This window comes from Schistocerca cancellata, chromosome 2 (genome assembly GCF_023864275.1).
Source record: "Schistocerca cancellata isolate TAMUIC-IGC-003103 chromosome 2, iqSchCanc2.1, whole genome shotgun sequence".
In the NCBI taxonomy this organism is placed as follows: Eukaryota; Metazoa; Arthropoda; class Insecta; order Orthoptera; family Acrididae; genus Schistocerca; species Schistocerca cancellata.
Window position 1 is genome coordinate 277,464,776 of NC_064627.1, and position 465,011 is coordinate 277,929,786.

At 40.0% G+C, this 465,011-nt stretch overlaps 1 protein-coding gene and 1 non-coding gene across 2 annotated transcripts; both read left to right on the top strand.

Annotated features, from left to right (window-relative positions):
* The first annotated feature begins 17,297 nt into the window (after positions 1 to 17,297).
* On the top strand, positions 17,298 to 410,189 carry LOC126161613 (NFX1-type zinc finger-containing protein 1-like). Its single transcript, XM_049917568.1, has 16 exons — positions 17,298 to 17,456; positions 67,299 to 69,950; positions 92,932 to 93,251; positions 169,785 to 169,868; positions 170,137 to 170,408; positions 193,226 to 193,369; positions 198,795 to 198,984; positions 206,944 to 207,223; positions 233,451 to 233,766; positions 256,504 to 256,761; positions 266,961 to 267,189; positions 305,378 to 305,543; positions 325,168 to 325,279; positions 350,820 to 351,037; positions 374,960 to 375,234; positions 409,079 to 410,189. The coding sequence occupies exons 2-16, from the start codon at positions 67,324 to 67,326 to the stop codon at positions 409,807 to 409,809; spliced, it is 6,222 nt and encodes a 2,073-aa protein (XP_049773525.1). The 5' UTR covers positions 17,298 to 17,456; positions 67,299 to 67,323; the 3' UTR covers positions 409,810 to 410,189.
* Trnat-agu (transfer RNA threonine (anticodon AGU)) lies at positions 388,202 to 388,274 on the top strand. Its single transcript has one exon. It is a non-coding gene; the product is annotated as a tRNA-Thr (tRNA).
* Positions 410,190 to 465,011: the final 54,822 nt, after the last annotated feature.

Genomic DNA, 465,011 nt, shown 5'->3' on the forward strand with positions numbered 1-465,011 from the left:
TGTTAGCTACGATCCTCTTGAAGCAGGATTTCTGGGCACCTCACAGAGATATGAACAGATGGATATCGTCGGCATGATTGAATGAATAAACTTTGCTATAAGTGTATTTAATATTTTCTAACACACAATTAGAGTACAGACTTCTGTACAATACCAATGCGGCAGAGCTCGTCACATGCCCACCAGCTACCGATTATAGAAACAGACAAATGAATCTAGGAAGCTTAAGAGCATCTCTCTATCTCATCCTTTTTTTTATATCAACACACTGTATAATGGAATACATCATTATTATTATTGTTTCTTTCTTTTCTTTTTTCCTCTGTTCTTTCCTTTTTATACATATAAGATATATACAGGGTAGTCCATTGATCGTGACCGGGCCAAATATCTCACGAAATAAGCGTCAAACGAAAAAACTACAAAGAACGAAACTTGTCTAGCTTGAAGGGGGAAACCAGATGGCGCTATGGTTGGCCCGCTAGATGGCGCTGCCATAGGTTAAACGGATATCAACTGCGTTTTTTAAAATTGGAACCCCCATTTTTATTACATATTCGTGTAGTACGTAAAGAAATATGAATATTTTAGTTGGTCCACTTTTTTCGCTTTGTGATAGATGGCGCTGTAATAGCCACAAACGTATAAGTACGTGGTATCACGTAACATTCCGCCAGCGCGGACGGTATTTGCTTCGTGATACATTACCCATGTTAAAATGGACCATTTACCAATAGCGGAAAAGGTCGATATTGTGTTGATGTATGGCTATTGTGGTCAAAATGCCCAACGGGCATGTGCTATGTATGCGGCTCGATATCCTGGACGACATCATCCAAGTGTCTGGACCGTTTGCCCGATAGTTACGTTATTTAAGGAAACAGGAAGTGTTCAGCCACATGTGAAAAGTTCAAAAAAATGGCTCTGAGCGCTATGGGACTTAACATCTATGGTCATCAGTCCCCTAGAACTTAGAACTACTTAAACCTAACTAACCTAAGGACAGCACACAACACCCAGCCATCACGAGGCAGAGAAAATCCCTGACCCCGCCGGGAATCGAACCCGGGAACCCGGGCGTGGGAAGCGAGAACGCTGCCGCATGACCACGAGATGCGGGCCATGTGAAAAGTCAACCACGACCTGCAACAAATGATGATGCCCAAGTAGGTGTTTTAGCTGATGTCGAGGCTAATCCACACATCAGTAACAGACCAATTGCGCGAGAATCGGGAATTTCAAAAACGTCGGTGTTGAGAATGCTACATCAACATCGATTGCACCCGTACCATATTTCTATGTACCAGGAATTGCATGGCGACGATTTTGAAGGTTGTGTACAGTTCTGCCACTGGGCACAAGAGAAATTACGGGCCGATGCCAGATTTTTTGCACGTGTTTTATTTAGCGACGAAGTGTCATTCACCAACAGCGGTAACGTAAACCGGCATAATATGCACTATTGGGCAATGGAAAATCCACGATGGCTGAGACAAGTGGAACATCAGCGACCTTGGCGGGTTAACATATGGTGCGGCATTATGGGAGGAAGGATAATTGGTCCCCATTTGGTGCAATGTATGCTTATTTCCTACGCGATTTTCTACCAATGTTACTACAAGATGTTTCACTGCATGACAGATGGCGATGTACTTCCAACATGATGAATGTCCGGCACGTAGCTCTCGTGCGGTTGAAGCGGTATTGAATAGCATATTTCATGATAAGTGGATTGGTCATCGAAGCACCATACCATCGCCTGCACGTTCACCGCATCTGACGTCCCAGGATTTCTTTCTATGGGGAAATGTGATATATATATTGGACATTCTAATACAAATTTGCTGCTTAAATACTGAAAAAGAAAACGCCTGACAACATGTGTCACCGCATTGTCAATGCATGTGCGAACATTATGAAAGGTGAACTACTCACTGTTGAGAGGAATGTCATTACATGTATTGCCAAATGCATTGAGGTTGATGGACATCATTTTATGCATTTATTGCATTAATGCGATATTTACAGGTAATCACGCTGTAACAGCATACATTCTCAGAAATGGTAAGTTCCCAAAGGTACATGTATCACATTGGAACAACCGAAATAAAATGTTCAAACGTACCTAGTTTCTGTATTTTAATTTAAAAATCTACCTATTACCAACTGTTTGTCTAAAATTGTGAGCCATATGTTTGTGACTATTACAGCGCCATCTATCATAAAGTGAAAAAAGTGGTCCAGCTAAAACATTCATATTTCTTTATGTAGGACATGAATATATAATAAAAAATGGGGGTTCCTATTTTTTAAAAATGCAGTTGATATCCGTTTGACCTATGGCAGCGCCATCTAGCAGGCCAACCATAGCGCCATCTGGTTTCCCCCTTCAAGCTAGACATGTTGTGTTCTTTGTAGTTTTTCGTTTGACGCTTATTTCGTGAGATATTTGGCCGAGTCACGATCAATGGACCACCCTGTACATATCTTATATGTATAAAAAGGAAAGAACAGAGGAAAAAGGAAAAGAAAGAAACAATAATAATAATAATGTGTTCCATTATAGAGTGTGTTGAATAAGATGAAACTTCCGTTTCTAGTCTTGTTCAACCAATTCAGCCAGTCTTTTTTCCTTTGCAACACTGTGTGTCCTTCTTCCCATCCACAAATTCCACCCTTTGTGAGATAATTTGCTTTTACAAATGATAAAAGTTCCAGTTCCTCGATAACAGCTTTCAACCTGAATTTCTAGGTGTTGAAATTTATTCCATCGAAGAAAGAAGTAAGGTATTTTCCCATGTCAGTTGCAATCTCGAAGAACTTTTAGGTGAGAGTCTACTTGTGGCCAAGTATTTTATTACAGATTCCATTTCAAAACAAACCTGGGCTCATAACTTGATAAATTTAGTTTCTCACACTTGTAAAATGTTAAATTTATTAGCTGATTTTATTAAATTAAAAATAAACTGAAAGAACTGAGCAACGAAAAACACTTTAAAATCTTTGAAGTTATTTAGTGTAAGTCACAGATATGATCATTAAATTTCTATCTCAACAATACTCATCTTCATGTACATCCATAACCCTCAAACTACTGTGAAAGGTATGGAATTCAGTGACAAGAAGCAGAACCATTCAACGCACAATTTCGCTAAGATGGGGTTCTCGATTAAACGTGAGAAAATATGGAAAGTAGATGTGAACATAAATATTTACAATAGAATATAAACAATATTCGTACAATACATTTAAATCAAGCAGTTCACACACAGTTTCATAAGCAATAAAAAATACACATGAGTCCTCATAACATCTCGCAACAAAAGCAACTTCCATTTCATATTAAACAAAAACAAACATGGAATCATTTAACACACCCAGTATTACAGATAGAAGCAAAATGCATTCAAAATATGAGCAATATATTTAAAATGCAACTCGTAGAGTGTAATAACACAAGAAATCGTAATCAGAAGCACAATCTGATGAAAGCATCCTCTGTTACAAAGAAACTAATCAAGGATGACTAAAAATCAGCCAGCAAGAAAGCAATATGATGCACATCTACAGAGGAATTGATTTAGGATTGATTAGAGAGCTTGTATACTAGAGAGCCTACATATTAGGGGGGGTCCCGCATAAAACTGGTATGTTTCACGTATTAGTCATCTCTAGTTGAGTTGCTTTTGAAGTGACTACACTGTCTCAAAATTTGGTTACACTGCATTGTATCAAAAATCTGAGTGCAGCATAGTATTCATGCATCAGTTGTTGTGAGAAGTTTATATTGTTGAGTTGTTACAGAACTGGGCAGTTTGCATTAGAACAGTGAATTGATATTATGGAGTGTTATATGTAGACACACTCCATCAAGGAATGTAAAATAAATGTTTGAAGCAAATTATCCTGGTGGGAAACTCCCTATGACCAGCGCTATTTAAAATGTTTACAGAAAAAGGAGGGCTGTAGAATCTGTTGAGAATGTGCAGAGGAATAGGCGACCAACAGTGAGGCCCCCTGAAACTATAGATGGAATTCACATGAAAATTACGAGAAGTCACTGCAAGATGGTAAGGAGGTTATCACAGTAGGTGTCTGTAGCTCATACATTATGTTAACATGTGATAAGATATGTGAAATGAAAAGCCTATCATGTGAGTGTGGTATCAAGTTGAACTTTGAGGATCAGGAAAAAAAGTTCGTTATTGTAACTAGCTGTTAACATCAGTTGCTAATTGTTACTTGAACCCCTCAATTTACTTAATGTCAGATGAGGCCTGGTTTCATTTTTCTAGCTAAGTATACTCTCAGGATTGCAGATACTGGTCGCAGGACAACCCGCATAATCTGCATGAAGAACCTCACCATGCAGAGCAGATAGGTGTTTGGTGTGTGTTGTCTGGCATGCACTTTACTAGCCATATATCTTTCAATTACAGCGTGAAGAGTGAAAAATATCTAGAGATCTTTGATTCTTTCTATGTAACATTAACAGATGCAGAAAAGTTGTATGCAGCATTCTAACATTATGGAGCAACCACTCACACATTCAGTCAAAGTATGGCCCACATCACCAATGTATTCCTGGAAGACAGACTTGCCAGTAGAAGTTTCTGGTCCACAGGGTCATTGGACTTAACAACGTGTTAATTTTATCTATGGGGCACAGTAGAAAGCAAAGTGTATGCTGACAATCCTTGGGACAATAGACGATCTTGAACAGAACATTACTAAAACTAGTAACAACATTACGCATGCAGAATTACAGTGTGTTCCTGGTAACACCATTACAAGAAGTCAGCGATTCCTGGATGCCTTTGGACACCACTTTCATAATCTCTTATAAACACTATATATTTTCCAACATTACTAAAATCTATTTTTTTAGTTAGTTAATTGTTACTTGTATCTTGAGCATGAGACATACCAGTTTTATGTGGGATATCCTGTATACAGTCTCTCTAGGACTGATAAACTTGAGCACTCAGAGTGGTGTGACAGTGAGCCAAGTGTATATTACCAGAAGTCCCTATAAGAGCTTCAACCTCTTGCTTTTCACTAAATAAGACAAACATGATCTGATAGTATAGTGGTGTTCATTAAGGAAAAAGGGGATAAATTTTCTGCTATAAAAGTACTGTCGCTGTAGGAACACTAGAAACTATCCCAGCATAGCATCAGAGGAGGAAGTAATACATATTGCTGTCTTCTATATTATAATTCTAGATGGAGGAACATTTTTTCATTATGGGCGCTCCTGCTAAATAGTAAGACCAACTTCCTTCTGATACTGTAATAATAATGGACGCAAGGATACATAATCTTCAGCAGGAGTTAAATTTGAGGGTCTTTCAGCACAAATGGATATTTTTCCAGTATATTTGGTAAATATAATTACAAAATATAGTTCTCTCCATCCTTTCACAAAGTAATAACATTCAATTACAAGTGCTAGTACCATAAGGGAAATATATGTATCCATTAGCGAGCACAGTACTGATACTGTGACTGGCTCCCTGATGCCTTCAAGGTGGTACAAGTAGAGATTTATGATCATGGGACATTTGATCAGCATTTTGGCAATCCTTTGAACTGGAATTACCAAGAGACGAATTCTGATGGTGGAGCTGCTTCTTCTTCAATCAAATCTCTCCTCATTTGACCTGACGAGGGCTGAGTGGATATCGTTTCAGACCTCCCAAACTCAGAGAGAAGCTGAGGAATTACCGAGACTTAAACTACTGTACTTCCCAGAGGCCCTTTTGGTTATGGTGGTGGTCTACTACACATAGAAAAACAATAAACTTAATCTGACACAGTTGCAGTCTCACTTGTCAGTTATATGCTCAGGTTTCTCATTTATAAAATCAAATGGATTGCTTCTGTCGACACATGGGGTCTAATTATAAATTCTGAATTGATGTATCGATCTGGTTAATTGGGTCTACATACTGTATCATTTTCTGATCATTTCTCACTGGTCAAGTTTTGCAGATACTATCGCTGTTTTCTAGTTGGTATGTAGCATGGAACTGAATTTAGCTGTATTGGTTGATGATGATACCTGTTTTACATTGGAATTGGCATCTTTATTATTATAATTTCAAAGGAAGAACATCTTGGGAAACTGAACATGCAACCAGTTCTGCTGAATAGGAAGATGTATTGAAATTTCAATTCAGCAAAATTTGAAGAGAACCAGATCACATGGCAATACAAAGCCAAGTTCTTGAATCACAAGTGGACTCAAAATGTCTAGTGGAACTTTAAAGAGACTTAGTTCTAAAATGAAAACACCTACCGACCCACAGTTCATAGACTACGTTCTGAATTACAAGAAGGTATATAAAAAAGTAATTGCCAAGGCAAAATTTACATGAAATGATAGCTTAATAAAACAGTCCAAAAACAAATAAAAACTATATGCGATTTGTGAAGGCAGAAAAAGGCAAGACATGCGAAGGCTAGGTCATCACTTTCAAAAATGGAGAAAACGTCAATACTAAAAAACAAGATTTGCCAAATTCATAAATGCAACCATTTCATCAAGTTTTAATTTACAAACCAACAAAAACCAGAAATTTTAAAAGCTGCTTGTAGCATGAGGATAGAACCAACACACGAACATGAAGTGTTAGAAGTGATAAAAAGCTTGAAACCTAAAATGCTGGCAAGAGCAGATGAGGTGCTAGCGTCTGTCACAAAAATGACAGTTCCACAACTTGCAAGACCCTTCCACACATAGCTGATTTATCATTTAGTGAAGAAGTGTATCTGGAAAGGTTGAAAATGTCAAACGCAAAGACATTGTTTAACAAAGGCGACAAGTATAAGGTAAAAAGCTATTGAGCAATATCACTCCTTCTAGTATTTTCCAAAATACTAGAAAAATGGATGAAGCACAGAATGAATAAGTATTTAAATGAAAATAAATTGCTAGACAGCAATCAGTATGGCTTTCAGGCAAGTAAAAACACGAAAACAGTAGTAATTTGCTACACCGCACAAATAATAAAAATCTAGAAACAGACAATAGAGCAGTAGGAGTAAATTTAGATCTCTGCAACACATTTGATACTTTAATTATGGCATTCTTTTAGGAACATTAGAAACATTAGGCATTCACAGGACAGAGAAAAATGTTTTTAGCCATACCTACAAAACAACACGAATTTTAGGACTGACGCCAGCTTGCTCCACCCGCAAAATAAATTTAGTATCAGATGCAAAAAAAGTGGAAATCGGAGTTTGCAAGGCAGTATTCAAGGTCCCACATTGTTTCATGTGTATATAAATGACTTCCACACATCATATGGACCAGCAAATGCCATACTATTCGCAGATGAAACAGTCTGACAATAAGTGCACCAAAGCATCCTCTTCAAACAACTACAGATCAATTCCTAAGAAATGTCCACTCTTGGTTCAGTGCAAACAGGTTGACTATAAATGTAAGTAAAAAAATATATATATGCAGTTTGGGAAAATAAGCCAAAATGTACATCTAGATCTCGTGTTGTGTGACAAAGCCATAGACCGAGTGATATCTACAAAATTGTTAGGGATTCATGATTATTAAAACTTAAATTTTAATAACCATGTAAGGAAGCTCTCACAGAAACGTATTTGAGCATGTTTTGCTCTTAGAATTATTACAAATGTTTGTATCTCAGAGGGTGCTAGGAGGGCATATTTCGGATATTTTCGGTCTCTTACAACATATGAAATTATATTTTGGGACTCGATACTTGCCCTTTGGAACTTTTTTTTGTTACAGAAGAGGGCACGTCAACTGTAGAAAGGGATACAATTAATCTGTTTTGACAAATAACGTCATATTTTAGTCATTTTCGAGCCATAGATAATGAATCGTCTGTGTTCTGTTGCGAAGCATCATAATCGTAAATAAGTGAATGTCTTATCAAGAGACAAATACTGTATATGCTTTATATCACTTGTGGTAATTTTAAATCATTTGTGTACACATTTTGAATTGTACCTGTGTCTGATAGTGACTGGTTCCAACTGCTGTCTCCTCTACATTTGAATTGTGTCTTGTACTGTGTAGGTCAACTGAAGAACACGATACTGCTACTAGTGAAAACAAAAAAGCGATGTACGTACCACTGGCATCCTGTACCTCAGCTGAACTAGGAACCTATATGGGCCAACTGAAGTACAGGATATAAATTTTACTTTTTTAGGTTTTTTCGCCTTCGCTAGTACTAGTATCCTATTCTTCAGCTGATCTACACTCCTGGAAATGGAAAAAAGAACACATTGACACCGGTGTGTCAGACCCACCATACTTGCTCCGGACACTGCGAGAGGGCTGTACAAGCAATGATCACACGCACGGCACAGCGGACACACCAGGTACCGCGGTGTTGGCCGTCGAATGGCTCTAGCTGCGCAGCATTTGTGCACCGCCGCCGTCAGTGTCAGCCAGTTTGCCGTGGCATACGGAGCTCCATCGCAGTCTTTAACACTGGTAGCATGCCGCGACAGCGTGGACGTGAACCGTATGTGCAGTTGACGGACTTTGAGCGAGGGCGTATAGTGGGCATGCGGGAGGCCGGGTAGACGTACCGCCGAATTGCTCAACACGTGGGGCGTGAGGTCTCCACAGTACATCGATGTTGTCGCCAGTGGTCGGCGGAAGGTGCACGTGCCCGTCGACTTGGGACCGGACCGCAGCGACGCACGGATGCACGCCAAGACCGTAGGATCCTACGCAGTGCCGTAGGGGACCGCACCGCCACTTCCCAGCAAATTAGGGACACTGTTGCTCCTGGGGTATCGGCGAGGACCATTCGCAACCGTCTCCATGAAGCTGGGCTACGGTCCCGCACACCGTTAGGCCGTCTTCCGCTCACGCCCCAACATCGTGCAGCCCGCCTCCAGTGGTGTCGCGACAGGCGTGAATGGAGGGACGAATGGAGACGTGTCGTCTTCAGCGATGAGAGTCGCTTCTGCCTTGGTGCCAATGATGGTCGTATGCATGTTTGGCGCCGTGCAGGTGAGCGCCACAATCAGGACTGCATACGACCGAGGCACACAGGGCCAACACCCGGCATCATGGTGTGGGGAGCGATCTCCTACACTGGCCGTACACCACTGGTGATCGTCGAGGGGACACTGAATAGTGCACGGCACATCCAAACCGTCATCGAACCCATCGTTCTACCATTCCTAGACTGGCAAGGGAACTTGCTGTTCCAACAGGACAATGCACGTCCGCATGTATCCCGTGCCACCCAACGTGCTCTAGAAGGTGTAAGTCAACTACCCTGGCCAGCAAGATCTCCGGATCTGTCCCCTATTGAGCATGTTGCACAATGTCGGCTCTGTTGCCTGTGTCTATGTGCCTGTGGTTCTGTCAGTGTGATCATGTGATGTATCTGACCCCAGGAATGTGTCAATAAAGTTTCCCCTTCCTGGGACAATGAATTCACGGTGTTCTTATTTCAATTTCCAGGAGTGTATATAAGTCAACTGAAGTAGAAGATATAAATTTTACATGTGTCGTTTTTTTTTTTGCTGTCGATAGTCTTAGTATCCTAGTCTTCAGTACTAATAGTAGGGAAGTCGAGAAAACAGACATACATAAAATTTTTATGTATGTCAACTGAGGTATACCATGCCAATGTTGTGTATGCTGCTTTTTTTTTTTTGCTTTCGCTAGCTCTAGTATCCTACTCTTCAGTTGACCTATATAGGTCAACTGAAGAATAAGGTACAAGGCTTTTCTACTGTGAAAAAAGGAATATATATAACATTACCTAATATTACATTATGATATATATGTCCACACCCTGTTTTCTCTGTACTCATATAGTTTGTTTCCCAATGTCCGTCTTTACTTTTAACATGGAGGTAAAATAAAAGGGAAGTGGTTCTACAGACTTACACTGTACGTTGTTTTGAAACCAGTTGGATGTGGGGCCTGCCGCAGTTTTAAGTACAGTCGCCTAAAGCATTAGCGGACTGATGTTTACAATTGCGTCTTGTTCACTATTTCTCACGTGTTCAGGCAACAGTTATTTTAAGCACTAGAAGTACGGTGCTTCCATGAACAGCATAGTGTAAGGAAGACAACTTAGACCGTTTTTCTGTTCTTGAGTGCGTCCTTGCACTAGAAATGCGACACATTCGGCCTTGTTAATGTAACATGCTTTTTGCAGCTATATGTCGGTAAATTGGAAACAGAAGGAAGTGACATAAAAAGCATCCTTTCGTATTCCTTTTAATACCACTTTTACTGTATTTGTATCGATAGCAAATAAAACTTGAACTGTGAATCCTTTGCTTGTTTGCTTACTGCTGTCGGTACTGCTTCTTGTTCGTTACATTTTCAGGATTCAACTCGTATGCACAACTTTTTAATGTTCGTTTGTAAAAAACTTACCTATTTGACCCTTGCTAGCCCATAAACGTATGCTAGTGCATCTTGTGCATGTAAACAAAGTGAATGATCATTGAAATTTCAAAGAAACAGAACTGCATAAAATTATACCTCCACGCAGAATAGAGTTCTTGTTTTATTAGATTCTCAGTGCATTAGTATCACTGTAGTTGATCCACCTTCTCGTTTGGAAATCTTACTTACGATGCGTGATTCAGTAGGTAACCAATAATAGTAACTTACAGGACAAAAAACCGATATAGATTTTTAAACATCTCCCAGCATTGTGGAATGCTGTAAATGTAGTTAAGGAAATGGTCTCAAACGCTTAAGACCCCTTAAAATTGGCTCAACATGTACGTGAGTAACTTTTCAGTAATGATAGCCTAAGCTATGTATGATGTAGGCCTACCTTTTGTAGAGTAGTCTGTTTGCTTCTTTTCCTGGTATATTTATCGCCAATAACTCTGTTAGTTTTAGAGGAATAACCAAACATAGCACAATTGGAATGTATGTCTACTTTGATCATCTGCTTCACTTTACTTATCGTTTTAATTTTTATATCTTCAAAGTATATAACTCTGTACCATGGTTTGCGATATACTGGTAATTAGTTATTTAGATTCATGTCCCATGTATCATTTGCATGATAAATCATAATTATATGGAACGAGTCATTATATATTGACATAATTTTTTTTGTACATATGCCTACACGGTGATCATTTATTAGTTTTTTACGTTTTTTAATTAAAATAGGCAGATGTCAATCAGTAATTTCTACCCATCATTTACACATTACAGTAATAGATAATCTTCTGTGTAATAGGGGGAGTTATCAAAGAGAAACGTTTTGTATTTAGTTTCAAACTTTACTTTGCTGTGTGCCAGGCATTTTATATCAATTAGTAAGTGATCAAAACTTTTATTTGCAGCGTTGTGAACCTCTGTTTGTGTTACATACAACACTAATGTGGCGTACTGAATGTCATTTTTTCTTCTGCTATTGTAATTAGTAAATCATTGTTCCAGTTGAAGTGGAGTGGATTATTTACAACAAATTTAATGAGAGAACAACTACACTGTGAAGCGAATAGATTGCTACTCAAACGTCGAGCACAAGGCAGGTACGACGAAAAGAGTGTTCGCATGTATTTTCAGCCAAAGCCTTCTTCAGAAAGGAAGCACAGCACACACCCACATTCATACAGTCATACACACAAAACTCACGCACACATGATCGTTGTGTCCAGCTGTTCAAGCCAGAATCTCTTTTAAAGGGGGAAGAAATGTGAACAATGAATAAGAATCATCAGTGAGAGAAATTTAGAGCATTTGTTGCTGCCCCCAACAATCAGTGCAGCTAAATAGCCGTGCATTGTTCGGGGGCGAGTCCATTGTTACTGTGTGGATCTGAAGTCAGAGCGTTTGCGACTTGGCAATGAAAAAAAAATGGTTCAAATGGCTCTGAGCACTATGGGACTTAACATCTACTTAAACCTAACTAACCTAAGGACATCACACACATCCATGCCCGAGGCAAGATTAGAACCTGCGACCATAGCGGTCGTGCGGTTCCAGACTGTAGCGCCTAGAACCGCTCGGCCACAGCTGCCGGCGGCAATGAAAAACAAAGGAAAGAAGAGAAAGAACGGACACTGAGTAACGTAGGGGAAATCTAAAGTCAAATTACAGAAATGAAACCATTACATTAAAATTATATAGTGTAACAATAATCACGTACACAAAAGAAAATATTGGTTCAATTTCTTCACTTATGAATGATATGTGATTCCTTTAAACTTTATATTACGATCAGATCGATTACTACACCCATAAACAACGCAAGGTGACGTTTTTGCAGAAACAACTATGCCTCCACAGAATCAAAACACCCAAAACTGTTGAAACTGGGCACGGACACATCAGAATGACATCACAGGGAAGTACCACTGTGGTGAACTACGGAGGGATGAATGCAGTGAAACTAATGTTTTGGGCTAGTTAAGATGGCGGACATAGGCTTCAAGTTTGTGATGTAATGACACCTCTCCTCTTTTTCTTCCTCCACGACTTTTAAATCTGTGCAATGCATCATCTGTGGCAACTTGTGACCTCATTGATCAAAGGTGATAGTTGATATCCCATTCTTCACTATTCTCCTTCATACGAATAATAATACATAGTAGTCAAAGGCTCACTGCAAACTCATATTAAAAAAGTTTAAAATACTAACAATACCATCATTATATATATATACAAATGTGTTTTTGGTCAGGCCCTAACTTGCAGAGTTTCAACAAATACACAAAATAGCACAGCTCTCTGTATTCAGTGACAAAAAGAACAACACTCGACGATATCTGAGCCACATTGGAGCAAAACTTTACAACAGACTGCCCATCAACCTCAGAACGTTAGAAGATGAAAAAGCCGAATTTAAAAAATTTGTACTCGAACAATGTGTCTATTTGTTAAATGACTACATAGGCCAACAAACATTTTCTGAGATTGTTTATATTAAGGAACAACTGAAAATATTGTCTTTCGCCCCAAACCATTTAATGTATTTGTATATGTAATGGTCAGCTGTTGTAAGCTGTAAAATCTCTATTTAATTGTATAAGGATGTGTTGTCTAGGCAGAACGAAAGTAAAGACCTACAGAAAACTGACTATGCAAGCATGACAATAAAAAAAGTTATTTTACTATGTAGTCTATTTTACTATGTGTTACTAATATAGTAACACATAAGGTCTTGTATTACTCTTCGTTACTACATCCTGTATGACCTTATACATCTTTGCCTGTACTTTTTATTTACATATTTATATGTTCCATTTCTTTGAAGTGGTTTCCCATAAATTTACAAGTACATTTCGACAACAGTTATACCATATTTATTGTCTACCGATGGATAAATAAAACAAATAAATAAATAAAATAAATGTAATAGATATTGACTAGTTACAGCTTTACCCAAGGTTATTGTCATGAAATATCAAATAGAGAACCCCTCCCAAGATCAGATCGCGAAAACGTTCTTCTTCATTTCACTTACACTACGTTTACAAGGGTTTCCCAAAACCGGGTTTTGTAAACCGATTTCACAATACAATTTTTTAGTTGGCCATATAAACTCTACGAAATCGATTCTGGAAAACTGTTTCCAGCTACCAGTTTTCCACTGCCACAATCGATTTTCGTTCCCATGTAAGCTCCCAACCGTTTTTGAAACATACTTGGGTTGTCAGGTTACATCTTGTTTTCAAAATATTCGACTAATGTGGATAGAGTGAAGGAGACGGTGAAATTAGATTGGGCATAAAAATGTCTACCTCCAATATTTAAGAAATGGCAATTGTCATAACCAAATTTGAAACTGGAACAGTTGTTGTCTAGACGCCATTTTAGCTGGACTAACAAATATGCATCAGACATAAACACTTTTTCACAATAGCTACAAAAGATTTCCAGAATCTGGTTTTTGTTTTTGAAAGCTGTGTATGTAATCATAGTGCCATATACGTTCTTTAATGTGATGTTAATGAATTATGTTGTTTTGAGTCGTTTTCATACTAGCTGATGTGGATTCTAATGGTTTGTTTCAGCTAAAGCCTTCCAAGTTTCTATGTATGTCCTACTTTGTATTAATATAGACTTGAGTATGCATAATATTAAGAAATTATTGTTCTAAGTTTATTACGACTGCGTGTGAGACATAATATTAACTATATTTATCCATACTGTAATGGTAAGACAATAATTTATACCATACTATGGTTTGTATTGTTTCTGTCTGCCATTTTGAAAAAGGAATGGGTGGAAGCTGACCCTCTGTACTGATCGATTCAATATTTTCCATTTGGTGTCAAACTAGTTCTTTGTATAATCTATCTAACCCAGACCAAAATTACTGGATAGTTTATCCTCAGTTTATACTGCAGATAGGCGATTTTCTATCGTGTACAATAATTACGCTTGCATGTGACACATCTTCCGAAAGACGAAAACCGCTTTTCGTTGCCATGTTTACATGTCAAATTCGGGTTGTCACATGCAACTAATGTGGGGTCACAGCACGCGACTTTCTGTAGTAGCATCACCAACTACCATTCGCAGAGGAGGTCACAAATTCTATGTATCTGAAAATAGATTTTGCACAGGGAAAAATCAGAGGAGACATACACATTTATAACAGAAATAACACTCAGAGACGAAAATGTTGTCTGCAATGGAGACCAACCAACAGCTGGCATGTAAATATCGTCTACAGACACGCCACTCGTCCAAGATTTTTAGAATGTTACTGTATTCTTTGATATAGTCATTTCAAATACGTAATTTTTTACTTAAACATCTGTCACGTCAACTCTGGAGCTATTTCCTGCATACAGTATAATCCACAACCCATACAATGCTTGGTCTGAGAAATTAGAAATGAATATGACTCTCTTTCTTGATTACGTATATTAATTAAGTTTGTTTATTTATTCATTCTGAAACCATTTAAGACTGTGGATATGTCATTGGTTGCATGTATTGCCCCCCACCGCACAAATTATACTGCAGAAAATCAAAAATAGGTTGCTGTTCTTGCAGTTCTAGAACCTGCAAAAGTATACTTTCACAAATAAAATAAAAACACATTGAAATCGAATGGATTACAGCAGCAATTACTCCATGCAACAGAATGCTCGTGTTTCGAAATACTGCCTCATAGAGCAGTGGTGGACGAAAGTGGAGAAACGAAGTACAACCAAGATGAACTTTTTGTGGCATGACGAGTATTGCGTCTCTTGAGTTGCATCACTAAAAACTGGGAGTTCACACGTTCAACTGCATTGCAACTACAGTACGCCACCAGCTGTGGTGACACTTTTGTTGCAAGTATGAACCCGGCCTTAAGTCCTGAAGCATACTTGCTAGCCCACTTGAATATGGCACCTGGAAAACTGCTGTTACAGTATTCATTTGTTATTTATTTGCCTGTAAACAACTGTTGTGTAGTATAGGCATCGTCAGATGGTTATACCAATGATTATACATAAGGTCAGTAGTTACACAGTTATACAGATTGTGGTACAAATGATTACACAAAAGTTAACATATGGTATATGATTATACAAAAGGTCAGTATGGTTGTATGACATAAATTACAGTTTCTTCGATCACAATCACATTTATAATAATAGAGAATCATATTTTTTCATTATGTAGGAATTCACTTATGCTGTAGAAGTCTTTCTCTTTCAATCATGTCTCTACCACCATTTTAAATCAATTCTCATGCAATTCCCTCGTTCCATGTGATGTATTGTTGTAAAATGTTTTGCCAGCATGTAAAAAATTATTTTGGATTTTACTAAAATGTGTCCAAGGAATGTCTAATAAGTTCCTATTTCTGGTTTCATATGAGTGCACATCTGACCTGCTTTCATACATGTGGGCATTCTCTTTGGCATGTATAAGTGCTTTAAGTATGTATAGACTGGGAACTGTAAGAATTTTGTGCTCAAGAAGTACTGTCTACAAGAAGTTAAATTGCACACACCAAAAATACATCTAATGGCGTTCTGCTGCTAGAGGAAAACATCTTTTGCCCCAGCAGAGTTTCCCCAAAGAAGTGTTCCATAATGCAGATGAGTATGAAAAGTGGCATGGTATGCCATAAGCATGCACTCCTTACTGACACAATCCTTCAGTTTCCTATGGAGATATAGAACTCTTGCCAACTTACTGCACAGCTTTTCTGTGTGAGTATTTCAGCTCAATTTGGTATCAAGATAAATGCCTAGCAATTTTATTGAATGTCTTGAGTTCATGAGGTCCATCATTAATATGATTTAGTCAATACAGTCGCTATTTTTCTTCGTTTAGACGAGGTGTAAACAGCTTCAGTCTAATATTTCTGCTTTTCCTTCACTGTAAAAAATGCCACTCCATCCATATTAGACGAAAATTTTTAAAAGCAAGGCGAAACCTGACAGCCATGCACGCTTCAAACCCAGTTGCGTTCAGGTGGGAGCGAAAATCGATTGCGGAATTGGTAAAATGGCAACCAGAAGCGGATTTCCAGAATCGATTTTGAAGTGTTTACACTACCACCCAGAACAGGTATTGGGAAATCGGTTTACGAAATCCAATTTTGGCAGCTTCATTTAATCGGAGTGAATGAATAAAAGTTAATCGGCAGTTGCATTGAGTTAATTCAAGCTGATGGCATGATCTGATGCTCTCCTGGATCCAGCCCTGTGGTTCTGTTGTTATACGGCGACGGGAAACTATTAGTTTGTCAGCTTTTTAAGACACGAAAACAAGAGAGAAGGCCAACGGAACGGTAGTGGATGTTTCGAGTAATTTGCACAGATTAACAAATTAAGTACTTAATCACAGCTGGTTAGTTCCCTTCTAAATGCACTATTGCCGGAATAAATAATGTGAACGAAAATGTCTCGCAAATAAGCGGCTGTAATTTTGATCGCCCAACGAGAACTTCGTTTGATTTTCTGTCACAAGACCTGTGTGCCGACGCACGACGTCGTGTCATTGCTATATTTTTGTTATCTTTTATTATGAAGCGTTGTTGGAATACGGCGTATTGGACCTCTATTTACCCAATTAGTTTCATTTGGATTTGCAATATGTTTAGGACGCATGTTTGAAGTTTCTGTAGAATAGTATTGTCTGTGCATGAAAAAATCTTTTTCATCTGTTATTCTAGAAATGATATACCGATGCCTTAGAAGAATCGTGACTGTTAATTATTATGCTCCGTTAGTAGTATTCTGTCGCAGCATTTCAGGTCACTTCGCCAAATCTGACTATATCGATATTAGAATTCGGGGAATCCCGAAGCGTTATAGTGTTTCATGTGGGAAGTCACCTGTGTTTATAGTGTGCTAGTGCAGTGTGCAAACGGGAACATTGAATTGTGTTGACGTGATGATGTGTAGTAGCTCAAGTAACACGATGAAGAGTATGTGAAGCATTAGCATATTATATTCGTCTTCTGTTCCTGCTGTAATGCATCTGTAGGTCCGTGAAAAGCGTAAGTACTGTGAAAATCACTAGTGTATTCCAATTACTATAACTGTAAGGCATCCGACTTCCTGCCCCACGCTTGTTGACCCCACCTTATTTGGTAATGGTATGTGTACATGTATTTGACATGACATGTACCATTATATTCAATGGTCAAGGACAAATAAAAAACCGGTATCACTTAATAAAAAGTAAATATGATATGAAAATGTCGGAATGTTCTAGATTTCATTGCGCAACACACATTCTCATACACGACGTTACTGAATGACTTGTATGTAATATATGGGCGGAGATTATGCTTCGTGATGCTCTATCTCACAGCTTCCGTATGTTTTCCACTTTTTTGTTGTATTTTACTTTCATCCGTAGACAGACTTATTTGAATCGATGCCGTCATTTTACATACACTACGCATAATTTATAACACTGCTAGATAAGAATGATGCAGACATACATGCACTGTTTATCACAGAACTACTTAAACAAATTTAAGGAACTGAAATAACCTGATTCAAACAAGGGCAACTAATCGTAAGACGTCTCGTGATACCGGTAGCATTCCTTGGTTTTGAGATTACATAGAATAATTTATAAACTGGACATGTAGGCTTATTGTGTTACTAAAATATAGTAGTCTCAGTCTTTATTTGTTCTATCCAAATATAAGCTCTCATTGTAACTGGTCTGTTTGTAATGTATGCTGCATATTGCGCAGTGTTTTTCTGTAGAAAAACATTAGTGTGGAAGATGTATTTGGTCGGAACTGTCAAAATACCCCATTTTTTAAATGTCTGTGCGGTGGACCCATATATGACTCTTGCTCGTTTTTCTGATTTGCAGTTTGAATGCTTATTCCATATTTTGAGCTTTATGCCCTACCCCCCTCAAGTATTTTGCCCTAACTAATGGTAGAATGTATGTGTGCAAAATATCTTGTTCTTAGACACCAGCTTATTACCCACTGTGGTTAATATCTGTAGGGCAAAGCATGCTGTGCTAATTTTTTCCAGTTACTATGATTTGTTTGTCCCATCTGAATTGCTGATCAGCATACATACCTATAAATTTTGTGCTAGCCACAAACTCTGTGATCACATGTACTATCAAGTCTTGTTGAATTAGGTTTTTCTACGTATATAGATGTTTATGTTATTAGTCTTCATTATATTAACAGTTTACCTTTATTTGTTGACCATTTGCTAATGCTGTAAGTGCCTTGTCACCTTTTACTTGCATTCTGTCTGTAATTATTCTGTAGCTTTCAAGCAAATACACTGTTTCTCCTTGTGTGTTCCATTGTGGAAGTCATTAATGTAAATGAAAAACAGTATATGGCCTAACATACTCTGTTGAGGGGACTCCAGTGTTCAAACATACTGGATCTGAATGATGATACACCATAACTTAAAATTAAACATTCATCTGGCTTGGATAGTGTCACATCACATCTCATAAAAGAATGCAGAGAATGTATATTAAAACCATTGACACACATGCTGAATGCTGCGATAGAAGAAGGTATATTTCCAGATTCACTGAAAGTAAGTAAAGTGAAGCCAATATTTAAGAAAGGAAATTACAGGCCAATATCATTGATCTCAACATTTGTTAAAATCTATGAAATGATAATAAAGAATAGAATTGTAAGTTTTATAACAAAGTACAGTATACTGCATTCATCACAACATGGTTTCAGAGAAGGGAAGTCAACAAAAACAGCATCAACAGATATAATTGAGCACATTCTTAATTTACTTGACAGGCAACAAAAGACTTGTGGGATTTTTATGGTCCTATCTAAGGCATTTGATTGTGTGAACCACTCAAAATTAATGATGAAATTATATCAGTATGGAATTAGAGGAAAATGCTATGACATACTTAAATCATACATTACAAATAGGAAACAATGTACAGAAATCAGACATACTAGTGGGGGAAATATAACAAACTACAGATCAGAATTACAAACAGTTAAACACGGTGTGCCGCAAGGGTCTGTGCTTGGGCTAATACTATTTATACTCTACGTAAATGACTTCCCTAGCTATATAAATCAGAAACTTATAATGTATGCTGATGACACAACAATCATTTGCACAGCTGACACAAAGGAGGAGCTTGAGAAGGAAGCACTCCGGACTATCGAAAATGCAAATAAATATTTAACACAAAACAACCTGTTTATGAATCAGTCTAAAACAATGAATGTAGTATTTCAGACCAAGCATAGTGAAAATTATAATATAAATGTTAATATAAATGGAAAGACTATTAAAGAAGTAACCAGCACAAATTTTCTAGGAACTATAGTAGACAAACATTTGGCATGGGGGGAGCACATCGATGCACTGTGTAAAAAGATAAACAAACAGATCTTCATCATGCATAAAACAGCTAAGACTGTGGATGATAAAGTCCTCAGATCAATGTATTATGGACTTGTCTTCCCACATTTGTCTTGTTCAGTTCATATATGGGGAAGTGCACAAGCTGGCTACCTAAAAAGAATATTCACAATTCAGAAAAGGGCAGTGAGATGCATTGCAAAAATACCACCAAGACAGACCTGTAGGCAAGCTTTTGTATACTATAATATTATGACAGTATATTCACTGTACATATACCAAAGCATAATGGCAGTAAGGTCAAGTGATAAACACCTCCTAAATAAAGATGTACACAAACACGGTACAAGAGGAAATGAAAATTACTACATGATAAACAGAAATCTAAAACTGTCTATGACTGCCCCAGAAGAAGCGGGCAAAAGGTTTTTTAATAAACTCCCCAAAATCATTAAAAAAGAAACAGACCTAAAATGTTTTAAAAATCTTTTGAAACTATATCTCACAGAGAAATGTATATACAGTTTGAGTGAATACTAAGATGGTGTTTAATACGTTACATCATTACTGAAATGTATCTTTTAAAATTATCATGTATGTTGTTTGGATTTGTGTGTACATATAATGTGAAACATGTAATACCTTTGTATGATTATGGACTATTTCTGTTTAATCATTTGTTTCATTTATATATAATGAAATCAAGTTTGATGTTAATAGCCTATTGTATGACACACCCAATACTCTCAGCTGTATTTTCAGCTGGAGTCCATGGGCAAAGAATAAATAAATAAATAAATAAATAAATGTATATATTTTGAGATACTTGAAATTTGGGAAATCTCTACCTATGCACCCTGTTTGCTAGGCAGTACCTGAATCATTCATTTACAGTTTCCCTTATTCATCATGTTTAAAGTTTACCTAGAAGTATATCATGATCATTTAAAGCAAATGTTTTACTAAGCTTAAGGAAAATGCCTGTTATGTGTTCTCCTGTATCTGGGGTTTCTAAAACTACTTTCATAAATTTTACTACAGCAGCTTCTTTTGCCTTTCCTGATATGAAACCAAATTGTTCCTTGTGCAGCAGTTGCTATTTAGGCAGTTCCACAAGCAACAGAATGACAGTCAGTGATTTTGTTTAATGAATCATTACAAAGAGAACATGTTTGTACTGGTTTTTTCTACATAAGCAAAGAAATATAATTTTCATAGTGTAACAGTTTGTTTCATTAATATGAGACTTGTTGTTGTTATATGGTCTTCAGTCCTGAGATTGGTTTGATGCAGCTCTCCATGCTACTCTATCCTGTGCAAGCTTCTTCATCTCCCAGTACCTACTGCAGCCTACATCCTTCATAATCTGTTTAGTGTATTCATCTCTTGGTCTCCCTCTATGATTTTTACCCTCCATGCTGCCCTCCAGTACCAAATTGGGGATCCCTTGATGCCTCAGAACATGTCCCTTCTTCTAGTCAAGTTGTACCACAAACTCCTCTTCTCCCCAATTCTATTCAATACCTCCTCATTAGTTATGTGATCTACCCATCTAATCTTCAGCATTCTTCTGTAGCACCACATTTTGAAAGCTTCTATTCCCTTCTTGTCTAAACTATTTATCGTCCATGTTTCACTTCCATACATGGCTACACTCCATACAAATACTTTCAGAAACGACTTCCTGACACTTAAATCAATACTCAATGTTAACAAATTTCTCTTCCTCAGAAACACTTTCCTATGAGACTTAAGTAAAAAAAAAGAAGAAAAAGTGAAAAAAATATGACAGTGGGATGACACAATTCAGACATGCTTATTGTGCTCATTTATAGAAGAACAATAATTCAGCTCACCCAATTCCTATAGAAATTCACAAAAATATCTGTTATGGGAAGGAATAACTGAGTGACTAGATGATATAGAAGGCACATGTATTAAACAAATATTTTATTAATGAAATTTATAAACAATGTGGTAATGGAATGATGCTTTCACTTGAATATACCAGTTTCATTCTGCATTGCTGTTGTGTGGGGTATTTATTCCTCTGATGTACAGCAGATGGAGTCAGTTTCTGTACAGACTTGTCTTTTTTCACCCCAACATTTATATTTGTATAAGGAAAGTTAAACATCTTTCCATTTGGATCATTCTTTCTAAGAAATGAAACTTCATAAACATATTAAGCATAAAATATCTGCCCCACAAAAAATATTGACCTTTATTTCTTATGTAAGCAACCAGAGCAAAATCCCTGTACCAAGCGAGGTGGCGCAGTGGCTAGCACACCAGACTCGCATTCAGGACGACGACAGTTCAACCTTGCGTCCGGCCATCGTGAGTTAGGTTTTCCGTGATTTCTCTAAATCGCTCCAGGCAAATGCTGGTATGATTCCTTTGAAAGGGCATGGCCGACTTCCTTCCCTGCCCTTCCCTAACCCGTGAAACCGATGACCTCACTGTCTGGTCTCCTCTCCCAAACAACCCAACCCAAAGTCCCCTTGAAGTGAGGCAGTACGTTTATGGTTGTCCTATGAATTGCCTCTGTTTGAAGCTTGGTTTTTGAAATTGTGTGCAAACATGTGGGGAATAGTGAGTAATAATGGTACTCAATAATAAAATGATAAATAGGCATAACAATATGAATAGTTGTGGTCTGTTCTGCTGGAACTATTCCCACCCGTATTTGATCTAATTCCTCCTTATTCTCTGTAATTTGGAGAACCAAGGTATAAAAAAATGTTTATTCTACCAAATCTTTCATTTTTGAAAATATAATGTAATTGGATCGATAAAAAAGCTTTGTTGATATACATCAAATTTTTCATTTGTAATTTTTGTGAAATTCTCAGCATCAGATAGTATGTGTTTCCCAGCTTTGATGACACCTTTGCTGTGTAAGATGACAGAGAAGTGCCATGAATTATTTATTCTATAGTGTTTTCTGAAAACTGTCAGTTGAGAAAGAGGAAAATGCTGTTAAAATTGACTGGCTACACCTTCACAGTAGTACACTTCTAACAACACAACACGTAATAATGCTTTTATAAGTTAGGTCTAATTCTTAGTGACCTTTAAAGATAGTCAACATTGTGTTGCAGTAACAGGAGGTCAGTACTTTTATAGGCTACATTGAGTTTATTGTTTTCCAGGTTTCCCACATAAAGTATTTAATTAGCATAGGTTATTGAAGAAAAAGGATTGTGTTTCAAAATAAATAATTACATTCTACACGTAGTAAGCATTTTTTGTAAAGTGGATTATTAGTCCATCTTTCAGCAGCTGCTCTTCAGACAGACTATGTTTCTTCTCTCTGAGAATTATGTACTTGGTTTACAGCACTTCCTTTTTTTAACCATTACCTCCAATTAATACTAACAGTATAACCACATACAGCTGCCTAAAATTGTAGTAGGACCAGTATATAACTATATTTGTTGTGTAACATATTAAGAGTTCAGGAATGTCAGTCATTTCATTGTAAAATTAATGTCATTCTGTTACTCCATTTACGTCATCCTGTTGCTGCATATGTGTCTTTCTATTACCATTATAAACTATTGTTAAATTGAATACTATTTCCACCTGCCTGAGCCTTCCATTTATCTTGTAAATCTGAACTTCCATATCTATTCTCAGCCTTCCATAAAATTGCATTGGTTGTTAAAAAACAAACTTTTACGCTTTTTTTTTTAGTAACGAAATGACAGGAGGTGGCTATAAAAAACAAATCAGCTGAAGGGCCTCACTAATTCAATAAATTGAATAAAAGCTACTGAAATGAGCTGGCTTAGGATATTTGTATACTTTTTCAGATATAGTTAATGCCATATGCCTTTGCAATGGCTTGTTGCTTTGCTTTAAGAAATTAGTTTTCAAGGGTAACTAGAAGCTGAAATTTTACACAAGTTATGAAGTTAATTGTTCAGTTCCAGCACTTCCTAACACAAAAATGGAGATCCAGATAAAAACGTTTGATGCCTCAGTTAGTAGGACTGGTAATCATGACATTTTTTATTTTTATGATTTATGTCTATGTACTCCTGTAACAGACCATTTATTTAAAACTGATCTGTAATTTTCTGCATCACTGTAGCAGATATTCTAACTAAAGTATCGTGTTACAGTTGGTTTTCCCTTAAAGAGTATTAGTTCTATATATTATCTACATTTATCGTATATTAAGTCTGTTTTTGAGTTTTCTCACAACTATAATTAACCTCAAAAGTTTTAGGAAATAAGTAATTTTTACCACAGATTTTTCTGTTGCCTTAATAAATATCTTGTTCTGTGTCTTTGATTCAATTCTTGTAGTGAATTAGCAATTTTCTAGCTCAGGAGATTAAAAGATAATCAGCAGGTTTAATTTAACGTTGTGTGTTCACTGTCCTGTAATACATTGCATCAGCTAAAATGCAGTCCCCTGGAATACCGTTCACAAATACAGAATGAATTGGTTGACATTTGTAAGCTGCTTGGAAGTTGCCCTGACTACTGTCAAATGATGGGCAGCAACTGAAAGTCATTTTGTTCGAAGAATCAGAGTCATGTAGCAGTACCAGAGGTACCTGAAGTACTATCCACTCCTGTGGATCCTGTCTGGAGAAAGTATTGGGTCTGTCATCACTCACTTGACTGCAAGTAGTGTTGTCATTGGCAGAGCTAGGTTTCATGTAGAGGGTGAATGGGGATCATTAACCAACAAGTGTGAGAAGTTGTTTTTCACCGAAACTGAAACTGAGCCAGTGGGTCATTCCATATCAAATCACCCAATAAAAAATAAATTTTACACTCACCTCCTTAGATTTTCATGAAATTTGCCTCTAATGGTTCTAATACCATCCTGACAACACCTGCAATTTTTTTGTTGATGTATCTCTTATATTTTTTTTTTATAAATGTTTAAAGTTTTTATATTTTGCGTTTTCCGAACCTTCGGAAATGGTAAATTTAATTTGTATTCAAAACTTTAAAATTGCTTATCTTAAAAACTCTTTTAGATAACATCATGAATTTTTGCAGCAAGTTTATTTATTATACAAATTTGAAGATAAAAATGATACTATTAAAATATATTAATATTTTCTATGAAAAAAATATATATGTATTTTTTTTAACGAATGTTTTGTTTTATAGGAATTGCAATATCTAGAGTCTCAGACCTGATAAAATGCTCAAATTTGTTTTAATTTACTCTTAAACATATAGGCTACTTGATAAAACAAAAATAATGATGGCTTTTTAACATGTTTATTAATTATTGTAGATTACATTAGAATTATGTACAAAGATAGTGTACTTATGACACTTATGTATAACCCAACTGATTGCTTGAAACATTGAATTTTTTGAGTAATTTTGTCTTTTTAATAAACATTAATGCTGATTCAAACTGTTTTTACACTTCATCCAAGAACTTTCAGTTCTTTTGGTACAGTCTTTTTTGAAATGATACATTCTTCCAGTGCGGCTTGATTGAGGTGCGTCTACTACACAGACTATGTGCTCCAAAGGCACTATGCAAGAATCTTCTCTTTGAGGCCAATAAAATGATGCAGCTGGTCCTGAAGGATGTAGAAATAGAATTTCTGCATCTTCTTCATCATTGAATATTGTTTTTACTAGTTCAAAGTACCAGTTACCATCATAATTTGCAGCCACATAGCTATTTATGGATGGTTCAAGACGAACCCAATCAGAAGAAGAATGGAAAGAAAAGACTAAGGAGGGTTTTACACTATCTGTAGTCCTTCTAATTTCAAGGTTGTTTGTTGGAAGTGGTTTGAAGTTATGAAAACTTCTTGTTCCAGGAATGGTTCGGGTTGCTGAAAAACGTTTTTCTAGTTTTAACCGTAGCACATCAGCTTCTTTTTTGTCAAAAAAGTGAAAAAGAATGTTTTCGATATTTTTTTCACAAAACTTGTACACATCGATTGCTGTCATTATTTGTTCTTTATCTGAAAGCTGTAGACTGGCTTTCCTTAAAATTATTTCAATAGTTCCTCCTAGGCCATCACAAATTGACTTCCCATGACTTGTTGCAAAAAAAAGTGTTGGGCCTTAAAATTAAAGTCTCTCAAGTGTTCAGTCAAATTTTTAAAACTGTTTCTATTTTTGTACTGCCCAGCACAACCATCTGTAAAGTAGTGAACTGAGTCAATGTCAGTATGATGTAATGACAGCCACTTTGTAATTTCTTTTTGTACAAAGTTAACAAAACCAGTGTCATGTTCTTAGTCATCGCTAATAAAACAGTGGTTGGAAACAAAAACATTGTTTTCCTCATTTCTTAGAAAAACTCCAACTGGGTGTAGAGTACAACCACCTCTATTCCAGTGGTAACTTTGGATCTCATTTTGTATAACAAAGGAATAATTTTCACTGAAATCCATCACAATAATTGCTGTTTTGGGTGGTTTGTCTTCTTTCAATCTTTTAAAGGCTGTTGATTGGGATTTTGCTATAAACGAGTGCGGGGTGAGCTTTTCCAATGACCTAACCAATAAAGAAATGTAGTCTTCAACACTGATAGACTGTTTGATCATTTCTGCCCTGTCTGTGTTAACCCACTGACTGATTACAATTTCTTCTTCTAAATCATAATCTTCACTTAGTTAGTTTTTCAGTTAAGTACTCAGTTAGTGCAGTATTTGCAGGACAGCTGTCGCAATGATGTAGCATGCAGTTTTGGTTTTCCGTGTTGCACACAAGCATCTTAATTAGGTATTTATAAGAGTCTTCAATTTTCACAGCATCCAGTAATAGTTTAACATTCTGGTGGATACTGCATACACATACAGTGTGTGTGCCTGCAGCACCAGCTAGGATACACCATTTAGGTCTCAAGAAACAAAATTTTGAAAATCCTACTTCTACCTCGGGATTCTCCCATTTGAAAGAATAATTGAGTTCTCTCAAGTTACACAAAATGAGTCTTTTTTGCATGTACACATATTTTCGAACACTTACTTTGTCTTTTGTTCCAGGTAGCACTCTGGAACTTTCATCCTTTTCATAAAAATCTGTTACAAGTCTTACTGTATTTTCAGAAAGAGTTTTACCTTTTTTTGGACCAGGAGTTTCCAAAATACCCTTTTCAGATTTTAGCTTTCTAGCTTGTCGCACCATGTACTCACTTACATTAAATTCTTTCATCACTTTATTTCGACTCCAAGAATCTGGAGCCAAGGTCAAAATCTGGATTTTTCTAGACCTCCCAACAGATAAAATCTTCTCTTTCATAAGAGAAATCATTACATCAAAATCCTTTGCTTTCTCAGCCACACTTGTATCTTCTTCGTCATCATCAGAACTTGGTGCATCATATTTTAATGCTTTTGCAGTCATTTCAATACTGCTGACCTTCCTTTTAAAATAAGACCCTTTACTTTGTTCTGACAAGCCATGAAGCTTTATCGGTGTTAAACCTAAATTATCAAGAGCAATGTTTGTTTGTACAAGGGATTCATTTCTGGATTCCAATGATTCTAATCCAACCATGACTTCATCATCTGTTTCACTTTCATTGACTTCAACTCTTAATTTTTCCTCACAAAAGTTACGTCATGTTGAGCAAAGCTTTTGTCCAGGTTTTATGTTAATATTTTTTGTCAGTAATTGTTTAGAAAGATCCAAGCCTACACTTCTCAACGATTTTTTGATGGGCTTTTTTTGTTTTTTTAGTGGGTCTAAACATGTTGTTTGATACTTTTCAAAAACATTTAAAAAGTAGTAACTGTGGTGTGAACATATATTCTTAAATTCACACATATTAATTCCAGATCGTAAGTGGATCAAATCTTTTTCTTCCTCACTCAATTCAGGTACCGGTTGTAACTTTTTTGAAGGTGTGTAGGTTGTTTGGAAACAGTCAGATTTTTTAAATAACCCTGCGCTAAAGGTTTGAATATCTGACATACTGATTTCACTTTTGGTCTGATTACTGTTCTGGTTACTTTTATAGGATATTGGAAAAGAATCTCTGTAAACTAAGTAACAGTACTTACTGAAAGTTCGAATAAACTTAATAAAATACTATCCAAGGACTATTTAACACTAATAAATTGTTACTTCAAAACACAGGAGTAACAAAACAAAATCCAAGCGTACATTGTTACTCCAAGAAGAGAAAAACTTATTTTCGGTGTCTAAGTCACTTGGTACTTTTTATTTTTAAAATATAATTAATGTTATTTTAAAAATTAGATAACTAAACAGGTTAAAAAGCCAACATAATTTTTCTTTTATCTAATAGCCTATACAATTAAGAGTATTTAAAACAAATTTGAGCCTTCTATCAGGTCTGAGACTCTAGATATTGCAGTTTTTGTAAAACTAAACATCCGTTAGTTAAAAAAAAAAAAAAAAAAAAAAAACTTGTAAATTTTTTTCATTTGGAAGATTGTAATAGATCTTTATGGTAATTTTTTTTTAACATTTAGATATAATACACAAACTTATTCCAAAATTTCATACTGATATCTTGAGTATTCTTTAATATACAATTTTTTTTTAGTTGTGAGGACACGTTTAAGTTAAGATTTCCGACTGCTGAAACAAACAACGCCAAATCTAAAAACTTTAAAAATTTATAAAAAAAAGAAAAACTATAAGAGATGGAGCAAAAAAATTTTACAAGTGCTTTCAGGATGATAAAAGAAGTAATTGTACCAAGTTTCATCAAAATCTGACATGGTTCGTGTCAAGGCCTGGGTGACTTGACATGGAATGATCCCCAGTGGGACTCACTTCACCTGTTTCGGGGTAACCAATTTTGTCCAGTGTCAAGAGGAGGCAAATGCTCAAGGGTAGTGATCTATTAATCGAGGGCATTTCAAACAAAATGGAAGATGGTGATACCCCTTAGGGAAATAGCAGCAAGGAGCAGCAGGTGCACTCAGTCTATATGCCTGGGGCCTCTTTCAACATGTTGAAGAGACTATTTTGGCAGCCATTGAGGGAACAGAATGCAACCAGCTGCAGATTGTGGCACATGTTAGAACAAGTGATACCTGTCGTCTGGGCTCCGAGGTCATACTTCAGTCATTGCAGAGAAGTTTGAGAAGACTAGCCTGGTGCATGGAGTTTCCGCAAAGCTAACAATTTGCAGCATTGTTGTCACCAGAACTGATTGTGGCTCTTTGGTTCTGAGATGAGGGGAAGGGCTGAAGGTTCTGTGACAAGCTGGGCTGCCACAACCTGGACTTGTGCCATAGGGTTGAGAACTGTAGGGTCCTCCTAAATGGATCAGGTGTGCACTACACATCAGAGGCTCCTAATCAGGTAGCTGACTGTGTGTGGGACGCACATAGGGATTTTTTAGATTTGGAAATTCTCCACCCAATGCAAATAATGACAGCTGAAATTCATAGCAGTAAGATTTTGGGGAAAAATTTAAGTTTATATCATAAGGATAAGCAAATTGGAAATGGAGGTGGTGTATTTGTCACAACAGACATGAAACTCAAACCCATCGAGATAGAAATTGAAGCTGCATATGAGGTTGTTTGGGTTGGATTCATAAAACGATAATTTGATCTTTCTATCACCCATCAGACTCCTCTCTTGATGTAACCAAAATTTTTAGAGAAAAGATCAGTTCACTAGTACGTAAGTTCACTTGTCGTACTGTAATCATCAGTGGAGACTTCAATCATCCAACAATCAATTGGAAAAATTAGTTTTGTTAATGGTGAGCATGATAAGACATCCTGTGAAACATTACTAAACGCCTTCCTCAAAACTATATAAAACAGATAGCTCAGAAGGTGATTCAAGGTGGAAATTATTTGATGTAGTGGCAACAAATAGATCTGACCGCTTTGAGGATATCCTCATCAAAACAGAGAGCAGTGACCATGGTGTGGTGTGGCAACAATGATTACCAAAGTACAAAGGACAACTAAAACAAGCAGGAAGATACAAATGTCCAGTAAAAATCAAACAATGGAAAATCAAGGATGAAATGTAATAATATTATGTAAAGGAAAATTGCTACTCACCATAAAGTGGAGGTGCTGGGTCACAGATAGACACAACACACAACCCTTGCCTGTTCCTGCAATTGTGTGTGTGTGTGTGTGTGTGTGTGTGTGTGTGTGTGTGTGTGTGTGTCTAAGACAAGGCCTTACTGGCCGTAAGCTTTATTTGTTATATTCTGTTTGTTGTGCCTATCTGCGACTCAGCATCTCCTCTATATGGTGAGTAGCAGCTTTCCTTTTCTTAATATTGTTATATATGTTCAGTAAACTAGAAAAAATATCACTAGTGTCATATGGCAATGAGGAACCTGAAACAGGGTAGGAGCATGTAGAAAAACTATGGCTCCAGCTTTAGAGAATAATTGACCTTGCACTGGATAGATATGTATCCAGTAGAACACTTCATAATAATATACAGTTTTTGATGATAAGCGGTCACTGATATAAGAAAACTGTATCCTATGACTATAAAATCAGTGATTCACTATTGGAATTGGCCAACTCATAAAAATGCCTGGGTGTAACATTTTGTAGGAATATCAAATGGAAAGACCACATAGGCTCAGTTGTGGAGTAAACCAGTTGGTAGAATTCAGTTTATTGGTACAATATTGGGGAGTGCAATCAGTCTACAAAGGAGTTTGTTTACAAATCACTTGTGTGACTAGTTCTAGAATATTGCTCAAGTGTGTGGGTCCCGTACCAAATAGGACTAACGAGATATTGAAAGCATACAGAGAAGCACAGCACTAATGGTCTTAGGTTTGTTTGATCTGTGGGAGAGTGCCACAGAGATACTGAAGAAACTGAACTAGCAGACTCTTGAAGATATATATAAACTGTCCCAAGAAAGTCTACAAACAAAGTTTCAAGGTAAACATGAATATGGTCCATAGTAGGTTGTAATACGATGTTTGTTTATTTGAAATTAGCTAATCGTACGGTTAAATAAACATCGCATTACAGTCTTTCACAGACCATCTTTATGTTTATTAAGCATGTGGAGGTTGTGGATGCTCACAAATACAAAATTTTAAAGTTCCAAGAATTGTCTTTAAATGATGACTCTGGGAATATACTTCAGACTCCAATGTATTGTTCCCATAGGGATTGTGAGGATAAGATTAGAATAATTACACCATACCAGGAGGCATTCAGACATTCATTACTCCTGTGCTCCATACGTGAATGGAACGGGAAGACACCTTAATAAAGTGGATGTAAACGACATGTATATAATTTTTTTTATGCTGCTTAATGCAGTGTCGTCTGAACTTTGTCTGGACCTGTGGACATTTTACTGTTAAATACATGCAGAATTCTCCTGATTTCTTCCCTAATGGTGGGTAGCAGCTACATTGTCTAAGTTACATGTTTATTTGTAGCTATGTGTTGTATTTTTGGAAGCTTTCCTTGCAGTTTGGTTGCTGTATTGCTAATGTAATTGTTTACACAGTTGGCCAGGTCCTTGAGGGACAGATTTGTGTGTTTGTTTGTACTGGCTTACTCCCTTGCTTTTGTTGTTTGAGTTCTGTATGATTTTATCATTTTGAATTCTTTTTGTTCATGCACTTAACATTGTGTATTCATTATTCTTGCTTTGTATTATTCTTTAGAAATTTGGTCATTAACAAACTATCATGACACTGTTTTAGTTATCAGATAGAGCTTTTTTTCCCAGGAAAATGATGCTTGTTTATGCAAAATATGTCTCTGGTATCTTCAGCTTGTCAATCATTGGTTCATTCATTGGGTTCTGTAGGTCACATTAAGAAGGATAATTTTCAAGTTTGTTTAAGGATTCAAGGCACACATTTAAATTACTTCTGAATCTTACATGATTTGGGCTACAAATTATGAAGGGACAAGCAAATCGTATAAACTTCATGTGTAATCCAGTATGGTAGTTGGAAGTACAGGATTCAAGATTATCTCATCTAGTGCTTGCAGAGTTTGGATGCATGCGTGTAGATCGATAGTTTGATATGGTCACACTGAAGTTGACCGAAGTTCTGCAGCAAAGCAGTTCCATTTACAGGCTTCAGGTGCCCCAGATAATAAAGAATGCAGCTACAATTTGTGCCGGAAATGCCAAATTAAATATGTCCATTTGTAAAGTAATATAATAGAGGGAAACATTCCACATGGGAAAAATATATCTAAAAAGAAAGATGATGAGACTTACCAAACAAAAGCGCTGGCAGGTCGATAGACACTTAAACATACACACAAAATTCAAGCTTTCACAACAAACGGTTGCTTCGTCAGGAAAGAGGGAAGGAGAGGGAAAGACGAAAGGATGTGGGTTTTAAGGGAGAGGGTAAGGAGTCATTTCCAATACCGGGAGCGGAATCCCGGGATTGGAATGACTCCTTACCCTCCAGGGATGTCATGTTTGGCAGCGTGTTCAGCAACACGGTGTTCCACTTGTTTTTAGCCAGTTTTTCGGTGGCCGTTCATGCAGACAGCTTGTTGACTGTCATGCCTACATAGAATGCAGCACAGTGGTTGCAGCTTAGCTTGTAGATCACATGACTGGTTTCACAGGCAGCCCTGCCTTTGATGGGATAGGTGATGTTAGTGACTGGACTGGAGTAGGTTGTGGTAGGGGGATGTATGGGACAGGTCTTGCATCTGGTCTATTATAGGGGCATGAGCCATGAGGTAAGGGATTGGGAGAAGGGGTTGTGTAAGGATGGACAAGTATATTGTGTAGGTTCGGTGGATGGCGGAATACCACAGTAGGAGGGGTGCGAACGATAGTGGGCAGGACATTTCTCATTTCAGGGCACGATGAGACATAATCAAAACCATGGCAGAGAATTTAATTCAATCCCAGATGGTACTGAGTTATGAGGGGAATGCTCTTCTGCTCCCATCCTTGTGCAAAAACAAATCTCCCGTGCCTTATCTTTCCAGTCTCCCACCACCTCCCAAAGTCCCACAGTCCGGCCACAGAGGAGCATTCGCCTCGTAACTCAGTACCATCTGAGACTGGAGCAACTGAATTACATTCTCCGCCAGGGTTTCAATTACCTCTCGTCATGCCCTGAAATGAGAAATGTCCTGACCACTATCCTTGCCACCCCTCCTACCGCGGTATTCTGCCGTCCACTGAACTTAAACAATATACTCGTCCATCCTTACACAACACCTGCTCCCAATCCTTTACCTCATGGCTCATACCCCTGTAATAGGCCTAGATGCAAGACCTGTCCCATACACCCTCCTACCACCACCCACTCCAGTCCGGTCACTAACATCACCTATCCCATCAAAGGCAGGGCTGCCTGTGAAACCAGTCATGTGATTTACAAGCTAAGCTCCAACCACTGTGCTGCATTCTATGTAGGCATGATAACCAATAACCTGTCTGTCCGCATGAACGGCCACCGACAAACTGTGGCCAAAAACCAAGTGGAACACCCTGTTGCTGAACACACTGCCAAACATGATATCCCTCGTCTCAATGACTGCTTCACAGCCTTTGCCATTTGGATCCTTCCCACCAACACCAGCTTTCTGAATTGCACAGGTGGGAACTTTCCCTGCAATACATCCCATGTTCCCGTAACCCTCCTGGCCTCAACCTTCATTAGTCACTGCCCTCACCCATCCTATTCCCTCCCAGTTCCCATTCCAGCACTACACAGCCGTCATTTCACCGCCACACCGTCTTTTTCTTTTCATTTCTCTTTTTTCCACTGCTTACCCCCTTCCCCCCTCTGCACCTTCTTTCCTTCCCTCCATCTAAACTGCAACTCTTCACTATCTACCACTCCCACCATACTATCCCTCCCCCTCCCCACCCCAGCCTCCTCCTTACCTCCACCCAGTCCTCCGCTGCCTGAGCAACACCAACTGGGGAGCAGATCACTCTACATTGCTGCAGCTCTACAGAGCCCTTGTTCAATCCCACCTTGAGTATGGGAGTCTGGTTTATGGTTCAGCGGAGACCTCGGTATTGCATTAATTCGACCCAGTGCACCGTTGTGGCATTCGCCCAGCGACAAGAGCTTTTAGGGCGACTCCAGTTACCAGCGTCTTTGTGGAGGCCGGAGTTCCTCCGTTGAAGGTGAGGCATGCACAACTGCTGGCTATTTGTGTTACACATGTTCGTATTTCTCCTGCGCATCCGAATCACAGTCTCCTTTCCCGCCCAAGGCAGTTCATCTCTCGCATTGGCAGCCCAGGTCAGGGCCTCCAATTGCAGTTTGTGTCCGATTGCTTCTTTCTGAACTGGAGTCCTTGCCCTTACCACCTATACTTCTGGTCCATTCACATACACCTAGGCCGAGGCTTCACTTGGACGTTTCACATGTCCCTAAGGACTCATTTAACCCCGCAGCTCTCCGCTGCCACTTCCTCTCGATTCTTGACATGTACCGAGGCCCCAAAGTGGTTTACACTGATGGCTCGATGGCTAATGCTCATGTTGGCTTTGCGTATTTCCATGGAGGATATATTGAACAGCATTCCTTGCACGATGGCTGCAGTGTTTTCACTGCCGATCTGGTGGCTATATCTCGTGCTCTTGAGCACATCCGTTAATGCCCTGGGGAGTCGTTTCTTCTGTGTACTGACGCCTTGAGCAGCCTATACAAGCTATTGACCAGTGCCATTCTTGTCATCCTTTGGTAGCGACCTTCCAGGAGCCCGTGTATGCCATGGAACGGTCTAGTCGTTCAGTGTGTGGACCCCAGGTCACATCGGAATCCCAGACAACGAACTTGCTGACAGGCTGGCCAAACAGGATACACTGAAACTGCTTATGGAAATCGGCTTCTCTGCAACTGACCTGTGTTCAGTACTACGCCGCAAGGTTTTGCGGATTTGGGAGACGAAATGGTATAACCTCAGCATGCACAACAAACTGCGTGCCATTATGGAGACTACGAATGTGTGGCAGTCCTCCATGTCGGCCTCTCGCAGAGTTTCTGTGGTTCTCTTCTGGCTGTGCATTGGCCACACTTTGGTGACACAAGGCTACGTCCTGCGCCGTGATGACCCACCTGTGTTGGTGCAGTGCCCTGCTGACAGTGGCCCATATCTTGGTGAGCAGCTGCCCTGCGACGAACTCTTCAGTTACCGGACTCATTGCCATTAATTTTAGCTGACAACACCTCATCGGCTAATTGAGTTTTACGTGGGTGATGGTGGGTTTTATCATTCTATATAAGTTTTAGTGCATGTCCTTTGTCCCTCTTGGTTCTCCAGTCTAATGCTTTTAGGGTGTTTTTTTTAATGTGCCGCAGAGTGGCTGGCTTTTCCTTTTTATTCTCATGGTTGGCCAGCCACGGTCATCTGCTCTCTTATTTTTACCCCTTCTACCTGTTTCTTGCTTCTCTCTGTGGTTTTATTTTCCTGTTTTGTCCATAGTAGTGTTGGTTGTCCTCGTGGCGTTCTGGTTCTTCCTTGCTTCTGTTATTGTGCTGTATGTCTCTTTTCTTTTCTTCTTTCCCTTGTGTAATTATTTTACCGGGAACAAGGGACCGATGACCTTGCAGTTTGGTCCTTCCCTGCCCCTCCCCCCCCCCCCCCCTTCTCCCAATCTTCTTTTAAACCAACCAATCTGTTTTGAACCTACTGTCTAGTAGCTCGTTTTATAAAACGAGCAGATTTTCTGGTTTTGGATTTCTTGCTGTTGTTGCAACAGTCATCAGTCCAAAGACTGGTTTGATGCAGCTCTCCACTATAGTCTAGCCTGTGTGAGCCCCTTCATCGCCGAATAACTATTACAACGTACAGCCATTTGTGCCTGCTTGTATTCATCTCTTGGTCTACTTTTACAACTTTTCCCTCTCATACTTCTCCACAGTGCTATATGGATAATTCCTTGGTGTCTCAGAATGCATTCTATCAACCGATTCTGACTTTTTTTTCTTAGTCAAGTTGTGTCATAAATTTCTTTTCTTCCCTATTTCATTCAGTACCTCCTCATCAGTTATATTATCCACCCATCTAATCCTTAGCAGTCTTCTGTAGCATCATATTTGAAAAGCTTATATTCTATTCTTGTCTGAACTGTTTACCTTCCATGTTTCACTTCTGTACAATGTGACACCTCAGACAAATACCTTCAAAAAACTTCTTGGGACATAGGACTATATTTGATGTTAATGAACGCCGGTTTTTCAAAACTGATTTCCTTGTAGTAACCATTCTGCATTTTGTATCCTTTCTGCTATGACTATCATCAGTAATTTTGCTTCCCAAATAGCGAAAATGATTTGCTAACCTAATCCCCACAGCATTCTGTGATTTTATTCGACTGCATTCCACTACCCTTGTTTTACTTTTTATGATGCTCACCTTGTTAACTGTTTTCAAGGCACTATCCATTTTGTTAAGTTGCTCTTCCAAGTCCTTTGCTATCTCTGGCAGGATTAACATTATCATTGGCAAACTGCAAAGCTTTTATTTCTCCTCTCTGATCTCAGTTCCTTTTCCAAATAGCTTCTTCGTTTCCTTTACTGCCTGCTCAGAGTACAGATTGAATGACGTTCAGGTTGGGCTACAACCCTATGTCATTCCGTTCTCAGCTACTCCTTCCCTTTCATGTCTTCCAACTCTTATAATTGCAGTCTGAGTTCTATACAAGCAATATAAAACTTTTGTTTCCTCTGTTTTATCCCTACTATCTTCAAAATTTCAGAAAGTAAAGTCAAAAGTTATCGCAAATCTACAATTGCAATAAATGTAGGTTTGCCTTTCTGTAACCTACCTTTTAGGGTAAGTCAGTGTTGTGCCATATTTTCAAAAATTTCTCCAGAACCCAAACTGATCTTCTCTGAGGTTTGCGTCTACCAGTTTTCCACTCTTTCGCAAACAAACAATTTGTATTAGTATTTTGCAACCATATAGTATTAAACTGATAGTTTGGCCGTAGTTACACCTGTCAGCACTTGCTTTTTTGGAATTAGAATTATTACATTCTTCATGAAGTCTGATTGGTATTTCACCTGTCTCATATATCTTGCATATCAAGTGGAATATTTTGTCATGGCTGGCATTACCAAGGATCAGAATAATACTGAGTGAATGTTGTCTACTTCAGGGGCCTTGTTTTGACTAAGATCTTTTAGTGCTGTGTCAAATTCTAGTCCTGTGTCTCCCATCTGATCTTCACCTATTTCTTCTTCCCTTTCTATAATATAATTTTCAAGTTAATCTCTCTTGTATACTCCCTCTGTTATTTCTTGTTTCTTCAAAGGTCTCGTTAATCTTCCAGAATATGGTATCAGCCTTTCCTTTAGTTACAAATGCTTCTACAGCCTTGCATTTGTCCACTATCCATTCCTGTGTAGCCATTTTGCATTTTCTGCAAATCTTCTTTTGTTAGACTTCGTATTTTCTTTTTGCTTTGTCATTTGCTGTATTTTTTATTTTCTTCTTTCATCAATTAAATTAAATATCTCCTGTGCTATCCAAGGATTTCTACTAGACCTTGTCTTCTTTCCTGTTTGTTAGCAAGCATCCTTTAGTATTTCGTCTCTTGAAGCTATGCACGCGTCCTCCACAGTATTCATTTTCCTAGCTTCAGCCAAACATTGCCTATTGTTCCCTCTGAAACTCTCAATAAATCTGGTACTTTTAGCTTATCCATATCTCATCTCCGTTATTTCCTATCTTTTTACAATTTCTAAAGTTTTAATTCGTAGTTCATAACCAATAAATCATTGTCGGAGGCCATATATTCCTCTGGAAATGCCTTACAGTTTAAAGCCTGGTTTCGAAATCTCTGCCTTATCATTACGTAATCAATCTGAAACCTTTCACTACTTATACACCCACCTGCGGGTCCAAGGGTTAGAATAGGCCCGATGTATCCCTGCCTGTTGTAAGAGGCGACTAAAAGGAGTCTCACACATTTCGGCCTTATAAGTTCATGTCCCATTTTATGGTTTGACCTGCTTCTTTCCAAATTCTACAGAAGTGCAGGCCGTTTGGGGGAGGACGCCTTACATGGTGCATGAGTTAGCCATAGTGCCCTTAGGTTCGATCTCTTGAACCTCTTGTCATGGCTTTGCGTCTCCACCTGCAATTCGACTATTTGGGTGAGGCCACTTTATGGGGTATGTTGTCTTCTTCTGTTGTCTCCTGTCCTTTTTTGCCTCCATGACAATATTGGATTTCTCTGCGCCCAATATCCAGCATAGTAGCTAGTCTCTTGTGGTGGGGCCGTCATGTACCCATTTGGTGGTGGCCCCATGATAACACAGGGATTGCACTGCTGATGCCTGAGCTGTAATCTCCCCACATATGCCAAGGAGTAGATGCCTGTCTTACTGGGGCATCAGGACTCCCTGCAATGGCCATCATGCCAGGTGGCCTTTGCTGTGGCTGGGTAGCACCCACCGATCGGAGTGGGTGGCATCAGGGCAGATATGACCCTAAATCATTTCCCTCCCTCGCCACACCACAGAAGGAACGTAGGGCTACAGAAAGAAGAGAGCCATATTCACCTCAGTATTTAGTCTGTAGCAGAATGGACAGGGACTTCTTTCTACCTACAAAGCCTCAATTTTTTGCCTTGTCTTGAGGATAAGTTTGTGGAAGTGACAGTGCTGTCCAAGATGAGAAGCGATGCAGTCTTGATTCAGACAGCTTCCCCTGACCAATCCCGGGTGTTACTCGCTTGTGACCAGCTGGGTAATATTCCTGTTTCTGTCACTCCCCATAAAAGCCTCAACATGGTCCAGGGAATTATTTTCCATTGTGACCTCCCCCTTGTAGTCTGATGATGAGCTCTGCATCATTGTAGAATGACAGATGTTTATTTCTTCCGGTGTGCTTATAGGGGACCCAAAGACAACAGGGTTGCCACTGGTGCCTTCATCTTGGCTTTCGAGGGTGATTCATTACCTGAAAAGGTAAAGGTGATGGTTTACCGCTGTGACGTTAAACCGTACGTCCCTCCCCCTATGCGGTGCTTTAAGTTCTGGAAATTCGGGCACATGTTTTCCCACTGCATTTCCAGCACTACATGTCGAGACTGCAGACATCCACTGCATCCAGATACTCCATGTAAGCCTTCTCCCACTCGTATCAACTGTGGAGAGCAGCACTCCTCCTGCTCGCCAGACTACACAGTACTCCAAAAAGAATGGAAAATCATGGAGTACAAGACTGTGGACCGGTTGACTTACCAAGAGGCTAAACGTAAATTCGAATGATTACACCCCATTTGGTTGACATCCAAATATGCTGCAGCTACATTACTATCGCCGTCACAAGTACCAGTCTTACCACACTCTGCGTCATGAATAGTGAGCCCTCCGGGCCTCCAGAATACATCCGCCCCCTTGGTGGTAGGGGAAAAATCTCCTTCCATTGCTCCCAAAGCACCTACTTTGGGAGCAAGTGCCACCCTCCGGTGTGATTATAGGGGACCCAAAGACAACAGGGTTGCCACTGGTGCCTTCATCTTGGCTTTCGAGGGTGATTCATTACCTGAAAAGGTAAAGGTGATGGTTTACCGCTGTGACGTTAAACCGTACGTCCCTCCCCCTATGCAGTGCTTTAAGTTCTGGAAATTCGGGCACATGTTTTCCCACTGCATTTCCAGCGCTACATGTCGAGACTGCAGACATCCACTGCATCCAGATACTCCATGTAAGCCTTCTCCCACTCGTATCAACTGTGGAGAGCAGCACTCCTCCTGCTCGCCAGACTACACAGTACTCCAAAAAGAATGGAAAATCATGGAGTACAAGACTGTGGACCGGTTGACTTACCAAGAGGCTAAACGTAAATTCGAATGATTACACCCCATTTGGTTGACATCCAAATATGCTGCAGCTACATTACTATCGCCGTCACAAGTACCAGTCTTACCACACTCTGCGTCATGAATAGTGAGCCCTCCGGGCCTCCAGAATACATCCGCCCCCTTGGTGGTAGGGGAAAAATCTCCTTCCATTGCTCCCAAAGCACCTACTTTGGGAGCAAGTGCCACCCTCTACAAAAGCAGAAGACATCGATTCCCTCCCCCCAGCTGGAGAAGCAACAGCCTCCTCTGGCTCCTCTCGTGCAGAAGGGGTCCCTTGGGACCCTCTCTCCCAAAGTCTCCACTAATGCCACAGCGGACACTCACCAGTGGCTAAAGGAGCCAAAAGCTGCTGGACGAAGAGCTTCAAGGTCTTCCTCCATGCCTGAAGCTAATTCGGAGAAGTCCTCCCAGCAAGCTCCCAAAGAGAAGCAAGAGGGCAAGCAAACAAAGAAGTCTGCTAAGAAAAAGGACCCTCCGGTTGTCCCAACACCACCATTCCCTACCAATTGTGCACCTGCGTATGAGGTGGAGATCTACTGATGCCTCAGCCACAAAAGGAATGGATAAAAATACTCAGTCGATGAGAGCACTTGACTCTGCGGTGTAACCTGCCTCCTTGCGTGCTTCATGCCTCCAGCGAAATTGCTGCAGTTTTTTCCACTATGTGGATGAGCTAAGGAAACTGTTCAGCTTTACATGCTACGGAAACTGTTCAGATTTACACGTGTTTCTGCATTGCCCTCCAGGAGATTTGGTTCCCGGCAATGCAGACCCTTGCCCTCTGCGGCTATAGGGGATATTACAAGAAACGTAGCGACTATAGTAAGAGTGTCAGATGGAGTTTGTGTCTATGTCCTGAGCTCAGTATGCAGTGAACCTGTGCCCCCTTCAACCCCTGTTGGAGCTGTGGCTGTCAGAATAAGGACAATGCAGGAAATAACTGTCTGCAACTTATATCTTCCTCCAGATGGTGCAGTACTTCTGAATGCATTGGCTGCACTGATTCAACATCACCCTAAACCCTTCCTACTTTTGGAGATTTTAATGCCCATAATGCCTTGTGGGGTGGCACTGTACTTACTGGCCAAGGTAGAGGTGCAGTACCCCTGAATGCATTGGCCCGCACTGATTCAACAACACCCTCAACCTTTCCTACTTTGGGAGATTTTAATGCCCATAATGCCTTATGGGGTGGCACTGTGCTTACTGGCTGAGGTAGAGGTTTCGAAACTTTCCTGTCTCAACTTGACCTCTGCCTCTTAAATACTGAGGCTCCTACACATTTCATTGTGGCTCGTAGCACTTACTTGGCCATTGATTTATCCATCTGCAGCCCAGGACTTATACCATCTGTCCATTGGAGAGCCCATGAGGACTTGTGTGATACTGACCACTTTCCCATCTTCCTGTCACTCCCCCAGCTCCAGTCTCCCTCACTCCTACCAAGATGGGCTGTAAACAGGGCAGACTGGGAAGCTTACATCTCTGCTGTCAACTGTTGAATCCCCCCCACATGATACCATCGATGTGGTAGTTGAGCGTGTCACTAGAATGGTCATTTCTGTGGCAGAAAACACGATCCCTTGTTCTTTAGGGTGCCCCGGTGAACGTCAGTACGTTGGTGGTCACTGGAAATCGCTGAGGCCATTAAAGAGCGTAGGCGAGCTCTACAGCGACATAAGTGGCACCCTTCCATAGAGCACCTAATAGCTTTTAAATGGCTCTGTGCCTGCATTCGCCAGCTTATAAAAACATGGAAACAGGAATGTTGGGAAATGTACCTATGTCACCTTCCCAAGTCTGGACAAAGATAAGACGTGTCTGTGGGTACCAGACCCCGACAGGTGTCACTGGCGTGTTACCTACTGATGCAAACACAACTGCTGAGCACTGTGCTCTAGCCTCTGCATTGGAGAATTATCCCCAGCATTTCGCGCCCTCAAACAGCAGATGGAAAGGATAGCCCTCTTGTTCACTGAACGTCACAGTGAACTCTATAATGCTCCATTTACAGAGTGGGAGCTCCTCAGTGTCCTTGCACATTGCCCCAACACAGCTCCTGGGCCAAATCAGATCCACAGTCAGATGATCAAACATCTCTTGCCCGACTATAAGCGACTTCTCCTCCCGTCATCTTCAACCACAATGGCGAGAGAGCACCATAATTCCAGTCCTCAAAACCGGCAAATACCTGCTTGATGTGGATAGCTATTGGCCCATCAGCCTCACCAGCATTCTTTGTAAGCTATTAGAACGTATGGTAAGTCGGCGGTTGTGTTGGGTCCTGGAGTCCCTTGACTTACTGACTCCATGCCAGGGCTGTTTCCGCCAGGGTTGCTTTACCACTGATAATCTAGTTTCCCTCAAGCCTGCCATCCGAATAGCCTTTTCCAGACCCCAACACCTGGTTGCCGTCTTTTTTGATTTATGAAAAGCTTATGACACGACCTGGTGACATCATATCTGTGGCACATTATATGAGTGGGGTCTCTGCGGCCCACTCCCAATTTTTATCTAAAATTTCCTGTTGCTCCATACTTTCCATGTCCAAGTTGTTGCCTCCCCCTAGTTCCCCCCATATCCAGGAGAATGGGGCCCTACAGTGAGTGTATGTCTATTTTTAGTGGCCATTAACTGTGTAGCAGCAGCTGTCAGGCCGTCCGTCTCACCTTCTCTTTATGCAGACAACTTCTGCATTTCATACTGCTCCTCCAGTACTATTGTTGCTGAGCAGCACCTACAGGGAGCCATCCACAAGGCGCAGTCATCGGCTCTAGCCCATGGCTTCCAGTTTTCAGCCGTGAACTCTTGTGTTATACGCTTCTGTTGGTGTTGAACCATTCATCCGGAACCAGAACATTACCTTAATGATGATCCACGCTTTGTAGTGGAGGTATATCGATTCTTAGGACTGGTTTTTGATGCCTGATTGACATGGCTTCCTCATCTTCGTCAGCTGAAGCGGAAGTGCTGGCAGCACCTCAATGCCCTCCACTGCCTGAGCGACACCAACTGGGCTGCAGATTGCTCTAGACTGCTACAACTCTACAGAGCCCTTGTTCAGCCCCACCTTAAGTATGGGAGTCTTGTTTATGGTTCAGCGGCGCCCTCGGTGTTGCGTTTACTCGACCCAATGCACCATTGTGGCATTCAACTGGCAACGGGAGCTTTTAGGGCAAGTCCGGTGGCCAGCCTCCTGGTGGAGGCCGGAGTCCCTCCATCGCAGGCATGCACAACGGATCACCAGTTATGTTACACACATTCGTAGTTCTCCTGTGCATCCGAATTACCGTCTACTTTTCCCGCCCACGGCAGTTCATCTCCCGCATTGGAGGCGAAGACAGGGCTTAAGATTGCGGTTCGCATCCGATCTCTTCTGTCTGAAGTGGAATCCTTGCCTTTACGACCTGTACTTGAGGTCTATTCACATACACCTCCATGGTGTACACCTAGGCCGAGGCTTCACCTGGACCTTTCACATGGTCGTAAGGACTCAGTTAATCCTGCAGCTCTCCGCTGTCGCTTCCTCTCAATTCTTGACATGTACAGGGATGAAGTGGTTTACACCGACGGCTCCATGGCTGATGGTCACATTGGCTTTGTGTATGTTCATGGAGGACGTATTGAACAACACTCCTTGCAAGATGGCTGCAGTGTTTTCACTGCAGAGCTGGCGGCCATTTCTCATGCTCTTGAGCGCATCTGCTCATGCCCTGGCAAGTCGTTTCTTCATTGTACTGACTCCTTGCGCAACCTACAAGCTATCGACCAGTGCTACCTCCGCCATCCTTTGGTAGTGACCATACAGGAGTCCATGTATGGCCTGGAACAGTACAGTCGTTCCGTGGTGTTTGTGTGGTCCCCAGCCACGTCGGAATCCCAGGAAATGAACTTGCCGACAGGCTGGCTAAATAGGCTGCATGGAAACTGCTTCTGGAGATCGGTGTTCCTGTAACTGATCTGCGATCATTATTACACTGAAAGGTTTTTCAGCTTTGGGAGATGGAATGGCATAATATCAGTACGCAAAACAAACTGCATGCCATTATGGAGACTACGAACGTGTGGAAGTCCTCCATGCAGGCCTCTAGCAGTTACTCTGTGGTTCTCTGCCAGCTCCGCATTGGCCATATCTGGCTAACACATGCCTACCTCCTCCGTTGCAAGGACCCAGCTCAGTGCCACTCTGGCTCGCAAATGACTGTCATCCACATCTTGCTGGACTGCCCACTTTTATCCCCTCTGTGGCAGACTTTTAACCTTCCCAGCACCCTACCTTCAGTGTTGGGCAACAATGCCTCAGCACCAGATTTAGTTTTATGTTTTATTCGTGAGGGATTTTTTATCATACCATCTAAGGGTAGGCATTTAGCCTTCTCTCAGAGGCCGCCAACATCCCTCCATTTTAACTCTGTCACACTTTCTTTGCATTTGTTTGTCTTGGTGATCGTCTTTTCCGTACGTGTTCATCTCGCCTTGTCTTTTTGGGGTGGACATTTTAATGTGTTGCAGAGTGGCTGGCTCATCCTCTTATTATTGTGATCAGCCAGCCCAGACCATCTGCTCTATGGTTTTAATACCTTCTTCTACTTTTCCTTGTGGTGTATGTTTTCCCCATTTCTTGTTTGTTCTATTCGTTTTCTTTTTAGGTGTAGTTCCCCATTTCTTTTCCCCCCTTTTACTTTCTCAAACATACTTTCGTTGTTTTTGTACCTTGAGCTTTGCTTGTGTCAGGAAAAGGGGTCTGATGGCCCTGTGGTGTGGTTCCTTAATACGCCAAACCAACCAACCAACCAACCAACTATTTACACAACCTTCGTACGTCTTTTGTAAACTAAGTGTTAGTAATGAATAGCCTAAATTATGCTCTGTGCAAAATTCCACAAGTTTTTCATTGTTTTTCCCCAGTCCATATTCTCGTACTGTTTTTCCTTCCTTTTCCCAATATTTAAATGCTGTCTCCCATCACTCCCTTAACTACCTGAATTATTTTGGGTTTACAGTTTTTGAAATGTATGTGGCCCAGATTGATTTTTTTTCCAGTAAGCTACTTTAAAGCCTTTTATCTTAAGAGGTATGTTCCATCCATACTTGTGTTAGTTCCTCGCCTACAAACTATTAGATTTACATGGCTGCTTTTTACCATGAAGGTTACTACTGTACAGTAAAGATTCCCAAGCAAATTGCTGTTCTTGACCTTGGTGTTCTAAGAGCACACTATTTGTTGGGAAGAAGTAGTAAAGCATGCATAAATTCAGGAAGAGTTGAATAAAAAATGAAACGTGTTTTTGTCTGTCAAGAAAAACGTGACAGTTAATTTACCTAGATTTAATTTTTTAAATTTTTGTGCTAAGGTGATCTGTTGTGAAGCCATTGTACAGCTGTCTCATGAATCAATACTGAGAATGTTACACGATACCTCACTTTATGGCACCTGATAGTTGTATAATGTAGTCCCAAAATATGTTTTGGTAAATATCACACATTGGACAACTGGTGTAAAACATTCTCAGTACTTTTGGTGATTTGTTTGCTTCAAGCTGCCATTTGCAGACCAATGATTCCATCAAAAGTCTATTAAATAATGGAAACTTTTGTCCTGGACAAAATGTGTTGCACTTGAGTCATTGCAGCCTGATGTTCAGTGATATCTGCAATTTGTCTTTTATCATGAAGCCATTATGCTGACATAATTTGGATATTTGCATGCTGTAGTCCATTTTTACATGAATATCATCACATTAAAGTAAGGTTAAGACTGTTCAGGGACCTGCTAAATTAGCTACAAAACTTCAGCATGGTTCAGCTGGGAAAAGATTGTCACATAGAACTCTGTAACGAATTAGTGAGTTCTCTTGGAGCTACCTGTCTTAAAATTTATAGAATTAGTAAACAAGATGGAATTTATTCATTTCATTCATACATGTTACCTCAGTCCTATAATGAACGAGCGGCTAGAGGGACGTAAAACATGTCAAGTTATGTATTAACAGGTAAAAGCAGCCACTGCTATATATTTCTGTAATACGACTATCACTTCAGTAATAAGACTAGCACTAATCTGGAGCATCCAGTCAAAAATTAAAAACACCTACCATGAATCTGAAAAGGGTGGGAGAAGGCTTAACGTAATGGTAGGTTTTTAAAATATATTTTTTGACTGGATGTTCGAGCCCATTATTGACTTTGTGTCACATTATGTTGGGCAGACATTTCTTGTCAACTCTTGCAGTTAAAAAAAAAAAAATTCTTATGCACGCTTCAGGAATCGTGGACCCATGCTTTCTGCTTACCTGACAGATCAGTAATCGTGTCATATATTCATAGACAGTGAATATTCGGTCCTATCCATGTTGCAAGTTTAATGTCATAATTTAACATGTAAGTAATTTGCTCCGTATTTCAATGCTGATTGTAATCATAATTGATCACAATTGTAGCAAATGACTTTTCTAGTTTAACAGATCTAACCTGGTGATGTGACTCCTAAGCTACAAAACCGGTCATTAAATAAATTATTTGCAAGAGCAGCCAAGCTGTTGTTATTCAAAATTTCTACCTATGACTGCAGGTGTGCCTCATATGAGATAGTGTGTAATGCAGTATTCTTTTAATTTGTGTTCAGATATTTGAGTATTTTCAATTTCCTGCCTATTGTCTGCTGGCAACTTATTAACTTTGTCCCAGAATACGAGGTGCATTCAAGTTCTAAGGCCTCCGAAATCGAAGAAGGGATGAAGTAGTGAAGGCAGCAGAGGATCAGGTAGGTAAAAAGACCAGGGCTCTTAGAAATCCTTGGGTAACAGAAGAAATATTGAATTTACTTGATGAAAGGAGGAAATATAAAAATGCTGTTAATGAAGCAGGCAAAAAGGAATACAAACGTCTCAAAAATGAGATCGACAGGAAGTGCAAAATGGCTAAGCAGGGATGGCTAGAGGACAAATGTAAGGATGTAGAGGCTTATCTCACTAGGGGTAAGATAGATACTGCCTACAGGAAAATTAAAGAGACCTTTGGACATAAGAGAACCACTTGTATGAACATCAAGAGCTCAGATGGAAACCCAGTTCTGAGCAAAGAAGGGAAAGCAGAAAGGTGGAAGGAGTATATAGAGGGTCTGTACAAGGGCGATGTACTTGAGGACAATATTATGGAAATGGAAGAGGATGTAGAAGAAGATGAAATGGGAGATACGATACTGCGTTAAGAGTTTGACAGAGCACTGAAAGACCTGAGTCGAAACAAGGGCCCCGGAGTAGACAACATTCCATTGGAACTACTGGCGGCCTTGGGAGAGCCAGTCCTGACAAAACTCTACCATCTGGTGAGCAAGATGTATGAAACAGGCGAAATACCCTCAGACTTCAAGAAGAATATAATAATTCCAATCCCAAAGAAAGCAGGTTTTGACAGATGTGAAAATTACCGAACAATCAGTTTAATGAGCCACAGATGCAAAATACTAACACGAATTCTTTACAGACGAATGGAAAAACTAGTAGAAGCCGACCTTGGAGAAGATCAGTTTGGATTCCGCAGAAATACTGGAACACGTGAGGCAATACTGACCTTATGACTTATCTTAGAAGAAAGATTAAGGAAAGGCAAACCTACGTTTCTAGCATTTGTAGACTTAGAGAAAGCTTTTGACAATGTTGACTGGAATACTCTCTTTCAAATTCTAAAGGTGGCAGGGGTAAAATACAGGGAGCGAAAGGCTATTTACAATTTGTACAGAAACCAGATGGCAGTTATAAGAGTCGAGGGACATGAAAGGGAAGCAGTGGTTGGGAAGGGAGTAAGACAGGGTTGTAGCCTCTCCCCGATGTTATTCAATCTGTATATTGAGCAAGCAGTAAAGGAAACAAAAGAAAAATTTGGAGTAGGTATTAAAATCCATGGAGAAGAAATAAAAACCTTGAGGTTTGCCGATGACATTGTAATTCTATCAGAGACAGCAAAGGACTTGGAAGAGCAGTTGAATGAAATGGATAGCGTCTTGAATGGAGGATATAAGATGAACATCAACAAAAGTAAAACGAGGATAATGGAATGTAGTCAAATTATGTCGGGTGATGCTGAGGGAATTAGATTAGGAAATGAGACACTTATAGTAGTAAGGGAGTTTTGCTATTTGGGGAGCAAAATAACTGATGATGGTTGAAGTAGAGAGGATATAAAATGTAGACTGGCACTGGCAAGGAAAGCATTTCTGAAGAAGAGAAATTTGTTAACATCGAGTATAGATTTAAGTGTCAGGAAGTCATTTCTGAAAGTATTTGTATGGAGTGTAGCCATGTATGGAAGCGAAATATGGACGGTAAATAGTTTGGACAAGAAGAGAATAGAAGCTTTAGAAATGTGGTGCTACAGAAGAATGCTGAAGATTAGATGGGTAGATCACATAACTAATGAGGAAGTATTGAATAGAATTGGGGAGAAGAGAAGTTTGTGGCACAACTTGACCAGAAGAAGGGATCGGTTGGTAGGACATATTCTGAGGCATCAAGGGATCACCAATTTAGTATTGGAGGGCAGCGTGGAGGGTAAAAATCGTAGGGGGAGACCAAGAGATGAATACACTAAGCAGATTCAGAAGGATGTAGGTTGCAGTAGGTACTGGGAGATGAAGAAGCTTGCACAGGATAGAGTAGCATGGAGAGCTGCATCAAACCAGTCTCAGGACTGAAACTGGCATTACTTCTCGAAGTAATTGCCCTGCAGACGTACACATTTTTCACAACGCTGACGCCATGATTCCATGGCAGCGGTGAAGGCTTCTTTAGGAGTCTGTTTTGACCACTGGAAAATCGCTGAGGCAATAGCAGCACGGCTGGTGAATGTGCAGCCACGGAGAGTGTCTTTCGTTGTTGGAAAAAGCCAAAAGTCACTAGGAGCCAGGTCAGGTGAGAAGGGAGCATGAGAAATCACTTCAAAGTTGTTATAACGAATAAACTGTTGCGTAACGTTAGCTCAATGTGCGGGTGCGTTGTCGGAGAAACAGCACACGCACAGCCCTTCCCGGACGTTTTTGTTGCAGTGCAGGAAGGAATTTGTTCTTCAAAACATTTTCATAGGATGCACCTGTTACCATAGTGCCCTTTGGAACGCAATGGGTAGGGATTACACCCTCGCTGTCCCAGAACATGGACACCATCATTTTTTCAGCACTGGCGGTTACCCGAAATTTTTTTGGTGGCGGTGAATGTGTGTGCTTCCATTGAGCTGACTGGCGCTTTGTTCCTGGATTGAAAAATGGCATCCATGTCTCATCCATTGTCACAACCGACGAAAAGAAAGTCCCATTCATGCTGTCGTTGCTCATCAACATTGCTTGGCAACATGCCACACGGGCAGCCATGTGGTCGTCCGTCAGCATTCATGGCACCCACCTGGATGACACTTTTCGCACTTTCAGGTCGTCATGCAGGATTGTGTGCACAGAACCCACAGAAATGCCAACTCTGGAGGCGATCTGTTCAACAGTCATTCGGCGATCCCCCAAAACAATTCTCTGCACTTTCTCGATCATGTCGTCAGACCGGCTTGTGTGAGCCTGAGGTTGTTTCGGTTTGTTGTCACACGATGTTCTGCCTTCATTAAACTGTCGCACCCACGAACGCACTTTCGACACATCCATAACTCCATCACCACATGTCTCCTTCAACTGTCGATGAATTTCAATTGGTTTCACACCACGCAAATTCAGAAAACGAATGATTGCACGCTGTTCAATTAAGGAAAACGTCGCCATTTTAAGTATTTAAAACAGCTCTCATTCTTGCCGCTGGCGGTAAAATTCCATCTGCCGTACGGTGCTGCCATCTCTGGGATGTATTGACAATGAACGCGGCCTCATTTTAAAACAATGCGCATGTTTCTATCTCTTTCCAGTCCGGAGAAAAAAAATCGGAGGCCTTTGAACTTGAATGCACCTCATATAAAACCCTTAGTCTGAACCCCCGAGACGGATGCATAGTTAATATGGTAATAATTTCTACTTCTAGTGTTGTGGTTGTGAGTTCTTGAGTTCATCCAAAATTTACTGTTTCTATTAACCACAAATGTCATTAGGGAGTATAAGGATTGGCATATAAATGTGAGAATCTGTAGATCTCTGAAGAGGCAGGATATTCCCTCTTTCAACCTAACGCACTTTATTATTGCATGCTTCTGTGGTGTAAACACTTTTTTCATCTTAAATGCAATGCCCCAGAAGATTGTGTCAGAACTAAGTGCAGAATTTAATGCAAACTATGCTAACAATATTGTCTGCAAGTTAGCACAGTGAGAGAGATTTCTGGTAGCAAAGCAGCCAGAAGTGAGCTTTTTAGCTTTGTTATCCACATGCTAGTATGACATCAGTTTATTATCCATCTTGATATCCTGGAATATCACACGTTGAGCCCATGCAGTGTATACCCTTTGATAACTACTTCTAGCATATGTACATCAGTTTTATTTGTTTGGAATTGCATAATATGAATTGTTGAAAATATTGCCTATGAACCAGGTGCAAGACTATTGGATTTGTTTGGACATTTTATCAGCATACTTGTCACCAACAATGTCAATGTCTCCAGTAAATCATTACTGCAATATAGACCAAACCTTGTGGCACACCATATTTAATGTTAGCCCACACTGAATTTAATCTTATTTTTGTTGGATCATTTGTTAATGTGACTATCTGTTTTCTGCTTTCAAGATATGACTCTATCAGAGCAACAGGAGTATACCATTTTAGTTTTCCAAAACAAAATTTTATGAAAAGTGAAGTGTAAAGTTAATCAGGCTCAAAGCTTAATAATCAATTGAATGGTATCTATACTACTAGCTTTAACACTAGTTAGTTCTGACACGAGATAAACAGGAATGTCTGAACTACTCAGTTTATTCTCAGTTGTTGTCAGACTCATTTAAAAGAATTGGACACTTATCATCCTCCATCTTATCGGAGACAAAATTCTCCTTGGATTTTTTTTCATAATAGACCAACTTGTGGGTGCCAATGTGTGAATCGGAATTTCCTCAACATGAGTAGGAGTGAGCATGTTTATCTTTAAAGTCTAACAGCAGTTGTGTATTATCAGACCATTTCGTGCAGTGTTCCCAAACTTGCCACATACTGCTGTAACTCAGCAGTTGCAAAAAAAAAAAAAAAAAAAAAAAAAAAAAAAAAAAAAAAAAAAAAAAAAAAAAATATTTGAGTGGGGAACATCACTGAAATTAAGTGATTTGACATGAAATTACTTCTATTTCAGAATACCAGCAAGCCACAGACCTAATCTGCTGGACCACCATTATCAGTAATATTTTACACTTAAGGTGAATTCTGAAAGACTAATTTTACAGTGTGCTGAAGCATACAACGATAGTATAAAATAATTGTCAACAGCAAAGCACATTAACGTATTAACTTCCAATTTCTTTTCTTTGTTCTACATTTATTTCTGGGTTGCCTTATTGAAGTAGATGGTATATTTTAGTTGATCATCAAATAGTGATCATGGCACATGCCACTCCCTTTTTACATTTGCTTTTATTTTTTATGCCTGATAACAACAAAGCATTCAAGATGGAGTGCCACATTGCACACAAAACACTGCTGTCTTCCATTTTTCTTGCAAAATCCACATTGTCTTTCTTTCCCCAAGGTTGTGCATTCAATCAGGTGTCAGGTTTGAGAAGTTCGGAGTTCATCTAGAATACCTGAACTGGAATACATGTACACCTACATGTTTACTCTGCAAGCCACTGTGAGGTGCATGGCAGAGGGTAAGTGGATACCCTTGGGTATGATGGATGTCCTGCCCTTTTTGGATCAGCAGCAGTGGATGATGGAACACAATTTGCATTTGAAATCATCATTCTGGAATTAATTATGAATTATGAATAAAAAAATAGGAATGTGGCTAAGCTACTACAAACAGCTTAGTGAACACATTATTGTGGCCAAGACAGACACGAAGCCCACACCTACTACAGTAGTACAAGTTTATATGCCAACTAGCTCTGCAGATGATGAAGAAATATAAGAAATGTATGATGAAATAAAAGAAATTATTCAGATACTGAAGGGAGACGAAAATTAATACTCATGGGTGACTGGAATTCGATAGTAGGAAAAGGGAGAGAAGGAAACGTAGTAGGTGAATATGTATTGGGGCTAAGAAATGAAAGAGGAAGCCGCCTAGTAGAATTTTGCACAGAGCACAACTTAATCATAGCTAACACTTGGTTCAAGAATCATAAAAGAAGGTTGTATACATGGAAGAAGCCTGGAGATACTGACAGATTTCAGATAGATTATATAATGGTAAGACAGAGATTTAGGAACCAGGTTTTAAATTGTAAGACATTTCCAGGGGCAGATGTGGACTCTGACAATCTATTGGTTATGAACTGTAGATTAAAACTGAAGCAACTGCAAAAAGGTAGGAATTTAAGGAAATGGGACCTGGATAAACTGAAAGAACCAGAGGTTGTACAGAGTTTCAGGGAGATCGTAAGGGAACAAATGGCAGGAATGGGGGAAGAAGAATGGGTAGCTTTGAGGGATGAAGTAGTGAAGGCAGCAGAGGATCAAGTAGGTAAAAAGACGAGGGCTAGTAGAAATCCTTGGGTAACAGAAGAAATATTGAATTTAATTGATGAAAGGAGAAAATACAAAAATGCAGTAAATGAAGCAGGCAAAACGGAATACAAACGTCTCAAAAATGATATCGACAGGAAGTGCAAAACTGCTAAGCAGGAATGGCTAGAGGACAAATGTAAGGATGTAGAGGCTTATCTCAATAGGGGTAAGATAGATACTGCCTACAGGAAAATTAAAGAGACCTTTGGAGAAAAGAGAGCCACTTGTATGAATATCAAGAGCTCAGAAGGAAACCCAGTTCTATGCAAAGAAGGGAAAGCAGAAAGGTGGAAGGAGTATATAGAGGGTCTATACAAGGGCAATGAACTTGAGGACAATATTATGGAAATGGAAGAGGATGTAAATGAAGATGAAATGGGAGATACGATACTGCATTAAGAATTTGACAGAGCACTGAAACACCCGAGTCGAAACAAGGCCCCGGGAGTAGACAACATTCCATTAGAACTACTGACAGCCTTGGGAGAGCCAGTCCTGACAAAACTCTACCATCTGGTGAGCAAGATGTATGAGACAGGCAAAATACCCTCAGACTTCAAGAAGAATATAATAATTCCAATCCCAAAGAAAGCAGAGGTTGACAGATGTGAAAATTACCGAACTATCAGTTTAATAAGTCACGGCTGCAAAACACTAACGCGAATTCTTTACAGACAAATGGAAAAACTAGTAGAAGCCGACCTCGGGGAAAATCAGTTTGGATTTCGTAGAAATATTGGAGCACATGAGGCAATACTGACCCTACGGCTTATCTTAGAAGCTAGATTAAGGAAAGGCAAACCTACGTTTCTAGCATTTGTAGACTTAGAGAAAGCTTTTGACAATGTTGATTGGAATACTCTCTTTCAAATTCTGAAGGTGGCAGGGGTAAAATACAGGGAGCGAAAGGCTATTTACAATTTGTACAGAAACCAGATGGCAGTTATAAGGGGTGAGGGGCATGAAAGGGAAGCAGTAGTTGGGAAGGGAGTGAGACAGGATTGTAGCCTATCCCCGATGTTATTCACTCTGTATACTGAGCAAGCAGTAAAGGAAACAAAAGAAAAATTTGGAGTAGGAATTAAAATCCATGGAGAAGAAATAAAAACTTTGAGGTTCGCCGATGACATTGTAATTCTGTCAGAGATAGCAAAGGACTTAGAAGAGTAGTGAACAGAATGGACAGTGTCTTGAAAGTTGGATATAGGATGAACATCAACAAAAGCAAAACGAGGATAATGGAATGTAGTCGAATTAAGTTGGGTGATGTTGAGGGTATTAGATTAGGAAATGAGACACTTATAGTAGTAAAGGAGTTTTGCTATTTGGGGAGCAAAATAACTGATGATGGTCGAAGTAGAGAGGATATAAAATGTAGACTGGCAATGGCAAGGAAAGCGTTTCTGAAGAAGAGAAATTTGTTAACATCGAGTGTAGATTTAAGTGTCAGGAAGTCATTTCTGAAAGAATTTGTATGGAGTGTAGCCATGTATGGAAGTGAAACATGGGTGATAAATAGCTTGGACAAAAAGAGAATAGAAGCTTTTGAAATGTGGTGTTACAGAAGAATGCGGATTAAGATAGCTATATGCGCAAGGTGAGTCTGATGTCCAGGAAGTGCTTTCTTTCTTTCATAATTGGTATTGCAGCACCAGAGCTGTTTTGGCAAGAACGATGCGATTTTGTGTGAAGTTTGGACACCGTACAACAGAAACAGCAAGAAAAAAATTATACTAATCATCTTTATATGATAAATGTATTTATATGATTGAGTAGATTTTTAATTGGTTGCTGTGATTCTGTAGGTGGCACCATTGCCTGCTATTGTTAAGATATCTGGTTCGCTTCCATCTTTTGCTAAACTTTTGAAATGTATCACTTAATGGCAGCCTAAAATTTATTTTTATCATGTCTCCAGTTATATCATCATCCCTATATATACTGATTACTGTTACACATTGCCAGAATGGGCATTGGGTATATATAATCACACACAGAGGTGATAAAAGTCATGGGATAGTGATATGCCCTTATACAGATGGCAGTAGTATTGCTTACACAGCGTACAAAAGGGCAGTGGAGCAGTCATTTGCACTCAGGTGCTTCGTAGGTTTCAGACATAATTATGACTGCACAATGAGAATTAGCAGACTTTGAATGCAGAGTGATAGTTGGAGCTAGATGCAAGGGACATTCCATTTTGGAAATTGTAGCTAATTTAATATTCAGAGATGCACAATGTCAAAAGTGTGCCCAGAATACCAAATTTCAGGCATTACTTCTCACCATGGATGATGCAGCGGCCAGTGACCTTCACTTAACGACTGAGAGCAGTGGCATTTGCAAAGAGTTGTCAGTGCTAACAGAAAAACAATACTCTATGAAATATTGCAGAAATCAATTTGGGATGTTTGACAAACGTATCCATTTGGACAATGCAGTGAAATTTGGTGTTAATAGGCTGTGGCAGCAGACAAGCAATGTGAGTGTCTTTGCTAATAGCACAACATCGCCTGCAGTGCCTCTGCTGGACTCATGACCGTATCAGTTGTACCCTAGATGACTGGAAAACTGTGGCTCTGTCAAGAAGCATGGGACCTCATTTCATTTCATAAAAGAGTTCACATCGAAAATAGCTGGAAAGAAAGTACATAATTACGATACTTCACAAAACTATAAACTGTGAGCATTAAGAGTTTCTTAAAAATAGGCATTGTTTAATTTTTCGCATTAAATTTTTCTTAGCAAAAAAAAAAAAAAAAGTAAGTTTAGAATAAAAACAAATTGGGGGAGGAGCCTAAGAACGCTTACCCGGGGCCCTGGAAACCTAGCACTGGCACTGAACAATGTAAACTAGAAATGACAGAATGGAGATATATATATAATGGTAGTCTTGACTGTCACTGGGGACTGAAGTAGCATATTAGCTAAGAAAAAAACATTGCAGAATTATCACAGGATAGAGATACATCAAAGGCTCCATTGCTCCTTCATCCAGCAGATAAGATCCAGACTCCAGCTGCCAGAGTTTGTGGTTGTGTGTGTGTTTTTTATGTTGTGTTTATGTGAATGTATGGATATGTGTATGTTGTCTAATTTTGACAAAGGTCTTGTTACTTAAAATCTAATTGTGTGACAGTCTTTTTGTTGTGCCTTTCTGTGACTCAGCATCTCCACCATATGGTGAGTAGCAACTATCCTTTTCATTGTATTGTTACAGTCCATTCTGGATTTTCCATTGTTTTATGTAAATAATGTTATACACATGTTGAGAATACTGAGCTTCCTAATTGAATTCTTTCCTGTGAGGTATTAAGAGAGGTGAAGAAATGTGGACAGAGGAAAAATTTTGGTTCAGCTATATTTTATTCAGCACAGTAGCAATGAACAGAACAGTGAAGGTAACAAGTCTGTATTATGACATACTGAATGGGAAGAATCAAACAGTAAACCAAGTGGGCAGCTTTAGTAGCAGTAGAAAACACATCAGAAACCAGCAGGGAGACAAGTACAATCAACATATTGTTCGCTTACTGAAAGCAAACCAAAATGTGTTAGAAGAGATGTTTATTGTGAGAACTTGTGAGGAAAAAAAAGGATAGACTAAAGCACTTGCAGCAGGAGCCGCAAAGTTAAGATAATGTAGGAATATTGTGACTAAAAGTACAATAAGTGAGACTTCAATGATAGTGTTGACAGGAAGTTAACTGATTATCTGAGAATAGTGAAAACTTAGGAGCAACACTAGGAGACGTCGGTATCAGGTGGGAATCAGGGTATGAATCTGAGAAAAGAAATTAGAATGACCAAAGAACAGAAAATCGGAAGTGTTAGAGCAGTTATAATAAAGGAATTACTTCAGAAGTAAGTATAGATGTAAGTAATGAAAAAATAGGATATCCTTCCCACCCCTCTCACACTGGTATACTGCTGCCCACTGGACCTACATAACACACTTGTCCATCCCTGCACAACCTCGCTCCCAACCACCACTCTGACATTGTTGCTTATTATGGTGTTCCTTTACATAATATTGTCATAGTCCATTCTGGATTTTCGAATACTAGAATAGACACACCAGATATGACTGAGCAGACTGCCATGGGAAGAAGATACAAATATTATCAAAGAACTAGAGAATATTGTCGAGATGGGAACTTATCTGTTGATTCATGTATGACAAAATACTACCGGTATGAAGCAGTTGGCGTGTAACTGTTTGTAACAGTGTTGTTTATTGCATCTACATGTACAGAATGCTGAGCAAGATGTGAACAGGAGGAAGTAGGTGGTTGTGTCAGTCAGTTTAGAGAGTTCCATCAAGAGCTTCTAGGAATGTGTCTTACACTGAATTTCAGTCTCAGTTGCAACAGAAGTAGGTGGTGGAAGTTAAAGATGGTCTAAGGCTTTCTGCTCTGTATTGGAGCTCAAACGTAAGAGGTCACAAGTGTCTCTATGCATGCTGATACAGGAGGCAGTCACATGGCTTCACTTCAGTACTTTCACACGGAGCAACTAAAATTTAATTGCACAGCTCCCGTTTATTGAAAGATAGCGCTTTGTCCAATCAGAGCACAATATCCATGCTGTAGTTGCTTACCCAAATATGTGAAGTAGTATTTGCCTGTGGTGGAGAGAGGTTTTGAATGAAAAACACCTAAAGCCACGTACACACTGGGCCAGATGTTTGGAAACATGTTTCAAAACACAGAAACATTTATCCGTAGCAGTGTTGGTACAGATCAAAGGAAACAATGTTTCAGGCTAGCTACCACTTGTCACCGTTGCACGTTGCTAGCGTGTACGTGTGTGTATGTGTCGTCTACTGTTAAGTGGTGTTGTGTTTACTATAGTGTCATTTTTGCTTTATTTTTCTAAAATAATGGAGTGATCAAGGCAACAAATTGTTGATTTAATTGCCATGTACCAGGGGGAGGAATATAAAAACAGTGTTAAAATACATGATGCACTTGCAAAAATTGCAGCAGCTTTTGGCACAGACAAGGAAAGTGTAGAAAAAAAACATACGATCGTCCATGGTTGCTTACAGGCGTGAGAAAAGAAAAATGATTTCCAGCAGACCATCTGGTTGTGGTGCAGACACTGCATATGATTCCAACTGTTTCAGCTATCGGCTGCTACAGTTCTAGGATGATGATCATGAGTCGAAGGAGACAACAGATACTATGGAAAATGAGGTACAAAAATTATGCTTGTTTGTTTTTATTTGCGTTTGTAGCAACATAGGTTTTCTAGCACATGGAAAAACTGAAGCCATGATGTCGAAAGTGTTCTCAACAACCATTCTGGCCCTAGAAAGTTTGTAATTAAAAACTCTCTTTTTTGAACCTACACTCCTGGAAATTGAAATAAGAACACCGTGAATTCATTGTCCTAGGAAGGGGAAACTTTATTGACACATTCCTGGGGTCAGATACATCACATGATCACACTGACAGAACCACAAGCACATAGACACAGGCAACAGAGCATGCACAATGTCGGCACTAGTACAGTGTATGTCCACCTTTCGCAGCAATGCAGGCTGCTATTCTCCCATGGAGACGATCGTAGAGATGCTGCATGTAGTCCTGTGGAACGGCTTGCCATGCCATTTCCACCTGGCGCCTCAGTTGGACCAGCGTTCGTGCTGGACGTGCAGACCGCGTGAGACGACGCTTCATCCAGTCCCAAACATGCTCAATGGGGGACAGATCCGGAGATCTTGCTGGCCAGGGTAGTTGACTTACACCTTCTAGAGCACGTTGGGTGGCACGGGATACATGCGGACGTGCATTGTCCTGTTGGAACAGCAAGTTCCCTTGCCGGTCTAGGAATGGTAGAACGATGGGTTCGATGATGGTTTGGATGTACCGTGCACTATTCAGTGTCCCCTCGACGATCACCAGTGGTGTACGGCCAGTGTAGGAGATCGCTCCCCACACCATGATGCCGGGTGTTGGCCCTGTGTGCCTCGGTCGTATGCAGTCCTGATTGTGGCGCTCACCTGCACGGCGCCAAAAACGCATACGACCATCATTGGCACCAAGGCAGAAGCGACTCTCATCGCTGAAGACGACACGTCTCCATTCGTCCCTCCATTCACGCCTGTCGCGACACCACTGGAGGCGGGCTGCACGATGTTGGGGCGTGAGCGGAAGACGGCCTAACGGTGTGCGGGACCGTAGCCCAGCTTCATGGAGACGGTTGCGAATGGTCCTCGCCGATACCCCAGCAGCAACAGTGTCCCTAATTTGCTGGGAAGTGGCGGTGCGGTCCCCTACGGCACTGCGTAGGATCCTACGGTCTTGGCGTGCATCCGTGCGTCGCTGCGGTCCGGTCCCAGGTCGACGGGCACGTGCACCTTCCGCCGACCACTGGCGGCAACATCGATGTACTGTGGAGACCTCACGCCCCACGTGTTGAGCAACTCGGCGGTACGTCCCGCATGCCCACTATACGCCCTCGCTCAAAGTCCGTCAACTGCACATACGGTTCACGTCCACGCTGTCGCGGCATGCTACCAGTGTTAAAGACTGCGATGGAGCTCCGTATGCCACGGCAAACTGGCTGACACTGACGGCGGCGGTGCACAAATGCTGCGCAGCTAGCGCCATTCGACGGCCAACATCTACATCTACATCTACATCTACATCCATACTCCGCAAGCCACCTGACGGTGTGTGGCGGAGGGTACCTTCAGTACCTCTATCGGTTCTCCCTTCTATTCCAGTCTCGTATTGTTCGTGGAAAGAAGGATTGTCGATATGCCTCTGTGTGGGCTCTAATCTCTCTGATTTTATCCTCATGGTCTCTTCGCGAGATATACGTAGGAGGGAGCAATATACTGCTTGACTCTTCGGTGAAGATATGTTCTCGAAACTTTGACAAAAGCCCGTACCGAGCTACTGAGCGTCTCTCCTGCAGAGTCTTCCACTGGAGTTTATCTATCATCTCCGTAACGCTTTCGCGATTACTAAATGATCCTGTAACGAAGCGCGCTGCTCTCCGTTGGATCTTCTCTATGTCTTGTATCAACCCTATCCGGTACGGATCCCACACTGCTGAGCAGTATTCAAGCAGTGGGCGAACAAGCGTACTGTAACCTACTTCCTTTGTTTTCGGATTGCATTTCCTTAGGATTCTTCCAATGAATCTCAGTCTGGCATCTGCTTTACCGACGATCAACATTATATGATCATTCCATTTTAAATCACTCCTAATGCGTACTCCCAGATAATTTATGGTATTAACTGCTTCCAGTTGCTGACCTGCTATTTTGTAGCTAAATGATAAAGGATCTATCTTTCTGTGTATCCGCAGCACATTACACTTGTCTACATTGAGATTCAGTTGCCATTCCCTGCACCATGCGTCAATTCGCTGCAGATCCTCCTGCATTTCAGTACAATTTTCCATTGTTACAACCTCTCGATACACCACAGCATCATCTGCAAAAAGCCTCAGTGAACTTCCGATGTCATCCACCAGGTCATTTATGTATATTGTGAACAGCAACGGTCCTATGACACTCCCCTGCGGCACACCTGAAATTACTCTTACTTCGGAAGACTTCTCTCCATTGAGAATAACATGCTGCGTCCTGCTATCTAGGAACTCCTCAATCCAATCACACAATTGGTCTGATAGTCCATATGCTCTTACTTTGTTCAATAAACGACTGTGGGGAACTGTATCGAACGCCTTGCGGAAGTCAAGAAACACAGCATCTACCTGTGAACCCGTGTCTATGGCCCTCTGAGTCTCGTGGACGAATAGCGCGAGCTGGGTTTCACATGACCGTCTTTTTCGAAACCCATGCTGATTCCTACAGAGTAGATTTCTAGTCTCCAGAAAAGTCATTATACTCGAACACAATACGTGTTCCAAAATTCTACAACTGATCGACGTTAGAGATATAGGTCTATAGTTCTGCACATCTGTTCGACGTCCCTTCTTGAAAACGGGGATGACCTGTGCCCTTTTCCAATCCTTTGGAACGCTACGCTCTTCTAGAGACCTACGGTACACCGCTGCAAGAAGGGGGGCAAGTTCCTTCGCGTACTCTGTGTAAAATTGAACTGGTATCCCATCAGGCCCAGAGGCCTTTCCTCTTTTGAGCGATTTTAATTGTTTCTCTATCCCTCTGTCGTCTATTTCGACATCTACCATTTTGTCATCTGTGCGACAATCTAGAGAAGGAACTACAGTGCAATCTTCCTCTGTGAAACAACTTTGGAAAAAGACATTTAGTATCTCGGCCTTTAGTCTGTCATCCTCTGTTTCAGTACCATTTTGGTCACAGAGTGTCTGGACATTTTGTTTTGATCCACCTACCGCTTTGACATAAGACCAAAATTTCTTAGGATTTTCTGCCAAGTCAGTACATAGAACTTTACTTTCGAATTCATTGAACGCCTCTCGCATAGCTCTCTTCACACTACATTTCGCTTCGCGTAATTTTTGTTTGTCTGCAAGGCTTTGGCTATGTTTATGTTTGCTGTGAAGTTCCCTTTGCTTCCGCAGCAGTTTTCTAACTCGGTTGTTGAACCACGGTGGCTCTTTTCCATCTCTTACAATCTTGCTTGGCACATACTCATCTAACGCATATTGTACGATGGTTTTGAACTTTGTCCACTGATCCTCAACACTATCAGTACTTGAGACAAAACTTTTGTGTTGAGCCAACAGGTACTCTGAAATCTGCTTTTTGTCACTTTTTCTAAACAGAAAAATCTTCCTACCCTTTTTAATATTCCTGTTCACGGCTGAAATCATCGATGCCGTAACCGCTTTATGATCACTGATTCCCTGTTCTGCGTTAACTTCTTCAAATAGTTCGGGTCTGTTTGTCACCAGAAGGTCTAATATGTTATCGCCACGAGTCGGTTCTCTGTTTAACTGCTCAAGGTAGTTTTCAGATAAAGCACTTAAAAAAATTTCACTGGATTCTTTGTCCCTGCCACCCGTTATGAACGTCTGAGTCTCCCAGTCTATATCCGGCAAATTAAAATCTCCACCCAGAACTATAACATGGTGGGGAAATCTACTCGAAATATTTTCCAAATTATCCTTCAGGTGCTCAGCCACAACAGCTGCTGAGCCAGGGGGCCTATAGAGACATCCAATTACCATGTCTGAGCCTGCTTTAACCGCGACCTTCACCCAAATCATTTCACATTTCGGATCTCCGTCAATTTCCTTCGATACTATTGCACTTCTTACCGCTATAAACACGCCTCCCCCTTCACTGTTCAGCCTGTCTCTGCGGTATACATTCCAATCTGAGTTTAGGATTTCGTTACTGTTTACGTCTGGTTTCAGCCAACTTTCAGTCCCTAGTACTATATGGGCGTTGTGATCGTTTATTAATGAGAGCAGTTCTGGGACCTTTCTATAGACGCTCCTGCAGTTTACTATTAGCACATTAATATTGTTATTCCCTGTTGCATTTTGCCTACTCCTATCTTGCCGCGTCTCAGGAGGCGTCTTGTCGAGCCTAGGGAGGGGATTCTCTAACCTAAAAAACCCCCATGTGCACTCCACACGTACTCCGCTACCCTTGTAGCCGCTTCCGGCGTGTAGTGCACGCCTGACCTATTCAGGGGGACCCTACATTTCTCCACCCGATAGCGGAGGTCGAGAAATTTGCACCCCAGATCTCCGCAGAATCGTCTGAGCCTCTGGTTTAAGCCTTCCACTCGGCTCCAAACCAGAGGACCGCGATCGGTTCTGGGAACGATACTGCAAATAGTTAGCTCTGATTCCACCCCGCGAGCGAGGCTTTCCGCCTTCACCAATTCCGCCAACCGCCTGTACGAGCTGAGGATGACCTCGGAACCCAGACGGCAGGAGTCATTGGTGCCGACATGAGCAACAATTTGCAGTCGGGTGCACCCAGTGCTCTCTATCGCCGCCGGTAGGGCCTCCTCCACATCTCGGATGAGACCCCCCGGCAAGCAGACAGAGTGAACACTGGCCTTCTTCCCCGACCTTCTCGCTGTTTCCCTAGTGGGCTCCATCACCCGCCTAACGTTGGAGCTCCCAATAACTAATAAACCCCTCCCCCCGTGTGCCTGCTCGGACCTTGCTGAAGGAGCAGCCACATGTCCCCTCACAGGCAGAGCGGGCGATGCCACACGGCCAGCCTCCACATTGACCTTCTGCCTCGTGCGCCGCGAACGCCGGGGGAGAGGGTGGCCCAACCGCGCCCGGTACCCGCGAAGATGTCTCGACAGCAGGGACAGTGGGTGAAGCATGTAACACCTGGGGTGTACCTTGCGACGCACCAGACTCCCCACTGCCGCTACACTCCGAGGCAGCAGCCTGAAGACGGCTGACCGCGGCCATCAACACGCTCAGCTGTTCGCGAACAATGGCCAGCTCCTCCTGCGTCCGTACACAGCAGTCACACATCCTATCCATCCTAAGGAAACAATTTACTGAAGGGAGTTAATCAACCTTTAACTAGACTGCTAATTCACTAAAGGCGGCTGCTTATTCACTAAACACCGCGGTTCCTGGTGTGTCCGCTGTGCCGTGCGTGTGATCATTGCTTGTACAGCCCTCTCGCAGTGTCCGGTGCAAGTATGGTGGGTCTGACACACCGGTGTCAATGTGTTCTTTTTTCCATTTCCAGGAGTGTATAACATGTTTTCCTCGGTAGGGTTTCATAATATTTTTCTGTAAAGGAAAAGCATTGTCTGCTACAAAAACATATGGTAGGGCCTTTGTGCCACCTGGTAAACATTCAGCTTGTGGCAAGTTTAGTTTCTTTTTGTTAATTAACTCACTTACATTCGTGTTTTTGAACACACCATCATTTGATATTCTGCCTTGGTAGCAGATATCTGCATACAAAAAGTTGTAACTGGCATCAGCAACAGCAAGCAGCACAATACTGAATGAACCTTTATAATTATATTATTCACTTCCACTACCAGTAGGGCACTGTAACATGATATGTTTCCCATCAACTGCTCTGACACAGTGGGGGAACTGAAGAATCTGTGAGAACCAATAAGCTGTTTTAAGCGAGTCATTTTCAGCCGCCGGTATCGGAAAGAAATAAATTTGATTTCAGGTTTTCGTACATTAACCAGAGGTCAGAAATGAAGATGAAGAGGATGTGGCTGGACCTTCCAGTCCTCCGCTACAAAAAATCAGAAGAGTGGGTGAGAAAAAAGATACGCTGGAACCCTACAACATTGCATCTCAATTGTTAATTAAAGTGCTGCAAAAACAAGAAAATAATAAGAGCGATGAATGTAGTACATGTGATCAGTATGTGGCATCAGTGTTGCAGAAATTCCCAGAGTTACAAAAAGCAAAAACAATGGCTTTGCATAATGAAGTATTACGAAACAGCATCTAGCATATTTGGAAAGTCAGCAGTCGACAGTGGGTATGAATATGGCAGGGCCATCATCATCAAATAGTTATTCCCCTGTCATATTTACAAGTTATGTAGACACTGGAAACACGATTGAAGATGAAGATGATGTGTTTGATGAGGTCTATAATGTAATTGACAAATAATAACATTTTGAAAAGATGCTTATTTAACGGTGTTTTTCATTTACTTACCTTTACATCCTTCAGTACTCCCACCAGAGCTCCACATATTCCAGGTACTGTTCGAGATATTGCTTGCTTCTAAACGTGAAATAAATACGCAAGGCTCTGAAATGTATCTCCTGTTGCCAGAAAACGAAGAGTAACTGCAAGCCTTTGGTTGACTGAAACCACTTTCCTGAAATTCTTATCTTTTTTTGAAACAAATGGTGCTATCATATTTGCCAGATTTTCAAAATCGACAGATGACATCTGAGTGAAGTTACAGAAGCCAGAGACATCTTCCATACTCAGCTCACATAGGAAGTTATTCCCGCCAGTTCTTCTAGAGAATGTTTTACTCCACAAACAACGAGGACACCTTTCATTTTGTTTGTGTGAACCTAGTATTAATAATGCAGCACCACATATCATTATAGTTTCCTCGACACCAGACATAATGCAGCAGCAGATGATACAAACACAATAATACAAAGAGCAGTGCAGACGGCGTGAACACACAACGAGAAATGTTTGCTGCCAGTGTGGACAGAAGTAGAGACAAGAAACGAAGTCGGAAACATTTGCAAAACATCGCAGAAGACAATGCTTCCAACAGAAGTGTGTATGCGGGTTAATACCGCTGGGACCTTAGATTTTGTTGTGTTTTTCAGTCTGAGACTGGTTTCATGCAGCTCTCCAAACTCGTCTATCCTAGCAGGTTTCTTCATCTCTACATAGCTGCTGCAACCAATTGAACATTCTCACTGTATTGCGCACTTGGCCTTAAATGTTGACAAAAGATACATCTCGCCCAGCTAGATAAAACAAAGAATGAGTGAGTGATATACAGATTTTATGTGCTGTTGGCTGTTGTGCTTTGTATTTTTGACTGTGTCAGTTTATTAAGTCCTCATTATTTTAACTTTGTAATGTGATAAATGTAGTATGCAGTCAAATAAAATGCTGTCTGTCAAAGATTGTTGTGATATCTTCCTTACGAGAAAGAATGGTCGTACTAACTGGCACACACCTCTAAATGCTGGTCACGGTGACATGAGGCAGCCAAGTGAATGTAGTGAAAGATTATTTCTGCGCAGTTATATACAGCTGATTATTCATTTTTGGCACCCTTACAATTGCAAGAATTCGGAATAATTGGTTTCAAACTGTTCATCAAACAAACCATAAGTAGAGATTTTAGTCTGTATCGGTTCCTGTACTGAATGTTCAGGTAAGCCATCTCTGTGTTAGCTTGCTTTCCTGTAGTGCATTATCAGATAGCCACTTGATGAAGTACTTCATTATATCTTTTTTTGCTGTGCTGCAAAATGTAAATGATTAATTTATGCACAAGGAATATGGGGCTTGATTTTTACTGCAGAATGTTCTGCCCTCTATCAGGCCACCCAATACGTCCGATGACATAGGCTTCTCAGTTGTGTTTTATGTGCTGACTCGCTCACTGATGCTAGATCCAATATGTTATTCGTGCAAGTCCCTGTCATTGGATGCAGGGGAATAAAGCTGCCAATGCAGCTGCCGATGCTGCAGTCTAAATTCGTAGGCCTTTTAGCTATTCTGTCCCTTCATGTGATATCTGTATTGTGGTTCATAGGAACATTGTGTCACTCTGGCATGAACACTGGTCTTCTCCATATGGGAACAAACTCTGGGAAATTAAACACTTCCCAATTGCTTGCATGACCTCCTCTCGCCCCTCTTGTTGTGAGGAAATACGTTTAGCTAGGATGCATATTGGGCACTGTTGTTTGTTTTAGTCACCTTTATTTGCATCACTCTGTAGTTACTGCAACCAACCAGGGACCAACCAACCAGGGACAGCGCATCATTTTCCAATCCAGTGCCAATTTTATAACCGTTTATGTTTTAATATAAGTTTGCCATCTGAATTATCAGGTTTTAATTTTCACCATTTGAGCAACCTCTTCAAAGGGGAAATGATTGTTTTTAGCTATCCCTCTGCTCCACTGTTTTGGACACTCCGCTCCCTCCCTCCCCCTTCCCCCGCCCCCCTAAAAAATGGAATATGGGAGACTTTATGCACACAAAAATATTAATGGTTTGCTCTTTTCAATAGATGGCGGAGAGTACACTACACTATGATAAAGTGCACTTTTGGAACTTTTTGTCTCCAAAATCAAACCCAAATTTTGTGCATTGATGTAGTAATTACGCAAGCATTTGAGTAAAACACTTACTTCATAACAAATAAGCTTGTTTTCATAGTAATTACTGACTTTATAGTACAGTGTAAGCAGATAAATAATTATTCTTCATTGTTGTGAAAAATCAACTCTTCTAATTACATGTAATATCTCCATATTAGTAATGAAGTAGTTTATGTGTGATAACTGTAGTATACAGTATTCATCTTTCGTCACCTCTCCTATGATCAAACTTGCTTGTCATGGCGGAGTTGCTAATAGGTGAGAGGTTGAAGTGATGTTCTTATATTTTCATTATGTGAAAAACAAGGGAGGTTTGTGAAGATATTGAGTTATAGTTTAAATTGTTTATTCTCATTCAGTTCAATCCATCAAAGTTTTATTTACAGTGTACCGTATGTTTGATGTATTTGTATGTTTTCTTGAGAGAAACCTCACCATACTAGAGGTTAATAATATAACATTAGTGCAGTTACTGTAGAGATATTTCCCTTTGCCATGTCAGGTGTCTGACAAAAATAATTCATGCCAGTGAAATCTATATATTTTATATTCTTCCTTGTCTGTAGTCGTAAGTTACTAGAATGTCTTGTCAGTTCTTCACAAAAAGAGCTATATAAATATAAAAAGAGAACATGAATGTTAGAACCGATGTTAGACTATTTTTACATTCATGTGCAAAATGTAATGAAGCTCTTCATTAATAGTTTGTACCTTTTGTAAAATGAAAAGCCTTATTTCTTTACTGTGCTATTAAATATTTGTTCGTTTGTAGTAAACCTTCCAAAAGACAATACAATTTCTCTCCATTTTTTTTGGTTTGATGTATTGACTTTCAAAATCTTGGTCAAGGGAAATCTCAGAATACAAAACAGGAAAATGAATTGATCATCACCAATCTATGAATTAGTTTAGTTTTCAAAATCACAGTACATGGGCACAACAAAGTTGAAAGCCTTCATATGTTGGGCTGGTAGCATAGGTCCTCTCAAAGTATGTAGTCAGCAGATATTGGCTATCTGATAAGATACTATAAAAATAGAAAAATATGAATATTAAATAAATTCCTGACAGAATAAGTGTTTTGTTAATGGAAAACTGCAGTGTGTCTGCCAATTAGGTAAATAAAATGTAATAAGGTGACTGTTGTGGACTTCACATTTAGCTGTTGCGTCAGGAACACTAGAAAAATAAGTCTAGTGTAAATCATTTAAAATTGTATTTTCTCAAAACATTATTCACTCAAATTTCCATAAGAGTAGCAGTACAGAGTGAGTGTGTGTGTGTGTGTGTGTGCGTGCGTTTTATTTACATTGTTTTGGCAGTGCAGTTTCTAATTGTATTATTTTAATTTGTTACAGGACTTTGTGTGTTGGGGCAAGCATTATGGAAAGTTTGTCAGACAAACTTTTCTCTGCACTTGACAATGCCAATAGAGAAAGCAGAACAGAACACAAAACAGAACATAAGTCTCTTCCACAAAACAAATTTGAACCCAAAGAGAGGAGGCAAGACAGACGTTCTTCTACTACTGTGCCAACAAGGCAAGGAAACTGCGAGAGAGAAAAAAATATTGTAGACTCAAATGTTCACAGCAGATTACCTTCAAAATTTAAAGTTGGAAATTTTCCACAATGTTTTGGAACCAGTGCAAGTCACCCTGGAAATTCCAGTCTTTTGCCCGTGGATGAAGGGCAAAGACAAAGTGCTGATCGATGGAGGTCTCATTATAGTCTCTCTAATTCAGAAAAAATTAATATGAGAGTTGGTGGAAAAAGTTCAGATGAAACTCCTTCTAAGTTTATTAGGAATAAATCGCAATTTGAAGACAGGCAGAAATCTTCTACATCAATTAAAGGAACTGGATATAAATTTCTGGAAAACCTTCTTGAAAAAGATCCAATGGAAGTAGTTGTAAAATTAGCAAGCTCCAAAATAGGATTCACTGAATTTTTAAAAAAAGAAATGTCCCCAGATTTAGTACACCTTACATTAAGGCTACTTGCTGAAAAAGTGTGTGTAGTTGGTTTCCAACACAACAAAACAACTGTTTTGATTGCAGCATGCCAACCACACTTCTTAAGCCAACTAGAAAAAGAAATGAACAAGGTCCCAACAGAACACCACTCAAGGAAGTCTAAGATACTTCCATTCTTAGAAAATCTTCTAATATTTTATGCAACAGTTGTTAATATGCTTCCACAGACAGCATGTGAAAAGTTCAAGAATCTCTTTGTTACGACTGAATTGTCCATAGAAGGTGCGCAAAGGTACCAAAGTATAAACTGTGATGATATTAAGAAGAAGTTCGAATGTCTTAAGGCCCAGCTTAGAAGTATGATAGAAGAAAATGAACGTAGTTCAATAAAACAAAGTAGCAAAATGGAGCAGCTTCAATATTTGCTGCCTCCTGATAATTTCAGATACTGTAGCATATTCCCCACTGCTGAAGATTTTGCTAGTAAACCATTTTTACGACCTAGCATTATCAAGGGAGCATATATTGATGTTGAACATTACCTAGATGTTCAGTTTCGCTTGCTGCGGGAAGATTTTGTGGGCCCCTTACGTGAGGGTATATCACAGTATACGGAACATTCTCTCCAAGGGCAGAAAAGATATAAGAGGATTGAAAATGTGCGAATATATCATGATGCTTTATTTTTAAATACTGTGACTGTTAAAGAAAAAGTAGGTGTGGTACTAAACTTTGATACTAAAAAGAAACTGAGAAATGTTCCTTGGGAGCATTCCAAACGTTTTATGTTTGGTTCATTGTTGTGTTTTACCCATGACAATTTTAGTACCTTCTTTTTCGGTACAGTTCTTGAGAGGGACAAGAAACAACTAGAAAATGGTTGTGTTGTCGTTGAACTTATTGACGAAATAGATATTACTATATTCGAAAGAGCATATACAGTGGCAGAAAGTGAAGTTTATTTTGAACCATACCGACAGGTATTAAATGCATTGCAGACTATGCCCTTTGCTGCATTTCCAATGAAGCCTTATATTGTTGATGGGATTACAGAAGTGGGTTTGCCCCAGTACATACGTGCAAAATCTGATCCAGTAATATACAAAATTGGCAAGTTCAAAGTACCTATAACTGAAATGGACACTTGGCCTACAGAAGATGAATTGAAGTTGGACATTTCACAGTATAAGTCATTCCGAACTGCTTTGACCAAGGATTTCGTTATAATACAGGGTCCACCAGGAACAGGAAAAACTTTTCTTGGTTTGAAGATAATAAAAACTTTTCTTGACAACCAAATTATATGGAACACAAACCGTAGACCTATTCTTGTGGTGTGCTACACTAACCATGCATTGGACCAAGTCCTTGAAGGAACTTTAAAATACACAAGAAAAATAATTCGCGTTGGTGGCCAGTCACAGTCAGAAGCTCTAGAGGAATACAATCTGAAAGAAGTTCGACGGCATCATGTGGTGAGAGTGTCTGCAGTATCTAGCAGGGAGATAATCTCAGAAATGCAAAATGTTATCAGTCAAATTCGTTCTTTGCAAGAACATCTAGAGAGAATTGCTAACAACAATACGATAATCAGCATTTCTTCTTTGACGGAAATGGGAATTACTGTTAAACAGATTGGATCATTTATGGTTGGTCACGTAGTCAGTGATGAGATTTTCATTGAATGGTTGAAGGGAGATGGAAATGAAAATCCAGATAGTCTGTTTCAGCAGGATGATCCTAATGCTGGTAATATTTCAATTCTTGAAGATTTACCTTGTGAAAACAATAATGATAGTGATAATGATTTTGAAGATGAGTATGAAGATGATTACAACAATGCTGATTTATTCAGTGATGAATATGGTCTGATAATGCAAACAGTACACACAATAAAATTAAAATATGCCCTGGATCTATCACGTCTTATTATGGATGTTCAGCACTATAAACAGCGGCTGGAAAATTGTGGAGCTAACATAGAAGACTATGTGAAGTATCAGCAGTTGTGGATGTATAGTATGGGCCTTTACAGGTAATATTTTATTTACACATAAAAACATACTTTTTGTCAGTTAGACTTATTACACTGTGCCTATCCACAATCTTCAACAACTCCTTCAAGAAAGACAATCCTTCATGTAAATTTGTATCACCACCACTGTTCGAGATAAACCAAACGAGTGATGGAGATAGAGATTGGCTCAATAACTAACCTTCCATTGTTATGTAATGTGGGGTACCATTAAATTTCGTATGCTCACATCTATCCACACTATACTCCTCCATCCAGATATGAGACAAATTATAGTTAGAGCAGATTGTTAACCATGATGTAGTTTCACAAACACTAAGTACAGCCTGAGTGAAAGTTATAATACGTACTAGGAAAAAAAGAAAGAAAAAGTGTTAGATTTGTTGTCTGGCTCTCAACCATTTCTCAGTCAAACCACATGGCAATTTTTTGTTTTACAGTAATCCCATATGCTTTAAATATTATGTGGCCATTTTGATATTCTCATGCTGTACACTACAAATACATAAGAGATTTCTGAATTTCCCTAATCGGTCAGCGTCATCGTGTCCAGAGTCTGTCCATTTGTCAAATAAAATATTTAAATTAATTGCATAGCGTTATTTTGTTCTTTATACAATGTAACTCAAGTGGGTTGTTCTGACTTACGGAAACTGAGACTCTAAGACACAAAATGCCATTAACCTATATATTTTAACAAAATTACACTATAATACAAGCAATAGATACTTTGTCATTAATTTTTCCCATATGGAGTACAGAGTGCTTGTTAAAGAGCATGTGTGCTTGCAATGAATAGTAATTAATGGCGGAATCTCATGGTGCTTGTGAGATGCCTAAATGCAGAGCTCAGAAAATAAATTTATAAACATGAATGATTGAATTAAGCATGCTGTTAATATTCCTATCTGTTCATTATCTTCAAACTATTCACATATTTTGTCACACCTCATCAAATTTCATCCCAGACGTATCATTTCAGGCAGGGGGTTGCCTTCATAGACACAGATGTTATTGAATTTAGCGTGTTAAAATTCAGGAGTAAGTAAGAAACACACTTTTTTTTTGTTTTCTCTAAAAAAATTCCTGCCCCAAGGTACAGGCCTCCAAAGATGACACTGCGAACACCATTTTGAAGATGTGAATTTTGTTATAGTTTATTTTATTTGAAAGATAATTGCTTTATGATTACAATGGTGTCCTCCGTTTGGACATATCAATCAAAGTTATTTTACTGTCACCTTTTGAACTATTTTTTTTTATAATTTACAGAATTTTTTTTTTCAAAAATGCAAATCCAGAAAAGTTAGAATTTTTCCTGTTGATTAGGACACCCCCCAAGAACCATGGACCTTGCCGTTGGTTGGGAGGCTTGCGTGCCTCAGCGATACAGATAGCCGTACCGTAGGTGCAACCACAATGGAAGGGTATCTGTTGAGTGGCCAGACAAATGTGTGGTTCCTGAAGAGGGGCAGCAAGCTTTTCAGTGGTTGCAGGGGCAACAGTTTGGATGATTGACTGATCTGACCTTGTAACACTAACCAAAACGGCCTTGCTGTGCTGATACTGCGAACGGCTGAAAGCAAGAGGAAACTACAGCCGTAATTTTTCCTGAGGGCATGCAGCTTTACTGTATGGTTAAATGATGACTGCGTCCTCTTGGGTAAAATATTCCGGAGGTAAAATAGTCCCCCATTCAGATCTCCGGGCAGGGACTGCTCGGGAGGACGTCGTTATCAGGAGAAAGAAAAATGGCATTCTACGGATTGGAGTGTGGAATGTCAGATTCCTTAATCGAGCAGGTAGGTTAGAAAATTTGAAAACGGAAATGGATAGGTTAAAGTTAGATATAGTAGGAATTATTGAAGTTCGGTGGCAGGAGGAACAAGACTTTTGGTCAGGCGAATACAGGGTTATAAATACAAAATCAAATAGGGGTAATGCAGGAGTCGGTTTAATAATGAATAAAAAAAAAATAGGAATGTGGGTAAGCTACTACAAACAGCAAAGTGAACGCATTATTGTGGCCAAGATAGACACAAAGCCCACGCCTACTACAGTAGTACAAGTTAATGTGTCAACTAGCTCAGCAGATGATGAATAAATTGAAGCAATGTATGATGAAATAAAAGAAATTATTCAGATATTGAAGGGAGATGAAAATTTAATAGTCATGGGTGACTGGAATTCGGTAGTAGGAAAAGGGAGAGGAGGAAACATATAGGTGAATATGGATTGGGGCTAAGAAATGAAAGAGGAAGCCACCTCGTAGAATTTTGCACAGAGCACAACTTAATCATAGCTAAAACTTGGTTCAAGAATCATAAAAGAAGGTTGTATACATGGAAGAAGCCTGGAGATACTGACAGGTTTCAGATAGATTGTGTAATGGTAAGACAGAGATTTAGGAACCAGGTTTTAAATTGTAAGACATTTCCAGGGGCAGATGTGGACTCTGACCACAATCTATTAGTTATGAATTGTAGATTAAAAATGAAAAAAAGGTGGGAATTTAAGGAGATGGGACCTGGATAAACTGACTAAATCAGAGGTTGTACAGAGCTTCAGGGAGAGCATAGGGGAACAATTGACAGGAATGGGGGAAAGAAATACAGTAGAAGGAGAATGGGTAGCTTTGAGGGATGAAGTAGTGAAGGCAGCAGAGGATCAAGTAGGTAAAAAGACGAGGGCTAGTAGAAATCATTGGGTAACAGAAGAAATATTGATTTTAATTGATGAAAGGAGAAAATATAAAAATGCAGTAAATGAAGCAGGCAAAAAGGAATACAAGCGTCTCAAAAATGAGATTGACAGGAAGTGCAAAATGGCTAAGCAGAGATGCCCAGAGGACAAATGTAAGAATGTAGAGGCTTATCTCACTAGGGGTAAGATAGATACTGCCTACAGGAAAATTAAGAAGACCTTTGTAGAAAAGAGAATCACTTGTATGAATATCAAGAGCTCAGATGGAAACCCGGTTCTAAGCAAAGAAGGGAAAGCAGAAAGGTGGAAGGAGTATATAGAGGGTCTATACAAGGGCATTGTACGTGAGGACAGTATTATGGAAATGGAAGAGGATGTAGATGAAGATGAAATGGGAGATACGATACTGCATGAAGAGTTTGATAGAGCACTGAACAACCTCAGTCGAAACAAGGCCCCGGGAGTAGACAGCATTCCATCAGAACTAGTGACGGCCTTGGGAGAGCCAGTCCTGACAAAACTCTACCATCTGGTGAGCAAGATATATGAGACAGGCGAAATATCCTCAGACTTCAAGAAGAATATAATAATTCCAATCCCAAAGAAAGGTGCTGAAAGATGTGAAAATTACCGAACAATCAGTTTCATAAGTCACGAATGCAAAATACTAACGCGAATTCTTTACTGACGAATGGAAGAACTGGTAGAAGCCGATCTCGGGGAAGATCAGTTTGGATTCCGTAGAAATATTGGAACACGTGAGGCAATACTGACCCTAAGACTTATCTTAGAAGCTAGATTAAGGAAAGGCAAACATACGTTTCTAGCATTTGTAGATTTAGAGAAAGCTTTTGAAAATGTTGATTGGAATACTCTCTTTCAAATTCTGAAGGAGGCAGGGGTAAAATACAGGGAGCAAAAGGCTATTTACAATTTGTACAGAAACCAGATGGCAGTTATAAGAGTCGAGGGACATGAAAGGGAAGCAGTGGTTGGGAAGGGAGTGAGACAGGGTTGTAGCCTATCCCCGATGTTATTCAATCTGTATATTGAGCAAGCAGTAAAGGAAACAAAAGAAAAATTTGGAGTAGGAATTAAAATCCATGGAGAAGAAATAAAATCTTTTAGGTTCGCCGATGACATTGTAATTCTGTCAGAGACAGCAAAGGACTTGGAAGAGCAGCTGAACAGAATGGACAGTGTCTTGAAACGAGGATATAAGATGAACATCAACAAAAGCAAAACAAGGATAATGGAATGTAGTCGAATTAAGTCGGGCGATGCTGAGGGAATTAGATTAGGAAATGAGACACTTAAAGTAGTAAAGGAGTTTTGCTATTTGGGGAGCAAAATAACTGATGATGGTCGAAGTAGAGAAGATATAAAATGTAGACTGGTAATGGCATGGAAAGCGTTTCTGAAGAAGAGAAATTTGTTAACATCGAGTGTAGATTTAAGTGTCAGGAAGTCATTTCTGAAAGTATTTGTATGGAGTGTAGCCATGTATGGAACTGAAAGATGGATGATAACTAGTTTGGACAAGAAGAGAATAGAAGCTTTCGAAATGTGGTGCTACAGAAGAATGCTGAAGATTCGATCGGTAGACCATATAACTAATGAGGAGGTATTGAATAGAATAGGGGTGAAGAGAAGTTTGTGGCACAACTTGACTAGAAGAAGGGATCGGTTGGTAGGACATGTTCTGAGGCATCAAGGGATCACCAATTTGGCATTGGAGGGCAGCGTGGAGAGTAAAAATGGTAGAGGGAGACTAAGAGATGAATACACTAAACAGATACAGAAGGATGTAGGTTGCAGTAGGTACTGGGAGATGAAGCAGCTTGCACAGGATAGAGTAGCATGGAGAGCTGCATCATACCAGTCACAGGACTGAGGAACACAACAACAACAACAACAACAACAACAACAGCAGCAGCAGTACCATGTAGTACTGTATTATGTGAAAAGGAGAGCTTCCACTTTTGAACAGGTTTTATTTTAAAAAATCTTTTTTTTTTTTTTTAACTTCTAAGGGTACCATAATGTATGTCTGTACTGAAGTTGTTTCTTACTAATTTCTTTGTTACAGTGTTTATTTCTGTTGTCTTTGTTGTAGTTATTTCTTATCACTTTCTTTGTTGCAGTTATTTCTGATCACTTTCTTTGTTGCAGTTATTTCTGATCACTTTCTTTGTTGCTGTTATTTCTGATCACTTTCATTGTTGCTGTTATTTCTGATCACTTTCATTGTTGCTGTTATTTCTGATCACTTTCATTGTTGCAGATATTTCTTACACTTTGTTGTGGTTTCTTGTTAGTTTCTTTGTCACTGTTGTTCATTGCAGGTTTTTGTATCGTAGTTGTTCAGTGCTAACTTGTTTACTGAAGAGGCTTTTAAGAAATCTGAGACCATGCATGGGAGTTCTCTGTTTTCGTGAGGACTTTGCCAGTTGACACAGTTGCAGTTTGTTTTGTGAAAAGGACTGTTTGAAATGTCTTCTGACTGGGGCCACAGGAGAAATTTCATCTGACTTGGGCCACAAGAGAGTGAAGTGTGCTGACTATTTGCGTGTGCATAAAAGAGTGAGTGATACATAAGACAAATGGAAAAACAGACTTTGCTCATGTTGGAAATAAGTGTTCTCATTTGAAGACTCTCTTTCAAAGTGAAGATGTTTCCAGTGGTGACTTTTTGTATTCTAAATGTTTTGACAGAATAACAACATTGATAATATCTGCACAAGGTGAGGCCTCCCACAGTGCAGATGATGCAGATCTTGCATCAATAGAGGAAGAATTTAATAATCTGAATCATTCAACTACAGAGGTAGGTGATAGTCCTGTTAAGAAAACCATGGTCAGTGAAATTGAGTCATTAGCTCCATGCACCGAGAAAGTGCAGAGAAATTACTAAAGTTATGGATGAATACACCACAGCAAAACTGACCACTCTCTTCAAAGTAGAAATTCCATCTTCAGAAGAAAATGAGCCAAAGCACTCTTGCACCTCTTGCCAGGAATTTTTCACAAATATCAATTCAGCTGTTGAATATTGTGCATCCTACAATGAAAAGATGCAAGTTTCAACTATTGTTCCAGAGCCATTTTCAAAGAAAACAATTTTGAACCACGTTCCATCAGTATCAAAGTACATCGTGGACAAATCAAGAAATGTGAGGTCTGTAAAAGGAGTCTTTGGAAGACCAGATCTCTTATTATGGTCATCCTGCAAAAGCAGCTCAAGTTCAAATTGTGCATTCATTTTATCTGGAAGATAAATGGGGCTGTTCTCACCAGAGTGCCAACAAAAAAAGACACTGTAACTGTAACAGTTGAAGATAAAAAAGTTGTGAAAGTGAAGAGGTACATGACTCACAGTATTAAAGAAACTTTTGCAATTCATAAGAGCAACTATACAACTTCACATATTGGAAGATAAAAACTTTATGCAGTACAACCCAAGTGGGTAGTTCCACACCCACCTAGAGACGTCTGTTTTTGTGTTTACTGCGCAAATTTTGATCTTTGTGTGATAACTTTGAAGAACTTAGTGGAGCACATGACATGACACCTTGGTTGGGCGTGTGAAGTCATTAGTAGCCTGTGACATAAAATGAGAGACTTGTTTGTTTCAAGAATGTGGTGACTGCCCTGGAAAGGGAGGACTGTCTTTACAGACACTTGGCATGGAAAACATGGCAGATAACTCTGCAGAAATTACATACACGACATGGGAGGAAAATAAACTAATTACAAAAAATGTTGCCTTTGACAGTTTCATTGATGAACTTTGTAAATGGTCAGTGAAAGCCGTAACACACCAGCATCTCAAGTAATTGCAACAACAACAACACATTGCAGAAGTGATAGGGTGTGTACAGGCTGAAGAACTATGTTTAGTGCTTCACTGTGATTTTGCTGAGAACTGATCTGTAACTCTCCCACAAGAAGTACAAGGGTATCATTGGAGTAATGACCAGGTTTCAATTTTTACAGGAGCAACATATTTGCAAAACAAGACCACAAGTGTTGCAGTTATAAATGATGACTCAGCACTTGCTTTGCTAGCAATGTGCAAAATTTTTCAACTGCCAACAGGGGCAGAGATCATTATTATTTCTGATGGTGCTCCTAGTCATCTTAAAATTCGTTACCAGCTGTTTGAATTGAGTAAGTCGCTTGTGCCAACTGACTCGGTATACAGTGCTACTGGTCACAGGAAGGAGCCTTGTGATGGTGTAGAAGGCCTGCTGAAGCACAATGCTACAAAACGTAATCTTTCCAGACCAAATACAGCTGTATTCAGAATGCTGAGGATTTTACGAGGGTCATGAAATCTTACACATCTACAGCCCTCATTCTTTTGTCCAAAGAGGAAATTGAAGAATTCTGTGAGCAGAAAAAAGAAGAATGGTCCAAACAAACTACTCCTGTGAAAGGAATCCAGAAGACACATTTTTGGACTCAGTGATGGGCGAACTCATATTGTATGCACTTTAAAGAGCAAGAAAGAAGAAATTTCGTTCGTTCGGCCAACACCTCAGAAACAGCAGGATAATATTTAATATTCAGATTCACAACCTGAGAAGGGGGATGTTTATGGTGTGTGTGTGTGTGTGTGTGTGTGTGTGTGTGTGTGTGTGTGAGTGTGTGTGTATGACAGTGACTGGTGGTTTGCAGAGATTATAGACACCAGTTATGAGCTAAACTAAATTGTAGTGAACTTTATGGTACCACATGGACCAGCTGCTGGATGTAGGTTTCCAGCTGAAAGACAGCAACAACACCATCAGTGCTCATTTCCTGTGTACAATGTTTTGAAGACTGGAGTGCTCCAGTTCCTATTATTTCAACAGGAAGGCATCACTCGATATCAAAGGAAGATGCTGAAGCAGCGGAACACATTCTTAGTTCATTGACTGGCTAATTTCAGTACAAAACAGAGTGCACAGAAGTTGTAAAAATTGAAACCTTTAAGTCTTTGGACCTTTCACATACATTTTGGAACCATTTAAAATACTTGAAAAAATGAGTTGCTTACTCATCTTTCAAAACTAAAATTATGTTAAATAGGCCTAGGTTTTGATTTTTATAAGTCTGTTATGTGATAAAGTGATAATAAAACAGGTTTTATGTATGGCAGAAATTTCAGTTGTTTATAAAACCTATTCAACCTAGAAGTGGATGCTCTCCTTTTCAGGGAATGTAGAACTATATGGTACTAATCAACAGAAAAAAATTGTAGATTGGCATTTTTGAAAAAAAAAAAAAAAGCCATAAATTATAAAAAAGTCCAAAATGCTATAGTAAAAGAACTTTGACAGATAAGACCAAATGGAGAAGTTCTCTGTAATCATAAAGCAATGATCTTTCAAATAATAATAAAAAAACCAACAAAATATCTAGAAATGTTCCAGAGATACAGAATTTTAAAATTTTTTCCAAAATTCGCGTCTTCAAAATGGTATACGCAGCGTCATCTTTGGAGGGCTGTATCTCGGAGCAGAATTTTTTTTGGAGAAAACAAAAAAATACTTGTTGCTTACTTAGTCCTTCATTTTAACATATGCTAAATTCAATAACATCCGAGACTAAGAAGGTAAATTTTTTTCCTAGCCTACCTGAATTGATATGGACTACGCCATGTATTCTGGCGCAGATGTGAATTGTTGTTTGCATGTTGGTGAAGGCTGCATTTACTGATCAGAATTATGGTGCCAGGACTCTCTACAAAGCGTACCCTTTGTACCTCCGTTTCTTCTGCTTATAACCAGGTACTTAATAACCCAAAAGCTAAATAGACTTATTCTTTGGATAGCATATTTAGCTGCTGACGTTACATTTATCATAGCAAATGGTACTAAAATTGATGCATTTTGGAGAGATCTTTAATGTGGTATGTGTTACCTTCATTGCATGCTTAATGTTTCTCACGTTTTCATTTTCGCTTGAGACATTTAATGTCTTTTCATGTGTGTTGAATCCCAGGAATTTATGAGTTCGCGTGATGAAAAAAATGATGTTCCATAACACCACAAGCCCTGTGCTGTGACTGGCTGACAAACACACTGAGCAGCCCCTATGTTGATTTATGTTTTTGTGAAACCAGCATGTCTTTTTGGCTAGTGTTCATACGCATGCTTACATATATGCAGTTTTAAGTCTCACACCACATCAAAGCTCTCTCCAAAACACTTTATTTTTAGTACCTTTGTTGTGTTAAAGTATCACAAAATGTAAGATCAGTGGCTAAACATGCTACTGTACATTGCTTTGTTGAAACTGAGTATATACCTTTTTCTGGATTTGCAGAATTTTTATTCTTGACTCATGTTTATATTGGATTTGTGTGCACCAAGTTCCTTCACTTTCACCGTAAGCTCACATTCCAAAGTTTTGCGTAATAAGTATAGGACATGTTTTGCATGCTTATTTCCTTTAATCATTTGTAAAACACTTACTTCCTGGTGACACAATGCTATATTATAGTACACTCTAGTGCAGGCGCGGCTCGTGGTTTCTATACTGGGGAAGGCTGCGGTATTTATCGATCGGAGCCAACATAGATGTCGGGTTACGCTACAGATTAGTCTGGCATAAACAACTAAGGATTCAGGGGGAGGGGGGGTGGGCATATCACTCTCTACCTATAATTTTACGTACTGTATCTTCTATAATCAGGTATTAAATATCATTAGAAGCTAACTTCGAGTTAAAATCTTTGGTTAGTGTTTTTATACGTCATCATTACATTTTCTGACACTTTGCAGCAAATCATATGAAAAGACGCGTTTCGGAGAGATCTTTAATGCGACGAATCTTAACTTCGCGGCTGCTTAATATTTTAGGTGTTTTCAGTTCTAAACTTAAGGCGTTTATTGTGGTTTACCTCCAAAGCTCGAAGTTTACGAGTTCGCATGACGACACTGTGATGTTTTGGTGACGTCACAGGTCTTGTGCAAGTAAAACTCACTAAAATCTTGCAAAATACACTCCGAAAAAGAAACTTGCTAATATCACACGATATCAACAAAAGCAGTCAGCATCAGCAAGCAAGGAAAGTAGAGTAATGGGACGAATTTCGCGCGCTTTGTCCTCTAATCACTTATGAAACTCTCGCTAGATGGCAGTACAGTTAAGTTACTGTAGTCTAGTGCACTCTGGCGGGATATTTGCAAACTTATTCTAAACGTGGATAAAATAGCCAATGGCAGAAACAAAACAACTATGTAAAACATTATCAAAACAATAATACTAAACGTCGATTATGACACATCGAAGCGTAGTAGAGATGTGCAGAGACAGAGATTGGATAGCGAAGTTTTGGCCACTCTACATTCCTTTACTACATAGATAGTGGAACGTGAAAAACGTGTGGTGGTTGGTATGACACCCTTAGGCTGCAAGCTCTGAGCCTTCGGGTCGCCCATAAAGAGCAGTACTGTGTAGAAGCCACGCCCCCAAACCGCTACTACATGCAGGTTACGGACGTTCCAAGGCGCAGCCTAAACATTACTAACCGTTCGGAAAACATCTATCGATACAAGCAGTTCCAAAAACGTTGACCGTCGTTATTTTAATCGGAATGGGAAATATGCGAAATTCGTCCTGATAATTTAAATTATGTAATACGTTCTTGCGAAATTTACTTGAACATATATTTTGGGGCGGCTCCGCCTCAGAGCCTTTAATTACGAGCCGCACCTGCTCTAGTGAGATGTTAACAAACTTAACATGCCTTTCCTACTGCAGGTAGAATCACCAATGCTAGAAACAAATTAGTATCTTCACTAGTATCAAAACAGCAGTATTAAACACCTGTTGTTGACACATCAAAGTATAGTAGAGATATACAGAAATGGATTTGAGAGTGGAACGTACCCATTCTGTTGATTCCCTTTTGGTGTAAGTAGTGGAAAGTGAAAATCGTTTGGCGATTGGTAGGACACCCTTATGCTGAACAAACAGAGCCTTTGGGATGCCCACAAGAACTGTACTCCATATAGACCATGCCCCCTAACTTCTGCTACATGAAGCTAACAGGCATTTCAAGCCACAGCCTTAAGACTGGGTGCTTCTTGTTTGAAAATTGTCACTCGATATCAACATTTTATAAAACGTTGATTGACAGTATTAAGATATGAGTGGAAAATATTCTAATCCTGATAATTTGAATTCTGTAATCCAGTATTGAGAAATATATTGTACTATATCTTTTGGGGCAGTGCTGCCTCAGAGCCCATAACTAGCACCTGTTCTACCAGACACTTTGCATATGGCAATAATAAATTGATTTAAAAGATTGCCAGCAAAGGATATTTCACCACTTTGTTCAAGAATACATCTATCCTGGACTGCTATATTTTAAACAATTTTCTATGTATTAATTGATTTAAATGAACTGAAATGAAATTGATTCAGTGGGGGTAAAATAATTGAAGGTGCAATTACAGAAATAAAAGAAATAAAAACAGTTCAGTAATATTAAACCTCTTATGAAATGAAAATATCACGATAACTGAAGGTTTATGCTAGATTGGAATTTTAACCCAGATCTACATCTGCATCTACAAAGACACTCAGCAAGCCACCGTAAGATGCATGGCAGAGGGTACCCTGTACCACTACTTGTCATTTCTTTGTGTTCCGCTCGCAAATAGAGTGAGGGAAAACTGACTGTCCGAATGAGATCTAATTCCTCGTATCTTATCTTTGTGGTCCTTATGTACTGTGTACGTTGGTGGCAGTAGAATCGTTAGCAGTCAGCTTCAAATGCCGGTTCTCTAAATTTTCTCAATAGTGTTTCTTGAAAAGAGCATCACCTTTCCTCTAGGGAGTCCCATCTGGGTTCTCGAAGCATCTCTTTAATGCTTACGTTTTGTTCAACCGACCTGTAACAAATCTAGCACCCAGCCTCTAAATTGCTTCAACGTCTTCCTTCAATCCAACCTGGTATGGATCCCAAACACCCAAGCAGTGCTCTAGACTAGGTTGCACTACTGTCATCTACGTGGTCTCTTTACAGGTGAAGCACTCTTTCCTAAAATTCTCAGTAAACCGAAGTTGACCTTTCGCCTTTTCTCCCACAATTCTCACATGCTTGTTCCTTTTCTTATTGCTTTGCAACATTAGGCCCAGAAATTTAAATGATTTGATTGTGTCAACCAGGACACTAGTAATACTGTGTCCTACTCTTCCTCATTAACTTAAATTTTTCCATTTGTAGAGCTAGCTGCCATTCATCACACCAACTAGAAATTTTGTCTAAGTCGTCACATACCTTCCTACAGTCACTCAACTTTGATACCTTACTGTACATCAGAGCAGCATCAGCAAACAACTACAAACTGCTGCCTACCCTGTCCATCAAATCATTTATTTATATGAATATAATAGAGGGAAACATTCCACGTGGGAAAAATATATTTAAAAAGAAAGATGATGAGACTTACCAAACAAAAGCGCTGGCAGGTCGATAGACACACAAACATACACACAAAATTCTAGCTTTCGCAACCAACGGTTGCCTCGTCAGGAAAGAGGGAAGGAGAAGGAAAGACAAAAGGATATGGGTTTTAAGGGAGAGGGTAAGGAGTCATTCCAATCCCGGGAGCGGAAAGACTTACCTTAGGGGGAAAAAGGACAGGTATACACTCGCACACACACACATATCCATCCACACATACACAGACACAAGCAGACATTTCTGTGTATGTGTATGTGTGGATGGATATGTGTGTGTGTGCGAGTGTATACCTGTCCTTTTTTCCCCCCTAAGGTAAGTCTTTCCGCTCCCGGGATTGGAATGACTCCTTACCCTCTCCCTTAAAACCCATATCCTTTTGTCTTTCCTTCTCCTTCCCTCTTTCCTGACGAGGCAACCGTTGGTTGCGAAAGCTAGAATTTCGTGTGTGTGTTTGTGTTTGTTTGTGTGTCTATCGACCTGCCAGCGCTTTTGTTTGGTAAGTCTCATTATCTTTCTTTTTAAATAAATCATTTATTTATATAGAGAACAAAACAGGGGTTCTATCACACCTCCCTGGGGCTCTTCTGATGATACCCTTGTCTCTGATGAACACTCACTGTTGAGGACAACATGCTGGGTTCTGTTCCTCAAGAAGTCTTCAAGTCAGTCAAATGTCTGTGAGCTTATTCCATATCCTCACACCTTCCTTAACAGCCTGCTGTGGCAGTGTGTCAAATGCCTTCTGGAAATCTAGAAATGTGGTATCTGCCAGTTGCCCTTCATCCATTGTTCACAGTATATCATATGAGAAAAGAGCAAGCTGAGTTTTGCACGAGTGATGGTTTCTGAAGCCATGTTGATTTGTAAACATAAGCTTCTCATTCTCAAGAAAGTTTATTATATTCAGACTGAAAGCACGTTCAAGGATTCTGCAGTAAACTGAAGTTAGGGATATTGATCTGTAATTTTGCGGGTCCATTCTTCTACCCTTCTTATATAGTGCAGTCGCCTGCAATTTTTTCTTGTCACTTGGGACTTAGTGCTGGGTGAGAGATTCACAATAAATGCAGGCTAGGTAAGGGGTTAATGCTGTAGAGTACTCTTTGTAGTCTGCGGGTTGTGGTCTAGGGGCTGGCGTTGCTGCCTCTGGATCACCCGGTTCGATTCCTGGCCGGGTTGAGGGTTTTCTCTGCAAGGGGACTGGGTGTTTGTGTTGTCCTCAACATTTCATCATCATAATTTTGGAGAGTGACTAGATTGGATTGCGAAAAGAAATTGGACTGTGTAAAAATTGAGACTTTGTATGGGCGCTGATGACTGTGCAGTTGAGCGCCCCACAAACCAAACATCATCTTCAGTGTTTTTTGTAAAACTGAATTGGGATTTCATACGGGGATTTATTTGTTTTCAAATCTTTCAGTTATTTCTCCACACCGGGTATGCTTATTACTGTGTTGTCCATATGAGAGTCTGACTGATGATCAAATGACAGTATGTTTGTAAGATTCTCCTGTGTGAATGATTTCTTGAACATGAAATATAAAACACTCTCTTTTGTTTTGCTATCTTCAACTGACACACCACTGACCAACAAGGGACTGAGTGGGAACCTTAGACCCGCTTAGCAGTTTTACATAGGACCAGAATTTTCTTGTGATCGCTGCCAAGTCATTTTTTAAGGTGTGATGGTGACGGCTGTTGTATGCTTCGTGCATAGATCTTTTCACAGATGAACAAATCTTTACTAACATTTGCTTGTCATCATTTGTGCATTCTCTTGTGAACCGAGAGTGCAGCAAATGCTGCATCCTCAGCATCTTCTGAATTTTGTTATTAAACCTTGTGTCTTTTCCATCCTTTATCCACTTACTAGGCACATAACTCTCCAGACCATGATTTACAATCTGCTTGAACTTGACCCAAAATTCCTGTCTGCCCATCTTACTGGAAATAAGTGATGTAAATTAACTGTCTAAGTGAGATGGTAACAACTGCTTGTCTGCTGTATCTAGCAGAAACACCCTCCTTGACTGATTTCCTAACTATAGTTGCCATAATGACATCATGATCACTAATCCCCATTTCTATACTGCCATTTTCAATAAGGTCTGCCCTGTTTGTAGCTGAAAGGTCTAAGATATTTCTGTTGCATGTGGGCTGCTGAGCTAGCTGCTCAAGCATTTTCAGAAAATGTGTTCAAAAGTATTTTGCATGACTGCCTGTCTATAACCCCCCTCCCATTACAATGAATCCATAGACATCACAGTCTATACTCAGTACGTTAAAGTCACCTCCAACTAGTATTGCATGAGCTGGGTACTTCCATGTCACTGACCGTAGACTTTCTGTGAATGACTCTATAACTGTCACAGCGGAGTCAGGTGGCCAGTAAAACTACACAACAATTAACCTGGTTTCACCTACACCTGCTGTACACTACCAGATAACTTCACTGTCACAGTAAACTTCAATCTCAGTCTTGTAGTTTGTTTGTACTGTAAATTGTTTTGACCTCAGTTTGATTCAGTACTACGTAATTAGTTATACAGTTTACACTTGTAATTTTCAACACTGTTTGTGGCACCACATTTCAAAAGCTTATAGACAGTTCACGTCTGAACTCTTTGTTCATATTTCAGTTCCATAAAAGGCCACACTCCAGTTAAAAAAAAGTGTTCCTAATATTTAAACTTATGTACAATGTTAACAAATTTCTCTTTTTCATAAGTACTTTTCTTGCTACTGCCTGTCTGCATATTGTATCCTCTCTTCGTTGGTCATTGTCAGTTATTTTGCTACCCAAATAATTGAACTCATGTATTACTTTCAGCATTTAATTTCATAATCAAATTTCCTCAGCATCACCTGATTTAATTTAACTAATTCCATTACACTTTTTTTTGTTGAGGTTTATCTTATAACCTCTTTTCAAGGTACTATCCATTTCATTCAACTACTCTTTCAAGTCCTTTCCCATCCCTGGCGGAAAGAAAATGTCATCATCAGACCTCATTACTTCTATTTCTTCTCCCTGAATGCCATTCCCAAATTTCTCCTTGGTTTCCTTTGCCACTTGCTTATTTTCTCCCTCTCTCCCATTCCCACTCCTTCCCCCTCCCCCTCACTCTCTCTCTCTCTCTCTCTCTCTCTCTCTCTCTCTCTCTCTAACATTGGGGAGAGGTTACAACTGTGTTCCACTCTGTTCTCAACTGCTACTTCCCTTTAATATACTTTGAGTCTTGTAACTCCAATCTGGTTTGTGTGCAAATTGTAGATAAATTTTTGCTGTCTGTATTTATGCCTACTATCTTAGACTGTATTCCAGTCAACATCGTCAGACTTTTCTCTAAATATACAAATGTTATATAAATGTAGGTTTGCGTTATTTCGATCTAATCATTGGGTCAGTTCTGTGTTCTTACATGTCTCCGGAATACAGAATGATCTCCATGTGATTGACTCCTACCAGTCCTTTCATTTTTCTGTAAAGAATTTGTGTCAGTATTTTACACGCATGGCTTCATAAAATGATGGTTTCTATAATTTTTATACTTTTCAGCACCTGCCTCCTTTGGAATTAAAAGTGTTACATTCTTGTTGAAGTCTAGGCACATGCTCTATATCAGGTGGAATAATTTCCTCATATGATCAGTTCTCAAGGATCACAATAATTCTCAGGGCATGTCATTTACTCCATGTGTTTTCTTTTCACTTAAGTCTTTCAGTGTCTGTCAGATTCTTTTCATTACATCATATCTCCCATCTCATTTTCATGTACTTCCGCTTCCCTTTTTATAACCTTGTATCCAAGTTCATTCTTCTGTGTAGCGCTTCTGTATATTCCTTCCACTTCTCAGCCATCCTTACATTATTTGGCACTGTCTTGCCATCTGTGCTCTCAATATTTATACATCTGCCTCTCTTTTCTTGAGGCTTGCTTGTTTAATTGCTCTATATGTGACATCCGTGTTTCTCATAGTCCTGCATTGTTCTGCAGCCTTATATTTCTCCTCTAGCCAGTCCTGTTTTGACTTACCTCACTTCCTGTAAATCTCATATTTTGGTGTTGTTATTTCATTTTACCTGCTTGTGTGTTATACAAGGATTGATCCTGGACTTGTGTATTTCATTCTCTGCTGCCTTCATTATACTATCTCTTAAAGCTTCCCATTCACCTTCTGTTGTATTCTTTTCACTTTTTTGACTCAACTGTTGCCTTACGCTTCCTTTAAAACTCTCAGTAATCTCTGGTTCTTTCAGTTCACTTGGAAACGTTTTGCACTTTAATACCTTGTTTTAAAATCCTTATGTTGCCACCATATAATTGCCACCGTATAATCTGTCTGAAACCCTATCTTGACTTGTAAGCTGATATTCAAAGTCTTAAAATTGATGTTTGACTATTCAAAGTCTTAAAATTGATGTTTGACTGAAGTCATCTCTCTGATGAATTCTGTCTGAGAATATGTAATGGCCATGTGTATAATTTATCTTCACTTTAGCAACTTCACACAAAATTATATTTTTTTTCATTTCACCTACCACATTTATAAATTCCCATATTTTATGTTTCATCTACAAACATACATAGAAAGCAGTGACTATGTTGCACATTCAACAACAAATTTTTAAAGCCTGAATTGAATGTGGCGATCACCAGTGTGGTAATACGACCTCCTATACGACAGGTGCTGAAAATTCCAGAATCGATAGCTACCCACCCCAGCACCTGTGAAGTGTATAAAATCAATTAATATCCACACAAGATGTGAACTGAAGTGGACACAACACTGGATTCTGTGGGTTATTGCCTCTGGGACCAAATATTCAGCCAATCAGTTTGTCATTATTATAAACTGCTTTCCAGGCGCTGTGATGGTTCTGAATGACACCTCAAATTACACAGGGTGTTCGGAAATTCCCATTACAAACTTCTAATACTTGTAGAGGAGAGTGAGTGCATAATATTTTGAATAGGAACACATGTCCGGAAACTTGACGTTTTTGTGCTACAGCTGTTTGAAAATGTGTTTGCTAGGTAGGTTTGCAACAGGATAGTAATAGTGATGGGTGCTTACGTCAGATCGGCTGATGTTATTTCACATCCTATCCTACCTCACTTTGAGCCTCATTCACGCGTCTGTCAGTGTTGGAGCAACATGGTTGAGTACAAGTTTGCAGAAAACACCGATATGATCTTCCTGAATGGTGAAGCTCACGGCAATGGAAGAGCTGCTCATTGCCTTTATCAACATAGTTGTCAACAACTTCAGACTACATCGCATACCCTTTTCGCCACAATCACGCAGCGGTTTCGAGAAAGGGTATCTTCACCAGCAGCAGGCGTGACTGTGATGTTCCAGGGAGGCCCCACATGCCCGAACTGGAAGAGATGTTAGTGCTTCATGTAATGAGAACCCGTCAACAAGTACATGAGCGGTCTCATTGTCTATTAATGAGTGGAACTGTAAAACAAGTGTTATAGTGGATCAGCCCAGTCGACTACTTGTAAAAATGGTCACATTAGCATCACGTTTTCAAATGGTTGCAGCATGGAAATGGTAAGTTTCTGAATGTGGGTTCCTATTCAAAATATTACGTACTCACTTCCCGCTACAAGTCCTAGAAGTTTCTAACAGGAATTTCCGACCACCCTGTATGCACACTGCCTGACAAAAAAAGTGAAGCGCCCAGAAAGGGAAGAGTGTTGATGGGCTGTGTGACTTAAGTGATTACAAAATTGAGTAAAACATACTTAAAACGTGGCAGTATGAGCCTGCTTATCAGTATGATGTTGCACCTCCTCTGTCCTAGAAACATGCACTGATTCAATTGGAAAGGGTATCAAAGCCTTTGTATCACCTCCTGAGTCAAGCTGGCCCATAACTTGTAATTGGTCCTTGACATCTTGGGATGTAGTTGATGTCTATTGGGACAAGTCTGCAGCTCTTTAGTGGGGACAGGAGTACCTGAGCATCATTGAAACTGTTCATAAGACACATGGCACACGTAGATGAGCATTGTCTTGTTGAAAAGTGACTGTCACCTGAGAAGTAACATGGGATGTACCATTGTGCCATCAGAGTTCCCTCAGTCACTACCAGCTGCCAGCTGTTACCTGAAGTCATGACCAGTGGCTGTCCACACCAGGACATCAGGAGAAGCATCGTTGTGCCTTTCCAAAAAAAGTGGAAGACTGAGACCTACCTGCAGGCTGCTGCCATACTGCTGACAACTGTCGTGCGGGGTTATGAAGAACTGTGATTCACCACTGAACACAATGAGACATCATTCATCTGCAGTCTATGCTTCGCTGTCATGGTACCACTCCAAACATAGGCGTTTGTGTTAATTGCAGCGTATGCATGAAACATTAATTTCTTAGTCTGGCTGCTGTTAGTCCAACCAATGGCGGAGGATAACACAGAGTGTAGTATTGAGTCCATTACTTGTTCTCAGATGGCAGATGTATGTACAAAGGGGTTACAATGTACTTCGTGCACAATATGGCAATCCTACCTTGTAATATCCAGATGTTGCTGACAGGAATTTTGATGACGAGTATGTCTACCCTCACTTTCTGTGCAGTCCAACATTGGCCCATTGTCACATCTGAATTCTCCACAAATCTACATATTGCATGATTTGCCCAGTTGGCTAAATGAAGATCCACAGTGAGGCCGCGTTCTCTAACTCTGCCAGGTGCAGATATCTCTGTCTTGCCTGAGTGCATGGCACCTCCATGTGTTTCACTGTGATCATTCAAATGTCCAACACTGTTCACACCCCTTATATTGCCTACCAGGCCTGGTAACAACACTAATGCACTCTGGTGGTTTTTCTACATGTCACAGAGTATCACAATTCTAATGATCTACATATCTACCAATAGCGTTTGTGTTTAAAGTTACATTGACATCCAACCATGTCTTTGGAGTGCTTCACCTTTTTGTCAGGCAGTTTAGATCTTCTAACTTCCTGAGTAGGGAATTCACGTATAAGAAACAAAAATAAACGTACAGTGAAAATTGAGATTCTCCCGTGCCACAGTGAGTATGGAGTTCATGTTAAGTTTCTGCTGAACTCTCACTTGATATTACATAGGACACGTGAAGTTTCTGCTGAACTCTCGTTTGGTATTGCAGAAGGTGTGTCAGTCAAGCAGCAGTTTTCTCCCCTCTCTCCTCGCCCTCATTGTCAGCAGAATTTAGTAGTTGGTCAGGGGCAGATGCATTATGGGCGGGCGTCAAAAATTAAAAGATGATTGAAATGAACCATGATGTTTACGGGGTGAAAGCAGAAAATAGAAAGAGACTGATGCAGAGTCAAAGTACAAGAAAGATAGGGACATACGGCCTATAGTAGTCTTCTGAATAGCAAATGTTAATTATAAAAGAGTGACATTCACAAGTATCATCATTCAGGCAAATGCAGGAGACAGTCACAACTTCTCACTCACACCTTCTGATATGTTAGTGAAGCAATGCTGAGCTAGGCTGCATCTTAGTATGTGGTCTGTACTGCACTTGGACTTTGGTTCAACAGTTCAGCATTCATGTTCCTGGCTCGAACTACCTGGCATGGAATGTGTGAAGAGTAGTCATAATGTTTTAATATTTCTTTGAAAAATCAAGCTGCAACCATGGAACTTCGTGATGGTTGGGTCCTTTTCTATGTATTCACTCTTCAGTGAGACAAATTTTTGTGTAAATGTGTGGTGTTTGTTTTGTCTGACATGTCCACAAGAATATATACCACTCAGAATCCACAGCTGCATTATATATAAATTGAAGGTGGTGGGGGAGGAAGAGTCTGGGACTGGGACTAGGGACAGGGACAGGGACTTGGTTGAAGTGTGGTTAGGCCAAGAAGCATGCCGAGATAGTCTGTGCACTTGCAATAAACAGTGTGTTCAGGTGGAGCAACGGTTAACACAATTGCCTACTAAGTGGGAGATCCTGGGACTGAATCCCAGTCGAGTACACATTTTCACTCCTCGCTGCTGATTCCACTTAAATTCCCGATGTAACTGACATCAATAGACCCTTCCTTTTCCTTTCTCTCCTGATCACTTTCAGTTTTTAAGTTTCAGACACATTTTTCCCAACGATGGATGCCTTATGCAAACATTTGTTGTAGAAGCCTGCATTTTGGATGTTAAGGAAATGCTTACCGCAGTCTGAAATTCCTGTAGCACAAGAGTGGGGAGTGGAAGAAGTCATTGGGTGTTATGTCAAAAGGAGGCCAGGAGGGGCGGGGGGTGGAGGGGGGGGCGGGTCGAAATTTGGGAAAGAAGCAGCATGTGTGATTGTGCCCCATGGAGAACGAGGTGAAAAGTTGTTATGGAGAAAAAACACCCACTTGGATAGCTTTGTGCAACAACACTTTGTCATGAAAGAGTCCTGTAATATTGTCTGGACTGGAGATTTTGCTTGTGTGATATTTGACCATTTGAGCATAATACTGTAGCAGCACACCATGTCATCCAAAAACACACTTAGCAGCACCTTGTCCAATAATGACTGGCCTTCTTCAGGAGTGGTGAATCCACATTTCCACTGCTTTCTTTGCTGCTTTGTTCAGCACCATTCACCCTTGCTGCTTAGAAGGCTATGGAAGGCATTTGTATTGGCCTGACACTGCTACAACATTTCTGCTGCTGACTCAGTTCAGCAGGCATTTTCAGTGGATATGAGCAGTAATGGATCACAGAGAGTAGCAACTGTTGTCATATTCAAAATGTGAAGGATATTGAAAACTGACTGTTCTCTGATTTTCACTTTTTCTGCTATCACTTCTATTGTGGTACATTGATATTAGTACACTAAGCCTTCTACTTCTCTTGTGATTCTCATTTATCCACATAGAGACGGCCTGCAGTTTCATTCTTCATCATTCAGACTTGTTTGACCACACTGGAAGTGTCTGCAGCACCTAGCCACTGGTGCTTAATTTCCACAAATTCAGTTGAGACTGACAACAGGAGTTGTGCAGTTCTGTTTTATTGAATGCTATTTTGTATAATACAACCTACAACCTCCTGCTCCCCTTATGGGGAAAAAAAAAAAAAAACTGGAGACCATTATCTTGTCACACATCAAATAACAGAGAGACCTCTGTTAGACTCTTGTAGGTGAATGTCAGCTGCTTGAATCTTATAATAGTGATTTGATAGTGCGTTTTATTTGTATACTCGAATTACGAGGGCAGTTCAATAAGTAATGCAACACATTTTTTTTCTCGGCCAATTTTGGTTGAAAAAAACTGGAAATTTCTTGCGGAATATTTTCAAACATTCCCGCTTCGTCTCATATAGTTTCATTGACTTCCGACAGGTGGCAGCGCTGTACGGAGCTGTTAAAGTGGCGTCTGTAACGGATGTGCGTTGCAAACAACGGGCAGTGATCAAGTTTCTTTTGGCGGAAAACCAGGGCATCTCAGATATTCATAGGCGCTTGCAGAATGTCTACGGTGATCTGGCAGTGGACAAAAGCACGGTGAGTCGTTGGGCAAAGCGTGTGTCATCATCGCCGCAAGGTCAAGCACGACTGTCTGATCTCCCGCGTGCGGGCCGGCCGTGTACAGCTGTGACTCCTGCAGTGGCGGAGCATGCGAACACACTCGTTCGAGATGATCGACGGATCACCATCAAACAACTCAGTGCTCAAGTTGACATCTCTGTTGGTAGTGCTGTCACAATTGTTCACCAGTTGAGATATTCAAAGGTTTGTTCCCGCTGGGTCCCTCGTTGTCTAACCGAACACCATAAAGAGCAAAGGAGAACCATCTGTGCGGAATTGCTTGCTCGTCATGTGGCTGAGGGTGACAATTTCTTGTCAAAGATTGTTACAGGCGATGAAACATGGGTTCATCACTTCGAACCTGAAACAAAACGGCAATCAATGGAGTGGCGCCACACCCACTCCCCTACCAAGAAAAAGTTTAAAGCCATACCCTCAGCCGGTAAAGTCATGGATACAGTCTTCTGGGACGCTGAAGGGGTTATTCTGTTCGATGTCCTTCCCCATGGTCAAATGATCATCTCTGAAGTGTATTGTGCTACTCTTCAGAAATTGAAGAAATGACTTCAGCGTGTTCGTAGGCACAAAAATCTGAACGAACTTCTCCTTCTTCATGACAACGCAAGACCTCACACAAGTCTTCGCACCCGAGAGGAGCTCACAAAACTTCAGTGAACTGTTCTTCCTCATGCACCCTACAGCCCCGATCTCGCACCGTCGGATTTCCATATGTTTGGCCCAATGAAGGACGCAATCCGTGGGAGGCACTACGCGGATGATGAAGAAGTTATTGATGCAGTACGACGTTGGCTCCGACATCGACCAGTGGAATGGTACCGTGCAGGCATACAGGCCCTCATTTCAAGGTGGCGTAAGGCTGTAGCATTGAATGGAGATTACGTTGAAAAATAGTGTTGTGTAGCTAAAAGATTGGGGAATAACCTGGTGTATTTCAATGCTGAATAAAACAACCCCTGTTTCAGAAAAAAAAATGGGTTGCATTACTTATTGAACTGCCCTCGTACAACCAATTTTTGATTGACAGACTGCAGTTGCAGGGGACAGTGTTGCTGGTGTGCAGCCAACAATTCTAGGCAAGGCTCTGTGTGCCTACAAAACTGGCTACAATGAGCATTTAGTGTTTGAAAAGATATGCAATTGGCTGGCTGCTGGCTCCTACCATTTTACTTGTTGAAATTCCAATCGCACAGTAATTCTAATTGGAGTATACCTCACATGATTGAATTCTTAATTGAAAGTACATTGAAATCTAATTTTCATTTTCTTACAGGTTCTTCAAGAACCACCTTACACAGGTTGTCAATATTGATGGACATGTTGTTGATAGATTGACACATATTCACAATCTCTGGGACCTTAACACTGAAGAACGTTGGTATTTATACAAACACTGGTGTCGCTGCTTACACTCTACTCTCATGAAGAGGGTGTGGCAGTTACAAGCAGAATACAGACGGCTGTGTATGCGGTATGATGAAATACGTGATTCTGACGATCTTGAATTAATGAGAGAAGCACATGTTATAGGCATGACAACAACTGGTGCTGCACGGAAGCAGCCATTGTTACAGGAACTCAAACCAAGAATAGGTAAGTGAGAAACAAAGATTTTCATCTTTGATGTAATAGTATTGTACTGTTACCTCTGCTTGTTTTCATTGAACTTCAGTCATGTATGTAAAACTAAATAATTTAGGAATAAAGGAGTCCATTCACCAAACAACAGAAATGTTGAGTTGTCAGCTAGCACACAGAAGATAAAGCAAACTTGCTAGCTTTTGGAATATATCCTTACATTTCATCAAATGGGGTTTATGTTGTATGGGGCAGGTAGAAGGAGAAAGAGATGAGACACAGGGAGAGGGGTTAATAATAAGTAAATAATAATAATAATAATAATAATACTTTATTCAGCATTGAATGATTCATTGCATGTGTATAGAAACAGGTTATGATTCTTGATACATAGCACAATAATACATTCTTCTGAATATGTCACTGATTAACAAAATGATTTAATTACAAATAAAATGATACTTAACACTATTTACGTATTTTAAGCACTTCTTACTTTGCATGCAGGTATGGTATTCTTCTAATGTGTAAAATGGATTTTGTGAGAGGAATTTCTTTAGCTGAAATTTAAACTTCATTGTGGGTAGGGTCATACCTTTACTGGGCAGTGCATTGGCTAACTTTAAACCTGTATATTATTGCAGGCCCTTTTCATAGAGAGCTATTCTGTGGCAGTTGATGAAAATTTTTTCTTTATTTCTGGTATTGTATTGATTCAAATTGGAACAAATGTTGGGCTGCAGTCTTTTAACAAGTAATGTGGCTTTTAGAATGTACATGTTTGCTACAGTTAGAACACCACTTTTTGGAAACAAGCCACAGCATGATTCCTCACATTTTGCTCCACACATGATTGTTATAGCCAGTTTTTGAAATAGCAGTAGCTTATTTATATTCACTTTGGTTGTTGCTCCCCAAATTTCTATTCCGTAATTCAGGTGAGAGAAGATTAAAGCATGGTATGCAGTCTTTAGGACAATAGTGTCTTTGCAGGACTTTCTAATCATATTAATTGCAAATATATTCTTAGGTAACTTACATGCTGGAGTGTAAACATGTGTGTTCCATTTTAAATTGCTTTGAATGGTTAAACCAAGGAATTTTACACTAAACTCTGTTTTTACTAATTCATTGCCTATGTATAGTTTAATTTCATCATTAAAACTACTGTTGGTAAACTCCACGAGACATGTTTCACTACTGCTTACATTTAAGTGGCTCTCATTAAAGTACTGAACAGTTTTGTTTGCCACGTTATTATAGTGGTCTCTAGTTCATTAAATGTTCCATTTTTACACACAATGGATGTATTATCTGCATAAAGAACTATTTTGGAACTCTGAGTGCAGTATCTTGTGTCATTTATATAAATCAAAAACAGAAGAGAACCTAGTACTGAGCCCTGGGGCACTCCATATTTTATATTAGTGATTTTAGATTTGTTTAGATTAGATTAGATTAATACTTGTTCCATAGATCATGAATACGACACTTCGTAATGATGTGGAACGTGTCAGGAATGTGAACACCATTTTCAGTTTTAAGCAGTACAAACTGGTTTTGGTTACTAATGTAAGATTTTATTGGATCATGAGCAGTGCCTCTTACACCAATATTCCATAGCTTTACTAATAGGATTGTGGCGTTCACACAATCGAAAGCTTTCTCGAGGTTAAGGTATATACCAACAACATGTTGCTTGTTCCTGGTTCCACTTATTATCTCTTCAATTAACTAAGCAGTTGCTGTGCTTGTTGATTTACATTTTAAGAAACCATTTTGATCTTCAAACATTAAATTGTGCATTTGGAGGAAGTTTATAATTCTGCTGTATATGATGTTAACTATTTTGGAAAAGACAGGAAGTATTGAGTTTGGTCTGTAGTTTTGAATTTTGAGTCTCCTTTTTTAAAGATTGAGGTTACCTGAGCTATTTTTAGTCTGCCTGGGAAGGTGCTTGATTCCACTATATTATTTACTGCCACAGACAGAGGTACAGAAACATTTTGTCTGCACATTTTTAATCCGTTAATACTGAGGTCATCATGCCCTGCGGAACTAGAAGATTTTAGAGAGTTAATGATGTCAACTATTTCTTTGCAATTTGTGGGCACTAGATATATGCTGTGCTCAGATGCATTGGCTTTAGAAATGTACTGCAGGTTATTATGTTTGTCACTGATAGCTTCCCCTATTTAAGAAAAATATTCATTGAATATGTTAGCAATTTCAAGTTGATCTCTTACTACTATTCCATTGTGATCAGTAATAAATACCGTGCAGGATTTGTCTCTGCCTGTTCTAAAACTGTTTATCACTCCCTAGACACCAGTTGTAACACTGTGTGAAACCTGAAGCTTGTTTTCAACGAAGTTCCTGCTGGTCTGTATTAATAAATCTTTATAGTATTCTTGATTAGTTTTGAAGGCCCCCTTAGGTTGAGATTTTGTCTATTATTCAACATTGCACTATGGAATAATTGTAAATTTTTCCTTGCCTTAATGATGTCATTATTTATCCAGATATTTTTGTTTACATTTTAGTGTGTTTAACTTTTCTGGCTAGAACTGGGCATAAAAACAGTTGTATAAATCAGCAGCAAAGCTATCATAGGAAAATTTATCATTCTCAAACCATGATATCATTGCTAACATGCAATTCAGTCTGTTGATGTTATCATTATACACAGTTATTTTGATTACATATAGTTTCTTTTTGGTGACAGAGGGCATCTTATTTGTCTCCAATTGAAGGTGTACTGCATGGTGATCAGAGATGGCTAGTTTTAGAACAGATGCACTGTAGGAAAGATTGGTCATGTTTGTTATTATATTATTCAGAAGTGTTTTGCTGTTTCCAATCTCTCTAGTTGGCTCATGGATAGGCTCATGGATAAGTGGTGTCAGATTGAATTCATCAAGTAGGTAGTGTACCTTTTAGGTGTTGGCATCATTGGTTAATAAATCTATATTTATATCCTCTGTTATTATAGTATTTACATAGTCTTTTAACCCAGAAAATTGACTGGCTACATATAACAGCAACTCAGATAAATTTTTGAAAAATGTGTCCGTACATGCCCCAGGTGGCCTATACACACCGATAAATACTATATTTTCTCTACCCCATTTTAGATTTATTGCAGCAAATTCTGTGATTCCTTCTATTCAGAATGCACTTACATCAATAACACAAATTACTTGCTTTCACAGTGAAGATTGGTATGCCACCCAGACTTGTTTTTCCTACTAACGGCAGAACAAAATTTCATGGAGAGTGGCTGACTAATGCTAATTAGGTCTTCAGTGTACCAATGTTCAGTTAAGACTAAAATATCAGGTTTATCAAGACATGTAATAATACCCAGATCATTGTGCTTGTTTTTAAGACTACTGAAATTCTGGTATATGACATTAAGTCTGAGTTTCTCCTGCTGGACTGTACAGAATGATTTTGGGCTACCAAACTGTCCAGCAGGCTTTACAAGTCCCCAGGCTTGCCTGCAATGGCTGTTTGTGTGGCAGATTCTGATTTGGTGGATTGTGCCATTCCAAGGCAATACACTTATTAGAATGAAAGAATGTAATTATACACTGTATTATGTGTACTGCGCTATTATAAATATAAGCTAAATTGTGTTACACTATAGACGAATCTACTTGTAATGCCCTTTTGAAAAATATTGTGTACAGACATGTGTATGATCCATATGATGTTATGAAAGAATGTAAATATTTTACTGTATATGTGTTGTGTAAGCTAAATTTTCCTGACAATGTTCGAAAACTTTTTGTTATATGGACAGAAAATAAATAAATAAAGAAATAAATAAATATACACCCCTTTGTGGAGAATTTCATATAACTTACTCTACAATTAATTTGCTGACAGTCTTTTTGCCTCTTTTATTCATGAGCTTACCATGAGTTGTGTGCAGGTCTCAGTCTAGGTTGCTCACATTTATCAGGGACATATTGTGAAATTTATTACATATTGTTACAAGTTCAGGATGGATTGTTCCACTACATCAAGTGTCTGTAGAATAGTAACAATAATTACTTTAGTGTTAATCAACTTACCGAGTGCAACTGCCATGTGCATGATGGCGTCATTTTCTTGATTTTTTGCTACACCATTTGTACCTCCCAAGATTACTTGTGACTGATGAAAAAGACTCACTGTTTGGCACACATGGCTTCATCAGAGCAGAAAGAGGTGCTCCAAGTTGAATGTGAGCCACAGCTGTAAAGTTGTCCTGGATACTCACAATGTTTTGCACTATTCCACGACTGCTACTGTCTCCATATATTAGACTCTGTTCCTTCTTGTGTTTCTGATTTTCCTCGCTTCTTCTATTGTTCTCTTGAGCCGGTTTCTTCCATACACTTTCATGGATTTCACTGTTATTATCTTGGACAGTTTGTTTACATTTTCTCATGCAAACTTAATTTACACTTTTCTCACATGACATCTTGAATGCCGAGGGTCAAGACAATCAGATGGATGAAATATTCCTTGTGTTTCAAAAAGTATTTGACTCAGTACCATACAAACTTTATTGGTGAGTGTGTAATCATGTGTGTTTCCTAGTAATTTTTGTGAATGTGTGCAGCATGTCTTCTTAGGGAGGATACAGCATATTGTTTTGTATGGGTTTATCAACAGAAGTAAAGGTAACTTTGAGTGTGCCCTAGGAAGTGTGTTGGGCCCTTATTGTATATATTGTACATTAGGGTGTAATGATGCAGTACATTTTTTACAGATGATTTAGTTATCTGTAATGCAGTACTGCCTGAGAAAAGCAGAAAAAAATATTCAGCAATGTAAAGGATAGTTGTTACTCACCATATAGAAGAGATGGTGAGTTGCAGATAGGCACAATGAAAGGACTGTCAGAAAGTGATCTTTCATTCTCTAAGACCTTTGTTGGAAACACAAACACACACACACACACACACACACACACACACACACACACCTCTGCCTTATCTTTCCAGTCACCCACCACCACCTCCTAAATACCCACCATTTGGCCACAGAGGAGCATTCCACTTGTGACTCAGTACCACCCAGGACTGGAACAGTGGAATTACATATGTAATTCAAAAGCTCACTTTCCAACAGTCTTTTTCTTGTGCCTGTCTGCGACTCAACATCTCCGCTATACACTGAGTAGCAACTATCCTTTTCATAATATTGCTGCATTCCATTCTGGTTTTCCATTGTTTGAGCAAAAACATTCAGTCAGATCTTAATTAAGATTTCAAAGTGGTGCAAAGAGTGGAAGTTTACCTTAAATATTCAGAAATGTAAAACTGTACCCTTCACAAAATGAAACAGTGTTGTATCGTATGACCGCAATATCTGAGTCACAATTAGAATTACTCAAATAATATAAACAATTGTAATAATTATATCTAAAAACAAAGATGATGTAACTTACCAAAAGAAAGCGTTGGCCCTATGATAGACACACAAACACACACACAAAATTCAAGCTTTCGCAACCAACGGTTGTTTCGTCAGGAAAGAGGGAAGGAGAGGGAAAGACGAAAGGATGTGGGTTTTAAGGGAGAGGGTAAGGAGTCATTACAATCCCGGGAGTGGAAAGACTTTCCTTAGGAGGAAAAAAGGACAGGTATACAATCGCTCGCGCGCGCGCACACACACACACACACACACACACACACACACACACACACATCCATCCGCACATATACAGACATGGGTGGTACTGAAAATGTCTGCTTGTTTTATCCCGCCTACATATACTCAATAATACGTAACCCACTTCCAAACCATAACCAAAAATGTCTGCTTATGTCTGTATATGTGCGGATGGATATGTGTGTGTGTGTCTGTGTGTGTGTGCGTGTGTGTGTGTGTGTGTGTGTGTATACCTGTCCTTTTTTCCCCCTAAGGTAAGTCTTTCCGCTCCTGGGATTGGAATGACTCCTTACCCTCTCCCTTAAAACCCACATCCTTTTGTCTTTCCCTCTCCTTCACTCTTTCCTGATGAAGCAACCGTTGGTTACGAAAGCTTGAATTTTGTGTGTGTGTTTGTGTTTGTTTGTGTGTCTATCAACATGCCAACACTTTCGTTTGGTAAGTTACATCATCTTTGTTTTTAGATATGTTTTTCCCATGTGGAATGTTTCCCTCTATTATATTCATATCATCAATTGTAATAATTTGTAGAGATATTAAATGGAATGGGCACATTGGCTTGATTTGTAGGTAAAGCAGATAGTAAGATCTTGAATCATTGGTAGGATAGTAGTAAAATGCAGTGAGTCTGCAAAGGAGACTACTAATGAAAAACTAACACACCTGTTGTAGAATGTTGCTGAACTTTCTGAGACCCATACCAGATACAACTAAAAGGGTATATGAATGTGTATAAAAAACAGCAATATGAATGGTTGCAGAGTCACCTGAATCATGGGAGAATGTCATGGAAATACTAGTGAAGCATGCTATCTCAACTTGCACTTTTATCACATGACATCCTGAATCAATGCAGTCAGATGATGAAATGTTTCTTGCCTTTCAAAAATCATTTGACTGAGTATCGCACCAACATTTATCTATGGCCTGGCAGATGCTTCAAGTTAAACAGCAACAATCCCACGAATGCCTACCAGTAAGTAAGGAATCTAGGAATGTACTACAGCCCCCTTTATATTTCTCCTGTAGGAACTAAAATGACACGGGTTGACTAATTATGGCATGCACAAAGGCATTTAAGCAGGTATTCGTCTGAAGCGTCACACACAAATGGAGTGGGAAGAATCTGTAACGTATGCTACCTTAAGAAGTACCCTGTGGTATACAACTCATTTTGGTTTAGAGTATGGCTGCAGATGTGGATATTTTTGATATGATATATTGAAAAGAATTAACTTTCTTTACTGTAGGTTTGAGCTCTTTCTGAAGAGTTCTGCCATAGAATAGTAAAATTCGTGTGTGAATGATGATAATTTTTTCCCAAAATTAAAATTAAAGCTATATCAGTAACCATTGCAGTATACTCATTTTATAGAGGGAAATTTTTGAAACAGAGGGGAGAAAATCAATAAATTACTGATGAAGGAAAGAGAATGTGTCAATGAGTATTGGGTTGCAGGAAATATACACGGGATATGCAAAATAATGTAAACAGTGGTAGTAATGGGATGGTTGTGTTTGATGGTCAACAATGCAGGTAAGGCACATGTCGCACTGGACTGTGTGTATTCAGTACGGACTAGACATCAGTGCAGGTTGTATACGAGTAGTACACATTTCGTATTTGCATTCAGAGGCAGAGGTCAGTGTGCAATAAAAAACATATCAGAGTTACAAAGAGGGCAGCTTGTGGGGGCCCGATTAGCTGGAGCATCAGTAACTAAGACAGCCAACTTATTGAATGTTTCAGGAGCAACTGTTTCAACAGTCATGACAGCCTACACAAAACATGGAAAGACATCATCGTGTAACAGTGGGTGCAAATCAAAACTAAATGAGAGAGATTGTCATACGCTAATGTGAATTGAGTTGAAACAACACAAAACCAAGGCAGTTAAAGTGACTACAGGTCTCAATAACCATCCTCGAGACCCGTATCTATCAACACTGTCTGTCGAGGACTCCATAAAGCGAATATTCATGGACAGGCTGCTATACGGAAACCATTAGGGGTGACAACCAATGCAAAGAAGAGTCAGGAGCATAAATCCTAGGCGGGTGATCATCGGAAACATGCCATATGGTCTGAGTCAGTGTTTTCGTTATTTCCAACATAGGGTTGGTTTACTTATGGAGAATGCCAAAAGGAGCCTACAATGGTTAAGCATGGAGGTGGAAGTGTGATGGTGTGGGCAACCATATTACAGTATTTTTGCTGGCCCCATCATTACTCTTGAGGTTGTGTTAAAGCCAATGATTATTACGTTTTTCATGATCAGGCGCACATGTGATTCAAATGTTGTTCCCCATCAATGATACCATATTTCAGGACAATAATGCACCCATTCAGACAGCCAGGACAGTATAATCGTGGTGTGAGGAGCACGCAACTCAATTTCAGACAGCCAGGACCAGGACAGTACAAGTGTGGTGTGAGGAGCATGCAACTATACTGCAGCGTCTTCACTGGTCAGTACATTCCCCGGACTTGGACATTATCAAACCCTTGTGGGAGGTATTGGAGCACAGACTCTGGAGCAGATTTCCACCTCCCTCGTAACTACACGAGTTAGAAGAGGTTCTGATCAAAGAGTGGCATCACATTCCACTGGAGACGATACAATCGTTGTATGCCAATATTCCAAGAAGAATCACAGCTGTATTGTGGGCAAATGGGGGTCCAACCCCCAAGTAAGTACGAGTGTTCACATTGTTTTGCCTATCCTCTGTATAAAGCCATATGAAGTACTAGCTAAGGTACTCAGCTTCACTCAGGGAGTTGATATGAGAGTATGTTATAGTTGTAATAAAAGGATAAACTTTAAAGTATAAGAAATAACAAATTTTATTGAAAACATATTTTAATGGTTTACAACACTTGTTTATAAACAACATTTTTCATTTTGTTATCCAGGGTGTATATGCACAAATTTTTCAAAATTCCTACTCGAGAGCAAACTAGTTGACTGTGAGAGAAGCACGAATCTTTGAGGTTGATGCCACAGTATTTTAAAGTTTGTCCTTGCACTTTGTTAACTTTAAAACTGTAGGATAATTTGATTGGAGATTGCAGACTTTTAAATTGGAGTGGCAATTCAGTAGATATGAGTGGTATTATGGGGATAAATAGTGTGTGTCCTTTGTAATTTCCAGTCATAAGTTTGGCTTCGATGATGTTATTCGATAGTTGTTTGAAATTATCCTTGTTGTTCCATTACATAGTTTTCAGGAATTGAGATTTCTGAGTAGTATGATCAGAGATCCAGTTTTAAGTCAGAGTCAGTGTAATGGCATTCCTGGTACTTGCAAAGAGTTTAGAAATTCTGTAGGAAAGTTCACACTTTCTTCGGTGTTTACTATTGTGTTGATTGATTTGTATATTATCTCCTCACTGGGGATTTTCTTTTGAATAGTAAAGTTGATATTGTCAACAATGTTATTTTTAATTGCCAAAATTGTCGTTTCAAATAGGCAGTCTGAGTTCATAAAGTTATGGACAATGTTTGGATAAATTTGGTCGATGACTTCGTTTTCAGCAGTGGCTATGTTGCAGAAATCACTTTTGAGTTTAATGAGGCCAGTCATCTGGTCAGTAGGATATGTGCCTTTTCTTAAGTGTGCATTGATCTTGTCTGCTGGTGTTGACTTGGTGATACAGGTAACTGAAAGTGTGTCAAAAATCACCTGAGATTTTGGGTGGATCTCTACCCATCACTTCAGAGTTTCCTTGCAAGTCTTCTGTCCATGGCTTCAAGTGATTTTTTTGTATGCCATTGTGCATTTTTCTCAGATGATAATTTTAGCTTGCCTTTGAAGTTCACCTTGTCCAGAACCTCTTGAGTTGTTACATACCGGGAATTATTCTTCGGCTATATTCACCGGTAGTTGTAGGGCGGAATGGGTAGTTCGTCCTCCTTCCATAAGTGTGGCTGCAATGCTGGATGATGCCAGTGCAAGTGTGATGTGTTGTTTAGCATGTATTTCCATCAGCAACAGATTTATTAGAATTGTTTTCCAGGTGCCACCTGGTGCATCCAAGTAAATAATTCCTCCAGTAATGTTGTCAATCCAGTCAGTGATACCATTATAAATTACCTTTTGATTGCCATTGAGGAGCGTTTTTGTGAGAAATGAAGTAAAGTAGTTCCTTGAAGATGTGGTTTTTTTCCTGTATAATTTTGAAGTCTAGCACACTGATACAATCTTTTTGTGGTGCTTGCATCCCAAATTGTCTGGTTGTTTATTGCTAAACGTTTATCTTCTAGACTAATGAGTGTTTCATTGAAGATGTCATCGTTGAGTTCGATGGTCAGTTGAGGATAAGCTTGTCAGATTTGGTACCGTGTCATCACTTATACTCTCTTGGAAAGAGTCCCATAGCTGTTTTGGATTTGATGGGTTACATCTTGTTCGAATTTTGGCAAATAAGTCTCATTTGTTCAGCTGAAGCTGTGAGTGAGACTTCTTCCAGTGTTAATTCCCAGTGGTTCTTATTTTCCAGTAGCCCTAAGTGTTGGCATGCTTCTCTGTATGTTTCTCATAGGTAACCATCAACAGTCTTGAGATCTTTGAAATTTGTTGATCCCCGTATTTCGTGTAGCAATTTCTGGAGATAGAAACATTTGGCGTTTTTCCTATGTATGGTGTATAATCGACCTAGTGTGCCAGCATTCACAATTCCTGGCTGATCGTTTACTGGAATACCTTGTTTTTGTTGTTGAAAGATTTTTCTTGTTGTGTTACACATATAAAAGGTTGGTACATCGACATATAATAATGTTTTAGTGAATAGATCTGTTTGACAGAGTTGGTAAAAAGCTGTTAATATTATGTTCTGAGATGATTTGCATGCAATTTTTCTGGCTTTGTCTTTTTGTGAAGTAAACTCTCTGTCCATTTTCCAAATATACTGCTAGATGTTGAACTTTTGGTTTGTGTTCATGAATTGCAGTATTCTACATGTTGGGACATTTTGGAAATTAGTATGTTATATAATACTACCCATTGATTATGTATTTCAAATTAATGGTCTGTCTGGTCTGTGGTAGCCATATGAAATTGTGAGAGTGAGGCATTCCTCATTTTTTGACGTTCGATCGTGTACATCCAGCATCTAACAGTTCCAAAGATGTGGTATTTTGTGCTCATTTGTTTTTGTTGGAAAATTCAGGCTATTATGTCATGTCGGTGCTTGGGTGCTTGTACATATTCTGCCCATGATAAGTTGCATGTGAATGTTATGAAGAGGTCAGGTCATCCATATTTTCTTATGTAGGTCATAGTATCTTGAGTGTATTGGTGCATGTCTCTGACTTCCTGTATATGATGATGGTAAGATTACTGTTGCTCCAATGTCGTCCATGTTTCCGTCATTTATGATTGCATATCAAAGGTGGATGTAATCTTCTGTATGTAGTTTCTTCTTATTCTGTCTTATGTAAAGCATCCATTCCACTTCCATTTTTGCATACATATCTATGAGGAATTGTTGGAATAAGGGGCTACTGTTGAGAATGTATTCGTATGTTTTGTTGTCTTTGATCATTAAGTGTTAAGCTTAGGACTTCATGGAAGTGACATTTTTGTTCATTTCTACACCTGTTTCAGGTCGGGATTGTTTCACATTAAAATGTTATCCAGCCTCTCCGTGCAGAAATATTAATGGAAATTGGAGGGCATCATATGAACTGTGTGTCTCTGCAGTGCGTTGTAGTCCTTCTCTTCTTTGTTTTACAGTTATGTCATGGCTTGTGTTTTCATTGTCCACTTTGTCTAACTGAGGTGCATTAAATCAATGTTAGTGTTCTCCAGGTGGTCTTTCGTCAGTTCAAATTAACTTTATAGTCTTCAGAAATCATTTGGTCTAATGCTGTTTTGAATAAATGAATCAGTTGATTGTATTTGTGTAAGATCCTCTGTACGTATTGGACTGCTTCTCGTCTCAGTCCACTGATATTTGTTCATCATTGATCAATTTCTGTTTCTTCATTTCCAATGGAATATATGTGCAGAAATTTATAGCCTTCGTTGATCCATGTTGTGATAGATTTTTCCTTGGAAGGAAAAAAAAAAAAAAAAAAAGAAATCAATTTCATCTCTGTTAGTGTTGATCAAAGTGAAACCAAAAGAAATCATTGGGAAACAGATGTTTTACACTTTTATATTTTGAAGAAAGTGTTTTGATTCTGGAGTTTCCCCAGTCATGTAATATAAAAATTCCTGTGGAGATGCTTCCAGTGATGTTAATCAAATTTTTCCATTGATGCAACAGATTCCTGGTGTTTCTCTATTGAATTGGCAGATGTTATCCATTTTTCCAAATACGGCATGTTTGTGTTTGTTATAGTCTTTTGTTGAGTTGTAGTGGAATGCTTCATTTGTGAGGTTTTACTGTTTGTCCTCGTCTGCGCTTCTCATATAGCGGTATTTTCATGGCTGGCTTGAGTTGCAGTCTTTTATTATAATATTGTGTATCCGTTCTTGATTCTTCAGTACATTCATTTTGTCATTCTTCAGTTTCTCTGCTTCTCACAGTGCTGATTGTCGTTCGTTGGGAACTTAAATGTGCTTTTTTTTTCAGAATTGGCAAGATATCCTCCTTTTATGGTCAGGCATTATCTAAAATGTAAATCAAATCAACTTTATATTATAACAAACACACTAAGCACACTCTACACACTTTTCACACTTTATTTTCGATTGATATTCACGCGCTGTATCACTTCGACTACTCACACTTCACTGTTTGTTTTCATGGACTCACTGCAACACTTTTTTGTTTCCTTCCCTTCATCACTGATAAGAAAGTGGTGTTAGAACCCATGAAAAGTCTTGCTTTATGTACCCGCTACCAATGGTTAGCCACACCAGTGGCAAATTCAAGAATACACCAAAAAGGCTTCGAATGGTCCACAATGTTCCAGAACTTTCCGCACCATTTGATTGTGTTCTGGAATGATCCACAATGAACTGGGACGTTCTGGGATATTCATGAACATTGTGGAATCTTCCTGAATGTTCCAGACTATTCCTGGAAATTTCAGAACATCTCGGATCATTGTGGAATGTTCCAGAATGTTGTGGAATGCTCTCGAATGTTCTGGAATGTTCTCAAATGTTCTCGAATACTTTCAAATATTCTGGAATGTTCTCAGATACTCTCGAATGTTCTGGAATGTTCTAGAAATTTCTAGAGAGCAGAACTTCCCAACCTTTATATCTTCAAAAGCACGCACTTCAAGTTGAACACGAGAACCTTTTTCATGGATAGGGGTAGAAGGCTTAGAAGGCTACCACACCATATAACTCTCCTGATCGTACCAGGACTCGTTTCTTAGTTTTAGCAGCATGCACATTGTACCCTTACTTTTATAATGTGCATTGATTGATAGTAAGCATTCAATTTAGAAATCTGAAGATTTAAACAAGGTGGAGTGGAAAGCAGCTGTTCATGGAGTGTGTAGATTTATTCATTATAATTTTCCGTAAATCACCTCATGAAAGAAATTCATATTGCCAACACATGTAATTCCATAAACACTTAAAAGACTCATTGTCATGTCAGCACTGATAGGATTCAAGTTGATCATAATGGTTGAAGCAGAAACAAAGGCTTGTGAAGATGAAGTTACTTAAATCTATATCCATAAGAACTGTCAGCCTTGTCTGGAAGTGCAGCTTGGTACATTTCAGTTTTTCCTTCACCTCTTCCTCTCCTTCACCTCTTCCTCTTGTATTCACACCATTGTTTCTTAAAATCATGCTTGTTTGATCACCAAAAAATCCATTTCTCATTATCACAAAGCAATCTTTAAACCATTTAATTTGGAAAACAGTAAGGTGTTTTGAGCTCTGCAGGTACATAGTGATGCTATTTATTTCAGTGTTATATTTGTTAACAAACATGGGCTCTACAGGACCCGGATTTCTTTCATTGTTTACAAGTGAATTTACATATGCAGTGCTTACACTTCATAGCTCCTGTATTTCATCACTGTGGGAGAATTCCATCATCTATTCAAATTAATTAGCCATGTAAACGGCTCTGAAAGATGGTACGGGAATAGTACACTACTGACCATTAAAATTGCTGCACCAAGAAGAAGTGCAGATGATAAAACGGGTATTCATTGGACAAATATATTATACTAGAACTGACATGTGATTACATTTTCACACAATTTGGGTGTATAGATCCTGAGAAATCAGTACCGAGGACAACCACCTCTGGCTGTAATAACAGCCTTGATACGCCTGGGCAGTGAGTCAAACAGAGCTTGGATGGCATGTACAAGTACAGCTGCCCATGCAGCTTCAACATGATACCACAGTTCATCAAGAGTAGTGACTGGCGTATTGTGACGAGCCAGTTGCTCGGCCACTATTGACCAGGACCAGGTGTTTTCAATTGGTGAGAGATCTGGAGAATGTGTCGGCCAGGGCAGCAGTCGAACATTTTCTGTATCCAGAAATACCCGTACAGGACCTGCAACATGCGGTTGTGCATTATCCTGCTGAAATGTAGGGTTTCGCAGGGGTCGAATGAAGGGTAGAGCCACGGGTCGTAACACATCTGAAATGTAACGTTCACTGTTCAAAGTGCCATCAATGCGAACAAGAGGTGACCAAGACGTGTAACCAATGGCACCCTATACCATCACGTCAGGTGATACGCCAGTATGGCGATGATGAATACGCGCTTCCAATGTGCGTTCACCGCGATGTTGCCAAACACGGAATCGACCATCATGATGTTGTAAACAGAACCTGGATTCATCTGAAAAAATGATGTTTTGCCATTCGTGCACCCAGGTTCATCGTTGAGTACACCATTGCAGGCACTCCTGTCTGTGATGCAGCATCAAGGGTAACCGTAGCCATGGTCTCCGAGTTGATAGTCCATGCTGCTGCAAACTTCGTTGAACTGTTAGTGCAGATGGTTGTTGTCTTGCAAATGTTCCCATCTGTTGACTCAGGGATCGAGGCGTGGCTGCACGATCCATTACAGCCATGCAGATAAGATGCCTGTCATCTCGACTGCTAGTGATACAAGGCCATTGGGATCCAGCATGGTGTTCCGTATTACCCTCCTGAACCCACCGATTCCATATTCTGCTAACAGTCATTGGATCTCGACCAATGCGGGCAGCAATGTCGCGATACAATAAACCACAATCGCGATAGCCTACAATCCGACCTTTATCAAAGTCGGAAACGTGATGGTACGCATTTCTCCTCCTTACACGAGGCATCACAACAATATTTCACCAGGCAACGCCGGTCAACTGCTGTTTGTGTATGAGAAATCGGTTGGAAACTTTCCTCAAGTCAGCAGGTTGTAGGTGTCACCACTGGTGCCAACCTTGTGTGAATGCTCTGAAAAGCTAATCATTTGCATATCACAGCATCTTCCTTAACGGGTTAAATTTCACTTCTGTAGTACGTCATCTTTGTGGTGTAGCATTTCTAATGGCCAGTAGTGTAAAAACCTATTGCTCTTTCCTGCTTTCATCCAAAAGCTGCAAAACTTCCTTCAGTATTACACACGCTGATGAAGGTCAATTTGTAACAGTGGCTGAAACACTGGTTCAACACTTTACAGTGTGACTGCAACCCAGAAGAATTTTAGGGAATCTGAGTTCAGCTGTGGAAGCCTATGAATTTAGTGTTGCTTTCTTCTTCTGGTGTTCAGAAGGCACTCTAAATTACTTATTACATTGTTTCAGATTCAAAAGTTCCTTCCAAAATACATTTTCATCTAGATTAGACTTGTGTATCCAATACTGAACGTAGCAAAGTGATCGTCTCTGAATGCTTTTAAGTAGTTGGATCTTTTGGCACATATATTTACCTTTATTGTCATTATTTTTATTTTATGACCTTGATTGGACCACTCTAGTCAGTTATTGCAAAGGTTTTTACAGGTTGTTGTTGTTCACTGATACAATACAGTTCAATAATAATTCAATAAGACAATTCAATAGTGCGGTGGCTGTGCAGGGATTATTATAATTTATTATTATAGGAATGGTGTTTTGCTCTTCTGTTTATCAAATGCTTCTTCATTCTTTCAGATATTTTCTTTCTTTCGTCATCTGAGATCATTCTTCCTGTAGCCCATTTGTTGATATTTTTTTGTGGCCTAGTTTTTGTTTCTTGCAGTATTGTGGTTTTTTCTATCTTATTTTTAAGTCCTCTACTGTAATTTGGAGTTCTTACATATCTTCCTTAATTTCTGTGATCAATTTAGTGTTGCTCTTATTATTCCACAATTTTTCTATTATTCCCTTATTAATTCTGTTTTCTGGTACTCCCATGAGATGTCCAAAGAATGAAATAATTTCTTCCTCCTCATGCTCATTACTGGTTATGTTTTCATGTACGCTGTTTCATGTGTAGCTATTGTCCAATGCCCATTTACTTGATATTGTTTATTCATCCATGTCCTTCTTTCTATGTTTTGTATTTTGTCAATTTCAGGTGCATTACTTATTTTGTTATTCGGTCTCAGAAACTGACACAAGGCCGGGAGAGCGGTGTGCTGACCACATGCCCCTCCGTATCCGCATCCAGTGACGCCTATGAGCTGAGGATGACACGGTGGCCAGTTGTGTGACTGTTTTACAATGTTTTAATTTTCCATCTATGAATAGGCTTGTTTTGTGGTATGTGTTTTTAGCTATGCAAGTTGCTTTGTTCATTTTTTAAATTCTATTTTGCCATTATGGTTTCTCATTTAGATTGTAAGTTACAATTTCACCTAAATATTTAAATTTATCAACAATTTTAATTGCTTGTTCTCCTATTGTTACTTTCTTTGCAATTGGTGGGGCAGTTAACATAATCTCTGTTTTTTCAAATGATTTCTGAGGCCAAGATCATCAGCAAACTCAAAGCATTTCAAACTTATATTACGTTTAGCACGTCTACTTCTTATGTTCTTTGGGTTACTCTTGTACCATTCTCTCATTATTTGTTTCAGGGTTCAGTCGAACAGTAATGGTGATAGACGGTCACCTTGTTTTAAGCCTGTTTTTATAAGGAATGTTTCAGAAATTTCTCCTCTAAGCTTTACTTTTGATGTGGTGTTGGTTACAGTAAATCCTATTAAATTAATTAGTTTTGGATGGAGCCCCAAATTCCTTAAAATGTTTAGTTCTGAAGGTCTATGGAGGAAGTCCTATGCCTTCTTAAAATCTACAAATGTTAATGTGAGAAGTTTTTCCTGTTTCATGTAATGTGCTGTAGTCGGTTTTAAACGAATGATCTGCTCTGCCCAGCTTCTTCATGGTCTGAAATCTCCGTGGTATCCCCCTAACTCCTGTTCTGGTTGTTCCTTGATTCTTCCATATAGGATTCCTCTGTAGTTGTCTGGATTGTTCTTATCCCCCTTCTTGCGTATGAGTGGATGATGGCTGTGGTCCAATGTTCAGGGAATTGTTCTGTTATCCAAATTCTTGTTAGAGCCTTGTGTAAGGAGGTCTTGACTCTGTCACTTGAATAGCCCCACATCTCAACAGAAACCTGATTTTCCTCACATGCCTGATTATTTTTTGTCCTTTGAGGACTCTTTCTACTTCTTGGGAAGTTGGGGAGTCTAATTTGTTAGGTTTGGGTTTAGTCAGGGTATTTAATATAGAGCTCTTTGGGTTCTTCACAACTCAAAAATTTATTAAATACTTGTGCCATGATTTGAGCACTTTCTTTGTTACTGTGTGCCAGTCCTCCATTTGCATCTTTCAGTGTGAGCATCAGGAACTCGTACTGTTTTGGCGATTCCCAAAAATTTTGTAGTAGTCCCTGGAACTGGTTTTGTGATAGTTATCTTCTATAGATCTTATTATATTTTCATGGAATCTTCTCTTAATTCTCCTATTGTTTTGTGTCAGTTTTTTCCTTTCATGTTTGAGGTCAGTCATATTTTCTTCTGTTTTATTTCTTTGAAACTTCAACCATGCTTGTTGTATTTCTTCATGTAATTTTTCACATTCTGGAGTCCACCATACATGTTTTATTGTGGGTTCAAGGGAGCTGAATTCTCTGCTTGTTTCTTGAGACTTGATACCTGTTCTTCTAAATCATCTGTTATTTGTTGATATGTGTAATTTTTAATTAGCTTATGTGTGTCATACCTTCCCCCTGTTTAATTAGTTTTCCATTCTTTTTCTTTAATAGAATGAAGTTTATTTTCATGTTAACTAAGTAGTGATGTGAGCTTGTGTCTACTCCTCTCAGTACTTCAACCTGGTGTATTTCCTTATGAAAATTTTGTTCTATATGGACATGGTCTAGCTGCCATTCCCCCTTCCTCCAGTCTGGGTGGTTCCAGGTTTTAAGTTTATTTGGCTTCCTCTTGAAGTATGTTATTTAGATGTAGGTTTGTGTTCTCTTCAGAGTTCTAAAAGTCTTCAACCATTCTTGTTTGTAGAGTTATGTGGACTGTGGACTCCATTTTCCAATTCTATTGTTATATTTCCTTTCTTTCCCCAGCTGGCTGTTGAAGTCTTCCAGTAAGATTTTTACATTCCTTTTATTTATTCTATTCACAGTTTGTTTGAGAAGTTCCCGAAATGTATCTACTGCTTCCTTTGTTTTTGTTAGATTCTTTTTTCTTTTTTTTCTTTTCTAGGTTGTATTCATTGTTTAAAAAGTCGGAGTTGCAGTTCTTGATGATATTGCTTGAAAACCAGCTATTGAATCTCCTATTTTTATGTTCACTGTAAATCCTGTTCCAAATTGGGGACATTGCTTCATAAACCTCTTTCCTGGTTTCCCATTAGGAATTCTATATCCTTGTGATTCAAATGGGTCCTCTATCGTGCTTCTCATTTCTTGTAGCCCCACTATTAAAACTTTTGTTTATTTAATTCATCTGTGAAATTCTTGAGTTTTCTGGTCTTAAGCATTGAGTTTATGCTGTGTGTTGCTTTACAATTTATTTCCTTATGTTGAATCTCCTTTTTGTGTCTCAATATGCATTTGGTTGATTGCAAATGCTCCGATTCATTGTTGTCTCTAGTTGGGTACCCACCGATTTCGATGTATCCTTTACGTGCGTTTTTGGGCAGGACAGTGGTATTTTTTTCCTAAAAGACCTTTCCATATTTGACTTTCAAAGGTAATTAACCTTAGATGAAGCAAGCTCTGATTTACAACTATGGTTGTTAACTGCACAGGGTGTGTTCAGTCCATGAGAGCTATTTTATTTCACTCAAGCCTGTTGGTTAGCCAGACAGGATGCCTCCATCTGCTGCCTTGGATGCACCACATAGGAGTATCACCTGTCCTCCCGCGACGACAATATTGTAGGTTCATGGCTATTTGCCTTTACATTGTCATATTGAATATTATATTTAGTAGAGTACTACATCTTGCATCAACACACTGGACACTGTGTTTAATTTGCTGTGTCAGAAAGGATGAACTTTTCATATCCATACAAGAAAAATGAAAGGATAGGTGTAAATTCAGCAGAATTGGTTTGTCTGTCAAAACATCACAAGAAATTAACTGAAATTGAACAGATTCATTTCTGATGGTTAGAAATTAATACCATTCTGCTGTAGAACCATCTAGGAGGAGGAGTGGCTGTGCACGTAAAAAAATGAAATCCCATGGCCTTCAGATCAGGGTGAGAAGTCAGTCACCTTTCTCATCTTTAGTCACCCTTTTTTTTTTAAATTCATCACCTTTCATCATCTTTTTGAATTTTTGTCACTTTTCTCACCTATTATACTCATTTAGGAAGAAAATAAGTTATTTGCTTTTGTTTCCAAGTTCGTTCATTTTACTTTTTGGAATGCTCCAATGATGGAAGTAGATAAAATCTATACTTCAGTTAAAAGTGCTTTGTGATTGACAGATAGCAGGGTGGGTCCTGGAGTTGCCAGCTCGTACAGAACATGCCACATGCTAATGTGATCGATAGTTGTGCGTGCACAAACAAATGAACGAGTCACCTGCTTACCAGCTGTTGCCAACATCTTTGTAGGTAGTGGGCAGGGAAGTGGTGGGAGCTGCTGCTGCTGCTGCTGCTGCAGGGGCGGCAACCTTGAAAATAAAAGCAAAGTGTGTAGCAAGACAACAACCAGGTCTTAGCTGATAGCACTGTGTCTTGTTTGATATTGTGTGACATGACGTGTGGCCAAAAGGTGGTGCTGCTTCTGCTGCGATACTCGGTGATAAACTTTTCTAGAAAAGGAAAAATGGAAATTTTGTAGTTACTGGCTTGAAAAGGCAGATAGTTTGAAAAGTAAAGTCCCTGATTTGCAAAAAATGAGTGAAAATGAACTGTTTTGCAGTATGTGTTTTCAGACCAAATGTTTTCAGTCAGTTTTTAACCACTCACTTTCAACAAAATACATGTGTAACTTTGATAGTAAATTTGGACCACATCAGTTGCATTTAGAACTATCAGATTGGATACAACTGTCAAGTTTGGTGCATGCACCAACAATGTGGATATCCAGTACCACTGCTGAATTGATTTGGATAATGAAATTAATGATTTCTAATCACTCTTTGGATTTGTCAAATGATATTTGTAACATTTTTAAGAAGATATTTCCTGATAATTTTCCTGAACATATTCCAATTTCGTCTAAGAAATGAAGATATTTAATAACTGATGGGACGGCATGCTATTTCTGGGAACATATGTTAGAAGAAGCGTGTTTATCATTTTGCACACAGTTTCAATGAAACTACCGATGTTAAAGATAAAAAAAAGAATTACAGGCAACCATTTCATTTTTGTCAGAAAGTAACTGTTGCGTAAGAATGCGTCACCTAAGAACATGCTCTATCGGCAAAGCAGATGGTAAAGCATCACATTAGAAATTATGTAAAACACTTTCTGAAGTCAACTTGTCTCAAAATGACTGACTTCTGCTGGGATCAAACAGACCTAACATCAACAAAAAAGTGTTTAGGCGTTTAGATAGTGATGTCCAGGAAACCAGAGGCAGACAACTTCTGAACATTGGAACTTTCTACAGTCACACAATGCATAATTTATATGTAACGGTTTTGGAATGTTTGTCAAGAAGCATAAAAATTTCTGGTCAGTATTTTCTGTTATTATGACAGTTGGCTTGTTCACGGGGAGGAATATGAAGGAATTCAGTCTATATGTTTAACATTACCCATCACATGTTTTTGAGACATACAACCATAAAGTGCCTTACTTTAGAACCTGCAGCCAACAGGATTTTGGCACAGTGGGATGATATTCAGTATGCCTTTTGTAAGCAAATATCTTTAAAAAAGAATTGTGCTACTGTTCACTTCAGATCCTACAGTGCCATTGTTTCTTTCTTTCTTTCTTTTGCTTGTGCTGTTTTCCCGCAATGACGCAGGATTGGCATGGTTAATCAGAATTGGCAAGGTTAATTTAAGGCCACCCAATACCTCCCGGGATGAAATTAGTGTACCCCAACTGTCTGTGCCTAGTGTAATCCATGGAGTAGTGCGAATGTGTACAGATGTCTGCGAGCCGTGTAACTGAGGCGGGACGCGGGGACCAGCCCAGTATTCACCTAGTGGTATGTGAAAAAATGCCTAAAAACCACATCCAGGCTGGCCGGCACACCGGCCTCCATTGTTAAGCCGCCGGGCTGATTCGATGCGGGGCCAGCGCGCTTACCCGAGTCCAGGAAGCAGCGCATTAGAGCTCTCGGCTAACCTGGCGGGTTCCTACAGTGCCATTGTGAATGAATGCAGGGGGAAAAAAAACTATCAATGAAAGGAGAACTTTATTTCATCTGCAGAACTATTCACTATGTTCACAAAAAGTTTTCAAAGCCAAACACCATTGATTCAAAAGCTCGTGTTTTGAAGGTTTCTGTTTTGAGAAAAATTGAGAGTATATAAAGTTCTCCATAATGAACTCTGTACATGTGATAATCTGCTTCCTCTTGAACAAGTAGTTGGTAGCAGGCAAATAACCAAAGAGCTTTGTAAAAGTGACAAGTTGTGATTTCTAAAGAATGCCCCAAAACATTACATTGCTGGTTGCAAACAGGTGATGGAAAAGATGTACTTATCAAGTGCACAACTGGAAAGTCTTAGATTTTTAGACCTAGACCCTAAAGTAAGAGTAAAGAGCAGAAACTGCATTTACAAGTGAAAGGTTGCAAAAATGATACTGTTCAATCTGCAGCAAGATAATGGGCTGGATGAGTGGAAGGTTCTTCAGTTGCAAAACATGACCCAGCTTCTGATGATAAAGGTATTGACGATTACTGGCAGCAGTACATCTCAAAAAGAGACTCATCATCCATACAGTTAAAGTAGCCAAATGTAACAAAATTTGTTAATGCTTCTCTGACATTCTCCAATGGTACTGCAGACATAGTGAGAAAATATTCCATTTTGAAGCAAACTTTAAGAGAGGACACTGGAGTGGCGACCAGAGGATTTTAAGCACTGTTTCAACTGTGAGGGTGCTTTGTGGCAATACTCTCACTTCCTTTCTGTGTCCATTGATACAAAGCTCATTAGGTGTGGACAGCAAGCACATGCACATTATGACAAACTGCCTGTTGGCTTCTGACTTGGATTATCTGGCCAACGTTTGCGTGATAATTTTTTGGACATTTTGCCAGCACGAGTGGCACTCATTGTCAAAGGTGGAGAGTGAACTTTTGACAATGCCAGCTACTCATGCTGGCAAAACATCAGAAAAATCATCAAATGAATGCTGACCGAAGAACCCAAGACAGAAGCCAACAGGCTGCTTGTCAGCAGGTGACCATGAAAGCCTTAACAATTTTGTACATGCAAATTAAATTGCTTATGAGGAAGAATGTGAAATAAAAAGAAAACTTCAACTGGAATAAAAGCAAAAAGAGGAACAAAACCAAAGCAATCTTGAAGAGTAGATTAAAATGTTGAATAACGTGAAAAAAATCTGTTGATTATGAGACAGCTGCTGTGAAAGAAAAGAAAAAAAAGAAATGCCAACTATCTAAGCAGGCATGAGAAGAACTTATCTCTGAAGTTTCTGTTAAACTGAAGAAAGCACTGGAAAAAAATATTTAAAGGCTGGAACACTGGCCCAGGATATGCTTGAGGCTGCCCGAATCATGAAAGTAGAAGAAAGAGTGAAAAAAAAAAAGGAGATGGAAGCCATTCAGAAAGATCATGAGAAAGAAAATCTAGAAATCTTGCTAAGATTCTTAAGAAACAGAAATCCGAAAATAGTTTGTTGATAATTTTGTATTATTTATTTGTAGAAAATGTGATGTAGATATTGTTTGTAAATTAAGATTATCAAAACCTAATTACCCAATATACTGCCAGTTTGCCTGCATATATTAGTAAATTTGTACGAAGGGAAATGATGGTCATACCCTATCCAGGATCATAATGAGGAATTTGTTATGGTCATAACTGACATTTTTGCTAAGGTCTTATCAAAAATGAAAACAGTTCTTTTTATCCATATCTGTTTATTGAAAAATTTGTAACCTTTTAATCATTTTCTAAAATATTTTATCACCTTTTAATCACATTTTTCAAATATTTTGTCACAGTTCTCACCTCCTTCAAGGGCCACCATGGCTCCTCACCCTGTCAGATTGACAAATATTGCATTGAACTGCTTTTGAATACTGGATCAGAAAACACACAAACTCTGTTCATGGGTAACCAGCAGAAAATAAATTCTTACCTTGAGAGAGCACATTGATTTTCATAACACGAGGGTGTGTACAGTGTACTTCGGACACATGTAAACAATAGCTTTCTTTATCTTACCAAGGCAAACATCTACGAGAAAACTCACAGTCCTAGTTTGATGAAACAGTGATAAAATAAACTTGTTATATGATGTAAATAACTGTTTTATTAAACAATAAAAAAGAAACTTTCATTGTATTACTCTGTTGCCACATAGAAGTGTTACCCCCACTGTAATGACTCACTTGGAGCATTAAACAGCAAATTTGCATCAGATTTGCAGCCAAACTCCTATTCAGTTACTAATCAACTCGTACATAACTGCCTCATTGTGACATTGTGTTGCTAGCTCAAAATCTGGGACATTTGCTTTCATAGATTCACCTACCTCACTGCTTATTTTATTTTACTGCTGATTGCTTGGGGTTATTATAGTACAACTTATGACAGTATTAGCTGAAACAATAATGAAGGTATGGGCTTCCTGTTGTAAAACAGTGGATCAGTACAATACAGTGTTATTTGTGGTTGGTGCACATTATACATAGGCACACGTGCTCAAGGGTCAAACTTGGTAAGGCAACTAGAAACAATGTTAATAAGGTTATGCAGGCTTAACTGGAGTATCATTGTTTGTGGAGACTTCAATCTTGATGTTCTGTCAGATAGTCTCTTTGACATACAGCTTTGGATTATTTTCCACAATAATATTCCGTTCAAAAGAGATGCTGAAAAAATAAAACTTCTGACAAGTAAGGATGAGGCAAGTAAATTTCACTGAGCAAGAAATGTGGCATGGAAACACACCACTTGTAAAATGAGGCTGATGAAAGACGAAAACAGGAAAAATATTAAGTGAGGGGGAAGAAGGGTGTGGAAGATGGTGTTGACGTTTCAACAGACTCCTCAACCACAGAATAATATTATCTAAGTGACACAACAGAAGGACATGGACAAAATGACTCTGATAGCATAAATCCACCATACCCAGAAGAAATAAGAAATGCCTGAAGAAACTGAGAAACACCAAGGCAGAAGGAACAGATGTATCCTTGCAGAGCTTCTACAGCAAGGAGGTAGCGAATTGGAATGGATGATTAGTGTGGAAAACGGAGAAAATGCCCCAGCAATGGAAAGAAGCAATAATATGTTCCATTATGAAAAGGGATATCAGTTAGAATGTGCTAATTATAGGGGGATCACTTTACTGAACTTGGGGTGTAAATTATTCTCCAACACATTATTGGACTGTGTCCTCCCAATAATTAGAAACGGGTATATCCATGTGGTTTTCTCCCAGGAAAGTCAACTGGAAATCAGATCTACACTGCAAGGAAACCCTAGAGAAGGATTGACTCTCATCACTCTTTATAGACTTCCAAGCAGCATGATAATATAGATAGAGAGCAATTATATTATGCCTTTGCTGAATTGGGAACCTCTAGAAAATTGCTAAGGGTAGTGAGAATGACAGTAAGAAAGAGACAAAGTAGCCCATGAATGGGTAGAATGATTTCTGATGCACTAGACATTGAAAACAGGTTACATCAAGGAGAAACCCACTGCTGTGCTGGAAGCAACCCCCCCCCCCCCCCCCTCCAATGTTTTGTCAGACCAAGGATCTGATGTATCATTGTTAGAAGCAGTAAAACAGTATTCAAGATAATTCCATTTATTACTCAGAATATAAGTCATTGCCTTGTCTTCTGTGACAGCTGGTGGTCACTTAATCTGGATAGGAATCCACTGAATCTAGTAGTGGACTCAATACTACTGAGTAGAGCTGTTGATAAAATATTATTGTTATACTGATATATCAATATTTTTTCAAAAATATCAATATATATATCAGCAATATTTTTTCACCAATATGTCGATATCAAAATGGCAATATCGAGTGCCAATATTTTTCTTTTGTATTACATTTTTTCGCAATTTTTGTTACACATTTGAAGTTGTTGGTTTGGAATTGTAGTAGAACATAATTTTACTTCCACTTTGTGAAGGAGTCTTACTACTTTTTGAGCTTTCATTATATCCAGTCTTTCTTTTTTACTGTGTGCAACAAGTACAGGTGTCGCAAAGAAGTAGTCAGATTGAACTGGTGGGTGGCAGTGTGAATGGAATAACAAGATATGAAGAAATATCACACCAGTTGCATTAAAAACAATTTTTAATGCAACTAGTGTGCTTTTTGTTCATATCAGCACTCTTCAAAAACAGTTGATAAAACTGATGAACAAAACTCTAAATGTCAAGATTGGTCTTTACTGTGGGCAGAGACGTGCGAGGGTGAATGCTGATGTAATCGGTGCTCAGTGCTGCCAACAGAAACTGCAGTGTTTAACTTTACCATGCAATTTTGACACTACAATTGCTAGGTCACTGGCGTTTGCAGAAATGAGAAAACAGAGAAGTCGTCATGAAGTGTTCTGAACAAATCCGATATGTGATGAAGCTGAACGATGGACCTATCGGGCACCTTTTATTGCGCCACTTACCTGCAGTTACCATTGTTAGCAAAGTGGTTATTGCCAAGTGTGAAGGTGCATCATTTTCCTTTCTATTCTTGCTCTGTGGAGGATAAGCAGGCTACCAGCTTGTTGTTCTACAGAATATCTAATAATAAATCAATACTTAAATATACAGCTCTAAAATTGGCAGTATATTTACAATGTGCAGCCAATATTTTTTTTGGCTGTACGTCGATATTTTTCCTGTCGATATATCAATAATTTTTTTCGATATATGGCGGGCTGATAATGATATTTTTTAAATTTCGATTTACTGGATTCCTTCTATTTTTAATAGTATCAACAGTCCTATTGCTGAGCATGCTCGATCAGGTTAGAGTGGAAGTTGATGACACACTGGTGCGGCAATTTGACATGTGCTGGGAGGGCAGGCTTATCCCACCGGTAGCCATACTTGGAAATAATGGTGACACTGACATGTATGTTTGATTCACATGCCACTTTGGGGAGTTCTCAATACCTTCTAGATCTGTACTCTGTGTTAGTTTGTTGGTCGATTTTGGAATAGCCATGTTGGGAGGCAGCCCAACAGCTAACACAAAGAGTATGAATTAGCATGAAATTTACGTAATGAGAGATAATTACTACTTGCAGTACTGGAATTAAAGCATGGATTCTTGTTGAAACTAAATTGGTGCCATTCCTTTCAGCTTAAGGAAAATATAACGCAACATACAAATACTGAAGGCACAAAAATGAATAATGTATCTAGGATAAATTTTCTTACTCCGTTAACGTAGATTTTTAGACTGACTGATTTTGCAGCAAACTTGATGCTTAATAAGAAGTCAATTTTTCAGATATTACACACTTATATGTATTTAATATAAGCCACCATTAAGTTACGCTGACATTATTAATTTACCTCTAATTTTCTGTGGTTGCCAATCACACAGTCCATCCACTAAATCTTGATGATTAGCGCATTTGTATTTTAAGATGTCTTGTAGAATGGAAAAATTACTGCCTGTTCTTATGATTGCAGGCAAAAGTCATGCTTGTGAACAAATATTGGCATAATAAATAAAAATATTCTACATCTATGATAACTTTTAATATGTACATTTTCTTGCATTTTTATACACACATATCATTTACTCAAAAATGAGATTGACAGGAAGTGCAAAATGGCTAAGCAGGGATGGCTAGAGGACAAATGTAAGGATGTAGAGGCTTGTCTCACTAGGGGTAAGATAGATACTGCCTACAGGAAAATTAAAGAGACATTTGGAGAGAAGGGAACCACTTGTATGAATATCAAGAACTCAGATGGCAACCCAGTTCTAAGCAAAGAAGGGAAGGCAGAAAGGTGGAAGGAGTATATAGAGGGTTTATACAAGGGCGATGTACTTGAGGACAATATTATGGAAATGGAAGAGGATGTAGATGAAGACGAAATGGGAGATAAGATACTGCGTGAAGAGTTTGACAGAGCACTGAAAGACCTGAGTCGAAACAAGGCCCCGGGAGCAGACAACATTCCATTAGAACTATTGATGGCCTTGGGAGAGCCAGTCATGACAAAACTCTACCATCTGGTGAGCAAGATGTATGAGACAGACGAAATACCCTCAGACTTCAAGAAGAATATAATAATTCCAATCCCAAAGAAAGCAGGTGTTGACAGATGTGAAAATTACCGAACAATCAGTTTCATAAGTCATGAATGCAAAATACTAACGCGAATTCTTTACAGACGAATGGAAAAACTGGTAGAAGCGGTCCTCGGGGAAGATCAGTTTGGATTCCGTAGAAATGTTGGAACACGTGAGGCAATACTAACCTTACGACTTATCTTAAAAGAAAGATTAAGAAAAGGCAAACCTACATTTCTAGCATTTGTAGACTTAGAGAAAGCTTTTGACAATGTTAACTGGAATACTCTCTTTCAAATTCTGAAGGTGGCAGGGGTAAAATACAGGGAGCGAAAGGCTATTTACAATTTGTACAGAAACCAGGTGGCAGTTATAAGAGTCGAGGGGCATGAAAGGGAAGCAGTGGTTGGGAAAGGAGTGAGACAGGGTTGTAGCTTCTCCCCGATGTTATTCAATCTGTATATTGAGCAAGCAGTAAAGGAAACAAAAGAAAAATTTGGAGTAGGTATTCAAATTCATGGAGAAGAAGTAAAAACTTCGAGGTTCGCCGATGACATTGTAATTCTGTTAGAGACAGCAAAGGACTTGGAAGAGCAGTTGAACGGAATTGACAGTGTCTTGAAAGGAGGATATAAGATGAACATCAACAAAAGCAAAACGAGGATAATGGAATGTAGTCAAATTAAATTGGGTGATGCTGAGGGAATTAAATTAGGAAATGAGACACTTAAAGTAGTAAAGGAGTTTTGCTATTTACGGAGTAAAATAACTGATGATGGTCGAAGTAGAGAGGATATAAAATGTAGACCGGCAATGGCAAGGAAATCGTTTCTGAAGAAGAGAAATTTGTTAACGTCGTGTATAGATTTAAGTGTCAGGAAGTCGTTTCTGAAAGTATTTGTATGGAGTGTAGCCATGTATGGAAGTGAAACATGGACGATTACTAGTTTGGACAAGAAGAGAATAGAAGCTTTCGAAGTGTGGTGCTACAGAAGAATGCTGAAGATAAGGTGGGTAGATCACGTAACTAATGAGGAGGTATTGAATAGGATTGGGGAGAAGAGAAGTTTGTGGCACAACTTGACTAGAAGAAGGGATCGGTTGGTAGGACATGTTTTGAGGCATCAAGGGATCACAAATTTAGCATTGGAGGGCAGCGTGGAGGGTAAAAATCGTAGAGGGAGACCAAGAGATGAATACACTAAGCAGATGCAGAAGGATGTAGGTTGCAGTAGGTACAGGGAGATGAAGAAGCTTGCACAGGATAGAGTTGCATGGAGAGCTGCATCAAACCAGTCTCAGGACTGAAGACCACAACAACAACAACAACATCATTTACTACACACATTGTTGATGAATGAGTAAAAATTACTCATCCTTTTTGTGTGAAATCTAAAACACAAGACTCTCAAGTGAAATTGAAACAAAAGTTGTTAAAATAATTGAATATTCTCCGGACAAGCTCCTCTGTTACAAAGATAATTTTAAAAGCCTATCTTTGTCATCTTCTGCAGCAATGTACAAATTTCTTATTTTGAGGGTGGTTTGAAAAGTTCTCGGAATCACCACGAGAGGTTAGCACTAGCGCAACGAGTTGTTCACGTGGTATTAATTGGACTGTTGCCTGTAAACACGTGCCACATCAATGCTCTGGGAAGAGAGCTGTGGTGGTGATGTGGCTCTGTCGTTGTTCCTGCATAGTCATTTGTGAAGATGGGAAAAATCAAGATTCGAGCAGTGATTAAGTACTTCATAAAGAAAGGTATGAAAGCGAAGGACATTCCTGCTGATTTCCATAATACACAGAGGGACTCTGCTCCTTCATATTGAACTGTTGCCAAGCGGACAAATGAATTTAAATTTGGTCAGGGGAGCTTAGATGAAGATCCACGCAATTATCAGCCAACATGTGTCACTACTCCAGAAATCATTGCAAAAGTGCACAAAATGGTCATGAAGGATCGCCGATTGAAAGTGCATGAAATTGCTCATGCCTGCCAGATGTCATCTGAAAGGGTATATCACATTTTAACTGAAGAATTAGAAATGAAAAAATTATCTGCAAGATGGTTGCCACGACTCTTGATGCTGGATCAAAAATGCATGAGAATGGACATTGGAACAATGTTTGGCCCGTTTTAGGAAAAAAGAACAAGAATTTTTGCACCGCTTTTGTGACCACATATAAAACTTGGGTGCACTACTATGTCCCAAAGACAAAACAACAGTCAAAGCAGTGGAAACATGCTGATTCTCCGCCACCAAAGAAAGCAAAGACAATTTCTTCAGCGGGAAAGGTTATGGCATCAGTGTTCTGGGATGTGAAGGGGATTCTGTTTGTTGATTCTCTCGCCACTGGGCAAGCAATTACTGGAGGATACTATGCTAACCTCCTGGACAAATTGCAACAAAAGATATATGAAAAAGGTCAGGTTTAGCAAGGAAGAAAGTCATCTTCCATCAAGACAATGCACACAGGCACATACGTGCTGTCACCATGGCAAAATTACACTAACTAAGCTATGAATTATTGCCACACCTGCCTTATTCTCCTGATTTGGCTCCGTCAGACTTCCATCTCTTCCCAAAATGACAATTTTTCTTGGTGGATGAAGATTCACTTCAAACGAAGAATTGATAATCAGAGTTGACAGCTATTTTGCAAGCCTGGAGGAAACTCATTTTCGAGATGGGATCAAGGCACTGAAACATTGTTCGACCAAATGCATTAATCTACAAGGAGACTACATTGAAAAATAAAAAAAAGTTTCAGTGCTGTAAGTACTTTTACTCCCATTCCGAGAACTTTGCAAACCACCCTTGTACTAAAGAGGAAAAGAAACCATTTTCATATAAATTAATAACAAGAAAGGAAAAAAAGGTATGATATTGGGAGCTGGTTGTTTAGGTATTGCACAACTCATGTTGTCCTATCAGATGAATTACTATGTTAGGTGCTGTGATGTCATTCTGAATGCTGAATCTGGGCCATTGGTACAGCAGGCCATCAAACTCATATGATGGAGTATTAGGGCAGCTTCTGCTATAGACTAGAGCTGTGTTGGTAGATCCTTGGACTATCTGTCAGTGCTGGCTCCTGTGCTGAATTCAGTATTGGATGCTGTACTTCACCATCCATGGCTGTGGATCACTGATCTTCTCGTAGTGCAGAAGACACAAGACCAACATCAGAACACTCTCTCATGCGAGATGTTACCACATCATTGCCAGAGAATCAAGTGTAAAGGACATGAACAACATTGACCCTGCTGACTGAGTGCTTTTGGCGAATTGGGATGGGATACTTATATCAGTGAAGAAAAGCTCCACTTTACGAAGTCACTCATAATGACCTAATCAGTTGTGCTCTTCTTGAGTTGCCAACAGTCTTCAGTCCTGCTGCATTTGCGTAACGAATTTGCTACAGTGTCTTTACTGATTAGTTAAAACCCCTGCTAGACAATGTGGCTTCCTACCTAGTGTGTCTTACATAACACTACAAAGGGTGTGTGCTCTTATAATGATTTTAAGCTGAGCTTGCTCACAGTCTCGCTCAAGAGTGTCGAAGCACTGTCTTCTGGACCAAGTAATGGTATTGAAATGTTTATGCTTCCTGGCTGGCAGTTGTTGATAATTCCGTGTGATTAATGCTAGCTGTTTGAAAATTTACTGCCTCCTTTCGTACAAACTTTTTGTGTTCCTCTCCACTTTCATAAATTTTGTCCCAAAATGTACACTTTTCAATCTGTTTGGTTAAAAATCTTACAGATTTACATCCGCTTTGAATCTTTTGTTCCAAAAAAAAAAAAAATTATCTATTGGGCTTAACATCTGAGGTCATCAGTCCCCTAGACTCAGAACTACTTAAACCTAACTAACCTAAGGACATCACACACATCTATGCCCAAGGCAGGATTCGAACCTGCGACCGTAGCAGCAGTGCAGTTGCGGACTGAAGTGCCTAGAACCGCTCGGCCAGAGTGGCCGGCCATTGGTTTGCACTGGTACCCGCTTATTGATAATTTTTCACTTGACCAGAAGCAGATGGACTGTGGGACATTGATAATGCGAATTTAAACTGGAAACTGTATGTAAAAATAACCCTATTTTGATCTGAGTGAACCTTAACTGTAGAAACCTGAAAAAAGTCCAGTCATGAAAAGGGGCCTAAGTTGCATCAAGTGATGGTGGTAGGTTTGGTATTTTTTTTCCGTGTGTGGAATGTGACTGAGATGCAAAATCCAAGTTTTTGACTTTGGCAGCTCCCCCCACATCCCCAATCACTTTTGAAATTGACAAAAACTGCTGCATTTTCACACTTTTTCAGTATTTTCTTCTTTTTACCATACGCGAGCACATTTTTGACAATGTTTATTCTTTACATTTTTAAAGTAGATTGAATTTTCCACAGTTGGATAACAAAATGGGCTGTGAAGATCAAATAGTTTCTGAGATACAGCTTTTCAAAGTTTGATAAATTTTTCAAACTTGAAAATTTTAAGCTAAGTTTCATATTTCTATGCATCTATTACATGGGCGGGAGCACTTCGAATGTAGTGCGGGACAATACGATGAGAATGTGGGTTTCGTGGGAGGTTTGCCAGAGATAAATCCCTGCAGTCGCACTGTCCTCTGTGTCCTCGGTGGCTCAGATGGATAGAGCGTCTACCATGTAAGCAGGAGATCCCAGGTTCGAGTCCCTGTCGGGCCACACATTTTCATCTGTCCCCATGGACATATGTCAATGCCTGTAAGCAGCTAAGGGCTTTCATTTCATTGTAATTACATTGCCCTATACACTCCTTCCACCTTTCTGCCTTCCGTTCTTTGCTTAGAACTGGTTTTCCATCTGAGCTGTTGATATTTGCACAAGTGTTTTTTTCTCCAGAGGTCTATTTAATTTTCCTGAAGCCAATGTCTATCTTACCCCTAGTGATATATGCGTCTACATCCTTACATTTGTCCTCTAGCCATCCCTGCATAGCCATTTGGCATTTCCTGGCGATCTCATTTTTGAGACGTTTGTATTCCTCTGTGCCTGCTTCACTTACTGCATCTTTGTATTTTCTCCTTTCATCAATAAAATTCAATATCTCTTCTGTTACCCAAGGTTTTCTATTAGCTCTCATCTTTTTACCTACTTGATCCTCTGCTGCTTTCACTATTTCATCTCTCAAAACTACCCATTCTTCTTCTACTGTATTTTTCCCCCCATTCTTGTCAGTTGTTCCCTAATGCTGTTTCTAAAACTCTGTACAACCTCTGGTTTAGTCAGTTTATCCAGGTCCCATTTCCTTAAATTCTCACCTTTTTGCAGTTTCTTCTGTTTTAATCTAAAGTTCATAACCAGTAGATCGCGGTCAGAATAATAATGCTTTTGCTATGCTGTTCGTACTAACTTACCCGCACTCCTATTTCTTTATTCATTACTAAACCTACTCCTGTATTACCCCTGTTTGATTTTGTAAATTATAATCCTGTATTACCTGACCAGAAGTCTTGTTCCTCCTGCCACCAATCTTCACTAATTCCCACTATATCTGACTTTAACCTACCCATTTTCCTTTTTAAATTTTGTAACCTACCTGCCTGATTAAGGGATCTGACATTCCACGCTCCAATCTGTAGAACATCAGTTTTCCTTCTCCTGATAACGACGCTCTCCTGAGTAGTCCCTGCCTGGAGATCTGAATGGGGGACTATTTTACCTCCAGAATATTTTACCCAAGAGGATGCCATCATTTAACCATACAATAAAGCTGTATGCCCTCAGGAAAAATTATGGCTGTAGTTTCCCATTGCTTTCAGCCATTCGCAGTACCAGCACAGCAAGGCCGTTTTGGTTAATTTTCCAAGGCCAGATCAGTCAATCATCCAAAGTGTTGCCCCTGCAACTACTGGAAAGGCTGCTGCCCCCATTCAGGAACCACATGTTTGTCTGGTCTCTCAACAGATACCTCTCCATTGTGGTTGCACTTACAGTATGGCTATATGTATCGCTGAGGCATGCAAGCCTCTGCACCAATGTCAAGGTCCGTGGATCATGGAGGGGGGGGGGGGGGGGGGGGGGAGTTTTACAGTGCATAATGAAAAGAAATTCAGTTTCTTTTTCGAGTGAAGATACCAGACTGTAATATGTGCAAAAATAGTATTTTTTAATACAATAGTTTTCAAAAATTGGATGATAGGTATTTCATATCACCAGTAATGCCTTCTCTCAGCACAGGCACTGGCATTTGTTGAGCAATATAGCTGTAACAAAAGTCGCCTCAGCAGCACAGAATGCAAAGAGCACATCTGTAGTAGCAAAAGGATTAAACATAAAGCTCGCTGTGGAACATAAACATCTCTTGTGACCCAAATAAAACTGCTGTACCTGCTGGTATTCTTCATGCAATACAGCTTTTAATGTACTTTTACACAGCTTAGTTGGTACTACCTTACCAAAGGGCAGTCTCTTTTTTTTCTAAAAAAATGTTTGAGGGTACTCTGACATTGGATATAATGCAGTGAAAATTACTTATAACTGAAGCATGGGATACCACCCGTCTGCTTTTAGCCATGACGTCATTAACAATTCGAACTAAAAAAATGGTATCAGACTATTCTGTTGACTTTACAGCTCAAATGAAGCACGCGATACCAAGAAACACCCAAACGTACAACAGAATGTGGCATTGAACACTTAGGATTACATCACCTCAAATGAAGCATGCGATTCCTATCAACCCCTGAACAATAAAAGAAAATGGTATCGTACACTTCAGTTGACCTATAATACACCTCAAATGAAACAGGTGAGTCCAATCAACCCTCCGACATACAAAACAATACAAGGAAATATTACCAAACACATATTTTAAGCTATAAAACACCACTAAAAGACACAATACAACAAAAACCAACCACACCTATCATCAACAACAATAGAAACTACACTACAAAAATCTTATATAACCTTGTTTGGCTCCCGAAATGGCATAGATGATGGGTGGTATCCAGTGCTTCAACTGACCCAATTTTTAATACAGATGAAAATTTATTTAACTATAAAACTACAGTTTAACTTACATTAATAGCATTACAACAGTTTCAAAACTGACTTCAGTTCATGGCTGCTGTAGTCTTCAAGCCTTCTTACTTTACTCTTGCTATCAGTAGCAAGATGTCTGCCTTTCGTGAACCAAGAGCGTACATAGTCCGTGGGCTGGAACATCATCAGTGGAGGACTAACCAACATAGGAACACATTTCAGTGCATTCTGAAGAGTAAGGAGGGATGCTGGAATTTTCTTCTCCATCAAATACTCCCGAAATCCTCTACATATTTTTCTCTGTGGAAGACCAAAATGACAAGATAAAGTTTTGATATTCGTTTCACCATATGTTATTCCAGGATTGTCAGGCCAATTTTACGAGTCCAAAACTTTTGCATATTCAGAGATAGCAATATGATATCGTAAAAAAATTACTTTGTCGACAAAAAAGTTTAGGGGTACGCATCCCCCAGCGTTCCCCCAGAAAAACAGCACTGCCAAAGGGCATCCCTTGTGACACAGAAACACTTAAAATTGTTGCACCCATTGAAAAAGAATCCCTGATGAGTTCAACTGTTTGCTGCCAAATGTAGATTTTAGCATATTCCCTAATCGGAAAGTCCAATCCAAGCATTGCAGAAAATCCCTGCCCCACAGTTCGCAACACTTCCATTTGATCCCGAAACCATTTGCTTCCTACCCTACACATGAGCTGTGTTGTCCTGACTGAATTCATTTTGTTATCCCCTATTGCTTGCAAGCTATATCTCGGCATTTTTAGTCTCCTCTTGTCCATGAGGTCTGGCTCACAACTGATACATATGCCCAGTATCTACTAAAGACTTATACTTCCTTTTATTTATCAAACTTGTCAAACAACAGTCCATGTCTACGTACGTTTTTACAGTGCTGTGATTTACTGGGAATGCTTCCTGATGTAGGGAACATTCCCATTGGCATTTAACTGTTTCTTTTTCTCATTGTACTTGTGCTGTTTTGTAAATTCACAAACCCAGGCCTTATGCTCAGACTATTGGCAATTATAGCATTGAGATTGGAGAACTGTGTCTTTGAATGCCCTGCTGATCACAGAGGTAACATTCTTTACTAGAACTGAATATCTTCAGTTCAGTCCACACCCTAGTTGCACTATTCTTTTCCTGTAAATGTGTAGCAATGTGAAATGTTGTGACTAAATCCTCAGGATTTCCTATACGCACCTGTTGTCAAAAATTTGGGTGGTTCCTTTCAAGAAACACATCCAGCACTCTATTTTTCACTTTTTTGAGCGAGACTCTTTCTGCGTCTGGTTTGTGCATCAGCTCATAAATTTGTACTTTGATTTTGTTTATTCTGTCAGAAAATTATTCCACTGTTTCATTCACCTTGTGTGTTGTGTGTCAGACATTTGAGTTTCTAAGAAAAATAAAAATAAAAAAAATTTCATACTTTTCTGTATTCTGTACCTCTAATGTGGCTCTGGTGAATACGTCGTCTATAAGCACAGTAACATCCTCTGTCATTTTCCCGAAAAAGGGAATTATGAAATTCATGGCAGAAGGATCAACGGATGAAGGGGGAACATTCAAACCTTATTGTGGCTGCTGTTCTGCCAATAAAGCTTGTAACTGCTGACTTGGCTGTTCATTAAGTGCTTTCTGTTGTTCATTATTGTAATACAATTTGGAAACTTTATCCGTAAGAGCGTCTATTACCTTTTTAATCCAGCTAACCATGTTGGTACCATTTTAGTGCAATTTACCTTTCTCTCTTTTACGCGGATCAAGCTAGTGTTATTTCTGACAATAACTCAACAGCCACAGTTGCAAAAATTAAACAGCTATATCTAATTCCTATGATTGACCATTAACCAATGACAATGTTGGTGTGCTGGATCATTACGTGCCAGCCTTTACTGGCACTGGGCTGGAGCATTTCTGACCATCTTTATTATGAAAAGAGGAGAACTGCCCCAGCAAGGACGAATAATGCATGCCTTGTGCAAGAAGGGAGATATGTTAGGATATGATAATTATAGGGGGGATCACATTACTCAACTTGGGGCATTAAGTATTCTCCAACATGCTATTGGACTGCCTCCTCCAAATAAATAAGAGACATGGGTGTATCAGTGTTGATTTCTCCCAGGAAAGTAAACTGTAAATCATATCTTTTCTGAAAGGCAAACCCTAGAGAAGATAATTGAATAATTCAGGATTAACTTGCGGCATCACTCTTTTTAGATTTCCAAGCGCATATGATAGTATAGATAGAGAGCTATTATATCATACCTTCGCTGCATTGAGAACCTGTAGGAATTTCCTAAGGGTAGTGAGAATGACAATGAATGAGACACAGAGTAGCATAAGAATGGAAAGAATGATTTTTGATGCACTGAATATTGAAAACAAGATGTATCGAGGAGACATCCAGGTCTGACTCCTTTTTAATGCTGCTGTAAGGGTCGCCCACTGCTGGACAAGAAACTTCTCAAGTTTTGTCAGACAAAGGACATGGTGTGGCATTGTTAGAAGCAGTAAAACAGTATTTAAGATAATTCCATTTATTACTCAGAATACAAGTTGTTGCCAAGTCTCCTGCAACAGCTGGTGGCTACTTAATCTGGATAGGAATCCACTGAATCCAGCAGTGGACTCAAGGCTATCGAGCATGCTCCATCAGCTCGCAGTGGAAGTCAGTGACACACTGGTGAGGCAGTTTGCCGCTCACTGACAAGGCATGCACGCAGTGTCACTAGCCTTGCTTGGAATTGGCTGTGACAGCAATGTGTGTGTTTGATTCACATGCCATTTCAGGGAGTACTCTATCCCTCCCAGACTGCCCGCATTGTCCCATCAGGTGGACCGTGATGTTGGATGGTGGGACATCATGCTGCATACCGAGCCTGGCCCACCAGTATGGTAGGACACCAGAGTCGTGTGACTGCATGTGAACCATATGATAACTACCAATTATCATTGATGTCTTGTAAATTAATGTTCGTGGAAGTTATCGCTTTATCTCATTTCTCCTTGATAGCAGCGGCTCCGGAATCCTTTTCGGCAGCCCTCCTCTTACTATATAGATAAATTTCTTCTGACCATGTCACGTCAATAAAGCACCGTCTTCATGATGTAAAATATTTGTAAAAGGAATCATAATGGACATAGGTTTTTCCTCCTACTAAATAAAACCCCACTCCAGACTTGTAAAAAACTTCTATTGAGATAAAAGTTTACACTTTTTTGCTTCACACAAAAGATGGAGCATCTCAATAAAACATCCTACTGTGGAGGTGTCCAAAACAAGAGAAGTGATTAGTAAAAAAAGGCTGTTAACAAGTGAACATTAAATTGAAATTACTGAAATAAAATTGATTCTATACCACATGTAGTATAATCTTGTTAGGTTTATCTTCCTACTAATCGCAAGGAAGAGAGAGACAAACAATAAAAAAAATTACATAATCGCAAGGAAGAGAGAGGCAAACAATAAAAAAAATTACAGTCTTCCAGGTATCCCCGTGTGGGTGCATTAAAACTGCCCCCCTACTGTATACTAGCATTGTCCAGACTTTCTGGATGACAGTATATAATAGTGGTGCACTTTTTTTATTCACTGCTCAGAGTAGATGTTAAGTTACACTACAATTTCTGTATTGGGTCCTTGGCCTGGAAGGGGTCAATACCCTTTATTGTTTGGGTAAATTTAAAAAGTTTTTATTTTATTCTATTTTTTGTTCTCCTACATGTGTCAGGATTTTTCATTTTTTCCCATTATTTAATATTAATTTTACAAAGTTCTTTTATACAATAATAATATTTACTATATTTAATATACATTTTTTTCTTTTTCCTCTTCTCTGTGCTCCCTGTAGTTCAGTTGATATTTTCTTACATATTGTTCTTACAGTGGGCATATTGATTTTTTAAAGTCCAGTCTCCACACCGCAATGTTAGCACATAGCTGTCACGCAGTACTGTAGCCAGTTAGTATGTCCGCGCAACCTCATGGCCCTCTTAATCCTGCTAGAGCCACACTGAAGGAGCCACATAAGTTCCGGTCTGATAGTTCGTAGACAACGATGAACCCTACATTGCTGCAGAGTCTGAGGAAGCCACTTTGTACAATTGACACACGGACAAATGTCTATTGGAGACAAGGTAAATTTGTTAGCTTTTTTTTCTTTCATCACTGCCCTTCTATAGCCATGTCCTGCACTTTTGAGCCACTGTAGAATGTTTATCCTTGCCATAGGCACATGCTGTGTTCATGGCAGAAACAACCCTTATCACTTTTTGCACTTCACACTGTTCAGGTATATCTTGCTACAATGTCGTTTAGTTGTCTTCTCATAATACACATAAAATATTGCATAGAATTACAAGGTTATATATAAGAATCATAGATTTTGTGTTAGAAGTTAACTTCATTTTCCTTAACATTTTTGAGCTGACATTTGTAAATTTGCTGCAGTTTTGAAATAGAAGAAAATTAGCCTTATTTTCATTTATTTACATATCCTCCCTTAATTACAGGTGATGAGAAAAGCGAAATTGAAATATTCTGTCATCTTTGCTTCTTCCAACATAGGCAGGACACCTCTATCAGCTTTACAGAAAAGAGATCTATCTACAGGGAACTGTGGCATTTGAGCAAAAGGAAAATACGTTATTCTCTGCCCAAACTTCATCCGAGATTCATCATATCATAATCAAACAAACATTTAGTTTTCAGTCAGGCAGCAGCAGCTGGCTGAGACACGTAAAAACAGGGAAGTAACTGATGTTGTGACTTTTATGAGTTCTTAACCAGGAGGGAATTTTGTAATAAGATCTGTGTGCTTTAATAGTTTAGTTTCTTGAATTTCTGCATGTTAATTTAATATCTAATGGCCACAGTTCTTGCACTTCCATTTGCGTCGGAAAGTAAACAGATTTTGTGACATATTACAAGTTCCTAATTGATCGAATTATTTAGTTTCACTTGAGTGCTTTGATAGGATTTTGAATCTTTGTGTGTCGTTTTCATCAGTGTCTACAATAGAGCTGTGCAGCACATGCCGATAGTTCGTTTATTTGCATAGTTTAGTTTTCCACGGTCTTTAGTATGGACAAGGACTGGGATTGTTGTCTGTGGATGCAAGCTGAGTGAGCGATACTGCGCTCTCAGCTCTGGCTGTGATGGCTTTGGTTACACATCTTGAGACTGCAGTGGATGGGCACCACTGTTGTGGGCTAACCGTGGGGATCCAACGGACGTCCAGCACATCTGAGTCCTCTAATCGGTCCTCAGCGGTGGCCAGCCAAGTTACTGCTTGCACTGAGGTTGACTACTCACGTGTGGTCGAGTGGAGGGTCGGTCGCTCCGGGGCGTAGCAGGCGGCAAAAGACTTCCCAGGTGGCCGAACGTAAGGCCTCACCCATTTGTCTGACAAACAGGCTCCAGTTGCTGTCTGTGGCTGACACTGTTGCTCAGCCAGGTGCGATCACCTGCCCTATTTCAGAGGAAACCTGTAGCCCGCAAGATCTGGACAGTTGCAGAGGGTGGGATTGTTGATAGTTGGGAGCTCCAACATTACGTGCGCTATGGGGCCCCCTTAGGGACATGGCTGCCAAGAAGGGAAAGAAAACCAATGTGCACTCCGTATGCATACCGGGTGGAGTCATTCCAGATGTAGAACGGGTCTTCCTGGATGCCATGAAGAGCACAGAGGGCAGCCAACTGCAGATGGTGGCTCATGTCGGTATGAATGTTGTGTGTCACTTTGGATCAGAAGAGATTCTGTTGGGTTTCGAGTGTCTGACAGAAGTGGTAAAGCCTGCCAGTCTTGCTTGCAAGATGAAAGTAGAGCTGACCATTTGCAGCCTATTCAACAGGGCCGATTGCAGACCTCTGGTACAGAGCTGAGTGGAGGGTCTGAATCAGAGGCTCTGACAGTTCTGTGACCGTGTAGGCTGAAGATTCCTTGACTTGCACCAGAGGGTGCTCGGGTTTCGGGTTCCGCTGAATAGGTCAGGTGTCCACTATATGCAGGAGGCGAATACACAGATAGCAGGGGCTGTGTGGCATGCACTGGGCAGATTTTTTTAGGTTAAAGGGTCTCAGGGAAAGATCAAAAAGGGCTTCCGTCACAAAGGATGCAGGCCGAACACAGGAAGATCGTAGGTGCAGGAACAATCGGTATAACAGTTGTAAATTGTTGTAGCTGAGTTGGGAAAGTACCAGAGCTCCAAGCGCTAATAGAAGGCACTGATGCTCAAATTGTTATATGCACTGAAAGCTGGCTAAAGCCAGAGTTAAGCTCAACTGAAATTTTTGTGAAGAACCTAACGGTGTTCCGAAAGGATAGGTTAAACACGGTTGGTGTTGGCATGTTTGTTGCTGTTAGAAGTAGTTTATCTTGTCGCGAAATTGAGGTAGATAGTTCCTGTGAGTTAGTATGGGCAGAGGTCATTGTTGGCAACCGAAATAAAATAATAATTGGATCCTTTTACTGACCTCCCAATTCAGATGATACAGTTGCTGAAAGGTTCAAAGGAAACTTGAGTTCGCTTTCAAACACGTATCCGACTCATAAGATTATAGTTGGTGGTGACTTCAAATTACCCTCGATGTGTTGGCGAAAATACATGTTTATTTCTGGAGGTACGCATAAAACATCATCGGAAATTTTGCTAAATGCATTCTCGGAAAATTATTTCGAACAATTAGTTCCTGAGCCCTCGCAAATAGTAAACGGTTGTGAGATACATACATGACCTCTTAGCAACAAAAAATCCTGAGTTAACAACGAGCATCAAAATAGATACAGGGATTAGTGAACACAGGGTTGTCGTAGCGAGATTCAATATTGTAACCCCAAAATCCTACAAAAACAGGGTGTATACGACCCGGGACAAATGGGAGATCCGGGAAAAACCTCTCTTGTACAGCGATTGACCAGTATTTGTCAAGAAACACTTTCTCAAATTCATATTCTGGAGGAGAAAATACCTCGTTTCACAAAGTGGCTAGCATCCAGCGCACATCGGTCTATCGTTTACTCATATAATTTTGATGCGACAATCCCTGTTAGTTTTTGAACACACTCTGTACATTGATTTCTGAATGAATCATAAGCTGCGTGGGGTAGCCGTGCGGTCTGAGGCGATTTGTCACTGCCCGCGCAGCTCCCCCCGTCGGAGGTTCGAATCCTCCCTCGGGCATGTGTGTATGTGTTTTTCTTAGTGTAAGTTAGATTAGTAGTGTGGGAGCCTAGGGACCCATGACATCAGCAGTTTGGTCCCTTAGTTAAAAAAAATTAAAAAAACAATTATAAGTTGATTTTTGAATGTGTGCATAGTGTACGTGATGTCTCTGTCAGCGGGAATCCTCGTCACATCTAGAAATAAACATTCCTGCAGGCGAAAGGGGACCGGGCTATACAAGCTGAGCGGAGTAAAGACGAACGAATGAACACCAATCACTGTCTCAGTATGCTGTTGTTTGGATTTGCGATTGATCAGCATTGCTATAATTACTAGGGAAATCTGTAGATTCAGACTACCAGAGTGGAAATAAATGACTAACAGGAATAACAGGTAAGAAAGATTACGTATTATCTTCTCGGTGTATCCCAGGAAATGAAATTTTGTCAGAAAATTTTTGGCCAGATTGATACACTAGCAAGGGCAAGTTGTACAGTCCCCGTCTGGCAGCCGCTTAACTTCTGTTTTCGAAGTAGCGTGGAAAATGGTTTCTGTGAACACAACAACATCTAACTGGAGAATAATCAGGAATAACTAAACCGGTTATTCTGGCGGCGTTAGTGAAGTTAACCAGCGAATAAGGTTTGACAAAAGCAGGAATAGTTCCAGAATTAGTCGTGACAAGATTATTTATTAGAGAGAGGAAGGAGAAGAAATGGGGACATCACACAAATTAGGGAAGAATATGACGATTCCAAATTTATATAAAAATTTCGTACTACTACTTTTTGATCTCATGCTTGAGAAACTTGAGCGTATGAATGAAATGTGAAAATTTTCTAACATAAAGCTTTTTGCTTGTAGTAGGCCTAATAGGCATTTTATGTTGGTCTTCGTGAATTATAGTCTGTCATGTTATAAAAATGATAATTTGTGCCAAAACAGTCTCATTTATTTGGTGTGTGTTACAATTTCTGCAGTGTTAGAAAGGCCTATTTTGTTTTATCTAGCAGACAGTGACAAAATAGACGTAATCAGATCGAGGAACCACACCATCCTTGGGTACTACTCATATTAACAGCTTACGCAGTATTAGACAGTGATGTTTCGATTTTTCATGTAGCAAAACATTTGACGAACTTTGATGGGGTAATAGATTCTTTCGCAGAAAGGAAAGCACACCATGTAAAGCTGTAGCAAGATTAGAGAGAAAACAATGCTAGGAGCTAAGGCTTGAAGAAGTGTGTACTGTATTGCTTGTCTCTTCTCTTTTTATGTATCCTATATTTAATTTTATGTCACCCAAAACAGAAAGTTATTAGCTAACAGGCAATAAAGAGTGCAAATTTTCTGAAGAGTTCTTGTTCTCCCTATTGCAAATAATACCATCCAGCATTAATTGCGAGTGTGTGTATATATATATATATATATATATTTAAAAAGAAAGATGATGAGACTTACCAAACAAAAGCGCTGGCAGGTCGATAGACACACAAACAAACACAAACATACACACAAAATCTAGCTTTCGCAACCAATGGTTGCCTCGTCAGGAAAGAGGGAAGGAGAGGGAAAGACAAAAGGATTTGGGTTTTAAGGGAGAGGGTAAGGAGTCATTCCAATCCCGGGAGCGGAAAGACTTACCTTAGGGGGAAAAAAGGACAGGTATACACTCGCACACACACACATATCCATCCTCATATACACAGACACAAGCAGAATTTTGTGTGTTTGTTTGTGTTTGTTTGTGTGTCTATCGACCTGCCAGCGCTTTTGTTCGGTAAGTCTCATCATCTCTCTTTTTAAATATATTTTTCCCACGTGGAATGTTTCCCTCTATTATATATATATATATATATATATATATATATGAATGAATATAATAGAGGGAAACATTCCACGTGGGAAAAATATATTTAAAAAGAAAGATGATGAGACTTACCAAACAAAAGCGCTGGCAGGTCGATAGACACACAAACAAACACAAACATACACACAAAATTCTAGCTTTCGCAACCAACGGTTGCCTCGTCAGGAAAGAGGGAAGGAGAAGGAAAGATAAAAGGATATGGGTTTTAAGGGAGAGGGTAAGGAGTCATTCCAATCCCGGGAGCGGAATGTATGTTTGTATGTTTGTGTTTGTTTGTGTGTCTATCGACCTGCCAGCGCTTTTGTTTGGTAAGTCTCATCATCTTTCTTTTTAGAAGGAAACATTCCACGAAGGAAAAATATACCTAAAAACAAAGATGATGTGACTTACCAAATGAAAGTGCTGGCAGGTCGACAGACTGAGTGTATGTTTGTGTGTCTGTCGACCTGCCAGCACTTTCATTTGGTAAGTCACATCATCTTTGTTTTTAGGTATATATATATATATATATATATATATATATATATATATATATATATATATATAATAGAGGGAAACGTTCCACGTGGGAAAAATATATTTAAAAAGAAAGATGATGAGACTTACCAAACAAAAGCGCTGGCAGGTCGATAGACACACAAACATACACACAAAATCTAGCTTTCGCAACCAATGGTTGCCTCGTCAGGAAAGAGGGAAGGAGAGGGAAAGACAAAAGGATTTGGGTTTTAAGGGAGAGGGTAAGGAGTCATTCCAATCCCGGGAGCGGAAAGACTTACCTTAGGGGGAAAAAAGGACAGGTATACACTCGCACACACACACATATCCATCCTCATATACACAGACACAAGCAGACATGATGAGACTTACCAAACAAAAGCGCTGGCAGGTCGATAGACACACAAACAAACACAAACATACACACAAAATTCTAGCTTTCGCAACCAACGGTTGCCTCGTCAGGAAAGAGTGTGTGTATATATATATATTTAAAAAGAAAGATGATGAGACTTACCAAACAAAAGCGCGGGCAGGTCGATAGACACACAAACAAACACAAACAAACACACAAAATTCTAGCTTTCGCAACCAACGGTTGCCTCGTCAGGAAAGAGGGAAGGAGAAGGAAAGACAAAAGGATATGGGTTTTAAGGGAGAGGGTAAGGAGTCATTCCAATCCCGGGAGCGGAAAGACTTACCTTAGGGGGAAATAAGGACACACACACATATATATATATATATATATATATATATATATATATATATAAAAGAGGGCAGGATGTGAAACCGGGCGAGTGGGAGCAGGAGAGGCACCACAGGATATTTTAATTTCCAATGTCCTCAATATAGTTTGATGGAATCCAGCACAAAATATAGATGTTTCAGTACCGTGGAGCGAAATACAGTGACATGCGATAGAAAAATGCTGTGTGAAGCACTGCACTCTGGCACAATTAAGACCAAATAACATGTCTTACATTTTCTCCAACATATATGTTTTGTTTTATGGATCAGACTCTTCAGAAAGATGTGCGCTACAAAATGAACATATTTTTGAAAATTCGATTTTTCAAATTTTTTACGCTGTATTTAAAGCGCTCGAGGGAGGGGAGCTGGGAGGGCGGGGCGGGGGCACTATCTTAGTATTGCCCCGGTTTCGAAATATCATAGATCGAGGCTGATGTGCAGAGCAGTCTGAGGTATAGTGGGGAAGCATGTAGTCTCCACGTGACCCGTGTTTACATTTAGTGATTTTGCTGTTTCCTCTTCATTTACTGCTCTCACGTCAAATGAAAACAAAATGGATTTCTGTGGCCAGGAGCTATCAAGTGAATTAAAATACATTCGCTTACTTACGGAAGGCTAATACACGTTATTAGTTTCAGATTTTATTTTATTTCCACTTTTCTGACAGCCATGCATTAATCGTCTTGTAGAACAATGAAGTTATTTTTGTCGGTTTGCTAAATAAATTTGGTTTATATTAATCTTTTACGCTGAGGCAGTCAATGTGTTTGAAATAAAGTGTATAGTTCTACACTATTGGCTACTTTCAACTGCTCGCTGCATTTCAAGTGCACATTTTCATCTTCTAGCATGTATGACATTATGCCGTAGTAAAGAATCAAAAATGAGTTAATACATTATGGGTACTCCAAGAAAATTTACATGCCAAAACCCAACTGAAAAGCTTAATATAAGGTCGAGGCGTACTTCATTGGGAATCTGGACATACGAATGTGCTCTTTAAGTATGCACTTTAAATGTGCCATTTTAGTATGCTTCACGAAATTCCGATGCTCTTGGAGTATCCTCTGATGTCTTTTTTTCTTTTATGACATAATGTAAGATCTTCTGATGTTTTACACGTACGAACATATGGGCTTCCTGCGTCATAACAGCTGCCAAAGCGCGGTGGCACCTGTTATCTGGCGCTCTCTGAAGACTACTGAAACGAGCCTATTTCTAACAGGTTGCGGGAAAGTATTGCGAATGGTGGTTTGAAAAGTGTTAGTTTCAAAGTAAATTTCCTTTTACGCAAGTTGAACTATGTGCGAGAATGTACGATGAATTTCTTAAATCACAGAGCGTTTGATGATGAGCCATTTAGAAATATTTCAAGCCCAGAAGATCAGACATTTATATCGTTATTATGAGCAAATTGATGTAGTGCTACGGGAAGCTCTCTCTCCTTTGCTGTAGCTAATTTATATGTAGAAAACTTTGAGGACGAGTCACTGGACTCGGCTGAAAATTTTACTGGGACATTTGTGTGATATATCTTAAAAGTGTAACACGTGCAAAAAATATCAACATTATATGTGAGAGCTTAGCTTCTCTTGCAGCTTATTGACCTTAAGAGACCAATGTTATACGTGAATGATTTGCTTTTCTTGTAGCAACAATATATATATTAAGAAATATATATATTCAACAATACACCAGCATATATTCGGATCTGAAAAAACGCAGATTAAAATTTTATGGGCATATTAAAAGAATGGATGCTACCAGACTAACTAAACAAGTAGTGGAATTCTACGAAAATCGAAGTAAAGCTAAATTTGAGACAATAAAATGGATTGCTGCTATAAAAGAGGACATGAAAGAGGCAGATATAAAACAAGATGAAATTCAAGACAGAAAATTATTTAGGCAAAAAATTCATGACTGGGTAGTTGGTCAAGCTGAAAAACCAAAGAAAACTGGAACCACATGGTCTGATGAAAGGAAAAGAGCTCATTCCAAGAGAATGAAAACAATTTGGGCAGAGAGAAAGTCTAAAAGAAAATAACTGAATGCCCCGTGATTGTACTTCGCGTGGTCCAGTAGGGCCCAAACGTGAATAATAATAATATATATATTATGCTCCCCACATATATATATATTTCAGCCGTTCGCAGTACCAGCACAGCAAGGCCATTTTGATTATTGTTACGAGGCCAGATCAGTCAATCATCCAGACTGTTGCCCTTGCAACTACTGAAAAGGCTGCTGCCCCTCTTCAGGAACCACATGTTTGTCTGACCTCTCAACAGATACCCCTCCGTTGTGGTTGTACCTACGGTACGGCTATCTCGGCTATCTGCATCGCTGAGGCACGCAAGCCTCCCCACCAACGGCAAGGTCCATGGTTCATGGGGGGGGGGGGTAAAAAAAATTTAACATAGGGTTCCATTTAAAAAACCATAGATGGCGTCATATCTCTGTAATAAAAAATAGCACAAACATGAAATGTGATGTATTCAGGTAGCCCCTGTCCCTGCAATTCACTGTCCAAATGGCATCTTTGTATCTATTACGGTTGGGGAGATACAAGGGGTGTTATTAGTTAGCTGCCTCACCCTGTATATAAATAATGATAAGTCTCTTAAGATATGTGCGGAGGGTGGCAGACCAAACAGCTGCTATTGTTACTTCGCCTGAAACACTACCAAGACGTGCAGTCTTCCGCGTAAGCTTGGTGGAGCCTCCAATAAACCTGGGCAGAAGCCTGGTATTTCAGGTAACCAAATCGCTAACCAAATAGTTGAAACATCTAGATCATCCCATGACAAACAACGTACTTCCAAAATAAAATCAGTAATTCAGCCATCTAGACGCTCAGTGCCCAAACAAAACCAATTTCTCTTCACCATTTACATAGACTGAATTGGATGAAACCTTGAAACAAACTAAACTTGGTAGAGCATCTAGTCTGGATAATGTTGTTGTGGTCTTCAGTCCAGAGACTGGTTTGGTGCAGCTCTCCATACTACTCTATCCTGTGCAAGCTTATTGATCTGGATAATAAACACCTGAAATTTCTGATAAATATGGGTAATGTTGGAAAAAAAATGGCTGGTCTGCTTCTTCTCCAACATCTTAGAAAGTGGATTACTTCCCAGTGAACTAAAGAGAACAAAAATAGTGGCGATTTTGAAACCAGGTAAACCAGCTGACCATCCTCAAAGTTTCAGACCAATTTCCCTTTCAAACTGTACTTATAAACTCTTGGAGAGGCTCATTTATAATAGAATTAGCAGCTTCATTCTGGAACATATCCAAGCTGAGAAAGCAGGTTTCAGACCACAGAGAAGTTGCTGCAACCAGGTACTCGCCCTAACGACTTTTGTAGAGGCTGGTACTCAAGAAAATGTGAAGACATCTGTCACATTCGTGGACTTAACCATGGCATATGACACATTCTGGAGAGAAGGAATGGTATGCAAATTACTAAAAATAATGTGATACCAAAAAACTGTAACTCTCATCAACGCCATGTTAAACAATAGATATTTCTGTGTTTACTTGGGTGAGAATGTGAGCAAGGAGAGGAAATTAATTAATTGTCTAACACAGGATTGTGTCTTAGCCCTCCTATTATCCAACCTACATATCCAATCTCTCCAGTACCAGGTCAACAAAATTCTGCTATGTGGACGATATCGCTTTTGCTTGTAGAACCAAGGATTTCGAACAAGTGGAGACACTTCTCACAAAAGATCTAGCCATTATGAGCCACTATTTTAGAAAGTGACAACTTAAACCCAGTACAAATAAAACTGAAGTATGTACATTCCATCTGAACAACAAACAAGCTAACGCCGAGCTCAGAGTGAAACTTAACGGAAGCACTCTTTGCCATAACAAGTACCCTAAGTACGTTGGTGTCACCCTTGACCACACCCTGTCATATAGGAAACATCTTTGAAAATACTGCTGCCAAGATAAAAACTCTTTAACAGTATTATTAAAAAATGGCGTGGAATGACATGCGGAGCTTCAGCATATACCTTGTGAACATCATCCATTACACTGATCTTCTCAGCAGCTGAGTATTGTGCCCCTGTGTGGCTAAACAGCTGTCACACCAACTTGGTCGCTGTCAAGTTGAACCACGGTATGAGGTTAATCACTGAAACAGTCCAACCAACACCAGTTTATTCGCTTCCTCTGCTGGGCACCATCTATTCATCCGCAATCTGTAGAAGTGATGCCTTGCTTAGGGAATACTGCAAACAGCAGGACGACCTGGAATTACCCATACAGGAAGACATACCAAGTCTACAACCAAATAGACTCTGTACAAGAAACCCACCATTATGTCAAGCAGAACAGTTAGATGCCAGTAGTACTAGGGTGAGAAACTTGTGGGATCAGAACTGTCAACTTATTGAAAATCCTGAAGAGCGTGAGGGGTTCCAAAAGTATAACTGTGATACTACTGGCTCAGAACTCGACACGAAACTTTGGGTCAAATTGAACAGAGCTCACACTGGGCATGGATGATGTGCAGACTCTCTTTCACAACTGGGATGCTAAAGAGTCTCCAGTTAGGACTGTGACATTAGAGATGAATGTGTCTTGTATTCTTATCAGGGAAGTTGTAGTGACCTCATGAAAGATGATGAAACAGCTCTTATATGAATTAGCAATTGATATGTAATTAGTTTTCTATTTTTGTATTCTTGTTCTAGACGTATACTAATATCATCTACCTGTATTTCTAAACTGCATGTGAACCATATGAATAAATAAATAACTACCAATTATCATTGATGTCTTGTAAATTAATGTCCATGGAAGTTATCGCTTTATTTCATTTCTCCTTGATAGCAGCGGTTCCGGAATCCTTTTCTTACTAGATAAATAAATTTCTTCTGACGATGTCACGTCAATAAGGTGCCATCTTCTTGATATAAAATATTTGTAAAAGGAATCATTATGGACATAGGTTTTTCCTCCTACTAAATAAAACTCCACTTCAGACTTGTAAAAAACCTCTATTGAGATAAAAGTTTACACTTTTTTGCTTCACACAAAAGACAGAGCATCTCCATAAAAAATCATACTGTGGAGGTGTCCAAAACAAGAGAAGTGATTGGTAAAAGAAGGCTATTAACAAGTGAACACTAAAAGAATTGAAATTACTGAGATAACATTGACTTTATACCGCATGTAGTATAATCTTGTTAGGTTTATCTTCCTATAAATCACGAGAAAGACAAAAAAAAAAAAAAAAAAAAAAAGTCTTCCAGGTATCCTGCTTTAGGTACATTACAGGTTGGCAGGAAGACCAAGGGTAACTTGCAATACACATCCATCATCAGCAACCATTGAGTATTCCAAAGAGGTCTGGCAAAATCCACTTGAAGACATTGCCATGGTTCCATTGGGCATGGCCAGTAAAAAAAAAATTGCTCCATATTGACTATGAAGTGAAGTGAACGGTCAGCTGTTCTATATGGGCAATCTGTGTCCGGTTACGTACAGGGGCACTGAGTTAATTACTTGGTATGCGCTGCTCCGCAATAACTTCAGTGGAGCAATTGCCGCACCTCTAGCTGGAGGGATTGAGGGATCAGGACTTGCCCATTGTTGTTCTCTGTGTGAAGGAGGAGAATACCTGTATACACAGATATAATGTGCTGGTGTGTAAAGTAACAGTGCAGCAGGGTTTTATGTATTTCCCTTAGATTCTGAAGCCATCCATTACTGCAGAATCACTCAAAGATCTGGGTCAGATGCAGTCAGTTGTCAGTGTTGGAGTGCTGGTCTGTGGGTCTGTACAGAAGCTCATACTGGTAATTTGATAACAAGAAGGTCCACCGTTGCAACTGTCCTTGGTGGGAGAGGCTAGGAGGGGACTGAACTGAGCCATCAGCTGCCAGTGGTCAGTAATAAGATAAAAACTTCCCCTAAAAGTACTGATGAAATTTTGTATCTCTAAATAATTTGATTGCCTCTTTTTTCCATCTGACTATACTTGCATTCGTTTTGCTTTGAAGTTTCAGAAGTGTAGGCAAAGGGCCTGTCAGTAATACCTACCCTGTGTGAGAGCACACTCAATTCCAAGAGCACAGTGCATCCACTGCAAGGAAAATTGAGTTGAAATCAGTGAGACAGCCATCACTGAGAAGGGCATCATTGAGATACTGAAAAGCTTGCTGACATTCATTGGACCCACAAATGAAACACTTTCCGGCACAGCCAGTTCAGCAGAGCAACAGTCTGTGCTGCTTTAGGGAAAAATTTGATATAATATATGGCAGATCTCTGTTTACCAACAAATGTAACTGTGATGGGTGGAAAAATGAACACTTTGCCTTATTAAATTTGAGACCCACTTCTGAAAGCATTTGGAATAGACACTCCCAAGTTGTAGAAATTTCATGCTGGGTGTGCGAGCAGAAGTCATGTCATCCAGGCAATTGGAACATGAAGTGGCCCTTACTGTCAGCTGTTCCAAAACCTGTTCAAAAATTGTGGAAGCCATTGTACTACCAAATGGTAGGTATTGAAATTGAAATAGCGCAAAATGCATATTTGGGGGGGGGGGGGGGGGGAGAACCATCCAGTGGCACTTGCTAATATTCTCCTTATACGTTTATATTTGAAAGTAAGCTGACCTGGGCCAATTTGTCTGCTAAATCTATGGAGCAAGAATCAACTTGTTTTGCCAACTTATTTAAAAAAAACTATAATAAACCACCAACAGTAACACACTCTTCTAAACTAAAAAAACAGTAACAATCCCATCTGCGGATCAAGAAAATTATAATTAATTACTATAATCAGAGTTCCCTTTGACTCTATACCCGTACAACTATTCCATGTCAAAGTCGGCTGTTAGCAGCTGGTAGATAGCCTAACATGATGGAAGCAATGTATCACAATTGTTGCGGAAGAGAGGATGATCAAGGTGGCACACCGCTGGACCGGCCAATCTTCTCCACACTCGGCAAGTCAAGAACTGCCTGCTGAGCGGCTGGCCTCTGGCTTATTTACACTCATGCTCATAAATTAAGGATAATTGCAGAACGTGGTGCCACACAATGTGGCACTAAACAAAACTGGTGCTAATAGCATAGGCACATAGGGAACACACATGACACATATCTGTAAATCCATGGTATTGGTGATAAGTTGGGAAAATCTACCCAAAACACATGTGCTACAAAACGTTACTGTGTCCTGCGCGTGTATCCGACATCAATATGGGATATGATGACCATGCACATGTACACAGGCCACACAACTGGGTTGTGTACTCTGGACCAGGTGGTTGAGTGGCTGCTGGGATATAGCCTCCCATTGTTGCATCAATGTCTGTTGGAGCTCCTGAAGTGTCGTAAGGGTTTGAAGACGTGCAGCGATACGTTGACCGAGAGCATCCCAGGCGTGCTCGATGAGGTTTAGGTCTGGAGAGCAGGCAGGCTACTCCATTTGCCTGATATATTCTATTTCAAGGTACTCCTCCACGATGGCAGCTCGGTGGGGCCGTGCGTTATTATCCATCAGGAGAAAGGTGGTACCCACTGCATCCCTGAAAAGGCGGACATACTGGTGCAAAATAACGTCCCAATACACCTGAACTGTCACAGTTCCTCTGTCAAAGGCATGCAAGGGTGTATGTGCACCAATCATAATCCCACCCCAAACCATCAGACTACGACCTCCAAACAGGTTGCTTTCAAGGACATTAAGGAGTTGGTATCTGGTTCCTGGTTCACACCAGATGAAAACCTGGTCAGAATCACTGTTCAGACTATACCTGGACTCATCTGTGAACATAACCTGGGACCACTTTTCCAATGACCATGTACTGTGTTCTTGACACCAGGCTTCACGGGCTCTCCTGTGACCAGTGATCAGTGGTATGCACCTTGCAGGTCTCTGGACAAATAAACCATGTCTGTTCAGCCATCTGTAGACTGTGTGTCTGGAGACAACTGTTCCAGTGGCTGTGGTAAGGTCCCGAGCAAGGCTACCTGCAGTACTCTGTGGCCGTCTGCGGGCACTGATTGTAAGATATTGGTCTTCTTGTGGTGTTGTACACCGTGGATGTCCCATACTGTAGTGCCTGTACACGTTTTCTGTCTGCTGGAATCATTGCCATAATCTTGAGATCACACTTTGTGAGACACGGAGGGCTTGTGCTGCGATCTGCTGTGTTTGACCATCCTCCAGTCGCCCGAGTATTCTACCCCTCATAACATCATCAATACATGTTCTTTGAGCCAGTTTCAACACACAGTCACCATTAGCACATCTGAAAACGTCTGCACACTTACTCGCTGCACCGTACTCTGACATGCACCAACACACCTGTGCGTATGTGGACTGCTGCCAGTGCCACTGTGCGACGACCGCAGGTCAAATGCGCCGCATGGTCGTACCCTGAGGTGAGGTGATTTAAACTCACAAACTGCCCACCAGAGCATTGTTTCACCATGTATCAGCATTATTCATAATTTATGAGCATGAGTGTAGTTCTGGGTGGAAGGATATTTCTGGGACTATTTGCACACAAGTGATAGCCAGGAAATAGTTCGTTGATCATCAAGCCCCCTGCTGTTGGTTGATGCCCTTTGATGGACGTTGGCAGCACCTACTTGTTTGTTGTCAACTGTGGTACTTGCTTGTAAACACTCTTGCATCAGCCACACTTCGCAGCGGAGTCTGCAACCTGCATCGCTGGTATGTCTGGAGTGTTGCTGCTGCAGTAGGCTTCTGTGGTGACTGCAGCATTGTCTATAACAAGATTCGTACACCTCCTTAAAATCCTTAAGAAATTTGTATTTCGGCTACTAAATTTTAAGGGCCCTTAAAAACTCCTTGTTTTTATATGTCTTCCAAAAATTATTGTTGCTGAATATGTCATTTTGTGAAATGATTTCTGTATTTTTATTTTATTGTATTACTTCTGAAAAGAACATTTTGATGCGGCAAGTTTACATACCACATGGGTAGCTTGACATCATTTTCAGCTGCCATACGAAAATCAATACACATTACATGACATCTCTACAAACGTCACAGTACCTGTTAAGAAATTATGAATTGCATCTCTGTATTAGTGTGTACAATGACTTCCATGTAAATGTGACTCTTCTGTGTTTTTACACGTTAAGATTGTGCTGCACGTTATTAATTTCATGTTATTGGTTTGTGTATTATGTCAATGTGAAGATTATATGTTATCTTTAACATTGGTTAAAATCTTGTGCACATCGATGGTTAAACAACTGTCCAGAAGTATCAAGAGCCATAGAAATCTGGGATGACGTATAAAAGTAGTTGTCCAGTGTTGAAAAGGGAAATTTAGTTAAACCAGCTTGTGTCATTTACTGCCATACAAAACACTGAAAAAGATAAGGTTATATCTGTTGAGATAAACGTCTTCATTTGCTTTGTGAAATTTACTGAGCCATTTTTGACTGACTATGAAAGTGATATACCCTATGATCATCTCTGGTGTTGCAGTTCGTCTTATTTCCATGCTTGCTGAGAAAATTGGATGAAGAATTCTGCCTTATGCAAGACACCTTTGGAGTTTTGTTTTATCCAGACATATTTCAGCACTTTTTGTAATATTTTCAGTTAGTGTCTTTGTTTCCATTGTATAAAATTATTGTTACATATTACCTTTTGGAGGAAATATTTGGTACTAAATATTTACATTTGTGAATGAAGTGCTTGTTGTCATGTATAGAGTTGAAATATTTACTTCTTGGCCAATGAATAGTATGTTATTTATTACAGTTTGTCTAAAGCTTGTAATACATCAAATTTTTTTATAGAAATGAATATGAATAAGAATAGGAATATGGTTGTGTTGTTAAAATGTTCTGTGCTTATCGTATTCTTTTGTGCATTGGACTTCCATACATTTTTGTTGAAGCTGCAGGCGGCGGAGGACACCGGGGTCACTGGCACTTGTCGTAATCATGAAAATCCTCTTCTTGTAAATTTCCTCTTAACTTACTTAAATAAATAAAATGCTTGATACGGCTCTTTAACATTGTATTATTCACTCACACATATAATACATCAAGATCGCAATATTTCATCTCTAAAATCGCACATCTTCATCATCCTTCTACATACGAGATAGAATGCGTCAGTCTAAAACAAAAACCAGTACAACAAATTGAATGAGGAAATGTTTCTCATTTGACTGCGCCTTACCACGCATTCGTCTTTGCCTGCCCTCTGGTTACTCAGTGTTTCAATTTTTTTTATTTTTAATATAAATCTTAATTTTATGGCATCCTGGGGGCCTATCATCATGTACTTATACAGGTTCTGGTTTTATAGCTTATTTGGAAAAAATATGTATGCTTTAGTTAACATACTTCAAGGGCTCATCTGCATGCAAAAGCGATAATGTAATTTTTCGTGCTGTCAAAGACATGATATGAAATGCTATAGATGAACAATATGTAATTGCGGTGCAAAAAAGGAATTGTACTTTTAATATTGTGCTTCAGCTTTTTCCCCTCTTGCGCTAAGTGGTGAGATAATCTGTTTCTGTACAGACGCATTTTGTCATTGCTCCGTAACTCCAGACATTTTGTTACATACTGAACATAGACAGATTTAAAGAGGTGCATCAACGTACTCATTTATATTAACATACTTGATACGCCTGGGCATTGAGTCAAACAGAGCTTGGTTGGCATGTACAGCTTCAACACGATACCACAGTTCATCAAGAGTAGTGACTGGCACATTGTGACGAGCCAGTTGCTCGGCTACCATTGATTACACGTTTTCAATTGGTGAGAGATCTGGAGAATGTGCTGGCCAGGGCAGCAGTCGAACATTTTCTGTATCCAGAAAGGCCCATACCGGACCTGCAACATGTGGTCGTGCATTATCCTGTTGAAATGTAGGGTTTCGCAGGGGTCGAATGAAGGATAGAGCCACGGGTCGTAACACATCTGAAATGTAACGTCCACTGTTCAAAGTGGCATCAATGTGAACAAGAGGTGACCGAGACGTGTAACCTATGGTACCCCATACCATCACGCCAGGTGATACGCCAGTACGGCGATGACGAATACACGCTTCCAATGTGCATTCATCGCGATGTTGCCAAACGCGGATGTGACCATCATGATGCTGTAAACAGAACCTGGATTCATCTGAAAAAATGAGGTTTTACCATTCGTGCACCCAGGCTCGTCGTTGAGTACACCATTGCAGGTGCTCCTGTCTGTGATGCAGCGTCAAGGGTAACCGCAACCTTTGTCTCCAAGCTGATAGTCCATTCTGCTGCAAACATTGTCGAACTGTTCATGCAGATGCTTGTTGTCTTGCAAACGTCCCCATCTGTTGACTCAGGGACCGAGATGTGGCTGCACGATCTGTTACAGCTATGCAGATAAGATGCCTGTCATCTCGACTGCTAGTGATACGAGGCCGTTGGGATCCAGCACAGTGTTCCATATTACCCTCCTGAACCCACCGATTCCATATTCTGCTAACAGTCCTTGGATCTCGACCAACGCGAGCAGCAATGTCGCGATACGATAAACCGCAATCACGATAGGATACAATCCGATCTTTATCAAAGTCGGAAATGTGATGGTACGCATTTCTCCTCCTTACCCGAGGCACCACAACAACGTTTCACCAGGCAACGCCGGTCAACTGCTGTTTGTATATTAGAAATCGGTTGGAAACTTTCATCATGTCAGCAGGTTGTAGGTGTCGCCAGTGGTGCCAACCTTGTGTGAATGCTCCAAAAAGCTAATCATTTGCATATCACAGCATCTTCTTCCTGTTGGTTAAATTTCGCATCTGTAGCACATCATCTTCATGCTGTAGCAATTTTAATGGCCAGTATTGTATTTTATTAATCTCTTGTATATATATATATATATATATATATATTTTCTTCATTTTAGTAGTTTTAACAATGATTTAAGTGGCTGCGACATGGCAGAGGTTTGTGTGCAGTCTGATGGAAAATTATAAAGTGCTAGCATAAAACAACCACAAGCCAATCTTTAAGGCAATTTTACTACAAGGAGTCCGATATTTCACACGGTAATGCAAAAATATTTAGCAAACACGCGACCTCAGCCACCAACGCCATTGTTCGCCTGCCAGACAGTGTGTGAGGAAATAATATTGTTTAAAATTAATACTCTGAAATATTATTGATTATCTGATCTGTATTCTCATCTTCACACGCAGAAGCAATATTATTATTATTTATATTATTTATAATACCTTACATGAAACCATTGAATATTTATGCTTGTAGCTGTGAGTCTGCTACACAGTCTACAACCTGTCATCTGGAAACAGCAAAACATAATTTCTATTTTTGTTTATTACGCTTTTCCGAATGAAATTGAGTATGTATTGTGTAATTTTGCATGTTACTTAAGGCTTTGATGATGTGATGTTTGTCTCCTTTGTTTGTGGTGTGGTAAAATGCTGATTTCTACCACTTTTTTCATTTCACAGGCATTTTCTGTCTTTTTTTCAAACCTGCACAGTGTTTTCGCTGCCATTCCATGTTGTTGCAGCTGGGGGTGGGGTGGAGAGAGGGGGAGGGGCGGGGGGTGAGGTTGTTGTGGAAAGGCATCTAAAGGGAATGTTTTGCGGTATGAGGCAGAGGGAAATTTAGTTCTTGGGGCTGATCATGTGAAGTTTTCTTGTTGGTATTATTTGTATAGTTCTTTATTGCACAGTGATGTGTATTCATTTAGTGCTCTCTTTCCTTGGATTATTGATTTTTGGATTTGATTGTTTCCTTCTCATGTTAATTTTTGTTATACACCATTAATGGTTTTAAGAATGTTTCAATGTTCGTTGGGTGGTGGTCTGTGAATACTGGGTGAGAGCTATTGCTTTTCAGTGCTCTGAGATGTTCTGTGTCCCTCGTTCTGAAATTACTGCATGTTTGACCCACATATACAGATTGACAGCAGTTGCAAGTTAGTTAGTTCATATCAGACTGGCTGTGTTTGGCAGTGTTGGTGGTATTTCTTCCATGTCTATTTTGTATTGTATTGTTCGTTCGTTCTGTATGCTACATCGAGTCCTTGTTTCTTTAGTATATTGCTCACCCTCTGTGTGACTTTGTTTTTGGTCATTGTGTGCTGTTTGTTGCTGACTGTCTGCAGATTTGTTGTATGTTGTGTTGTTTGTGTGTGTTTTCCACGATTGTAATGCCTGTTTTTGTGTTTTGTGGTTTATTTCATCTACTCTCTTTGTATCATATCCATTCTCCTGTGCAATTTGCTTTTTGTATTCAGTTTTTGTATGTAATCCTGTTTGTTCATAGGTGTTTTGTTCAGTTTGTGTAGTAAATATCTGAAGCTGGCTTCTTTGTGAGGCATGAGGTGATTGGATTGGTTAGGAATAATGGTGCTGGTGATTGTGGGTTTCCTGTAAATTGTGAAGGTGTGTCTTGTTGCTCTTGTGTATGGTGAGCTCTAGCAATTTAAGTTTCTCGTCTGTTTGTGTTCAGTGAATTGTATCTGTGGGTGGATGATGTTTATGCCCTCATCGAATTCTTTTATGCGAGGCTGTGATTCAGCCGTTAGGCAAATTATATCGTCTACATATCTGTACCAACATATTATTTTGTACTGTTTTGGCATTACTATTTTATCAATGATTTACTTTTCTATCTGATTGAGGAAAATGTTAGCTACGAGGCCACTGGTTGGGGATCCCATAGGTACTCTGGTAGCATAGGATTACCACCCAACAACAAACACTGAAACTGACTTAAAGATTCTTAAAACTAGTAACAGCGTATACCAAAAATTAACACTAAAAGAAAACTATCTCATCCAAAAACCAATAGCCAAAGGAAAGAAAGTACTAAATGAATATACATCACTAAGCAATGAAACCCTCTTTGCCACAATTTAAGAACTATATGAATAACACCTACACCAAAACTTCACGTGATCAGCCCCTAGAACTAAATTGCCCTCTGTCCCATACTGCACAACATTCACTTTAGATGCCTTTCCATAACAACCCTCCCTCCCCCTCCCCCTCTCCCCTTCCCCCCCCCCTTTTCCCTCCCTCTCATCCTCTGTCCCTCCCTCCCAGACCGCGCGCGCACACAAACGCACACACACACACACACACACACACACACACACACACACACACACACACACACACACACCAAACAACATAAACAGCAACAACGCATAAAATCTGCTTGCCTCACCCAGACAAACATGTCACAATACGAATGAATAAGACACAGCCGCAACAACACAGAATTGCAGCGAAAACACTGTGCAAGTTTGAAAAATTGCAGAAAATGCCTGTGAAATGACAAAAGTGGTAGAAATCAGCATGTTATCACACCACAAACAAAGGAGACAAACACCACAACAACAAAGCCTCAAGTAATATACAAAATAATGCAATACATACTCATTTTCATTTGGAAATGGATAATACACAAAAATAGAAATTACGTTTTGCTGTTTGCAGATGACATGTTGTAGATTGTGTTGCAGACTCACAGCTACAAACATAAACATTCAATGGCTTCATGTAATGTATGTAAACTAATGCATACATACTTTTTCTAAACAAGCTTTAAAACAAGAACCTTAGACATATTGTAATAAATAACATACAATGCATCAGCCCTGTAACACATTTCTCAACTGTGAAATGTAGCAAACCACGTATAATATTTGACAACAATCACTTCATTCACAAACGTAAATGTTTAGTGCCAAATGTTTTCTCTAAATGTTCATATGTATTAACAATTTTACAGAAGGGAAATAAAGTAACCCACTGAAGATAGCACAAAAAGTGCTGAAACATGTCTGGGTAAAACAAAACCCCAAAGGTGTCTTGCATAAGGAATCTCCATAAAAGGAACATTCTCTATAAACAGAAAGTTGGAGGTAGAAAACTTAAAGGAGTCTTCTTATAGTGCTTTGAGAATAATCAAAGCCTACATCAGCTTTTGTGGTGGCTTACTAAAAGTGGAAATCTCATAAGAGCTTTTGTATTCAGCAAGTAATGCTAGGCTGAAATACATGCTGTATCTTGACTATAAAAAAAGCCGAGGCAGTTGATGCCTCTGAAAGAATGAAAAATTGAAACAAGAGTTGGAATCATTAAAGAAGAGGAGAGGAAGTTTAGAAACTGATGTTGGAAAGCTAAGAAAATCTGCTGATGAGTTGTCAGAGAGAGCAGAGAAGACTATGGACATTGCACTTAATTGTCAGTCTAACACTTTCCAAAGAACAGCTTAAGAAAAAGGAGGAAATAAATGAAACTGAGAAACAAATTGAAGAAAAAAACGTGATACTAAATGAGCAAATGATTTTATTTTATGCTGCTGTTACATGCTGAAATGAATTTGTTGAGTAAAAAGTGACCAAACTTAAAGCACTTCTAGTATTTTTGAAGTTTAAAGTGTTATATAAATTATGTGATTAAACTTCCCTATATTTTTCTCAACAGTTTTGTGAAGTGTTAAATATAATTTGTGGACGAACTGAGTGAAACTTTTTTTATACTATGATATAAAAATTAATATCATTGCACAAGGTGACATTTATGCTAGAAACTTCAGATTCATTGAAGAAATTTTTTTAACAGTGAGGTAAGGTATTCTTGTAATTTTAAGTTTTATATATTTTATGTATAAAATAATTTGTTGAAGCATACTGTTATGAAATTGCAGCTATTTTATTTGTTAATGGTTTTTGTGTACACTTTGTATATATGTAAGCAACAACTCCTTAATTTATGTATTTATTTATTTATTTTTTTAAAAAGAGCGTACGAACTATGCATAAGTTCATCAGGCTAAGGCAAGGGGAAGAAGTCACTTTTTTAGAACAACCAGGGGGATGCCCACTGAGTTGTGGAAACAAGTTGAATTACTAAATGTCTTGCAGCATTTGTAGTTACTGCGTGACTCTGAACGGCATGTGGGAGATGTCGAGCACAATAAAATCATGGCTGAGCATTGCCACCTTGAAGTAATTGACTGTACTTACTACAGTTTGTTGATACTGTCGTGACACCGTAGCATTCACTTACAAGACCTTATCTTGAATAGCAAGATGAAAAATATCAAAAGAATCAAGACTAAAAGTGGTCAGGCTGTCCTGGGAACATAGTACATGAAAGGTCACAGTTTTAGTTACATTGTGGAAGGTTTCTGGTAGGCTGCAAACAACTAATCCAGGAATGCGATGTTCAGTATATTCTGATAGTGTGGTGTGATGTTGCTGCAGCTATGGGCTCCCAAACAAAGCTTATGTATTTATGTTCACTAATCTATGAGAACACCTGTACCTAACTAGTTTTTCTGCATGCTGAGCCACTTATAAATGTACTTATAGTTGGTTCAACTGCCAACTAATCACTGTTTCGAGCTGGGGTTTGCATGAAAGTTGAGCCACAGGTGTCCCACGCACAGGCTCCGTAGATATGACATTAACTTTCATTGAGTAGAGCTCTGAACTGGAATGCGACTGCCGCCTGGCACAACTTTGTTTTAGGCAGATGGATGGAAGTGGCCCCGCTTGCCACAAGAGAAACACTTAGCTTTCCTGCTTGGACAATGTTGACAGTCATGTGTGCTGAAGCGCTGTGGACAAGACTTCATAGCATTAGTTTGGAAAGTGGTGTGTGCGTGGTGTTACTTACTGTAGGTAAACCTGGCTTTGCATGACACATGACCTGCAATTGATGAGGAGACTAATTGCATTGTGCACTGTTAACTACCAAAATGGGTGGAGCCTGAAAGTCAGTTTCTGCCACATCTAAATTGTCCTGTGAATCTATAATGGACATACAGTTCCCATATTAGGATTAGGTAACTTCAAAATTGTTGTGCAAATGTGGCATCACAAGAATTTTGGGTAATAGCATCATGAAGTGTAGCATTTCTGTATAAAAGTCCACAAGAACACTTCGGTTTGCAATGTCTGGTAAGACCCTGTACTTTGTTTGATTGGTCAACTTGCTACCTTAACCGAAAGAACCTTCAATCTGCAGCTGTGACATACACGTGAGATTCAAAGTGTGTGTTTAATCATTCCATAGCTGACTCATAAATAACATCCTCTGGGCAAGAATCCGGGAATAATTTAAGACAGAAATGACAAACTTCGGTATCAGTATTAGCAGAGAGAGAGAGAGAGAGAGAGAGAGAGGTAGACACACTGCATAGACAGCATGCGCAGTGCTTTGTCCACTGGCACTTGTTGACACACACACACACACACACACACACACACAAAGAAATAGCTCCATGAAGCTCTATGATACAAGACTTGTGGTGAAATAAAGAATACACACACACCACAACCACAACAAGGTATTGAGGAGGACAGAGAGGGCATGGTGTACCACTTCTGCAGAAGCTCGGGCTTGTGGCCCACTGGCCCTGAACCCAAGATCCTCTAGAGATGCCCAGAGGCCAGTTGTAGTCACTCCAGAGATGCCCCCAGTTGGATAGTACAAGTTTAAGCTCTAGCAGCATGAGGTATAGCATTGGCCCATAGACAAGGAGCTAGATGCAGATGAGGCTGGATGGCCCATGTTGGGCCATCAGCTGATGTGGAATATGCCTTGGTGTGGCAGCAGTTGAAGCTAGTGTACTGCTAGTACTGTGCTGTGAGTATTTGTGGTAAAGTTTTCCAGCTTTGCTATGACTGGGCCCCTCCTTTGATCATGTAGGGGCAGAGGAGGTCTGATGCCAGCCTGAGGTAATACTGTGGCACCATGACACTTCAGTATATTCCAGCCTTGACATCAAAATGTGACAGGCAGCTGCCTGGCCCACCAAGCCATGGGTTGTGAAGTCTGTTTGGCGTGCTGTTGGTGCAGCATATAATTCTTTTATGACATTCTTTACTTATATAGTGCTTTTATGATTATTTATATCCATTCTGTAATTATTGGTTATACAAGTATAAAACTGTATACAATTTGGTTTATCATCTACATTTTTATATGAAAAAATTGAGATATTTTATTGCTAAGAACAATGAAGTACCCAATACTTGTGAATTTGATCCTATTTTTTGCAACTATGAAAAATAATTTCAAGGAGTACCAAAAACTTCTTATTAGTGTCCAAAAATGTTCTCTGCTTGAATGCGTAACTAAATGTCTAATTCCTGCAAAGACAACATTTAAAATCAATACATGTATATGTATTGGATGGCCACTTAAAGTAGTAAATGTCTTTTCGTATTTGGGAAGCAAAGTAACAGATGATGGACAAAGTAGGGAGGATATAAAATGTAGGCTGGCAATGGGAAGAAAAGCATTTCTGAAGAAGATAAATTTGTTAACATCGAGTATAGATTTAAGTGTCAGGAAGTTCTTTCTGAAGGTATTTGTTTGGAGTGTAGCTATATATGGATGTGAAATATGGATGATAAACTTTTTAAACAAGAACAGAATAGAAGCTTTTGAAATGTGGTGCTACAGAAGAATGCTGAAGATTTGATGTGCTGATTAACAGAACTGTTGCCATAAAAAGTGCTAAAACTGTAACTATAAAAACAAGTGGACATGAAATAATACACTACACTGTTGTGCTTTCATGTTGTTCTGATGGTACTAAACTTAATCCAGCGATCATTTTCAAGCACAAAACAGTGCCAATACCTTCTGAAATACCACTAGGAGTTGTTCATGTATGTGACAATAGTTGGATGGAAGGGGCTGGTAAGAAACCATGAATTAACAGTGTGTGGAAGAGGAGGAAAGGCACTTTATTGAAGAAGAGTTCTCTTCTTGTGCTAGTTCAGTTTAGTAGTCATTCAAAAAATTCTGGAAAGAGAAACTGAGACAGGGAAATACAGATCTTGCTGTTATTCTGGAGGACTTACGTCACTTTATTTATTTACACATCAAGTTCCATATGACCAAATTGAGGAGCAAATCTCCAAGGTCATGGAACTTGTCAGTACATGAAATTACAACATAAAAGTAATAACAGATAAAAATAAAATCTTAATGAACCTGCAAAAAGTCAATCCATAAGTTTAAATAAACACAATCAACAATGCAACAAGAATCACCTTAATTTTTCAAGGAACTCCTCTACTGAATTGGAGGAGAGACCCATGAGGAAGCTCTTCAGTTTCGATTTGAAAGTGCATGGATTACTGCTAAGATTTTGAATTCAAGTGGAAGCCTATTGGTAATGGAAGCAGCATTATATTGCACACCTTTCTGCACAAGAGTGAAGGAAGTCCGATCCAAATGCAGTTTTGATTTCTGCAGAGTATTAACTGAGTGGAAACTGCTTATTCTTGGGAATAAGCTAACATTGTTAACAAGAAATGACGGTAAGGAATATACAGGGCTATTACAAATGATTGAAGCGATTTCATAAATTCACTGTAGCTCCATTCATTGACATATGGTCACGACACACTACAGATACGTAGAAAAACTCATAAAGTTTTGTTCGGCTGAAGTCGCACTTCAGGTTTCTGCCGTCAGAGCGCTCGAGAGCGCAGTGAGACAAAATGGTGACAGGAGCCGAGAAAGCGTATGTCGTGCTTGAAATGCACTCACATCAGTCAGTCATAACAGTGCAACGACACTTCAGGACGAAGTTCAACAAAGATCCACCAACTGCTAACTCCATTCGGCGATTGTATGCGCAGTTTAAAGCTTCTGGATGCCTCTGTAAGGGGAAATCAACGGGTCGGCCTGCAGTGAGCGAAGAAACGGTTGAACGCGTGCGGGCAAGTTTCACGCGTAGCCCGCGGAAAATTGGCTCATGCCACAACTGGAGACTGACAGCACCGACTTCATCTTTCAACAGGATGGTGCTCCACTGTACTTACATCATGATGTTCGGCATTTCTTAAACAGGAGATTGGAAAACCGATGGATCGGTCGTGGTGGAGATCATGATCAGCAATTCATGTCATGGCCTCCACACTCTCCCGACTTAACCCCATGCGATTTCTTTCTGTGGGGTTATGTGAAAGATTCAGTGTTTAAACCTCCTCTACCAAGAAACGTGCCAGAACTGCGAGCTCGCATCAACGATGCTTTCGAACTCATTGATGGGGACATGCTGCGCCGAGTGTGGGAGGAACTTGATTATCGGCTTGATGTCTGCCGAATCACTAAAGGGGCACATATCGAACATTTGTGAATGCCTAAAAAAACTTTTTGAGTTTTTGTATGTGTGTGCAAAGTATTGTGAAAATATCTCAAATTATAAAGTTATTGTAGAGCTGTGAAATCGCTTCAATCATTTGTAATAACCCTGTATATGTATACACTGAGAGGCCAATGTCAAATTACCCAGACTAGTGAACAGGGGTCGACAAGAGGTTCACGAACTTACACCACTTATTGCCCGAACCACCCATTTCTGAACCAAAAATATCCTTTTAGAATTCGAAGAGTTACCCCAAAATACAATACCATACAACATAAGCAAATGAAAATAAGCAAAGTAGACTAATTTTTGTGTTGAATGACCACTTACTTCAAATATTGTTCAAATAGTAATAATGGCAGCATTAAGTCTTTGAACAAGATCCTGAACGTGGGCTTTCCATGACTGTTTACTATCTGTCTGAACACCTAGAAATTTGAACTGTTCAGTTTCACTAATCATAAGCCCATTCTGTGAAATTACAATGTTGATTTTTGTTGAATAGTGTGTTACAAACTGTATAAAACTGAGTCTTACTGTGATTTAGCATTAGTTTATTTTCTACAAGCCAAGAAGTTATGTCATGAACTGCACTCTTTGAAACAGAGACAATGTTGCAACCAACATCCTTTATACCAAGCTAGTGTCATCAGCAAACAGAAATATTTTAGAGTTACACATAAAACTAGAGGGCTTAACATTTACGAGGGCAGTTCAATAAGTAATGCAAAACTTTTTTTTTTCTGAAACAGGGGTTGTTTCATTCAGCATTGAAATACACCAGGTTATTCCCCAATCTTTTAGCTACACAACACTATTTTTCAACGTAATATCCATTCAATGCTACGGCCTTACGCCACCTTGAAATGAGGGCCTGTATGCCTGCACGGTACCATTCCACTGGTCGATGTCGGAGCCAACATCGTACTGCATCAATAACTTCTTCATCATCCGCGTAGTGCCTCCCACGGATTGCGTCTTTCATTGGGTCAAACATATGGAAATCCGACGGTGCGAGATCGGGGCTGTAGGGTGCATGAGGAAGAACAGTCCACTGAAGTTTTGTGAGCTCCTCTCAGGTGCGAAGACTTCTGTGAGGTCTTGCGTTGTCATGAAGAAGGAGAAGTTCGTTCAGATTTTTGTGCCTACGAACACGCTGAAGTCGTTTCTTCAATTTCTGAAGAGTAGCACAATACACTTCAGAGTTGATCGTTTGACCATGGGGAAGGACATCGAACAGAATAACCCCTTCAGCGTCCCAGAAGACTGTAACCATGACTTTACCGGCTGAGGGTATGGCTTTAAACTTTTTCTTGGTAGGGGAGTGGGTGTGGCGCCACTCCATTGATTGCCGTTTTGTTTCAGGTTCGAAGTGATGAACCCATGTTTCATCGCCTGTAACAATCTTTGACAAGAAATTGTCACCCTCAGCCACATGACGAGCAAGCAATTCCGCACAGATGGTTCTCCTTTGCTCTTTATGGTGTTCGGTTAGACAATGAGGGACCCAGCGGGAACAAACCTTTGAATATCCCAACTGGTGAACAATTGTGACAGCACTACCAACAGAGATGTCAAGTTGAACACTGAGTTGTTTGATGGTGATCCGTCGATCATTTCGAACGAGTGTGTTCGCACGCTCCGCCATTGCAGGAGTTACAGCTGTGCACGGCCGGCCCGCACGCGGGAGATCAGACAGTCTTGCTTGACCTTACGGCGATGATGACACACGCTTTGCCCAACGACTCACAGTGCTTTTGTCCACTGCCAGATCACCGTAGACATTCTGCAAGCGCCTATGAATATCTGAGATGCCCTGGTTTTCCGCCAAAAGAAACTCGATCACTGCCCGTTATTTGCAACGCACATCCGTTACAGACGCCATTTTAACAGCTCTGTACAGCGCTGTCATCTGTCGGAAGTCAATGAAACTATACGAGACGAAGCGGGAATGTTTGAAAATATTCCAAAAGAAATTTCCGGTTTTTTCAACCAAAATTGGCTGAGAAAAAAAATGTGTTGCATTACTTATTGAACTGCCCTCGTACATGAATAAGGAACAGGAGTAACCCCAACACAGATCTCTGGGGCATCCCCCATATGACTGTACCCCACTCAGACCCCACATCACACTCATTCTCAGCACTGTGAATACGGACCTTTTGCTGTCTGTTGCTAAAGTATGAGGAGGGAGGTCAACTGTTGCGTGAATGTAGGGGGGAGGGGGGGGGGCACTGATGGTCCAATGTGCTAGAGTAGATGTGTGATGCAGCCAAGACCAGGAAATAAGCATAAGTGAAGGAAGGTCCAGGAATAAATATATTGGTGGGAGTGTGTGGGACATAGAGTGAAACTACTGTTGTCTGTGCAGGCACTTTACTACGTGTTGTAAGCCAGCGAGCCTATTGCTACAAGGTGACTCAGAGTTAGTGCATCACAGGGTGCATGATAAGTAGGCATAAAGTATGTATGGATCATGAGGTGTCAAAATTACTAACACTGCACAGCATTCTAAGTGGGCATGACCACTTACAAACTGTCTGTCTAAGTGAGTGGCCACCGCCAAACTGTGACCAAGAGACTGCTGGACCATGCAGTTGCTGAGCATGCTACATAACATGGTGTGCTAGACTTCAGTGACTGCTTCACAGACTGTGCCAGCTAGATTTTTCCCACCAGCACCAACGTTTCTGAATTGCCCTTGAGGGAATTCTCCCTAGAACGTATCGTTCATTCCTGTAACACTCGGCTGCTCCAACCTCCACTAGTCTGTCTCCATATGCATCTGTATCCTTCCCTACTCCCATTCCAGCCTCAGACATGCCTGATTCCTCCAGTGCACCTGTGTAGTCCTTTCCTCTTCTCTGCTTTTATCCTCTTTTTCTCCCCCTAGCACAGTCCGCTAAGGGTACATGAGCTGCCCACCATTCTATGCCTGCCATATCCCTGCGTACATCAATAGACAGCATCTCGCCTCATCCCCAACCTGCCATGTTCACCCTCTGTGCTGCACACCTACTCCATACCACCATACTGCTCACTGCATGCGTGCCTCAGTACGTGGAGATGATGGTGGCGGTTCGAGTACTATTATTAATCTGTAATACAGTGTGATAGTGACAACAGCTTGTGAAACGAATATATAAACATCAGCTTCCTGGCGTAGTCCATCTATTAGACATGCAATTTATATTTTAGGCCAAGCTTCTAAAATAAGTAAAGCTGCCATCAGTCTGAAGATTGTATTGAACACCACAGTGCTTTAACAAGTATGTTCCTGTTCGAGGTGGTACACCATTGCCTTCCTCCTATCCCTGAACTGACTTAACTGGCCAGTTATAGGAGGACCTACAGATTAACATGGATTCTAAATCACAGGGCAACTTGGCATTTTTTCACATCAGTAAACATTACCGAAGTTGAATGAAGTATTGAGTGATACATTAAAATCCTAGAATTGACCAGGGATTAAACACAAAACGTTAGTATTTTTAGTCTGGCACTTTACCATTAGGCACCGAGCTGAAACCCCATTCATCTGTGACAGTAAAATTGAGACATATGCATCACATATGCTTATATATCTTATAAGATGCCTTCTCTAAATTGGAGGGGGAGTTCCCACAGTTGTCCAGAAATTACTTCATTATTTTATTTATTTATTATCATGCCAGAAGTACAAAGTATGTTATCAACAAAAGGAAATTGATCATTGATTTCAGTTAATACAATGGTTGACCAGAAATTGGCCATGTTGAGTGCATTCGGTGTCGCCCTCATCAGGTCTCTCATGGTGCATGTGGCTGGAGATGAAAATGTTGTATGAGATGGTTGTTAGTTTGCACAGCATCACACTTGCAAAAAATTGACTCCACAGGAAGGCCCCACTTGCGTAGTTTGGTCTTATATCTTGTGGTATTAGAGTATAATTTGTTGAGAGGCTTCCTTGTTGTCCACTTCCCTGAGGGACCAGGAGGGAGTTCTTCATTCAAAACTGTCCACTTCTCCAAATGTTGTCATTTACCCCACCTTTCTGCGATCCTTGCTTTTTGTGGTGTTCCTGTGGGAGCTTCAGTAGTTGCCAAGAAGCTCTTTCATGGTTTCAGCAGAGGATCTTCTGCCTGATGGCCTTATAAAGGTTGGGCTTCTGTACTTGTAATCTTGCTTGCCTCCCATCTAGCAGCTACCTTGCTTCTAAATTTTAGGAGGGGCTATGCCAGCAAGACAGTGGAGTTTATCTATGGGTGGAGATCTTAAACAACCCATGACAATGCAAAAAGTCTCATTAAGCCCCACATCTATGTTTCTGGTATGGCAGGACTTGTACCATGCTGAAAATGCATATTCAGCACTGGACTGACACAGTGCTAGCGCGCTAGTTCTCACGACGTATAGGTGAGCTCCCCAAGTGGTACCAGTCAGTTTCTGCACTATCTTGTTTCTGGCATATGCCGCCTGTTCCATGTTTAGGCAGTGTTTTGTACATGTAAACGTATGGTCTAGAATCACTCCCAGCTATTTCGGAGCTGGAGAGAGTTAAAGACCAGTTTACTCCCAGATGATTTGAAAAGTTGTAGCTGCTTGCTTGTTCCTGAGGTTGAATACACAGGTCTAAGTTTTGGCAGGATTCGGCTTCAGTTTATTTTCATTATAGTAGATGGTTAATTCTTCCAGGGGTTTAGGCAACATTTGTTTCATCTTTGAAAAACAGTCAGCCTGAGCAGTTATTACACAAACATCAGCACACAAAAAAATCTCTGGGTTCCGTCAGACAGTGGTTGATTGTTATTGTAGATGTTGAATAACAATGGTGCAAGCACACTGCCTTATGGTAACCCATTCGCCTGTGTCCTCCATCTGCTTCTTTGTCCCTAAAATTCTACAAAGAATGTCCGGGACAACACAGCAGTAACTATGTAATGACTACTTCATTGTGGAAGAGCCTGCACAGATTATTGTTATTGTTATTATTATTATTATTATTATTATTATTATTAGTGGGAAAGGTCAGATACAAAGCACTGGCGGTTCAGAAGTAAGGAGTCCAACAGTCAAGTGAAACCAAAACAATAAGTATAATGCAGCAGTTTTAATTTGGTCGATTGTAGGTGGGTGTGCAGGGTGTGGATGAAGCAAGTGTCACTAGAGAAGGAGTGGTGCAGAGAAAGCATGTTTTGTAAGGAGTGTCTGCCCTCAATGTGGATAGACAGCTTTCTTTTCTGGTAAGGTGTTGTAGGTAGTACTCACAATGCAGTGAGAGTTGCTCCATCATTCTATAAAAAAGATTGTTAGAAATAAGCAGTAACAGCTGTTACACCGACTCATTAGTTCAAGGTTTAATAAAACGTACAAAAATTAAATATCACTTATATTTCATAATTTTAAAAACAAATGTTTGCAAAGAAAATACTTATTGATTTTAATGTTTAGTTAGTAGTGGGAGGGGAAAGGGAAGGGGAATGTTACTAGAAAATATCTGATTACATTTAGGGGTAATGGACCCAGAAATGCTGCTTATCACTGTGCTAGAGAGATCATGAAAAAATTAGGGAACTTGAAAGTGGTAACTATTCTGAAAACAACAGTATTCAGCTAAAGTACTAAAATCTTGTGTTATCTGACAGTGTCCCTCTTAGTTACCTTTGTAACCAGCCCATGAGTCGAGGTGCATTTCTTGAAAAACTGAAATATGCATTAGTAACACCCAATTCTAAAAGTATAGGTAATCAAATTGTAGGTTCTGGATTATGAATTGTACCTTGTCTGTCAATATGTATGTAGTGACTATATTAGCCGGAAAGTTACACTCGCCTGGTAATCTTCTGTCACCAGAACAAGGAGACATTAATCTTCTTCACTTATTGTAAGTGTTTTTTCGCCTAATTGATGATGTAAATTAAAGCAAAGGGGTCGGGGGGAACCTAAAGATCAGTAATAGTCAGTGATTGAAATTAACTTCAGGCATATTACAGAATAAGACACAAATGTAAGGCAGTCCTGTGAAAATGTTTTATTGAGTCCACTCACAATTCTAATTAACTTGGCTAGCTGCTGCCTGCTGTAGGAGAAGTAATAAACTTTAAGTACCCCAAGACACAATAGAAAGTAAACAAGAATGTATCCAGTCACTAGAGAGAGTGAGAACAGTTAAATCAAGATGCATTAAGAAAAGGTGGGACTCTTAACCATGTATTCTGAAATATTATCACAGAGACAATGACAGAAAGGTGAAGCCTATGGCATTGATATCGGTGGAATCACGATGGCGGATGCTTGCAGAGCAATCGGCATGATTGAACTTTAACAACCAATGTAGTTGTTGCAAGTGTATTATTGCAAAAGATGCAAATCAAACTGGACTGCCTTAATACAAGGCTATTTCCAAGGTAATGGGAGACAATGCTTGTGTATCGAAGTGGCACCAACTTGCACACTAGTGCTATCTACATTGTGGTCATATCCAAGATCTGCAATTGAAAAGGCTCTGAGAGTGTTGTCTCTGCACTTTTGTAAACTCAGGCACCACATCATAGTATGCATCTGAGGATAAAAAGAGGTTTCTGAAGACAACATGATGGGGTGGAAGTGGAACTGTTGTTGCTGCATCAGACCATATGGTGGCTCAATGTGTTGGGTGTACAGTTGGGAGATCTGTCTTGGTGCCAATTCTCAGAAGAGTTTGTGCCCCCTTACACCGGCATGTCTCCAGCTTAAATTCAGAGTTAATGGTGCTGAGTTTTGCTGATCCTCACCATATTGTGTACTTTCTAAGTTAATAGTTTCTAAGTTAAATGATGATTGTGGAAATTAATTCGCTTCACAATTTACTGCTGCTGCATGTGGGCAAGCTGATGTCCATTGGCGTGAGAAAATTAACTCCTATTACATAAAATGATTGATGTAGTATAAAGACTTCTTAATTAATTGGCAGTCAGCTCTGTGATAACAGTCAGTGAACTTGAAATTTTGCAAGTAACTTGAATCTGTGATTGAAATTATGAAATTAATTTTATTCAGCTCTCTTTCTTTTTGTTAGGAACTGGACTGTGTGTCTTTTGTGGCTGTGCCTTCTGTGTTGTAGGCTTCTGAAAAGTCTTTGCATTTCATTGTGTATCCTCTGTTCCCAAAAATACTGAAAAGGTTACTTTCAAGTTAAGAATAAAGTGTCCATAATTCAGCCACAATTTAACAGCTGTTCAGATAAGCTTCCTTGAGGATTTCTCTACTGTGAAAGCATTATATCACCCTTCATAGTCAGTTACGTGAGACCAAATAAGAAAAATAACCTTGTTCACATTTTCCTTGATCACGCCAAGGACTTTGATTAAGTAGATTATGAATCTTGTTAGGAACTAAGATGGTTTGGTGTTAAGGCCGTTTCATTTGGCTTGGATGGAGTATAACCATAAAAATAGGGAACAGAGGGTCACATTACCAAATGATACAACAGGAATAAGACAACATTCAAAGTGGAGAAACCCTTATTATGATCCCCTGTGGCAAGATGGTGGCCAAGTCGAAAGTGTATCATGTGTCTCCACGAAAAAAATGTAAATTTCAGTAGTAAAAGGAAAACATGTGCATGTTGTAAGAATGAAATACTGAATGAATGGATATCCAGTCTACAGTTTACAATCAACGCTCAAAAGGTGGAAATAAGTAAAATACAATCTGAAAAATGTGAGACGCTAATGAAGAAAGGAGACTTGGTCTCGAGAAAATGGAAGATAATGACTGAAGAAAGTTGTACTCAGAGGGTAAAAGATCTGAAACACAGTGAAAATTTAGTGCAAAAAAAAAAATCTTTTGAAGTGCTTTCTGCCATGGATTCAGTCAACATGTCGGAAATGGTTCAAAAGTTGGAAAACAAAGTAGGCAAACCGTTGCTCGTTGTAAGTAGGTCAACAGTGAAAATACTGCATCAGGAGATATTCTAAAAACTCCGAAAATAAGTGTGCACACCTACACTACCACAGACTTCAGTGCAACAAAGGAAACTGCGTTAAAAAACGCATCTCCAGTGAAACTGCAAACTGAAGAACATTTAGAATATGTGCGGCAAAAAAAACAACACTAGTCAGGTGAGAAGAAGAACCTTAAATCCTGCAGTTACAAAAAGTGTGAAACACACATGGCCGTGAAATTTCTGCAATGTTGATGAGAACATGTAGTTTCAAGGCACCTGGTTTCATAAAGCCAGGGGCCCCATTGAGTGAAATAACGAACCTAACAACATCAACTGATGTAGCTAGTTTGAATAAAGATGATTTCGCTGAGTTAATAGGGGATCAAACGATGTCTATAGAAATGAGACATACAAGGTTATTACAGAAATGAGAAAATGTTTAAATAATTTAACCACACAAATGTACTCATTGTGAACATCCCACATCGTCATGATTTACCACCCTGGTTGTGTGTGAACTGCAAAATTAATGTTGCAAACGAGTGTATCACTGAAATATGCACTCACTTTAAGAATATCGATGTTGTAGGTATAAACAGATTGGAACGAAGGTTCCATACAGTCCATGGACTTCATTTAAATACGCCAGGAAAGAAATTACTAACACTACAATTTTTAATCTCTTACTGGCGAAGGAAAACTGGGAAAGCATGCCACTCAGAACAATGTTGATAGCATCTACATGAGTTTTCGGAGCATCTTTCTTCACTATTTTAATGTAGCATTTTCAAAAGTAGTAAAATCAGTAAAACCTAACAATAATAAGCAATGGGTAACTAAAGGCATAAAAATTTCCAGTGAGAGAAACGGATTTCTGCAGTACTGTTGTAAGAAATATAGAGTAACCCAAGAATTTGCAGATTATTCGAAAGAATCTATGGTAGATTAGTCAAAGAGGCAAAAATTATGTGGAAAGACAATTTGATAAGAAACTCATCTAACAAAATGCGATCCACATGGAAAGTTATAAAGAAAGAAACTTGTAGTTCAGCTCCAAAGAAAAAGAATGTATCATTAACACTAGAAGGCTCAAATGTCACAGACTCAAATTCAGTTGTGGATAAATTCAGTGAATACTTCACTTCACTAGCTGAAGACCTTATTCAAGTACATTGTCAAGGACCAGTCCCAAGTTTCTCCAGCAAGTCAGTGATCTTGACTGCTTCTATGTATGTTTATGAAACAAACCCGAATGAAATTATAAGTCAAATTTAATCATTAAGCAATAAAATGTCAAGTAGTCTTGATGAAGTGCTCACCACATAGCAAACCCCTTTGCAAAAATTTACAACCTCTCTTTAAAAACTGGTGTATTTCCAGATATTTTTAAAATAGCAGAAGTATCACCACTGCTAAAAAAAAGATTCTTCTGAAAAAATATCAAACTACTGACCCATGTCACAGTTAAGTTCCTTCTCAAAAATTCTAGAAAAACTCTTCTGTGACAGACTTTTAAGTTTCACAAATAAATATGCACCTCTTACAGTAGAACAAAATGGTTTTAGAAAGTCTAAATCTACACAGACAGCAATTTTCAAATTCTTAGACTGCATTTTAAAACCCCTTACCAACATAAATTAGCTGCAGGTATTTTTCTAGATCTATCAAAAGCCTTTGATGTCCTGGAGCATAACATTCTGGTCGAAAGATTAGAAAGACGAGGAGTCAGAGGTGTAACACACAGCTGGTTGTGTTCATACCTAGAAAACTGCAGGCAGAAGTATCACTTCAGTATGAATTCAACAAAATGAATAAAACAAGAAACAGCTCCTTTCTTTCTAGTGAATTACCAATAAAATATGGTGTACTGCAGGACTCAATCTTAGGTCCACTACTCTTCTTGATTTATGTGGGCGACTTAGCTGAATATATGAGCCCCGCAAAAACTATCCTGTTTGCTGATGACACCAGTGTATTGCTCACTGGATCCAGTCCAGAAACTTTGCAGTCCACAGCAGAAAGTTCTATGAAAAGACTTCCTGAGTGGTTCACAAAAAACAGACTCATTATAAATACTGAAAAAACTGTGTGTGTCAATTTTCATTTAATTCCTTCAACTAATCAAATGTCTATTCAAGCACAATTAAAAAATGATCCCCTAGAAAATGTAAATGTTACAAAATTTTTGGGTCTATGGGTTTAGAAAGACTTAAAGTGGGACACACATATAAATAACTTGTCTAGGTAAAGTATCATCTGTGTGCTATGACCTAAGAATTTTAAAGGCTACATCAAGTAAAACAATAGTACTGCAGGCATACTATGCTAAATGTTCCAAGTTTATTAATTTATGAAACTATCTTGTTCACTAGGGACTATCTCCTGAAAACAGGTAAACTGCTACAGAACAAACATGTACACAACTATAGTACCAGAGGGAAATCAAATAGACATCAAAAATATCACAGAACAACCAGCTATCAGAGGAGCATAATTAACATTGGTGTAATACTACACAATAAGATACCAGAGGAAATAAAAAAATGCTACTCATCCAATATTTAAAGCTAAATTAAAGGCATTTCTAGTAAAGCTCTGTTTCTATTCTGTCAGAGAATTTCTGAATAGGGAGCAAAATTAATTGTAATAGGTACCCATTTTTAATTTGCCTACTATTTTCTAATACTATGTATTATTGTAACTTATCTTTGACCTGTCCAATATCAATTGTACAATTTGTGCTGTATGATAAAACTGGACCAATAAAAAATCAAATCGAATCAAATTTAGTATGTGACCTGCTCCTGTTTTGTCACCTATACAAATGTTATTGGAGAACATAAAAAACTGTAACGCAAGTTATTATTTATCAGAACAACAGTGGAATGCACTCACAACTGGTTCTCAGCTAACAGATAGTAGCTTAATCTTACAAAATGTTGTGTTATGAAATTCCAAACAAATAACTTTCTTGTACCAGAATTAGAACTAAAGGGGCACAACACTAAAGAAGGCTCTATGTCTGAAGTTTCTCAGTTCCATCTGCTGTGTACTTGAAAGCTCTCTGTTGTGGTGACCTGCATACAGGATTGCTGTCGTACTTTGTATACTTTCACAAAGTACTGTCCTGTGGCATAATCTTTAGAGGTGGTTGTTTTTCTGTGTGACCATAAGCATAGAGCAATTGATTTTACAATCTTTTGAGTGACTTGGGTTTACTTTTCATCCAGGGTTCTTTATTACCACAGTTAGATTGATTATCATTCTTTCTTTCTTTCTTTCTCTGTTTAGTTTCAGACACAGGGAATGTTTGATATCCAGATTTTACTGTGACTGCTCTTTTTAGAAAAGAACATAACCTTTGCCCCCCCTCCCTCCCTCTCTCTCTCTCTCTCTCTCTCTCTCTCTCTCTCTCTCTCTCTTCTCTCTTTCTTTGTGTTTTTCAAAACTTTGGAAGCATAATGTGGCCAAGTGGCATAATTGTTATATGGTTAGATGTCTGGATTTACCTAGTGAACCTGTCAGCTTTTTTGATAATATTCAGGTAATGTAAACTATAGTGAAAATGCATTGAGAGAAATTTTTGTTGAAGAATAGCTTAATGAACTTTGCCATTGATTGAATTCCTCTTTTCTTTTCAGTAATAGTTGAGGAAGCAGCGGAAGTGCTGGAGTCCCATGTTGTTGTCTCTTTGACAAAGGACTGTGAACATCTTATTCTCATAGGTGTGTATGAGTACTGTTCAGTTTTTTGACTGTTTCTGATAGTTCAGGTAGATTATTGTGTGGAGAATAGCTTCTTACTGTTTATATTGTAGCTTATGGTTATTCAGTGATGATTTCATTGAACAGATCACCAGAATATTTCATATACTGTTGTGTAATCTAAATTCCTCAGATTTGTTGGAAATGGATTTTGTTAAAAGCAATGACTGTGTGTAATTGATTATTTCTAAGGTATCTTTGATCTCGATGAAAAACTATTACTTTTCAGGTGATCACAAACAACTGCGACCTTCAACTGCAGTCTATGAGCTAGGAAAAAAATTTAATTTTGACATTTCATTGTTTGAAAGGATGCTGCGGAATGGGATGCATTATGATTGTTTAGAAGTTCAGCACAGGATGAGACCAGATATAGCAAACCTTATCACACCAACAATTTATCCAACATTAAGAAGTGCTCCATCTGTTTTTCATTATAAAAACGTGAAAGGTGTCACAAAAAACCTTTTTTTCATTGACCACAGATTTCATGAAGAAGAGGTAAGTGATATAAGTATGGTAAGATAAAGTTCTTGTAGAATGTAAGTAATATAGCAGGGAACATAACAACACGCCATATAATACAGGTTTTGACTTGTCAACTTGCACTTAATATAGACTGAAAACTAGCTTTTGGACAAATCCTAAACACGTATGGCTGCCTGACCCAGCACAATACAGGTGTGTGTGTGTGTGTGTGTGTGTGTGTGTGTGTGTCTTTTTTTTTTTTTTTTTTTTTCGTGTATTATACAAATTATAAATTGACCTAAAGACTTTCATTAAACTAAAAAATTAAAACATGTGGCATATATGCAAATGGAAGTCTGATACTTCCCTGTGCTGTTTACATGCAAGGAATAAAACACATTGCTACATTTCAGGTCTTATGAAATTGTGAGACCTTTTTTTCTGTTAAAAGTTGAAGAGACAGAAAAGAAAAAAAATACTTAACTCAAATAGATTAGTGAAGGAATATGTATAGAAAGATTTTCCTGAATTACTTTAAGTGAATGCTTTGTTGGTCCCTTGTACCACGCCATAACCTATTTGTTTTATGTAGTTTTACGACAGAGTTTCTTCTCTACCCTTTATGACATCATTCTGAATAAAATATTTAACTTTGTGTCAGAAGTTTCTGTAATTAGCATGATTAATGTTCCCAAACTGTTTTTAAACAAAATCAGTGTATTCTCAATGCATTGCTCAAAAAATTCAGAGCATCGATTGAGATTATTTTTGCAAAATAAATGAATAACATTGTTGTAAACTTATGAGACAGAATTGCTGGTCAGTTACATAACTTGAAAAGAAATGTCAGTACTGCCAATAGGTGCACATAAAAGTGTGTACACTATCCTAGGTTTTAGAACTAACTGTGACTGGCCCTCCTAAATTCTTCACACCTAACATAGATACCCATAACATGGTCATTCAGTGGAGTTGGATTGGTTGTTAGTGTCACCTGTTTTTGGTGAGTGAATTCAACTTCATACCACATTGGAAGTGTTAGCGAAGCAAGTGTACACGACCTCAGCGATCACCTTTTGTAATGTATATTTACCTCGAGGCAGGCCACTTACATACAGTGAGTTGACCACTTTAATGCAACAACTGTGCCTCCCTTATCTCGTACTTGGGGACTGCAATGCACACCATCTTCTGTAGGAGAGTACCACTTTGACAGGGGCCTTCTCATTAACCAGCTTCTTACAGACCATGATCAATGTGTATTCCTATCCACACCAGTGCCACCCATGACATCTTTTCAGCTATTTACGTTACGATCTCTTTGCCTAATCTCTTGGCTTCACTACACTGGTTACTATATGATGATCTTCAGGACAGTGAGCACATTTTGGTGATCCTGTGACTTCCTTGCCACTGCCTGATAGACCGATTACCATGTTGGTTGCTTGAGATACCCAAATAGCAGTTGTATGTATCTGCCATTAGCTTCCCCACCTCTCTGGCCATCTGCTGACGGCTGCGCCGGTGCCGTTCTGCCCATGCGGGCAATTGCTGACGGTACGCCACATTTTAACGTCCTGTCCAAATTTTAATACACTGCGCATTGATCTTGGCCTGCCAAGTACTCTGGATGAAAATTTTAGTGGATGACCCAGGAGCAGCTGCTCGCGTTCTTCGTTCTATCCACTTGACAAACCTGTCTAAGGACATTTGATTATGCTGTTTTCGTTTAATCCCTTGTCTGTTAATGTGCCTTTTATAGTGTTGTCCTTTTTAGTTGCTGTTTTAACATTGTGCCTCACAGTGCATTCATAATTTAGTCTGGGCGCCAATGACCACTGTAGTTGTGCACCCTAAAAAAAAAAAAAAACCCTCTCTGGCAGATTGCATTGATGAGGCTGTGCAAGATGCTGTGACACGATCATTTGTGCCACTGGAACTGCTATTCCCTTTTCTACAGGCTCCTTCCTGACTGGAAGGTGCCACAGTGGAGAAAAGACATTTTCATAGCTGTTCAGGGTCACTGAAGAGGCCTGCATCATTTCATCTTCCACTGACCAACCTTTACACCTTTAAGCAAATTTGTGCTAAGTCTCGCTACCTAATTAAACATGATAAGAAGAAATGCTGGGAGCACTGTTCACTCTGTAAATGTGTGCTTTTCCATCCTAGATGTGGCCCGAGCTCTTTAGTCTTCCAGGTCAACAAATTTCTTAAACTGTACTGGGTCTCTTCCTGCAGGATGGTCTGTGTACAGGCATATCAGCTGTTGCTGAACACCTCGCAGCCCATGTGCTACACTCAGCTCTTCATGGCTCCAAGAGAACTGTGTGCCATAGTGCTTCATTCTCATCACCATCAATGAGATAGTGACCAGGCTACTGATCACCCCAAACCATATATTGATGAATGTAGCATTTGGTACAGCTCCCATTCTGTGGCCGTGGCTGAACGCCAACTCCAAGGCGCCATCTGTTGGGCCTCTGCTTGGACCATTTCCCATGGTTTCTCTTTTGCAAAACTACAGATCATGCATTTCTGTCATTATACCATGCTCGCATGCTCGACCCTGACCCAGAGCTCTACTTAGGTACCTAGCACTTGGACGTTGTTGTACAGTCCTCATTTTGTAAACTCCTCTTTGACAAAAAACTGACTTGCTTTCCCCAAATTTTTCAATTAAAGGCTAAAATCAAAGACTGGAAAATCCAGGATGGAATGATACAACATTGTGAAAAGGGAAGGTGCTACTCACCATAAGCAGAGATGCTGAGTTGCAGATAGGCACAACAAAGATGGTCAGAAATATAGCTTTCGGCCAGTGAGGCCTTTGTCAAAATTAGTTGACAAACACACACATGTACACGCTCATGCAAATGCAACTCACACACACGACTGCAATCTCATGCAACTGAGACCACACTGTGAGCAGCACCACCAGTGCCTGATGGGAGTAGCGACTGAGTTGGGGTTAGGAAGAGGCTGTGGCTGGGAATGGTGGGGGGGGGGGGGGGGGGCAGTAATGTGCTGTTGGGGAGCACACAGGGATGAGGTGGAAAGAGGTAGGGTAGATATGTGCAGTTGGGAGGTTGACCGTTGGCAATGGCAAGTGTGGAGGTAGCTCAAGACTTGGCTACAGTAAGGAAATTCAAATGAAATAGGTTGCAGGCATGAAGAAGCTTGCACTAAATAGATTAGTGTAGAGAGCAGCATGAAATCAATCTTCTGGCTGGAGACTGCAAACCGTGAGAAGCAGTGACAATTTTCCAAGCCAGTGAGTGACTAATGGTCTAAGTAAAAATGTTACAATGGGTCACTAGAAGATGCATCGGCCCAGTAGATGTAGCGAATGTAATGAAGAAGGAAATAATATAGGCAGAACAGGACACCACATGTAAAGTAATGGCAGGGGCACAAAACGGTGGATAGTTTGGTAAATGCTTCTGCTTATTAAAGAAGAAAGAAAATATATTAATGGTAAGAGTGAGATAGGAAGCCTACAAGTGAAATGAGCAAGAAGTGCAAACAGCGGAAGTGCAAACAGCGTAATCAGAATGAATGAGATACAGAAACACATGTAATGAAATATGCCATGAATTGATCGTAGAAATAATTTGTGTATGGCTTGCTAGAAGATTAAATGTACATTTTAAAAAATAAGAAGTCAGTGTGCTGAGCTATCTTGCAGGTTACAAACCTTTTGTAAGCTAAAAGGAAAGAAAGAAAAAATCAAAATAAAAGAAAAATACACTCCTGGAAATGGAAAAAAGAACACATTGACACCGGTGTGTCAGACCCACCATACTTGCTCCGGACACTGCGAGAGGGCTGTACCAGCAATGATCACACGCACGGCACAGCGGACACACCAGGAACCGCGGTGTTGGCCGTCGAATGACGCTAGCTGCGCAGCATTTGTGCACCGCCGCCGTCAGTGTCAGCCAGTTTGCCGTGGCATACGGAGCTCCATCGCAGTCTTTAACACTGGTAGCATGCCGCGACAGCGTGGACGTGAACCGTATGTGCAGTTGACGGACTTTGAGCTAGGGCGTATAGTGGGCATGCGGGAGGCCGGGTGGACGTACCGCCGAATTGCTCAACACGTGGGGCGTGAGGTCTCCACAGTACATCGATGTTGTCGCCAGTGGTCGGCGGAAGGTGCACGTGCCCGTCGACCTGGGACCGGACCGCAGCGACGCACGGATGCACGCCAAGACCGTAGGATCCTACGCAGTGCCGTAGGGGACCGCACCGCCACTTCCCAGCAAATTAGGGACACTGTTGCTCCTGGGGTATCGGCGAGGACCATTCGCAACCGTCTCCATGAAGCTGGGCTACGGTCCCGCACACCGTTAGGCCGTCTTCCGCTCACGCCCCAACATCGTGCAGTCCGCCTCCAGTGGTGTCGCGACAGGCGTGAATGGAGGGACGAATGGAGACGTGTCGTCTTCAGCGATGAGAGTCGCTTCTGCCTTGGTGCCAATGATGGTCATATGCGTGTTTGGCGCCGTGCAGGTGAGCGCCACAATCAGGACTGCATACGACCGAGGCACACAGGGCCAACACCCGGCATCATGGTGTGGGGAGCGATCTCCTACACTGGCCGTACACCACTGGTGATCATCGAGGGGACACTGAATAGTGCACGGTACATCCAAACCGTCATCGAACCCATCGTTCTACCATTCCTAGACCGGCAAGGGAAGTTGCTGTTCCAACAGGACAATGCACGTCCGCATGTATCCCGTGCCACCCAACGTGCTCTAGAAGGTGTAAGTCAACTACCCTGGCCAGCAAGTTCTCCGGATCTGTCGCCCATTGAGCATGTTTGGGACTGGATGAAGCGTCGTCTCACGCGGTCTGCACGTCCAGCACGAACGCTGGTCCAACTGAGGCGCCAGGTGGAAATGACATGGCAAGCCGTTCCACAGGACTACATCCAGCATCTCTACGATCGTCTCCATGGGAGAATAGCAGCCTGCATTGCTGCGAAAGGTGGATATACACTGTACTAGTGCCGACATTGTGCATGCTCTGTTGCCTGTGTCTATGTGCCTGTGGTTCTGTCAGTGTGATCATGTGATGTACCTGACCCCAGGAATGTGTCAATAAAGTTTCCCCTTCCTGGGACAATGAATTCACGGTGTTCTTATTTCAATTTCCAGGAGTGTATACACTCATGTTCAGAAAATACAGAATACCTTGAATGAGTAGAGATAGGATATTCATATTCACGGGATATGTACATTAGTACATTCTGCAGAAATGATTACCATTTGAACCATGTTGGCCCTCCGATTCGAGGTCAACTTCGCTATCACTGCACAAGACCATCTACCAGTAAAATGTGCCTGCAGCTGTTGTTGTTGCTGCTATAAACCAACAGTAATCAATCAGTGTGACTTGAGCAGACATGCCTCGGAGACGTATGTATGAACTGTACTGTCACATCAGTGAGTTTGAAAGAGGGTGCATTATTGGCATGAGGGAGTGTGATGCATGGATCTGGGAAATTGCTGCTTGTGTGGGTCGGAAGTGTTTCCGCAGTGCAATGGGTGTATGCAGAATGGTTCACAGAAGGCCATAGAACACAATGAGATGGGTCAGGTCACACAACCCAGACTGCCCCCTGAGAAGATCAACACCCCACCTGAATGACATTGGAGGACATATCTAAATCCTTCTCAGCTTGGCGTAACAGTGGAAAAGTGTAACACATCATACATTATCTAGGGTGACAGTCTGTTGTTGTTTATTATGGCATAGGTTAAGTGCACATTATCCACTTCTCCGCCTACCTTTGTGCAGAAACATGCTAGACAGCAATGGTGTATGGAACAATATCGCTGGGGACAGGAATTACATTAAGTAATGTTTTCGGATGAGTCCAGATTATGTTTGTTAGAAAATGATGACTACATTTTGGTTTGCCACAGACAGGGGAGCTGCATCACAGTGACAGCATTTGTACAAGACGCACAGTGCCAACTCGAGGTCTTATGGTGTGGGGTGATATTCGATACAATGACAAATTGCAGTTGGTGTGTGTCCATGGCACTGTGAACTGTGTGACCTATATGAATGACATCGTGCAGCCTGTAGCCATACCCTTTCTGCGCAACACTCGAGATGCCATTTTTCAGTAAGACAGTGCACGACCATATGTTGCTGTGTGAACATGTGCTTTTCTGGTTATTATTATTATCGTATGCATCAATTACAGGAATACACATTTAGCAAAACAAAGAAATATATATAAAAATGAACATGTGAAATTATATACAGTACACAAGTTTTAAAACAGCACAGCGTACACTTGGATGATGATGGACTTGGTCCAGTGGAGTGCCTCATGGGATGCTTGATGGAGCTTCTCAGTGCCACCAGGGAAGCGTCTGATTGGACATTCATTCACAATGTGGCTTATTGTTTGGGTGTCACCACAGTCACACACACTGTCACTTGAAAAGCCCCACTTGTGCATGTTGTATTTGCACCTACAGTCCGATATCTGTTTAACTGCACCCACACCTCCCTTGGTTGGTGGAAGCCTGTAACTGTAACTGTTGGATTGTCTACAAGTTCGTGGTTTCGGGTTCTTGTAGCTTGCCACTCACGTTTCCACTCTGCGTCCTGGTTGAATCCTGTGGATAGCATTTGGACTCCCATTTCATATGCTGGTCTTCTAGATTTGAGGCGTTTCGTGGGCAGTGATAGCAAATCATCATGAAGAAGTATCGAGTTGTTTTCAGAAACTTGCTGAGAGAGGTTGTAAAGAGCAGCCTTTTGATGGAGGTCTGGTGGATAGATGTTTGAAAGCACTGGTAGCCAGCAGGTAGGTGTAGACTGGACTGTACAACTAATTACTCTCATAACTGAGTTCAATTGGACGTCTACTTTCACTACGTGGGCGCTTCAGAGCCAAACTGGTGTACAGTATTTTGCTGCAGAGTATACCAGTGCAAGGGATGCTCCTCGGAGGACTGATGTGGTTGCTCCCCATGTACTGCCTGCCAGCTTTCTCACAAGGTTCACTCGTGTTTGTATCTTCTTGTCCAAGTTGGAAAGGTATTTTTTGTATGTTAAAGTTCTGTCCAGAGTGACTCCCAGGTATTTTGGGCGTTCATTGTATCTGACTGTGCCAAGAGGGCTGAACTGTGGACTGATCTTTGCTGATGAAAGGTGATTAGAGATGTGGAACAGGCTTACCTTGGTTTTATAAGCATTTGGTTTCAGTCGCCATGTCTCATAATACTCATAATGTTTAGTAAGGCTGTTCGTTAGGTGTTCTTCACATTCAGAAAGGTCTTCACTCTGATATGAAATTGCCTTTCTGGTGTCACAGAATGTCAGCCTTTTGCTGTGGCTCGCCAGATCACTAGGCTTGTCGCCAGTTGAAAATGTGTGGAATATGATGAAAAAACAGGTGCAGCACTGTGACCCAATGCCAAACACCACAGATGAACTTTGGCACCTGGTGAATGCGGCATGGGTGACGGCACATGATACCATTCGTGCCTTATATGTGTCAATGCCATCATGCTTGGAACAAGTTAAGATGACCCATGGCAAACCCTGTGTGTACTAGCCAACAGGACACATGTGAACCGAGGTGACTGAAATGATAATCATTTCTGCAGAACGTACCCATGTACATGTTCTGTGAATATGATCATCCTGTCTTTAGTCATTTAAGGTGTTCTGGTTTTTTTTTTTTTTTTTTTTTTTTTTTTTGATCATGAGTGTGTATACAGTCTGTTGAAAAATGAAGAGGGATCAGGCAATCCCAATTCTACCAAATCACAAGAACCATGCATAACTGTTTCACAAGGCTACACCAGTCCTTCAGCCGCACACCTTTTAAATCTGTGACATTTCAGCATGCTGACATGCCCCAGGAATATTGATATTTGTCCAAACGCATAGTAAATGCCGTACAGAAAACAGAAATTTGTAACTAATTAATTAATCCAAGAAATGGTCACAAAAAGAATCTATGAAAATCTCCACATGCTGCACTATAGTCTGGGAAACTGAATCTTGACATGTTTATATGGCAGTTGTAGCACATCTGAGAAAGGCCACGTCCGCCATAAGTGCTGCTCGCTCTTCAGTTTACAGTCAGATCATAGCAGCTATACACCAAAGTCCTGTTTGATGTGGGAGAACTGTCCTTGCAAGTTGAAAGAGGAGGAGGAAGTTGATTTCTATGAAATAAGTGATCCAGTAAAAGTGGTTAAAGTTTAACAGCCTATTGGATGATTGAGGGCAATATGTCAACAGGAGGCAGTGACACAATTTGGACGTATAGAAATCTCTGCAAGCTATATAAGCTGAAATAATATTTGATATGGTGTTAGAAATCTGTGAAATAGGTCACTAACTGTTAGCTTCTCAAAAAATGGCTCTGAGCACCATGGGACTTAACTTCTGAGGTTATCAGTCCCCTAGAACTTAGAACTACTTAAACCTAACTAACCTAAGGACATCACACACATCCATGCCCGAGGCAGGATTCAAACCTGTGACCATAGTGGTTGCACGGTTCCAGACTGTAGCGCCTAGAACCGCTCGGCCACCCCGGCCAGCTCTTAGCTTCTGAGAAAGGTTTATGGAGGAGGTAGATGTGTAAGGTTTCCCCCCATAATTTTAAGTGAACTGACAGCCTTTCTGAGGTTTTACAGTTGGAGGATCCTTGAGGAGGAGACTTACAACAGCAGGAAATTAAACTGCAGCCTAACTGTGCTTGGAATGTCTGTTATCATTTACTATAAAATTAATCATAAAAAATGGGAGGGCTCTTCTGGAGTAAAAGATAATGTTCGTTGCTGTAGTTTATTCAAGTTTCAATAATAGAAACCTGTCTAACTGTATCACACTCATTTGATTTAATGAAACTGACAAATTCCAAAAAGTGATTCACTATGAAAAAAGCTACAGATGATTCAACATTCCTATTTCAGTTAAATATTTCTCTCAATACACTACTCAACATTTTCTATCTTAATTCCATCTATTCGTGTCCATTCTTTCAGTAGATGTTTACTCTGATGTCTGCCTCAGTACTGTCTTCATGCAATCGCTACTCACCAGCGTTGTTGGTGTTTTTCACAGCGATGTCCTGTCCGCCAAAAAAGGCAGGAAACACAGGAAGTTTTAGAAGATAAGGCTCACCAGCAAGCGTCTACTGCTGGTTAGCTCACTGGCAAGGATTTCGATTACAGTATCCTTCCAGTGGGTAGATGTGAAACCTATTGCAATCAGTCTGATGTATATTGTATCTGTAAATTTCTGTCCGGAATAAAGCGTAGAAGAATAGAAAGAAAAATTAAAGGGGCCACAACAGAAGATCTCTTTAGCTGATTTATTAATTTGAAAGAGAAATAAGGATGCTACAAATTTTTGTCCCCCTAGAAAGGCCTTTTGATTGAAAATTAGGAGAAACTCGCAAATGGAATGGACAGTATGTTTTGTCATCATGTGTGTTGAGGATAAACAAAGCTGGATAGAGTGTTTTAACTGTACAGTGAATAACAGCAACCAAAAAAAAAAAGCACTATCACAGCCTATTATCAAAGGAGAATCATAGGCCATACAACTCACATATTTGTGGATAATAAAAGAAAAGTGTGTATTTCTATTACTTAATGAACATTCAAAAATAAATGCTAATGCTACACAAATACTTTCTACAAGGGTGGCTGTCTTCTTTCTAGCTCCCATGTGTTTCTAAGTTTCAAATTCCTTCCTGTCGAGATCTTGGCTATGAAGTTATGTTGTAATTAGTCTGTGTAGTTGTCAGTGGGTCAAAACTTATTTCTTTTTCAAAGAGTACTCCACAGCGTTGGCCCCTTATCTATATTGCATTTATCGCTTGCATAGATGACAAATATAATGCTTTCTTTAACACATTTCTCATGCTCTTCAAGAGTTGCTTTTCATTAGAATGTTCTAAATGGGGTAGTATCAGTAAAAGGCAGGCTGGGTGGCTGGATAGTGGGATAAAGATATCATGTAGAACAAAGTGGGAGTTATATCAAAATGTTAGAAGTAGTCACAGTCAAGCTACAGTAGCCCATTACAAACAGTACTGTAAGGTGCTTGACAATCTTATTAGAGTATGTGATACGCAAATAGAATACCTAATTCACAGGATAAAATTGTTTCTCAGCCATTGTCCTATACTCACCCATCCCCTTCCTTGTTTCCAGTCCAGCACTATACAACCGTATATATCTCACCAACGTAACCACTATCTTTTTACTTCTCTCCTTTTCCAGTACCCCATCTGCCCTCCCTGTAACCTCCTGACTGCACATAGCTGCCCTACCCTCCTTCACCTCATCCCTGTATGCTCCCACAAGCAGCACTGTACTGTTCCCCACCCCTACCCTGCTATTCCTCTCCCTCCCTGCCCCAGCTTCCTCCTTACTCACAGCACCCAGATCACCACCCTGATTGCTTCTCCCATCATGCGCTACTGCTTCCACCCTGACCTCAACAGCTAGAGACTGTGATCATGTGTGCGTGAATTGTGTTTGTTCATGTGTGTGTGTGTTTTTTGTCTAATTTGGATGAAGGCCTTTATGGCCAAAAGGTTACTTGTTTGACAATCTTTTAGTTGTGCCTGTCTGTGACAACATCTCCGCTATATGATGAGCAGCAGTCTATCCTTTTCATAATATTGACACTGAATGTTCATTATTTCTCTTTTGTTCATGTACTTATTCCAAGTATTTCTTTCCTCAAGTTTTAATGATCTTATTGAGATCGCAGTTGCTGTCTTACACCAGCTCTAATGTGAAAAGATTTGGAGGTTTTACGCACAAGTTTCTCTTTACAGATCGTGTCTGGTCACAGTCTGTTTGACTAACATAGTCGTTTTATTATCCACACCTTATTCATGAAGTATATAAAATGGGGTGATGTGGTCATTTGAGTGCTAGGCTTTCTTGAAGTCTGTGTAAGTGACAAGTGTGCGGTTTGACTCTTGGTGTCGCATTATCATCTTGAGGTTCCATATCTGTTCTGCATATGATTGGCCCAGTCGGTGACCTGCCTGGTATTCACCTGTCAAATATTCTGTCTGTTGCTCCAGTGTGGTAATCAGGGTCCATGAGAAAACTTTGTAGACAATTGGTAGAAGTGAAATACAGTGGTATTGTTTGGATCCATCTTATCCCCTCTTTTAATGTGGTGGGTGGATCAAAGCATTTTCCGAGTCTGCTGTTTTTTGTATTGACAATGATGGCTTGTAATCAGTCAGTCAAGAGTTCACCTCTGATCTTGAGCTTTTCTGTGATTATACCATCTTCGCTTGGTGCTTTCGTGTTTTTGAAGTATAAAATGATGTTTCATATTGCCTCACATATGTGGAAAAGAGTTTTGATTTCGTTCAGTTAAAAGAAATTGGGGTTTATCTACAGGTGGTTCACAGTTGTGTAGTTGCTCGAAGTACTGCCTCGGGATTTCGTAGTTGGCTTATGTCCGTCTCACGTGATCCATCAGGGCAATGAAAACAAAGACTTGGTGGATTATAGTTCATTACTTCTTCCCTAAATGTCCTATAAAAATTTCATGTGTTGTTCCTTTTGAAATCATTATCAGTTTCCTGTAATCTTTTGAGGTGGTGTACCCATTTAATGTGTCTACTTGTAGACATTTTCTCTGCATTTGTATAAACAATATGTCAATTCTCTGGAGTTTTGTGGTTATGCCAAGACTTCCAGGCTCGGATACAGGATTCTACGGCTCTGTCGCAATCTGAGGTCCTCCATCTGTGTTTTCATTTCGTGGCAGTTGAGCAAGTTTTATTTTTGCTTGTTGGATAGTTTCCAAAAGTTCATTCCATGAACCTCTTTACCTGATCACTCAACTTCTAATACTGTGGTTGGTACTACAGATTGTGCTCTAATGTTCATTTATTAGGGTCATTTGTTGACCAGTCTGATGTGGCAGCTGAAGATAGCAGAACAGAAGTGGAATTTTTAAATTTCACATTCAAGAAATTATTCACACAAGAATCATACAAACATAACATCATTTGACCATAAACCAGACACCCGTATGGACGACATAGTAAGTATTCTAGGCATACAGATACAACTGAAAGAGTTGACAACAAATACGTCGCCAAGTCCGGATGGAATCCCAATTCAGTTTTTCAAAGAGTACTCCACAGCATTGGCCCCTTATCTATATTGCATTTATCGCAAATCTCTCACCTAGCACTATGTCCCAACCGACTGGTAAAAGGAACAGATGACTCTTATATACAGTATAATAAGGGCAAAAGAATGGGCTTGCAAAATTTGCAAACCAATATACCTAACATTGGTTTGCTGCAGAATTCTCGAACATGCTCTCAGTTCAAATTATAACCTTCCCACCTCTCTGGCTAATTGGGCTTTTCTGTATGACTGTGCACTTAAACTCCCTAATCTGTGGGAAAAGGCATCTAGTCTGAAGAATAATGCAAAACTGAGAGAAATGATGAAGTTGTAACTGAATCCCCACTGCTCAGTATATTAGCAATGATGTTTAGAAACAAAGTTCAGTTAACTTTATATATTTTTATTATGTAAACTAGTTTTTAATTAACAGTAGTTAGTGGAAAAATTGGAAAAAAAAGTTTTTAAAGTTTTTGTTAATGAAAAGAACCAACGGTCACCAGTTCCTTACCAGAACAAGGATAATTAAATTGAAACTGAACTTACTCATAAGCAATCTTGTGTAAGAATAGTTATTGCTACCATAACGTAGGAACATTACCTAACGCACACTTTCAAGTACTTCATACCACACGTCATATTAGTCAAATAATAATCCAATAGTAAACACATACAGCACATTATATTAATTTTCAAAGATCAACTAAAGTAAGATTGTTTACTGCCTGTGGACAGAAACTTTTGTTGCATTACTCACAATAACACTGACTGTCATACTTGTAGCAAGCAGAAAGATTGTTTGAATGTACTCATTGGTAAGGACTGTCATTTACCTAGCAGTTACTCTGATATTTCTTTGCAATAAAAGTTATAAATTATGCCACAGGCTATAAATTATAACTGTGCTTTCACAATGAAATTCAGTGTCCAAGTTACGTAAATTTTTAATTATGAAAGTTACTCTGTTTTTAGCAAACAAATTAATTTAATACCGGTTTTTGCATCATTCTGTTTCTGACATTATTACATAATTTTCCAAAAGTTGTAAAAATTATGTTTTGAGAATCTAATAAATTAATGTTCATTTCATTTTCAGTTCATTTTCTGATTATTTCAGTTCATACAAAGGGATAGAATGGATACTACTTTGATGATGACTGAGGATAATTATTTACGTGACAATATACACTAAAACAATGTTATTTAAGCAATAAAATTCCAACTATGCTGGGCAGCCTATTACACTTCTAGTTATAAATAGTCTTAGATTTACTTCAGCTTTTGATGCCATTGATTTGTCAAGTGGCTTCATGTAGCGGTAAAATAGGGCAGAGGTTGATCTTCTTGCCATACCATAGCCAATAACAAGGGCCCACAGTACTCTTGTTATGTAAATTACTCTTGCTGCATTTGTACTGTGCCCAATAAATGCCATAGCTTGCCCATATTAAACATCCGCCAAACCGACCATTTCAGTTTTCACTGCTCGACATTTCGGAAACAGACTTTTTTCTTTTGCACTTTTGCATAGCCACATCGGTGAATACACACAACCGAAAAACACCAATCGTCTCCTCGTGACCCTGAACTGCTACTGTTATTGGGTGTGCTTGCACGTGGAGTGATGATGCATTTACAATTTATTACACTCATTGACAATATCTTTTCCCTGGCCTCCAGTGTGTCTACTTACAAAATGTTAACATTCCATGCATATTCTCTTTCTTAAATAACAAACAGCATTTGTAACTTGACAACTTATTTACGAGAATAATATTCAGGACAACTAATAAAACAAACTTCATAAAACATGTAGAAAATGTATGATCATTCACAGAGTTGTGGTGTTATAGAACATAATAAACTTTCTTGAGACTGAAAAGCTTGGTTTCAGGAACCATCACTTGCGCAAAACTCAGACGCCCTTTTCATGAATCTCTTGCTCAGCACAAAGTTCCAAGCAACTGGAAAAAAGTGCAGGTGACTCCAGTATATGAGAAGGGTAGAAGTACGGACCCGCAAAATTACAGACCAATATCCCAAACTTTGGTTTGCTGCGGAATCCTTGATTATACTCTCAGTTTGAATATAATAAGTTTCTTGATATTGAGAATCAAATGTCCATAAATCAGTATGATTTTAGAAAGCATCAATTGTGTGAAACACAGCGTGCCCTTTTCTCATGTGATATACTGCAACTATGGATGAATGGTAGCAGGCAGATTCAATGTTTCTAGATTTTCAGAAAGCATTTTACACATTACCCCGTTACAGGCTGTTATAGAAGGTAGAAGCATATGGAATAGTTTCGCAGATATGTGAGTTGCTCAATGACTTCTTAACTTACAGAATCCAATATGTTGCTCACGATGATGAGTGCTCATCAGAGACAAGGGTATCATCAGGAGTGCCCCAGGGAAGTGTGATAGGACCGCTATTATTCTCTATATATGAGGTGCATTCAAGTTCTAAGGCCTCCGATTTTTTTTCTCCAGATTGGAAAGAGATAGAAACATGCGCATTGTTTTAAGATGAGGCCGCGTTCATTGTCAATACGTCCCAGAGATGGCAGCACCGTACAGCAGATGGAATTTTACCGCCAGCAGCGAGAATGAGAACTGTTTTAAATACTTAAAATGGCGACGTTTTCCTTACTTGAACAGCGTGCAATCATTCGTTTTCTGAATTTGCGTGATGTGAAACCAATTGAAATTCATCGACATTTGAAGGAGACATGTGGTGATGGAGTTATGGATGTGTCGAAAGTGCGTTCGTGGGTGCAACAGTTTAATGAAGGCAGAACATCGTGTGTCAACAAACCGAAACAACCTTGGGGTCGCACAAGCCAGTCTGATGACGTGATCGATAAAGTGGAGAGAACTGTTTTGGGGGATAGCCGAATGACTGTTGAACAGATCGCCTCCAGAGTTGGCATTTCTGTGGGTTCTGTGCACACAATCCTGCATGACGACCTGAAAATGCGAAAAGTGTCATCCAGGTGGGTGCCACGAATGCTGACGGACGACCACATGGCTGCCCGTGTGGCATGTTGCCAAGCAATGTTGACGCGCAACGACAGCATGAATGGGACTTTCTTTTCGTCGGTTGTGACAATGGATGAGACGTGGATGCCATTTTTCAATCCAGAAACAAAGCGCCAGTCAGCTCAATGGAAGCACACAGAACCACGGCCACCAAAAAAATTTCGGGTAACCGCCAGTGCTGAAAAAATGATGGTGTCTATGTTCTGGGACAGCGAGGGCGTAATCCTTACCCATTGCGTTCCAAAGGGCACTACACTAACAGGTGCATCCAACGAAAATGTTTTGAAGAACAAATTCCTTCCTGCACTGCAACAAAAACGTCCGGGAAGGGCTGCGCGTGTGCTGTTTCACCAAGACAACGCACCCGCACATCGAGCTAATGTTACGCAACAGTTTCTTCGTGATAACAACTTTGAAGTGATTCCTGATGCTCCCTACTCACCTGACCTGGCTCCTAGTGACTTTTGGCTTTTTCCAACAATGAAAGACACTCTCCGTGGCCGCACATTCACCAGCCGTGCTGCTATTGCCTCAGCGATTTTCCAGTGGTCAAAACAGACTCCTAAAGAAGCCTTCACCGCTGCCATGGAATCATGGCATCAGCGTTGTGAAAAATGTGTACATCTGCAGGGCAATTACGTTGAGAAGTAACGCCAGTTTCATCGATTTCGGGTGAGTAGTTAATTAGAAAAAATATCGGAGGCCTTAGAACTTGAATGCACCTCATACATAAACAATTTGGCGGGCAGGGTCGACAGCAGTCTGTGGTTGTTTGATGATGATGATATTGTGCTGTATGGTAAGGTATCGAAGCTGAGTGGCTGTTGGAGAATACCAGATGACTTAGACAAAACTTCTAGTTGATGCAATGTTTGGATACAGGATTAGTAATGTTCTGCTGGGCACAGTCAAGTCGTTGAAATAGCTGGGCGTAACATTGGAAAGTGATATAAAATGGAATAAGTAGTCGAGGATTATGGTAGGGAAGGTGAATGGTTGACTTCAGTTTATCGGGAGAATTCTAGAAAAGTGTGGTTCATCTGTAAAGGAGGCTGAATTGAATATAGGATGTTAGTGTGACATGCTCGAGTGTTTGGGATCCATACCTAGTCAGATTAAAGGTAGACATCGAAGCAGTTCAGAGGCAGGTTGGTAGACCTGTTACTGGCAGGTTCGAACAACAAGCAGGAGTTAAAGACCAGCTTCGTGAACTCAAATTAGTTTCCATGAAGGGAAGGCAACATGCTTTTCAAGGAACACTATTGAGAAAATTTAGAGAACCAGAATTTCAGTTCTACTGTCTTGAACATACATTGTGCATAAGGACCACAAAGATAAGATATGAGAAATTAAGGCTCATAAGGAAGCATACAGACAGTCGTTTTTTCCATCACTCTATTTGCAAGTGGAACAGGAAAGGAAATGACGAATAGTGATATGGGGTACCCTCCACCACACACTGTACGGTGTATTGCGAAATATCTATGTAGATGTAGCTGTATGTCTAAACTGGAGATTGTTGTTTCTTCCATTGGATCCGCCCACTTACTATCTCGCTCAACAGCCGTTGTCTGCTGAATTCCCTGACCATAGGATAGCACATTGCAGCATTTCCACTGTGATATGTGATTCTATCCTTCACTGTAACATCTTAGAAATTACACTTCTGTGTGACCCGTACTAGTATGATGGAAAGTCTTGAAAATTGTTCCATTCAGTTGTCACTGACCTCAGTGCATTCTCTTGATCAATAGTCAGGATGGCAGCATACTGCTGTGTGGTTGAGTGCTCCATGAAGTCCTCCTTGGCCTTCCTGGATACTGCAGGTGCAGTATCATCAATGATGCATCAGGTTGAAAGTTCCTCAGTGTTACTTTGGAATCCAACATCCTTAATGTCTGATGACCAATACCTGCTGCATCTACACAGAGCACTTAGTCATATGACATGTATTCTGGAGTGCTCACACTACCACAGACCCAACTATCATTCATCTGTCTTTTGATTTTGTACAGTTATACAGCATACAGGCCATGACCAGTAATTTAATGTATAAGGCCACTTGACTGGTAAAGACATGTCATTTCTTGTCTCCTCCGGGTGTAGGGAGGAACTAGTGTATTATCCTGCCTGTTCCTCAAGTGTCCCATTCATTTAGCCACAGTTATAATATGTGATCTTGTATGAACTTTTTCTTATTGGGCTCCATACTAGGTAACTTTTTACTTTAATTTCATTGCCTTTCTTTAACTAATAAAGGGCTCACCTTTTCTTGAGTATCCAAGTACAGTGGATGTATTCCTAGAATTAATTACAATGTGTCATTTGTGATCATACAATAGCTGTCCATCAATGTTAGTAGTACGCCTCATTGGACTCTTTTAAGGAATGAAGGTGGTTTTGTAAGCTACAATCTGTGAATGTAAGTGCTTGCACTACATCCTACAACTGATGCTAATATAAGGCTAGTGTTATGCTATGATTAGTTTAAAGGGGAGTTGAAATTGCCTGCTTATGATGGCTATAATTTTCTGCATCAAATTTTGTTCCCCCTCTCTCCTTTATATGATTTGCAGAATTAAGACAATCATCCAGGAATGCCCCTAGATATCTGGTTATTACTCTTCTAATTGTTACGTTGTTAAATTTTATTTTAGGATTGTATAGTAGGTTCTGTTTCAGCAGGAGTTAATTTTTGTGAGGTGCTAGTGAAATTTGACCCTTGGACACCATCACTGCATTACATTTGTCTTCAGTTATTCTTCTGGAGTCACCAGTTAACATGAACAACATGTCATCTGCGAATGCAGTCAGTCTGCGTACATTACCATTGTCACATAACTTCGTAGTATGGGCTCCAATAGTACATCCCAAAAAACTGAACCACACACTGATCCCTTTTAATATGGTATTTATCATTACCTTTCCATGGCATATTAAATATGCATGTCTCTTACAGTAGTAGTCTGTCAATTAGTTGTAGATTGTCATAGGACACTGCAATTCCCTGAGCTGACCAAAGAAAGGTAGCCACAATAAGTTATTGAAAATGCCTGTAATATTAATCATCTTCATTAGAGCATATGCAAAATGAATGTCCGTCGCTTGCTGGATTGCCTTATTATTTGGGTCTCCATGTGACTTGCCTTCTCTAAATGTACACTGATGAGAGCTCATCCTGTGTAGCAGTCTGTAATCTTGTAATCGTTTGCATAATAGTTTTACAGGCACATTACTAAGAACGTTCAGATGACAAATTCAGCTTTAGGATTTGGATGTCATTGGATCCTTGTCTTGCCCTTTAAATCACACCTCGGCATTCTTCCATGGTGGAGGAGTTCCTTGCAAGAATCACTCATAAGAATTCATGTGGGTGGATATCTAATTGGTCACGTAAGGCAGGGACAGGGATCCATCTGGTTGTGGAGTTTTTTTTGTTTTTCAGTCTGAAATTTTTTTGCCTAATTTCTTGTGCGAAGTAATGCACAAGCGTATTGTTTCTGTAGCCTTCCCTTTATTGGTCATCAGAAAGCAGTGTTACAATCAGCAGGGCAGATAATCATTCCCAATTTTCTGTCACCAACCTGTCATTTCTTCTGAGCGTGAGCAAAACTCTTGATGATCATATTTTCTCACATACTATTTTGTGTGGTACGTGAAAGCAACTACCTTAATTTCATTGAGTGAGGTGTCACAGTGGTTGACAGATTGATTTGCTTTCATGAAGACTAGATTTCAGTATCACCTAGCCATCCCCACTTAGGTTTCCATTGAAGGCAAATAGCAGGATGGTTCTTTTGAAAAGAACAGGGTTGATTCTCTTCTTTGTACTTCGCCAAACCCAGCTCATGCAATCTCTAATGACGTTGTCATCAATAGCGTGTTAAACCCGAATCATCTTTTTTTGATAAAATAATTTAATTGGATAGATAAAAAATCTACTTGCCAAGTGGCGGCAGAATACATACATAAAAGAAGGTTATAATTAGGCATGATTTCGGAACCAGTGGCTCCTTCTTCAGGAAGGAGTGTTGAAGGGGAAGGAAGAGGGATGAAGGAAAAAGACTGGAGAGGTCTAGGAAAAAGTGTGGATTTTGGGAAAATTACCCAGAACCACAGGTCAGGGGAGGTTTACCGCGTCTTCTCGTCCTGTGCAGTAAGCCTCACCTGACGTGAGGTTCTGGGTGATTTTCCTGAAATCTACCGCTTTTTCTAGACTTCTCCATTCGTTTTCCTTTCCCCTCTTCCTTCCTCTTCAATCCTTCTGCTTGAAGGATGAGCCATTGGCTCCAAAAGCATGCTTAATTACACTGAAGAGCCAGAGAAACTGGTACACCTGCCTAATATTGGGTAGTGCTCCCACGAGCACACAGAAGTGCTGCAAGTTGACACGGCATGGACTTGACTAAAGTCTGAAGTAGTGCTGGAGGGAACTGACACCATGAATCCTTCAGGGCTGTCCATAAGAGTACGACAGGGTGGAGATCTCTTCTAAACAGCACATTGCAAGGCATCCCAGATATGCACAATAATGTTCATGCCTGGGGAGTTTGGTGGCCACCGAAAATGTTTAAACTCAGAAGAGTGTTCCTGTAGCCACTCTGTAGCAATTCTGGATGTGTGGGGTGTTGCATTGTCCTGCTGGAATTGTTTACATCTGTCAGAATGCACAATAGACATGAATGGATATAGGTGTTGAGACAGGATGCTTACATATGTGTCACTTATCAGAGTCATATCTAGACTTATCAGGGGTTCTGTATCACTCCAACTGCACATGCCCACACCATTACAGAGCCTCCATCAGCTTGAACAGTCCCCTGATGACATGTAGGGTCCATGGATTCATGAGGTCGTCTCCATACCCATGCACTCTAATGGTTTTGGAGACATGAGAAGTGGTGCAAAACTGGATTGCGGACTTCACACTTGTCTTTCTACAGTTGATTTACTTGAAACGTTTAGCCAATCCTCTTCTCTGGATGGCTGCATCGTTCACCACAACTTCTTCTCCCAAAAAATATTGCTGGTTAGAGGAACTACAAATGCTCTGTCTCTCAATAGAAATAACTCGGTACCCTCATACTTTCAGTTCAGTTCAGGTATATTTTCATCTCCATAAGTTTCACATATAAGCATAAAAACTCTCGCAAGTCAACTGTGCCGATACCCATTAGATACAACTAAATATAATTACATTGTGATGCGTTTAATAACCACCAGAAATTCAAAAAACAGGTCTTGCTTCTATCAAGTCTAACACCAAGAGTAAGTGAGAGTCTCTAGACAAATCATGTTTCAATTGTCTATAACAATCACAATTACTCTCCTGCCAAGGAATAATACATAGTTACTCCTTGCATCCTCCATACAATTCTATGGCGCCAGCGGCAAACACTTGTTGGTGTCGCTCGTTTGACACAACTCGTCTTCCCACGATAAACGTCCATCCTGCACACACAGACACCTGTTGCACAGTAAATAGGCTCTCTCTCTCACAGTTATCTTTAAAACATCATGTGTTCGAGGCAGCAGAAGGTCAAGTGGTTCCAGAATTTACATGGAAATTCTCTAATCACTACAACACGTCCATCAACTTGATACAATTTGAAATGAGACACGTCCAACCAGGCAACATCCAGTCATCAACAGACCAACGTCAGTATTGACGGGCCCGGGCGAGGTGTAAAGCTTTGTGTTGTGCATTCATCAAGGGTACACGAGTGGGCCTTCGGCTCTGAAAGCCCATACCAGCGATGTTTCATTGAATGATTTGCATGCTGTTGTTGATGGCCCAGCACTGAAATCTGCAGCAATGTGTGGAAAGGTTGCATTTCTGTCATGTTGAATGATTCTCTTCAGTCATCTTGTTCCCGTTGTTGCAGGGTCTTTTTCCAGCTGCAGAAATAGATTTGTTATTTTACTGTATTCCTGATATTCATGTTACACTTGTGAAATGGTCGTATGGGAGATTCTGTGTCCCATCACTCATGCACCAACTATAACACCAAGTTGAAACTAACTTAAATCTTGATAATGTGTCATTGTTAGCAGCAGTAACTGATGTAACAACTGCACCAGACACTTGTTGTCTTATATAGGTGTTGCTGTCTGCAGCACCGTATTCTACCTGTTTACATATCTCTGTGTTCAAATATGCATGCTTTGTGCATTGTACTTAATGTTGCTGTAGCAATGGCAGAGTTTAATCGCATTGGGGTCATCGCTCTAATCTATAAATTACATACGTATTCCACTCATCAGCCCCTTACTATCCTTGTGTGAACCGTCTATTAGTTGGACCTATTATTAGTAATTGTCACTAAAGAAGGACAAATATTTGGCTGTGTCACCATTTCTGTCTGACTCTCCAGTATTCTGATTTTGAGTTGCTTATAACGTGCTAATGGTCTTACATCATCACTCATCGAGCAAATTATGTCTGAACAAAATTTCTGCTACGTAGCTGCCCAGCCGTGCTAAAAAAATCAATTTTAATCACTTTGTTGATACAACATAGTACTAGACTTTAATGTCAACTACTTTGTTTTACCTGAGTGGTGTTCCTATGATTTTACTTACTTCACATGGATTTAATAACTTTAATTTGGTCAGTAGTAGTGATAGCTGCTCACTGTTGTCAATGTTATGATCTTATTGACATAAATTGTCTTTCTGTCTGCCAGAGATTTTTTTGCACTGCTACATTACTTTATTACACACTTAGTAGCAGTAATGTTATTATCAGCCTTAGTTTTTTCTTGTTTCTTGTAAACTTCTGCTTCAGTGCTTCATTTATCATGTGGCCATATCTGCTATTCTTGTTAGTGGTGGTGGTGGTATGATATTCTACCTTATGGCAGGTCTTGTCATTGGTTAAGCCTCTTCCACTTTTGTCTGTCCGTAGCCAGTCTTTTCATTTCTGAATATTTCTCCCCTTCAATATTGTCCAGCATTTGATACCTTCTTTTTCCTCTTCCCCTTTTTCCCTGCACCATTCCTACTATTCCTTCCTTCAATAAATAGTCCCTCCAATCCAGTTACATTTTCTCTTTCTGATGACTTTCGTCCTGTTCCTTTCTTCTCCAACTCTTCTTAATACTTCTTCATTCCTTACTCAGTCTTCCCATTTCACTTTTTCCATTCTCCTCCATATCCACATCTGTAGTGCTTCCAGTCTTCTTTCATCAGTGTCCAGGTCTCCACAACATAAAGTGCAACCCTCCAGATGTAACATTTGCCAAGTCTTAGTGGTCCACAAAGTAATTTCTGTTTCCTCTTGAATCATTCTTTTGCCATTGCAGTTATTTTCATAATTTATGTTGAGCAATACATATCATACATTATTACACTTCAGACGTAATTGAAGTTAATAACATATAGAAATAAATTTATTCCTCTAAAGTGAGGATTTTTAAAAAATTTTGGAGGAGCATAGAATGATTATTATTTTATAGCCACACCAATAAAGTGCTGAAGAAAATTACAGATATGTGTTGTAGTAGACAGATGCGCCAGCAGCTATATCAAAAATACTTACGAATGACCTTTCACAGAAAACTGTTTAAAATGTCACAGTATGATTGCTGTCTATGAATTACAGTTTTTTTAATCAAAATTTGTTTTCATTTTTCAGGTAACTGAAACAGTCAGTCGTCGAAACCTATTTGAAGCAGAATTCCTAGTAGCTCTTTGCAGATACCTTTTGCTTCAGGGATACACAGAAAGTGAAATTACTATACTGACAACTTACTCTGGGCAGATGTATTACATGAGGAAAGTAAGTACTGTGGAGAGATGTATTACATGAGGACAATGAGTGATAATGAATAATATAATCTTGATGTATTGTGGAATGCATATTATTTTTCACTTCCATGAAAAGCACATGGATAAAAGAAAATGAAAATCAGCAGAGGAGAGACAAGACAATGTTATCTAATGTCACTCTCATGTGATGGTCTCATCTGCTGCAGTGTGTCATTGAAAATACTTCATATTCAGGATATAACATAAATATGATTATTTGAATGTAGGCTTTCCCGACATGTACTGCTGATGAAATCTTCTCAGCCTTCCATCTGGATGACTGCATTCAGATTCTGCTACTTTTTGTTGAATGTCATTCTCATTGACTTCAACTTATGGTGAAATGTCGATGATGTGTGGGTATCCCATCTACAAGGGTAGTTTGGAAAATAAGTTTCGTAATAAAAAAGGAATCAAATACACATAGCAAAACCAATTTATTTCACAAAAACCTATAACACTTACATTACTTTTCAGTGTAGCCCACATAATTTTCCAGGTATTTCTCATAGTATGGTGTGAGTTTATGTATTCCTTTGTAATAGAATGTCACCACCTGTGTTGTCAACAATATGGTAACGTCATCGTTGTTGAATCACTTACCACCAAGGAACGGCTTCAGATGCTGAAAGAGATAAAAATTGCAAGGAGGGAGGTTGGGGCTGAACAGAGGATGACTGGAAACGTCCCAGCCAAAGCTCTGAAGGAGTTGTTTTATTACATTAGCAGTGTGTAGTTGGGCATTGTCACGATTGGAAACCACACCTTTTGAGAGCAATCTTTGTGCTTGTTCTGGATTGCACTGTGCAATTTCTTGAGAATCTCACAATTAAACATCCTTACTGTATATTTCATCTTGTGGTAAAAAATCAGTCACCAACCAGTTCATCAGAAACCACAGGTGGATGTCCATATCACTCTTCGTCATGCACTTGATCATACCCTTCCTTAACTTATCAGACCTGTCTTCTCATCATTGAAGCACGTATTGCATCTTCTCCATAATCCTCACAGATTTCTCAATGAAAATCACTTGGTTTAATGTTATTAACATTCAAAAAATGAATCACAGATCTCAGTTCACACACGGTGGGATTTTTGATCAATGGTACCATTACAAACAATCACTACGAATGACACACAACACAGAGCAAGCACAAAATGGGGTCAATTATTTCTTCTTGAACCAGAGGTACTACTGCACATGAGTAGAACTGCTGTCGTAGTAGTGCTATGGAAAAAAATCGTAACAGAACTTACTTTCCAAGCTACCCTTGTATATAGCTGAGTAATAGCATTCTCTCCCCACCCCTTTCTGTGGCGTGAGGTCTAGTGAGGGGACGGCACATGGGTGTGGATGGTCAGTTACACTTATGGCATCTTCTGTCTTGGCCAGACTCAAGTGTCAACTGCTGGGCATGATCTCAGCATATAGCTGCTAGTTTAGTGTTCCATTCCAAACTTAACTGGTAGCCCTCATCAGTGTTCATGAGCTTGTCATGCAGTCTTATCCCAGTTAATTCTTTTTATGATACCTCTCCCAGAAGCCAGTATCTTGGCACAACATTTTTGTTTTTTTGTACTCGAACATATGTCCCTACTTGAGGCCGTGTCTGCCACTGCCGATTTCTTTATGCCTCAGATGTACACATTTAACATGTTCCTGGCAGTGCTGTGAAAGCTGTGTTTGCCCAGTGTACTGGCGGCCACATTTGCAAGCGATACTGTATATACCAGGTATTTGCAGTTGTAATTTGTCCTTCACCAAGCCAAACAAATCTTTCATTTTTTCTGCTGCTTGAAGGATGGCGTGGATATTGTTTCTTCTCAGGATTTTGGCTGAGGTAGGCCCAATATAGGGGATAAAAGCAAGCTTATCTTCCTTTTTCGCTTCCTTTTCTTTGCGGATGGCTGTGTAATTCATTTTCTTCAATGCACATCTGATATGCACTTCACTGTAACCATTTTGGCAAAATACATTGCTAAGGTGTTGCAGCTCAGCTGGGAGGCTGTCTTTGTCGCAAATAGCATGTGTGCTGTAAACTAGCTTCATTAGAGTGGCAAATCACAGTGCTGGGTGATAATAGATCTGTGCAGGTCTTCTTTCTGTAGACTGAATGTCCCAACGTACTGTCTGCTTTTTTTTTTTATTGCAAATATGACAACAGCAGAATGCAAAGTGCTAAAGAGTGCTAAGAGAAATGAAAACACCATAGTTCTTCCTGCTAACAAAGACATTATCTCCGTTCTACTATATGCTCATGTCTGTCACCTGAAACTACACCCTCTGCTGCAGGATCTGGCCTACTTCCATATTTCCATTGTAGTATATTATCCACAGTCCAAGAAATTTAGTTTCAGTGACCTATTCAATAACATTATTGTCTATGACAAATAGTTGTATGTATGATGTATGGCTCTTTGATGGGCAGAAGGTCACATGAGCTGTTTAATACATATTAAGGAAAATGTTGTTATCACAGCACAAGTGCAGGAGGCTTTCACTGCTGTCAACTCTGTTGGCTCTTTTCTGCTTTGGAAAAATGATACAAAAGAAAAGGTTTATATTATCAGTGAATAATAAAGTTACTGTTGATGATGTGTTTTCTGTGAAATTGCTAATAAAGGAAAAAAATGAGGGATAGTCTTAAGTTGAGCCTTTGGGGCTCACGAGGTTACTGATGTATCTGAATAAGTTTTCATTGCATCATTGGTTGCTGTTTCTACCAGCTGCTCTTTATTTGATACATGTGACTGAAAGCACTCATTGTAGACTCCTCTTAGACCATAAGCATCCTGTTTGGGCAGGAGCTGAGTGTGTGACTGGATCATATTCCTTTGTAAGATGAATAAAAAGTCCACGAGCATAATATTTTTCATTAAATGGATGTTGTTTCTGGTCAGGAAATTAAGAGAGCCTCATTGATTGATTTATTTATTTCCCCAAATGGCAAACTATATTGTGCTGTTAGTAGGGAATCGCTGTCAGGAAAGACTGTTTCTCAGGTACATACAATTTTTTTCAGTTAATTTAGGTGCATTTCAGATGATGGAGGCAGGCTATGCTGTTTGCCCAGTGTTCACAGGGATACATCAAACCTACTTGTTACTTACATCCTCCCAGAATAGCACATGGCTTTTGTAGATTCAGTTTGGTTGCTACTATTTTCTGGATATTATGGTCACATAAATTTATCTTCTAGAGTTGGTCTTTGCTATTCGCTCCCAGCTAGCAGTTTCTTCACCATGCTCGGATCTCCTTCTTTGGACATTTTGTGAATTAACTGGAAAAAGAACTGAGTTCTCTCCTCAAACAACTTAAAGTGTTCATAACCAGAGCTCTATCAGTTCAACCATATATTGTCAGATTAACCATTAATACAATGTACATTGATAATCCAAAACATTGTGACCACTGTCCATCACTACATTGAATGCCGCCTGGTGGCATTGCAGGCTTGTGACATGTAACAAAAGTATGCAAGTGGAGCAGACACAGACAGAGGATCACCCCAGCAAAGACGTGGGCTTCAAATGGGAAATCCATTGAGGCAAGCGACTTTGACAAAGGGCGTATTGTTATTACATGGAGCCAGTGAACGAATATCTTGAAAACGGTGAAGCTGGTTAATTGTTCACATGCTACTGTTGTGAGCATCTATGGAAAGAGGTGAGAGGATAGTGAAACTACCACTTGGCGCTAAATAGTTGGACATCCAAGACTCTTCACAGAATGTGAGGTTTGGAGGCTTGTCTGATCTGTAAAGTAGGATAGATGGTGATCTGAGACATCTGTACTGAAGGAGAACAATGCTGGTGCATGCACAAGTGTTTCAGAGGGCACTGTTCATTGTACATTGTTGAACATGGAGCTCTGCAGCAGACCAACCCTACATGTTCACATGTCGGCGCAAGGCCATCGTCAATTACAATTGCAGTGGGTACAGGACCACCGGAATTCAACTGTCAATCAATGGATAAATCACATTTTTGCTACACTAGGTCGATGGTCATTTGGACAAACACCGTCATCGAGTTGAACGGTGGCTTGAAACGTGCAGCGCACCATGGACACAGGGTGGTGGGAGCAGTATTATGCTGTGGGAGACATTCTCCTGTGCTTGAATGTGATGTGTGGTAGTAATTGAAGACACGCTGACAGCTGTGAACCACCTGTGTCCCTTCATGCTGGATGTCTTCCCCAATGGCAGTGTCATCTTTCAGCAGTGTGGTTGCCAGGAGCCAGAACCGTGCTACAGTGGTTTGAGGAGCATTATAGTGAACTCATGTTGATGTCTCAGTGACCAAATTCACCTGATGGAACCCATCTTGGTTGCAGTCGGGTGCCGTCACTGTGTACACAAATCAACAAACTGTTATTTATGCAAATTATGTGACCTGTGCATAGACATCTAATGCCACGTACCTCCACAAACCTACCAACAAACTGTCAGATACCTGATATGCAGAGTCAGTGATGTATTTCATTCCAAAGATGAACCAACAAGTTATTAAGCAGATGGTCATAATGGTTTGGTTCATCAGTGTACTTTACAATGATCGTTAGGTTCCTCCTCCTCTCTGGGGCATATACAATAAAGCAAGTTCAGTACATTACATTTTGACTAATGTTCATTGCTAATGACAGAGTAGGATGGTGCAGTGGTTAGCACACTGGACTCGCATTTTGGAGGACGATGGTTCAAACTTACATCCACCCATCCTGATTTAGGTTTTCTGTGATTTCCCTAAATTGCTTCAGGCAAATGCCGGGATGGTTCTTTTGAAAGGGCACAGCCGACTACCTTCCCTGTCCTTCCCTAATCCGATGGAATGGATGACCTCACTGTTTGGTCCCCTCCCCCATATTAGTGAGCCAACCAACCACTCATTGCTAATGGAGGCTCTTTGGTTATTCCTTGGTGTTCCGCCGCAATGCCTTCCATCAATGGCTGCAGGGAATAACATGACCTTCACAGCAAGTGACAACATGTATTCACCACTCATTCCCACAGGAGGTGCAACTGTTAGGTGGAATGGCAGCAGCAGATTGCTGCTTCCATACCATGTGACAGTGGCATTCTAATCTGAGCTGCTGGAGATGATGCTCGTGTGTGTGAGATGTGCTTGCTTGTGTGAATGTGTGTGTATGTGTTTCTCTTTCTTTTTCTGATGAAGGCTGTGGCTGAAAGCTCTTTCTGTAAGCGCCTTTTAGTTGTGCCTGTTTCCAACTTTGTGTCATCTTTATGGTAAGTAGCACTGTATCTTTTTGTTACATTGTTAATATTAGAATTTGGAGTTTTCAGTGTAGTGTAGACTAGCATAATACACACTGAAATTTATGTCATTGTGTTTATCTTAACTGTTTCATCATTGCTGCTGCCTTAAATTTTCAGCTGAAAAGGGAATCTGGTGCACTTCAGAATGTCCAGATAACAGTTGTAGATAACTTCCAGGGGGAAGAAAACAAAATAATTCTATTGTCATTGGTGAGGAGCAATGAGGATGCCAACATTGGTTTTCTTAAAGTTGAAAATAGAGTATGTGTAGCTCTCTCCAGAGCTAAAGAAGGCTTTTACATGATTGGTAAGTTATGTTTTAATTGTCACCATTTAGCTAAAAAACAAATTGTGTTTATTGTTGTGACTTTCATATTGTTAAATAATGCAATTTTAAAGGAAATTTAATTCACCATGCTAGTTCAAATTAATATAAGTAGAAGGGAGATTAGAGCGTGACACCCCTTTGATGACAAATTCATTAGATGGAACACAAGCTTGGCTAGGGGAAGAGGGGGAAAGAAATTGGCCAATCCCTTTAACAGGAAGTGTGCCACCATTCACCTTTAGCAATTTAGAGAAATAACAAAAAATTAAAATTTGGATGGCTGGGTGGGTTTGAACTGCCGTCTGAACATAAGTCCAGTGTGTTACAAGTGATGGTTGTACAAAATTAGAAGGAATGAAGGAACAGAAACAATGAAAATGAATAAAATGCATTTAAAAATTATAACACCATTAGGAAAATAGAGAAAGAGAGACGAATAAATCTTTGTGTGTGACACTTAATAACTGCACTTAAAATGGACAAATAAGTAAATCTGAAATGGATAAATCTTTGTGTGGGGGGATTTAGCAACTGCATTTAAAATGAATAACTAAGTAAATTTATTGTGACTCGATTAGAAATACTTGGACACTCCAAAGCATACGATAAAAAATCTTGTGTTTTTAATGAATTTGGATATATGTTTTATCTGTCATCCCAAAGAAATATAAACCTTATAATAAATTATGTGTTATTTCCTATAGTGATAGTGTCAGGGCTCTCACAAAAACTAATACTAATAAATAATTGGATAGCTTCAATGTAGTGTGTCACATGTGTGATTGAGTAGTTAGAGTGTCTTGTAATTAAGTCAATAATTGATGAATAACATGAACTATAAACACACTTTGTGTTTGCACTTCTGCCTTGACTTTACTTTTTGGATCGCTTGATAAGTGTGCATCAGCTAGATTTACTGTTTTCCACAATTTCTTTTCATTTTCATATTATGACAAAGTCCATTGAGGAACTTAGTTAGAAGTAACCACAGTATTGAAGAAAATGTTCTTGTCACCATAGTAAGTCGGATACTTCAGCATTTCACTTGATAGAATGTTACCAGACCTTGTAATGCCAGTTGGCAAGACAGACAAGCACAGGACGGGTAAGATTCGTGATATAGGCACATTTCTAGTGGCCATATTGTGAGTACCTAATGAATGCCCGTCTCCATTTTGGGAGTTGTTCAAACATTGAGCTTTTCTCATGCTAATGTGTCGCTACTAATTCAGTTCAGGAATGCCCACATCTGCTAGTCGTCTTCTGCAGTTGCAGTAGACTATTTCAAATTGTAACAGAAAACAGGTGGATCAGCATAAGCAAATCGCTTGCCAATTCAGTGCTGGACGACAACACCACCACCACCACCACCACCAACAGCAACAACAACTAGTAAGTAGCTAATTGATTCCTGAACCATCTTGTTGTGTTATGCATTAGGGACTGTCTGACACATGTACTACAGCTCATTGCACATCACAAGATAACAGAGATTAGCATAGATAAAGGGCGGGCAAAGAGCGGTCTGTGGGCCACATTTGGCCTGCTAAGAGTTTTTGAGTGGCCTGCCACGACAGCCAAAGAAATCCGCTTTTACCGAGGCTTCCATCCTATGTGCGACCCAACTTTTCTACTAGGATGGCCACACCATTAACCATGTACAATTCAGGTACTAATCACACAAACCGAGTTGGCATTCGGTTTGGTGGCTGATGGTAGCGCACAGAAAGGTATTTCCCGTTTATGATTACTCCCATCAGTCACCACGCCGAATGTCAACTTGGTTTCTGCATATAGTATGATGCACACTGTTTTTCTGGTTGATCTGGTGTACTTGTATATGCAACAGTAAATATATAAATTTCCAGCTTTAATCAGTCATCGATGTCATTTGTTTAATGAAGAAACACAGTTTTTTGTTATGACAGTAACTGAAGCAGTGTTGATTGTGTCGTGAAACAATAGACATATATAAGGAGTACAATATGAGAAGAATTACGAAACAAAACATAGTGGATTTGGCAGCAGACTTTCCAAGGAAGAACACAAAACAAAAACTGTGGATTTTTGTGAAAAGGCTGAGGAAGCAACAATCATTACTTACAAAGCAATTAACACATCAAAATAGTGTCACAAAAGCAGGTTTCTTGGTAACCCCTAATTTAAGTAAATGGAACAAGCCTTCCCCCCCCCCCCCCCCCCCCTTTCTCACTCTCTCTCTCTCTCTCTCTCTCTCTCTCTCTCCAGACGATGAGTGTGTGGTGCAGAGTACAAGCATATTGTGTCCCGATCTTGCAAGCAGTTCATAGTCAAGAAGGACTATAGTGCAGTCCAAGGACTCAGTTTTGATGAACTCGCATAATAACTGAAGACTGAGCAAAGGTTTTGTTTGGTCTTTATTGGCTTTGGGTGGGAGCACAGATAACTAAGACATTGCACAATTATTTGTCTTTATCCATGGAGTTAATGAAAATTTCGTCATCACAGAGGAGTTAATTGGCCTACAGTCAATGACAAATAGAACCACTGGTCAGGACATACTCAAGTGTGCTGTGAATTGTGTGGAGAAAAGTGGGTTCTCCAGGAACAAAACTGCAAGCATTATGACCAAAGGGGCCAGAGTGTTCTGTGGGAAAGTTGTAGGTATTGTTAAGTTAAAAAAAAAAGTTACATGCACAAGACACAGACAGTGATATATTGTCTTTTCATTGCATTTTGCATCAGGAAGGCTTTTTAAAGCAGTGCAGGACTTAATGCATGTGGTAGAAGTAGATGGTACTGTTGGTGTGTTGCATGCAACCAGAGCGAGGGTGCTGCACCATTGACAGTTCATATCATTTCTTGAGGATGTAGAGGCACAGAGGTAAAACGTGATGTACCACGTCGGTGTGAATTGGTTGAGCCTTGGCAGTGTTAGAGTCTGTGCATTGCAGAATGAAATCGTCTTATTTCTGAGCACAAATGAGATATCTTATGATTTTGTGAGAAGGGGAGACATGAGATATTTTCACCCTGCTATATCTGAGAAATTGAATGGATGGTTGTGACGTAGAAGGGAAAGAAGTTGTTTGCACATAAAATGTGGGAACATGTAACATCTTTCAAAGCACAACAAGGCAAGGCAAGCAAGTAAAAGCAATTTTAGCATTTCCCTTCATTAGGAATACACAAAGTGCCTGAATGTGTTTCTGGTAATATTAAGGGTCCCCTGCAGAGTATGGAGAAGCAGGTCACAAGATTTCAGAACTGTAAGAAAATTGAACCCAAGTTTCATGTGCTCTCTTATCCCTTCACTGCAGCTGATGTTGACACAGCACCTGAGGATGCAGCTTGAACTCTAGACTTATGAGTTAAAGTACAAATTAGTAAGTGGATGTATCAGGGTACAAGTACGTCAGTAAACTTATGAGAATGTGCATTCCATTTACCAACAGGGCACCCTGCAGGCAAATGGGAGAGAGATTCTCGCATTTGGAATATTGACATAGGTAGAAGTGAGGCCTCTGATGTGTCTGACATTAGATACAGGAATCAGCAATGTGCATTTGTTAATTTCCTTACTGTTTCATAACAGGTGGTCAGTATCTTCAGTTAGACAGTGCACTACCAAATTGATTGTGAATTGTATCATTGGTTTAAGGAACAGTCCATGGACAAAAGGCAGCTGATTTGGCCCCTCTTTACCTGACTTCTATCCTACTAAACAGTACTGTGTCTAATTTGATTGCACAATAATTGAAAAATGAAAGAAACAATTGACAAACACCTCCCAAAAAACCAGATGGGATTCAGAAAAGAAAGATCAACTCTGGACGGTACAATAACCCCGCTAAAGAACGTGTGTTGCCCTTGGAGATAGAAAAGATGTTTTGTATAGTATTAATTGTAGACTTCACAAAAGCCTTTTATCTTATAAACAGAAAACCATTGACAAAAAGCTAGAGGAAACCCCCAAGGAGTATGGAACTTATGAGTCATGTCCATACTCTAAAGGAAAGAAATAAGGATCTTTAGGGAGACTCAATATGTCAATTATTGTTTATCCTTACACTGAAAGAAATTATATAAGAATATCCTAAAGGAGGGGTATAATGTCGTGTGCATATGCAACATGAAACATTGGTGTGCCAAACATGACTTCAAAATAAATGTGGCAAAAACAGAGATGATGGAGCTCAGAAACTGAGGAAAAGCACCTACATCAGCAGATATCTTGATGTGGGAGAAAAAACTAAAAATCATACCAGACTTCAAATACCTTGATGACAAGATACAAATGCATGCAGAAATGTTTCATGAAACATGTAATAGAGAAAGCAATGCAAGCAATAATGGCTATTCATGGTATTAGATACCTCGGCATAGAGACAGCAAATGGCACTATTCAGAGCCAAAATCCCACTGATGTACAGAATAGAAATTGTCGGCCCACATCTCACAATGAAAAACTTAACAACATTAGCATGAGTAAAGGTGATGTATATAAAGAAAGTGATCAGTGTGTCTAAAACTATGTGATGCAGACTCCGTATACTTGCTAGCGAGGGAATTCTTTCTGATTGAAGACGTATGGACAAGCCTGATGCAACCCCATACCAGTGCTTTGGTAAGACTGTTAAAAACATTGCCAGGAAAAAGGGAAGACATACCTCCAAAATTTTACAGCACAGGGGCCATTACTGACTGAAGATGAGGCACTTGGTAACCAGAATGGCAGTCCATAGTTTCCACCAGCTTATCTGTGTGATTGTAAACTTTATAACAAAATAGGCCACTGTTGCATTGTTGAACTCTGTACTAAAAGGATGCAGTTAGTGACTATGCAAACCACAACATGTAAATTTTTTACTTTCTTGTGTTATTATAGTTGTACTTTCAAATTATATGTATATTGGTTGCAATAAATATATTATTATAACAATTTGATCCTTCAAATAACTTACGGGATTGCAACCAGTTGACATCGTCAGCAGCAGCCGATATTTTGACACGTGCACATCCTGTGATTTTCATGGCAAACTGCAGACTGTAAATTTGAAACAACCTCAGTTTACAGTGCAGTTTCAGGAAGACACACACACACACACACACACACACACACACACACACACACTGTAAACTGTGTAGTGCCACCACACAACCAAAGAGGAATGACATCTGAAATTATCAATAGTGAAAATTAATAACCAATGGGTGAGGTAGCATTAACTATGTCCTTCTCTTTTTTGACAAGGGAGAGAGCATAATTCCACACAGGATTTAAGCAGAAGCCTTCATCTGTATTTATAAGGTTACTTGCTAATTTAATTTCAGCTGCTTCCTTAATAACAGTATCTCAATAGCAGGAAATTGATTCCAGAATCTCAGTGTTCTTATATTCCTTGATAACTGGTGCTGAGACAGTGTTCTGCAACAGCAGATTTGCTTGGCTGTTGTGTGTATGTGTGATGCTTATGTTCAGTACACGATCCTGACCAATGGATAACATACCTCAACTGCAAGGAATATGATAGACTCCCACCCTGCACTAACCGAGATCATTCTTTACGGAACCTAAAAGAACCTTATTTTAAATGGTGGTTGAAAATCACATTTCACATCATATTTCCACAAAATACAACCAGTCGTGTTGAAAATGGCTCCTGTGTAAGGCTAGAAGGCCATAGACTTTGGTGCCACCTCGATATTGTCATCAGTGATCTGATGCATAGTTTGTGATAGCACAACACATCTGATCTGTCTTTCACTATAACTAATCTGATGAAATATGACCTCAAGATGAGGTAACTTAGCTGATAAACTCTCATATACCATATAGGGAACAGCACAATGAAAATCAAGGCTTTTGATAGTATTCTGCAGAAAGGAACTTTTCTAGGACCCTGTTAGTCTTTTTCTCAATACTTCTTGTGGGGTCAGCATTGAAACCAGCATGTATTGCCAACAATTCTGTTGTTTGCCTCATGACAGTGAAAACTTGAGCAGTTTTTAGAGCACCTGAATTCAGTCCACACAAATATTCTTTTCATGATGAAGGTTGAAGAGGATGGCTGCCTTGCCTTCCTTGACATGTTGGTCAGGGTACGTTATGGTACTTTGGGTTGTGCCATTTATAGGAAGCCTACTCCACTGACTCGTAACTACAGGCTAATATTTGTCACCATCCTGCACAGTGTGAAGGGGTATCTCATACCCTGGCTCACAGGGCCCACGTTGCCTCAGACCCTGAGAGTTTGTTATCTGAGATGGCCAATTTTGAGGTCACTATCATCAGAATGGTTATAGTGAAAGACAGGTCATACATGTGTTGCACTGTCGACAAACAGTGCATTGGGGATCGGTGGTATCAGGTGGTACCAAAGTGTACACCTTTTTGCTGTATTTGGAGACCATTTCCAACAGTATAAGCTGTATTTTGTGGAAATATGATGTGAAATGCATTTTTTTACCAACACCTAAGATTAGGGTCTTTTAGTTTCCGTTAAGGATGATCTTGGTTTTAAGGCGATTGTCTATTGTATTCCTTAGCTGCGGCATGTCATATATTGGTAAGACTGACGGGACAGCAGGTGACTGGTGTACTGAGTGTAAGTCTCACAGACACTTACATGCTGAGCAAATCAATTATTGCATAACATTGTCTTGCCGCCTTTCATCCTACGGAATATGACAACACGCAGATTCTGGCATGCACTTCCAGCTATTGGTATAGTGACACTAAGGAAGCAGTTGAAATTAAATTAGCAATTAACCTCATAAATAGAGATGGAGGCTTTTGCTTTAATTGAAATCCTGTTCTCTCCATTGTGAAAAAACAGAGGGACAGAGTTAATGATATCACACCCCCATTGGTTATTAATGTTCACTATCAGTAACTTCTGACATCGGTCATCTTTGCTTGTGTTGTGGCAGTAATTTGTGTATGTGTGTGTGGTGGTGGGGGGGGGGAGATTATCTTTCCACAACTGCAGTGCATACTGAGGTTTTAAATTCCCTTACACAGTGCTTACTAGCTGCAGTATTGCCTTGAAAATGACAGGGAGTGCACTGTCAAAATATCAACGGTTGTCAACGATGTGACCCACGTGCATTTGTGTAAGTTATCTGGACATTGTATATGCCAGGGAAAACTTGGGCCTCGATTTGACCCTGATATTTTATCCCTGATAACTTCAGAATTTCGAGTCAACACTGTCAGAAGTTTTTTCCTAAATCAATATAGTCTCTTCTAAGATAAGTATATTATGTCTGTTTTGCCTCATACATTCTGACATTTCTCAGGGGACCAATATAACCTCAACCTATATCTCAGGTACCAGTCATTCCTTTCTTCTGAAGTTAATATGTGTTAGTATTTTGCAATTGTGACTGATGAAACTGGAGGTTTAGCAATACTCATACCTCTCAGCACTTCCTTTCCTTGACTAGGGGGCTTCTTGAAGCCTAAGAATATTTTGCTGTTCTTACATATTCTGCATGTTAAGTGAAACAGTTTTGTCTTCATTTTTTTTTCTGTGGATCTTGATAATTCATTATAAGAGAGCAGTTACTTTATATATTTAACCTGTTAGGCCAGAAATTGCTGTTGTGCTTAATGTTGAATTCAAAATAACACAGTAGTAGTAAACATTTATATCCTCAGAATGAAAAAATATAAGGAGTAATGAAGATGAATCTAAGGTTCCATGAAATGAATAAAAATTCAGGATGTAAGATGTTACTATCCTTTGTATTTTTTTCCAAAGAGCATTTCATTCTGCATCGATAAACCAGTGCAACTGATTAGTAGAAATACATAATTCTGTGTCTGTAAATTATAGTTTAAGCACTAGGTTATGTTACTGTTGATGCATTTATATTACACTTACTTTTGACTGAATTTTGTTCTCATTATTTTCCATTCAGTAACAACATTAAAAGTACGTTGTACTTATGTAGGTAACATGGACAGCCTAACTAGGAGCAGCAAAATATGGCCAAAAATAAATGAAACACTGATGAAACAAGATGCAATTGGCCGTCACTTGACACTGAAATGTCAGGTACACCCCAGCGAGAAAACAAAAGTTGCCTCAGCATCAGATTTCAAGGCTGTTCCTGAGGGAGGTTGCAGCCTCCCTTGTGAGGCTGAACTTCCTTGTGGCCACAAATGTCAGAGTGTTTGTCATGTACAGGACAGATGTCATGAGAAAACGAAGTGCTCCTTTCCTTGCCAAAGGTAAGACTTAAAATATAATCAATCATTTTCGTGTCACAAAGGATCATGTGCAATGTGACTGTAATTTGTAATGTTTGCTAACTGTTGTTAATCAATCACAGTCTCTGAATATGGTATTATGAGTCCATTGTCTTCATTGTTACATAGAAGGTAGAGAAGGTATTCAGTAATCCAATTTCCCCTCCCTTGTGTGCTGACATGTTAGTATGTCCATGTTACATGGGCCTGAAAATTGTTTTGCATATAATCCACATAGTTTGAAGTTAAAATGAGGTGATTATATTTAGTGTGTTTCACCAAAAGCTTATTGTGTTGATATCAACGTGTGGTACTTTTATAAATACAACAGATTTCAAGGACCTGAGAGAATAAGTAATGCAAAGAAAAAGAAAAAGGGTTATAGGCTATCAGGCACACTACAGGAAGTGCGTCAGTCTAAAAGTGTGTATGGCAAACACAGAAAGGTAGACCTAGCAACAAGCTTTATCGTAGTTGTAAATTGTCATAGCTGTGTTGGGAAAGAACGAGAACTCTAAGCACTAATAGAAAGCACTAACGCTTAGATTATTATCGGTATGGATAGCCAGAAATAAGTTCGGGTGAAATTTTTACAAAGAACCTACCCGTGTTCAGAATAGATTAAATACATTTTTGGTGGTTGGATGTTTACTTTTCTCAGAAGTAGTTTACCTTGTTGTGAAATAGAAGTAGATAGTTCCTGTAAGATATTATGAGTAGAGGTTGTATTTGACAGCTAGAATAAATTAATAATTGGTTTGTTTTACTGACACCCTGACTCAGATGATACAGTTGCTGAACAGTTCAAAGAAAACTTGGAGTCTTATTTAAATAGGTACCACACTCATACAATTTTAGTTGGTGTTGGCTTCAATCTACCCTCAGTATATTGGCAAAAATCCTTGTTTGAAGCCAGCTTAGGCATAAAACATTGTCTGAAATTGTGCTGAATGCTTTCTCAGAAAATTGTTTTGAACAATCAGTTCAGGAGCCCACTCAAGGTGTAAATGGTTGTGAAAACATACTTGACCTCATAGCAACAAATAATCCTGGGCAAATAGGCAGCATCATGACAGATACAGGGATTAATGACCACTAGGCTGTTGTAGTGAGACTGAATACTGTAACATCCAAACCCACAAAAAGTAAATGCAGATAAAAATTTGCTTGACACCTTTCTAAGAGACAGTCTTCACCAACTGATCTGACTATATAAGCATAGACAAGATGTGGTTTGAATTCAAAGAAATAGTATTGTCGGCAGATGAGAGTTGTAAGTGATGGTACTGACTGCGGAGATATTCTGTTGGTGCCCGCCTACATAGGGTGAAATGATTATCATGATAAAGTAAGTGAAATCTGAGCTTGCAGAGAAAGATTGTAAGTGGTTGTCTTTTCTGTGCACTATTAGAGAGTAGAAAAGTACAGAAACAGCTTGAAGGTGGTTCGTTGAATCCTCTGCCAGGCACTTCATTGTAAGTTGCAGAGTAATCACGTAGATGTAGATGTAAAAGAAATAACCTTGCCAATTGAGGAAATTGCTACTCCTGTCGAATACAGAGGGGCAGTGTACTATCATTTCAGGTAATGTCAGTAGTAGAATATTTGTTTCTTGCTTTGTGTGATGAGTGGATCCGAATAAAAAAGTATTTTAGAGACATTGTTACAATGGAAATCATTGCCAAACTAACGTCAAAAATTATTTGTACATTTCGGTCATTAATAAAACAAAAGCAGGCTGTAATGAAAATACTACAGTTATAAGCATCTGTATGAAATTACAGATACATCCATACTGTGCAAACCACTGTGAAGTGCGTGGAATAAGGTACTTGTACTTTACATTGTACGACATATTAGTGTGTCTTCTCATTCTGTGTGCATATGGGATGCAAGGAGAATAACTGCTTAAATGCATTTCTGTACACAGTAATTAGTCCGATCTTGTCTTCGATCACTATAGGAGCAGTATGTTAGTATATTCCTTGCCCAGTAGAGTTTCTTGAAATTTCTGAGTAGGCTTTTGTAAGATGGTTGGCATCTGTCTTCAAGTAGCTATGTGTTTAGGTTTTTCGGCATTTCCATTTCAATATTCTTCGGTTCAGACAATCTTGTGACCATTTATGTTGCCTGTTATATTTATTTGGTATGTGTACCACACTTTTGAGCAATATTTAAGTGTATGTTTGTGGTGGGTGGTGAAGGAAGTGGGGAGGGGCAGTAGTGGCGCTCAGTGACAAAGATGATATTAAAAGACCAGTCACATAATTGTTTTGCAATTAGTCCCCATTCTAGTTTCACTGCATCTTTTGAGCATCATACCAATGGACCAAATTCTTACCAACAACTAAGCTTACATGAAAATACCATCGTATATTCTCACAAATTATGATACCCCAGTATTTTTATAAGTTTTCTGATTCCAATTGTAACTCATTAGTACTGTTGTCATACGATAGTCCTTTTTTTCTTATCTTGAGAAGTGCACAATTTTATACTTCTGAACATTTTAGAGGTTCAAAGCAAAAGTGGATCAAGTCCATATTTTACTCTTACAAGAAAAACTGATATAAAGTTAAAGTAATACATTTTATTGCAGATAAAGAATTAAATGTTAGTTTTTTTACATTGAAGAATAACAAATACATGCTAATCTATATAACATGATGCACAGAGACATTTTTTTCAATTTAAAAGTTTTTTTTCCTATTTATTTTCTATTTACTGGACTTTGTTCACTAGTGCACTGGAAAATTTCCACTTCGTACTTCAAAAATTAAACCAATGTCCCTGTTTCTTTTCATTTTTTAATGCATCCTCTTAAATTACTTTTTCTTTTAATTAATTATTCAAACTGCAAGATTATAAGTAAGTTCACTTACCATTGCTACTTCTTCTTCTTCTTCTTCTTCTTCTTCTTTTCTTTCATGCAGACACTATTTAATCCCCACCTACGAATAATCTTGTTCATGAAAATCTTGCTGCTCATTTCGTGTTCTCCCTCATGTAGCTATCTTTGCAGTTAGAAATTCTTGTAATTGGCTTGATGTAATGTTGGAATGAACTTCAGTAAATTGAACATGTCCTCCTCCTTTTCATTTGTAACTGATCTATGATTCTTGATTAGTTGGTCTTGGTGGACTCTGGCTAGTGAATTAAGTTTATTTCCTTTTTCCTTCTTGATAAAATGTACCTCATTGAATTCCACCATGCCACTTAACCTCTTTAAACCTTACTGTAAAAGGCATTCCTCTGCCATACCTCACTCATCAAGTGATTAACAAATTTAACCCATAGGCATTAATATTTTGTGTTCTGGTTTTGTTCTTTTCATTACACTGACTTCCAGTTTTGGTGTTTTGCATTTTTCATATTTTAAAGTATTGACCATTCCTCTGGGCCATAGGTATATTGCATTTTGCTTGCAGCCATTTTTTTATTTTACACAAGTCAGCTGCATTCACAGCGTTCAGTAAAAGTGAATGGCCCAAAACTATACATTTGTGGTCAGTTACTTCCACCTGCATTTTTGTATCATTGACTATTATCAAGAGGATGAGAGCTATCTTAATGGATTCTGTCCAGAACACACATCAGAATAAAGAGGGATGTGTTTGTGCGTTGATTATTAAAGTGGAACTTCCCATGACACTTTCCTGAAGAGCTTGAATTATCAGTATCCAGAAAAATGTAATCAGATTCCTCTTCCATTTTTGCACTCTAACTTAATAAAAGCTGCACAAATTAATTCATACTTTAATACCTCAGTATTCTAAGACACAACTCCACTATGTTTTCTGTCCAATTTTCTGTGTATGATTTTTTTCTGTCCAATTTTCTGTATATGATATGCAGCTTGACGTGATTGACAATGGCTCTGCCTCTGCCAGAAGATGCAATCTTGTCTTGGAGCATCAAGGTGGCTCTGCCTCTGCCAGAAGATGCAATCTTGTCTTGGAGCATCAAGTAACTACCGCATCCTGCGGACAGTATATTGAACTACAGACTTGATTCCCCCTTTCCTTGAAGAGTTACTGACATTTTGAACCCAGCTGTCGTAAAACTAAGATTTTAAATTTTTTGGTCTTGGTTTATTTTTACACGGAGCCTTTCATTTAAAGCAACTTTATAATGTATACAACACTTTGATATTGTATCAGTAACTGACTGAATATTTGTCCTAATATAACAACGAAAATAGTCAATTTTTGACAATATAGGGTAATCGTAGAGAGAAAAAAATCTACTCACCAAGCAGTGGCAGGAGAACACACACAAAAAAGAATACACATATTACAATACATAATATATATATAATACCTCTTTTGTATATGTGTTCTCCTGCTGCCGCTTGGTGAGTAGATTTTTTTTTTTTTTTATCTATACAATTACATTATATTGTGTGAATATTTGTTCTGTGTTTTTCAGAGGTACTTCATTATGAATAAGTGTCTCTTCTACAAAAGTTGAGGTTATTATTGACAGCTAGATCTATATAAAATGTTGCATGAACATCAGATGTTCAAAACATTTCCCTTGAACATGCCTCATGTTGCTTCTAAATATGTCAGTGACTCTCCATCAAAGATGACATGCTGTGTCCTCCCTCCCAAAAAAATCTTCAGTCGAGTCACAAATTTCACTTGAAACCCTATAGTATTTAATTCTGCAAACAGATTCTGTCAGGTATGGAAGTGAAGAAGTACTGCATCAACCTGATTATCTTGACATGTGGCTTTCACAATGTCATGTGAGAAAAAAATAAATTGGGTTTTGCATTTCCAGTGTTTTCGGAATTCATATGGATTGGCGTGGCATAATTCATTCTGTTTCAGGTACCTGTAGGCGGATCTGACCTAATCTGTCTTTCAGCTTTTTTGTTCAAGGGGTGCAGTGTATATTATGGTTAAAAATTGAGGTAACTTAATCATAAATTCTGTGTAGAATCTGTTAGAAGTTCAATTCTACTCATAGACCTTGTTCAATTTTATCACTCTTAGCTGTTTCTCAGCATCGGTCGTAGTGATATCAACATCACTTATCTTTGATGTCTCCTTCGAAATACTCTCCTCCACAATTGGTACATTGTTCCCAATGCTGTTTCTGCTTCCAGAAGCAGTTTTGATACCCCTCTTGCTTGGATCGCGTGAAGCACCATCTGCGAATTTTCTCTTATCTATCGTTGCAAATCTTTGTCCTTTCAACCAGATTTTCAACTTTGAAAATAAAAAACCGTCTGCAGTGAAGAGGTCTGGAGAGTATGGAGGATGAGATAGCACAGTGATTTTGGTTTTTTTTGTGCAATAGTCGTGCACCAACGGGGATAAATGTGTGGGTGCATTATCGTGTTGCAAGAGCCGTGAATCATCTAGCCACATCTCAGGCTGTTTCCATCTCACATTTTCTCACAGGCGACACATGTCACAGTGGTATAATCGATTAATAGTTTGTCCCTGTGGTGCAAATTCATGATGAACTAACCCATCAAAGTCAAAGAAAACTATCAGCATGGCTTTGATATTTGACCTGACCTGATAAGATGATCTGAAGATCTTTCTTGTCCTGACTCATGAGTCATGGGATGAACTTCGTGGCAATACGCTGCATTCCAACATGTTGTGACACAATTCCATGATATGATCCAACTGAAATGTTACATTCTTCTGCAATCTCTCGAACAGTCAGTCTTCATTTGGCACGCACAGTTTCATTGAAGTTCCTCACATGAGCATCATTGGTAGACATTGAAGGGCGTCCTGAATGAGGGTCACCTTTAACTTCCGTCTGGCCATTTTTAAACTATGTGAACCATTAGTAAAACCAATTATGGCTTAATCATTACTGTAGGCTTCCTGCGTCATTTGGTGTGTCTCTGTAAAGGTTTTCTTGAGTTTCACACAAACTTCAATGTAGATGCATTGTTTCTCTAACTCTGCCATCTCAAAATTTGCAAACTTTGCGGCACAATGTTCTACGCGACTACTAACGGACATACAACAATGAAACTTGCGTTTTTTTGCGAGCTCCATTGATTCTTAGGAGTGCTCCAAATCCTGGGATTGTGATGCAAATGCTTCAGCTGTTGATCACTAAAATCGTAATAGCTGTATCTGTGGGAGTCGTTTATTTGGTTTGTACAATAATACTTCGATGTCTTGTAAAAGCTACAATTATCTGCAGTGGATGGAAAATCTCGTAATCTAAAATAATCTTATTTACTTTGCACACAGCTGTCTGGGTAGCGCACTCCTGACCCATCAGGAGGATCCTACTTTTTTCAATATTATGGTGCAAGTCAGTCACAAAACCTTCAACATTTCTAGTTCAAGCCTTTTGTACAACTCAAAAGCTTTTGATCTCAGTCAAATTTGTAGATATTGCTGCAGATTGTGAGCTTTGGTGACATTATGTGAGCAAGGCTGGTCATCTCAATCTTATCTGCTGGTCACTGGAATGTTCTGAGAATGACTTTACCTCTAGATGATTGGCATTGTTTATTCACATGTTCTCTACAGTCTGTAGCTCACACCTCACTCACTCAAATGCTGCTGCAGGAGAAAATACACAGTGAATGCACAGGGTTATCCTTCTTATCCCTCACTGCCAGTGTCCTAAGTGGTATAAATATTTGCTGTACAGTTAAAACTGCTGATAATAGACTGCTACAGACTTCCCTACATGTGAATTGTGTCACATGAATGAGAAAAAGAAGAAAATTTTAGATTCATCCATATATCCAAAAAAAATATAAAAAGTAGGCTGTGTGTAGCAACCAAAGAGCTGCAGGAGATGGATTCGAAATTCATAGCATTTTATAGAACAACTGAACACAGCTACAGTGATTTTGCACAATTAACTTCTGCCTTAACACAGTGTTACTTTTATATTGAAAACCCAAATGTCTTCAGATATATGTACACAAAGTTATGGTGCTAGTGGTTTGTTCTTGTTAAATCTTTTATATGTGAACACCATTGTGTTTATATGTATGAGAAATTTGAGGCTTTTCTGCCACTTTCCTGCTGTTTTTAGTATTTATTTCTTCTTGAAAGTGCAAGGTTGCAAATCTCACAAAAGAATACTCCAGGTATGTTGTATTTATTTGTGTATTTGTTCCCTTTGACATGCCAGTAATTTTATTTTGATTGGTTAATGTACAGTATATTGCAAATATGTCATAATAATTTCTTTGCAACTTGACACTACCAGTCAAATCCCTCTGTAGTAGCCGGGGATTGTGAAGTTGTATAAAATGGGATTTTTTTTCCGGTTCCTTTACAAAACTAATTTTCAGAACCTGCTTGTTCATTTTCTTATTAGATCAGTACAGAGTTGTGTTCAAGGACACAATTCAGGTCAGCTCACTTGGCAGTGTGGATGCCAAGTCATTGGCAGATGGTTGGCAATGCATTGTGAGTGATTTACTGATGAGTCACTCTGTTGTCACGCTCTCTGCACCCGCTTGCATCGGCAGTGGGTTTCATTTGTGTTGCTCCCATATGGGGAGGGCCTAAATGGTATAAGATATTAGAGGTACAACATGTGCAGTATCCACAATTCGGACAGGATACATATCCACAAGTGAAAAGTAACTTTGGGGTAATCTTGAGTCAACTCTGCAATATAGTTAGAAGTGAGAGTCTATGTGATATGAAAAGAGGGGCACACAGTTGTTGAGATATTCATAAAGGATTCAGGAGAAAATAAAATGGGAGATTATTTTGTAGGCTGGTCAGTATTGCAAACACTAGTATACTCACTTCAGTGAACGGAGTTTTTGTCGCAAAACATTTTTTGTAGTGCATGAGATTTTGCCAATGTTTGAGGTGAGTCAATAAGTTGATTCTGCATAGCATTCATATCTTGATTTATCATTTCATGGGGGGGATTTAGTAATGAGATAGTAACTGGGCAGTGACCAGTCAAATTCGTTGCACATGAGACAGTAAACTGTCTTCTGTATGTTCCGAGAGGAAACAGTCTCTACAAAAGGCACTGAATTGTGTTGTTCATGTGTAAGTAAAGATGCTGAATTGTGTTACCAATGTCTACTTGGAGGCCAGCCATATGGAACAGCACTGGGTTGTGCTTATTCAGCAGCAGTTGGTGATTTGGTCAGGTGGAGAGTGGGATCTTATTTCTGCAAATTCCTGTAAATTCCTTTAAAACAATATGATGGCATTTCGATTATGGTGGCTACATATCTGCACTTTTGTTGTAGAAGTTTTCAAGTTCATGAAGTTTGAACATTACTCCACCATACAGACAATGGCGAAAACTGTGTAACAATGTTGCAGCATAGCAAAATGGTGCAAACACCTGACAAAACCAGTGAGGCAGAAGATAAAATATAGAGGAGTAAGTAGAGCAAAACAAGGCTGAAAAGGGCGTACTGGTTAATTTTGGGACAATGTGGAGTATGGAGCATACAGATGCAAAAAGCATGATGCATTAGTTGCATAGGGGTCTACTAGTCATATGAAACAAAGTTAAACCAGAGGGAGTCACATTTGAACAAAGAGTGTCATTGTTTGACAAAGACAGATGACCAAACTGGACAGGCATTTGCTCATAACAAGCTGTCCAGTGGGAGAGAAGTTCTGTTTAGCAGTGGTAATATCAAACTGATATGCTTGAAAACCTATAATGCAGAGAGGAAACTTTACAGCAATGATGAATATACAACATTTAAGCAAAATTTCTATTTAATCAGGAACCTGTTGTTGTTGTTGTGGTCTTCAGTCCTGAGACTGGTTTGATGCAGCTCTCCATGCTACTCTATCCTGTGCAAGCTTCTTCATCTCCCAGTACCTACTGCAACCTACATCCTTCTGAATCTGCTTAGTGTATTCATCTCTTGGTCTCCCCCTACGATTTTTACCCTCCACGCTGCCCTCCAATATTAAATTGGTGATCCCTTGATGCCTCAGAACATGTCCTACCAACCGATCCCTTCTTCTGGTCAAGTTGTGCCACAAACTTCTCTTCTCCCCAATCCTATTCAATACTTCCTCATTAGTTATGTGATCTACCCATCTAATCTTCAGCATTCTTCTGTAGCACCACATTTCGAAAGCTTCTATTCTCTTCTTGTCCAAACTATTTACCGTCCATGTTTCACTTCCATACATGGCTACGCTCCATACAAATACTTTCAGAAATGACTTCCTGACACTTAAATCTATACTCGATGTTAACAAATTTCTCTTCTTCAGAAACGCTTTCCTTGCCATTGCCAGTCTACATTTTATATCCTCTCTACTTCGACCATCATCAGTTACTTTGCTCCCCAAATAGCAAAACTCCTGTACTACTTTAAGTGTCTCATTTCCTAATCTAATTCCCTCAGCATCACCCGACTTAATTCGACTACATTCCATTATCCTCGTTTTGCTTTTGTTGATGTTCATCTTATATCCTCCTTTCAAGACACTGTCCATTCCGTTCAACTGCTCTTCCAGGTCCTTTGCTGTCTCTGACAGAATCAGGAACCTAGAAAGGTGAAAACATCCAACAGAATAATCAGTATGGCTAAACAGGAGTGACACAGAAAATACTGATATGATCTTTCACCTAATACTTAAGATAAGATCTGTTATTAATCCCTAGATCATTAATTGTACAGAGAGTCAGAACATAAATTGTAGTGATGGGAACCTGTTGGTTGCTGTGGAACAGTTTTACTGGATACTGGCATATGTGCTGAATGATTTTTTTTATGGGTTCAGCTGGATCAACTAAAGCACACGGTGTATTGCTATCTTAATACTTAATTAAGCGAAGAAAATAAAAACTACAGTCTTCTGATTCGACATTGACAAACAATGTGTCATGCAATATCCAGAGAGGTCCATCGCAGGAGCATGTAAATTACTTTGTTCTCCCCTGTTTTATGGTGGCATGTCATAGCATCACATAATCTCCTACTTGGTATAGTGACATCCCAGCATTCTTTTGACTAAGTTGGTGTTGCCTCCATGTTTTGGCTGCACTGTTCTGCTGAACTCTCTTCTAAATGATCTTTAATATTTTAGCCAGGTGCTCCACTTCACTGAAATTTATTCCAGGCAGCAACTTCTCAATCTTGAAAGGGACATGCATTTTGTGGCTGTAAACAACCTGTTAAAGAATCAGCCCTGTTGTTACATGTACCTGCCATTGTATGGTAAAGTCATACATGGCAATAGACAACACCATTCTGAGTGGGAGCTTTTCATGTAATATGACAACATTTTAACATACTTGTACGATAAGATTGGATATAAAGTTTGTCTCTTTTAATGGCCTCTGGACTCCTAAATGGTAGTACTGAATGAGTGATAGATGCTTTGGCAGCTATCTCAGTAGTCATGTCTTCATTTATTATCAAAATAAGATAGTGAGAGAAATGGTCAGTGATGGCTAAATTGTCTGTTATTTTGAGCTCTTATAGGGGACGGTCTTGGGATATTGAGGATATGAATTCAATAGGTACTGCTGCCTCAATAAAGTTAAAGGGGTACTCTTGGTCTTTGTCCAGGCACTCTCTAAGCGTCAGGAAGAAAGCTTTGAATGTAATCTTCTACATCTTTGTTTCATTGTGACCACCAATAACAGCCTACAATGTGTGAATGCATGGTGCTTTTACCACTATGACATGTCTGTATGCTATCATGACATTGAGTATGCACTTCAAAATAGTCTTGGGAGCTACTATCCATACTCCAAGAGGCACTTTCTTTTGTAAAACATCATCTGTTGTAATAAAATCCAGTGAATTCGACGATTTATTACACACAGCTTCAGATTTTTGTGCCTTCTTTAAGTCTCCAGCAAGCAAATTGTCTATTCGTAGGTTCTTAATTTTCTTTCTTACGGCACCTGCATTCTGATTAATTTGCCAGGCTTATGTTTAACTATGTAGTCATATTGACTGAATTTTAAGGTCCTCCTAAAAAGTCGGCCACTGGTATCTTTTTAACTCAGTAGCCACTGTAAAGCCACATAATCATTAATTACAATGAAGTGTTGTCCGCATAGGTAACAATGAAAGTAATGATTTCCAAAAACAGATGCCGAAGTTCTTTTTGTGTAGTGCCATACGGTGTTGTTAGAATCACATGGTGGTGTAAAATCTGAATAAGCAAGGACACTTGAACTTGTAAGAATTTATTTCAGTTTTAACATGGCACTCTCACAGTGTTCTGTCCAGACAAAAGCAGTTACCTTCTTCACTAATTTTATTAGAGGTTTTCTGGTAGCTGCATAGTCTAAGTCCTGCCAGCTTTGCACTTTTTGTATAGTTGTTGACACTGTAGAGTCTTGTACCATGGGGAGAAAGGAGAGGATGTTGTTTGGCAGCTGGTATCCTCTTTCTACCACACAACTATTAACAGGGTTCTTTATTTACCAGCACAGAAAGCTCTAAGCAAGTTGTTGTGATATAAGCTCTTCCGTAATAGTCCACATTAGCCTCAATGCTGGCGAAGTCCAAGTCCCGCTATAAACACTACACTTTCGTAGCTGGTGACATGAACTGCTACACGCCAACTAGAATAGTGATTGAGCTAGTAACTGCGACTGTGACTCTAGACTCCAACTGACTGTCTATGCCTGACTTGGCCCTCCGATCTGCGGCAGCGATCTAAATACTGATGGTTGAGAGGGCGTTGGCATTGCGTTGCTTTCGAGTCTGTCTTTGGCCTCTCTCCTGATAGGCAAACTTGATTCAGTGACTATTATTGATCTTTGTGCAACCTATTTGCTGATCGTTGCGCTGGTGAGATCTTACAACAGCACTTTGCTCCCCCCACCCCCACCCTCCAAAACGCCGCATCATTGTTATGTAGGGAGGCTGCAAATTACAGTGGGGAGGCAGACAGGACACTGAATGTAGAGATGAGCCAGGAGCCGTGACTGTGGAGGATAGCATGCTCCACAGTACCCCGCCATCTGGCTTGTGAGGCAACAGGAACATCCTCCAAAAAACTGTTGCCAGGGCACACGTCCAGGCCTGAGGGCATGTCCTGGATCGATGATGGTGTTCGTGGGTCCAGGTCCAATGGGGTTAGTGAGTGGGGACAGTGGGGCTGAGAGTGCATCGTCATCCTGCTCCTCCTGGGATGCCCTGGTGGCACCAGTGGGCAGCTGGAAGGCTGCGCGGTCCCGCCGTGAGGTCATGAATCTGGGGAAGAAAAGCAGCAGAATCGTGAGGCAAATGACAGGTGCAAATTTGGTTCTGGTGCCGGCATTGCAAACCATCGGGATGTGCGATCAAATACATAGAAGAGCCAATGCGTTCTTGGATCACGCCTCTTTCCCAGCCCCCACAGTTGCTGTAAACCCTGAAGAGAACAATATAGTGCTCCACAAAGCTATACTTGCATACCATTGGCAGTGCCGGATGCTGCGGTGGATGCAGCAAGTGTAGCAGTGTCCGATGGTGGTGGCCATGCAGAAGTTCCACCAGTGACGGTCTGTCTCTTGGGTGGGAGCGATAGGAAGCGAGAAAGAGTTGCAGCTCCTGTTCCTGTCTATGAGAGTTGTGAAGCTTGGCTATCTGTTGCTTAAAAGTGTGTACAAAGGATACTGCTTCTCTGTTGGACTGTGGGTGAAACAGAGAACTTGTTAAATGACGAATGCCATTGCCTTCACAAAACTGTTTAAAATTGTGAAGTGAACTGTGGCCCGTTGTCCAACACAAGTACTTGGGGCAAACCTTCTATGCAAAATAATGAGACAACGAGTGTTCCAAAATGGTCTTGCAAAGTCTGTGAGCATTTGTTGCCATGGCGATTGAATCTTAGGCCAAGCTAAGAATGTTTGTGACAGAGCATATTGGTTTTCAGCGCATACGTGACACTATGACGACGTCTGTTCAATGTGGGCATCCATGCCCTGCTGAGTACAGTGGCGTCGCGTTAACTGTTTAGTGAAAACAGTTCCCCAATGTCCTTGGTGGAACTATCGCAACACAGTATTTTGCAACACTTTGGGAATGCGCACATGCAATTTTCACTGGCATTCTGAACTAGAGTCACAACCTGTTGAACTGAAATGTTACACCAACATGCAAAATATCAGCACACAACTGAGTTCTGGGTAATGTTCAATGAACGAGGCCAAGACATGAAAATGTAATGCAACAAAATCTTGAGATCTGAGTCTGCTTCTGTGGCCTGTGCGATTTTTCTGTAATGCAAGAGAAAAGATTTCAGCAATTCAGATTCCTACACATTGACTTGGCAACAAGATGTGGCAGATGCATCGAAATCAGAGTCTGGGTCAGTCGGAAGGCAAGATAGGGCAGCTGCATTGCCATGCTTCCATACTGATATGCTGAAGCAACACCACCCAACATTGCAATTTTTGAGCAGTGCATGTAGGAACTGGCTTTGACAGATGAAACAAGGACTGCAAAAGCTTGTGATCCGTCACTAAATAGAACTGGCGACCATACAAATAGTGATGGAATTTTGTCACACCATACACAATAGCATTTGTAGACTTAGAGAAAGCTTTTGACAATGTTGACTGGAATACTCTCTTTCAAATTCTAAAGGTGGCAGGGGTAAAATACAGGGAGCGAAAGGCTATTTACAATTTGTATAGAAACCAGATGGCAGTTATCAGAGTCGAGGGGCATGAAAGAGAAGCAGTGGTTGGGAAGGGAGTAAGACAGGGTTGTAGCCTCTCCCCGATGCTATTCAGTCTGTATATTGAGCAAGCAGTAAAGGAAACGAAAGAAAAATTCGGAGTAGGTATTAAAATCCATGGAGAAGAAATAAAAATGTTGAGGTTTGCCGATGACATTGTAATTCTGTCAGAGACAGCAAAGGACTTGGAAGAGCAGTTGAACGGAATGGATAGTGTCTTGAAGGGAGGATATAAGATGAACATCAACAAAAGCAAAACGAGGATAATGGAATGTAGTCGAATTAAGTCGGGTGATGTTGAGGGTATTAGATTAGGAAATGAGACACTTAAAGTAGTAAAGGAGTTTTGCTATTTGGGGAGCAAAATAACTGATGATGGTCGAAGTAGAGAGGATATAAAATGTAGACTGGCAATGGCAAGGAAAGCGTTTCTGAAGAAGAGAAATTTGTTAACATCGAGTATAGATTTAAGTGTCAGGAAGTCATTTCTGAAAGTATTTGTATGGAGTGTAGCCATGTATGGAAGTGAAACATGGACGGTAAATAGTTTGGACAAGAAGAGAATAGAAGCTTTCGAAATGTGGTGCTACAGAAGAATGCTGAAGATTAGATGGGCAGATCACATAACTAATGAGGAAGTATTGAATAGGATTGGGGAGAAGAGAAGTTTGTGGCACAACTTGACCAGAAGAAGGGATCGGTTGGTAGGACATGTTCTGAGGCATCAAGGGATCACCAATTTAGTATTGGAGGGCAGCGTGGAGGGTAAAAATCGTAGGGGGAGACCAAGAGATGAATACACTAAGCAGATTCAGAAAGATGTAGGTTGCAGTAGGTACTGGGAGATGAAGAAGCTTGCACAGGATAAGAGTAGCATGGAGAGCTGCATCAAACCAGTCTCAGGACTGAAGACCACAACAACAACAACATACACAATACTGAGAGCTCCTTTTTCAATTTGAGAATAATTGCACCGATTTTGATTGAGCAACTTTGAGGCAAAAGCAATAGGTCTGTCTTGTGCACCAATTCTGTGTGAAAGCACAGTGCCAATTCTGTAGGAAGAATCGTTGATTTGCAGAACTACTGTCTGGGAAGAATCAAAATGTGCTAAACATCTGTCACTGAGCAAGGCATTTTTGAGTTTCTGAAATGCATCTTGACAGCCTTTAGTCTACACGAAGGTAGATTTTTGTGACTCAAGCGATGCAATGGAGCCGCGATCTGTGCAGAATTCTGAATGAACCGATTGTAGTAAGTCATCATGCCTAGTACTGACTGCAGTCCAGACACATTGCAAGGAACAGGTAGGTCACGGATTGCAAGCAAATGAGATTGGATGGGGTTCACATCCTGACTGTTTATCACATGACGTAAGTACTGTAGTTCAGTTTGAAAAATGTTACACATCAGCTAAGTACTGTAGTTCAGTTTGAAAAATGTCACACTCTTCGAAATGTGAAGGCGACCAGAAGGCTTAGGCAACAAAACAAGAGGCCTTGCCCATTGACTAGCTTGAATGGGAGCAATTCTTTCAATTCACTGGCTACTTTGTCTCTTAAAGCAAATGGAAAGGGGCAGGCCCGAAAAAACTTAGGCTGTGCATTGTCTTTCAATGTAACACACACTACAAAGGTAGTATCTTTTCCCATGCCTTCTCAAAACAGTTCAGAAAATTCTGTAAGCAAGCTAGTGGCACTGTCTTTTGGGTCACAAGACGATGTGGAAAGTATATTGTCTTGGATGCTGAGGACAAACAAAATGAAGGCATCTAAACTGAAAATGTTCTCACTGTCTCATGATTTCAACACAGTAAAATTCACAGTCCTAGTGTGGGATTTGTAAATGGCAGGCAAACTACACTGTCCAAGCACTGGAATTTCCTGTCCGTTGTAAGCAGTGAGGTGCTTGCTAGATTTAGAAAGGCATGGTGAGCCTAACTGTTTGTACATGGCATGATTAAGCAAAGTTACTGAGACACCTGTGTCTAACTGAAAGTTCACATAATGGCCAACAATTCGTAATGTGGCAAATAGTTTGTTAGAACGATTGTTGCACAGCACTAGGTCGAGGAGGAGGCACAACCTTAATCTTACTTTTGTGAGAACCTGTTGTAGAGTTGGAAAACATAACGTTCACTCCACATGCATGAGCCTGTTTTTCCTGGATGCGGACAAAATTGGCGTGTTTGTGCCATTGCAAACAAACTGCTTGGACATGGCCTTTTGTCCATGTTGTATTACATGATGGGCAATCATGTCTTTTATGGCCAGCTAGACATCTAGGGCAAGACTTCAGTCCCTTAACAGGTCTGTTTAATTGTCTACGTGGCTGTCCGTGCATCTGTGTATGCACTTGTTGTTGTGGCTGCTTGGTGCGGTCGTGAGCAAGGGGCTAATCTGCCCAACAAATCGGGGCCTGGTCAAACTTATTGAGCGCTATGGCACCCGACTCATATTGCTCTAAGATTTGCAACACTAAGTGATGGAGCAGAGTACTTTAAGATCTGTCTCGCATTCAAATATCTGAGACACTGAATGTTAATGCATCTCTAATCATTAAATCATTCTTAAAAGTTGCCACAACTACACTTAAATTTAGACTTCCTAGTCATGCCCTTTAATTCTGTGTACCACTGATGGGACATCTATTCCGGCTTTTTCTGCAAGCGAAAGAACTGATATCTGGCTGCAGCTACTTGAACTTGCTGGTCGTAGTACTTGTTTAATGCAGCAATTACTTCTTCATAGCTGAGTTCTTCGGGAGACGCCATTAGGAATAGTTTTTGTATTAACCTGAACACTGGGGACCCTGCAATTGAAAGAAAGTATTGTAGCTTTGCAGTACCTTCAACACGATAAACTTGACAATATGCTTGGATCTGAGTCAGGTATTCAAGTCATTCCTCTTTTGTGCCGTTAAATTGGCAGAATGTTGGTATGCTGGTCGGCGGCACTTGTTGGACTGATTTGTTGCTCTGTTGTGCGGCCGACGCGGCTTTTGCAGCCAGTAGTTGTTGTATCATCGTCAGCAGAGTAGCAGTTTTATGGTTCTGGAACTGACAAATTTGTGCTAGATCCTTCACATTGGTCGTCTGTGGCCAAGCACAGGGGCAGGGGGTGTAGTAGCCGTGGTTTACACAAATATGTTATAACAAAAAAGCAAGCAAGGCCTCTGAAAAGAAAAATTTGATTACTTCTGCGGCTCCCCTCCTTGAATACAGGCAAGAACACAACAAGAAATTAGCAAAATGATCACCCCTGCAACCGAAAACATAAGAGAAGCAAGCAAAATCTGCTTCTGCACTGAATTATCCTCACCGCCAGTTTTGTGTCATCGTTGACACTGAAGACTTTTGTACCATTGGAAGCAAGGAGAGGATGATGTTTGGTGCCTGGCATCCTCTTTCTACCACACAACTGCACACATGTATTAACAGGGTTCTTTATTTACCAAAACAGAAAGCTACTTATCTCTAAGCAAGTTGTTGTGGTACAAGCTCTTCCTTAATAATCTACATTAGCCTCATTGCTGGCGAAGTCCTGCTATAAACATTACACTCCCATAGCCAGTGCCATGAACTGACAGACACCAACTGGAGTAGTGACTGAGCTAGTAACTACGGCCAAATACAACTGTGACTCCAACTGCGACTGACTATCTGTGACTTTCTGGGCCCTCCAGTTCGTGGCAGCGATCTAAGTACTGGTGGTTGAGACGGCATTGGCAGCACATCACTTGCGAGTCTGTCTTTGGCCTCTCTCCTGATAGGTGCACTTGATTCAGCACCTGTTATTGATCTTCGTGCAACCTGTTTGCTGACTGGTGTGCTGGCGACAGCTTACGCCAGGACAGTGCTTAGACATCTTCCGTATTCTGTTGACAAGCATACAGGATTTCTAGGATACTTTCACTGAGTACTGTTGTAGGGCATAATTTTTTTGGTGCAGTACATCCGAGGTTACAAAAAAGTCCAGTCTTCAGAAGCTTGCAGTACAAATATTGCGTAACATTGTAAACCAAATATCTTGTCCAAGCCTTTTCAGGGACCAAGCGATTCTTATACTTATGTGCCAATACATAGAGGGAGAATCAAGAGGAAAGATAGTATTAGTGATCCTGAACAAAAAACTTCAAATGAATATGCTCTTGTCTTAAACTGTATCTAGCATACAACTGTGTGAAAATGACAGGCATCAGTCACATGTCCTTCACCAGCAATATGTTCAAATACAACCAAAGTGACATTAGACTGTGTAGTGTTGCCTTTACTGAGCATTTCAGTGTGCACTTCACAAAGGAGGAACTTTTCGCTCTTATTTTACATGTGTGTGCTGAAGTAAAGGACCGTACAAATGAGCTCAGATAAGCAATACAGCAGCTGTCTATGTATTGCATTGCAGTTGACAGACTTTTTGAACATCTTTTGTAAGAAAATTTACATAATTAAACAAAACATTAGATAACAGTATTTCATTGACTATCACCTCCATTTGTCCTCAGAAACTATTAGGAACAGGGCATTATGTTCATATTACTTTTTTTTTCTGACTCATTAAAACTACCACCACTCAAAGCATTTACCTTCCCTCCTGTATACTCTTTTATGGTATTTGTGGTAGTAATATGAATGAATAATTTCGGATGCAGTTTGCATATCCAATACTATAAACATATAGAGGATCAGCAGAAAAAATGCTCATCTCAGAGCACACAAAAAGGGATTACATTCCTGTTTATTTAAAAGACTCTGACTAGGAAAAGTGTGAAGGAGACAGTGCAGGAGGATGGGAAAAAGGGGGGGGGGGGTAGGATAGAGAAACAGGAAGTGTGGAAGTGGGTGAGAGCCAGTGATAATGAGAGAGACAGAGTATGTGACAGTGACAATGAGGAAGAGAGGGATAGTGAGCAGTGGGAAGATCTAGCAGCAGTTGGAAGGAATGAATGAGACATTAGTAGTGAGAGAGAGAACAGGAGGGAGACAGTGGGATACCAACTGCCTTGTTCTACCTTCCTCATCATGTATAAGAAATTTTAGCATGCGTACATGCTTGTGTTTTTTTTTAACATGCAACTCACATCAAACTCCCACAGCTGCAACTCACTCACACCCACTAGTCCATCGCTCTAAGTCACTTATAGCCATCCACTCCCAGTTGCACTTTCTCACTCACTCATTCAACCCAGCTCATTGTAATTGTCTCATTGTGTTTCTCTGTCATTGTCTCCTGTGTCACAGCCACAGTCCCCCTTGTTCTGTCCTAATACTACAGTCTCCTCTTCTTGTCAATGTCTACCTCTTGCTCTCTCTAACTGCTAATATCTCATTCCTTCCTTCCTACCAATACTGTCTATTCTCAATGTCACTGTCCCTCTCTTTTCCTTGTTGCCATTGTCATATACTCTATCACTCATTATCACGGGTTCTCACCAGCTTTCACCTTCTCTCTCTTTTGGTTCCTCCCCCCTTGGTGCTGTCTCCTAGACTCTTATCGTATCAATGTTCTGTCACTGTCAAGTATGTTCCACTGCCACTGTGTCCCTCTGTTTCTCTCACACTGCCATTGTCTACTGTCTACTATCTTCCAGTACTTATTACTTTTCCGTTTCTATGCCAGTGGAAATGTCTTCTTCTCTCGCAGCATAAAAAAGCATGAATATATTTGCATGCCAGAATTTTTGTGAAAATAGTTAAAGGTGCTGAGAAGTAGAATGACACAGCTGGTACCCCACTTTTCTGTCAGAGTCTTTTAAATAAACAGGAACATATTCAGATTTTTCATACTCTGATAGGAGCATTTTTCTGCTGGTTCCCATCTTTATACAACTAATGTAAAAAGAAATGTATTGATCAGTAAAATTTAGAAAGCTTACTTATGTGAAGTTGAAATAACACAAAACTAATTTTATTTCTTACACCATATTTTACGTGCAAAAAATTTTTCATGTGGTTCAGTACTACATCGTGGGGTTCCCAGAAGATAACAGAGACATGTCACTTTATAAAGTACATTTTTGCCTCGCACCAGATTTTACTTGCGTATTTTATGTGTGCGAATAGGGTAAATTTGGACTTCTGTATAAAAATAAACCAGATAAAAATATGAAGAAAATTTTCAAAGTTGTTAGAGATCAGGACCTTAGGAAAACATAGTCTAAATTACAGCTATTTTCCGCGGCTGGGTTTTGGTACCCAAAAAACAAGTTTCTATATCTACATGGATACTCAACAAATAACATTTATGTGCTTGGCAGAGGGTTCATCATTATTCCAATCTCATACAGCGCGCTGAAAGAATGCACACCTATATCTTTCTGTACAAGCTCTGATTTCCCTTATTTTATCATGGTGATCCTTCCTTCTTATGTAGGTCGGTGTCAGCAAATTTTTTTCGCATTCGGAGGAGAAAGTTGGTGATTGGAATTTCATGAGAAGGTTCTGTCGCATTGAAAAACGTCTTTCTTTTAACGATGTCCAACCCAAATCCTGTGTAATTTCTGTGACACTTTCTCCCATATTTCGTGATAATACAAAATGTGGTGCCTTTTTTTGAACTTTTTCGATGTACTCCGTCAGTCCTATCCGATAAGGATTCCACACCGCGCAGCAGTATTCTAAAAGAGGGTGGACAAGTGTAGTGTAGGCAGTCTCTTTGTGGGGCGTTTCTCAATAATGGATATAGATTTTTGAAAACACAGAGATGGCTCTTCTACATAAAAGTTCAGAGAATATACTGTTAAAATTTGAGCAATTTGCTGCAGTTATTTATTATTTAGATTTCACCTCATACCGGGTTTTATGTGTAGAAGCAGGGTAAATTTGAACCTCTGTATCTTGGAAATAGATAAAGATATGAACGAAATTTTTGAAGTTGTTTGACATTGCGATCTTGAGAACATATTATAAAAATTTCAAACAGTGGAAAATCTAGGGTGGAGTAATGACAACATTATGAAAAGGATTGTTTTTACTCACCATCTAACAGAGATGATTTGTCACCAATTGACACAACAAAAAGACTGTCAGCAAGTAAGCTTTTGGCCAGAAAGGCCTTCATAAGGAATAGACACACACACACACACACACACACACACACACACACACACACACACACAACCACTGTCTGTGGCTGCTGAGGCCAGACTGTGGTCAGGAGAGGTGTGTGTGTGTGGGGGGGGGGGGGGGGGCTCTTGCGTGCGTGCGTGCGTGCGTGCGTGAGTGTGCCTGTGTTTTGTCTATTTCCGATGAAGGCCTTTTTGGCCAAATGCTTGCTCGCTGACAGTCTTTTTGTTGTGCCTATGTGCGGCTTAGCATCTCCGCTATATGGTGAGTAGCAACTATCATTTTCATAATTGTTGTTAACGTTGTTGTTGTGGTCTTCAGTCCTGAGACTGGTTTGATGCAGCTCTCCATGCTACTCTATCCTGTGCAAGCTTCTTCATCTTCCAGTACTTACTGCAACCTACATCCTTCTGAATTTGCTTAGTGTATTCATCTGTTGGTCTCCCTCTACGATTTTTACCCTCCACGCTGCCCTCCAATGCTAAATTTGTGACCCCTTGATGCCTCAGAATATGTCCTACCAACCGGTCCCTTCTTCTTGTTAAGTTGTGCCCCAATTCTATTCAATACCTCCTCATTAGTTATGTGATCTACCCATCTAATCTTCAGCGTTCTTCTTTAGCACCACATTTCGAAAGCTTCTATTCTGTTCTTGTCTAAACTATTTATTGTCCATGTTTCACTTCCATACATGGCTACACTCCATACAAATACTTCCAGAAACGACTTCCTGACACTTAAATCTATACTCGATGTTAACAAACTTCTCTTGTTCAGAAACGCTTTCCTTGCTATTGCCAGTCTACATTTTATATCCTCTCTACTTCGACCATCATCAGTTATTTTGCTCCCCAAATAGCAAAACTCCTTTACTGCTTTAAGTGTCTCGTTTCCTAAACTAATTCCCTCAACATCACCCGACTTAATTCGGCTACATTCCATTATCCTTGTTTTGCTTTTGTTGATGCTCATCTTATATCCTTCTTTCAAGACACTGTCCATTCCGTTCAACTGCTCTTCCAAGTCCTTTGTTGTGTCTGACAGAATTATAATGTCATCAGTTAACCTCAAAGTTTTTATTTCTTCTCCATGGATTTTAATACCTTTTCCGAATTTTTCTCTTGTTTCCTTTACTGCTTGCTCAATATACAGATTGAATGACATCAGGCAGAGGCTACAACCCTGTCTCACTCCCTTTCCAACCACTGCTTCCCTTTCATGCCCCTCGATTCTTATAACTGCCATCTGGTTTCTGTACAAATTGTAAATAGCCTTTCGCTCCCTGTATTTTACCCCTGCCATCTTTAAAATTTGATAGAGAGTATTCCAGTCAACATTGTCATAAGCTTTCTCTAAGTATACAAGTGCTAGAAACGTAGGTTTGCCTTTCCTTAATCTTTCTTCTAAGATAAGTCGTAAGGTCAGTATTGCCTCACGTGTTCCAAACTGATCTTCCCTGAGGTTGGCTTCTACCAGTTTTTCCATTCGTCTGTAAAGAATTCGTGTTAGTATTTTGCAGCTGTGACTTATTAAACTGATAGTTCGGTAATTTTCACATCTGTCAACACCTGCTTTCTTTTTTCATAATATTATCATAAAATTTTCGGCCGTTTGCTGTGCGTAGCTGTCTTGGAATCCTCAGCTCGGCTTTGGTTTTGGGTAGACAGCAAAAATATGGCGAAAAATCACTTCTTTGGGGTTTTCCATCGAATCACCCAGGAACTAATGGTGCCTACATAATTCCCGTCAAGCACATTATAGACTACATCAAATGCAAAAAGAGCCAACCGATTTGCTCCATTTGCCTGAGGAGGAGGAAGTACGTAATATTCATACTTTGACCCTGTATTGTAGAACAGTGACACTAAGGTGATCCTTCTATTGGGTATATAAATGTTACCTAGCCCAAGGGCTATCCGATACACTTGGCCCTACCTTTTTATTACCAATAGAACCTAAGGTTTGAGCACTGCAAGATCCCGTTTTTATGTGCGGCAGTTTTGAACATATTAGGTACACGATGTCGCATGCATATTGATACATCCGTATCTAGGGTTCAAAATTGAGTTTTATGCTCTGCAGATGTCTACAACAGGCATGGACAACCTTTGGTGACCTGTGGGCTGGCTCGCCATGTGACACGACAGCAGTGCTCCTAGCACATGATGTCAAAACTGGAGCTCACAACATTAATGATCATGGGATAACATACCGATACGAATGGCACCACTTTCTCGACATGCCAGGCCAACAAATTACACTCAAAATGTATTTCTGAATGTACATTCATTTTATGTTCACCCCGTCTTCAGATTTTACATTTATTTATGTGTTGTGAACATTGTTTCTTTAGTTACGACATTTTACAACAGTTGTCTGAAAAACAAATGCTGAAAAAATGCTATGGTGGCGTTAGGAAAGAAAAATGTTCGTGACACACAAGTAAATACTAACCTCTCAAGATGGGATACCAGGCATCTTGAAATGTCATCATGGAAAAATAAATGCCTATAAAAGCAGCTGTGTGCAGCTAATCATTATAAATTACCTTCAATTTTAACAGTAGCAGTGTTCTAATAGATTCACAGTGGACAAGTATGATTTAATGATGTTATTATGAGAAAGAATAGAAAAATGAAATATGGCCTCAGGCAGGTCATTGGAGGACGACGGTTCAATCCCGCGTCCGGCCATCCTGATTTAGGTTTTCTGTGATTTCCCTAAATCGCTCCAGGCAAATGCCTGGATGGTTCATGTGAAAGGGCACGGCCGACTTCCTTCCCCGTCCTTCCTTAATCTGATGAGACTGATGACATCGCTGTCTGTTTTCCTTCCCCAAACAACCAAACCAAACCAACCAGGTCATTGGAGTGTTCCAATTTTAGTGTGTTGATATCCACAGACACCACTAGCAGGCACTTTTTAAATATTTGTCTGAAAATACATTTGATGATTGATCTTGATAGGCATGAGTTGTATCTGTAATTGTAAATACATTAAACCACCATTTCTTTGTACGTTTTAAGAAATTTAAAAGTCATAATTGCTTGAACTTAGCATTTATCAGCTGTAATATACAAAAGCCACACTGGAAAAACGTGAACAACAGAATGGCAGATACCTGAAAATGTGACCCACACGGAATTCAATACAAGAACCTGACTCTCTCTTGAATTTCTTCTGATGGCTGTATTGAAACTAATATTGTGTCACATCTTGGTTGCAGGCAGCTGGTTGCCATGCATGGTCTATAGTGTGTTGCCAGTAGTAAACAGATACCTCTTTAACAACTCCAGCTATAATTTTTGGAAATATTTGAACTCGGGGACATAATTCCTGTGTAACTATAAGCTTTGTATTAAACTGATCTTGACTTTGCCATTATATCTATGCTGTCTGTGCAAAGTAAATGTTTTGTTTAAACTATTAGGCAAAAGCAGCAGCTTATTAGGGTAAACGGAAGCATCAGTGACTTTTTTCAAAGTAACTTTCCCCGCCCCTAATAAGCACATGTAAAGTAATTTAGAAGTAATTCCCATAATTGTCTGTGCAACTAGATTTATTCTAGTTTAATTTGTTGTTGGTATATTGCAGTGGCTGCTTTTGCCTCTTAGTGTATAAGTTGATTCATTCCACATGCAATCTAGAAAAGATTGCTATATAACTCGTATATTAGGGGTGGTTTTGAGGTTTGACGCCTATTCAGCACATGATCTTGATTTCATGAATCTGGCTTGATACTTTCCTGTGTCAGAGTCTTATTAACGCTGTAATCTTGTGACTCCCAGATCTTGGCTATGATGCCAGGAATAGTGTGGATTGTCTCCTTATCTGCACCTTTCCACAGCTCCACTATGATACCATGTCACCCTGCTGCTCTGTTAGGTTAGAGTTTGAAAATAATTGTCTGGATCTCCACTTTAGTTCATGGGAGGGAGACTATCTAAGTTATTAACAATCATAGGTTCAAAGTGTAGTTTCTCCTCAGGTTCATCTGAATTGAAGAGTGTGTCAAAATTTTCAGCTAGATCAGCCATGCAGTCCTGATTAGTAAGTTTCAGTTTAGCATTTGGTCTCCAGAGGTGAAAGGTCTGGCCTGTGGGTTTGATAAAGATCTCTGGCATCATTTGTCTGGAAGTTTGTTTCCAGTTGGTAGAAAACATCTTTGTTGTGTTGTCTCATAGTGTTTCTTGTAATATTGGGTGTGACTTTCCGAGTTGTTTCGAAGCTTCTATAGTTAGCAGTCACTTTGATACATGCTGTTGTCGACCATAAATGTTCTTCTCGGTCTGTGGGATGGAAGCATCAGTCGTGGCATTCTGTATTTTTTATCCTTGTTGTTAATTGGGGCGTCAGTGAAATTATTGTTGTCTTGGAAATGAGCTGGTTTGAATCCAGTACTCGTGGTTTATGGCAGCTGTTATTTTAGTAGTTTGAGAGTGGAATGAAATTTGCTTTGGTCAGTGGCAGATTCTTGTCTGAATCAGTGGTAGTACTTTTCAATACCTTCACATTGAGCATTTCCTCATTTCTTTTCCTGTTAAAGTAACATGATACAAGTGGATCTGGACTAATGAGGTATTCTCATGTCTTAGCTTTCCTGGGAAGGTGGTTGAGTGGTGCAGATTTTTGGTCATATTTCTAGTTTCTTCAGCAGTCAGTGAGTTGCTGTCCATTGGTCTTCTTTTTGGTTGTGAACTCTCCGACTGAGTTCTTGACTCTTCTCTCCTTCCCAATCGGACCATTGAAGTCCCTCACTGTGATAGTTGTATGATGTTCAAGAACAATATCTATTGTTTCTTCTACTTCTCTTTAGAGGTACCATACTTTTTCAATATCCTTCTTATTCTTGCTATCGAGCTATTGATGGAGCATGGGTATAGATGAGAAGGAGACTGAAGTTTGCTATTGTGTTGTTGATGATGAACCCCTTAATGAGGTACATTCTTCATCACTGTCTGATCCGGTTAAGCTTTATAGATCCTGTAGTCCCGTGATTTCATCACATTTTGATCTATGAATGCTTTCTCTTATGGTGCCATTATCAAAATGTGCTCCGTGAAAACATCTAATGTTGTCTCAGCTACCGTGTGGAGAGAATTGATGTTGATGGTGACAGGTAGGTGATATTTTTCTTACTCCTACATGAATGTGCCATTTTTCTTACTCCTACATGAATGTGCCAACTATGCATTTCACTCCCGTTTAACAGAGCCGAGAGTTCTTCCCAGGTTGATTCCTGGGACCATAAAATATATTTTTATTATTCATTGAAAAAGATTTATCAAGTACATTTTCTTCCTTGTTTTCAATAATTTTGAAACTTGTTGTACGTCGGTTATATGTAAGTTTACACTTTTTTTTATAAGGTGAATCATGCCAAGTACTTGTATGCTGGTGATGTGGTTACATTATGTATTCATCCACTTATTGTAGATTTTCAAAAATACTGCTAACATAGATTATTATTATTATTTAATGAAATTTTAAAATCTTTCCATTTATTATTCAGGGTTCCAAAACAGTGTCCATTGGGTCACAAGTGCCTTAAAAAATGTTACGAAGACTGTGGAAACTGTGAAACATCTGTGGAGAAGGTGCTTCCATGTCAACATATAATAACAATAGCATGTCACGTTGATATTACCAAGTATCATTGCAAGGAAGTAGTGGAAGCTGTATTGGAACCATGTAAACACACAGCAAAGAAACTTTGCTTTCAAGATGTTAAAAATGTGAAGTGTTCATTTCCTTGTGAAGACAGGCTACTTTGTGGTCATAGCTGTACATGGAACTGCCATGCAGCAAATGATCCAGATCACCTTCAGGTAGGTTGTGTATTAAAAACCTAATTTAGATGTGAACAGTATGAAAAGGACAGATTGCTACTCACCACATGGACAGACAGAATGCTGACAGACAGACAGAATGAATACACCTGCTAAACTTCAAACAAATAGTGCTTTTCCAGAAGCAGACCACACACACACACACACACACACACACACACACACACACACACACAAGTACAACTCACAAATGCAGAACTACTGTCTTCTATTTTTACTGCGAAGACAGTTGTTTTTTAATCCTTGAATAAAAAAAACAATAATGGATTGAAAATAAAGAGAAAAAATGTTTTATTTTCACACAGAGTGAATGTTACATAAACTATTACAAAAGGTAAAAGCACAGAACACCTACAAGAAGTGTCAGCAGCAACATATGTAGCAATGGTGCCAAAGATGATTTTCTAGTATGGGTATGATTTCTAGTTCATAATTTACAGCACTCCCACTAGAAGCAAAGCCACTCTGTACTTTGCATAGTCTAGATTTTTGTATTAGTTGATGATGTCTGGAGCTTGGCACGAGCTTTTTCATCATGTTGCAACCATTCCATTTGTTGAAATTGATCCGCTATTATTTCTTCTGAATCAGTTTTTTCTGCGATGAAGTAATGGCTGGTAGTAATGTGTTTAGTGTGTCGTTTCTATCCATTTGTGTTTAATTGGTGTACCTTTATTCGATGAGGTTTCAGGATTGCAGCTGGATGATGTTGACTTTGTGCCACAATATTTCAGCTAGCAATCAGCCATCCATCTTCAGGTGACTGTCCTCCACTAGAGACTGCAAGTTCCCGGCATCGGCTTTATAGCAAAAATTGGTGCAGAAACACATGCGCATTGGCGGCCGTCACAGGAGTGTCCTCTATTGAAATCCACGCCCCCTGCAGACACTGTTATATCTGTAGCACACAGATGCATGCATAAAGGTGAAAGTAAATGTCCACTCTCTTTCAGAATGCGTGATCGCGTCGTTAAAACCAGACATCAGGTGTCGCCAGATGTGTTATTATGAATAAACTGTTTTCTCTCAGAAGAAATTAGAGAGATCACTGGGTCCCAAGTCTTGTCCAGTTGAAAGCCGCCATCACGATGTTTAAGATTTTGTGCTAGACATATTTCCATAGATTCACTAATTACCAAACCCCAAAAAGTTCTCACTGGGGCCAAGATTTTTGTGGCAGAAAAATCCATAGTGTGTCCTGTGGTAAGTACAATGTTCAACTGCGGCCGACTTACTGGACTGTGAGAGGCAAGTGTGGTGCTCATGTTCAAAACACCTTTCATGTACTGTGTGTATCATCTGACCTACATAAGCTTTGTCACACTGGCAAGGAATTTTGTAGAACCCTGCCTTCTGCAGACCCAGATAGTATTTAACCGAAACAAGAAGGGCACTAATCACCACCGAAGGCCAGAAGATTACTTTAACTTGATGTTTCCTTAGGATCTTGTCTACTTTAGATGAAAGATTGCCGACGTATGGAAGGAATGCCCTGGATTTGAACAGCTCCTTATCTTCTTGATGTTGTGGGTGGTCATGTTTCTTCCTCTTTAGCACTGTGCTAATCTGATGTGGAGAGTAACCATTGTCTTTGAACACCAAATATAGATGTTCTAGCTCCTTTGTAAGGCAGTCTCCATCAGAAACAACATGTGACAGGTTCACCAATGTTCTAAGGATGCTGGTAGTTTGTGAAGACTGATGGCAACACGACACTTACAGGTAAAGGTCTGTATGTGTGAGCTTATGTTAGACAGAATGCCCTAATAACCCGTACACTCTCGTACTAACCAAGATGTCCAAAAATCATAAGCAACCATCCTTCTCTATTTCCATCATAAACTGGATATTCTTGTGGATTGCATTCAGATATTGCAATAGAATTGACAGTTGTTCTTCACCATGGAGCGTGTGCCATCCATTTATCGCCAGAAGACTCTCAGTTCAAGTTCTGCCAAATCAAGTACCCTTTCCTCAAAGTCTTCCATAAAAAAGTGGTTGGTTCACTCAGCAAGTTGTAAATTTTCTGTTCATAAACCTCATGAGGCAACAGCGTGGTAGCATTTATCTTATCCTCTGGTAAGACTACTGTTTAAGGATCTTCTCGTAGCTTTCATAGTGTGGCCCTCTCTGTGGCAGAAATGAAGCTCTTCTGAGGTGGAGCTTTCGTGAATGCGCGAAATGTTTCATGTCTTATTTCTTCTGCAGCATCAGTAGGAAGAGGTCTAACAACTTCCTCAACAGCACTAATAAAATTAGTCAGAGGCAGGGTTCTTGGCGTAGGGCCTGAGTTCGAGCCTTTCCCGAGCACAGACAGTGTTACGGAGTACAAAAACTTAACTGTTAAATTGACTGCAGAGTGTTTCGAAGAGAACGGTTACTCTCCCCATCAGATTAGCACAGTGCTAAGGAGGAAGAAACTTGACCACCCACAACATCAAGAAGATAAGATGCTGTTAAAAGTCCGGGGTGTTCCTTGTATATGTCGGCAACCTTTCATCTAAAGTAGGCAGGATCGTACGGGAACATAAAGTTAAAGTAATCTCCTGGCCACTGGCAGAGATTGGTGCACTTCTCGGTTCGGTAAAAGACGATCTGGGTCTGCGGAGGGCAAGGATGTACAAAATTCCTTGCCAGAGTTGCAAAGCTTATGTAGGTCAGATAATATGCACAGTACATGAAAGGTGCGTTGAACATGAGTGCAACGCTTGTCTTTTGCAGCCCAGTAAGTTGGCCATAGCTGAACATCGTATTACAACAGGACACGCTATGGATTTTCCTGCCACAAAAATCTTGGCCCCAGCCAGAACTTCTTGTGATTCAGTAATTAAAGTATCTATGGAAATACGTCTAGCACAAAATCTTATCAATCATGATGGCAGCTTTCAACAAAACAAGGCTTGGTACCCGGTGAACTCTAATTTCTTCTGAGGGAAAACAGTTTATTCATAATGACACATCTGGCAACATCTGACATCTGGTTTTGGCGTTGCAAGCGCACATTCTGAAAGAGGACGGACATGTAGTTTCACCATTACGCAGGTGTCTGCGTGCCACAGATAGAACAGTATCTGCAGAGGGCACATATTTCAATAGAGGACACTCCTGTGATGGTTGCCTGTGTGCATGCTTTTCCATGCCAATTTTTGTTATAAAACTGATGCCAGGAACTTGCAGTCTCTAGTGTCAGACACTCACTTGAAGATGGATGGATGATTGCCAGCTGAAATACTGTGGTAAGAAGTCAACATGATCTGGCTGCAATCCCGAAACCTCATTGAATATTCAGTATGCCAGGAAAACTTCAAGAATGGTGCACCTTTGTTGTTGCACAACTTTAAATCGGGCCATCTTTTTGGGAATGGAATAATTCTTTCAGCAACCATCGCAGTCAAAGTGCTTCCTGACAGACAGAAGTTAATGTGATGTACTGTGCTGCTGTCATCAAGAGAGATGTTGCTGTTACTTTTTCTTTTTCTTTCCTTTTTTTTTCCTGTTGGTAACCCCCAAATAACCAAAAGTGACAGTATACAGTAGTGAACTGCTTTGAAGAGGTCTGCAGCAAGTCGGTCAGAATGTTGGCAATTTAGTAGTTTTATAATAATGTGGCCCAATATCCCATCATTACTTTATCCAAAAAAACTAGTAATCAAGTTTCTATCCCCAGGGCCCCCAGCCCAGTCAGCATTGGTTTATCCTGTGACGTCATGGCCCTCATCTTTAGGAAACTGTAGTTTGAAATCTTAAGTTTCCTTTAGGTACCATAGGAGCCTAGTTATAACTTGTCGGTGGGATATTTCTAGGTTATTATTAAACAGACTTACCACTCTAGTTGCATATGCAAGATCTGGTCTTGTACCTAATTGTGCATATATTAGCGGCCATACTGCTTCTCTGTATGGGTCATTCTTCATGGCATCCCTTTCTATGCCTGTCTTTGGGCTCATTTTGTGAGTTAATATTTTATTATTATGTGGCAGTGAGGAGATCAGCTGATAGTCTTGCCTGTTATACTTCTCTAACGTTCAATTTGTATCATAGGTTTTCTCTCTCTTTTTTATTGCTTGCGTAACAACTAATATATTGATAAATGGATGTGATAAAAAATGTTGCTACAAAAAGAGCCCTGAAATACTTTTTATGGATGCTGTGCTGTGACTTTCTTTGGATCATTAATTTTCAACTAAACAAAATAGATTTATGTTCTTATTATCCTGAAACTGGTTTTCTATAGAAGGAACATTGTTTCGTTTCTGTCAGCATATCTTTATTTCTCTACAGTTATTGAAAAGGCTACTGAAAATTATTTTGTTATCAATACTGATGTTACAGTATGCAATGTTTGTTCAATATCAAAATTTTGCAGTGGATTTTTGTTAACATTAAAACACCAATAAGTACCACGATGAACATGAGACAATTATCAGAGAGAAAATGTTTTTACTATAATGTTTGCCAGACCAGAACTACGCACAGCAAGATTTCTTTTATGTCATGAAGGTAAATTATCCTTTTTAAGTGTTAATAATATAACATCATCCACAGCCCGCATCCACCTGTAAAACACATTATAAAATCTGCTGCTCTGCCCTGCAATCCCTAAAGCTGAAAGGAATAATTTTAGTTCACTATTACCTGTCCACTTCTTTGCGGTATGATTGGTTTCATTAGATGTAGTTTGAATGTGCCGCGGCAGTGGCTCATTCGTTCGCAGCGCAGCTCTGCACCACGAATAATATTTAAATAGCTGAAAATGTCTTAAAAGGATGGGATAAAATACCAGGCAAGCTGATTACATATCATAATGCAAGTTTTCACTAAGTAACTCTATTCAAAACATTTAGACAGATTATATTCTTACATACCTTTACAAATCAATGCCTAATGGTGTCTCTGAATCTTGACAAAAGAATGCTACACAAACATTCAATATAGCGTCACAGGCTCTTCCTACTCATGTAACTCCAAAAAGACGACAGAGAAATTAATGCTCGGTGACTACTATTTATACTCAGTTTAATACATCTTTGTTTGGTATTTAGTAAGTATCGTCTGTGGTGGTTCCAGTACTCGCCGACACAGATATATTATCTTTAAAAAATCGATACATAATTCTATACAAGTATAAAACATGACACATAATGGTTTCTCTTTATTACATAAAGTTCACATAATCATTGTCCTCTAGTTGAAATTGTTCCCTTAGTTTCTCTTTAAATGAATTTTCTTGATGCAAATTGTTAGAAAAAATCAGAATGTCACCTATGGAAATTGATACAATGAATATACCCCTTCCTTGATTTTGTGGTAAACGCAGGGGTTAGCTGTGCACCTGCTGAAATTTAAACTTAAAAGAGCTTTATCCAGTTTGATATTCCAACAGCAGTATCTGTGTTTAACTTTGTAGACTGATTTCTTAAGTCTTTCAATGCTTTTGTCTGTTACTGTTTTGTCATGTAGTCAACTGTGGGGATTTTAACATAAATTTCTTCTTTCAAGTTGTCTGTGAAAAAGCTGCAAGCATCATTCAATAAGTAATGCCCATGCCCCACATTATTTTCTTAGAACATATGTATTGTTAAGAGTCAGAATTTGGTGACAATATAAATCAACTTATCTTGTCCATGTCCTATTTTTCTACATAGTCTCCATCACAATCTATGGCCATACACCAACGTTGTGGAAGAGCATGTATTCCCTCCTAGTAAAAGCTCTTGTCCTGTTGACGTAGCCATGTTTTCACTATATGACTGACACTCTCGTCATCTTCAAACTGTGTACCCCATAGAGAATCGAGTTGTGATGCCCTGGTTGGCACGAATTATGGCATCGACACAATTCAGCATGTCTGGAGCAGTGGCTGTGAGAGGATGTCCCAAGTGTGGCTGATCGTGGAGCTCTGTTTCTGCATTTCCTTAGGCTGTAACTTTCTTTATCCATCATCCAACTGTACTCCCTATCAACTGCAGCATTGCCATACACTGCACACAAACATTTATAGATGTTCACCATGGTTCCTTTTTCTGCACTCAAGAATTCAATAACAGCATGCTGCTTATGTGAGCCATAGTGAGCCATGTGTGAACACCATTTTGACACTGTACTACCGCTGTGCCATGTGCCAGAACAGTTTGAAACTTCCCTAGCACACAGAACAAACATCACATGTGAAGCACCAACAAGGATGTCTGTTTGTGTATATTAATGGCTTTTAAACAAATGTGAGGCATTACTTATTGAACAACTCTCGTTTAACTGCATTGCAATGATATGTGCCTATGTTGTATTGGGCAGCTAGACTAAATAAATATCTTTGCTTATTGTATCTTATTACCAGTACGCATGTTGCTTCATAGTCTAAACTTTTGACTTGTGCAAATCCCTTAGCCATCAGATGGGCTTTACGGTGAATTATTTGCCTTTGTAAATCTCTTTTTGTCTTGTAGACCCACAGTGGATTTTTAACTTTTTTACTTAGAAGCAGGATTGCTGATTCTCAAGTTTGATTTTCTGCATGTGACTTTTGATCATCTTGAATTGCATGAGTCAATTTCTGAGAGTGTTTAGATTGCAATGCTTCTTCCAAAGTGGATTCTAGTGAATCTTTAATGTGATTGAAAACATAACTGCCCATGTTCTTTGTGTCCAGTATTCAGGAAGATCTTCTGAGTAATTGTTGAGATGATTTGTAGTTTAAAAGAAAATGTTTTTATTCAGCGTAGTGTCCCTTGAGTCATTTTGCACCCCATTGTCTTATAAGTGTAACTTGATTCTCCCCCTCATCTGTGTATGAAGTATATTTTTGGTTTGGATCCAGTGAATAATTTTATGTTACTAGTTTGTCAATTCTCTTCTGAATTGTTTGTTCTTGAAACATTTTGTCTCTAGCTTTAGTAGTTGTTTACTGAAGCAGATGGAACAACTTAAATGCACTGCTATCTCGGCAGTATCCAGCAACCGTGCTCTCAACAAATTTCTTTAATATGTGGACAAATGTTTTGCTGCCAAATAATCTCAGATTTCAGAGGCCGTGTTTCTTCCATAAGAAGGCTGCTTCTGGTGGTGATCCGATGGCCCCAAAATTTCATAGGTAATTTCTCATCAAATAACACACATCTCGCTCTTTATCATTACAGTTATACTCTATCTCTCTGCTGCACTATTATGTTCAAGAATGTGAAAAACTGTGGTTTGATGTTTAACTCTGTTGCCCTTTAAAAATTTCATTGATCTCTCATTTATGTATTCCTTTCCATTATCAGGTTGTAAGAGACAAAGTCTTTCATCACAAACTTTTAAAATTGTGAGGTACTTTGTATTTATTGCTGACAGAGGAAGGGACATCTTTTTCAAAAATCATCAGTTACAGGTAGGAAATATTTAGCTCCCACATTGATGTGGTCGACATTGGGCTGCACAAATCAGAATGTATTAATTCCAAAATCCTTTTAGCTCCAGAAATGGAATGTGGGTAGGGAAGTCTAATTTAGTTTGCTTACCTTCTAGCCACATAATGCCCGCACTGTTGGCAGCTCCTTGATACCTAATGCAACTGGTCAAACCTGTTCGTAATTCTTACTTCATATGTGAATGTTGGTGACCTAATCTTACACTCCATAGGTCTGCTTCATTAGATAAGGATGGACACTTTGCTTTAATACTTACTTTGTTTCACTTGGTTGATCCATTGATTAATGATGGTATGGCAGTCAATTTCTTCTCTGCATCAGGAATGCGACAGCCACTATCATGAAAAATGTCTGAGTGGCCCTATTCCACTATTTTCTTATGGAAAATTAAACTCCACTCAGTTGTCATAAATGGAACAAATTTATCTTCTCCATACCTACTAGTGCTTCAATATGAATACAACCTGTCCCCTTAACAGGTATGTTGCCATCATTAATCACTACTACTTGTGAACTCAGCTCTTGAGTTTGTGAAATACAAATCACGTAGGTACTTTGACATATGTGCTGATGCACCAGAATGTACATACTAGACTTCGTGTATTTTTAGCTAAAACTGGATCATTGAGAATGTCTTATAAATTATTTTACTGCTACAGTTTTTCAAGAGGTGTCCATACTTCTTGCAGTTGCAACATCTTGCACATCTGGGATTATAGTGTGGGTTGTTGGTGTTGTCCTTCTCATTTACTTGAACTGCATCATTAAAACTCAGATTGCCACACACGTCATAGTGTTCTTCCTGTAGTAATTTTTTTTAAATTGAATTTCCTATTATTGGCACTTTAGAGTTCTTTTGTTACTGACAAACCAGTAACACCAAATTATTCTCTGGATCCAAACAAAAAATATATTTCATACACAGATGAGGAGGCGAATCAAACAGAATCACAAAAAGTCAAATTACAATTACAAGACAATGGGATGGAAAATGACTCAAGGGACACTAGGCTGAATAACAACATTTCAGAAGGATGAGGATCATGAGAGACATTGTTTTACATTCTACTTGTTAAGACGGTTCTCTGTAATCCTATTCTTTGGTAAAACCCTGAGTCCTCATAGGTTTGTTTTAATTTCTCCCATGGTTCTTTCGAGCCAATGTGTTATGCATGTAAATACACTCCTGGAAATGGAAAAAAGAACACATTGACACCGGTGTGTCAGACCCACCATACTTGCTCCGGACACTGCGAGAGGGCTGTACAAGCAATGATCACACGCACGGCACAGCGGACACACCAGGAACCGCGGTGTTGGCTGTCGAATGGCGCTAGCTACGCAGCATTTGTGCACCGCCGCCGTCAGTGTCAGCCAGTTTGCCGTGGCATACGGAGCTCCATCGCAGTCTTTAACACTGGTAGCATGCCGCGACAGCGTGGACGTGAACCGTATGTGCAGTTGACGGACTTTGAGCGAGGGCGTATAGTGGGCATGCGGGAGGCCGGGTGGACGTACCGCCGAATTGCTCAACACGTGGGGCGTGAGGTCTCCACAGTACATCGATGTTGTCGCCAGTGGTCGGCAGAAGGTGCACGTGCCCGTCAACCTGGGACCGGACCGCAGTGACGCACGGATGCACGCCAAGACCGTAGGATCCTATGCAGTGCCGTAGGGGACTGCACCGCCACTTCCCAGCAAATTAGGGACACTGTTGCTCCTGGGGTATCGGCGAGGACCATTTGCAACCGTCTCCATGAAGCTGGGCTACGGTCCCGCACACCGTTAGGCCATCTTCTGCTCACGCCCCAACATCGTGCAGCCCGCCTCCAGTGGTGTCGCGACAGGCATGAATGGAGGGACGAATGGAGACGTGTCGTCTTCAGCGATGAGAGTCGCTTCTGCCTTGGTGCCAATGATGGTCGTATGCATGTTTGGCGCCGTGCAGGTGAGCGCCACAATCAGGACTGCATACGACCGAGGCACACAGGGCCAACACCCGGCATCATGGTGTGGGGAGCGATCTCCTACACTGGCCGTACACCACTGGTGATCGTCGAGGGGACACTGAATAGTGCACGGTACATCCAAACCGTCATCGAACACATCGTTCTACCATTCCTAGACCGGCAAGGGAACTTGCTGTTCCAACAGGACAATGCACGTCCGCATGTATTCCGTGCCACCCAACGTGCTCTAGAAGGTGTAAGTCAACTACCCTGGCCAGCAAGATCTCCAGATCTGTCCCCAATTGAGCATGTTTGGGACTGGATGAAGCGTCGTCTCACGCGGTCTGCACGTCCAGCACGAACGCTGGTCCAACTGAGGCACCAGGTGGAAATGGCATGGCAAGCCGTTCCACAGGACTACATCCAGCATCTCTACGATCGTCTCCATGGGAGAATAGCAGCCTGCATTGCTGCGAAAGGTGGATATACACTGTACTAGTGCCGACATTGTGCATGCTCTGTTGCCTGTGTCTATGTGCCTGTGGTTCTGTCAGTGTGATCATGTGATGTATCTGACCCCAGGAATGTGTCAATAAAGTTTCCCCTTCCTGGGACAATGAATTCACGGTGTTCTTATTTCAATTTCCAGGAGTGTAGAAAGGTCAACTGAAAAAATTTTACCCTTTGTAGCATATATTTTAATGTCATTTGTGATTTAACTAGTCGTGTGCTGCCAAATTTTATAGTGTTGCAAGTAAGTTTTTATAGCAAACTATGAAAGTAAGTTTTTATAGCGAACTATGAAGTATCATAATTTTCTCTTCCTTTTTAGTTTTTGACCAAGTGCAACGAATTAATGGTGAAGGAACTCCTGATAGTGATATCCTTTAATTGCATCTTGAAGTGTATCTCTTTATAAATGGAGACTCATAATTTTCTTAGCTTCAAGTAAATCACTTTTTTTGCATAATACTGCTGAACTGGGTGTGCTTTGCCCATAGCTTGTTGTTTCTTAATCCTTATATAAAAAAGTGGTTACTGTTTCAAACTAAAGGGAGAAAAAAAGATATATTTTCACATTAAACAAATCTAATGCATACTACTACATAATTTAAAAGCACAGAAAATCTACAAAAACAACCGTAGCAACAGCGGTAGCAATGGAACCAAAAATGATTTTTTAGTAGCAACATGGATTCCATTTCTAATTTCCAACAGTAATTTGCAACCGTCATTTTGGGACAGCACCTTTAATTAATAATCAAAACCTCTGGGGGTCTCAGTTTCAAACCAAACTACTGCTTAAATTTTGAGTAAACTTCTTCAGCAATGGCTGCACAAGATGTACAGTACAAGAAGTCACCCCCTTTCTGCCAAAATTCTTGCCAAAGAGTGCGGATGAGTGGATAGAGTTTCAGGGCAACATCTTGTGGCTTGATGTTGAAACTGGTCTGAAAAATTCAAGTGCCATGATGTTCTTCCCATCAACAAAAGATTTCTGATTAGCCCCCCCCCCCCCCCCCCCCATTTGGATCTCTGATAGGAGACTACCATGGAAGATGTAACCATGAGAAAAAGATTGAATAATCAGTGAAAGAGTATCATACTAAGAGTTAGAGTTTGGAATGTCAGATGTTTGAACATAGTAGAAAGCTAGAAAATGTGATACTATAAATGCATAGGCTCAATCCAGATATAGTGGGGTCAATCAAGTGATATGGAAAGAAGATAAGGATTTCTGGTTAGATGAAGATAGGGTAATACCAACAGCTGCAGAAGATAATATAATGGGATTAGGATTTATAATGAATAGGAAGGTATGGCAGAGAGTTACTGTGAACTGTTCTGTGATGGGCCAAGGTTGGAAGCAATTTCGAAACGGCTAAGTTTGTACATTTTTCACCTGCCACCGTGGTGAAAATATGCCACGTTTGACAAAATGGTATTATCCAAAACTGGTGCTGAGGCAGCTGCGGTGCACTGCGGGCCATAGATAAAATGGATGAACGATGGCTGTGGAGAAATATACAGGCTAGTAGCTGTGCAACTGTTGAGCAACAAACCACTCAGATGAACCAAGGAGCTATCAACACAGTCTCCTCAGCGGGTATCCATCAAATGTGGCTGTGCATAGGCTTCTGCTTCAGGTGCCTATTTCATGCACCCATGCTGACTGCTGTTTATCAGTGACAAAGGCAGGAACTGGCACCCCAATACTGCAACTTAGCATAAATGAATGGCGACAGGTGATCTCTTCAGCTGAGTTATGTTATATGCTCCATCAGCATGAAAATTCTGAAAGAAGTATAGCTGAAATAGGCCTACAGTTCAAATAAAAATAATACTCATATCATTGTAACTGGTTATACGAAATTTGTTAATAAATATTGCTGGAATACTTGAAATTCCAAATGGTAACCAGTTGTATCAATAGTGATCAAAGGGTTCTAACAGTCCCAAAACTTGAGTCCAGTGAATGAGAAATTATTCAATTGTTGTAATTTAAACAGTAAGATTTCTTTGTCTGAGTTATTAGATATGTAAATGTATAACATTAAATGATGGGAAATCGCACTATAGAATAACAGTTCCAATTATGTTTGTTGCATAAACTAAGAAATAGTAATAATACTCATCTTGATTAATTGAAGTAATTAGTGGCTCAGCTTGTCCAAATATATATTGTGTGGGTATGATTCTGCATGAGGCCCAGGTTTAATATGTTTTGGTGAAGATATTAATTTGTAGATGAAAATGTGTCATAGTTTACTGCCAAGTTTAATTAATTGAACAATTCACTTCTCATTTTTCATTTTAAAATAAATCATATTTTGTTACAGGGAGTCACTTTTAAGTAATCACTGATTTCGTAATTGATAATATTGAATTTATTTTCATCGTTGTAGAATAATTAAAAGTGACATTTTTCCTAGACACAATTCACTCCATCTTATATGAAGTGAGCCCAACACTTTTTATGACTGTCCTCTTTCCATTACTCCCAAAAACTAAAAAAAAACTAAACAAAGGTAGTACCACTCCTTGGTGCAAAGCATCAAAAATACAATCTTACTACATTAACATCTCAATCTCTTTTGGTATTTACGCAAAATTGAAATGGCTTTTTTTTTTTTAAGGATAGGGAAATGCTATGACAAATTTTCATAATGAAATATTTCAAAATGTGAAATACATGCCAATTACAATTGGAAGATACAAATGAAACTATAGGAGAATTAATGTTGCTAAAAGTTAAAGATAAAAATTCGTTCCCAAAATATTCCAGAGCATATAGAAAACAGGAAATTTCAAATAAATGTTACCAAACATAATATCAGTCCCAAAAAATATGTTTCTGAATATCAGATTTGGAATTTTCGAAAAAACATTTGTTGAAAATTGATTTGAATTGGGAATTTCATTAATCAGAATATGTATCATAGTCTATTGTTGAACAGGGGTCCTGTGAAACAGATTTGTTTTATAGTATATTTATGACCATGAGTTTTTTTACTGAATTGCAAGTAAATATGTGGCAAATCTTTTTTGAATAATATTGGCCTCCAAATAGTTTAGCCGTTATGTCCTCTGGATGAGGAATTGGTGAAGTATCTACTTAACAATGAATGTTTAATGCAGATTTGATATTGTCTCAGGCTGTTAATGATCCATTGGGCTTGTGAATTATGGCTGAAGATGTAGCTGCCTGGTGTAGTGAAACAGGAATGATGATGTGTAGTTCCTGAAATGATGTTGTCGATTGGCTTTAATTAAATAGGAATGGTGACTTGTAGTTCTTGCAATCAGTCTATCTCCTTTTTTAGTAGCACAACATGACAAATGTTTGAAAAGAGGACTTGTTACTTTGGGCAAGCAGATTCCAAATCTGTGAGTGAAACTAATTTAGAAACCAAGTTAACCATGTAAAAATGTTTTGAGTGCAAATGGAGAAAGGAATCTAAACCAAATATATAGAATTAAATTAAAAGTGAAGAAATTCCTCCAGCAGTATTTAAGGTGTCGATTTTATTTTGGCAACTAGTTTCAATGTTGTAACATTATCTTCAGGCCCATACACTTGTTGACATCAACTGCGTGCGCCTGATACTAGAAGTCAGTGGTGAGATATGGACGTGCTCCGTGTGGATGGTGGATAGTAACTAGTATGAAGCTCAGACCGGTCTAAACTTCATACTAGTTACTACCCACCTTCCACCTAGAGTATGTCCATATCTCACCACTGACTTCTAGTATCAGCTGCACGCAGTTGTCGTCAGTAAGTGTATGGGCCTGAATATGACGTTGTTACAATGTTGAAACTAGTTGCCAAAATAAAATTGACACCTTAAGTACAGCTGGAGGAAGTTCTTCATTTTAATATATATATATATATATGGTTATAATAGAAGGAAACATTCCACGAAGGAAAAATATACCTAAAAACAAAGATGATGTGACTTACCCAATGAAAGTGCTGGCAGGTCGACAGACACACAAACTAACACAAACATACACACAAAAAGCTTGAATTTTGTGTGTATGTTTGTGTTAGTTTGTGTGTCTGTCGACCTGCCAGCACTTTCATTGGGTAAGTCACATCATCTTTGTTTTTAGGTATATATATATATATATATATATATATATATATATATATATTTAAAAAGAAAGATGATGAGACTTACCCAACAAAAGCGCTGGCAGGTCGACAGACACACAAATAAACACAAACATACACACAAAACTCTAGCTTTCGCAACCAATGGTTGCCTCGTCAGGAAAGAGGGAAGGAGAAGGAAAGACAAAAGGATTGGGTTTTAAGGGAGAGGGTAAGGAGGGTAAGGAGTCATTCCAATCCCGGGAGCGGAAAGACTTACCTTAGGGGGAAAAAAGGACAGGTTTACACTCGCACACACACACATATCCATCCACACATACACAGACACAAGCAGACATGTCTGCTTGTGTCTGTGTATGTGTGGATGGATATGTGTGTGTGTGCGAGTGTAAACCTGTCCTTTTTCCCCCTAAGGTAAGTCTTTCCGCTCCCGGGATTGGAATGACTCCTTACCCTCTCCCTTAAAACCCAATCCTTTTGTCTTTCCTTCTCCTTCCCTCTTTCCTGACGAGGCAACCATTGGTTGCGAAAGCTAGAGTTTTGTGTGTATGTTTGTGTTTATTTGTGTGTCTGTCGACCTGCCAGCGCTTTTGTTGGGTAAGTCTCATCATCTTTCTTTTTAAATATATTTTCCCACGTGGAATGTTTCCCTCTATTATATATATATATATATATATATATATATATATATATATATATAATAGAGGGAAACATTCCACGAAGGAGAAATATACCTAAAAACAAAGATGATGTGACTTACCAAATGAAAGTGCTGGCAGGTCGACAGACACACAAACGAACACAAACATACACACAAAATTCAAGCTTTCGCAACAAACTGTTGCCTCATCAGGAAAGAGGGAAAGACGAAAGGATGTGGGTTTTAAGGGAGATGGTAAGGAGTCATTCCAGTCCCGGGAGCGGAAAGACTTACCTTAGGGGGAAAAAAGGACGGGTATACACTCGCACACACACACATATCCATCCACACATATACAGACACAAGCAGACATATTTAAAGACAAAGAGTTTGGGCAGAGATGTCAGTCGAGGCAGAAGTGCAGAGGCAAAGATGTTGATGAATGACAGGTGAGGTATGAGTGGCGGAAATTTGAAATTAGCGGAGATTGAGGCCTGGTGGATAACGGGAAGAGAGGACATATTGAAGAGCAAGTTCCCATCTCCGGAGTTCGGATAGGTTGGTGTTAGTAGGAAGTATCCAGATAACCCGGACGGTGTAACACTGCGCCAAGATGTGCTGGTCGTGCACCAAGGCATGTTTAGCCACAGGGTGATCCTCATTACCAACAAACACTGTCTGCCTGTGTCCATTCATGCGAATGGACAGTTTGTTGCTGGTCATTCCCACATAGAATGCATCACAGTGTAGGCAGGTCAGTTGGTAGATCACGTGGGTGCTTTCACACGTGGCTCTGCCTTTGATTGTGTACACCTTCCGGGTTACAGGACTGGAGTAGGTGGTGGTGGGAGGGTGCATGGGACAGGTTTTACACCGGGGGCGGTTACAAGGGTAGGAGCCAGAGGGTAGGGAAGGTGGTTTGGGGATTTCATAGGGATGAACTAAGAGGTTACGAAGGTTAGGTGGACGGCGGAAAGACACTCTTGGTGGAGTGGGGAGGATTTCATGAAGGATGGATCTCATTTCAGGGCAGGATTTGAGGAAGTCGTATCCCTGCTGGAGAGCCACATTCAGAATCTGATCCAGTCCCGGAAAGTATCCTGTCACTTTGTGGTCCAATGGCCAGCTTCACACGTCCGTCCACATCAAACACACCAACAAGCAACAGTACCTCCATTACAACAGCTGCCACCCATTCCACATCAAACGGTCCCTTCCCTACAGCCTAGGTCTTCGTGGCAAACGAATCTGCTCCAGTCTGGAATCCCTGAAGCATTACACCAACAACTTGACAACAGCTTTCGCATCCCGCAACTACCCTCCCGACCTGGTACAGAAGCAAATAACCAGAGCCACTTTCTCATCCTCTCAAACCCAGAACCTCTCACAGAAGAACCACAAAAGTGCCCCACTCTGTGATGTCTTTCGGTTACGACAGCAAAAGAAATAAAAGGATATGAAGTACTTTTGGTAAATTAAATATATTTTTCAAATTTAACCTTTTGATGTATTTGAAATAATATGAAGTACTTTTGCTAAACTAAATATATTTTTCAAATTTAATCTTTCGATGTATTTGATGTGTCAGTTAAGATATGCTCATGTAGTATAAACTTTTAATTGTGAAAACCATTTAAAAATTGTGGGTTACTCTATGAGGCATGATGCAATATTTGTCAGGAATTACCAGGGGAAACAGGAGAACAAACAAATGTATGAGGAAACAGAGTGGAATCAAAAACATAATTGTGACTGTAATGAAAACAAAATGCAGGTGGCTGGGATATGTAAGCAGTTGAATATTTGATACATGGATGAAGGAAATTCTTCCCTGATTTGAAGAGGCAAGAAAAGCCAGAGATGACAATCTGTCAGAATTTGAACACATAAAATTGGAAAACATGCAGGGGTAATGTGAATGCATGTGTAACTGAAAACTATAATGAATGGAAAAGTCTACTGGAGGGTTTTATTGATTACTATCTGGTTGCTCATCTTTAATACAATTTGAAAACCCAAATGCAGCTCTACCCGAAAAATATGTTGGAAGTGTCTGACCCCTTTACTCCCCTCTATTTGCCCCCTCTCCCAGTTTTTAAGTACATGTTGTTTCCACTTGATACTTAGGATCAAACTAGATAAAGCTGACTATGTCCGAAACGGTGGCTCTCCAGATAGAACTAACCACTTGAGAAGTTTGGCCTTGTTTAGTGTCATGTATTACCAGAAACTTAAGGTGCTTAAACATGAAAGGAATTATGAATGGAATCGAGGGAATAAAGACAGCTTATATTGGTAGGAAACCTCAGTTAGTTGTGTGGAGGCAAGAGATCCCAAAGGGTAATGCATTGCTTGCTCTGTATCAGTGTCAGTGACTATGGAGAAGTAAGATCCTGTCAATGCATAAATGCAGTTTATGATGTTACAGGTGTTTCTAGATTAACCCTTTGAGTGCTGCAGATGGGAAATCCTGCCACGCCCCACCATTCTGCAAGGGCTGCAGATGTCGTTAGCCACTGCAGTGGTATTTCCCATGGGTGCTGCAGACGACATTCATCATCTCGGCCTGGCCGGTACCTTAATCTCAGTGACGGCTTTTACAATCAGCCAGTTCCACTACATACGGTTCTGCAGACATCTATAGCCAGTCAGCAGCATTTCCAGCAATTGCTGTTTGACTTTCGTGCTAGCTGGTTCATGTGATCATCTGTATTCTGCTTCTGTGGTGTTGTTTAGCTTTCAGCAGTATTTCTGTCAGATTTCACTGTTGCTAGAATGAAATTTTCACTCTACAGCGGAGTGTGCACTGATATGAAACTTCCTGGCAGATTAAAACTGTGTGCCGGACCGAGACTCGAAATCGGGACCTTTACCTTTCGCGGGCAAGTGCTCTACGAACTGAGCTACCCAAGCACGACTCACGCCCCGTCCTCACAGCTTTACTTCTGCCAGTACCTCATCTCCTACCTTCCAAACTTTGCAGAAGCTCTCCTGCGAATCTTGCAGAACTAGCACTCCTGAAAGAAAGGATATTGCGGAGACATGGCTTAATCTGCCAGGAAGTTTCAAGTTTCACTGCTGCTGTTTGACATTCATGCTAGCTGGTCCATGTGATCATCTGCATCTGCATTCTGCCTTTGTGTGTGTGTGTGTGTGTGTGTGTGTGTGTGTGTGTGTGTGTGTGTGTGTGTGTTGTTTAGCTTTCTGTCTATTCATCACGATTTTTAGGGAGCACATTGGCGTGGTTGCACTGATGAAGAGATACTGTATATACTGACAAGGGGTGACAGTGACAGTAAGTGTGGCATTTTCAGAGACTGTAGTGATTTTAATCATTCTTCAGAAGAATATCGTAGTAATGTGTGTCCACATTCACCTAGTAGAGCTCACCAGGTTCTGAAAGTGAAGATGAATCCATCTGCAGAAGTCCACACATTAAGTGACAAATTTGTCACTTCATGCATTTGATAACTCATCCTCAGTACATAATTGTCAACTAGCACCTGATTTTTCATGCTACTTCAATTAGAAAATCTGATGAAATTTATAGCTTGTTTTAAGTGTTTAGAAGATAAGTGATCTTTAAACAACAATAAGTTCTAATCAACACGGGCATTTTGTATGGATTAAACACACTGTGGAATGCCATATGAACTGCATCAATTATTTTCCTAATTTTAAACACACTGTCAACTCCACGATTGGCAGAGTTATCACTAAAATGCAACATTCTCAAAAGGAACATAAATTTGCCAAAAATTGGAGTGCTCAGAAGTACATCCCTGGACCAATTTTCCAATATTCTCAACTTTTTAACACAGGCCAAGAGAAGCCAAATACCAATGAAGCAATACAGTTCCTTAAAACCAGTATCTTTCCAGATGGACCATTGTGTTTCGAATGCTCGCACTCTTCATAGATCAGTTACAGGCAGAAAAATACCGTTAGCAGATTTCCATTTATGTCTGGTACAAAACTTGTGGAACAATTTGCTACTGAACAAAGAGTATATAAGAAAAGAAGATGCTCTGATCATGAGAATCATGTGTGCTTTACTGGAAGGCACTTTCCAAATGTCATTCCAAGTGATCAGTCCAAGAAATGCAGACTATGGCATAGATGTGCAGTCTGCTCAAAACAGAATGTGTGCCAAGAAACAAGATATGAATGCAAAATATGCAGTATACGCTAGTGTGTTGTAGCATACCTCACACAGAAGAACTTTACCCAAGTTGGTACATCTGGAAGATGAAATTCATCCCTTACATCTGAAAAAATTATTTAAAAATTTAAAAAATACAAATGTACAAAAATAACTTCACCATTGCCAGTTCAAAGCTCGTATGAGAAAGAAGAATGGGAAATATAACAGTGCATATAAATAAAAATAAAACTAAATAAAAACACACAATTATCTGAGCTTAAAGAGCCTGTACAGGTGAGTTACTGTGCTGATAAGCACCTTATGTACGAACATGTGAAACATCCGGTTTGTGCAGACAAACACAGACTGCATACTTCAAGTCCAGTACCATAATGAACAAAATGAAAAAAGAATTATTCATATCAGTTGTTTCAATTGTGAAAATCCCATAGAAAAAACCTCTTTCAGTATTTCTAGAATTTTCCAATTTTCCAGGTAACTTTTTCAAACTTTTCTTTCAAACAAATCTTGCCTTAATAATTATGAATGCAAAAAAAAAAGGATCATGCAAATTGGGTAAGCCATTTTTGAATTTTAGTGAGACAAATGTAAAATGAAGGTTAACTTCATTAGACAATGGTCAGTTGAGTTTTCTGATGCACAAAAAGTCATTAGGAATTAAAGGTGATGTTTAATTAGGTAGTGTGGAAACTTTAGTATTTCCCTATCGAATTCTGAAACAAAATTTATACGTCGTCATTTATTTCTATTTTATAATTACAATTGTGTCCCGTATAAAAAGAATTTAAAAACATTGACTTTTTGGTTTTGAAGTTTCCCTGGGGATAATTTATTGGGTTAATGAGCTCAAAATATAGTGATTAGCTTCAAAAGTGTGTCTCGGCATCAAAGCACTTCCCTCAGTAGTTGTTTTCGAACGAATTACGAGGTGCATTCAAGTTCTAAGGCCTCCGATTTTTTTTTCTCCGGACTGGAAAGAGATAGAAACACGCGCATTGTTTTAAAATGAGGCCGCGTTCATTGTCAATACGTCCCAGAGATGGCAGCACCGTACGGCAGATGGAATTTTACCGCCAGCGGCGATAATGAGAACTGTTTTAAATACTTAAAATGGCGACGTTTTCCTTACTTGAACAGCGTGCAATCATTCGTTTTCTGAATTAGCGTGGTGTGAAACCAATTGAAATTCATCGACAGTTGAAGGAGACATGTGGTGATGGAGTTGTGGATGTGTCGAAAGTGCGTTCGTGGGTGCGACAGTTTAATGAAGTCAGAACATCGTGTGACAACAAACCGAAACAACCTCGGGCTTGCACAAGCCGGTCTGACGACATGATCGAGAAAGTGGAGAGAATTGTTTTGGGGGATCACCGAATGACTGTTGAACAGATCGCCTCCAGAGTTGGCATTTCTGTGGATTCTGTGCACACAATCCTGCATGACGACCTGAAAATGCGAAAAGTGTCATCCAGGTGGGTGCCACGAATGCTGACGGACAACCACATGGCTGCCTGTGTGGCATGTTGCCAAGCAATGTTGACGCGCAATGACAGCATGAATGGGACTTTCTTTTCGTCGGTTGTGACAATGGATGAGATGTGGATGCCATTTTTCAATCCAGAAACAAAGCGCCAGTCAGCTCAATGGAAGCACACAGAACCACCGCCACCAAAAAAATTTCGGGTAACCGCCAGTGCTGAAAGAATGATGGTGTCCATGTTCTGGGACAGCGAGGGCGTAATCCTTACCCATTGCGTTCCAAAGGGCACTACAGTAACAGGTGCATCCTACGAAAATATTTTGAAGAACAAATTCCTTCCTGCACTGCAACAAAAACGTCCGGGAAGGGCTGCGCGTGTGCTGTTTCACCAAGACAACGAACCCGCACATCGAGCTAACGTTACACAACAGTTTCTTCGTGATAACAACTTTGAAGTGATTCCTCATGCTCCCTACTCACCTGACCTGGCTCCTAGTGACTTTTGGCTTTTTCCAACAATGAAAGACACTCTCCGTGGCCGCACATTCACCAGCCGTGCTGCTATTGCCTCAGCGATTTTCCAGTGATCAAAACATACTCCTAAAGAAGCCTTCGCCGCTGCCATGGAATCATGGCATCAGCGTTGTGAAAAATGTGTACGTCTGCAGGGCGATTACGTTGAGAAGTAACGACAGTTTCATTGATTTCGGGTGAGTAGTTAATTAGAAAAAAAATCGGAGGCCTTAGAACTTGAATGCACCTCGTATTGCGCTAGTACAGATGAACGTCACTGATCGTTATGGATTCTCCAGTATTTACATCATAAGTTACATACAAAAAGCTGATAATTAAGCATCTTAAGTATCAATATGTCAAATAAAACTCTGATGTATGCAGAGACCTTATGATGTTTTGCAAGAACTAATTACAACTGAAAGAAAGCCTTTGGTGAGGAGTTACATGTTAGCAGCATAAACAGTTTCAGTGTACATTGTGTCTGTCAAGCACTTCATCTCCAGATTCAAAGCTATGGAATAAGCATCCAGATACACTGTGCTTATTTGTGATGTCGGTGATCACACTGAGACTGCCAGTGAGTTGTGACCGCCCTGGTGCCATATACCGAGCATAGGGCGAGGTCGGCCAAGTGAAGAGCTCAGGCACAGACAGCAGTCTGCAGAGATGGCTATTAGTGCAGGTAAATGAATTAGGTGACCTCAAGGGTATGCTTGACATGGCCAGCCAGATGTGCAGCTGCAGCAGCCAAAGGGTTAAATGTTGGGAAAGTATGGTTCTGTGGCTCAGCCAGTTAGATAGATGGACTTCAGCAAATTGGAGAACACAAGTTGTTCTAGTTCGTTGGTGTACACTAGATTTTGAAAATCTTCATTCAAATTAGCCAAGAACTTTACATCATTGCGGTCATTGTGAAGGTGATCTCATCACATGACGAGCCAGATATGTCACTTCTCAACATATTTCCAGAAAACTGACTTCTTGTAACTGTTGTTAGTCTCATCTGCTTGTTATGTCACTGAAGAACTGGCAGTGTCAGCCGACTAATCAACTGACAGCTATCACTCTCTCAAATTCATAGTATACTAACAGATTCAAGGCTTTGGTACCCTCATCTCATCGCAAAAGTTTTGCAACTGTCAGTGCGCTTCATCAGTTAACAGAACATGTAACTGCCAGCCCTCCCTCAACTCTTTCTTATATCTAACAGATTTAAGGCTTTAGAATGTTACTGTAGGACATGGCTCCCCATCTCCTACCAAAAGTCTTACTATTATCTGTGGACCTCAACTTATAAAAGTACTAGGACATTTTATTGGGGAATAATCAAATATGATAATCGTATGCTCACTTAATAGATCAGGAAACTGTGGTCCGATAAGTGAGCAAATGTGCTAACCATCATTCATATTTTCTCAATTTCTGTTGAGTGATCATTTCATTAGGGACATTTTATTGTATGAAACAGTTCACAGCAATAGCTGCTACAATATAAATATCCTAGAAATGGAGACAACTAGTTGCCTGTTATGACTGTCAGCCCTCTTAGCCATATTTCAATCGTTTCAGTTTTAGGTTGTGATTTGGTACTTCAAAATAACTTTATTTCCATTCTAATTTCTGTACTGGGTATTACTCAGTCAGTTACAGCAAATGACCTGGATACGGCACACTTACTAGTTAATGAAGTCCCGTTGATTCAGTTTTGCTTTCTCAGAACTGAATGCTTGCATTGTAGATAAATACTAATGCTGTATCCATCGGGACACTTCACAAGTAATTGTGCTGTAATGAAATTATCATAGTGATTTCCAAGACAATTTTTTAATATGTAGTTAGGTTTCTAGAAAACACTATATTAAAATATGACAGTTTTATTTTTTCTACATTTATGGAACCTCTTAAATTTTTGGTCATGTTCATTAGTTAATTTCCTTTACAGTACAAATGTTATAAACAGTGTGAAAAAAGTAATTCTGGTTGCAAAAGGAATCACAAGTGCAACAAAAGATGTTATGAGGACTGTGGAGAGTGTGCTGTAGAAATCCAAGTGCAGCTGAGCTGTGGACACACCCATAAGATACGTTGTAGTACTGATCCATCTGAAGTGAAATGTGACAGAGACTGCAAACGCACAATGGCATGTGGACACGTGTGTCATCGTCGGTGTTTCCAGCCGTGTGAAGGCTGCAAAGTTAAGGTGAGAGTCTGTGTATAGTCCATTAGATGGCTGAATTACATTTGATAGTGAAATAACATTTTTATTGCTATTTGAATTTCCTGATACTTAGTAGAGCACTATATAACAGAATGATATAAACCATTCTTAATTAATTTAAAAAAAAAAAACATAAATATACATATTCATTTGGAGCTTAAAGCTCACTTCTGTTCTGTTTGCTTTCAAGTAAATCTCTTTTGGAATGGGATTTTGTCTTGAACAAACACAGTTTTATTCTTTTCACCCATACCTGTTTCGATAAATTTTACCATCAACAATGGGTTTGTTTTATTTACTATCAAGTAATAGTCAAATTTGGTTTTATGGCTATTATATTCACAATATTTTAACAAAATGTGTACCATAATAACACTTACTGTTCATGTAGTTATACGTCATCTGCACTACAGATAATATTTTGGTACAGTTAGTCATCTGCAGCTGACAGAATTTTGCTGCAGCATATTACTTACGGGAACATACATTTTAGCCCCAAAAGGAAGAAATTGGTTTTTTGGTCTGTTTGCATATGCTTAGTGTGATATTGCTAGAGTTAATTACTTCTTAATGTTTGTTTGCTAGGTTATTATAATTGTTTTTGAAAACGTTTTTACTTAGTAGTTGTCAGGACAGCCTAGAACAAAAACTGAATCTAATCTACGAGGGTTGTACCAAAAGTAAGGTTCCCATTTCTTTTACAAATAAAAAACATTGTTTGTTGTTATTAATTTATACATCATTGAAAAGCTTACACTTATGTCTATTTTTCAATACAGTTTCCATTTTTATGACACACTTTTGAAGACAGTGCTCCAGCTTTTGTAATCCTAAGTCGAACAAGTCTCCTGCCAACCTATTGAGGAAGCGTGTGACTTCTGCTCGGACTTCATCATCATTCTTGAAGCGTTTGCAATCTAAGTGTTCCTTTAGCTTGGGGAGGAGGTGAGAATCACTGGGGGCTAAGTCCGGGCTGTACAGGGGATAGGGCATACCAGTGCACTTAAATTTCTGCAAAAGCTCCTGTGATTGACAAGTGACGTGGGGTTGAGTGTTGTCGTGAAAAAGCACTACTCCTTCTGTCAGTCGTCCTCTCTGGTGATTGTGGATTGCGCTGGAGTTTGGTCAGTGTTTCACAATATCTGTCTGAATTTATTGTCATCCCAGGTTGAGATCAATGAGAAGTACCCCCTTCCGATCCCAAAACACAGTCGCCATAACCTTTCCTGCCGAGTGCGTTTCTTTGAACTTCTTTGGTGGTGGTGAACCAGAGTGACACCACTGACGAGATTGTTGTTTTGTTTTGGGGTGTAATGAAACACCCACACTTCATCTTCCATGCTGATTGAGTCCAGTAACTTCTCCTTGTTGCCTCCTCCCTCACATTGTTGAAGAAACTTGCGAGCACAGTCAAGGCGTTGCTCCTTGTGTCCATCAGTCAGCATCCGGGGGACCCAGCAAGCACACATCTTGCAATAACCCAATGTTTTCCATTAAAGTTCTTTCAATTGTGCTGTGGGAAGCTTCAAGTTCACCCCCAGTGACCCTCTGATCTTCGAGCAATTCACTGCTTATCTTCTGGACAGTCGCATCCAAAACCGGCAGTCTTCCACTCCCTTTTTTATCGTGAACATCCATGCGACCCTCAGAAAAAAAGCCCTGCACCATTTGCAGATGTGCTAAACAGACATGCACTCTTCACCATAGATTTCAATCAGTTGCTGATGAATATCCATAGCGGTAACTTCCTTGCGTGGAGAAACTGGATTACTGCTCAAATCTCACTCTTGGTGTGAGCGGCGATCAATACTTCCATCTCCAGTTGCTGCCAAGCCAACACTGAGCGACGTAGTGAATCGCAGATGGGCGGGCTTGAGAGTGGGTTAAGCACTGCGCACGGCACTGTAGTCAGATTTAGCCTAGCACTTCCCTCTAGGCTGTAGCTCATTGAGAACCTTACTTTTGGTACAACCCTCGTAATATAATCTTTTCTTTTCAGAACTTGATAAGCAGAACATACCAATGAGTTCAGTCATAAATGTTTAAACTGCAACTGCTTATCAAGTAGTTAGAGATGTATACAGGAACATTATGCTTTCATAGGCAGGAGAAGCTTAGACAATACTGAATAGCTGATGCAAAAGATGAAACAGATAAATGTACCCTCAGGGGCTCAGCATTTATTTGCTGAGTTCGGGCTTGGCCACTCCAGGGTTTCTGGGGACTTAACACCACCATTCCTTCATCACTGGAAGCTCTGGGCATGCTCCAGTGACCACTGTGCAGCATGATGGTGGAACATTGTGTGTCATAGGGAACAGGGGTCTTGGCTTTACTGCCTGGATTGCAAGGATGATATATATAAAAACTCGGTCTCAAGGCCTTGATGAGATCCCTGGCTGTTTAGGTTGAACAGTCATTAGTGGGCAACCTCTGGAGAATCTGCCACACCCCCAGTTGTATAAGGCTTATCAGGCTTGCAGGGCTCTGTATGAGTGGAGCCTTATTTCCCCAGCTGCTCATGGGGACCTAGATGGAACCCGCAAAATCTTCTTCCCATCCTAGCAGGAGGGGTGTATCACCCGGAAGCACTCACACCCATTCATCCAAAGGAATGGGAGGTTAGCCCTCGTGATAGTAAGAATAAGTTAGACTTTAGTAAGAGTTGCTCACGGGGTCATAAATCACAATATGTTTCTGGTGATAGAGGAAGGAGACAACGTTTGAAAAACTGCCCTCTTCTATATCCATAAGGGTTTGGAAGGACTTGCTGGCCCTTTAAAATTTATAAAACGACAGTGTGATAGCTGCTTGTTGGCCAAAACTAACAGAGCAAAGCAGGTGGAACTTCTAAAGAAATCACACAAACTAGGTGAATATGATATTGTTGTTGAGATGCGCAGCTCCCTCACCAAAAACAAGGATGTGGTAATGTGGCGTGATATCATGGATATGGACATAGCAGAGTTGAAACAAGAATAGGCATCCCAGGGGGTAGTCGATGTAGAGCAACAAATATGAAGGAATAATGAATAAACTGAAAAGACTGCCACTTTCATTGTCACATTCAGTTCTCCAACATTGCCCGCACATATTTTGGCAGGGTTCCTCCGACTTACAGTTAGGCCTTCAATACCACACTCTATGGGGTGCTATAAATGCCAGCATTTTGGCCATACAACCATGAGTTGTGAAGATGAAGTGACCTGTGGGAAGTGTGAAAAAGCAGCCCATGATGCTGGGACTGACTGCGTGTCTCCAGTGAGCTGCATCAGCTGCTCTGGGAGCCATCCACTCTGGAGCCAAGAATGCCCTGTTTTTGCCAAGGAATGCAAAATACAGGAAATAAAAGCGATCAAGCATGTCTCCAAACAACACCCAGAGACATCACTCAGACACTGGCCGAGCATTTTGCAAAAATTACTGTGTGACTGTTGAGAGGGGGAAGTTGAACTTCAGATTCAGCAGTTCTGAGGCCTACAACTCCTCTTTCTCCATGCGGGAGCTTGAATTGGCACTGTCTGAGACTCGTGACACTGCACCCAGTCATGAACAAATCCTGTTCTGCATGCTTCGACATTTACCAGTGCCATCAAAGGAAATCCTTCTTGAATTTTCTAATCTCAAATGGCAGATGGACAACTTCCCCAGCTTGTGGAGGTAGCAATTCTGATACCTCTTCTCAAACCAGGAAATGGCCACACATCTCACTGTAATTATAGGAGTATTTCCTTAATGTGCTGTTTAGGAAAGACCCTGGAGCAAATGGTTATCCGTAGTTGAGTCTGGTTATTTAGCTGCTCTCAGCATGGATTCCATAGATTTTGGTCCACTGTTGAAAACTTTACCCTGCTAGCGGCAGTTATTGAGCAGTCTTTCCTATATAAACCTCACTGTATTGGCATCATCTTTGATATCAGTATGGCATATGACACTACTTCGAGACACAGTTTTCACATGCAGCTGCATCAGTGGGACTTTTGTGGCCACCTCCCCATCTTGTTATGGTCTTTCCGGTCTCATCTGATTTTTAGGACCCAAGTTGGTGACACACTATCTGATCGTTATGAGCAGAAGAATGGTGTCTCTCAGGACAGTGTTGTAAGTGTTACTCTCTTTGCCATAGCCATAAACAATATCACATCTATGATAAGGAGTCCGGTACAGTGCTTGTTATTTGTGGACGATTTTGCTGTTTTCTGCTCCTCCACCAGTGTTGCAACAGTAAGCTGTCAGTTACAGCTTACAATGTGGAGGTTAGAGGAATAAGCTGCAAAGATGGGTTATTAGTTTACTGCAGATAAGTGGGAGTGTTCCTTTTAATCATTCTCATTGTATTTTTAATTTACCTAAGTTGCATGTGAGGGGCACCATGCTACTTGTTAGAGACTCAGCGAGGTTTCTGGGACTCACTTTTGATTCCAAATTGTTGTGGTTGCCACACCTGACCAACCTGAAATCTATATCTCTCAAAGCACTAAACATCATAAAGTGCCTTAGCCACAGGTCTTGGGGAGCGGGCAGGGCTTGTCTTCTCCATTTTTATAGAATTTTGGTGCGTTCACAGCTGGACTACAGGTGCATAGTGTATGCATTGGTGAGGCCTTCTTATTTGAAGATCATTGATGCTGTCCACCAAGAGGGGATTTGGCTAGCTATGGGGGCTTATATGACCAGTCCCATACCCAGCCTCTGTGCTGAGGCTCGAGAACTGCCACTTACCATCTGGTGGCAGCTCCTCCTGGTGCATCAGGCGAATAAGTTCTTCACAGCTCCAACTTCACCTGCACATCATACTATTGCTCAGGAACATCTTTTCTCCAATTGTCTACGAGTCACAATGCTGTTTGGGATCTGTGTGCAGCATGTGCTGGAATAATTCGGTGTGGAGCTAGTTTGACCCGAAATCCAGAATTTTAACCATCTGTCACCCTGGTTTCTGAAGAAGCCCAGAGTAATTTTAAACTTGGTGCAGTATAGGAGATATTTCACTCTTGCTTCCATTTTTAATGCAATATTTTCTGACATTTTATCTGAATACCAGAGCTACATAGCTGTTTTTATGGATGGGTCAAAACAGGGGGACTGTGTTGCTTGCTCTGTTATTTTTCCTGATCATGTTCTCAACATCCGACTGCCTCAAGCTGTCTTTTATGCTGTATTATATGCGATCCCACGGACTTGAGCAGAGGGGATGTTCTTCCAGTACTAAATTTCTTGTCTGTTCTGATCCTCTGAGTGCCCTTCACTCTCTGAAATGTTTGTACCCAGCAGATAACGTAGTCCAGACTATCTAGGCTGCCCTTCACGAACTATGACTGGGGAAGGAGGTGTCTTTCTGCTGGTTACCAGGGCACATGGGAATTGCGGGGGACAAAAGGGAGGCTCTAGCAGCCAAGGAGGTGTGTTGTGATCCTCAGGTATTTCAGTGTGCCATCCCCTTGCATGCTACAACCTCACTGTTGGGCTCCAGAGTCTTCCATCGTTGGGGATGAGTGGCTGGAAGTGATAGACTATAAGCTCTGTCTAGTAAAGCCCACAACGTGGCCATGGTGTACTTACATCCAGCCAAATAGACGGGCTAAGGTTCTTCTCACTCCTCTTCGTGTAGGCCACAACCCTAGGACGCATGGCTTCTTGCTCCAGCGAGAGGACCATCCAATGTGTGGTGCTTGTATTTCCTCTTGCCCACTTCATATGTCACATTTTTATATTTTCTTCTTCCATGAATTAAAATCCATATCTCTGTAAGCTGTTCATGTTATATCCTCCTTTCAAGACACCGTCCATTCCGTTCAACTGCTCTTCCAGGTCATTTTCTGTATCTGCCAGAATTACAATGTCATCAGCAAACCTCAAAGTTTTTATTTCTTCTCCAATACAGCATACCTTTTGTCTACAAATAAAATATTTCTGTGTTATTTAATTATCATAAACATTGTAATAAAATGAGTTGTAGGTATATTGCTCACATGTAAATGACAAGAGTACAAAAAATTTCATGCCTCTAAATATTAATGGGGAATTTTTAAATTTAATTCAGCCAGATTTTGTACCTTCATACAGACTTTGTTATTTTGCTTATTTGTTCTTCTTCTGCCTTCACTATTTCATCTCTCAAAACTATCTATTCGTCTTCTGTTGTTTTTGTTAACCCTCCTTCAATTAATCATTGCGTGATGCTAATTTTGAAATTCACAATGAATCTGGCGCTTTAATTTATCCAGGTCCCAACTCTGTAATTTTCTACCTGTTAACAATTTCTTAAGGTTTAGTCTCCAGTTTCAGTTTGCAATTTAAATCTGATCTTTCAATCTCTTTCTTGCCATTGTTTAAACTATCTGATGCCTTTGTTTAACCTATCTGATGTCTTTGCATAACCTACGTGATACTTTATAATGTCCTCAGAACTCTTCCACAAAGCAGCCTTCTTTCATGAATCTGAAATTAAGTGTATTATGTTATCATAACATCGTAAGTCACTTGCTACCAATGATTAAAAGTTGGTCTGTGCAAAATCCTATCAAATGCCTTCCACTTCACACTTAACCCCAGCCAGGGCTCTATTATTTTCCACATTTGCCTTTTCCTGCTGTTGAAGTCCAATTTCCTATAAAAATTAAATATTTGACTCCTTTTTCTTTGAAAAATACCATTGTAATCAAGTGGGTATTTAACTACCCACAGGTGGTAAACAGCAGCCATTTAGCTTAACTGGGAAGGCAGCAATTTTTTTCAAAGTAGCAGCTTTTCCTTTTATTAATTGGATTAAATTTAGCTGGCATAAGTGTGAATAGCATTAAGCAGTACTGTGTTAGTTTGTTGTTAGTAAACTATAAAGTTTTTTTGATTTCATTGCCTTTACTTGACATTTTTTTACTTTTCTGAAGGTTCTCGTACTTGATGGGATCTGTGAAACTCAGTAAACAAATTAGTAAAATAATAACGTTTGACGAAACTTGTCAGATACATCTAGTCACAAAGACATTTAAGATAACAATCGCTGTAAGGAGTGTTTGACACAATAGTACTCGACACAATAGTACTCTTATATTTCTGGACGATATTAATTATTTCCAAAATGGATCAAAATGATGACTGGTTAGTGCATATATGAGAAGCTGGTGCTGCATGTAATTTTTAAATGTGCAAGTCTGGTCCAGACGGTGTTAATATCCAAATGAAATAGTGTTAGGAATTGTAGTTTATGGAAGGAATGTTATATTACATTGTAATATCACAGTAATATTGGATGAGTGCTGTTCCATGAAGCAAACCAGGAAAACATGATTGTTACTCTAGTGGCGCCACCTGACATTACCATGGAAAGCAAGTAGTTAGTGCAACATTTCTATCAATCACTGTGGCGCCTAATCAGATAGTGCTGTCCTCAGGCATGCTCTCTTATGGGATCACACCAGACTCCACCACATGAACTGGTGCATGGCATGTCGGATCCTGTCTTCTCTGTGTGTTGAGAGCAAAAGACTGAATTTCTTCTTTTCGGCTTCTTTTTCTTCAATTTTTCTTTCTTTCCCCAAGCAGTATTAATGGCATTGAATTATACTTGGAAAAATGTGTGATGAACACAGTGCTGTCTTGTAAATTATTTATTCACAACCGGTTTTGGTCATAGAACATTGTCACGGTGTTGTACATATGAATGAAACGAAAAGAAAACTGTGAACATTGAAACAAAATCCAGTTTTCAAAGAAGCACTCAGTCGAAAACATCAGATACAAAAAACTTTTTTTTACAGTGACAACATCACAGGACATTCATGCCTTTAGATATGAATGAACAACATTGATGATTCAAAAACATAATAAATGTTTAACATAGATATTCAGTGCTGTACTTTACTCGATCAACAATAAGTGAAATACTGGCAGTCCAGCTTACGAATGTGACCCAGGAGGTCACAAGGCTAAGCCAAAGATCATACAGCCAAAGACAATTCATGAACAAAGTAAGCTACAACATAATATCGTTATTTAAGAAGTGTAAATCAGTGAAAAATAAGCTGTGATGAACACAAGGATTTTTATACACACAAAATAGTAAAGTAAACGAATAAAGTCTTTATATTAGTCCTCATTTGTGCCTAGACTACGTACAATGTATCTTAGTCATGTGTAACATAAAAACATATACTATGGCTAATCAACAACTAGATAACAGAACCAGCAAACAAGTAAATATAAATATGAAGTCGTATATCCTTCAAACTGATCGTCAACCTACCACAGGAATAGGTTGGGTGTGGTTGAACTTGAGCACTTAGTACTAGCCATAATAGTAAAAATGGTTGTTGTTACACACACATATTATAATCAATTCTAAGAGAAACAGTGGTCATTTAAGCCATCATAGTTAAAGGGTAATAAACCGAGCTCCCCTCAGAATGAAATATTCACTCTGCAGTGGAGTGTGCTCTGATATGAAACTTCCTGGCCGAGACTTAAACTTGCAACCTCTGCCTTTCCCAGGCATGTGGTCTACCAACTGAGTACCCAGCCATGACTCACGACCTGTCCTCACAGCTTTACTTCTGCCAGTACCATGTCTCCTGCTTTCCAAACTTCGCTGAAGTTCTCCTGTGAAACTTGCAAAACTAACACCTCTGAAAGAAAGGATATTGTGGAGACATGGCTTAGCCAAAACCTAGGGGATATTTTCAGAATGAAATCTTCACTCTGCAGCAGAGCGTGTGCTGATGTGAAACTCCTGGCATATTAAAACTGTGTGCTGGATCAAGACTCGAACTAGTGACCTTTGCCTTTCATGGGCTAGTGCTCCACCAACTGAGCTACTCAGGCACAACTCAAGACCCATTCTCACAGCCTTATTTCTGCCAGCACCTCGTTCCCTCTCTCCCAAGCTTCATAGAAGTTTAACTGCGAAACTTGCGAGACTAGAGCTTATGAAGGAAAGGATATTGTGAAGACGTGGCTTACTCACAGCCTGGAGGATGTTTCAAGAATGAAATTTTCACTCTACTGGGGAGAGTGAACTGATATGAAACTTTCTGGCAGATTAAAACTGTGAGCAGGACCAAGACTCGAACTTGTAAACTTTGTCTTTCATGGGCAAGTACTCTGCCGACTGAGCTACTCCGGAAATGTCCCCCAGAGTGTGGCTAAGCCAAGATTCCACAGTATCCTTTCTTCCAGGAATGCTCGTCTTGCTAGGCTGCATTTGGATCATTAACATCAATTGGTGTGTGCATAAAGAGTGAGGCGTGTGTGTGTGTGTGTGTGTGTGTGTGTGTGTGTGTGAGCACGTGTGCATGTATAAAAAATCCTTGTGTTTATAATAGCTTATTTTTCACTGTTTTATACTTCTTCCCTTACAACATTATGTGGTAGCTTCCTTTGGACTTATATTGTCTTTAGTTGTATGAAGTTTGGCTTAGCATTGTGACTTGGATCGCACTTGTGTGCTTGAGTGCTAGAATTTCACTTGTTGATTGAGCCAATGCTTTAGTACTGAACACCTACGTTAAATTTTTTTATTGTTTTGACTCTGCAATGTTATTCATCCATATGTAAAGACATGAATGTCCTGTGATGTGGACACTGTAAAATAATAATAATAGTTAGAACCTGAAGTTTTTGATTGAGTTTTTCTTTGGATACTGGACGTTGTTTGATGTTCATGGCTTCCTTTTTGTTTCATTAATATGTAAAGCAATCTGAAGATGGTCTATGACTCAAAATGGCTGTGAATAAATAATTTACAAGGCAGCACTATGTTCATCATGCATTTTTCCAAGCAGCGTGGACTCTATTTGTAATATACAGAACGCTGATACGGCTTGAACTGGACTGTACTTGGGAAAATGGACTTGAGATAACTTGCACTGTTCCTAGTGGCATCTTGTACATAGACCTCCTTTTGTAAATGACTCCATTGTTTGTGTGTATTGATTACTTTTTCCAAAACTTGTATTTATTATCATCATGTACAATCATGTTAAGTGTTGAATTGCACAATCATGCAATCACTGTACTCAGTTGCCAATATCTTGCAGTAGATAATTTATATAACAAACTGGTTAACTTTCTTGTGTATTTGATTGGATAATTTTTAATTTATCCAGTGTCTTAAGAACTGTAATTTTATAAAAAGTGTAACTATCATTTGATGTGGTGACTATAAGCCTTGTCTCTGCTAACAGGTGCAGAAAGTTATTCCAGACTGTGGGCACAAAATATACATATTTTGTTCTGAACAGCCCATACGTAGTATGTGTAGGAAGACGTGTGAAAGGCTTCTTGAATGTGGGCATCGTTGTAGAAGCTTGTGCTGCCATCCTTGCACTTCACGGTGTGAAGAACTCATTCCGAGTCCTATAACTCCTGCATGTGGACATGCTGTTAAAATTCCATGTTACCTGAAAAGATCAGGTTTGATAAATATTTCAATAAGATGTAAATTTCTCTGTACCATTATTAACAACTGTTTAACAAAAAGATGGTAGAATAGCTTGGTATTAATGGGCTATTAATTATTTCAAAATCTAAAAATATTTCATAAGTTTACTAGATTGAAATTAAGTAGTGTTAAAAAGGAAATAAGCATTTAGTCAGTGGTCAGTAGTTCTGGAGATGGTGAGGGATGCATTGTTTTTCTCACTTACACGTGACAGTTGAGCATCTTTTTTTTATTTCCAGTAGAGTTTCTGTTTCTGGTGTCATAGTGAATTGCAGTTATGAAGCTTTACTGCTCCATTTTATACCTTGACTTGATCCATGTTCCTGACAGTCTTCTTTCATGGTGAAATCCAGGGCACGCAATGAAGAATTGCAAAAAATGCCCGTAAACTACTTCTGTTGCTGCCGTTTTGAAGACTGGAAAAGGAGAGACTGCAAGTATTTCAGACATGATGCTCCAGAGGGGCACTGAAAATTGAATGGGCTGATAAAGTAAGTAATGCATGGAAAGTGACAGAGAAAATTTAACAGCAAATTTTGCAGCCAAAGAGAGACTATGTGTGAAGCCTACAATTATTTGCATAGCCAGAGCCTGGGAAAAGATGTATCAAAAAATTGTGGTTATACTCAATCTCAGTAAACAGAACCAAACTTTCCATTTAGGTTCTGATAGATCAGTCCGCTTGTAAATCCGAGGACAACAAGCATAAAGTGTGGGTATTTAATTATGGATTTGAAAATGTATTCTTATAATATATACATGTACTGCCATACTTATTTTTGACCATCTCACACACTCCGAAACAAGCCGTGTTTGAAATGAGTCCTCTCAGTAGTGAAAACAATTGAGACTCCTCAGATCGAATAAGGCAGCAAGCCCTGATCATATTCTTGTCAGCTTTTGCAGTGAATACACTACAGGAATTAAGCATATTTCCCAGCTCATTTTTATCAAGAATTACTCATGCAGCAATAATCCCATAAGGCAGGAAAAATAATGGATGCCTAAAATTACAGACACACATTGATATGGCCCATCCGTTGTTGCATTCTAGAGCATATATTTATTAATTTTGACCATTACCATCATCCTGCATTTAAATATGATTTTCTCAGAGAATCAGGAAAATGCACTTGGTTGAAACATGGGAAGCTTATTTCACTTATGGTGTCTTGCAACTCATGGACAGTGGTAAAATTACGAAAGAAGAATAGCAAAGCATTTGAGATGTGATGTTAAAGAATGATGCTGAAAATTATATGGCCTGGCACATAACTGATAGGATACACTTGAAGACATCAGAGATTGCTGCAATTGTATTAGAGGCAGATAAAGAAGGCAAAAATGGTAAAAATAGTAGAGAAAGACAGATATTGTGATATGCTCAACAAAAAAACGTATTTAAATCTGCAAGCTTTCTGAGCTAGTAGCTCTTTCTGGCAAATACTCTGAAGGGGAAGGAAGAGGGGTGGAGGAAAAGGACTGGTGAGGCTTAGGAAATAGGGAGAGTTTGGAAACGTCACTCAGAAACATGGTAGGTCTCCCCTGACCTGGGGTTCTGTTGACTTCCCCAAATTCTCCGTAGTTCCTAAACCTCGCCAGTCCTTTTCTTTCACCCCTCTTTCTTCCCCTTCAACCCTTTTTCCAGAAGAAGGAACCACTGGCTCTGACAGCTTGCAGATTTAAATACCGTCATATTTGTATTCTGCTGCCGCTTGGTGAGTAAATTTTTTTGTCTATCCAGTTACTTTTTATATGTAAGCTAGAACAACAGTGACCATGTGTTTGTGAGTTGTTAATGTATGAATGTGTCTGTGTGTTTTTCTACATCTGAGGAAGTACTTTGTCTGATAACTTAGTCAACTTTTAAATGTCTGTGTGTTACTCACGACATAGAAGAGGCTTGAGTGACAATCTATCCTATTTCATTGTTATTCTATACAAGAAAAACAGCTACATTGAAAAAATTCAATGATCCTTCTTGTATACTACTGAGTTGCTGTATTTATCTTATTCTTCAAACAAAGCATTTACCTTATTTATGCCACTATAATGTGACCCTCTTTTCTTGATAAGACTCACTGAGAAATTTGCATTTTTAATGTTTTTGACGTGAACTATTTTGAGATTTGCCCAAAAACGTTAATACTATCTGCAGCAAACACTCACAATGTTTACTCAGATTATGTGATGCTGATATGAATGTGGTTTATCATCAGATGCCTCATGAAGTTGCTGCACTAGTTTTGTACTTTGTTGTAATGTAATCCCCACGTACCTCATCGTCATCTACTGTAGCGTACTAATTCGGCGAAGTGTTTTTTTGTGATTGCCGAACATGCAGTGAATTTTCATTTGTTGGTTTAGTGAGTTTAGATATGCATACTGTGTGGATATTTGTTTTTGTCTGCACATTTAATTGGAAGAGGATGGATGCAGCATTTTTGTAATGTGGGGCAACACTGGCAGTTCAGTCACACTTTGTGGCATCTGCTAGTTTGTCAGTTACTCCATGCAGTTGTGCCCCTGTCTCAGAGACACACTGTGCCCCATGGAATAGTGCACAATTGTGTGCAACAATGCAGAGTGGGGCCAGGAAGAGGAAGGGACAGCAGGATAGGGATAGGGGAGGGGGAGTCAGCACAGCCCTGTGGAGTGTGCAGGCCTAGGTGACCAGACAAGGGGGGGAGGGGGGGGAGGAGCAGCGAAGGTGAAAAGGTCAGTTTGTGCATTTGCAGAGAAAGGCATACAATGAGGCTGAGGGGAAGTGAATTGGGAGGAGTTAATAGGTCAGAGGGGGCAAAATCTGTTGAGTGGAGGGTGTGGGGAACTAGGTTACTGTAGGTTGAGGCCAGGAAAATTTCAGAAGTGGCGAATGTGTTGTCATCGGGATTTATTGGTGCGCTCTAATTGTGTGCCACTCTCTGCCAATGCATCTACCAATCTTTTCCTCTTCTCTGCTCCCCATTTCCCCCTCCCTCCACCACAGCCTGCTGATGCTCTGTCTGCCACCATTGTCCTGCCACCTAGCCACTGCACACTCTGTCAGGCTGCACTAACCCTTTCCCATATCTTGCTGTCCCCCGTCCTTCCCTGCCCCACTCCAGATTGCTTGTTCTACTCAACACATTTGAACTGCATTCTGACCGGAGATGGTGGTCACTTGTGTGTGCATGAGGTGTGTTTGCTTGTGTGAATGTGTGTGGGGTGTTTTTTTCCCCCTCTGAAGAAGACTTTGACTGAAAGTTCAATGTCCAGCAGTCTTTACGCTCACCGTTGGTAAAATGGTCCTCAGTATGAAGCAGTCATCAAATGGATTTCACATTTAAACCCAAATTTCATGACCGCTTGTGGAGGGCATTTTCAAGGCGGGGCCATAGCTTCTTTGAGCATCCGATCGAAATGCTGGCTCACTACTGACTGCATAAAAATTCTGTTTAGGCATGCTCCCAGGTAGTGTTGTGATCTCACATCTTTTGAGTATCTGAACGCAGTTGGCCATTGTTGATTGCTGTCATCTGCTGTTGGAGGATTTGTACACATATTCTTCAGCACTGGGATCCAAATGTCATTCGGAGGAAATAACTAGTGTAGAAGTAGATATTCACAGTGTGGACACGGCTATAGCTGGAGAAATCTGTTTAGAAACTGTAAGAATACTGTCTCGTGCGAAGCCTTCAAAAAGTTATATACAGGGCTATTACAAATGATTGAAGCGATTTCATAAATTCACTGTAGCTCCAGTCATTGACATATGGTCATGACACACTACAGATACGTAGAAAAACTCATAAAGTTTTGTTCGGCTGAAGCCACACTTCAGGTTTCTGCCGCCAGAGTGCTCGAGAGCGCAGTGAGACAAAATGGCGACAGGAGCCGAGAAAGCGTATGTTGTGCTTGAAATGCACTCACGTCAGTCAGTCATAACAGTGCAACGACACTTCAGGACGAAGTTCAACAAAGATCCACCAACTGCTAACTCCATTCAGCGATGGTATGCGCAGTTTAAAGCTTCTGGATGCCTTTGTAAGGGGAAATCAACGGGTCGGCCTGCTGTGAGCGAAGAAACGGTTGAACGCGTGCGGGCAAGTTTCATGCGTAGCCCGCGGAAAATTGGCTCATGCCACAACTGGAGACTGACAGCGCCGACTTCATCTTTCAACAGGATGGTGCTCCACCGCACTTCCATCATGATGTTCGGCATTTCTTAAACAGGAGATTGTAAAACCGATGGATCAGTCGTGGTGGAGATCATGATCAGCAATTCATGTCATGGCCTCCACGCTCTCCCGACATAACCCCATGCGATTTCTTTCTGTGGGGTTATGTGAAAGATTCAGTGTTTAAACCTCCTCTACCAAGAAACGTGCCAGAACTGCGAGCTCGCATGAACGATGCTTTCGAACTCATTGATGGGGATATGCTGCGCCGAGTGTGGGAGGAACTTGATTATCGGCTTGATGTCTGCCGAATCACTAAAGGAGCACATATCGAACATTTGTGAATGCCTAAAAAAACTTTTTGAGTTTTTGTATGTGTGTGCAAAGTATTGTGAAAATATCTCAAATAATAAAGTTATTGTAGAGCTGTCAAATCGCTTCAATCATTTGTAATAACACTGAGGAATGCCATACAATGCCTGAATGAGGATGACCGCTGACAAGGCAAATGTGACAGTTGTTTTGAATGTGAAATACTATCATATTAAGATTAAGAACCATGTAGAACTGCAGACATGTAGGAAACTGAATGAAGACCTTTCTGACAAAGTTCTTAGAACTACTATGAAGTTGATAAAAAAAAGTCCTGTATCGAACAGTGTGTTCATAAAAGTGTTCAATTCCATTGTGCGACCACCAAGACTTTATAGATTAGACCAAAAATGCATAAAGAACATGTTACTCTAAGATCTGTAATGACTACCCTGGTGTGCCCATCTATTTGACTGCCAAGTTCTTGACAACATTCTTATGGATGTATGTGGACTGATCGGATTCCTATATCAAGAATTCACCACATTTTATCAGTAAATTAAACAGCATAGTATTCCAGCCAGATGACATACATTAGTTAGGTTTGTTGTGGTATCACTATTTACTGTGGTTTCGCTCAAAGAGATGTTACAACAGCTGAATCAGATTTTATTCTATCGATATTGCAGAACTGTTTAAATATTGTCTCACAAACGTGTATTTCACTTGGAATGATGAGTTCTATCAATAGATGGATGGTGTGGCTATGGGGAACCCCTTAAGCACAGTTATAGCTAATATCTTTATGGAAAAATTCGATTACATGCATTAGAAACTGCCAAAAAAAGGTGAATATTTGTTCCACTATATGAATGATGTATTTGTTTTTTGGAGGCTTGGCAGAGAGGAACTAGGTCAATTTCACAAGCATCTCAGTGGGATTAATCCAAAGATTCAGTTTACCTTGGAGGAGGAGGAGGAGGAGGAGGAGGAGGCAAGGCAAGTGGAGGATTAAATATTCTTGATGTGCTACTTTTCAAGAAAGAAGGTGATTGCTTAGGCCACACAGTTTACTGAAAACCCACACACACAGACTATCACCTACACTGCTGTGCAAAAATCGTAGTGATACACAAGCGCCTGTGAAATCGAAAGTTTTCCTGTCCTTCATTAATGACATTACTGACTGCAAAGGAAAAATCTTGAAAAAGTGGAACGTGTGGTAATTTACAAACTCACCCGGAAGATGCAGAACTACCTACAATTAGCCAAGGATGCTTACAAATTGTTTTCGTAGGTGCTACAAAAAGAATGGTCAAAAAACTACTAGAAGAGCAGAAAGTCAATTGTAGAAGGGGGGGGGGGGGATTGACAGATCATCTGTTGCAGGACATGCTTTGCAGCCAGGAAACCATCACATTCATTTTGACAGGACTCATTTACTGGCAACCACAAGCAGATACCATGAAAGGCTATACAGAGACAGCAGAGAGATTGTAAAACATCCCAGCAATTTCAATGGGAAGGAGGAGGGCTTGTAATTGAATGCCATTTGGATCTCAGTACTGAAGATGATGTGAACCAGTCTTCCACCACAGGGTGACAGCAACACCAGACGATTTCAGTCAACAATGGCCAACTGTGCTCGGGTATTCAAAACATATTACATCACACCACTGCAGGGAACATGTCTAAACAAAATTTTGATGCAGTCGTTAGTGAGCTAGGGTGTTGACTGGACACACCAAGAAGCTTTTAAATGTGAAATCCATTTGATGATGGCATAATAGGCCAGAACATTTTATTAATCGCAACGTTTCTGGCCATGAAAGTTAACATATTACAGTCTTCTCACTGCGCCCATGTGCAATTTAATATGTCATTTTACTGTGAGTAGCAGTGTATCCAAACAACCCGTGTTGCTTGACATACTATCCAAATTATTATTGCAGGCAGTTATTGTATGGGATATTTTAACATAGTATGAGCTGGAAGAATATATACACGTCTGAGAAGAAATGGTTTGGTTATTAAGTAGCTTATTGGGAATAGATAAGTATGGTTCTATTTCTAGCGCAGGCAAATTGGCCAGGAGACAAAGTCCATAAAGAGAAGAAACAGGATATTGAGAGGGAAGATAAAGTTTAAGAGAGGTGAATAGTGGCAACAGGGACTAGAAAAGTGATTTATATACTGTAAATATTAATAAAAATTTGCTGCTTATAATTAAAAGGAAAATTTTGAAAGAATGATTAAAAAAGGACTGGAAAGTACTCATATTATGGGTGAACTTTAACTGCCACTAATATAAACAGACCTTCAATATTGAATACATATATTCAGCATATAACATTCATAAATTTATGTGCATCCTTCTCTTTTACCGCTATTGTGCATGGAGATTGGTATGACAATACTGGTTCCGGATCGCCCCTCCTCTGCTCACACGAATTCTTCTTGTTAGCTTCAGTCCTCTTGATCCAAGATTCTTGGCGCGTCATGGAATAATAAACAGAAAATGACTGTGTTACTAAACTTTGCTTTCTTGATAACACTTTTACTATACAATTGGAAAACACATGTTTTAACAATATTAAATCGGCAGAACTCGCAATACGTCCACCCACTATCACATATAGACACAGACAGATGAAATTAAAGAAATTTATAAAAAAATGAAGAGCATCTTTTTCCTTGTTTTGTTTATGACCTACAGTATCGCTGGTACAAAATAAAAAGAAAAGAACAAGAAAAAAAATAGTACTAATAATATGGTTATTCACAATTGCCCCCCACTGTGCACTGACATCATACGGAGGTGCACAGTGGACTTATTTCTCTTTTTATGGGTTGACAACCCTGGCCGGTATAGGCATAGCCTTTATTTTTCAGCCATTGGAGTTATCCTCTTTGATTATCAATTTATATAGGCATGTCAGCTCCCTTAACACATACATACATAAGTTCTCCTTCCTAACGACATGCTTGCTGTAAGTGCATAGTCCCATTATTGTCAGTCAGTATCTGCCCAGTGTTGAGCTTGCGAAGCATGCGCACGCAGCTCGATAGCCATTACCGACCCAGCTAGCTTTCACGTGTTTAACACAAAGTCAGAGTGCCCATGTCGTGTGTTCATATAGTCTTCACTGCACAAACTCATGAATCTCATGTTTAGCGGCTTGATATCCTTTGTGAAATCTTCAATGTGGTGACAACTGGTTTCCATATCAGCAGTCCGAGGAAAGTATTTCACCTCGTCACTCGCACTTATACAGGGGGGACACTAGACGTACTTCCGACATCCATTGACAAGGTAAGTTTCTTGCCACTTCTAAGACATTGTCGAGCACAGAAGATTCATGTTTTTACAACATTGTCGAGCATATAAAATTCATGTTTTTACGATGTTGTCGAGTACAGAAACCTCATGTTACATGAAGTATTGTCATTTTTTTAACTCATCACACACACACACACACACACACACACACTCACACTCACACACACACTAACACTTTGCAGGGAGGTTTCATATGTTTTTGCACCTTGTTTTTGAGCGCCTTTCAGACCATTGCATTACACAAAATTTCTGTAGTGTCCTTTCCACATACTATACACATGACGAAAGAAATAATAAAACTACAACTACCAAAACAAACTTATCCTATTCATTTGCTGACATGCCATTATCGTTGCTTATATACATTACAGTCTGATTGTCATTTTTTTAGTACATTTTGTTAAATTATAATTTTGTTACAATGATATGAGTGCAATTTTTAATCTTGTTTTGTTTTACATTCTTTATGTAACATTCATACAATAATAGATTCTTTTTTTCTTTTATGGCATAAATTGACATACATTTCATTTCAATTTACTGTGACTTCTTGTTGGAGCATATTTATCAAGTTCAAAGAATTAAAAAAGTAAGCAGTAGTCGCTATAACAGATTCTACATGCTGCTAAAATAACTACACATGGCCTCACCGCTCTAGCTTTCTCCAGGAAGGGTCTACACACTACAGGGTTGAGGAAATTTCATGGAAAGTCATTTATATGCTCAATTATGTCTCGTTACTAGACTTAATTGTGATCCCCAGAACAAAATAGTTTGTTGTTTATAAACACAAAGTAAACCTGATGATACCTGTCATATCGAATATTTATGCACTCAATATTTTTTTGTTATATTCATTGTATTAAAGATAACCATTTTATATGCCGAGGTATACAAAGTTGTATCATCAATACTATATTTTATGTACAATGAGTGTAAAACAGTGTTTATGTAAATAGCGAACGTGTCTAAAAATTTCAATGTAAATCAGGTGTTTCATGCATTCATGAGTAGTTGACGCTCACAGTAGTTAGGTTTCAACCCCTTGATTATTTGGTAGTGCTCCACCTTAGTTCAGCATCGTGATATGCAACGTACTGCAACTGTATTCTTCTACACATATTTTTACACTATCACATTCATACATACCATAAAGTTACAGCTATATTTCCTTGCGGTGTGGCTCTTTCTTATGTTTATATGGTACCAACATTCGACAAGCATTTATCTTTCTTCACTTTAGGACGTGTCAATGCATCGTTCCGTGGAAGATAAAACTTAATACTAACTTAAAACTAAATCTTCATAGATAAGTGTACAGTGGCTCAATGGTCACTAATACCTCTTTCATATATTCGACCATGTATTCATTTACTTCAGTGTGCAGTTGTGCTATTACAAACTCATTTCAAGTCGTGTGTGTGTGTGTGTGTGTGTGTGTGTGTGTGTGTGTGTGTGTTTACTTGCCTTATACATCTGAAAGATAAAGTGTAATATATGTGTGGTGCGGCCTCTTATTCAGCTTGTGACATACGTTGTACTGACTTGTTTACCTGCAGAAAGAGTTTTCTGGTCCCTCAATTCTAATTATTGTGTGTTCTTTCAGTATTTAAATTTGTAAACATATAGATATAGTAACATATCTTCAGTAAATGTTTCATAGTTTAGGATCCCTTTCTGTGTATACAATCCTGTAGCTTATCTTTGTTTGTGTGCAGAATGAGATTTTCACTCTGCATCGGAGTGTGCGCTGATATGAAACTTCCTGGCAGATTAAAACTGTGTTCCGGACCAGGATTCGAACTTGGGACCTTTGCCTTTCCTGGGTTTGTGTGTGTTGTGTATATAGTCGTAGTTCTAGTATAGGCTCTCCTTTAATTTTCGATGTCCTAGTTTATGCAATAGGCTTTAAAAATGCTAGTGCAGGCTGTAGCTCATAGGGTTTGTTTGTTTTGGATGTTCCAACACTTTCAGCTGTGTCTGGCGTGCATGCACTTTTGGTTTGCTGACGAGCTTTCACCCCCATGCACGTGCTCTGCATTGCTCTGTTAATACCAGCGTGGCAGCGGGCTGGGTATTGCAGTGCGTGCTACCGTCTGCTTCACAAGTTCATTCATTCATTTACACTGGGCTACATGCAAGGCAAAGCGTTGTGTTTAAAGTATCATCATCTCTAGACACATAAAAGAAACATTCTTCCTTGTTACATCAACTCACCTTATCATTTACACATTGGACATACAAGAAAAAACCTAAACAAAAATTTTCATCATCAACAGAAATTCTGGAATGTGATTTTCCAGCATCCTAAATCAATATTATTATACATATGTACAACTTAGAGGAGTAAAAATGGATGCATACCCTCTCCTTCAACATATAAACATTCTCAAGTTTTTGTGTGGGTAAAGGCCCTTGTCTTTACCCGTGTTCACGTGTGCCAATCTGTATGCTTTCGGGTAGGGGATTTTGGTAATTATGTATGGTCCGGTGTATAGTAATTGCCACTTATGGTTCAGTTTTCCAATTTTTGTGGATTTGGAATGTGTTCTAAGTATCACCTTTTGTTCTATTTAAAACTATTTCCTTTCTTATATTTAGCCCATGTCTCAAGGTTGATTACCGCTTGTCGTATTTTATCATCCAGTGATGATTCTGTTATCGGTATCTTGAGTAAAGGTTTCTCCCATTTCTCAACCTGTTTGCGATTGAACGTCAGCTCATTTGGTGTAAATCCAGTTGATGTATGGGGAAGGTTGTTAACAACTTGTAAGAAAGGAGTTTTAATATTCAATCCACTTGGTATGTTTATAAGGTATATAGGTCCTCAGAAACTTGTTGAGTTCCTTAAATGCCCTTTCTATGGGGGAGGCTTCGGGATGAAATTTCCATACTAAAATGTGTTTGATTCGGTTGGAATCTACAAACTCTTTCTGTTTTTCTCCCACAAAATATGAGGCATTATCTGTTCAAATGGTTCAAATGGCTCTGAGCACTATGGGACTCAACTGCTGTGGTCATCAGTCCCCTAGAGCTTAGAACTACTTAAACCTAACTAACCTAAGGACATCACACACATCCATGCCCGAGGCAGGATTCGAACCTGCGACCGTAGCGGTCACACGGTTCCGGACTGCGCGCCTAGAACCGCGAGACCACCGCAGCCAGCCATTATGTGTTAAAATGACTTCTGGTTTTCCTAACCTTGCAAAATAATCCTCTTTAATTCGTCTTATAATTGAACTGGCTGTAACTTTCTATATAGCATACAGTTTTATGTATTTAGTGAAAATGGCATACAGGCCTACTATGTATTTTACTCCCCCTTTACCTCTGGGATAGGGTCCATCCACAGCTAATGATACCTTTTCTAGAGGTTTTTTAGCCACAATGGGATGTAGTTCTATCTGTTTGGAGATGCTAGATAGTTTAGCTTTCTGGCAAACAATACACTTCCTTACCACCAGTATTACTCTTTGTCTAAGGTTGAGGAAATAACAATGTTTAGTTATTTTGTCAGTGCATTTTGAAGTGCCATAATGACCCCAAATATTGTGTGTGTATAAGATAAAATTATCCACATATTCCTCTTGCAAACACACACACCATTTCTCTTGTTCCTATGGAAAAAAACACCTTTGTGAATACTGAAAAACCTTTTTTACTTTTTCATCGGCGTTATGTGCAACTTTTGCTCTTACCTTAGTCCAGCGTGTTTCTTCCTGCTGTAATTGCTTCATATGTTTTCACATTTGTACATAGTATGGTTGGAGTGTTTTGTCCTCCCTCAGCATAGCTCTTACTTCATCTTCCTGCTCTAAAAGGTTGTTGAATTCCTCTAAGTCTTGTGGTAGTCGAGAAAGAGCATCAGCTATTATGTTTTGATTTCCTTTTATGTATACTATTTCAAAATCAAATTCTTGAAGATACATACACCACCTGGCTATCCATCAGTGTAGCAATTTACAAGTTAACAAAAACGATAGGGACATATGGTCACAGTACACTTTTGTGTGCTTACTCCCAAAGGAAATATTCAAACATTTTAAAGGACCAAATTATAGACAAATCCTCTAACTCCATGACTGAATATGATCATTCAGCTTCGGATAAGGTGTGACTGGCGAAGCTAATTACTTTAGGAATGAGATTCCCTCCTTCTTCTACCATTTGAAAAAGGCATGCACCCAGACAATGAGAAGATGTGTCGGTGCATAAACAAAATTCTTTTTTCATGTCTGGTTGATAAAGAATATTAGCATTTAATAAGGCTTGCTTAATGTTTCCAAAATTTGTTTGACATTGCTTGTCCCATACCCAAGGTTTGTTTTTCCGGAGCAGACTGATTAAAGCATCACTGTTCATAAGTTGATTGGGGATGAATTTCCTGAAAAAGACACTAGGCCTAAGTATGGCTTTAATTGTTTCTTGTTTTGTGGAATAGGGCTGTTGCTAATAGCATCAAGTTTTTTAGGATCTGGCAGTATGCCTTCCGAAGAGATTATGTGTCCTAAAAATTTTACTTTTTCTTGTCCAAAATTAGATTTTTTGAGATTTGCTGTTACTCCATATTCGGAAAACAGCTTAATACTTGTTCAATTAATCTTAAATGTTCTACCCAAGTGGGTGTAGTGACTAAAAGGTCGTCCATGTATACTGCTACCTTACTCAAAAGTTCGGGCCCTAGCACTCCGTCAAGTGCTGAGATAAATACACCTGCACTTACCCATTCAATCCAAATGGCAATACTTGAAATTTGAAGCTCCTTCCCCCACATAGAAAGGTGGTGTACTTCCGACTTTCTTCTTGTAGTTTTATTTGCCAATATGAATACCGAAGGTTGATTATAGTAAGAAATTTAGCATCATGGAATTTCATAAGCTGTTCCTCTAAATTGTCTGAATGTGTTTGTACAGGTATAATAATCTTATTGAGCACCAACTGCACCTTGCCATGTGGCTTACTCTCAGGCAGCATGAGACTACAATAAGGGGAAAATGGTGTTTGTATTATGTTCCATTCAAGCATCCTTTTAATCTCTTTTCTTACTGCTTCCGTCTTTGTCTATGGTATAGGATATGAGGTAGAACAAAAAGTTTCTTGAGGATACACTTCCATTTTGTACATGAAATCCTTAATAATACCTGGTCTTTTTTCAAATACATGTAGATAAGCAAGTATCAGGTCCCTAAGTTCTCCAGAATGAGATTTTCACTCTGCAGCGGAGTGTGCGCTGATATGAAACTTCCTGGCAGATTAAAACTGTGTGCCCGACCGAGACTCGAACTCGGGACCTTTGCCTTTCGCGGGCAAGTGCTTGCCCGCAAAAGGCAAAGGTCCCGTTCTGCTTGCTGTTCTTCAGACAAGCACTTCGATTCACTTACTTTTGTGTTCATTGTGTCAACTTTTATTTCTTCTGTTGACAACTGTTCGCTACTGTGTGTGTTGACAAACATAACTGGGATTTGCCAATTGCACATAAAGGTCATGAGCAACTTCAGATTTACATGTATTAGTACTTCCCCTAATGAGGTCTATTACAAATATTTCGTTATTAACAGTGAAATGACATTGGCCCTTTCCTATATCAATTTGTACTTGGTATGTTCTAAATGTATCCATACCGATTAAAAAATCAACTATTAATTTCTCTACTATCATAAAATTGCATCGGACAGAAAACTGTCCTAACTGTATGGGAATACGGCTTGTATCTTGACTCGTTTCGATTTCTGACCAATGGCAGATTGTACCCTGCAATTTTGCACTGACAATGTAGGTATACGTCCACATTTCTTCAATTCTTGAAAGAATCTCTGTGACATCAAATTAGTCGTAGCACCTGTTTCAAGCACAGTGGGTACATCAGGGTCAAATATTTTGGCTTTAATAGTAGCTTGTACCTTGTCTTCTCTCCAGTTTTTCACCGTACCCTCATTACCTTGATATGGATCATCTCTCAAATCATTACCATAATCGTATCTGATAAGCAAGTCTCGATCAAGCTCATGCCCCCACTCCTCTCCAAGGTCACAGAACGGAGGCCTACTGTGAACATTTCAAGTTTTCTGGCATCTCAGTGGCAACGACCTCTAGGTTAGGCGTAACTTCCACTATGTTGACCCTTGGTGTATGGTTACGCCAGTTATTGTCCTGAGAGGCTCTTGAATGAAATTCTCTTTGCTTCTGTGTATTATTCAGCATATGTATGTTACTTTTATGGCCGAATTCTGCCATCTGTGGGTTATTTGGTGGTCTGTTATTGTTTTGTGTTTGCCAAGCAATTGGCTGATTATTGCCGTAGCTTGTGTCTGTACATATTGTACAGGCTGGCCATACACTACTCGCCCATTGTAATTGTTTTTGCTAATTTTTTGCCCATTTATTTTATATTTGCCTTTGTATTGACGGCTTTCTCCATTGCCGTTGTGATTACCGTTACCATTACCATAGGTCTGCATGGGTTAAGATTGCCATCCATGTTGTACTATGAATGCGTTGTTTACTTGTTTGCGTGATGACATTGTCAAATACATGCTTTCTGTCATTTTATTACATCCTCTTCACTGTGGTGAGTATGGAAAGTAGCCTCTTCCATCGAAGATTTGTAGTTGTCAACCAAGTCTTCACTTTCCTTGTATGCGAATTCTCCATTATCGAACTGTACCTCCTGGATCCATATAAATGACATGGCCATTTCTGCATTTTTTTCTTCTTGGGGAAGGGTCATAATTCTCGACTTTATGTGTTACTTCCAACAAAAGCAAAGCATATGATACATCCAGTATAGTGTTTAAGCAACATTTATGATAGTCTCACTTTCTGAACAGGGATAAAAATTCATATCAACTCATGGGCTGTATCTCACTGGCAGGTGCTTGCAGTCTTTTCCCTGGCTATCCAGGACCTGTATGTGAGCCAACTATCCTGCTTCTTTGTTCCTGGTGATTAGGTGTTTCAAGAAGTCATCCTAAATGTCATCTCGTTGAAATGGTAATGAAATATCCATTGTCATTCCAAACTCTCAACCGTGGAGTAAAAAGAACAGTAGTGTTTTGTATCGCTGTGTTGCATGCAAATTTCACAAACAGACAGTATTGTACCCCAGTCTCTCTATTCGACATCAAAACATACATTGAGAGCATGTCTGGTGGTGTACGATTAAAGACATTTAGATGTTGACCCTGTCATATGCAGTTGTATTTAAAATGTAATCTAATGGATTTTAATGCGGTTTACATTGGCACAGTGACAAAGGCCCTCAAAAGTCTTGCATTTTATCATTTTACATACGGTACCCACATCTGTGTTGTGCCTGTTCCCACAACATTCACAAGTAACCTTCAATAGAGATACCATTAGATGGTGCTCTTCCACACTAATGTATGGAAGATAAACTGTGTGACTACAGTTTTTCACTGTGATGAAGGTAGCTTGAAAAATGTGCGAAGGGGCAAAATTGGCTAATAGTGAAAAAGCACGAATGAAGTTTTTATTTCAGAAATAGAAACAGACTATGAAGGACAATGACTTTCCTCATCATATTACTAAAGCATTCTGTGAGACCACTCATCTGTAGGCAGCAGGCAGTGGTAATCCTGTGGATGATTTTGCAGCGTGAAATTACCTCTGATATTAGTGTCAGCTGGATAGCTTTTCCACGATCAGAGATCATTTCTTAGGGTGTCCCATGCTTCAAAATCATGTCTCCTACAAGGAACTATGCAATTTCCAGAGCTTTGGCAGTCAGCACAGCTCTTAGTGTACTGCAGCCTCTGGCAGTTTCCAGTGACTAGAGGGAGTAGTGTAGTGGTGGTGTGCCAGACTCTCACTCCCACTTTATTATTGAGCTTACATGGAGTTGTTTCGCCGATCTCCTTTTCAGGATAGCTGGCTGCGATTGTCTGCCCAACTTCTTCTCCGAAGATAAGATGCAATTTTGGAGGAATTTTTTATACTCTTAAAATAACTCCGTACACTCAGGATACTTTTAAACCAATCTCACTATATTTTCATTTCCACAAACAAGGCACCATATAAATGATTCATTTTTTGTAAGCCCAACAATTACTGGTCCGACAGATACTCTTACATACTTTATAACAAATACAGTCTAGAAAGCTCTAACAAGTCCGCCATCCGGATCTCGCGAAAGTAAGTGAATAAGTAAGTTTCTTTTCTTTTCTTTAACAACATTCACCTGTTCTCAATAATGACTGATGTCGCACCGTCATGAAGTATGGTGCTCTTGCTCCTTGTGTTGGGCGTGTAACTTCTGAGGTGAGCCCTGCGACTACCTGCCCACGCTGATCAACCATCCGATACATGCCAGTCCTGCACACACGTAATCATGACACAGTAGACACAGTTCCACTTCCACACAATCATCTTTAACATAACGCGTGTTAGAGATGGTGGAAATACGAGTGCCTCCAGAATTTACCCCGAAATTCTTGAGGCACTACAAGCCCCTCTTACATAACTGACATGTGCCGAAGTTATTATGAATACACTTTGATATTTAACTTAAAATCTCCAGTTCGACGTTGAAGTGGTGCGACTGTGTATAGTGAAAGTTTTGCTGATTTGCAAACATTAACTTCTCTAAACAAACAATTTTAGTTGATTTAACAATACCTTACAAGAAGTCATTAATTATTTTCAAGTTATCTGGATTTACATATTCCTAATATTTCTTTGGTAATTTCATTAAGTGCTTCAAATAAAATTAGTGTCCTTCTGGCTAAAGAATTTAGAAGTTAAAATATTTGCCTCTTTTTACATCCAAATTTTTGTTACTACGTTTAATAGTGCGTATTGAATTTACGATGAAAATTGTGTAATTATACTCCAGAGTGATTATTTTGTACATTGATATTTATGTATAAAACTGTTAATTCAGTATTAATGTAATGTAAAAGGGTAGATAAAAAATCTACTCACCAAATGGTGGCAGGGGAACACACACAAAAATGGGTTTAGCTTTTCCAAGCATTCAGAGCCAGTGGCTCCTTCTTCTGGCAGGAGAGTTGAGGGGGAAGGAACTTGGATGAAGGAAAAGGACTGGAGAGGTGTAGGGAAAAGGGGTTCAGTTCGGAAAAGTCACCCAGAATCCCAGGTCAGGGGAGACTTACTAAACAGGAATAGAAGGAAAGTCATTGTTGGGAACTGTGTAATGTAAAGTACATATATAATCAATGTGTGGTACTGTAATTTGCAGTTGACATGGTATTTAAGTAATCTGAATATGTTGTCCCAATCTGCTACATTATGCAATCTTTCATTTATTAATTTGAGTTCTCCTTTTGTTGGTTCCTTCTTTTTCAAGGCTTTTGTGGTTTACAGCAGTGTGTGATCTTCCCTCTATTCAGCAGCAATGTTGTTTAGTGTAGTAGTGACAGAGATTTCATTCATGCTGCTGTGTAACACCAAAGGATTCCTTGAAAGGCAGTCAGGTCCTTGTATCTGCATCTGCTCATGTGTACCACTATAGACGTCATGGTCCTGAAATCTCAGTTACCGTCTCGCCAATTGACCCGAAGGATCCTTCAGGCTAGTTGGCCAGCAAAAAGAATGATAGCCCATCGCTATGGTGAATGGTTAACCAAATAAGGCCCGACTTGTTGATGGCCCAGACAACTGCAAAATACTCTTTTCTTGGTTTTAGAGAAGAGGAGGTACCCCCCCCCCCTCCCCCCCCCCCCCCCAACCCCCCCAAAAAAAAAAAATGTCGTGGGTGGAGCTTGGGTATGCATTTGTACTACTAGGTGTGTATAGTGCAACTCACTGCCAGTTTAGTGCCACCTGTTTTGTCAACCTGGAATGTTCTGTTCATCTGCAGTGATTGTTTTTCCTAGCACTGTTTTGTTCTTGTTTCTTTTTTTTATGATGGCAAGTTTAAGTGAACAAGGTGCAGCTGTGAAATTTTGTTTTCTACTCGGTAAAATTCTGAGAAACTGTTTTAATGTTGAAAAAGGCTTACCAAGATGACACTATTGGAATAGCCCAGGTGTACAAGTAGTTTGCTTGATATAAAAATGACAGCATGTCAGTTGATGATGGGGTGGTGAATCGATGCTGGCTGAAGAGAGATGGAAGAGATACAGGAATATACATTGTTCAGCCAACACTAAGAAACCTAAGACAGTTAACAGTGTAATTATGAGAGAGAGATGGGTTTGGAATCTGATTTATTACAAGATGGTGATTTTACATCTGGCATTTTGTGGGGAGCCAATATTTTTCTTAATTTATGGCCAACTTTGAGCTTGACAAAATGTTTAAATGTCCTGCAATATGTGTTACAGACGTAAAATGTAAGGACATGTTTCATAATTATACACCAATTTACATTCATTGTTCAAGACATTTTATATATTTTGAAATTTTACTTATTTTTACTGTATACAATTTTTGCTTTTAGCAAATACTTGAAAATCCATGAAAGACCAAAACCTGGCTTGTACTTAAATAAACGATAAAACAGTCAAATTTCATAATATCATAGACTGTATTAAGTTCAATAAAAACTGTAGACCTCATACTGTGGTGCCAAATTCTATCCAGTTGCAGACAAGACCCAAGATGGTGCCTGCAAAGCAGGCTAGAAAAGCAAGTCAACATTCATGGCTTAAGACGCAAATTAAAGAAAGCTACAGACATAAAAAGGCACTTAATGTGAAACTGTGTGTGACCTACATAAGTTTAACAACAGTGTTGTCTACAGTAGAACTAAATTACATTACACAAGTTATTGAACGAAAAAACAAAATTGTAATGATACAGAAAGACTCCTCAGCTAGGTTCAAAAAAACAGAATAAACGTAAAGTTAAAGCAATGTGATTTTTTGTTCTTAGAGCATGCATTAAGGGAATGCATAGTAATGAATCCCAGTACTCTTACATTAAGGCCACAGCTGAAACTGCATAAAGAAAATGTACCTATTTGCCCAATTTTTAACTTTATAAATAGCCCAGCATATGTTTTTAAGTAAAAAATTAAAGAAGATTATTAAGTAATTCTTCAGCTGGCGAGAAAATTAACAATCAAAAACTCAAGGAAAATTGCCTCGCAGTTAGTGAACATGACCATTACTTACAGTTGTAACTTAGTGTCATTTGATAGTTCTAATATGTACACTAAATATCAGAGACAATTGAGTTAATAAGGAGCAATTTTGTTAAATACAAGAAAGTTTCTCCCACAGAAATCTCAGAGATTATCAACCTTCTGAAACTTGTAACCTCAAATAATTGCTTTCAGTTGAAAGACCAAATATAAGTCCAAAAAGATGGTCTGGCTACAGGAAGCCGCCTGGCAAACATCCTAGCCAACACCTTTGTCTATAATCTAGAAAGAAAATTGTTCAGTGTTTGAACAGGGTACCAGTAAAATTAAAATACACAAAAAATATGTAGATGGGTGCATTTTCCTGTTTGAAGTTCTGTGCAAGAAATTTATGATGTGCACATCGTCCTTAATAAATTAAACCAGAGTATAAAATTTACAAAAGAGGTTGAGACAAACAACTGTATTAACTACTTAGATCTACATATTAAAAGATGGGATAATGAGATTACACTGGGATTCACCGCAAACCTACTATTACAGATTGCATCGTAAATTCAACATCATGGCATCTGAATACCCCTAAAAAGCCAACGTTAATTTAATAATTAGGAGACTGGCAACATTACCATTAAAACAAATTGAAATACATAAGAGGTATACATCTTAAAAGAGGTTGCTGTAATTAAGGGCTACAACCCCTCAGTAGTAACCAATCTTCTGAAAACAAAAAAGCCAAACAGACCACAAAAGAAATACAATAAACCGAGATTAGGGTACAGTTTCCACTTAAATTGCCTCATTGTTTAAAAATAGAGAGGTGCAAATTTCATTTTAAACCAGTAACAATTTAAGATAACAACTGAGACAATACAAAAATAAAACAGGTCCCTACACAAAATCTGGAGTATAGAAGATCAGTTTTAGGTCATATGACAAATGTTATATAGGCCAGACTGGCAGATCCTTTGCAAACAGATATAAAGAGTTACTAAAGTTTTTGTGGCCACTTGCAGACAAACTGCCTGCTGGCTTCTGTCTCGGGTTCTTCGGCTGATGTTCGTCTTATGATTTTACTGATGTTTTGACATACCGAGTGGCTGGCATTGTCAAAGTTTCACCCTCTGTTGCTGGTGGTGGACTGGAGCTGAGCTCACAGCTGCAGACTATATGTACCTAGCGTGCCAACCTCCAAGGGCTTCTCTGCGGTCATTTCCGGTGTGGTTCTCTCGCTACCTGCAATGGTTGTTCGCTGCAGGAAGCCAGGATCCATTTACCCTGAGGCTTTCTTCCTTTTTGTTGAAGCTATTCTTGTGTTTGTGTGTCTTTATAGCTTCTCTGAACAAGTGGGTGTGATAGTTTTTCTCTACAGCCGGAACTTCCGTGTCGACAAATTTTACTACTTGATTGGTCTCAGAGAGCACGTGCTCTGCCTCAGCTGATTTCATCTTCTGCCCCAGTCTGCAATGTCGCTTGTGTTCTGTTATTCTCTAACACTGCTTTTCCCACTTCTCCATCTCACTATTGCCCATTGACATTGTATCCCCCCGGCTCTGTATTTGATTCCAAACCCATATCTCTCTCTCTCTCTCTCTCTCTCTCTCTCTCTTAATTACACTGTTAACCATCTTAATTTTCTTACTTTTGTAAGTCTTGGCTTAATAATGTATATTCCTGTATCTCTCCCATCCCTCTTCAGCCAGCATCCATTTATCCCTTCCGTCCCCCCAATATGTGATTTACTGTCTTCGGATTTTGTTTCATTATGTTTCTTTTAGACCGACCTCCCAGTGTTGATACATTGTTTTACTGTGGGCTGCTTGCTCTGTCTTTGCTACATTCCAGATTTAGAAGCATCTGAAAACTGGTGCAGAACAGCTAATCCTCTCTGGTGTTCTTTGGGTAGGCTAGATCCTGTAGGCAGTTAAATAGTAGCTTCCTCTCCTCTATTGTCTCTAGTGATAGTAGAGGATGATATTTTTTTGGTTATACTGAGCTGTCCTTCCAGCACTGCTTCAGCTGCCCTTATGCACATATTTTTTCTTTACAAGCTTCTAACTAGAAGCAACTTATTTTGATTCACCTGTGTGCTTTGTAATGTAATTTTTAAATTTCTTGTGTATTTTTGTATTTACTAGGCACAATTCTGCACTTAAAATCTGTGTGGTGTATAGGTCAGCCATCCCTATCAGTACAGTTATTGTTTGTACAGCCAGTGATGGTTTAAGTCAGCTCATTTAGGTGCCATTTCCTGTTGCAGCAGCACCAAAGAAGAGCACAGCATTCATTTGAGTTATCACTCTTCAAGCTTTTAGGTATAAGTGAGTCATTTTGGTTTACCTGTAGCAATTTGTAGTTTAATTCTTAAATTTCTTGTTTGTTTTTGTATTGACTAGGGTCAGTCTCACAGTTTTAATAATTGTTTAGTATGAATAGGAACTGTGATTGCTATACTCAGATACAGACTGAGTTGGTGACCTATCACTCACAGCTTCAATCGGTGCTGGCTTCGGTCACGCAACTTGAGGCTGTTGCCAATGGGCATCGCTGTAGGGGGATGGGTGTGGGGATCCAAGTGAAGTCCAAAAAGTCACGTATGTCCTTTGAATGGTTCTCTACTGTGGCAGGTCCAGTCAATGCTGATACTGAGATTGGCCCCTCACCTGTCGTCAAGTGTGAGGTCTTTTTGAAACTGTGGTAGGCAGTGAAAAACTTTCCAGAGGGCAGATCGAAAGGCCTCCCCACTTCATCTGACAAACAGGTTTCATGTGCTGTTTGTGGCTGATAATGTTTTGGAACCTGATACACTTGCCGTGTTTCAGAGGAAGCTTCTTGGTCTGCGAGATACAGGCATTAACAGAGGGTGGTATTACTTGTAGTTGGAAGTTCCTGTGTCAGGCACATAATGGCCCCCCTCTAGCGATGTGGCTGCCATGGAGGGGAAGAATTCCAGTGTGCACGTATATGTGCATGCTGGGGGATCGTACCTGATGTGGAATGGGTCCTCCGGAATCCTTGAAGAGCATAGGGTGCAGCAATCTGCAGATGGTGGCTCATGTCAGTACTAATGGCATGTGTTGCTTTATATAGAAGAGATTCCCTCTAGTTTCTGCCAGCTGTATGATGTGACAAAGACTGCCAGTCTTGCTTGTGAGATGAAGGAAGAGCTCACTATCTGTAATATTATTGACAGAATCAACTGCAGACCTTTGGTACAGAGCTCAGTGGAAGGTCTGAATCAGAGGCTCAGACTTGTTTTATGACCGTACAAGCTGGAGATTCCTTGGTGTGCACCGTAGAGTGGTGGGTTATCAGATCCCACTTTAAAGGTCAGGGGTCTATTATACACTGGGGGCAAAGTAGAGTTTTGTAGTGTTTAACGGTCTCAGGAAAATGCAAAAAAGGCTTCAGTCTAAAAGGTGCAGGTCAAACCCGCATAAGGGTAGGCCTAAGAACAATCAGACTTTTGCTTCCATGATTCTCAGGTTTACTGTTGGATCTGATTGTTGAAAGTCCACTATATTTCAGCGAACAACCCTGCCAATGTCATTAGTTGGTGCTGATAGAATGAATTGTCTGCAATGGGCTCACAGTATTTACACCTGCTGTTCCAGAGTAAGGCCTTACCAGTTCCACGCTGTGCTTGGTGGTGGGGGTTGATGCAGCTGTGAATGTGACGGTGGAGGGAAGAGTCCCAGTAGCCACCCTGGCCATGTCTCATCTCATGTCCAGGTATCACATTTTAATTTGATGTAGTAGTATTGGCTCCCATACTTTGCTCAATTATAAGCCACACCTCCTCGCGTCCGGCATTGTCCTGCGTGATAACGGAAGTTTTATTCGATATCGGCTTTTTTAACTCCGCCGGCGAATCACGTTGATTGTAGCTTGTGGTGCCGTTGTTGTTTTAACAGCGGCAGCCTCTTCCCAGTAGCCCCCCTGGCCATGTCGCTTCTCATGTCCAGGTATCACATGTTGATGTAGTAGTATTGGCTCCCATACTTTGCTCAATTATAAGCCAGTATCTATGTTGATTAAATTATCAGTCATGAATTTCATTTGCTTCTTTGAAAGTGCTGCCCCAAAATTTATCAGCGGTAGTCAGGACTTTTGTTTGTTGGTAATTACTTTTATGCACATTTTCAATGCAGTGCTCTGCTACTGCAGGATTATTGGGCTACCATAAGAGGGTGTGGCACTCATGTTCTATACATTGATCTTCAGTTGTGTGAATCATTTGTCCAATGTAAGTTTTTTGGCATTCACAAGGTACTTGGTACACCACTCTCTTTTGAGACCAGGTTGTTGGTTGGTTGATTTGGGGGAGGGGACCAAACAATGAAGTCATCAGTCCCATTGGATGACGGAGGGATGAGGAAGACAATCAGCCGCGCCCTTTCAAAGGAACCATTCGAGCATTCACCTGAAGTAATTTAAGGACATCAGGAAAATGTAAATCAGGATACCTGAAAGTGGGTTTGAACCATCATCTTCCCAAATGTGAGTCCAGTGTGATGACCACTGTGCCACCTCACTCAGTCAGACCATGTTGTCTTTCACTGTCACTTTCCTCATGTTTTGTGTAGCATGTGGAAAATTGGCATTAATGTGGCATTTTCACAATAGTCTGTCAATTTTTGTCAGAAAATAGTCTCATCTTCCTCTCCATGTTTTCATCTTCTGTGTTGTTCTTGGGGCTCTTGCATCATACAGCTTTGAGAATCAGTTGGTTACTGTGTCCATTCTCGTGGAGGATAGATTCCAGATGCCGCAGCTTTGCGGTCAGACAATGTCCATCTGAAAGTGAATATGTCATCTGTGTTGAGCATGCTGTTCTTCTGCAAGGGATGGTGCCAGACTGATGTCATAGCCATGAGCAACCTTCTCTCATCAGTTGTAGCAAATATGTTCATAGAGCACGTTGAGGACAGAGCACTGGAAACTGCTGAACTAAAACCTGTTTGTTTTTTTTTTTTTTAATATGTTGATGACGATTTTATCATTTGGCCGCATGGGCCCAAAAGACTACAGAACTTACTAAACATCTGAATTGCATCAATGAAAATGTCCAAATTATCATGGAAATAGAAAAAGATGCCAAGCTTCCTTTTTTTGGCATCCTAGTTGAGCATATGCTTAATGCTTTGTTTACTGTAAGCCAAACAAACAGATTTATGCCTTCAGCTGCCACCATCCCTTGCAGAAGACCAGTGCACTCAACACTCCAGTGCATGGAGCATACTTCATCTCAGATGAACAAAGTCTGACTGCTGAGCTGCAGAACCTGGAATCCATCTTCCTCAAGAATGGGTATAGCAACTGACAGTTCTATAATGAAAGAGCCCCAAGAACAACACAAAAGGATGTAAGAAGATCACTTTCATACCATTTGCTGGTAATGTATCATTGAAAATTGGCGGAATAATAAACTGTATTAGAAACAGTGAAAGGTGACCTGGATCTCAAAAAAGTGGAGATGTACCAAGTTTCATGTGAATGTGGACATTGGTTCGAGCACAAAGGATTGATGTATAGAACCTGAGTGCCACACCAACTAACTGCAGCCCAACAAGTGTGCGATAGCAAAACACTACATTGAAAATAGACATAAAATGAACTACCAGCCAATAATAGACCTAGCTACCACTGATAAACTTTGAGACCACATATTCAAAGAAGCAACTGAAATTCATGTGACTGATAATGTAATCAATAGGGGTGAGAACCAATACAATGGCACCTGAACAAGAGATGCGACAGAGATGGTTATTGAGGCTCTCCCCTTCATCATCGCACTGCACGCCTTCCCACCACAGAGCACAGTGCAGAGCCAGCAAGGCCTGACTCTGGACTGGTAGGTTTAAATACCATGAGCCTGCTGCAGACAGTTCTTTCCCTCAGAGCAACCTGATGGTGATGGAATGGTTGTCTCATCATCATCATCATCATTTAAGTCTGATTATGCCTTTCAGCGTTCAGTCTGGAGCATAGCCCCCCTTATACAGTTCCTCCATGATTCCCTATTCAGTGCTAACATTGGTGCCTCTTCTGATGTTAAACCTATTACTTCAAAATCATTCTTAACCGAATCCAGGTACCTTCTCCTCGGTCTGCCCTGACTCCTCCTACCCTCTACTGCTGAATCCATGAGTCTCTTGGGTAACCTTGCTTCTCCCATGCGTGTAACATGACCCCACCATCTAAGCCTGTTCATCCTGACTGCTACATCTATAGAGTTCATTCCCAGTTTTTCTTTGATTTCCTCATTGTGGACACCCTCCTGCCATTGTTCCCATCTACTAGTACCTGCAATCATCCTAGCTACTTTCATATCCGTAACCTCAACCTTGTTGATAAGGTAACCTGAATCCACCCAGCTTTCACTCCCATACAACAAAGTTGGTCGAAAGATTGAACGATGCACAGATAACTTAGTCTTGGTACTGACTTCCTTCTTTCAGAAGAGAGTAGATCGTAGCTGAGTGCTCACTGCATTAGCTTTGCTACACCTCGCTTCCAGTTCTTTCACTATGTTGCCATCCTGTGAGAATATGCATCCTAAGTACTTGAAACCATCCACCTGTTCTAACTTTGTTCCTCCTATTTGGCACTCAATCCGTTTATATTTCTTTCCCACAGACATTACTTTCGTTTTGGAGATGCTAATCTTCATACCATAGTCCTTACATTTCTGATCTAGCTCTGAAATATTACTTTGCAAACTTTCAATCGAATCTGCCATCACAACTAAGTCATCCGCATATGCAAGACTGCTTATTTTGTGTTCACATATCTTAATCTCACCCAGCCAGTCTATTGTTTTCAACATATGATCCATAAATAATATGAACAACAGTGGAGACAGGTTGCAGCCTTGTCTTACCCCTGAAGCTACTCTGAACCATGAACTCAATTTACCGTCAACTCTAACTGCTGCCTGACTATCCATGTAAAGACCTTTAATTGCTTGCAAACGTTTGCCTCCTATTCCATTATCTTGTAGAACAGACAATAACTTCCTCCTAGGAACCCGGTCATATGCCTTTTCTAGATCTATAAAGCATAGATACAATTCCCTGTTCCACTCATAACACTTCTCCATTATTTGCCGTAAGCTAAAGAGCTGGTCCTGACAACCTCTAAGAGGCCTAAACCCACACTGATTTTCATCCAGCTGGTCCTCAACTAATACTCGCACTTTCCTTTCAACAATACCTGCGAAGATTTTACCCACAACGCTGATTAAAGAGATACCTCTGTAGTTGTTACAATCTTTTCTGTTTCCATGTTTAAAGATTGGTGTGATTACTGCTTTTGTCCAGTCTGATGGAACCTGTCCCAACTCCCAGGCCATTTCAATTATCCTGTGTAGCCATTTAAGACCTGACAGTCCACTGTATTTGATGAGTTCCGACTTAATTTCATCCACCCCAGCCGCTTTATTGCACTGCAATCTATTGACCATTTTTTCACTTCCTCAAATGTGATCCTATTTCCATCATCATTCCTATCCCATTCTACCTTGAAATCTGAAACATTACTGATTGCATTTTCACCTACATTGAGCAACTCTTCAAAATATTCCCTCCATCTGCCCAAGGCATCCACAGGATTCACCAGCAGTTTTCCTGACCTGTCCAAAATACTTGTCATTTTCTTCTTACCTCCCTTTCGAAGACTGCTAATTACACTCCAGAATGGTTTTCCAGCAGCTTGACCCATAGTCTCCAAACTGTTTCCAAAGTCTTCCCACAATTTCTTCTTTGATGCTGCAATTATCTGTTTGGCTTTGTTTCTTTCTTCAACATAACTTGTTCTGGTATGTAGCCATTTTTGATAGGCCTTCTTTTTCCTTTTACAGGCTGCCTTGACTGTATCATTCCACCAAGCTGTTTGCTTCATCCTACTTTTACACACTACTGTTCCAAGACATTCTTTAGCCACTTCTAGTACTGTGTCCCTGTACCTTGTCCATTCCTTTTCCAATGACCGTAATTGACTACATTCAACTAACTGGTACCTTTCTGAGATCGTTGTTATGTACTTGTGCCTGATTTCCTTATCTTGAAGTTTCTCCACTCTTATCCTCCTACATATGGACCTGACATCCTGCACTTTCGGCCTCACAATCCCAATTTCACTGCAGATTAAATAATGATCAGTGTCATCAAAGAATCCCCTGAATACACGTGTGTCCCTCACAGCCTTCCTGAATTCCTGATCTGTTATTATATAGTCAATGACAGATCTGGTTCCCCTGCCTTCCCAAGTATACCGGTGAATGTTCTTATGTTTAAAAAAGGAGTTTGTGATTACTAAGCCCATACTGGCACAGAAATCCAAGAGTTGTTTCCCGTTCCTGTTGGCCTCCATATCCTCTCCAAATTTACCCATAACCTTTTCATACCCTTCTGTTCGATTTCCAATCCTGGCGTTAAAATCACCCATGAGCAGCACACTGCCCTTGTCCTTTACTCTAACAATTACATCACTGAGTGCCTCATAAAAACTATCCATCTTATCTTGATCTGTCCCTTCACAATGCGAATATACTGACACAATCCTAATATTTGTGCTAGACACTGTCAAATCTATCCACATCAGTCGTTCGTTTACATACCTTATTGCAACTACGCTGGATTCCATTTCTTTCCTGATGTAAAGCCCTACACCCCATTGTGCTATTCCTGCTTTGACTCCTGACAGGTAGACCTTGTATTCTCCCACTTCCTCTTCTTTCTCATCCCTTACCCGAATGTCACTTAACAGCTAAAACGTCCAGCCCCATCTTATTTGCAGCCTCTGCCAGCTCTACCTTCTTCCCAGAGTAGCCCCCATTGATATTAATAGCTCCCCATCTCATTACCATTTGTTTGCCAAGTCGTATCTTAGGAGTCCCTGGTTTGTCAGTTAGAGGTGGGACTCCGTCACCTCCAAAGGTCCGAGGCATTTTGCTCTGATTATTGCCAGCATCGTATTTAAAGTACCATGGAAGCAGGTTGCTAGCTTTACTTGCCCCGAGTCCCATTGGGTTTTACCCCTAACGGCTGAGGGATTAACCGGTGGATTTGGTAGTCTTTGCCATATGAGCACAAAGGTGACCACGACTCAGAATATGTCCGAGATGCCCAGCCTTATTCCAAAGTAACTGGTATCCCAACTGTTGGGACCACTTACTTGGCCACTCATACGTTGCCCGTGGTTCATGAACTAGGACATGACGACAGGAATCCACACCATGAACCACGGAATGGTTGTCTACTGAAATAAAATGGACTTTTGACAGCTGGATCCAGCAGTACATCCAAGAGCCATGGAAACAGCATATACACCATTAAAGCTTCAAATTACAAATTGGGGCTATAGTTGTAAGTCGTCGTACTTTGTCGAGAAAGAACCAGAGCTCCAAGCATTAATAGAAAGCAGTGAAGGTAAAGGGGACTGAATTGAGAGATAAGTCCAGTCAAAATTTTTACAACGATCCAAACAGATTTCAGAAAGGATAGATTAAATACAGATGACAGTGAAATATTTGTTGCAAGTTCAGTCAAAATTTTTACAAAAATCATAGTAGTGTTCAGAAAGGATCAGTTAAATATAAATGGTGCTGGAATATTTGTTGTTGTCTGTAATAGTTTATCCTGTAGTGAAATTTAAGTAGATACTTCCTGTGTTTCACTGTGGGTAGAGGTTTTACTTGACAACCAGAATATATTAATTATGGGTTTCTTTTTCGCGATGACCTGGCTCAGATGATACATTTGATGAAAAGTTCAAAGTAAACTTGAGTCTCATCTCAAATAAGTGCCCCATTCAAAAATTTGTAGTTGGTGGTGACTTAAGTCTATTTTCGATTTGTTGGAGAGAATACATGTTTTACAGTTGCTGGTCAGCATAAAACATCATCCAAAATTGTATTAAATGTTTCCTGTGGAAATTATTTTGAGCATTTAGTTCAGGAGCCCACTCAAAGTGTAAATGGTTGTGAAAACAGACGTAACCTCATAGCAACAAATAATTCTGAGTAAATAGGGGGCATCATGAAGATTACAGGCATTATTGATGACAAAGTCATTGTAAAGAGACTGAATGCCATAACATCCAAAACCACCAAAAATAAAAATAAAATATATCAATTTAAAAAAGCAGATAAAAATTTGCTTGACTTCTTCCTAAGAGATGGTCTCCAATCCTTCCAAACCACCTATGTAAGCATAAGCTTAAATCAGATGTGGCTTAAGTTAAGAGAAATTGTGTCAATGGCAATTAAGAGATTTATACCAAATAAATCAATAAGGGGCAGAATTGACTGCCCATTGTACCCAACAAATGTCAGAACACAGTTGGGAAAGCAATGAAAACAGAATGTTGTGTCTCCAAGATTGGTATGTTTCAATTGTGCATCAAGACACACCACTACCTTCATCATGCAATTGCAATAGTAATGTTACCAATCACAGTGCCACTCAAGCCGAGTTACTAAACACAGTTATAAAAAATCAATCACAAAAGAAGACAAAGTAAATATTCCAGAATTCAAATGAAGATCAGCTACAAGCTTTATAAATTTGAAGTCAGTATCCCCATTGTATCGAAACAACTGAATAAAGGCAAGTTTTCTGGTCCAAATTGTACACGAATTAGGTTCTTTTCAAATCCATACTTAGCGATCACACACAATCGCTTGCTCAATGAAAGATCCATACCTGAAGACTGGAAAGTTGGTGGTCACTCCAATACTCAAGAAAGGAAATAGCAGTAATCTGCTGAGTTCAGACCCTTATCAGTGATGTCAATTTTCAGTAGGATTATAGAATGTATATGGTGTCTGTATTACATTATGAATTACCTCAAAGAAAACAGTCTTTTGACACCGTTAGTACAGACTCAGAAAATATATACCTTTTGAAACACAGCTAGCCCTTTGTTTACCCAAAGTAATGAGTCCTATGACAGGGGATCTCAAATCAATTCCATATTTCTAGATTTACAGAAGGCTTTTGACACCTCCCCTCACAAGTAGTCTCACTTGTGCGACTGGGTTTGTAATTTCCTGTAAGAAATTTCACAGTTCATAGTAACAGCCAGAAACATTGAGTAAAACGGAAGTGGTGTGTAGTGTTCCCCAAAGAAGTGTTGCAGTCCCTAAGCTTTTTTAGTATGTATGATTTAGGAGAGGATTTGAGCAGCACACAGATGATGGATGATGGTGGTGGTGTGGTGGTGGTGATGGTGGTGTCATTTACGATCTAGTAAAGTCATCAGTATTTCCTGGTACATTTGACAGTTGGTGGAGATTGGTGTTAAAAATTGACACACCTCTTCTTCAACATTCTCTGTTACTTCCTTATTCTTTATATTTGTATTCACACTGTGACACAGGGCCAAAACATTCTGTATGTAGACACTGTTGTTGCCCCATGACATTGGGCCCTGTTCTTCAGTTGTTCTTTTGCTGAGCAGAGTTGCTACCGATTGTCACCAAATGTTTTCTTCATTCCAACCTGGAATTTGTCCCAGATATTGAGCTTGTCTTCGTTGTTCTTGAACCATTGCTGGGCTGTTTCTATCCAAGTAAAAGTTCACATTTGCCAAACACATCATGTCATTCACTTGTATTTGGTGACTGGGCTGTATCATTTCAACTATTTCATTGTATCCTGACCAGTGTCTCCAGAGAACATTGAATGATGCCTGATATGCAGCTGGCTTGTTGCTGTTTTGTAGTAATCCATTGGTAATTTAATATACGGACCTTGGAAACCGTGTACTGCTCTCAACTCCAGTTCCTGGTCATGTAGGTGATGGCTTTTACATTGCCTGGTTGGAGCCATGGTGATGTAGATATTTTGAATTACCCTGTGTCTCCACCAAACAATGTGATATCATAACAACAATTCATGTCTTAACCACGCAAAAGCCCAGATCTTAAAATTAGGTTGCTAATGAAGTACAATACTAAGCACTGAAAGTGTGCTTATTCCGAACACCAGGGTACTGCCACAACAGATCTGAACTCCTGAACAGAGAGTGATCTATTTATAAAGACACTGAATATTCCAAAATATATGAACATTAAAAGCAGAAGAATTTCAGTAACCTTCCAGAAAAGACAAATACTAGAAATAAATAATTTCTGGTGACTAGGTTTGAACTGGTGGCCCTCAGCATGCCAGCCAGTGATGCTAAGCATTTTGCCACACTGCAAGCATGACAGCTCGTTGCATTATGATTAGACAGATCGCATACTCATCATATAGAGGAGGTGTTGAGCAGTGGACAGGCATATTTAAATGTAGACTGTTAGACACACACACACACACACACACACACACACACACACACACACACACACACGTACATACAGCTATATTGCGCTGGCTGAATACAGAATGCTGGTCTTGCAGTTTTGTAGGAAGTCTGGAGTGAGGGATTGTGTTGGGTGGCGTCCCTGTTGGGAGAAATGAGATGGGGAGTGGGAGGGAAGATTGGGGCAAGAAGCCTCACAGCTCGGAGGGAGGCAGCAGGTTTGTGAGTTAGGAATGTAGGAGTGAGAGGCAGCAAATGCACGGGATAGGAATGCAACATGTAGGCTTTTGGCAAGGTCATTGTGTTTTTCCTTAATAGTAAATATTTATTATTAATAATAATGGAGTATTATTTCTCCAATTAATCTAAATTCTACTGTCCCTTTATCCAGAAAGATATTGATTCAGCTAGACCAACTCTCCTCTGATTCCTGGTGAAAACCAGAGGAGCATCAGGTTGATAAGCAGACTCCTCATAGTCCTTGTTAGCGAACTCAGAACGGTGAAAGTCTTGTACACAATCACATCTCTTTCATTAAAACTCTCAAGCCCAGCCACTGATACAGGTATACATCGCACCACAGTAACAGTAATCCATCCATTATCATGCCAATTGCACCTGTATGAAAGATGCTAAAAGAAAATTAATAATCTGCAGAAGAATTTAGATTAATTGGAGATGTAACACTATATTATCATTGTTAATGAAGCTTTAATTTTATGAAAAAAGCATTGATCTTGCCAAAAACAGGTTCTTCTTGGTCTTGTAGCGCTCTGGATCATTCTGGGTCAGTCACATTGTCCCTGTGTGACTCATTAGCTGCGCACAGCTCAGTTGCATGATTACACACCACACAGAGCTGCAATGGTGTAAGCCTCATTCATTTAGTGATTACACAGTCTGGAGCCATCCCTAGTTTTAGAGGACAACTATAGTAATGTGTGCAGTAGGCAATGCCCTTCCGGTGCTGATATGGCCTTCTGGCAGTGAAGCTATATGAGGGTACCTATTACTGGGAAGCTTATCAGTCAGCTCGAGGCTGCTGCACAGGCAGCTGCATCGAACAGAGCTACTGAGACATGCCATGCTACAGGCATTGTCGAGGTCTGTGTCATTGTGCTGCTGTCTTCAAGCTGATTGAGAGCCTTCATCTGACATCAAGTTCAATGAGAATTAATAATAAAACTGTGAAAAGGAAGCCAAACTCTCTTCCTTCTGGTCCATTTAGATTTTCATGTAGTAAATTTCTTTAAGTGTATTTTATACAGGTGCAAATGGACATTTTAATGGATAACAAGGACATGGAGGAGTAGATTAGGAGGGAGAGATGGAACAGAGAAATGAGAGACTGCTGAACTATAGTCTCAGCATTTTGTACTGTGACAGTACAGTGTACCTGTGTGTGTGTGTGTGTGTGTGTTTTCCAACGGAAAGCTGTACTAACCTAATGTGTATCACCAAGAGCCAATATTTGATCGCATAGTGGTATAAAATAATGTTAATGCCTTTTTTTTTGTTGAATAAAGAACCTTACAGTCTTCAGTGTAAATTAATAGCCTGATAACTTTTTTTATGTATTATTTTTCCATTTATTTTCTTCAAGAGCAGCAGATGTATTCATAGAATTTTAACAAACTTTGATTCCATGTCCCAAATTATTCCGATTTCAAATCTTGATTTTACAAATGAACTGGTGCAACTACTGCTGTATTACAATTTTTAACTACCACTCATTAACTGTCTGTATGGAATCAGAACTAACTGAATTGACTTCTGCGGATGAAACCATCACAATGCCAGGTTACAAGTGTATCATAAAAGCAGTTACTTTTTTATTTTACAGTTAAAAATTACATATTCATAAATATTCAAATGTGATGTTATGCTTTTCAAAAAGGAGGAAAATGTATGACATAAACGTAATTTTAACAAGATTTTGTTTTCTATGCAAAACTTCAGGAAATAAATCTCTTTGACACTTGCTGTATGAATAGATAAATTACAGCTAAGGTACTTCATTATTTTTGTACTGCCATTTACAGTTTTTATGCTGCCTTTTACAGAGGTTTCAATGTTATAGTCACATTATTTGCAGCACCTAATTATTTTATCAACCCTTTAAAGATCATCACTACAAGAGGGGTGCCCATCAGAATAGTCAACAAAAGGCGTGTTGTTGGGAAGAATCCAGATGGTACAAGCTGTGAAGCAGTCATTGCAATCAAGCACCCCATGTTGTACAGCATGCTCAGCAATTGTGTGGTCTAGCTGCCTCCTGGCCACATTTTGGCTATGGCTATTTGTGCAGACAGATAGCTTGTTAGTGGCCATCCCCCATAAAATGCCATGCAGTGTTTTCTGCTAAGTTGGTTGACCATATGGCTTCCTTTACAGGTGGCTCTGCCTTTAATGGGATATGAAATGCCGCTGGCAGGACTGGAGTTGGTTACAATGGGAGGATGTATGGAACAGGTCTTGCACCTAGGCCTATTAGACAAGTATGAGCCTGGGGAAAGGATTTGGTGACTAGGGTGGTATAGGGAGGAACTAGGATATTTTCTAATTTGGATGGATGTCAGAGTACCACTATGGAAGAAGTGGGAAGACTAATACTCATTTCAAGGCACAACAGGTAGTCAAAACCATAGCAGAGACTATCATATAGTTGCTCCAGTCCTGGGTCTTACTGATGTGTGAAGGGGATGATAAGTGGTTATGTGGGGGATGGTGGGTAACTGAGAAGCCAAGGCATTGGAGATCTGCTACTGAACTCAGTGGATAGTGTAATATTGGTCTGCGAAGACCTCAGTGAAACCCTCAATTTTTTTTATGGAGGACTGCTCACCACTGCGGATGCAGTAAGTGCAGGTGGTAAGGCTGTATGGGTCTTCTTGGTGTGAAATGGCTGGCATTTGTCAAAACAAAGGTATTATTGTTGACTGGTAGGTTTGATATGGACAGCACTGATGGAGCCATGTGTGAGGTTGAGGTTGACATCAAGGAAGATAGCTTGGTGGGCTGAGGAGGATCAAATGAAGGTAATAAGGGAGAGGATGCTAAAGTCATCTGTCTACATACAGAGCGTAAATCATGTTGTATACAAAGTAGAGACACTTCCACTGTCCAAATTTTATCAGTAAATTGTCGAAGTATTCGTAACAAAGTTCCCAAATTTACTACCCCCCAGGAAATCAATTGTGCTCAAATTATTCTCTCCGAGACACATAGTGATTTGTGGAATAGATACTGGAAAGACAGATTAGATGCCATAAGAGTTAGAATGTCCATTTCAATTGACAAAAGTATTGTGTTTGAATTTGAGTGTGATAGTGAAGTTATGTGGACTTGTATAACAGGTCTAGGTGAAATCAGGTAATTTTTTAATGTGTTTACCAGCCACCCGATTCTGCGGTGACAATTTTAGAGTCATTCAAGAAAAGTCTACAGTCAGTATTGTGGAAGTGCCATGATCATACAATATTAATTGGAGGTGACTTTAACCTACCAAGTATAGACAGGAACGTCTATGGATTCATTGCAGGTGTTATGGACAGATAGTCTTCGGAAGTACTTCTGAACATGTTTTCCAAGAACTACCTTGAACAATTACTTAGACAACCCACACACAATGGAAATGTCTTGGACCTTGTAGCTACAAAGTGGCATGACTGTATCAAAAGTGTCAGTATAGAAACAGAGATTAGTGGTCATGGTGCCGTCAGAGCAACAATGGTTACTAAAGGTATTAAGTCCATCAAGAAGGCCAGGAAAATGTTTAAGCAGTGGTTAGTATCCCACTTAGACAATGACTAGACATCATTTAGCTCCAGTATGATGGATGTAGAGTATTTATGGGCAAATTTTAAACTGATATAAATCATACTCTGGAGATTTCTGTGCCACGAAAGTGGATTAGGGATGTAAAGAAACCCCCCGCCCTCCCACCACCCCCTCTCCTGCGGTTCAATAATCAAATTTATAAAATGCTGAGGAAGTGGAGATTGTTGCACTCTCACTTCGAAATAGAGAGCACAAATGTTGTCAGACAAAAGTTGTAGAGATTTGTACCTCTGTAAGGAGAGCAGTGCACAAAGCACACAACAGCTTCCACTATCATACCTTAGCAAAAGATCTTGCTGAGAACCGAAGAAAATTGTGGTCATACATGAAATCACTAAGCAGGGTTGAACTCACTTGTTGACCAGTCTGACATGGCAAAGAAGTCAGCAAAAGGAAAACCAAAGTTTTAAATTATATTTTAAGTCAATGAAAGAACTGAAAACAAATAATTCACCAGGTCCAGATGGAATCTCAATTCGTCTTTACAGTGAGTATTTGGCGGTAATGGCTCCTTACTTAGCCTGCATTTATCGCAAATCTCTTGCCCAGCAAAAACTCTCAAGGGAGTGGGATACAGCGAGTGTGACACCTGCATATAAGAAAGATAAAAGCACTGACCTTGCATAATTGCAGACCAATATCCCCAACATCGGTTTGCTGTATAATTCTTGAGTTAGAATATAATAAATTTCCTCGAGACAGACAAGCTTCTGTCTGCAAATCAGCATAGATTTAGAAAACATCACTTGTGTGAAGCATAATTTGCCCTTTTCTCACAGGACATCATACAAACCATGGATGGAGGGAAACATTCAGATTCCATATTCCTAAATTTCTGGAAAACATTTGAAATGGAGTCCCAATGCAAATTGTTGATGAAGGCCGGAGTATAAGACTTCGGTTCCCAGATATGTGAGTGACCCAAAGATTTCTTAAGTAATAGGTCGCAATACATGGTCCTCGACAGTGAGTGTTCATCTGAGACAAGGTATCGTCAGGAGGCCCCAGGGAAGTATTATAGCACCACTTTTATTCTCTATATACATAAATGACTCGATGGGCAGGGTGAGCAGCAATTAGTGGCTGTTTGCTGACAACTCTGTTGTGTATCGGAAGGTGTCATTGTTAACTAACTCTAGGTATAGACAAGATAAATTAGACAAAATTTCTAGAAGGTGTGATGAATGGCAGCTTGCTCTAAATGTAGAAAAATGTAAGTTAATGCAGGTGAGCAGGAGAAACAGTCCTTTGACATTTGAATACAGCATTAGTAGAGTGCAGCTTGAAACACATCCACTTCAAATAAATATCTGGTTATACAATTGCAAAGCATCATGAAATGGAATGAGCATGTCAGGTTCATAGTAGAGAAGGTGAATGCTCAGGTTCATTTTACTGGGAGAATTTTGGGAAAGTGTAGCTTATCCATAAAGCAGATGACATATGGAATACTAATGGACCCGCTCTTGACTACTGTTAGTGTGTTTGGGATCCCCACCAGATCAGATTAAAGGAAGACATCAAAGCAATTCAGAGACGGGCTGCTACATTTGTTATCAGTAGGTTTGATTGGAGTGCAAGCATTATGGAGATTCTTCATGAACTCAAATGGAAATCCCAAGAGGGAAGATGAAGCTCTTTCCATAAGGAACTATTGCGCAAATTTAAAGTAATGGCATTTGAGGCTTACTGTAGAACAATTCTACTGCCACCAACATACATTTCACATAACGACTGTGGAGATAAAAGATGCAAGAAATTAGGGCTTGTGCAGAGGCTTTTAGATAGTCGTTATCCCTCACTTCATTTGCAAATGGAACAGGAGAGGAAATGACTATTAGTGGTACAAGGTACCTTCTACCAGGCACCGTATTGTGGTTTGCTGAGTGTGTATGTAGATGTAGAAGTTCTGGAAGAATGTGGACAGGTTGCCCACACTGTTGATGCATTTCATGAAGAGCTCATCAGTGAATCTGCAATAGGTGAGGGGTTTGCGATTCTGGGTAGCTGGAAGGATAGTGTTGCTCTGAACAAAAATTACTGCCACATTTAAAGGATGTTTGTAGTTAGTTGGTTAGTTGTTTTGGGGAAGGATACCAGACAGCAAGGTCATCGGTCTCATCGGATTAGGGAAGGACGAGGAAGGAAGTCGGCCGTGACCTTTGAAAGAAACCATCCCGCCATTTGCCTGGAGCGATTTAGGGAAATCAGAGAAAACCTAAATCAGGATGGCCGGATGCGGGATTGAACTGTCGTCCTCCCAAATGCGAGTCCAGTGTCTAACCACGAGGATGTTTGTAGCCAGTAGCCTTATGTTACTGCCAGTGCCAAGGCAATTACATACCAAGACCAGTAAATAAACAACTTAAATGTCATTGTTATGTTATTATTTAAATCTTTGCTATTATTATATTAGCGCATCCTGTTAAGCTTTACATATGACATACTTAGAATCGTAATGAATGTGATCAAGAAAAACACAGTTGGTAAACACTCTGAAATCTGTTATGAGTGCCAAATAATTATGTTCTTTGGGGACTGGTTGAAGTTATCTGTTCTCTGCTTTGCTTTTATGGTTGAAATGATGTATCAACAAAGATGTAGCTTGTTACTATCCATAACTGCAGTAGTTAAATTAAATAACCAGAAAATATTCATAGGTCACCCAGATGAAAAATTATAGATGAAGACTAGCTTAAAAACTTTTTATTGGAATATTGTCACTGTTGATGTTGCAATGTTTGTATTCTCAAGCAAGATGTAAAGGTTTAGTGCTATTTTCTATTTGTAGATATAACAACACAATACTTGATACAGTGTATCGAGTAATACACTATAAACTGTGTATTGCATACTCCTACACCAAAATCCAAGGCAGTTACATTACAATGTGTAGAACTACATGTTTCCTTATTGAAATGAATGTGTACTGCGTGATACTAAGCTATTTTCTTTTTCCTAAGCTATATTTCAGTTAAAGTGGTAGTATAATCAGTACTGAAATTTTAAACCACAAATTAGGGATCTTAAAACAATGAAGAGTTCATTAGCAGACTTCAGGTTGTGTAAATCTTGTTTCTTTGTTGTTTTCACGTATTTTTTCTGATATTATCATTATATGTTGATTTCAGAATTATCACCATACAGTGATGAGTTATTATCAAGGTGTAAAACAGCATGTGGGATGACATTGGAATGTGGACATGTGTGTGCTGGTACTTGTAGTGTGTGCTTTCAAGGTCGTCTTCATTTGCCATGCAAGGAAAAGTGTGTCCGTGTGCAGATATGTGGACATAGGTATGTTTAATATATGGCTCATGTTTTTAAAGGTTTGATACTAAATATACAAACTAAGAAGCATGTGTGCTGCAAATGAAATATGGAATTTAGTTTTAATATGTGAAGGAAATACTTTTACTTTTAAGAACAGCACTGCAATGTTATTTTAAAAAGGTTACACAGTTTATAATGATGAATTCATATTATAACTTCAGGTCCCAAACTCATGTGTGAAATAGTACAAAGTAATTTATATACCTATATCTATTGATATTCATTACTGTGGCAATCAGTGTATTGTAACAGAAGTTATTGTAAGTATCTCCATAAAAAAAACCAGTAGTGATTGGTTGGACAAATCACCTAATGCGCATACCAAATTCCAAAACATTTCATTACATCTTGGGCAGGCATTAGTTGGTAATAATTGTAAGAGAGTGAGCAAAGTTTCAGTTTAATTGTTGTCTTGAAGTGATATATAACCAGTTCCTGTCTGTAGAATTGCCTATAAAGATCAAATAGCAATCTCCAGCAGACCAGGCTTTCATCACATTGGCTGCAGTAAGCTTTAGATGGATGAAAAATCTTGACACTGTTCCCCCCTCCCCGAAGAGTGCCGAGAAGAACATAGGTATATATTTGTCTAGTCAAGTTAATGCATGAATAACATATTGTGGTGCAGCATATGACCTCAAAACAAAATAAATAAATTTCCACCCAAATTGAAATAAAAAAATATTTTCATATTTTCCACACTTAGCCATTTAAACATGTTTTGTCCCTGCAGACTGACACTTTTCAAGCCATTTTATGGACTTTTTATAGAAGTCATGAAGAAAATGTAAAGATAGTGAACCGTAAATTAAAGTTTGAAACTTCGTCTTTCTAATGCTATATCTGAACATAAATGATATTTTTTTCTAGAATTTTGGAAGTCGAATGTTTTTCCAAAAAAGAAAAAGATCTGACTTCCAAAAATTACTTTTAATGTTTGAAAGAAATATGCATGTACAAAAGAAAATATTTTATTGGGAAAAACATGCATACAAGAAAAATTCAGTACATAAGTCGGGCATTTTTTTTTTTTTTATATCAAGCATAATTTATTCAGGTATGGTACTCTTTGAAAGAGTCAGGTATGCAGAGGCCCACATTACACTGTTTACACCACCATCATGTTTCTTTTCTTGTTCTTTTCTCAGTTTCTTTTTTTCTCCTTATCTGCACACAGTTGACAGCACCTCTGCTGCATTTTGTTTACATGCTGTAGCTGGGATCTTTTCTGGGAACTGTCATTAAAACACTGTGCACACTTGGTGATGGTCCATCTTGTGAATCCTGAAGCCACTCCACACCACCATGAGTTTCTAGTGCTCCCTAATGGTAGCCTTCACACTGAAGCCTTAAATCCTTTACTAACTTCATGGGTTGTTAAATAGAAGAAAATGCTTGACTATTAAACTACTGTAAAAATGCATAACCACCTTAATTAACAAAAACTATTCCAGCACTCCAGAATAGAACTGATATAGAGCTATGAAACACCAATCTGAACTGTGTGGAAGATGTCTTTAATCAAAAGAAAGTGATTAAATGAGGCCATTAAATGCTGGATAAGAATGCACTTTGCTGGAGCCATTTAAAATCAGTTTTCATTGTTTATCTGAGTGGTTATAAATTAGCTGCATATTCATGTAGATCCAGTAAGGATAAAGGAGCTGTCACATTCATAAAAAGGAATATAAATACAAAAATGTAGAAATAAGTAAATTCTCTATAGATCATGGTACAGAAGCATGTGCTTGTAAATTAATATTTGGAAATGTAACACTTGTGATTGATTCAGTATATCCCTTTCCAGCCCAACTTTTATTTACTTGTGGGAAAAAATATTTTTTCGCGTATTTCCGTACATAATGATTGTAATAATATATATTTATAAGAAATTTTGTTATTTTTTTGTTTTTGGAGGGAAATTTGGGATGACTCCATGTGGCATCATTGGGCAGGATTTGTTTCCTTCAGTCAGGTGGTTGGGATGTAACAGTGCTTGGTAATGGAACTTGAATGAATATTTTAACTACACAATTTGATGCAGTTAATTAAAGAAAAAATAGTACATACAATAATGCAACTTGCATTTCATTACAATTTTATGGTTTTTTTATAGCATTGTACATTTCAAAATCGTACTCAATTCCACTAGAACCAGCACGGGCAAAAACTTTTATACCCCACTTGTGTGGTTTGGTTTTTACATACTGTTTCAGGGATGAACGACCTTTGCAAGAAATGATTAATGCATAAACTGAATGATATTTCTCAGGTTCAATAACTGAATAACCTTGTTTGATTTTGTCAACAAATGGTCTCACCTTGAACAGTTTGCCATAATTAGGGACCTCTCTTCGTTTCATTTTAGTGTTATCATTCACATGCAAATAATTTCTTAGCTTATCAAACCTATTTCTAGGCATTGAGCCCACTATTGGAGAAAATCTTGTAGCCTCTGCCCAGCACATTCTGTAACTAGGCATTTTCACAACACCTGCTAGGATGTTTATCCCTATCTACTTTTCTGTTTCACGAACATTTGTATCTAAGGATGCACCTGTTTTCTGTGTGCAGTATAGATTAGATTGCTCGACTAGGTTCTGGATAATGTCATCACTACACATTGTTCTGAAATACTACGAATGTGTCAGTTCATCCCCTGGAGGGTCAGAAAAAACTGCATTACGTGATGTGTCCACTTCTTCAATGTCCTTCATTCTCCACCGAAGATCCCGGTATGTATCACACTGAATTTTCTGAGCTGAATGACTTGGTGCAAGGCTTGGCTCAGCAAGTAATCTTCAAGCTAAGGGAACATCATCTTCATCATTGGCTTGAGGGTTCAGAATTTCAACCATATCAAGGTCCATTCCTTGAAGAAACTATATATCCAGTGTAGTAGGGTCTTGCTGCCGAGCATTTTCAATCTCTTCCTCCACATCAGATGTATCAAGGTGCAAATTCGATAAATCACCTTCGAGAAGAAGCAATATTTCTTCTCCTGATAATGATTTATGATTGCGAATCGTCTGGTGAACAAACCAGGAATTTTTTACTAAAGCAGCAAAAAAAATAACATAACAAATGCCCAATGATGCCAAATGGAATCACACATGTTTGTGACTTCCAAGCAGAAAATTACCGTAACTAGCATTATTTTCAAACTGTTTACTAGTTAATTTACACTTTCAACAATAATTTATTAGTGCAACTTTTATATTAGTTTGCTTCCTTTACCTTGATATAATATTTTGAAAGCCCAGCTGGATGCACTGTACCGTAGACACCATGCAACAATACTTTTGTCAAGGCATTGTAACCTGGTGCTCTCTGTTTTAGCGAATTCACAGTAGCCAACCTAAGAACAATGAACTTTAGAAAGCCCTGCACACATGTTTATAATCTTTGGACAAATAGTTTGGCATTGGGAAAAAGTTAAATATGATGATGCCATATGGCATCACTGGGCTGGGAAGGGATATAGGTCTCTACTGGATAACTGGGGAATTTTCATGAAAAATCATGATGGCTTATTGTGCTGTCTCTCATACAGAGGGAATGCATCATTATTAAGTGGTAATATTAATGCAAATTTCTTGAAGGAATCTGACAGAAAAAGTTATCTAGAGGTGCTGGTAGTCACTTATAATTTGTTATTAGTTATAAACTTCCCTACTCTAGCTGCCCAACATAGTAGCACACTTATCTACAATTTATTCATACAGCAAGTGCAAGTTAGAGATATACATGCCAGTCCTGTGGTAAAGAGAATGTCAGGTCACAAAGTACAGTTAGTTTCATTATAGAACTAACATCTGTACAGTTAAGAAATGCTCAAAGAAAAGAGTGAGACTGATCGATGCAAAACTACTGTAGATTTTAAAGGAAGCTTAAAAAGTGATGACAGATGTAGGGATTACAATTTGCCTAATTCTAGTTCCAAATTCAACATATTTTGTCATGAGCTTGTATCAACTTTTGAAAGTCATCTTCTTAAAAAGCTCACTATATGTAATAATGGGAAGTTATTAAAGAAACCTTCAGCCACTACAGGAATAAGAATCTGTTCACAACAAAAAAATAACTTGCAGAAAATAACCAGCGCAAGTAATGATCCAGAAATATTTTCATATTATTAACAGTACTGTAACATATTAAGAAAAGTTGTAAAAACAACCAGGAGTATGCATATCTTGCCTGAAATTGAGACCGATAGGACATTAAATCCTTAATCTTCCTTCTTTCCTACCTTTTCCCAAATAGGGTTAGAAGTTGCCACTGCTTTGGGGCATCAACTCTGCTTGACTTAGGAGATAATATGTTGATAGAACTGCACTGTTACAAGATAGAGTCCAATGTAGGGAAAGTGAGGCAATTTAGTGCTGATTTCAGCCTGTGCAGGAAATAGTGAATAACCTGTCAATCAGCTGACCTCTTTCACTGTCGCCCCATGCTCCAAACAAGTGTTTTCAGTAGAAGCCCACTAAAGTGCATAGAAAAAGATTTTGAATACAGTATATGTGAACTAACCAAATTAAAAATTACTATTGTGTGCTTGTACCGATCACCACTGGGCAACTTTGCCATTTTTATGGAAAACCTTGAGGGACTGCTGAATGAACTTAAACATAATGTAATTGTTCTTGGTGATTTTAATGTTAACTTTAAGAATGATTGTAGTAAACAACAGCAACTGTGCAATCTGTTTTTGTGTCATAATATGATGGCAACTGTAAATGAAGTTACCAGATGCGGAAATATGTCTGAAACTATAATAGATCAAGTATTTATAAACAAGGACAAGTGTGAATATAACACTGAAGTAATTGACACTGGTTTCTCGGATCACAAGGGTATCAAATTGAGTTTAAATGTCACATCTTACAAGGACCCTGTTATCAATAACAATTACAGAGAAAGGAGATTTATAAATGATGACAGCATAAGAATTTTTAATTACATTCTGGAAAATAACACCTGGGGTAGTGAATCAAGTGGTGATGTCAACAGAAAGTTTGACTCATTCCTTGAAAGCTACAAACACTGCTTCAATATTGCCTTTCCTATAAATAGAGTCAAAACTAAACATAAAACCAAAACAGGGGCTACACAGGGGATTAGAAAGTCATCAGATACTCTCAGAAAGTTAAATAAATCAGCCAGGAAGAATGTAGTACCGAAAGCACTTGTGAAATGTTATAGAAGCCTGTACAAGAAAGTAATAATTGCAGCTAAGAAGCTTGATAATGATACCTATATTGAGAAAGGTAACAACAAAATGAAGTCAACTTGGGAGGTAATAAATAAAAATATAGGTAGACACAAAAGAAAAGATAACAGCTTTGTCATTAAAAGTGGGGGTAAAACTGTTAAGGACCCACTTCAGATTGCCAACATATTTAACAAACATTTCACAAATATAGCCATAAATTTAATTAAAACTAAATGCAATTCCAATAGCAAGGTAAAAATCCCCACGAATGACATGACAATGTTCCTTTATCCAGTAACTGATTCAGAGGTACTAAATGCTATAAATAAGTTAAAAAATAAAATGTCATGTGGGTGTGATGGGATTCCTGACAAAGTCATTAAGCAAAGTGCAAGAAACATAGCCTCGCATCTCACTGAAATTATAAATGAATCTTTTAAGACAGGGGTGTTTCCATCAAAACTTAAAATGTCTACTATAAAGCCACTTTACAAGAATGGTGATATATATGATGTTAGTAACTTTAGGCCTTTATCAATGTTGTCAGGTTTCTCAAAAATAGTAGAAAGGATAATGTATCAGAGACTATACAAATTGCTTATTAATAATAGAATATTGGTAATGTGCAAAATGGTTTCTGTAAAAATAAATAAACTGAAACAGCTATCTTCAATTTTTTGCAACTTGTACTAAATTCCATAAACAGAAAGGAATTAAATTGTGGATTGTTTTTAGACTTATCAAAGGCCTTTGATGTCATCGACCATAAGTTACTGCTTAGGAAGTTACATGCCTATGGGATACGTGGAGTTGCCCACAAATGGTTTGAATCATATCTGTCAGACAGGTATCAGAAGGTGAAGATAAGCCAGGCAGATAGGACATATTCATCAAGATTCGAGTTTTGTATGGAGTACCGCAGGGATCTGTATTAGGGCCATTACTGTTTTTAATATTTATCAATGACCTACTAAGTCAACTATCTGAAGCAGAGGCAGTATTGTTTGCTGATGATACAAGTTTGTTTGTTAAAGCAAATAGTGAAGCTGACTTACAGGAAAAAGTCACATTAGCAACAGACGAAGCAGACAGATGGTTTAATGAAAACGGACTCATTGTGAATGCCAAAAAAATAACGTGGATCAACTTCAGACATATTACAAATAAAATAAAAACTAACCTTACAGTAGAACTGGGTAAGTGTAAGATTGAACAAGCATCATACACTAAATTCCTGGGAGTATGGTTTGATGAACACTTAAGATGGGAAAAGCATGTAATATCATCGAACAAAAAATTAAGTCAAACGTGTTATATACTTAGAATGCTTAAAAGCTCATGTAATATTAAAACAGTGTTATGTGTTTATTTCTCATTCATGCACAGTTTATTAAGATACGGCATACAGTTTTGGGGGAACATCAGTCTAACAAAACAGTCATTTAGACTACAAAAGGAGGCAGTCAGAATAATAAAAGGTATAGGATATAGAGACTCTTGTAGGCAAGCTTTCAAAGAATTAAAAATCATGACACTACCATCTTTATACATATATGAAAGCATATGTTTCTTAAAAGAACACGAGGAATTTTCTACATTAAACAGAGAATTTCACAACTACGAAACAAGGAATAGGAATGATTTCCACAGAGAAATTCATAAAACAGCTATGTATCACAAAAGTGTACTATACCAACCCAAAATCCTCTACAGTGCTCTCCCCAAAGAACTAAAAATAATACCAAAACTATACATATTTAAAAGGGAATTAAAAAACATGTTATTGAGCAATAGTTTTTACAGTATTGAAGAGTTTCTGAATCATTGACAGTAAAAGCAAAGTTAATATTTCCCTGACATAATAAATATGTGTAATTGCTCACATTTAAATACTTGCTGTTTCTATGAAAGTGTGAAACAGCGTTAATGTAAGAATGTAAATAATCTTTGATGTGAGAATCACTAACTTTCTTTTTTCTTTGTACGTTGTTATCCTACTTGTATATTTTTATGTTAATGTTCTAAAAGTTCTATTAAAATTGTAATGTCTAAATGACAAGTAAATTCAATTACAAATTTTCATGTATTTGTATTTCAAATTGTAATGTTTATTGACAAGTCCTATGTCATTTCGATGATGTACTACAAGGACGCTAATGAATTGAATTGAATTGAATTAGCAGAGGAAACTGGGTGTAATACTGCCAGTTGACCGTATTTGAATAGCAATACAGTGGACTGCATGTGTGTGTGTGGTGATATTCGAGTATCATGTTGCAGATGTTCCTACATTCTGAACTTAGGAATATATTGGAAGGCAGCCTGTATCTTGCCAGAATGAGTGCAGGTATGCAGTTTTGGGCATGCGTGTGATGCTGCAAAAATACATCTGTAGACTACCTTGTAATGTTCTGGAGAGAGGAGAGTGCAAAGATATCTTGTCTTTAGTGGCTGAGTAATTTTCATTGTTTTGCATCTCCTTGAGAGTATAGAAGTTAAGGGCACTCTGCCCAGGAAGAAATTCATACCATGAATGGTATTTTGCGATATGTAACCAATTTCTGCTAGGCCATTTTCACAGTATTTTCTTATCCACAGATGCATAAAGTTACCACTTCTACTTCTACCACTGCCACGTCATCACCACCACCACCATCACTGTTTTTTGAAATCTGGTAAAAAACTTTTATTTGTCCATTTTCCATCTCTGGGGCTGGCTATGTGTTTTGTCTACATCAATTTCATTTCATTACGATCATAATTATATCTTCCACTCCAGTATGTTGCCTGCTCTGTTTGTTTCATATCTTCCCTAGTTCTTCCCAGCATGTCTCCCTCCACAGCTTGTTGAGCAAGTCCATGTTTTTGATAATACACACCAATTGTAAACTTACTGTTCCACACACATTGATAACTTAGTCTCGCAAACTTTATTCAGTTTATAAAGAGTGCTCCCAGCCAGCTTTGTGCTTCTGTTTACATCTTTTTCCATCCTTTTTGTAATTGCCTTCAAATGACCAGTGTACAAAAATGTATATATATTTGAATGAATCATCACCATCATCATCAATATCATGAGCCATTTGATATTTCTTGCAAGTTAAGGTCCTGTTCTAGAGATTCCATCCACTATTGCCTTCTGCTGTTGACATCCATGTTGCTTCTGCATATTTTCTAATGTCATGTATCCATCTCTTATTAGGTGATTATCTTGCCCCTTTCTTATATCTTGAACTCAGTCATTTACTCACTTGGCTACATTAATAAATAGATCATTAAATGGTGTAAGTTACATATACAAATGTGACATACTACTGAAAAACTCTTTGAATACATTATACTATTGCCTACTCCTAGTTTTATGCTACAAAATGAATAACAGTGGATCATCATATTGCGTAAGTGGCTTGCAGTTTATAGGAATTTTACATTTACATTGTTCATTTGCGAAAGAAGAAAAAATGCTACAGCACAAAACACTATTTATAATTAATATTATTGTTTTATATTTCAATAATTTAATGTATGCATAGCTGCTTTGAAAAACTGAACTGTATCATACTCTACCACCTGAGTCTGCATATTTCTGTGCTTATTTACTGGCTCAGATTCAAGCAGTGACCAATATGAGGATGTGGTAGACATATATACAGATAACTTTATCCCTGTTGATAGCTCTGTTTCTATTCTTGTCTTGCGTCAGATTACAAAATTCTCTTGCTGAATGTTGTCATTGTATTTTATTTACGTTAAAAAAGAAACATTTGGCAGTTCCTGCTCTAAATGTGTTGGTCAGGAGAGAAAGCTAGCATAGAGCAGATGAACTTGCTTTGTGGTTCAAATGGCTCTGAGCACTATGCGACTTAACTTCTGAGGTCATCAGTCACCTAGAACTTAGAACTACCGTATTTACTCGAATTTAAGCCGCACTCAAATCTAAGCCGCACCTGAAAAATGAGACTCGAAATCGAGGAAAAAAAAATTTTCCCAAATCTAAGCCGCACCTGAAATCTGAGACTCGAAATTTAAGGGGAGAGAAAATATTTAGGCCGCACCTCCAAATCGAAACAAGGTTGGTCCATTGTAATATGAGACACAATTTAGGTAAAATGAATGACGATACAGCTATAGTAGTTTGGTTCGAGTCGTAAGCTTAGCAGTTAAGCTTTACCAGGTAGCCGTTGCTATGCGACAGGCGCTCCGTTTGGATTTATACGGGTACCCTTCCTTTTTCACGTGTTTGAATTGATTGCTTATTTTTCTTTGATCTGATAAGTGCCGTTCTCTTTGTCATAGGTGTTTACGTCACTCAAGGCTAAAAATGCATTACTGTACTGCGTCATGCATTGTTTGTCGCATTCTGATAATGAGTGTTTATGACCTGTCGCCGCTCGCGGCATGGCCTGCATTTGTGCGCACTACCGCCGCTTAAAAAAAGAGAGAGGAATCGTCTCATTAGCGAAACAATGGCAAGAGACTGCTATTTGTTGTTACTTACACTGCTGCTTTCTTTGATAATGATCAACAAGAACTAAATAATAGACTGCGTATGATAGAAGATGTTCTGAACGAGAGTTTAGTGAAAATTTTTCTCCGTTTGAAAATCTTTGCAGAAGCTTCTTTAGTACATTACATTCTGCACAGAAATTAGAGTCATCTTAGATTTAAAAATCTAATCAATTGCCGTGCTTCATTTCTGACTGTATCACTATTCGGCATAAGAATAATACGAATATAAACATGACATGATATGTATATTCTTCCGTGTTTGCTGTTGTCTCACTCTAGTTTTGTAGTTTATTAGGCAGACAGGATTTAAATGAGATAGCAGCAAACACGAAAGAATACATGGCAAAATGTTTATATTTGTATTATTATTATTATTATTATTATTATTATGGTGAAGAGGATACTGCATGTGATTCACAATTCATAAAAGTTCGTTTTAGCAACCATCTCCTCTCACAGGTAGGAAAAAATTCAGAACGCAGAGTTGGCCATATTGACAAATATCCCAGTCTTGCCAGTTGGATTTTTGTAGTGCATTGAAATGCTGCTACATTCGAAGATGAACAATACGGAATTTGTATTTACTTCATTGGATAATGTATGAAAATGCAATGTTCGAAACTGAGGGCGGAGGAAAAAAAAGTTCATCTTCCACTTTTAATTTATTTATTGACTCAGAGGTTTTGGTGCCAATCTTTGTGCCTGCGATGCGCTACGTATATTCGATGAGAGAAGTCAGTTGTGGCGGCACCTACCAACATTTTTCGTAACTTCCGCTTTGCACTCGATTCTAAGCCGCAGGCGTTTTTTTTTTATTACAAGAACCGGAAAAAAAGTGCGGCTTAGATTCGAGTAAATACGGTAGTTAGACCTAACGAACCTAAGGACATCACACACATCCTTGCCCAAGGCAGGATTCGAACCTGCGCCCGTAGTGGTCACGCAGTTCCAGACTGAAGCGCCTAGAATCGCACGGCCATACCGGCTGGCTGAACTTGCTTTCTGGGAGGAAGTTCTGTTGGACTGCATTTAATAGACGACATGTTGCTCGACGTCTCCCAATTTCTTCTTCCATCTTCCCACCTGTTCAGATGATAGAACTGAGCCCGAGCTTGTGCTCTGTCTCTAAAGACCTCGATGTCAATGGAACATTAAACCCAACCTTGGTTCTTTGCTTCAGATGGTAGAGCTGAAGTAACTTAAATTTACAGATCTGTTCAAGTTGCTTCCCTTCCACTGTAATGTTATGACTTTCTTCCCTCTTGTTTATAACCTTAGTTTTTGGTTATCCAACATTGGCCTGCATTTGTTCTTTAACTCTTTCAGTCAGATATTGATGTTACATTGGAGGGTTTCTCCTCTAGAGGCTCCTATTGCCAGATTGTGTGCAGAATGCAAGCTGGTGAATATAACTGGTTTCATCTGGTAATTTCCAGTGGCCAGATTTATCAGCTTTTGTGCTACATTATCCACTCATGCTGTTTTACAAAACAGAGAGACTGATGTTTTAAGAAAGAAAATATGGTCCAAACAGGTGTAATATATTTACCGTCCATGCTATTAGCTAATTTTGACTGTTAAGCAATTTTCAGGCATTTATAACAAGCCTCAAGCTTCACTTCACATTTGACTAAATAGCCAGTACATATGTAAAGGCACACATCACTTATGATAACTGCTTGAAAATGACTTAAGAGTCAATATTAGCTATTATCATAGACAATAAATATAATACTGCCTGCTTGGGCCATGTTTACTTTCTAAAGATCTGTACAAAGTCTGGCCGACTTCACTTTCCTCTGTGAAATTATAACCGCTGAAAATTTTCCTGACTCTTGCTCTTGAAATTCCATAACCCAGTGACATTAGTGGCTATCACTGGAAATCATGTGGCATTCATTCATTTGTTTAACAATGAAAATAATTATTGATAATATGATGTAAATGGATAGATAAAAAAGTCTACTCACCAGGTGCGGCAGGGGAACAAATACACAAAAGGGTTTAACTTTTACAAGCCTCGGAGCTGGTGGCACCTTCTTCTGGCAGAAGTGTTGAAGGAGAAGGAAGAGGGGTGAAGGAAAAGGACTAGAGAGGTTTAGGGAAAGGAGTGCAGTTCAGAAAAGTCACCTAGATCCCCAGATCAAGGGAAACTTACTGGACGGGATGAGAATGAAAGACTGATGTTGGGGACTGCACTGGACAAGATGTGAAAACTTGAGAGATTAAAGGTGGAAGACAGGGTAATATGCAAGGCAGAGATTACTACAAAAACACAGTGCACAAGTTAATAAGAGTGAAAAGCTAAGCGCATTGTGTGTAACAAGAGGTGGAAGGGGGACGGCGAAAAATGACGAGTTAGAAAATGGAAGATGTAGAAAAGTAAAATGGAGTGAAGAAAGGAGTAGTTACTGTGAAAAAATGCTGATACGGAAGGAATTAATGTAAATTAAGACCAGTTGCATGGTGAGAACCAAGGACATGTTGTAGTGGTAGTTCCCACGTGTGGAGTTCTGAGAAACTGATGTCTGTAGGAAGAATCTAGGTGGCATGTGTGGTATAACAGGCATCAAGGTCATGACTTGTCATGTTGTACAGCATGCTCTGCAGCAGGATATTGTGTGTCACCTGTACACCCTCTGCATATGCCCATTCATCTTCACTGATGACTGCATCATAGTAATGCTGATGTAAAAAGCCGAACAATGTTTACATAACAGCTGGTGTATGAAGTGTCGTTTCACAGGTGGCTCTCCCTTTGACAGTAAATGTTTTGCCAGATCCAGGGCTTGAATAGGTGGTGGTAGGAGGCTGCATATATACTTACGTATTCAATATTCACATTTACAATCCTTCCAGTATATAGAGGTCCCTAAAACATTACATGGCAGATCTTCCATGTTATTATTTTACAGAACTTGCTTTACAGATGGTACCTTGATATACTGTGTATGGTCTTGTGTCTTCATTCCACCTCAAAAAGTCTGGAATCAGTTTGCCATGATGACACTAGCAAGACAACAGGAACCTTCACAACAATTCCTATACAAAACTTTTGTGTCAACACATTGTAGTTGTGGAGGTATCACCCACCTGGAGTCGGCAGAGTCAGTAGATTTTTCAAAAATTGCTACTTCAGTGTGAGACGCTGGCCTGTTAACATTCTCACAGAAGGAACCCTGAACAACAGATGCTTTCTGTGCACTTTGTTCAACCCCTTGGTCAATGGCGTAATGTAGGAGGGGTCATGTGATGCATTGCACATGGCTGCACAGGGGCTCAAGTGAAGGCTCATTGCTCTCTGGCTCTCGAGGACCTGAACCACTAACACACTCATCTCCTGTTCTCCCAAGCCGCTATTTGCATTTTGGTTTTAGCGGCCACCTCTCCACTTCTCTTAAGTACCACAAATGTATACCCTATTAATAAACCCCTTTGGGGGTCAGTTCTGGCAATAAATATTTTTTTCTTTTTAATTGACCATCCTGATCCAGATATGTCCAATTTGTGACTGCTTATGCCACCTTTTACATAGCTCCCTTAACTAGATTTTTTAAGTCCTGCTGTTTTGCTTGGGACTGTTCCAGTTTGATAATGATGTGGTCATTGCATGCGGGTGAGTTTTCATTGTGTTCAGGTTATTAGTAAGATATTAAAATTTACAAATATACAAGAATGAAAATAGTGCTACTAGAGTAAAATAGTATTTTGGCAACTGAAATTTGCACTGTGTCACTGTCATAATTGCAAATCAAATTTATATGAAACTAGTTATAAGTACAGTTAATAATGTTGTCTAGATTATTTCTTCCAAAATTTATTGCTGGTTGCCTCATGTGTTCAGATGATGTATTTTTTCATCCAGAATTTTTTCCATAAAATTAATAATGGAATGTGCCTTATGAGATGCAGATATTTATATTTAATTTTTTAGATACTTTGCTTCAGTTGGTTTTTAACTAAGAGATGTTCTGTTTACCCTCTTTCAAAACAAATGAGAGAAGAACAGGTAGCTTTGAGAGATGAAATAGGGAAGACAACAACAGACGGGAGGGGGGGGGGGGGGCAATAAGGCAAGGCCTAGCAGAAGTCCTTGTTAACAACTGCATTACTAATTTTAATTCTTGCAAGGAGAAAACTTAGAAATGCAGTAAATGAAGAGGCAGGCATAAAGAAGAACAGGCACATAGAAGTGGGAATGATAGAGTGTGCAAAGTGGTGTAGCCAGAGAGAAATACAAAGCATTAGAAGTGTACATTAATATGCAAAATATAGTTGCAGTTTATGGGAAAATTTAATAAAACTTTTAAAAAATTAGAAAAAAATTGTATGATTATCTAGACCTAACATGACAATCCAGTTGCAAGCAAAGAAGAGAAGACTGAAAGGTGGAAGGACTCTTGTGTAGAAGAAGGGTAAAAGAATGGACCCGAGCAGCTGGCAGATTCCATGTTCCTAGATTTCTGAAAAGCATTGGACACAGGGTCCCACTGCAACAAAGGTCTGAGCATATGGAATAGGTTCCCACACACTTGAGCAGCTCGAAGAGTTCTTAAGAAATAGAACCCTGCACACTGTCATTGGCACCAAAAGTTCAACAGAGACAAGGTTATTTTCTGGAGTGCTCCAGAGAAGTGTGATAAGACTGCTCCTATTCTCTATATGTGTAAATTATCTGATGGATGGGGTGAACAGCAATCTGTGATTGTTAGCTGATGCCGCTATAATGTATGTGAAAGTGTCATTGTTGGGTGACTGTAGGAGAATACAGGATGATATACACAGAATGTCTATTTGATATGACAAATGTTAGCATGTCTAACTGTTGAAAATGTAAGTTTATGCAGATGAGTAGTAAAAACAGTACCGTAATATTGACTTAAAGATTTAGCAATGTGCTGCTTGACATAGATTGGTTAAATATCTAGGTGTAATGTTTCAAAATGATGTAAGAGCAAGTAAGTTCAGTAGTAGTAAATGTGAATGGTTGACTTCGTTTATTGTGTGAGAATTCTAAGAATGTATAGCTCATCTGTAAGTGAGACACATGTAGAACACTAGTGCAACCCATAGTTGAGTACTGTTTGAGTGTTGTGGATCCTCATTAGGCCGGATTAAAGAAAGACATCAAAGCAATCTTAGACGCGTGCTGCTACCAGTAGGTCTGTTCAACACACAAGTATTATGGACATGCTTCAAGAACCAAAATAGGAAGCCCCGGAGGCAAGGCAACATTCTTTTCATGAAACAATATTGAGAAAAGTTAAAATAACCAGTATTTACGGTTGACTGCAGAACAATTCTGTTGTCAACTCATATTTCGCATAAGGACTGTGAAGACAAGACAGAGTTGTATAGATAGTCATTTTTCCCATGCTTCATTTATGAGTGGAACAAAAAGGGGAATGGTTAGTGGTGGCACAAAGTACCCTCCACTGTGCACTATGGATTGTGAAATATGTTTGCAGATGATATGTTGAAAATATGTAGGAAGGAAATTTGTTTGGAGGTAGTGTTGTGAGATTGGAAGGGGAAGTGCATGATGTTTGTTATGTTTATGAAATGGGAGATATAATTTTGTGAGAAACGTTTGACAGAGCACTATAGTAGAATATATTTCTGCAAAATTATTAAGATAATTAGGAGGACCAACACTGGTAAATCCTCCTTTTTGTGTGATTAGTAACTAAAATTTAAAAATGTTATTTTCATTAAAAATTATCATTCAGTATTTGTTAATTAACATTTCCATGTGGAAATGACTATATTTCACATAAAGTAAAATAATTGTTTGTGCTATCATGAATCAAACAATCAGCTTTGTGATAATCAGATTTCTGCATTGCATATTTGATTTGTGACAACTCTGCAAAATTGGTCAAAATGTTTACTACTTGACAGTTCTCCAAACTCTTCAAAGAAAAGTTTTTCAAGTTTTTTTGAGAATTACATTGTACTGCTTTATGGAATTGGTGGCCGGGCACTGACCTTTGCTTTCTTTAGTGTTCAACATTTGTACTGCACAAGCCACCTTATGACGTGTGGTGGAAGTGTGTCTGATATCACTATCATTTCCCCTTTTCCCTGTTCTGTTTGTGAATTATGTGTTTTGAGAAATGACTGTGGTAATCCTTAAAGCTAGCTTTTATTTCCTCTGATTTTCTCGTTGTCATTATCTGAGACATATGTGGGAGGAAGTAATACGTTATCCAACACTACTTGGAATGTGTGCTCTCGTAGTTTTTAACAGTTATTATCTGTGTCAGGCATATTGAATCTCTTGTAGCATGAGCCTCTGAAGTTTTTGGAGCATCTCAATAACACTCTCACACTTACTAAGCAATGGGGATGTACATGTGTGGTAGCACAATGTTAAAAATGATTGTAATTTGTGGACATAAAATGTTGGTCTTTGACTCTTCCTTTCCTTTTGGTTGATTCAGACTTAGTGATAATGCACCATTTTGTTATGTTCTTTTAATGCTTGAAAATTATTTACAATTACAGCAATAAACTGAAATGAAATTTAGTAAATTAGCTTACATTCATAGTACTATATCTAGACTGGAGCTGTTGATGACCAACACTCAATTAACATTTGTGTACATACATCAATAAATATAGTATTTTCTGCTTTTTCTTTTCATCGCAATTTTCCTTGTCTTTTTCGTTTCTTTCTTTTGGGCTTAAGGGGCCCCCCTTCTCCTCAAGGGCTCTGGTGCATTGCCACTGCATACCTACAACCCTGGGTTACAGCATGTATCCTCACTGGCCAGTAGTCAGAGCCAGATCCTATCTGAATTTGACTAAGTGAAACAAATCTTTTACATACACATAAATGGGCACCAGAACCTTACAGTTATTTACACTAGTAAATTTAAGTACATAGATATCTTTGTTCAGGTAGTCTGTAGACTGCTCAATAGCTTTCCATAGTGTCTCTAGGATTTGGGTTCCACACGATTCTACCGTATTTGATGCAGAGGTGCTGCAGCAGATGAAGTGCAACCCACAGATTAATTTGTTGATCTGCTCTGTTTTCTAAATGCCTTTCATATCAATTTAATAGTGTTCCAAGCATACAAAATGGACAGTGTTAGAGGGATCTTGATGTTGTACACTAATGGTAATAAAGTGTCCTTCTGCTGGATGCTCGGTTGCACATGAATGCAGAGAAACAAGAAAATTGAGACAGCAGGAACAGTGCATGCAATTACTGAAAATAGTGTATTGCCTTGTTCTCTGTTCCCTGGCGTGTTAATCCCCTAATGGAGACAAAAAGTCAGCATGTAGATTGTTGAACAATTTGCTGAAGGTGCAAAATAACAAATTACACCAAACTTCTGCTTTGGCAGATGTCTCTTAAGCCACATGAATGGAAATCACTCAATTTAACCCTGTTAAGAATAGGGAACTGCCTCTAGACACATTGCAATCTCGTCTAGTGACAAGGAGACCATGGCAGTCACATATTAGAACAGTATAGATGTTAATGCCCCAAGGTTTTTATATTTTTTCTTCTTTTGATTATGAAAAACTAAGTGGCCCAAACATTGAACTCTTAATTCTGTTCATTAATTCTTGTACCAGTTGGTGACAATATTCTCCATGTCAACTGAATGTGTTTTACAGCATTCGGAAGCCAAAGTGACTAACTCCAATTTCCTTATTTGCATTTTCATAGCATTTGCTTCTTCGTATTTAATCAGGTATTATAGTCACCCTCCTTAATACAGATTTTACATGATTGTCCCATTTCATATTACTTTTTAGTATTATCACTAAATACTTACAGGTAAAACTAACAACATCAATCTGGTTGTCATGATTTCAATAACAACAAAGGTTTTAGTATGCGTGGCCAGAAACAGAAGATTCTTGAGGGCCACAAGAGATAATTACATGCCTGAAACAGCACATAACAAACAACGCAAGAGACCACAAGCATAGACTTACTCAGATTCATGCCCTGATCAGAATCGAAACTTAAAAACTATGTTAATGACAACAAAGATTTTAAAAGCTTTGCAATCAAAGCGGATGCTGTTGATTTAAAATTTTTAATTCCTGGACACAGCTGACTACCAAATGATTTCACCTATGATGTAGTTGAATCTAGAGCAAGACTTTAAGTGGAATAACGACATAGGAAAAGCAATGCCAGATTGAGATTCACAGGAAAAATCTTAAGTACATGTCACTCATCCAGAAAGGAAGTGGCCTACAAGGTGCTTGTTTGACCAATTCTTGAATATTGTTGATCAATCTGGGATCCTTTCCAGGTAGGACATACAGAAGAGAGAGAGAAGATCCCAGGAAGTGTGACATGTTTCATCACCGGATTATGTAGTTGGCGTGAGAGTGTGACAAAGATGCTCAACAAACTCCAGTGACAGACATTATAAGAGAGTTGTTTTGCATAACAGGGAGGTTTACTATTCAAATTTCGAAAGAGTACTTCGTGCCAAGAGTCAGACAGCATATTGCTTCCTCACACATATATCACACAAAATGAACACAGTGAGAAAATTCGAGAGATTATAGAGCTAGTATAGAGGCTTACCGACAATAAATATTCCTACATGACATTCACGAGTGGAACATAGAAGTGGGAATCAGAAATCCATTCATGGTATCAGAAGTACCCCCCCTCCCTCCCACCACCCCTTGTGCCACACACCCTTAGGCAGCTTGCGAAGTTTGATGTAGATATAGAAAGATGCAAAACATCGTCTCACCAGAAGATTGGTACAATGTAATTTGTTACTGCAAAACAAAGAACCTGTTTTTAGTAGCTTAAATGCATCATAATGATTTTTATCTGCAAAGACTCTTGAAGACCTTACAGCAAACCACAAAAAGACATTTGAAGGTTTACCAGTAAATTGGCTTGACGTACAATTGATTCGATTGGAGAAGTTACTACCTTCTGTAGAATACAAGACCACTTTTTATGACAATTTTCCATTCCTTATGGTGACTTTGAAGAAACCTACAACAGTCACCAACCTGAATTTGTGAATATAAACCAAGATGCCCTGTATTCAGGTATTCGTCCCATCAGCAGGGAAAAGAGAGAATATCTCATGTCCTTCCTAAAGTATATTCCTTCTGTGACCCATGACGTCTACTAGAAGGCAGTGGTCACTCATGAGGTACACAATTACCAAGTGTTGGAGAACTGTAATAACTTTCATTGTGGTAATTGACCACTTGGAAGTGAAATAAATAGTGAATTTGTTCAGTTGTCAGTATGACCAACTCCTTAAAAATACATATGTTCCATTGTTCTCTGTTTCCGTGATCATCTGTATCATGTCTTCATCATATTTGTAAATCACACAACATTATGATCACCATAGTAATATTATGATGAATAGAAATTTGAGTTATAATTAAAGCTTAATTTTCAATAGGCATTTAATTTCACTCTCAGTTTTCTCAGTTTCTGTTGCACTGGAGTTATGTTGAACTCTGAATGGCATATATGATAAACCCATCTCAGATGCTTCACTTTTCTCTCATTATCCAAATTCAAGTGACCATTATTTATTACTTGTTGTTCTCCTGTATATAAATTATTTTCAAGTAAGAGGGCAATCTTAAACTTTTCTTGAATATTCTTGAATAGCTACCTATTTCGATATAGAGATTGGCGCTGCCAGTAGTTCATGATACATATTTCAACTTCAACTTAGCATTTTTTTAATGTTATATCTATGAGGGAAATATCCTATGTATAGCTCTTTCTCAAGTAACACTTTAATCGTAAATTGTATGCTAATGAAGGTCATGGAATATGCTGTGGTTGAAACATAATATTTTCTCATAATCTATGTGGTAAAACAACTTTCTTTGTACTTACAGATGTAATATGGATTGTGCAAAAATTTGTCCCCCTTGTAACCAGGCGTGTGACTACCAATGCAGGCATTCATGGCGGTCTGTGAGATGTGGTGATCCTTATATACGATGCAAAGTGAGTATTGCTACTGACATTGCTATTATTTTACAAATAATACACTTTCAGTTTTGATTAGAGCCATTTTTATCCTTGAGTACTAACAGCAAATAATAATTTAATCTGCAAGTGATTCTCATAAGGTGTTGAGAATTGGTTTCATAGAATGACGACTGCATTGTGTTAACTGAATAAGCATGTTCGTGTTTTTAAAAATTGCTGTAGACACAAGGTATCATTACTGTTCTGACATGCTTTTCTCACACACACTCAAATAATAATGTATGTATTTACTGCTTAATGTCCGCCCCGGTAGCTGAGTGGTCAGCAAGACAGACTGTCAATCCTAAGGGCCCGGGCTCGATTCCCGGCTGGGTCGGAGATTTTCTCCACTCAGGGACTGGGTGTTGCGTTGTCCTAATCATCATCATTTCATCCCCATTGACGCGCAGGTCGCCGCAGTGGCGTCAAATTGAAAGACCTGCACCGGGCGAATGGTCTACCTGATGGGAGGCCCTAGCCACACGACATTTCCATTTTTTTTTCCATACTGCTTAATCAAGCAATGCAGATAGTAATCATTTTAAATATTATGAAATGATTTTCTCCAGTCCATTGGCTGCTTTATGTAAATAGCAGATGTAGATCTACATCTGTACTCCACAAACTTTTATGACCATGGATTACTGCAGTAATTACACGTAAAAAATATGGTTACAAGTACTGATTTGTACTCCAAGGAAAGACTTTCAAGTTCAGCTTAGTAAATAAACAGTATTTAGACAACACAATGTGATATAGCATTCAGTCACCCTGCACTCAAATGATGAGTGCACTTTTCTGATACTTATTCCTCTGAAACATATGGAAGCTGACATATAGATTAATGCGACCAGCTGAAGGATTCTACAGATGATTTGCAGTCATGTTTTTACCAAAATATGAATTATTATTAGTTAAAGATTACAAAACACACAGAGCTGCCGAACATACACTATGTGATCAAAAAGTATCTGGACACCCACAAAAACATATGTTTTTCATATTAGGTGCATTGTGCTGCCACCTACTTCCAGTTACTCCATACCAGCAACCTCAGTAGTCATTAGACATCGTGAGAGAGCAGAACGGGGTGCTCCGTGGAACTCATGGACTTCGAATGTGGTCAGGTGATTGGGTACCACTTGTGTCATATGTCTGTACGGGAGATTTCCACACTCCTAAACATCTCTAGGTTCACTGTTTTCGATGTGTTAACAAACAGCACACAGAGGCCGCTGACAGTTGAAGAGGGTCGTGATGTGTAATAAGCAGATGTCTATCCAGGCCATCGCATAGGAATTCCAAACTGGATTAGGATCCACTGCAAGTACTATGACAGTTAGGCAGGAGGTGACAAAACTTGGATTTCATGGTCGAGCGGCTACTCGTAAGCACCCATCATGCCGGTAAATGCCAAACAACGCCTCACTTGGTGTAAGGAGCATAAACATTGTATGATTGAACAGTGGAAAAACATTGTGTGGAGTGACGAATCACGGTACAGAATGTGGCGATACGATGGCAGGGTGTGGGTGTGGCGAATGCCCGGTGTATGTCATCTGCCAGTGTGTGTAGTGCCCACTGTGAAATTCGAAGGTGTTGTAGTGTGGTGATGTTTTTCATGGAGAGGGCTTGCACCCCTTATTGTTTTGCATGGTACTATCACAGCACAGGCCTACTTGATGTTTTAAGCTCCTCCTTGCTTCCCACTGCTGAAGAGCAATTCTGGGATGGCGATTGCATCTTTCAACACGATCAAGCACTCATAATGCACAGCCTGTGGTGGAGTAGTTACATGACAGTAACATCCCTGTAATGGACTGGCCTGCACAGAGTCTTGACCTGAATCCTATAGAACACCTTTGGGATGTTTTGGAACGCCTACTTCGTGCCTGGCCTCACTGACTGACATCAAAACCTCTCCTGTAATCCGTGAAGAATGGGCTGCCATTCCCCAAGAAACCTCCCAGCACCTGACTGAACGTATATCTGCGAGAGTGGAAGCTGTCATCAAGGCTAAGGATAGGCCAACACCATATTATATTCCAGCATTACCGATGGAGGGTGCCCCAAACTTGAAAGTCATTTTAGCCAGGTGTTCAGATACTTTAGAGCGTGTAGTGTGCCTCTTCTCTCTATGACAAGAACAGCAGAAGGAAATCATACTAGAGGAAATTTTGGATAACACCATATTTCGTTTTAGAAAATTTGAAAGTGTCACAAAGTTCAGTCTAACTACTTTGTTACAATGTCTTTGGCCTTTAAATACATTTAGGTGTTTTTATACGAAATTATTCCTCATTACAGATTGTCTGACTTTTCTTCAAAAGTTACACAAAATGTGCTTTAATTTATTATGATACATTTTAACCGACGTAGTGTATGAACACAAATCAGTGAATGTGCAACTAAGATTGAATGTGACTTTGTGCATAGTGCCTATTTGAGGATGTGCTTAAGTATGTTTTAAAAAAAATAATAAAATTAGAATTTCAACATTTTAATTAGCAACATAAAAGACAGGAATGGTAGTTAATACACACACACATTGGAGTATGGAATTATTTTTTTCAACGATATTGTAGGTATTCTTCTAAAGGCAAATAGTTGTGTAGGCATTTCGGTGCATACCATGGCTGCAGCACCTATCTGCAAACAAATTAAATAATAACTCCGTAACTTTATTTTATCAAGATGATAAAATGACTACTGCTGGTAAACGTTTTGTTGTTAATGAGAACTATAAACTTCAATGTTGCATGTGCAATATTGTTAGAAAATGTCTGTTTCTTTACATGTGGAAAAAATAACACCAAACAAGGAAGTAAGATTGCTAACCAAATAAAAGTAGATAACACACAGACAGAACAAAAAAAGAATGCCAGAAAGTTCAGGCCACAGTGGCCTTGCTTGTGTGAATGTGTGTGTGTTTTCTACTTCAGAAGATCTTTAGGCCAAAAGCTCAAATGCATAGCAGTCTTTTCATTGTCCCTCTCTGTGACTCAGCATCTCCTCTATATGGTGAATAGCAATCTCCTTTTTGTAATATTGAAGAATGCCAGAAAGTTAGTTAATTGTTGTTGTTGTGTCTTCAGTGTAATGACTGGTTTGAAGGAGCTCTCTTTCTAGTCTATCCTGTGCAAATATCTTCATCTCTGGTTTACTGCTGCAGCCATATTCTATTTGAACCTGCTTACTGTATTCAAGCTGTGGTCTCTGTCTACAATTATTATCCTTCACAATTTCTTCCATTAACAAATTGACATGTTCTTGATGCGTCAGAATGTGTCCTATCAATCGATTCCTTTGAATCGTTGTCCTGTAAATTTCCTATTTCCCCAATTCAGTGCAGTACCTCATCATTTATTATTAGATCCATCCATCTAATCTTCAGTATTCTTCTATTGCACCATGTTTCAAAAGCTTTTGTTTCTTCTTGGCTGAACTGCTTATGATCCAAGTTCTCCAGGCAAATACTTTCAGAAAAGACTTTCTATCACATTTATGTTCAACATTAACAAATTCCTTATTTTCAAAAACACTTTTCTTGCTATTGCCAGTCTGCATTTTATGTCCTTTCTGCTTTGGCCATCACCAGTTATTTTGTTGTCCAAATGACGAGACTCATCTGCTACTTGTAGTATCTCCTCGCCATTACCTGATTTTTTTTTACATACCATTATCCTTGTTTTACTTTTTATGGCTTCATTCATACCTCTGTCCATATCAACCCCACTAATCACCAGTGGTACCTGTATTTGGATTGCTGTCACCCCATCCACAACAAAACCCACTCCCATTTAGCCATGACCACACATGGACAGTATATCTGCAGTGACAGGAATTTCTTTGCCCAGTGTACCGGATGTCCACCCAAGGCCTTCACAGACAGCACTATCCCCCAAAGCCAGTCTGCAAACAGATTTCCGCACCTTATCCTCACTCACCCTAATCCTCCCACCAGCCCCAAGAATCGGCTGCAAAGGAGCGCCCCTCTCATCACCTAGTATCATCCCTTACTGGAGCAACTGAACCACGTCTTATGCTGTGGTACTATCTATTGTCATGCCCAGACATGAGAAACACCCTACCCATGATCCTTCCCAATCATCGTAAAGTGGTATTCCAGTGTCCACTCATCCTGGTCCATCTCTGTGGCAGACTCAGGTGCAAGACCTGCTCTATTTACTCGCCCAGCACACCCTACTCTAGTCTCATCATTGACTTACCCTACCTCATCAGAAGCAAGTCACTTGTGAAAGCAACAATGCCATATACAAGCTCTGCTGCATTTTCTGCACCTCATTTTATGTGAGCATGACCACCAGCCAACTGTCCATCACAATGAATGGTCACTGCCCAACTGTAGCCAAGAGCAAAGTTGACCATCCAGTGGCAAAAGATGCTACTGAGCTCAGTGTGATAGATTTCAGTGGCTGCCTTCACAACCCCTGGCATCTGGGTCTTTCTCACCCCCCACCCCACTGCTTTCGTGCACAGTTCAGATACAAGTTATTGTTGCAGTACATACTTTGCTCCTGTACTGCCCTTAGCCACAATGTCTGCTAACTCGCTGCTCCCAAACCCTCTACCCAACAGTCTACCCATCCTCTGTCATGTCACCCACTCCCAATAGTCAATTCCACATTGTCATTGTGCACCTCATGAACTCAATGCTTCTGCTATTCAGTGAGTGGTCTCATTTTCTTGTAAATGATTTACATTCTGTCCGAACTTTCCTTACAAGTTATGTACAGTATGAGAGACTTTCTACACCTGCGCATGTGCTCTGGAAGCCACTGTAGTGCATGGCAGAAGAACTGGGCATTAGTGCCTGGAGACAGTAGCCGTGTGTGTGTGTGTGTGTGTGTGTGTGTGTGTGTGAATCCTACTTCAGAGGAAGGACATTTGTCTGAAAGCTTAAATGTTTCTAGTATTGTAATCTTTTTTTTTCCTGTCTGCTCCTCTATGTGTTGAGCCTCAGTCTGTGCTTTCCACATTGCTATTATTTTGTCCAGTACTTCCCATTATTTGATTGCGCCAAAATTAGTGATTTTCTGTTCTTCTGCATTTCCATATGGAGCAAGGAGGCAAAATCAGATAACTTGATACACACCTGAATGTCTCGGAACTTACTTCCATGAGCCCCTGTGCAAGGTATTCTGAGACAGTAAAACTGTTGCAGAGTCTTCCTCAAATAAGAATTTTTAAAATTAGTCGAACAGGATTTGATATGTAGAACATCACCTCTCTTCCAAAGACGGCAATTTAATCTCCCTGAGAATGTCCAGTGCAATTGTATATGATCTTTTCTGATGTGGGCAGCATGTATCTGAATTTGTTCACATTGCCTCATTATAAAGGGTGCTTTAGGGACTGTTGGTAAAGTATACAGACATTCTATAAAGTTCAGAATCAGTCTGATGATACAGGGAACAAAGTGCTAACTAAAGCTCAAAAGAAAAGCTGTAAAGAGACCAAAAAGGAGTTATTGGTGGGAGTGTCAGCTGGTATAGAGCTGTTTGAGAGATGATCAATAGGAAATTAGAATTGTTAAGTTAAATGCAGAATTGGACCAAGTCACTTATATGTTTTAATTTCAAACTTTTGTGGAAAGATATTCATAAAGAAAGTCATATAGTAGCAGTAGGAGTGCAGTCAGCAGTTTGGCCCACAACCGTAATTATACAGTTGATAGTGACATTAGGCACATCACGGGCTGCTAGTAATCTCGCCATTGAAAACCCATAAGCTCCTTCCACATAACTGGGCAGAATAAATACAGTTATAGAAGAAACAGCTGCTGGCAGAACATACATATCAAAACCCATATCAAGTACATAATCAGTGGTTAATGAATAAATATGAAATATGAATATACTGCAGTTTGAATAAAGCTGGGACCTTAAAGAACACTCATTTAGCATATGCCATCAAAACATCAAAGGCCTCATTAATGTAATGGATGGCTGGAACAAAGCAACTTGTCAAACATTTTATCAATAATATAATACAGCTGAATATTCAAGAATTCCTTTTGGTGAAATAGTTAATGCAATAATTACGGCTAAAATTTGTAAGAGAAAAAAGTAAGTAATAAAATTTTTAGCAGCCATACATCAAAATTTTATTTCCAATTCCCAGATGTATTGCCTGCACCAGAGATCCTCAATATCTATGAACTGAGAAAGCGTCTTTGGCAACACATGGTTGTGCAACTACCATCGTACAATCAGCTGATGGCTACCCCCTGCGGGTCCGGGGATTAGAATAGGCCCGAGGTATTCCTGCCTGTCGTAAGAGGCGACTAAAAGGAGTCCATCCCCCTCACGGGGGTAGTTAGCGCCTGCGTCCGGAGACGGACAGTTCCACGACCTATAATTGTGGTCTTTTTGGTTTTTCACTTCTCGTTTCTTCCTTCCTTTGGTTGGTTCCTTTCTTTGCTCTTCTCCACCTCACTGTCTTCCTTACTCTTTTCCTTGACTTCTTCTCCTTGCCTTCTCATTGCCTTCTTCTCCTTGCCTTCTCATTGCCTTCTTCTCCTTACCTTCTCATTGCCTTCTTCTCCTTGCCTTCTCATTGCCTTCTTCTCCTTGCCTTCTCATTGCCTTCTTCTCCTTGCCTTCTCATTGCCTTCTTCTCCTTGCCTTCTCTGGTCTCCGCCTCGGCGTTTGAGACAGTCTGTCCTCTTTCTCCCTCTCTCTCTTCTTTTTCCTCTTCTTCCTTCCTCCCTGTGCGTGCCTGAAGGCCGACCCACGTGTTCACACGCGTAGCCGGTGACAGGGTAATGCGTAAGTCCCCGCCCTGGGTAGACATGTAAGGCACGCGCTTACCCCCTGGTAAAGGCCAGGCCCGGGGAGGGGTGATTGCCTGAGCTGATACCTTCTGACCATGCCGATTGGTCCCTCCGTCTGTTTCTCGGGAGGTGTGACCTGAGGTGTAAACATTCACCTAAGGCGGGAGTGCCCTCTGAGAGGGTCCCCACAAGGAAGGAGCGCGCCATCGGAGATGCTGGCAATCATGGGGGATTCCTTCGCAATGGATTCTACTCCATCGCTTTCGACTTCTGCCCAAAAAAGGAAACGTGACCAGCCACCAGTGACAAAAGTACTACCGCCTGCCCCACAGTTCCTCGTCGTTTCTCGATCTGAGGACGGAAAGGATTTTTCCTCTGTCAACCCTTTCGTTATCCAGAAGGGCGTAGATGCCATAGCCGGATCTGTCAAATCTTGTACCAGGTTGCGTAACGGTACCTTATTACTAGAAACTGAGAGTGCCTTTCAGGCACAAAAACTGCTTCGGGCCACACTCCTGTACACGTTCCCTGTCCGGGTGGAGGCCCACCGAACTTTGAATTCGTCTTGTGGTGTAGTCTATACTAGCTCCCTCGACAGATTGACTGACGAGGAGATTCAATCTTTCCTCGCTGAGCAGGGTGTGACGGCTGTCCATAGGGTCATGAAAAAGGTCAACAATGACCTTGTACCGACCCGGACACTTTTCTTGACCTTCGATAGTGTTAAGCTGCCATCGCGCATCAAGGCGGGCTACGAGGTTATTTCTGTTCGCCCCTATGTCCCGACACCTACGCGCTGCTACCAGTGTCAGCGTTTCAATCACACTCGACAGTCTTGTTCCAATGCGGCTAAATGTGTCACTTGTGGCAGGGATGCCCATGAGGGTGACTATCCACCTCTGTCTCCTCGTTGTGTGAACTGTCAGGGTGACCATGCCGCATCCTCCCGCGACTGTCCTGTCTATAAAGAAGAACGCTGTATCCAAGAAATTCGGGTCAAAGAGAAAGTGTCCACCTCGGCTGCTCGCAAGCTATTGGCTAGTAGGAAGCCCGCGCTGCTCCCAGCGGGGAAATACAGTACTGTCCTCGCCTCTCCTCGGACTACCAGGGAGGTAGCAACCCAGACATGCGATCTGACCTTCAGCACCACGGTCGTCCGTTCGGCCAGTGCTAAGATCGCGCAGTCGACGTCTCCTCTTCCTCCCATCACCCCACAGACACCAGCCCCTTCATCAGCTTCTGCTAAGACGAAGACCCCGAAGTCAGATGCACGGGCCTTCAAGAAGGAACCATCCCATGCAGACTTCCTCTGTACCTCGACCTCCCAGCCTTCGACCAGTACTTCCACCAAACGTCCTTCCAAAAAGGCTCATAGGAAGCACAGTTCTCCTTCTCTGCCACGGCGCATTTCTTCTCCTGCGCCACCCAGCGGTTGCCGCCCCAGGCCGTCATCCGTTTCGCCTGGCCGAACCCCTCGTAGCCGAACATCTGGCCGTTCACCGGCGGAGGAAGCTCCCCCTCCCGGCCATCCTCCCGAGATGGCCGATGAACCTATCGACCCAATGGACGATGACTGTCCGCCTACTGATAGCGGTGGCAGTGCTCGCTCGAAGCCAGGCCCTCAGCGGCCTTCGAGGTGACCCCTTCTTTCATCTTCCTTTTCTTACGATGGCACTTATTCACTGGAATATTCGCAGCATTCGCTCCAACCGAGAGGACTTGAAGTTGCTGCTCCGCTTGCACCGTCCGCTCGTCGTAGCCCTCCAGGAAACGAAGCTACGCCAATGCGATCAAATTGCCTTGGCACACTACACCTCTGTGCGTTTTGACCTACCCCCTATGGTAGGTATCCCAGCTCATGGAGGGGTTATGTTGCTGGTCCGGGATGATATTTACTACGATCCCATCACGTTGCACACCAGCCTGCAGGCAGTTGCCATCCGCATTACTCTCCCCACTTTTACGTTTTCCTTTTGTACCGTTTACACTCCATCGTCATCTGCCGTTACCAGGGCAGACATGATACAACTTATTTCTCAGCTACCTCCACCATTTTTGTTAACTGGAGACTTCAATGCCCACCATCCCCTTTGGGGCTCTCCAGCGTCCTGCCCGAGGGGCTCCTTGTTAGCAGACCTTTTCAACCAGCTCAATCTTGTCTGCCTCAATACTGGTGCCCCTACTTTTCTTTCGGACACATCTCACACCTATTCCCATTTAGACCTCTCTATATGTACTCCCCAACTTGCACGCCGGTTTGAGTGGTATGCACTTTCTGATACATATTCGAGCGACCACTTCCCGTGTGTTATCCATCTCCTGCAGCATAGCCCCTCTCCATGCTCCTCTAGTTGGACCATCTCCAAGGCAGACTGGGGGTTCTTCTCTTCCAGGGCGACCTTTAAGGATCAAACCTTCCTAAGCTGCGATCGTCAGGTCGCCCACCTCACGGAAGTCATTCTCGCTGCTGCTGAATATTCCATCCCTCATCCTACTTCTTCTCCACGTCGCGTACCGGTCCCCTGGTGGTCCGCAGCATGTAGAGACGCTTTACGTGCTCGTCGACGTGCTTTACGCACCTTTAAACGCCACCCTACTGTGGTGAATTGTATCAATTATAAACGATTACGTGCTCAGTGTCGTCGTATTATTAAAGAAAGCAAGAAAGCCAGCTGGGCTGCTTTCACAAGCACCTTCAACAGTTTTACTCCTTCTTCTGTTGTCTGGGGTAGCCTGCGCCGGCTATCTGGCACTAAGGCCCACTCACCAGTTTCTGGCTTGAAGGTCGCGAATGACGTCCTTGTGGCCCCTGAGGCTGTCTCCAATGCCTTCGGCCGCTTTTTCGCAGAGGTTTCGAGCTCCGCTCATTACCACCCTGCCTTCCTCCCCCGCAAACAGGCAGAGGAGGCTAGGCCACCTAACTTCTGCTCCTCGAATTGTGAAAGTTATAATGCCCCATTCACCATGTGGGAACTCGAAAACGCACTTGGCCGATCACGGTCCTCCGCTCCAGGGCCTGATTCTATTCATATTCAGATGCTGAAGAACCTTTCTCCTGCGGGTAAAGGTTTTCTTCTTCGTACATACAATCGCATCTGGATTGAGGGACATGTTCCCGCATGCTGGCGCGAGTCTATTGTTGTCCCGATTCCTAAGCCGGGGAAGGACAAGCACTTGCCTTCCAGTTATCGACCTATCTCGCTTACCAGCTGTGTCTGTAAAGTGATGGAGCGAATGGTTAACTCTCGATTGGTTTGGCTGCTCGAGTCTCGACGCCTATTTACCAATGTACAATGTGGATTTCGTAGGCGCCGCTCTGCTGTTGACCATCTGGTTACCTTGTCGACCTTCATTATGAATAACTTCTTGTGGAAGCGCCCGACCGAGGCTGTGTTCTTTGATTTGGAGAAGGCTTACGACACCTGTTGGAGGGCGGGCATTCTCCGCACCATGCATACATGGGGCCTTCGTGGTCGCCTCCCTCTTTTTATTCGTTCCTTTTTAATGGATCGACAGTTCAGGGTACGTGTGGGTTCTGTCCTGTCCGACACCTTTCGCCAGGAGAATGGGGTGCCACAGGGCTCAGTTTTGAGCGTCGCTCTCTTCGCCATCGCGATCAATCCAATAATGGATTGCCTCCCAGCTGATGTGTCAGGCTCCCTTTTCGTGGACGATTTTACCATCTATTGCAGCGCGCAGTGTACACGTGTCCTGGAGCGCTGTCTTCAGCGTTCTCTTGACCGTCTTTCCTCCTGGAGTGTCGCCAATGGCTTCCGTTTTTCTGCCGAGAAGACGGTCTGTATTAACTTCTGGCGCTACAAAGAGTTTCTCCCACCGTCCTTACGACTCGGTCCCGTTGCTCTCCCAGTCGTGGAGACAACCAAATTTTTAGGCCTTACATTTGACAGGAAACTTAGCTGGTCTCCACATGTGTCATATTTGGCCGCCCGTTGTACCCGTTCTTTAAATGTCCTCCGTGTTCTCAGTGGTATGTCGTGGGGAGCGGATCGAACCGTCCTACTTCGTCTATATCGGTCGATCGTCCGCTCCAAGCTGGATTATGGGAGCTTCGTATACTCCTCTGCACGGCCATCCATCTTACGCCGCCTCAACTCCATACAACATCGGGGTTTACGACTTGTGATCGGAGCATTTTATACTAGTCCCGTAGAGAGTCTTCATGCTGACGCTGGCGAATTGCCACTCACCTACCGGCGCGATATACTGCTTTGTCGGTATGCCTGTCGGCTACTGTCAATGCCCGACCATCCGTCAGATCGTTCCTTTTTTGACGACTCTCTCGACCGTCAATACGGGTTGTATGTCTCTGCCCTGCTACCACCTGGAGTTCGCTTTCGTCGCCTCCTTCAACACCTTAATTTTTCACTCCCTGCAACCTTTCGAGTGGGCGAGAGCCACACGCCACCTTGGCTCCAGGCTCAGGTCCGCGTTCACCTTGACCTCAGCTCGCTCCCAAAAGAGGTTACCCCCAGTTCGGTCTACCACTCCCGTTTTTTGGAACTTCGTTCGAAGTTCATCAACATGACTTTCATTTATACAGCTGGCTCTAAGACCAATGACGGGGTCGGGTGTTCCTTTATTGTTGGGGCACAAAGTTTCAAATACCGGCTCCATGGCCATTGTTCGGTCTTCACAGCTGAGCTCTTTGCCCTCTACCAGACTGTTCTTTACATCTGCCGCCACCGACATTCTGCTTATGTCATCTGCTCCGACTCCCTGAGCGCCATACAAAGCCTCAGTGATCCGTACCCGGATCACCCTTTTGTACACCGGATCCAACGCTCTCTTCAGCAGCTGGTGGACGTCGGTTCTCCGGTTAGCTTTATGTGGGTTCTTGGCCATGTCGGTATCCCTGGGAACGAAGCTGCAGATGCCGCGGCCAAGGCTGCGGTCCTCCAGCCTCGGACAGCTTCTTGTTGTGTCCCTTCGTCCGATTTTAGCAGGGTTATTTGTCAGCGCATTTTATCGCTGTGGCATGCCGATTGGGCTGCACTTACAGACAACAAGCTTCGGGCCATAAAACCTCTTCCCGTGGCTTGGACGTCCTCCTCACGCCCTTCTCGGCGGGAGGAGGTAGTTTTGGCCCGGTTAAGAATTGGACACTGCCGGTTCAGCCATCGCCATCTGCTGACGGCTGCGCCGGCACCGTTCTGCCCATGTGGGCACTTGCTGACGGTTCGACACATTTTAATGTCCTGTCCAGATTTTAACACACTGCGTCTAGATCTTAACCTGCCAAGTACTTTCGATGCCATTTCAGCGGATGACCCACGAGCAGTTGCTCGTGTTCTTCGTTTTATCAATTTGACCAACCTCTCTAAGGACATTTGATGATGCTGTTTTTTAATCCTATGCCTGTCAGTCTGTCTTTTATCGTGTTTTCCCTTTTAGTTGTTGTTTTAAACTTGTGCCTCGCGGTGCATTCTTAATGTTGTCAGGGCGCTAATGACCATTGAAGTTGTGCGATGGCTTACTACGTGTCAATTAAGATCCTGCGCTAGCCACTAAGAACACTCTCAATGCGGCACGTGGATGTTCTGTGGTTTCGAGTGATATATTTTAGACTATTATGTTGTTGACTACTTTCTGAGATTCTTACACTTAGCCTCTGTCAACAAATTGTTTCCTCCAGTTTATGTCAATTGCATTTTCATGTTTCCTAGTGATTCCTGTGATGTGGAAGTGCTCTAGTTACAGAAATTAAGTGTATTTTATGAAATTAAGCCACAGACTTGTGACATGTCTAATTCTGCAGAGTGATCAGTTCTGCAGGGCGTGGAACCTTGTTTTCTTTGACTGATCTTAGTCATTTCTCAATACCAAGAGTGGCTACTCTGGCCACCCACATATGAGTTTGTGCGGTGGTTAATTAGTGGTAGGTCTTTTGTAGGGTACTTAGAGTTGCACTAGATGTCATTAAACCTGTTTTCCTCTATTCTGCTTTGTAACAAGGTTTTCGTCCTCTTGTTACTAATGCTGATGTCGTCCATATCATTTTGTCCATGAGAGACTACCATATACTTTGTATTCTCATCATTGACCAGTAATACTAGTTTCCTCGCTTCTAGCATAAATCAAGAGGCATACAGTGACAAAACTAAAACAACAAACAAGAAAAACACAACTATTATCTGACTCACCAAAACACACAAAAAAACACAAATTATCCCCTGAGTCAAAAACACAAAATGTAAACATGCCATACAATGTTACACTTATAATAATTTACTCCCTCCGTGACCGTAACGCATACCGAATGTTGTGCGTCCGCTGTTGTCCTTCCGTTTGCTATGCCTAGCCTCTCCAGTTGGCTCACTTCCTTGTAATTGAAGTAATCTGTCCACCATTCCTTTAAAAGGCTTTACTCTACTTATGTGGATAACAGATGTTTTTATTGGCAGCTGCACTTTCACATTTACAGGCGAAGTCATCTCCATGACCTGGTACGGTTCATGGTACTTAGTCAAAAAGTTTTTCGTCTTAGGTGTATATAGATTCATGATCCATACCCATTGACCTACCCTGTACTGTGGTAAAGGTTCCAACCACTTATTCTGTTCTTCCTGCCTTTCCAACACTTTCGGATTGGCCTTCTGTAACCTCTTCCAGACTTCCCGTATTGCCCATGCAAATTTCCTCACTGCATCCCCTTTAGATCCCGATTTCAGACATAGAACATCAAACAGTGATGGCATCTTTCTTCCATAGACCACCTCGAACGGTGACATTCCGACCCCCAAATGTATTTTGGTGTTATAACTCGATACCACGTATGGGAGATCAATGTCCCAGTTATCATGGTTTCCATTCACATAATAACTTGGCATTTTTGAAATTATCCTATGTACTCTCTCCATTCTCCCATTCATCTGCGGATGAAATGGACTGATCTGTAATTTTTTAATTCTCAATAACCGACACAACTGTGTCATTAATTCGGACATGAATTTCATTCCTTGATCCATAAGCATGGTATCAGGTACCCCGAACTTCAATAACCAGTTATTGACTAAAGCTTGTGCTACTGTACTTGTCTGTTGGTCTGGTATTGCGACCACGGCTAGAAACTACAAAAAGTGATCAATTATAGTTAAAACGTAATGATTCCCTGCCGGTGTTTTGTTGTATGGCCCGCAGATATCTAGCCCCATAAACTTGAAAGGTCTCGAAGCCTCTGGTAACAGTTGCAATGGAATTCTTCCGCATGTCATATCTACTCGCTGCGCACACAGTACACAATTTGCTACATATTGTTCCACATGCCTTCTCTGAGTGCACCACAAAATCGTTCTGCTACTCGTCTTTCTGTTGCTCAGTGACCCCTGTGCCCTGAAAGCACATGATCAAGGACCTGCTTTAAGACTTCCTCTCTCAAACTCTTTCGTACCACTACCCGTGGTCCACACCTGGTAACTCTACACGACAAATTTCCCTCCACAATGAAATGTGGTTGAGTTCTGAAACCCTGGCACTCCTCATTCTCTGCTTGTGCCCTTTGCCATTCCACGACACTCTTACCCATTACTTCTAATGCATCTTAACTTGCAACTTAATGCATCTGCATTCCTGTGTTTCTTCCTTGGCTTATGAATTACATCAAAGTCAAACTCACTTAATTTTAGAGCCCATCATGTTAACCGACTAGAAGGCTGCTTGAGTCCCAGTAACAATCTCAATGCTGAATGTTCTGTCACGACCTTAAACTTCTTACTATAAAGGTAACGATGAAAATATGTTACTCCATATATTAAAGCCAACATCTCCTTTTCTATTGTGGAATAATTCCACTCTGCCCTATTTAATTGTCTGGAAGCATACGCCACTGGATGCTGCTGTCTCTTTACCATTTGCCCCAGAACACATCCTACTGCACCATTTTTAATTCATCGAAAGCTTGCTCCATCCATTGAAATTTAATCCCTTTCTTTAAAAGCTTTGTTAATGGCTCGTCCATTTTAGCAAAATCCATTACAAATTTTTGATAATATGAACGTAACCCAATATATGATTGTAGTTACTTGGTTGTACGTGGTGTTAACCGACCGCAATCTTCTAAGGACTTCTCTTAAACGCGATACATGTTCCAGTATATTCTTCGAAAATACTATAATGTCATCTAGGTAAACAATAGATGTCTTTGGCTTCAATCCCCTTAAAATCCCATCTAATAATCACTGAAAAGTGGCCGGTGCATTCTTCAACCTGAACGGCATATGTATATATTGATAATGTCCCCCAGGAATAGTAAAAGCTGTCTTTCCCCTATCCTCTCGTGCTACTTCCAACTGGTGGTATCCACTCCTTAAATCCATTGTCGTAAAATACTTACATTGTCCCAGGTTATCCAATGTGTCCGTGATATTCGGAATCGGATATGCGTCCGAAATGTTTTTTGCATTCAGAAACCTATCATCACAACAGAGCCTATATTCCCTTGTACCATTGGGGGACTGATGACCGTATCTGTTTAGTCCCCCTTAAACATCCCAACAACCACCACCACCACCACCTTGTACCATCTACCGACTTCTTAGGTAAAAGAACGACGTTGCTGGAATATGGGCTATCGCGCTATACACTATGATTCCATCCTGTAGTTGTTGTTCTATAAACTCCTCTATTAGCGGTTGCATATGACGTGTTATCCTATAAGGTTTCCTAAATATTGGTGTATTATCCTCCATTGGTACGTGATGCTTCGTAATCGGTATTGCCGGTAACCCACCCTCCGTTCCGAATAAATCGCTAAATATCAATAACAATTCCTTCAATGTGACCCTGTTGTCTCCCTGTAAACGTAATTTTCCCCTCAATTGCGCTACATCAATGTTTTGCTTATAGCCCGCCTCTAAATCCTCACTATCAAGGTCATCTTCATCAAAAAAAACGAATGTGGCCAATAACAACCCTTTCAACAAGCTAAAATCCACTCTGCCGAAGTTATCTATACTTACAGGAAACCTATAATCTTCTTCCACATAACTTCTGTGAGCTAAACTCCTCTGCACAAAACAGTGGGCATTATCCAACTCCTCATTACTTGAGAGTGGCTTCACCATGTACAAAGTCTTCTTTGGTAAGTCTGTATTTATTTGAATCCCAGACTACCTTCCCTATACCTGCCAGTATGTTAGCCTGCTGATTGGCCTTTAATGAGTCCGTTTGCAGTTTAGCTGGCGTCACCTTCGTGTTAAGTGTGCCTTGAGACATTCATCCATTTGCAACCATTTCCCCCATGCAAAACATTGTTCCACCGATTTCCACTGTTTGTTTTCAAAGATCTATTTTGACGTGATGTTTGCAAGGAAATCCATTCCGAAAATCACCGAATACCCCTCACCCGCACATGGTAACACCTGTACCTGCTCACTAAACTTAGTTCCAGCGATCACAAATTGAAGTACCGTTGTACCAATGACTCCACTTTATTATCCCCCACCCCACGTAACCTATAACGTGGTGGCTCAAGCCTTCGCCTGCTAACCAGGTCTAGACTAATAACAGACACATGTGCCCCCGTATCAACCAGAAACCTCTGTTCCCTTCCATTCCCCAAGCCTAATAGCAGCGTTCTGTCTGTGCACCTACAAGCGCATTACCTAATTCACTGGGACCGCCCTCCGATATGTTGAAGCAGTCCCGTTCTTGTTTAACAGCTGCTGTCACTGAGGTCCCCCCCCCCCCCCCCCCCTTACTTTTACCCCTGCAGTTCACTGCCCAGTGACCACTTTCCCCACATGAGTAACTCTGCAACTGACACTGACACTGCCTCCGAATATGCATTACCTGGCCACAACCCCAACACTTAATTTCCGCTGCCAGAACTTAATGCTGCACCCTTTGCTTCGTCGCATAATCTACCTCCTCTAAGTATGTGGCAATCCTTAGAGCCACCGCAAGATCACAGGTATTCTCCATTCTCACCTGACATGACATCTCCGGCAGTACTCCCCACAAAAACAGGTCTAACGCCCTGTTCTCAGCCTCCTGTAACAGCACTCTATTCGTCTCCCCGTTTGGTGACAGTTCGAACATTTGTGCATTCAGCTTTCGAAACCTGTCTGATAATACCTTCACAGTCTCATTTCTTCTCATAACTAATGCACTTAATTTTTCCCGAGAAAACGTGGTACTATTCTGTTTTTGGTACCTCTGGCGTAACCAAGCTTCAAGCTCTGTAAACGTGCCCACATTGTTCAACGTTTTGTGGTACAGTACGTACGACTTGGCATCCCCTATCAAGCGTAACTTCTCAACATTACAACATCCGACCACTCATTGGCCTCAGCCATCGTGATAATTTCATTAAGGAATATTGACACATCCTCCGTTGTTTACCCGAAAAGGGGTTAATCATTGCCGCGATTGCCAGGTCAAATGGTCTATGACGCTCCCCGACCTGCAATTTACTGTCACCTGATGTCCCTTCCCCTACTTGTGATGCCTCAAATCTCCCTGCTAATTCTTCATATTTTCTTTGTCCTTTATCCTTGCCTCCGACAATACACGAATTTGCTCAGTTAGAGCGGCTACAGCTTCTGCTGTAGTCACTGACACAGCCTCCACCATTTGTCGTGTTTCCACCATTCTTGTTTATAGCTCTGCTGTTAGTATTAATTCCATTCTGCTACTCATAAAACTTAGTTGTTGCAGTGAATCATCACCCATCTACATTCTGAACAATTGTGCACCAAATGTCCAAATCTGTTACAAATAAAACAACTCTTTGGCACCTACTTTGTACACGGTAATCGGTGAACTGACAGGTTACAAAAATTACATCACTTAGGTGCTGTGTCATCATGTCCCCCATTTCCACTGAATTCAGATAAATCTACAGGCTCCTCCAGCCTTACAAAAGACACCTACAAAAAGTCTAACCTAATTGACACTGGACCCTTGAAAACCCAAAATAATGACACATAAACAGTCAATCAAACATCACTCACCCATCCCAATCGTGCTCGTGCACAGGTGAGGCAGTACTGAGTGATACAGTGGTATTCTGAAGTATTCCTTTATTCAGCTAGTTTACAGAAGTGTAATGTCGGTGCAACGTCCGTGCGCTGTTCCATGCGTCTGGCCATCTCTGCTCTCCTGGACTGCCGACACCGCTGCTGCAGTCATCAAGACCACCCAACGATGGAAGTCAGCCGCGCTCACACGGTCACCACACCCCGAGGCGTAGCAACTGGAGCCGCTCTTCTGCCCGCGATTCCGGAGGCTGTTACAGTCCGTGGTCCCCGCCACCCTCTGCCCCATTTGGTCTGCTCTGTCAGACCATAGGACAAAGGTGGTTACACTGGTCACCCATGGCCCTGGGCCGCTGCTGCTCCCAGGACAGGACCGGACTCAAACCTGCGCCGTCCTGGACACCATGCTGTAACTTGTAGCTAGTAGTGCTTACCGGATGGCAACACCCACCGCCGTCCATAACACTGTTTCAGCGCCGCTGCACCTCCTGCAGTGTACACCTCACCGTACCCTGGTACGCCAGGTGGGAAGCGAACGTGGCCCGTCCTGGACCCGCTGCAGACCGCTGTCACTGCCCGTTTTCAGGCAGACCGTGCAATCTCCAAGTACCCAGCTGCCGTTCTGTCCTGCCCCGGTGTTGTGTCCCTGGAGGCAGAATACAGCCCGAATAAGTACATAGAAACAAAGTACAGGTTTACACAGAATATTTACATCATCACTGCCAGCTGGCCCCTATAAGCATAGACTAGCACAGGTCCGACCAGACTCTCAACACCCGGCACACACCCCTCAAGCTAAAAGTACCCGACTATTTATACTGCTTTTCCCCACGCTCCTGACATAGTGTCGGAGAGAGAGACAGAAACTATGCCACTTATCCATTGCCACTCCTGGCTCTGGCCTACTGCCTCACCTCATACATCACAATAACTTAAAGCAACGCTGCAGTTCCCTGCCTTGCTGTTGCTCCACTCCACACAAATCGTACATGCAATACGACGCTTCAGCTCCGCTCCATGTTTACCCTGCCTGGCCTACTGGCTGCCGACTATTACCGCACACTGCCAACAGCCCAGACTTCATTGCCCAACGCGCCTTTACTGAATTTTTAACAAAATTCCCCTTTCCTATTACTAAGATTAATCCTAGCACAGCAATATCAATGTCTGAAGGTGCACTTATATAACTAAGAAATTGATAACATACTGTATATACACTAATAAACCAAAATATTATGACAACTGGCCACTGCTAGGTTGGATGCCTCCTGGTGGTGTTCTGGGCATGAGACGTAGTAAGGAATGTATGTACGTCGAGCAGAGACAGATTGGGTATTACCCTAGCAAAGATACGCACTGCAAATGGAAAAATCCACTGAGATAAGCGATTTTGCCAAAGGGCAGATTTTATTATGCAGGGCTTGTGAACGAGTACCTCAGAAACACCGAAACTGGTCAGATGTTCATGTGCTGCTGCCATGAGCAAGTATGGAAAGTGGTAGGAGGACAGGAAACTGCCAATAGGTGCATAGTGGTTGGACATCCACAACTCTTAACAGAATGTGGTGTTTAGAGGCTTGTTTCCTCTGTAACATAGGATAGGTAACGATCTGTGGTACCTCTGGTGAAAGAACAAAATGCCGGTGGATGCACGTGTTTCGGAGCACACCAATCAACGCACATTGTCGAACAAGGAGTTCTGCAGCAAGTGACCCCTGCGTGTTCACATATTGGCCCCAATGACATAATCAATTACGATTGTAGTGGTCTCAGGATCATCAAGATAGGATTACATATCACTGGAAATGTGTCATCTCGTTGGATGGGTCATGTTTTTTCTACACCAGGTCAATGGTCGTCTCTACAAATGTCGTCATCCAGGCGAACAGCTGCTTGAAATGTGGATCGCCCCAAGGACACAGCCTGGTAGGAGAAGTATTATGCTGTAATAAATATTCTCCTGCACTTGTGTGGGACCTGTCGTAGTAATCAAAGATATCAGGTCGCCTGCAGACCATCTGTAGCCATTCATGCTTGATGTCTTCCCCGACAATGATGTCATCTTTTGGCAGTGTAATTGTGTACGTCTCAAAGCCAGAATCATGCTACAGTGGTTCGAGGAGCATGACTGTGGAATCATGGTAATGTGATGGCCACCAAATTCACCTAATGTGAATCTGATGGTTCCCATTTGGGCTGCTATCGAGCACCATCGCCGTGCACACAAATCAGTGGCTAGTTACTTACGGGAATTACATAACTTGTGCATAAAAACCTGGTGCCACATAGCTCCACAAATCTACCAATGAACTGTAAAAGTTTTTCCCCTAATATAGTCTCCCTGTACACTAGTCCACTTGGTCAAGCAATGTTCCAAGACCTTGTTACCACTTCAAAAACTATCCAGGCCTGCAAAACACCCATCAACTTCAGCTGTCTGCTCTCTGTTTCAAGAGAATCTCCATCCACTGAGGAAAATTTTGAGTTTGAGATAGAGATGGAAGTGTTATGAAGCAAATCAGGTGAATAAGGCAGTTATGGCAACAATTTACATCTTAGTTCCTGTATTTTTGCCTTGGCAAGGACACATGCATGTGGGTGCATATTGTCTTGGTTGAAGATGACTTTCTTCCTTGCCAGACCTGGTCTTTTTTCATGTATCTTTTGCTGTAGTTGGTCCAGGTGTTCAGCATAGTACTGTACCATAATTGTTTCATGAGCAGAAGATAATCTTGCCAGCAGAATCCCTTTGACATCCCAGAAATCCGACGCCACAACCTTTCTGGCCAACTGTATTGCCTTTGCTGTCTTTGGTGGTGATGAATCAGCATGTTTCCATTGCTTTGACAGTTGTTTTGTCTCTTGTCTCTGGGGTATAGTAGTGGACCGAAGATTCATCTGTGGTCACATACAGGTGCAAAAAGTCTTTGATTGCTCTGAAAATGAAACATTTGGCCATTTCTATTCTGATACCTTTCTGACCCTGTCATGGTACCTATCTAGCAGATAGTTTTGTCATACCCAGTTCCACTGTTCCACTTTGATGTGCTCTTGGTACCTATCTAGCAGATAATTTTGTCATACCCAGTTCCACTGTGATGTGCTCTTTCAGATGATGTCCCTATAGCTTCAGCAGTTTCTCTCACTTTCAGCCGGTGAACCTCTATGATCACTTTATCCACTTCTTCAATAGTGTCTGGACAAGTGCACATCTTGGTGTTCCACTACATGGATCATTATGCAAGCTGTCCTGAGCAAATTAAAGCTCATCTGGTCACTTGGCAACAGTTGAATATGAAGGAGCAGGATACCCCTGCATGTTCTGATAATCACCATGAATTTCCTTTGTTTCTATACTTTTCATTATGAAGTACTTAATCACTGCTGAAATATCAGGTGTTTTTTTTTCCCATCTGCACCACAGATCTTTGACCAGAACACTGCCACATTACGTGTTTACTCATAAAGAATGACCTATTGCTGTGCTGGAACCTTGTGCTAGCACTGACATTGGGGGTGACTTTACGAACTCCTCAAACTGCCCTCGTAATACTTGTAATTAGAAATTACATCTTAGATATCACCATAAACACTTAGTCTTATAAATTTATCAGTTCGCGTGGCTACAGATGAATGACAGTGAAAATGTCTGTTGGTAGGAGAAACATTTTCTGCGACCGTTTGTGTGTGTGTGTGTGTGTGTGTGTGTGTGTGTGTGTGTGTGTGTGTGTGTTCGCATTCTATTTCAGTGACTGTTCAATATTCCAAAGGGGAATTCATTTGTGTTGAGAGAGAATGATGCTGAGAACTAAACAGTGATATTTCCCAAAGATTCAATTGCTGTGGCTGGATTATTGTTATTATTATTATTATTATTATTATTATTATTATTATTCCCCCCACAGAGTTTTTACCACTGCTCCCTATTACCAATGAGAAGGAAGTCAATAAATTGATGATTAAATAAAATGTTGTTTCATGAATAAATGACTAGAATTATGAACATTGTTATTGTTTATCTCTGTTTTTGCTTGTTCTGCAATTTTTACCACACTATTGATAATCATGTTTTATGTTTCCATAACTTCGTTATGTAAAGAGATTAACCAAATAATCAATTAATACTCCTAGCTAGATTGAATCAACTAATCTACAAAGAGACATAACATTTTTTTTTTTCATTATAAATCTGCTGCATTATTTTTTTGGAACCCATATATATGATTTCCCCCCTCCCCCCCCTCCCCCCTCCCCCCATGAACCATGGACCTTGCCATTGGTGGGGAGGCTTGCGTGCCTCAGTGATGCAGATGGCTCTACCGTAGGTGCAACCACAACGGAGGGGTATCTGTTGAGAGGCCAGACAAACGTTTGGTTCCTGAAGAGGGGCAGCAGCCTTTTCAGTAGTTGCAGGGGAACAGTCTGGATGATTGACTGATCTGGCCTTGTAACACTAACCAAAACAGCCTTGCTGTGCTGGTGCTGCGAACGGCTGAAAGCAAGGGGAAACTACAGCCGTACCTTTTCCCGAGGGCATGCAGCTTTACTGTATGGTTAAATGATGATGGCGTCCTCTTGGGTAAAATATTCCGGAGGTAAAATAGTCCCGCATTCGGATCTTCGGGCGGGGACTACTCAAGAGGATGTCGTTATCAGGAGAAAGAAAACTGGCGTTCTACGGATCGGAGCGTGGAATGTCAGATCCCTTAATTGGGCGCGTAGGTTAGAAAATTTATAAAGGGAAATGGATAGTTTAAAGTTAGATATAGTGGGAATTAGTGAAGTTCGGTGGCAGGAGGAACAAGACTTTTGGTCAGGTGAATACATGGTTATAAATACAAAATCAAATAGGGGTTAATACAGGAGTAGGTTTAATAATGAATAAAAAAATAGGAGTGCGGGTAAGCTACTACAAACAGCATAGTGAATGCATTATTGTGGCCAAGACAGATACGAAGCCCATGCCTACTACAGTAGTAGTACAAGTTTATATGCCAACTAGCTCTGCAGAAGATGAAGAAATTGATGAAATGTATGATGGGATAAAAGAAATTATTCAGGTAGTGAAGGGAGACGAAAATTTAATAGTCATGGGTGACTGGAATTCGAGAGTAGGGAAAGGGAGAGAAGGAAACATAGTAGGTGAATATGGATTGGGGATAAGAAATGAAAGAGGAAGCTGTCTAGTAGAATTTTGCACAGAGCATAACTTAATCATAGCTAACACTTGGTTCAAGAATCATAAAAGAAGGTTGTATTCATGGAAGAATCCTGGAGATACTAAAAGGTATCAGATAGATTATATAATGGTAAGACAGAGATTTAGGAACCAGGTTTTAAATTGTAAGACATTTCCAGGGGCAGATGTGGACCCTGACCACAATCTATTGGTTATGAACTGTAGATTAAAACTGAAGAAACTGCAAAAAGGTGGGAAATTAAGGAGATGGGACCTGGATAAACCTACTAAACCAGAGGTTGTACGGCATTTCAGGGAGAGCATAAGGGAACAATTGACAGGAATGGGGGAATGAAATACAGTAGAAGAAGATTGGGTAGCTTTGAGGGATGAAGTAGTGAAGGCAGCAGAGGATCAAGTAGGTAAAAAGACGAGGGCTAGTAGAAATCCTTGGGTAACAGAAGAAATATTGAGTTTAATTGATGAAAGGAGAAAATATAAAAACGCAGTAAATGAAGCTGGCAAAAAGAAATACAAACGTCTCAAAAATGATGTCAACAGGAAGTGCAAAATGGCTAAGCAGGGATGGCTAGAGGACAAATGTAAGGATGTAGAGGCATATCTCACTAGGGGTACGATAGACACTGGCTATAGGAAAATTAAAGAGACCTTTGGAGAAAAAAGAACCACTTGTATGAATATCAAGAGCTCGGATGGAAACCCAGTTCTAAGCAAAGAGGGGAAAGCAGAAAGGTGGAAGGAGTATATAGAGGGTCTATACAAGGGTGATGCACTTGAGGACAATATTATGGAAATGGAAGAGGATGTAGATGAAGATGAAATGGGAGATACGATACTGCGTGAAGACTTTGACAGAGCATTGATAGACCGAGTCGAAACTAGGCCCCGGGAGTAGACAACATTCCATTGGAACTACTGACGGCCTTGGGAGAGCCAGTCCTGACAAAACTCTACTATCTGGTGAGCAAGAAGTATGAGAGAGGCGAAATACCCTCAGAATTCAAGAAGAATATAATAATTCCAATCCCAAAGCAAACAGGTGTTGACAGATGTGAAAATTACCGAACTATCAGTTTAATAAGTCACAGCTGCAAAATACTAACGCGAATTCTTTACAGACGAATGGAAAAACTGGTAGAAGCCGACCTTGGGGAAGATCAGTTTGGATTCCGTAGAAATGTTGGAACACGTGAGGCAATACTGACCCTATGACTTATCTTAGAAAATAGGTTAAGGAAAGGCAAACCTACATTTCTAGCATTTATAGACTTAGAGAAAGCTTTTGGCAATGTTGACTGGAATACTCTCTTCCAAATTCTCAAGGTAGCAGAGGTAAAATACAGGGAGCGAGAGGCTATTTACAATTTGTACAGAAACCAGATGGCAGTTATAAGAGTCGAGGGGCATGAAAGGTAAGCAGTGGTTGGGAAGGGAGTGAGACAGGGTTGTAGCCTCTGCCCGATGTTATTCAATCTGTATATTGAGCAAGCAGTAAAGGAAACAAAAGAAAAATTTGGAGTAGGTATTAAAATCCATGGAGAAGAAATAAAAACTTTGAGGTTCGCCGATGACATTGTAATTCCGTCAGAGACAGCAAAGGACTTGGAAGAGCAGTTGAACGGAATGGACAGTGTCTTGAAAGGAGGATATAAGATGAACATCAACAAAAGCAAATCGAGGATAATGAAATGTAGTCGAATTAAGTCTGGTGATGCTGAGGGAATTAGATTAGGAAACGAGACACTTAAAGTAGTAAAGGAGTTTTGCTATTTGGTGAGCAAAATAACTGATGATGGTCGTAGTAGAGAGGATATAAAATGTAGACTGGCAATGGCAAGGAAAGCGTTTCTGAAGAAGAGAAAATTGTTAACATTGAGTATAGATTTAAGTGTCAGGAATTCGTTTCTGAAACTATTTGTATGGAGTGTAGCCATATATGGGAGTGAAACATGGACAATAAATAGTGTGGACAAGAAGAGAATAGAAGCTTTCGAAATGTGGTGCTACAGAAGAATGCTGAAGATTAGATGGGTAGATCACATAACTAATGAGGAGGTATTGAATAGAATTGGGGAGAAGAGGAGTTTGTGGCACAACTTGACAAGAAGAAGGGATTGGTTGGTAGGACATGTTCTGAGGCATCAAAGGATCACCAATTTAGCATTGGAGTGCAGCGTGGAGGGTAAAAATCGTAGACGGAGACCAAAAGATGAATACACTAAGCAGGTTCAGAAGGATGTAGGTTGCAGTAAGTATGGGAGATGAAGCAACTTGCACAGGATAGAGTAGTATGGAGAGCTGCGTCAAATCAGTCTCAGGACTGAAGACCACAACAACAACATATATGATTAGTTGGCAATTGTGGCCCTCATAAACATTGATTAGTGTAGTGTCGCTACAAATTATGTTCATGTGTACTAGATTTGTATCACAGTGTGCTGCAGTGTACCATTATTTAATAATACACTATTGTCAAGGAAGTAAATTGCTCTTGATTATTTTAAAATTACATCTATTATATTTCAGAAGCCCTGTGCATGGCATTGTAAACATTTACAATGTACAAAACGCTGCTATGAGCTCTGTGATCGTGATCCATGTTACGAGCCTTGTGAAAAAAAGCGTGGGTGTGGCCATGATTGTGTTGGCTTCTGTGGTGAACCGTGTCCTCCTTTATGTAGAATATGTGATGAAGATGAATTAATGGCAATTTCCTTTGGCTCTGAAAATCAAGAGAGTGCCAGGTATGTTTCTCAATATTTATTTTTAAACTTGATGTTCTGTAGCAGTATTTAAGTATTGTTTCTTCTTTGGATAGTTATTAATTTTTTTTTATGATAGTAAATGGCACTACCTTGGACAATCAAGTCTCCAAATATGATGTACTTAATGTTGTAAGACTATTATGAAAAGGGAAGTGGCTAGTCACCATATAATGGAGATGCTGAGTCGCAGATAGGAACAGCAAAAAGACTGTTCCAAAAAAAACTTTCGGCCCATAAGGCCTTCATCAAAAATACACACACACACACACACACACACACACACACACACACACACACAGACTGCAGACTGTGGCTACAGTTGCCATCTTCTGCCCATTTATTACGTCCTTTATTATAGTCAGAAAGAAAAATTCCATTTTTTTCCTGACATTTTAAGAGTAACTATATGAAAATGCTTTAATTGTAACTGAGATCACATAATGAACAGTTCTGTTGAAAGTGAACATTAGAGAAGCAGCTCAAATTATATAATTAATGAAAATAAAGCAAATCAATACACATGTGAAAATCCGAAGACAAAATTCACTGGTCTAAGTGGCACTTGCATAAATGATAGAGGATAGATATATAAAGGTAACTTTTTTGTCTAGATTCTGCTTATATTGATGAAAAATTTTCTGTATTTGCTATGAATCATGATTGTTTAAAGGCAATCACTATTTTGTGAGTATGGCAGTAATCCTTAGAATGACGCACTTTCGCAGTTACACAGCTGTTGGTCAGCTGATCCTCCTTCCTAGTCGCCATGACCAACTATATCCTCACCCACAATTACTTCTCCTTTGAAGCTATTACCTACAAACAAATCCAGGGTACGGGTGTGGGCACCTGCATGGCACCATCCTATGCCAACCTATTCATGGGCCATTTAGAGGAATACTTTATAAAAACCCAGAATCCTAAACCCCTTACCTGGTTCAGATTCACTGATAACATCTTCGCTATCTGGATCGAAGGTGAGGACACCCTATCCATCATTCCTCCAGAACCTCAACAACATCTCTGCCATTTGCTTCACCTGGTCCTACTCAGCCCCACAAGCCAACTTCCTAGATGTTGACCTCCACCTCAAAGACCTCCGTCCACATCAAACCTACTAACCACCAGCATTACATCCACTTCAATAGCCGCCACCCATTCCATACCAAGAAAGCCCTTCCGTACAGCCTAGCCACCCATAGTCATTGCATCTGCAGTGACGAGCAGTCTGTCTCGGAATATACCGAGGGTCTCACTGAAGCATTCACTGTCGATAATTATCCTCCCAACCTTGTACAAAAACAAATCTCTTGTGCCTTATTTTTCAAGTCTCCCGCCACCTCCCGAAGTCCCACCATCTGGCCACAGAGGAGCATTCCCTCATAACTGGAGCAACTGAATTACATTTTCTGTCAGGGTTTTGATTACCTCTCGTCATGCCCTGAAATCAGAACTGTCCTGCACACTATCCTTCCCACCCCTCCTACAGTTGTATTCCGCCATGCACCAAACCTACACAATATACACGTCTACTGTTACACAACCCGTGCTCCCAATCCCTTACGTCGTGGCTCATACCCTTGTAATAGACATAGATGCAAGACCTGTCCCATACATCCTTCCTCCACCACCTACTTCAGTCCAGCCACTAACATCACCTATCCCATCAAAGGCAGGGCCACCTGCGAAACCAGTCATGTGATTTACAAGCAAAGCTACAACCACTCTGCTGCATTCTATGTAGGCATGACAACCAACAAGCTGTCTGTCCGCATGAATAGCCACCAACAAACTGCAGCCAAGAAACAAGTGGACCACCCTGTTGCTGAACACCCTGCCAAACATGATATCCTTCATTTCAGTGACTGCTGCACAGCCTGTGCCATTTGGATCCTTCTCACCAATGCCACCTTTTCTGAATTGTGCAGATGGGAACTTTCCCTGCTATACATCCTGTGTTCCCGTAAACCCTCCTGGCCTCAACCTTCATTGGTCACGGTCCTCGCCCATCCACCCCCTCCCTGTTCCCATTCCAGCACTACACAGCCATCATTTCACCACCACATCCAGTCTTTTTATTTTAGTTCTCTCCTTTTCTGCTACCCCCCCCCCCCCCCCCCCCCCCCCCGCTCCTCACCAATCTCCCACCTGCCCTCCATCTAAACTGCAGCACTTCACTGTCTGCGGTCTCCACCATATTATCCCTTCCCCTCCCCTCCCCTCCCCAGCCTCCTCCTTACCTCCCAACCAGTCGCCACTCCCATCAAGTTCAGTTATGTCATGTTCCATAGATCATTTTCACGATTATTTTATCGATATGATGTGGAACAAGGCAGATTACGAGATATATATACACACACATGAATACTGCTAATATTAATATTACTGAAATTTTTGGTTCTACACATTCAGAGGTACAATTTTTTTTCCCAAGTTTTGAAACAAACTCGTCCACGGAATAGAAGGAACTGTCCAAAAGAAATTATTTTAAACTAGATTTAAAACTTGATCTGCTACCTGCCAGACACTTTATGTTGCTGTACAAATGATCAAAGATTTTTGTCACTGAATAATGTACTCCTTTTTGAGCAACTTACAGCTTCAATAACGGATATTAAACGTCATTTTTCCCTCTAGTGTTGTACATATGAACATCACTGTTCTCCGTGAATTGAGATAGATTATTTATAACAAATTTCATTAGAGAAAATGTGTACTCTGATGGTGCAGTTAAAATACTTAACTTCTTGAATAGGTGCCTACATGACATCCTTGGGTGAACACCACTAATTATTCCACTGCTCTGTTTTGTGCAATCAATACTTTTATGTCTAAGTGGTGAGTTACCCCAGAAAACTATTCCATAAGACATTATTGAGTGGAAATATGCAAAGTACGTTAGGAGGCTGATCTGTTTGTTAACAAGACTAGCGATTATCCGAAGAGCGAAAGAAGATGAATTTAATTGTTTGAGAAGCTGAGTAATGTGCTTCTTCCAGTTCAAGTTGTCATCAATGTGAACACCCAAAAGTTTGGAGAAATCTACCCTGTTAACTGTGCCCTGTTCATATGCTACATCAATTATTGGTACAACTCTATTCGGTGTACAGAACTGGATATTGTGAGTTTTTTCAAAATTAAGGGAGAGTCCATTTTCTGAGAACCACGTTATAATTCTTTGAAAGACATCCTTAACAATATCCTTAACAATATCTTCAGCTGCTTTTTCTGGAATGGGATTTATTACAACACTTGTGTCACCTGCAAAAAGTACTAGCTCTGCTTGCTGAACATTTAGTGAAAGGTCACTCACATGAATAAGGAACAGCAGAGGACCCAAAATTGAACCCTGTGGGACTCCCTTTGTGATAACTCCCCATTCATTGGAATTTACCACCCTCCCAACATTATTTGTGTTATTCAACAAAACTTTTTGCTTTCTGTTTGTTAAGTATGATTCAAACCAGCTGTGTCTATAGCCTTCAGTTCCATAAAACCTGAGTTTTTCTAAGAGTGTAACATGATCCACACAGTCAAATGCTTTGGAAAGATCACAAAACCGGTGATAATTTATTTAGGGCTTGTACTATTTGATGGGTAAATGTGTAGATACCATTCTCAGTTGAGTAACCCTTCCGGAATCCAAACTGTGACATGCTGAGTAAATTGTTTTCACTTAAATGTGAGACTACTCTTGAATACACAACTTTTTCAAATATTTTAGAAAAAGAAGTCAGCAATGAGACTGATCTGTAATTATTGAAGTCACTTTTGTCCCCTTTTCCTATGAAGAGGTTTGACAATTGCGTATTTCAATCTTTCTAGAAAAATTCCCTATGCCAGCAAAGCATTACGCATATCACTAAGGACTCCACTTACTAAATTAGAACACCACCTCAAAATTCTGTTAGAGACTCCATCAACACCACGAGCTCTTGTTTTTCAAAATAATTCCCATAATTTCAATGGGGGATGTTTGTGCTGTTATTTTTAACATATTTTTTTTACTTCTTCAACTGAACCCTTTAATCCTATTTCTGAAGCTACATTCAGGGAGTGATTGTTAAAAATACTTGCAACTTATGAATTATCACTCTCAACATCATCATTTCGCTTTGTTATTATGGTATGCTGTGCACTGTCAGGCTGCCCCATCTCGCATTTTGCAATATTCCATATAGTTTTAATCTTATTATCCGCATTATTAATTTCTGTCAGAACACACAAGCTTCTCGACTTCTTAATGACTTTCCTCAAAATATTTACAGTATCTTTTGTAGTAACCAAGTAACGTTGGATCCTGACTTATTCTTGCCTGCACATATATTTCCCTTTTCCTCTTACACTATAGCTTAATTCCCTTAGTAATCCATGGCTTACTTGACTTTGTAATGGCTTTTTTGGATAATGTTTCAGTAAAGCAACTCTTAAATATTGAGACAAATTTACGGTGGAATAAATTGAATTTGGCATCAGCATCATTTTCTGTGTATACTTCATCCCATTCGACCTCTTCTAGGCTGCTCTTAAAACTCTGTATCCTGTTCGCATCAATAAGCCTCCCTGCTTTGTATGAGCCTGCATCAAGCCTGTAAGGTGCTATACGTGTTATTTCCATTAACTGTGCATCATGATCAGATAGCCCATTAACAACTTAGTACACATTTATAGTTTCTGCCTGAGCACCGTCTATGAAAATGTTATCGATAAGTGACGTACTATCCTGCTGCACACGTGTTGGAAAACTTACAACACATACTAAATTGAAACAACCAAACAAAGATTCTTGCTCATTTTTCCTATCCGTATCTTTTAAGAAATCTCCGTTAAAGTCACCACAAACCACTAACTGCTTCCTTTTGTCTGACAGGTAGCTCAATAATGCCTCTAGATTTTTCATGAATAGCTGAAAGTTATCTTGAGGGGATCTGTAGATTGTTACAATTACTATAAGAGTATATTGCAGTAGCAACCCATAAGCACATGCTTCAAGGATCTGATCTACACAAAAACTATTTGTTTGAGAGCTCTGGTACTGCTGTTCGCAGTGTGGTTTCAGTTGCCTGAGACTGAAGTCGTGTGTGTGAGAGTTGCATTTGCATGTGTTACTAAGTTTAGCTCTGATCAACAGCACACATTCATATACGTATAGAGAGGTTACTACTGTAAGTTTGAATATGTTGAATGATGAAATACAAAGTGTACTACAATAATTTAAACTACTTCCTCTTTTTTAATTGTTATACACACAACTCTTTTTTTTCTTTCTTTTATTTTTTTTTGTTCATATATATATATATATATATATATATATATATATATATATATATATATATATATATATAGACACACACACACACCTACCTAAAAACAAAGATGATGTGACTTACCAAATGAAAGTGCTGGCAGGTCGACAGACACACAAACGAACACAAACATACACACAAAATTCAAGCTTTCGCAACAAACTGTTGCCTCATCAGGAAAGAGGGAAGGAGAGGGAAAGACGAAAGGATGTGGGTTTTAAGGGAGAGGGTAAGGAGTCATTCCAGTCCCGGGAGCAGAAAGACTTACCTTAGGGGGAAAAAAGGATGGGTGTGTGTATATATATATATATATATATATATATATATATATATATATATATATATATATATATATATATAATAGAGGGAAACATTCCACGTGGGAAAAATATATCTAAAAAGAAAGATGATGAGACTTACCAAACAAAAGTGCTGGCAGGTCGATAGACACACAAACATACACACAAAATTCTAGCTTTCGCAACCAACGGTTGCCTCGTCAGGAAAGAGGGAAGGAGAGGAAAAGACAAAAGGATTTGGGTTTTAAGGGAGAGGGTCAGGAGTCATTCCAATCCCGGGAGCGGAAAGACTTACCTTAGGGGGAAAAAAGGACAGGTATACACTCGCACACACACACATATCCATGCGCATATACACAGACACAAGCAGACATTTGTAAAGGCAAAGAGTTTGGGCAGAGATGTCAGTCGGGGCGGAAGTACAGAGGCAAAGATGATGTTGAAAGACAGGTGAGGTATGAGCGGCGGCAAATTGAAATTGAAATTAGCGGAGATTGAGGCCTGGCGGATAGCAAGAAGAGAGGATATGCTGAAGGGCAAGTTCCCATCTCCTGAGCTCTGATAGGTTGGTGTTGGTGGGAAGTATCCAGATAACCCGGACGGTGTAACACTGTGCCAAGATGTGCTGGCCATGCACCAAGGCATGTTTAGCCACAGGGTGATCCTCATTACCAACAAACACTGTCTGCCTGTGTCCATTCATGCGAATGGACAGTTTGTTGCTGGTCATTCCCACATAGAACGCTTCACAGTGTAGGCAGGTCAGTTGGTAAATCACGTGGGTGCTTTCACACGTAGCTCTGCCTTTGATCGTGTACACCTTCCGGGTTACAGGACTGGAGTAGGTGGTGGTGGGAGGGCGCATGGGACAGGTTTTACATCGGGGGCAGTTACAGGGGTAGGAGCCAGAGGGTAGGGAAGGTGGTTTGGGGATTTCATAGGGATGAACTAAGAGGTTACGAAGGTTAGGTGGACGGCGGAAAGACACTCTTGGTGGAGTGGGGAGGATTTCATGAAGGATGGATCTCATTTCAGGGCAGGATTTAAGGGAGTTGTATCCCTGCTGGAGAGCCACATTCAGAATCTGATCCAGTCCTGGAAAGTATCCTGTCACAAGTGGGGCACTTTTGGGGTTCTTCTGTGGAAGGTTCCGGGTTTGAGATGAGGAAGTGGCTCTGGTTATTTGCTTCTGTACCAGGTCGGGAGGATAGTTACGGGATGCAAAAGCTGTTTTCAGGTTGTTGGTGTAATGGTTAGGATTCCGGACAGGAGCAGATTCGTTTGCCACGAAGACCTAGGCTGTAGGGAAGGGACCGTTTGATGTGGAATGGGTGGCAGCTGTCATAATGGAGGTACTGTTGCTTGTTGGTGGGTTTGATGTGGACGGACATGTGAAGCTGGCCATTGGACAGGTGGAGTTCAACGTCAAGGAAAGTGGCATGGGATTTAGAGTAGGACCAGGTGAATCTGATGGAACCAAAGGAGTTGAGGTTGGAGAGGAAATTCTGGAGTTCTTCTTCACTGTGAGTCCAGATCATGAAAATGTCATCAATAAATCTGTACCAAACTTTGGGTAGGCAGGCCTGGGTAACCAAGAAGGCTTCCTCTAAGCGACCCATGAATAGGTTGGCGTACGAGGGGGCCATCCTGGTACCCATGGCTGTTCCCTTTAATTGCTGGTATGTCTGGCCTTCAAAAGTGAAGAAGTTGTGGGTCAGGATGAAGCTGGCTAAGGTAATGAGGAAAGAGGTTTTAGGTAGGGCGGCAGGTAATCGGCGTGAAAGGAAGTGCTCCATCGCAGCGAGGCCCTGGACATGCGGAATATTTGTGTATAAGGAAGTGGCATCAATGGTTACAAGGATGGTTTCCGGGGGTAACAGACTGGGTAGGGATTCCAGGCGTTTGAGAAAGTGGTTGGTGTCTTGGATGAAGGATGGGAGACTGCATGTAATGGGTTGAAGGTGTTGATCTACGTAGGCAGAGATGCATTCTGTGGGGGCTTGGTCACCAGCTACAATGGGACGGCCGGGATGATTGGGTTTGTGAATTTTGGGAAGAAGGTAGAAGGTAGGGGTGCGGGGTGTTGGTGGGGTCAGGAGGTTGATGGAGTCAGGTGAAAGGTTTTGTAGGGGGCCTAAGGTTCTGAGGATTCCTTGAAGCTCCGCCTGGACATCAGGAATGGGATTACCTTGGCAAACTTTGTAAGTAGTGTTGTCTGAAAGCTGACGCAGTCCCTCAGCCACATACTCCCGACGATCAAGTACCACAGTCGTGGAACCCTTGTCCGCCGAAAGAATGACGATGGATTGGTCAGTCTTCAGATCACGGATAGCCTGGGCTTCAGCAGTGGTGATGTTGGGAGTAGGATTAAGGTTTTTTAAGAAGGACTGAGAGGCAAGGCTGGAAGTCAGAAATTCCTGGAAGGTTAGGAGAGGGTGATTTTGAGGAAGAGGAGGTGGGTCCTGCTGTGACGGAGGACGGAACTGTTCCAGGCATGGTTCAATTTGGATAGTGTCTTGGGGAGTTGGATCATTAGGAGTAGGATTAGAATCGTTTTTCTTCGTGGCAAAGTGATATTTCCAGCAGAGAGTACGGGTGTAGGACAGTAAATCTTTGACGAGGGCTGTTTGGTTAAATCTGGGAGTGGGGCTGAAGGTGAGGCCTTTGGATAGGACAGAGGTTTCGGATTGGGAGAGAGGTTTGGAGGAAAGGTTAACTACTGAATTGGGGTGTTGTGGTTCCAGATTGTGTTGATTGGAATTTTGAGGTTTTGGAGGGAGTGGAGCTGGAAGTGGGAGATTGAGTAGATGGGAGAGACTGGGTTTGTGTGCAATGAGAGGAGGTTGAGGTTTGCTGGAAAGGTTGTGAAGGGTGAGTGAGTTGCCTTTCCGGAGGTGGGAAACCAGGAGATTGGATAGTTTTTTAAGGTGGAGGGTGGCATGCTGTTCTAATTTGCGGTTGGCCTGTAGGAGGATGCTCTGAACAACCGATGTGGATGTGGGAGAGGAAAGATTGAGGACTTTTATTAAGGATAGGAGTTGATGGGTGTGTTGATTGGCTGAGTGGATGTGTAGGTGAAGGATTAGGTGGGTGAGGGCAATGGATTGTTCGGTTTGGAACTGGTATAGGGACTGATGGACTGCGATGGAGCACTTCCTTTCATGCCGATCACCTGCCGCCCTACCTAAAACCTCTTTCCTCATTACCTTAGCCAGCTTCATCCTGACCCACAACTTCTTCACTTTTGAAGGCCAGACATACCAGCAATTAAAGGGAACAGCCATGGGTACCAGGATGGCCCCCTCGTATGCCAACCTATTCATGGGTCGCTTAGAGGAAGCCTTCTTGGTTACCCAGGCCTGCCAACCCAAAGTTTGGTACAGATTTATTGATGACATTTTCATGATCTGGACTCACAGTGAAGAAGAACTCCAGAATTTCCTCTCCAACCTCAACTCCCTTGGTTCCATCAGATTCACTTGGTCCTACTCTAAATCCCATGCCACTTTCCTTGACGTTGACCTCCACCTGTCCAATGGCCAGCTTCACACGTCCGTCCACATCAAACCCACCAACAAGCAACAGTACCTCCATTATGACAGCTGCCACCCATTCCACATCAAACGGTCCCTTCCCTACAGCCTAGGTCTTCGTGGCAAACGAATCTGCTCCAGTCCGGAATCCTTGAACCATTACACCAACAACCTGAAAACAGCTTTTGCATCCCGTAACTACCCTCCCGACCTGGTACAGAAGCAAATAACCAGAGCCACTTCCTCATCTCCTCAAACCCGGAACCTTCCACAGAAGAACCCCAAAAGTGCCCCACTTGTGACAGGATACTTTCCGGGACTGGATCAGATTCTGAATGTGGCTCTCCAGCAGGGATACGACTTCCTCAAATCCTGCCCCGGAATGAGATCCATCCTTCATTAAATCCTCCCCACTCCACCAAGAGTGTCTTTCCGCCATCCACCTAACCTTCGTAACCTCTTAGTTCATCCCTATGAAATCCCCAAACCACCTTCCCTACCCTCTGGCTCCTACCCCTGTAACCGCCCCCGGTGTAAAACCTGTCCCATGCACCCTCCCACCACCACCTATTCCAGTCCTGTAACCCGGAAGGTGTACACGATCAAAGGCAGAGCCACGTGTGAAAGCACCCACTTGATTTACCAACTGAGCTGCCTACACTGTGAAGCGTTCTATGTGGGAATGACCAGCAACAAACTGTCCATTCGCATGAATGGACACAGGCAGACAGTGTTTGTTGGTAATGAGGATCACCCTGTGGCTAAACATGCCTTGGTGCACGGCCAGCACATCTTGGCACAGTGTTACACCGTCCGGGTTATCTGGATACTTCCCACTAACACCAACCTGTCAGAACTCCGGAGATGGGAACTTGCCCTTCAGCATATCCTCTCTTCTCGCTATCCGCCAGGCCTCAATCTCCGCTAATTTCTAATTTCAATTTGCCGCCGCTCATACCTCACCTGTCTTTCAACATCGTCTTTGCCTCTGTACTTCCGCCCCGACTGACATCTCTGCCCAAACTCTTTGCCTTTACAAGTGTCTGCTTGTGTCTGTGTATATGCGGATGGATATGTGTGTGTGCGAGTGTATACCTGTCCTTTTTTCCCCCTAAGGTAAGTCTTTCCGCTCCCGGTATTGGAATGACTCCTTACCCTCTCCCTTAAAACCCAAATCCTTTTGTCTGTCCCTCTCCTTCCCTCTTTCCTGACGAGGCAACCGTTGGTAGCGAAAGCTACACTCCTGGAAATTGAAATAAGAACACCGTGAATTCATTGTCCCAGGAAGGGGAAACTTTATTGACACATTCCTGGGGTCAGATACATCACATGATCACACTGACAGAACCACAGGCACATAGACACAGGCAACAGAGAATGCACAATGTCGGCACTAGTACAGTGTATATCCACCTTTCGCAGCAATGCAGGCTGCTATTCTCCCATGGAGACGATCGTAGAGATGCTGGATGTAGTCCTGTGGAGCGGCTTGCCATGCCATTTCCACCTGGCGCCTCAGTTGGACCAGCGTTCGTGCTGGACGTGCAGACCGCGTGAGACGACGCTTCATCCAGTCCCAAACATGCTCAATGGGGGACAGATCCGGAGATCTTGCTGGCCAGGGTAGTTGACTTACACCTTCTAGAGCACGTTAGGTGGCACGGGATACATGCGGACGTGCATTGTTCTGTTGGAACAGCAAGTTCCCTTGCCGGACTAGGAATGGTAGAATGATGGGTTCGATGACGGTTTGGATCTACCGTGCACTATTCAGTGTCCCCTCGACGATCACCAGTGGTGTACAGCCAGTGTAGGAGATCGCTCCCCACACATTGATGCCGGGTGTTGGCCCTGTGTGCCTCGGTCGTATGCAGTCCTGATTGTGGCGCTCACCTGCACGGCGCCAAACACGCATACGACCATCATTGGCACCAAGGCAGAAGCGACTCTCATCACTGAAGATGACACGTCTCCATTCGTCCCTCCATTCACGCCTGTCGCGACACCACTGGAGGCGGGCTGCACGATGTTGGGGCGTGAGCGGAAGACGGCCTAACGGTGTGCGGGACCGTAGCCCAGCTTCATGGAGACGGTTGCGAGTGGTCCTCGCCGATACCCCAGGAGCAACAGTGTCCCTAATTTGCTGGGAAGTGGCGGTGCGGTCCCCTACGGCACTGCGTAGGATCCTACGGTCTTGGCGTGCATCCGTGCGTCGCTGCGGTCCGGTCCCAGGTCGACGAGCACGTGCACCTTCCGTCGACCACTGGCGACAACATCGATGTACTGTGGAGACCTCACGCCCCACGTGTTGAGCAATTCGGCAGCACGTCCACCCGGCCTCCTGCATGCCCACCATACGCCCTCGCTCAAAGTCCGTCAACTGCACATATGGTTCACGTCCACGCTGTCGCGGCATGCTATCAGTGTTAAAGACTGCGATGGAGCTCCGTATGCCACGGCAAACTGGCTGACACTGACGGCGGCGGTGCACAAATGCTGCGCAGCTAGCGCCATTCGATGGCCAACACCGTGGTTCCTGGTGTGTCCGCTGTGCCGTGCGTGTGATCATTGCTTGTACAGCCCTCTCGCAGTGTCCGGAGCAAGTATGGTGGGTCTGACACACCGGTGTCAATGTGTTCTTTTTTTCCATTTCCAGGAGTGTAGAATTTTGTGTGTATGTTTGTGTTTGTTTGTGTGTCTATCGACCTGCCAGAGCTTTTGTTTGGTAAGTCTCATCATCTTTCTTTTTAGGTATATTTTTCCCACGTGGAATGTTTCCCTCATCTTTAGAACTATCACTTCTATGGCATGTTTATTACAAAATATTATATGAAGCAAAGAGAACAATTTCTTTTGGTACCATGTATTCTTGTTGTATGACAATGACTGTTTGGATAGCTGATCATGAAGTATCCTCAGGAAAATCATAGCATTTTCACATGCGTATTTCAAATGAGAAGTCACTTCATTATTATCTTTAAATGATGTGAGTAAACGATTTTCAATTACGGTAGTTGAGTAGAGACTGGTTCTACATGTTTCACAGTCGTACTATGTATGTTATTCAGTAAATAGAATGCTACATAAGCTAAGGCCCGGTGATCTATGAACTCACGCACATTATCTGAGCAAGAATTAGGAATTAGCTGAATCATAGCAGTGTCATTGCAGTCATTCAGATCACTTTTGTTCAAAAGTTCATTAATACCATCTTAGATTAGATTAGATTTACTTTCATTCCAATTGATCCGTAGTGAGGTGGTCCTCCAGGATGTGGAACATGTCAGAAAAACAACAATACATGACAGATATTTACAATTAAAACGAATAAGCTAATGTACCATTCCACAGGTCCCAAGTGGAATGATCGTCATTTTTTAATGAACACTAAGAGTCATTTTACAAATACTAATGCACTGAATTTAAAATAAAAAAGTTTTTTATTTATTTATAAGGTAATAATCATGTAATACAACTACTGTAATACTTATTTACAATGAACACATTACTGCACTGAAATGGTGCAGAAGTTAGATTGTACTTAAACACACACACACACACACACACACACACACACACACACACACAAATTTTCAATGAACACATTACTGCACTGAAATTGTGCAGAAGTTATGTTGTACTTATATACAAATCAGTTGGTTTTACTAAGAAATTCATCAATGGAGTAGAAGGATTGGCCACCAATAAATCCTTTACGCTTCTCTTAAACTGAATTTCATTGGTTGTTAAGCTTTTTATGGCTGCTGGCAAGTTATTGAAAATGTGTGTTCCTGAATAATGCACACCTTTTTGTACAAGACTAAGTGACTTTAAATCCTTGTGAAGATTATTCTTATTTCTAGTATTGATTCCATGAATTGAGCTGTTGGTTTGAAAAAGTGATATATTTTTAATGACAAATTTCATTAAGGAATAAATATATTGGGAAGCTGTAGTTAGTATCCCTAGTTCCCTAAACAGGCTTCTGCAGGATGTTCTTGAGTTCACACCACATATAATTCTTACTGCACGTTTTTGTGCCCGGAAAACTTTAGCTTGGCTTGATGAATTACCCCAAAAAATAATCCCATATGACATTATGGAATGAAAGTAAGCATAGTATGCCAACTTTTTCATTTTTATATCCCCTATGTCTGACAAAATTCGCATTGCAAACAGAGATTTGTTAAGACGCTTCAGCAGTTCTGTGGTGTGCTCCTCCCAGTTGAATTTATTATCAAGCTGTAATCCCAAGAATTTAACATCATTTCCCAGAATGTAACACAAATTGTTCAGTGGTTTGTAATCATCGCATTTTCACAGGTTGATATTAGTAATACCATGTTGCTTTATACAACAAAAGAAATTCTCTAGAGCATCTTGATTGAAGGGATTCAAATTTAAGTACTTAAACCCTACTTCTTTTAAGTTCTTCCACAAGAAAATAAAATATTTTAATGTAAACTGCCAACCTTTTATATAACTAAACAAATTAGTTATGTTTCTACTTGTTTTCAAATCTGTCATTTGTCAGCTGCCTATTTTCTTCAGTAGGCTGTACCACACTTCTATATGTGGTGAATTTTCTGACAATATTTTCCCATCACTTGCATATTGCTCATTATTGTTGAATGAATCAAAGAGATTGTCTGTTTTTACTACAAGCTCAACTGTGTGTAGCCTCAGATGGTAATACCTGTGTAGAAATATATGTTTCGATTGATGCTGCAACTGTATGGCTCATTTGTTCAGCAGCAACTTTGACCTTCATTTTGACATAGGAATCAGAAAAGTTAAAGTGTTTTGCTTTTGGTTTGGATAGAGTTTCAAATCTCTTCTTCTGATCCAAAGTGGAATATGTGAAAGTCCAGTGTATTTCGTTTGCTTCACACCATTCTGTAAGAGCCTTCTGGTTTGTTGCATTACAAATGACTTTGAATCCAATATGCGAACGATGAGTGCTGTCCAATAGCTACAGTGAAAAGTGGTTGCAATAAAGTAATATGCAAGAAATGCCTTTCAGCTTATACTAATGCATTATTAGCAGCTTCAGGTGACCTTACTAAATTACCCAAGTCCTGATTGCCATATATTAACTGTCTGTGTACCTCATAATACATTCCATCATCCAGAGACATTTCACCAAAAAGTAGAACACAGTACCTGGCATTTTCATGCCTATTAATTACTTCCATTGTTAATATATTTGTCAAAGATCGGTTAAGTCCTGTATCAAATGGTATGTGCGAAAGCAACGACTGAAGGGGTCGGGCTTTGGAAGGGAGAAGTATGTAGCCAAGTATCTATACAATTGGGAATTACACTTGTAAATAGATAAAGCAAATACCTTATCTTGTCTAGAATATCACATTGCTGTAGATATTATGATAACGAAAGTTGCTACTCACCGTATAGCGGAGATGCTGAGTTGCAGATAGGCACAACAAAAAGACTGTCACAATTAAAACTTTCGGCCATTAAGGATGCGCGCGCGCGCACAGGCTGTGCATGCGTATTTGTGTCCATTGTTGACGAAGGTCTTAATGGCCGAAAGCTTTAATTGTGAGAGTCTTTTTTTTGTGCCTATCTACAACTCAGCATCTCTGCTATATGGTGAGTAGCAACTTTCCTTCTCATAATACTATTACATTTTATCCTGGATTTTCCATTGTTTGACATTGCTGCAGATGGTTTATTCGCATACTTTAGTTAGCTATTAATAAATGTTTTTGTCACATCATTTAATACTTCTTCAATTAATTGAAATTTCCAGTCATCATATAGTTCTCTCAGAATTTTCAACTGGTTGCCATCATTCTGTAGCTTTTATAATAATAATTATTATTTACCTACTCTGGCAAGTGTATTTTAATGCAATTTATACATTTTTTTTTCTTTTCTTGTAGTTAAATCACATTTTAAACCTCACACCCTTACTACTTTCACCTTCATAAATAGGTGTACACGAAGATCTGTTCTCATCATCATCTGTCACTGAGAAAGGGGACTGGTTGGTTCCTCCAATATTTTATAGTTTGCATTGCAACCTCTATCATGTGCACACTTATTTTTTCATTTGATGTGGTGAAAACAGTGTCTCTTCTACTAGTGCTACTACCAGCACCAGCACAATCACCACAACCTGTGTAACATAAATAGGGGGAATCCTGATATAACACCAATTCCATATGCCTTAGAATAACTCAAGGCTTTAGCCGGTGCGTAGAGATGTTTATAAAAAACTGCTTGGCAAAAATGATTCTCTCATACATAGTAACAACTACATTTAATGTCTTCAGTCAGCTACATTAAAAATTGAGTTCCACTTTTTTTGGATATCTCACTCTTTGGTGCAACTGGGGATTTGTAGAAAAGTTTGTTCTGAAGTTCTGGGGTTAAAAAATAACCACTTTTGCATCCAGGATATTGTCATGAGTACTTCTATCTCAATCTGGAATTTTTTTCTTCCTTTATGATCTGTCTCTAAAATGTCACCCAAACCAAATATTCTGAAAGAAAATAAGTCAGACTCAGACCACATGGATGATAAATTAATTCCACATATAGTTTGCTTTATTAAACTTTAACAAAGCAACTGAATTTTTGTTTAAGTGATGTAACTCTTCTGCTCTGGTTGCTATTAACAAAAGTAACATTCCTCTTAGACTCAGAAAATAATATTTCTCCTCTGTGCTACAGATCTGCACATTATGCAACTCCATACAGTGTGAGCATACATCATCTGTATTTAATATTGCTATAAATTGTTCCAAAACAGATTTGAATTGCAACTGCATTGAATAGAACTAATGATACAGTGAAATTTGTAACACTGCTGACTGTACCATTTAAGCATATATCACTACATATCATGATATAGACCAAATCAAGCTGTAGACAACATTATGAAATAGTTAATGCTGTAAACATTTATTACAATGTATTGAGCAATATCCTGGGAGAAGATTTCTGCTACACTGAATATTGCCACAACAATATGTGTGAATGTCATTCTAGTTGAAGAACCTGCTTTGTGTGACTTTTGAACAGTTGTAAGGAATTACCGATTTTATATGAATGCGTGGTGTCTGTTCTTTTGGACATGTCCGGAATCCACGGCTATGATACATCTTATGTAAGTTGAAGAAGGAAGGGAAAGAAAGGGAAGGGAAGGGACTGTTGATGTCAGCTGCATCAGTACTGTGTGCAGCATCGGCTGTGATGAGGGAAAATGTGTGCCAAACCGGGATTCAAACCCGGGATCTCCTACTTTCTAGGCAGTTGCATTGACCACTGCGCCATCCAGACACAGTGTTTATTGCAAATTCTTGGACTATCTCTGCCGACCCACATTCCCACCTGTCTGCAGTCCCTGTCCATGTCCTCCATGCTCGCTGGTTTGAGGTCCCCACAGGAGGTCATATGTAACGGTGATTTCGCACTGAAGAAGGTGGATTCCTTGCACATTGAAGTGAGTCAATTGTATGAATGCATGGTGTCTGTTCTTTTAAACACATCTGAAAGAGCAGACACCACACCTTCATATAATTGATTTGCGTTGATGGACAATGAATCCATCACATTCAGTGCAGATGCATCAATTACATTCAGCCCCCCGGCAGCAATCTCAAAGTAGAGAGCATGGAGGACCCTGACATGAACAGGGTTGGTGCTAGATTGGAATGTGGGTCAGCTTTTGTGATAAGCACTGTGTCTCGATGGCACAGTGGTCAATGCAACTATTAAGCAGGAGATTCTGGGTTCAAATCCCAGTTCAGCACACATTTTCATTCATCACTGCTGATGGCGCGCACAGTCCTGATGCAGCTGATATCAGTAGTCCCTTCATTTCCTTTCCTTTGTCCCCTCTCCTCCATCAATTTACATAATTACTGATTTGGTATGTAAGGCAGTAAAAAACACTTTTTAACTAGAATGAAAGCTCAATATAACGTAAGGGAATGCAGCTGACTGATGTAAATCCAAATAGATTATCTTCCTTACAAATGGTAAAAATGAAACAGTACTAATGTAAATGTGTTCACATGATGTTAATAGGTACATAAACTGTAGCAGAAATCAACGCACTAGAACAGTCCTTCCATTCCAATGAAAATTTCAAAGCGGATAATACACCAGTCTCATCCATCATTGAATGTACTAGTTAATCCTGTATAAATAGCGTTCACTAAATACAGTAGCATTAACGACTGTGGGATTAATTTCATGCTAAACCATATAATCCCATGTACAAATGTGCACATTGTAATCTTACCCTCCCACACATCAGCATTAAATTTTCCAGTCTCTTCAAAAAAAGTTTCGAGAGGCATAAGATTTTACTTATCTTCATTTTCTCATTGTTGGCTGTATTGTGCAATTAATAATATGAATTTTAAGTATGCCAAATATTTCGTAATTTCAAATATTTCTAAAAGAAGAGTAATTCTAGCTGTACATATCGATTGTGACAAATTAATTTCTTTTTATACTTTTTAGCCTGAAATATAATACATTGTATGCAAAATCATATGTAATTTTTTTAGTGAAACAGCTGAGATAATTTTAACCTGTACAAAATTTGAAAGTACTTTTTGGTATTGGGTATTTCTATACATAAAAAAGGTAATGTTTTAGGAAGGTGTCCCATTACAACTTATACCTAAAATATTTTTGCTACATAATAGTAAATTGCATAATAACTAGTTTAAGGCCAACGGCCTCACCGATATGGTAACACAAAAGTTAAGCACTGTCATGCTTGGCTAGCACTTGGATTAGTCACTGTCTGGGTCTGACAAGCGCTGTTGGCAAGCATGGGGTGCACTCAGCCCTCAAGGGCTGAGAAGTTACTTGATTGAGAAGTAGTGGCTCCAGTGATGATGGCCGCGAGAGTAGTGCGCTGACAAAATGCCCCTCCATGTCTGTAGCCAATGATGCCTGTCAGTTAAGAATGACACAGTGGTTGGTTGGTATCGCTGGACCTTTCAAGGCATGTTTGGGCGAAGAGTAAGATTACTCAGCATAAACAGTGGCAAGAAGCTACGTCATATTCAAAGGAGAATTACATATTCACGCCATGACAAGATTAATAAAGTTGAATGCAAATTATGTCAAAAGCTGCTGACATAGAATTTTCCATTCGCACCCTATGATGAAACCAGATAGATAGATAAAAAATTGACTCACCAAGCAGTGGTAGAGAAAACACACAAAAGTTAATGGAACTTGCAAGCTTTCACAGTCAGTATCTCTTCCTCTCGGTGGGTTGAAGGGAAAGGAAGAGGGGTGAAGGAAAGTGACTGGTGATGTTTAAGAAATGAGAAGAATTATGGAAATGATGGCCAGAATTCCAGTTCATAGAAAATGCACCAGACGAGCTGAGAAGGAAAGACATTGTTGGGAACTGCACCAGATGAGACTTGTAAACTTGAGAGCTTAGAGGTTGAAAATAGTGTTCTCAGCCTCTTATCTAAGGCACTCTCACCTCCCCAATTATTTGTATTATCCAGGGTTTCACTTTCGGCTCTAAATCTGCATGTAATCATGCTGTTTTGATGAAGGACCAATTTTCTTTCATGTGCAATGTTAACTGGAAATATCACTTTGTACTCCAATCCTAAAACCGTCCCAACAGCAAACCTGCCATTGCATCCTTCCTTGAACAGTTCCTACAATGATCCCAACTTGATCCAACATTGCTACCTCGAAATCACCCTTCACAAGCCTTCCAAGAATTCCTAATATTCAACGTTGCTTCACAACTCTTTCCCATGTCCCTATAACTTGACCCTAACCTGTCCCTGCAGAACTCCTAACTCTTCATTGCCTAAAAAGTGATGACTCCATCATTATTCCCCTGCCACACAAGGAATCTAGCAGTGTGGTATTTGATCGACGGGAGTACGTAAGCGAGGAGCTACGTCAGCTGTCTGAAACCTCTGTGCACAGCATCTACTATCAAGATCCTGTTGCTGTGATACAAACTGACCTACAGTTCCTCCTTTAAACCTCAGGCTCCTCACAAGGATTAACACCTCAATCAACAGAACTTCTTGTCCCATCAAAACCGCACTCTCCCAACTTTTATCTTCTTCCTAAGACCCACGACCTCAATCACTCTAGCCATCCTGTAGCCGCTGGCTTCATAGCATCTACTGAACATAGATCTTCCTAAGTTGATCAACACATGCAACCTATTTGATCAACACCTGCAACCTATAGCACAAAGACTCCCCTCCGATTAAAGACTCCAACCATTTCCTAAAATGTCTGAAATTCTGGCCCATTCCTCCCCATGACACACTTTGCTTGTCACCATTGATGCCATCTCCCTCTACAGCAACATTGCCCATGTACATCTGTCTGCAACTGAACGTCACCTCAACCAGCACCTTCCCCTCACCCCCCAGACTCCTGACCTATGACTTACAACTACTGTCATGCATTTGGAGTGTAGACATCAAGTAAATAGAGAAGTCCACAGTATCCAGTTCAGTGTATGTGGTATCTGTTCTATGTGCACCAATGTTTGGATGTCTCCATTCATTTCTTGCATTGTGGCTTGAATGAAGATGATGCTAATGAAGCATCAAACTCGTTAACTAAATAATAATTGTTGATGAGCCACACTACGTATACGCTCTCAGGTTTACAAATGTCGTCGAGTGCAGTCCCCAACAATCAGTCTTTCCGTCTCGTCCCGTTTGGTAAGTCTCCATAATTCTTCAGAGTTCCTAAATTTCGGCAGTCTTTCTCTTTCATCCCTCTTCTTTCCCAGTCATCCCTTCCACCAGGAGGAGTAACCACTGACTCCGAAAACATGCACATTTCATTAACTATTATGTGTTTTGTTGTGATCCACTTGGTGAGTAGACTTTGTTGGCTATCCAGTTATATTATATTTTAAAAAACTGATGACTTTCAGTAAAAAATAAATATAGAATCATTTACACCATCAAATATCACAGACGCGAGCAAAAATCTAGCAAAATACGAGCAACATACTTACATAGCAGTTTAAACGGTACAGTACACAAGAAGTGTAATCAGGAACACTATTATATTAAACCTGCTTCTATTTGATTCCTTTACTTTTACTGTGAAATCTTGCTTCTTCCCAAATTTCATGGTTGCAGGTCAGTGTGACGTACCCTATAGTTTTTGGTGACTGAGTTTGGAGTATCAAAATATGTGACATGAATGGTCGTATCTTTTGATTGCATTCACTCAGAAGTTTAAATTTTTTTATGCTACAAAAGAACCATAAAATTGAACAACAAATTTGAAGTGAAAGTGTGTAAATTGCATGATTTTGAGTTAGTTATGTTTTTTTTAAGTATAAAATGATACAAAATCATAATCTTCATAAATGTTTAGCTCTATCTTTTTTAAAAAAAGTAATCTACATTTTTGTATAAATAACTCACTAACTAATGGAACCAAAGGAGTTGAGGTTGGAGAGGAAACTCACTAACTAAATATACATTCATGTTCCAAGATTCAGCATAACAAATTTTAAGTGGATAAATTATGTTATGTGTTATGCAGGCCATTCTGGAAGTACAAAAGTAAAATATTAAGAAAAAATGAAGATAATATTACATGAATGAAAATACTTTGTAAGTCTACTTTGTACCAGAACTATGTAAAGCACAAAAGAAAATGTGTAAATTAACTGGTCACAAATGTATATAAAGGGATACAAATGTCCATATGTACAGTATATACCATTACATATTTTGTTCAAGATAAATTCAGAAGATGACTGTTTTTGCTTGGCTTGACTTTCATACACATACTCAGGAACATTCCTAATGACAGTCCAGCAGTAATCTGCTCAAATAGTAGGGCTCCACTTTCCAGCATACCTCTTCTCAAATGTGGCAATACCTCACTGAAATCGCTCCCCATATTCATCACTTACTGCACCACAATCTTTGGGGAAGAAATCAAGATGACTATGTAAGAAATGCATTTTCAGTGACACATTCAAACCAAGTTTTTCGTATGACAACATGTTATCTACAATCTCCTTGTAATTTATTGCTCGTTTGTTCCCTAAGCACTGTGAACAGACTGTCTTAAAACATCCCCATGCATACTTCTCATCACCTTGTATGATTCCATCAAAAGTATGGTCTCCAAAAAGCTCTCTAATCTGTGGGCCTACAAAGATGCCTTCCTTTACTTTGACATCACTTAAGTAAGGGAATTTTTGCCTTAAGTACTTAAACACGTCACCATATTTGTTCATTCCCTTAACAAAGTTTTCATGAGACCAATTTGATGTGTAAGGGTGAGAGCAGAATCTATTTAGGGTCTACTGGAGGTTCACTCTTAATGTTCTTTATACCTGGTTGAAGAGATTTTCTGGAGGGCCATTCACGTTTACTGCAATGAGATGCACGAGTTCAGCTATCCCATTCACAGAGAAAGCAGCAATATTTAGTATACTCTAACTGCATACCTTTTAGCAGTGCAACCACTTTCAAGTCACCACAAATCTGCCATTGAGGGTCATTATACTTTATGGCTTCTAGTAAAATTTTCATGTTTTGGTATGACTCTTTCATATGCACACTATGCGCAACTGGAATAGAAGGAAGCTCATTGCCAATATGTAAAAGCACTGCTTTTAAGCTCAACTTTGACGAATCAGTCTCATTAGGGTTGTAATTAATTCTGAGAGCCTTCATTACACCATATATGTCTACACATGCCACGAGACTATCTTCCATGTTAAAAAAAGGAGTGAATTGTTTCTCTGTTCTGCGGTAGAATGAAACATTTATATTGCTTCCCAGAAAACGGTGCTGCTGCAATCTTGATGCTAAAATCTCAGCCTTAGCTTCAGAGAGCTCCAAATCTCTAATGAGATTGCTTAACTCATTTTGAGACAATTTTTGTGGATCATCTGATGATGATATGTTTGGAAGAAACTCTGGATCTTGTGATGTACATGGTTCAGGACATTCAGAATCCCCATCAGAAGTAATCTCATACTCTGTCGGTGGTTCAGGTATTGGCAATCCTTCCCCATGTAGAACTGGACTTACGGTGGATGGAATGTTAGGATAGATCACTGTCCACTTCTTCTTCTTAGATATTCCCTTCTTGATAGGAGGAACCATACAAAAGTAGCAGTCACTGACGTAGTTAGTCGGCTCACGCCAGATCATGGGCACTGCAAAGGGCATTGAACGTCCTTTCCCATGCATCCAATTCCTGAGATTGCTGGCACAAGTGTTGCAGATCACATGTGGAGCCCAGGGTTTATCCTGATCACCTATTTTGCACCCAAAATAACAACTGTAAGCTTTTTTTAATCAGTGCAGTTATTTGCTGTTTTTGTGAAGCAAATGTCACTTCTTCACACACATAGCAAAATGTGTCAACACTGTTAATAAAAACTCGTGGCATTTTTGTCCACTTCAGTAGCAGTCAACTTGAACAACTGGTAGTTAATCTGGAAACAAATGTGCAAAAATTATTACATGCATTAATACGGTCACTGAAGTTGAAGAAGAGGAGACAAAAATAGCACTAAAATTGGTATCAAATTGTTTATATCCAAAATATTGCATACAATTAAGACCAGGGACAATAGTGTAATCCATTGTTATTATGACTTTGACAAACCATTATAATAATTGATTTTAAACGTAACATAAAAATCCGTGTATAATTATGTCATTGTAATGAAACAGTGTAAAATGAAAATTAGAGCTGATTTTGAATTGCCTTTGTGATATTCGCGATCAGCACATTAGAATTGATAGGACTTTGCTGTTTTCATTTGATTTACATTTTCATTGTTACACTGTGTAATCCTTAGTGTACGACAAATTTCAACTTGATACATACTTGGGCCTTAACAAATGGACAGACAGATGGACAAAGTGATCCTATTAGAGTTCTGTTTTTACCGACTGAGGTGTGAAACCCTAAAAACGAATGAAATTATACACAAGTCATGCTGATGCTCTCAATATTCAGTACCGGTTCCATGAGTGTAGAGTGACTGCAAGCATAATCTTTTCCTAAAGTAGATTCATTAAAAAAAATGCTGATCAGGATATTTATGAACAATGGAGGCATTTTCATGACAATACCATGGAATGAAATGAAGACAAACTTCAGTGTCTGCCTGAACAGATGTTAGGACAAAACAAGAGCAGAACTTCTTCAAGCCGGCCGCAGTGGTCGTGCAGTTCTAGGCGCTGCAGTCTGGAACCGCGAGACCACTACGGTCGCAGGTTTGAATCCTGCCTCGGGCATGGATGTGTGTGATGTCCTTAGGTTAGTTAGGTTAATTAGTTCTAAGTTCTAGGGGACAAATGACCTCAGAAGTTGAGTCTCATAGTGCTCAGAGCCATTTTTTAGAGAACTTCTTCAAGGAATGGGGATTTTCCTGTTTGTAGTATAGTTCTGTGTTCCCTGCCATCGTAAACCTGTGACACTGGAGCAAGCTATGGCTAAAGGTGCACAAAGGAATATTTTCTGCTATCAAAATTGTTAATTTTTAAATAAAGTCATTCTTTTTTACAAGAATTACAATGCAATATAAATTTTTGTAGGCAATAAACAATTGAAGATCCATTTAAAACAAATTTCATGAGTTGTTTTCCCATTGGTAAGAAGTTTATACATTTTAAATCATGTCAGAATTACCAGTGCAGCTGACCCAAGTACACTTTTTTAATTTTTTATTTTTTTGTCTGAATTCTTATGAGTGGTGTTAGCTATGTTTCATTATTGCAGATTTGTCTACCTAGAAGACTGCAAACACACAATTGAATCTAAGGCACTGGACAAGTGGTTGAAACAAAAAGATGATGAAATATGTCTGAAAAGCTGTCCCCTCTGCAAAACACCAATAAAGAGAACCTTACGGTTCTTAAATTATTTGAAAAAGTCATATATGGACATCAGTAATATAAAGGAAAGGGTGTTTGGTAATCCTAGAGAAAATGTTGCAAAGAAGATACAGCTGGCTGCTGCAGTGAAAAAAATTGTCCTCCCATACAGTGTAAAAAGTAAGTATTGTAATGTTGACAGCAGTGATTTATTTTAACATCTGTGGGTCTTTTTGTATTTCATTACTGTCAATTCCTGTTCTTTTTCCCAACTAATCCTTGAAAGAGAAATGGTGGCTCACTTGTACGATACTTTATTTGCATCCAAAAAGACACAGGTTCACGTCACTGTCTGAACACCGAGGTGTTGGTTTCCTGTTGTTGTCCTAAATTACTCAAGAAAAGACCAGGATGGTTGCTTTGGAAAGGACATGACCAATTCTCTTTTCTGTCCTTCCCCAGTCCAAGCTTGTACCCCATCTCTAACAACGTCATTGTCCAAGTGATGTCAGACCCTATTCTTCCTTCCTTCTGTCTTTTTTGCAAAAGGCTTGTGTAAGCAATAGTGGTTAACAGTATATGGTAATAATATTAAAAGATACCCCCCTCTCTCTCTCTCTCTCTCTTCCCCCCCCCCCCCCCCCCCCCCCCGCAGGTTTCTAATAATCCAATGTAATAGAGATCGATCTTCTGTGAAGAAAGGGTGAAAAATATTCCCCTTCTCAACCATATTCCTTTTCTGTACTGAAAAAAGAAGAAAAAAAGAAAGGCAGTAGTTCCAAAAGTTAGAAATGATGTTATCTGCTTTTGTGTGTTTTCATCAGTTCTACTACTATTAGCTTCTCCTAGAGATAAGCAGGCTGCTGGTTAGATCATCTGTTCCTTTCTGAATAGTCAGATAATTCAAAATACGTGACACAGCAGTACATATTCTGCTCCCTTCTGAGAGAACAACGTGGTTAATTCCTGACGTAACAAGTAGTCACTGTTGGAGAATGTTTTATTCCCTTGCTAACTATGAACTACAGAGAGATATTGCTATAATTCAGAAGCTTGGGCATGATATGAAAAATCAGAAAGTAGTATTAGTACTGGTTCTTGAAAATAGTATGAATGTAGCTTGAAGATAGGTACTGCAGAAGGGTTTGTAATTCTTTCAGTTTTGTGTGAAATTGCTTGCTATATGTGGTAAAGGTAGAAACAAAGCAAGTATTGATTCCATCTATCTTGACAATTTTTATTGCCGTATGCACATAATCTGCTGGTCTGCAATGCTGAATAGTCCAAATAAAAGCACTTTGTGAAACTTCGTGACAGATTAAAACTGTGTGCCGGACCGAGACTCAGACTCGGGACCTTTGCCTTTCGTGGGCAAGTGCTCTACCAAATGAGCTACTGAAGCACGTCTCACAACCTGTCCTCACAGCTTCAGTTCTGCCAGTACCTCGTCTCCTACCTTCCAAACTTCACAGAAGCTCTTCTGCGAAACATGCAGAACTAGCACTCCTGGACGAAAAGATGTTGCGAAGATGTGGCTTAGCCACAGCCTGGGGGATGTTCCCAGAATCTGTCAGGAATTTTTGTATCAGCACACTCTCCGCTGCAGAGTGAAAATCTCATTCTGGAAACATGCCTCAGGCTGTGGTTAAGCCATGTCTCCACAATATCCTTTCTTCCAGGAGTGCTAGTTCTGCAAGGTTCACAGAAGAGCTTCTGTGAAGTTTGGAAGTTAGGAGATCAGGTACTGGCAGAAGTAAAGCTGTGAGGATAGGGTGTGAGCCATGCTTGGGTAGCTCGGATGGTAGAGCACTTGCCCATGGAAGGCGAAGGTCCCAAGTTCGTGTCTCTGTCCGGCACACAGTTTTAATCTGTCACGAAGTTTCATATCAGCACACACTCCACTGCAGAGTGAAAATCTCATCCTAAAAGCACTCTGAATTTTTTCTCCAAAATCATCCTACAAGCTAAATGACTGGCGTATCAACATCCTATTCTCACGAACCAAATTACAAAATATGGGAAACAAGTTCCAATTGATGCTGTACACTTTCATGATTACTTCCTGTGTTCACAAGTAATTCACAAATTTGAGTTATTCATTATGACACACCACTATAGTCCTTTGTACTGTCAGCAAACTTTGTTAAACAGATCTTATAGCATATTAAATACTGAGTATCAGCATATAATGTCTTTTATGGAAAAAATAAGAAATATCCAGTGGAGTAAAACAGTGAAAAAATATTTTAAAAATTTGGGAATGGTGAGCAACCTAACATCTTCAGGATGAAGTTGTGTGGAAGGAGCAAGTGCATTCCACTGAATGGAAAAATTTTCAGCTGTCCCAACTTCCTTTGATATTGGTGATCCAATTTAACACTGTTAACTACTGTCCAGTGGCTGGGTAAATTGCTGACTTGATGTTCGTGGCTAATGGTTGACAGGTCATAGAGGATGCTCCAATAACTGGCTCCACTTCAGACAAATCCTTGGCTAGACTAGAGGAGGACACAAGAAGTGGATACACAATATTTATTTTAATGTAATAGATTGTGATAAGTAATATGATGATGATAATGAAATATTTAAAAATTATTGTAATTTCTTATCACATGGAGCAAACTCATGTTGTCTCAGTTGATCTTTGCAAAAATGTTAATAACTATGTCAATATTGAGCTCAGTACACCAGTGGCTATGCAGTACAGTAAGACCAGCAACTCTTCTATAAGAATGATAATGCAGGAATACAGTTCAGTATCACAGATATCTATGAAATCAAGGACAGATTCAGGAATTTTACTAGCAACTTCAACATGGAGCTTCTATCCAGGCACGCAGACTTTAAATTCCTTCCCTAGTAAAGATATCCATAAACTGCTTGCATACGTCCATTGCTTCTCATAAAAGATATTTTTTACTGCAAATTTATGCAGTAGGCTAGTCCTTAAATTGAAAAGATCATTTACATCTGAGGAAGGTCTTTCCTTCAAATCAGACACGTCAGTCTCTAACAGGGGAATTTACAAAGATCTTTGAAAGTATTCTTAGTGCAGAGAGTAGCTTGTTAATATCTTAGTCTGCTGTGAAGATACAAGTGTGGTACTATCATTTTCACATCCAGTTATTTGATGAGCTCATGAGTTTAAAAGAATGTCTGCTAAAAGTTGGAATTCCCATCTTCTCTTTCTTTCTTTATGATGTTTGCAGGCATCTTTCATTGCATCCATTGCTTCTTTCGTTTTGAAGAGAAATGGAGAAGAAAACTTGGTTAGTGTAGTTAACACCTTATCTAGTACACACCCAAGCACACAGCAGAGATAAAGAATTCTAGGATACCACCCAAGCATGCAGCAGAGATAAAGAATTCAAGGGAATGTAAAGTCTGCCAGAAGGCAGTGGGTTTCAGATACAGTTGTTCTGTCACATCCCAATAAAATTGTAGAGGCCTTTGCATACTTTCAGCAAAGTATGGATTTGAAGTTTCAGTTAGTTGTCATGGTGCCCAGTGTGTGTAACAGATTTTCTGCACTGGTATTCTGCCAAGTACTTCTTTAAAGACATTACGTCTTTTTGTGGAAGTATTAGTGAATGCTACAACATTTCTTGTTGTTGCTGATGTATTACAATAAACAGTGACCATCAAAGACTAAATGGTTACTAAAGGTGCTATGTTTTGTATAATGATCTGCTTGTAAATCCTCTTCAACAGATCTTTTGAATCAGGGTAATAGCTGAGCAATTGTCACTTGTCACTTTTCTTCAGATAAGAGTTAAATGTTAGGATGGAGATCTTCGACTGTACATACTACAGCAATTACACGTAGATGATACTCCTCATTATTATCTTCATGACAAATCACATGAGAATTACAAAATGTAAGGAAATTCCCCCTACAAATTCCTTCACAGAGATAGTAGAAAACAAACTACACTACTCAGTTTAAAAAACATCAGTGCTTTCATCAAATGTAATAGGGAAGAAATCTGCCAATCATATTTTGGCTAAAGTCATGTTTTGAATTTCCTGTTTACAAAAGTACAAATCCTTGTGATCACAGAAGGCCTGTTTTGATGACTATCCTAATGATAACTGGATACATTCTTGATTCTCCATAATTTACAGAAGAAAAAATGTATATACACTGATGGAAAAGAAATCACAACATCAAAAAATAATTCATATAGAGTAATGAAATTTTTGGAATACATTTGCCTGGGTAACATGTTCAAGTTAGTAACATTGCAAGATCGCAGGTTAATGTAGGTGCAAGATGAGCCTTTGCAAATGTGAAATTCTGCTATATTAATAACAGATGTAACTGCCAGAATGTGGACTGCAAGCTAGCAAACGTGCATGCATTGAGCTGTACAGGTGCCGGCTGTCAGTTTGTGGGATTGAATTCCATGCATGGTGTACCTGGTAGGTCAATACAAGTACAATTAATACACATTGTGGATGTCGCTGGAGTTGTCGTCTGATGATGTCCCATACATGGATGATTGGAGGCAGATTTGTCAATCAAGCAGTCTAACGCTTTAGACGACCTGGAGTGTGATGCGAAATTGGATTGCATGCAAAATTCACACCTCTCTCACATCAGTTGACTTACTTGATATGCACAGCCGATCTTCTTCTCTGGATAGGTGGCTACGTCTATTTCCAAAACCTCCTTCTCCGAAGAATAATGCTGGTTACGGGAATTTATCTGACTCTATCTCTCAGGGTGTATACGACCCGGGACAACCGGGAATTCCGGGAGAAACCCGGGAATTTTTTCATCCGGGAGAAAACCGGGAAAAACCCGGGAATTTTTCGGAATTCCGGAAATTTTTCATTGTTTTAGCTTTCAGTTAAATTTTTTTAATTTTGGCTGCAGAATTGATTCTCTAGCAAAGAATGTTATTGTATCCTGCTACTGGAGAATGATACTGCAGCAATAAAATATAAACGAGAGGGGAAAAAAATAAAACTTAGTGTCAAAGGAAATGTGCAATTTACAACAACAAAAAACCGTGCATGCACAAGCGTTTGCAAATAGCAAAAATATGTCAAAGGCCGTAGGGCGCAGACTGTAATTCTTCGTAACAATAAACTGCTTGCTATGAGCATGACGTCACAACTGTTCACATTAAGTTCGTTTGACCAATTGCCAGCGGTGTGTTGCGCATGCGCATTTGACTCGCGTATAAGCAGTACTTTCTCCCGCTACTTGAAGTTTGGCTGTTAGCTGTGTCGGTAGCAGTAGCAAGCAGCCAGATGCAAAAGAGAAAAATTTTTCTCGCGCGCCATAGCTGCCAGATTCACGCTTGCACAGAGTTGTTCGAGTTGTAGTGGGGAGGGGGTTAGTCTGCACGTGACCCGTGTTTACGTTAAGTGATTTCGCTGCTTCTCTTCGTGTACAGCTCCCATGTCAAATGAAAACAAAACGGATTTCTGTGGCTGGGAGCTATCAAGTGAATTAAAATGCATTCACATAATTACAGAGGGCAAAAATATATTATTAATTTCAGTTTCTGATTTTATTTTCTTTCCAAGTTAGTAGCACTAAGCATTAATCGCCTTGCAGAAGAATGAAGTTATTTTTACAAGTTTGCTAAAGAAATTCCGCTGAGGCAATCATTTTATTTGAAACGAAGTGTTTCATTTAACAATTTTGGGTACTTCCAACTGTTAGGTGAATTTCAAGTGCACGTTATCATCTTCTGCCATGTATGGCATTATGCCATAATAAAGAACCAAACAAGAGATCGTAGAGTACTGGTACTCCAAGAAAATTTACATCCCAAAAACCACACTGAAAAGCTTAATATCAGATGGGACCTACTTCATTGTGAATCTGGAAAAAACCAATGTGCACTTCAAGCCGAATTATGCATTTTAGTATGATTCACGAAATTTTGATGCGTTTTGGAGTATCCTCTGATGCCCTGTTTCTTTTATGGTGTAGTGTAAGCTCTCTTAGTGCTTTGTACACACGAACATGCGGGCTTCCTACACCACTGCAGTTGCACACGCACAATAATTCGTTTTTGGCGCTCTCTGGCAACTGGTAAATCGAACCTATAACTAACAGTATTGCGAACGGTGGTTAGAAAAGCGTTACTTTCAAAGTAAATTTCTTTTTACGCTAGATGAATTATGTTACGTGTGTGAAAGTGGGATGGATATCTAAATCACAGAGCGTTCGAAACTGAACAGTTTGAGGACCAGCCACTTCAAGAATTTCGAATTTGAATTTGAATTTGAATTTGAATTTACTGGCACATTTGTGTGATGTATCTTAAAGTATATCACACCAAAAAAAGACCAATATTACACGTGAAAGCTTAGCTTTTCTTGTAGATATACGGTACTGTGTACATTAATGTAAACCGTTAACTTTTCCTCTTGTGTGTTCGCACTATGTAACCAGTAATCTTGCTAGTGGCTGACTATAACACGTGCCCTATGCTCTGAATAGCTGCTGTCATCGGCTGGCGAGATCTCGTGGCTTGAGATATGACTCGCTTACAAAAGGACATCACAATCTCGGTTGCAACGCTCCGGAAACTAACAAGCTGTGTTTGGTGCAATTCGAATTTATACTTTCGTAATACGAAAATATGCAGCGTATATGTTGCTGCAAATCAAAGGTCTTTCCAAAACTTCTCTGCTCCGGCTTTTCTTTTTTTTTCCGGGAAGTTCTATGCGATTATATAAAACGTTAACCATTCAAGGGATTGATAAGTTTTACAGTTCCGAGAGAACTTTTTCTGTGCTAAGTGACAGTGGGTCGCCCGGGAAAAAGCATATTTTTTAAACGGGATATCCGGGAGAAATCCGGGAATAATCCGGGAATTTTTTTTCCTTGTCCCTGTATACACCCTGTCTCTCCACTCTTGTAATAAGTGGATACTCACAGAATACTTATAGTTTAACCTTGGTATATTTCAACTTCCACAAAGAACAAATTCACCACTTCTCACATAAATATTTGAATGTTTGCAAGCCAACCAATTCGTCTAACATTAGATTCGATTAAATACATTTTTTAGTGTAGTTTTTGCGACCACATAATTATGAACATGTCTTACTTCTAGCAAGTCCAACACATGAAGTTCAATTAAATGTCTATAATCAATTGTTCATTTTTCTTTAACAATAATCACAGACACTAAAATAGCAAGGAATACTACATGGTTACTTCTTGCTCTTCTAATACAATTTCCGTGGCGCGAGTGGCAAACACTTGTGGATGCCATTTGACCGTCACATCTACCTTGTGATCGTGACTCCTTTCCAGCCTGCACACACACAAACATGTGTCACGCAGAATGTACGTTCTCTCACACTTATTTTTAAAATATCGTGTGTTTGAGACAGTAGAAGGATGAGTGGTTCTGGAATTTACACGGAAATTCTCGAAGCACTACAGTAGGTCGTGGCAACCCATTGACACTCTGTAGAGATTTTACATTACAAGCAGATGTGGGTGAGTTTTATCCTGTTGGAAAACACCCCCTGGAATGCTGTTCATGAATGGCAGCACTACAGTTTGAATCACCAGATTGACATACAAATTTGCAGTCAGGATGCATGGGGTAAGCATAAGAGTGCTCCTGCAAAATTGTGCCTCAGACCGTAAGTCCAGATATAGTTCCAATGTGTCTAGCACACAGACGGGTTGACTGTAGCGCCTCAGCTGGTCTCCTCCTAACCAACACACGGCCATCGCTGGCATTGAGACAGAACTAGCTTTTATCAGAAAACTCAATAGACCTCTGCCCTGACCTCCGACCTCCAATGAGCTCTCGCTTGACACTACTGAAGTGGTAAATGGCAGTGGTTTGGGGTCAGTGGAATGCACGCTACGTGGTGTCTGTCTCGGAGCTGTCCTTGAAGTAATTGATTTGTAACAGTTTGTTGTTTAACTGTGGTGGCAACTACTGCTCAAATTGCTGCTGCCGATGCAGTACAGTGCATCAGAGCCATATGCCAAACACGATGGTCTTCCCTATCAGTAGTGCCGTGTGGTTGTCCAGAGTCCGGTCTTCTTGCGACAATCATATACAGTTGCTACATTCCTGCCAGGTCTTTCTGCAGTATCGCCAAAGGAATATATAGCTTCCCATAGCCCAGTTACATGACCTCATTTAAATTCAGGGAGCTGTTGATAATGACACCTTTTTCATCTTACAGGCATTCTTGACTAATATCAACTCACAATGTCCAATCTCAAAGGTAACGAACACCCACAACTATTACAGTGTGTATTTAAAATGAACCTGATTTGCAGCCTCACAGTGGCACTAGTAGTGCTACTCTTGTGGAACTGGTGCAAAATTTGAATAGCTGTAATCTTTCAGGTGTAGGAACACACCTACCAACTTTTGTTTATATCGCACAACAGCTCCTTAGTGTTGCAGTTATTTCTCCATCAGTGTAATATGGGAAGTCCATGGTGGACTAAAAATACTGAGAGTAATAAATGTGACACAATAAAGTTGATGATGAGCTGTTGATAGGCATGTGAACAAGATAGTCAAGTTAGCAGGTACATTGGTCATCACAAAGGGGCAAATTTTGTGGACTTTTATGTGTTGCACGTACGTGGTTTGTAGTGTAAAATCCAAGATTTTGACCTCCAGAACTCTTTGCTAACTTTGGGGGAAGACCAAAAACTGTGAAATGTTAGCACTTATTTCAGTTTTTTCTTTATTACTTTTTCCCTTGTGTCTTACAACATAAAGGGCTTGCCCTTTCTTATAGACCATTTAGTTTCTTACATTTAGCACTGGTTAAATGTATTTTTCCACCACTTACTTCCAGATATATAGAGCTTAAAAGGAATGACCAAGTCTACAAAGAAGTAGTCAACTCCAAGTGTGTAATTGATTATTCACATTTTGAATAGCGGGGTTCTCTTGGAAAAACAGCTAGGCAGTCTCAGAAGTGCTACCCATGGTGTTGTCCAGTGAACTGAAAAGTGCATTGAAGTCAGGGTTGGAACTTATGAAAATCAACTTTGAATTTTGTTGTTTGCCTTTGCGTTATACACAGAAGCAACAAACAAACTGGTATATAAATGTCTATTAAAGTAAAGAGCTATGTAAACAGGCAGAATAAAGCACTGCGGTCCACAAAGCCTATATAAGACAACAAGTGTCTGGCACAGTTGTTAGATCGGTTACTGCTGCTACTGTGGCTGGTTATCAGAAGAGTTCTCCACCGCCTCTTACTCTTACAGATTTATGGACAGCCCTGCAGAATTCATGGTATCAATTCCCCCCAGCACTACTTCAGACATTAGTAGAGTCCGTGCCATGTCCTGTTGCAGCACTTCTGCGTGCTCGTGGGGACCCTACATGATATTAGGCAGGTGTACAAGTTTCTTTGGCTCTTCAGTGTGTATTAACAACCAACCATTATAAATTGTAAAGATGGAAAATTCCTTCTGAAACACTCTTATATAACGACATGGTTTTTGTTATATACAATGTATATTTTATAAGAATTCCCTTTATATCTAACAGAATAATATTTCTTGAAAACTAAATGTATAATTAATAAATGCAAATTACAATTAATTTAAAAAATATGTAATGGAATCTCACATAAACAGATACTGCCTTGACTTCTTTGGTCTTTACTACAAGTCAAATTGAACATTAGCATCTTCCTCCTCAGCAATGATGTCGTCAGTTAGGATTTCCCCATTCTCAAACTGTGCCTCAGCATCCTCCTCTTGAATTTGCTGGCGCAAGGCCGATGACAGAGCATCAGAGCTCTTCTAATTCTGGAGTTGCAGGGCCTTCGGCTACACTATTTCATAAATTTGCAAGAAGTGGTCTTCAATAAAGAGTCCAAAGGTGTATTTTTCATTGTTATGGAAATCACTGCACCTCTTGTCAGTGTCCTCCTGCAACCTAATTGTTGAAACAATTGTTGTTCCTTGAACCCTTTTACATGGCCATTTGTTGTCTTTGTTTGTTTGTTTCTTTTTTTTCTCTCCTTGTAAAGCATTGCAGGACAGGCATAATAATTTATATGTAGCATCGACACATTGATGTTGAGTTCATATTTTTGTATGTCATGCACTTGTTATGCCACAGGGACGTTGCGCATTCTGGTATGATCTCTTCCTCTAGTTTGCACTGTACATCAGCATGATAGGTGGAGCAGAGGTGGAAGAAAACTTTTTTACATATACTACAGATTATTCATAAATTGAAGAAGAAAGAAAAATTATGTCATATTATATAAGAGAAGCAGAGAGGAAAGTGTGAATAAACAATAAAAATTTTATAGGGCACATAGTAAAGGAAATCATGCAAAAAAAAAAAAAAAAATACTGGGCATACTTTTGACACTGGCTGCGAGCATGACAGATGTTTGGTGAGAAGCACTTTGTATCACTGATTTCACTAAGAAGAAACATTTTAGACTACTATACTTCACTATTTAAGGTGAGAGGAGAAAGCACTTTGTCTTTTCTGTTGCACTTATTCACTAACACTGCACATTTTCTTCTTGTGGTGAGTGTGATGAGGTGGCTGGTGGCAGTGCCGAGGGTCACAGGCTGGGGAGGACTCTGGCGATTGCTGTGTCTGCAGTGGAATCTGCAGGAAGTTTCGGAAGTTCTCGTGGTAGTGCCTGTGTTGCTGGGCTGTCTTGTTCGCCTCCCAGAGGTCCATCAGGAAGGCCAGCTGGTCGGTCTGCCTCCTCGCTACGATGGCATGTGCCGTCATGACGAGCATCCAGAGAGTCGCCAGTCGCTTGGGTCATGGAAATGGGTTGCAGTCTGGGGCGGTGATTGCTTCCACTGTGATGTTTCCCAGTGTCGTTCTGTTGATGTGGGCCACCATCTGCTGGCACACTTCCATATGTTGGTGGCATTCCCGCTGGTGAATCGGTGCTCAAGTGTGTCGGTCATGGCACATACATCACACTTGTCACTTGCAACGAGTTTTATCTCCGCCAGTCTTTGGTTGGTTGGTACCGTTCTGTTGATTATTTTGTACCATGTCTCCATCGCATGTTTATGCAACACATTTTCCGAGACGTTTCCCCATATTTGTTTCCAATTGTATTGCGGGAGTTTGTGTTCAATTTTGTTTCTTGCCGGCTTCCCCCTGAGGACCCAGTATATTCTCTTGGCTGTTCTGTGGCTGGGTTCGCCACGGTGTCCAGAACGTAACTCGTTGGCGTAGCGCAGCCTGATGTATCGCATTCTGAAGGGAATGTGCCTCTTGTCGACTGGCGCTTCTTCTGATGCGGGCTTGTATCCTGCAATTATCTTGGCTATGACGCTGTCAGGGTTATTGTCCTGGATGGCGAGTGTTAGTTTTGGTAGAAAGGCTGCACATTTGGTCTTTACATCCACCAGACCTAGGCCCTCTTCTTTCTTTGGCAGCGAGCACGTTGCTTGCGCCACTTTGAATATATTTCGAACCCACAACAGGTAGTACACTGCACTCTTAAGTGCTTGCGCAATTTCGGTCGGGATGCTTAAGATTTGCACAAGGTACCATGCTTTCAACAGGATCATCATATTTATCAGGTCTATTTTCTGCGAGATTGTTAGTTTCTGGTTCGCGTCCTGTCTGGAGAGACCTCTCATGGTGTGTAGCACGTCTCTCCAGTTGTATGCGGCCATTCTAAGTGGACAAGACCGTATAATTATTCCAAGAACTTTATGGCTTTCTGCTATTTTGTACCACTGCCTGTCTGGTTTGAGTCGTTGATTACCTGTCAGCAGTAGTACTGTTTTTCTGGGGTTGGTTTGGACGCCTGATGCTTTTTGGAAAGTGTTCACGATGGTTTCTACTCTCCCCATATCTTCCTGATATTCAATAAAGATGCCTAGGTCATCAGCGTAGGCTTTGTCTCCTACAGAGAATCCTCTGATGTCATTTGTGAGTTTCCACAGCAACGGGTCTAGTGCTATAGTGAATAGAGCCATTGACAATGGGCAGCCTTGCCTCACAGATCTGTCCAGTTTTATCTGTTTTGTCTTCCAACTATTGATTATTACTGTCGATCTCGCAGTATTTAGTATCTTCTGGATGATTGTGATGAACTTTTGCCCAAACCCGAGTCTGTTTAGTGTCTCTACAAGGTTTTTGTGATTGATGCTGTCGAAGGCCGTGTTGAAGTCCATCGAAATTATGGCACCTGCGCTTCTGGTGGTGGCTGCCTGTGCTATTATGTCCCTGTAGGTGTATGTGGCGTCAAATATATTTTTCCCTGGTATTGCACATGTTTGCCATGGACTGATGACTTTCCTCATCGCCGATTTCAGGTTGTTTGTGAAGCATTTCGCTATTATTTTATAGTCGGCGTTGAGGAGCGTAATCGGACGAAACTCTTCAATGCGGTGGGCGGCTTTCTACTTACGGACGAGGGTTATGGTCCCTTCGGTCAGCCCAGGTGGAATTTTCACCCCATTGAGTATCTCGTTCACTATCTCCGTGAATTGCACTTCTAGTACATCCCAATATGCGAGGTAGAACTCTAGCGGGATACCGTCTGCGCCTGGTGCTCTTCCTCTGGCGCTGGTCTTAATCATTTCTTTGATGTTGTCCTCATCGACATTTTCTGTCAGCAACGCCCTGTCTGCATCTGTCAGCACGCTCCTCGTCTGTTGCAGAATTTCAGCAGTTGCTGCGTCGTCTGTCGCTTCTCAATGGAACATATCTCAGAAATAGTCTCAAACCCACATCCTCTAGCATGTGAAGTTGTTATTGTATCATTATACTATGCAACCAGACTATATAAAGCAACTCATTTAACCCTACGATAACGTTGGAAGCTGAAGAAGTGAATTAAAATTTGTGCTGTGGCAGGGACTTGAACCTGGGTCTTCTTGCTTACTAGGCAGATATGCTGATCATTACGCCACCACAGCATTATAGTCAACATAGCTGCACGAACTACCCAAGCCAAATACCCAAATTAGAGACTTAAATGTCTCAGGGAAAATTTAATTTAAGGTCTGTACGATCATATATAGTACAGCGTTTCCGCATTACGTCCAATGCTGGGGTACTATTCCAATGTCGGAAAGCCCTGGCAATAGTGACAATATAAGGGGAGATGTGAATTGGAGCTTGTGTTGGGGAGGGTGTTTAACTTGGGTAGTTCGTGCAGCTATGTTGACCATAATGCTGTGGTGGTGTAATGATCAGCATATCTGCCTAGTAAGCAAGAAGACCTGGGTTCGAGTCCCAGCTTTAGCACAAATTTTAATTCACTTCTTCAGCTTCCAGCATTATTGTAGATAAATTAGAAACTTAAATATCTCAGGGAAAATTTAATTTAAGATCATTTAACCCTATTTACTATCAACAAAGTTCACACACACCCTTCCCCCCCCTCCCCCCATCAGTTACGCGCAAACAAGGGCCCACCAGAGTGAATGGCTGCAGTGTGCGATACCTGGGATCTGGGGATCTTGATCTTACATCACTGTGTAGATAGTTTCAAAAAGTTGATCACACTGCAGGGGACCTGTGCTTGCTAGAAAATGTAGTTGTATGTACTTCTGTATACACAGTGAGACAAACTTCGTTGCTCTTTAATTTTTTCAGTGACTATATATACACCTATACCCTGCTTTGTCATTTTATCCATTGTGGTTAACAGTTTTCACTGACCTGTCACCCTTCATGTAATTTATATGGTTGTTTGTTCTTTCTTAAGTTAGCACTTTGTCATGCTATTTTCAAATTTATTTATTTACACATCTAGCACCATAAGACCAAATTGAGGAGCAAATTTCCAAGGTCATGGAAAATGTCAGTACATGAAATTACAACATAAAAGTAATAACAGATAAAAATAAAATGTTTATGAACCTGAAAAAAGTCAATCCATAAGCTTAAGTAAACACAATCAACAATACAACAAAAATCAGCTTAATTTTTCAAGGCACTTCTCGATGGAATACAAGGAGTGACCCATGAGGAAACTCTTCAGTTTCGATTTGAAAGTGTGGATTACTGCTAAGATTCTTGAATTCTTGTGGTAGCATATTGAAAATGGATGCAGCTGTATATTGCACACCTTTCTGCACAAGAGTTAAGGAAGTGCGATCGAAATGCAGATTACTTTTGTGCTGAGTATTAACTGAGTGAAAGCTGCTAGTTCTTGGGAATAAGCTGATATTGTTAACAAGAAATGACAGTGTAGAATATATATATTCAGAGCCAATGTCAAATACCCTGACTAATGAACGGGCGTCGACAAGAGGTTTGCAAACTTACACCACTCATTGCCCGAACTGCCCATTACTGAGCCAAAAACATCCTTTTAGAATGGGAAGAGTTACCCCAAAATACAGGGTGTTTCAAAATGAATATATGGGTTTTAAGGCTTTGTAGCACATAATTACATTCACCTTACAATTATAAATAATACACCAAATGAAAGAGAAACACAGACAGTTTTTCTTACAATTATTCAGTGTGAACACCGATCACACATGGAGTCGATAGGCTAGTTGTTCTGAAACCTTGATCAGTGTGTCAGATAGATTAGCTGGTATCGGAGGCACATACACATGATCGCATCAGATTGTGTATGAACGTGGAGGTCATGCATAAAATGCTGTGTCAACCGGCCCCTTGTGCCCAATCCACACAATGTGGATACAATGTGATTTAATCAGTCGCGTACTGAGTTATGCTCCCAAATAAAGATGTGTTGTTCAGGTTCTTCCCTTTGAGGCATGGGCCATAGCTGTAGCACATCAAGGTAAGAAACATCAGTTACAGTTGATTCACTGAAAAAGAAAGGCCCATAAACTTTCCACAGCGATATTTCTTGGGGCTAAGCGTGAAAGACTTGCACTCGTTCAACATGTTTTTCAGTCACTCTTTGTCATTCCATACTCTTCCCATTGCGCACAGGTATACATACATAGCTGTTTGAGTTGCTCTTTCATTTGGTGTATTATTTACAATTGTAAGTTGAATGTAATAAATACTGCAATGCCTTAAACCCGGTATGTTCATTTTGAAACACACTGTAAAATACCATACGACATAAGAGAATGAAAATAAGCAAAGCACACTAATTTTCATATTGAAAGATCACTTACTTCAGAACCTGTCCAAATAGTAAAAATGGCAGCATTAAGTCTTTGAACAAGATCCTGAATGTGGACTTACCACAACAGTTTACTATGTATCTGAACACCTAAAAATTTGAACTGTTCAGTTTCGCTAATCACATGCCCATTCTGTGAAATTAAAACTTCGGGTTTTGTTGAATTGTGTATTAGAAACTGTAAAAACTGAGTCTTACTTTGATTTAGCATTAGTTTATTTTCTACAGTCTGAGCCAATGTCACACACAACATCCTTTACTACCAAGCTAGTGTCATCAGCAAACATAAATGTTTTAGAATTACCCATAATACTAGAGGGCTTATCATTTATATAAATAAGGAACAGGAGTGGCCCCAACACTGAATCCCTGGGGCACCCCCCACCCCCTCCCAATTGACTGTACCCCACTGAGACCCCATATCACAGCCATTCTCAACACTGTGAATAATGACCTTTTGCTGTCTGTTGTTAAAGTAAGAGGTGACCCAGTTGTGAGGTGCTCCCCGTGTTCAATAATGGTCTAACTTCTAGAGCAATATTTCTTGATCAACACAATCAAACACCTTAGTTAAATCAAAAAATATCACTTGCGTTCAAAACCTTTTATTTAATCCATCCAGTACCTAACAGAGAAAATATAATATAGCATTTTCAATTGTTAAGCGCCATCTAAAGCCAAACTGTATATTTTATAGCAAATTATGTTTTATAAAATGATCATTTATCCTTACATACACAGCCTTTTCTATAACTTGAGCAAACACTGATGGAATAGAAATAGGTATAAAATTGTCTACATTATCCCTTTCTCCCTTTATATAAAGCGGCTTTACTACTGAGTACTTTAATCGTTCAGAAAACTGACCATTCTTATAGGAAAAATTAAAAATATGGCTAAATACAGTGCTAACATGTGCAGCACGGTACTTTAATATTCTGCTAGGCACTCCATCATATCTGTGAGAGTCCTTAGTCTTAAGTGATTTAATTATTGACTCAGTCTCCCCCTTGTCAGTATCACAGTGGAGTATTTCAGACATCATGCTCGGAAAGGCATGGATTGCTGATTCTGGGGCATCTCCTGTTAAATATCATGTAGTGAATTGAATTCACCTTTTATCCCACCAGCAAGAGAAAACTGGCTCAAACGTTCCCAAGAAAACAATAGAATCTTTGCAACCTCTTTGTAATGCCATTACTACGAGGGTTGACTGAAAACTCTTCAATTGTTGGCAGCATTGGTATGTGGTAGTACTGGCTTGTTCCGTAGCCTCTTCTCTACAGCTCCAGTTGGCAGGAAGCCTTAGCATTGAACAGTTGTGTTGTTACAGTGTAAAGTATGGAACTCTGCGCAGATGGTTGGTCAGTGCGATTTAAGTTACGTGTAGCCGTTGAATTTTTGACAGCAGAAGGTGTCACCCCAAAGGAGATTCATCAGAGAATGAAAGCAGTTTATGCTGATTGTTTTGATTTGAGTACCGTGTGTCGTTGGGCGAGTAAGTTTGAAGATGATGAGACAGGAACATCTGACCTGCGTGACACATAAAGAGTTGGATGTCCTGTGACAGCAACCAATGAGTTTCACAAGCAAAATGTTGACAGATTGATTCAGGACGATTGTCGTATCACTCAGAGAGAAATTTCAAGTACAATCAGCATTTTACAAGAACGTATGGGTCACATTATTGCTTTGCTTGGCTATCGGAAGATCTGTGCATGATGGGTACCCCAGATGCTGACTCCTGAAATAAAAGCGCACAGACTTGAAATTGGCCAGGAACTCCTCTCGCGTTATGAAAATGAAGGTGATGCCTTCCTCCATTCAATTGTGGCAGACGAAATGTGGGTACACCATTACAACCAGGAGAAGAAATGTCAGTTTGTGGAATATTGACACAAAGACTCGCCCGGAAAAAAGAAATTCAAGATGCAGCCCTCAGCTGGAAAAATCATGGCCACAGTGTTCTGGGACGCAGATGGTGTTATCCATGTTGATTTCCTTGATCGTGGAACTACAATAAATTTAGAGCATTACATCACAATGCTGCGAACTCTGAAACGACGGCTAACAAGGGTCCAAAAGGAAAAGGGAAATGTTTTCCTGCAGCATGACAGTGCCAAACCACACACTTCATGTGCCACCACAGCAGAACTTCAGAGACTGAAATTCACCATCATACAGCATCCTCCATACAGTCCAGATTTAGCACTGTCTGACATCCATCTGTTTATTAAAATATTCCCATCCAAATCCAATTAACGAAGGTGGAGGCATTACTTTTCATTCAACCCTCGTATTATCAAAATGACATTCTTCTACTAACTTTCATTCATTATCATTCGTGTCAGTGGCTAGATTGGACTATGTAAAAATTGGACTGCATAAAAATTGAGACTTTACAGGTGCTGATGACCGCGCAGTTGAGTGCCCCACAAATCGAACATCATCATCATCTACTAACTTTTATAATAAACTTGCAGATTGTCTTTCATTGCTTCCCATTTTTTCAATCTTACAATTTTGCATTAGATCCACTCCAGCTTACATTAATGACTACTAAACTAACGGTGCTCCACTGGCTGATGAGGAAGCATTTTAGAACTCTGTTTATCTGCCTCCTTGCAGAATTTGCATCCCCCATCACTACCTCTTGGCTGTGATGAACTGTTCCCTTTCTTTAAATGCACTTTGGGGCTCTCTAAATCTATCTCGTCTCTTTGTCACTGAATTTTAATCTTTTCTACGTTGCCCCACAGTTATTCTATAGTGCTATAGTGCTCCCTACTTCCTTGAGGTAACCCTTCTGTATTTTATCGTTATTAGATTTATAATTGTCAAACACCCCTGTTATTTCTTCCATTGGCTCTCCTAACCTATCATCAACATTTTGTTTAAGCCTTTCCTCCATATTTATTCTAGAAGTTTAAACTATTCACCCCTTGTTTAATTGATCTGTGACTCATTTGCCCTTTATCTAGTTTCAGTTCTTGAGTGTGTGATTCCAACCTATCTGTGTTTCTGTGTATTCTTTGTAAAACCTCTTCCTTAAATGAATCAGTTTGTGTCTCATTTTCTAACCTTGACTCTTTAATATGAGTCTTTAACTTTTAACTGACATGAATTATCTCCTCTTGAACCCTAGTTATTGTCTGGATCAGTTCTGTCCTTAGGTCCTTTCTAACTAGCTCCATTTCAGTACTTATTTCATTATTATTAGTAGTTAATCTATCTTTAATTTATTTGACACCTCTGCCTATTTTATCATTACTTGCAGCTAAACAATTGTTCATTTCTTGTAGACCTATATCTATTTTATCATTACTTGAATTTATATGGTTATTCATTTCTTGCTTCTCCATTTTTAGGTTCTCACTACTAACAGTGAACCTCTCCTAAACATCCTTCATCATGTGGGAATACTCTGACATTGGTACCAGAGTTTCCATGATATTCACTAAATACAAGATCAAATTTACAACCCACAAAAAGTTAACAGTTGATAACTTAACAATTAGTCCTGTCAATAAAAGCTTTATTAATTTAGTCTTCCCCACAATAAGCACTTGAATAGGGTTACAAAAGTCACTTTTACACTTTCTGAAAGTTTGACAAATGTTCCACCAATTGATCTGATTTACCGCAGTGGTTATTGTCTACTGATTGCTAAGTAACGGTGAGAGCTGTTGGCAATCATTGACTCGCACCTGCTAGGTACGTCACTAGCTGTTATGGCAGCAACTCAGTGTAGCCTCCAGCATCTTCTTCTTTCTCGTGGCCATCATCTCATTGAATACTGAGTCTGGAGATACCAGCACCTCGTATGCAGATGAAGATCACATTCATTTTGCCATTTAGTTGTTATATAAAGTCTTTATGTTACTTAAAGAAAAATTACCATCTAATATTTGGAATTACCAGACAACTACTGGTACTTACCACCATTGCTGAAATCCGACTCATCAGCAGAATAACCTCTATAATCACAACAGCCATCTCTGTTACTGCACTTTGTACAAAAAAGTTGTTTTTGCAGGTGCATTGATCCTGGATATTTTTTACATACAAAGTGTAAAATACTCATCACTTCTGCATCCAAAACTTTTGCTCTGGCATATGATTTCATACAAACAATACCACTTTGAGGTGTGTGCCCAAGTTTCTGTCATGAGGTTTCAAAATGTGCCATTATCTGTGTGAAATTTTTGTTACTGTTTCCACTTATTGCTTCCTGAGCTGCTGTGATGGATATGTCACACTCTCGTGACCCAATGACTTAATTAGAAATTTGGGGGAAAAACTTATGGTAGTTAAGGAACATCTGATACTGAACAAAGAATTTTTCATGCCTTCAGAACTTTTACCTATTGGCCAGATTCTATATAAGAGAAATTTTTTATTCTCATATAACTTGAATTAGCTAATTTAGATGTCATACTTATGGCAGTGGAAGATTATTTAAATGTTGAATACAATATAACCAATTAAGCCAAAATTCCTATGTGAATATTTCAATTTTCATTAAAATAAACAAACACCAACAGTCCTTGCATCACCTATTTCAACTGATAAATTCACTCAAATCTTCAAATTGATTATACTATTGCCAGACTTTTCTTATTTCTCAATAGTTTTGTTACAGGCGTAAACAGAATCAAGTTTTACTTTGAGTTTCTTCCTTGTTGCACCAATGGATTGCTCTTTTTCATAATTTCTCTGTACAAGTCTTTAATTCTTCTTCATCACTACTATTAGTGTTTACATCCTCTGAATAAATTACTTTTTAAGAGTACTCCTTCACTCTTGATGTTCTGTGCATGGAACCAATGAAAATGATGGCAGCAATTCACTTGTAAAAAGAACAAGAGAGAGAATGGCAGGCATTGCGCTACAGTCTGGAACCGCTGCTGTTGCAGGTTTGAATCCTGCCTCGGGCATGGATGTGTGTGGTGTCCTTAGGTTAGTTAGGTTTAAGTAGTTCTAAGTTCTAGGGAACTGATGACCTCAGAAGTTAAGTCCCATAGTGCTCAGAGCCATTTTTAGCCACAATCACACTTTTTTACTTGTTAGTTTTAGTGCCTATGTTAAGTAACATAATGCGTCTGATGCTCTTCAGCCTAATGATATTATATATTTTTTTATTGTGGCTGGTGAATTTTCTGAATTTTGGGCACAGGATCAGCCTCTAAATTGCAAGATGTAGGTGTGCAAACACATTGCAGCTAAGAGAGCTCACTGCACTGGGGAAATAGGGCTAACTTGTAAAAAGGTGAAAATATATGAAGACGTTTAGGTTTAAATGTCTTTGAAGCTGCAAGATAAGTCGAAAAGCTATTTCCCTTCTTTTACATCCCTAACTGTGCCCAAGACATACTCACCTTTTTGTGCTATAATTGGACCATTTCTCAATCTGGTTCACAACTTCCACTCTGCCATTACATATCCGTAACTTCTCAAGAGATGAACACTTTTGTTGACTCGGGGGACGACTGATCTGATATAGGTACTTTTATTGTCTTTTGAACAATGTTGTTTGTATCGTGGCCTTGGATAAAGCTTTCAAAAAACAACTGGATGACCATTAATTACATGTATATGTCCACCTTTGTACAAAATTTGAACCAGTTCGCACAAGTTTGAGACATAGAAGTCACACACATAAAAAAGCTCACAAGAAACATACTTTGTGCAAGGAAAAGCCAAATGAAACTATATTTTTTTAAGCAAATTTTCAGTTTTATCTAAGAAAGCATTTTTATTTTTTTGAATCACTTTAAACTGTTTCCGTGCATTCAGTTCAGCTGAGGATGAATTTTACAAGCTACATTTAGCTCATCTTTAAATCACCATATCTCAACAATGGATAAAGATTATTGGAGAAAAAATTCATTTTGACTTCATTCATTTATCTACCTTTGTGCAAAGTTTGGACTGATTTGTACAAGCTTAAAGCATAGAAGTGGTGCACTTCAAAAACCTCCCAGAAATCTTGTTTATTGCATGTTAAATCCAAATAAACAAGATTTTTTTCAAACTGTTAAAACTAAACACGGATCAAGATCCGATATATCAGTGAATAGTACTTGAACCATCAGTCTTGCTCCAGTCTGGAATTATTTAAGGGGGAACTGTTCACGGGCATAAAATGCAACGAGGGTGACTCTTTTTGCACGTGAAATCCAAAGAATGCATGTATAAAAGGTGCCATTAACTGAGCATCAATTAGTTCAGCCCAATTAAAAACTTTGGTGAAATAAATTAACCATTTCACACAATTTGTCTCGACATCAGCTCCAGTTCATGCGTTGACAGCAGTGAGCTTGTTGTATTGAGTTTTTTTTAGTGGCTTCATTTTCAGTTTTCGTGGTGTGAGTGCGCCAGATATTTATGTTCATTCTGTATGCGGCCATGTTCCATGACATTATACAATTATATTTTTGTTTTGTTGTTATGGTTACGGAGGAACTTTTGGCTGCAATAAAGAAAGGAGTAATAAGTTATTTTTACTCTCAATTTACCGTATTTCGAACGCATACATACGGTATCTGTTTCTGTTCTGTGAATTCATTGCTTTTGATTGGAGTTTTATTTGTGTGAACTGTGATGCTTAAGTCCTGTAACTTATCATATTTCGCTCATTTTGATTTGGTACGTCAGTGGCACTTGTCTGTCTAGTAGGCTCTCAGAGACCAGTGTGGCCTGAGCTCCCAGTTGGTGCACATCGACAGTGCAGAAAGATACGTATATAGCTTCTTTTCTGTGTTTACTTCGTAGATTCTTACTTAAATTGTGTGTGAGTTTCGTATAGGAGGTGTAATTTCGAGTTTTAGTTACTGTAATCGTAAATTCAGGCAGATTGTAGCGCAGTCGTTAGGCATTTGTACAGGTTAGTTCATACATTCTTTGCATGTTTCCCTTGCGTTATCTAGGCACGGACTCGTGTTTCAGTAACTGTTGTTCAACATCGATTAGAATGGACAGGGACTTTTGATTGCTGTGTTCGGATGAGGGCTGAGTTCGCATCCCTTCGCTCACAGCTGCAGGCGGCGCTGACTTCGGTCGCACAGCTTGAGGCTGTTGCCAATGGACACCACTGTGGGGAGCCAGACTTGGGTATCACGGGGATGTCAACCTCGTCCCGTCTGTCCCCAGATCGGTCTGCCGCTGTGGTTGCCACAGTTGCTGCCCACAGTGGGGCTGAGCCCTCGCCTGTGGTTGATTGGGAGATCATTCCAAGGCATGGCAGGCAGCGAAAGACGTCCCTGGAGGCTGATCAGAAAGCCTCCCTGGTGCGTCTGACAAACAGGTTTCAGGTACTGTCTCTCGCTGAGCCAGATGCAGCTGCCTGCTCTGTTTCAGAGGATGATTCTCAGCCTTCAAGGTCTGGGCAATCGCAGAGGGTGGGCTTATTGGTAGTGGGGAGCTCCAATGTTAGGCGCGTAATGGGGCCCCTTAGGGATATGGCGGCTAAGGAGGGGAAGAAATCCAGTGTGCACTCCATGTGCATTCCGGGTGGAGTCATTCCTGATTTGGAAAGGGTCCTTCCGGATACCATGAAGATCACAGGGTGCAGCCAAGGTGGTGGCACATGTCGGCGCTAATGACGTGTGTCACTTTGGATCTGAGGAAATTCTCTGTGGATTCCAGCGGCTATCTGATTTGGTGAAGGCTGCCAGTCTTGCTTACGAGATGAAGGCAGAGCTCACCATCTGCAGCATCGCTGACAGAACCGACTGCAGACCTTTGGTGCAGAGCCGGGTGGAGAGTCTGAATCAGAGGCTCAGACGGTTTTGCGACCGTGTTGGTTGCAGATTCCTTGACTTGCACCATAGGGTGGTGGGGTTTCGGGTTCCGCTGAATAGGTCATGAGTTCACCACACTCAGCTGGCGGCTACACGGGTAGCGGAGGCTGTGTGGTGTGGACTGTGCGGTTTTTTAGGTTAGAAGGCCTCGGGAAAGTACGGGGTGGGCTGCAATCTCAAAGGGTGCATGGCAAATACAGCACGTGCTTGGATCAAGGAACAGTCAGAATTGTAGTTGCAAATTGTTGTAGTTGTGCTGGGAAAGTCCCTGAACTTCAAGCGCTAATAGGAAGCACAGAAGCTGAAATCGTTATAGGTACAGAAAGCTGGCTAAAGCCTGAAATAAATTCTGCAGAAATTTTTACGAAGTCTCAGACGGTGTTCAGGAACGATAGATTAGGCAGAATTGGTGGTGGAGTGTTTGTGTCTGTTAGTAGTGGTTTATCTTGTAGTGAAGTCGAAGTAGATTCTCCTTGCAAATTGGTATGGGTGGAGGTCATACTTAACAGCCAAACTAAGTTAATAATTGGCTCCTTCTACCGACCCCCAGACTCCAATGATATAGTTGCTGAACAGTTCAGAGAAAATTTGAGTCTCGTAACAATAAATACCTCACTCATATGGTTATAGTTGGTGGGGACTTCAACCTTCCCTCGATATGTTGGCAAAAATACTTGTTCAAAACCGGTGGTAGGCAGAAAACATCTTCCAAGATTGTCCTAAATGCTTTCTCTGAACATTATTTCGAGCAGTTAGTCCACGCACCCACGCGAATTGTAAATGGTTGCGAAAACACACTTGACCTTTCAGCCACAAACAATCCAGAGCTAATAGGGAGCATCATGGCTGATACAGGGATTAGTGATCACAAGGTTGTTGTAGCGAGGCTCAATACCGTTTCTTCCAAATCCACCAGAAACAAACGCAAAATAATTTTATTTAAAAAAGCGGATAAAGTGTCACTAGAAGCCTTCCTAAGAGACAATCTCCATTCCTTCCGAACTGACTATGCAAATGTAGACGAGATGTGGCTCAAATTCAAAGATATAGTAGCAACAGCAATTGAGAGATTCATACATCATAAATCGGTAAGAGATGGAACTGATCCCCCATGGTACACAAAACAGGTCCGAATGCTGTTGCAGAGGCAACGGAAAAAGCATGTGAAGTTCAGAAGAACGCGAAATCCCGAAGATTGGCTAAAATTTACAGACGCGTGAAATTTGGCACGGACTTCAATGCGAGATGCCTTTAATAGGTTCCACAACGAAACATTGTCTCAAAATTTGGTACAAAATCCGAAGAAATTCTAGTCATATGTAAATTACACAAGCGGCAAGACGCAGTCAGTACCTTCGCTGCGCAGTGCTGATGGTACTGTTACCGACGACTGTGCCGCTAAAGCGGAGTTATTGAACGCAGTTTTCCGAAATGCCTTCACCAGGGAAGACGAATGGAATATTCCAGAATTTGTAACGCAAACAGCTGCTAGCATGAGTTTCTTAGAAGTAGATACCTTAGGAGTTGCGAAGCAACTCAAATCGCTCGATACGGGCAAGTCTTCAGGTCCAGATTGTATACCGATTAGGTTCCTTTCAGATTACGCTGATACAACAGCTCCCTACTTAGCAATCATATACAACCAATCGCTCAGCAATAGATATGTACCTACAGATTGGAAAATTGCGCAGGTCGCACCAGTGTTTAAGAAGGGTAGTAGGTGTAATCCATCGAACTACAGACCTATATAATTGATGTCGGTTTGCAGTAGGGTTTTGGAGCATATACTGTATTCAAACCTTATGAATCACCTCATAGGAAATGATCTATTGATACGTAATCAGCACGGTTTCAGAAAACATCGTTCTTGTGCAACGCAGCTAGCTCTTTATTCGCACAAAGTAATGGCCGCTATCAACAGGGGATCTCAAGTTGATGCCGATTTTTTGGTTTCCGGAAAGCTTTTGACACTGTTCCTCACAAGCGACTTCTAATCAAGCTATGGGCCTATGGGGTATTGTCTCAGTTGTGCGACTGGATTCGTGATTTCCTGTCAGGAAGGTCGCAGTTCGTAGTAATAGACGGCAAATCATCGAGTAAAACTGAAGTGATATCAGGTGTTTCCCAGGGATGCATCCTGACCTGGGTGACAATCTGAGCAGTTCTCTTAGGTTATTTGCAGATGATGCTGTAATTTACCGTCTATTAAGGTATCAGCTGCAAAGCGATTTAGAAAAGATTGCTGTATGGTGTGGCAGGTGGCAGTTGACGCTAAATAACAAAAAGTGTGAGGTGATCCACATGAGTTCCAAAAGAAATCCATTGGAATTTGATTACTCGATAAATAGTACAGTTCTCAAGGCTGTCAATTCAACTAAGTACCTGGGTGTTAAAATTACGAACAACTTCAGTTGGAAAGACCTCATAGATAATATTGTGGGGAAGGCTAAGCAAAGGTTGCGTTCCATTGGCAGGACACTTAGAAGATGCAACAAGTCCACTAAAGAGACAGCTTACACTACACTCGTTCATCCTCTGTTAGAATATTGCTGCGTGGTGTGGGATCCTTACCAGGTGGGATTGATGGAGGACATCGAAAAGGAGCAAAAAAAGGGCAGCCCTTTTTGTATTATCACGTAATAGGGGAGAGAGTGTGGCTGATATGATACGCGAGTTGGGATGGAAGTCATTCAAGCAAAGACGTTTTTCAGCGCAGCGAGATCTATTTACAAAATTTCAGTCACCAACTTTCTCTTCCTAATGCGAAAATATTTTGTTGAGCCCAGCCTACATAGGTAGGAATGATCATCAAAATAAAATAAGAGAAATCAGAGCTCGAACAGAAAGGTTTAGGTGTTCGTTTTTCCCGCGCGCTGTTCGGGAGTGGAATGGTAGAGAGATAGTATGATTGTGGTTCAATGAACCCTCTGCCAAGTACTTAAATGTGAATTGCAGAGTAATCATGTAGATGTAGATATAGATGTCTACTGTGGAAAACCTTCGTTTTTGTTTTGAACTGAGTATTATAAGTTTGACTTACATTCAGCCTACACGAAGATGGATAAATTGAAAACATACAGTATCCAGAAATTTGACGGTAAAAATTTCCAACTGTGGAAATATCAGTTGCAATTTATTTTTCATGCTCAAAAAGTGCTTGATATCGTTGAGGGGATACTGAGTCCAAATGAAGCTGGTGAGAGTCAAATCACTTGGGATGACTTAAATGCGAAGGTGATGCTCATTCTGTCTACTGTGATGGAATTTGACCAGTTGCAGTCTGTTATGGTGTACACAAATTCAGTAGAAATGTGAGCAAGACTATTCATGAACAGCGATCCACAGTTAATAAAATGACCTTGAAGCAGAAATTTTTTGATTAGAGAATGTCGCCAACAGACACAGTCACACAACACATCGGTAAAGTTGAGTCCTTGGTACAAGCATTAGCTGATATTGGGGAACCTGTTACAGGAGTTGACAAAATGGCTAAAATTTTGGGAAATCTGCCAGCAGAGTTTTCAACTGCCTGGGGCTTGTGTGCTGAAGATCAATAAACGTTCAATAATTTGACTTTAAGGCTATTGAAAGAAGAACAAAAACTTTTACAGGGTGATGAAAATTCGACAGCCTTTGCAGTAGTAAATGTGGACAAAACACGCAAGTTCAATTCAGATACCGGTAACAACAGTGTGTCTAACACGGTCAGTAGAAAATATGTTGAATGTTATTACTGTCACAAAAAGGGACATTTTAAATCTGAGTGCAGAGAACTTTTAGCAAAACGAAAACTGATACATCTGGGCACGAAGCTTTGAGTGCAGAACATGTTTATGTTTTTGCTCCAGGTTGCGAGAACATTTGGTTAGCTGTCAGTGCTGCGTCAAAACATGTGACGTCGTGCAAAGAATGGTTCAGCACATTTAAGCCAATTCAGTTGGATGACTCATTTGTTCAAATTGGAGACAACACGATCATAAAAGCAGAAGGCATTGGATCAACTGAAGTATTGTCATCAGTTGAGGAAAAATGGCAACCTCACACTTTGGAAAACACATTGTATATCCTAAGCTAAAGACAAATTTATTTTCAGTGGAATTTTTTTGGAAGTTTGTGGTAAGTTCCTATGGGACTAAACTGCTGAGGTCATAGGTCTAACTTAAACTCACTTCCGCTAAGGACAACACACACACCCATGCCTGAGGGAGGACTCGAACCTCCGACAAGGGAACCCACGCAAACCGTGACAAGACGTCGCAGACCGCGCGGCTACCCCATGCGACTGTTTTCAGTGGGAGCAGTCACAAAAAGAGGAATGAAAGTTATTTTTGACAACAAGAGAATGGAAGTTCGTGGTTCAGGTCTAACTGCAGCAGGAATTAAGATGGACAATCAGTGTTATCAAATGTTGTTTAAATGTCCAGATGTATTACAGGCAAATCCTGCTTCCTTGAATTCCACCATGATCTGGCATGAGAGCCTTGGACACATTCATTTCAGTGGTGTCAAGAATACGGCTGACCTGAACTTAATACCTGGTTTCGGTATGAAGAAAGTTCAAAATCTTCATTGTGGACCATGTCAGTATGGCAAGAAGAAAAGAAAATCTTTTAATTCAAATTTGGAATGACGATCAATAGTTCCTGGCAAATTTATTCATGTAGATTTTAGTGGACGTGTGAGAAAACTGCCTTTTGAAGGTGCACATTTGTGCATAATTTTCAAGGATGACTGCACTTCATACCGGTTCGTGCATTTTCTTAAAAGTAATCATGATACTTTCCCCATGTTTTTTGAATTTCGGAAACTGATTGGACGACAAACTGGAAACAAAATCAAAGTTCTGAGAAGTGACAATTGGACCGAATTCATAAATAAGCAATTTGAAGATTATATCAAATAAAATGGTACAATACATGAGAAATTAAGTCCCTATACACTACAGCAGAATGGCCGAATTGAATGAGAAAACAGGTCCATTGCTGAGTGTGCGCGCGCTGTGTTATTAAGTACTGACTTGTCTCATGAATTATAGGCAGAGGCAATAAATTGTGCTGCATATATCTTAAATGGCTGATCATGTAAATCAAACCACAATGTTATGCCATATGAAAAATTGTTTGGAAAACCACCTTCTTTGGGACAGATGAGGAAGTTTGGATCAGCAGCATACATACATGTTCCTGATAAATTTAGATCAAAATGGGATAGTAAATCAAAGAAATTGATCATGGTTGGCTGTGATGTGTATAGTACCAATTATCGCCTCTACAATCCTGAGTATAAGAAAGTTACGATCTCCTTTGATGTCTCTTTCAATGAAGAACAAACCCATAGCTTAAACATAGAACAAAGGTATACTGAATTTTACCTGGGAGACCATGCTGCAGAAGATGTTCAAGAGGAATCTGAACAGGCTGGTGAACAAATGAAAGAAAATCAAAAAGATGTTCGAGAGGAATCTGAAGAGGACGAAACTGGTAAACAAACAAAAGAAAATCAAAGGATGAATCTGAGAGATTGGTCTAATCTGTGAGCACCTGCTCATTTTTGGGACCAAGATATAGCTTCTTTTGACATTGTCTTTGAACCTCGAACTTTTGAAGAAGAATGGCATCGAAAGAGTCATCAAAGTGGAAACAAGCAATGGAAGAGGAAATGACATTCTTGAAGAAGAACAAAACTTTAGATCTAGTACCATTACCACACAACCGCAAGGCAGTTGGATGTAAGTGGGTCTATCGTGAGAAGCAGAATTCTGAGGGAAAAATTGGCCGCTTTAAAGCTAGATTATGTGCAAAAGATTATTCACAACAAGAAGGCATTGATTATCAAGAGAGATTCTCTCCTGTGGTCCGATATGATTCAATCAGAGTTTTATTAGCCATAGCAGCTTCATGAGATATGCAAATTAGGCAGTTTTATGTTAAGACTGCATTCCTGAATAGGAATTTGAAAGAATAAGTTTACATGGATCAACCAAAAGCTTTTGTTGTAGAAGGCTCAAATAATGTTTGCAAACTGAGGAAGAGTCTATATGGACTCGGACAATCACCACATTGTTGGAATCAAAAATTTGTACAGTTTCTGACAATGTTTGGCTTTGTGCAACTGAATGCAGACAAATGTATTTTCCATGCTTTAACAGATGACACTGGTGTTTACCTGGAACTTTATGTGGATGATGGCTTGCTTATTTGTAAGTCTCCAAAAATACTGGGAAATGTTTTGACAGCACTGGGATCAACTTTTAAAATTACTGTGGGCAATGGAAAATGCTTCTGTGGATTGGAAATTGAACAAAGCCCTTCTACAAAAGAAATCTATATAGGGCAGCAAAGATGCATCAGTTATTTACTTCAGAAGTTTAACATGGATGGTTCAAAACCTGACTCCACTCCTTTTGATGTTGGAACTATGTTGCACAGTGGGCAGTCTCTTGCAAACCAGCATGAGGTAAATGTAAATGTCGTGTGACTAGGGCCTCCCGTTGGGTAGACCATTTGCCGGGTGCAAGCCTTTCGATTTGACGCCACTTCGGTGACTTGCGTGTCGATGGGGATGAAACGATAATGATTAGGACAACACAACACCCAGTCCCTAAGCAAAGATTTTCTTCAACCCAGCCGGGAATCAAACCCGGGCCCTTAGAATTGACATTCTGTCATGCTGGCCACTCAGCTACCGGGGGATGGTACCAACATGAGGTAAATGAGATGGAAAGCAAACCTTACTGGCAGGCAGTCAGCAGCTTAATGTTGGTAGCAACTGTCTTACGGTCACACATCACGTTCGCTGTGAGCATGGTGAGTAAGATTTTACATAATCTAGGTCTCAGTCATTGGCATGCTGTTAAAAGAATTATTAATTATCTACAAGGGACCAGGGTCCGGACCATACGGTACAAAGCTAACTCTTCTGGACTGGTGGTCTACTCAGATGCTATCTTTGCTGGTGACTGTGACACTCATCGGTCAACTACAGGCTATGTGAGCTTGTTAGCAGGTGGGCCTGTGACATGGTGTTCATGTTGGCAGAAATGTGTGAGCAGAACAACAATGGAGGCCAAATACATAGCAGCTTCAGATGCTGCTACTGAAGTTGTTTGGTTGCTTGGTTTTCTCAGTGAACTCTTGGTTTTCAGTTAGACAAACCAACAACACTCCAGGTTGACAACAAAGTGCTATTCGCCTGTTTAAAAACACAGAAAATCACAAACATACCAAGCACATTGACCATTATGTACATAAACATGTTGAAAATAATGAGATTGAAGTTTATTATGTTTATTCTGATAAACAGTTGGCAGACTTATTCACAAAACCTTTAACTAGAGACAAATTCATGACAAACAGAAAAGGTCTGTTAAAGCTCTCAAAACAAGCTCACTAAAACAAGAGTGGGAATGTTGACAGTAGTGAGCTTGTATTGAGTTTTTTTAGTGGTTTCATTTTCAGTTTTTGTGGTTTGTGTGCACCAGATATTTATGTTCATTCTGTGTGCGGCCATATTCTGTGACATTATAAAATTATATCTTTGTTTTTTTGTTTTGTTGTTACAGTTATTGTGCAGCTTTCGGTTGCAATAAAGAAAGGAGCAATAACTTATTTGTACTCCAATTTACCGTATTTTGCTCTGTGATTTTCTGTCAAACATAATTAAAGACATCAGTTCCAACCTTGCTTAATATAGTATAACATAGCTACAGTAACACATATGTTTTAATGGCTATACAAATGGCTGCTGGTCTGGGCTAAACCAAAAACTTGTCACTCCATGTTCATTGCTCAAGTAGGAACCAAGCACCAAGAGCCTCTTAGCTGCCAAACCACAATTCTGTGCATGACCTTTCCATACATATTTGTTACAGCACTTCCATGCTGTAATGATAGTATGGGATGTCCACATAAAACCTCCCTTATTCCCAAGAGCAATGGGAAAAAAGCTGTGAGACATAGGTACACTAAGTGATCAAAAGTATCTGGACACGTGGCTGAAAATGATTTATAAATTCGTGGCACCCTCCATCGGTAATGCTGGATTTCATTATGGTGTTGGCCAACCCTTATCCTTGCTCTTCCACTCTTGCAGGCAGATGTTCAATCAGGTGCGGGAAGGTTCCTTGGGGAATGGCAGCCCATTCTTCATGGAGTGCTGCAGTGAGGAGAGGTATCAATGTCGGTCAGTGAGACCTGGCACAAAGTTGGTGTTCCAAAACATACCAAAGGTGAGGACTCTGTCCAGGCCTGTCCATTACATGGATGTTATGTCATGTAACCATCCCGCCACAGGCCTTGCATTATGAACAGGTCCTTGATCGTGTTGAAAGATGCAATCGCCATCCCCGAATTGCTCTTCAACTGTGGGAATCAAGAAGGTGCTTAAAACATCAATGTAGGCCTGTGCTATGATAGTGCCACACTAAACCACAAGTGGTGCAAGCCCCCTCGATGAAAAACATGACCACACCATAACACCACTGCCTCCTAATTTTACTGTTGACACTACACACACTGGTAGGTGACATTCATCTACATCTACATCTATATTTATACTCTGCAAGCCACTCAGCAGTGTGTGGCAGAGGGCACTTTACGTGCCACTGTCATTACCTCCCTTTCCTGTTCCAGTCGCGTATGGTTTGTGGGAAGAACGACAGCCGGAAAGCCTCTGTGCGTGCTCGAATCTCTCTAATTTTACATTCGTGATCTCCTTGGGAGGCATAAGCAGGGGGAAGCAATATATTCGATACCTCATCCAGAAAAGCACCCTCTCGAAACCTGGACAGCAAGCTACACTGCCATGCAGAGTGCCTCTCTTGCAGAGTCTGTGACTTGAGTTTGCTAAACATCTCCGTAACACTATCACGTGTACCAAATAGCCCTGTGACGAAATGCGTCGCTCTTCTTTGGATCTTCTCTATCGCCTCTGTCAACTCGACCTGGTACGGATCCCACACTGATGAGCACCGGACTTTCACCATACCCACACCCTGTCATTGTATTGCCACATTGTCCACCATGATTCGTCACTCCACACAATGTTTTCCACTGTTGAATCATTCAACGTTTATGCCCCTTACACCAAGCAAGGCATTGTTTGGCATTTACCGCCGTCATGTGTGGCTTATGAGCAGCCACTTCACCATGAAATCCAAGTTTTCGCCTCCCTTCACTGCTCATTTGAGTACTTTAAATCTAATTAGAATTTGAACTAAGGTAGGTACAACATCCCTAGCAGTCTCATGATAAAATTTGTCACAAAATTAGCCTCATATTTCTACAAGGTTTTTCCTTAACCTAAATTTCCATGACATTTTAATTGCTCATTGTAATTATTACTGTGATAAATTTGTGAAGATTCTTCCAGTAGCGCTTTTGTAGAATTTATTAATTTCAAATCTCTATCCATCAGCTCCAAATCCACAGAACTTTACCTGCAAATTAGTTAAGTACTAAGCCAAGGGAAAATATTTTCCATTAAATTAAAACACAGAAATTTTTGCTTTTCCAAATCAGTGGTAGTGTTTACTAATTTCATTAACAATAACTTTTAGTGTGCTCATGATATTTTCATAGCTTTACAAAACCATCTCAATATTGACTTCTCCGTCAAGAAACAAAAAGCATACAGTGAATATAAATAATTGTAAAGTCAGTGCAAGAATATTTTCTGCTTTGTCTTTAAAATTTAAAAAAAAAAATTATTGTGGTAGTGAGTATTTTTGATACGTATATGTTAAGTTCTTTTTTTGTACAGATGTTCTTTGGATAGTTCAGCTGGTTGTTCACTATTACACTATTTAATTTTATACATTAATTTGAAGACATACTTAATCTTAAATTGAATTCATAAAGCTTATTAACTTCATAAACTTGTAGTCATAATTATGAGCGTGTGGAGTTCCTACATCTATGAACAACTTACTTCCACAATGAGAACTAAATATGCCTAGAGAAGTATTTTAATTAATAATATTCAAAATGTTTTACCAGATATTGATGAAGAATATTCTGTACTATCAGTGTTGGTCAATTTAGACATGTTGAAATAAAAGTTGACATCAATAAAATCTTAATCACATAATGACATTATTCATTTTGAAGTTGCTTCACTTGTAAGGACTCTGATAGATCAGTACTTATTTGCTTCAAACTTGTAACTGTGTAAGAATGTTAAGAATCATATGAGTGTGTTTAGATGTGAAATTTTGTTGCTGTTTGTCACTGATACATCAGCTGCTGAAATAACATATATTTCCCATGCACTGCATTAATGAATTACACTGATATGAAACACCTCCATGTAATATGACATCAGGAGGCCAAAATATTACTGCACCTTTGGACAGCCAATTTTCATGCACAGCTTAACTTACTCTGGCTCCTCACCCCCTCCCCCTTTCTCTATAACATTATATCAGTCAACTGTTCACTATCATGACATGAGTATGAACCAGCTGAAATTACCACTTCCATAAAAAGGCTGTTTTACAACAAGAAAATTTTTATTGAAACACTCCAGTGTGCTATCCACCGCATATAACTGCTATCCACCGCATATAACACATCATTTATTAATTGTACCACTCGTAAAACTTCATTTAACAAAAATTTCCAGTGGATATTAAATAATATTTATATTGTAATTATTCTGATATATCCAGAGGTCTACATATTCCACAAACTCTGAAAACGAGTTGCACCTTACAGTTCTCGTGCAAGCTGGAGCCACACCAAGAAGATACATTTGAAGTGTAAATGTCAAATGCATGTGAGCAGCTATCTAAAATTAAAATATCCTCACGGCATTTGCCTAAAGATTGGTTTTTGTGAGGTGCTTTATGTTAAATTGCCAGAGCTGTCAAATATATGTGTTCATTATGCAGACAGTGATGACAAAAGATAACTTCAGAAAGTGTTTTGCATGTAGGTCATTGCAGCAACAGTACTGATGAAGCCTCTTGATCTTGATGTGTGCTGTTTCAAGTCCAAAATAATTGCTGTTAGTTTAACAAGTTCTGTTTGCATGTTGTTCTTAATATCAGTAAATTATTTTGGCATATTTGTACATAATATGTATTTAATTTTGTTTCTCAGTTTTACATAATGCTGGTTTTGATGGTTTTACAGGAGAAAGCACTGAAATACAGAAGACGTTAACATTATTACACTCAAACCTTCAACATCAACAAAAGAGGAGGAGAATATTTCTTTCGAGAATGGACCTTGACTCAATATCCATTAAAATAGACTTCATCTCGAAACTTCTGGAAACCCTGGAATGCTGTTTTCTCCGAATAATGATTCCCTGTGTTCCATATGAAGACACTTTCAAGAAAGTTATGAAACAATTTGACTTACTGGTTTGTTTGATCAGGGAAAGGAATACACACGTGAGTCAACAGGAAGTTATTGATTTTAATCAAGAAATAAACAGATTTGTGAGAATGGCACAGCTCTATAGTATTGAGAGGACCATCAACTTCACATCATCCCACTCATCTGAGATTATTAAGGCATTATACAAAAAAGCTGAGCAAGAAGTGAAGTCTATTGAAAGATTTACATCAATACAGGATCAAAAATTGAAAGAAATTTTAGACAAATTGAATGAAGCATGTAAAATAGAAGTCCCACTTGATAATGAAATAATTAGAAGAGAGATTGTGAAAACAGTAGGTGTAACACCTGGTCACTGGTTCAGATGCCCAAATGGACATTACTGTGTTATTGGAAACCATGGAGGAGCGATGCATGAAGGTAAATGTCCAGATTGTGGGGCTAAAATCAGTGGTGCAAGGTATCCTGTGCATAGGGACAATTATCAAGCTGGGGAAATTGAGTCAACACATCCAGCGTAGTGTAATACATGAATTTTTAAGGGATTCCGTGTACCTCTAAGCCTGAGTGTAATTTCTGTTTGATTGATTTAGATTATGTTGTTACAAAACTATATCCTTATTTTACATGTTGCTAAGAGTTCATCAGTGAGAATATTATTTTTAAAGTATACCCTGTTTTTCACTCTATGAATTGTAGTTTGTTCTATGATTATATAAACCATTTTACTTAATACTTAACATTATTTTTATCATTTTACAGAAAAAATAAATTGCTTGTCAGTTTCTGATAGATGTTTGTGGCTTTATTGGGTGTGGCAGATACTGTGGCAGTATTATGTGTTACTTGTACCACTAAATGAGAAGCAAATATTTGTACTGAATAAAAAATCTAGAGAATATACTGGATTATTATTCTAAGATACAGGATATCCATGAAAGCATGTCCCAGTTTTGATGGTGTATTGTAACAGTTTAATGTAGACTACTTACAACAAATAGTACATCAAACTGAAGGTAAACTACGCTAATTTTTCGTGCAGTTGTTCAAAATGTGCACCTTTCATTATACAGCTCATGTTCAACCTAAAATCCAATTTTCCCCACACTTTGGTTAACATATCTGGAGTAATGCAAACAATAGCCACGTCAGTTCTGTGTCTCAACGGTGGGAAAATCATTAGATAGTGGAGCACATCGACATGATTGTGGATAAAGCCTCAGAGAAAAAAAAATCATGACTTGAGGTCAGGTGAACATGGAGCCAGAAGAAAAAAAAGCCCTGTTGTATTGACCATTGTGACCAACCCAATGGTCAGGGACTGATGTTCACCCAGTCTTGAACAAAGAGACGCTGTTGGGGCAGAAGAGGGAAGGGGGGGGGGGGGGGGGGGAAGAAAAGGAGTGGTATGTGACTTGACATTTGAACATAGTGCAGAAAAAGTTTAATTTTGGGGAGTCACTGTGATATTGTGCAGATACAAACATCATGGTAATTTACCTTCCCCACTTAGATGGTTGACTCATCACTGAACACCCCACAATCCAGAAATCATGTTCCTCTTGCAACATTTCACTTGCGGTTATAACATACACCACAGTCATCTGGCTTTAAAGCATGTACCAGCTGTAATCAGTATGGACACAATTGTCAACATTTTCTTAAAACCTTTCATGTTAGCACCTGAATTCAAGACTTGCTTTCCAAACAGCCTTCTTAATACTACAAAGGTAAGATTCTGTGACTAAGTCGACATCCTGTTTGGACACTTTTGGTCATCCGTGCTTTTTCCTTTACACACATATCCAGTCATTTCAAACTGACTATACCAACAGCAGACATTTTTGGCACATTGATGGAGAATCACAATTAAACTTTAACCCTCTCAGTTCCAATGCATTTCCTAATATGCACATTACCATGGGGAGGGGGGGGGGTATTGTACTTTATGCCTGCGAAAAGAAACTTAAAAGCATGAAATAACAATAAATTCTTTAATTATTCTTGCATTATATTAACAAAATATTTTTAATGACGTACTGACGTGTTGGTAGGGGGAGAAACTGAAAATATCTTTTAGCACATTCTTAGCAATATCACGCACTTCAGTAACATATAATACCAGTGGAGGGGTACTTTGTGACAAAAAGTAAAAACTTCAGATTTCATTAATTGTTGCTTACATGTACTCACAAGATCCTGAACCTAGGATTTTGAATATGAGATTCATTTGAGAAAGTTATATCTACTGCTAGAAATTAAATTTTTGGGTTAAGTTTAACTGAAAAATTTAAAACATATACTGAATCTGGTAGAAGAATTCATTAAAAACAATAATTTTTTGTTTCAAATTTTTAAAATGTAAAGTAACCGACTAGATTATAACATTTTCAGAAGATGTGCATGAAGTACAGTTGATACTATTAAAATTTCGTGTGGGACATTATTGTAGGAACTCTGTGTTAATAAAAGCGTTCTACTCCCCACAAAGTGTGCAGAAAGACTGAAATGTCAGCTTCAAAACATAAATTTAAAGATATAATGTTATCATCACTTGGATATACTAGAATGGGTTTAAAATGTTTGGAACAAATACAAGTACTTTGGCCTGAAAAGTGGTGCAGAACACAAAACACTTTAGGTTCAGAAGAAAATTAAACATGAACAGTTCTCTCGCAGATGTATTGGCGAAGGACTAAAACAACCAAGTGTGGATACCTTCAGCTAGTCACAATGGACTAAAATGCAAATGAAATGCACCCATAAAAATAGTTATGGGTGAATGCAGCCAAATTGTGTTATTTTAATAAAAAAAGAAATATACAGGTATGAAGGGAAAAAATTTTAAAAGGTTAATACAATTGCATTATTAGAAATGTTCTGCTTGTACAAATTTAGGCTATCTGGACTTCTGCTCTTACATTTCAATTGTAGATGCAGGCAGCCAACTTCAAGAACACCAGTGCGTGTCAAAAAATAAAGAAAATCCTCCTTCCTGGGCTACACTTCACTTAAATAAAAATAATACTGTTGTTAAGTCTTCTCTTATTCATACAGATGTTTAGTACATAACACTCACAATACTTCATACTTTAAGTAATACATCTTAATCATCCTTCTACATATGAGAGAGAGAAACAAAATCATCTACAAAGGAAAATGAATGAAGTTTTGTATTTTTATTTTTTTGTTATTTTTTTAATAAATTTATACTTTACCATATCGAGGGGAGGGGTCTTTCACCATGTACCTACACAATTACCTCCACGCTGTACGCTGACATGGTAGAATGTTTTTTGCATGTACATATTTACATTTACATTTGTCGATAGAGGTCGATGACCTTTATTTGTCGGCTTTTCTTATATTTAATGGAATGCATATGCCAGCTTATCTTATTTATGTTAAAGTTCTACAAGAAATTGAAGGATTACATACATAATACAATAGTTCATTACATATTTCATTTAGCGTGCTGACAATAATGTTCAATTTGCTTTGGCCTCGCTGCTGGGTTTTGCGCTTGTGCACTAGCAGGTTTGGTGGCTAAGCACTAGTCACTAACGGTCAACATGCTAGTTACTACAATCACACGTGTGTGCACTTATTTTCTTAGTGTTGATTTCACATTGAGTATCACACTTTCACCTGACTATTACATAGTGAAGAATTGCCATGGAGTTCGTCTTCATTCTGGGTGCACTGAGTGTGTGCTTATTGTTTCAAAATCCGACGCTGTGGCAGAAGACCTCCATTTTTGCGGCCTGGGCATCATTATTACCAGTCGTACTCGCATTTTCAGTGGAGAGAACCCTGGCCAACAGCATCTATCGACAAGGTAAGTACTGGCTCGAACAACTATAGCTCACTTATTAATGTATCGAGCGTTGTGAGCCACGATACTCAGAAATTATTTTGTTACACACGTATCTTAATGTCACCTCACTTGACCGTCTACTTGTTGAAAGACATATATAGCTGTCAAAAACATTGTATAACTTGTTTGTCCTTGAAGTTCATTCTTTTTCATGGAGTTTGGTTTGCAATCAAAATTCATACAAGTATTGAGTTACAGCAATATACATAACATAATAGCTTATACCTGTGGCTAACATTCCACCCATCGCTTACATTATGAACACAAATTTCTTAAGTTTTAAAACATCATAAATTTTTCATTAACTGGGTTCTGTTACTACAGTTTGTTTATTAGTTTTTACTTATTTTCATTCACATCATATATACAAATTAATTACATAATACATTGTAGTGGTACAATATGTTGTTGTTGTTGTTGTTGTGGTCTTCAGTCCTGAGACTGGTTTGATGCAGCTCTCCATGCTACTCTATCCTGTGCAAGCTTCTTCATCTCCCAGTACCTACTGCAACTTACTACATTCTGAATCTGCTTAGTGTATTCATCTCTTGGTCTCCCTCTATGATTTTTACGCTCCATGCTGCCCTCCAATACTAAATTGGTGATCCCTTGATGCCTCAGAACATGTCCTACCAACCGATCCCTTCTTCTAGTCAAGTTGTGCCACAAACTTCTCTTCTCCCCAATCCTATTCAATACTTCCTCATTAGTTACGTGATCTACCCATCTAATCTTCAGCATTCTTCTGTAGCACCACATTTCGAAAGCTTCTATTCTTTTCTTGTCCAAACTATTTATCGTCCATGTTTCACTTCCATACATGGCTACACTCCATACAAACACTTTCAGAAACAACTTCCTGACACTTAAATCCATACTCGATGTTAACAAATTTCTCTTCTTCAGAAATGCTTTCCTTGCCATTACCAGTCTACATTTTATATCTTCTCTACTTTGACCATCATCAGTTATTTTGCTCCCCAAATAGCAAAACTCCTTTACTACTTTAAGTGTCTCATTTCCTAATCTAATTCCCTCAGTATCACCCGATTTAATTCGACTACATTCCATTATCCTCGTTTTGCATTTGTTGACGTTCATCTTATATCCTCCTTTCAAGACACTGTCCATTCCATTCAAATGCTCTTGCAAGTCATTTGCTGTCTCTGACAGAATTACAATGTCATCGGCGAACCTCAAAGTTTTTATTTCTTCTCCGTGGATTTTAATACCTACTCCAAATTTTTCTTTTGTTTCCTTTACTGCTTGCTCAATATACAGATTGAATAACATCGGGGAGAGGCTACAACCCTGTCTCACTCCCTTCCCAACCACTGCTTCCCTTTCATGCCCCTCGACTCTTATAACTGCCATCTGGTTTCTGTACAAATTGTAAATAGCTTTTCGCTCTCTGTATTTTACCCCTGCCACCTTCAGAATTTGAAAGAGAGTATTCCAGTCAACATTGTCAAAAGCTTTCTCTAAGTCTACAAATGCTAGAAATGTAGGTTTGCCTTTCCTTAATCTATTTTCTAAGGAAAGTCATAGGGTCAGTATTGCCTCACGTGTTCCGATATTTCTACGGAATCCAAACTGATCTTCCCCGAGGTCGGCTTCTACTAGTTTTTCCATTCGTCTGTAAAGAATTCGCATTAGTATTTTGCAGCTGTGACTTATTAAACTGATAGTTCGGTAATTTTCACATCTGTCAACACCTGTTCGCTTTGGGATTGGAATTATTATATTCTTCTTGAAGTCTGAGGGTATTTCGCCTGTCTCATACATCATGCTCACCAGATGATAGAGTTTTGTCAGGACTGGCTCTCCCAAGGCTTTCAGTAGTTCTAATGGAATGTTATCTACTCCCGGGGCCTTGTTTCGACTCTGTGCTCTGTCAGACTCTTCACGCAGTATCATATCTCCCATTTCATCTTCATCTACATCCTCTTCCATTTCCATAATATTGTCCTCAAGTACATCGCCCTTGTATAGCCCCTCTATATACTCCTTCCACCTTTCTGCTTTCCCTTCTTTGCTTAGAACTGGGTTTCCACCTGAGCTCTTGATATTCATACAAGTGGTTCTCTTTTCTCCAAATGTCTCTTTAATTTTCCTGTAGGCAATATCTATCTTACTCCTAGTGAGATATGCCTCTACATCCTTACATTTGCCCTCTAGCCATCCCTGCTTAGCCATTTTGCACTTCCTGTTGATCTCATTTTTGAGACATTTGTATTCCTTTTGCCTGCTTCACTTACTGCATTTTTGTATTATCTTCTTTCATCAATTAAACTCAATATTTCTTCTGTTACCCAAGGATTTCTACTAGCCCTCGTCTTTTTACCTACTTGATCCTCTGCTGCCTTCACTACTTCATCCCTCAAAGCTACCCATTCTTCTTCTACTGTATTTCTTTCCCCCATTCTTGTCAATTGTTCCCTTATGATGTCCCTGAAACACTGTACAACCTCTCGTTTAGTCAGTTGATCCAGGTCCCATCTCCTTAAATTCCCACCTTTCTGCAGTTTCTTCAATTTTAATCTACAGGTCATAACCAATAGATTGTGGTAAGAGTCCACATCTGCCCCTGGAAATGTCTTACAATTTAAAACTGGGTTCCTAAATCTCTGTCTTACCATTATATAATCTATCTGAAACCTGTCAGAATCTCCAGGCTTCTTCCATGTATACAACCTTCTTTTATGATTCTTGAACCAAGTGTTAGCTATGATTAAGTTGTGCTCTGTGCAAAATTCTACCAGGCGGCTTTCTCTTTCATTTCTTACCCCAATCCGTGTTCACCTACTACGTTTCCTTCTCTCCCTTTTCCTACTGACGAATTCCAGTCACCCATGACTATTAAATTTTCGTCTCCCTTCACTATCTGAATAATTTCTTTTATTTCATCATACATTTCTTCAACTTCTTCGTCATCTGCAGAGCTTGTTGGCATGTAAACTTGTACTACTGTGGTATGCGTGGGCTTTGTATCTATCTTGGCCACAATAATGTGTTCACTATGCAGTTTGTAGTAACTTACCCGCTTTCCTATTTTCCTATTCATTATTAAACCTACTCCTGCATTACCCCTATTTGATTTTGTGTTTATAACCCTGTAGTCACCTGACCAGAAGTCTTGTTCCTCCTGCCACCGAACTTCACTAACTCCTACTATATCTAACTTTAACCTATCCATTTCCCTTTTTAAATTTTCTAACCTACCTGCCCGATTAAGGGATCTGACATTCCACACTCCGATCCGTAGAACGCCAGTTTTCTTTCTCCTGATAACGACATCCTCTTGAGTAGTCCCCGCCCGGAGATCCGAATGGGGGACTATTTTACCTCCAGAATATTTTACCCAAGAGGACACCATCATCATTTAACCATACAGTAAAGCTGCATGCCCTTGGGAAAAATTACGGTTGTAGTTTCCCCTTGCTTTCAGCCGTTCGCAGTACCAGCACAGCACAGCAAGGCCATTTTGGTTAGTGTTACAAGGCCAGATCAGTCAATCATCCAGACTGTTGCCCCTGCAACTACTGAAAAGGCTGCTGCCCCTCTTCAGGAACCACATGTTTGTCTGGCCTCTCAACAGATACCCCTTCGTTGTGGTTGCACCTACGGTACGGCTATCTGTATCGCTGAGGCACGCGAGCCTCCCCACCAACGGAAAGGTCCAAAGCATATGATATGGAAGAAGAAAACCATTCGAAATAGGACTAAAACATAACGCATTGCTGGCCTAACTATGCTTGGCACTGCCTCCTTTGGGAGGGAAGAAAGGAAATACTCATCTACTGGTTCAAGGATTTATGAGGAAATGTTACTCATACAATCATGGACTAGTTGCCAAGGAACTTTTATTTCATGGAAATATTGCATACGGACTAATCATTCATGTAGTATCATGTTGTTTCTTCATGCGCTAGTGCTATTTACTTCAATTCATGTGTAGCTTAGTGTGAAATGTGAAGAAGCTTCAACCATCATAGACTTATCTTTCTTGAATACCTGGAAATGTCATTATTTAAGCTTTCATGTGACACAGTAAAAATTAATTGGTTTTTGTGAAATCATATGCTTAAACATTTATGTGTTCTCTGTAGCAAATAGGTACTGGTAAATGTCACGGAGAAATACTGTGACGATGCGTATTTTCATTTGCCTTATGACCTTTGTATAAATATCCTTATAACTAAATTGTTTACTGAAGGTGCGGCCCATTTCTTTATTTGGTGCCTGTTACTCTTGATGTAATTCTCGTCTTCTGCGCCATGATGATCCACTGGTCGCTGAAAGAAAAGAACTTAAAACTAATTGTATTATATAGCTCGGTGGCCACTGATACATGTGGTCATTACATCCATCTGCAGATATTTCCATACTTTGTTTAAACTCGTAGACATTCTCGAACAGTCCACGGGTGTACTGCCGGTTCATAGTGTCCAACAGGCACAATATTTCGACAATCAGACATGTCGCCATCATGAGGTGCTCTGACGAACTGAGCTCCTGAGGGCGGGTGGCCGATTTAAATCCCCTCCCCCTGCGGGTCACTATCTTCGCTGTCTGCGCCAGTGCGCTGGCGGTTGCAAAGATATGGGCATCTGAATCTGACGGCAAAGAGAGCGACCCGAGGGGGGAGGGGACTTAAATCGGCCGCCCGTCCTCAGGACCTCAGTTCGTCAGCACACCTAACGATGGCGACATGTCTGATCACCGAAATATTGTGCCCGTTGGACACTATGAACTGGCAGTATACCCGTGGACTGTTTGAGCAACAAATACGCTGGGAGAAACTGAAGAATTACATCATAGACATTCGTTTATTCTGTTTCCCATTATGATTATTACCTTGCAAAGAAAATTATTTGATATTTCTAATGGTATTTTGTCATTTCTCCTTAGCTTACAGGTCTCGTATATTGTTCCATAATGCTTGCTTTTGCTTGTAAATATGTTGTATGTAGCTTAGTATTCAAGTAAATCTCTGTGTACATATATTAGTAGGTTCCTTAGTTCTTAGACAATAGCTGCAGTCTCTTAGTATTTCCGTTTACTTTGTATTTAAGTTAGGTACATGTACATATCGCGTTCCTGTTTGGTTGTGCCTTCTGCCAATCCGTTGCGCACGCACACAAGTCAATGCCTTCTCTCGTACTTTTGGGGTCAGCACGTATTGTTGAGCACGGACAGTTGAGCCATAAGCTAATTTGTTTATACACTCCTGGAAATGGAAAAAAGAACACATTGACACCGGTGTGTCAGACCCACCATACTTGCTCCGGACACTGCGAGAGGGCTGTACAAGCAATGATCACACGCACGGCACAGCGGACACACCAGGAACCGCGGTGTTGGCCGTCGAATGGCGCTAGCTGCGCAGCATTTGTGCACCGCCGCCGTCAGTGTCAGCCAGTTTGCCGTGGCATACGGAGCTCCATCGCAGTCTTTAACACTGGTAGCATGCCGCGACAGCGTGGACGTGAACCGTATGTGCAGTTGACGGACTTTGAGCGAGGGCATATAGTGGGCATGCGGGAGGCCGGGTGGACGTACCGCCGAATTGCTCAACACGTGGGGCGTGAGGTCTCCACAGTACATCGATGTTGTCGCCAGTGGGCGGCGGAAGGTGCACGTGCCCGTCGACCTGGGACCGGACCGCAGCGATGCACGGATGCACGCCAAGACCGTAGGATCCTACGCAGTGCCGTAGGGGACCGCACCGCCACTTCCCAGCAAATTAGGGACACTGTTGCTCCTGGGGTATCGGCGAGGACCATTCGCAACCGTCTCCATGAAGCTGGGCTATGGTCCCGCACACCGTTAGGCCGTCTTCCGCTCACGCCCCAACATCGTGCAGCCCGCCTCCAGTGGTGTCGTGACAGGCGTGAATGGAGGGACGAATGGAGACGTGTCGTCTTCAGCGATGAGAGTCGCTTCTGCCTTGGTGCCAATGATGGTCGTATGCGTGTTTGGCGCCGTGCAGGTGAGCGCCACAATCAGGACTGCATACGACCGAGGCACACACGGCCAACACCCGGCATCATGGTGTGGGGAGCGATCTCCTACACTGGCCGTACACCACTGGTGATCGTCGAGGGGACACTGAATAGTGCACGGTACATCCAAACTGTCATCGAACCCATCGTTCTACCATTCCTAGACCGGCAAGGGAACTTGCTGTTCCAACAGGACAATGCACGTCCGAATGTATCCCGTGCCACCCAACGTGCTCTAGAAGGTGTAAGTCAACTACCCTGGCCAGCAAGATCTTCGGATCTGTCCGCCATTGAGCATGTTTGGGACTGGATGAAGCGTCGTCGCACGCGGTCTGCACGTCCAGCACGAACGCTGGTCCAACTGAGGCGCCAGGTGGAAATGGCATGGCAAGCCATTCCACAGGACTACATCCAGCATCTCTACGATCATCTCCATGGGAGAATAGCAGCCTGCATTGCTGCGAAAGGTGGATATACACTGTACTAGTGCCGACATTGTGCATGCTCTGTTGCCTTTGTCTATGTGCCTGTGGTTCTGTCAGTGTGATCATGTGATGTATCTGACCCCAGGAATGTGTCAATAAAGTTTCCCCTTCCTGGGACAATGAATTCACGGTGTTCTTATTTCAATTTCCAGGAGTGTACTTTCGCTTCGCATGATGCGGTGTATTACTTCTCATTGCTGTTGATTTTATGCTTAAGTGTGTACAAATCAAAAGAATTACTTATGCCTGTACACATTACCTTACCTTAAAATGCACTCCAGAAGAAAAATTGCACTTAGAGTTGTGTACACTATGTACAGTTATCTTGTGATAGAAAGAAAAAATGCGACCTAGCTTCAACCTAGTTTCATCATTCTGTAAAAGCTTTTATATCTTTTGTGAGGATTGAGATCTCTGTCTCTCCCTGTTTTCTCATAGGCAAATGTGTACATCCCGGGGTATGGAATTTTGGAAATTATATATGGTCCTAAATAGAGTAATTGCCACTTCTTATTCGGTTTGCCAAATTTTGTCGATTTAGGGTGCGTCCATAGGAGGACTCATTGCCCTTCAAAAAATTGTGTAACACGTTTCAGTTTCTTATTATAACTTTTCCTTCTATAGTCGGCCCTGTTTTCCAGTGTAACCATGGCTTGTTTGATTTTGCCTTGTAGTGTTATTTCTGTAGTGGGTACCTTTGGTATGGGCGACTCTCACTTATTTGTTTGTTTTGTCTGGATCATCAATTCATTAGGTGTGAGATCTGCTGAAGAATGTGGAAGATTATTGACAATTTGCATGAAAGAACTTGCATGAAAGGAGTCATGTATTCTACCCATTGGGTGTGAGGGGTGTATGTCCTAATAAACAGGTTAAATTCTTGAAAGACTCATTCTACTGGGCTTGCTTCTGGATGAAAAAAACTTACTAATACATGTTTTATGCCCTGTGAGGTCATAAATTGTTTCCACTTTTGCCCAACAAAATATGAAGCATATCAGTTAGTAGTACCTTTGGTTTACCTACGTTTCTCAAATAGTTTCCCTCAATTCTTTTTCTGATATTTGTAGCTGTTGCATTTTTAATGGCATACATTTTGATATGTTTCGAGAAAATATCATATAGTGCTACTACGTATCTTACTCCTCCTCTACTTCTTGGATATGGACCAGCCATGTGCAGGGACACTATATCTACAGGGTTTTTGGTGAGTATTGGTTGTAGCTCAGTATATTTTGACACATTGGACTTTTTTGGTTTTTGACATATGGCCCACTTTCTTAATACCTGTAGGACTCACCTTCTCAGATTTGGAAAATAACAAAGTGTTGCAATTTTTTCAGTACATTTGCCTGCTCCATAATGTCCCCTTACTTCATGTGCGTCTTATAAATTCGTTGATATAATATTCATGAATACACACACACCATTGATCAGATTTTTCATGTTTCCTATGAAACAAAAAGCCATTCTACTCCTGATACCATTTACTTACCTTTCCACCTTCATCTTGCTTAAGGTTTTGTATGACTTGACTCCATCTGCGATCTTGCTGTTGTATAATTTTCATTTGCATTCAAAACTTACAGTAATCAGACTGTTGTGTTGTACCTCGCATTAATAACATTTTGATTTTGCATCATGCTCTCTTAATTCATTAAATTCCTCTAAACCTTGTGTTAACCTAGACAAGGCATCTGCAATAACTTCCTTTAATATAAATGATCTCAAACTTTAATTCTAGTAAATATAGACACCACATAGCTAATCTACGGTGAAATAGCTTACATGTTAAAAGAAATGGTCACAGTAAACTTTGTTTGGTATACTTACCCCACCAAAAATATTCAAACCTTTTAAATTCTGTCACACAGTAAGATCTTTCTGCTTCTGATAATATGTGACTAGCAAAACTGATGACCATGGGTACTTCTTTACATTATTTTTCTCGCATCTGGAACAAGCATGCCCCAGCCCTTCAGATGAGGCATCTGTGCATAGACAAAAATCCTTGGACATGTCAGGATGGCTAAGGATGTTTACAGTTTGCACTCAACAACTGTCACTTGTACCTTCTGTGGGACTGGTGACAATTTGTGGATAAATACCAACAGGTTGTGGTTTGTTGACTATAGCCTGTGTAATATTTACGTGCATATTTCGAGATCTGGTAATATTTTCTTCTAAAAGATTGCGGATGCTATTTTCTACTGCTTGTAGGTTATTGTTTACCTTGTTCACTATTTTCTTTTCTTTTTTTCTCAACAGCCATTTCTACTGTATCTGTGTATAACTTACAATCTGTTACTAACTTCTCTGCAATGTTATTGCCATTATCTAATGTACCTGTGTCAACTTGACTAATGATATCACTCAGGTTTTCCTTGATCTTCCCTCCCTCCCTCTTAGCCGAATCAACTTCTAATGTTGCTACCCTTAAATCAAGCTTTTCTACAGCTAGAGGTACACCTTCATAGTCTTTATTTAGTTTGTTAATCAAAGTGGTTACCTTTTTTACTGTCAAATGCAACTGGTTTGTGTGGCTTCAATATTTGTGTTTGCATCTGTGATTTTCTTTATCTGTTGCTCTTCTAGATTGTGATGGTCGTTAAAAGAATCTACTTTCCGTTTTCACTCTGTAAGGTTACTGTTAACTTCAGAAAGTACTTCATGCTGTAATTGTTTTTTCATATCATTCAATTTTTCGTAGATTTAAGTGCAAAATTTTTTTGGCCAAGTCATTGAATTTCTGTGAGACCGTGTCTTGCAAATCCTTGTTTTTGTTCTTGTTTCACTATATTTAGATCTTGTGTGATGGTGTTCAGATTGTGTGTCAAATTATCAGCTTTGGTATTCATATCTTGTTTCATACCACTGAAATTGGTGTACGTATTGTGTTTCATATCACTGAGACTGGTGTTCATATTATCAAATTTCATGTTTATGTCAGATAATAACTGTCATAGCAGTGCTTCAGTTGTACTACTGTAGTTCCTGCCAGCTGTACTTTCCAAGTTAATGTTTGTGTTGTGAACAAGTGGTGTTTGTAACGTTTTGTCAAGATTCATAATTGTATCGCTCTCCGATGTTTCATTCATGAGCCTGGGAGATGCATGACAATATTGTCTCATCAATTGTAAACATTGCGTCGTCAAGGTTATTCTGCCGTGGAGCGTCGCTATCATTTGTCACACCTGTGATACTCACCTCTGACCTGTTTAAACCTTCTGCAGTAGGTCAGCATGGTGCCTGAACTTAAATTGTTCGATCGCGCAATTCTACGCCATCTTGGCTGATTGCGTTTCCACTATTGCTGTCAACAATGGACATATATTTTTCTGCCATGTTGTATGAATATGCAAAAATAAAAATTTCACAAAAACCTTAGAGTTTCGTATGCTAATTATTACACTTGATAATTGTAATTTACGCGATGTCAAAGCCTGTTTTACGTCTACTATGATGCGCAAACTATTGTGCCACAATTCTTTGTTTTGCTGACAATGCGTATCACACTGAAAAATTCCTCTAAATTTTCCTCTATCGAATTCAAGGAAGGGAATAATGAGGAAAAGGTTTCTATCTACATGAAAAGAGGCGCTACCAAGCGTAACCATGCAAGCAACTTGCGTAGCCATCCTACTATACCGTGTCGTTGTGTTGTATTGTAGCGCCACGCACACCGTTTGTATATGCATACGTTCGACGCGCAAGTCGCCGAAGTGGCGTGAAATCGAAAGACTTGCACCCGGTGGACGGTCTACCCGACGGGAGATCCTAGTCACACGACATTTACATATATGTATACGTGTATGTCGTCTTTCTCTCTTCTTTCCCTCGTCGATATCAGAGCATGAGAAATGTTTATCTTCGTGTTTACCCACTTGTTGTTGACAGCACCCAACTACGCGGCCAAGGTACCACTTGATTCCAGGATAGCTAGCTTAATATAGTATAAAGATAGTGGGTTTCGATGCAGCGTTATTTAAGTGTGATTTTATTCTTCACTTAATCTTTGAGAGTCCAAGAAACAGCTACTCTTAATCAGGCCTAAAATCCGACTTGTAACTAGAACACTTAGATAATACGTAACGCTCTACACCATTATAAGAAAATATCACTGTTCATGAAATAACAACATATACAAATAAACTTCTTTATATCTTTCCTTTTATTCAATCCAATGCTTTCAAATGTTTATTTCGCACCCACAAATCATTCACACCTCGATGTAGAATGTAAATGTGTGCATGAAAAATATTATACTGTTTCTGCTGATCACGTATGAGCTTTTGGGTTGCTAGGCTACTTCGATCAACAGGATTTATATAGGATGTTGAAATTGATCTTTCTATCCAAACTTACGTCCTCCTCATTGGCCCAACAACAGTGGGATAATCATCAAATATTCTCCCCTTTCGCGATAATTAAAAACTGGCGTAAATTGTATTTTCTCGAGTTTAAAGCAGACCATCGGCGACGCGAAAGCAGTCTTGATACCGCGACACACTCGCGATGCCTCTCACGATATTGAACTGCATACATCTACAATCAGTTCCAAGGTCGTAGTTCGCCCCACGCGATTGTGTGCAATTGAACTTCGTCAAATGAATTATTTATCGAATCGTAATCACTGATCCCGACACTGACCGTTCATAAACGCACAATTAACACTTTTTTTAAGAGTAAAAAAATGACGTCACGTCATCTACATAGTTATTAAAATATTATTCCAAATGACCTCAAACATCTATCGTCATTATATTTTAACGGTAATCAGAAAAAATATGATTTATCATCGGAAAATAAAACATAACAGATCGCAAATAGCACGTAACTAAATGACAGCTTTGCATAGCGTCGGGACTTAATCACGCAAAACTGTATAAAGAAATGCCCGATATCTCAATTTCTTCCTACCAACTGACAGATACCAATAAGATATTCAAGACTTCATAGATCAATCGCAACCTGTAATGTTATACTACCTTTCCTGCGCCGAACAAACCAGCTTACTATGGAAAATTTTACATAACCTGTCTCCAGCTCTTATTCCTTTCCAAAATTTTCTCCCCAATTTTTGCCTCTTTGCTTTACATTCTTCCCTTTGTGATTCATGCACACAGAAAATACAGACAATTAGTTTTCATGACTAATAACAATGTCATAGAAATTTCTCACTATATCAATAGTTAACCGGAACACTGAAGTCGTGGCACTCAGGTCGCCATTTGTGTTGTATTAATAAAAAACAAATATACATAAATTAATGGAAAAAATTTATGGATAATACATTTGCATTATTAGAAGTCTTCCGCTTGTACGAATTTAGGCTATTCGGACTTCCTCTCTTACGTTTCAACTGTAGATGCAGGCAGCCAACTTCAAGAACACCAGTGTGTCTCAAAAAATGAAGAAAACCCTCCTTACTGGGCTACACTGCACTTCAATAAAAATACTTAATACTGTTGTTAAGTCTTCCCTTATTCATATACATGTATAATATATAACACTCATAATACATCTTAATCATCTTTCTACATATAAGAGAGAGAAAAAAACAAAATCATGTACAAAGTAAAATGAATGATGGTTTCCCCTCAGAGGCAGACATTGCCGACCCAGGAAATGAATTATTGTTATTAAGCGCTGAAGAACATTTTTCCAATGTTCGCTTTCAGTATTGAGAAGCCTTTCATGATGGGCGTCGACAGTTCGTGACTTTTTCAGTCCCTCGGAAAACACGATCCACTTTTTATGTGAATTCAAATGCTTGGTAGACTTCCGTGACTTTCGAGATACGAAGCAAGGTGCCGCCAGTCGCTTATACCGTTCTTTGCCATTTTTACTGTAGATGACGAAAAAAGTTTGCAACAAAAGCAGAACACAGCATCCTTGCTCTTTGAGTACACCAATCAATGTCTATCTGCTTCTTCTAAATTCTTCAAAGAATAGCTGTAGTGCACAGGGCTGAAACTCCGGTTTTCCGCGTTTTTAGGACATTCTTAGCTTCCTTAATGCACTCGGGAGGATCCCGCATGACCAAAGTCGTTCGAATGCAGTCGGCCATCTTCCGGGATCTGAGTCAATTGTGTCTTCCAGTTTAGGCTCGCCTTCAATCCCTTCTCCGGTAGTGAGTACCTTGGCTGATTTTCCTCCGGTATTTTCCGAATTGGGCCGCCTAATTTCAGTTCTACCTGATGTTTCAATCTCGGAGCTTTCGTCACAAAGCAGGTCTTGAGTCCAGACGAGGTGTGTTGAACATGTTGTGGATGGCCCACCGTGAACATTGTTACTGTATACGGTGGTCGCAGTACTGTGTTTGTCAACTTTCTGGTCGTGTCCTGAAGATAAACATGTAGCTGCAGTAGCTCCACTAGTTTCTGTACTTTCAGGATCTATTTTTCCACCCTCGTCGCTGCTAGGTCGTTCTCTCTTTGGCTTGAAATATCGTTGTAGTGCATCCTTTTGCCTCTTATTGTCATCTTCCTTCAGCGCCCGTCTTTTTCTATATTCACTGCCAGACAGTCTTTTTCTACCATCGGACATGTTCCGATCCAGCCTGTAAGGAACGATTACGTGAAACTGACTGTTGATGTAAGTGTGCTAGCTTTATTTGCAACACACTTCACAGACAATTTCCTGATAGTCCACTGCACGTAAACGGAAAATTATATTACTGTAGGATACACTGTTCAGAAGATGAAGTCATAAGAACTGAGCCGCGTGAAATTGAATTTCACTATAGACGCAGGTGAAACGGTCAAAGAGTGGGGCGGAAGACAACGGAGAGAGGAAGAATAAGGAGATGGAGTAACATAATAATGCAATAAATACACACCCGCGCATCGACGGGTACTAATGCTGGTCGAAATATATTAACTCCCTGCGCTGTGGTTGTTCAATTCAAAGAACTGACACTCGACATCTGTCGTAATTTCCATGTGTCACTTCTTTCGTGTCTGGAATAAGGGGTAACAAATTAGTCATCGCCATATCACTTCACTTTTCTTCGCCTTGTTTCCATTCTAGCCATTGGGACGACGTCTGCTTATTTGCAGACTTGCCAATTTTTGAAGTAACAGATCATAAGAAAAATAAATTTTCCTGTTCTGCAATCTTGAAGGAGAAAAATTCTAACATGAGTAATGTGCATGCGCAATACTAATTGTACATTATATGAAAAGTACTTACCTATTATATCCCAAGTTGCAACAAATTCGGACGCACCAATTCCTCTGTTCCTACAAAACGCAATGAAAGTGCTTCTGACCAATCTTGACTCCCTCGGCCAACAACCGAAACGAATTCTGTAGTTATTGCCTATTGCCTGGAAAGGCGAAGTGGTAACGCGGCAGTGCCAAGAACTAGGTCACATGACGAGGTACAGCGAGGCTACGGTCAAACTAGCGCCCAAGAAGAAGAAGAAGAAGAAGCAAGAAGCTCACAATAAGTATGTGACCGATGATATGGATGAATGTATTATCAGGCAGCAATTTCTGTGGCATTACGAACAATAGAAAGAAATACGAATTTTGCGAAAACTGCACAACTTTTGTCAAACAGAAATGAGCTTTAAAGCTAGCAAGGTAACCCTTAGAAGCAATGTTCTGTCAACGGATTTTCGTTTTAGAAGGTGTCAAAATTAACGTTTTGTTTTGTGCAGACGAGAGGGGGTTGTTGTTAAAATACCATACTTTCTCAAATGGTTCAAATGGCTCTGAGCACTATGGAACTTAACATCTGAGGTCGTCAGTCCCCTAGAACTTAGAACTACTTAAACCTAACCTAAGGACGTCACACACATCCATGCCCGAGGCATGCGATCGTAGCGGTCACACGGTTCCAGACTGAAGTGAATCTCAGGTTTTCATCAGAATCAAAGCGACCAGTAGTTTACTACGATGAAACATGGATTCGCAAGCATTACACAGTAAATAAATGTCGGCAAAGTGATAGTGTGCGAGTGGTATTGCAAACAAAAGTGCCGGTTTAATTGTTGTTCATGCAGGCGGAGACAGGTGTTTCATGGCTCAAAAACCAAGACGTCCGCTTGTCACTCAGAAACAGATGGCAAAAATTTTCAAAAACACGTTGAAACCCAACTTAAGCCAGGCTTATTAGCAATGTCTTTATCCCTTGTAATTACTCGTAGCGTATTTACCCATTCGGTATACTCCTAGCCATTGTAGGTGTTGGACATGTTTGACTGTAGTTAATGTTCAACCATTTTTTTCCACAATGCGGGAAGAACAAAACACTCAGAAACTGCCATTGAAGGGCTTAGCAAAATTGTTTCAGGCGTAACATGTAACCGCAGTGTCGAACATTGCATTCGAATTTCCAAATTGGATTTCGTCTTCTGCAAAATTGGTTGTGAGTAAACGTACGGCGCGTAACAGACTGGCAGCGCTCCACTCATAAGAATACTGGCGTGTACACCAGACTGCTTCCCCCTCTCTGTTCCTCCGGCGTAAGCACGACGCTGCTGCCACAGTGGCGAGGAAGAAATTAGTCCTCCTCCCTCCCCTTGTTCAACAGGGCGGCCGGCAGGTAGTCGAGGCGCGATGCCACAGTTCCCGAAGCCGCTACCTCCGAGGTTTGGTTTCGAATCCCCTCTTGGGCATGAATGTTGAGTTTGTCCTTAAAAAAGAAAAGGAGAGGGGGGGGGGGCAGATTTGCTGCCCCTCGGAAAGTGCCGCCCCGTGCGACCGCACGTTTCGCATGTGCCTTGCACCGGCCCTGAATGCACCCAAGATTTAACGCCAATTAACTGTGGATTTTAACCTACAAGTAGCGGCAATATTTTGACCTTTAACTTTCAACTGTGGAAAATTCAACTGTGTTAGTGCGTTAATTCTGTGTAAATTCAATTTACAAACACTTGTACACGAACTATACACGGTGTTTTTAACTCTCTGGACACACCTTGTATAAATATTTGCAGAAATATTTGTATTTCAGATAAAAATTACGTAGTGAAAAAAACAAAGTGGCAACTTTCTTACAAAGCATGTCCAGAGTGTTCAAAAACACCCTGTATACAAAATGAGATAGGTAATATAAAAATGTAACATACCTGGTGCTTTCAGTGTCTCTGAAATGATTTTCCACACCCTTTCCTTGTATTCGACATTCTGATATTCATCATCACTTTGATCATACAGAACAGGGAATTTCCGCACTTCTTCATTAAGGTTTTCCTCTCCACTTCGCACCAGCCTGCACCGTTCTCTGTCGAAAGGTAAACTGAACCAGTCCGTGATGGTGCGGCCTCGGCGCTGTCTCCAAGCACCACGACGGTGCTGGCGCGGTGCGGTGGTGTGTGTCCCTGCACGTTCGAATACCTCGTTTTTCTTACTCGCCGTAGCATGTCCCAACACTCGGCAGTGTGTTGGCGCGGGCTCGGCGCGGTTATGTGTGTCGCGACCTTTATACGTCCCGTCAATGCTCAGCTCGCTTCATAGAAAATCGCCTCGGTTTGTAAGCGTGGAGCCGCAGTTGCATCCCACGCTCCAGACCAGTGGCGAGCTGCATCCAGCTCGAATCAGGCATTGGAGTGGCCTGCCGTTCTCAGCCGTATTTTATGATAATATGCATCTACCAAGTAACAGTCGGATCCAAAAAAGTCAAGTAATGTTAAGTGCTTCTTAAGGTTGTTGTTACGCTTTTCAATAACAAACAGAAGTACATATAGACAGCAATATTTTAAGATTTACTAAATTTGACGTTGGTGAAATCAGCTGTGAGCTAAGTAGAGCTGATCACTTACCTCATGGGCAGAGGGATAAGTGGTGTGGTTTGCGGTGTTAGAGGATTTGAGAGGGGGGGGAGGACGTTTTATTTGTTTTCCAGAACTAGCAACTCACTGGTGTGTGCAACTCGTACTGATCAGGTGCTATGGCTAAATGTTTTAATAAACGTAACATGAATTCATGTGCATTGCAGAGACATTTGTCACAAATTCAGTAGGTCTACACATTTGTAGAAGGAATGTGAAATCAAATAAATGCTACTAGAGTCCAAAATAACGGGTAGAAGAAAAATGACATTTATGTAATCGCTAAGTGTGTCATTAATTCGAAAAAGAGAACAGTCAATCTGAAGTATTCTGAGTGGTGCCCCCTTTTAAGGTCAATTCACACTGGCCATGATGTCATGCCACAGCATGTCCTGTCCAGACGTTCTGCAATGGATTTCAAATGGCGGCATTCACACTGGCTATCCTGTCATGTCATGTCAAGTTCTGTCACGTCCTGTCATGTCCCAGCAGTGTCAAGGTTTCTCGGGAAGAAAGTTTTGACAGCTGATGCCGTCCATCTGTTGTTGATCACGTGACGCCCCAAGCTCATTTCTTCCCGATACACGGCCATGCAAAGGTCTACATATTTCATTTCGTCGTGGTTTTAGTGGTTGCTATCAGTTGCTTGTTGTTCATTATTTATTATACATTATTTCCCTTCATTATTTCTTTTGTTAAAATTTACAATAAATGACGAAAGATTAATTGATGCACTGAAGCAGCCATCTGAATTGTACGACATAAGTGTAATAAATTACTTGTTGTCTATTACTTTAATAAAGTGGATTTTTATACATACCGGTACCTTATTTCATATTTTACAGTGGAATAGATAGCAATATGGCTCCAACTTGAAGTGAAAAAAGCACTGTGTAGAATCAGACTGATTACTAAGGGGAATTTATTTGTATGTTGTCGGACATTTGTAGGTTTTCATAAAGAAATTGACTGAAACCTTTAGGCATTGCAACAGTAGCAAAGAAACTGGTGCTTTGACTTTCTAAAATATAAAATGCAGATTCCTCTTCATCGAAGTCGTTGCATAGTGTGTAAATTCCCCTTGTGTACCATGTAATGAGTTTTTTTCAGACACACACTCTTTTTTTGCATTGTCTTGCGCTTCTGTCTTCCTTCTCTAAAATACAAACCATTCCTGCATTTGAGCCGAATAAATGTCATTGTTATACATATATAGACTCCAGCATCCATGTATATAAGCTTCTGCATTGTATATGGGCATTTTGCATGTAAAAATGGTTGAAAATGATCTTGTGAAGATCGCAGTTCCCACGAGAAAACAGTTGAGGACAGTGAAGCAAGTTGAGATCACGTCACTTCAATTGAGTTGATGTGCTGGACTGTGTGAATACACCTTGACGGTGCTTTGACGTGATGGTGCCGTGATGGCCAGAGTGAATTGGCCTTTAAAGATCAGTACTTGAGAGCCAAAAGCCATTTTATCGAACCCTACTGCAGCTAGTCTGTTGGGGGCTCATAACTTACTAATTTATGTACATTACCAATTAATAATAAGATCGGTACTTATCTACATCTATACTCAGCAAATCACGTAAGGTGCATGGGAGAGGTATGTTCCATTGCACCAGTTCTTAGGGTTTATTTCTGTTCCATTCACATATGGAGAGCCTGAAGAATGGTTCTTTTAATGCCCCTGTGTGTGCATTAATCATTATAATCTTATCTTCGCGATCCCTATGTGAGTGATACATAGGGGGTTGTAGTCTATCTCTAGAGCGATCATTTAAAGCCAGGTCTTGAATCTTCATTAATAGACTTTCTCAGGATATTGTACGTCTGTCTTCAAGAGTCTCCTAGTTCATTTCCTTCAGTGTCTCTGTGACACTCTCCCATGGATTAAACAACCCTGTGACCATCTGTGCTGTCCTTCTCTGTATACATTAAATATCTCCTGTTAGTCCTATCTGGTACTGGTCCCACACATTTGAGACAAAATTCTCGGATGGGTTGCACAGGTGATTTGTAAGCAGTCTTCTTTGTAGACTGATTGAACTTCCCCAGTTTTTTACCAATAAATCAAAGTCTACCGCCTGCTTTACCCACGACTAAATTTATGTGATCGCTCCACTTTATATCCCTACAAAATGTCACATTCAGATATCTGCATGAATTGGCCGATTCTGACAGTGACTCATTGACATTATAGTCATAGGATACTACATTTTTTCGTTTTGTGGAGTGCAAAGTCTTACATTTCTCAACATTTCAAACAAGTTGCCAATTTCTGCACCACATTGAAATCTTATCAAGATCTGACAGAATATTTATGCAGCTTCTCTCACAAAGTACTTCGTTATAGGTAACTACATCGTCTACAAAAAGCCTGATTTTACTAGTAATATTGTGTGCAAAGTCATGATTACACAATATGAACAGCAAGGGTACCAACACACTTCCCTGGTGTATGCCTGAAGCTACTTCTACAACGTATGATGACTCTCCATCCAAGATAACATACTGTATCCCCCCTACCAAAAAGTCCTCAGTCCTGTTACAAATTTCACTTGATACTCCATATGACTGTAGTTCTGACAATAAGCATAGGTGTGGTACTGAGTCAAATGCTTTTGGAAATCAAGAAATACTGCATCTACCTGGTTGCCTTGATCCAACGCTCTCAGTATGTCGTGAGAAAGGTGCGAGTTGGGTAGTAATTGAAGGCATCATGCATTGCTCTCTCTACAGCCAAGTGTGTTTCATTCAGCTCTCTCTCTCTATAACCCTACACCTCGTTTTTGTATATGATCAATGTTTTCGAAATCCATGCTGGTTGGCATTGAGCAGCCCATTCTGCTCAAGATACCTCATTATGTTTGAGCTCAGTGGATGGTAGTTTTGTGGATCACTTCTGCTACCCATCTTGTATATGGCTGTGACCTGCGCCTTTTTCCAAGAACTGGGCACAGTTTTCTGTTCCAGGTATCTATGATAGATTATAGTTAGAAGAGGGTCTAGCTCAGCCACAAATTCAGTACAGAATCTGACAGGGACTCCATCGGAGCCTGGAACTTTGTTCAGTTTTAACAATTTCAGGTGTTTCTCAACACCACTGACATTAATACCGATTTCATTGATCTTTTCAGTGATACAAGGATTAGATTGGGGCAATTATCCTGGGTTTTCCTTTATAAAACAACATTCGAAAACGAGTTAAGCACTTCAGCTTTTGCTTTGCTTTCCCTGATTTCAGTTCCTGTCTCATTTGCCAGGAACTGGACATTAACAGCGTTTACACACAACCAGAATTTCTTTGAGTTCTGTGAAAGATTATTTGAAAATATTCTGCTATGGTATCATTGAAGGCATCATGCATTGCTCTCTCTACAGCCAAATGTGTTTCATTCAGCTCTCTCTATCTGTAACCCTACACTTCGTTTTTGTATATAATGCTTGTTTTAGTTGTCCTTTGTGCTTTCGTTATCACTGTTGCCACAACCATGTCATGGTGAGTGATACTAGTTTCGACGTGGACATCCTCAAAGAGGTCAGGTCTGTTTGTTGCCACTAGATCCAACTTTTCCATCGTGAGAGGGGTTGCTAACTATCTGGTCTAGCTGATTTTCTAGAGAAGGCATTTAGTAAAGTTTCACAGGATGTCTTACCACGCCCACCACTTACAAAGCTGTAATTTTCCCAATTAATTGTTAGGTGATTTAAGTCTCCATCAATGATTACAGTGTGATTAGGGGAACCTACATACAAATGAAATGAGGTTTTCTCTAAATCTTTCGATTGCACCAGGATATGGGTCTACTGGTTTTTTTTTCTTTATTGAACTTCAGTGCCTCATATGGAGTGGGCTGGCAGCAGCATAGGTGCCGCTCTTCAGCTGAGAGACAGTACGTAACAGGGAGACCTTTAAAACAATATAAAGGAGGAAGTATGGCGAAACAGACATATAAAAGGGGAAACATAATGGAAGATAGCGTAAAAAGGGGGTGACTAAAACTGGGCATAAAAATCTAAAAAGTGTACACAAAAAACCACATACTGTGATGATTAAAAGAAACACAAGGCGAAGTACGGCCAGAGCATAAAAGTTGCGATGGGCTGTGTAGTACATAACAATCACGGACAGCAACACTATGTACAAGTCCAGCACACAATTAAAATCATAGCTCTTGACATCACTGCAGAACAGCACCAAACACAACACTGACATAGCACATCGACAATGACGAACAACTGAGAGGATCTGCCAGGGGTATAGAGACGAGATAGAAGGGGAGATAGAGGGGGGAGAGGGGGACATAAGCGGGGGGCGCGCCGAAGGTGGCTAGGAGGGGTAGAACGGGGGGAGGGAAACAGCTGAGGAGGGGGTGCAGAGACTCATGGGGGGAAGGAGGAAAAACTGCTCTGGGGGAAGGATGGGAGAGGAAAAGGGGGCCCCTAGGGAAGGGGGGAACAAGGTCAAGCTGCAGTTGGTTGGTTGGTTGGTTGGTTGGTTGGTTTGAGGGATAAAGGGACCAAACTAAGCAAACAAGCCTCAGGGTAAAACAACTCCCAAAGTACGTTTGGGAAAGTAAAACAGGGAAAAGGATTGCAGAACCACACCTAAAAAGAAAACGAATGGCATGTACAAAAAAAGAGAAAACAGACACTACAAGGAAAAGTAGAAGAAGGTATTAAAACCATAGGGCAGATGGTCTGGGCTGGCTGATCACAAGAATAAAAGAGGATGAGCCAGCCACTCTGCAACACATTAAAATGTCCACCCCAAAAATACAAGGCGAGATGAACACATGAATGGAAAAGACAAACACTAAAACAGACAAATGCAAAGAAAGGGTGACAGTGAGTTAAAATGGAGGGAGGGTGGAGGTCCAGAGAGATGGCCAAACGCCCACCCTTAGATGATATGATAAAAAAAACCTCACAAATAAAATGTAGAACTAAATCTGCCGTTGAGGCATTGTCGCCCAACACCAAAGGTAGGGTACTGGGAAGGTTAAAAGTCCGCCACAGACCGGCTAAAACTGGGCAGTCAAGCAAGATGTGCACGACAGTCAGACAGGAGTCACAGTGACACCAAGGTAAGTCCTTGCGACAGAGGAGATAACCATGTGTTCGCCATGTATGGCCAATGCAGAGCTGGCAAAGGACAACAGATTCCCTGCAAGTGGCTCGCATGGATAACTGCCACCCATTCATCACCTCCTTGATAGCAAGGAGTTTATTTGGTGTACTCAGGATGCGCCATCCAGCATTAGATCGTGAAAACTTTGCAGCAGGCCAATCTCCAGAGATGGTTTACTGGTGGCCTGTTTGGCCAGGTGGTCAGCAAGTTCATTGCCCAGTATCCTGACATGGCCTGGGGTCTAAATGAAGGTCACTGAGTGTCCACTGGTGCAGAGAGCATAAAGAGACTCCTGGATTAACAGTACCAAAGGATTCCCATGGAAGCACTGGTCGAGAGCTTGTATGCTGCTTAAGGAGTCACTACAAATGGTGAAGGACTCACCAGAGCCGGAGTGGATGTGAGCAAGAGCGTAATAGATGGCAACTAACTCTGCAGTGAAAATGCTGCAGCCATCTAACAAGGAGCGCTGTTCAGTATAGCCAACGTGAGCATAAGCATAGGCAACAAGACCTTCAACCAGTGATCCATCGGTGTAGATTATTTCTGAGCCCTCAATCTTGTCAAGAAGAGAGATAAAATGCCGACAGAGGGCCTCAGGGGGAACTGAACTGTTGGGGCCTTGCAATAGGTCCAGCCAAAGCTGTGGCCAAGGTATAGACCATGGAGGTATACAGAAGTCGTCCTGCAGGAAAGGTGGTAAGAGGGAAGTGTCGAGTTCATGAAGAAGTGACCACACACGGACGGTGAATGATTCCCAGTTCTGGGCCGCTGCTGCAGGAGATGGATCGCTGTGTTGAGGAAAAGAAGACGGTAATTTGGATGGTGAGTCGAACTATATATGTGGGCAGTATAATTTGCGAGCAACTGTTGCCTCCGGAGCCACAGTGGAGGAACACCAACTTCCACCAGAAGGCTGTTCATGGGGATAGATCAGAAGGCTTCCGTCGTGAGCCAAACTCCACAATGGTGGATAGAGTCAAGTATACTCAGTGCAGAGGTGGCTGCTGAACCATACACCATGCTCCCGTAATCGACACGGGACTGTATCAGGGCTTGGTACAGCTGCACCAGTGTACAACGCTCAGCACCCCAGTCGGTGTGGCTCAGGCATCGAATAAGATTAAGGTGCCACCAGCACTTGCCCTTAAGCTGACAAAGATGGGGAAGCCAACGTAAGCGGGCGTCGAAGACCATTCCCAGAAAGCGGCAAGTCTCCACTACATCTAGTAGTTGGTCATCGAGGTAAAGTTCTGGATGGGGGTGGATGATAGGATGAAGACAGAAGTGCATCACGCAAGTTTTAGCGGCTGAAAACTGAAAGCTGTGAGTGAGGGCCCGTGACTGTGCCTTCTGTATAGCTCGCTGTAGCCGACGTTAAGCTGCAACACTAGAAGAGGAGCAGAAAGAAATACAAAAATCATCAGCGTACAGCAGGCGACAGACTGACGATCCTACTGATAATGCGAGATCATTGACGGCATTTAAAAAGAGTGGTACATTCAGGACAGAGCCCTGCAGGACTCCATTCTCTTGTATATGGGGTGTACTATGGGAAGCACCGACGCAAACTCTGAATATGCGTTGTGACAAAAAGTTCAGTATAAAAATAGGGAGTGGGCTCTGTACACCCTACTCATGCAGATAGCGAGGATGTGATGTCGCCAAGTGGTATCGTAGGCCTTAGCGAGATCGAAAAAGACGGCAATAAGGTGTTGTCGCCGGGAAAAGGCTGATCGAATGGCAGACTCCAGGTACACCAAGTTGTCGATGGTGGAGCATCCCTGGCGAAAGCCACCCTGGGACGGAGCCAGAAGGCCCCCGAGACTCAAGAAGCCAACATAGCTGCTAGCTCACCATAAATTCAAGCAGCCTGCACAGTACGTTGGTGTGGCTGATGGGACGATAGCTGTCAACATCTAGTCGGTTCTTCCTGGACTTTAGGACTGGAATGATGACACTTTCCCACCATTGCGATGGGAAGTTGCCATCGCTCCAAATATGGTTGAAGACAGCAAGCAGATGGCGTTAGGAATCCGCTGACAGATGTTTCAGCATTTGCGAATGGATGCGATCTGGACCAGGGAATGTGTCAGGACAGTCGGTATGGGCACTGAGAAATTGACACTCACTGAAGGGAGCATTATAAGGCTCAGGGTGGCGTGAAGCAAAGGAGAGGCGTTTTCGCTCCACTCTCTGTTTGAGGAGACGAAAGGTGGGGTGGTAATTCTCTTGACACAGCGATGTGAGCATAGTGCTCAGCAAGATGCTCTGCAATTACGTCTGGATCGGAAGATATAGCTCCATTTTTGGAAATTCCAGGTACACCTGCTGGCTTCCGATAGCCATAAAGTTGGTGGAGCTTGATCCAAATTTGGAGGAGGAGATTCCTGTACCAACGGTGGAGACATAGCGTTCCCAACATGCATGCTTCCTTCATTTGATGAGGAGGCGAACCTGCACTTGGAGCCGTTTGAACGCAATAAGGTTCTCCTGGGAGGGGTGGTGCTTATGATGTTGGAGGGCCCGTCTAAGGTCTCTAATGGTCGCAGCGATTTCCGGCGACCACCAGGGCACTGACTTCCGCTGGGGGCAACTGGAGGAATGAAGGATTGCTGATTCAGCTGCGACAACAGTGGTATTAGTGACGACATGGATTACTACATCGATGGTGGTATGCAATGGATACTCAGTTTTGGTAGTGGATGTGAAATTGTTCCAGTCAGCCTTGGGGAGAACCCACCTGGGCAAGTGTTGAGATGTGGGACGGTGCGGTAGGATCAGGAAGAGTGGAAAGTGGTCACTACCACACAAGTCGTCATGTACTCTCCAGTGGATAGAAGGGAGAAGGCCAGGACTGCAAACTGAGAGATAAATGGCCGAATATGTGCCATGTGCCACACAGAAATGTGTGGGAGCACTCATATTTAGGAGGCAAAGGTCGAGGCGAATTAGTAGGTCCTCAGCATCTTTCCCACGACCATCAACCTTGTCTCCACACCACAAAGGGTTGTGGGCGTTAAAGTCACCCAGGAGCAGAAACTGTGGGGGGAGTTGCAGTCAAAACATGAGGTGGTGCTTCACCATCTGGAGGGCGGTAGATGTTACAGATGGTAAGTTCCTGCATTGTCCTCAACCTGACAGCCACAGCCTCTAAAGTTGTTTGAAGGGGCACAGGTTCACTACAACAGAGGCAAGGATGGAAATACATACTCCACCCGACAGTCTGTCACAAGCAGGACAGTTTTTGTAGAACCCCTGCTAGCCAAGAAGGGCTGGGGTCCCCATTGCGGGAAACCAGGTTTCTTGAAGGACAATGCAAAAGACAGGTGTACTGATTAAGAGTAGACATAACTCAGCCAGGTGGGAGAAAAAACCGCTGCAGTTTAAACTGGAGAAAGATGCTTTCTGTCGTCTGGTCTGGCATGAAGTGACCAAGGAGGCAAATTAGGCTTCAGCATCACCTGCGCCATTGGCTGAGTGTTGGCATCCAGTACCATTTCATCCATGGTGTCAGTGAGATCTAGGTCCTCAGGGGATACCAGAATCTCCACCTCATCCTCTGACGCAGAGCTGTGGGGGAGTGTTGGTGTAGGGGCTACTGGAGGCTCCCATTTCTTAGTGAACTTCTTCTTTGAAGTTTTGCCCTCTCGCAGGTCCTTAGGTGCTTGCTGGGAGTGCTTTTCGGAAGTAGCTTCAGGGACAGAGGAAGACCTTGAAGCCATTTGACCAGCCTTTCAAACACTGGCTAGTGTCCACTGGACCACTGGGGGGGGAGGGGGGCGTAGAAGGTTGAGTCCAGAGTCCTAAGGTACCCCATATGCATAAGAGGAGTTGGAGGAGGTCATTACTTCTCCAGCTGGGAGGAAGGGACCGATGTCCCTGGCATTTTGGGGGCATTGCTCTCAAAGTGGAAGCTCTGGGAGCAACAGAAGAAGATGTGCCCCCATCAGCTGGATGAGGGAGGAAGTTGGGCAGCCCTGAGGGCCCACTGGAGCAACCTTAGATGTTGGGCTTAACAGCATCATTGATGGCGACACCATTGCGTTGGCAGCATATGAAGGTAGCTTGGGAACCAGGTTTAGTCATTCATATTTGAATTTAGCCTTGAGATAAGATTGCCTGTCCAGGGTCTTGTACTCCATAATTTTGCGCTCCTTTTGGAGTACCGGGCAGTCCGGCGAGCAGGACAGTTCACACTTTGGGAGGAGACGCACATTGAGTATTCGGATGCAGCAGACATCTGCAGTCTCTACATGTTGCGCTGGAAGAGCACCAGGAGGACATGAGCGCGAATTTCCAGCACTTAAAGCACTGCATAGGGGCAGGACTATAGGGTTTGACGTCACATCGGTTCACCATCATCTTGACCTTTTCAGGTAATGAATAACCCTCAAAGGCCAAGATGAAGGCACCGGTGGCAACCCTATTGTCTTTGGGTCCCCTGTAAACACGCCAGATGAAATGTAAACCTTGCCATTCTAAATTGACATGTAGCTTGTCATCGGACTGTAACAGGAAGTCATGATGAAAAGTAACTCCTTGTACCATATTGAGGCTTTGGTGGAGAGTGACCAAAACAGGAATATTACCCAGCTTGTCACTGGCGAGTAACGCCCAGGACTGGGTTAGAGATGCTGGGAGGCCATTCGGTCCCCAATAAAAGATGACTTAGTCCACTTCATTGTGGGTCATCCACCCTGATTCCACGCACTCTGATCAGGGGCTCTCCCCATGGGCGCCACCCAGCCATAGCAAAGGTCACCTGGCATGATGGCTGTTGCCAGGAGTCCTGATGCCCCAGGAAGACGGGCATCTACTCCTTGGCCTACATGGGGAGTTTACAGCTCAGGCATCAGTAGTGCTATCCCTGTGTTGTCAGGGGACTACCACCAACTGGGTACATGATGGTCCCACCACAACCAACTGGCTACCATGCTTGATATTGGGCGCAGAGGAATCCAATATTGTCATGGGGGCGAAAGAGGACAGGGGACAGCGGAAGTAGATGACATACCCCAGAAAGTGTCCTCGCCCAAATAGTTGAACTGAAGGTGGTGATGTAAAGCCATGATGACAAGAGATTCAGAAGATAGAATCTAAGGGCACTATAGATGACTTGTGCACCACATAATGCGTCCTTCACCATATCGTACGCACTTATGTGGAATCTGGAAAGTGTCAGGTCAAACCATAGAATGGGACTTGAACTTTAAAGACCGCAAAGTGTGAGTCTCCTTTTAGTCGCTTTTTACAACATGCAGGAATACCTCAGGCCTATTATAGCCCCCGGACCCACAGGGGGTACTACAGCTGGTAGGAAGTGTAGATGTCATGGCGAAGTTCATCATCCAGAAGTGGGAGTTGCTGGAAATCACCCTGATGAAGAGTGTGGAGGTGGAAAGAGGGAGGGATACAGCGATAGAGATGCGGCAACAGGCGGGAGGTGGAAAGGTTCAAATGGTTCTGAGCACTATGGGACTTAACATCTATTGGTCATCAGTCCCCTAGAACTTAGAACTACTTACACCTAACTAACCTAAGGACATCACACAACACCCAGTCATCACGAGGCAGAGAAAATCAATGATCCCGCCGGGAATCGAACCCGGGCGCGGGAAGCGAGAACGCTACCGCACGACCACGAGCTGCGGACGGAGGTGGAAACGAAAGAGGACACGAGGGGGTGTTGGAATCAAGTCTGCGGACAGTGTAAAGGATGCGGATATGTTGGAGGAAAAAGAAGAGGTAGGGGAAGGGGGTGAGGTCATACAGGAGTTGTGTGGGGGACAGAAGGTGGATATGGTTGACAAGCTGGAGCACATGGTGTTCTAGGATTTGGAGGGCCTTATAAAAGGGGGCATCTCGTGGGCGTTGGAAGAATCTGATTACCATTGTACGCCCATCCTTGATACTAAGACTACCCCAAAAAATCTCAGTGGATTTGAATTTCTTGTCTACTGCGACAAATACACCATCTTTACTTCCACTTACCTATCCTTTCGATATGCACTTAAATTTTCTCTAAACATCTAACTGCTGTCAATTTCAGGTTTGAACCAACTTTCTGTAAATACACTCCTGGAAATAGAAAAAAGAACACATTGACACCGGTGTGTCAGACCCACCATACTTGCTTCAGACACTGCGAGAGGGCTGTACAAGCAATGATCACACGCACGGCACAGCGGACACACCAGGAACCGCGGTGTTGGCCGTCGAATGGCGCTAGCTGCGCAGCATTTGTGCACCGCCGCCGTCAGTGTCAGCCAGTTTGCCGTGGCATACGGAGCTCCATCGCAGTCTTTAACACTGGTAGCATGCCGCGACAGCGTGGACGTGAACCGTATGTGCAGTTGACGGACTTTGAGCGAGGGCGTATAGTGGGCATGCGGGAGGCCGGGTGGACGTACCGCCGAATTGCTCAACACGTGGGGCGTAAGGTCTCCACAGTACATCGATGTTGTCGCCAGTGGTCGGCGGAAGGTGCACGTGCCTATCGACCTGGGACCGGACCGCAGCGACGCACGGATGCACGCCAAGACCGTAGGATCCTATGCAGTGCCGTAGGGGACCGCACCGCCACTTCCCAGCAAATTAGGGACACTGTTGCTCCTGGGGTATCGGCGAGGACCATTCGCAACCGTCTCCATGAAGCTGGGCTACGGTCCCGCACACCGTTAGGCCGTCTTCCGCTCACGCCCCAACATCGTGCAGCCCGCCTCCAGTGGTGTCGTGACAGGCGTGAATGGAGGGACGAATGGAGACGTGTCGTCTTCAGCGATGAGAGTCGCTTCTGCCTTGGTGCCAATGATGGTCGTATGCGTGTTTGGCGCCGTGGAGGTGAGCGCCACAATCAGGACTGCATACGACCGAGGTACACAGGGCCAACACCCGGCATCATGGTGTGGGGAGCGATCTCCTACACTGGCCGTACACCACTGGTGATCGTCGAGGGGACACTGAATAGTGCACGGTACATCCAAACCGTCATCAAACCCATCGTTCTACCATTCCTAGACCGGCAAGGGAACTTGCTGTTCCAACAGGACAGTGCACGTCCGCATGTATCCCGTGCCACCCAACGTGCTCTAGAAGGTGTAAGTCAACTACCCTGGCCAGCAAGATCTCCGGATCTGTCCCCCATTGAGCATGTTTGGGACTGGATTAAGCGTCGTCTCACGCGGTCTGCACGTCCAGCACGAACGCTGGTCCAACTGAGGCGCCAGGTGGAAATGGCATGGCAAGCCGTTCCACAGGACTACATCCAGCATCTCTACGATCGTCTCCATGGGAGAATAGCAGCCTGCATTGCTGCGAAAGGTGGATATACACTATACTAGTGCCGACATTGTGCATGCTCTGTTGCCTGTGTCTATGTGCCTGTGGTTCTGTCAGTGTGATCATGTGATGTATCTGACCCCAGGAATGTGTCAATAAAGTTTCCCCTTCCTGGGACAATGAATTCACGGTGTTCTTATTTCAATTTCCAGGAGTGTAGTATTATATGAGCTTCACTGCTTTTCATGAGCGGTTCAAACTCTGGCACTTTGTTGTGAATGCTTCAGCAGATTACCACTAGGATTTTAATACTCCCACCTTATGCGGCCCATGGTGCTGCACCACGATGTCAGTATTGGCGCTTCAGCAAAAAGTTTGACGACCACTGCTCTAGACGAACTCATTGCTCTAACCAGATATTTCTACTTTATGCCCTAGCCATAAATACGTGCGTCCCGCGGGCCCTGAAGAATCGCTTCATGATGTCATCTGAACGGCCGAAAGTGTGACAGAGCTGCTTGGTGACTAGACCTGTAAGCAGCACTGTTGACATACGTGACGTCACCACCTGTTGGCCACAGCCTTTATGATCGCCAAGTCAATCCAGATTGTTTGACTGAAGCTTCCATTAAGAGAATGAAATGTAGAAACAATCAGAATTATGTAGACATACTAATCTGCAACATAGTCAGAATTACAGAATAGAGCCTTATGTGATTGATTGAAGCCAACTGGTTACTAATTATTAGTTGAATAGCAGAGTGATTTATAGCTTAACACATATTACACATTCAGGACAATGTCTCTAAGTATTTTTTTAATGCATTAAGTGCAGCTTATTAATGTAGCTACCACTGAGAAGTTTGCAGTATGAACTTGTCTTTGTATCCATACCAGCAGTAAGAAATACAGAAAAACAGATCAAACATGTTAAAAGATATGTAGTGGAACGCCCCTTGCATTTTTCCAGTTTATGTGTGATATCTGTAGTTAATATGCATCAAAATACACGTCTGGTGCTTTTTCATTGTCAAATATATGTGCTCGGACATGAACTAATAGTTTTATATTTTTATTATGAAAAATATGTTAAATATGGGAAAGTGCATTTAAATATGGCGCAAACAAAATATTAGGCAAAGCCACATGTCTGTCTGTTACTGCAACCTTTATTTCTCATTCGACGGGTACCACAACTGTCCACAAAATTATCGCTTTTCAACCTAATGTAGACCTCAGACGATGATACAAATGTGTTACTCCAGCCAAGGTTTCTAGGGAAAAGGGGGGCGGGGCGGCGATATCCAATATAGTACTCCAGCCCAGATGTGTGCTCTTGCCCAATCGGTGTTACTGATATGCTTAAATTTTGATCGTTGTTCTGTAAACAAACAGCCATATGCCAATCAAATCTTCCTATATGTAGTTTCTCAAAAATACAGTTTTTTATGTGATCTTTTGATAAAAAGAGATGAATGAGGAGTTATTAATAGATTAAAGCAATACTGAGATCTCCAAATTGTAAGACTGTTATAGATGCAAGTCACTGATTGTCAGAGTGTATCAGGTACAGATAAATGTGGAACAAACATTTGAAATAAATCACGAAGCTTTAGGTTAGTTTGAACAAACATTTTTAGTGTAGTAGGCAGTCACAATTTTTTTCTGAATTTTAATATATGTACATAGTACAAGCAGACAGTCTCTCTCCGATCTTGTTCGACTGTGTTTTACAAAAAGTTATCAGGGAATGGCGAAAAGAAGTGAGTCAGTTCAACTTTCCAAATGGAATCAGGCTAGGCCGCAAACAGTCTGGGCTTACATTTGAATGCCTCGCATTTGCAGATGATACAGTGTTTTTTGCAGAGAATCTGCAAATTGCAACTAAACAGATTAAAGTCCTCAAGGGAACAGCAGTGAAGGTAGGATTGCAAATATCTTTTGAGAAGACACAATATATGAACATAAATGCCTCTGATCTAGTCTGGACAATGATGACCAAGTATGGCGACATCAAAAGAGTTTAGAGGTTCAAGTACCTAGGAGAGATTTTGACTCCAAACAACAATGAAAAGGCAGCAATTGAAGAACGGGCAAGACAAATGGAAATAGCATTCAGATTGTGTCAGAACACGTACAAATCTCAATCACTCTCATACCAGCGCAAATTCCGATACTACAGCGTAGCTGTCAATCCTGAATATTTATATGCATCTGAGACAATAGCCAGGAAGGGACTTTCAGACTTGGAAAAGAAAGAAAGGAAATTCCTAAGAAAGATTCTTGGGCCCAGAAAAATATAAAATTAATTTACGTTCCGCCTAAGATCAAATCAAGAAGTTTATCAACTATTTGAAAATATCACTACCACAATGAAGAAAAGAAGATTGTCTTTCTATGGACACATTAAAAGAATGGAATCAGATAGGCTCGCCAACAAGATTCTTCTCTCCCAGGAGAACAGGAAGACACAAGTTCCCTAGGTGAAAGAAGTGCACTGGGGCCTAGAAAAACGCGGGATCACGGCAAAAGAAATTGTGAACAGGCAGATCTTTAGGAAAAAGTTTGCGGAGATGAAGGAATTCTTCGAGGAGAAAACAATGAAGAACAGAATATTCACGGCAGAAGAACGTGCATGAGTGAGCCAATCTATGAAGGAGTACTGGCGAAAGAGGAAGGAAGAGAAGTTTCAAAAGTGAAGGAAGTTGTGTAAACCTAGCCCATAGATGGCTGTAACGAATAAAAATAAAAATAAAAATAAATATGTTCTACTCAAGCAATCGAATGGTCATGGCGCAGGGTACCTTGTACCACTACAAATCATTTTCTTTCCTGTTCCACTCGCAAATAGGGTGAAAGAAGAAAGACTATCTATATGCCTCCATATGAGCCCTGATCTCTCACATCTTCTAAATTTTCTCAGTAGTGTTCTACAAAAAGAATGTTGTCTTCCCTCCAGGGGAATAATACTTGCCCATGTTTAAACCTACTGGTAACCTATCTAGCAGGCTGCCTCTGAGTTACTTCAATGTGTTGGTTTAATCTCACCTGGTGGGGATCCCAAACACTGGAACAGTACTCACGATTGCATCACAAAGTGTTCTACACAGATGGTCTAAGTGATCTTCCCCTGATTCCCAATCTTGCAAAACATATCCATCTTCCCATAGGAAGGAACTAATGGTTTTGGAAGCTAGAAATAGTTTTTTTTATTAAAGTACTGTTTTTCTTTCAGACTTCATTCGAAGCATTTCATAATTTTACAAAGAGTACTGTCACCTTTACATATAACTGTTACATTAAAATTCTGTTTAATATGAACCTTAGTGTTAACCAGCATATGCATCCTTGAGATGAAACATTGTGCTTAATTATAATTAATTATAGGAGCAGAGGCTAATACAATAATTTTTCACTTTGTATTTTTTTAATATTTGAGGATTTACAGTTTTCTGCCTGATGTCTAACAGCAATCAGTTAAAGACTTTTGTATCAGAATGTAAAATTCCGTTCTGAATCTTATGCAGGGATGCATAGTCTACATGTACATTATTTTTACTTCCCATATTTTGTAAGGTCATTTCACTGAACATAGTAAAATTACCCCTGTTATTAACAACAAATACTATTAGGGAATAAATGTATTGATATGTAAATGTAACATTCCCAAGGACGCTGAAGAGATGCTGAGCTATCAGTTTTACCCAGTAATTTTAGTCACGTGGCTAAAAAGTTCTGTTAACTTGCCACATCAAATCTGTATAAAATCCCAAGCTTTACATAACAGCCTCCATCAGCATCAATAGGGACTAAATCTGACTGTCATAAAACTGGTGAGGCTCACGCTTTATGCCCAATGAATGACACCTGATTAGCTAAATTACATCAAGATGACATCATGGAGGTGACATATGCTAAAGTGACATTCTCTGCATTCATAGGCTATATTTGTGTTGCTGTTCAGCATGACTTGCAGCACCATCACTCATATCAGATGATGAATATCATACGCAGATGTATGAGTGGTTCAAAGACTCCTTATGTGACTGAACCCAGTACATTGTCAACGATGGCGAGTACTCATCAGAGACAAGGGTATCATCAGCAGTTCCCAGGGAAGTGTGATAGGACTGCTATTGGTCTCTGTATATGTAACTGATCTGGCACACAGGACGAGCAGCAATCTACAGCTGTTTGTTGACGATGATGTGGTGTATGGGAAAGTGTCTTCTTTGAGTGACCTTAGGAGGAAACATGATGATTTAGACAAAGTTTCTAGTTGGTGTGATAAATGGCAGCTAGCTCTAATATCGAAAAATGTATGTAATGCAAATGAGTAGTGAAAACAGTTGTGTATTGTTTGAAATACAGCATTACAGTTATGTTGTTTAAATAGCTTGGCATAATGTAGCAAAACGATATGAAATGGAACAAGTATGTAAGGGTAGTAGTACATAATGTATACTTTGATTTATTGGGAGAGTTTTGGAAAAGTGTAGTTGATCTGTAAAGGACTCTGCACATATGGCACTAGTGTGACACATACTTGCATACTGCTAGAGTGTTTGGGATCTCCAACAGGATTAAAGGAAACCATTGGCACAATTCAGAGGTGGGCTGCTAGATTTATTACTGGTAGTTTCAAGCAACATGCAAGCATATGGATGCTTTGCGAACTCAAATGAGAATCCCTGCAGGGAAAGCAATGTTTTTTTAGGAACACTATTGAGAAACACGAGCTGTGGCATAGTCGCAAATACGTACAGTGATCTAGGTACTGTCAAATGTTTTTTATTCCAGTCTTTGATCACAATATAAAGTCCTTTGGTAATGATCGGTTTCAGTCATTAATGACCATATACAATATAAAAATACAGCTAGTGAGAAGTATATCTATCAAAACAATACAGTATTTCCTATACGATAAACTCTGATACAAACTGGGACTGTACTGATAAAATAACATAAGGTGAAGCATACCTGTTCTACACCATGTCCTAATGTGATAAAGCCATAGTGGAATCGTCAAAATATTTAAATAAACTCATCAAAGCATCGCCTTGTAGAACTAAAATATGGTGTAAAATAGGCCACATCATCCACACAGTCATTTTGCAACTGGCGTTACTGTATATAACATACTGAAGTGTAGTAAGCAACAGAATTATGTTTGCCTATATATTTCATAGATGTCGTTACTGTGGGCTTAGATGTATCCTTCATTCACGTAAGAACCATAATATGATGAAAATACAGTAGGTAAAATACGTATAGCGGACTTTTAAATTTTGCTAATTGCTATAGAAACCAACTGTGATAAAATAAAAGACGAATATAGTAACATATAAAATTATTTAAAGGAAAAGTATAATGATAGTAGGTTTTGACATTATTTTGGTGAATTTACGATCAAAAATAAAATATATGTAATACACAGGTTAGATGTGGTTTCCAAATTAACAACACTCTGAAACTCTATGTAAAGCCCGGTCCACACGCAACGATCTGTCTCCGCAGACATTGGCGCAGATGTCTGTACATGCAAAAGATCGCTGCAAATGTGGTGTGTTCACACGACACAAACCCCAATCTACTACTCGCCCGCCATCTGTCGGTGTAGAAAAGAAATATCAGTGGCAAGCGACTACGCTCCCCGTAAACGTCAAAAACTTAATTCAGTTATTTTGAAATATAGAAATGGATGAAGTTCTGTTGTGGTCTGTGTTCGCAACTTGTGTTGCAAAAAACATTCAGACCAACCGCAGGAAACAGAGAAGGCGGTCAAAATGGTGTAGACAGTGGCTGCTAAAGCGAAAGCAGTTTTCTCACATACATTTACTGTGAGAGTTGCAGGGCGAACCTGTTTTGTTTTACATTACCTCGTGTTCCATTTCCTGGCACATTGACACTCCAATTTCATCTTCAGTTGTACTCCTGCTTGGTCTTGGCGTTTCTTGATCACTAAGAAAGCCATGCACATCAAAATACCATAACATTGGCTGGTATACTAGATCTACTCTTACACCAGATCTTCTAGATTTCTGAACTTTGGATTACTCTTTTCGGTAATCAGTTCACTGACAGACTTAATGTACTTGACTTGCCTTCATGCACTCATCCTTCAGGACAGCGTAAATAGCTTCACATGTGTTGGGTATTATTTTACTCAACGCTTGTTTCGATATTGCAGCTGAAAATTCCAAATCCTTGTAGCTCCTTCCTGTTGCTAGGAATCTTAATGTTACGCCAGCCGTTTGTGAGGAGAAATTGCCCTTCTCATACAAGTATTTTTTTTCCTCGTGATATGAGGGGTTACAAGCTTTAACAGATAATTATAAGTTTCGACATCCATCTGCAAGTAATTTCGCCAGTTGGTAACTATTTTTATTTATTACCGTTTCACTGTTTGCCGAGGCGTCAACTGCCCGCAATTTTTCAATTGGAGCATTGAATGGTGCTGTCTTTTTGTCTCGGTCACTATATTCTTTACTTTTAATCTTCCACAAACATGGGTGGTTTCTATATATTTCAAGGAATTCACTTACAAACTCTCGAGAACACTGACGAGTATCAGTCATTTTAATGCCCTGTGCGCACAAATACAAACACTAGACTGAGCAAACAGCTGTTTCGCGCCAGATTTGCGGCGATCTCCTGTCCACACGCTCCAACTTGTCTGCGCAGATGTGGTTTGAACCCACAGATTTGAGAGGTTTCGCTCAAACCTCCAACTCCAACTTCCAGGTTTGCACACACCTCAGGTTGGTGCAAATCTTCTGTCCACACGCAACGATCAGTCTGCGCAGATGTGATGTGCGCAGACAGATCGTTGCGTGTGGACGGGCCTTAAGACACCATTTTGAGATCGTTTTTAGCAGTTGTGACAAATTTTATATCGGTCAAATTGGCCATTCATCTAAAGTAAGATTCAAGGAGCATTTGCAGGCACATAATAAAACTGCGTTGGGAATGCATTTTGATGAATCCGGCCACACAATAGGGCATATAGAACATTGTATGTGTATTCTGCACAAGGCGGAAAAGGGTTGCGCTCTCGGTTTGTTAGAGAAGTTAGAGATTTATAAGGCCAAAAATCATGAGCCCATAAGGGTACTCAATAGACAGAGCGATTTTGTGCCCAACTCCTACTTTGCTTTATTTGATAACATATTACAATAACCTCATAATGCCTTGTTTATTTATATCTAGCCTTGTTGCTGTTTTAAGTCAAGAACAGCCTGCATTTGCCTTACTTCCATAGGCCTACATTCGTTGCTCTAATCCTGTTACTTCTATTCATGGATTGTATGGCCAGATTATATAATCTTACTTATAGACTGTTAATAGGTTGTATAAAACTTTTCTATGGGAGATGTATCACGATCTACGAAAAGCCCTCTGTCGGTTTAGTTCTTACGATCGCTACACACCTACATAACATCCTGGCGGTCAAGCCAACAGAAGGTGCTAATCATTGATCTGTCTTTTGTTCCATACAGTTATTTTGTCATATAGACATTTTATCTTTCATAGGTAATTTATGGGTTGCTACAGGCTGTATTCTTAGGTAATATCACAGTGTTGTACTACCTCAAACTTGTTTGTTGTGGCGCTCTATGAAGCAGCATTGTGCCAAAAGACACTAAACTAACAGCCTTCTGAAATTTCTGGATGAAAAATATGTTCTTTTAAGTTCTTTTAAGTGTTGAAGGCATCTCTGAACTTTCTGCGACAAACTATAGATGAAAAAGGAAACGTATCATTTTAGATATAAACAGACCTCCATCTGCAAGTATAAAGACTTTTTAGGTAATCTTTTATCAATTGCTTGTAGAGAGAGATAGTAAGTACTCTGGGGAAATGGCTGGGTAATTATGTTGATAACTGTTCACAGTAAAATAAAATCTTATCTAACAAAAAAATTTTCATTTTAATAATGGCAAGTGGCACACACAGATCTAACATTACTGATATATAATACAGGATACCCAGATCTTTGTACTGGGATACCCTCTTTTGTTGATTTATGTAAATGACAAAATACTGCACCTCAAATTCAAAGATAGTTCTGTATGCTGATGCTACATCCATTGCATGCAAGCATAAAGATCATGAGCAATTACCAATACTATGAAACTGTATTAAAAATGAAATAATCCAGTATTTCAATTAATGTCATCTCACTACAGCACAAAATAACAGCAATAATGTATTTTAATCTCACAAGACTAATTTTGAAATTTCGTTGTGCTCTGGAACTGGTATTGCCATCAAAGAAAACTATATAAAAATCTTGAGAATTACAATATTGGGATACATATGTTCATTCTCTGGCTTAAAATATATGTCCAAAAATATGCAGAGCAAATGCCAAAACAATACTCATGTACCATTGTCTGCTTATCTATGTCCAAAAATATGCAGAGCAAACGCCAAAACAATACTCATGTACCATTGTCTGCTTATCGTATGTCAGTGTATTCTAGTATAAAGTATGGAATAGAAGTATGGGATGCCACAACACAAGCAAACCTTCATAAACTTTAAAAGTTACAGAAGAAGATTGTAAGAATAATTTGTGGTGCAAAACTAAGAAACCCATGTTGTTTTCTATTCTCTAAAGTTGTAATATTAACTGTTATAAATATATTAACACCATTCATCCAGAACTTTATGACCGCCTACCTAATACCTGGTATGTTCATCTTTGGCATGGATAACAGCAGTGATGCATCATAGTATGACGCAGTGAGGCAGGTAGGTCGCTGAAGGGAGTCGACACCACATATGCAAACACAAGTCACCTAATTCCTGTGAATTTCAGATTTGGCTAGTTAGGGAGCCAGTACATCAACTGGAACTCGCCATGTTCCTTGAACCACCGCATCACACCCCTGGTGTTGTGACATGGCGAATTATCTTGCTGAAAAATGCCTCTGATGTCGGGAAACATCATTGTCATGAAGGGGTGTACTTGTGCAACCAGTGTACGCTACTCCTTGGCCATCATGGTGCCTTGTACGAGTCGATGATTTACCAGTGGAACTCGTTATTATTAATGAATACAAATATTGTGTACCGTTTGCGACAGACAGCTATATTGGTAAACAAACAACTGAGAATCAATGTTTATTGTTTACTATTAACAGCGACGGCACCATTGTCACCAGAGTTTGAAAAGGTAAGTTTCGTGTCACATCGTGTTGACATACAGGGCAAAGTAAATGAATCGCCGATATTAACCAGTGTACAAAAACTAGATTTATATAAAATTTTAATGGAATATGAGGAAGTATTTTCCGATCGTCTGGGTAGTATCAGCGATTATGTATGTAAATTTAAAATCGAAGATTTTTCTGTAAGCCATATCCAATACCAGTAAGTCTAAAAGAAGCAGTTAAGGAAGTAATTGACAAAATGATTGACAATAACATAATAGAACGTAGCTCTAGCGTCATGATTAACCCCTTGGTAGTAGTAAAAAAGGCTACAGGAGGTGTGTGTTTAGTACTAGACTTGCGTACTCTGAATAAGCATATAGAGACGGAACGAAAGAGACCCATTAATATCGATTAATTATTGTCCAAATTTGAGAAAGCATAGTATTTTAGCACGATGGACCTGACTGTTGGATACTGGAAAATTTGGTTACATCCTGAATCAAAGAAATATACAGCGTTGCTATTTGATGGGAAATTGTATCACTTTAATGTACTCGTATTACCATTCGGGTTAAATATCTCAGTATCCATGTTTATACGTCCACTGGACGAGGCATTAGGAAGAGAAATATTGAAGGACTTAACAATATATGTAGATGATATACTCGTAATCTCATCTACCTTGGAAGAGCATCGTCTAATCTTGGGTAAAACTCTGAAAGGGTTTAAAGAAAAAGGTATTGGAGTGAAATTGTCTAAATCGCACTTTGCGAGAGAAAAACTTAAGTTTTGTGAGCATATTGTAGGAGTGCAAGTGATTAGACCAGATCCTGAACGCATAAAAGCTATTAAGGAGTGTCCACCCCCTAGAAACATAAGACAATTGAAGGGATTTATTGGAATGGCTGGGTACTATAGACGGTATATACGAAGTCAAGAGCTGAACGACCTAAGACTTTTACGTTTATTAAGGAAGGGAATACCATGGGTTTGGGACCAAGAGGCCAATGATGTGTTTGAAAATGTGAAAATAGCACTGGTAAAATCACCTATATTACACCATCTGGTTATGGGTGAGCCATTTAAAATTTCAAGAGATGCACCCAACTATGGTACAGCAGCAGAACTTTTCCAAGGAGAGTGTGGTCTGGAAAGTACAAATCACAGATCTAAAGCTTTTGCTAGCCAGAGTCTCGACAAACATGAATTAAACTATACAGCCACAGAAAAGGATCTATTAGCAATAGTATGAGGTATCTAAAAATTCCAAACACTAGTATGGCGGTCAGAAATACATATATATACGAATCACCAAGCTCTAGCCTTTGTAATGAGTAGTCGGTTATTACATTGTAGATTAATGTGGTGGATGTTGTTCCTACATGAATGTGACATTAAAATGCAGTGTGTAAAAGGTTCTGAGAATATTGTACATGACACTTTGTCTAGGTTATCTGTAGGCGTAATTTTTGCAATTAATTTTATGACAATTGAATAACTGCACACCAGGGTACAAGAAATGGCTCAAAGAATAACCGACAACATCCATCATGATCACTACTTTACAGAAATATTTGCTATGTGTATTAGGAAGTCTTTACCTCCTAATCAAGCAGAGAAATGGTATGTTGTAGGGAATAATTTGTTTTGGAGAGACAGTATAACATCGCAACATGGACGTTTATGCATTCCAAAGTTAATGGAGGATGAGATTGTGCGGTATGTTCATACTGGATATGGACACTTTGGGATAAAGAGATGTATAGATCATATGAATAAGTTCTATTATTTTGAGAAGCTAAGACATAAGGTAGCATCTTCAATTATGATTTCTGAAATCTGTCAGAAGGTGAAAGAGAATAACACTCATATTAAATACAAAATGTATCCAATCATTCCTAAGACTTTACACGATCTTACAGCAGTGGGTTTCTTTGGACCAGTTCCAAAAGGGAAGGGAGGAGTATAGTACATTTTTGTCCTCATTGAGTGTTGGTCGAAGTAAGTTGTATCCTATTAAGAAAGCAAATACACCAATCGTGATTCACAACAATACTTTCTCGAGGTAGGCAAACCAAACGATTTCTTACAATGGGCCACAATTTGTCGGTAATGAATTTAAAGAATTTTTACCTTGGGAAGGTATTCGTCAAGTATTAATATCCTACTATAACCCGCTTTCAAATGCATGTGAACGAGTAATCAAAGAGATTGGGAAATTAAGCTGCATCTTCTGCCATGAAAAACATGCATTATGGGCAACGAAGGCAAGGTTTTGAACTTATTTTAAATGAACTACCACATTTATCAACTGGATTAACACATCTGGAAGTAATAGGCAAACCCTTGATGGGAGAACTTCTTATTAAATGTTTTATTTGGTCAGAACAACCTATTGTTTCTAAGAACTTGGTTGAAAGGGCACAACATCGAGTAAGTAGACATAATGAGAAAGCTATCGAACCTCAATACAAGGTCAACGACCTGGTACTAGTAAAACAGCACCTTCAGATCTCTGCCCTGAAGAAGGAGACGCAAAAATTTTTCCAAAAGTATGAAGGAACTTACTGAGAACAAGCGGTGATACATCCCAAAGCCATAGCTTTAGTAGATCCTATAACAGGATCAAAAAAAGGAAAATACAATGTTAAAGACATAAAGTTATATATCTACCAGGGATGTTAACGTTGTTCCTTCTGTGTTTTTTTTTCCTGCACCGAATTCCCTTCAAATCTTAAACTATTCTGTAATCTATTCTTGAATTCTTAAACTATCCTATAATTTTAGTATGTAGAAAACCAGATAAATGGTAAAGTAGAAAACTTCAGAGAATCATCGATGAACAGTGAGCTCTAGACATGAAATGAAACGAATAAAATATTTTTTGTGGGAAAGGTATAATATGATGATACTATTTAAACAGAAAGCAGATGGCAGTTATAAGAGTCAAGGGGTATGAAAGGGAAGCAGTGGTTGGGAAGGGAGTGAGACAGGATTGTAGCCTCTCCCCGATGCTATTCAATCTGTATGTTGAGCAAGCAGTAAGAGGAACGAAAGAAAAGTTCGGAGTAGGTATTAAAATCCATGGAGAAGAAATAAAAACTTTGAGGTTCGCCGATGACATTGTAATTCTGTCAGAGACAGCAAAGGACCTGGAAGAGCAGTTGAATAGAATGGACAGTGTCTTGAAAGTAGGATATAACATGAACATCAACAATAGAAAAACGCGGATAATGGAATGTGGTCGAGTTAAGTCGGGTGATGCTGAGGGAATTAGATTAGGAAATGAGACTCTTAAAGTAGTAAAGGTGTTTTGCTATTTGGGGAGCAAAATAACTGATGATGGTCGAAGTACAGAGGTATAAAATGTAGACTGGCAATGGCAAGGAAAGCGTTTCTGAAGAAGAGAAATTTGTTAACATTGAGTATAGATTTAAGTGTCAGGAAGTCGTTTCTGAAAGTATTTGTATGGAGTGTAGCCATGTATGGAAGTGAAACATGGATGATAAATAGTTTAGACAAGAAGGGAATAGAAGTTTTCGAAATGTCATGCTACAGAAGAATGTTGAAGATTAGAAGGGTAGATCACATAACTAATGAGGAGGTATTGAATAGAATTGGGGAGAAGAGGAGTTTGTGGCACAACTTAACTAGAAGAAGGGATCGGTTGGTAGGACATGTTCTGAGGCATCAAGGGATCACCAATTTAGTACTGGAGGGCAGCGTGGAGAGTAAAAATCGTAGAGGGAGACCAAGAGATGAATACACTAAGCAGATTCAGAAGGATGTAGGTTGCAGTAGGTACTGGGAGATGAAGAGGCTTGCACAGGATAGAGTAGCATGGAGAGCTGCATCAAACCAGTCTCAGATCTGAAGACCACAACAACAACATTTAAACCGTGTGATGTCTAGACGACATAAATTGAACAGAGTATTTTATGAGTGTATAAAATATAGTGTAAAGTGATTAACTAAACAACTATTTGATTGTGGTGTTTAATTGTCTAATTTTATAGAATATTTTATATCTTTTATGAGATGTGATGTGAAGGGGAGGGTTATATTAGTTTTTGGAAGGAGTGGGTAGTACAAACATGGCTAACACAGAACACACACACCACACCTTCCAAACGACCCTCGCAGACAAGTGTGACAGATCCTTCACCATTTTCTGTTCCATAGGGGTTGCTAAGATTTTTCTTCGGTGACTTCAAAGGTGAAGGTGACAATGTCCGTTCTGTAGGAGACGTTTGACACCATACCTCCTCCGGCTTCTCACTCAAATACCAGTGAAGTAGAGATCCTGGGGCTATCTTCTTTCTCTTCTTCGATCTTAGTAACCATTTCTACTTTTTTCTTTCTTATTTCTCATTTGAGTACCTGTCTCTTATTTGCTCTTTACATATTCATATACTTCTATCGGTGAAGTCCTTATTTTCCGTAGTTTCCAGTAACCTTCAACTTATTTTATATAAGTAGGCCGAAGAATCAGGCTACACAAACACACTTATACATATACACATAAATAATGATCTTACACATCAAAATGGGAGATCTGTCAAGCGTTGTAGGCGGAAGGGAATGTGTACATTGCGAAAGGATGCCCACAGTGTCGTTTACCGTGACAGTTCTGCATTGCATGCACACATTGTCGTTTATTCTGACGATTCTGCATTTCACGTACACACATTGTTGTTATTGTGAAGGTTCTGCATTGCACATATATAGGGGACTATATATATACATATAAGAACTATGACGATTCAATATCATATATATATCAGTATAAGAACTGTGACGAGTTCCGAGTATACATAAGAAGGAAGCATGAGGAAGAAAAAAGAACATAAGCCTGAGAGAAATCAATTGGGGTAATTATTAAGAAATGTCAGTCCAACAAATATTCTGAGGATTTGTAGGATAGTGGGAGTCTTATAACCTAAGTAAACATATATATTGAATGATGTATAGAGATATAGAATATACCAAGTACGAGGTGGAATCCAAAATTTTCGGGACTGGTCTGCCATCTGTAAAGTAGGAATAGTAGATCTTTGCACCGCTAGTTGACGAGAGCTGCATATCTGATGAGTCAGTGTGCGGAGTGGCATTCAGCTTGGAGGACGTGTTGCGTGTCCACAGTGATTTCCGTAATACTCTGTGTTTGGTGTGTGGCGACTTTGATGTTGACTTCCGATCAGAAGGCACAGCGTGTTGAAGTGTGCACGGACCTTAGTCACACCACATCTGATGATCCAACCTTCTTGTCACGGGTTATCACCGGCGACGAGAGCTGGATTTACGGTTATGACCCAGAGACAAAGCAACAATCGTCCCAATGGAAGAACCTGGGCTCTCCACGACTAAAAAAAGTGAGGCAGGTGAAGAGCAAAGTGAAGAGCATGATCATCGTTTTCTTTGATACCAAGGGAGTTGTGCACAAAGAATTCGTCTCACCCAACCAAACAGTGAATTTCGCATGCTACTGTGACGTTTTGCGAAGGCTCCATGAAAACGTGCGGCGATGACGACCAGAACTTTGGCGTCAAGGGAACTGGCTGCTGCATCGCAACAACGCGCCCTATCACACGTTCTTGCTCACCAGGACCTTTTTGGCAAAAAACAACATGGCAGTTGTACCCCACCCACTGTACTCGGCACCTTGCGACCTTGCGCTATTCCCAAAACTGACACTCAAGTTGAAAAGCCGTCGGTTTGCCGCACTAGAGAGGATTCAAGAAGCATTGCTGGTGGTGATAAACACACTCAAAGAGCAGGACTTCCATAAAACGTTTGACCAGTGGCAGAAGCGCTGGGACCATGCAGATGGGAACTACTTAGAAGATGATGTCGATCATTATTCCAAAGGTAAGGTTTTCAACAGATGGCAGCATCAGTCCCGAAAATTTTGGATAGCACTTCGTATGTATAAGTTGAAAAGTAGGGGAAGACTCCGGGGACTAAATAAAGTATCAATAAGTGGAGTTGAAGTGTAAAATAGACTTGTAGCTTTACTAGAAAACATTTAATTGTAGTGTGCATAAAGATGTATACTAAGGAAATGAACCATGGGGCCTACTCATAACGGATAAGGGGGCGCACCCAGTATTTATTGAATGTAAAAGGCAGATAGGTAGACCTAAGAAAGGCTGACCTATACTGTGAGAACAGGGGCACCAAGAAGGAGATTGACCTGTACCATAGCAAAATATGAATCAAGAGGGGTGTACCTACCGAAATGGAAGGAGGAAGAGCACTCAGAGGGTCAATCCACATGTAAGGTAAAGGTATTGATCCGAGGGGAAAATGAAAGTATTGTGACGGAAGTCACACAGTTTATAGGTATTATTCTGGTAAGTTTGAATTCTGTATACCACTAGCATTATTTTGTTTTATGATTGTTGGAAAGAACTCTTTCATTTGTCCATAGTTTTTCTGGAATACCAACAACTAGTCGGTACTGAGCAAAAACTAATACAAAAAAATAGAATAAAGGATGAAATGTTTAAGTGTCCATGACACCTGTAATTTACGATTGGAGCTGAAGAGTCCTCACCATTCATAAGGAAGAGAAACGTGGAGTGAAATCATATGTAGATGCTTATGTTCTAAAAACAAAGTAAAGTATTAGTTGAAGGACAACAGTCAGAAGCCTGCTCTATAGAGTACAAGGATTTATGAACAAAAAAGAAATTGGTGTATAAATTTATGTAGTAAATGATTACTTTTGAAATGTGGATTGTTACTAGTACGGTATTAATGTACATAATGATTATGTATAAAACAACGCGTGTTCGATCTGAGGAGGGGAATATGTAGTGCTTCGACAATTTACACGTAAATTCTGGAACCACACGACCTTCTGCCACCCCGAACACGTAATAATTTAAAGATGAGTGTGAGAGAGAGCCTATTTACTGTGCAACCCATGTCTGTGTGTGTGGGATAGACGTTTATCGTGGGAAGACAGGAGCTGCATCAGACTAGCGGCACCGACAAATGTTTGCCGCCAGACAGACAGAAGTCTTGATGAAAAGTTCAAAGAATAATTAAGTAGTATTCTTTGATGTGTTAGTGAAAGAGTTTATTATAGAAAAAGAGATATGAACAATTGAATATAGGCCTTTAACTTACTTCATGTCTTAGCTCTGAACGAAGCAAGATGCATGGGACGTCTATAAATTATTTCCATGTTAAAACCAGGCAATTGTGATTATATTTAATTGTATCTAATTGGTATCAGCGTAGTTGACTTGCAAGAGTTTGAAAGTTTATGTGAAACTCGTGGAAATAAAAATATACCAGAACTGAACCCAAAGTATTATGTAGTACAAAATTATTTCATGTGAGATAGTGTCTTCTTTAATTCCTCTAACCAGCATTGTTTCTTCAGAGAAGAAGTTGTGGAGATTGTCGCAACCGCATATTCAGAGAAGAGGATCAGCTAAAGGTTTCAAATAAGTCAACTGTAGTAAGAGAAGCATGAAGTTCGCAATCCAGTTTTGCACCGCTTTTCTAGTAGTAGAAACCGTTAGAATATCTTAAAATCTTAAAATTTACAAACATCAAAAATGCAATGAAGAGCAGCAATAGTGTTCACCAGGCCTTAGAAGAGATCATGCACTCCAACATTAAATAAAAGAAAATGACATGCATTTGAATACTCCATGAATAGCATTAAGGTAACAGTACTGTTTTTCATATCTAATAAGAAATCATCTATTCTATCAGTTAACACAAATCACTCACCCTGGTTAAGAAACCAAATCAGTTTATTTTTACAATGATTACTTGTGGAATGCACAAGTGAGGGGAGGGGAGCAAGAAGAAAAGGTGTAATTGAATGTGTGTGATTAAATTGAAAGTGACCATGCAGGATCAAAGGAAGTCGTAAACAGAAAATAAAGATATGAGTGGAAGGGCGGGGTGGGGGGGGGGGGGAGAAAGTGGCAGGAAGGCATATGAAACAAGGGTAGAAGGGAATGGTGCTTTCGTTTGTTTGTGGAACCACTGGCCAGACAGACACCATTATACTGTTCCTGGTACTGGTGACACTAACAGATAAATGTAGATGTCATCTTATAATGACTGGTATTGACAGCCATTAGGTGCTGAGTGCAGTAATACGGTCTTTGTGAAACTGGTCTGGTCTGTGGTATTGCAGTCAGATGAAGGCTTTCTTTGTTCTACCCATGTTTGGATATTGTTTACTGTTATGTATATTGAATGACTTGTTTTTTATCTTCAAGGAGTATTACTAAAATGATGTGTGTGATTTCTTATTCATCTAAGCATGAGATTGTTTATAATGTTTGCATTCGTTGAGATATTATGTAATATAGGTATTGGGTATCTAACAAATTACCAGATGAAAGTGGGGTTGCTATTAATTTGTATAGTACAGTGCTATAAAACATACAGTCATGCAATAGGACATGTGGTCCACAGTCTTATCTTAATGTTGTGATATAATCACCTATGGCTTTGAACACCTCATCATGCCAAGCCCTCACCCTCACCCCTTTATTTGGCTTAGTTCTTTCCTTGCCCATGCCTGCTCACCTTTGCAATACCCATGCGAAATCTAACCCACCTACACCCCCACCCAAATGTATATTCTGCCTGTGTAATTAGGTCAGATCTATCAAGGAAACAATGACATGATACCATTCAACTGAGCCACATAGTCCAACACATAGAACACTTCCCGTTCTGTGGCGCAACAGCGAGTAAGATAAGGGTAAACTGGCCACAGAATTAGACCGGTTTTCTGGCCAACCAGGAAAATTAAACAGTCATGATCCATCAAAAATACTCTCAGCCTCAGAGTACCAGGGATTTATAATATTCCTTGTAAGTGTGGCATCTGTTATAGAGGTCACTCTATCCAGACTGCTGCCAATTGCTGTGTTGAACATAGTCACCTTGCAGAAACACTAAAAACAGCAGTTCCCAAGAACAGTCTAATGAATAAACACAAGACTGTTTGTACAGACATGGATTCGGGCCATGATTCCAACTGTTGGGTGTCTGTGAGTAGAGAAGCAGTAGAAGTTAGTTTGTATGGTCGCAGCTTCAAAAGACGCTGGTAACGCACTTAGCAGTTTATTTATTTGCTATTGTTTTTAGTCTTAGCCAGACACAAGAACAGATCAAATGCTGGGTTGGGTTGATTTGGGAGAGGATACCAAATTGCGTGGTCATCATCGGTCTCATTGGATTATGGAAGGATGGGGAAGGAAGCTGGCCGTGCTATTTCAAAGGAACCACTCCAGTATTTGCCTGGAGCGATTTAGGGAAATCATAGGAAATTTAAATCACGATAGCCAGATACGGGATTGAACCATCGACCTCTCGAATGCGAGTCTAGTGTGCTAACCACAACGCCACTTCGCTTGGTGTCACTCATAAGTTAATATATATGAATATAAAACACAATATTTAAAACAATTTCAAATTAGGTAGTATAACTAAATCAATACATGGAAACATGCACCTGAGAAAGAAAAATTGTAGAGGAAAACTTTGCACAGTTTTACATCTACACACATACTCTGCAAGCTACCATGTGGAGTGTGGCAGAGAGTGTCTTGTACCACTACTAGTCATTTTCTTTCCTTGGAGTTTGGAAATTGATGTGGCTTGAAAACCGAGACGATTTTATTCATTTCCTTTTCTGTTTCAATCACAAATAGAGAGAGGGGTAAATGACTGTCTACATGTCTCCATATGAGCCCCAATTTCTCTCATTTGATCTTGGTGGTTCTTACGTGAAAGGTACATTAGTGGCAGTAAAATCGTTCTACAGTCAGCTAATGCCAGTTCTCTAAATTTTCTCAATAGTGTTCCTTGAAAAGAACATTGCTTTCTCTCCAGGGATTGAGTTCCCAAAGCATTTCCATAATACTTGCATGTTGTTCAAAACCACCAGTAACAAATCAGTAGCCCTGCTCTGAATTGTTTCAACGTTTTCCTTTAATCCTGGTGGGGATTCCAAACACTCTAGCAGTATGTAAGTATGTGTCACACTAGAGCCCTATGTGCAGTCCTTTACAGATGAACTACACATTTTCAAAACTCTCCCAAAAAACCAAAGTCGACCATTCATACTTAAGTACTGCTACCATTACATGCCTGTTCCATTTCATATCGCTTTGCTACATTATGCAGAGATATTTCAACAAAATAACTGTAATTCTATATTTCAAACATTACATAACTGTTTTTCCTGCCCATTTGCATTACATAAATTTTTCTATAATAGAGCTAGCTGCCATTGATCACACCAACTAGAAACTTTGTCTAAGACATCTTTTATCCTCCTAAGATCGCTCAAGGAAGTACCTTTCCATATACCATAACATCCTCAACACACAGTTGCGGATTGCTGCTCACCGTGTCTGCCAGATCATTTACATGTGCAGAGAATAATAGCAGTCCTATCACACTTCCCTTTGGCGCTCCTGATGATACCCCTGTCTCTGACGAGTACTCACCATTCTGGACAATGTACTGGGTACTATTAAATAAGAAGTCTTTGAACCACTCATATATCTGTGTACTTATTCTGTATGATATTCATCATCCGATATGAGTGATGGAGCTTAAAGCTATGCTGGATAGCAACACAAATGTAGCCTATGAATGCACCTTAGCGTATGCCTTCTCCATGTTGTCATCATGATGTAATTTGGCGAATCAAGTGCCGTCCACTTGGCATACAAGCGTGAACCTCGCCAGTTTTATGACAGTTGGAGTTAGTCCCTGCTGATGGTGATGGAGGCTGTGTAATATATTTTAAAAATGAAGATGATAAATATAACTATACTGAATATGAGAAATGTAATTGCTTGTGTAAATGTCTGTCTTGTGGTTAACTTAATTTCGTTTAACGATCGGACTTCGTTAGAATTCTTGAAGCCGCAAGCAGCGAAGGACTCCTTGGGCACTAGCACTACTCGTAATTAATTACAAAACAATTCACTTCACATACTTCAATAAATAAAAAATGCTTAATACTGCTCTTTAACCCTGTATTATTCACTCATACAGTAGAATACATCGCTATCACAGTACTCGCCCTGCTACATACTCGAAAATCTGATTCTCTCTCTTAAAAACAACTGTACAAAAAACTGAATGATAAAACGTTTTCTTTTGTCTGCGCCTTACCGCGCATTCCTAATTAATGTCTTTGCTAATGGGTCTATTCGATCGGTATTTCATTTTTGCTTTGTTCTTAAATAAATATTAAATTAGCGGCATCCTGGGGGCTCTTCATCATGTTCCTGTACAATTGCCCCCACCTATACGTTGACATGTTATGGAGACGTACAATGTTTTTTTTATTACATTTGCCGATAGGAGTCGATGTCCTTTATTGTAGGCTTCTTTTTTGTGGAATGGACATGTCAGCTTATCCTATGTACAAGAAGTTAAAATATTACATACATAATATGTGTGTTCATCACATATTTGAATTTAGCGCGTTAACTATAATGGCCAGTTGTTTTTATTCTCGCCGCCGGGTTCGAGCTGGCGCACTGACTGGTTGGGCGGCAAGAACTAGTTGCCAACGGTCAACATGCTATATGCTACCGTTGCACGTGCATGCACTTGTTTTCTTGATGTTGATGTGATATTGAGTGTCACACGTTCACTTGATTGCCACGTATCGAAGAACTGCTGAGGCGTTTGTCTTCATTATGGGTGCCATGAGTGTGTGCTTATTGTCCAAAATCAGACGCTGGGGCAGATGATCTCTGTTTTTACCACCCGGGCGTCATTACTACCAGTCGTACTCGCATTTTCAGCGGAGAGAACCCTGACCAATAGCATCCGTCGAGAAGGTAAGTACCTGCTCGAACAGCTATAGTTCACTTGTCCATGTATCAAGCGTTCTGAGCTGCGATTCTTATTTCGTTGCACACGCATGTTCATGTCACTACACTTGACCATACACTTGTTGAAAGACACATATAGTTGTCCAAAAATTGTATAAACTGGTTGTCTTTGAAGTTCATATATTGAGTTTGGTTTCCAATAAAATTCATACAAAGTTACAACAGTATACATAATATGAAAACTTATACCTATGGCTGACATTCCATCCATTGGTTATATCACGAACATAAATTTCTTAAGTTTTAACATGTCGTAAAAAATTTTCATTAACTGGGTTCTATCACTACAGTTTGTTAGTTTCAACTCATTTTTGTTCACATCACATACACAAATTAAGTACATATCACATTTTTATGAAACAATGATACATTTTTGATTTATTCTATAGTTAGGCTTTTATCAGTTATGGGAGCTCATTTCTTTCTTAGTTGGAGGAGGGAGAAAAAAGATTGGAAACAGGACTAAAAACATCGCGCATTGCTGGCCTAACTACACTTGGTGCCGCTTCCTTTGTTTGGAAGGGAAGAAAGGAAATACTCATCTACTGGTTCAAGGATTTATGAGGAAATCTTACTCGTACAATCCTGGACTAGTTGTCAAGGAAACTTCGTTTCACTGAAATAATGTGTACTGCCTAATCATTGACAAAGTGTCAGGTTGTTTCTTCATGTTTTGGTGCTCTGTCCTCAAATTCACGTGTCGCTTAGTGTGAAGGCTAACGTTTTCACCAATGTAAACTTATCTTTCTTAAATACCTGGAACTGTCATTATTCAAGCTTTCATGTGACACAATAAAAATTAACTGGTTTTTGTAAAATCTCATGCTTAGATGTTTATGTGTACACTGCAGCGAACAGGTCGCGATAATTGTCACGGAAACATAATGTGACGATGCACATTTCATTTTTCATTTGCTTTATTACATTCGCATAGTTTTTCTTATAACTAAATTGTTTACTCGAGGTGTGGCCTGTTTCTTCATTTGGTACCTGCTACACTCGACGAAATTCTCTTCTTCTGCGCTGTGACGATGCACTGGTTGCTGAAAGAAAAACTTAAAACTAACCTACAATTAATTGCATAGCTCGGCGGCCACTCATACATTTGGTCATTGCATACGTCCGCTGATATTTCCATACTTTGTTTAAATTCATAGACTTTCGTTTATTCTGTTACCCATTATGATCATTCACTCTGCAAAGCAAAATTATTTGACACTTCTCACAGTATTTTGTTGTTAGTTCTTATCTTACACATCTCCTATATTTTTTCATAATTTCTCCTTTTGGTTATAAATATTGTTGTATGTAGCTTAGTATTTAATTAGATCTCTGTGTACATAGAGTAATAGCTTCCTTAGTTCTTGGACAGTAGATGTATTTGCGTAGTATTTCCGCTTGCTTTATATTTAGGTTAATTGCACATTACATCTCTATTTTTGTTGCACTTTCAGCGTCTGTCGCGCATGCGTAAAGACCGTGTCTCCTCTCCTTCTACTGATGTCAGCACGTATTGGCGAGCGTGAATTGCTGAGCCATAAGCTAACTTTGTTTATACTTTCGCTTTGGATGAAGCGATGTGTTACTTCTTATTGCTGATAATGTTTATGCCTACGTGTACAAATCAAGGAATTACTTATATTTATTCACATTACTTTATCCTAAAATACACTCCAGAAGAAAAATTAGACTTAGAATTATATACACTATATACAATTGTCTTGTAATAGAAAAAACTTCGCCTAACTTCATCACTCTATAAAGGCTTTTATATCTTTGTGACGGTATAGACCCTAGTCTCTTCCTGTTTTCTTATGGGCTAATTTGTACGTCCTGAGTTGGTACAAATGGTTCAAATGGCTCTCAGCACTATGCGACTTATCTTCTGAGGTCATCAGTCGCCTAGAACTTAGAACTAATTAAACCTAACTAACCAAAGGACATCACTCACATCCACGCCTGAGCAGGATTCGAACCTGCGACCGTAGCGGTCGCTCGATTCCAGACTGTAGTGCCTAGAACTGCACGGCCACTCCGGCCGGCCCCTGGGTTGGTAATTTCGAAATTACATATTGTCCTGAATAGAGTAATTG

Bases quoted from the DNA above. Each gene is read 5' to 3' on its own strand.
- LOC126161613 (XM_049917568.1), top strand. From the start codon at position 67,324: ATGGAAAGTTTGTCAGACAAACTTTTCTCTGCACTTGACAATGCCAAT. The intron at 207,224-233,450 runs GTAAGACTTAAA...TTTATTATTCAG, and splicing joins TGCTCCTTTCCTTGCCAAAG to GGTTCCAAAACAGTGTCCAT. The intron at 305,544-325,167 runs GTATGTTTAATA...TTGTACTTACAG, and splicing joins GTGCAGATATGTGGACATAG to ATGTAATATGGATTGTGCAA.